A 530,250-nucleotide genomic window follows, 5' to 3' on the forward strand; every position below is an offset into this window, starting at 1 on the left:
CTGGAAGTGTTCCAGACCAGGCTGGACAGGGCTTGGAGCACCCTGGGATAGCAGAAGTATCCCTGCCCATGGAACTGTCTTTAGGGTCCTTTCTGATTTGGGTGCCAGGGAACAAGAAGAACAGAGGGATGAGTCTCCCACCATCCCATGGATGGAAAGGGTGGGATGTAAGTTGCCTCATCTCCCTTCCTGACCCCTGCTCTCCCTGGATGAGGTCCTCCCAACTTCACAGCAGTCTGTGAGCAAAGTGTTTCGGCATCCGCTTGAATTCCAAGTGCTTGCCCAAGTCCATGGGTGTTGGTGGGATTGAAGCACGGTGGTGTCAGACAGCGACAGGATTAGGTTTAAAAATAAGCATGGACTGAAGCACTTGGCTAAATCAGGCTCTGAAAATCCTAGGAAAAAAAAAAACAACAAACCAAAAATAAAGGCACTCTAGCAGCACTCCGGTCACTTGGCCAAACAAACAAGTGGAGTGGTTTTTCCTTACTTGGTGTGCCAGAAAATAACACCAAAAATGCAAAGTCTTCCACAGCTCTCCAAAAATACCAGCCAGCACCTGGAACCACAGAGCTGCTGGGTGTCCAGGAGTTGAGGGCAACCTCCCCTCTCCTGCATTTTGGCAAGGGCAGAGACCTCACTGCTTTCTCCGGGTTCCTCCCTTCAGGTGTCTTCTTACAGGCAGCACATTCCTCACAGGAGTGCCAGGGCCAGTTCCCCTTTTGTTACAAAAACTAGATTTTGCTTGGTGTTCAGGCATTAAAAACCTGCACGATACAAAACCACCTCCCTAGAACAGAGCAAGCAGAGCTGGGAACCTCAGACAGGATCGGCAGAAGGTCCAGGTGCTGCCTGCTTGCCATGATTAATTGGTATCTGCCACCAATGCAAGCAGGTGATCCAAGAGATGTGATTGCAGATTGCAGTTGCTGTGGCCAGCAACCCCTTGGAGATGCAGCTGTCCAGGTGATCCATCACTCACAGAAACGAGACAGGCTGGGAGAACTGGGATTGTTCAGCCTGGAAAACAGAATGTTCTGGGGAGACCGTAAAGCACCTTCCAGTGCCTGAAGGGGTTCCAAGAGAGCTGAAGAGGGACTTTGGATAAGGGGGAATGGCTTCCCACTGCCAGAGGGTGGAGTTAGATGGGATATTGGGAAGAAATCCTTCCCTGTGAGGGTGGGCAGGCCCTGGCACGGAGTGCCCAAAGAAGCTGTGGCTGCCCCATCCCTGGGAGTTCCCAAGGCCAGGTTGGACGGGGCTTGGAGCAGCCTGGGCTAGAGGTGTCCCTGCCCATGGCAGGGGGTGGCACTGGATGGGCTGAAAGGTCTCTTCCAATCCAAACCATGTTATGATTTAGGAAAGCAAAGCTCTGCAACTTTCACCCTGTTATGGGGGAGTCTGTGGCAACATGTCAGAGTTGGGCAAAATGCAGCACTGAAAGCCAGATTGTTATTTAACTGCTTTGGTGTGCATTTATATTTTGTTTAACTGCCTGAACTACAGCAATATGTTCTTTTTTTTTTTTTTTTTCTCCAAAAGCACAAGTTTTTACTAATGGGGGTAGGGGAGAGAAAAAAATCCTGAATTTCTCCCAGTTCTCACAGCCTTTCCCATTGCCTTTGGGAACACAGGCTGAAAGCACCCTCCCTTTCTCTCAAGGCTTCCCTTTCCAGCTGGGAGGCAGATGGAAGCTGACACCCAGCCCTGCCTACTCAAATCAACAGAGAAATTAAAAATAAAAAATAAAAAGCTCAAGTTGGCAGCCTCGAGTGCTAGAAAGACATGCGTTTGGGGGTGAGAGGGAAGGCCAAGAAGGCAAAGTGCAGATTTTATTGGGTGGGGGAGCATTTTGATTGCATAGAATCAGAACGGGACAAAGGGAAACATTTCTCCAGTTGCACAAGAGAGGATTTGCGTGCAGTAGGAGCGAGGTGGGAGCAGCCTCACGCACAGACAGAGAACAGTGCCAGGAGTGCAAACACCCACCCGGCCATGACAAAGCCTGGGACAGCCCTGGAGGAAGCCAGGCTGTGATCCATGAAGTGTCCGAAGGTGAAGCCGAGCTTCCTGCGGGATGAACACGCAGCGCCCGCTTCTCCCTGTGCCAAGACAACCAGTCCTCTGTCCTCTCCTGGTCACGTTCCTCACTGCATCGCTGGGATGATGGATGGAGGAACAAGGCCCTGCGCTAGCAAAAGGAATAAATAGATGACTGCATCAGGAGTCACCTCTGAGACGGCAGCAGAAAGGAAATGAGCGGCGCATTTCCAGCAGGCAGCGACGGCGGCGCTGCCCAGCTGCACTGGCCCGACCAGCAGGGAACAATCGGGTCATTTAATGCCGGACCGTGCCCCAGCAGCGTCAGCAGCCTCAGGGAAGCCCCAGGGCTGGTCTCCTGTCCAGCCCCGTCCTGTCCGGCCTGGAACAGACGCACGATGAAGAAAGCGAGGGGAAGAGAGCAGGGAGAAACATCCTCCCGCTGCAGGACAGGAAAGGTTCTTGTGCTCAGAGGCAGCACCAGGAAACCAGAGTCCTCCTCTGCACAAGGATGGAGTGAGCCAGAGGTGCCCCAAGCTGAAGAAGCTGTTCAGGGGGTGGGAAAGCAACGCTAGGGAAACTGTGGCAGAAGGAAGTTGACCTCTTAAAAGTGGAGAAAAAAGGAAGAGAAGTACACGGAGAAGCTGCCAGGGCAACCACAACCCATCCTAGGGCAAGGCTCCTGCTTCCCCTAGCTGAGCCTAAACCACTAACCCAAGCAATAAAAGAGAAATCACAGCTCAGGACTTCCCTTCCTCCTGCACGCCACCCACCTGTTAGTTCAAAGGTTCATGAGATATTATATTTTTATTGCACAAAGCCCCTCGGGGGCCGCTTTCCATCTCTGCTGCAGCTCTAAAGGCTGCATTATGAGCTTCAGCACCACAACAAGAAGGACCAAATTGAAGAGGGAGATTTTCAAGCATAAAGCTGAGCTCCTTGGGCTGTCACAGGCCTCCTCCAGCATCTGTGAGGCAGCACACGCTGAAAGCCTTGTGAGAAGCTGCCGGGAGAGATCTGTGTTTTCCAGGCCCTGTCCGGCCCAGGGACGCTGCCGTCAGCTCTCGCTTCCTGACAAGTGACGCTGAACAGCTCTGATTCAGAGAGACAACTCAAAGCACACAGTGCTTCACGTGGCCTCCTTCAGCTGGGCCACCCAGGGTTTTAACCATTCTCTGGCTTTGTCCACCCAAAGACAGAACCACAGAATTGTTTAGGCTGGAAAAGGCTTCCAAGATCATCGAGTCCAAGCTGTGGCCGATCCCCACCTTGTCACCCAACCCAGAGCATGGAGTGCCACGTCCAGGTGTTCCTTGGATACCCCCAGGGATGAAGGAGAGAGAGAGAGAGAGAGAGAGAGACAGCAGGAGAAAGCTTTAAGGTCTTGTCCACCTGCATGGCAGGGCATTTTCTGTCAATCCCAGTGAGCTTTCCCAAAGCCAAGCAATAATATGGTGTGCATCCCGGCAGGATCCAGTGAGGAGGGCTGGCAGAGCAATCAATTTGCTATTTTCAGTGTGATGAGAGCTTTGAGGAGAAATCAGTTGGTGGTGGAATTAGGAATATGAGCTGTGTAGGCAATAACTGTAGAAGATGAGTCTCTCCTTCACAGTTCATTTCCATTTTACCCTTTCCACTAAATAAAGGTGTTACCAATGACTGTTATTTGCTGCTTCATAATCTGCTGCAGAGGCATTCTTGCCATTTATTTGAGAGCGTGCCAGAATGTGACCATGAGGAGGATAAAATCAAACCCTGAGCCAGAAATCCTGCCTGGAGCAGAGAAGATTTTTCAGAGGCATTGATTTTCACATAAACATTATTCATAAACTTCTCCTGTCCTCACAGCGCACTCTCAGATTAGCAGAGAGACATGAACGTGGCAAGGGTGGGTTTTGACAGGAGCCATGCTGTGGAAATCTGCATCAGCAGCAACTGGCAGGCTGGGGACAGAGAGAGGAAAGCAAGGAGCTGGAATTAGGATGATGGGATCCCCCCACCTTCGCTTGCTTCCATGGGAAAGAGTCCTGCTAGGTGTAAAACAACTAAATGTTACAGACCGGTAAGAAATAAAAAATTCATTCAAATCATAAATCTTTTGGAAAGGGGATCTGCTGGGGAGATTATATTCACTTTTCATGGACATATTAATTCAACAGTGGCATATCATATTGTTCTCTGCAGGGGGAAAAAAGGCATATTGTTTTAAAGTCTGATATTTAGAGCAGTCCTTGAGGAAGGAAAGCAAATATAACCTTGGCTAGGAAAACTGAGTGCATGAGCACCGAGGAAGGGACGTTAAACGCAGGGCTCAAGTCCCAGCTGCTGAAAGTCAGCGTAGTTTGACTGCAGTTCTTGGAGCTAAGCCCATGCATGGGAGCTGAGAGTGAAGGTCACCTCCATTTAGCCACAACTCCTTGAAAATGTTAAGTAAGGGAACACAGAGGGTAATTTTTTACTGTGAACAGTCACTGTTTGCCCACCAGCAAACAGGTGAGAAGACAAAGACATTACAGCTGCTTCCATTTGATGCTTGGTGGTTGGGAACTGTCTGGCCGTGTCCTTCTGGATTGCTTCTGGCTCAGCAGTGGAAATGGCCGAGCCCTCCTGGCTCTCAGCCCAGCCAGACACTCAGGATTTGGGGACAACTCAACAGCCAGGTGCAAAACATGGGCTCTCCAAAGCCCTGCTCCAGCTGCTTCCCAGCCTAGGCTCCCTAAATGCCTGGTCTCCATTCTCCAGGAGGCTCCAGTGGCACGTGCCAGATGCTCCTGCAGCAGATCCAGCCCCATCTCCTACCTAAATTGCATCATGTGGAGGCAGATAAACCCCTGCCTCCCTTGAGAGACCCTTCCTGGCAGACACCTTTCACACAGCAAGGTCTCCCTCCTCACAAAGGCAGCTTCCACGGCATGGGGTGGGACTGGCCTCAGGCCCCCTTCCACAGATGTGGTCACACTCCACCTTTGGCTACCCACCTGTCTCCTGACCACACAGATCTTGTGTTACTTTGAAAGACGAGCATCCCTGCTCCCTTTTTTCCTCCCTGTCTCCTGGAGTGAATCTTTCCTCAGGAGAGACCTGTGGATTGCAGGAAAAACCCTCACAGAATAGCTGTGGGATGGTTTTCAGCAGACACACAACTCAGCGTACAGTAACCGCTCGTGCCCATGGCCTTCCCCTGTGCTAACTCACCATCCAAAGGAGTTTATTCCAGAGGAACAAGGGGAGAGCACAGCTTAAGCTCACCTCACAAGATAACAGGGACCGCTGAGCAGCTCTTGCACCATGAAACAATCGATGCTTGTTTGACCCCGTCACACTCTCAGCCAGCTCAGGCACAGATAACCCAACCTGACCCATCAGCAAAGATGGGATTTGCTTATCACTCAGACAGCACAGAGCACTCTGCCCAAGAGAGCTCACACGTACAAGCTCCTGCTGGACTTCCCGCTCTCCTCCTTCCCTTTGCCCAGCTATCTCCCTGACAGCTTCCCCAGCATCCATCCCGATGAGGTGTGAAATTTGAAGCATCACCAAACTGCACACGGGGCTGTTCCCAGGTAATTACACGAGCAGATAGAATAAAAAAGGGGCTGATGAAACATTAACCACGAGCAGGCAGAACAACAAAGGCAGCACACCCGAACCACAAAGACTCTTAATGCAATGTTAAGTCAGCTGGACCTTACTTGTGTATTTGCCATGTGGATTCAATACCTCCTCAAGATGAGAAACAGGAATAAGGCCCTATTTTTTTCCACACCTGGGCCAGGCTCCCAGTTGAAACAGGCAGTTGATACCAGCCAAACACTTGGACATTTAATTTCTGTTGCTGAGGTCCTTAGCAATGGCTTTAGGTTCAAGGCACACTGGCAGCAGCTCACAGCCTAAAACCATAGGAAGCCAGAGAGGTTTTAGACTACTCAAATTATCCAATGTGAGCACAAGAAGGAGGCAGTCTGGGCTTTAGCTTCTCTCCAGGGCCCCTGGAAAGTTAATCCTAGCTGATTACACCATTTCTTTTCTTTTTTTTTTCCATAGAAGAAATAAACACTCTTTTGTACCAAACATAAGGCTGCCTTATTTTGAAGGAAGATTTATCACCCAGGCTAAATCCATGAGTTCATTCCGGTTTTGCCCCAAATTTTCAAAGCAGTGTTTTACACTTCATGTCACAGTATCACTTGGTTCTGCCTCTGTGCCAGGCAGTCCCCAAAAGACATCCCATTTTCCTTGTAAAAAATAATAAAAGAATGCAGACCATCTCGTCAGTCGCTTAAAGCCTGCACAGCAAATCCCACACTGTTAGAGCCACGCAAACACATCCATAAGGACTGGCTTCCCTGCACACCACAAACACCAGCAGTGTGTTGGGGCTTGGAGCAACCTGGCCTAGTAGAAGACGTCTCTGCTTATGGTGGGGGTGTGGAACAAGGTGAGCTTTAAGGTCCCTTCCACTCCAAACCATCCTGGGATTCCGTGGTGGGACACTGCTCAGTGAAGTGAGTGATGGGTGACAAAATCTGCTGAAATAAGGATTGCTCAGTGCTTTCCCTGCACCAACAGGGGCTCCGTTGTACTGAGCCAAAACCTTGAACTCATTACAATGTCACTCTGTCTTTGGATCCCATATCCTGTGGGGGAATCTTCTGGGAATGTATTTTGGTTCAGACTTGGGTCAAGGAGAGTTGACTTGACCTGAAAATAAATCCAGGCGATCTCGAGCTGAAGAGCCATTGACTACTGTTTGCAATACAATAAAGTGAGCAGATCAAACTCGGCTGAAAGCCAGGGTTAACATAAATCCAGGGAGAAAGGGGAACAAGAAGATTCATTCACCACCATGACAAAGGGGACATTTTTTACATTGGCACAATTCAGAGCAGCCACTGAAAAGCTCTTCCCAGGCAGCATTTTTAGTGCCCCATATGGTGTGTGCTGTTTAGCTGTGCTGCTATCTCCAACAGACTGGCAGCAAGATAAGAGTTACACCACTTGGATGTGTGTGGAAAAGGGGTTGTGAGGGTTTTTTTCACCATTTTTAACGTCACTAGCAGGAGTTCCTCTGCTTGCACACAGGGCAGCTTTTGTGAGAGGTATTTTATATGGATCCCCAAGGAAAGGTCTCAGTGGCTGGGCTCTGAGCTCTATTGTGTGCACATGTGTGTAATAACTCTCAGGAGCTTTTGGTTTGCAGTCCAGGTGGTACTCACTGCAGCTCCAGGATGAAATCTTCTCCTGGCTCACTGTACCACTACCTTCACTGAAGTTAGCCTTTCTCCCCCTTCCAGGTGCTTTTATAATGTTTGGTGGATAAAGCAAGTTTTGATCCAGCTGGTAATTCCCAGATCGGTGCTGCAGGGAGCCCGAGAGCTGCTCCCTGCCCACATTCCAACACATCCTCAGAAAAAAGTGGACATCCCCCCCAACTCTGCTCGTTCCCAGAGCTCAGATGCAGAAGCAGCAGCTTGATCCACCAGCTCTTTGCCCACAGCACAAACCCCACTCACTAAATTTTCCAGCTCCTCAACGAGGCTGGTCGTCCAGCAGGCACTCAGGAGGATCCTTTGCCCACCCAGCAGCCCAAAGCACAGTAATTTGGCCATTTGGCCAAAGTTCCAACTTTAACAGCAAAGCTGTCCCACAAGGAACTAACAGCTGCATCCTCCAGAACACGCTGTGGGTAATGCCAACACCCAGTGATGCTTGGACATCACCTTTTTCTGCCCCTGCTAAGCCTCCTCAGAGCTCTCCTCAGCACAAGCTTGTGCGCATTTCCAACCTAGAGCAGCTGGTTCACCTCAGGATAAATATTAAATGGAGTTCAGTCCTTCTGCTGGCATTCATTATCCACTCCATTTTACAATAAGGAGCTGCTCAAATCCCTCCAGTCTTCCCAGACAAAACCAGGCAGGGTAGCTGCTTCCAGGAGGTAAAGGCAGCCTCTGTGGGAAGACATGAGTGCCACATTCCTCTTTTGAGTGCAACTATTTCTAAACACAGCTCAGGGAAAGCTGCATATTTATTTTTTTTATTGCATTAAAACCCATTTTATTAACCAACTTGTACTTTAATGTGGATGATGCCTTTGTTTATAGAATAAATTATGCTGTTTCTTCCCATCTCCCACTGTGATTGCAGGATTCCTGGTCAGATTGTATAATGTTTGATCTAAGAATGTATAAATTCCACTAAACAAAGCTGCAATAGAAAGATGAATAATAAGTCGAGACTCCAACCTCTCTCAGGAAAAAAAAAAGGTGAGTTTGACAAAGTAACATGCTGAGAGAGCCTGCGAATCTTTCTGATGGAATAAAGTATTTTAAGAGGGGCTGAATATTCCAACTCAGCATTTCCCATCTGCGCCCTTTAAAAGTGACAGGAACTTCACCCCTGACTCAAGCGAAATCTTCACGAATTGGGATTTCTTTTACAACCGTGTGAAAATTAACACTTTCACTTGCAATTAGCAGCACCACAGCCCTGCTCACACTTTTGCTGCAGAAACAAGCTGCACATGAATATTCACAGCCAGGCAATGCCATCTCACAGAAACCAGTGCTGGGAAGGGCTTTGCGTGTCTCTCCTCCAGACAGAAGAAAGGCACAGATCAGTCTCTCCACAGGGGCTTTGCAGGTAGTTGCCACTGCTCATCTTGGAGAGCTCTGGGACAATCATGGAATGGTTAAAACCCATCCAGTTCCACCCCCTGCCATGGGCAGGGACACCTCACACTAGCCCAGGCTGCTCCAAGCCCTGTCCAAGCTGGCCTGGAGCACTCCCAGGGATGGGGCAGCCACAGCTTCTCTGGGCACCCTGTGCCAGGGCCTCACCCCCCTCAGAGGGAGAAATTTCTTCCCAATATCCCATCTAACCTTGCCCTCTGGCAGTGGGAAGCCATTCCCCCTTGTCCTGTCCTACATGTCCTTGTAAAAATCACTTCTCACCTAGCCTGTGAGAATTTGCTCTGCTGAAGCAGGTCTAGGGATTATTCACGTGGAAACCCAAGTATTTTTTAATGGACACATCTTTCCTTCCCAAAAAATACCCATCATCACAGTAGCTGAACTTCTCAACCCCTCCGTGTTTGCAGGACCATCTTAACACTCCTTTTTAAAAGTCACTTCCACTTAGAACAGCAAAAACATGAGCAAAACCAACCCTGGAGATTTTCCAGCCTCAGGAGAGGTCCCAGTGAGGAGAAGACTCTGCCCAGTGTTTATCCATGACCTGCCCCTTCTCTGCTCATGGGGCCAAGTGCATTGCAGTCACAGTCCTTTCTGCGCAGCTCACACCAATAAAACCAGTTGGAAAAGAGGGAGATATGTTGATTTTAATATCAAAAGCTTGATGGAGAGGGAGTTAATCAGCTCTTTTTAATGCAGCAAAGTCTTCAATGAAAAGCTGTGACTATTTTAACTCCATCTTTCCTCACCAGTGCAATAAAGCCTGAAGGAGCACAAGAAATGCAGGAAAGAGAGGTCACTAAGGAGAAGGAGGTGGGAAAAACTCCAGTACTCCCTCGTGGATAGTCACATTTCAAAGCACACAAAGAAACCTGTGGCCAAGCAGTGAAAGCCAAAGTTAGGAACTTGTTACCAACCAGACCTGGAGCAGACACTCTGCCTAGAACTTTAAAAATCCAAGTTAAAATGTCATTCCTTGGTGGTGTTCCATCCTCAAGCCAGTCTGAAGTCATCCCCAGGATCGGCTGGGTGGTGTTCCATGACGTCCTGAAGAGCCAGAGGCCACCCTGCTCCACCCTTTCCAGGAAGGATGGGCCCATCCTCTCCTCCTTCTGCAGGACCTTCCCTTTCCAGGGTCTGCTCCAGCACCTTTCAGCTACACCAAGGCACAAAAGATAAAGAAAATGCCTGCTTTCCACTGTCAAAGAGAAAAAGGAGAGTCCCTGAGGCTCCTTTCCACTCTCTAAACAACCAAAAAGTTGCTCTCCACCAGAATGAAAGGCCAGAAAGAAATGTGGAACTGATCTGAAGTCCATCAGTGGAAATCAGTGAAGCCCTTGCTGTCCTCAAGGAAGCCAGGAGAGCAGAAAGCAGAGAACTTTAAGCTCCTCGGAGCTTAAAATATTTACTTAAAACTGGACGCCAGGAAGGTGAACCAAAATAATGCTTGAAAAGACAAGAGTGGCTATTTAAGGGATTGAAAGACAGATTGTAATTACAGGGTCATGGGATAAATTTAACATGGCTCATCTGAAACAAATTGAGAACCGATTAGGCACCCAAAATGAAACAAACACCTCTAAGTCCTTTATTAACTCTTCCTTGGGAGTAGCAGTGGAAATGCAGTTTAAACAGCACATGCCTTCTCACTTTACAGAGAATTTTATAAGGATGAATCAGGTACCAAAGTTCTTGCCAGCAGCTGTTTTGCTTGGCTGCCTTAAAAGCAAACAAATAAACAAACCAAAAAACCCCAAACAACGCCTTGATTGAAACTTCAGGCTAGTCCTGGAAAATTCCCAGCCCACCAGTAGAGCTGGTGGGGAGTATTCCAACAGGCAGGCTTTGGGCAGAAGAAAAGTTGTCTGCTGAAAAAAAAAGTTGGGTTTCATGGAAATATTGTCATGGAAATATTTTCAGTTTTCCAGCAGGACAAAAATTGAAGGAACGACGTCTTAATTTTCAAGGTTAAGTCATCATTTGGTCTAGATCAGCTGCTGTTCCCCACCCTTTGGGGGTGAAACTTTCTGCTGGAGCTCCCTTAACATGATTCATCCAACCCTCTCCCAGGAGAGACATTGCTTCCTTGGCATCCCTCCTGTATCCTGAGAAACGCAGTCCAGCTAGAGGAGAACGGAGGCAGCTGCTCCAGGCTCTTGCACAGAAACAGGAGGACTTAATCATGTTCTTGACACGAAAAAGAAAAGGATACATTTGGTTTTGAAGCCAAGCTGCAGTGATGAGTCAAGCACAGCGCTGTAATCAGCACACGCCCACCGCTGGCTCCAGAAGCGAGGGAGGGTAATTTATGGATTATTACGGGGAACCAGGAGACAGCAGGATTGCCACCAGGCCAGCTGCCACTTCTGCCAGTCCCTCTACATCCTCTGGATCCCCCAGCAAGCTATGAATGGCCAGATGGATGAAGGAGAGGGCAAAAGGCACTTCCAGTCTCTCTGCAAGACCTTCGCCAAGCAGTTCACTGTTGAGCAAGAGGCCCACACATGATGATTGGTCTTGCAAAACAGACATTACACACACTTTCGGGGCTTTCCCAGTCCATGAAGACATTTTGGTTCATCCTTCAGGATTTGGGCATGAAGCACTGATTAACACAGACAGGTGTTTGGGTAGCAGGGATGGCCAGCCATGGTAGGGCCAACATCTGGTGCCCATGACCGGTCGCTCCAGAACAACTCCTTGTGCCTTGGACATGCTGGGAAGTCAGAGCAAACCAAGGATGGATGGAGGGCGGTTCTGGGACTCAGAATTGGTCTTCACAGTGTGTTTGCACAGAGCAAAAGGTGCTGCTCACTGCGTTTGGGCTGCAACTATCAATAACTCCTGGGACTGCCCAGGAGTTCAGGGCAGGTCAACACGCCACAAACAATTCCTGTGCTCCAGAGATCAACATTCAGCAGGGACTGGTATTTACTTTATACCCTGACTCATACGACCACCGTTAGTTCTGCATCAGCTAATTTAAGCAGACAGGGATATGCTGATGGTATCTCAACCCCTCAAGACTTGTTTTGTCAAAGGATCACTTCCCCCTGCCTTACCTTCAAGGATTCGCTGGCATTCAGCCTGGAGGAGCAGTGAGCTAGAAATCCCAACATGGAGCCAGAAATAAAGACTATTTCTCTATGTTTACTCAACGAACTGCAGTCTCTTGGCCTTCCCACTCAAGAAAAACTTATCTTCGTAAGATTTCAACCAGCGTTTACATCCCCATGACAAATCCACACAGAACTCGAATGAGCCAGATTAAATGGCTACGTGTGTTTTCGAGGTCACTGAAGTCAACAGAGCAAATTTCCTGTTGGGCTTCTCTCAAATAATGTAAAACAAAGCCATTTATTTACTCTCAAAAAATATCTGGGATGACATAAGCCTGCTCTCACCAGCAAGAGGCAAGTGAGGCTTGTAATCCCTTGCATACATTTGGTCATTGAGGTCTTCTCCAAGTTACAAGTGAAACTTCACACTTTGGGACAGCTGCTTTTGGAATCCTTTAGGACCTGATGCTACCAGCTCAACATCAACCAGCCCATCAGGTACTTCAACAGAAACAACACTACTGAGAGTCAGAGTGGGGCATCCCAGGAAGAGGATTCAAGAAGCAAAATTACCGTGTTTAAAACCTTTTCAGGAGCTTCAAACCTGCCACATAGGTTCAGGAAATTCTGAGCCTCATTCCTACCTTCCCTTTCTCCTTCCTGCAGGTGATGAGAGGATTTTCATGTGAGCCTGGTGCACGTCAATGCCATCTGTAGGGACCCTCATTCCTGGATATTCAGAAATGTTTCATTGCGCAGCTGAAAAACATGAGAAGGAGTAAATTATGAAGCATCTTGAGCAATCATGCACTCCCACGAGGCACTTCAGATACCTACAGAAACAACGTACAGTTACATTCCAAGGCCCCTTGTTCTCCAAAGTGATGCTGATGCTGCAGAAAATGATAAATCAATACTGCAGAGGGCTTTCAAAAGGGCTTGTTCCTTAGGGTTTATGAGGGGGCTGTGATGTCCAAGTTAAACGCAGGGGTTGCATGCCTCCAAACCTATGTTCTTTCCTTCTGTGGGCTTTAGGCTGCCAAATCAAATGCAGAAATAGCTTCAAAAAGGGTTCAGAAGATGTAGGCGCACCCCAAGAAGCTGAGACATTGTGTCTGCTCTTACAGACACAAAAGCCATCTGAAGTACTGAGGGGCAGCAGAGCTTTGACACACGGAGAGTCACAAGCTGCTGGTGACACGGAGCTATTGGCAGCTGCCCAGCTCATTATGGCCAGCCATCCTTTGAAGGCTATCGTTCAGTGGAACAGAAATCAATACCCCACACATGCTACGAGCTGAGCCCGGGGGCTGGGACATTGTATGGCTGGGAAAGCAAGGAAGGGGAATGCTGGAAGTGGGATAACACGCAGGGAGCAAGCACAGCCTCGCCTGATCCTGCAATATAGAGTGAAAAAGGGGAGCCAGGAACACAAAACCCTCAGGCTGCTGCTGCAGGGAGCCTGGTTTGTGGTCCCTCCACACGAAGGCAGGTGCTGCTGATGGGTCCTTGCCATCGCCCTGTGTGGCCAGGCTGCTGTCACCAGCCCCGTGTCAGACTGAGGACTCTTACAAACACTGCCTCTGCTCCAAACCAACAATCGCTTCATACAAAAGCACTCCTTTACCATCACAATATTGTCCCAAGTTGCACAGGAAGCACACCTTCCAGGGAAGCATTTTAATATTGATCCCCCCCAGGGATCTGTGTTAGCAATGGATGAACAAAGGCTTTAACCACATCCGACAGGATCACTGTTGTCCAAGGCTTTGGATCTCTTTGTTGCCCTATCAAGACACTGCTCTGACCCGCTGGGCTCGTACCCCTCAATGCCAGAGGCTGGCTCCAGCTGCTTTTCATCGCTGTCTAAGAAAGTATCACAGGAGACTTCATGCAATTAGGCCTCAAAAATGGGGATGTCAGTCCTCCAGGGGAACTAAGCCTGCCTCATGAAAGCCACTTCAGCCTTTGCTTTCGCTGCACAAGGTGGTTTTTTTTTACCCTGAGGATTTCTATCAAAGCAAGATACTAGTCAAGACACAGCAAGCCACTGCAGTTTTTGCCTCTTTGTAGCTTATCAAGGTGAATGTCAGTGGGGAAAAAAAAAATAATCTCAGAGGTGACCAGGCACAGAGATGGCCATCTAAAGTTACATACTTTGGTACAAGAAAAATAAAAAACCCACCCCTCTGTTTTTAGTAAAAGCAAACCTGCTCTGTCTCAGCGCCAGGACTCCGTTTAGAAATCGGCGACGGGAGCGTAATGAGCTGCACAAAGCCAGCCCTGTCACACCTTGCTGTTCCTCCCCACAGACTGAAACCTCTCTCAGGATCCACAGCCTGGCTGAAGGTACCTTCCAGTCGCCATTCCCAGTGTCCTGGTGGCTGGCCTGGGGAAGGGTGTGTTTCAAGGCAGTGTTTCTCAGGGTGGCTCCAGCGTCTCACAGGATTCGAGGCACGGGCTGCAAGCTGATCCTGCACACAAGGAATACCAGGGGGAGGATGGAGAGGGATTATATTTGTTCTGAATGTATGTGCTACAAGAGCGTGCTTCAAACCCAGCTGTGCAAACACAGAAAGCAAGGAGAGGTATCTCTGGTGAAGCCCAGCTCTGCATGGATGGTGGACGAGGGAAATGCAAGGCTCTGGATAGCACGCTCCTTTTTCCTCCTCCATCCATTCCTGACCCTCCCTGATCTCTGCAGCCTCTCAGCTGGAAGACAAACATGGGGCCTCTTCAAAATAAAAAGCCTGCCATGTTATGACTGCTTTAAATAATCCCTGCTGAAGCCAGGCTGCTGCCTCTGGCACGTTCAACCCACCTGGATAAGAACTCTAAATCAAGATGATGCTCCCATTCCAGCAGCCCATGTTGAAATCCCAAGGCTGACAAGATTAAGGAGAGGAGACAGGAGTTGTCACTTCACCACTCCCCTCAGCATCTTCCTCTGAAGAGCTTAAGGCTTCTTACACGGCCAAAACATCTCCTGTGTTTTCTCAGCTTATGAAAAGCAGCAACAAATTGAGACAAGGTGAAGAACGGAAGCTTTCAAAAGTTGCAGCTGACATTCTCACTGGAGAGATCCAAGCCATTCCTAAAATGAGCACCCAAAAGAGAAACAGTTTCATCTTGAGGAAAAAAAACCAAACCCTACATCTTGCATTTTGGCTGGGCTGGACTCCTACAACATTTATTTTCACAGGCAATTTATGCATTTGCAGCACCTGCTCACCCAGATCATCCACCACTCCTCCAGCTACACAGGCATCCCAGGAAATGTGGGATAAATGTGGTCCAATCCTTCCTTTTTTTCCCTCCTGGATATGACACTTATTCCAAACTGAAAACAAAGAAAAGCTGAATATCTTTCAGCGTGAATCATTGCAGGATTTCACTGCAGAGGTTTTACCCAAAATATTTCCTAAACACCTTCACTCAGCAAACAAGGACTGAGATTGTAACTTCTTACTGTGCTTTACATTTTTATTGTGTCTCTGACATGAAGATACTACAAAATAAGTTAGCCTTAATCCCTTTCTTCCTAACTCTGTGTTCAGGGGAAGCAACAGGATGAACTAAAGCACAAATTTACACATAAAATTCATATTTTGCTTTTTGGAAGGGTAAAGCTCTTCACTGCTGGACATTTTGACCCAGACATTCCTGACTGTGGCTGATCCAATCTGCAAACCTTCCTTTCATTTTCAGTCTGGATATGAAATGTCAGTGATCCAGAGGATAGAAATATTTGTAAATTTTCCATTTTTTTCTGGCCCTCACCAACACACAGGAATGGTCAGAAAACAAGATAGAAGATGAGGAATTGATTCGTGGCTGAACTACAATTAAGTTGTAGCTTTCCCCTCACTTCCAGAGCTTTATTAGGCAGATTTTATTTGGTGAAATCAATTATACGGCACGCTGGAGATAAGTTAGGGAATTAGCTTTGCTTATGCTAATGCCTATCACTCCGGGGTGGTTTTGCCTGGGAAGAAGGTATGGAATTGAATGTGATTTATTTAGGAACAGGCCTCATTATTCCAGGAGGGGAAGATGGCTGCAGGGAGGAAAGCTGAGGGCAGAGCTCCTCAGGACCATCACCTGCAGTGTCCCCTCGTTTCCTAACATACTTTTCCAAAGCCCACAGAAGTTTTGTGGACATTTTGAACACTGGGAATGGCAGGAAGATGTCAGTGCCTTCTGGAGCTTTTGGCTGGGGTGGTTTCATCCCTTGCTGGACTAACTCTTGGCTCTCTTATTTCCAGTTCTAGTTAATATGAGACCAGCACTAGAATACTGCAAAAGGGTGTGACAGAGCCTGCGCCAGCTTTTGCAATTGCTTTCCTCTCTTCTAAAAATGGGGCACCCACCTTAATCCAGCACCAGGTGCTAAGGGCACAGATTTTCACAGTTGCTATTATTTTCACGGTTGCTATTAACCCATCTCAGCGTGAGATCCTTGGGAATTAAACACCTCTGGAGAGGAGGGAAAGCTTTTCAGTACTCACTTGACAAAATCAAAGGCAAGTCCAAAGGCTCCACCTGATTCCAGGAGGGGACAGTTATCTGCTAGTGATGGTGCCTGCGAGGCTCATGGTCACACTGAGCTGGATACAAAGCTTAGGAAGCACAACTGGTGGTAAGTGCCACCTCTCCTTCAAACTCCATCACTCAGACCGGTAGTAAACTGGAGACACTGGTGGTAAGAGGGTCCTTCCTCAGCTGACTGCATTTGACACAGAAATCTCTCAGAACTTGCTCAAGTGTCCCCTTGCAAAGCAAGATTTTGGAGGCTCCCAGCACTGCTTGATAAAGCAACACATTTCCAGAAAAGGTAAAACCAAACGAGCAAAGTCAAACCCGAGGCTTTGTTTGCTTTAGAGCACAGGAACCAGCCCCCAGAAGTGAAACCTTATCTGGTGCCTCTAACAGGCTGGATCCCTGTCTTTGCCTCGCTCCCAGATTTTCCTCCACACAGGCTGGCCTCTGAAGAGTCCTCCTGTGGCCACATGAAAGGCTTTTTACACCCCTCCATGGCACCAGCCTTTAATGCAGCCCCAAAGTCAGACCCACTGTTAGATCCCTTCCTGCTGGATCAGAGCTCAGGCTGCTCAGCCTTGAGTCCCCGACACGGAGCCTAAATGTACCGTGAAAAAACCTGGAAATGGAGGCACTTAGGGTTTTAATAAATGGAGATGTACTTAGTTTGAAGCTCAAAATCAGATTTCTGCTGTACTTAAAGTAAATGCCATCCATTAATGAAGAAAACATGGGATTTGTTTTTCCTTTTTCATGAAAACAAACACGCAAGAAATTTAAAAGCTACAGCTTGTAGCTTTCTAAGGATTGCTTTTAATAAACTGTACATGTAGCCACTTTCAGGCATGGAAATGCATTAGAATGGGGAAAAAAATGCCTATTCCAGAGCTTTTTTCTTCAGTTTGATAGAAATGCTGCCAAGTTCAGATTGCCCAAGGTGAGAAACATCAGGCATGTTCCTACAGCTTGGCACCGTGTGGGTCCCTGCTGGGGCACGTGGAAGTGGGTGAACACCACAGACCAAGCAGAGAGTGGGGAGTGAGCCTCAGAAGGTGATGGAAATTTTTAAGAAAAAGAAAGGAAAAAAGAACAATCCAAGCTTCCTGATGGCTTTCCCAGCTGATATCAAATACCAGCACCAGCTGGTTGCTGGTGGATAAAGTCCACACAAAAGTGAGGGGTCTGGTTTCTGTCAGCCACAGCAAACAGGGAATGGGCTGAGCCCCACTAAAGGGCTGCAGCAGTTTTTGGGGAAAGCATTCCCAAGGAAAGCAGACTCTTCTTTCCACATGCCAGCAAGGGACATCTGCTTATCACCAGCATTTCTGTGCTGGCCAGGGGCTGGTGACCACAGAGAGGGAGCAGGTGCTCCTGTGTCTCCAACAGCAGAAAGCAGCACAAATCCCCACGGACTGAACCCATTTACAAGGGTTTTAACCTCATTTCCACCACTGCATTGCCCTTCCCAGGCTTCCCCACCAAGCACAGCAGCAATTCTCATGGCTCCCATCTCCGTGACCTTTCTGTTGTCCTGCTCCCCCACCTCTTACACATGAACGTCACCTGTAAAATCCAGTCCCAGTCAGCTCTCCCTGACCTATGCACCACACAAAAATTCCTCCTGCTAACATCAGACATGCTTGAATTAGCAAGGAAATGAAAACAAGCCACAGGAAAGAAGCGGGCTGGGGGAAAGGTGGGGATGGAATGCTAAGCAATCATGTCAAGTCACGGCTGGCCACATCCCGTTAGCCGTGTCTGAGGGGTCCTTGTGTCAAAACAGCCAAGGAGGAATCCTGCCCAGCCAATCCTGCAGCACTTGGACTCTTTTTCTGGGACACAGGCTCCTTCAAGGCATTAGCAGTCAGTGGCTGCACTTCCCAGAGCTCCACAGCTCCCCTGCTTTGTACCAAGAGAACCCAGAAACCACCCGAGGCTTAGCCCTACAAAATCACCACTTTCAGAAATGCTTTACAAAGCTGAGAGAAAGGAGTTTGGAGAGGAATCAATGAGTTTTGCTTGGTATTAGAAATTTGAAAAGTTCTGATAAAAGTCATGAAAATTGAGAAAAAAAGCCCTAACAACAACAAACCACCACTGTTATTTCTGAAACAAGCTTGTTTTCCCTATTGCTTGTTCGAACACAAACGCCGGGAAAGATCCCAGCACTGGCACAAGCAACTCTCTCACCCACCTCATAAAAATGGCTGAAAGTGAGAAACTAAATTCATTTTCTTTTCATCCAATATCTCCTCAGCCTTTTCTTTGCTTCAGCATCCCAGGAAACAGAGGTGAAGACAATCCTCTCAAGGTTGAGCAGATTGAGGCATTGAACAGTTTCTGTGATTTACCCAAGCAGAACCATAATCCCAACATATTTGCATTTGAAAGTCTGTCTCCCAAATTAATCTAGCCATGACTCTGTGGGGGGTAGGGGGAGACTGTCCTTTAATAGGTGTATATTTATATTTTCTAGTTCAATGAGGTACAAAACTATTTCCAGTACTCGCTCTTTTTCATTGATGTATTTTTAGTGCTGTGATGTGTTTTTTTCATTGTTAATGCTCTTGATGCCCACCTCCGCCAAGCATCCCTTTAGAAAAACATGAGCTGCAGGAGCAAAAACCACAACTTAGAAGAGCTGGGATCCTGAACATGCAGGTTGGGCTGCAACAGCAACTCTGCAGCAGTCCAAAAAAAGAGAGAACCAGCAGTGTTTGGCTCTTGGTAGGTTGATTAACTGAGAAATGAGGAGGATTTGCTTCCCAGGACAGATTATTTGCTCCCCACCACATAAACCAGAAGGGTCTTTATAGAGGGGAACTTTTATCAGTTCTTCCTGAGCTCTCCAGATCTGATCACACTGCAATAGTCCAGTCTTCCAGATGATATGGAAAGAAATAAAGTTATACGGAAAGAAATTAAGTGACCACCTTTAAAACAGCTCCACAGGTTATAACCCTGGGAGAAGACATTCCAGAAACACTAAAGAGCAGATTTAAACCCGATGACTTTAAGGAAAATGTGTAGCTACAGATGTGACTCCCTCCTTAACACACTGGACCAAATTCAACTCTGCTCCAACGCACCCGGCCCAGCCATGGCTCCCATCTCCAGCCTTAATGAAAGCTTGTCCATGGTTTGAACCCAGCGACAATTAACCTTGACAGGGGGAGATAAGATTCAAGTTTCAAAGCACAGAGGGTTTGCTGGGGTTTTGTGCGCTTCCATGAGGCTCTGATTATTATTTTAATGCAGTTGTTTGTGGTTTAGTTTCCTTTCCTTTTTTTTTTTTTTTTGAACTTTCCTTAATGGTAACATTGAAAAGATAAAAGTTTATGCACTCGTGGCAAGAGCCAAAGGATGGCCCAGGTCCAACCTACCTCCACGCCACCGCACTCCTTGGATACACTTCCAGACAAGGGGAATCAGACGAAGAGATGCTGTGGAGAGTTTAAGATTGACTGGCCTCAGACTTTTTGGAAAAGGGAGAGGAACTCATTAGGCTAAAGGAAAAGCCAAAAGTAGTTCGGAGAGTGCTTTTTTAGGGGCCTAAAATAAGAAGCCAGCAGATCTCTACACACTTCCCAGCAGGAAGCCTACAGTCATCCCTAGCACGGCTGATAGCCCCCTGTGCTTGGCAAGGTTCCACCCAGCCATCTGGAGCTCATCCACTGAGGTGCAACTCTGAGGGAAGAGACAGAGGGCCTGGCAGAGGTGTTCAGAGAGGAAGAGATCGGGAGGGGGATGAAGGCTTTGACTCCTGAGCCTCAGCGTGGTTTCACTTGGCAGCAACTGAGGGTGCATTCCTTGTGCAGATGGTGCAGCTGCCACTGGCATGGGCAGTCCTAGGAGAACTTCAGGATAACCAGCAGTCAGTGATGACAGCAGCATGTGCATGGAAACCCTCCCAAGAGTCGGGCCTGCTGCACTTGCATCAGTACCATCACCACTCACACCTCGTGTCTCCAGGAACCACACAGCCACGGCAGCTCCTGCCTCGTGGAGCAATACCTGCATCCCTTCTGTTCTCCCCAGCTGATGTTTTGATCTTACTGATGCCTTCAGCAGAGCTCCATCCAACTGGGGGCCAGGAGCTGGCCCGGCACCTCCGTGCCTCCTTTGAAGGCAGCAGCAATATTCACCCTCGCCGAGGGTTGTTAATGAGAGCCTGTTCTCTACTGAGGTGGAAGTACAGCTCTGAAGCCTCCACCAGAGCTCTCCAGACAATGCAGCCACGGGAGGTCTTTCAATAAGAGGAAAGAATCAAAGCTGGGGAGTGACCTGGTCAAATCAGCTGGGGAAGGAGATGTAGGGGGGAGGTGGGAGAGAGCAGGCGCACTGCGAGCGTTGCGGTTTTCTTCCCATGGCCATTGGGCAGCAAAGAACAGTGGCAGAAGAGTTCACAGGTGCTCTCAACATGGGCAAATATCACCTGGAAGGGTTTGCCACCTGTGGGGCTAGAAAGTGCGCCACCAGCATAAGAGAAAAGCAAACTAGAGTGCAATATATGGTATTTATTTATAGTCTCTCCGGACACACCTATGCACACTCGTGTCCCCCCCCGCTTTGCATTCACACTGCATGCACTGAAACCACTCATTAAGTTGAATACATGGACTTCCCTTCTCTCACCCTAAACCTAACCTAGAGGACACCTTGCTGGAGGTGAGGGGAAGAGGGAAAAGGAACAAAAAAGCAGAGGAAAGAGAAATGGACAGGATTTTTGCCATGAGGCCACCAGTGGATCACATAACCACCACCCACTGCAGCAAAGCCCAGGCTGAGCTTTTCCTTCCCAACACACACTTCCACGTTAAGCTGAAGCTGCCACATCCTCCCCATGGAAACCTTTAGAGATGCAACTCACTCACCTTTCTCCCAGAGCAACTCCTCAAGACTCATCCCAGTATTTCCAGATATTTTGGTTTTTGTTGGCATGCTGTAAGCACACCCATTCCTCTCCTTACAACTCCTGCAGCTCTCTGCCCTCATGCTAGAAGTGACCATTTACTATCTGATGACCGACTTCAGTCAGAAACATGGGACACTCCTTTTCCAAGGGCTGTTTGGAGTCCAGGAATGGCTTCTAAAACATATTGCTCTCACTGAGACCACCCACCAAAGTTAAGGCACAGCCTTTTTCTAAAGAGCAATCCTACAAGAATCTGCTACTATGATTTAAATCACTGGGGAGAGGAGATTGGAGGGCAGAGGGGTGAGGAGGGCAAGACTCAAGATGCTCCTGGCTGAGCTCTGCAGAAAAGATGCACCTGCGGGCAGAACTCAGGCTCCTCCCAGAGCCCAAAGCAGCACCAAACCCACAGCTGAATCGTGCCTTCTTTCAGATTTTCAGCCCCTACATCAAAGGACAAAGCCACAAGGGCACAGTCATCTGTCTGACCTGTCCCAGATTTTTTGAACTACCCTGGAAAGCTACTGCAAGGGCTTTAGGGGGGAAAAAAAAATGCTCCTGATAACACAGAAAGCCAGGTTTTAATATTGTGTGCATCATGGTGTGGCTCATAGCAGGGCACAAAACCTGGTTCAGGGGGAAAAAGTCTTTCTGGTAGCCCAGGAGCCTCTAAAAAGGGGAAAAAATGGGACATCACACCGCCAGAAAAACAAGACACACTGACAAACTGACTGCACACGGCTTCCAGGCAGTAAACGAGCCATGGGCAGCCTTAATTTTTAATAAGACATCACCAATTGTGGATTCCAGACCTAAAGAACAGCTCCTGGGGCCAAACCACCAAACCAGGACTGCTTAAATACGCCACGGCTTGTGAAACCTTGCAGAGCAGCGCTCTGAGCTGCTGCTGAGCACGGGATGATTCAGCCTTTGCCACATCCTTCCCTGCACAGCTTTCGAGTGCCAGCCGAGCACAGCGTTTTTCCTGCTGCTGGGCGATTTCAGATCCTTGACCTGCTAATGGTATCACATCTGCTAACTATTATCAGAGGGGGAGAAAGGCTCTCCCTCCTCACTTCCCTGCTCCAACCCAGCGCAGCACCGTGTTGTGTCTGTGAAAGCTGAAAGCAGCCGGGCTGCAATTCAAACAAATCAGATCTAATCGCCCTTATCAGAAGGGTGATAAAATCAGCAAAGCTGAGAGGCTGCAAAAACAGCTGAGAGGCAAAGAGGTATTTCTTGATGGGCACGGAAAGCCAACACCTCCGAAGAGCTGTTTTCCCTGCAGAGACATGGGATCACAGCGGGGCACTGCTGAAGAGAAGTGTCTGTGCGGGTTCTCTGCCATCTTTTGCAGACCTAAGGAATGTTATTTCCCGACCTCTGCTGCTGAGGAGGGCTCTGAGACACAGAGGGCGGTATTCCACAATCCCCCACAGCTCGTAAATTTGGGACAAAGCAGTCACAATCACTGCAGATGGACTGACACCATGCCAGCCAGATGCTCAAGAGGTGCAGCAATGGTCCAAACAGAACTCGGAGACAGATCCAGGTGCTGTGGAGGTGACCACAAGTGTTACTTTGTCAGCACAGCTCCCCAGCCCAGAGCTGGAATCTGGCACAGACACAGAGCTGAAGAGGAGGGTTTCCTGAGTCTCAGACCCCCTTTTAGAGAAGCACAGTGGGGCTCTAAGGGTCAATCCTCTGTCTGCACATAGCAATATCCCACAGCTGGTTCTCTCTGCCTGGTCAGCGAGCCATTGTCAGCTCCTGATCCCCAATTCACCATCTCCGTGACCCTGTACCACAACAGGAACAGTCCTTGGCAGTTTTCCTGCCTTGGGCTGCCCAGACTTTGGGAACCATGCCTGTGATGAGGCTTCAGAGGAACCACCTGGAGCCCTTGGCCAGCTCCAGGAGAACCTCTGCCTTGCTCTGACTCACCTTCCCGTGGCAGAGGAGCCTGAGAAGCATCCAGGAGAAGAGCATTTCGCAGGATGACGCGTGCATGGGCATGCAGACAGACAGGGAACTTCCTGACACACACCCCTGACCCCGCTCCAGCCAGCGTGACGCAAAACAAAGCTCCACTTACCCACTAGCAGGGAATGTCACGCAGGGATGGAAAAATGAGGGTTGGAAGAGACCTCAGGAGGTCACCTAGTCCAGCTCTGTGCCCCGTTGGAAGAGTCAGCACTGTATTATCCCCGTCAGGCACGCATCTAACCTATTCTGAAAGGCCTCTGGTAATAAAAGCAACATATTCCAGGCTTTTGCTATTTATATCCTGATTTCGAGCACTGCTTGGAGAATGGAGGGCACAGAGGGGAATTGCTGCATAATAGCTGGGAACGGCTGCATAATAGCTGAACACTGCATTACTGAAATGTTGCAGGACCCCGGGGGAAGCTGCTGAATAGGTAAGTACCTCTCAGTGCAAAATGTGAGGGCAGGGCCACCAGCAAGGTGACCAGGGCACGTTGGAGTGCCCCAATGGGCCTGGCCAGGCCACCTGGCAGGGTTGTGACATGTGGCAGAGCTGCCCAGGGTGGTGGTGGAGTTCTCTGGAGACATCCAGACACACCTGGATGCGTTCCTGTGTCACCTGCTCCAGGTGACCCAGGGGGGTTGGACTGGAGGATCTCCAGAGGTCCCTTCCAACCCCAATTATCCTCCTTCACTGTGCAAGGTGATCTCAGAGCTGCCTGGGTCCTGCAACCATTGCCTCCCACAGAAGCTGTCCTGACATCCTTCCCAGAGATTAAAAAGCCAGGCAAATAAAAAAATGAAGTCGTGTTCTCAGCTGCATGGGAGAGGAGGTCTCGGCAAGATGGGGGTCTGGGCATATTGACACAAACACGCAGACTTTTGAAAAGAACAGTGGAAATGCTTAGCACAAAATCCCATTAGCAAATAACGGGATTTCTGGGAGCACCATCTGTGCACCACATTGAACGCCCGCCCCGGAGCACGGAGACTGAGGCACGTTGCATACGGAAAGCCAGACAAAAGAATATACAATAATACACAAAGGCAGGCAGAGCACATATAGCATGGGGAAGAAGCCAGAAGAGACTTTTTCCTCCCCATCCTCACAATACCCGAAATCCCATTCCCTTCACAGCCTTCCCACCGTGGCTCCTGAGGCACCTCACGTCCCTTTGCGCCCACTGTGAGGCCCCGTGATGCTGCCACAGAAGGGGAGAAAGAGCTTTGACGTGAATGAGAATCAGCTGACAAACCAAAGCTGTTGAGTGCGAGGCGACACGGAGGTTTAGCCTTGATGATGTTTTTTTCCCCCCTCGGGTGTTTTCCAGGGAGGTCTCCTAAATTTCTAAGGCAAGAGATTACCTGGGAAAGGCTCTGTCTCATTCATGAGCTTCAGCAGCAGCAGAGAAGTCCAGAAGAAGCCACACAGGGGTAACTCTGAAACTAAGCAAGAGAGGATTTGGTGTGAGTGGGTTTTGGAGAGCAAAACAAACCCAACTTCCCAAGTTGGCAACTCGAAGGAGCCCTGTCCAATGACACTCGAGCACCCCTTCTCCTCTGCGCTTCCAAACGTCTCCGTCTTTGTCCGCTCTCCCAAGGGCTCTTCAACAGCCTCCTCCAAAACAGCTATTACAGCAATTACTGCAATTAATTGATTTGCATATCCCCAAAGCCCCATCATTAGTGCAACACAGCCAAGCGTGTTAGTGTTTAATAATATCAATCAACAATTATTCATAACATCCCGCCCCGGCAGACCTAAATATAGAGACAAGCATTCATGCGAAAACAAAAAGGAGGAAAAAAAACCCCCAGCAGCTAAACAAAAGAATTAATTTAGAGCAGAATTAGGATCATAGAAACAAGACAGACTAGAGACAAGGTCAGATGTCTCGCTCCCAGCTGATGTGAGACTCTCCCAACCTGCCTGCTCTCAGTTACTGAGCGAGCTGCAAGTAAATAAAGTGATTTTCTCCTTGTAGTAAACAGCCAGAGAGCTGCACTGAGCACAAACACAGTGGGCTAGAGGCAACAAGAGGTGACTGCCACAGTGTGCTGGCCCTGGTTCAGAACAGCACTTCAGCTAAAGCTCAAGAGGGTCCCCGTTCAGGACAACACTTAAGCATATGCTGAAATTTAAGTACACGCTTACATTCTGCTCGTCCCCGGGCCAGGCACGAGTAAAAGGGAAAGGCTGCTCTCCAGTTTTCCAGGCTTTTTCAGCAGTGCCAGCTGCATCTCCTAGAGACTGCATGCTCTTTGCCAACCTCTGGATTTGGAGCTGCACGGGGATGTGAGGCCAATGTGACACCAAAACCACCAGGATATCAGAGAGCTGACACATCTTCACCATCCAGGGTGTTTTCCAGGGCTTGGATGTGCCCAGATCCCCCAGCCACCCTCTGATCCCACATGTGCTGCTTCGTCGCTCACTTCAGGGAGGGTTTCCACCACCTTCAGCGGCAGGAGGAGGTTTTTACAAGAGCCTGGGCTCAGATTACCTTAATGTAATTAACAGGTATGTTGATCAAGCAAGGAGAACAGATATTGCTCTGAAACAGCGCCAAGAAAATTCAGGCATTCAGCTCCTCCAGTGGTGTAAATTGATGGAGTACAGCAGGCACCAAAAGCAATGGTTTTTACACTGCTGGAGGAACTGGCAAGACCGTGGTGGTACAAAGCCACAGCCTGGCTGCAAGTCCCAGCTTTTCACCAAGCTGGTGGAGTCCTGCTCTGACAACATCCTATTTACTGAAGGAATTAGGCCAGGAGGGGCTCAGGAGGTGCTTCCCACTCTCATGGAGGCAGCCAGACCTGGGCAGGAATGTCCTTAACCTTCATCGCTCACGGCATCCCGACCATCCAGCAGCATCAAAGCCATCTTAATCTTCCTTCATCCTCACCCAGTGCATCCCAAGGTCCCTCAGACAGCTCTGCCAGCACAATTCTGGGGTGGCAAACAGTCCAGATATTGCAGACGGCAGCAGGAAAGATGGACCTGGTGCAGGGAAGGAGCAACTCTACCCTTGCTTCCCACCCTTTGGCACTGAGACAAGCTCTCCAGCACACTTCTCCCTCTGCTTTGGCTCTGTCAATCCCATAGTCAGATCCCAACACTGTAAATCACATCAGCCTGAGCAGAGGACACCCAACTTCCCAGCTCTGGGCCTGGGGCTCCTGTTAAAACTACTGACTGCAGACTAAACAAAGCTTTTTTTACCCTGCCCACAGTCTGGACTCCTAACTGGAGACTCATCCAGCATGAAATCTATTCCCATTCCATCCCTACCCCTCCCTGCCTCCATCGGTGCCGATGCTGGGGGAGATATTGTGCCTCCATGGTAGGAAGGAATAAAACGCAACGTCTCGTTGGCAGCACTCTAAAAAGAAAAAGAAATAAGATTTTAGAGCCCCCTTGCCTTTTGTTGGCCTTCCAACTTCCCCCCAGCGCCTGTAGCCACACACAACGAGCCGGGAGGTGTGCCCAAAGCGGGAGCAGGAAGCAAAGCAAACTACAATTGCAGTAAACCACTTCAAAAAGGCTTCGGTTTCGCTCAGAGTTGCTTGAAAGGAAACTCGACGCCTCATCCTTCATCTTTCACGCGTTTTAAAAGAAACATTAGTCTGATTGTCTGGGTTTTTCTTGGGAAAAGAAGGGTTTCTGGAAGTCGGAGTTTAAAAGCACACCATAAATAGGAAATTGAAATGCTTCCTTACACCCATATTCGGGTTGTTTGTGAAAATCCCCAGCAGCTTTCACTGCCTCCCAACAGCGACTGAGAAATTGTAGGGGAAAAGTAAGACATTAGAGGCCACGCTGCTATTTTCCAGAAGAACGTGGAAGGGGAAATCCAAAACAACTAAGAGCACAACGCTGAGGACCTTAGAGACAAGTTTGCCTGGGGCAAACATCTCCTAACTGCTGTAATTACCGTGAAAGGTCATCAAGGACACCTCCCCGTGCACGCTAGAAAAATTCATGTGAGCATTTCGTGTGTTTAGCACAGCTTTTCTAGCAGAGTTCTGACATTGAGCCACACGAGATGACATCAGCAAGCAGGCATTCCCCTCGCAAAGAGCATGGCTGAGGACGTGAAGCACCTTCCAACTCCTTGCTCTCCTGCTTTTAAACATGGCCATTAACAAGTCCAAAGCGACCAAAAAAACGGGGGTAAAAAGCAAAGGCTGCACACGCATTGACAGCAGGGAGGACAAAAGAGCTCAGTCTGCAAATATAATTGGATTTAAGAGCCAAATTTCTCCCGGGCGCTGGCTGCTGGGAGGCTCTCCTGTGTCTCATGATCCAGCAGGAGCTGGCTCGTGCCCACAGTGCCTATGGGGTGGCAGCCAGATCCCGGCACACGGCAGCTCCGCAGCCCCGGGATGCGCTCCGCTCGCACGCCGACATCCACGCGCTGCTCTGCAGCTTTGGGGGGGCCTTAATGAAAGGCAGATGCAGAGGGAGGTTTGTAGGAATGTTTATCCTTAGGTGCTTCCCTCCACAGGTCCCCACCAAGGAGGGAGAGCCAGAGAATGGGCTGCTGAGGGGTCTCTCCACGGCTTCATCCCTCTCCTGGGACACCCCAGGGACACTCCGAGCAAGGAATCCTTCAAACCCTGCCCTCCTCTCTGCACAGCATCTGGGGCTGGCCACATCTGGCCACAGCACACGCAGGCCTGGCCACCTGGTTTCACCTGTCTCAGGCAGAAGGATTATTTTGGGGCTGGACTGCTTCCTTCAGAGTCCCACATCTCATTTTCAGAGGTGGGAGGGGGAGAAAGCCTTTGACCCGTCGCGGGCCTTTGGGAGGACTCACTGTTGGCATCTGCCTCTCTTGGCAGGATGAGTGTACAGTCATTTAGGCTGGAAGGGATCCTCACAGGCCCATCTGCTCCAAATCCCTGCTCCAAGCAGCAGGAAACAAACCCAGCACGTCCCCTCTGCTTGTGCAGCCAAAGGCACAGGTGCGGGACACCTGTGGGGAGGATGTGGGAAGGATGCAAGAGACCTCAACACAAGAAAAATCCTGCTCTGAGCACTGCGCAGAACAAATCTCCTGGGTGAGAAGAGGCTGCTAAAACACAAATAGTCCTGCCCAAACACCTCCACTCTAACCTCCCTCTCCAGGCACAAAGAGCCCTCCCCAAAAAGCAGGTTTTAGCCCTCAAGTCCCATCCAAAGAAACACTCAGGCAAAGATCTGTGCTTTATCTGCAAAACCAAGTGTCCTCAGTGCTTTTTCTTCTCTAAACTTTACCCCCTTCCTCCTCCCAGACCTGGTGGCATTGTTGAGCACCTCACGAAGCAGGCCTATCCCAGCAAGGGCCCACCTGCTTCACTTACCCCACGTAGCCAACCTGGGGAGAGCTGGAACTGCTGCCTCAAAGGTGTCCCACCACCACCCACTGGTGTCAAATAAAGAAAACGCTGCAAAGCCACTGTTCAACTGAGCAAATTCACCTGTTTCATACTTTGCGATGCAGGAAGCAGAAAAAAGCCCTTCTCCAACTCAGACCAAACCTTTCGCTGTGCTCATTCCCAGTGACAACCCCGCAGCAGTTATGAGCTGTTCCTTCTCTGGCCTTTTTATTTCATTCCATCACACCAAAAGCAGAGCCAGGCCTGGAAATTAAATTGCACCCACCAGTTCCATTCATAAATTTGGCTGCACGACCACAAAGTGAGCTATTGTTGTTATTTCTCACAGTTTACCACCTCCAAGCCAAGGAGTATTGTTTTTATTGCTATTGTGAGAACAAGAGCAAGGGAAAAAAATAATCTTAAGCTTCCCTTCCCCTCCCAATCAAATATAATAGAGGAAAAAAAAAAAAACCTCAACAGGGCGGATGTTGGATCCTCAAGGATTTTTTTTTTTGGGAGCTATCTACAGGAGCTCAGCCTGGTGCTGCAGGTTTCTGAATCTGAATTTTTATCAATGGGCTGCGCTAGGTCCATTTGAAAAGCTGGCAGGTGTTCGAACAATGAAGCAGGGCTGCCTCTACATCTGGGCCACAAAAGTCATCGCTGTGTTTACAAGAAACAGGATAAGCAGGAAAACATCCTGCCACAGGCACCTAAAAAGCTGCAGCCCCTTGTCATTCTTTTTTTTTTTTTCTCACACTGGGCTGTTTATTTATAGCACGAGAAGTTGAACAGGGAGGAGGAAAAAAGAAGTGAGAGGTTTCTCACTCATTTCCACGCAGGAGTGACGCACGTGCAACGTGGCAGGCGCTGTGCTCGTATTGTCCCTTCAGCTCTGGGTGGGATCTCATTAACCCCTCGGCTCTGCCTGCAGTTAATTAATGATCAGGGCACTGCCTGCTGGGTTTGCTTCATCGATGCCACCGTGTCAGTTAAACCTGACTCATTCTGGGACACCCCAGAGGGAAACTGAGTCACCACATGCTGGAAATAATGTTCCCAGAACCTAAACTCACAGAGATTATGTGGGGGGGGGGATCAGGGAAATTCCTCATCCTCAGCACTTTAGGTTGATCCTGAGAGCCAGCAGAGCAAGAGGCTCTTCTAGAACTTGGAGAAGACATAGAGGAGCCCCTCTGAAGGAGCTTCTTCCTTTGCACAGTGCCCCAAACACATCTGCAGAAACCAAAGGTTGCCACCAAATTTCAGCTGCTGATGGCTTGTGGCCCCCTACAGAATTTTGGGGTTTCTTTCTCATGACATTTTGCTCTGCTTGCTTTCAACTTTTAAGTTTTAAACAAAGCAGGAAACATCCCATTTAGTAACAAGATATTTTTTTTTTTTTAAATCAAATTCATTCAAATTCATTGAAGATGCACCACAATGAAACCTCCAAAATGTTTCTCACCATCCTTAAGAGCAACTCGGGAAGCTCCAAGGTATCTCTGCCTTCCAGATGAACATTTTGTGACTCAAGTCATCTTTATGTCCAGGAAAATTAAGTATTCCCTCACCTCATGTCCTCTCTTCCCTGCTTTAATAGTTTCACTTCTGGAAGCCTTCAGAACACCCCAGTTAGAGCCCCCCTCTCAGAAAGCTGGGGAAATGAGAGCTGAGTGAGCTGCCCAGCCTCTCATGGAGTTTGACTTCCTTGCTTTTGAGCTGAGTCAAAGAGGATTAACTCAACAGGTGTTTTACTGGAGAGTGGGAGGGAAAACAGAACAAAACACAATGAAACAACTGCCTACGTGCACGAATGGCAGATGAATTCCTCCTCCTTTTCTGAGGAATGAACTGCTAAAGCAGATGGCAAACATCCCCTTCTCCTCCAGCCCTGAGTCACTCTCAGTTCTGGCTTTAAACACTTCAAGTCTCAGAGCTCAAATGCTTCCCTTCGGTCAGGTCTAGAAGGGGATCTTCCTGATGCAGACTTGAACTTCTGAAGGGTTGAGCTGCTTCCACTGCCCCTGACTCGTGGTCTTCTGCACCCTGGTCATGCTCAGAGACACCAGTTGGAGTGCAAAGGACTTTCCAGCAGCCTCCGTGCCTTGTGCATTGAGTAGGATGGCTGAAGCCCGGACTGCTGCCCTGTAAATTCATGGTAACACCTTACAGCTCTTTTTTCATCAGCAGAAAGACCATCAGACAGCACAGGAATAAACAGAGACCGGCATCTTCCTCCCCTTTGGGCCATGGAAGGCAAGTTATGAGTCGCTGGTCTGATTTCTCATCAACCCAGGGCTCTCCAGCTGGTCCCACCAAAGCTCCTATTGGCCACAGCATGAGACAAGGGGACTTGGGTCAGCTAAAATCCCACTGCAGCTGGAGGGAGCAGACAGCAGCTGAGGCTGTGTAGTGTTTGCATGAGAATTTCTTGAAGCTTTCAGTGATTCATGTGCACACAGAACCGGTATTAACAGCCAAACTTTGTCATTTTGCCATCAAAATCATGAGAAAAGCACATAAAACACTTCAGATTGCTGATGGTGAGCCTGTAAAGTGAGGAAGTGGTCAGAGGATCTGTGTATCTTAGCAGAACTGAAAAGAGTCTGTCTAGAAGTGCCATTCCACAGGCCATACTGAATATATCTTCACAAGAAATGCTACTTATTTCCAATATTTGGGTTGCAGGATGATATAGAAGCGAACTTTGCCCCTCAAAGTGACTAAAGCTTGACAGAGGGTTTGTGTGAATTTATTAAAAACTCCTGAGCTGAAGCCAAACATTCAAGCCAACCAAAGTCTGCTTACAAATTACTTGGATAATTGCCAGAATCCCGAGTCTGATGCCTTTTTCTGTTTCTTTCTCACCCAAAAAACATCTGGCGAGTGTTGCCAGTCTGTATTGACTGCTCCCTTGGTGCTGTAGGCATCTCTAGGAACAGCATCCTCTAGAATTAAATAGCTGAGCACTGACGAACTGTTGTCAATGCAGAATAAAATCAATATGCTCCCTGTTGTGCCATAATGATACAGAGCTGGCACTATTTGAACCAGCTTCTTTGGAAAGCTTTAATTTTATCAAACAACACTCTTTCAGGAGAGATGATTTGGGGTTTTGCTTTTTAACAAAGAGGGAAGTGGAGTGCGGCACACGGCACTTAATATCTGGCTGAGATTTAAAACGCATGCTCCTTATGAAGTGTGACATTTTATCCCTAAAGCCACAGGAACATTTCCCACATTTAAGTGATAGAGGGAAAATTCTTCAAATTAGATTTGAACTTTATACCTTCTAATTCTGCTGCAATCCTCCTCCGCCATGTACCACGCTCGGGCCTGATGAACACGCTGTTATATCAAAGCCTAACAGACCTGAGTGCTGACAAATCCCCTTCACTTAGCCTGGAAGTCAGCAGCAAACCTCCTGGAGATCCAGGAGTCAGTGTTAACTGGAAAAAATAGCCCCACCACTGGTCACAAGGCTAAATGAAGTGGTCAGTGCACCCCTCCTGGGTGTCACCGTGAGCTGGAAGCCAGCACAGAGGCCACATGGCTGACCCAAGTCCCCGAGGTTTGCAAAGAGCCACCCAGAGCTCCTTTACTCACTTCTATCCAAGCCTGAAGGAAAACCAAAGACCCATCTGCAAGGAAGTCATGGTCAGAGGGAGGGAGCACCTCTCCTGCTAAGGTGTGCTGCAAGAGCTGGGGGTGTTTATCTGGAGAAGAGAAAGTTCCAGGGAGACCTCAGAGCCCTAAAGAGGCTCCAAGAGATCTAGAGAGGGACTTTGGACAAGGGCCTGGAGTGCCAGGACAAGGGGGAATGGTTTTAAACCAAAAGAGGGCAGGGTTAGATGGGATATTGGGAAGGAATTAGGGTGGGGAGTCCCCGGCATAGGGTGCACAGAAAAGCTGTGGCTGCCCCATCCCTGGAAGTGTCCAAGATCAGGTTGGATGAAGCTTGGAGCAACCTGGGATAGTGGGTGGAATGGGATGATCTTTAAGCTCCCTTCCAACCCAAACCATTATGGGATTCTGTAAAGCCCTGAGCAACAAATCCCCAGGCTTGCCCACCACAAGGTCCTGCTTCGCACTTTCCAGACTCAGAGGTTTGCTGTGCAACTCAGTGTCAACCAGGTCCCCATTTGGGGACAGCTCTCCTGCTGTAATGCTGTCACAGCCACGGGCCCTTGTGGGAGAGCTCCTCTGTTGAGCCCTTCAGGATGAGAGGAACCCACAAGGATCATCAGGCCCAGCTCCTGGCCCTGCACAGGACACCCCAACAATCCCACCCTGTGCCCCAGAGCCCCTTCAGAGGAAGCTGCAGACCCCGGTGAGGTCTGACCTCAGTGTCCTCCAGGCTGAACAAGCCAAGTACCCTCAGCTGCTCCTTCTACAGCCCCTTCACCATCTTCTGTCCCTCCTTTGGATGCTCTCTGACAGCTTTAGATCTTTCTTATCTAAAACTGCCCCAGCACTTGAGGTGAGGCCAGCCCAGCCCAGAGCAGAGCAGGACAATCCTCTCCCGGGCCTGGCTGGCCATGCTGGGCCTGATCCCCCGGGACAGGGATGTCCCTCCTGGCTCCAGGGCACTGCTGACTCGGATCCAACTGGCCACTGACCAGGATCCCCATGTCCCTGCTGCTCTCCAGCCTCTCATTCCCCACTGTGCCCATGCACCCAAGGCTGCCCCATCCCAGCTGCAGAATGCAGCACTTTGTTAAGCTTCACACAGCTGGTGATTGCCCAGCCTCACAGAGCACATCCCACCCTACATCCCAGGCTCTCACACCCATTCTGTCCCCACACAGCAAACACAATCCTGGACTCCCAAGAGGTGGCCCAAAGCCTCAGCTCACCATGGACAGAGGAAGCCCTGACCCACAGCCTCTCCCTTTGCATCTCTCTGGGCCTGCAACACTCACGAAAAACCCACCCCACCTTCCACCCTGTGCCTCGAGGGGCAGTCCAGACCTCTGGAAGTGCTTTCAAATACAAGTTGCAAAGGCAGGACGTTATTCCCATTACGTTGCTTGCTTTCCTTAAGCCCTGCTCAGTAACAGACAGGTGCACTAAGCTCCTTGCCAGGGACCCACGTCGAGAGGAACAAGACCCTCCAGTTTCACATTTTACCCCCTTTGTAAGCTCACCAGTCACCTCTTAAGCTCGTAATAAAAGCCTTTTTTGAAAAATGATGGCGCCCAGTTTCCAAGGCAGCAGGACTTTTAAGCCTGTGTTTGCAAGAGCCTAAGGAATGAGAGATGCCAAAAGGCACAGGCTGTATAAAACCCGTCCCCTATTCCTGCTGGACAGATCAAATAACACAGTCGGAGTTTTTAATGCAACACGAGCGGAACGAGGAAGTGGCCAGTGATGCTGTACAAAAAATGTACAACGAGTGGGATAACAACTACAAATCCCTTTAATCTCTGGGCTTACCTCGACATCTCAGACTGGTTGGTGCCTGCAGGGATTATCGGAGACGTGTGATTCCTGAATGGAAAGAGGGAGATGCTTCATGGTGTTCACTGACCATCAGTGGTCTGCTGGACCTCAGCTGCAATTCAGCCTGCAGTGACCACACAATGCCAGAATCATTTTGGCCAGAAAAGACCTCCAAGATCATCAAATCCAACCTGTGACCAACACCCGCCTTGTCACCCAGCCCAGAGCACTGAGTGCCATGTCCAGGAGATCCTTGGACACCTCCAGGCATGGGCACTCCACCACCTCCCTGGGCAGCCCCTTCCAATGCCTGACCACCCTTTCCATGAAGAAATTCCTCCTGATGTCCAACCTGAGCCTCTCCTGGCACAGCTTGATGCTGTTTCCCTTCATCCTGTCACAGTTTCCTGGGACTGGAGCCCCACTTCCCCCCTGGCTGCCCCCTCCTGTCAGGGAGTTGTGCAGAGCCACAAGGTCCCCCCTGAGCCTCCTGTTCTCCAGGATGAGCTTTGAGGACAGCACAGCCCAGGCAGACCTGTGTCCTCTCACTTCAAATTACTGAAAAGCTCAAGGACTCAACTGGAAACCAACAGCAAACCAGAACATCTCCAACTCCCTGCTTTCTCCATTTATAAACGTCTATTTTCTGAGGCTAAACCAATTACTTATTCTCAGTCATACACAGCTCCCATTTCAGCTCAAAAACAGGTTCCTTTCCCATGGAAAAAAAAAAAATCGACTCTACTCATTTCATAATTAATTTTACTGCATGACTTTTCCCAGCAACACAACTCTTTTTTTTTCCCAAGTTCTCTACAAACTGATGAAAATGAAAATCCCCCCAGCCTCCCTGCACACTCTCATGTACATCACTTCTTTGTAGCTTAATTTCCCATTTTTAAAAGGAAGACATTTGCTTTCCTCCAGCTTTTTTTTGGGGGGGAATGGAGAAGGCAGGTGGGGAAGTGAGCAACGAGCATTATTTCATCGTTAATACAGCTTCCAGCACAATAAAGACAATCTTGTGCACTGTGACAACGAGGTGCTAACAGAGGGCAATAAATTCAAATTAATAATTAACATCCACGCCTTATCAGGCCATCTCGGTGCTCTCATTTCAGTTGCTTCGGAAATGTTCCTACTTTTTTACTGCACACACATGCAATAGGTCAGTCAGTCCTTAAAACCACACACGCTGATGGAGACAGCACTGCTGGGACTCTGCAGGTAAAACTTCTGGCTGAAAAAACACAGTTTGGCATAAAAAGTGGGGTATGAATGCCAGCATTCATGGAAATAAATATGCAAGGTTCCTATCTGGGCAGCAAAGACTGGAATATGTTATTAAAATAGAACAAAACACAAGGTACTTACTGCATGTGAGACCCTCCTGACCCACACATGGATGAGGATCAAGCACTAGAAGGAAACAGACAAATTTCTCATGTGAAATTTCAGCGTGAAGAACCACTTTGATATCAACACAGCAAATTACAAGAGGATTTTACAGCATTTTTCAGCCTCAGCACGAAGAAAATGCAACAGGTTCTCCTAAAAAAACCCCACTGATCCAATACACTTAAAGAAATTATATGCTGGGCACAGTCATCATGTGACTTGAAAAATAATATCCTTAGATGCTTTTATTATCGTCTTCAAGATTCATGTTTTCAAGATTTTCCTCCAAAACCAGGGGGGGCCTAGGAACTTTATTTCAAAAACTTGATAGCCAAGAGTCTCACCTAATCATGTGAACTGGGGCTTCAAGGGGGGGAAAAATAAAAGGAATGCAGACACACAGAGATATGTGGCAAAATATATGATCACTGGCAAAACACTCATTCTCCCAAACTTCTTGCTTTTTCCCTTCTCGCTGGCTCTGTGGAGGAGTGCATTTTCCCCAAAAAACCTGTGATCCTGTCCTCTGAACTGGTTTTTAAGTGGTAAGGGAATGGAAGACCACTAGAAAGTTGCCTTGATAGGTGTGTGGGGAAAGAAAAAGGGAAAAGAAAGAAAAAGGGAAAAGAAAGGGAAGATGAAAGAAAGAGAGGGATGGAGGAAAGGAAAAGGAAAAGGAAAAGGAAAAGGAAAAGGAAAAGGAAAAGGAAAAGGAAAAGGAAAAGGAAAAGGAAAAGGAAAAGGAAAAGGAAAAGGAAAAGGAAAAGGAAAAGGAAAAGGAAAAGGAAAAGGAAAAGGAAAAGGAAAAGGAAAAGGAAAAGGAAAAGGAAAAGGAAAAGAGTCCTTGGGGGGTAAAATAACAGGGAGGGCGGAAGAAAAATAAGGAGAAAAAAAGAAATTATGGGAAAAGGGAAGAAAAGGGGGGGGGAGAGTAAAATATAGGAAAGGGGAGAAAAGGGGGGGAAAGGAAAATACAGGAAAGGGGGGGAAAAGGAAAATAAAGGGAGGGAAATAAGGGGGGGGAGGGAAACTAACGGGGGAAGGATGAAAGTAACGGGGAAAAAAATGAAACTAATGGGGCACAGTGAAATGGGGGGGGGGGGGGTTGAGAGACACGACACTGAGGATGACCATGGACGCTTTTAAACTAAAAACCAAGAAAATACCTAGATTAGGTACACGGAAGAAATCCTTCCCTGGGAGGGTGGGCAGGCCCTGGCACAGGGTGCCCAGAGCAGCTGTGGCTGCCCCTGGATCCCTGCAGTGCCCAAGGCCAGGCTGGACATTGGGGCTTGGAGCAGCCTGGGACAGTGGGAAGTGTCCCTGCCCGTGGCAGGGGGTGGAACGGGATGAGCTTTAAAGTCCCTTCCAACCCAAACCATCCCGTGATTCTGTGGGGGAGGGGGGGGGGAAGAAAAGGTGGGAAAAAAAGGGGGTCAAAGCTTGAAGCTCCCTTTTCTCCGAGGAGAAGCCGCGGGCAGAGCTCGGCCCCCCCGGGCCGTGTCCACGGTAACGCCGCGACCGCCGCTTCCTCAGACGGCCGCGGGCGGCTCGGCCGGGCTCGGGCCGTGTTGGTGCCGGCCCAGCGGGACTCGGGCTCGGTGCCCCTCGCTCCGGGGCCCTGCCGGTGCCGGTGCCAGCCCAGCGGGACTCGGGCTCGGTGCCCCCGCTCCGGGGCCCTGCCGGTGCCGGTGCCAGCCCAGCGGGACTCGGGCTCGGCCCCTCGCTCCGGGGCCCTGCCGGTGCCGGTGCCCCTCGTCGTGGGCTCCCTCTCGGTGCCGACCCAGCCCTCAGCATGTCCCAGGCGTGAGTACCTCGGGGCGCGGCGGCTGAGGGGGAAAAAATCCCCTCAGAGAGGGTAAAACACAGCCCGGGGGGAGGCGGGTTCACCCCACAAAGCGACGGCGTCATCTCAGGAAAACCAGGCAAATATTAATATTATCCACTCAGGCCCTTTTTTTGCAGGAAGTTCCTCTCTTGCAGCCCACAGCTCGCGCGTCATGTCTTGTTTCCCCCCAGTAATTTCAGCACAGCGCAAAGCTTTTACGAGTTCGTCTGCAATAACCAGACAGCAATGACGGCATTGGATCAAAGTGCCTGCGAGGAGCTGTGCTCGTTCCCCCAGAAACATCACTCCAAGCCCACATATTAAGCAAGTATTACGATTATTATTGGTGCTGTGCTACAGTGCTGGGAGCTGAACTGTGAGCATCTTGCATGATGTTATCCATCAGTGTTGTGCTGTTTGCTGCTTCCAGCACCGGCAGCACAGCCCAGTTTGGGGAGGCTCTTTTTCCCAGTTCTGAGCTGGATATGGCTTGTTCAAGTTCAATAAATAACAGTACATTAGAGAAAAAAAAAAATTAAACACCTCCTGGGTATTTGCTACCTCCTTCTGCTCCTCTCCTTCACACTCAAATCTGACCATATCCAAACTGCTGCCCCAGCAGGTTGTGAGCAAAGCCTTTCCTGGCATCTTTGCCATGGTCTCCTTCCTCTGGCCTCAGTGCTACCAACCTCAAAGCCCCGTTTCTTTTGCTCAGTATCCTCTTTCCAAACTCCCAGCTTTTTGTCAGGTAAAACCCCCTCAGATTCTAAAACATCCTTCCAAGTTCATAACCAGAGCAGCTCTCCTCGTCACCAACAGCTTGGGTTTCATAGAACTATTAAGGTTGGACAAGACCTGCAAGATTTCCAAGTCCAAGCTTCAACCAAACACCACCAAAACATATCATTAAGTGCCACATCTACTTCCAGGGATGGTGACTCCACCATTTCCCTGGGCAGCCTGTTCCAATGCTTAACCATTCTTTCAGTGAAGAAATTTTTCCTATTATCCAATCTAAACCTTTCCTGGCTTAACTGAAGGCTGTTTCCTCTTATCCTAGCACCAGTTGCCTGGGAAAAGAGGCTGAGCCCCAGCTCACCACGGCCTCCTTTCAGGCAGCTGCACAGAGCAGTCAGGTTTCCCCTGAGATTGTTTTCTCCAGCCTTCTTTTCTCCCCTCCTGCCTCCACACAGTGGTAGCCCCAGCCATACACCACTGAAAACTCCACTGCTTTCCAGCCAGGCAGCTCCTTGCTTCAGGAGAGAAAGGTGGGGTGAGAGGAATAAAGAACAACATCCCCAAGGGCAGGGCAGAGACTGTCTGGGGCTGTGTCCGAGGACAGATCCAGCACAGCCTCCAGTTGGCATAAGTTTGAGGAAAGCTTGGTTAGATCCCTGGTGGAGCCAATGCAGGGCTTGTATAAATCATGCCTAACACTCTCATGGAATCACATAAGGGAAGATCACAGTGCAGTGGGGAGTTATCTGAATTGTGCTCTTTAAAAGAAAAAAAAAAAAGAGATGAAGGGAAAAAAAAACCCACAAAAGTAGCGTCTGACCTCTTCCTCAGAGTTATCTCAGAATCTCACTGCTACCCAGTCTCTGAATCATGGCTGCTGTTATTTGAGCCAGATTAACTCCAAAGGAATTAAGCTGAGCAGAGCTGGAAAAATGCTTGTGCTTCAACTGCTTTGAGCTGAGTTTGATTTTAATAGAGACGGGGCTTTTTAGCACTTCCTATGGCACTGCCAGCACTGAACAGCAAGTCCATATAAACATGATCATATGTGCACCCCACATGACAAAAACACATATCCAGTCCTGGTTCTGAACAAGGTGCTGGTGAGGAACTCCAGTTTGGTGTTGAAACTCCTTGGTTCAGGTTGCTGCAATGACATTGTAGCTGTGCAGAGCACGGGATTTATGGCTGGGCTAATCCAGCCCTTCCTAAACACCAGTCAGAGTTGGATCTCAGTTAAGGTACCGAGGCTACTGTTAATGTGGTTGGTTGTAGGGAGGTTATGCTGGCTGTGTACCATAAATCAGAGTTGTTTAGGTTGGAAAGCCCTCTAAGAGCATCAAGTCCAAGCCTTAACCCAGCACTACCAAGGCCACCATTAACCCATGTCCCAAAGTGTCACATCCAAATGGATTTTAAATCTATCCAGGGATGGGGACTCCACCACTGCTCTGGGCAGCTGTGCCAGGGCTGGACCACCCTTTCCATGAAGAAATTTTTGCTAACATCCAATCTATCCTATAGCCTTCAAGTAGCTAAAGGGGGCTTACAGGAAGGCTGGAGAGGGACTTTTCACACAGGTATGAAGTGATAGGACAAGAAGGAATGGCTTTCAGCAGGAGGATGGGTTTGGATTGGATCTGGGGAAGAAATCCTTCCCTGTGAGGGTGGGCAGGCCCTGGCACAGGGTGCCCAGAGCAGCTGGGGCTGTCCCTGGATCCCTGGCAGTGCCCAAGGCCAGGCTGGACATTGGGGCTTGGAGCAACCTGGGACAGTGGAAGGTGTCCCTGCCCATGGCAGGGGTGGAATGGGATGAGCTGTCTGGTCCTTTCCAACCCAAACCATTCCATGATTCCATAAGCCTTCCCTGGTGCAACTTGAGGCCATTCCCAACATATTTTAAATGCCACATGACAAAAATGTCTTACAACAACTTGCCTTACCTGAAGGCAGGGAAGCAAAGAGCTAACGATGAAAGGGGGTTACGAGAAAGAACTTTGGTTCTTCAGAAATGGAAATGCTACACAGCTTTCCTTGAGCTTGAGGTAAACCTTGAGCTCTGAGGCATGTTTGCCCTCCTCAAGGCCCTGTGATTCTAAGAGGTGTGGGGCTAAAGCACAAAATGTAATCCCACTGCCTCAGGAAGCTGTGTGTCAGGGCAGAGAGGATGCTCAGAAAGCAGCAATGTTCTCTCAGGGTCAGTAAGTCCAGCAGGCAGCCGAGGGAGAAGTCAGCATGTCCAGACATGCCTGGCATTTTCTAGGGACAGTCCCAGCACTCTGGAGGAAGCAGAGCCATTAAGAGGAGGGTGATTAAAAAGTGCTGGAGTATCTCACTTCCCAAAGCACTCAGCCCCAGCATTTGCATGCAGACGTACCTTCCGTTCCAGGCACTGGAGATTCACAGAGATGCTGCTGCATTCATGTTTTCCTGCTGTGTTTCCTCCTCTTTTATGGATTTGTTTACCATCTCCTTGACCCGTGGGATCCTGACCAGTGATTTCTTACCTCGCCCCTGACAGCCCTAGTCCAGACACGTCCAAAGCCGAGCCTTGGCACTGCTACCACTCCTGCCAGGTTTTAATCAGCTACAAGACATTTGCCACTGCCACCAAGGAGCTTTAAACAATCAAAGCGCTTTAAAATTTAATCTCGTGTCACAAATAGAATTTATATTAATTCACTGCTTAAATATTGATCTAAGACAAGATCCTGAGCATCTCCCCTCCTGCTTCCAACAGCAACAACCAAAGCAGAGCTCTCTGTTTTATATCACATCCCCGAGGCTCAGCTGAAGAAAATTAAGGTTGCAAAACCCAAATGTGAAAAAATGTCGGTGCAACTTCTAATCCCCTCTCCTCTCCCCCACGTTATGATGCAGTTTCTGATGTTGTGATCACATCCTATTTTCTTCCCACGGGGCCCCAGCCTCATTCAGCCATTGGGCTGTTGTTGAATATTTCTTTTTATCCCCTCATTCAGCGTCTGGCCCCAGGCCATATTCTTCAAATTCCATCCAAACGCCACAATTATTAGCTTCCTCCTGGGCATTCCTTGCATGTTCTCTCTCATACATCTCCCAAGCAGTCACAGATTCATCTTTGCCCCTCTTTCCACCCCTGGTGAGCATTAGCACATCATCTTGCTTATGTTAAAGCAGGAAATCAGAGACAGGATCGAATTGATCACAGCTAAGACTCAAAGCTGCAACTCCCTCCTGTGCCTCCCTTCATCCTTAATGAGCAGGTAGGGAAAGATCCTGTGTACTACTCATTCAGTGTCTCCCAGCAGCACTTGTGCTAGAAAACAGGGAAAGAAAAGGCCCCAGTTTTCAAGAAACTGAGTAGATTGTGTCTTTAAGCTTTGAGCTTAAAGCCTCCTACTCCTGGCAGGAGTATAGCAGCACCCAGACACAGCCCTCTGTGCATGGAATTGGGAGGCAGCTGGATGGGTAACTGCCCCTTCCTTTTCTAAGGAAGAGAAGGGTAAAAAAGAAAAAACCAGCACACATAGGATGGTTAAAGCTGAAATAAACTTTGTTGCCACAAGCAGTAGAGTGTGTTACAGGCAAATACTGCTTGGAAGGAAGAATTCTGCTTGCAGAGGAGAGGAGGCTGCTGTTCATATGGCACAGAATGCTTTGGGTTGGAAAGGTTCTTAAAGCTCATCCCATTCCACCCCTCTGCCATGGGCAGGGACACCTCCCAGTATCCCAGGCTGCTCCAAGCCCCAGTGTCCAACCTGGCCCTTGGGCACTGCCAGGGATCCAGGGGCAGCCCCAGCTTCTCTGGGCACCCTGTGCCAGGGCCTGCCCACCCTCATAGAGACAAATTTCTTCCCAATATCCCATCTAACCCTGCCCTCTGGCAGTGGGAAGCCATTCCCTGTGTCCTGTCACTCCAATCCCTTGTAAATAGTCTCTCCATCTTTCTTGTAGCTCCCTTCAGGTACTGGAAGGCCACAATTAGGTGACCCCAAATCTTCTCCAGGCTGAACATTCCCAGTTCTCTCAGCCTTTCCCCATGGAGCTGCTCCATCCCTCTGATCATCCTGGTGCCTCCTCTGGACTCTCTCCAGCAGCTCCAGGTCCTTCCTGTGCTGGGCCCCAGGGCTGGAGGCAGCTCTGCAGGTGGGGTCTCACCTGAGCACAGGGGCAGAGGGACAGAATTCCCCCTCCCCTGCTGCCCACACTGTGGGATCAGCCCAGGGCACGATTCCTGCTGACCCCAGAGGGAAGGGCAGTCTCCAGCCCAGTCAGGAGCTGCAGCCTGAGGGACAGGAGGGCAGCCTTTGGAGCGTTGGACAGCCCAAAACAGCACCTCCCACACTTTAATTGCTTTGCCATGTAGGATACATGGGGGCTTTGTTAGAAAACTGTAAGAAAACAGTTCTTTTTCCTGCCAGCCTTGTGAGTTTGGCTGGAGCAGGTGCTTGAGACCTGCTGAGGTGTGTTGCTGCTGCTGCTGCTCCATGAAGCTGCTTCCTCGCCTTCCCTGCGGTTTCCCATTACATTTCTGCCACACAAATCTTTTATCCCCCCTTCACTTTCTGTCATAGTACCCAGGACTGAAATTGGAGATGACAGAAGCACAGAGCTGTTCACGTTAACAATGCCAGCAGGCTGTGTGTTTTCTTCTCTTGTCACAACCAAAGCCTACTGAGGTTTATCCTTTATTTTCCCCCAAATGCTTCCAACTCTGGAGCAAGCATGCTTAAAAAGTCATCTGGCAGAGTCACATTCACCACCAGCTGAGAAGTTTGGCATAATTGTGAGACTAATCTTATTTTAGGAGCAAGGCAGGCTTAAACAGGCTCATGAGCCTGAACTGCTCCAGACTGCAGGCTAAAGGCTTTGAAATCAGGAATTAATTCCGACAACATTTCAATCAATTTGGCTCATAGAATCAATGCTGAGTTGGAAGGGATCCAACTCCTGGCCCTGCACAGGACACCCCGAGAACCCCACCCTGTGCCTGAGAGCATTGTCCAAACACTTCTTGAACTCAGACAGGTCGTGTCATAAGACCACACTGATCGCTGATTCTGCCTGCACCTCTCCAACCTGAAAAGTGTTTGTCTGTAATAAGACAAAAGAGAAAAGAGGGGGCTACTCCTACAAGGTACAGGTAACTGCTGACCTGAATCAGCCAGCAGTCATCCTAAGCCTGGTGATTTTTAGAAAGAGAGAAGAAAAAAAAAGAAAAAGCAGCAGCATTAAAAACCCTTTTTCCTCTCAGGGCCTCACTTTCCCCTCCCAACCTTTGTCTCTTGTTTCTTTATTTTCCAGAGGCTGCAGGGCAGGGTTTCCCTCCCCCGTGTTTGCCCAGGGCTTAGTACAATGCCTGACCTGTCAGGCCCCGAGTGTGGCGAGGGGACCCTGAGGAGTGGCCCCTGCCTGCACTTCCTTGTCACCAGCCCCACATCGCGGTCCCCTCTGCTCTGTGACCGCTGCCCTTGTGTTCTGGGCCGTGGTGAAGAGGTGCCAGACTCCTTGAGCCCTGCTCCACATCCCCTTGCTCTCACACTAACCCTGTGGCACTTTCTCCAGGCCCCAGCACGGCCCAGTCTCATTTCTGAGAAAGAAATACAAGGTGGGTTTGCAGTGGCAGCAGAGGTTCCTTCAGTGATGCTTTAACACACATGATTTAGCTCATTTAATCACACAGGAGTTTCCAAATGAGGTGAGGAAAGCTGGAGTCAGAGTCAAATGTTTTCCCCTCCACCTCCTTCCATCCATCAGGATAAACCAGTGAGACCCACACAGCACTGCACTAGTGCAGCTTCAGCATGGAAAAGCACGAGATATTCCAGAGGGCAGCCCAGAAAAACCAGGCATCAAAGAAGCTGGGGTTCAGCCCATGCACAAACCCAGAGACAAACTGTGCCATGTCCTGCAATAACAGGGACAGTGTTCCCTTTGGCAGTGAGTAAAACACAGAGACGCTCTGGGGGGAGAAAGAAAAGCCACACAAAGGTAGCCCCACTGATGCCAGATTCTTCTCCTGGCTCAAGAGTGGCCTGAGGGACAGTTTGCATGCTCAGCACAAACCCTTCCAGGAAGGGCACGCTTAAGCCTTAAAACCAGTCCAGCTCCAGTAAGCAGGCTCACCTCAGCTGGACTCAAAACCAGTGAGCTTTTCCAAGTGTCAGGAGAGATGGGTCAAGCAAACATGGAGAGTTAGAGGGCCCTACAACACTAAAACAAGGCATGTACAATTTGGCAGGATTTTAAACATCTCTTTATAACTTGAGCAGGAAAAAAAAAAAAACGTATTGCTAAGCTTCACTCTAAATAAGGAGAGCAGGCTTTCTTTTGAGCAATAAAAGTGAGATTTGAACTGGCAGTCAGGCTATGGGCAAAAGGAACTTCTTAAGCCCATGTTTTAGACTGTGTTTCTACTTTGTCGGAGTGAAGAGAAGGGACATCAGTGAGGAGTTAAAGCTCTGACCTTCCCTCCAAGCTGTGAGCTGCCAGAAGTCCCTCTGGGGACTCTGGAGTTTAGTCACTTGATGTGTTTCTTCCTCATCCCCATTACAGCATTGCTTATTTTCCCCATAACACCCCTATTTGGGAGTTGCTATGACAATTTGTAGCATTACTTACAGTGCTATATGCACAGAGAGATCAAGAGGCAGCTTTCTTTTCCAGGATTTGATAATCTTAAACCTTGAATAGGAAAGTTAGGCTCAGTCCTGCCGGTTACCTGCACTGACAGGTGAATTAGAGGCTCTAATCCAACCTAAATCTGATGTAATATCCTTAGGCACAGACACAGCTCAGTACACAACAGAAATGAGCCTACAAGACAGACCAGTAAGAGTAAATAAAACCCCAGTGCATTCAAGGCTACATTGTCCTCCCCCTTCAGTGTGTGGAAGCAATTTTGAGGGAGTTCACAACTTCATGTAGAGGGACACTGAGCAAACAGGCAAAAATTCCAATAGGGACTCAGGGATCACTCCCTGTCTGATTCACAGGCAAGGAGAGGCAGTGCTCTCCTCTGCTTTTAAGGCATAACCTTGAAGTTACTCCTCCTGAACACGTTTGTCTCTAAAGCTGAAGGGCTCCTCTGGTTCACAGCAGCTCTGCCAAGTCCTCCAAAAGAAGCTATAAACACCAAGCACATCTCATCCTTCAGACTAGTCCACAAGGGCTCCCATTTGGGCACCAGTAAAACCTGAAATAACTATTTTAATCCTGTTCTGGGGATGTATCCTCTAGTTTTTAATCAGGGTGAAGTGATGCAGCACTCAAATCAGATTTCTGCTCGCCCTGTCCTGTTACCCAGTATCTGATGTCCCCATGCCACACCTAACAAACTTGGGATCAGGTCGCCTCAAGGTGTCAGTCACCCTGAACACAGCAGGTACATAGGGCTATCAGCTAAAATTTTATCACTTTCACATCAACCTTTTCCTTCAACACTTCATTTTCCAGCGGGCCTGTCCTTTCTTTTGCCCTCATTTACCTGAAACACCGCTGTTGCAAAAGCTACAATCATCCCATAATATCCTTAGTCTTAACATCTGACCCACAGCAACTGTGCTTGCAATCATCTCGGTGCTTATCTGATAAACTAATGCTTTATGGAAGCAATTACGTCCTATCTGCAATGCCTCGTGGTAATGTCCTCCGAAGGGCTGCAGCGCTCCAGCCCCCTCCTCCCTCCACAAGCCACTCACAATATAAAAAGAAACTAGATATTAGCTGGCTCAGCAGGAGGAACCACTTGACATTCCTCAGTCAGAGGAGGCAGAGAGGGAGATTATTGTCAATTGGAGCCGACGGCTGCTTCTCAGTGCGGCGCAATCCGGTGTCTCCAGCAGTAACCTGCACGGGAGAACTCCAGCCCGAGCATCCCCACGGCTCATAAATCAGCTGGATGGCTGCGGGGACACCCCACAGGGCTGGGCTTCCTCAGAGGTTGACAACCTCCCCACTGTCTGTGAGAAATCACACAAAGTACGTACAGCACCGCGCCGTTTCCTCCTGCGCTGGAAAACCCGCGTGCCTCACATCCTTCCGTGTCCTGGCTCCAGCTAATGCTGGCCTTGGTTGTCCCCATCTCCTCCCCTCTGCCGGGTTTGTTCTGTTTATCTCCTGCACCTGGGTTAATTGCTGCAATTGACTGATAGGGGTGGTGCAACGGGATGTAAATGCAGTAGGAAAAAAAAAAAAAGGAAAGGGAAAGACCTGGGTGGGCTGCAGAAGCATTAGGAAAAGCAAGGCCAGCTGCATCCTGCAGCAAGCCAGGTCAGCTGAGGAGTGTAATACGCCCTTTAAAACGTTAATGGTGCAAATTCAATAGCAGGGTTTGGGTTGGTGGTGGCTTTGCTGGCTGCAGGGGGGAGGCCCACAGCCCTGTCACCATCCAGGACATACAGGACACCCCACACTCGGGGCACTCGTGGGCTGGAGTTTGTCCTGTCCCACCCCACTCATCCCTCTTGCAGCACAAGCCTTGGATCACTCTGTCCTCCAGGACCGGGAACGATAAGATCAGCTCACAGAGCTCCAACATTTATTATCATGCACAAACAATGCTAACATCTGTCCAGCTTTCTGGTCAGGATAAATAAGCCAGCACTCCCTCAACGTGAGGTCTGCTCTGAAAGCTCATCTAACACCAGGCAGGGCCTTTTGCTGTTCTCATCCCTCTTTGGCAAGCTCTAGGAACAGCAACTTGGTGAAGCACATGGATGGGTCTACATTGCACCATTGAGGCCAATGGCCTTTATTCCTAGGATTAAGGAACAAGTCAGCTGTCCCTGTTCCCATAGCCACTGTTTTCCCCTCAGCATGACAACATGAATGAACTGGTTTTCTCCCAACTCAGCCGAGTCTCAGTGCAGAAGGAATTTCTTAGCTCTGTTCCTAGAGAGGCATTTTCAAAGATTTTTAATGCTTATCACTGCCAAGAGGTTCCATCTGGCAAAGGAGAACAGGACCTAGAAGTGTCTTCACTGCCACAGGTGTTATTAACACCTTCCCATGACAAACCTGCTGTTTGAGCCCTTCTCTGAATAAAAACCTCATTGCTCGTTTCGTGCTCCTTTAGGTTGATTTCCCAGGATATTCTGGTCTGCTTTTCCCATGAAAAGCCACTGACAGCCAGTCCATGCTCCTATCGGAACTCCACCTATTCCTACCAAAACTATCAAGTGAGCAGGATTATCCTGGAAATGCAGGTGGCCTGAGGTGACATGTGACATGTTCCATGCCACATAATCCCATAGTCACCAGACCAGATATTTAGCAATTGCTTGGAGTGCAACAGGTGCTACCATAGAAATAAATTATTTTCCTCACTTCACATTTGAAATAGCGCCCACAGCCTCACTCTAGCATGGGCACCAGCCTCCCCCTTAACCTGCAGTTAACTCCAAGCAACCACTTCAGAAAGGCAGAACAGCACCACCAGCTTTAGAAACACGAATTGGTCCTTATCTCAAACATGCAGAGCCTCAAAAACTGGGGGAGTCCTTCCTCCAATGAAGGGCATTGGGGGGAGGCACCTTTCCTATTAAACCATCTTCTCAATTAGCAACAACTGAATAAAACTCCTGGCACTGTTGGGGGTTGTAACTTCAAACATTTGAAGGATGCTTCAAGCGTTTTAGAATGGAGCTGAAAAGCTTTTAAGCTTGTTTTAATAAAACAGCATTTGAAGATTCCTATTTTTAAAACAAACCCAGAACCTTCTGCTAATGGTTTTCAGAATACTTTGTAGTTTAAAATCTCCTTATAAATGTAATGGCTCACACTTGCTGTGTGAGAAATCCACACCCACAGAGCCCTGGCGTCGCTGTGTGCTAACTCTTGCTTTCATGTCAGGTTGACAGAGTCTTCTCTTTCCAACCAGCACTTACGTCAAGCTGTGGGCAGACACGCAGAGGGAGCTGGACATCATGCTCCAGAGAGAAAGAGAGGAGTTCTTCCAGCCAGTGGAGGACCGTGAGAAGGTGATGAAGATGTTGGCCACTGCCTACATCCAATACCTGGAAATCTTCCGTAAGCTGGAGGAGGCCCACGACCACCTCATCCACCAGCAGAAGCGGGCGGCGGTTCGGCAAGTGCTGGATGGGGTAATTGGCCGCATCCTGGAGATCAAGAAAGAGATGGTGGCCCTGGAGAAGTCCGAGTGTCACCACATGGATGACATCCTGATGGATCTACAGCGTGTCCCGGTAGGGCGGCCTCAATGATGAGTTAATTCACAGGAAATTCATAGGGTTTTATTTGTAGGTGTTTTATTTGTAAGCCTGACATGCCAAACAAACCCAGCCCTTAGGGAGAGTCTGGTGCCTCTCTGGGGTCTGGCTCAAAGATGTCACCAGGAAACATCCAAATTTTTCACAGGCCACGGACGTGATCTTCCATGCAGCGGACAAGGAAAGGGTAACACGTAGTCTGAGGGTGATCACAAAAGATTTCAGGGCTTTGGGGCATTTAGTAAGGGATTCTGGGCTACAAGTTGTTTTCTCCTGACATTTCCAGTTGAAAGCAGCAATACTGAAAGAAACAGATGGCTCCCCAGCTGGTGTCACCACCATAAATTTGGGGGTTTTGAAAATGGAATGGCCTGTGGAGTGCCAGGAGTGCTGGCATCAGATGGCATTCACCTTTCTCAGCCAGGGAAGGGAGTCTTGCCTGGGAACTAGTGGGGTTCACTGGCAGGGCTTTAAACTAGATAACGATGGGGAGGGGAACGGTATCATGCTTGCCCTTGGCAAGCTGTGGGATAGTAGGAAAAATGAGAGGGACAGGATACTTGTGAGGGCTCTGTACAGGTGTCTCTGACTCAGCCACACTGGAGCACACCTGCAGTCTTACAGAGATAAGCCAGGGGCTCCTGAGATAACAGAAAGCAACAGGAAAACATCAGAGATATGCCCTTGTAGCAAAAGGGACAGGTCAGGGGGTGATTCTGCCCCTCTCCTCAGCCCTGAGAGGCACATCTGGAGGGCTGTGTCCAGCTCTGAGCTCCTCAGGACAAGAAGCTCCTGGAGGGGGTCCAGCAGAGGCTGTAGAGGTGGTAAAGGGACTGGAGCACCTCTGATGAGGAAAGGCTGAGGGAGCTGGGGCTCTTCAAGAGGAGACACAGCTGACAGGGAACCTCTGTAACGTGTGTAATTATGCAAAGTGGGGGTGCCAGAGCATGGACCAGGCTCTGCTCCACGGGGCTCAGCAGTGGGACACAAGAACAGGCAGAAACTGATGGTTCCACCTGGACAGAAGGCAGAACTTCTTCCCTGTGCAGTGACCGAACAGTGTCCAGAGAGGATGTGGAGTCTCCCTCTCTGGGAATATTCCAGAGCTGTCCAGACACAATCCTGTGCCCTGGGATGACCCTGCTGGGGCAGGGAGGTGGGACCAGATGACCTCACTGTGGTCCCTTCCAACCTGACCCATTCCATGATTCTGTATTACAACATGAATTTGTACTCATAGAATCCCAGGATGGTTTGGGGTGGAAAGGACCTTAAAGCCCATCCAGTCCCACCCCCTGCCACGGGCAGGGACCCCCTTCCACTATCCCAGGTTGCTCCAAGCCCTGGCCTGGGACACTTCCAGGGATCCAGGGGCAGCCACAGCTTCACTGGGCACCCTGCGCCAGGGCCTGCTCACCCTCACAGGCAGGAATTTCTTCCCAATATCCAATCTAAACCTACTCTCTGTCAGTAGTAACTCAGACAGCTTTGCTGTTAAGTGTCAGGAGCTTGACTCTGCCAGATTTTAGTGTGGGGTGAGACAGAAAATGGGCCGCTGATACGTGAAGTACTGACCACTGCAGGCTGCCCTCCGTGGCACGGTGAAATCAGCACCATGAAGATGACAATGAGGCCAAGCGTGGAAGCTGTGCTTTAAAAGCCGAAGGAAAAATGAGCTGGCAAAGCTGGTTACTTCTCTCGCAGACAGCTCCATCTATTGTCACATTCAGGTACCGCTGCTTTGCTAAAACCAGCTGAAATTCCTGCTTTTTTCCAGGATCCCAGCTCCGAGATAAATTGCCTGATATCATTGTAGCATTATTGTGAGATTTGCAAACTGTGTTTCTGTCTGCCACTGCACATCTACAAATTTCGGACAGGAATTGCCAGGAATCTTCACCAGCCTTTTACCTTCAACATTAAGCACTATTTTAAACTATTTTAAACTGAGAGAGTATAAACACATCTCCGGGGAAAGTAATCCTTCAAATCCTATCTTGAAATCCTTAGCACTGCCGTTTTCATGACTCAGCAGTAAATCCATCTGCAGCAAAAAGTTGGCAAGTCTGAGAAGCCATGCCTGACACCTCCTCAAAAACAAGCATAAATTCAAATTCCTGCACCACACCTTGATTCTAAGAAGGCATTACATACCTACCTACCACAAAAGAAATCAATCACTGAAGAGATTTCAGGTTTTTTCAAAGAAAACATTTTCCATACTAGATAAGAATACAGATTTATGGGGTGTTCTTTTAAATAAAATATTTACATATTCTTGGTAACGGAACAGAATTAGCGGACGAATAACTCCCCTTTCTCAAAGACTCTGCCCTGAAAGGATATCTCCAGTCATTCCTTTCTCTGTATTATCAGGGGCTAAAATCCTGCAGGACTGAAGGCAGAGGACACAACATTTTGTATCTTATGTGATGATATTGCCTATTTTGTACTATGTCACTGCAAGGCCAAGCTTTCCTTTTTCTCCAGTTCTGTACCTCGTGGTTTTGTGCAGCTGCCTTCCAACATCCAGCCACTACATTTCCTGGGGTAATTGTGAAGGTTATTTGGATCCATACATCCCATGGGGAGCTGGGAGTGGCTAAAAAGCTGCAAATTTGACTCAAGGTTAAATATCCCAAACCTGACTTTCCAATGCTGGGCCCCAAAAAGAGATTAGGAAGAGAAGCAGGCTCCTCACCCCTTCCAGCCCTGGCACTGGGGCTTTGATCTCTTTTTTCCAGTCAGTAAAAATCAGAATCCAGAATCACTTGGAATTAAAGGCCAGATGAGACATCAGAGATACTCCCACACTGACTCATTTTGCTCCCTGGCAGCCTAAAAATCCTCTCATCCTACAGGAGGGTATCCAGACAAACCATTTTTTATAATTCAAGATTTTAATCCACCTGGAGTGATTTGCACTCAAGAGTACAGCACAGAATCATTTCCATCAACTACCAAGGGTGCTGGAAGGTGCAAACAGGGAGTTTAGCATGACAAATACTCAGAAACTTTTATCAGACCAGACCTCTGCACTGATAAAATCATCAGGGGTGAACACAGCCCAACGTGGAAGCTTTCTGATGCTGCCATGGTAGGGATGTCCCTCAGCGTGCAGCTGAGGGAATGGGGAATGAAATCAGTGAGCTGGCAGTTCACAGGGGCTGTTCTCCTTGGCCACAGCCCTGCAGATTCTTGCTCCAGGAACTGGAAGGTCCCGCGCAGCACATTTACCGTGTGCCTGAGGCAGGGCAGAAATGGAGCTTGTTCCTTCCAGCCAGTGCTGTTCTCCTCCTCCCTGTCCACTCCAGAGCTGGCACTGAGGCTCAAGGATCAGAAGGTCTCCCTGAGCAGGTGAAAGCACAGCAATTTCCACAGCAGATAGATCAGGGAGTAGTGAAAACAGGATTTTAGGGAACTTGGACCAGAAGACACATTCCCCACACGCACACACTCAAATTGCCAGTAATTATTCTTGAAGAGTTACCTGCAGTCTTCAGTACAAGGAACAGGTTGTGTCATCCCTTACAGCATCTTAACTTTTGGGGAGGGTTTTTTTGCCTTCCTCTCTGTGTCTTTTTTTGTTGTGGACTGAAATCCTGTAGGGGAATAACTGGGAGAAATGTAAATCAGTTACATCTTTTTAATTACAGAAATGAGTAAAGACAGGCACTTCCAGTCATGCCTGATTTTAAGAAGTGTCTGAAATGCCACAGTCAAAGGCAGGCAGTTTGTCTACAGCTCAAAATACCTATTAAAAACCTTAGAACTGTGTTTTGGTTCCTTATAATGGTTAAAAAATGGCAAGAGAACAGATCTATTTTTCATGTTGATTAAAACAAGAAGTGGGATGATCACACAACCAAAGGTATTCAGCTCAGTGGAAATCATGTTTAAATTTCTGGCAACCCTGCCAAATATTTTAGCAATTTGATAATATAATTGAGCCATTATAGGAAGAAAGATTTCTGGGCTCACATGGTTCACAAACTGGGTTGATTTATTTGTTTTTGTTGAATTAGGCCTAAAGTAATTGAAAAGTAACAGCAGCTGTTACAAAGGTCAAATTCCCCAATACTCAAAAATTTTTCAACAACCTCTGTCCTTATTTTGTTGCTTTGTAAAGGTATTCAGTTAATCAGTAATGTGACTTAAATGCAATCCTAAAAAGCATCTCATGCCTTTCTTCCTCTAGGAAGACATAGACATACCCATCCCAAAGTATTTCATTAAAGAAAACCTGAGCATCCTGCAGGACAGGGAGAAATTCCTGGATGAGATTTTGCTGAATGCTGGTTTGCTAGAACAGGTAAATGTACCCCACATCTACGTGTCATGTTTGATTCGTTCAGTTTACTGCCCCACGTGTCTGAACACATGAGCCACTGAAGTGAGAAGCACTTCTACAGCAGCGAGGAAGTAGAAGTGTGCTTACAGATAAGGCACAGGCAGAAAGTAACCTTAGATTTCCCTGTCAAACAATATCCAGTCACATCTCGAGTCTGGGTAACACTGAAATGATTCTACTCTGCTTTCTGTGTGTCAGAGTGTCAGAAAGAGCAGCACTGTGGCCAAGTTAATGCTTTATTTGTCTAACTAACCCCCACCATGTAATTAGTCCTACTGAAACCAAGCTCTCCTGGCCCAGGATTCCTCACTGGAGCGGCCAGAACTCAAGAGTTCAGGTCAGCAGCACTGTTGGCATTCACTTGTTTATAACCTCTGAACAATGAGTGCAGTTTCTCTCGTGCAGCTACAGAGCTGCAGCTGCTGGGAGGAGCAGAAACTGAGTTTTGGCAGAGCAAAAGTCATTACAGACAAGTACACGAGAGCCCCAGTGAAGGCTGCTCTGGATTTGATATACTTCTGACCTTTTGGGAGTGGCATGTTGCCTCCAAGCAGGCACTGCTGACCCCTGGAAGTAAACAACTGTGCCTACATGTCTGGGTAACTTGGATTCATAGATGTTGTAGCCATAAGAGACAGTCCTGATGGCCCACAGTGCTGCCCTGAATTCTCCAGCAGTGATTGTGCCTGTTGATCCCACGAAAGAACAGAGGGAAAGTCCCCAGGGATGGAAACAGCCCCAGGCAGAGTGCAGAGACAGAGCACTGCTAGATGCTTTGTTGGGCAGCTGCAGTCCTCCCTGCTCCTCCACAGGACAGCTCCGGGTGAGTTCTCTGCTCTTCTACTCGCCTGACCTTGCTCTGGGGAGATCCTGTTTCAGCACAGTTTGTCCTGGAGTCTTTTTGCTTCCCAGAGTTCTGCTCTTGCTGCTTTCCAGCATGGCATCCATGAGGTTGTCTAGTGAGCAGCCAGCTCAGCCAGAGCACCAGGCCGCCACAGGGAGCCAGAGATTGAATAAATAGCAATAAAATCACCTCACCCAGTGTAAATCCAATGTCCTGTGCTGCACTTCCAGCTCACTCACCCCTGGGATTGCTGCAGGGTTGTCAGCACTTCTGCACCTTGTCCTCTCAGGAAATCCTGGCTGCTGTGTAACCAACTGGAATTCTCCAGTGTCCGTGGCAGTGCTGTTAGGAGCAGTCCAACATAAATCAAAACCAGTGGAGTTTATGTCAGGAATCTGCTCTGCACATCATTTGTGTAATTCTGTTCCGGAAATCTATGTCATTCTGTCCTAGAAAGCCCTGCTGAAGTTAAGTGCCACACAATATAAATATAATAATTAAATATGAGCTGCCTCCAGTTGGGAGGTGAACATCAAGAAAGGACACTAATTCAGCTTTTCCAAGGGGAGCATGAGGGTTCTCAGGAGTGAGATGGGGGAGTCCCTTCCTCCACTTGCACTGTTCTAATCCATTTTCCCCCTCTGACTCAGAACAGCCCCTCCTTCCATTTTCATCAAAAGAACTGCGATCCCAGCAGCACATCCAGAAACCCTCCCTTCAGAAAAGGAAAGGAAAACATTCCACAGCCTAAGAAATTCTCCTTTTAGTAGGACAAAGCCTCATGGTTGTGTCTTTTTGCTCAAATGGATCAAGTTCAGCAGGACTCTGTGAGCCACTGTGACTTGCCAGCAAGGCAGGTTTTCCTCATCACACATCAACAGGAGTCTCTGCTGTTTGTTTCCTACAATATCTTCATCTTAGGACCTTTCTACGAGTTGATTCATTGTTTCATTTTCTAACTGAGGCAGGCAGTTAACCGAACATTAACTTTCCTTTGTTCATCCCTTTTTTTTTGGCTGTGCTGTTGAAGGAACCTGTCACGGCCATGACACTTGAAGAAGGCATTAAAGTGGTCCAGGTGGCAGAACGGGCTCGCCAAGGCCGTGCTCGAGCAGCATTCATGAAGAGAATTTACCTTGAAGAGAAAAGACAAAGTCAAAAAGAGGCTCAAGAGAGGGGTAAAAATCCAGATGATGCTGCCACTTGCATTCAAAAGGTGAGTTTCTGATGTGGCAACAATTCTGGCAAAGCCAAATGACAATGTTTTGGTCAGGAGAGCAGCTGCAGACAGAAAGACGGCTCACAGGATAGGAAGCATTCTGAAATGATATATCCTTTTTAGGGTGTCCAGCAAGGTGAAATACATCATTTAAACCACTTTAAAAATGAGACAGGACCCTAGATGTGAGATCAATGAAACCAGTCCTGCGCTGGCAATGCAGGATGACTTTAAAACTTACATGTTGTTTTCCCATTCTGGTTTTTACGACCTCAGTTGCTCTTTCTGGCATCCCCTTGGAATTCAGTGCATCTCTGAATTCATGCCTTTTTCTGTGATCTCCAGGGGAAGAGTTCATTCCATATCTAGAAAAAAGGACAGAGGTCAGTGCTAAATTCCACAAGAAGTCCTTACATATGAATAATTCCTAAATCATACGTCTAAACTTCATGAAGCAGTGACAGTTTTTAGAAGCCACCCAGAGCAGTGTGAGGGGATAAAAAACCTCAGAATTTGTTTAAAAACAAAAAAAAAAATTTTAAAAAGCAGATGGCAAGCTGTTAAAAAGCAATAGTTTCAATGGTATATTGTGCCTTTCCTTCCTCTATTTGTTTTTTCCTGTGTCTGCCCCAGAAAAGGAAGCTGTACCAGGGCCCATTTATCTCATTAGAGTTTTGTTTACAATCCAGGTTTGGCGTGGGTACCGCCAGCGCAAGGAAACAGAGAAACTGAGAGAGGAGGAAATGGTGTTTCTGGGCATGGTAAGTGGGGCTGTGCCTAGAGAACACAAAATGCCACACTCTGTTTGTTCTTGAGACTTTTAGAATTCAACCCAAGAGGAGAAAATAATTTCTACGATTCCTCCTATCTTAAAAGGAGTCTCCAAGGAACACAGAACTCAGCTGAAATGATAAATGGCCCGGGAGTAGCACAATTTGTCTTCTGCTGAATGGGTTTGTGCTGTCTGTACACTCTCCAATGTGTGTGGCAGATGTGGAAACTGGCTGTGGAGGATTTGCCCTGGGTCCCAGGGAATTTGACCTAGGCGTGATCAGCAAGTTTTATTAATCAGCTTTTCAGTCATGATTTCAAGACTGGGGAGCTGCCTTGTGTCTGGAGTAGAATTCATGGAGGTTGGAAAAGCCCTCTAAAATCACCAAGTCCAACCATCAATGCAGCAATGTCAAGCCCACCCCTAACCCATGTCCCCAAGTGCCACATCCACACATTTTTTGTAAGCTTCCAGGGATGGTGAGTCCACCACTTCCCTGGGTAGCCTGGCTGAATGCTTGACAGCCCTTCCAGTGGGCTAAAATAAGTCATTTTTCCTAATATTCAATTCAATTAAAGAAGCAAAATCCTCTTCTCCCACCCCTTTGCAAACTACTGCCTGTGCATGTCAAGAGCAGGGAAGAGAAACCAAAGAACTGGCATAATAATCCATCAATATTTCCCTAAGTCCATCTAAAAATAATCAAAATCTTCCTCACCCCCTACTGCAGAGGCATAGGGAAGTGAACAGCTGCCCATGGTCACTTAAATTGCACGGGGGTGAAAGGAAGAAACTAAAGCACCCCTTCCAGAAGGAATCTCTTCTTCCCACCCCCTTCCTCGCAGCAAATACCCAAAAAATAGTAACTTCTTTACTGTTGACATTTTTTTTTGCCCTCCTCCAAGTCTTTGGAGGCACTAACAGGTGTCAAGCCTCACCCAGCTCCAACAGCACAGCCCTTGTACCAAGCCCTAGTAAAGTTCTGGTACAGCAGCACCACATCACAGAAACATTCAGCACTGCTCTGCCTTTGTTAAGTTTATTTCTGCTTCCATGTTCTACAGTTCTGAAGTGATTAATTTATAAACTAATAATTTAATTTTGATTTAAAGGAGGCTTTCTGCTTTTCCCAGGCAGTTTGGGTGATTTTCTTGCCCAGCAATGGAATTGCCCTTTGCTATTTTATAGGGTTCTGAAAACTGATTGTGCCTAAAGAATACATCTCACATTAGTTAAAAATAGCATTCATACTTTACTTTTAGGAAGGAAAATGTACATTTACCTAAGCTTTGCCTTGTTAAATCCAGGTAACACCTTATGGATTACTGCCTTTAGTATCTGCTGGTCTGTAACAGCTGAACAGAGCCTTGGGTGCCAGTGCTGCCCCTGTTTAAGACAGAATTCCCAGATTTTAACTAGTGCAGACTTAAATACTTGGGAGGTACTGACAATGAGTTAGAAATGCCACCTTTTGCAAAACAAGGGATTGTTTCCTGTCAAATCCCATGACGTTTCTGTCGAGTCCTCAGGAAGGAAATCCAAATCTGGCGTCAGTTATTTGAGGGTTCACAGCCAAGCCCTCATTTCATGGTGGCCCAGTGTGGGAGGAACTGGGAACTAGGATGTGAACATCCTGGTTTATGGGGAGCATAATGTAATCTATGTGATCAGAGGGATGAAGGGAATTAAAACCAAACACATCGAGTGCATTCAGTTCCTGACCTCCATTTAAAAGCAAGAGAATTGATGTTTGCTCCTCTGCACTCTGACTCACTGCTCTTCATCAAGTTTATAATCAAAGCACGTGGGGGAAAAAATTGGTAACTCTAAATAAAATTTTTAAAAATCTGTTCATCTTTCCAGGGTTTTTATATTCCCTTTCCCTTTCCATGCTGCATTCCCTTCCCTGGTCTCCAAAGGAAGCAGACATTGGTTCCCACTGATAGATAGGCAGGGAGCTCCAAAGGTCAAGTCCCTTTGATGTATGATCACGTCAGCCCTCTAAAAAATGACCACAGATCTTCATGTGTAAATATGTTGAATTTGCTTTTCTAATGCTGCACGACTTAGATAAATTAGAAGACCCAACCATCCATTACTCCAAGTCCATCCCAAAGGAGACTCGACTTTTGTTGCAATAAATATAATTTCTCTTATAATCAGGGCTTTTTTTAAAAAAAATGTCTGTGTTACTTTCAGACAAAGACTGCTTTGCACAAAGAGCTGATCCATTCAAAGTTCTGCGTAGAAGATTTCTGGAAAAATTCAATTGTGTTGGCCTAAAAAATAGGAAAATAGGTGTCAAACCCAGGAATTGTCCAGTCTTTTGCTTAATTCAGCATTATTTTCTTTACTCTCCACTTACTTCAGAAAAAATTTATGTATCTTTTCTGGAATTCAATTCTATTTCATCTTTTGCTTGGTGATGGAGAACAAGCCTGTGTTCCAGAGATTTTTCTTGACTCAAAAGTAAAGCCTCATTATTATTAAGTTTTTTGTTATTATTATTTATTATTATTTATTAAAGCCTAATTGCAGAAGCAGCATGATTCCCTCAGCACACGTTCTCCAAAGCCCCGATAAATCACACTTTGCAGTCCCAGTTTAATTTGTGAAGAGAAGCAATCCTCCTAAGAGCACATATATCTTGATAACTGTATCCTGAGCTGCTTCCTGATCTTCCTCACATCCCTGCCACGGGGCTGTTTGCTGCCAGCTCCAGCACGACCACCAGAACCACTGCTCCAGGCACAGGCTTGTGTTCAAACCACACTGATGTGGCAAGAAAACACACCGAGTTAAACACACACTGATGTGTCTGACCCAAGCTGCATTTCCTGCTCTGTTTTACCACCTCAGCTCCATTTAACACACCAGCTTTGTAACTGCTCTGTTCTTCTGGCATTTATAGATTCCCTGTCACTAAAAACCCCACCTGGAGGTTCTGATGTTGAGTTTTGCTGCAGAGCTCGGTGTAGCTGGGTGTGTGACCTGGCTTTTGGCAACTGCTTTGTCTCAGGGGAGCGCGGAACAGCCCGAGCCTGGTCCTGGATCCACCCTCAGCACTCTCCCTCACAGACTCTCCTGCAGGAAGCTGTACTTACAATCTCAGAGCACAGGCTGCTGGAAAGAGGAAAGGCTGCGTTTAACGCGAAACATTAGGATAAACAGTTTGCCATCAGACTGATTTATCAGAGTAGGAGGATGTAGGGGACTGGAGGAACAGTTGACTTAAAGCATCTAGGTGGGAAGAACATGAAGCCCCAGGCCAAGGGCACCTGGCCTGTCACAGGGATAGTGTGGCCAGCAGGACCAGAGAGGGGATTTCTCCCCTGTGCTGGGCACTGGTGAGGCTGCACCAAGTGCTGTGTCCAGTTCGACCTTCTTCTTCTCAAAATATTCTGGAAGCCAGACCAAGAAATTCCAGTCAATGCCTTGCTAAGTGCTCTGTTGTGTCTGGAGAAGTTCAAGTTTGCCAAGTGCCTTTATTTTGTCAGAACGTTCCAAAGTTGGCAAGGAAAAGTTGTTACTGAACCTCCCGAGGATTTTGTTGTTTCTGCACCACCCAGAGTAAATCAAACCACCTTCCCTAAACCTGCTGAGCAGGAATTAGAGGGGTCCAGGAAAAAAGAATACAGAAAGGCAAGTCCCTCTCTCCACCTGCACTGCTCTGATACATTTTTCCCCAAGCCTCCTCTCCCTGGGCTGGGCTGACTCAGAAAAGCCCCTCCTTCCAATTTTCATCAGAAGAACTGCAATTCCAGCAGTTCTACATCCAGAAACCCATCTTTTCAGAAAAGTAAACATTCCATAGCTTAAGGAATTCTCCTTTTAGTAGGACAAAGCCTCATGGTTCTTTTATGTCTTTTTTTCCAAATGGATACAGTTCAGCAGGATGCATGAGCCCTATGGAGCCACTGTGGTTCCCACTGGAGCATCAGCTTTTCCTCCTCACACATCACCACACCAGATTCAGCTTCTCCTAAAGGTGCTCAGAAAAACACATCTCCCAGAATATCAGACTTCCAAGATATTGCAAGAACAAGTTTAGGGTCTCACAGGCACAGCTGTGGATTTACACTTACACAGCTCTATCCTGAAATTCCAGCCCTTCCCCAAGAGTTAGTGGTGCAATACCTGCTGTTCTATGATTCTCTGACATTGTATTTCCACCATCCTTCCTTCCTCTATATCCAAGGCCACCTTGGATGGGGTTTGGAGCAACCTGGCATAGTGGAAGATTCCACCCCCTGGCAGGAGTGAGATGAGCTTTATGGACACTTCCAACCCAAACCATTCCTTGGTTCCACGATCCTTTTCACATTAAAGGATCTGTGTGGTGTTAAATAAAAAGCTGTTCTCTCCTTTTTACCTCTTTTAAACACAGCCTAATTTAGGCATGTTGTCTCAGTTAATGCTTTATTTATATCTGGGAAAACAGCCTGCCAAACATTCCTCCTTCTCTGAATTCCTGATAAATATAATTCATTTCACCCAGTCAGAAAAAAAAAAAAATAAAAATCAGCATTACCCAGAATAGCTTTCTGTGTAAACATTATGGACTATGGCTAAATAAATATTATACAGGGTTTAACAAACTACAAACTCCATCAAGTGAAATTTAAAATATTTCATCAGCTCTTGAAAGTGGGCAGCTATTAGCAGTGCCGCAGATCAGGCCTGGTTTTGCCAAGCTTAAGATTAAAATGACTTTTGCTTGCCTGGATGTCAGCACAGAGTTCTCTGTTATTTCACATCTCAGCAGCGATAACTAATCTGTCCTGTTTTCAACAGAAATTTTAAGCCTGCTTATTTTTGAAACAGAAGGACTCTGGGAAGCAAGAAGCATGCTAAATAACGTGGCTTTTGTTGGCTGCAGTCATACTAACAATGAAATCACTGCCTTTCAGAGCCCAAAACATGCTTGCCGTGTTTAGTACAAGTTTAACAGCGTGCCCAGGTATCGTACCAGAAATAAACATAACCAAAATTACATCAACTCATCTGGCCCTGAATGTAAACCTTTTGTCCACTTCAAATTTTCTTTTATCTTCCTAAAAGGTGTTGCATGTAAATGTATTTCTGAAGATATAAATCTCTAAACCAACCATTTTCAGTATTTCTTGAACAAGGCCTCCTGCTACAAATGCTTTGTTGGAATACATATGACAATTATTTTAATTGGCAAAGCCATTGGAGTGAGTCAGAGAGTAGGGAAGCTTTAATGAATGCAATATATTTTGCTTACTTGTTCCTTTTTTTTTTTTTTTTTTGTGCCTAATTTAGGAATTCAGCCATATAATTGATGTGGCTATCACCATTTAATGGTGGAACCTCTATTAATACAATTTTCATTTGGGGGGTTGGAACTGGATGGGATTTAAGGTGCTTCCAACCCAAACCATTCCATGACTTTATGATTCACAAGATAAGAGACCTCTTTAAAATCTGTTCTTCCCTCAGCCTGACAAATTATACTGAGGAAATAAAGCAAGGCTGCAGCTCAATCCTACAGCAAACTTTTATATGTAGTCTGGATCATGGTTTAAAATTCAACAGAATTGTATCATAAAATCACGGAATTATTTGGGTTGGAAGAGACATTAAAGATGATCTCATTCCACCCCTTGCCATGGGCAGGGACCTTCCACCTGAAGAATAATAGTTGTAAGTAAAGAACAGGACCCCAGTTGCTCTGACAGTAAATTCTTTTCGTCTACATGCCTGTGTAATCCAAATGTATAAAAAAAACATTTCATTTTCACCACTGGCGAAAATAAGTGACTAGTACAACTATTTACTTTAAAAATATTTGGAAAGAAAGCTTCTCCCCCAGAGAAGCAAACTGCAAACCTACTGAAAAAAATGCCACATAACCGGTCCATCTTTTGAAATCCTATAATTACGGGCAATCCTGGCTGTGGCAGAACATTTCCTGGAGCCCCATAAAACCACGGAGCATGTGCTTCAGCTCTGCTGTTCCAGGCCTACGACAAGAAGCTGTCCTAAATTAAGTACCCAGTAATAAAAGCTGCAGTAAATCTACCTCTCAGGCATAATAGGGACGTTAGCCTTGCGACGTGGAGTGAAATGAAATGTATTTATTTCACTGCCACGAAGGCTCTTTCCCTCGTAAGCGCAGCTGTAATGGAACAATTGAGGAGCAGTTAGTTCCACAGCAGGGCCTCCTCCTCCTCCTCCTCCTCCTCTGTGAGGAAGAGCAGCCCTGAGCGTGCTCAGCCAGCCTGCACACCTCCAAGTGCTTCATAATGAACAACAAAGGCTGGGGAGCTGACTCAGCACCGAGGCAGGGCTTTCCAGCCAGGAAAGGGATCTGAGCAATCAAAGTCCCAGGCTGGGAAGGGAAAACGGACACAGTTTTGTGGAATCATGGAGTACTTTGGGTTGAAACGGGCTTAAAGCTCATCCAATTCCACCCCTGCCATGGGCAGGGACACCTTCCACTGTCCCAGGCTGCTCCAAGCTATGTCCAACCTGGCCTGGGGACACTGCCAGGGATCCAGCAGCAGCCACAGCTTTTCTGAGCACCCTGTGCCAGGGCCTCCCCACCCTCACAGGGAAGAATTCCTTCCTGGTATCTAAACTAAATTTCCCTTCTTTCAGTTTGAAGCCATTCCCCCTTGTCCTGTCACTCCAGGCCCTCTCCAGCTCGCTTGTATTCCCTTCAGACACTGGAAGGGGCTCTGAGGTTTCCACACAACCTTCTCTTCTCCAGGCTGAACATCCCCAACTCCCTCACCCTGTCTCCAGTCCCCTTATCACCCACACGGTCCCTCATCCCACTGACTTACCTGGGAGGTGTAGGGAATGTCTTCTCCCTTCTACTGGCACATCCTCCCCTTCCCTAAAACCTGAATTCTTTTGGGGAACGAGAGAAGAGCAGAAGAATCTCATCAGCACGCTCATGACTGATGAGTTGGAATAAAATTCTCTTTTAGACAAATGTCCATTTTGCCTTATTAATTTAAACAAGGATTTTAAAGACAAAGCCCATCAAACATTAGATAAGCCTTTTAAGTTAATGGACCATGTAGTCCTATTTTCCCACAAACTCAGGAATCTTCATATTATGTCCTATTTTTACAGCAACATCAATTATTAATATGTATACTTTTGCTGACAGAGGACCACACTAAAAATGTGAGTTTCGTTATCCAGTTCTGGGTCATTAACTGTGAAAAGCTTGTAAATATAATGGTTTATTCACATGGGAAGCCTTCATTAAGATGCATTATTCTACAACTGATGTGGCAGCACTGCATTATCAAGTTCACTGTCTCCATCTAATATTTGTAATTTGTTTCTAAATGAGTTGCTGTTTGTAGGGCGAGTTAACAAATTTGAATTTCACATGGACAGAGAAATTTCTTAAAGATGGGAAAATGCTTCTTCCCCCAAGGAAAAGCTATTTATTAGCATCTTCCTGGAGAATGCCTCCCTTTGATTCAGAAGCAGGAACATTAGAGGCACCGAGAGAAGGGATGTTAGAAATAAATTGGCTTTTGTCTTCCTTACATGCACATTAGAGGGCTATGGAAGCACACTCAGGATAACTTCAGAGCTCCACAACAGCCATGTGGACACATGGAAAGCTCTCCCATGATACTGCAAGGAGGCACAGGTCCAAGACTGGCCAGCAGGGAAGCATTCCTGCTGGAGCTGTTGGAATTCATCCTCTCTCTTAGCACTCTCCTGCTATTTCACTTCCTATTCCCTCTTGCATCTTCAGATGGCCAAAGCTTTTTTAGACCTATTTTCTTCTGAGTTCTGCTCGTTGACAAGAGAACAGAACCTCTAGCAGGGCTGTTGGAGAGATTCTGTCTCCTTCTGAAGGCCCAAGAGCACCTGAAGGTGAACACACGGCCCCAGGTTGTGCAGCTGGCTCCTCATTCCTGAGACCAGGTCAGGAATGTGTTAAACTCGGAAGCTGGTGAGGTTTAGGGGGACACACACTTCTGCAATTAGGTCAAGAACACTGTGGACAAAATAAGTTTAACAGAGTGGCTTTCTTCAGCTGCAAAGCAGGAAGGTATCACCCATGCTATTCATCGCTTACTTTCTTTTTTTCAAGTGTTTTAATAGTCTAGAACATTTTATATCATCATTTACTCGACAAAAGACAGGCATTTTCTATGAAAATCCTTGACAAATGGTAGAGAGCTGACAGCTAAAACAGTGGTACGATTCCATCCTCTGGACATCTTTTTACATCTCCTTCAGCAGCTCCCACTGCCCCAGTGTCTATTTTGAGGTTATATTGCTAAATTCCCTTCCATAGTTAGTTTTGTCTAGTTCATCTTCTTATTCCCTCCCTACTTTATCAATTGATTCACTTCCTTGAGCATCCACACACTTGGATCAGTTCTTACAGTCCAAGGAAGCTGCTTTTAAGACAGTCCCCATTTCACCTTTTAGCCCAAGCACACCTAAGTTCTTCTGATGTCTCCTCATCCTTGTTTTTCTCAAGTCCACTCATTTTTTGTTGACATAACTGCATTGATTTCAAAGTCACAGAATGGAAAGTCAAGCCAGCTGTACATTCACCTGTGCTGTTTTATTTAAAAATCAAATGACTGTGGCACGATGCCCTTGCTGCCAGTCAGTGCTTTTCTCCTCCTCCTCCTCCTCTCCCAGAACAGGAGCCAGCCTTACGTTCCTGACACATGCTGGCCTCCTGCTCTCCCCTCATAAACAGGGCACGCTGTGTATGTTCTACATTAGCCAGCCCTGAGTCCTTCAGGCCTCATTTATCACAGCCAGCTGTGCTCTCCATTTCATGCTCCCCTCGCCCATCGCAGCTGGAGTGTGTTATTGCCAAACAAGAAACCAGGAGGATTGGGGGGAAAGTGGAGAATATACAGCCTTAGCAACTTGCCCTGTTCTCTTTCATGCTTTTCTTTGGAGAAATACTGAAGGTGAATGGCTGAAGTCTTGTTCTAGAATTAATTCTCGTTTTTCTTGTAGTAAAACAGACTCTGGAAATTTAAAAAAAAAACCAAAAAACCAAAGGGTAAATACAACAGAGCTTCTTCTCATAAGCTGTTCTGCAGGTTTCTGTCTGTACTTCAGCCTCAGTGCTGAGTACAGCTCATAAACTCCTATCAGCAGATGTATTGATAACTGAATGAATTGATAACCAGGGAGCTGCACAAATATTTACTCATGGCTCGGCTGGGTTTTGCCAGCCAGAACATGTCCCATGGCCTTGTTGTTATCAGCATCTGAGCCAGCTGGTTCAGAGCTCCCTGGACTGAGTCCACAGCAGCTCCACGACTCTGGGCTCAAGTGTAGATATGGGCTGTAGCAGGTCACTTTTTGAGACACGAATTTCCTATTGCTGAACTCACACTGGCACCTTCTTGCCAGTTCAAACAGCTCTTACCTCATCTGGCTTTGGGACTGGTGAAAGGGAGGCAGTGAGAGAAGCTGGTCATCCAAGGCTCCCTCAAGACGCAGTGGAGAGCAACTCAGAGGAGCTGGAAAGGTTCTGGGATGGCAAGGAGGAGCTCTGCTGCCTGTGGTCTGGTCCCATTGTCCAGCACTTCCCTTGCTGCGGCACTGGCCCTCAGCTGCTCCTGGGCTGGCTGATTCACCTTGTTACAGTGGGAAATGAGTAACTTGAAGAGGGGGGAGGAGAGGAAAAGACAAAAGGGATTATTTTCTGCTTTTTAGGGAGCTGAACTGGTTCACTGCAGGGTCAGCTGAGTGCCAGAGGCTGAGTAGGAGAAGGGAGGGATCATGCATCCAGCAGTTCAGGTGGAGCGGGAGCTGACCCTTCCCAGCCCCAATAAACTGCTCACCTGGAGACATTTCACCTTTAAATGTTCAGCCTCTCTCCATCAGCCCCAGACCAGCCTCCCTGAAGCTGCAGGTATCCCCATGCCCATCTGATGGGAATTTCTCAGGAAAGCAGTCCCCTGAGGACTGCTGTAGGGAGACAAAGAGAGGCGTTGTTTCTGGACCTCCACTTTCCAAACCAGCCCCCAAGAGAGCAGCATCACATCTGGCTCTGTCCTGGGCTTCATTTAACATCAGCAAGGCAGACAATGGTGAAATACAAATAAACACTGATAATAGTAGCTGTGTTGTACTTACACATAGGTGCTGGTGAGGAGGAAGATTGGAAACACTTGACTCCCCTGGAAACTGGGAATTGAGCAAAGGTAACATCTCAGGGTAAGAGGCAGCACTTGGGTCACACATTCAGGAAGGGAACATGTGCAGGCACCTTTCAAAACCACACTGCTGCTCTTATTTCCTCCTGAATATTTTCTCCCTGGTGGCCTTGACTGATTCCTGTAGCACAGTGCAAGTCACACATCCCAGATGCAGGGGAGGCAGTAAATTGCTTTCCTGAACGGGGCTTCTGTGCTTGCTCTGGACACTGTGGGATCCCTCTGGGTGCTCACTGAAACCAAATTTGCTTGGCACTTGTCAGTGATTTTTGGAACCTGGTGGAAGCACGGAAAAACAGGGAATAACAGATCTTAAATATGAGCTGGCCAAAGCTTTGACAGAGCTTTTTGTCTTTGTGGGAGGCCTCTGGAACTGGGACTTGGAGTACAGTAGAAAATACATCACCAGAGCAAAAAGAATGCATTACTGAATTAGTCTGAGATGGGCCAATTAAGGACAATTTCTGTATGCTCTGAAGTTGAAAGGCCAGAGCAAAATTATGTTGGTTTTTTTCCATGCCAACCAACAGCTTCTGTTCACATATGCTGCCACCTATATGTCAGTCACTAACTTTGAAAAGTAATAAAATCATACTACGAAACCAGATTGACATGTTTTCTTTTCCCTTCTTAAATTTGCCATATGCCATCAGACAATGTGATTAATAATTTCCAAGTATGTGAAAAAACCAATTGTTCTAGAATTAAAAAAAACCCAAGCCTAAAACCACAAATCTAGTTCACAGGTTAATTTTTAAAATCAGATTTTTCTCTACACTTGCAAGGTAGCAGTAGCTCACAAAACACTGGGAACATCTTAACTTTATCAATGATTGCAAGCTGAAAAATGCAAAGTTTCAGCCCACCCACACAGATGGGTTTTTTCATGCTTCTGTATTTGAATACCAGAAAGACTTTCATTTTTCTCCCTCAAACTACACGTGCAAAATCAATCACCGAGCAGAAATCATTCTAAGACTTGAAACTGGCTGAGAAGCCCTTCTTGCCAAGGTTATCAAATCATGGGAAACTTGGGGAGCTGTGATTTTTATTATAGTGTTTGGGGGGGTTGTTTATTCCTCTTTTGTTGTTGTTGTTTCTCAAGGGAAGTTGATTTCCTACAGGAGTCTGACCAGCTGCAACAAAATACCAGGAAACCACTGAGCAAGCAGTGCATATAAAAATTTCAGTGCACAAATTAAAAACAATACTGGCTAATTAAAAAGCACCAATGGGAAGTCCAGACATTTGAAAATTCAATTAAAAATTTCTCTGGCACCCTTCTGACATGGATAAAGCTGGCATTTGCAGAACAGCAGCTTTCTCACCTGTCTCATTGAGATGCCAGGATCCCACGCTGCAAAGGTTGTTTTTGTACATTGCAATGTTGTTAATTAATGCTGAAATACCAACAATAGACCATTGTGTGCATCCAGGCACTTTTTATGAGCACAGGGTTGTTTTTTTTTTCTCCTGGCTTCCTGCAAGTAAATGAAGGCTTAAGCTGGGATTCACTGTCACCCTGGCATTCCAGTAAATATTAAGTTTCTTTTTATTCATACCTTTTATTTTCTCCTCTTGTTTTCAGAGCCTGCCTCCTGACTTGGAGGCAATGAGCAGTTTGCAGATAGGTGCTGGGAAGGCAAATGTCCTTCAAGGTGAAGTCCAGGAGAGAGAGGAGCCATCCTTCAGGCAAGAGCTGAGACAAACAGAGGGGTCCCACATCAAGGAAACCCTCCAGGACCAGATCAGCCAGTGCTTCATCGAGTGCCGGTGAGCAAAGAGAAACACTTACCCCTTAAAAAGTCCATTTTCCCCAAAGAGCCTGATTTTGAGTTCCTACAAACTGCAGAATCCATCTTTAAGGTAGTGATGCCAGTCCCAGAGGAGGAGTTAGTTCTGCACCAGCTGCAAAGCCAAAATCCTGAGCTGGAGGATTCCTGACTGGGGAGACCAGAGCAGGCATCGCTGCTGGCAGGGGTCAGAAGTGCTCCTTCAGTCACTGGCTGTGGATCAGGTTCACAAACATTGGAGTGGGATACCTTCACTTTGCACATTACCTTGGGCTCAGTCTTTGGAATTACAGGCAGCACACTCTAAACTTCAGGAACAGTGACTTTTCTCCCTGTCTGAACACATCAGGTTTAAGAGAGGGAACTCACTCTTCCATGAGATGGAAGCTCCATTATTTGCCATAGCAAATCACATCACGTCACTGGGACTGCCATCCAGGTGCCTGCTGCTGGTATTATCCAGCAGCCCACATGAATCTGAAGCACTTTTGTACTTGAGGCCTGACCTTGGAGCCACTCCTCCAAATGTAGCTTTCCTCGAGCAGTGCTGCTGATTTCAGGGAAACTTCACGTCTCAGTAGAGTTAAGCACATACTTACACAGTCTTAAACCAGGTTCTGACACCTCTGCGTCTCCCACGAAGTTTACTTCAGCCAAAGAAGTTTTGAGACTGGCAATTCTGACACTGGAAGCCCTTGTCCTAAGGAATACAGGCTGGTTTTATCATTTTCTGGGATTTACCCCATCCAGTGGGTTGGTAAATTGGGAAGTAGCACCCAAAACTTCTGGGATTTAGCAGCAAGGTTTCATTTGCTCTGCATAAAGCTGCTCTGCAAACTGGTTTTGTGTCTTGAGCTGCTCCGTGATGTTACAGGGCTTGTATTTATCTTGTGGACCAGTGTCATGTCCATTAATCATCCAGTGTTTGCTCAGGGTACTGGACTTGCCTTCAGCATGCAGTTTCCAGTTGGAAACACAAATGCATTCTGATGAAATCCTGCTCTGTTTGTTCCTTGACTCCTTCAATCAGGTTTGGGCAGCTGTGCTACTGTGAAGTGTTTGTCAAAAAAGGAAGAATGATCAAAAGCAGCACTCTCACAGGTCTGCCACAGCCTATTTCTCTTCTTTCTTGCACCTTTGCCTCTTACAGACTCTCAAGACTCCAGCGTATTTTTACTCTCCTTTAGAAAGTGCTGCTGGTTTTACAAACCTCAGTTATTGCAAAGTACTTTCCCATTCCCTAAATCAACCCTCTCCCAGGGCCTGCTCTGCACACTCCTTGAGCTGCCATTTCCTGCCATTCCCCACAGCTCCCAGCATGTTCTGAGGTACAGAAAGATCTTACTCCCTTTGCTTAATATTCCTCACCTAATAGTCATTCTCTACCACAGGTCAATGGTGTCCAATTAACTTGGCTCTGGAGCTGGGGGAGAACTCCCTGAAATACTGCAGGAACCAATGGCAGTGTTTCTGTAGCAGATTAGCAGGGAACAGGCAATCTCCCAGAGAAGCAGGCTGAGCCATAAACCTCTTCAAAGGTATTATGAGACACTATTAAAAGTTAAATCTGTTCCACAGAGACACTTAAGACCAGAGCCAACCAGCAGCCTAAGCCATCCAGAGGACCATTTGAGGAAGCTGAAGCCATGGTTCAGTGGAGGGAGGTGGAGAGGGATGGCTGAGAGGGCAGTTCATCAAAACTCCTGCTGCCTGCTGCAGGAGGGCCCTCAGTCTCATGTACCTGTCTAGGGTGGAATGTAAAATGCTGAGCTTTCTTTCTGTAGCCCTTAAAGCGGAATGGGACTTCCTTGCTACACTTGTATCTCATCTTTAGGTGAGATTCAAGGCTAGAGGCACACAATCAGTAGCCTAGCATATGAATACCTGATTAAACAAGCTGTAAAGTTTCCTTAGCTTCCCTTTTCTGGGCTGGCTAGTCAGGTTCAGTAGTCTTGAATCTCACCTAGATTTGAAAACTAACAGAGATTAAAGCAGATGTTGCAGATAAGCTCCACATTAACTGATCTCGGACAGCTTTATGGATAATCCCGAGCAAGGGATTATATTAGATGGGACTAAGATACACCCACACACAGGGTGCTTGGAGGTAAGCCTCGAGTCAGGCTTGTTCTGCTGCAGCCAAGACAGAGTGAGAAAACAGCTCCCTTCCAACCTTGTACAATAACCCACCCATCTGAAACAACAGCCTATTTTTTAAATTAACCATTTTCTATCAAAATAGAACCGCTGGTGGCAGAGGGGCATCGACACACTTGTTGCAGTCAGTGTTTGATCAGAGAAGCCCAGAATGGTTTGGGTTGAAAGGGACCTTAAAGCTCATCTCATTCCACCCTGTCATGGGCAGGGACACCTTCCACTATCCCAGGGTGCTCCAAGCCCCATCACACTCTCTGTTACTCTTTTCTCTCAGATTCACTGTCTGTTGTGATCCCTGAAAATCAGTAGTGCACAGTTCAGCCAAGACCAGCCAGCTCTCATTGATAAAAGCTCTTCTGGTGATTTAGCAGCGTGGCAGATGAAATTGTGCCCCCAGTGAAGGCAGTGGGAGAGCTGCCATCAGCTTCAGCACAGGCTGGACACCGCCCAACACCGGAGTTCATTTGAATCTGGCTGAGTGAGGCGGTGATTTACAGAGCTGAGAGGAATCAGAGCGAGCTGCCTACAGTCCTGCTCTTCACAGCAGGCCTCTGTCTAAGTGACCAGAATCGCTTTCCCCACAGACACATTCGCTGGCATCCAAAATAGCTTTAAAAACAACCAAAAAAAATCAGCAGATTTCTCCACAAGGGGAGTGTGTGTATCCTGCAGAGCCAGGCTTTCCTGCCAGAGACTCTGCAGAACTGAGAGCTGTGTCCTGCTCAGCAGAGGGCCAGGCCTGAAGTGTCAAGGTTTGCATTAATTATTACCTGCCAGGATATGTTTTGGCTCTCCCCTAAGCCAGTCTGAGAGATCAACAGCTAAGCAGCTTATAAATTATTCTTCACCTAGGCTTTTTGACCGAGTTTACCATTTTCCATAGTCTACTAAATAAACAGATAAAGGGGAACAAAGATTCTTTTGAATAAATGTTGCTGTGTGGAGTAGAAAATAAACCCAAACTTCCGTATTTTATCCTTCACTCTGAAAAGACTGTGATAGAAAATACAATTAGCAGGTATTGTCTTTCAGCACAGTTACTCTTAGATTACAAAAGTAATGAGCACATACTAAATTTCTCAGCTTGTAAGAACTGCTGTAAATATTTATCGCTTTCATTGCACAAGGGAACAGCTTCAGTCATTTCAAGACCCGAACCAGCTTCTTATGAAGAGAGGTTATAAAAAAAGCCAAGGAAAGCAAAACCCAAAGGATTAGACTAAATGAAATTGTTCCAGTTGCTTATAACAATCCTACTGCAGAGGAGACAAAATAATTTTGATGTAACACTGCATTTTCCAGCCTTACCATCCGTGCTTCTGTTTACCCGGGTTGACTTCTGTGGAGCTGCTCTTTTTTGGCTTGCAAATTATTCACATAAAGCTTTCCAGATTTCCACGTGGCCTTGTCCAGCCATACTAGAAAAGAAAGAGAATTGGTTTTGAAAGTTTTTTGAGGAAGCATCATGCAGTTTACCTACAGACCTGCCTTTCTTTTGTTTTTTTTTTTTCTTCAAGGTATGGCTCATAGTGCAGGAGTACACATGATCCAAAATCAGCAGCTGCTATGATTATATACATCTGAGTCTGGATGGTAATCACTTGATTCCCACACATTCCATCCATTCAATTAATAACAGTTTCATATTAAGATATAGCAGAGCTGGGGTTTTAGCTTCAATTTCCTGTACAGTTCCAAACCAAACCCATTTTTTCTGTAATTTCACATTTAGGGTTGTGCACTGAATATGCAAAGCCAGTCATCATCTTCTCAACTCTTTACCCACTGTGCATAAACCAGTTCCCAAATTACAAGTCTTCTTAGAGTCATCCCTAAACTGAATTTCAAAAAGGGCTGGGCGCAAAAGCGGAGAAGGATCCCTTTATTATCCAGAGAAATACAGCAGTACCTTTGTCTAAGACAAGTCTTTCCTGACAGAAATCAATACAAAGGATGAGAAATCAAGATGAGGTTTTTATTACCAGAGATGGCCTCCAGAATCACAGGGGAGAGCCTCATGCACAGGGCTCTGCTGTGATGTGCCTCATGCCCTCGAGCTGTAACAAATTACTCCATGAGTTTCTTGGAGGATTTATCCGCCACTGCTCGGAGCTCTGGGGAGCATTTCATCAGTGGCATCGCTGACCTAATAACAGGGGATCTAAGTAATAGCAACTTTTATGGAGGCTATGTGTTATTCCCACAGATTTGGGGATTGGTTTTTGGGAGGGAGGAGGCGGCGAGGGGTAAATGTGCTTTCATAATAGGTTTACACTTTACTGATTAGCTTTGAATGATCTTCTTGCTCTGCCTGCTGACTCGAGTACTGTCAGAAAAGGAATTGGCCAAGCTTCATGGTGAGTGAATGAGACTCCTCCCGAAGCAGGGGGGTTCCTGTGCTTTATTTATTCATTTTGAACATTCCTGACAGCCAGCCTGGGCTTTGATGCAGAGGGAAAGAGAAAGAAATAGGAAGTGATGGTGTTGTATTTCCCTTTTATCCCCAGCCTGTTTTGTGGAGCTAAGTTTACTGCCAAAACTTCTGTTCCCAGGGCTCCCTGGGCAGCAGGGGGTGGGGAAGGGGGAGGCAGGAGGGAGATGAATGGAGAGACAGGTTTCTGCACTGGAACTCCACAGAACAGGCAAAGTGTTCATTCACGTCAGGCACTGCCCATATCGCATTTCCCACTCCGTCCGCTCTGCTTTTTATGGAGTCAGTGGCAAAGGTGCCAGGCAATCCATCAGCAGTGAAGCCCAGCCAACAGGACAGAGAGGGATGGCACCTCAGCAGTGCCAACAGCAGCACCCCCTCCGCTCTGCTTCCGAGGAATCGCGGCTCCGAACCCATCGAGGCGCGCGTTGCTTTCCAGTCCCATCTGGCTCACCTCGACCTGCCAGCAGTGCTTTCCAAGGAGCCAGGAGCATGGATCGCAGCCTCCACACAATATGGCAGCCACTCATGGAACAGCTGATGGGAAAATTGCTTAAAAACCAGGTTTGGTGCCGTGAGCCACTCCAGCAGACAGTTGTCCAAGAGCAAGCTCCAGCCTGAAGATCCTTGGAACACAACCAAAGGCATCACCAGCCCCTTGAGCACAGGCCTCTTTCCATACCCTGTTAGTCTGGAAAAACCATTCCCTTCTTCTCTGCCACTCCTGCAGGGGCATTCCTGCTGTAGGAACCTACCCAAAAAAATGCCTCTTTGGCATCTGGCACTTGGTATTCAGCACAGAGAGGAGTTGCTGCCCACAACAGCCATTTGTAGATGGATGAAGAACCATTCTCTTTTCACCTACTGAAAGTTGTCATTACTTGTTTTCCCTGTCACCATTACAGGATTGTCACATGCTCACAAACCACTTGCATGTGACACTCCACTCAGAGGCAGAAGTTACCAGCCAGGAGCAGCTGTGAGCTTGTCATAAAAATCAGGATATGGGGATAAATGAGTGGTTGCCTGCTAATTCCACCAGATGAGGATGAACTGGACTAAATTTGAAAGAGATCTGTGTCTGCACCGTATTTTCTCCTGTCCTCACCTGGAGATGAATGTATCTTCTCCTGCCCTCTTGTACTTTGTGCTGTTTACACAAACCAAATTCTTCGGGGAATAGCACAAAACAAGGAGGTTCTCCTTCTGAATCCCTCTGCAGGGTTGCGTCTCTTATCCAAATCTTCTGGTTTTCCTCAAGAGAATAAAGACAAGCTCTGAATTATGGAAATGAAGCTCTGACAGAGGATGGCACAACTGTGGGTGTCCTCTGCCCAAACACTTGGTCTTCCTGCAAAAGTAAAGAAACATTATGAGAAGAGGCAATGTCTGGGGGCTTTTCTATCAGTAGTTTCACCTCTGTTTTCTGACAGAGCCAGCAATTACAGGTTTTGGCAAGGCAGTCATCTCTGTATCTCAACCATCAGTGCTGGTGCAGAGTGCTCTCTGAGTGCCTTTCTCCCCTGCCAAAAGGCCCTTCTGCAGGGACAGCTTCCACTTAACATCCCTCTCCCTGAACACGGCTCAGCCTGCTCCCAGATGCTGGGAGTTTCAAAATCCAGCAGGAAAAACCCAGAAAAACCTGTTCAGGACCCAGCATAAATATCCTGGCAGGCAGAGCGTGCTGAGCTCCTCACTGCAAGCAGCTGTGGCAGAGACTTAAACTACATCTGTGGGAACTGAAATCCTGCCTTTGGGCTCCCGGCTGAGACAACCTCGGAGACTGATTAATTAACGTAATTAGGAGCTGTAAACATTAATGGGTAATGTTCAAGCCTTTCCTAACACGTTCTTAAAAGCTTCCTCTGAGTAGTTATCTGTTGACTAATTTTGGCAGGCATCTTTAGGGCTGGAGGGAGCAAGGGAATGGAATGCAAATGCACCACTGGCTCACGGGAGGAGCGAACCAAAGCAAATAACCCACCGGGTTCCTTTAATAGAGGGAAAATAAGTTATCAGAAACAAGAGGATTGTTTGTTTATGACAGGGGAGAGTGGAGCCAACAGCTCTGCAACCTGTTTTCCCATCGACTGGAATCAACTACCTAACCTGAAAGCCATTTAAAACAAAACGACGACCAAAAGAACCCTTTGGGCCCTTCTGGTTTATAGGAGCACCGCACGGTTGTCTTTTAAAAAAAAGTGTGAACCCTCTAATTCCAAAGGAGGGACAGCTGTTACAAAGTCCATCTGCAGTTAATCTACTTTACTGGGTGTCCATGGATTTACAGGAGGCAGGGGACACCTGTGGAAGCTTCTGTGCAGCGGCAGAAGTTGCCTCCTTCAGTGCAAGCTCAGAATTTACGAGCGTGCTGACATTAATGGAGGCAGCTCGGTGGCTTTGGGGGGGACCAGCCGGAAGCCCCTGGATTCATCTATTTCCCATACACAGATAAATCTTGGTGGCAGGGATCTGAAGCAGCAAGACCACTTGAACCCTGGTGTCACACCTCCAGAGAGGCATTGATAAGATCGCTGGTTCTGCTTTCTAAATCACCACGAACTCCGAGATACGTCGTCTTTGCGGTTTGACACTTCCATTTATGATTGCCACCTCCGTGCAATGATTGAAAGTGCATGCAAAGGGCTCTTTGCAACCCTGGATTTTGCTCATTCAAGTATCCAAATTTCTAAGGAATGAAGATTCTCTTAAAACGTCACAGGTGCAAATCAAGCTCCCCAAGGGGTTTTCAACATCACAAGTTGTCCTCATGAACTCTTATTTAATCACTGAGTGCACCAATGCTGCACGTAAGCACATCTTGAGCTTTCCAAACACTGTGATTCCCTTCCAGGTAGACACTCAGGTATCTCAAATCACAAAGTTCTTAGCGATCTTCCCTGGCTGATCTCTCCCTTCCCTGAGATGTTTTGTTTACACCGAGAAGAGGGTCAGATCCTGATGTCGTTTAGTCACCCTCACTCTAAGCAGACTCCCACTGACTTCCAAGGGGATTCAAAGAATGACATTGTTGGTTTTGAGCCCTTTTCAAGGGTGTTACAGCCAGGTAGAATCACAGAGTCTTGTTTTCCAAGCAGTTCACCAATGCAAAATCAAGGAAAAGGATTTCAGTGTCGTGGCATTTTGGGCTTTCTGCCTATGATGGGGTTTTTTCCTCAGCCTCTTTTGCAGGAATGCTCAGAGCTTCAAGCATTTCTAAGCTCATTTCCACCTCTCCATCAGGCAGGATTTGCACTGCACACCTCTTGCCATGCTTGCACATAAATTAAGCAATAGCAACATCAAAAGCTCATTTGGATCTCAACAGCCACACATCAGCAAAGCCACAACAAGCACGGTTCTTCTACAGACCAGGCTCTCTTCCTCCACTTTTCTCCTCAACCTGCTTGTTCCCAAATCACTCTGCCCAAAAAGGCTTAACCTTTTCCCCATCCCATTCCTGCCCCAGTTTCTGTCTCTGTAGTTTTCACCTGCAAAGCTCCAAACACTCTGGTGACTGTAGACCAAAGGCAAGATTGTCCTCAGCCTGTGGATTTTTACAGGGATAGCAGAGACATTTCTGTTCCAAAAGGCACGAGGACCAACGAGAAAGATAAAACTCCTTGTTCTAAATCCTGTGAGCAGAAAGATGGGTGCAATTAGACATCTCCATTTATTTAGCATAATTATTATGTGTTTAACTACATTGATCTGTTCTTACATCCTGATCTGCCCATCCTGATCACTGCTCTGTAGGATGACTCCGGGCTTCCCAATTTTTGATTTGTAGCACTATAGGAGTAAAACTGACCATTACAACAAATTGAGGTTAGATTCCATTTTCTACCTTTTTCAAATGGCTGCAAGTGACCCACAGATACCCACAGTCCACTGACCTTGAGGCTAAGCCTCCTGCTTAGAATTAAAGCTCCTAAAAATATTCACTCCTTTATACATCTAAAAGTCTGGAATCAGCTAAAGTAAACAGCATTAGTCTGAGCTGGCCCATTTGCACACAAGAAAAATAAAATCTGGTAACTAATTAGTTCATTTTCTTAAAGCACTTCATACCCATCTCCATAATACTTAGGAATTAAAAGTCTGAAAATGCAAAGTGTTCCCGACCTAATGCAGCAAACCCCCCCCACCCCACCCCCCACTGAGATTCCCAAGGACACTTCCCAAACATTAGGTTTATTTGTTGTCAGAGATACCCACACAGACACAAACATCAGTGGCACCCAGGGACTCCCACTAGCCAGCAGCTTGTTATAATACAGCTCCACATGTTTGAAAGGCAGGATTGGGCTTTTTTCCCTGGAAAATCCTGCGGGCTGTGCCCGTTCAGTGGGTGCGTTAAGTTGCTGTCCTCCTCTGTTCCTTTCTCAAGCAGAGTCCTGACACAGCAGACTGCATTTCTGAAGGCAGGAACAGAGCAGTGGGGTGTTTAAAACTGCTAACTGGGGCCTGATGTTCACCTTGGAGCTGGTTCCTCTTTCAGGAATCCAGCTAGATACCTACTAGGCTTGGCCCAGGGGAGCCTGCTCTGCCATCTGATCTATCCTTGGCTTAACTGGCAGACCGTGGTCCTAATCAAGGAGAAAGAAAGAAGGGAATGATTCCCAAGAGAAAGGGGAAGAGGCCCAGCCCAGCTATTATTTCACTCCACTGTGACAGCGAGAGGTGTCTTCTCCAGCAAGTTAATACAGAGCAGGAGGAAGAACCAATTTTCCCCACTTCCCCATTTCCAACAAGCAAAGATCTGCTGGGATACAGGAACAAGAAACAGGCAAAGAAAAAAGAGCCAGGAGTCCCACTGGTGCCTGGTAGAAGCACTGAAGAGCCAGTGGCTGGCAGAGGAGAGGTGTTTAATGGATATTCTAGGAAGAGAAAGACTAAGGAAAAGCTCAGAACTAAAAGGAATAAAAATGAGCACGAAGCACAGAGCAGTGGCTCCCAAGCTACAGCCCTTGCTCCACAGATGGATCTCTTTGGAGAAGCAAGCAGAGGAGGTGCAAAAGGCATTTTCAGCCTTGGCTCTGTAGAATGCAAAGAAGAAAGGAGGCAAGTGGGGTAAAAAAGAACCGTGGCATGCACTGACACAAGCAGAGCAAAGGGATAGCAGAAACAGTCATGAGGATCTGGAGAGGCAGAATCAGAAGAGGAGGGATGAAAGAGGCATAAAACTGGGGGAAAAAAACCCCTATGAGTTACCATTTTGATAAATAGGCACAGTTAGGACCAAAGACTGACAGAAAATATGAAGTGTTTCCAAGGCAAAGACAAAAGAGCAGTTCCCACATGTCTGTGGCAGCAAGTTCAGGTGAATATATAAAAAATAAGACTCAATTGCCAAGGGGCCAGATTTGACTATGGAGAAGATGAAGGATTCATGTTGTGGCTGGGAATGTGGTAAGCTGTTATACTTTCTCCCAAGAGAAGAGGGATATGTTTAATTCCACAGTCCAGTTGTTTCCCTGTTTCCACTGGCAGTGGGTTTTCCCGACCCTGGGGAGGACAGCAGTGGAATGTCTGATGGAATATAAGGCTGACTCGGGGCACTATGGCTCCAGTGTGCCAACAGGATAATTTAACAGGCTGCTGACAAGTTCCTGAAGTGCTGAATTCCAAGTGGATTCCACACCCAGGAGGCTTGCATCGTCTAGCAGAGAAAATTCCAGTCTTACACTGCAAATGGAACGAGGAGGAGCTGAGAGGGGAGAAGGACACAGGCAACAGGAGCAGGTTATCCCATAAACCTCAAGATCTCCATGGTGAAATAGCTGGAACAGGCTCTAGGTGACAGCAGAACACTGACTGCAATCCCAGGGCTGGGAAATACGGCAAGGGCACATGAGACAAAGCTTTTCTTTTTTTAATTTGATTTAATTATTTCCCTCGCTCCTTTGTTAGGTGGGCAGCGTGGGGTTGGTGAGTACCTAGGGAAGCTCTCCCCAGGGCAAAATTCACATTAAAGCTGCTCTATCCAAATCCTATACGTCCTACACTCAGACTGAAATCTCAGCTCATGGCTGAAAAGGTTGGGAGATGGTATTTCTGTGGGCAGAGCAAGAACTTGCCTGAAACCTGAGTCGCATCCATTCCTTCCAGAGCCAATGTGTTTCAGTTTTACTGGGAATTTCAGCGTGGGGGAGATGAGTCAGACTCCATCAAGCAGGTTGTTTTTATTATCCAGGTCAGAGTCCAGGGCTTTTAAGTCATGCTGCATTTCAGTCCTGTGCAGAGACAACAGAAAGTCTAATTATTTACAGTAATTTACTCTAAAAACACCCAGCTATTATAGTTTATGTGCTGTGTCAGGCAGACTTAGGATCATCCTAGGCTGAATAGAAGACATTTAATGGCATATAAGGGAGTTTAGTGGGTCTTCTTAGGCCCTACTTGTACAAAATAACTTTATCAACAATAATTAGAACTATACCAGTAAGATCTTGTGCCAAATACAAACTTGTTTTCATTTCTCCACCCCTGGAAGTGTTCAATGCCAGGGCTTGGGGCAGCCTGGTCTAATGGAAGGTGTCCCCTGCCCAGGGCATGGAATGAGATGAAATTTAAGGTCCCCCTAACCCAAACCATCCCATGATTCCATGACTTGAGCAAAGGGTATAGAACCATAAAAGAGCTGGTTCAGTATTTACTGAGACATTTATGGAATAGCAGGAAACTGCCTGGCCCCAAAATCAGTTCCAGAGCCCCTTACTGACTCAGTAATCCTTTGGTGGCTTGGAAAGGAAGTTCACTCTCTTGCTTTGTCTTCCCCGTCACACAGGGAAAACAACTCTTCCCAGATTTTTTTGGGTTTTTTTTTTTCTGGAAAGCATCTCCAATCCAGCAACCAATTCTGAAGATGCAGGTTTAAAGCAGGGCTGTGAGTTAAAGGCTGCAGTCTGTGTAGCTCCAGGAGTCCTCCAAGTATTCCAAGTCAAAACACAATTGCTCCAAGGGAGCAAATTCCAGAGCCGGAATTGTGCCACGTGCTTACATGCGCTTCCCATCACGGCCTCAGCTGTCAGAGCTGGTAACTCTGTGCCCAGAGTATCCTTCCACCTTCATGCTCTCCAGGGAAATCACACCTAACACGTGGGTTTGTTCCTGTGTGTTGCAAGGTTGGCAGTTTGGGAAGCCTGGGAACGAGCGGGAGCGAAGGTGGGAGCAGCTGACGGGGGCCTCTCCCACGCGTGTGCTGCATTCCCTTCCTGCCCAAGCCTCACCTTCCCATTCTTTGCCTCAGGGAGCTCTGCTATCCTGCAATAAGGCTGTTCCAGACAACTGATCCTCTGGAGAGGCCTGTGAAGCAACACAGCCACATCTCCAGGCTGGAAAACAACACAAAAGAACCCTAGGATTGAGCAAAGCTGCCCTGCAGGGCTCATCTCCAAACTGCACTTCCCGCCCCACCTTGCCTGTTCCACCACTGTGGGGAAATTACCTGTGCTTGAGCTCTCTGCTTCTTCCAAGAGCAGGTTCCAGCTCCAAATTCCCTCAGAATATCCCTTATATCCCCGGCTCTCCAGCCCCTTTGCCAGCAGTTCTCTGCAGCACCGACCCTGTCTACCAAAGGAATTATTAAAAGCACATTATGAAGCCATCGTTTAAATTAGCAATAATAAAAAAGCTGCACTTTGTGCTTATTTTTGATTAAATCTGAGTGTATCCCGCTGAGTAACATGCAGAAGGATTCAGTCATTTGGAGAGGCAATGCCAGAGTCCTGCAAAAAGTATCCAACTCTGTCAGTCTGCACAACTCCAGCCAATTTCGGGAGACTACAGGTCATGCACCAGAGCCACACCAGTTACAGGACTAGACCACTCCAATTTTTCTCTCCCAAAACTAAAAAGGTGGGAGCTAAGGAACTTGGCATCTCCAGGCATTACACTGTGTTTCCTGGACTGCAGACATGACTGGGGTTTTGAGCTAGAACTCCTGGTAAATGGCTGCTCCTAATACCATGCCTGGCTTAGAGCTGAGCGCTCATCTGGAATGTTTCTCCTTGTCCTTTCCTACGCTTTTTAAATGCCAAAGCAGAGGTTCTGAATTATTTTTCTTTCTAGTGAGTTCTTTGGTTATTAGCATTGGCCAGGAGTGCAAACATCTCTAATTTAACAGATGGATTCTGTGACATTCTCACTTTTTCCCTGGTTTTAACACTCTCTGTACACCTGATGGGGATTTATTCCAATGAGGCTGCACAAGCCAACTGGGATGAACATGGAAAAATCAAGCACTGTGACTGCTTTCATCTGTATGAAACTGCCTCCGATTTATCATTAAATAGGTCATTTATGCTTTCACATAAACCACAGAGGGAGTTTATAGACCCGCAGATCTCCTGAAGTGGACAAGGCCCTGGGGGTCCTGGTGGACAAGAAGCTGTCTTTGAGCCATGAGTGTTCCCTGGGGGACAAGAAGGCCAGTGGGATCCTGGGGTGCATCAAGAAGACCATTCCCAGCAGGTCAGGGGGTGATCCTGCCCCTCTCCTCAGCCCTGAGAGGCACATCTGGAGGGCTGTGTCCAGCTCTGAGCTCCTCAGGACAAGAAGCTCCTGGAGAGGGTCCAGTGGAGGCTGCAGAGGTGATGAAGGGACTGGAGCACCTCTGATGAGGAAAGGCTGAGGGAGCTGGGGCTCCTCAAAAGGAGACACAGCTGACAGGGAACCTCTGTAATGTGTGTAATTATGCAAAGTGGGGGTGCCAGAGCATGGACCAGGCTCTGCTCCACGGGGCTCAGCAGTGGGACACAAGAACAGGCAGAAACTGATGGTTCCACCTGGACAGAAGGCAGAACTTCTTCCCTGTGCAGTGACCGAACAGTGTCCAGAGAGGGTGTGGAGTCTCCCTCTCTGGGGATATTCCAGAGCTGTCCAGACACAATCCTGTGCCCTGTGCCCCGGGATGACCCTGCTGGGGCAGGGAGGTGGGACCAGATGACCTCACTGTGGTCCCTTCCAACCTGACCCATTCTGGGATTCTGAGCAGTGAAAGGCAAAGCAGTGTCTGGTTACATTCCTAAAAACTTTGCAATGCACCATTTTCAGCTTCTCCTTCCCCACTGACATCTTCCTGCTGCATCAAAAGTGCTCTTCAAGGCAGTTCAGTCTTAGCTGCAAATAGTGATTCCAGTTTTAAATGGATTATCAAGCCATTCTCCCAAGCAGTGATGCAATGCCTGATGAAGCTGATCACACACTGTCCTTTAGAAACTCCTCAGTTAAACCATGGGCAGGCAGCAGGTCAGGGGCACAGTGATCCATGGGCGGGACAGCCATGACACAGTGGCTGAAGAGCATTTTAACTCAGGGAGGCAAAAAATGAGTTATGCCAGCCTGGGCTGTATTTCTGCACTGATAGCACAGGTGTAAGGCAGAGACAGAGCTACTGAAACGTGTCTGATGCCACCTTTGATGCCACCTTGGATCCATCTGTCTTCATCACACTGAAGTAATAAATTACATCACTGAAAATCCCAGTGAAAATCTCATCATTTACCCACAACCAGGGCTGTCTAATCACCATACTGCACTTCTATGCTCTACTGTCTATTCCAGCATTGAAAAAAGGGGTGGGTCAAAGCACAGAGCTTCTCTGCTCATTCCAGGCCCTCATTCCCAGTTTTCCAGGCAGATATAAAGGCTGTCTATGCTGCACAGCACACGCAGGGAGGCTGACATGCCCCAAGAGCACTGAATTGATTATCCATGCACACAACTCGCCACCCAGCACGTGAGCAAGAGGGAGAGCACAGACCTTCCAGGGCGTTTTTAATCAGCCAATACCCTTGAAATACCTCAGTCACCTCTCACAGGCAGGTGTGGCAGAAGAAATGCAGCAGATGTAAAACCATTTTGGAACAAGGAGGAGGGCAAAGTCCTGTGAGAGCCCACACAGAGCCAGGGATGCTTTTCTAGGTGGGTGACCTGTCCAGGCCACCATTTCTGAACCCTCTCCAGAAGCATTATCTTCAGTTTTAAGTGATGGGCCATGGTGAAGGAGTGTAAAGCAGCCAGGTTAGAGCCTTCTTGCCCTCCTGTAGAGATGCATTCTGGTCCACCTTGACTTCTAAGAAGCAAAAACAATTGCTCGAATTTCTCATAAACAAATCCCATAAAACAAAATGCTCTCTTATTCTCCATTTCACTCCAAATCCCAAAGAAACCTGTGATGTTGGAGGGCAAGTTATTTCTTTTGGCTGGCCTTGCCAGAAAAAATGGCATGCTTTATTTTCCTCTTTACAGGATTCATATTGTGTTAATAAAGTACTGTTGATTCCCTCTGGCTGACTCTGCAGGAAAACTATTCTCACAAAGCTTCTAGTCTGGGTTAAAGTAATCTGGCTTAAAACTGCCCATAATTGTTTCAGTCTCTTAAGTTTAATGCTGAGCACTGGAAATTCTGCCCAATTTGAGTCAGGACCGGGCGTTCTACGCTGGCAGGAGAAGCTGACCAAAGGTAAGGAATTCAGTAAACGCAGGGGGAATCTGACCCGGTGTTTCTTTGAGCCAGCTTCTGTATTTCTGACCTTGCTCTGAAGAGAATGGAAAGATGGGACAAAATCAAACCAGATGAGAGTTTAATGGGAGCTGTGTGCTTCAGTGTGCTCGTCATTCCATCAGCCAAGGCCCCCAGAGCCCTGGAGCAGTCCCTGAGGGCCTCCTCACGAAGGGCTGCGCACCCCACTTCTCCTCTCCTCGCTGCTGGCTCGATAGGAGGGCATTCCTCCAAAGGCTGGAGACAGGCAACAGGAAGCTGGCACTGGAAACCAGCCTGGGAACAGCCTGACTGGGAAAGAGGGGGAGCAGCCCTCCATCCTTGGAGACAACTCCTCAAGGAATACAGCTCTGGTAAACACAGCACGATCAGCAACTCCCAACGAGAAGGAAACACACTCAAGGATCTTCAAACCAAGCACGGGGGCAGTGCTGGATGTCAGTTTTCCCTCCAGGGGCAGGGATGGGACATCCAGGTGTCCTTAGATCCGTCAGGATCTTTCAGTGTTACCTCACACCAGGTTTACCAGCAGCTCTGCCCAAGGCTGTTCTGTGCTGCAGGAGTCAAGCCAAAAACCCTAAATAACCTTCCAGGGACCTGCTTTCCAGTCCCTTTAATCTTCTTCCCATTTCCATGCTGTGGTGGGTGTATTTAATGTCCTCTAGGTTTGTCTGAGCCTTCAGCACAGCTTAGTTGGTATCAGCTCTTGCAAAGCAAGTCAGTTGTATCAGTCAGGACGTGATTTCTCCCAATCCTCAGTGAATTCAAATTTGAGCTCTGAGAAAACTTTGGGCAACATTTTTTGAGTGTGTGGAGGGAGGGACATGCAAAATCAGAGCACCAGAATGTTTCATGAGTGTCAATATTACAAAATATTTCTTCTGATTGTTGCAGATTTTCTTTTAACTTAAGCTGATATTGGAAGAGTAAGTCTTGTTGGTTTTCCTTGGCATTATTCATGCCCAAGCTGCCTTTAATTTCCATTCAGAAATCCAGGAGTAATTTGCAGTGCTACCATCCATGTCTCCAATTATCTCAAGGAGAAAAATCTCTTGTTATTTCAAACCAGGAATGATTTGTCAGAATTTCGAAAGGAAGAAAATTTTTAACAATCCTTTTCCCTCGTGGTTTTTACAGCAGGAATTGGGATAACCAGGAGTCCTGGCAGAGAAAGCTCATACCCCAGCCTACCTGAAGGGGAACAGAGATTCCCATTTTTCCATTCTGCTAATTACCTATTGCTATCCCTAAAAGACCAGAAGGATCCTTGGAAAGGTAATAACTTTATGACAAAGCAGAACAGACTCTTTCGCTGTAAGAACTCAAGCAGCTTATGAACAACCGCACTGGGTCAGCCAAAGGTCTACCTCTCCTGGCCAGTAACACCACATGGAATAAAACTATCAGGGAGAATTACCACATTCCTCATTTAGGTCTGTCCCCTCCAACAACTGTTCCCAGCTATTACTTGGCTTTGAAGTTGCCTTCTCCCATTTCAGATCTAAGGCAGGCACCGGGGACCCCAAAGACCATTCTAATTACGATAGTTACTCTAATAAAGGATATCACCTTTCCCCACAAAAAACCCAAAAAGCGTCCTCGTTCCTCCATGGGAATGCTTTTCCTTGCGCATTGTTGGCCTCACAACACTCAATCTCTGATTTTCAAAGCTGAGTATTTATCCAGAACAATAAAGTTTCTGATCCTCCAATTACCCTCCACTGAAACGCTTCCATGTATAACAACCACGCGTACAAGCAAACACTGGGAGGATCAGGACCTGAGATAAAACATCAGTTGTAATGTGTCTGTGTCCAAACTCATTAAAGATGATAAGAAGCCTGTGGAAATCAATCTTGCTTTATAAGTAATATTGTATTTTCCCAGCTTATTTTTCCTGGAAGTGGTTTTCAAAGAGCTAAAGAAAGCACACACACAAAAAGGGAAAAAAAAAAAACCAAAACAACGCAGCAAAGACACCTAAAATAAACCAGCACTGCTATTTAAGCAGCCTGAGAGAATCCATATCAGGTGGGGTTACAGAAACAGGCAAGAACTACAAAACTTATGAGGGTTTTATTTCTTTAAAGAGCTCCCCCCTCTTTGTCTGTGTCCCTTTTCTGCATGGAACACCCCTCTGTCCCTCCACTCAGCGCATACACCATCATTCATGCCTCCTCTTCTGCACACAGCCCACATCCTTTCTTCCCCTGAGAAGAGTTAAGCACTCTTGTTCCTCCAAAGAACAATTTATTTTTCCTGACAAGGCCTTTTATGCAATTAACTGGAGAAGCCATAGCCAAAAAGAAAGAATAACACATGTAAAACCACGCCAGAGAACAGAGTAGGTAGGAACTTGTTGAGTCTATTACCAGACAAAATGTTTAAATCAATGGTGTGTTCTCATAAATCAAAAGCCAGATTTAGCCCTAACTATAACCATCCCTGAGCAATGTGGAATTGAGAGAAAACACTTAAAAAATTTTTTGAAGCTCCTGAAACGGGGAAGGGAGGAAGCAGCAGATGAGACAAGCACAATGTAGGGTCATCTCCCAGGCAGAGAATTTATTTTACAGGTGAGAGTGGAGGTGCCACAGCATTCAGAGCTTGCCAATCACACTGACTTGTCCCAGTCTGGTGGTGATTTGGAGACATGAGAGAACCATTTGAACCTAGTTAAAACTTGGACATTTATGTGGGGTTTTGTGCTGTAACAAATACTGAGCCCAGAAGAGCCAGAACTCTTTGCTACAGATCAGAGACTAAAGGATTTGCACTGCAGACCATAAAAGATCATTCTTTTTCAATTACACTTGACAGGACTGAGTTATTGTAAGAGGAATAGGTTTGGAGCAGTAACAGTGAACCAGAGAACATAATGTAATTTGAGAAACAGCACAGAAACCTCATCACATCCTTTTCTTTTTCAGCTGGGAGTGCAAGATCACATCTTTTCACCCCTCCATCCTTGTCCATCCCTTTACTCTTCCACTTGAGCTGCTCTGATTCAGATTTAGGGCCCCCATTCATCCCAGTTAGAAGGCTTTTCTGTAAAGCTGTTTTCCAAGCCCCTGCTCTGCTTCCGTTGACAGGATTTCACTGCTTTCCAGAAAAGTAATGGATTTCTCACACACCAGCTTCCAAAGGTCCCTTCTTCTACAGCATCTTCCTCAGCACAGAAACTTTAGCAGTGCTGCTAAATAGTGGCTCTGACCCAGAGAAGGATCTTTTTGCCTGCTCTGAACTCCGGCACAAGCAAGCAGAGCACAGCTCCCAAACCCAGCCTGCTGTTCAGTGCCTGGGAACACACAGCAGGGAGCAGGTCACCCCCAGGAGCCATCCTCAGCTCCCTGCCTGCAGGCTTTGGGCTCCTGAGGCTGTAAGGGCCTTCCCAGGCTGCTGCTGCGCTTTGGCTCACACAGAGGAGGTTTCTTCTTAGCCCTGTCCTTCCTCCTCACCTTATTTACTTCTGTTCAGCCCCTGAGTCCAGTCCCACCACGTGATTTTTTAAACTTCATTTGTTCCTTCAGGCAATTGGTTTTACTAGAACTGCATCCTCCCTCAGAAATCCAGGACAATTTGCTTCTGCTTTCGCTTGCAGCGCTTAACGCGCTGTCAGCACTCCCACTGAAGCAATCACACTGAAAATAAGAGTTGCTTCTTCCAGTTCTGGCATTTACACGTTTTTATGAGACACTGGAAAAGTACAATTGGATCTTTTTTTTCCCCTCTGCAAACACTGAGACAGTAATAAGTACCAGATTCACAGAGTTCTGACTCGGATCTAGGTGTCTCTGACATGCACCATGTCTTTCAAATATATTACACACTCTAATGCTCCTGTTATCAAGAGCTTAAGCTTTTTATGTTCTCCTCTCCCCATCAACAGTGGAACCAGGCAGGATTCCCATCGCACAGCTCCCCTCCGCACTTCCCACAAAACAAAGCAGCCTGCTGGGGCTTCTTCTTGCAACTTCTTGCATCATCTGGGTTCATTTTCTTACTCTATTATTGCCTCTACCCATGAATATTTCAGTGTTTATAGGAAGTTTCAAAAGGGGAAGGTGGTTAAAAATTATTTGGATAAATATTATTGTGAGGAAAGCTCAGAATCACTCCACAATGTCTGGGACCTCCTCCTAATCCAAGAGCTGTTCATGGGAAATGTCTGGTGGGACCCCCTTGAGCCACAGGTGATGTGTAGCTTATCTGATGGCACAAAGATACAGGAATTTAAAATTATAGAGTGGTTTGGGTTAGAAGGGACTTTGAAGATCATTTAGTCCCACCCCACACCTTCCACTGTCCCAGGCTGCTCCAAGCCCCATCCAGCCTGGCCTTGGACACTTGCAGGGATGGGGCAGCCACAGCTTCTCTGGCTGCTCATTTTATCCTGGTGTTTTTCCAACTGCAAACCAAAGAACTTAGGTCCAGTTGAGTCCAAATTTACATCCTAAGGCAAAGGCATGAGACAACCCATTGTGATGGCTCTGAGCAGAACGCTGCCAGAAAGTGAAGGGGGAATGAAAATTGAGATTCATTAGGTTTAAAGTGGACTTTTGACCAGGAAGATGAATGGCTGCATTTTTCTGGGCAGATTTACAGGCCAAACGAATCCCTGGTTTAACCTCTGAACTCGGAGGGTTTCATAAAGGGAGGAATTTGCCTATCGGGGTCATGCATGGGAATTCCCAGGCATCACAAGATTGAAGCTGTGGTCATTTCAACCTAGAAGAGAAAGAGGAAAACCCACAAGAGGGTGGGTAGGGAAATACGATTTAAGAGCTCTGCTTCCAGGCCATCAGACAGCAGTGGATATGCACAAGAAAAAAACAGATGCCCTGGAAGAAGTAGAACACCAAAATATTTGGTACTGCCTGCTCTCAGGTCACTGACCATGGAAAAGCACATCCTGCATTGCCCTCAACCAAAAACCCCACTGATCCCTGACTGGGTAATGCCTGACCCTCTTTCCACGAAAAGATGGGCATTGTCTTCTCCTCACCTCATTTTTTCACACAAGCACCTGCTGTAGCTGCTACAAAAATAAAAAGGTGAGAGGAGCCACATCACCACAAACAGCTGCACCAGCTGGGAGGAGAAAAATCACACAGAAAATACAGATTATAAACCAGAATCCCCTTCCCAAAATTCAGGATATGGTAGAATTTCTACAGCACTCAGATGTACTCATCATACATACCCAAAGTTAAATGTCACAGAATGGTCTGGGTTGGAGGGAACCTTAAAAATACCTAATTCCAATCCCCGCCATCTCCAAGAGCTGTAAATGATTTAAAGGTGGAAAAGGGAGTACAAATACCAAATGTAACATCAATAAATATTGAAAGCTGGCCCTGATATCATTTTCAGTGAGCTCCCAGCTGATTTTTCACCCACAGTGCATTTGCCTTTCCTTCCTCCCAGCTGGCACTGAAGTAGCAACAGCCTCAATAACAGATTTGGGGAAGTTTTTTACTGTAAACCAGACTTGTAGCAGCGTTTAAGGCTGCATTTAACAGAGAACTGAGCTATTTTCTGGCTGTTTGTAAAAAATGGAACACGAGCTAATGTTAAATAATAGATCATGCAGGGTTTTGAGGCCAAATTCCCGTTTTTAATGGATTTTTTTTGAAGCACACTAACAATGACAGCCCTTTGTTGATGCAGGCTGGTTTCTGGGAATGCAGTGGCCAAGGATTTGCATCTGTTTGCATACAGAACTTGTAATTGTTGAACAAGTCAGAGCTCCCAAGCACGGATGAATGTTTGTTGATTCTGCCCTAACTGGTGCTGCATTAATCGCAGCAAGAGATCCCAACCCTACACGTGATGCGGCAGAAACAGAACAGATGCTCTGTTCCAAGGATCTCAGCTTAAAACTGAGCCTGCAGCTTAACAGCAGCCTAGGAAAGTCCCTTAAGGTACCAGTTGTTTTTAAAAAAAAATGAAAGCAATTTTTAGGAATCGTGTTGACCTTTCTGAGCTCTTTTCTTCTCCAGGGAAATTTAATTTCATTTAGAGGAAACATTACCGTGCTGTTTGAAAGTAGCACGAGGGGTTTTCTGCACTGTCAGGATTTTCTTTGGAACAGAAAAACCTTCCTGATGTTACCAAAGAAACAGAAAATCTTACAGATATGTTCCAACAAGCAGCAAAAGGGAAGGAAGTTAAAGGGTCTTATCAGTGTAAATGGCCTTTGGGGCTGAAATGATTATCTGTATCGTTTAATCTCTTTCTGAAAGGCCTGGAAGCTCCCTGTGTTATCCATGAACCCTTCCCACAAAGTCACTCATTGCCCCTTCACAGCTTCCATCACCATCCAGTTGTGCAAGTCCATCGGAAATTTAGGAGTGGTAATCCTCACATGGAAATACAATCTGGAACTTGCAGATTAAAACCTGATTTAAGCAAAATAACTCTTCCCTAAAAAAAAAAAAGCTGGATGTTGAAAGCAAAGAGAGTTGGGCTATGAACATAAAATAATGGAATCGCAGAATGGTTTGGGTTGGGAGGGACCTTAAAGCTCATCCAGTTCCCCCCTGCCATGGGCAGGGACACCTTCCACTATCCCAGGCTGCTCCAAGCCCTGCCCAACCTGGCCATGGACACTTCCAGGTATAAACACTTCAATCTGCATCTGTCAGCCAGGAAGTAATGTGCAGCCCTAAGGATCTGCAGGTTTTGATGGACCATGGGATAACAGACATGGATTGATGACTGTTTTAATTCATTTACAGGACAAAAAGCCACTGCCATAAGAAGCTTCCCCATTATTTAAAATCTTTGTCAACCAGGTGAAAAATGATGGATTATAATTCCCTTTCCACTTTTGTTTCTCCCACAGGCATATCACGGGCAGGTTTCCTGACTATCCCCCTGAGAACACAGGCGGTTCCAAGGCTATTTTTATCGAAAAGCATCCAGAGCAGGTACTGCCCCTCTTTTCATGAAAAAATTTCATGAGGTTGGAGAAGGAACTGCCACAAAACATGTGTGTTTATTTAAGCAGCAGTTTTTCCTAACTGTGGCTCTAGTTCTCCAAGAATCTTATGGATCAAAGCCTTTTGTTGCAAGTGAAAGGACGGGGTTTTTTTCTTCAGGGTGTTTCCAATCAGGTACCAAAATCTGTTCCCTTTCAGGCTGTGCAGCCACCTTATCACGACTGAAGGTGCTCAGGTGATGGACAAGAAGTAGAGAACAACAGCAGAGAAGGCAGGCCTCAGCCTTGATTTACTGCCAAGGCTCATTAAGCGAATTTAACATCCCAGTGAAGGAAGTATCTTAGTTTATCTTGTGTGTTGTAGTGATCTCGGTTATTTTTCCTGGTAAATCCCTCTCCTGATCTCTCTGGCTAATGGAAGTGGCTGATAATCTCTTCCTCTGATCATCTGGGTGTCATGCAGGGAAAGTGATTAAGCCCAGCTGAAGGCAGTAGTTGGCACTTGGAGCCATTTCCACCCATCCCGATGAGCCAAGCAGGATAATGAGTCTGTTGGGGGAAAACAGGAAGCAGGATTTGGCCCTTGAGTGAACTGGTGTGCTGGGCTAGGAAAACTAAGAGGTCAAAACCTGAATTCTGTGGTCCTGAAAGCTCCACTTCTAAGACTTCTAGGACTGTTGCATGATTTTTCTGCAACTGGTTCTCTAACACAAGTGTGGTAAAAGAGGATTTTTATAGAATCTCAGAATGGTTTGGGTTGGAAGGGACCTAAAAAATCATCTCTTTGCAACCACCCTGACACCTTTCACTAGCCCAGGTTACTAAGAGCCCCATCCAGCCTGGAATGCTTCCACAGACAGGGAATTTTGGATTCAGCCCTCCCTGGGATCACAGGGAGGAGAGCCTGGGGCACCCAGCAGTCTCTGTGTGGTTTGGGGAGGGTGTAAAGACAGGCACAGCACAGAGCACAGGCCTAACCATCAGCTACTGTACTAAAAATGCAGGGAAATTGCTGCAAACAGCTCCCTGTGCCTCACTTAAACGGAGTTTGGGGCATACTCCTGGTTTTAGCCAAGTTCAGGGGCTGCTGAGGTCGAGGTCTCCAGTCAGGGAAGGAGATCCTCAATTCAGCCCCTAAAGCAGAAACACGTGCCAGAGTCAAGAAGGCTTCACTGGCTGCTGAGAGCAGCCAGGAGCCACCCAGCAAGTGGGGCTTAATGCTGGAGAGGGGTTTGGGGAGTGTGATGCTAAGGAGACCTGCTACCACCAAGGATAAACACAACTAGGGAAGAAAATACTACAAGAAATTGTTCCGAGCAACACTGGATATGGAGGTGGATTCTGGAGAAATGGATTTAACCTTCCTGTCCTGCTCCCAGCTTTCAATTCCCACCTTCAGCCGTTTTGTTGCCTTGCCTGAGCATCTGCTTTTTCTTTGCCTGAAAAAATGAAAGCCAGAAGTCTGGAGAGGTTCTTTCAGTGCTTGTTTTCCCTGCACCCTGGGAAAAAAAACCCTTCCTCTATTTTCCTAACAAATTTTCACTGATTATCTGATTTTCACCAGTTTTGGAGCCTCTTTTCTCTTCCATTTTAGCCAGCAGAATGTGTGTCACAGCCTTAAAAGATCTCCACAGTGCAGCTGGCCAGAGAAAGTTCAGTGCAATCATGATTTTACCTGAATGTCAGACAAGTAAAACATTTTTTTTTTAAATGTTTTAATGGCCTGCAGTCAGCTGCATATTAAAAATCCCTGGGTTTGTTCCACACTGGTCTACTGGGCAGCATAGGAAGGGAAATCCTGGCCCCACTGAAGCTGATGGGAGTTTTGTCCTTGACTCCAGGGGGGACAGGAGTTCATCTCTTGTCTGTTTTAGCTCCTGTGCAGGGGTTGGTTAGTCCCAAGTCAAACTCCATGAAAAATCCAGACTGAACTGTATTTAAAAAGTGAGCATTTTATAAGACTTGGGTAAAGACACTTTGGGGAAAATAAAATACAAATTAATCACTTCACGAACCATTGCTGCATTATTATACATTCTATATTTCTTGATCCTTTGACAACCCTGACCTTACTTGACTTTGGAATGTAGCTGGCCTTCTGCACAAACTGCTTTTCCATGACATTTTCCAAATACCTTTCCAAAAGATGTTGCCAAAGACATCCTGAAGCTGAGTACTTGGTGCTTCAGTCAGCAAAGGAAGTGCTGTCCCTTGACTGAAAAGAAGCTTTTCTCTGCTTTACTTACTCTTCTAGAGAAATTCAACATTCCAGGACATCGGTGTAATCTCCCTGCATCTGTTCCAGATTTCTATCCCTAATGGTTTTTTATGTTTTGCTCCACAGATAATCATCAGATGTGACAATTTTTAGCTTTGCCCTTATCCTGCTGCCAACAAAATTATGATCTTTTCCTGTAGTTCGTTAAGTCTCATCACCATGAAAATAAGCCAAGAGAGTTGCCATTTAGCAGGCACTTCCCCCTCTCCCAGCTCCCCCTCATTTCTAGTATTAAATAACATTCCAAAAAAAAAGAGAAAGGTGTCAGAGAAGGACTCAAAGCCTTTAAATACTGTGATTATTTCAAGTTAACCACGCAAGAGAAAGGAGACTGTACTTGGCCTCTGTTAAACTGCGCAACACTGAAAATATCACCTACAGACAGCAACCCACCTTCCCTAAAAACCCACACCAAAACTCCTCCATAAAGAAGCAACATTTCCGAGGTTCCAACAAACTTCTTTCTGTAGAGTTAATACCCCAAGAGAGGAACTTTTCCCTCCAGGAACACTGGGCTGTGCCCCTGGAAAGTGTGTTCAAGCTGATGTTAGAGCCAGGCTCTGAGGCTGCTCTTGATGCCTTAGCTTTTAACTTTTCTATTTTTCAAATCTGCACTGCCCAGTGTGTAACCCTGAAGTTTCCTGTGGCCTGTCAGCTGCTGTTCTCTCATGCTGGTTAGACATAACAAACTTCTCTAGGTTTGCTCTTCAAGGACACCAGGCCCCAAAATGTGTAAACTAAAAGCCTTTAAAGAGGAGGGGCAAGCTTGGGGTAATTACATCATTAACTGAGGCTATAATTGGAGAATTAACCCTGATATGCAAATGAACCAAACTTACGAAGACGGTGAAGAACTGGTGACCCAGGGTCCATCTCGGCAGTAGCCTCTGGCTCCCCAGGATGTGCCTTTGAAGGCCTTTCAAATAAATACCTACCTTTATTCCCTTATTCTGGTCTAGCCTCTGTTTTTAGGTGGCCTCTCTAGGCATCCCTCTCACTACACAGCTGGAGATCCAGCATTCCCAAACTCACTCTCTACCCCTGCTTTTCTTTTATACCCACAACTCTCTAAGGCAAGAAGTTCAAGTAAGGTCTTCTTTCAAGGAATAAGGGAAGGATTTCTTCCTGAAGAAGAACATTTACTTCGAATATTACCTTACCTGAGCCAACACCAAACTTCCTGTGGCTGAGGACAGCAGAACAAGTGAGTCCTGCTGGCAGCTGGAAGTTTTCTTATACTTGGCTCATATAAAGCAGCATCAGACTTTTCATTCATAGGCTGCACTCTGGTTTAGTACCCAGCTCTTTCCAAAAAAAAAAAAAAAGGAGATTTGCAATGCAAGATTTTAGAAAACATGGTTGAACTGATTAGAAAAGTCAATTCAACTTTTATGGGGTATCAGCTTAAAGGAAAATGTCTTTTCAGTCTCTGAAGAAAATGTTACTGGAGAAGAATCATCACTGGCACAGTAGAAGTCCTAGGAAAGACTGGGAAAAAATACAAAGAGGCTAAAATTCATCTGCTCCCACTGAATGACAGTGTCTTCCTCATTTATATTAAGAGTTTGCTAACTGCTTCCTGCATCATTTCAAAAATAGGCAACCTAGCAAAGAAAAGGGGAGTCCAAAACAATTTAGGAAGACATCTGCTTCTCTTTCCACTATGAAGGAAAAAACCCCCATACTCAAATGTGGGTGAATTGCGTACTCATCTCACACTAACCTTTGCTTGCCGTTGCCTTTCTTTCCTCCTCTTCTGTCAGATTGTTCAGGCGCCTCCTTGCAGCTGGAGGGGAAGTGGTTCTGTAGGACAGAGCAGAAGGCACTCAAGGTTAGATACACCCATACTTCCCCCAGCTCCCAGCCTGCTGCAATCATGGAGCTGCTTGGAGCACAGGTGGGAGCAGAGCTGGAGAAGCTGCAGCAAGGCCAGGCAGAAGGACGAGGACACTTCAGTGCCACCACAGCAGGTTCATGAGAACAGAAACTCTGTCTAACCCCTTCCAGTATCGTTCATCTGTGCAAAACCATGACAGCAGATCCTTCCATTTGGAGTCTGGCTGCACTTAAGATGCTGCCCGTAGAACGCAGAGGCACTGCTGCAAATTGAAACCTTTTGTCAATCACGTGTGTGTTTACAGGTACCCTGCTGGATAAAGCCACCTCTGAGATGCTGGGAGTGGTTGTGGTTACCCTCTGCAGGCAGAGCAAAGCAGAGGTGGAGGTGACATGGTTGGATTTCTGGCTGGGTAGGAACACTACAGGAAAGGATACACTTGGAGTAGTATTACTGCAGTCCTAGGGTACATCACCGTGTCCCGCAGCCGTAGGGAGGAGGAGAGAAGATCCAGCAGGCAGGAACTGTGCAGCAAGATTGATTTATTTAATTTTTTACGAACTCTTTTCTAGACTTTTTTCTTCATAGTCTAATTGGACAAAGGATCAGCCACCCCTTGGGGTGATTGGCTAAAATCCTAAAACATCCATTGTCAAAATATTTTTCTACTGGACTATAAACAAGACTTTTCAAGGCTGCAGGTGTTTGGTTGTTTACATTCCCTGCTACCTCTTCTGTGAGAGAGAAAAGTCTCTCACGGGCTTAGAAAATAGCAAGAAGATCCTTGGTAGCAGCATTTTTGTATGCACAGAGTAGCTCTGTTGGTTTTGGATGCACCAGGCCCACTGGGACACTAAAAACCTGTTTTGAACTCCAGTCAATCTGTTAATCTATCCCAGGGAATGAAACGCTTCGCTGCTTGTCACAGCGAGATGTGACGGAGCGCTGCTTGGGGTTTGAATTACCATATTTAATTAAATGTAAGACACTGAAATGCTTGGGGAGAGCCACTAATGGAACTGGCCTGGCTGCAAAGCACAGCCCTTGTCGTTGTCCCCTTCCAGCACCCAGTACATTCAAAGGTATAACTTGAGAAAACAGGTATTTTCACTGTTGCAGGAAACACACCTTACAGTTGGAAATGTTTACTTTGCTACTCTTTCATGGTACTGCCAATATTAGTGGTCCATTAATAAACTTCAATGGATTTCCTGATTTAGACTCATTAGTAAATGATCTTAGAATTCCTCTCAGGGACAAGAAAGATGCCTAGAAACAAGAGAATGGTAGAAGCAGCAAATTTTCACCCTCTGCCTTTTTCAGATAATAAAGTATAAATGGCCAGGAACTAAAGAGAAGGGAATTGATGGAGCTGTACCCAGTTATCAGCTGCTGCTTGCTTGCAGGGATAAAGATGCTGAGCTATCCATGTGGATCTATCAGAGTTTGTCACAATCTCTCTACCCAACCTCTCTCACCCACTAGAACAATTCAGTCTTTAGCCACATATTGAAATTAGACACACCTCGGGGCAGTCTCTCAAAATCCATCCCTATAAAAATCAATCTGCCTTACAAACACCAGGACAAATTCATAATCTGGCTCCGAGTCCAGAGGGAACTTTGAGTCGTGTGTCATGAGAATATTCTGCTTCTGGATGGCTTCAGGAACTGGTCCTGCTCCATAAAAGCCCTCATGGTTTGGGACAGAGGAATCAGCCCTTTCCTGATGATATATTGGGATAGTCAGCACCTCTGCTGGAGTTTGCAGGTACCCTCAGCACAAAAAGGCTTCTTTTAATGGTCTGGAATTCAGAGAGTGCAGCCTCTTGGATATTGTGTTTTCCCAATCACATTCCTCCCTGTGTCTTTCAGGTGGCTGAAGAACTGGCTGCCAAAAGGGAGGCAGAGAAAAAAGAAAAGGAGAAGAATGGAAAAGAAGAAAAGGAAAGGCCAGCAGTAAAAAAGCCACCAAAAGTTGGAAAGCAAGTAAGGCAATAAAAGCAGGTTGTGAAGCCAGAGACAAAGCTCAGGTGTGGGCAGAGGCTGTTCAGTGACATTGAACTGGTCACCAAAGCTCCAGGCTTGGGTTCAGGGGGCAAAAAACTGGCTGAGGTTGGTCTCTCTCAGCCTTTCCATGACCTCCATGATTCTGGGGAACTTTTTACCTCTCATATTTTAGGAATGGCCACGACTGAGCTCAGTGGGAAGAGCTGATGGAGGTGCAGACTGTCAGGGACATAAATGAGGGCAAAATACACTTTAGGGCTTTGAGATCATTGCCAGGACAGTCAGAGAGGTAACCAAGAGGTAACCAAGCATTCCCACTTGTAATGTGGGTACAGAGAAGTTCATTACTGCCACCCCTTGCAGAATTAGGAATTAAAGCCTTAGTCTCACCCAGATCCCACCTCAGAGCTTGTGTGGATTTCAAACTGATTTTTAAACCACATTAACCAGCATTTCATAAACCTGTAAATAAGCCATGCATTTTCAGCCCACATTCTCAGGGTAGGAACTATTTCTGTTTCAAATGTCAGTAGCCACCACTTAATGTACAATATACCCCCTGAAATCTTGGAGAAAAAGGGCTGCTTTCACAGAAGACACGCTTCCAAATTATTTCAGGAGCAACTTCACAGAGCAGAACACCTGTGAAACAGAACAGTGACCAAAAAGGGCATCTTCAAAAACAAGCTGTGCAACAAAAATTGTAGGCTTTTGCTGAAGCAGCAGCTTTTGTTTCTCATTTACTCTGTAGAATAAACAAAAGTTGAAACAATATATATATTTTTAATAAGGGTCATTAATCTCTCACTAAATATGTGGAGGAGAAGGGGAAGTTTTCTAGGGCAACGCTTACTCTTCACTGCAAGTTTTACACAAATTAATTTGAAGGCCTAACCCTAGAACAAATATATATCAAAAAAAAAAAAAGATGCTTTTCTTGGACAACATCCATTAATCTGGCCAAAGCTCTCAGAACATCTAGCCAGGAACCTAAATTACATGAATTTAGGAAACATCAGTCAATTTAATCACAAGGTAGATACCTAAATGTTAACTTGTAAATGAGCACCTTGAAAACACTATTTGGGGGTTTGGAGTGGGGTTTTTTTCCCCCTTTGTAAATGAAAATACACAGCAGGCTGAAGGAGCAAATACATAAATGTTTTTCAATCTCTTTAAGCCGGACTGCCTAAATTTGCTAACTAGGAAGGGTTGTGGCTGCTCCTGTGCAAACAGGGGATGTTTTCAAGCTCTGGGCACGCTCCAGGCAGTCACTTGTTACTTTGACCAGTTTGTTGGGTGACACTGTCAGCACTGGTGAAGCTCCTGAAACTGGATGGCACCTCCCCCATCTGCTCAAAAACCTGACTTTCCCAGGGTAAAATTCGATTCCTTCTTGGTTTTGCACATTTTAGTAGGTTAGAACCAACAACACCAAAAATGTGTCTCGATCCCCTCGCAGCCTCTGCAAGGCTGTTTTGAAATGGGGTGAAATAACAGCAGAGAGCTCTGGGGTTTTATAACTTCATGTCATTCCCATCTCCTCAGCCATCACACAAGTCCTGTCAAGTAAAATTCTGAGCCATTATATCAGGTTCTCTATGGTTCATTGAGAAAGAACAAAGGGAACATTCTCTCCAAGGTTATAGCACTGACAGGGGGAAAAAAAGGAGTATCTTAAACCAGTTGAGAAGTATTTGGAGAAGTTCTAACAGCAGGACTCTTATTAAAATAAGTATAGGCTATAAGTCATAGGGATGCAGGCAGAAAAAAGCTGTGCTCCCAATTTCAGCTCTTAAAGAAAACAAAAGTTTGATCCCAGAAGGAAATCTAAGTATTTCTGAAAAGCCTGATAGCAATCTTTACAAAGAGTATTTGATATCAAAGCAACTCCCCTTTCTTTTCTCTGCAAGGTGCTGATTTGATTTCCCATTAGGCACCTAAGGAAAAAAAAACAACCATGGCTTCACCCCCACATAATCCCTCTTTCCAAAAGCAGAACCAGTCTGGACCGCCTCACCCAGTAACCTGCTGGAGCTTGTCTCACTGAACGTGAGCACAGCTGTGCATCCCTGAATTTCACCCAGAAAGGTCTGACAGGGAGGCACATTCCTGTCCTCAGTGAAACCTGTCAGGAAAATGTCCCTAGGAAATGTGCACAGTGGAGTGCATTCAGTTTCCCCTGCTGTCGAATGGGAATCACCTGGTGCAGAGCTGGCTTTGGAAAGCCTCAGGAACAGATTGAAACTCTTACTCCCACGTTTCTGCTTAAATTCAAACATATATTGCTGGTTCAAGGTGCCTTAACACATTTCAGACAGAACAAGCATGGAACCAATCAACTGAAAATCAAAAAATACATGAACTGGCTTAGAAGGAAAAGTTCTTTTTATTATATTTACTCTTAGGCTGTTAAATTGAGCCAAGAGGGAAAACAGAACAGCATCCTGCAACTGTCCCTTAGACACAAGAGAGTGGGTTTGATTAAAAACAACTGAATCAACACAACAGTATTATTTATGTCAGTGTATAAAATCACTGAAGCAAATAACTAAAATGATTCACTGGCTTATTTATAACAATAAAATGTTGATGTGTCCTGTTCCATTAAGAGGCTAAAAATGAAGAAACCATTTTTAGGCTGGTTTGGGGGCAATTTGTTTGTTGGGTTTTTTAATAGTTGACACATTTCCTCTCAGAACATCATGGTTTAATCATTTTCTATAAAACACCGTGGAAAAATGGTAAAAGAAGGATTCTGCCTACTGCAAATGAGCCAAAGATGAACCTCAAGGTGCCACACCCTGTAAAACTGCAAATACATTTGAGTAACTGGGCATTCGAGCTCAAATCCTCAAACTTTTCCTTATACTTTACCAAAACAGTTCTTGATGTTCAGTCAAGAAACTCCTGAGTGTCTTTCAAATGCATCTATAGCGTGGAAGTGATAAATGTATTTAGATTTTGCCTCTCCTTCTGGGCCCCAACTGTAATTACTGTAATAATACTTTAATTAAAAAGATATTTGATAACTCACATAATGGGGTTGCAACTATACCTGCAGGTAGCAGATATGCCCCTAATTACAGGGCTTATTTAGGGGGGTGTTTAGTTTTAATTATCCCAGGAGCTGCGCTTTATATCTCGCTGATAACAAGTGGTTTGCAGGTTATTCAGCAAAATCCTGATCCACCTTGTGCTGTCTCATGTAAATCCACATTCACCTCCTCCCCAAACCAGTGATCTCATCTCCCTTTATCAACTATTACCTTACCCACATTTTGAGATTTATGACTGATACGAGATGAAGAAACTTTGATCATTTTCTGGGAAGTTTTTCCCTCAGAAATACCGTTCAATGAAATGAAACTGTTTCAGGAACATGGCAATAGCAGCAAAAGGAACTGAGGAAATGGCAGTGAAATGGAATGGAATGGAAAAATCCCTGACAAATCACTGAAAAGGGGATTCCATTTAAATATTGCAACTCTCCTCCCTAAATTACATTTTCAAACAAGCTGAGGTTTAATTCTTGTTCAGTTTTGTGACTTCAGTTGATAAAATGCCACCCCTTCGCTCATGGAGCAACCTGGGCTAGTGGAAGGTGGCCCTGCCCATGGCAGGAGGTGGAATTAGATCTTTCGGGCCTTTTCCAACCCATTCCGTAATTCTGTGAAACAATGCTGTCAACAATTACTCTTTTCACTTCCCCCCCATTCTAGATAGTGGATGAAAGCTGGAAAATGGGTCCAAGCAATTTCCTTTCGATACTGGAGGAAGGAAGCTCTCAGTACAAAGGTCAGTAGAAAAAGATAACAATTCCAGCTGGAATGTTCTCCCAGATCAGCTTAATCTGAATGTCATTCCTGTAAGGTCAAGTGGGCAGCTGCCCAAAGTGTGGAACATTATAAAAATGAGGATGTTAGATTAAAAAAATGGTATTTAGGAAGGGAGCCTCTCAGATTCCTAGGAATCTGTCAAAACCATTGAGCTAATCATGCAGGAAGGGACATTTCTGTGGGTGAAAGTGAACAAACACAAAGTAAAGTGCTTCAATACATATAAAAAAGGCATTTTTTGATTTTCTGAGGGCAACAAAAATGACATCAGAATAGCCAATAATTCAAAGGCACGATACTGTACATCGAGTTTCAGCACTAACGTTTCCCCTGTCCTGTCTCCTCCAAGAGGGAGAACTCGTGGAAAGAGTCCATGGATTCCTTCACAGCGTCCACAGCCACTCAAATTATTTTTGATTATATGTTTGAATGTACTTCCTTCATGCCAAGTGTGTGAAATTAAAACATAACTGGGACTTTCAGCAAGGGGCCTGGCTGGTTTTCCACCTGGAGACAGCAAAAATCCCCAAAAGCAGGGATTTCTTAATAAAAACCATGAAGAGACATTTTGTTCTTTTCCAAATCTCCTCTATCCTCTCCTCTGCTCTTGATACTTCTGTTTATCTCTTCAACACTTGTGTTCAGTGCTCAGCCTGATTCACAAGTGACTTAGCAATCACCTGGAAGCTGGCATGAAAGTCATGCCCTTGTCTGAAGTGGAAAGGGGGTCTCTGCAGATTCTGTTCTGATACAATGTGGAAAAATATCTTTTCTGCTCTCCACTCTTCAGAATGAGTGCCTTGCTGAAATTCCTCGTATGAAAAGTCTCCATTATTCCCTCCTGCTGACAAATCACTGGCGTCAAGTTTTCTGCCTGATTTGAGCTGGCTGGAGAGAAAGAAGTGAACAACTTGCTAAATGTGCATCAGTAGTTTGGCCTGACCTCTGACTTGTAACAATTAGGATTTTCTTACACATTATAAATCATAGAGCAGCTTTCTGGCTAGAAAAGGAGCTTTTCATCCCATCTAGTGTCAAATACCACGTCAGAACCCCGCTGAAGGCAGCAGGAGCTTTAGATAAGGATCAAATCCATCCATACTTCTTTCCATAGCTGGCCAAGGATGAAATGGCACCTGGAACTCAAAACCAGCCATGGCAAGAGTGGGGTTCCCACCCAGCAAGTCCCCAGAGCTGGGAAGGAGCAGCGTGGAAGCAGCAAAAGGGAGGCAGGAGGGGTTTGCCTTGGAGCAAACATGCTTGGCTGTAACCTCAGCACAGCAGTGGATACCAGAGTGAGGAGTAAAAACACCACAGGGGTCAACAGGTTCCTTTGATAGGCATGGAGACTCCCAAATTTCACAACCACCTCGTGTAATAAGGCAGGGGGTTTACGAGGGGATGGGGGATTTGTCACCCAAACTGTACCTGAACACCAGCACCGCCGTTCCCAGCAGGATCCCTGCTCTGAGCCCTGCAAATACAGAACTTTGGGGGCTTATTCACACAGCATGAGTGCCTCTGGGATTCCCATTTCCCACTTAAACACCCACACATCTCCAGCCCATCCTGCCAGAGCTGACAGCTACTCCCCAGCTCTGAAGGAACATGAGAAGGAGCCCTTTGCTGCACAGAGCACAACCAGAAACCCTGGGAGTGGAAAAGCTCTCTTGCAGGCTTCAAAGAATACCTGGAGTTCTGTCTTAGGCACAGCAAGAGTCTAGGGCTGTGCAGTTAAACTTCAGGTGGGTTTTTTTTTCCTGGTGGACCAGGTCTGTTTGACACCACACTTAATTTTTAACAAACAGCTGTTAATTCCTCCTTGCAGCACAATCCCCTGCCTCGTTCACAAGCACTTTGGGCTTTGTATTGCAGGGCACTAACACAAAACTACCCAGGGGTTGTCCAAAATTACTTTATTTTTAGTCTAACCATTTGGCCATCAGAATCAAATCCACAACAACATCTGACCAGAACAATGCAAGCAGTCTCTCGTATTTTTAATTTTAGGCTGCTTTCATCTCAGTAGCAGAATTATGCAGGAAGAAATAGGTTTGAGTTTGCTCTTTCCACACTGAGAACTTTTTTCCTATTGTTAGGTAGAAATAGGTCACTTGCTATCAGCATTTGCACAGAAGTTCAGATTGATTAATGCAGAAATCTTGAAAAGATGACTGAAATAACAGAGCTTGATTCAGAAATGTTTGTATCAGGAGGAATTCAAAGCCCCTTATAACTGTGTCCAAAGTTTACCTAAATGACAGCTGCCCAAAAACACAAACATCTTTGTTTTGTCACACCCCCCAACGCTTAATGCTAAGAAAGTGATCCCATCCCCTGAAACTGGTGCTTTACTCCTAGTTTTACTTAAATATTTTTTTAAAATATAGATCCATTTGGACAAAAACCTAAACATTTCAGTCACAAACTTTTCACTTTGTGGTTTTAACTCCTCTACCAAGCTAGAGCTGGCTGCCTAAACTTCACTGGAATTCATGAAGCCTTTTCTCCTCCCAGAACCGTACCTGGCAGTTTTTCTAGTTGCTAAACCACACTTGCTGAGCTCCAAAACACTTCTTTTAAATGATGTGGTTGGAAGCAGCCACTCTGTGTGACATCTCCTCTCACACTGGAATAGCCAGAGTTTATGTGGGGCAGATGTAAGGCTGAGCATTACCTCCCCCTTCCTGGGGTGTATTTTTGCAGTGTGAGGCAGCAATGTGCTGTTTCCCCCATTCCACAGAGGACCAGTTGATATTTATGACTTGCTCAGTGTCACAGAGGATATTTGTGTTCAAACGCTCTGTGGTGTGTCCAAATACTCCTTTTAGGGTGTGGTGATATTGCATATTTTTAACCAACCTTCAAAAGATTCAAATCCTTGTGCCAGGAGGTTCGAAGTGGCCATTTCAAGAGAAGCTTCATGCTTCAAATAAATATATTGCAATTATTAGTCACAAGCTGTTCTCTGAATTTCAGGGATACTGGCGTTCCCTACAGCCTGCAGAGCTGGGATGCTGATTCAGGAGTGCTCTGGGCTGCCTTTGAGCCCTGAGCTAGCTGTGCATATAAAATAATCCCAAAATAAGCATGCACTATTTTAGAAAAGGTGACATGAATTTCACTGCATACACACAGGCACAGAAATAGCTCCTGGAGCTGGCTGACCCTGCCTGTAACGAAATACCAGGCTCCCCTGACCAGCCAGTGAAAACATAACATCCTTAGCCTCCTGACCCCCCTTTAAAATTAACTTTGAAACATTTTGTTGATCTATAAAAGAATAACAGAGCATCTAACACCTATGAGTTATTGATCTCTCCACTAAAATGAGGCACCTCTAAGCCAGTGGTTAATATAACACTCAGATAACTCACTGCCAGGTAATATCAGAGTCTGGGGGGACTCTCCCTGGTTTGCCTGCAGTGGGTATTAACCACTAATCAATCTACACAATGACAACAAACAATTATGAACAAAACAGAACAGAAAAGTCTATGGATCCCTCTATGAAAAATAAATATCTAAAGCCTTGTACTCCTGTGAAAACACAGCACTTGCAACCTGTTGACCCAGTCAGGAAAGTGTTTAAAAATTCACATAACTCCTATGCAACGTCCCCTTTCCCCAAGGCTGGAATTCCAGGCTGGAGGAGCTACCTTGGGCAAATCAGTTTCTCCTCCTGAAATATTACATGACATCTGTCATGGCCTCTGATGACCCACAAGTAATTTAAAGAAATTAAATGTCTGGACTTTGGAGTTTCTTCCATTACCAAAACATCCCCATCCTCCTCCGTCCCCCACCATTTTCAGTGGTGAAATTATGACCACTCACCTGCAAGAACTATTCCCTCTTGTGTAAAACTACAAATCCTCTGCATGGAATTGGGCCCTGAAAAATTGTTGTGGATTGAAAGAGCAGCCAGTCTTGGATAAGCAAAAACTTAGATGCTAAAACCTTTCTGAATTTGTACGGTGCCTTCAGCAGGACAGAGGTACAGGGGAGAATATCTGGTACAAAACAGCTTCATAGATGAGCCAACATCTTAAAGTGGAAAACTGTCATTTCACATCATCTGGAAATTGAATTAGCACATCCAGCTGGAGATGAGCTGTCATTTTGGAAGATACTATCGGGGCTTGAAATGCGAGATACGAATTGTCTTCCTTCAAATTAGCTCGAGAAGTGTAGGAAAAAAGGAGGTGTTTCCATTAAAATGAGGCACTTTGCTAATAGCAGAGAGCTCAGATATGCACCAAGCTCGTCAGACTTCATTTAGTTTTCTTTCTGAAGAGCAAATTGCACTTTGCCTCAACAAAAATAACGAGCTGCACCTCAGGATCATTAGGTACTTTATCATAAAGAGCTTTTTTTCATCACCAGTTTCACAAATTTGCTGTGGCTGGGTGTTAGGTCTTTTTATTACTTCTCCTTTGCACAGTACTTTGAAACAGAGGGGCTGGATCAGGTGGCTCTTGTCTCTTTTGGGCTTAACTGCCTTCAAATTTCTGCATCGAGCTTAAAATGCCCCAAAGGGAAGCCTCTGTGTGGCCGTGCATCCCTTGTGGGCCAGCTGCAGGCTATTGCTGTGTCACACCCGCTGTCCCCTCCCTCTCTCCCACTTCCCCAGCTCAGTGCTGGTTTTATTCCTATTCCAGTGCCCCTATTCCCCGTATTTCAGCCTCCTGGGAATGACGACCAAGGCCAACTCACCAGAGTGCAGCAGCTTTAAGTGAGTCACGGGGAGAGCAGGGAACTTTGTGGTGTGAATTAACCCCCTTCCTTTGGTCCCCAAGCCTGTGTCATGCCAGCCAAGTGACACTCATGGAGAGCACATCCTTCAGGGCAGGAGCCATCCATCCCTGTGCCTTCTTCATGGAAAAGATGTAAGCACTGTGCTGTTGAACAGAATAAAATGATGCCAGCATCGGGCACGGGACAGGGCTCTTGGAGATTGAGAACACTCCAGGCTTTCAGCTTTACAGCCTCCAAATGACAACCTCACTATCCCATTATCCTCCTGAATTCTGATACCCTTTTGCAACCCGAGGCAAAAGAAGAAATCCCCTAACCTCAAGATCTACAGATCCTAATGCAACAGGGCTCTGAACGTGGTAAGGGTCCCCAGAGCCTGCTACTTTCATACAGCTCATAATTTAATAAAGCCTGCCTACAACTACCCTTTCTTTTGCCTCCAGAAGCAGTTGGAGAAAACAATGGCTTCTGTAACTTTTTCCCCTTTTTTTCTTTCTTTTGGATAACAGTCTTTTGGGAGAACAGAGATAACAGATCGGATTTTCTCCAGGATCACGACCCGGAGCTGATCAAAGAAGGGGAACGGGAAGAAGTGGAGGACGAGATCAGAGTGCAGGTGTGCATACAATAGCAAGAGGACACTAATCATGTGCATTACCTGTGTATATTTTTCTCCAGCTGTAAGAACTGGCCCTGGCACAGACCTTCCCTCCTTCCAGAGTCCCTACTACCTGTTCTTTGCTTTCACACTCGTTCAGCTGAACAATTGTCTGGGGTGAAGTGACAGAAGAGAAAACTGAGGAAGATTCAGCTGTGTTTGTCTTGAGCAGGTCGATGAAGTGATGCAAGAGAAACTGCTGAAACTCAAACAGGCTGTGGATGGAGAGACAGGTGCCAGACAGAGTAAAGCTGGGAAAGGTGAAAAGGTAAGAGCAGCAAGGTGGCAGAAGGGAGGGGCAGTCTCAATTCCCTGCCCAGGGACAGTGGCGGTCAGTGCAAACCTCAAGTACAAATATCAACCCTAAACATTTCCTGAATCTCAAGTCAGAAACATCTGAAAAATCTCTTCACCTGTGGCTATTTTCAGGGCCTTCTCCCTTAACTCCCTTTAACTTTTTATAAATATTGCTTAGGACAAGTTGAGCTATTCCAGAGATAAATCACTATGAGGTATTTCAGATTTTCACCCTCCTGAAATCCCTGGATGCAGTCAAACAGCAAAATGGAAGCAATCCCTCTCTTTAAGGTGACCAGTTCAGATTAATAGTTTTCCAAGGAAAACAGGGATCTGGAGGCCACTAAGTTTTCCAGCTGCTGACTGTTCCCCTCCCAAATAAAGGCTGGTTATTATGTTTCAAGACTGTACACCAAAAAAAATTCCCTTGGAAGGTTTTGATGTAACCTTTCATTTGTCTGTAACACCACATAGATCACACACAGCCACGTTAGGTTACTACATCCTATTGAAGGCTTTGGGAATTTGCAATTAAGCCAAGTTTATTTAGGCATAAAGAATAGGTTTAACCCCCCCCCAACACAGCACATGTCATGTTCACATCTCGTTTTACAGCATTATCGTATGAAGAATTCCACAGCTTGTGGTTCTCTAAACTCCTTGCCCAAGCATTTAAATTAGAGATCATGTCAGTGCAAAATAACTCAAAGCTTACACCCCACCACTCAATCAGCAGATCCACTTAAAACCCTCAGGGCAAATAGCCAACCCTAATCTCATGCTGTATTTCATTTCTGTAATACCTTTTTAGCAAGCAAATACTTGCTGTTGCTCTACTTCTACTCAAATTATCTTTAAAAATGCTCTTTCACCTGACAAACGTGCAGGGACACTCAAATAAGAAAAGACTGGGGCAGCTCTGAAAGCTGATCCCAAATGGATTCCTAAATCCGTTTCAAAAATAGGGGGGGCTTAAGATATACAGACAAAATATTGCAACAATCTTCCCCAAGTTTTCATGGGCAGACACATTTAGATCAGCTGGACAGTGCCCTGCTCCAAAATGTCCCACTGGAATTACAGAGCTTTATGTTAGGGGCTGGCTTGGGGTTTTTTCCCTTCAGTGTAGGGTTGGAATAGCTTAGGGTGGAAGGAGGTTATTTAACTTTTATTTTCCCAAGTTGTGCCAGTAGCCTGAGAGAATGAGCCAGGGAAAGAAGAACTAATTAGATAAAACAAATTCCTTACAGATTTCATCTCAAAACACCCCACCCAAGCCAAAACAGTTCTATCTGAGGAGTGGGGAATGGAAGGAAAGATGCAGTGTTAGCCAAAACACATCCTCCCTGTGCAAAGCCACTTAAATTGTCCATTCAGCATTGGCAAAAGCCTTTTCCAATTAGTATTTGCATAAATAGCTCAGTCATAAACCAAGCCAGCACATACCTGTGCACACAGACTGCAGATCTGCTTTAGGATAACCTGCTCTAGATAATAAGAATAATGTGAGCTGGAAAGGTTTGGAAATAGCTCGTTAATTTATTTATTCGGCAAAAAAACCTCTCATTTTTCAAGCCACATCCTAAGTCCCATATGTCTCCCCCTCAGCTGTGCAGCATGAAATAACAGGTGGTTGTTTCAGGTCCCTGTTGTAGCCAGGAGCATGTCTGGAGTACCATGTGAAACATCCCCCTGCCAAAAAAAAAATTGGGATATTCAGCATTCTTCAGAGAAATCACACCTTTTCCTGCACTCTGGCAGCGGGCACTGAAAGGGTAATTTCTTTAAGAGAAGTGTTACAGGTGGAATTTTGTGTCCAGGGACTGTCATCCCAAATTCCTGATGCCACGTTTGGCCATTCCCTCTGTTTTAAGGAGGGGTTTCTTCTGCTCTCTTTGTCAGGGTATAGTCCCTACCAGAGGTGGGTGTTCTGTGCCTTTCCAAGCCTTAAGATGAGTAGTTCACAACTCAGGAAGTTTCTGTCAAATCCATATTAAAACCCAAAATCTGCCTGACCCACAGGAACCAATCTGAGTTTGAAAGTCCCTTTTGTGGGGATACAGCGAGGACATTTTGGAATTGAACTCTAAAGGGAAATTTCTCCCTTCCAGTCAGTGTTCCAGACATCTCAGCTCTTAAGATTAAAAAAACCCCAATATGTAACAGCTCCAGGCATACCCAGAGCCACTCCTTTACTTCCATAAAGACTTTATCACTGATTCCCAAACCTTCAAATACCACTTACTGCTAAAAGCTGACACTTAACCCTACCAAGAGCTGCTCTTAGAACTCCTGAAGATAAGAATCCCATTTGCCAGCTTTGTGAAAGAATGAACCTGGGTGAAAAAACTGTTCTTCTCATGCCAAGTGGGTCTCCAGAGCAGCAGACTGGTCTGGAAATACCCAAACTAATTAGATTGCACCCAATACTCAATAAACCACACTGCTCTTACTGGAGTCACAGATCCTGTGCCTCTTTCCAAGCTGGAAGCTTCCCACACCCACAGACTGCCCCACCTTTATGGCCCAGCACTGACAGGGGATAGAGCAGAGTGTCCTGTTTAAGAAGCACACTTTGCTGGATTCCTGGAATCTCCCATTCCCCCAGATAGCTCCTGGTCTGGTGACTGCCACAGGAGAGGGGATGAGGATACGACAGAAACAGAGGAATGGGGGTCAGCTCTGCTGCAAAGTGCATTTCCCTTCTCTTTGCACAGTGGCAGCTCATCCCCTGCTCAGCCAGGGATCACCAAGCTGGGACTGGGAGCACTGTGAAAGGACAGGCTGGAAAGAAGATGGCCTCTGAGTGAGGAACGTGGCAGTCACTGACCTGGAAGTTACATTTAAGAGCTTATCAGGGTGCTGTCTGTGAAGCCCATTGTGCTGCTTTTCCTGCTCTGCTCCCCCAAGGATTTCTTTCTGATGCTCACTGCAGGTAAAGCAATGCTTTGGGAATGAACACACCCACACAGACACACAAAGGCATGGCCAGAATTCAGGGGGGAAAAAAAAAAAAAAGAGAGAGACACAGAAAACCCAGGAAAGGGGGACATGAGAACCTAGGTGTGTAAAACCTGCTTCTGGAATAGGCCTCAACAAAGCTTTGGAGATGCCTTTTTGGTGAAGCCGGGCAGAAGCAAAGAAAAACCACAAATGGCTCTGACAAAACTACTGAAAAGCACAAAGCCCTCGAGAACGAGAGCAGAAGAGAAGCTGGGTGAGAACAGAGGAGAGGCTGGGTTTGAGGGCTGTGATTGCCAGGCCCTGTTGGATTTCCTGTACCTGCTGCAGGCTCTGAGCCAGCTGTGGGAGCTGTAACCTCTTTGGATGCTGTGCCTAAATCCAACAGGGATTGCAGATCAGAGCCCCTCACTCACCAAGAGTTTATTCATCACTGGGAACATCTTCGTCTAAGGACTTTTTCAGTACAAGTGTCAGAAGCTGCTTGTTTTATCTCAGCACTGCCAGAAAAGACTCCTCAAGCCATGCCCAAATGTGCCCTTGCTCAGCCTCCCATCTTCAGCATCTCACATGATCCAAGGAATCCAGTAAAAAACTGCATCAGCCGCTGCTGGTTTCCCTTAAACCATGGGAGCACTTTCCTCTTGTTGATTTTCCCCCAGGGAGCCAACAAGAATCACAGAGAGGGACTTGTTACAACAGAATGCAGGGACAAGGGGGAACAGCTTCCAACTGAGAGGAGGTTTGGATGGGATTTGGGAAGGAATTGCTCCCTGTGAGGGTGGGGAGGGCCTGGAGTGGATTTCCAAGAGAAGCTGTGGCTGCCCCATCCCTGCGAGTGTCCAAGGCCAGGCTGGATGGGACTTGGAGCAGAGCCTGGGATAGTGGAAGGTGTCCCTGCCCATGGCAAGGAGCTGGAACTGGATAAACTTCCAAACTGGCCATTCCATGATTCCATGGCCCTTGGTGGCTGCAACTGCAGCCAGGACTTGTGAGATCATAGCCAAAGGGTGACACAGATCCTCCAGTTTCAACAATTTCCCTCAGTGAGACATTTGGATACCCTCTCCCTCCTGGTGCCATTCCAGCAGCACACAGTGCTCTGGGATTTGGTCTGAAATCAGGTTCTTGGTCTGCTCCAACCTCTGAGCTACCCAAACCATTTTGCTGAGCCCACACAGCAAGAGAAGGCACCCTGCTGGGCACAGGAGACAGCCCTGTGTCCCAGCTCACTCCTTGGGAGTTCTCAAAGCACAAAATCACCAAAGGATGGCTACACAGAAGCTCGACTGAGATCTCAGAGAGGAGCAAGGAGATTTCCATTATAAATGCCGAGCGTGTTCACATTCATTAAACATTATCATTTGCTAAATAAAAGCTGTTCCCAGTAAGACATTTTGGAGGCAAGCCATTGTCTACAATTCGTATTTGCCCTTATCGCATCTCAGCCTGTGCCAAATTCCCCACAAATGCTGTTGTTAATTAGGAAAACACATTTTTCCTCCGCACAGTTCATTTTTGTTTTGCTCTGGAGTTACTTTATTGGTGAAGCTGCCTTGAGGACACTACCAGTTGGCCAATAAATTCAACATATGCTTAGTGTCTTTACATAGGTTGAAACAAGCTTTTCTTCCCAGTTGGACCCCAATATATGTAATTTCTGGCTTGTTGGAAGAGACGTTAAAAAGACAAAACAGGAGGAACAGCAAAAATAAACCAGTGACAGCCTCAATATTTCCTCAGTTGTTAAAACAGCATGGTAGATGCTTTCTTCTTCCCATTCCTTTTCTTCAAAACAAAATCCCACTGGCACATTCTGATGAATATTTGCTGCCAAACTTATTTACGTAACAAAACCCGAAGTGTAGCTCTGCAGATACAGCGTTGTTTGTATTATCCTAACCCAAGACTTAAGAACATCCCCTTTTCCCACTTAGCTGATCCATACAGTGCTGAGTTTAGGCTGCATTTTCATCTGGATTATCTTTGTGGCATCATAAACAGTAACAGGTGATTGCACCACAGGTTATTTATGTTGTGGCTGTCCTTGAAAACCTAAAATTGATGTATTCCTGAAGGCTGCTGATCTATTTCTGTGAAAAAGCCCAGCATTTTCCAGATAACTGGATAGGATTTTTTAACTCAACAACGCAGCTTCCAGAGCTCTGCAGAAGTATTCACTATTGTAAAAAAAGCAAAGTAAATGACTGTATTCCCAGGAAAGCGAACATAAACTTTTGGAAAGAATAAGCTGTCTTGTTCAACTAAGCATTTAAGCACGTGCTTAAATTTAAGCTGTTGGAGAAATCCCCTGGTGCACCAAGGTTTCTGAGTAAACAGTTCCGCTGAAGCAATCCTGAAATGCTTTGCAGGATGGGAGCTCAGACACCAGTGGTGGGCACTAACGTGGATTAATGATGCCCTCTCCACACTACTAATTATCCCTGACCATATTTATGGCTCCTGAGCTGTAATTAATGGAGGGGCTTGACAAGCCCGAGTCGCATCTTCCTTATTTATGTTTGCCATGAGTTTTTTTGCAATACGTAAAGAAATGAGGCGCACGAGTCGAAATCTTTCCGTGGTGAAAGTGTGGTGAAAATATGAAAAGAGCAGGTTGTGTTTTTCTGACCTCTCCCAGCTTCTTCCTTGATGCATTAGGAAGGAGAAGGATGTCCAGTGGTTAGGAGAATAGCCAGTCTCAGGAGCTTTTCCCCTCAGGGAAGCTCCTTATATATTTTACTTCAATATATAGATATTAAAAATAAGAAAGCATGAACAGTCTCTGGAGCAGCTACTTGGACCCCACACCCTTTTCCTTCCTGCTTCCTTCTTGGGCAAGGGCCATATCCCCCCTCACCCACAGAATTGTGCTCCAGAAAAGTCAGAGAATAAGAATCATACAATTGGAAAAGGTCTCTGAGATCATTGAGTCCAACCCTTGAACCTGCACTGCCAAGGCCACCACTAAACCGTGTCCCCAAGTGCCACAGCCACAAAGCTTTTAAATCCCTCCAGGGTTGGGGACTCACCACTGCCCAGTGAAGCTTGTGCCAGTAAAAAATAATTGTCTAATATGCAACCAAAAGGAAGGAGAGGAGCTTTTTCCCTTGGAGCAAAATGGCCCTGGGATGCTTTCCTACGTAGCCTCACTGGAAGCAGGGGCACTGCTGGTTAAGAATCTGGTTTTTCCCTTTGGGCTACTTTCAAACACTGAAACATTGGCTGTTCCAGCCCTCACTTTGCTTCAGTACATTCAAAAATATTTATCTGTGCTAAAGTCACTAATTACTGCCTGGTTTTGTGGTCCTCAGGGAAACAAGGCACCCGGGAAGAGAAGGATACCCGAGCTGGAGAGAGATCATACTCCTGACAGGTAAAGAGAGAACCTCTCTGCATCAGATCTCCAGCATCAACCTCGGTTCTCCTCATCTTCACCAACAAACACAAATGAAAATCCCCATTCTGCTACCACACACCACCAGGACCAGCCCCATCACCTCCAGGCAGGTTAATTCCAGTTTGCAGAGCTAAGCACGTGCAGCATTTCAGCAGGATATTGGCCCCATGCACCTCTTTCCCCCTTCTCTGCAGGTGCAGAAGCACCTGGCTGGTTTGTTTACTGTCAGATTTTCCATCCCAGCTGGAGCCTGATAAGGGATGCTGCAGACAGGCCCCTGCACTCTTTAAATCCCCCTTCATGGCTGAGCTGTGGTGTACATGTCATAAATCAGTCTGATGGACCAGTACGAGTCCTGGCAGACCTGGCCATTTCTGGCAGACCCTTGCTCTTTGAAGCACCCTTATTTTATTTGGAGGATCAGAGAGGATTTCTCCTCCTGAGCTGCCATTTTCAATGGGAGAGATGTGTTCCCTGATAATCTGGCCATTTTTCACCTGTGCACACAACACAGACACCTACACAGAGATGTCACCACAGGGACCAGCTGATCCAGGAGCAGGGCTGGAGAACAGCACAACCACAAGCACCACCAGTGGGATTCACACCAAAAACCCTTTTGTGCAAGAACAGCAAGACCTGGACTCCATCATTTGGGTGCTGGTGATGCCTTAAGAGGCCTCCTAGACACAGAGACTAGACAGGAGTAAGGGAATAAAAGAGGTATTTATTTGAAAGGCCTTCAAAGGTACCCCCTGGGGGCCAGGGGCTGCTGCCAAGAGGGACCCCAAGATGGACAACAGGTCATGAGTTCTTCACACTTTTATAGGTTTGGTTCATTTGCATAGCAGGGTTAATTCTCCAATTAAAGCTTCAGTTAATGATGTCGTTTCCCCAAGCTTGCCCCCCCTTTAGAAGCTTTTGGTTTATACTTTTGGGCCTAGGATGGTCTGGGTGTCCTTGGAGAGCAGGCCTGGAGAGGCTTTGTTATGTCTGCCTGGCATGAGAGAGCAGAAATTACCAGGCTACAAGAAACTTCAGAGTTACACACCAGGCAGGGCAGGATTTGAAAAATAGGAAAGTTAAAACCTAAGGCATCACTGGCACCACACGATCAGCCAAAGATCTCCTTACCTGCTTTAAAATATAAAAAAACCTCCTCCCCCCTCCAAGCAAATATTTAAAATCCATGTCTCATGGATTATAACAGAGCATAACATCTCCTAAAGAACAGTGCCAAAGTCTAATAAGGATGCACATATTTCCCTGCTTTTAAAACTACTCTTATACATACCTGCTTCTTTATATATAAACTTTACATGCAGCCAGCTGAAAACACGAGCTTTTTAGTAGCTGACTTTTTATCTGGCACTTTGGCTCCATGCTTTGCTCTTCCCCGCTGAGCATTTCAGGAATAACCCAGAGAAGGGATGAATAACTCAGATTTCATCTCCATTTTGGCCCAGTGGAGGGGGCACAGGGAGCTCCAGTCAACAAAGACCGGTCACATCACACTCCCTTGGAGGAGGCTCAGGACATGCATCATTTAACTGGCACAGTAAAAATAATAAACCAGGAAAAGTAGAAGTCCTGCTCCCAGCAGAGCTGCCAGGTTAGTCCCATTCCATCTTCTGCCTGTCTAATGATGCATTCTCAACATAAAACCACTGAGGATGAAAGCAAGAGTCAGAGCAGCAAAATCAACCTTGTTGAAGGTGCATTAAATTTTGGATTTGCTTATTGCTACTCCTACATTAATTGTGCCACTAAGACTGCATAAACATAAAACTCCTCAGCTGAAATGGAAAAAAGGCTGCAGACCTCAAATTATACCTGCAGGTTTATTGTAGCCAGACCAGGACATCCTAATTAAGACAGGTGAGAAAGAATAATTGAGGGGAAAGAATGTGAGAAATGTACAAAACCACTGAGAGATCGAAAAAGATTAAAAATCAATATTGTTTATGCTGTCAGTACACCAAGAAATTCCGAAAGGTTTATTCTGTTTATGTCATCCTTGAAGCAGTGTCAATCTATAGAACCAAGAGCCAAAAGTGTCACTGAAATTAATACTTAGAACTCCAAAAGAGAGAGTGGAGAAGATCCACACCGATGGAAAAGTACACACAAATTTAAGCATTTTAACTCCTTCATTATTGGGAGCTACTTCCAGCCACTAATGGAGACAGGGAGAAACTTCCTCTGGGGAAGTTTTGCCTATTTCATGGAATCCCAGAATGGTTTGGGTTGGAAGAGACACCCTTAAAGCTCATCCAGTGCCACCCCCTGCCCTGGACAGGGACACCTTCCACTATCCCAGGCTGCTCCAAGCCCCAATGTCCAGCCTGGCCTTGGGCACTGCCAGGGATGGGACAACACTTCCACAGAATGTTTTTGCCCCAACCCCACTTTGGCCAGCGTGACCACAACACTGCAGGTGGTGGATCTGAGCGAGGCATTCCCAGTGTGTTCCCAGGGAGATGAGGCTGTCTACTGCCAACACAATAAATTCCAAGAAGAATTAATGAATTAGTACTAATTGGAGAGCTAAGTGAATAGGTATAGTAGTGTTAGGATTGCCATTATTGTGTAATTTAAAAATAATTTCCCAGTAATTGATATTAATGAATGAGTCCATTACACAAGTCATAACTGATCTGGCATCACCTGGAAATGGGTAAATGGAGTCAGCAGGAGAGGGGGACACAGCGTGGGAGGGAGTGAAAGAGATTCCTCACCACAACACAGAAAACTGGGCTTATTGATTTCACACTGATGGCACTAATCACCGCTACCTCCGAGCCACAAAGTGCATTTATAAAGCTGGGCAAACATAAATAACTCTCAGGCTGGCTCAGTTCTGAGAGGACTGAGCTTTTCCTGACAAATTTCTGAGTGATGTCTCTTGCCTGCAGGACCATTGATTCCCTGTACCAGGAACTTACAGAAGCAGGATTGCTCATCAAAGTCAAGAATGTGAATCTCTCTGACTACATTGGTAAAGTACCCCTTTTACAGCTAATGTGGTGTTTGATTTAACCAAACCTGCAGCCATCCCACCTTCATTGACCCCTGTTTCCAGTCAAGACTGAGTTCAAGAGTTGCTGCACTTTCAGGAATTTGAATATCTAAAGCCAGGTATGCAAATCAAGTCTGTTTCTGCAGGGTGCTCAGGGCCTTTCACTTCTGCTCCTGAACCAGGACCTGTTTGCAGAGCTGGTGTTTAACTCCAGGCACCAACACCTGGAAGCCTTGAATGGTTCTGGGTGTCACAAGCACTCTGAGGTGGAACCAGAACATCCTTTAAGGAGCCCTTGCCAGGCAGTGGCAAGACAGTGCAAGTCTAACAGAGCAGGGGTCATAATCCACGCAGAACATTTCCCAGAGAACAGCAAAAATTGTGCCTCCACCTTTTGTTCCTTGAGCAGAGAAGGGGCTCAACCCCTCCCCTGCACCTCCCTGACTGCCCATGAACTCTGAGCAGTGCTTTGAGGCATATCTGGCCCTTCATTTGGGTAAGATGTGTCTCTGCCTAGTTCTGCATTTCACACTCCTCTTGTCTGGTTTCCGTTACCAGCAACTGCAGCCAGACCTGCTTATCTATGCTCTACACAGAAAAAAGGGTAAAAAACCCCAAACCCCACATTTTCAGACTGCAGAGGGGTCTGACACCATCTCCAGGAATATTTGGTGGCACACAGTGAAATCACAGCAGCTTAACAGCCAAAAAAACCCCCAAGACTCAGTAGTTTCAAAGGCCATGGTTTGAATTTGCAGCCATCCAGAAGCAGCAGTGCCACAGGCTGATAGTACAAGTCCATGACAGAAAAGCCAGATTCTCTTCTACCACCTCCAAATGCCATATTTATATCAACTCTTAGAAGTACCAGTTCAGCCTCCAGAGCCTCTGCCCATTCCTCTGAAGAGCTGTTAATTCCCTGAATAAACAAGTATCCCATCCATTTCATGCTCATTAAAGACCATGAAGTAAAGGAAGATTTCCATTCTTCCTTTGTTCTCCCAGCCCATCAAGGTCACTTTTGTCCAACAAACATTCCCCCACCAAAAATGCTTTTAAAACAGCACATCTCCAACCATTTTTTTAAAGCCAGAAAAGCCTCTCTTGAAGGGCCCAAAGCCTGCAGAGAAAGAAGTCCCCATCTGCTCAGCCTTCCAGGGCTGAAGCCTAAGGAAGGTCAATTCCAGTTCCTGGGGAAAGGACAAAGAGTGGAACTGTGCTACACAGCCAGTAAAGGCACTGAAATGTCCCCCCTCTATGACAAACTGACATCACTGAACTAATTTTCTTGGTGACCTTATCTAAATTAGTCAGAGAATATCCACTGTGATTTATGTGCAGTTGCAATTAAACCCTTTGATGCCTTCTAATTAAATCTGTGAAGATTAATTCCTATCCCGTTCTTTTGATTTCTCCTTAAATAAAAGATAAAACCTGAAATGAATTTTATTCTTGAGAGAGGAGGGGGCAGTTGCATCAGGGCTTGTCTGCCTTTTTGCCCCCAAATTACACCTCCACTTTCTTAACCACTGCTAATTTACCTCTGCTCCAGAGGCCTCTTGCCCTCTGCCTTTTTATCTCCAGTAAAACATAATATATTATTATTTTTCAATAATAATCACCACAATGACGTGTAATTTATGCTAAAAATAATCCCTGACTACATCACAACTGGTTTTCCTGCTTGTGGCCCATCCTCCTGGATCTTTGTTCTCCAGCATGTCTTGGATATGGACTTTGACAGGGCAAGCAATGTGATTACAGCTCTGTAACCAGAGCCAAGGCAAGATTAAATCGTTTCAGTTCACATCAGAGATTTTTTTTTAGTTTTCTTGGGTTGTTTTGTGGAGGTTTTTTTGAAAAAAGAGGGGGGAAAAAGAGGTGAACTGCAAAGCAGAGAGCCCCACCAAATGAGGTGACATGCTTACACGTCTAACACAGCCAGCAAGGAGCTGAGATAGGACCCAGCCAGGGAAAAGCTTGTTAAAATAGCTTTTTCCCCTTTTTGAAATCCTTCTGAGAGCGCATGGTTCACTGGGATTCTAGCCCTGCAAAATCCCAAATCCAGGAATCCTTTGCCAGCAGCGTGATTTATGGTGCTGCTAATGATTCTTCTCCACAAAGTTTCTTTAAAAGGTTACTTGAAACCGACTGCTCTCTGCTGAACAACTTCCACAGCCTGTTCAGTTTAAATTTTCCTTTGCAGTTCACCTTTCTCAGGGCCACATTCCACCAGAATATTGCCCAGCTTGAGTCCCTGAGCCTGGCTTTGCTGGGTTATGTGTTACATCCCTGTTCTGTGGCAGCTCCTCATTCCCTGACTTGCGCTCTTTACAACAGCAGTGTCACATTTATTGAGCTCCTGCTTCCTCCTCACAGGCTACTACGACTGTCTGAGGAACATCCCTCGCCAGGCAGGTGCCCAGCCCATGCCCTCGATCCCAGAAGTGAGACAGCTCGTGGCGCTCTATGGAATACTGCCCTTGGGTAAGAGCACACCAGCAATTCCCAGAGGGCAAAACACATCGGGGCTGGGGGGGGGGGGGTGCTTTGCCTGCTGTCAGAAACATGCATTTTCCTGGCTTTGACAGGGCCTGATTAGTCGTAATCCGAAGCATTTTGCAGTCTAGCTGTTTGTCAATGAAGCCTTCGGAGTGAAGGCTGGATCATTTTAAGAGCGCAGGAAAGATGATGCCACGGGCAGGTCTCGCCTCGCCAGCCCATCTCCGTTTGCATGGCAACAGCTTGTGACTGGCAGCACCGCAAGGGAACCACTGGGGAAAGATAATAGCTGAAACAAGCTCCAGTGATCAGAATTAATCAAGTTAAGGGAAGGGCTAAGGTTGCAATTTACCTTTTACAAGCTGGCTGATGTTCCTCAGCGCAGCACAACGCAATCGTTTAAGGAATTCGTCTGGATACATTTTGTACCTCGCAGAGAACACTTGGAAATGCCCTTGCAGTTTTAATGCCAGGCTTAGCCAATATCTAGCAAGGCTCTGCTGGGTCAGGTTGTTTGCTTTTAATGGAAAATCTATCCCATATTTTACTTGGGAATGGCATTATGCCAAACTCCAGTGATTGCAAGAAGTGCCTGTCTCAGGGGCCTTCACTCAAAACCTCGTTTGTGTCCCTTTCCACTTCTGACTGGGTTTTTCAGCCTCAATACTTCACTTGCATCCTTTTTCATTCCTGCCTGGATCTCAGGGAGATTTTAACTAGGCATGTCCTCCCCCAGCCTGTGTCAGTGTCCGCTCATCCCCTTTAGAGGGCAAAATCACCAACATCTGCCTGCCTCCCATCCTGGAAAACAGAGCAAAGCTGACACAGAACTTCTGCTTTGCCCTCCTTCCAAAGGCCAGTGCTCAGGTTATTCTCTCTTCAACCTGTGATGCCTTAGGTTTTAACTTTTCTATTTTTCAAATCCTGCACTGCCTGGTGTGTGACTCTGAAGTTTCTTGTAGCCTGTTGACTTCTGCTCTCTCATGCCAGGCAGACATAACAAAGCCTCTCCAGGCCTGCTCTCCAAGGACACCCAGACTGTCCTAGGCCCAAAAGTATAAACCAAAAGCTTCTAAAGGGGGGGCAGGCTTGGGGAAATGACATCATTAACTGAAGCTTTAATTGGAGAATTAACCCTGCTATGCAAATGAACCAAACTTACACAAAAGTGTGAAGAACTCGTGACCTGTCGTCCATCTTGGGGTCCCTCTCGGCAGTAGCCCCTGGCCCCCAGGGGGTACCTCTGAAGGCCCTTCAAATAAATACCTCTTTTATTCCCTTATTCTTGTCTAGCCTCTGTTTTTAGGTGGCCTCTTCAGGCATCACCTGGATGGGGCTCTTCCCACCTGGAACACCTTCAGCTGGTTTGGGGTGAGCCCTCAAGGGCTGACTGAAGGTCTGACTGCAATCAGCTGAGAGGGCTCAGCAGTTATCCCTGTCTGCACAATGTATTTCACATATCCCAAAACTCCTCCAAAGCTGTGTTTTAACATCATCTAATCTAGGGAAATCAAGCCCTGAGACACCCTGTAATCAAGAGAACCCAAAAATTCTAGGGAGAGGAGATCCTGGACTAGTTAAACAAACAAAAGGTATTTGCAAGAGCAGCTTGAAAAGTGCCTTTGAGTAACAAAAGATATTACATGAGCCAAAAAAAAGGGCACAGGAATGGTTTCACCTTTGGGGTGATACGTTATGGATGACATTTCACTTAATTGGTCTCCAAACTAGTTCATCATGAGATAATTGTGTATCATAGAAGTGAAGGTTTTTCTCAAAATAGCCACCTGATGGCAAGGAAAGCCCCAGCTTAAATGGCATTAAGAAAATTATAAGCAGCTGAAAGGAGAAAGAATAGTAGAAGCGATACTTCATCCTTAACACAGAGGAGTCTGCTGCTCCCCTCCCAATAAATCTTTGTGGAATAGTAATGGATTGGTATGGAATGACCAAATATTAATAAAGCCTGGGTGGCTGACAACTTCCTACACCCTGCACCGTGCTGGAATAATGGCATTCGTCTCTGTGCTCGGTTCACTGTCATTTATTTGGGATGTTAAACCATCAGGACACAGATAACCACCCTGATTGGATTTGTTCTAAATGCCAGCAGTCCCCATTAACCCAGAGGGCTTCTCCAGGCTAAGGCAAAGGCTCCCTCTGCAGCCCATCACGTTTGGGGCCAGTTTCCCCCTCACAATCTGATGGACACCAGTCTGAGAGACCTCCAGATGTAGTGGATGCTCACACAGATTTTCAAATAGGTGTAAGCACCACCACTATTGACACAGGACATCTTCAGGCGTCCAAGCAAAGTGAGCTTGGACTCCCAGTGGGCACAGATAAAGCATCTGACATTTCCTGCTACTTCCACCTCTGGAGATTCACCCATCCCCAGTTCATGTGGTGACAGCTGCAGGGAAGACAAGTTCCATCCTCATCAACCACCTAAATCTGTCCGTGCTTGTGTTTTCCCAATGCTAGGCTTTCCCAGGTGATGGATCATATTTGTCACAGCCCAGGATGAATTCACCTGGAGCAGCCACGGTAACAGAGCTGGAAATGCTGAGCAGTGATTGCTGCAGGCACACAAGGGAAGCGCAGCAACCCTGGCACTCGCATTTGCTCTGGTCTCCCAATCATTTTTTTAGCTCACATCAGTTTAAAGCTGAAGTTTTCCCATCAGAAGGTACAAATAAGAGTGGATGAGCCTTACTCCAAACAGGGATGTTAAATCTGCTGGGCTCACAGCTCTGGTTATACAGAACTGAGCTCAAGAGCACTCATGCCATAGCAAGGAAAGAATTAATTCACGTTATCAATTATTTATGGTGAATAAAAAAGGAGGAATCATTTCATTACCTTTATGGCAGATTTAAATGAAAGCAATAATAGTGCCTTATGACTTTTTACAGGTTCCCAAACCGTCCATGAGAATGCTCCTTTGGTGAAATCCCTGCTGCTGGCGGGACCCGCTGGTGTTGGAAAGAAAATGTTGGTCCATGCCATCTGCACAGAAACAGGAGCCAACCTCTTCAACCTCACACCCTCCAACATTGTTGGGAAATATCCAGGCAGGGATGGCCTGCTGATGATGCTTCACATGATCCTCAAGGTATGGTGTGTCTTGGGGAATTCTCTTACAAAGGCGGCCCGGTTCTTTTGTGGGACAACCAGGGAATTGTAGTTTCTCCGTAACAAGGAACATCCACACCTTGGACAAAGCTGTTCAACCCAACTGAAATTCCTTCCCTGCCTTCAAGCATTCAAAACATCAGGAGGATTTCTTCATGGAAGGGGCTGTCAGCCTTTGGAAGGAGCTGCCCAGGGAGTGGTGGAGTCCCCATCATGGCTGGAGGTGTCCAGGAACAACTGGACATGGCACTCAGTGGTCTACTCTGGTTGAAAGGTGGTGATAAGCCGAAGGTTGGACTTGATCTTAGAGGTCTTTTCCAACCAAAATGGTTCTGTGACTCTGTGAAACCACTTGTTGACAGCCAGTGTGTGCAGCTCTGCAGAGGATTTAATGCCCCTGGAGAAATCATTGGAAGCAACCATATTTTTCACATTAGGATTTATGGGAGCTTTGTGTTACCTTGAATATGAAAAGCAGCACAGATAAAGAAAATTCTGTTCTCTGTTTATGTGCACATCAGCCAGGAATGCTTGCCATGCAGCATTTAATCAAATGCTAGGCTGGGGGTGGTCAGAAATTTCCTCTCTGGGACTGCTGCTGGACAAGAGCTCTCTCCCCTATATTGCTCTCTGTTTACCTATCAGCAAGCTCTTCAAAAGGAGGAATCCAGGTTCAGGATTACAGGAACAGAAATGTATGAGAAGTCTGGAAATGAAAGCAGGCATATGAACTGTGAAGGACATAGCCCAAACCCTCCGCCTCCTCCTCAAAAAAAAAAAAAAAAAAAAAAAAAAAAAAAAAATTTAAAAAGACACTATCCTGGCAGGATTTCTTCCACATTCTAAGTCCTCAGCATTTCTGCTCTGGATGGGAGCTGGTAAACATTTCCAGACCAAAAAATAGTAGGAAAAAGCCAAACAGTAATAGTTTTCCAGTGCCAGTGGTCTACTAGAATTGGCTTTGCTGGGGATTTATCAGCTGTATTTTATGGAATCCAGTCTCACCGAAGGTTTTGGGACAGGTGCCTCCATGCCCAGAAAAGCCACGTTTCACAGTCTAGAGCAAAGCCAAGGGAAGGGTGACAGCTCTGTGATCACACACACCTTTGATGCTGTGGCACTGACACTGGGCCTAGCACTCCCTGACACAATTTTAGAGCCATTATCCTGAGCTAGCAGTCCCTCTCCTCTGCATATTTCACCTTTCTCCACTTCATTTCTCTGCCCTCATCAGTGGCAGAGCTCAGGTCTGGCTGCAGGCACAGCACACGCCATCCTTGCCCTCACAGAGTCCCTGCTAGAGCACAAGGACTTTGAGCATAGGAGAAATGAGGGAAGACTTTTTACTCCTGGACAAGGTTCCAGCTGAAGATAGCAAGGGTTTTTTTTTACATACTCGAAAATAAAATGTACAATAAGAGGAGGAGCATGCATAAAATGTGTATTTATACACATTGATAAGTAAGTATACACACACACCATGTGTATATATATGTGTGCCTACAGGTACATACAAACCCTTACTTTTCCCCACATGACTTAAAAACAAATGGAAACACTCTCCCAACCCTTCCTCAAAATCATGGGGAGCAGTCCAAGATTATTTCTCTACTTAAGCTCTTGCAAAAGACAGTGAACCTCTGTCTTTTCAGTGAACCTCTGTGAGTTACAGGGATGGAGTCGCTCACAATCCCATGGAATCAGGGCTGTCCAGGCACTTGCTTATCAAAAGGTGACTCATTCCAACTGCAACAGCAGCACCTGCTTCAAACTGTGCTGCTTTAACAGCAGAGCCAATGGCAGAGCACAGAGTTTTTCTTTCCTGGATGTTCAATCCTTCCCTGTGAGGGTGGGCAGGCCCTGGCACAGGGTGCCCAGAGAAGCTGGGCTGCCCCTGGATCCCTGGCAGTGTCCAAGGCCAGGTGGGATGGGGCTTGGAGCACCCTGGGATAGTGGGAGGTGTCCCTGCCAATGGCAGGGGATGGAACTGGATGGGCTTTAAGGTCCTTCCCAGCCAAACCAGTCTATGACCCCATGACACAACCCTGGCCTGTCCTAGCATCATTCAAACCCACTGTGTTCAATTTTCATTCCCAGTTCCTTTCCCAGAGGTTGTTTCACCTCTCCCACCACTTTCTGTCCCCATGGCTGAGTCACCAATACATCCCCATCTGCTGAGGATTTCAGCTCAGACCCTGTAGGTTCTCAGAGCCAGGCTGGAAGCAATCCTGCACCCAACACAGGCTCTCACCTGTGCAGTTACAATCCACCTCTTTTATTCCTGACAATGACACATGTACCTCATATTTCCCCTCTCTCTGCTCCTCAAGTCCATGCAGCACTAACTCAGCCAAATACTGGCCTGTATCAGCAAGAATATAGCAAACACTTTAAAATAATTATTTATTCCCTGTTATTGGGCATTTATGAGACCACAGCTGGACCCTGTGTCCAGTGTTGGCCTGCCCTGTTAGACACAGGCCTTGACAAGCAGGTCCAGAGGAGAGCCACAGAGATAAGGGGGGTGTGAGACACATCTGGACAGATGTTTGTTTCACCACACTTTGTTTCAGGCTAAAACAAAGCTGGAGTGAGAGGGAGTTTAACTGCTGTCTTCAGGGGCTTCATGGGATAATACAGAGAAGAGAGTCAGACTCTGCCCAGAGGTGCACAGCGATGGGACAAAAAGAGATGGGCACAAGTAGCAGCAAGGAAAATAGTTTAAGTATTAAGGAAAAAGTTCTACAAGGAATCAAAGGACAAGGAATCTCCTATATCCTGATTTGCAGGATTTTTCTGTTACCCAAGCTGAAGAAAGCACAGGGGCAACACACATTCAAAACAAATTCCTTGACAAGAGAAAGCCAAACAGTGGGAAAAATCTGGGGGTTTTTTGGATTATTGTAAGACTACACTGGACAGTGGCACATGTGGCAGACAAACCATGGAAGTCACATGGAAGCTGGGATCTTGCAGCTGACATTTCGTAATTAATATTCCCAGCTCTCAAGTCTTGTCTGACCCACCACAGTACCCCTCGTTAGAGGGCCCTGTGTGCAGAGATCACTGCAAATTTCCCCATCTCCATAATCAGACACTTCTGGGCAGGTTTTTTGGAAACAGCAACTGTTGTCAAGTGAGCTTTGTACTCCAGCTTCCCAGAAGTGCCTTTGTGGAGAGTTAGTCAAGCAAAATACAGACCTTCCACTCCAAGCTGTGAGTGAATGACAGGAAACATGACAGTTCTTTCCCTCTTATCTTAGGATCCACACAACCACTGTTAAACACCAGGATTTAGTAAATAAGGATTAATGGTGCTCCGTGATAAAGGTGAAGTCACCTCACACTTTTGATTACCTATCCTATGTGCAAACAAAAGAGTTTCTGTAATGAAAGGAAACTCTGGAGAGCATAAAATGACCGTTTGGAAACTTCCCTTCCATGACTGTTGGCTGCTGGCAGTTGTTCCGTGGGAGACGCCCTAAACAAGTGAATAGGACTGGGGAAAAAATGAAACTTTAATTTGTTTCAGATGCAAAAGCCATATTCTTTTTTCCCCCCTGCCCTCCCTTTTTTCAGGGAGGAGACTTGCAGGAGACACAGCAGCCCTGATCCCAGAGAGGCTGGAGTGTTAGTCCAGGCAGGCATTTTAATGTCACACGGAGGAAATGACTTCTCATACCAGAGCAGGGAAACACCAACATTTCAATCTGCCTATTCAGAGGAGATGTAAGGGGGATTGATATTGAATAGGAAAACTATTGAAAGAGGCTGCAAACACCAAGCCTGAGCACTTGTGTTCTCCATAAAGCCATGGCAAATCCTGCCAGGTCAGCTCTGCTTCGGAGCAAAAGGGGAGAATCTGTCTCCAATAGAGAAGCACTTCCCAGAAATCCCCCCCAAAACAAAACTCACCCTTTCAAGCATGAACCAGAACATGCTGGAATATTTCAATTAAGCCCTATTTCCCAGCCTGGGCTACCAGCTTGTGCCAAGCAGTCGTTTGGCTCTCCTATGTCCCCACAAAACACCACCGAGGCACAACAGTTCACAGAAAAGACGCGAGGAAGGGCAGCGAAGGATGCACGGAAACAAAATCAGATCCAGAAAGGATCGAGGAGAGAGGGGAGAATGCACAGCTCAATGACACAAAAATGCAGGTAGTTCATGAGGTTTAACTGCAGGGCAATAAAAACGACAAGCAAAACGAGGCAGCCGGGGGGTTAATCACTACCAGAGGGACGCGGCCCCTCTCAGGGGCTTCATCCCCTCTGCCAGGGCCACAGCAGCACACAGAGAGCACATTGTGCCCAAAGCCACACGTGGGGGAAACCTTATTAGTGCAACACTGACCAGGCTGAAAAAGGTTGGGAGAGAGGTGGCCAGGAGGCAACACCAGCAGGGAAGTTGTGTGCGTGTGCTGTGCAGGAGTTTTGCAGCGCAGCGAGCTCCAGAAATATTTCAACACCATCAGTGCTGGGGGACTCTTATCAGGCTCTTTGGGTCTGCTCTTTAGCAAGTCAGAGCTGACTGTACAAGCGTTACACCAAAAAAAAAGGGATGTGATGGAGTTTATTTAAGATTAAATGATACAACCCCAGCATTTAGAGGCAACAGAATTTTGAATTCTGTCGTTAATTTATTTTTTTTCCCACTTCTTCAATGTTCATTTGTTCATGACCACTGCTGTATGGTCCCTTCAGGCAGGCTGAAGAGCCAGGTACAGCTTGTCCTGGTACACTGGCAGAATTCTTTGTGTGTTTAGCATTTCCATGCCACACCAGACTCTTCCACTACAGCTAAAATTTGGGAACAGTACAGTGAGTCTTTCTTCCAACATCCAAAATAATTCTTTTCTCGGTGCAGCTCGGTCAGCTGGAATCCTTAGAACCTTGAAGTGTTAAATTTATCACCAGTGCTCAAATCTGCAGTTATTTCTGTGAGAAAGCAGCTTTAACTTGTGTTACCCTAATGTTAAAAATTAAATTTATCCTGTTCCAAGTCATTTGCTGCCTCACAAACCAGAATACAGTGGCATCATCACTGGAGCCCTGGAATATTTACCTGGTGATGCTCCCACTGATAAGGTCTAATCACAGGTTTCAGTGCAGCATTTCTGGGTGTATAAACTACAGAGCCCTGAGCAGTTTTCAGCAATAGCTTGAGCTTCCAGAAAATCTTGGGCCTTTTAATAAAAAATTCCATCAAATCCTTTAAGTTTGAAGGAGCCTTGTGCACATGCACTGGGCAAGAATCAAATTTCTGCATTTTCAAGTGTAACAATTTAACTGTTAAGCTCTGGCTCTCAGGTTTGAAAAGTTGAACCCAAGGCTCTCAAAAGTGCTGTTTGATCTTTGATGACTGCTGAGAACAGGATGAGAGAGGGGTTTTTATTCTTTCCATAATGATTTTTCTGAAGAGCAAATCTCAGTGTGGTATTAGAAGGGTTAAGGGGCCATCTGCTGGCAGCTCCAACAAATTGTGGGATTGCAGCAAAGCTAATAAAATTTCAATTACAAATTAATTATGTACAGTGCATTTAATTATCCATGGATTCAAACTGTCCGTGGATAATTCAAATGGAGCCCTTGCACGGGGGGATATACAGTCTGCTACGGATCTGCCAACCATTTAAATTAGATGCCAATGGATTCTGGGTGTCTGAGCTGGATTTACAAGAAGAAACAGCCAGGCCCAAACAGAGTGTGTTGAATTAGGTTGTATTAATGTCTGTTAACACCCGAAAAATCATGGAATGATGGAACAGTTTGGGTTGGAAGGGACCTTAAAGCTCATCCAGTTTCCCCCCTGCCATGGGCAGGGACACCTTCCACTATCCCAGGTTGGTCCAAACACCATCCAGCCTGGCCTTAAACACTTCCCAGGATGGAACATCCACAGCTTTTCTGGGCAACAAATACATGCAGGCCATTTTCTACATTCAGCTCTTTGCCTCAAAACAGAAAACACAGAATTCTCTCTCGAAGCGCCAAAATTGAGGTTATTCATTATATTTCCACTTAGCATGGAAATAAAGGGGGCAAAGAAGATGGAAGGTGTCACAACAGCGAGCAGTTCTTCTGTAAGAGTTAAAATGAAGGTATAACCCAATTTCAGACTTCAGGCTGCATTTGAGGGGTGCTGCTCATGCCAGAAAACATCTCCAAGCCAAACAAGGAATATCTGCACCTCCCAGCCTGTGGTGACCCCACCAAAAGGGCAACAAGGACACAAGCAGAGTCCAACCTTTGCCAACGGCTTTTGTAGCCTCTGTAACCTTACCCCCCACCCTTATTTCCCTCTCCCACCCCACTGCAGCATCAAGCACCGAACAGGTTTTTTAGGGATGTACAAATGCAAGTGCAAATCTGTAGGACTGGCCTGCATTTCCCACAGGTGTCCCAGCCCTTGGCCAGCAGGATATCCAGCAGAAATTCCCAGAGTGTCAGGCTGCTGCACAACTCAAGGAAAGCCACAAGTCACCGTCTCAAATGTCCCTTGTGCTCTGCAGGTGCAGGGGGATGTGTGGAGGTTTCGGAATGTGCAAAACGTACCTCTGGAAATGGATAGATAGGGGATAGATGGGACAGCACCCAGCCTTGAAAGGCAGGGATTGTTGCTGTACAGTTTTCATCTGTCACTGCATTCCAGCTTGTGCTCCACACTCCTGGAATCAGTGGTACCCCTCAAGCTGTACATGCAGGAAAAGATCCCCGTAACTGCCGAGCCCACACAGCAGTTCCTGCAAGATTTTGGTATTATCTCTTCTGATGTGTTGTTTTCATTTTTTTTAATCTTCACTATTAACACTGAATATTTGAGTTCCTGCCTTCCAACAAAGAAGAAGCTCAGGAAGGATGTGGACCTGTTGGAGTGAGTCCAGAGGAAGCTACCAAGTTGACTAGAGGGATGGACCACCTCTCCTACAAGGAAAGGCTGAGAGAATTGGGCTTGTTTGGCCTAGAAAAGAGAAGGCTTTGGGGTGACCTTAAAGCCCCTTCCAGTGCCTGAAAGAGCTGCAAGAAAGATGCAGAGAGACTCTTTATAAGGGCCCAGAGGGACAGGACACAGGGAATGGCTTCCCACTGCCAGAGGGCAGGGCTGGATGGGATATTGGGAAGGAATTGTTCCCTGGGAGGGTGGGCAGGCCCTGGCACAGGGTGCCCAGAGCAGCTGGGGCTGCCCCTGGATCCCTGGCAGTGTCCAAGGCCAGGTTGGACATTGGGGCTTGGAGCAGCCTGGGACAGTGGGAGGTGTCCCTGCCCATGGCAGGGGGTGGAACAAGATGGGCTTTAAGGTCCCTCCCAACCCAAACCATTCCATGATTCTACAATCCAGCTGTTCTGGATTTGGAGGTATCACTTGACATATTCCAGGACTGACCAGCTGCCATCAACAAAAGTGTCACATGCTCAAGGTGGCACTGCTCCCACTTCAGCCCACCACCAGCACAGCAAACAAAATGAACAGCCCTCATTTCCTGTCCCCTTCCCCATCCCTCCTCTACAGCCACGCTCCCTCTTTGAAACACAGCCACAAAAATCAACTGCGGTGCTGCGAGCAATGATGCTCACAACTTCATTCTTCCTGCCTGGCTGTCAATCAGACAGGAGCTTGTGATGTACACAGCCCATGGATTTTGTAAGCTGCCTTCCTGAAAGCAGCAGTTTCAACTAGGGGGAATTAAAGGGGGGAAAAAAAAAGGCAGGATAGAAGGATGCTGTGCCTCTCTCTCTCTCTCTGTCTCGTTACCGCTGACTCCTCGAGCCATCACTTTTGTTGCTGAGCAAACTCTGAGAGCCACTGGAAAGTGATTAAAATTTGGCAGCAGAATGTCTAAACCTCTGGAATGGCTCAACCTCTGGCGTTTCTATAGCAATGGGGAAGAGTGCAGGATGTGGAAAAAGCCTGTAGCATTGCTGCCATCCTGCTGTGAACCAGAGGTATCGTGCCTCCGACTTTGGAGCAGGAAAACCCATTTCTGGACTCACTCCCCCACTCCCTTCAAATTTAATTCTTGGGCTCACTGCAAATTCAGTGCTGGGGTTTCAACCAGAAGACTGACAAACTATTTTGCTTAAAGATAGTGCCCTCCCCTCTCATGCAACAGCCATGTCCTGCCTGTCTCCCCATCCAGAAAACCAGGGTGGGATCCCAGCCTCAACCTAAAGCTGCCCTTGGACTATAATTTTCCACTGAATACCAAATCCGGGCTTCCTTTTGCAGGAACGCAGCTGAATCTGTGCTGAGGAATTAAAGCTAAGCAGACAAAATGCTCCAGTCTGGGATGGGCTCTTAATGCTCAATTCCGAACTGGAAAGAGTTGGATTTGCCAAGGCTGCTGAGCAGTGCCATCCATGAGTGCTGAACATTCCTGGGCATAAAAAATAAGCCAGGCTAATTGAGCTGCTGAAATCTGGATTCAAAAGCACAGTGCCAGGCTCCCAGGTATGAAACTGCAGCTGTTTTAATCAACTCCTGGCCTTTTCTCCCCCGTTTTCTCACAGGTGGGCAAGGAATTGCAGCCTTCGGTCGTGTGGATTGGAGGCACAGAGAGATTATATTCCAAAGGGACACCGAAGGGAGAGGAAGAGGTGAGTTCTTCTTCATTTCAGTGCAGGTAATTCCTCCTGTTGCATGACATCCCACACAAAGGAACAAGTGTATTCCTCAGCTGAGCTCATACCACTATGACCAGACCTGCCAAAGCTTGCTTGATAATAGCTTGTCTCACTAACATTTCTTTTTTTTTAGCTTTTAAGAGAGTCTTGTGACTTCTTAAGAGCCCCCAAGAGGTCACATTTCTCTCTCCCACCTATCCTCGCTTTATTTAAAAACAGTCCAGTCACTGCTCATCAGTGCACTGGAAAGTAAAAGGGAATAATGGAGAATTTCAAAATATGAGGCAAGAAGCTCCGAGTTGAGATGAGCTTAAATTGTTCAGCTCTATTAATTTGTGAAATTGGATGGAGCCAAAGTGAACAATAAAGTAACAAGGATAAATTTCCACTGCAAAAACAAAGAGCCTGTGTTAAATAGTTACAATTACAGATTATTTTCTTTGGGTTCCCAGGAGTCCTAATGCCACTGCTTCCATTCTTCCCTCTTCTGTGGAGCTTCTCCACTGGAAAAAAAAAATTTTAAAACACTGCCCAACAGTCACAGCAACAAAACCACAGCATAGGGCAATTCACCCCAATTCCTGCTCCCTGCAACATATTTTGCTTTTAGAGCTTTATTCTTAGGTTGTCTGTGGGGTGGTCACAAGCCTGCATTTTGGAAAGGCAACATGAGGCAACCCAACCTTGGATGGGGCTGTTCCTTCTGCAAGGGCTGCATGAGGAGATGGGTGTGCAGTGATCGATGCCCTCAGTGGTCCCCACAGCGAGGGGGAACCTTTCTCTTGGGCTCAAATCTTGGCAGGAAGTGCAGATGGGGATTAAAATTAAGATTAGGGACCAAAAATGGCCTGGATTACTCATGATCCTGCTCTGTTTAGCCATCAGTGGGGATGGATTTCTTGTCCTGCCCACTTCTGAATCCAAGGTATCACCTCTGCCCCTTTTACTCATCCCAAGACCTGCAGGCATTTAACAGAAGGTCTCTTCCCTGGGTGGGAGTCTATTGGCTCCAGGTTTGGAATCCCACACATCCCAAGTTGTTCACAGGACATGCAGCATTTGGAGGGGACAGCATGAAACTGGAGGGACAGACAGAGGTCAGTGGCAGTCTGGGGAACCTTCCTTAGGAGTGCTGGAATTCTGGAGAGTCGTGGAGTGGTTTGGGCTGGAAGGGACCTTAAAAGTCACCTTGTTCCAACCCCATGGCCAGGGACAGCTTCCACTAGACCAGGCTGCTCCAAGATGAGCTTAAGCTCAGCCTTGAGAAGCCAAAGCTTCTGAATCTCACCCCAGGGTGACATTCCTGCCACCAGGACAGAGGGATACTTCACCCAGGAGCAAAACTATGAGCTGGCAGTGTCACCCCTGCCAGCAGCAGGCCCATGCCCAGCCCTGGGGCTAAGACACCCTCAACTCATTATCCTGATGAAGTAATTGGCACACCTGGAAAAACGCATAGCATGACTATGAGAAGAAAAGGAATGATCCACCAGATATATAGTGTTAAGACAAGCATATTTAGGGGGAAAAAAATGCTACTCTACCCCTCAAAACTTATGGGAAAGCTTATTGATTAACAGTAGTGACAGCACAGCAATCTGATTAGGCTTCTCCAGCCAATATTCATTTGAACATTATCAAACATAACTCTCCAATACCAGGTTTTGTTCAATACTCATCTGTTCTGTAAGTAGTTAAATATGTGTTACAAAGTCAAGTAGTAAATTATTGCAAAGACATGAACCCTCGGCTCCCAAAACCTTTGTTCTCAGAACCTCAGCAAGTTAGAAACCACAGCAAAAAACAGGAAGTGTATTTTTTCACACTTAGAAGTCAGAAAATCGTAATCTCCAAGAGCTGGGAGGATTCCAAACGAGGTTACAATCTTCTACCTGCTGAGGTTCATCAGGTTTGCAGGTCCCTGCAGTATTTCTCCTTGAGCTGGAAATAAGGATTTCCTTCTTTAAGTGAGTTGTTTCCTTCCACCTTTGAATAACTTGAGCAGCAAACTCAATAGTGAAAGGCACCGGCACAAACCCACAAAAACAGAAGCAGAAATCAAGTGTTTAACCCGATTTTGAGGAGGCAGAATCTTCCTCCTTGTGCTGGTATCTCCTCTGCTCATACCACGTACAACCAGGCCACTAAAAACCCTCCCAAAATCCTGTTGCAGGCAGCAGGTACAGCTCCAGCTCATTAACTCGGAGCTGTCAGCATCGTTAACAACTCTTTTCCTCCTCGCATTTCCACGTGCTGCAGATGAACGCCAAACGCCTGGCAAGGATGCTGCCCCCGTTCCTGAGGGCTCTGAAACCCAAGGACAGGGTGCTGCTCGTGGGGACCACTGCCAGGCCCTTCGATGCCAACCTGGGACCTTTCTGCAAAGTCTTCCAGAAAATCATTCTCGTTCCTAAGCCCGACTACCTGACAAGATGTGGCAAGTATTTCACGTAGTCCCCGTGGTTATTCCTACTGTTTAAAGTCCATGTTTATTGTCTAGTTACCCTCAGAACTGACCTTCAACTCAAGTCATGCCCCTGGTGCACCTCAAGTCCTGAAAATTTAGGTTAAATCAATACAGGCTATCCCAAAGATCAAATAATAGAAGTGGAAGTTGGGAGAAGAGTTTAAAATACTCTTCAGCAGCGATTCCCATTTTTCCATGAGTTTAGTGTGCACCGAGCTCCGACTGAGCTGGTTTTCCCCTCCGTCTGAAGCACAAGATCCTACTTCAGCACACATTTTCTATTTGAAGCTTTTATTTTTTTTTTTTTTTTTTTTAAACACAGTGATTCTGAATTTCTGGTTCCAGCTTGAAATTCTGAATTTCCAGTCTCCAAACTCTAAACAACACAACTTCCAGGCCTCTCCAAAACCAAACCATGTCTGGAGGACTAAATGTTCTCACTGCCAAATTCCACATTTTGCACTTACAGATTGCGAGAGAAATTGTAGAGGCAGCCAAGAATTTGCACGTCTGGTCTGTCAAATGTTTACAGTGATAGACAGCTCCCAAATTCTGAAAAAAGACCATGGAATATTCCATGTATTGAGACTCAAAGCTTGTAAGGAAATCAGTGGCTTTTTCTTCTAGCCATGTAAATTGGTCTAATAAGACAAACTTCCAATGTGTTGCGATTTTAAGCACCCTGAAGTCTGCAACAAACAGCAAGAAAAGAAAACACATTTGGCTCAGGGACCTTGCCACACAGGTTCTCTTTGCTCTGTCCACACTGTCACCTTGTTACAAAACTCTTATAAACACACTGTGCAGTCCAGTTCCATCCTGCATCCCTCAGAGGCAGCCAAGGCACCGAGGTGATGCACATTTGGGCAAGCCCAAGACAGATTTTGGCTGCCTAGCACGTTGTAAATCTCTCCCACGTTCTGTAACTTTCCTGGTGTGGATGGGAAATGGTCACCAAGCAAGGGAACATGTGTTTCATGTTAGGTTACAGCTCTGATAAATTGCTGAGAGATAAGGGGACATGAGTAAAACCCAGAGAAAGGAGGTGATAGCAGCTGAATTTAGCTGTGCTCACTTCTGGGGGTTGAACTGCCACATTCTGGGAGTCTCACCACTAACTTGGAGTCCAAAAAAAAAAGGGCCAGCTCAAGGGATTTCAACTGCACACTTAAGAACACCCCAAAAAGTTAACTCATGGCATTTTAAAGCAGATTAAACTTGTAGCTTTAATTCTTTGACGTTGCCCCCATTTGAGACAGTGCCTGGCTTGTTCTTCAGCTTCAACCTTCCCTGAAGTTCTATGGAAACAGGATCTTCACCTCCCAATCCTGTCAATTTTCAGTGCCTGACACCCCATTTGAGAAAGAAACAAACTTGTTTTGACAGAAAAATAATGACATAACAAATTCTTGCAAGCCACAGTGCACAACTACCTGTCTGCTGCAGCCCTCCCTCTGGTTACAGACCAGAGTATTCCAATCTGGGCTCAGTGGGAACAGTAAATATACAATGGAAATCATTAAACTGGAAGATTCACAATCCCATACTGACTTCTTGCCATTAATCACCCAGCGAGGCAGTGCCTTGTGTTACACACCTGCACCAGGAGCTGCAGCACACAATATATTACTGTGCTTGCTCTTGTGTGCATCAATTCCTCTTTTATGAACTGGTGATTCAGCCAATATTTATTGAGCACAAGTGCAATTCAAGTGGGAGACCACAATTTGCTCGAGTGAGAAATGCAGTGCAGAGCTGTCAATAGTTACGGGCTCGAGCCCGCGGTATCGACGTCGCAACCCAAGGAAGAACGAGGGAGCTTTGCCAGCAGCATCAGCCTCTCCCCAACATCTTCATGCCAAATCTGAGCATTCAAGCACACCAGACTCAAATATGTCTCATTCAAGAAACTTTTTAACCTCTTATCCCTAATCCTTCTATTTTTTTTCCAAACATTTCTATATAATGCCTTAAAGCCAAGCCTGAGGAGACAGGATCAAAGTTTTCCTAAATTTCTCTGAAACAGCTCCTTATTTAACATAAACCGAAAGATTGGTATTATTCCTATTTTTTTTGAAAGCAAAATCTCAGCCACTTCACAACCCCAAAGAAAACAATCACGTCACAGAGGTTCACAGCTAAAAGATACAACCAGATTTACTTTTCAAGTAACAAGCAAAACCCCAATCCAGAAAATTTGCACCTTGCAACACGTGCCTGCATGGCTGGAAGCCGTTGGGACGTGGAGTCCTCACAGCAGCCCTGAGTTCAGCAGGAATAAGCTGTGGTGAGGGTCACAGAAATAAAAACAGGCTGTTGGTAAAGGTACTTAACTCTGCACATCCAAATGGGAACGCTGGACACGTTCTGTGTACACACACAGAGTTTCTTTCCTTTTTCACACACATGTCCACCCCACTTAATGTGCCCTTAATGACTTGCTGAAAAGTGCTGACTGGTAGCCAAAAAATGATCAGTAAGAGTTTAAAACCACATGTGCCTATTTAGGCCCCTATGCTGCAAATCTGAAGATAAAAGAAAGCAAACCAAAAAAAATTTGAATCTTGGCTTTCCTGATCAACAGTCCTTATTTTCTTGTTCCAGTTTCAAAATTAATAATAATAATAATAATAAGGTATCTTTCCTGCTTTCCTTGAACTCCTGTCTTTGCCATGTCCTGATGCTCAGCACTGTGGAAGCACTACATCCTGCAGAGCGGCGGGGCCCTCACCAAGCTGGTGAACCTGAACTGCCTGGCCCACGTGTCAGATGGCTTCACCCAGGGACACATCGTGGACACAGTGCAGACTGTCCTGAGCGAGCTGAGGCTGCTGCAGATGCCCAGGAAGCCACTGAGGACTGCTGAGTTTGTCACTTCTCTGGCCAGACACGACCCGGTGTACAAAGAGGAGGAAGAAACATTCCAGGTGACTTCCAGAGCTCTGTTGCCTGTCTTTTATTATCCCCTGCCCTGTCCAGCCACACTTGATGTAGGAACCTGCTCACTGTGCTGGTGGGTTGGCACCTCACTATTTGAATGATGATTTAGGGCTCAACAGCACCAAAACCCATCTCTCCCATCTGGGGATGTGCCAAGCCAGTCGTTATTTTGGCAACACAGCTGGCAGAGTGCTTTGGTGAACCAGCTGCTGGCACCCAGCTCACATGGGCACAGTGGCCTCCACGTGCACGGATAAAACACACACGGGCCATTAATTCCATGCATTTGTTCTTTTCCTTCCAGAGCTGTTCAGCAAGCCTGGATATGTCACCTTGAGAAGGCAAAAAACCTGGGCATTCAATGTCCACACAGGGATCAAGATCTGAGACCTTCTCTTAAATCATTTCAAACAAGAATTTCCCTTAAAATTTTCATTTCAGGCTTTAAAATAAATGAGCTTCTGCCTCAAGCTCCATCGCTCTTCTATCCCTGCCCTCAGGGCTATAAAATCCTGAGGGCAAAACTGAGAGCATTTGAGGGGTATTTTATTCACTCAGTGTGCCCAGAGCAGCTGTGGCTGCCCCTGGATCCCTGGAAGTGTCCAAGGATGGAGTTTGGAGCAGCCTGGGATATAGGAAGGTGTCCCTGCCCATGGCAGGGGGTGGAATGGGATGAGCTTTAAGGTCCCTTCCAACCCAAACCAGACTGTGGTTCTGTGATTCTACGTGTGCCTCAAATATCCATGGATCACCTTCAAGCCTAATAAATGCTACAAAATCCTTGGCCACCGGGCAGAGCGCCCTGCTGTGCCCCAAGGAGCTGCAGGCAGCCCACACCAGGGGCTCCAAATGAGTTAAGACCTCTGTACTGCTCCAGGAGACCCCAAAAGAGTTTTCTACTGCTTATGAACCCTCCACTTTTCCTGGCTGAAAGGTTTCCTTGTCGTCCTGCTCCTTGAATCCCCCAGCACCTCCCATCACAGACAGGATGCAGATTCTCACAGCTTTCTCCGAGGCTTCTTCCACTGCTGACCTAATGATAGTGCATATTTCTCCCAGCCCTGCTGAGTACTTCCCAATTTCCATTTAGAGCCATTTGGCTCGCTCAACACAGGCAGCATTTGTGATATTTGGCAAATTACTCTTTCCCCCCCACCATGCTTCCTCACTAAACCAATATCTCTCCTCAGGGAAAGGCTAATGGTTCAGTGTTAGAGCAAAGGAAAAAAAAATACTCCATCATTCCCAGCTCCAAGTAGTAATCCATTTGTACCCTGCAACATGAGAGCAAGTATTTAGTCCGAGTTTAACTTGAAAATATTATCCCAGTCACTCTAAACGTGCCTGTTTTGTACAGCACCAAGTGCCTGGGCAGCGCTTCATCTGGAACACAGCTCAAATGATCCCATCCTCAGCATCCCACGGCAATCATCTCTCCTTGCATTAATTACAGCCCTTAAGAAAGTATTTCCTTTTATCTGTTGGAATTTTGTTTCCCTTAAATGTCATGGAGCCTTGCTGCAGCACCTGTAATACGGCACAGGGGAAGAGGATTGTCAGACGGCCTCGTGCATTAATTAACTCCAGTAATCCCCACCTCCCCTCACACAGAAGCCCCTCTTCCCAAGCTTCTAATCATTGCCATTTCTGGGCCTTTCCCCTTGCTTTGCTTTGTCCCTTGTGGAAGTGGGGCAGCTAGAACACTGCACTCAAAGTGAAGATTAGCCCTGTGATGAATCTTTGATTTTTCTTCCCTGAAAGCATGAATCTCCCAGTCTGACATTTATATTCTGCCAGTGTTCCAAAATGAATATAAATAATGCAAAATTTGTGACAATGTGATTTCTCCATTCCATTCACTCAAATTTCTGCCCCAATTACACATCCACATTTTTTGAAATTATAAATTAGTGCACCAGGGTGGTTGGTACAAATCCTTACACAGAAAGGATTTCTAGAGAGGCAAAGCCAGCTAACCACACCACTTCTGCCTGGTAGTGACTGGACCAAAATCATGGAATGGTTTGGCTTGGAAGGGACCTTAAACCTCATCTTGTTCCAACCCATTCCATGGGCAGAGACACCTTCCACTAGCCCAGGTTGCTCCAAGCCCCATCCAAGCTGGACACTTCCAGGGATGGGACAGCTACAGAAATACATAGGAAAACCCATTCCAAAGCCTATGGGCATCATTCCTCCAAAAACCAAACATTTCAACTCTGATCAGTCACTGCTGCCAGTAACTCACACCCCCAGTTCAGATGCTGGTGATAAAGGGACTTTTATTTTAGGCATGTCTGAGGAGCTGACTTCACTCATCTCATGGAACAGTTACACCAGTTAAAGAGGCAAAAAGTTACTGTTGTGCACTGAAATATTTGCACAAAGAACTGGGAAAAGAACAAGAGAACACATCCCAAGTCTCTTGGCTTCTCCTGCCAAATGCTTCGGAGTCCTTTGCCAGTGACCCAGAGCTGAGAGGAAGATGATCACCCCACCAAACAGCTCTTTTGATCCCACCAAGCTCCCAGAAAGCTCTGGGCAAGATTTTCCTACTCTCTCCACCTCCCACTTAAGGTCTGGAGGGTGTTACACCCAGGACACAAAACTGGAGGGGAAATAAAATCGCTGTGGCCTCGTGGAGTCTCACCCAGGGCCAGACACATCACCAGGTTCTCGTGGCTTCCCACAGCTGCTGCTGGGGAAAGGCAATTCCTGCTGGAGCCCAAACCCACCATCACCACCTCGCCCCTCTCATCCCACTCATGGGAAGGGCCACAAACAGCAACACACCCTGACCCAGCTCTGCTGTTCTCCCAAAACCAGGAATAGTTTGGTCTGGGACTAAGGCAGCAAAATTCAGCTGCACTCAGAGCCCAGGGTTCCTCCCCACCACCACCACCCATGTCCTGCCTAGATGTGGGCACACAGGAGGCTGGAGGATGTTTTTACCAGTGAGGACAGGGTTTTTGGAGGAGAGGTGCTCAGCTAATTTGGGTAATTAGAGCAGAATTGCAGTGTCCAGCAGCCAGATGGATGCTTGACCCCTGTCAACCACCTGCTGAGAATATTTATCTGCAGGGTGCCTGTCATCATCAGCCCTTCCCAGACCCCAGAAAGAGCTCTTGAAAAGCTGACACCAAGCAGGAGCATCTGGCACCAGGAGAGGAACATGTTGAGTTTTTCTTCCCTATACCCTTCCCATCCCTCTTCTTCCAAGTTCTCTTCCTCTAACACACACTGGGCAACTGGACAAGGCAATTTCCTAGAAGATGCCTGACCAGGCTCAAGCTGGAGGCAGCATTTGGGATGGATCAGATGGAAAAGCCTTTGCAGGATGCCACACTGGGAGGGAGGCTGAAGATGACACAGGCAGAGGAGGCAGAGCTGTGGTGTTAAATAGCAGCCAGTGGTCAAGAAGGAAGGCATTTTATCAACCACAGGCAATGCCTGGTGGCATTTTAATCTCTGGTTTAGGCAGGACTTTGTTGAGAAAGGTTCTTGTACATACAGAGAAGGAGTGATTCCTAGCCAGTGCTGACTTTAAAGCCTTCCCTTCTCCTTCACTTCACATTATTCTCACACAGCCTAGAGCTGCCTCCCTGACACCACAGCCCAGGAGCTGGGCGAGTCTACAGAGCAACTCCACCAAAATCATTTACAAGTCACAGGCCTGTGAACAGGCATCTGAAAGCAATAAACAGGTTCTTAATGTTCAGGGTTTGTTTTGCTTCCTGAGCCCCCTCATTGAAATCAAAACTGTCTGGATCGATTTGCAGAGGCACGAGAAGGGGATGATTTGTCTGCTGCCAAGTCTGGAGCAGAGGGAGCTCTGACAAGAGCTATATTCTCTGGAAATAGGGTTGATCATGGAATTTAACATTTCCATAACTATAGCAACACAAATGGCCCAGCTAAGTATTGCTGTTAATGAGACTCAGCTCGATCAATTGCTGCACTTCTTGGTGTAATAATGTTCTCAAGAGATCTGAGGGTTTCATTTTGGCTTCTCCACCAGCCAGCTTGGGTTTTAAGAGGTTTGGGTTTTTTAAGGAATGCTCCATTATAGCAGTAAAATGTTTAAGTGGTCTGTCTTGCCTTTTTAAATGTTTTTTTTAATTTTATTAAAGCATACAAATGCTTTTTGATTCTCCAGGCCTGGTATGCCAAGACCCCTTTGGGGAAAGCGTGGAGTGCAGCACTGGCAGCAAAGGAAGCAGAAAAAGAAAAAGGAAAGAAAGGAAAAGGGAAAAAGTAACTTCCTCAAGGATTTTTCACCTGGCCATAGCAGTCACGGCTCTACTTCACTGCAAAGGCATGGCAGATTAATGGTCCTCAAGTTATAGGTATTCCAGGGAAGAGATTTCCTCTCTGAATGGATTTTTACAAGTTAAAAAAAAAAAAAAAAACCACCAGATGAGATGTAACATGTAGCTCTCAGAGGATAAAGAGTTAATGACCACTGACTTGCTCAAGCATTATTTATTCCAGGAGATTTTAGGGGGCAGAAGGGTTCATTACTCAGGCCTGTAACATGCCATCAACTTTTAGGCCATACTCATTTATTTCGGCAAGTAACTCTCCTTAAAAATTGATGTCACTTTCATGCCTTTCATTACTTTAATATCCTATATGCTTTATAAAACTAACTGCTTTATGTATCTGTGGGTCTAAAGTGTTACAGTCCTCAATAAAACGATTACAGCTATAAAGACTGCTTTTTAATTGGGATGGATCAAGAGGCACTTTGTGCAATCCACCACAAGCTATTTACCCAGCTGCACGAGGAACAGCACTTGCACCTTTTGAGGCCTTAGAATGAACACATTCATATATGTGGGTGTCAGCAGAGAAAAGCAAAGCAGCCAGGTGCTAATTTGGGCAGATGAACACCAAAATCTGGTTTTAATCTATTTTGCCATAGAAAATAATAACTAAGTAACCTATTTGCACAAATAGCAATGCATTTGTTGCTTAATGCACTTTGCTCACGAATCAGCGATTTTGAGGGCAAAGTATTTACAAGGAGTGCTCGGAATACCCTAAAGCTTTGGGACATCCTACAGGACACTGATGGAGCCAGCACCACCTTCATGTAAGGCACAGGATCCCATTCACCATGGTCTTCTATAAATAAGAGCCACAAACACCCGCTCTTCCTTCACATCACAGAATTCCTGTGTGGCCTTGACAACAGGTAACTGGAAATACCTGGAAACACAAGGCCCACCATCCCCAGGGAGCTGAGGGACCACTCTGTGCCTCTATCAACAGGCTGGGAGGTACACGTTGGGCAGCACTGCTGTAGGAAGCCCTGCTGGGAAGGGGACGGTATTGAGCCCCTCCTGCTCCTAAGAGGAACCCAAATGGAAAAAGACACTCCTGACAAGAGGAATGCCTGAGAAAAAAGGTCTGGGAGGATTCCTGCACATAACTAACTGCACAGAAAATTATTCAACCAGCCGTATCGTTGTGCACAGTGGAGAGAACTGGATGGATCTGGTTAATAATCTGAATTTTCTCCCTCTGGGCTTATTGCAGCACACAGGACAGAGCTACCCCAGTTTGCGATTTTTGTGGTCCTTTCCGGCTGTATTTTGCTGTCTGGTACAAGGCTCCCCATGGTTTCACCCTTCCAACCTCGAGGCTGCACCTCCAGCCCTGCCAAGGAGAGCCAAGCAGTAAGAGAGGAAACTGTTGTTACATCTCCCCTGTGCGACCCCTCAGGACATTTCCGAGGGACACCAGTCCTTCCCCCAGCTCTCCCAGCAGTAATCCAGCTGCTGGAATCTCAACATGACCCACACAAGAGACCCCATGAGCTGCCAGCCCCTGGGTTCAATCCATTGCAACAGTGCAGCTACAAACGTTGGCTTTCCTTCCCTTATTCTTTGGAGCAGGCTGCTGGCTCCCCAAATTTGGCAGCACACCCCAGTTTTATCAAACAAGGTGCTCTTAACTTCATTCCTGGGGAGAAAAGGCAGGCTCTCCACAGAGGTGACAGGGTTTGTGTTTAAAACCCCTCATCTCTGCTCTCATCCGCAGGGAAACTAATTTGGATAATTCTGCCCTCAATCTTGCCGACAGTGGAACCCTCCTCTCCACAACAGGTTTGACAGCACAGCGTGATGTGATGAAAGGACCACATTTCGGGAGGATGTAAGCAAGCCCATTAACTCATATTTCAGCAGCTTCAGTGCAATCTCAATAGCAAAGTAAAAGCAGCTGACTGGCAACATCCATCTCCAGGGCACAATGCCGACCCCGTGCAGGGAGGATGCAGAACCTTTCACCAGGGGGAAAACTTGCACGTTTTCCCCACTATCCACCAGTTCATGGGGGAAAAAAACACTGGGGAATTTTTCCTTTAGGTGTAGCTTGCACTGGTGGCTGCTCGCATTTCTTTCTTTCTGTGGGGATTTAGAAGCCACAGCCAGTTTAACTACAAACAGCTCTGTGGGTGCAGGAGGTGACAAAGAGGTGGTGAAGCGTTCAAGGCAGGTTGGACAGGGCTTGGAACAGGCTGGGACAGTGGAAGGTGTCCCTGCCCATGGCAGGGGTGGAATGGGATGATCTTTAAGGTCCTCCCAACCCAAACCATCCCATAAAGCAGAAAAGCTCTGCCCTGTGTGGCTGCCAAGCCCCTGCTCTCCTCAGGAGAGGCTCCTCATGGGGAGGGAAGAACGAGGAGCAATTTTAATGCTGTTTGTAATTATTATTACAGAGAGTGCAGCTACTTGAAAAATGAATGAAGCAGTTGTATCAAGCAGAGCCAACACATGGAGTAATCTCAGTGTCTGAATTACTCAATGAAGTGGCCCTGGCTGGATCTCCAACACCCTTCCCACTGGCTCTCAGAGGAACCCCTCTAGGGACGCTCCTCCAACATCTCCGCCCAGACATCTTTCACGGAAAGAGATAAAAAGGTTGTGGCTTTGCTAAGCCCGGCACAACTGCACTCTGCTCTCCAGCCACAGCGTTCCCACAATCTGATGGAGGGGGAAAATCCTGCCTCCTCCACCCAGCCAAAGGTGAGCTCTGAGGGACAGCGAAGAGGAAGGCCAGGCTGCTTTACCTCCTGGTGTGGAGGTGGGAGCAATCCAGCAGCAGCAAAGTTGAGAGAAGAAGCTGTCATGCTCATTTATATATGTAAGTGATCCAGAGAATTATCAGCTAAATTATTTAAATGTCCCATTACTATTAAATTACTGGGCATTCATTGTAAGAACAGTCATAATACAGTAACTAATTCGGTATTAATGTGAATGTCAGCGTTTCATTGCAGTTATTTTGTACTTCATCATCAGATAATTTACCAATAAATTAATTGGCTTAATTGCTTCCTGCAAACCCAGGAGAAATACATATGACATGACTTTTACAAAAGTCTTCATGCTCACTCCCCCATCCTCCACTTTTAGCCACACCAAGCAGGAACCCCTCTTTGGAACACCTGGGAGAGGGAGCAGAAGAAATAAAGCCCTGGCATTTCCCTCCCTGGGGATTTTAATGTGCTTTAAATACAACCCACGCATGGAGCAGGACAGGACACAGGGAATGGCTTCCCACTGCCCAAGGGCAGGGTTAGATGGGATAGTGGGAAGGAGTTGTTCCCTGGGAGGGTGGGCAGGCCCTGGCACAGGGTGCCCAGAGCAGCTGTGGCTGCCCCTGGATCCCTGGCAGTGTCCAAGGCCAGGTTGGACACTGGGGCTTGGAGCAGCCTGGGACAGTGGGAGGTGTCCCTGCCCATGGCAGGGGGGTGGAAATAGATGAGCATGAGCTGTTCAACCTCCTCACCTGTACCTCACCTGTTCAACCTCCTCACCTGTACCCCCCGAGATGGGATTCCTGGGACTGCCCCTGCCTGCCTGAAAGCTCCAGCACCGGGGTTTTCAGCAGCAGCACTAAAACTCTCTGGCAACCACAGTGAGAACTCCCACCCTCTTTTCCCCAAGAGCTTAGGAAAAGTTTTCTGCTGTTTCCTTCTCCAAGAGATGGGGGGGAAAACTCCATCGAGAGCACAGTGGGGAAGGACAGCCCTTTCCTCCTGTTTCTTGCTTTAGATGTTTTTAAATAACTGAGCAGGGCTCTTCTGCAGGGCGCTGGGAACAGACTGCAGCAGGCTCAGTGCTCCTGCACCACCAGGGAGGGATCACAGCCACAGCAAAACGCTAAATCTTTCTCGATGCTGATTCTCCCTGCCCCTGTGCAAGTCTGCAGCACGCCAGGCTGGCACAGGGACCAGCTCCAGGTGGGAACAACCCAAGGGAATACATCACACCCTCACCGAGACGAGTCCCAACCACACAGCACCTGCGGCAGCCCGTTAGTGAAGTTGCCATCAGAATTAAAAAACAAGCCGACGTTTCTCAGCAAAACCCCCCAAATCCGGTAACACAAAGTGAAGCTGACTGTTCTATTAACTCCCATCCTGCATCAGCAATTTTCTAAAGTGTGGAAACATTATAATTGACTTTTCTGCTAGTAGCAAAATGTCATTTTTCCTTAATACTCCCCAAGTCAGTAACGCATTTCAAAAGCCTCTGATGCCACTACCACAACAGGACTTACAAATTAGCACATTTTTAGCTTTTCATTAAACACAATACCAAAAAAAAAAAAAAAAGGAAAAAAAAAAAAAGGAAAAGTCTTCTCGTATTAGGGTTTCTCTCCTCATTATTGAAAGTACTGCGACTTTGGAACTTCTCGCAGCAAATTATAATGCACTCAGCCTGGGGCCATTGTAAATCAGGGCTTCAAAAAAGGTGTCATGTAGTCGGGCCCTCTTCAAGCACTGAAAATATCGGAGTCTATTTGAAAACGCCTTCTGTAGTCTCTCACTAGCCTTGCAAATCAGCGCAGCACTGGGTAGAGCTGCCTTTTATTTTTTTTTTTTTTTTTTTTTTGCCTCGTGGCATCAAGCCATTTCTATTCCGACCAGAAAAAGAGGATTATTTCGTGCTGGGATTTCAAATAAAAAAAAAAATTTAAAAAATACCCTACACCTAAGATAACAAGCTACATAAAATCCCCAAATCGTTTGGGGCTCTTGTTAGGGTTTGGGCAGTGCCCGTGGGGATGTTCCCCACAAGGAGACGGGACTTTCTCCGTCCCTCCTGGGATGTCCCCAGCCAGTGATGGCTTTCAAGGACCACCACCAAACCTTGGTACAACCAAAGGCATGGTGCCCACATGGCTCTGGATAATTCCCAAGCTCCACGACAAAAGGACACTGTGGAAGTGGAGCCAGTCTTTTGCTGAGCAAACCAGCACCAGCCCCTTTTCGGCTGGCACTGCCTCCAGCAAAAAGCACCGAACGAGCCTCGGCTGTTACAGCTCCTGGCTGGAATCCCTGGGGTTTTTTGGCACAGCAGGGATGCGCCAGCATGGAGCAGGGAGAGGGTCACATCCCACCCCAAACCCCCCAAACCCGGTGCCACCTTGGGGCAGGGCACTGCCAGGCTCTGCTCCCACCTGCCCACCCAGCCTTAAAGCCAAAGGCTGGAAATGCCAACTCCACACCCTTCCCAACTTTCCTGATTCTCTAGAAAACAACTTAATCCCATCCCTAAACTCCTCTGCACGTCTCCGAACAAAACCACGCAGTTTCCTACAGGTTGGGTTCTCACCTCCTGACAAGTTTTGATGCTTCAAGTTGCTCAATTTAGCAAGAAAACCATCATTAACCACGCCACGAAATGCACGCAGAAGCAAAGGGGGAGAGAAGGCCAGAATAAGGCTGTTCCCTTCCCGGGAGGGCAGCTCCAAACCAGCATTTCCTAACGCCCTTTTCCAGCTTCTCTGCTTTAGGATTTACCCTGCTTCAGTTTTCCCACTGGGAAAAGGCAGCCAGGATTAATGCAAACACGGGAATGGGTGAAGGGACCCACAGCACAGGCAAGGGCACAAAACAAGCAAGAGCAACCAAGGAACTGGACCCAGGAGAGCCTGGAGAAGAGAGCCAGGTCCCAGCAACATGGAAAAACAAACTCAAGGAACTCACCTTCTTATCCCTGAAAGGCCACAGCTTCCGCATGGATATAGCCGGTGTGTGCTTAGCAGCAATGAAAAGGGTTCCCAGGGCTGCTTCGGCCACCAGAAGCCACCTCAATCCTTCAGCCGGCTACCAAAAAGCATGGAATTCTAGGTCCAAGGCTTTTATCCGCCCAGTGGATCACATGCAAATGGGAAACCCCAACTCCTCGGCTGATGGGACAAGGACAGGCATTCCCACCTCAGGCACACCATTGTTTGTCCCAGCCGCTGGGACTGTGCTGTAGCAAGGAGAAGCCACCGTGCCTTCCCACCAATGGATGGGGGGGTTTTGGCTTTCTGAGTAAAAACAACTCAAGATCGAGCTCTGGGAATCAAGAAAATAGAGAGAGAGGGGGAAAAGTGAATGGGGTGAAATGAGGGGAAAAAAATGCCAAGAAAGACTATTTGGAGAGCGAAGAAAATCATCAGCCTGGACAGGGCGTGGTGGGCTCTAATCCCCAGTGAAAGCTGGAGCAGAAATTAAGGCCTGGGTGCAATCCTGTCCTCTCTTAGGAATAATTGGGGCAGTGAATAGGCACGGAGATCAGCAGGAGATGGGAATCACGCAAACGAGCCATTAGCACCGCTTAGCACGAAGTTTGGGAAGTTACACCCTTAATTACTCTAATTACTCCCACGGCTCCATCCCAAATGCCACCACTCAGCTCCCAAAAAGCCTCTCAGGGAGGGAGGGGGTGCTGGGCAGGGACACACTCTAAAATCCACCATGCCCGCCTGAGATTTGGGGGTTTGGTGTAGTTTCCAAGCCCGATGGAAGCCTGTGCTGGTGTGGTGGTAGCCCCCACACCACCCCCGTGGGGAGCAGCCCCTTCCCCTCCCATCAGGGTGGGTTGGAGGGTCACTGGTGTGGTCACACATGGTCCCAAAACTTACCCAATCCTCACAGGCTCTTTTCTGACCCACCCAGAACCCTAAAGCAGGGTCCTGCCCTGAGCCACCATTCCATTTTCTATTTACAAACCCATCCCTGCTCCCACAAATCTCTCCGTCTCCTGGGATGTCCCTGGCCTGCTGGTGACAGCGCATTTCACCGATGTCAGCAATGCCAGGGACATCCCAAAGTCCTGGCCCCCCTTCACTCCTCCACATCCCGAGTGGGGCTCGGCTCGGGGAGGGCAGGAGGTGGCAGTGGGGGCAATGTGCTGACAGGGCCCTGCCGTGACGGATGATCCCAGAACCGGCTGCTCTTCCCACCCCACAGCAACCTGTAATTTGCAGCCCCTACCCCACAGGTGATGGGAAGAGGGGGCAGGGATGGGGGCAGGCAAACCAGGTGGTTCCCTGCTGAAAGTACAGCTGCTCCAAGGAGAGGTGGGAGCCGTAATGAACCGGGCCAAGGCCCCGCTAATTAAAGCTGACAAGCCAAGTTCTGATGTGTCCAGTGGAAAGGGATAAATCAATCCCCCAGAAAGGGGTGTGGGCAACAAGGGATAGTTGGGTTTGTTCTTCTGCCTCCCAGAGGGCAGGCAATTATCTCCGTAACTTTCTGGTTAGGGTGTGCTTGGGAAACACATCCTCCAATCCATAAATAACTTCCACAACTGCCGGGCACTTTCAGGTGTTGAAAACTAATTGTGCTCAGGAGCAAAACAGCTCGGGATGACATGAAACCAAGTCCAGGGCTTGTTGGAGCTCGTGGTGCCATCGAGCTCCCCTGTTTCCACCTCCCATAGCGAAGAGAGTGGTGGAATTCCAGCTAGGGCATGGAGTCAATCTGCTTCAGATTCCAAGAGTGGGGGGAAAAGGACTGGGATCTGACTCCTGGTGTGCCCAGTGCTGGGTCCTCACCCTATAATCCTTCATAAAACCCTTTTTAGGTGGCAGGCTGTGAGTGGTGATGGTGACACGAGGCAAATCACAGATTGGTGTGTCCCATCCCAGGAGGGAATCCTGCACTACGGAGCCTACAAGGAGCCTGTAATCCTGAGACTGTGCAGGAGACACGTGATGGAGGGTCAGTCCGAGCTGGTTTTCCAGCCTGGCACACGGGTTGACATTCCATGAGCCCATAACTCAGGGGTTAAATAACTGGGAGGGCTCCCCTTCACCTTTAGAAGAGGATATGCCCCAGGACTGAATTCCCAGGGGATAATTAACAGAGCTGCAGCTCTTCAGCAGGGAGGTGGGGAGGAGGGAAGCCTTGGATTTTTACTTAAGCTAAGAGCTTTTTTTTTTTTTTTTGAATTCCTATAATTGATGGGGAAAGAGGGGGAAAAAGGAAAATAGTGCAGTTATAACTGGAAAGATTTTGGGGGGGCTTTTTAATTGAATTATTTACATCTGTCAAAGATGGGCCACTATAAACTAACTGCAGCACAGGACCTTTCCATATTATATAGAGCTGTTAAAGGGAAATGCTTAAATATGATCTAATTTCCAATAAAAACTGGGCAAAATCAATGCAGCCTCGGGATGAGTTTATATTTCACCGGGCAGCAGCTTTTAAAGAAGAGCTGAGCAGTAGCAGCATCTGCTAAAGTATTTTTGGGGGGGTTCAAGGCATGACCCCCTCCCCAGGCACAGGGACAAGGACGTGTGTGTTGGCAGGGGCTCATCCCACAGTCCGACCCAGCCACATAACTGGGCAGTGCTGTCACATGGAGAGCTGCAAATATAAACGTGGGGACGTGCCGGGGGCAGGGTGGTTCTTAGCAAGGTGACACCTGGGTCCCAGAGAGGGAATTATTGAACCTCACACCTCGCTCTGCCCGGACAGGGATGGTGATCCAGGGGGGATGAGTGACCATCACTCAGGAGAGCTGCCCTCACATTGCTCCAAGGTAGGTTGGGGCATTGCCATCCTGCCTGCTCACTCCTCGGGGTGCTGGGGGGACACTGCCATCACAGGAACCCCATCTGAGTTATTTGGGGGGGGCTAGGAGGGGGTACAAGGTTTAAATCAGCCATGTTGGAGGAGGCAGTGCTGCAGGCTGCCGGCCCTGGGGCTCCTGCACCGCGCTGGAAATTTCCCTGGAAAGATGATAATGATAATAATGCCATTCCCTGCTGCCAGAGGGCAGCTGTAAATCAGGGTGGTGATGCCAGGAGCTCTGCACACCTGCACATCTGGATGTTTTAAGGCAGTCTTGTGGGACTTTTGGAGCCAGCAGGTCAAGGGCTGAGATTCCCCCCGGAATGAGGACTGAGTTACGCGGCAGCTGAACTTGGGGGACGAGCTGTCTCCAAACCCTTTTGCTGCTGTGTGTTGTGCTGCTGCCTGTGCCAGGAGTGAGTTTTCCCAGTAATGAGAAGCTGGAGCAGGCAATTTAAGCCATTATTAATAGATAGACTTGATCTGAGGAAGGGAAATGCTTAATGTTGTGGTCAATGAGGTGTGCTCTGCAAACAGTCGGGCGCGGGGAGAAGGTGAAGATGCTCCCCCCGCGTTGGAGGTTGATGAGCGCGAGGCTACAAGTGCTCACCCTCACCCCTTTTTGGGGCCCTGGTCTGTGCAGGGGCATCCTTGCTGAAGTAAGGACACAGCAGGATGATCCCAGGCTGATTTTTTGCAGGCTCAGACCCTCAGATCCTCAGGGATCTCAAAGCTCTGATGACAGGTGGTGTGCCCAAGGCCCTGCAGCACAGCAGTGGCAGAGGAGAGGCTCCTGGAGTTTCCTCCACCACCCAAACTCGCTGCCTGAAGGCAACGAGTGCTTTACAAGCAGTTGAAACACCTGCATTTTCCTTCTAAACCCCAGCAGGAGGTTCTCCCCGGGGCTCCTGGCCATCCCCAGGATGTTCCACAGTTGTCCTGGCTCCTCTCTGCAGTAAATCCCACCCGCCTGCGCAGCCGCATTCCCCTTAAATCCACAGCAACATCACTTCATCCCGACATCACTCTCTGCTCCCGGGTGGAAGGAGCACTTGACTGGGCTGGCAGGAGCTCAGACTCTGGGGTTCTGTGTGCCAAGGGGACCTTTCCTCTCTACCCTTGCTGTCCCAGGCTGGTTTTAACCCCCTCCCTCAGCCATGAGTTAATCCTGGCCCAAGACTCGAGTGTTTATATGCAAATAGATGCTGATTGGGAAGGGTCACGGGGTATTTCAAGGGCAATTTAGTGCCAGACACACACGTACACACCCCCCCCTAACGAAATTAGCCCAGGTCTGACCCAGAAGGTCTGGACTCACTGCTAAATTTACCCAGGGAGGTAATCCCTGCCTGGGGAAGGTGATCCCTTCGGCGTGAGCAGGGACATGTGAAGGCAGGATTCCTCCACATCACCACAAAAATATTACAGGGTTGCTAATGTGAGGAGAGGAAAAGCAAGGCAGGCTCTGGAAACGCGACCCAGGACAAGTTCCTGAGGTAAATGATCCCTGTCTGTGCCGCTCCCTGGATCTCCAGACCTTCTCCTGTGCTGGCTGAAGGACCCCAGGGGGATAACTAGGATGATTTTCATACCAGAGCAGTGCTTGGAGGAGGTGGTTCAGTTCATACCAGAGAGGGGAATGGGCACAGAAGGGCTGAGTGGAGCAGAACAGCAACAAGTGGCAAAAGCAGAGAAAAATGAGGGGGTTTGGAGGCTCCAAACCAGCCAAGAGGTTGTGGACAGCCAGGTGGGAATGCCAGCCTCGAGATAAAGGGGAAAAGAGGAGAAAACAGGGAAGACCACCTAGGATGGCCTCAAATTAGCTCCCAATGCTGCTTCCCATGAATAGGGACCTTAAAAGGGGGGTCCTTCACCAAGAACCCCCTGGCCAAGCAAACTCCATCCTGCATGGACACAGTGTGGAGGTTTTGGGGCTCCATGCTCTTCCCACAGTCTCACAAGGCCAGAGATGGATGTCACCACAGCCAGGCTGAGGACACACTCAGAGGAACCTCAGGTGGCTCTGGCAGCATGGGGGGGTTGGCCCAGGGATGCCCAGAATCCCCAGCATGGTCCCAAACCTTTTTCCCAGGCTCAGATGGACTCCACACAGAGGGAACCACGCAGCATTCCAGCTCTGGTTTAACATCCCAAAATCTGCTTTGACCAGGTTTATTCCCCAAAGAGGTGGGTGGGAAATCTGGGAAGGGGAGGGTTTGTCACCCTGAGCCTCCAAGTCACGAGATGCCAGGCTCTATTCTTGTCCCCACCACGGATTTCTCCGGTGGGTGACCTTGAGGAGAGGAGCCTCGGGGCAGTGGGAACAGGGAAAGCTGTGCTGGCATCCGATGGCAGCAGAGTCTGGGTGCTTTCTCTCTCCTATACAAGGCACTGTCAGGGAGAGCAGCTTCCCCTGCCAAAGCCCCAGGAGGATTTGTACCTCGCTGGCCTTTGCATCCCTGCAGGGACATCCCAACATTCCAGGCTGGGCCAGTAACACGTAGCCCAGATTTTCCAGAGAGCAACCACAAGACCGGAATCTCATAGGAGCACCTCAATGAAAAAAAAAAAGAAAGTAGAGGGAAGAAAAACCTCCCAGAGCTCAGAGGACGCAAATAAGGTTATTGGGGATGGACAGACAGCAGGTGACTAAATTTCTTTATTTTTTTTAACTTTCCTAAACACTAGGCACTGTTTTCCTCCCAGCCTAAACACCCCTGTCCCAAATTGGAGCCTGCAAATAATCCAGCAGTTTAATCCAAGAGGTGCTGCTGCAGCACGGCCTGATGACCGCCTGACCCTCACTGTACCCCGTGTCCATCGTGATCCATCCCCTCTGGAGTTATAAATACGCCACAACAGAGCCTGGACTGGATTATAATTAGACAATGAGCCAAGAGGACGGAAACAATGAACTGTAAAAGCTTGGCTGTCCCCCCAGCCAGGACGTGCACACTGGGAAGCACTGGAATGAGCGAGTTACCAGGAGCTGGGACAGGAAAGCTGAGGATTTCCTCCAAATTGGATCCGGAGCATCCCTTAGCAGCTCGTGCTCCCATCGCCAGGTTTTACACAGCCCTGGTCACGGGAGACCTGAGGAGCCTCCAGGTGCTGACTGAGCGATACCACCAAGATGTCAACCTGGTCTTTGAGATCAGTAAAAACGAGCTGCAGTGGCAGGTGAAAAGCCAAGCCTCTTATGGACTCTCAGGTACCTTTCCTTTAAGGGCCAGGCAAGGAAAATGAAATAAATGGGTGTTTACTAACCCTAAACAGGAGAGGTGCAGTGCATTTAGGTGCCTTAAGTGTTCCCAAGGTGGATGGTGTCTGGTTAGCCCACAGGTCTGGCCATAGATATTCATCACTTTTCATATTCTCTTCTGCACATACTAACCCAGTGGAAGTGTAAAATCCGTGCATCCACATGATTTTTTCATGTTGGGATTAGACACCCTGTAGTTTGGGAATGCTTGCAGGAGGGCTCACAGCCCAAATTCCTCATGGTCCTATCTGGGAGAGATAAGAGGCTCTCAGGAGAGTGGTACCTGGTGCCTCCTCCTGAGGTGATGCTCCCCATGGTCCCAGGTGCTCATGGAGCATCATGCTCAGGAGATGGTCCAGGAGGTCCTGGAGCTGTTGGGAAATGCAATTCCTCACTCTGGCTGATCCCAAACCCAGCACATCCCATGCCCAGCCCTCCATCCCCCTCCCAACACGCTGCCACTTGGCTTGGGTGCCTTCATTCCCAGCAAAGACAGCCTTTCCCTCCCTGGGGAATTCGTGAGCTGCCTTTTAGCTCCTGCCAGCCTCTTGCCCACAGGATTGTGTGCCCTGATGGCAGGCAGGGCATTGCTTGCCCACCTCATCCCACATGAAATCCTGCTCCTGGATGAGCACACACCGAGGGAGTTTTGAGGGAGTTTTGTTTCCCCTCTTGCCGACCAAGTGCAACCAGCCCCTTTGGAACACCCAAAGCTGCCAGAGAAAAACGGGAAAAGCGGTGTCTGGAGCTGGTCCAGCCACAAGGCCGGTGGGCGGGGGATGGTGATCCAGGGGCTCATCCCATTCCCGTGTCCCGCAGGGCTGTGGGCGCTGGAGGAGAGGCGGGAGCTGAGCACCCCGCTGTGCCTCGCCGCCCGCCACGGCCACCCCGACTGCCTGCGGCACCTCCTGCGCCACGGGGCCGACCCCAACCTGGCCCCGGGGGGACAGGGACCCCTGCACGAGGCCTGCCGGGCTGGGCACAGCGACTGCGTGGAGCTGCTGCTGGAGTACAGGGCCGAGCCAAACCTGCAGAGCGACGAGGGCATGGCCCCGCTGCACCTCTGCACCACCCCGGACTCCCTGGGGTAAGGACGGGGGCCCCATCAGCATCCCACTGCTGGGGCCGTCCCTGGAAGTGCTCAAGGCCGGGTTGGATGGGCTTTGGAGCAACCTGGGATAGTGGGAGGTGTCCCTGCCCGTGGCAGGGGGTGGAATGGGATGAGCTTTGAGCAGCGTGGGATTCCGTGATAACCTCACTGTCCATCCTCTGTGCACAGAGCCCAGGAGTTTTGCCTGTGGGAAGCAAAAAAAGATGCCATGATCCAAGGCAAGGCTTCCCACATGCTCCCACATCTCCCAGCTGCCACAGCAGAGACAAAAAAAAGCACATTTTGGAGCCAGGCACATTGCACAGCCTAAATCTTCTTCCCATGGACAGGAGCAACCCAGCCCCAGCTTTTCCTTCCTTCTCTTTCCTGACTGCTTCTCCTAAAATCAGTGTGTCCTGCATCCCAGATCCAGCTCACTTCCCCCAGGAGATGGTCAGGATGGGTCTATGGGATGTGGAGCAATCCTCCCACCCCCTGACCCCACACAAGATCCACCTTGGTTCGTAGTTAGGGCTGAGGCTCATCCATGTGCATCCACATCTCTCCCTGGATCAGCATCACACAGATGAGCATAAAAAATATGGAGAAATATGGAAAAATATGTTTCTGTAACACTTTAGGTGCCTGGATCATCAGACACACGGAATCAGGATATTTTCCTTTTTTTTTAAATAAAGAGCTCAGCCACTTGATATCCTGATGAAACTGCTTAGGGTCACAGTGAATTCCATCACCTGCCAGCTTGCATGAAAAGCCAGCCTGACTTCCATCCTCCGCCCTCCAGGCAGGAAAGATTCACTGGAAGTAGGTGGTGAAAGCAAGGTTCCAACATATCATGGACACAGGGAGAGTGTTCTGGGGAAGGGAAGCAGCCAGAGAGGGAAAGACTTGATCGCAGCTTAGAAATGAGTCTCTGCAAGAAGTCCAAAAATCAAGTATTAGTGGCATTCTGGTTCAGCCAAAAATCTAGGGATGAATCCAACACATCCTTGGTGCCATGGGGGCTGGAAGGGGCAAGAGGGGAAAGGGAGGATGCTGCAAGCAGCCCTACCATTGACAAGGAGCTGGCTTTAATTCCTTCACCTGAGCTCTCCTTTGACCTTAAAGCTTCAGCCTCCAGCCCCATCCTAAAATCCCTGCGATTCCTTGATTCCCTGAAGAGATGGGGTGACCAAACCAGCCCAGGGCGTGCAGAGGATCTCCTGGACCCCAGAGGTCCAGGTGCCCTGGTTTTGCTTCCAAGCTTGGAAAAAAATACGATTTTATAGATGCGTATATATGTGTAAAAACAGAGCTGTTCTCACCGATCTGCATGTCCCATTCCCTTGGAAGGCGGAGGGGGATGGCAGCACAGCCACCAAGGGGATCAGACAGCCCCAACGTGGGAACAGCTGAGTTGTAAAGCCCTGGAATATTGGGGCTTTATAATGGAAATGCTGAGAGCCCCTTAACTACGGCGCCCGGCGCTACGGGGGCTTCTACAATAACTAAGCCAACTCCCTTGAAAGATCAAAAATTAATAGACATTTCAGACAGGGTTTGAGGTTTCGACCACTGCTTTTTCAATCGCAAAGACTTTGCTAAAGTTAGAGACTGAGGAGGTCAAGCTTTGGGTAACACAAACATTTCCTCTTTGATTAGGGGGAGACTACTTTACCTCGCCTCCTTTTTTTTTATTTTATTATTTTTTTCGTTGAGTAGTAGATTTTAGGTCATCCTTAATTTTTTACTGACAACAAAGAGCAGGTCATTGACCTACATAGAGAGCTATTTTATTTTTCTCCCTCTCGATAACAATGGCCAGAACACCTATGTGCCAGGTTCTTCTGTATTCCCATATACTCGGCAATTCACCATGGGGGCAGGACTTAAAACCTTTGAGCCTCTCAGTGACTGGGATAAAAAAAAATTATCTGGGCTTCCTTCCAGCCATTTGAGCTTCAGAATCCATGAGATTTCAACAAAAAGGATATCAGAGCTTTAATCTAGGGGCTTTTTGAAGAGATGGAAAAAAAAAAGTTCCAGTAAAGTTCAGTCTTACCTTCTTCACTTTAGGAGCTGTTCATGCCAACGTCGGCCTATTTAGTAGAGTTCCTCTCCTTGACCTCTTTTTTACAGCCGAGATAATTAACATGGTGGGGTAAGATGAGTCTCTAAATTCACTGCACTCTCTCCCTGGCGCTCTCCCTTTTCCCTCTTAAAGCCGGGATGATTAAAGGAGCCTGCCTTTATTGGCACCCCGAAAAAAAATAAAATAAAAATAATTGAGGGGGAGAGGAAGAGTCTCGGCGGCGGCGGCGGGGAGGGGAGAGCGGGCGTGGGGCGGCGGGAAGGCGCCTGGCAGGGATGCAGGACACGGCTCCCGCCTCCCAGCGCGGTGCCCACGGAGGAAGGGATGCTGAACGTCTGTAGAGTCCTCCTTCAGATCTCCCTGAACATCCCAGGCGACCGGGGAGAGCCTGCCTGGAGAGGAATTTCCCCTCTCCAGCCTTGCGCGTAGGGAAGAGGGCTCTGTGAAGCCAAGGGATGGGACAAGGAGGTGTCACCCCCACTTCCACGCAACTCGGCTGTGCAGTTCCCTTCTCCGAGCCTTCCCCTCCACCCTGGGAGCTGGAAGCACCACCTGCTCTGAACCCCCAGAGCTGAGGGATAGGGGATGAAAGGTGGAATGAGTCAGTGCAGGAGCTCAGGCAGCGTCCAAGGGGCTGCATGCAAGGAGCAGTGGGATGGGGAGCGAGCACCAGAGCTGCCAGGGACAGGGTGGGAGGAATTAGCAGGAAACGGGAGCTGGGCAGGAAGGCAGTGCCTAAAAAGGCACCGCGGTCAAGACAAGGCTCCCAAATGCCAGGGACGTGGGTACTGACCCAGTGGACCCGGCCCCAGGCACCCTCCAGCTATTCCAGCATCGTCCTGGACACTCTGCCCTCGTGGCTGTGGGAAATAAGCACCACTGCAAAGGGGGGAAAAGGGTATTGAAAAGCCAGCATTTAGCATCATCTAGTGCTAAACCTCATCCTCTGCTCTGTTTAGCCTTGCTAAATGCAACACTCGGAGCGTTTGGAGCCATCGGTTTGGGAAGCTGGGGAAGAGCAGCTCCTTCAGGGGTCCTGAGCGAGAAACAAAGAGGCCAAAAGCAGCCCCAGGGCACAGCCCAAGGCCTGGCCCTGCTCTCTGACATGTGACAAAATGAGGGCTTTTACTGATAAACCTCGCTCCGACCCCAGGGACGGGAGGATAAAACAAACAGGAGCTTTCTCCTTCAGGAAACCGGGGCCTGAGTGGGTTTTCGGGACGGGAATTTTCCTCCAGCCTCCGCTGCCCCAATCTCCTGCTCCTCCTGCTGGTTGTTCATCGCATCCCATTTTTAACTAAATCCCACTTTCCCAGCCTGGGGATTTTTCATCCCAGCCAGTGGAAGCCATCCTGGCATCCAGGAGGGCAACGGGCACATCCTGCCCTGACACTCTGATGGGTGAAGAAACAATAATAATAAAAAAATCAACCCCAAATAATTTTCTCCCATTTCATTGGATCCACGAGCCCAGGGCAGGGTAGGGGTGGAGCACTAACACCACTCACCCCAAATTTCCTTTACCTTAAGAAGTGACTTGCCCAAACAAGGAGACATCACCCATCACCTGCAAATGAGTTGGCAATGGCTTGGAAGTGAGTTTAAATTAGTCAAAATTAGGTACCAGGATGGATGGAAAATCAACCTGTTTGTTGTGCCACTGAATTGCTGCTGAGCTAAACAGAAAACTGAACGCAGCGTGCTCTTTCAGTATTCCCAGAAAATTGGAGAGGAGCCCTTAAAAAAGCAGCAAGCCAGCACTGGGCCTTGTTTAATGGGATTTCAGTCTAATCTGATGGCAACAAGCAGGATGGGAATGAAAATGCAGGAAGCCAGAAACGCTGGTGAAGTGTTGGAGTGCGTGAATTCACGAGGAGAGATTCTAAAGGTTAACAAGGGCATCTACCCAGAACCTGCTGATGCCCAGACATCCAAACAGGAGGCAAATGCTCCTCCCAGGCTCCCACCTTTCGCATTCACTGGAAGAGATCACCCCTTATTCATAGCTCCTTGCCAACATTCCCTCTTTGCCAAGGGAGGAGCACCCAGGAGGAAAATTCAATGTAAACCAGCTTGGGTTTCTTCCAACAAGCAAGCCTTTGAACCTGACAGCCAGCAAGAATAACCCTCCAGTGATGCAGCCTCTGGGAAGGATGGCATTTCCACAGGAGAATATTTGGGATATCTAGCAGGAGATCAAGAGGAGCTGAGCTCCCAGTAAGGAATTCTCTGTGAGGGAAAAATCCCCACGGCACAGAAAGGATGCTGGGCTGGACGATCCATTCTTTACGTGGAAATTAAGGGCAGGGGAATGTTCCCTCTGTGCTGCCTGTGTAGGTGGAAAGCTTCAGCCTGGGCACTCTCTCCCAAACCAGGGCAATGTTTGTGCCCAAGGTCTCCGGGCACAGCTGCCTCCTTGCCTGGGAACGCTTTAAGCATGATCTACCCCCGAAAAAAAAAGGAAGAAAAACAGAACAAAAGGGGATTTTTCTCACAGGCTGGGCTGCTGCATTTTTGCAGCCAAGTCAGCAGTTTTTTTCCCCTGCAGAACCATCCCTTGGTTTGCCCTATGTTATTTTAGGGTGCCAGAGCTGCTTGTGACATCAGGACTAAGTTAATCTGGAGAAGTCCCAAGAGAATCTTTATAATCTTTGTAATCTTTATAATAATAATTACAGATTCCCTGCTGACAAGGGTGGACAAGACCAATGAAAGAGACTGTCTGAGTGATCCCCTCCAACAGCAGCCAGCAAGCCCCAAGAAAAGCCTCAGGGAGATAAAACATTCCTTGAGAAAGGGATTCAGCATCCTAGACCAAAAAAAGCAAATTGGAAAGGAAGGATCTGAGAGTTTTGGGAATGGCACAACCCCGCCTAAAGCCACTCACACGCAACCACACCCCAAGCAGAGCATCCGTGGTGGATGCCTCTGGTGAGGGCTGGCACCTCTGGGAGCATTACACCGTCCCATGCTGCAGGAAAAGATCCTGCAGGATTTTTTTCCTGGCAAACTCAGGCTCAAAATCCATGGGAAAAGCAGCCCAGGGAGGAATTTTTAGATTCTGCACTGCCAAGGACAGTGAAAATCTTCCCACCTCCCATCAAATCCTGGGGGAGGTGATGAGGCAGGTCCACGAAGAGTCAAGTATATTATTATTATTATTATTATTATTGTTGTCATTCTTTCATTCTTTCATTCTTTCTTTATTTTATTATTGTTATTTTCCCCACATATGTTAGCCTTCCCCTGGGCCAGGGAAAACAAGCAATATCCTGGTGCTGTCCTTTCTCCTTGGGGCTCCTCTTCTTCCCCATCCCTGCTGCTGGAAGGAACAGGTTGGGACTTCTCTCCCAGTCGTGGTGGTTCTGTGTAAGCCCAGACCCTCCCACAGGGCTCTGGTGATGCCTGAGCTGAGAGAAAAGCACCTTTAGAGGGAGATTGAAGAGGCAGACGGGGTTAAAGATTGGTGCTCCTCCCTTAGACTCCATGATCCTCGTGGGTCCCTCCCAGCTCAGGATATTCCATGATTCTAGGAAAACACAATCCTTTAGTGTCCTCTGGACCAAGAGCACAACACAGGTGTTTGGGTCCCTCAAAGGGAGAAGGAAAATCCATTTTTATGTCCAAGCAAGTGGGCCTAGGATGGTCAAGGTGTTCAGGAATGGTCAAGGATGGTCAGGGATGGTCAGGGACAGTCAAGGTTGTCCAGATTGTCGAGGACACTCAGGGCAGTCAAGGGATGATCAAGGATGGTTGAGGACAGTCAAGGATGGTCAGGGTGGTCAAGGATGGTCAGGAACAGTCAAGGATGGTTGAAGACACTCAAGGATGGTTGAGATGGTCAAGGACAGTCAAGGATGACCATCCGTGAATGGCACTGGTCAAGGGCAGGAGGGAGTCATTGCCCAAACCACCATTGCCCTGACAGTGGAGGGCACCAGGTCACAGTGCCACCACCCTGCCCAGCCTCTACTGAGCACCACAACCCCAGCTCCAGCATGACTTCCATCCTCCCCCCACACCACCTCCCACCCCATCATCCCTCATGGCTCCAGCCCACCGCGCCCCTCAAACCCTGTCCTGGAGCTTCATCCCCAGCCTTCCCACCTTCCTGCAGGTGTGCCAGGCTCCTGCTGAGACACGGGGCCGCCGTGGACCTGCCAAGCGAGGCCGCAGGGGACACAGCCCTGCACGTGGCCGCCAGGCACGGCCTCTGCGACCACGCTCACCTCTACCTGCGGCGCCGGGCGCGCGTCGACGCCCGCAACGCGCGGGAGGAGACGGCCCTGGGAATCCTCTGCGGGCAGGCCTCGGGCACGGGCGAGGATTCCCTGCGGCTTTTCCGGCTGCTGGTTGCCCACGGCGCCGACGTGGGTGCCCGGGATGAGAGCTGGAGGAGCCCCTTGCACCGGGCGTGCGGGGTGGCCAACGCCGAGCTGGTGCGGCTCCTGCTGCGGCGCGGGGCCGACACCAACGCCATCGACTACGACGGCGTGTCCCCGCTGGGCTGGGCTCTGCAGGGCGCTGCCTCCCACAGGGATCTGCGTCCCCACCTCACCATCCAGCTGCTGCTCAACCACGGCTCCCAAAAGATATGGCCCCCTGCCTTCGTCAAGGTACCGGCCCCAAAATGGCGCCCGGAGATCCCTTCACACCGGGGGCCTTGCGGTTGGGAGCTTTGGGAAGTGTAAAGGTGGCGGGGTGGGAGAATTTGGGAGAGGGGACGGTGGCGTTGGGGAGTGATGGAAATGAAAGCCCAGCAGATGGGCAGGATTGAGCCAGCGTGGCTTAGAGGGATTTCCCCTGCCTCGGGAATGTCAGAGACAGGCTTGGCAGAAGAGCAGCCGGTGCAGCCGCCTCACGGCTCTGCGTTCCATTGATTTTACACCAAACCATAAAGAAAATATTATCCTGCCTTGTCAGGCACAAGCCAAAAATGTAAACAAGAAGTGAGGGCTGCATCCCGAGGATGAAGTGCCTCAGCAGGGCGGGGTCTTCCCACTGCTCCACAGATGGAGCAAGAGCTCCAAAACGTGCCAGGAGAAACCCCACAGCTGCCTGATCCCGGCCTGGAGCCATCCCCAGCCTGGAGCGTGCTGGGGTGGGACAAACCCTGGCTGCAGCAGGCGGATGTTGTCCCCCTCTGGCCCTGCCTGTCTCTGTCTGAAGCCTCACACTGTCCCTGGACAGGTGCTGAAATCCTGCGCTGCCGTGCCGGAGGTCATCGAAGTCCTCTTCAATTCCTACTCACAAATCCCGGTCTCCCAGGAGTGGGCCAAGGCCGTGCCAGAGGAGGTGTTCCAGGTGAGACAGCGCTGCTGGTTTGGCAGGGGTGGCTGAGACCCAAGGAGGGGGATTTCCCCACAGAACAGGGATTTATTTTCCCCACAGAACAGGGATTTATTCTCCCCACAGAACAGGGATTTATTCTCCCCACAGAGTGGGGTTTTTTCCCCCTACCCAGACTTCACTTGGACAGAGAAAGACCAAAAGGAATATTCCCTAGAGCACCACCACACACCTGATCCCTCCAAGTTTGCATCCCTTCGGCTCCACCATCCTCAGACTCCACATCCCTGCCCCAACCTGCCATAAAATCCACTCAGCCTCTGGAAGTGACCCTGGAGCCAGAGCACTTCCCAGCAGGAGCCCGCATCACTCATTTTGGCTTGGAAAAATCTCCTTCTCAGATGTGCAACAGGTACAGCCAGCCCTCTCTGGGATGGTTTGGGATGGCTCCTGGCCCCACAGGGTGAGGAATGGCTTCTGGAATGCGAACAAAGCCTTCAGCTTGTTCTGGGGAATGGGAGAAAGGATTTTTTTTTTCCCCAAATTAAAGAAAGGCCGAGGCTGCACAGCCCAATCCTGCTTTGCTTCCCTGTCTCAGGAACGGGGTCTCTTCTACGCCAGCTTTCTGTGGGATGCTGCTGCACCCTTCCCAAGGCTGGTTTCCCCCAGGAGAATTCCAGAATTTCTCAGCCACCCTTTGCCTGTGGAGCCGTGTCGATGCACAGACCCCTAACCCACAGTCACACATGGGCTCCTTCCCTCCTTCCCTTAGATCTTCATCCCAAAACACCCCCAGCTTCTTTGGGAGTCGGGAAAAGACCAAGCCCAGGTGGGTGATGCTGGTGTTGCCCTCTCTTTGCAGGAGCACCAGCCTTTCTACGAGTCCCTTTTCGGGCTGGCGGGCACGGCCCGGTGCCTGCAGCACTTGTGCCGCTCCACCATCCGGACAAATTTTGGGAGCAAATGCCATTCCCTCATCCCTCTGCTGCCCGTGCCCAAGGCTCTCCGTGACTTCCTGCTGCTGGAGCCCGAAGGAGTCGTGCTGTGAAGGAGCAGATCCAGGTCCAAATCCAGCCCTTCCATGGGGCACAGCAGCATCCATTTGTGCCGGGGGAGCCAAGGAGTGCCGCTTTCCATGATGGACGGCTGTTTTCCAGGGATTCACAACAGAACTAAGATGTGCTTTTGGCTGGAATTTGTATAATTTCCTTGTTTTGGTTTGTTTTGGTTTGATTTTTTTTTGTCTTCTAATTGTGCTTTAAATAGATTGTAAAGAGGAATAAAATGATTGGTGTCTGGAAGGAGCCAGCTGCAGGTGGGAATAGTGCTCGTTACGGGGGATCCCTGCAAAGCAGCAGGGTGAGAAGGGAAGGACGGGGTGGGTGACTCAAATCAGCCCAGGTGACCCAAACCAGCCCACCTGGGCATCAAATCCCCTGGGATAAATCTCACCTGGGAGTGGCACAAGCAGGGGTGCTGTGTAGAAGCCTTTAACAGGATGCAAAGTCCAGTGGCAGACCCTAAAATAAACTTTTAAATCTTTTTTTTTTTTTTTTTTGTATTTAGGAGCTGCTAAGAATGTTGTGGTTATTCCACACAGGAGGATGATATTCCAGCTCCCTGCAGTCCATGGGATGCACCAGCACCTCCCATATCCCTGGTACCTAGCACAGTTCCCAGGCTGGCGCATGAAGGGGCTGGAAAACCCGAAATGGTGGTGGAGCTGGGGCTTTCATTTCCCACAGTGACCTGGCCAAAGGTAGCAGGAGGAGTGAGGATTTGTTTCTCTCAGGTTCCCCAGATTAATTCCTGCTGAACCAAAGGATGTGCACACGTGTATCCCTTGGGAGAACAGCTGTCTTCATGCCACAGTGCTCCCCAAAATTCTTCCAGTGCTGAATTACACTCAGTTTTGGTTGTTTCCTTTTAAAAAAAATCCACCAAAAAATTGTATATATTATATTTTTATATATACATATATATATGATATATTATTGTATATATATATATATATATATATATATATAAAAACTCATTTTTCATGTTTGGCTGGACTTTGCTTGGAAAGCAGACAGCATCCCTGGCTCTCAGAGCTGCTGCCCGTGGAGCATGGAAACGGGGAGGAAAAAGAATTCTTCCCCTCTCCCATCTTCCACCTGCTGCTTCCACAACTTCCCTCGCCCTACATGGATGAGAAAGAGCATCACCAAATCTTCCCAACGTTCCCAATCTTTTGTGCCTCTCAGGGGAATGCCCCATCCCAAATGTCCGTGGCCGCTTGAGACCTGGCCCCTCGTGCCTTTCATGGCTGTTTGACTCCACGGTTTGTTTTGGTGGGAATTGAAGGGGATTTCGGGAAAACGCAACCTGGCTGAGCCATCCCGTTCGTTTGAAGCAACCCAGCCTAAATTTTGGCGCTCCTTTCATCTTTTGTGTGGCCTGCGGAGCGGCGAGAATGTCGCGTTTCACCTCTGGATCCACAGAGAGCGAGTCGCACCGGCTGACCGCATCCTCATCCCAAAATCCCAAATCCCCGGGGGTGGAGGCGGGGAATGCACATCAGAGGGGGCAGAATAAGTGGGTCTGGGGGGTGACAGAGGGGACAAGGGGTGTCCGTGGGAGGGGGACACGCGTGGGGTGGCGGTGGGGATGGGGGGGGTGCGCGGCGCCCCGCGGCCGGCAGGGGGCGCGCTGCGCTCGGCCGTCGGGGGCAGCCGGGACCCCACTGGGGAGCCCCAAAAACACCCGAAAAACGGGATTTCAAGGGAAAAAATGTTCCCGAAAAATCCGACTCCGAGCCGTTTCGGGGGGGGGGGTGGGGTGGGGGAGTTGTTCTCCCCTCGGTTTGCGCCGTTCTGCCGGCGGCGGGGGGAGCGCGGCGGCGGGATGATGCTCCGGGCGGGATGGTGGTGATGGTGCTGATGATGATGATGATGATGCTCCGTGTGGGATGATGCTGATGATGCTCCGGGCGGGATGATGATGATGATGATGATGATGATGATGCTTCGAGTGGGATGATGCTCCGGGCTGGGGTGGATAAGTTTGGCGGGCGGTTAAAGATGTGTTTGGCTATATATATTTAAATATATATCTATATATACACCCCAAATATAGATTTTTTCCCCCTTCCTGGCGGCGCCTTGTTTTGATGCAGATGTTCAGGGGAAAGGCTCGTTTTTATTTTTTTTTTTTTTGTTGTTGTTGTTATTATTATTATTTTCCAGCAGCTAAAGACGGGAGGTCACATTAACTTCTAATACGGAGACACATAAAAATGCGATTATGCCTGCTAAACAGAACACAGTAGGCTGCTAGTTAAGACAATGAGATTTCCAGGAAGCGATGCATAAATTCTTCAAAAAATGACACATTTTTCACGTTTCATTCCAATTAAATTACTGAGGCAGCTAACACAGCGCTGCGCCCGTCATACATTTGGGGGAAATGAAGGCTCTCTGTGTTTTTTCTCTTTTTTCGCCCTCTTTTTCTTTTTTTTTTTTTTAAGTAGATCTGGATGTGCGTGTTTTATGAAAGACGTTTAATATTAAGCTGCTATTAAGGAAAAAAATGTCAGAGACCTTCTCTCTCCTCGAGGATTTTTTTTTTTTTCTGTGTGTGTGTGTGTGGTTAGGCTGCTCCTGCTCGTTTTCCCACCCTGCGGTATTAAACCACCGATGGTCCAGCTGCAAAACAATTTCCAAATAATGGGAATTCCCCGCCCTGCTGCACACACCTCTCTGATTGCAAGGAGCTGGGGACAATTAAGGAGTGATGCGCACCCCTCCCACAGCAAAAATAAAAAGGTTTTGCCGTCCCGTCTGGTGTTTTTTCCTTACCCGGGGACCCTCTGGAGAAGGATCGAGCCCCACCCCCAGGGATGGGGATGGGGGGGGTGGCGATCCCAGTGGGAAGCCGGGTTTGCCTCTCACAATCTGAACAGGGGCTCGTCAGGGTGATAATCAAACCCCGAAGTGGCCCCGGTAATGAAAGAGCGTTTGATTTTTATTATTTATTTATTTATTTAATCTTTTCCTCCCTTTTTTATTTTTTTATTTTAAAGCGCGGGCTGCGCTGGGTGATCCGCAAAGCGATACGAATCAGAAATGAGATTTTTTTTTTTTTTTTTTTTGAAGTCCTAATGAACCTGATTGCAGGAACATTTATAATCCCCCATGGCTTTAAATGAAATCAGATATAATCAGGAGCTATGGGGAAAGGGAGTGTTTACAGGCAGAGATTGGGAAGTGCTGCTGTATTAGTAAAGATGCTGCTCCTTCTATTGATGTCTGAAATGATGGATAATGTGAGAATGGCAAATATACTATTTGTCTAATGGCTCTGCAATTAAATTCCCCTGTAAATGACCCATGCCTCATTTCATCCTAATCTATGGAATTTTGATTGAATTCGTCAGCTCTAATTGAAAAATACTGCACTTTAATGTCTGCAGTGCAGTTTCAGGACCGCGCTGGTTTTAATGAGACGGTGCCCCTCTGACCTGGGAATATTTTAGACTTTTAGTCGGGATTTTTTTTTTTTTTAATTTTTTTTTTTTTTAACCGGCGGATTTCTCCACTCGGTTCCACGAAAAGCCGGGGATGAGAGAGTGTGTGGGGTTTGCCCCCCACTAAACTCTCCGTAGCGACGTGTTTGATTAAGGTCTCCTGTAAGGCTCTTAAAATACTCGGACTCCGGTGGTTTAAATATGTGCCCATTTAAAATCATTTCTAAAATAGCCCATTTCCCCTTCTCCGAACGAATTTCGGGATAAGACCCGGGATTCTGGAAGCCAAATTTCTTTCTCTTTTTTTTTTTTTTTTTTTTTTTTTTTTTGTTTTTGTTTGTTTGGTTTTTTAACCTGCACGGTGTTATTTTTACCATTTTAGCCTCTTTTTTTCCTTTACCCGAAAATCCCAAGCGCCTTCAAGTTTGTTAGAAAAGGGGGAGAAGGAGGGGGGGAAAAGGAGGGGAAAGGGGGAAGAAAGGAGAGGGACGGCGGGGGGGGGGGGAAAAAACCAGAAAAAAATAAGAAGTTGGGAGTTATAATAAGGAGTGGAAGTTGGGGGGATCCCCTCGGGAGGGCAGCCTGAGCCGCGGGGGGGGCTGGAAGGGGTTCAGACGGGAACACGCGAAGGAGTTAATGGGATTAGGCGGCGAATGAGGGGTTTGGGGGATGTTTTTTTGGTTTGCTTTGCTCTTTTTTCCCCCCTGTGAAGGGAGGGGGAAGGAGGGACGGAGTTCCCCGCGGGCACGCGTGGCGCGGGGGGCGCATCCCTCCGTGCACAGCCAGCGGGCAAATCCTGCCCTCTCAGCTCCCAAAACGCTGCAATAAACCCAGAGCCACGCACGGAACTGCCTCCCCCTTCCCCGCGGGTTGGAGGAGTGGGAGCCGCGGCTGCATCCCTGATTTTGGCTCGCACCTGATGCCTGCATCGTTAAGAAGTCACTGATTTTTGGGGGGTAGTTCTGCTCAGGGCCTCTTCTCTTGCTCACCTGCCTTTCCTAGAGGAAAAAAAAAAGACTTTCAAAGCACAGTAGGGTGACGTTTCCCACGCAATTAAAATGTCCCCGGCGAATGCAAGAATTAGCTCGAGAGAGCCTCTGCGAGCCCGACTTTTGCTTTGGATAAAGGCACGGGATTTATGAGCTGCTGGAAAACAGAGCTGTCCCCTCTCTGTGGTGCCCACTGGGAGGATGGGCACCAATCCCGTGTGTCCCATGGAAATCCAGCCTGGAGGTGCCCAAAGGGCTGGGAGCAGCCGGCAGCTCCCAGGCCCGGCTGGAGGGATGCTCTGCCCTGTGGATTCCCACCTGGAAGGGCTCGAGCACATCCCAGCCTTCCTTCCCGGCTCCCTTCTTTCACTTTCTCGCTCCAAAAAGCTGCGTCCGCTCCCTGCCTGGATTTGGGGGATTGTTGAGCCCACGCTCCGCACCCTGGAGGGAGTCACACCCACCCCACAAAACCTGCCCGCTTTAAAGATGCCTCCACATCCCTGCTGCTCCTCCCCTCGCAAGGTTTTTGGGGACAAAACCTGCCAGAAAGCCACCTGCTCCTCACCAATCCCCACTCCGGGTGACACGGGAGCAGCGTTTTGGTGCCACATTTCAAGCCGGCGCCACGTGGGACCAGGTCTGTACCCGCACCACGGCCCAGCCAGGGGGGGAAAGGTGCTCCCCTAACCAAGCCTGACCCTTTGGAGAATGGATTTCCACGACATCTTTCGGTTTAGCCCCCCTGGGAACGGCTCTTGCGGTGTCCCAGCGCCTGTGGGGGTCCCTCCGTGGGGCTCCCCTCACGCCTGCTCCACTTCCCAGGCACAATCACGCTCCGCTTGCTGCTGCCACAATCAGGGGATTGCCTGATTTTTTCTTTTTTCTTTTTTTTTTTTTTTTTTGTCTCCGGGAGAAAAAAATCAGCTAATTATGTGCCGAACAAAAAGCCCATTCTTGCCCGAAATAATACTCCCGTCCTGCAAAGGCACTTGTTTGTGGGCAAATTTTGAAGGGGGCTGACAATAAAAACAGCTGCAGGAGCTGGGTGTTGGTACACATTTCCATGCCCCGCCGGATTACCGTGCCTAATTATCTCTGCCCTTCCCGCAATCCAGCGGGGTTTTCCTGAAAAAGAGAGGGAATTTTTTCCCCCCTCTTCGCTCACTTTGCTGTTTAAACGAAAGCTTTGCCCTGCTCCGCGAGGATTCCCAGCCCGCTCCGCTTGCTTTGGGAAGGACGCTGGAGCGTTTTGGGGTTTAGCTCGGCTCCGTCCGCGATGCGTGGAAGGAGAGGGAGGCAGGAGAGGGCTGCAGTCGCCGGGTGAAACACGGGAACGGGGAAAAAATGGGAGAGGAACAGCGGCCACGAAGCATCCACGGGGAAAATCCCACCCTCTCCGGCGCTGGGAAAAATCCCGAGCGCCGCACTGCTGCACATATGGTGGCCTCCGCAAGACGGAGCCAGGACATATGGAAATGAGCTGGATAAGTAAACTTTTCCCAGTCCCTTGAAGTCGGAGATGGGCCCCAAAAGTGTTTGTGCACACACATCACACAACCCCCCCCTCCCCATCCCCAGCGGCAGCTGCTCCCATGGCCGTGCCCACCCTGTCCCACACCTCCGGGAAAAGCTGTTCCTCCGGCAGAAAGGCAGCACCGGGGAAGAGGGAAATCCCAAAATCCGTGCTGTGGGCGACCAGCAGGGCTCGGCACCCCAAAAGCTGCATCCAGCCAGGGATGGGAAGCCAGATGCGGGACTGGGCAGCAAAAACTGAGCCGAGGCCCAAAAGTAATAAACCTCCCCCCTAATTGTTTCTGCCGAGAAAAGAACGTTTTCAGATGGTGGCTGAGGGATAAACTGACCCAGATATCCGGGCACGGGGCGGGGGGCAGCTCCCAGCCCTGCGCTTCGGGAAGACAACAAGATTTGGGGGCGGGAGTTAGCAGAGAAAGGGTATTTTTCTTGGGGGGGAGGGGGGGGGAGGGGGCACTGCAGATGCCACACGCTGAGGGCTGGGACCCAAATCCCACAGGGCTCATTTTGGGGCGGCAAAAGCTTTGAGAGGGAGCTCCTTTGGGATGTGCAGCTTTGGGATGTGTTTTAGGGGGTCTGGAGGGTGCCTGGCCGAGAGGGGTAGGGTTTGGGGGACAGAGCATGGTTGTCCCCACCCTTGGCACCTAGCAGCCCAGCTGCCACCGGGGTGGCACCTTCCTGCCGGGATGTGCAGGCCCCCGGCACGACATCTGCCATCCTCTCCTGGAAAACACGGGCATCAATTAGCGGCGGGTCATTAAGAGCTTCCCAAGCCGACAGGCCAGGCAGAAGAGGGATCTCCTGCTGATCCTTAGGTTTTGGGGGACCCTCCCCCTAGCCAAAAGCCACTTTGAGCCAGGGTTTGTCGGCAGAACCCCCCCCAAAGCCAAGCCCAGGGGCACAGCCAGCACCATTGTCCCGGGAAGACTTCAACTTCCCAAAGGCAGGAGGGATCCCACCCCCAGCCAACTCCCCTCCTTTCTCTTTTTTTCCCCCCCTCCCTCTTTTTTTTTTTTTTTTTTTTTTGCATTTAATTTTATTTTCCAAACCACTTGATCTTTGCTTGGGAACCTCCATTAATTGCCTGGGTTTGCCTCTTCGCCTGGTCCCTTTATCATTATTTATGGCCTTTGAAATTGTGTAAAGTTCCCTTGACGTTCAATTTACAAGTTTGGGGGCTTTTTTTTTTCTCTTTTTCCCCCCCTTTTTTTTTTTTTTTTTTTGTTCCAGCTTTTGTCCTCGCCAAAGACATCGTGTTGGAAAAGGCTTTGAGCCGGCCAACATGAGAAGCTCGCCGGAGAAAAGGGAGCAGCCCTCCATCGCTTTTAATTCCGCCGTGTTGCTGAATGGCTCTTTTACATAATTGCAGAAGCAATTTCAAAGCCAAGCCAGGGGCTGACTTTACCCAGAACCACATGGAGCCTATTTGGGGGCTTTTCAGAAAAAAAAAAAAAAAAAGGAAAAAGAAAAAAAAAGAAAAAAAAAAAGAAAAAAAAGGGGGGGGAAGAGGGGGGAGAGGGAGAATTTTAAAAAATTAAAAAAAAAAAAAGGTTGGGGAAAAAATACAAGCAGGGGTGTTTCAGTGGCGTGGAGGCAGCGCATCGGTGTGTCTGGGGGATGTCACCGCCCTGGGGACCGCGGAGGTGCCCGCGGGCCCATCACGCGTGGGCCGCCCCGTCCGGGGCGCCGTGAGCGGGGCGGGGGCGCGGGGCGGGGCGCGGGGCGGGGCCTCGGCGCCAAGCCCCGCCCCCTCTCCCTCTCAGCCAATGGGCGGCCGCGGCGGCGGCCACGTGGGGCGGGCCGGGTTCCCAGGCGGCCAAAATGTGAATGGGCGCGGGGGAGCGCGGGCGGGCAGAGCGGCGGCGGCGGCTCCGCGGGGGCGCAGGGCGCGGGCGGGGCGGCCCCGATGTGCGGGCGGCCGCCGAGCTGTCGGGCCGCGGCCCCGCTCCGCCCCGGCTCTGCCCCGCGCGTGGGCGCTGCGCCGCGCTGAGGGCAGCGAGGACGCCGCCGCCGCCGCCGCCGAGCAGCATCAGGAGGAGGAGGAGGAGGAGGAGGAGGAGGAAGGTGGTCGCTCGCTCGCTCCCGCCGCCGCTCCGGCATGAGCGCGGCTTTCCAGCCCTCGCTGATGATGATGCAGCGCCCGCTGGGAAGCAGCACGGCCTTCAGCATCGACTCGCTGATCGGCAGCCCCCCGCCGCCCGCCCCCGGGCCCTTCGTGTACACCGGGTACCCCATGTTCATGCCGTACCGGCCCGTGGTGCTGCCGCCGCCGCCGCCGCCGCCGCCGGCGCTGCCGCAGGGCGCGCTGCAGCCCGCGCTGCCCCCCGCGCACCCGCACCACCACCAGCTGCCCAGCCTGCCCTCCGGCTTCTGCTCCAGCCTGGCCCAGGGCATGGCTCTCACCTCCACGCTCATGGCCACGCTGCCCGGCACCTTCCCCGCCTCTCCGCAGCACCAGGAGGCCGCCAGGAAGTTCGCGCCCCCGGGGAACTTCGAGAAAGCCGAGGGGATACCCCCGGACGGCGGCGGCGACGATGGCAAAGCCTTCCTGGGCAAGGACGGAGCCCTCCTGCCTTTCCCCGCCGCCGACGCCGTCCAGGCTTCCCTCGGTGAGTGAGCGCCGGGGCCGCCGGGGGGGACCGGGGGCCGCTGCCCGCTCCGCGCATTGCCCCGGTTGCGAGGGATGCTCGGGAGGACGGGGGGGGACCCCCGGGAGGAGACAGGGCTGGCCCCGGGGGGCCGCGGGGCCGAGGAGAAGGGAGGGTTGAGCTCCCGCCGCCGCTCGGAAAACTATCGATAAAATCAATCCGACCGAAAGGTGCGCCGGCAAAAAACGGGGGGGGGGGGGGGGGGGGGAAAGAATCCCCAAGCCATCAATTTTGGGGTGATGGAGCTGCAGGGCGGGGGGCGCCGCGGCACGGAGGGTGCGGGATGCTAACGAGAGGCCTCTGCTTCGTTCCCAGCCGGGGCTCTCCGGGGCCAGGGCAAGGAGGACGCCAAAGCAGAAGAGGACGCGAAAGGCAAGGAGGAAAGTTTCTCCATGGACAGCGATCTAGATTACAGTTCGGACGACAACATCCCCGGCCAGGCGGCTCACAAGGAAGAGGACTCTGGCAACGCGCTCGAGGAAAACCCCCAAAACCCCCCCAATTCCACCAACACCACATCCACGGGCAAAAACCGGCGGAGGCGAACAGCCTTCACCAGCGAGCAGCTGCTGGAGCTGGAGAAGGAGTTTCACTGCAAAAAGTACCTGTCCCTGACGGAGAGGTCCCAGATCGCCCACGCCCTCAAACTCAGCGAGGTGCAGGTGAAAATCTGGTTCCAGAACAGACGGGCGAAATGGAAACGGGTCAAGGCGGGCAACGCCAACTCCAAGACAGGGGAACCTTCCCGAAACCCTAAGATCGTGGTCCCCATCCCGGTGCACGTCAGCAGGTTTGCGATCAGGAGTCAGCACCAGCAGCTGGAGCAAGCCCGACCCTGATCTCTCCCTCCTACCCTCAGAGCCACAAGTTTTTAAGGGAAAAGTTTCCAACCCGGGGTTTCAAAGCAACCCGCCTGAATAAAAACAAAGCCGAGAGAAGAAAAAAAAAAAACACCAACCCAAAAAAACCACACCACCAAACCAACAACAACAACAAAAAACCCACCAGAAAAAAAACCCTAAAAAAACACAAAAAAAACCCCAAACCAAACCCTGCGCGAGCGCGTGGCAAATCGAACTTTAAAGCAAAACTTTCCACTCACCGAGAGCCTGCGAGGGGAAGAGGCTTGGGAACTGTTTGGGTTCGGAGCAGGGAATATCACACGCTGGAAGAGACACAACACACACACACACACACACACAGAGATATTTATTACGCGGCTGCCCCGCTTTGGACACCCTTGTGCTGCCTTGGCTGCGATGGGCACGGCGGATGCGGGAGCGGTGCCGGCGCTGGATCCCCCTCACCGGAGCATCCCCAGCGAAACCCGCGGCGCCTTTAGCCATCTTTGGGGTTTTCTTTCTTATTCGGGGGCGAAAGGTAAAAAAAAACAAACAAAAACAAAAAGACAAGCGAACAAACAAACAAAAAAACCTGAAAGAAAACTCAGAGTTTCATTTCATGCCTTTTTTATTGTTTGGTTTTATTGCCGATGGCTGAGTGGCAGGCACTGGGGGATGAGTTTTTAAATCTTTTTTTTTTTTTTTTTGCCTGGCTTTCTGTCGATTTGGTTTGCCTATTCTTACCAAGCCATGTTTAAAGGAAAGAAAGAGAGGGAGGGAGGGGGGAAAGGCAAAAAAAGAAAAAAAAAAAAAGCAGCACGATCCTCACTATTGTGTTTAATTTATTTCAATGTAGCTTATTTCCTTATAAGTTATGAAATTTAAAAGCAAACTAAGTCTTGTGAATAAAAACCGACAAAGAAACAAAAAAGACTTACAAAAAAAAAGACTAAAAAAAAGCCCTGCAGCCCCCGGCTGTTCTGTCCAGGATTTGGCGTGGAGCTGATTTTCTTCTCCCCTCCTGCGCTGCCAGTGCAGAGCGATGCTGCTCTCGCCTGTAATTTTTTTTTTTTTCTTTTTTTTTTCTTTTTGCGAAGCCACATTTATTGCCGGGGAGCGGGTTGGGAGGGGGAGCCGGGTGGAAAACTTTCTTCTTTTTTTCCCCCCTTTTTTTTTTGAAGGATGAGAAAGCTGGGGAAAAGCTGTTTGTGTGACTAAACGGGGATGGCCGCGGGGGTGGGGGGCAGGAGCACCCCCGCATCCTCCCCCAGCAGCCAGCGGGTCCCCGGCTCCCCATTTAGGGGGTCCAGCCGCTGCCTCCCAGCCCCGTGTTTCGCGGGGGGGGGGAGGGTGCCGCCTCTCCCACCCCCCAGCCCCGTGTTTGGGGGTCCGGTCGCTCCCCCCCAGCCCCGCACCCATTTTCGTTGCGCCGGGACCGGATCGGAGGGGTGGGAGGGGTCGGGGCTGAAGGGTCCCGCGTCCCCCCCCCCTTCCCTTCCCGCATCCTTTTCATCCCTTTTTTTTTTTTTTCCCCCTCTCCCCATTATCCGCATCCCAGCTCCATCCGTGCCGGTGCCACCGTGACATTGGCGGCGGCGGCGGCGGTTTGGAATTTAAAATGCAATTTTCCCGAGGAAAACGGAGTGCGGTGCGGGGGGGTGGGGGAGTTATTAAAATTAAACCGGGGGGATCATTCGGTCCCGGGCCAGGCTCCCAGGCTTGGCCGGGTCACATCGCTTGCTGCCCTCGCGCTTCGTCATTTATTTATTATAATGATAGTAATTAATATTGTTAGTATTATTTTGCTGGGGTCGGAGGGGGTTGGCGGCGGCTCCGGGGGTGCATCGGGGGGGGGGGGGTTCCCCGTCCCCATCAGCCGCTCCCCAAAAATGCACGCCCCCGGTCAGCATCGCCGCCGGCCCCACGGGCAGCCGCGGACACGCGGGGATCAGCGGGAAAACACGCGCAATTCCAGCTTTTTCCGCAGCCGCCGCCACTGCCCGCTCCTTTAAAAAAGCGGATTATTCGTCATCGTCCTAATAACAATAATAATAATAATAATTTTTGGTTTCGTTCGTGCGCGGGGAGAGGCCGGGAGCCGCGGGACACGCGTGGGACAAACGCAGCCGTGCCACCCCCTGGCCTCGGCTGCCCCGGCGCTCGCTGCTCCTCTTCAGAGCGCTTCTGAAAAAAAAACCAAAAAATGATCTCTGGAACTGCTTGAATTTATTTCGGGTGGCTTCTGGTGCGCGGAGGATGCTGCCCGGCCAGCACAGCGCCCTGCAGCCGGCTCGGTCGAGCGGCAGCGCGGCTGTGCCCCCCCCCAAAACGGGGTGCAGCCCCCCGCTGGCCGTGCCCCCTCCCGGGGGGGGTGAGTGCTGTATTTTAGGGAGGAGCAGCTGCTCCTCAGCCCCGTCCCCCCCCGGGGCATCCCTCCCTCTCCAAGCCCCAGGCAGTGAGAAGTTATTTACTCGGCGGGTTGGGGTCCCCCGTTGCCCCCCCTTTATCCCAGGAGTGGGGAGCGGGGCTGGAGGGGGAAGCCCCGGGCCTGGGGCCGGAGGAGAAGGAGATAAACAAGCGAGGGGGTTGATAGCTGTCATCATCACCATCATCATGGCTTTCATTTGGCTGCCTAATGAGTCAGATCACAGGCAGAGAGAAAAATTGTCAATCGCCCAGGCTCTAATGAATTTTTTTGCAAATTGTAATCAAGCCAGGCCGTCTCAGCTCGCTGATTAATGAGACCCAGGAGGCCCGGCCAGCACCTCAGCTTTTTATTCCATCCCGTCCTCCCTGCACTAAATTAACAGCAACTTGTCTGAGCTTCAAATTAACTCCCAATGATTAATTCTGATGGGGGGGTCTGAAGAATAGCTCGTCCTAATAGGCACTGGCCTCTGATGCTGTTTGAAATTAATACACTTCCCCTTTGGCTGCCGGCTTTAATCCAAGGTTGGGTTTTGACATCACTATATTTGTTGTTACAATAAATTCCTCTTACATCTGCAGATCAAATAATTGCGGTGCTCGGGGAGCGCGGCAGCTCCGCACACCCAAAGTCGGAGGGGAAGCAGAGCCGCCCGCTCCTCTGCTCCTCACCTCCAGCCAGCCTCAGCAAAACCCCCGCTTTAGATTTATCTACAAATTCATATTTTGAAGGCGCTGCCGGCTCGGCAGCACCGGGATGCGGCGGCCGGAGGAGGCGACCCCTGAGCGGCGGGGCCGGGATGGCGCTGCCTCGCTCCTAAATAAGACATCACGGCTTTTAAATCCCCCCCCCTCCGTCACCCTCTCGCCGCAGTGACCCGGCAAACTCACCGCATGCCAGGGCTGCCGCAGAGACCCGGCAAACTCAGCGCAGCTCGGCCCGGGGGGGCGGCCCTGGGAGCGCGGCGCTCCCTCGGAGAGGGCAGCGCTGCCTCCCGCCCTGGTTCTGTTTGTATTGACTTAATTGGTTTAATTATTTCAGCTGGGACCGGCCGGGCTGGGGCTTTGTGCCTCTTTACCTGCCCCTGCTGCCCCCGGGGACGCGGCTGCCCCGGCGACAAGGACACTTTTGTGCCCGGCCGGGGGTGCTGGACCCCCCCGCAGGTGGGGTCATCCCCGGCGAGCATCCCCCGAAGCGGGGCTGACCCCAATACCTGGAGAGAGGGGCGAGGGGGTCTGCACTCCCTTGGGGATACCCTGCCAAAGGACTGAGCATCCTCCCCGTTCCCCCACGGGTGGAAGTTGCCCTTTGGAAGAGGCCCGCACCCCTCAGGACTCGCTGTCCCACAGGATTGTGTCGCGCTTCCACGGGGCCGTATCCATCTCCATCGGCGCTGGGGAGAGCGATGGGGCCGGGAAGCGGCCGCCGATGCAAATCCCCGCCGTCACCGTCATAAAGCACCCGGCACCCTGACACACAAAAGCAACACCATATGTACCAAGACAACCTGTATGAATTATAAATTGCATCGTAAAAATTGATTGCCTATCCCAACCCTTCGGAAACGCGGGCGGTGCGGAGGGGGCAGGAACACCCCCCCGGCACCGGGAGGGGACGCTGTGCCCGGCCACCCCGTGTCCCCCGAGGGTGCCGGGTCCCTTCCGTCCCCTCCCGCCGCCGCGGGATGCTCGCCCGCCCCTTGCTTGCTCTTTTCTCCCTCCCGCTACGCCTGGACCATAGAGAGCCTTAATCTATTTATTTCAAGCCACTTCATCCTCTCTGCCGCTTTTGTCCCGGCCCCAGCCTCTGGCTTTGTGGCAGGACCGCTGAGGTTTTAAAAGCCCCTTCCCCTATAGTTTGAGGTCTCCTTGGCTGCCTGAATGACAATGGCTGAAACAGGATTACACTGACCTGATCCTATTAAACTCGCCAATCGATCTGTGCCGCCCTCCCTCCGGCTCCGCAAACTTACTCGCCCAACTTTCCCCGGGGCTCAGCCTGGGAAGAGGGAGAAGCCAAAGGCCGCCTTTCCGAGCAGGCCCGATGGAGGAAGGAAGGAAGGATGGAGGGATGGAGGCTACTTTTGGTTTGTTGGTTTGTTGCCTTTTTTTTTTTTTTTTTTTTTAATGCAGCCACGTGGATTTTAAACCTCTGCTTCATCTCCCAGCATCTCCAAATTAAAAGGCGGCGTGACTGCCAGCTCTGGCAGGAGATGGAGTCGAACCCATAAAAATCAGACGGAAAGGGGGTAGTTTAGCAAAAAAGCAAAATGGAATGCCCACAGAATTCTGTAGAATTCGCACAGATTTTAGCTACGAGCAAAACCCTCCGCTGTGGGCAGCCCTGCCGGCCGCGGGGCACCTCGGGCCGCCTTCTACAGCCAACCCAACGTGAGGGAAAACCCTGGGAATCAACACCCTGCACCCCTCCGTGCCGCAGGGAGAGCCCCGAGCCTGCGGGGTGCGCCCGGAGCCGGGACAGCGCCCTGAGCATCTCCCCGAGGCCGCTCTGCGCCCGGAGCGCCCCCGGCACGGCCAGCAGCGAGTCCCTCGTCCCTTTTCTCTGCGACAGGAGCGGAGCGAGAGGAGCGCGGCCGCAGCTCCAGGTTTTCCTGCTCAGCGGGCGCTGGGAGCGGCGGCGATGCTGCCGGGGACGCGGAGGCTCCGCGCCGCCTTCTCCGCGCCAGCATCTGCGGGGGAACGGGGGCCTGGAATTAATCCGCATCCGTCCTCCCCCGGGAAAATAATTACGAGGCAGGGGAATGGTCTGAAAATGGCAGTAAAATATGGGGTGTTTACGCTGACCTGCCAGGATGACTGAATTAGCGGCGAGGGGCCGGAATGAGTGGCAAAGGGCCCATCGCCGACTCCGGAGGAGCGCTTTTAATGCTCAGATCCTATTAATTAACGGAGCAAAAGACAAACCGGGGACTCCCGTTTATAATTTTCCGGGAGAGTGTTACCAGCAGCGAGGAGCTGACTCTGTGGTGCCAAGTGCCTGGAGCTCCCAATCTTCTCCAAAAGGTGCCAAAATGGCCTCCCCAAAAGGGCCATTAGCAGTGATTTAATTTTTTTTTTAAGTTAGCATGTCTTGATACTGTCCGAAGTGATAAAAACTGCAAATTCCTGGGTATAAACAGAAATCTTTGCTGTTTTCCTCCCTGTTGTGATCCTCTTCAAGATGTCTATTTTTGCTGCGAAAGCATCCAGACTCGGAGAGATTGTGGGAAAACGTGGGTTTGGCCCCAAAACCCCTTTGAGAAGTATCTGCCTCCCTTGCTGGCATTCCCAGAACAGCCAAAAGAAGCCATGGGCATGGTTATACAAATGAAGGAATTGCTCTTTTTATTTTTTTGCTGGCAGCTTTGACTCAAAGCAGCCCAGTCGGCTTCTTTGGGCACCAGCAACATCTCTTGACCCCAAATCTTCCTGCACACATCCCTGAGGCATTCTCGGGGCGTGCCCCATCACCCCAAATGTGGCAGCTGGGGGTAATACACCTTATCAGATACACAATTCCCCCACAATTCCTAGATGAAAACCACCAGGTCACCCTCCTGCCTGAATTCCATGCCCTGCACCAGACTTGGAAGGCACCTCGGAGTTTTTAAGGAGCTTGAAAAAAAAAAAAATAAATTATTTTTGGTCTTAGTGCTTTTCACCCAAAACACCAAAAGGATTTGGGTTGAAATTCTCTCTCCCCACCCCAAACACCAAGCCAGCCCCTCAGATTGCAGCAACACACCCCAAATAATTTAATCTCTGCCCAGCGCCAATGGCAAGGACCAGGGCAGAGCTCCCCAGCCCAACCAGCGCCGGCAGCTTCCTGTCCCCATTCCCGCTCTGCACGGAGGGGATGGATGACAGCAGAGACCTTCTGCTAACCTGCAGCTGTGCCACCGAGCCCTGAACAGTCACAAATAATCTCCCCATCGCTCAGAAGCCATTTGGGCTTTCCTGAGCCTTGTCACGGCCGTGGGCTCACAGGATCTGTCAGAAACATTGTCCCCCTGAAACAGGCTCGTGGTCATTTTTAAGACACACATCTGTGTTTTTTTTCTTAACCAGATGCTGGGCTCCGAAGCCCATGGCTGCTATTTCTTCCCCCTCCCCAATTATTTTCCTATTTCCCCGTTTCCAGAGCGGCAATAAGTCCCCGCGAAAGGAGGGTAATGGGAAGGCTCTCTCCGAGAGAAATTGTTAATTTGGGATTTATAAAGGACTTTCCTTAATGAATAATAGTTGAGATCGATCTGTCTTCCTGCCTCATTCTGCAAAGTAACATTTGTAAAGTAAGGTGATCCCAATTACTCCCTCTAATAACCCTCTCCAGAAGAGATTTCAGAGCCACAGCCATGAATCCTCTGCTCCCCTGGTGCCAGGAGCATCCCCTGCTTCCAGGGCTTTCTGGATCCATCCAGCTCACAATCCCCCACCTCCCTGCCTGCTGTGGATCAGCTCCATCACCAGCAGGCCCTGCAGGATCATGGAATCACAGGAGGGGTTGGGCTGGGAGGGACCTCGGAGCTCATCTCATTCCACCTCCTATGCCATGGGCAGGGACCGCCTTCCACTAGCCCAGGTTGCTCCAGGCCCCGTCCAGCCTGGCCTTGGACACTTCCAGGGAACCAGGGGCGTTAACAGCTTGGCATCCCAGTAGATAGAGAAGGGTGGGCAAGTGCCATGCTGGCGTTGTCACCCCTTGTCACCAGGGTGCCAGGTCCAGAGAGGTCACAGCGCCCGGTGCTCCAACCCCCGTCCACCTCCTGGCTTGTCAGAGAGAGGGGTGACTGGGAAACCACTCAATTATTGCCCAGAAGTGCCTTCACAGGAGAAAACACCGCCACTGAAGGGCCCTTGAATCAACAGGAGGGTGGCAGCTCGGGCATCGATCCGGCAGCTCGAGCCAGGCAGGCTCTAAGGAGAAGCAAGGCCTTTTTTCCTTACTTTTTTTTTTTTTTTGCTTAAAATATGGATCCATTACAGATCAGAGCCAACTAATGAGGTGTGGGGGTGTCTCCTTCTTCTCCAGGTCTTCAGCTGGAGACTGGATTGCTTCAGGGAATTGATGCTTTAGCCAAGAGTGGGTTTTTGCCTGCTCCAGCTGTTTTCCTCCCTTTTCATCCTGCCTCCCTTCCCTTTGCTTCCTCTCCACAGCAGGGAACGAAGGTGTGGAAATGCCATTCCCTTCCCTCCTTTCCTTGTTGTCATCCCACATCTCTGTCCCAACAGCCAGAGGCTGGTGGGACATCTGGAGGGCCAGGAGCCAAGGATGGGAATTTTCCCCCATGCTTTAATTCCTGCTTCCCTGGCTCCCCAAACACTTGGGAGAGAGACCCTCTCTGGCACATCACCTGTGCTGCCCCTTCTCCTTTGCCTCCACTCAAACAACATCCTGCATCAGCTCAGAGATGCCCCAGCATCCAGGGAACACTAATGCCACCTTTCCAGTAATTCCAGGGGAAAAGAAAAATCCAGGAAAATTCACCTTAATTTTTTTCTTTTTTCTTTTTTTAAAAAGCAAAATAAATTTCTCTTTCAAATCCCTTCCGCGCTGCTGGAGGGAACTAAGAAGCACAAGTTGTAAGAGCCTCGCTCTGGGTCACCTTCAGAAGAGGTGACCCACGCACGACACTGCCTTTGGATGCTTCGTCCCTGCTCCAAGGACTATTTTGGGTGTTTGAGCTCTGCTCCGCTGCCCGAGTGCAAAGAACTCGCTCCTTTCCTCTGGCTGCCCGCAAACACCGTCCCCCTGGTGAGCCAGAGCTGCTCTGAGCCGGCCACGGCGCTCAGACCTTCCCTCAGCTCGCAGGGAGGGGATGCAGCATCCCAGCTCTGGATGCCGGCTCCGGAGAGCGCTGGAGAGGATGAAATCCCGAATTATTTGTTCACCTGGCACAAAGCTCGGCGCTGCCAGCATTAACTGGCCGGGCCGATTAGTGGCAGCCATCAGCCAATAAATAAATTGGAACCATCTCCAGACCTGATTAGCTTGCTAATTAAGCTCAGTTACGGGGAAATCTGCAGTCAATCAGCCCGGCCATTACCAGTTGGATCTGCAGAGCGGGAGCTGGGAATGCTGCACCTCTGCTGGGAAGGAGGAGGAGGAGGGGAGCGAGCTGGGGGTGGGGAGGAAGGTGGTGCCGCACCCGCTTTCCTCAGCAGCGGTCCGAGAGGTTCATCCAGCCGGGGGGATGCCCCACAGCCCCCGCTCCTGTCGGGGGGGTTGTCCCGCTCTGTGTCACTCACCCGGCAGCACAATCCCTATCCAGTCCACCAGCTCCCCAAAACCTGCAGGATTCAGAGACTCTTCCAAAGACAGCGAGCTCGGAAGGGTGAAAGCAGGCCTGGGAGGGCGCAGCTCCTTTTTTTGGCTGCTACAGGCTGCTCAGCCCTTCTCCCGTGGCAATTTGCAGCTCTGACCCCTCCCGGTGGCTCCCAGCTCTTCGCAGGCAGCGCCTGCGGACCCTCACGAGGATGCCGAGGAACATCTTCATCCCAGCACAGGGATTTCATTCCGCCCGCAAGGGTCATCCAACATCCTCGGTCTGGCCCAAAGCAGAGGTGGGATTTCCATGCCAGGGTCCATCCGGTGCTGGCAGCGTTGCAGGATGAGGTGTTGGGGCATTTGGGAACCCCCCTGCTCCCTCCAGCTGCCAGCGGGCATCGGGCTGGATGCTTTTCTCTCCATCTCATCCTTCTCTGGCTCTGGCAGCTTGAGGCTGCTTCAGAGCCCAGCCTTTGCTTCATTAGACCGAAATTCCTGGCCTTTGATTCCCGCTAATCCTCCCAAATGGCGCGGATCGTTTGCTCCTACACCAAAACGCCGATTTGTTTTACCGCAAGAAGCCATCAGGAGAGTCTCTTCCACCGAGCGACGAGCAGCCCTCGGTGTCAGCAATTCCTGAAAGGCTGCAGCAAACTCCAGGGATTTTTGTGTCTTCCCTGGAAGCCCCGGGTCAATCCCTGAGCGCCGGGAAAGCTCCGCATCCCTCCTGGCCCTCGGCACAGCATCACCTCTCCTCTCCCACCACTTCAGCGCTCCTCAGCCTCCCTTTGGAAGTCTCCCCGGCTTCCAAACAAACAGGTCTGGGAGTCGGGGAGCGGAGAGGGCAGAACGCAAATAAATAAGTGCTAATTGCTGGCGCTGGGCGTCAAACGGCGACCGCGAGCGCATTTATTGGGCAATTAAGAGCTTTACTGGGCATTAGGAGAGATCAAGGAGTGCCTGGTGGGATTCCCAGCCTGCCTGGGATGGTGGTTTTCCCACTGAGCTTCCAGTGGTTTCACCAGGAATAGCCACCTTTCCCTCCCGGTCACTCCCGCAGGCTCCGCTCTCCCTTTGTGGTTGGGTTTGATGACCTGAAAGGTCTTTCCCAGCCGGAATGGTTCTCCCAAGTCACGTTCTGAGCGTTGCTCAGGCCGGAATTGCGAGGCTTCTCCAGGGAAAAATCACAATTCCTGCGAGCGCCACCTGCCTGAGATCCAGCCCAGAAACAGAAGGGAAAAGGGAACAGGGATGAGCTCAAAGGCCGGGCTCGGTGTGGGACGTGCCCGAATTTCGGCGGGGTTTTTCCCAGCCAGGGTAACACCAAGTTCCAGTGGGAGGCGTTGGGTGCCCGTGACAGGAACAGGAGGAGCTTCCAGGTCCCTTCCAACCCAAACCATTCCGTGTGGGATGCTGTGGGTGTTCAGAGCTTTCCAGGGATTCAGGGGATCGGCCAAATTGATGGAAGAGAAATCCACTGAGGATCACTAAACTCACTGAAAGCAGGTGACTCGGCAGTCCCTGAATTTTCACGTTCCAGGCTGGGGAAATCCATGGCAAAACCCCCTAAAATCAGATTTCAGACACCTCCAGCTCTGGCTTTTGGCCACAGGTGGGGAAATAAAGACCTGGCTCTTTGAGGTTACTCTTACCTGATCTCCACGAAGCATAAAATGTTTTCTTTTGTTTAGAAAACAGTTGGATCTGGGTCCCTTCTGGAAAACAAAGCTGTTTATCAGGAAGAGTCAGCCCCATCCCACCACCTCGGAGCTTCCCATCCTTGTCCCATCGCTCCCTTCACACCAGTCTGCATTTGTGTTAAAAGAACAAATAAAAACCAGCAGAACTGCCCAGGGAATGTCCTGGACAAGGGCTAAAAGCAGGGGGGTACCTATGGAGTGAGAATCTTGTGGGCTCTGGAGCTGGTGCTCCCAGCATCCCTCAGAGCGAATCCTTTGGAGGCAGGGCTGGGAATGCACAGCAAGGCCTCACGGCAGAGCTGCACTTTGGGCTTTTTAGGAATTACTTTTCCTCTTAAAAAAAAAGGAAAAAAAAAAAAGGGGGATGTTTCCCCTACTCCCATTACGGGAATCAAGAGTTTTCCTCCCAAACCCCTTCCTGACCCCTGTTGCTTTGCCGTAGGATTGTTTCTTTTTTCCCGAGGCATCAGTGGATGCCACCAGCTGGGAGTGTTTCGGGGGTACACAGGGGTGGGCTTAGGGTAAGGTGAGGAATGTGGGCATGAAAGGCATCCTCAAATCTGCTCCACCATCCCTGAGCACCAGGATCTTCCAGGGGAAGCCAGATCTTAGGAGGGTTGTTAGAGAGAGAGAGCAGCCAGCCGTGCCCATCACAGAATCAAAACCCACATCCCTTCAGGAGAGCAAAGGAGGGGAGGGACAGATGGTTCCTAAAAAAAGGAGCACTACTACAGCTTTACACCCAGGGGGAATCCAAACCAAGTTCTCCCACGCTGGAAGTTCACATTTCAAATCCAGAAGGGGAGAACACAAAGCCCCCAGCTCCTGTCTTGGTGCTGGTGGGGTTGGATGGGGTGGGGAAACCTTTCAGGAACAAAGGGGTGCAGCTGCTGTGTGACAAACCAGCCACGTGACCCCCGAAAAAGGGGGAAAAAAGAAAACCCACAAGCAGTCCTGTGGCTTTTCATCCCCCACGGTGCTGCTGGAGCCTCCCTGGAGCACTTGGAAATGAAGAGCAGGGAAAGAAACAGGAAAGTTCCCCCAATCCCTGTGTGACAGGACAGGTGGGAGACTGGATGGGCAATAACCCAAGGAAGGAACAAATTCAGGCCAAGGCACAGCAGGCCTAGGAGATAAATCCCAACCCCCCAAATCCCACGCTGTGGCAGCCCCACTCAGACCACGAGGATACAGCTTCACCGTTCCACCCCTGCCCTGGTTTTCTCCGGAGCAAGATCTGCACTGGTGCCCTGTGGGACATCTCGTCCCTCCTGTGTGGCTTTGCCTGTGCTGCTCTTTGGGGTCATCAGTGTCAGGTGTGAGCCCAGGGAAAGAGACAACCCCAGTGTGCTGCTTCTCCCTCTTCTCCAGGGAAATCCCCCACTTTTCCCACCTTTCCTCATCTCTGAGCACCCCTAACTTCTCTGTGGTGAGACAAGCAGAGATGGCCAAACCACAGCACTGCTGTCTCTCTCCATGGTGGCCTTGCAGATCTTAAATCTCTCGTTTCATTCTTCACACCAGGGCAGGTTATTGAAATCACGTTTAAGTCATCATTTTCCCCCTTCAATCGCACATTTACGGAATTTTAGCTGCTCTTCTCCATGGACCCACACAGATCTCCCAACCTTCTTACATTATTTCTTCCTGCAGGGACCCTTCCAGTGAGTTCCCAGTCTGCCCTGGTGACAACCCAGCACCTCCTGCTTCCCTCTCCATCCCACCCCTCCACCACCTCCTGTTTGTCTTCTCCTTGAGCCTGCTCCGATTCCTGGCTTCTCCTCGGGACGAGACCTCAGAAACTGTAATTGAAAGTCAGTCAGCTGCCCCTCGTTCAGGGCTTTGGAACAGCTCCTTCAGAGAAGCCTCGTGGAGAGCCACGGCTTTTCCCTCCAAAGAAGTGATTAGGCCATACCACATCCTGACCTTAAAGATGTTTTATTATTCTTACTTTAAGTGATCATTCCAACCAATTTAGCAGATACAGATGTGACCGTTAGCGGCCTAATTCCTTGGATCACCTCCAGAGAGTCTTAAAGCCAAGGTGCAACATTTACTGCTGCCTTCCTCGGGGAGAGTAACTGTTTTTAATGAAAGCTCCCATATTTTTGGCTGGAAGACCTGTCACTCACTCCACAGGCACTTCCAGAACTCTTGGATACCCACCCATTACGGCCCGGCTGACTTATTGCTTCTTAATTTATCAATTTGCACCATTTACTGGCTCTTCTGATGTCCCAGGTCTGGGATAATCCCTCATCTTTACGGCTGGCAAGGGGTGACAGGATCTGAGCAGTCACAGGAGGAGGAAGCAGGTGGGGCTTAATAAAACCACGAAGACTCAAGCAAAGAACAAGCTGCGCCCAACAGGTTTTGTTGTCTTTATTAGAAAGAGACCTATCCAATATAGCAGCCTCTCTCTGCGGTACTTTACAGCTTTTTTTGTTCCTTTTTCATTTTTAATTTTTATTTTTCATTATTCAGAATACTGTACAGCTGACACAAAAAATCTCGACGTGGAGGGAGAGAGAGAGAGAGAGAGAGAGGAAAGGGGAACATAATACAAACTGGCATACTTAATCAAACCCAAATCATAGGAACCAACGAGCAAAGTGAAATGTTTGTCAATCGGTTTAATTACAGTACAAACAATATAAATAAAGCATCATCGAGTCATTGTAAAACAAACTTGCTGAATGAGGTAATATAAAAACAACAACAAAAGACCTTTTTTTTTTTTCCTTTTTTGTTTTTTAGAATTTCCACACGGTCTCGTCATCATTTGTACATTACTATGTACAGAAACAGAAAACAAAACAAAAAACCCAAACCCCGACAACCCCAAAACTTGCTGTAAAGCCTGCCATGTGCTAGGTATCTCTGCAGGTATCCCTACTCACCTGGGCTCCCTTCCTCCCCATCCCAACTGGAAAGACAAACACCACGAAGACCTGAAAGACGTGGGGGGGGGGGCTGAACACAAAATGCAGCCTTTGGAGGGAAGAAGGACAGCGCCCGCATCCGCTTCCCCGCAGCGCTTCCCAAAGGAATGGTGCTGCTGGGATTGAACCTCCAACCACAAGCTGGCAGGAAGCAGGGCCAAGCTCTGCCCTCAGAGAGGTCGGGACACAGCCCGACTCTGCCACCTTGGAGCTGCTCGGGTGGGAAAGCGTTTGGGATGCGCTCAAATCCTGCCGAAGCTGAGGGGTTCTGAGGCAGCAGGAGCTGCAGATCTAAGCTCCTGGCCATTCCAGGCTGAGTCAAACCAGCCCAGAACAAGTCCCTGGTGTTTTAGGAGATGCTGCTCTCCCAAATTCCCCTCAGCTGGTGCACCCACGTGCAGTCTACAAGTGAAAGGCGCTCCTGCCAGTGACACAGTAAAGGGAGCTGGACCCAACGCATGCAGTTCCCTGGAAACTTGCGACTTCCACGGAGCTGTGTGCTTCCAGAGGATGGGCACACCCTCTTCTCCTCAGTAGATTCCATGGAGAATCCAGCTGAGTCCCTGGTTACCTCAGGAAAAAACGCCTGGAGGGGTTTTCAACAAACTTCCAAAGGAGAGAAGGAGCGGGAAATGGAAGATCCTCCCATCCTTTCTGCACGCCCAGACGTTCCCTCACCACAGCTCCTCCCTGCCCTCTCCCTGTGGATTGTCCCTGGCAGGACAAGGAACCAAAGCCAGGGCAGAAGTGGTGTGAACAACACTGGGTCAGGTGGTCCCAGCCTGCAGCACCCGAGCCCACTGCAGCTGAGGTTTGGGGCTCCCAAATTTTGGAGCCGGTCATGGCCAAGAACATGTGGAGGGAGGGATGAGGAGCTGCCCTGGGGGAAGAACCCAGCTGGAGACAGCTCTTAGGAACACCTCACTCAGGAACATCTCCCCGTTATCCTGAGCAGCCCCAAAAGGCAGCGGGACCCGAAGTGTCGCCGAATCCCCTACAGCTCACTGGTCCCACGCTCAGATTCAGCCAGGAAGGTGGGTTTCAAGCAGATTTATATGGAAAAGGGCCTCTGAAATGCAAGACTCTGTCCTTTCCACCTTCACAATCTCCTTCCCTGGCGCTTCCCACCCCCAGGGCTGGCGAGCTGGGATTTCTCCTCTGCAGCAAGGGAGGGATTTCTCCTCCCCAGTCCTGGAGGCCAAGTTCAAGGTTCTCTCAAGCTGAATGTTGCTGTCTGAAGGAGACGGATTTTCGGAAAACCTCTGAGGCTGCAGCAAGCCCGGATCAAGTCATCTCCCTGCATCTCTTCATCCCTCAAGCCAGTGTCCCCCATCCTGCCTCCTTGGAAGTGGCTGGGCTGACTCCAGCTGGGAAACTCGCCCGTTTGGAAGCATCCAACCAAACCCTGGCTCCAGCTCCTGATGGTCATTAAGGGGATTCCCACAACCACTGGGAGCGGGGTGAGGAGCAGGCACCAGCACACACACAGCAAGTGCAGAGTGACCTCCAGGTGACACCTGAGGGCTCAGAACACCCTGACTGCACTTCATCCACTGGTTCAACTCAGCTCAACCCCTATGCTTGGGATGCAGATGCCAAATAACCCCACACTCAGCACCAAAACCCTTCTTTGGTCCTGCAGGAGTTCGGGGTTTGCCTCCAGCACAGAGGAGACGCGAGCGAGCCGTCTCTGTGAGGGGTTCTCCTCCTCGTACCCTGCAATTCTTGGGGACCAGGGAAGTGTTTTTCAGCTACTTAAGCTCTCAGGAACAACAAAAAACCCACACGGATCGGTTCTGGAAAGCGGGGAGTGCACACAAAGGCGCTGAGGGTGCATTCACTGCCAGCAAGCAATGTGGCCACTGTCCCCAAGGCATGCCATGAGACCTCCGAAGCGTCCCCACCCACCCCCCCTTCACATTCTGTACAGAACACACAGGTGAAGATGAGTAGCTCTGAAGCACTGCAAAACAGCCAGTCCTTAGCACTGGAAGCTAAAAAAACCCCCCACATCCAGAAAATCCATGGCTGAGGGAAAGCTGGGGCTCTGCATCCAACAGAACCGAGCGCTGCTGCCCGAATGTGCCGCAGGGGTTTGGGATACAGGCAGGCACGGGGAGATGAAGAGCTTAGAACTGCTGAAATGCACAAAGACATCTTTATTTTATCCATCCACAAGTGAAATTCTCCCCCCTGAACGTTCTGGGAACGGTAGCAAACAATGGGGAGTTCATCCCCCACATCTTGCTGTCACCCTGAAACAAAACATGGGGCCAGAAACATGCCTGGTGATCTGGGGCTGAAGATAGCCCTAAAAAAAACCCCCAAACCGACCTTTTACTTTTCAGGAATCATGCAATTCCCCTCTCAAAACATGAACTATTCACAGCTCCTGAAGATCCTGGCCAAACCCCCTCAAACCTCCCTTTAAAACGTGGGACAGATGCAGTCAAATCAAGGTGACCTGTCCCAATATTTACTTTAAAAACTGGCCCATGCTAAACAACAAAGCAAAACCGACAAATATCCTAACCAACAAAACCACCCATCTACAGCTTTGGATGTTTTGCTCTATGACCTCTGCTATTTTTTTTCTCAAACAGGAGATTATCTTCCAATAAAACCATTCCACCCAACCTTCTTTTTTGGTAGCTTAGAACTCAAAACTCATCGCAGAACCTCTTCATCTGGGGTAGTTCAGTGTTTCTGTTCTACCTTGAAAAGAACTTTGCTCCAGAGCGTTTTTTATCTTTTTCCCGTGATGCAGCAAACACAAGAAGGTCCAAAACCGTGTTTTCTACGCCATAAATGTTACCCACAAACCATCAAGAATGGAAGGCGTGCAACTGAGGATCCAGGCCCAACAGGCAGAGATCCCACCCTAAGGATCGGTGTAGCAGCCTCTGGAGGGGGAAGGAAGATGCCTGGCGATGAGACAAGGATGGGGAAGTTGTCTCCTCTCCAGCCAAGCTGCCCCAGGTTTGGTCCCCAATGCTCTCCCCCCTTCCCTCGAGTCCCCCCCGCGGGCAACAACCACTTAGCCAAACACGAAACGACCATTTCATCAACAATAAACCCCAAAAACCATCCCTGTTAAGGTGCAAAGGCGGCTCCCCGAGACGTTTGGGAAGGGGGACCCCGTTGGGGACCCCCTTGTGAAATCTGTGCTTGTCTCCACTACCACTACTTTATTCTAGAAACTACAAATTACTTCATTTCTCCCGATCTCCATACAAATATAAAAGCTGAAGCTATTCCAACCCCTAATATAATCTAATTATTCTACATTACAGTGCCGGGGAGGTCACTTCCAAGCCTGGACCTGCATTCCCACCTCGACTCCTCTCCCTACATGACTCGGCCTCCTCTGGCCCAGGGAAATCTCCAAGTGCAGCTAAAGCTTCTTTTTATTTTTGCACTAACACACATATTTAAGGGAAGGGGGACAAGACAGCGAATTAAAACAATATCAATGTTTACATGGTTATTTTACACTGCACCCAATTGCTTCAAAATCCTCTCCACCTTCCAGGAGCTCGCCCGGCTTTCCGAGCAGCACCAAGGTTCTCCGAGCTTTCTTTTTTTTTTTTTCCCCTCTTCTGCTCCTTTTTTACCACCAAAGTTGGAAACCTGGTAATGGGAGCCCTTGGCCAAATCTCTGCATTGGCAGGACCCTGACTTTTCCCAAGCTTGGGTCTTTTTTCTCCATGAAGAGCAAGGAGAAGCGAAGCCTCCCCGGCAAAGTCCAGGTTCAGGTGTGACACATCCGACTGAATTCCACAGCAATTAGCCAAAGACAGGAGGAAATACGGAAACAGCGACGGCTGACTCGCTTCTGGTGTTTGAGTCATGGATAAAGTGCAGAGGAAGGGGGATTTCAAGGTATCTGGGATGAGGGGAAGGGTTAAGAGGGGGGTGCAAAGACAACCATTGCCACAGATTCTGTTTCCAGAGGAAACAGCTTTTGCTGGGATTTCTTGTGGACTGGGTCACAGTTAGGGATTGTTTTGTTGCCAGCACGCCCAAAGGGTGTGAATGGCCTGGCGAGAGGGTTCCAAAAAAGCAACAGAGAGGGGCTAAACGTGAAACAAGGAGCGGGAGAGGGGTGGGAGAACGGAGCGAAAGCAACGGGAACGACGATTCCTGCCAAGAGACATTGCAGGATTCTGCACCTGGATGGCTCCAAGAGCAGTCTCTGCAAAGTGCAAACACATCCCCTGACGGGCACGGGGAGCTCTCAAAGCCAAGCCCCACCAGGATCCAGCCAAGGAGAGCTTCCTCCATCCCTGCCTTGGTGGGAGGGGTTTCCCCCCTCTCCTCCACCGTGCAAGGAGGGGACGGATCCTGCAATTCCTGTATTACGCTGGAATTTCCTCTCCTGAAATCTGCCCGGCTGCCCTTGTTGCTCCAACATCACCCTCAGCCTTGTGAGAGGAAGGTGGCCCAAAGAGAGCCTTCAATGATGCACAGAAAATAATCTCAACTGGGGGGGAAAAAACCCCAGCTCTGAAACGGAACGTGCACTTCTGAGAACTCTGCCCGCCGTGGGTTTGAAACACTGGACTTGGATTTTGGGATACAAACGCCCTGGATGCTCCTGGGGGGGGAACAGCAGGCAGCTCTAGCACCTCTGGGATTGCCATCCCTGAACCCCTGCTGTGTCAAAGCTCGTGAGCACCAGCACACAGTGGGTTTCACAGCATCCCCCTGCAGCTGCACGTCAAGCTGGGCTGTCCCGTCCTTGAGGGACCACCTGGAAGTACCAAAGATCAGGGAGCTGTGTGGGAATGGTGGAGAAACGGCAGCTGAAACACACACCTCTTCTGAATTAAAAAAAAAAAAAAAACAAAACTATTTAGAAGTATCCCAGTAGGAAGGGAATCAGCTGTGCCTGGTGCAGTCAGCCCAGGCTGGCTGGAGAAAGATTCCCTCCCCCCAAATACTCAGAAGGTCTAGATAACAACAAAGTACAAAAGGACACCACCACCAAAGAGGAAAAGCTGGTCAATATTCCTGTGCTTCCACCTTGAGGCTCATTTTTCTGCCACAATTTTACCTCAAATCCATAATTTTTCCTTTTTTTTGGTTTTCCTTAGGATAACCACAGCACATTTTTTCCTTTGCATTTTGTCCCCATTGAGTTTATTTAGCAACTGCTCCTCCCATTTGTGTGCTGAATGAAACCCAGAGCCCAAAGGAAGAGCAGAGGCTTGGGAAATACCCAGCAGCAGGTAGATTTGCAAATTACTGTGCTGTGTGCACCTCGCTGCCTTCACATAATTGCTCCTTTGCCATCGAATTTGGTTGAGTTTCCAACTTTCTCTGTGATAAACCCTCCCCCCATCCCCACACTGCCATATGCCGTGTAAAGGTAAATAAGGTAAAGCTCACTTTTCTGCCTGCCAAAACCTCGCTTCCCCACGCCAGAATCCTGCTAGTGGGAAGCAGGAGAAGCTGGGATGTGCCTGGTAAGACCAAAACAATCCAATCAAGTATTCAAACTCGGAATTCAAATGAACTGTCCAGGCTCCTTGCACAAGCCATTTTTCTTGCCGAAAGCAGCCGGGCTGGGAGCGGTGCCCTGCCTGCCGTGGTGAAGGCTATCAATTCTGAACTTAATCAAATCTGATCTTCCCCCAGCCAGAATGGGGCTTTTTGTCTTGGCCTGTGAAAGCTTCCTGACTTCTGGAGTAAAATATATTTACAGTGCTGAGAAACAGCCTCTTTTCTCCTTTCTAAAAGATCTCACGCACTGTTTTTTCCCCTTCCCTGTGCCCTATCTCCTTCTGATATGTTGTTCCACCCAGGCTTTGGGAAGAAGAGTTCACTGCTGGGAACATTATCAATGTACAATGATCTGTAACCCACAGATCCTAACTAGTTGCACATTATTCAGTTCACATCCATTACAGTTTATAAATTAACAGAGATGTCATTTTCTGTACCAAAAAAAAAAATCAATGTATATTTACGGTCTTTTTTTTTATTCAAATAGATTTTAAATACATAGAATCTAGAGACACAATACAAAAATCTGTATAAGTTAGGCAATGCATCACAGGAGTGACCAAAAACTCAACACAATTTACCTTGGCAAAATGACAGACCCTATTTCTGCTGGCTGAAAACAACATAAAAAAAAAAAAAATTAGCCTTTAATGCGTTTATTAATTTCACCAAACGTACTTGAAATGTTGTTTTCCGTAGCAGTATTCATTATTCCTTTTTGTGTTTCAGGCTTACTCTTATTTATTTTTTCCATTTTGTTTTTACACCAAGGAGACTGCAGTCAAATAACACTCAGCAACTCATTTCCTCTCTTTGGACTGAAAAATTAAACAGATACTAAATTATGACAGTGAATTTAGAAAGGAGGGCTCCAAGGGCTCGAAAGAACATGTCTGAGATAATATGATGCTTCTAAGAATATTGCAATCACATCCAAGCAATCACCGAAGCGTGCCATGTAACTACCTCCTCAGCTAATATGCTTTTTTCTCCGTGATGACTAATCATGTTCTATTAAACAGCAGTAATGCTGGAAGAACTCAACTATACAAGTGTAATGAAGCCAGTATTCTCCCCGGACAGATTAGCTACAACTGATTTGACACATACCATCATAGGAGCTTCAAACCTGACAAACTCTGTGCTTGCTTCTGATTTATGCCGTCAAGCTCTTCAGGAGAAGAGAATGGAAATCCAGGCGTCGCCGCGTTCGGTAGAGGTGAAATGTTCTGATGTGCTTCACTGTCAGCTAGGGAAAGTCACCGGCTCTCCTTCCTTCTCCTGCGGCTCGCCTCTCCCCCCGCCCGTCCCTCCGCGCTCCGGGGGTGCCGCGTGTCCCCTCCGCGTGTCCCCTCCGTGTCCGGCCGCGCCCTCCCGGCCCGGCGGCGGGCACTGAAACAACGGCCTGCTCGGCAGCCCCCCGCGCTCCTCCTCGTCCCCTCGCGCTCTCCAGATTCCGGGTGGGACTCGGGGATGTACCGAAGGGAAAAGGGAGAAGGAGAGTTACCAGACTCACAGAGCGGAGCTGTGATGGGGATGGAGGAATGTGAGGCTGCGGATGTGACTCGGGTCAGCGACTACGCGAGCGAGCTCCCCTCAGATGATGGTGGGCATCCTCCCGCCGCTGTTGTTGCGGTTGTTGTTCTTCCTGGACAGGTTGGGGGTGGCCATGAGGGCGAAGCGCTCGTCGGGGCAGCCGTACTGCAGCAGGACGTCGATGCATTCCTGGCTGGAAGCCTGGCGGGCGTAGGCCAGCGCCGTGTTGCCGTGGGCGTCGCGCGCCATCACGTCCACGCCGTACTGCGGGGGAAGAAGAAGGGCGCCGTTGGAAGCCGGGGTGTTAAAATAGAGGCAGTGGGTTCGGGATGGAGGGGGTTGGATTTAAGGGAGGATGGGGACAGAGAGAAGAAGAAGGAGAGGGCAGGAGACCAGCCTGACAACACGAGCATGGCAGCGCTGAGCCACGTACGGCAGAAATGTTTCTCGAGGGAGGGAGTCTCACGTGTGGGACAAAATCTGCCTCAGTGGTAGTCCAAGCTAAGGGAACGTCTCCTTCCTCGTTTCCTACGCTCTCCTTCACTTTCCATCAAGCAGAGAGGCAGAAACATGCTTTTCTACCACGATGCCACCTTTTGAGAGCGCGCACTGAGGAACACCCAGCCTCAGGACATCGTCCTCGTGAAGCCCTCCAGGAGCAGGTCGGGGATGTCCTGCTGAGGGACACAGCCCAGCCCCCCCAGCCAAGCCCTCTCCTGGCACCAGGTGCTTACCCAGATGAGGAGCTGCACCAGCACCACGTTCCCTTTCCGGCAGGCCAGGTGCAGGGCGGTGCGCCCGTCCCCGTCCCCGCAGGTCTCGTTCACCTCCTCCCGCGTGCCGTGGGCCAGGAGCAGGATCACCGTCCGCAAGTCCTCCTCGGCTGTGGCCCTCAGGAGATGCTGGCCCAGAGAGAGCTCCAGGCACTGCAGTGGGGCGAGGAAGAGCTTCTGCTCGTACTTTGCGCGTATCCAGAGCTCTTTTTCTTCCCTAGGGAAGCCAGAGGGGACAGGTCACTCTCACCTGGCGTCGCAGCCAACAAGGAGATTATTTCCCCTCTCCCAAATTTATGTCAAGAAAGCCCTCACAGGAACAGTTCACCCAAACCTTAGGAGCAGTTCACCCAAACCTTGTATTTTTAGCAAGTATTTGTGTTGCCCACCTTGCTGTTCCTGAGCCAAGGCTCGAGGTCCTCCTTGGTGCGTGCTGTGCCCACGGGGTTGTAGGATCACAACAGCCAGGAGGTCTTAAAAAACCCCGGGCCAGCAAGAGGTCAGTGCAAGAGCCCTCACTGCCACAAAGACCAAAGACACACCAGGCAGCCAGGTTCCACCTCAAGGCTGGAAAATGCACTGCAAAAAAATGCACCCAATTTCTGTATCCCAGACCAGAAGTAACCAAACAGGGGTGCTTTGTCCCCCTCCACGTTGGGTAATGTTCCCAAAGGCGTAGGGATGGTCCCTCTGTTTTTCCAAAATGCAAACCAATGCTTTGAAGCACCTTTTCCTCCCGATGTATCAAAGAACCGTCAGAAGCTTGCTGGTGCTATCAGGTTACAGCAGAACAAGGACTACAAACAAGGCCCTCCACTCGCCATTTAAAAAATTACCATACAATTACATGATCTGAGAGCACCAGCCCCAGACAAAGTCCCATTTAGAGGTCCCTCAGGTAATCTGCTCAGCCTGTGAAAGCCACATACATCACCTGAGCCAGGCAACTGGGTGCAGGTGACAGATTCTCTCCTCCGGAGTACAAAAGGCCGAGCTCTGTTTACGCCTTTCAGCCGTGTTTACACTGCTCCCAGTAATCTAGTGTCAGGTTAGCCCTAATCTGTTTTTAAATACTTATGTAAACATCTCCTTCCACCAGCAAATCTGGATTAGTTTTGCATCATTTCCTGGGACATGCGGAGTGACCTTGCTTTGACCTGCCTGGATGCTTTCAGGCACAGCTTCCCAAAGCAGGCACAGCTTCCCTGCCCCGGCCACAGTTTACCCCACAAACAGGGCCAGGGCTTTTCTTCAGAGCAAAAGTGCAAACAGAAAATTAACACAGAGAGTGCTTCTTGTACCCCAAACCTCTGAATGACTCCTGCAAGCTAAAAGGCACACCAAAAAACCCCTCCACAACCCATCTGGGCAGTTGCAAATTAACCTTTGATGGCAGGATCTGATAAAGGGAGTATCGCTGCAGGTATTCCAGATGGAGAGGAGGAAGAAAAGGAGTTCTGTTATCAGAATCTTTAATTCATGGTTTTTCTAATTATATCTTTTTAAGGTAAAAAGCCAAACTAGAACCAGTGCCACGGAAGGGATAAAGTAACACGCAATTACCTACAATAAAATGGGCATTCTTGCAATAGTTCCACTTCCAGTACCCATCTAGATTATCTTCAAGGATATTTAGCAAAGATCTCACATGATTTTTAAACACACAGCGAGGTATTGAGAGTATAACCAACACATCCATCGCATGTTTAAAACGTGCCAGACTGGAAAATGAAGTGATTCAACCTGTGCTGCTCACCCACAGTAGCACACACCAGGGCTCTGGGGATTTGTTTTTCGTATGTCCACACATCCTAAAGGCAAAATATTCCTCAGATATGTCAGTAATTTTTTTTTTTTACCTTAGTCAAGGGCCTGCAAATGAATCCCCCTCTCCCCCAGACCATCCTCTGAGTGAGAGAAACTTTTGCCTCCTATCAGAGCACTGGTTGCTGTGATTCCTGTGGCTCAAAGAAGTCCCTTTCTATTTAGGAAAAAAGCTGTTTGACACAAGTTTCCCATTTCCAATCACCATTCAGCCTAAACTGTAACAGCAATGCTAAATACAGACAATAGCTGCTTAGTTCAGGCAGAGGCTTTCAGAGCTTGAGGCTGCTGGTTCACAAATCCACCAGCACGAATTTCACGTTTGCCGTGCGTCGCGTGGGCAATCCTGATGCTCCTGGAAGGATGCAAGAAAGAAAGAGGGATGGGGATGTCCCACTCCTGCTCAGGTTTACCCTACTGCCTCAACAGGCTGGGGGAAGAACAGGAAACTCTCTAAACGTCAATGTCACAGGAAGGGGAATGTGCTGCCTCAGTGCTGGGCACCAAATGACTTCACTCACTAAAGTCCAGTTCCTCCACCTTTGGAGTCACATCGAGGGTTGTGGTGAAACTATAAATCAAACTAAAAGTGTTTCAGAGGCCTCAGACATTTGGGGCAGCATGTCACTGACATCAGTATTGAGTGAGATTTAGGTCTTTTTCAACAGTACAAACTGGGCATAAAGAAAGATTTGGGTTTTAGGGCAGAAAACAGAACCTCATCAGAGGTAGGAGGAAAAGCACACTGGGCTACACCTCATGGACAGCCACAACACACAGGGACTGCCTTTCAATGAGCATCTAGAAAGCCAATGCCCACAAACACCCTCCCTACATCTCTGGCACAAACCATTTAATTTGGACGGGAAGTCCTGGGGACTTTCCTGGGAGACAGCTGCAGCTCCGCCGCTCGCATTCATCTCAGAGGCCCTGACAACAAGACATAAATACTGCAATTGTTGCTCTGATGCCCCAATTTCACTTCTGGGATCCACAGCTTGTCTTGGTTGAGGTTTCATTTCCCCCAAGGAAGGCCAGTCCAAGAGCAGAGTTGTCAGCAGTAGATCACTTAACCTCATTGCAGTTCCCCGGAGGACCACTGCTCACATCCCCTGTTAGTTAATGAGCTAAAAAATGAATTATTGGAGCGGTCAGCAATAAGCAGGAAGAGGAGGCACAGTGTTTCATTTCAGCCAGCACCGACATACCTTTAAATAAATCAACTGAACAAGAGTACAAGGAAGTGTGAGGAAGAGCAACTCATCAGGAGAAAGACACTGAACCAGTCCCTAAAATAAAGGCTGGTAAATATTTCCCTCTTTTCCTCCCTTAATTGTAATCCTGGCAATTCTAAATGACCCTCTCCATACCAGACACTTCCAGCTGTAGCTGTCAAAGCCAAACCAAGACTCTTTCAGTGAACTTTCAACAGTGGAAGTCTCAAGACCAAATTAAAGCAAGACCTTCCTGTACTCAGATGGTGCCAATGACACCAAACACTGGAGAAGGTCTGAGCTGCTTCTTCCTCATATGCACTAAAATCAATAGATTACAAGCTCCTAAATAAACTTAGAGAAAGGAACAACAGAGCTCTAAGGTCAGACTTTCTTTGAGCCTTTTCTCTCTTAAATATCTGCATTCAAACCCTGATTTGTATGTGCTGGTACAGACTCCCAACCTCACTGGTTACACAAGGGGCAAATCCAGCAGAGGATCACTGCAAAACACTCGGCAGAATCAGGAATGAGTCACTGATCTTGTCCAAAAACTGCCACCAAGCTCTCTGCTCTTGCAGGAGTCTCCATCACTGGTGAAGCCCAAGAACACACAGTGGTGTAAGGAAATCCCTGCTGCAGCAGCAATACTGTACATAGGTAAAAGGTTATTAGAAACAGATGAAAATTTCAGTTCTCGGTTTATTTTGATCTAATTAGGTGCTTGCTTCTCAAGATAATGTCCAATTATTTAAATTACTCTGCCAGCCACATCACATCATTATTATGTGGAAACATAAATACTGGGCACTGGAAGGGGGGTGGGTAAGCAGGGAGCATCAGAGAAGAGAAAAAGCAGATTTGCTTCGAGCACAGCCTCGCTCCAGGAGCCGCACTGCGTTCCCCAGCTGTGGGTTTGCACTGGAGATGCTCCTTGAGGAGCCCACACCCTACACAGCTCAGCCCCATCGTGTGGTGCACTGAGTTTTCCACCCTACAAATCCCATCAGAAGCCTCATCCTGTTGGCATCCACTCTCCATCCCGACTCCTCCTCGCTCCCGTTCACCTCTGCCTTCACCTCCACTTGTCCCTCACACATATTTGGGGGAGTGCCATCAGGAGGCAAACACGAAGAGGATGTGCAGAGTGGGGAAAAAAACGTCGTGTTCATACAGTGACCCAGAACTGCCTGAGTAGGCAACAGCACGTGGCTGGAGAGCCTGGGAACTCGCCATCAGAATTCCACAGCTCCAGAGCAAGAGCAGCCTTGCTCTCACCAAAGCATGACTAAAAGGATGACTAAAATGTCGTGTCGCTCGCTCATTATCAGAGTTACTCACCACTTGTTAAAAAGCTGGATCACATTCTGAAGGTTGAATTAGAAAGACAGTGGACAGCAGGTATTTACCATGGCACAGCACTGATTTCCCACCACCAGAAATACCAAGCAGGCTTCTCACAGGCATTTTGAAGTGAAGTTTTATTCTCCACACCTCTGACAACACTGAAAAGCTCCTGAGCTTTTTATATCTTTTCTTCTCTCTTGCTAAAGGAACTAATTCTGTAAGAGAGGAGGCCTCTCAGTGGTGTCTCCATGGTCGCTGTGCAGGTGCTGTGCCCGTGTGTTGCCATTTCTGGTTGCTCACTGAAGTACAACCCTTTAATGCCGTGGTAACCTGGCCAGCTCAGCAAGAGCTCTGCCAAATTTCCTCTCCTGTTGGCCAGCTGACAAGGTTAATGTGTCTCGTCCAAGAAAATGAAGTAAATCTAACCCACTGCACCTCCCAAACTCCTGGAAGAGCCCCAGGATGTGTCATTAGCTTCGTGGTCCAGCATGCAAGGAGCACACATCACCTAATGACCGGTGCTGGGCAGCTGGATGTGCTGGGGCTTCCCGATTAAACAACCCCCTCTGTGATGATCCCAATAAATGGCACTGCTTTGGATAGAGCTGGTGATGCAGTGTTGGGATGAGTAAAAGGAAAACATTGGGAAGGGGGGGCGGGGATTAAAACGTTGGGGAAAGGTTCACGATGCTTTTAATTGCAACAGCGAAAAGGGGAGAGAAGAAGAGAGGGCGAGAAGAAAGGGGCTAGCAGCAAGGAATTTCCAAAGTGCCTTCCTGCCCCGAGCAAAGCAGGAACTGGGAGGAGAGGCATGGAAGAGGAGCTGGGAACAATATGCTGAGAAAACACAGGGGCTTCCTCTCTCTCTGCAGGAGAAGACCCCTCTGCTGCATTGCAAAGGCAGCGCTGAGCAGCTGAGCGGCTCCGCGCCCGCATGCCTGCTCCGCCCGGCCGCGTTGCTAAGGGGGAAGGCACAAGCCCACCGGGAATAGCCAGGTCCCTGGCAAACAAGAGGGCTCCAGACAGCAAACAAAGACCGATGGGTATTTATTCCTTAATTACAGAAAGCTTTGAAGAAACAGGCCCACTGTAAATCCCGCCTGCTGAGGGAACGGACCGCGATTTATGCGCGCTGGGGCAAAGAGGAAATAAATATCTCGCTGGCTCCTGATCAATATTATGAGTGTTTTGCCAACCTACAGGGTGTTTTATGAGCTGTAAGGACAGAAAGGGATCATTAATAATTAAATAAAGTCAACCTATTAAGCTTATTACTTCTTACAAGTTAAACACCCCTGACGGACCAAGGGCAGCCCCACAGGAAAGCTGCGGATCAGCCAGCCCGCATCTTGCCTTGGACTCTGGTCCAGGGCTGTCTCCAGTGAGCAGTGTGGTAACCCAGCCTGGAAATGATTTAGTTACTGTCTGATGGGCAACTTATCTGCCTGAGGGCTGTGTCCAAGCCACTCTTCAAACTCTTGCCCGGGAGACAGACAATTCACTGCTGCTAAACCATGCCAAATATTCAGGTTATTCTCCTACTCTCAGTCCTTTTCAACCAAACCAAACCAAACCAAACCAAACCAAAAGGCACAAATTCCTGGAAGTGTTCGAGGGCAGGCTCTGAGCAACCTGGTCTAGTGGAAGGTGTCCCTGCCCATGGCAGGTGGTTGGAAGGAGTTGGTCCTCACGGTCCTTTCCAACCCACACCATTCCAGGAGTCTGTGAAATTAAGGCGGTTTCCCAGCGGCAGCACCTTGCACTGCCAGGGACTCGTTTCCCGAAGCCCCCAGCTCTGGACCGTCTCCACCATTAGCTCTCCTATTCCATGTTCCAGTTTTCCTTTCATAGCTGTGTGTTTCAGGGGAAAAAAAAAAAGCCCTGCTGTGCGTGAGGGACAGAGATCACTCATTTGTGCAGAGCTCCATGTGCTTCTCAAATTAATCACGTCTTGCATGACACCAACCTGTACCATTGTTATTCGGATTCGGTGGAACTTCTCCACCTTTTTCCCTCTCTCCTGACAGCATTCCCCTACACAGGGCTCCAAAAGAGCTGCTATTTCTGCATTTGGAGGTTACCCCTCCATGGAGCAACCAGCACCTCTCCTTTAAGTATTAGTACACCCGCAGGATTTATCACTGCCCAACATTAACGACCAGCCCGGCCGAGACATCAAGGTTTAGTGACTTCAGGCTTTTCAGATAAATACCCTGCAACTGTGGGCTCTGATTTATGACAGAAAATTGCAGCCAACTTCTGTTTTCATTGCACGACACTCCATCTAATAATTTTTTAAGGTTTACTCGATAAAATATAGCACACCTGAGGTTTACTCCACGTAAAGTTAAGCAAAAACCGTGTGACATACAACAGCAGGGGATACCACGGGTACTAAGATAAGGCTTATTAAGTTGAGAATAAAGATCCTAAGGGTGACAACTCTAAGCCCTGCAAGCTGGTTAAGTCTTTTCTCAATAAAAATCCCGGTTTTGAATTTGTTCCGTACAACTGTGTGAAATGGAAACAGTCCCTAGAGATTTAACAAAAAAAGCTTGAAGAATGCCACACGCTGCTCTTTTCCTCTAACCCCAAAAGCCCCAGAATTTTTTGAAACAGCATTGTCAGAGATATTTCAGAGGGAAGAAGGAACCCCAAGGATGTAGAACTCACCACTGCCCTGAGGAGACCACAAAGACAATCAGAGGGCTGGAGCACCTCTGCTATGAGGAAAGTACGACAGGATTGGGAATGCTCAGCCTGGAGAAGAGAAGGCCCAGGGGAGAGACCCAGTTGTGGCCTTTCAGTACCTGAAGGGAGTCAATGAAAAAAATGGGGAGAGCTATTTACAAGGGTCTGGAGTGCCAGGACAAGGGGGAGTGGGTTTAAACTGCCAGAGGGCAGGGTTAGATGGGATACTGGGAAGAAATTCCTCCCTGTGAGGGGGTGAGGCTCTGGCACAGGGTGCCCAGAGCAGCTGGGGCTGCCCCTGGATCCCTGGAAGTGTCCAAGGCCAGGCTGGACAGGGTTGGGATAGTGGGAGGTGTCCCTGCCCATGGCAGGGGGTGAGACTGGATGAGCTTTAAGATCTCTTCCATTCCAAACCCTTCTGTGATTCTGTGATTTTAAACACATAGCTCAGTGAAAATAATTTAAAAAGCACCATGAAGAGTGGAGGAAGATGGATTTTCTGCTAAGGTTTGTAAGGAGAGACTTCATGAGAGTCTGGAATGCAAAAGCCATGAACAACAAACAGCTCCCTTGCACCCACCCTCTGCTAACCAACAGGAAAGCTCCTGAGTTCAGGATCTGATTCCTTTTACGTGCTGGCACATCAGTATCTAGGTAAACATCCAAGCAAAATTTAACCCCAAACATATCACTGTGCTGAGCACCAGAAAGAAAAGGCTGATAAATGAGTTATCGCTACGTGGTTCTAGACACACAAGTGAACTGCTTCCAATTCTTGGGTGGTCAACCTCACCCCACAAATATTACCTAAAAAAAGCCAGAAGATACAACAGTTGCATGGAAATGCTAAAACCAAGGAGTATATTTGCTTCTTGCCTGTTTTCAAGAATAAATATATATATATATGCAGGGAACAGTAATTGGAAACATGTACCTAATGCATTTCATACTTGTGTGTAACCATACTTAACCCAATGTCTTTAAGTGTACAAATCGTTGTGCCAGGACCTAAACACAGACTGGAAATTTCAATTTGCCATTTGATATACACTCACCCAGCTTAGAAGATCCCAGTAATTCCCAACTTGTTAACACAAGGTAGAGCTCAGGAAATCTTTGTTTTTTCTTTAAAAGGAGGGGGGGAAATATGAAAATTCCCTTCTCAAAGGTGGCGGAGGGGAGGGGGAGCGACACACAAATATTGCAACGCCTAAATCTCAATAATCTGTGCCAGGAGCTCGGTGGCTGAGTGAGGTGGCCCATCCCTGAGGGATGTGGTGTGGAGCAGGGCTAACTGCCCATCAGGGATACTGGAACAGCTGCTGATGTGAGCTGCTGTGGAACAGATCCCACTGCAAACACATAAGGGGAGAGAAATGGAGCCTTCCTGCTGCTTGCCCTGCTGGAAAGTGGAGGAGCAGCACAACTGTGAGTGCCTTATAAATAATGAGGGGGGGGGGGGGGGGAACCAACCCCCTCCGACGGGGCTGGCAAACTTCCAGAGTAGAACGAGATCTCAAGTGAGAGCTTGCTTGAGGCTTCCATCATAGAATCAATAAGGTGGGAAAAGACCTCGGAGATCATCAAGTGCAGCTGATGCAAAATGGAAAAAACATGTTGTGGGCTCCAGGAGAGCCCAGTCTTTACCTGAGGATCAAAAACTGGAAGAGGACGGTCTAATTGCAACGCCCCAAAAAGACCTTCAGAAATGTTTCTTGATCCTTTATCAACAGTAGCTCCTACAGTTTGGTTTGCAAGGAAAAACAAAGTCCTTTCAGGGGGCTTTAATTGTATCTTAATTCCAGTAGAAGCAGTGAAGATGATGCTCTTTGGAGTATTTGGGGAAAAAGCACCCTCCAACCATTACACTGAATTTATGTAAGACATAAAAGAGAAAATACAAGTAATAAACGTTGTATTTGAGCACAGACTCTGAAGAAAAACACATTTGGAGCAGCAAGAAAATAAAACCAACTGCTTGCTCTGCACGAGTCAGCAGTGGGAGGCAGGCGAGTTTGCAGGGCAAGGTCCAAGGGCTGGGAAGCAGCCGGACCATCCCCGTGGGCAGCATCTCTGGGATCCACCTTCTAAGGATGCTGTAGGGATCTCTCTGCTGTCCAACTCTTCCCAAGTGACTTGGAGCTCTCCCTTCTGCTCCCCTCGCCTTCTGATGTCTCCTCCTTTGCAATTCAAGTATCACAGAATCCTTCAGTTTGGAAAAGACCTCCAAGACCAAGTCCAACCTTCAACCAAACACCATCGTGCCCAAGGCACTAAGTACCGTGCCCACTCATTCCACGAACACTTCCAGGGATGGTGACTCCTCCACCTCCCTGGGCAGCCCCTTCCAATGCTTAAGCACTCTTTCAGTGAAGGAATTTCCCTCACATCTGACCTGAACCATCTCACTGATGCCAAGGACTCTGAAGGAATTGCTGATGTCACTGGACTCTTCCATTAGCCTCATTTATTAATGGCTATTTTTATTTAGGAAAAACGACATCTTTTTTTGGCAAGTTAGACCTCCCAAAGTATTCCTTCCATTCAGCAAGCGATGGGACTTCCCTCCACCTCTGTTTCAGTGGGCTGCAGGTGTTTGATGCCCTTCTCAAACCATAAATCATAATTAGTTAAAAAAAGACCATTGGTAGACCTGCTTCTGGAAAAGCAAAGTGGATGAAGAATTTCCTTAGAGTAAAAAAGAGATGAAGACTTGAGAATCCTCAGTAGTTAACACCCAGAGAAACCCACGAGGTTCCTTTGCCTAAAAACTGAAATCTCAAAGCTTTTTTTTTTTTTTTTGATTTGTTTGTGTGTTTCCAACAATGGGATGTGCAATACTGGGGTTGCCCAAATGTGCCCCAAAACGGTGGGATTAGAGATGGATGTGGCTTTCAGAAGACATGGAAGTGCTCAGGTCCTGCTGAGGCTTTTCCAATGGTGCACCTCTGCCTGTTAATCACTTCCAAAGCTTTAAGCTTTTATGATTTACAAGCCATAAGGTGGATGTTTGTCAGTGGGAAACCCACAGAAAACCTGACAGCAAAGAAAATCCACACTGGGGACACCTGCCAAAAGTGACAGCAAGTTCCACTTCCAGAGCAACTCAGAGAGAGCTGTGCAGGGATTTAAAAGCTGAATTAAAGCCAGAATTGAGGAATTAAAGCCCCCTGCCCAAGTGTTCTTGGTGCCTAAGTGCTCTCTCTCTCTCTCTCAGCTACTTCCCTACAAATCCCTCTTCAGGCCACATTTGGAAATTATTTAAAAAAGATAAAATATCCCTAATCTGTTACCAATTAGAAGGAACATGTGAATATTATTTTCTAATTTGTGACTCAATCTTGAAAGCGAACTCACTGAAATAATTACATTGCCTCCTGAATATTCCTATTGTGCTCCTGAAAAAAAAAAAAAAAGAACAGTGGGTATGTCCTCTCCTGCCTGAGATGCCCTGGGGCTGAATGTATCAATAAGAACCATCAAAGCCCTGGATGTGGGCTGCCAAAAAACTGTAATTTCTGCTCCCTGGCAGCTGCAGCCCAGGGGTTGCCAAAGGGATTCGTTGCCTCCTAATGGCCTTTGTGCAACTTGGGTTTGTGGTGAGGAGGGACGAGCCAAGGAGGCCCAAGGTGAGCGGCAAACACAAGGTGTCCAAGGTATCCCACTGGCACAAGTGACCCCTTCCAGCTGTACGAGCTCTAAGCCAGGATTTATGAGAGCAGCAAGGGAGACTTCTTTGTAAAACCCAGACGCAGCACGACTTGAGTGAGTAACTCCTGAAAATTGGTAATTTCCTGGTGGTTAGCAGGAGAAGGCCCACCAATGGGGAAGCAGAGGCTGCTAATAAATTTATAGTGCGTTATATGCCAATTAGACCCCCTCAGCCCTTCAAGAGGCAGCACCACCAATCAGGTCATCATTCCACAAATGTACTCTTTAGGGCTGAGCTCATCACAAATCAATCCTGCATTTCAAGTGCAATTTTCATTAGCGTTGCCCGGGACTGCACTGGTGAAACAATGCAGGCAGGTATTTTCCTTCTCCCCTCCAAGCACCCTTCCCTGATGCCCTGTGCACAGCTATTTGCTCCTCCTCGTGCACAGCCACGTCTCGACTTCACATGGTAAATAATCATTTTGAATACCACATTAATCCTGCATCGGACCAGATTTATTACACGCGTCACACGCGGGAGTTTCGCCGTCACTCGCAAGCCAGCCGTGAACCCCGTGCTTAAATTACATCCTTGCACCTGACCATGCACCATGCAAGGCTCTGTCAATACCAGGAGTCAGCAGCTCCCTCAGCTTCCCACCCTGTGACATCCACAAGTGCCAAGACACCCGACGCCGCTCGTTTGGGAATTCAGAAAAAGGGAAAAATACAGCAACAACTACTCTGTACGGTTTAGCGTCTGCTTTAAACCTCTGGTCACAGCTTAAATCACAGCTTTTAGTCTGTGCAAGCAACATTGCATTTTGGATGCTCTTCTTTGCTTCATTTTTTGCTGAACGAGGCCAGAAACAGCCCTTAATAACACCTATGGCAGCACGGAGATGCCTCCTGGTCAGGAGCACAGGGCAACCTGAGCCACCAGGGATGCATTTTCCAGGTACAGACCTTGGAAAAGCACACCCAGAAACCTGTCAGAGATCATCCTGAGCTGGAAGGGACCCACAGGGATCATCAGTCCAACCCCTGGCTCTGCACAGACACCCCAACAATCCCACCCTGTGCATCCCTGAGAGCGTTGTCCAAACGTTCCTTGAGCTCTGGCAGCCTTGGGGCCGTGACCAACCCAACCTGACCCAACCCTAGGTGGGGTTACAAATCTAACATCCATGTTAGGTGGACTTAAGGAACAGGGACCTCTCAATGCCAAGAATTCCCAAAGCAACCTTCACTTCCCTGCTTCCCAGCCAGGTAAGCTCCTTTCGAGTCACCATGGGACCAAATTTTACTTCCTAAACTGCCCCTGCCCCCACTGCTTTTAAATTTTATGGAGTCTCTTCACAAAAAAAACACAACTTAGGAAGAGCAGTGCCTGATGCCTCAAGCCTTGGGCTGTCACCTGCATCTTATTTCTACTTAACCTCTTAAATAACATTGGAATTCACTTTGTCCCCTGATGGGCGCCGTAATGAGAACCTCCTGTCAATCACGGCTCCATTAGCCGGGACAGACTTTCACTTCCTGAAACAATTTATTGGATTCCCAGAAGCGAATGGGCCTTGCTCCTTTTGAGCCGGGCTTTTTTGGGGAGCTATTCAGCGGGAGCGGGTGTCCCTTCTGTCCCTGCTGAGCGGGGCATTGTTCCCCCCGTTGGCTCATGGAAACGGCTTCCTGAGCTGACCCACCTCTCCTTGTCCCGGCCAGGCCGAGTGTTTGCCAAAAACTTCTTTGGGCTGCTCAGTTCACCGGCGCAACACAAAACCCACCAGCTGTTTCCAGCCACTGGGGCAGGGGGAGAAGCCAATCCTGCTGTTAACCCCTTCCCAACAAAACCCTGGAGAGCTGGAGCCCGTCATCCCCGGGGCAGAGGAGCGCGACTCCACAGTAGCGCCCTCTTCCTTAGGAAAGCAGGATCTGCTCTCATTTAGCATGAAACTAAAGGCAATTTTGTTTTCCTCTTCCTCTCTCTTGGTTACAACTCAAATTGCAGCTCGAAGAAAAAAATCTTACTAATAGAGGCTAAAACCACTTTGGTTGGAACATTATCTCGAGAGGAGAATTTTCATTTCCCCGAGTGTGTGCAGTCCTTACGAGGTTCATTTGCAATGAGTCTCTCTGTTTTGATGAGATAATAAAATGCATTTTATTTAAAAATATCTCCATTTCTGCCCCCCCCTCCCAGCAAAGGAATTTAAATGGTCAGTTAATCTTTCTGCTTCAGAAACAACCCACTGAGTAAATAAGAGGGCTCAAGATTATATAAACCAACATTTTTTCCTATTCCAACACTGGTCTCGAAGACTGAACTACAAATGTACCTGGGCATTGGCTGTGTGCCTTTTTAGTATAAATCAGTTTAACTTTTAGCCTGGGAAAGGGGGGGAAAAAAAAAAAGGAAACAAGATGATAGTTATCTCCAGCCTTCTGTGATTCTCGAGTCCATAGTAAATGGGGGGACTCGTTAGTGCCATAGTGATCCAATCAGGATGAAATTATGCAGTCATGTAAGAAATAATATCTATTAGGCTAATTTAATCAACGAATACTTTACAGATGAATAAGAATGCAGAATCCAATTATTTCAAACATTTGGACTGTCAGCCGCTGTGTTTTCGAAGCGGTGGAAGAGCAGAAAAGGAAGGTTTAAGGATCCTTTTAAGACGAGGGTGGCTGGGCTGTGTTTGTGGCAGGAGAGCTTAAAACAGCAGAAAAACTGACAACCACAATCAGCACCTTGTGTGGCTCTGAGGGCTGGAGCTGGGCTGGCTCCTGGGGCACCTTCCCCTGGCATATTGGTGTGGACAGCTTGATCTGCTCTTTGCGCTGGCTGATGATGACTGTCTCCAGTCCTGGTGATTTCCCCTCGCCAGTCACCCTTTCAAAGGCAGGCTGATGCTCTGATGACAATTTGTTACTGGGAAGGGAAGATGTGCCCCTGGGTTGGTGCACAGCACAGCTCCATGGATGACACGTGGCATTTGTTCCTCTTGGAAAACCAAGAGATTGCTTTATGGCACCATGCAAAGAGCAATGGGACACACAGAACTACTACCAGAGGGGGAAATCAGGTTAAAACACAACTTGACTCAAAAAGGAGGGGACAAAACTGGGGGCTGTGAGTACACAAACCATGATCCAGTACACAAACCTGACTCAACATCTGCTCTGCTGATGCTCTGTCAAACCATGAGAGGATCATGAAGCCTGCCAGAAAACCATCATTCCCCCACCAAGGAGACTTCAGGACTGGCTCCTTGCTATAGAATAAAGGCACAAGAAATCCCACATCCACTGCCTCTCTGTGGAGAATTTTCTCCCCAATCCACTGGAGTTGCTGATTCATAAAGAAACAAGAGCAGCCACCCTCTGCATTTTGAGTAACAGAACGGTTTGGGTTGGGAGAGACCTTCAAGACCATCTCATTCCAATCCCTCTGCCATGGGATGTCCTTCCACTGTCCCAGGTTGCTCAGAGCCTTGTGGAACATCTCACACACACGTCCAGCTTCATCACACAGGGCCTGCTAATCCCATTGACTATCAGAGCAGTTATTTCAAGACCTGAAGATGGCAAAGGTGCACGTTCTGCTCAAGTCTACAGCACAAAAGTGACATTTTTTCTCCTCTCTCATCGTTACTAGAAGTTACTTGCCTGTACAGAGAAAAACAAGACTGCAAGAAAGGGATGAATACTTTAACCATGTGGAATATCTTCCACAAAGAGCTGAATGAGCTTCACAAGGAAGCTTAAACTTAAAAAATTCAATTCACTCTCTGGGCTTCAGCCTTTTTTTTGACTATTTGAGTGGTATCAGGAAGAACAGAGCAAAGCTGGTGCCTGCTGCAGAGTGTGGATGCCCCACCGCTCCGTAAGGTCTGCGCTGCGATTCCCAGCGTACCTGTGATCCAAACATTTTTCTGCCCTGTCATCTGGAGCGGTAAATGGTCTCTCTTGCTTATTTAAACACTTAATGCTCTTCTGATGCCCAAATTATGCCTGTTTGCCGTGATGGATTAGCACAGAATACAGCAGTGACAATTTTCTGCAATCTGCGGAATATCAAGTTTTGATTACTTCAGGAGGAAAAAGTAAAGTTATGAGCAAACTGATTGATAAGGAGCAGAGGAATACTTCATGTGGTGGCTCGCTGGGAGCCTTGATGAATGCCTGGCAGGACTGTGATGAGTCCCCACAGAAGACATGCAATAACTCTGAGGAGATTTAAGGTATTTATTGCTCAAATAAAACAAAACCAAGTGACACGGGTGGGTGAGGTAGCACTGGGTGATTACAGTCTGCTGATCAAGACCAAGTGCAATTCCCATTTTTTTCCAGAGCAAAAAACCAAACTAATTCTCCAGCTTGCCTACGGAACACTGATGGTTATTTTGGGAATTCTGGATGCTGGCTTTCTTCAGTGAGGAATGAGATTGTTCTAGAGTCAGGTCTTTATGGTGGTCTCTTCTAGTTAATGCTGGCAGTTGTTCTACTTTTGGGTGGCAAATGAGCAGTACCTTTTAAAGACAAGACTATACTATATATATTTTTATATGTCTGTATGTCTGTCTGTCTATCTATCTATCCCATAAAGCTATAATATATGTATTAGATATAAGGTTGGACTTGATAATCTTGGAGGTCTTTCCCAACCTTCACGATCCTATGATTCTCTCTCTCTGTCCATGAACACATATCCCCTGGGCCCCACTCCCTTCCAGCAGCAGCTTTCCCAGCTGTGAGACTGAGAGGATTTCCCAAAGGAGCATCCCTAGCATGGTGCAGGCACTGCATTTTGCTCCACAGCAAGGTGTAGGGAGAGCTCCTCTGAAGGGATGAACTGCTCTCTCCTCAATTACAAATCTCTCTCGTTCGGGGCTTCCACGGCAATAACACATCAACAGTCTCCCTGTGCTGCCAGAGTTTAGAGGCATAGAAAGGCACAAAGTTAATTTCTGGGCATAGGGCAGCGATATGGGATACACATCATAAAGTCACCCCAAGACACAGATGTGACCCCTCCACTCTGGAACAGTTGCTGAGCTGTGTCTGCGTGAAAATCCCTAAAGCTCTCCCTGAGTGTGACGGGACTTTGTCTTAAAAGCATCTTCTCCAAAACAGTTCAGACTGAGGGAACCTTCTGAGAGAGGAGAGGCAAGGGAGGAAAAGAGCCACCAGCGAAGAGCATGATGCATTTGAAGGGAGGGTTGCATCAGAAGCACCTTTTCCTTCAGAGAAGGGAGCTCACTTGAGCCTACAGCGCTGTTTTGCTGTTAAAAAAGGCACTTGCAGTTAAGCGGTGAAGAGAACGGATTTTTTTATTTCCAGTTTACTATTTCTGGGTGGGGTTGATGGATGTTTTGGACAGAAGGAGATGAAAGGAGGCTTTGTGAGCCAGGATGATTAAAACAGTTGTCTTGAGCTGAGTTTGTCTATTGTGAAAAGAAGTGGGGGAGACTCCAACCAATCCATCAGCAATCCACCGCCGGCAGACGCAGGCACTGATTAGACACGACAGCTTTGCAACAGGTTTGAAATCAAAGTGCAACAGAACTAGCCTGGCTGTCTGTCTGTGTTTGGAAAAGCAGCCCAGGAGCTACAAGGATCCTGAAGATGTTCAGCTTTTCCGACTCCAAGAGCAAGCATGGCAACACCAGTGGCACTCCAAGGAGGATAAAGAAGATCCTGGTAGTAAAACAAAGGATGCTTAAAACTCTCAGTCTGAGAACATGATGGATTTGGAGGATCCCTTGATGTGGTATTTAGGGATCTGGAAGTGCTGGGTCAAGGGTTGCACTCAATGATCTTGGAGGGCTTTTCCAACTTTAACCGTTCCATGAATCCATGATATTTTAGACGCAAAGCGTAACCCAAAGGCAGGGTGTGCATTCCCAGCTATCAAAACAGACTGTGGAAGAGCACAGACCAAGGATCTGCTGCCTTCCCTGCAAAATGCTTGGACTTTCCAGGGCCATCACATATCCCAAACCACTTGCCCTCTGCTGATAATGCTTAGGATGAGACTCTTAAGCTGTATCAACCCGTTTTGTTTACTGTAAAATATTCTTCCAGCCTAAAGAAATAGGAATTAGTGATTCTTCTGAGATCTGGCCAATGTGACAGACTTAGCTGGGTATCTTGCACAGCTTTTATAGTGAAAAAAGAAATTGCTGTTATTGATGTGATCTGGCAATGAAAATATTTTCCATCTGACACACACCAAGCAGCTCCCACCAACAGTCAGAAGGAGCTCTATTGAATTCCTGAGCATTTCTTTTTTAGCTCCTGGCTCAGACCAGAATGGATGGAGCACTGAGAACTGCTGGGTGAGACCCCAGATTGCATCTTGGTGGGCATCTGATCCCAGTCCCTGTGAGCTGAGCACCAGCATTCCCAGCAATCCTGCTGTTTGCTTTGGTCTGTCTTTTGGGAATGGCTTCTGAGGGATACAATAACCTGGCAGCCACCTCCAATCCTGCCTGGATGCTTGGAAAAAAAGCTACTGCTCCCTCAGAGATCAAGTGGGCAGCAGCCCCTTAACAGGAACTGGTCTATGAGCTACCACCACATGTCTAATTAATGACCCTGCCGGTCGCAGCTGGAAGAGCTGAGCTGGGGGTGATTAATTAAATTAGCTGGCAGAGGAAATTACAGTGGAAAAGCCAAAGTTTGATTGCTCCATAATTAACCACAGTGCAAATAATATCTGCATCTATAACTTCCAGCGATGAGATCAGAAGCCAATTGAATTTGGCACTGATTGAAGCTGTAAATATCCTGTGGTGAAAAATGATAGGTTTGTTCTGAAGGGAAAACTTACAGAAATGGACATCCAGCGGATGCAAGAGGGGAGCAGGGGACAGGGAGGAAAGAGCACTGGAATTAGATCTTGATCTCAGCTGATTTCTGCAGTTTTCTGCAGTGCTAAGAGGATTCTATGTGAAACAGGAAGAAATATTTTAAAACCTGAATGCTGTGGGATTCCTTATCAGAGCTTTGGTGAATCTGGAAAGCAAAGGCCACGGAGATCATTCCATCCCTCGCCTTGCTCCACAGCCTGTGTCTCCTAAGCGGTGGGAATCACTGCTTTCCTTGGGAAAGCACTGCACAGCTGAAGAAATACCCAGTCCAAACACCTCCTCCCTGTTCCTCCATCCCCTACTCCTACTCCCAGGAGCACTTTTTTCAACTACAAGAACCCATTTTTCCAAGGAGATGTCCTCCAAATGCCTGCAAACCCCTCCATTCCCCACTAAACCATTATCATTTCATTAACCCCCTTAAGCATCTCCTGCTACTCACTGAAGACTCGAAACATTTCTTATAATTCTTCTCCAAAATTCTCTATTTTGACAAGTTATGGTCATGATATGTACCCACCCCAATCCTGCATCATGTTGGATTACTGCGAGTTTTATCCCTCTTCCACTGCTGGTGTAGGTCTGGCTTAAAGAAAGCTCAGATATTTCAACTGTGGCCTGAAATGCAACCCCTCAAATCCCCAAGTGAGCCAAGGTCTATTTCCATGCTTCTCAAACTGCTATCCAGTGTACTCTGTGATAAAAGCTGCATAATCCAGCAAATATTTAATTCTTGTGTTTTTAGAGCAGTGAAACCAGTTTTCCTGAGTGTTGAGTAGTGAAAGTGCACATATGCAATAATTTTTCATCTTTTGTGTATTTTATTTCTATTTTCATACATTATCTTGAATTTATCAAGGGTATTATATATATGCTTGATAAAATATATGCCTGACCATATTATATTTGCTTGATAAAAATGTTTCTCCAAAGGGAATCCACTTTGTGTGGAGCACGACCATCCCACGAACCAAATTTGTGCCTTCTCCTGCTCCAGACCAAAACACTCCTGTGGGTATTGGCACCTCCGTGGCCATCAAACCCTCCTCACCAGGACACCCCACTACAAAAAAAAATTACAATTCCACAAAAAAACCCAGCAGCACAATATTGATTGTGAACACACAAGTTCTGCTCTGCTTTGCCATTTCCTTCTGGAAAGCTGGGGAATCACAGAACCAGCCCCTTTTTTAATGCTACTTTATTACTCCTGGCTGACAACACAACTTTTTGGGGTGCCCTGAAAGCCTTCCCTGTAAGCTGGGTTGGTTCCTGCATGTCCCATTATGGCAGTGAGATGGTCTGGCTGTAAAAAATGCAAACCAAACTTCTCTCCCCCAGGATGTCAAATGCACTTTCCTCTTACAAAATAACCACATTTGATGTTGGAGGCTATTTTCCTTCTGCTTCTGAGACATCCCATGTTCTCCTCTGCCTCTTATTCCACATCTTAACCACTCACACTGGTACCCAACGAGCTGCCTGACTCCACAAAAATGCAAATGTGGCAAAAAACACCAGCTAAAAATCAGCTCTGGACATATTTAAATTTCAGGAGTCCCAAAACTCTGTTGGAAGAGCCATTCTCATCTCTCATTCCCACCACACATCCTGCCCATCCCTAAACCTTGCCCGCTCCTTCACACCTCCCTTCCAAACACCCCAAGACCCCTCCATCAAATGTGGTTATTTTATAAGAGGAAAGTGCATTTGACATCCTGGGGGAGAGAAGTTTGGTTTGCATTTTTTACAGCCAGACCATCTCACTGCCATAATGGGACATGCAGGAACCAACCCAGCTTACAGGGAAGGCTTTCAGGGCACCCCAAAAAGTTGTGACTGATTTTTCACAAGCAAAACTCTGCATTTCAAAGGGTCCTTCGGCAGCTGAGTTTATCCAGCCTCCAAATGAATTTTGTGGAGGAATTTTGTGCAAGCTCCACGCTGTTGGATTGGTCTCGGGGCTGATGTGCCACAGGCAAGGGGCTCCACAAAGCCTGGGCTTTCAAAGGATGTGGCTTAGAAATCCCACAGAACAATGAAGAAATGTTCCCCTTGCCCAATTTTAAATTCTCTCTTGGCTTTAGTGAACTTGCCCTTCAAGCAGCCCAGCAACGAGGCTGGTGAACTCCTGTGAGTAGGAAGCAAGTAGTGCCTGCACAGCACCTGTGCACGGGCTGAGGGCTGAACTTTTCCCACATTCCCCATCCCTGTGTGGATGTGGATCACTGCAGGGTGCAGATTCCACAGGAAATCCTGGCCTTTTCCCAAGGGATGGCACACAAAGCAAATGCTGACCGACACCAACAGTGTCCACAGCTGAAACCAGAGCTGGGAGCGCCTACACCAACCCAAACTGGAGTTCCACCACTCAAAACTGCAATTGCAGCAGTATTTCAAATAGTAACATCTATTTTAAACACTATTTTAAATAAGAATATTGTTTTAAATAAGAATATTTTAACTTCTCTCCTTGATTGGAAGTCTGAACAAGTAATCCCAATTAATTTTTGTAGCTGTTTTTTCCTTTTCCTCCTTTTTGCCTGAATGCAACAGGTGAATCCAAGCAAACTCAGCATCTATTTAGGACTGGTCTGAGCTGTGGGAGGACAAGTGACCAAAGCAGATCTGATCTGGAAAGGCTCACATGAGCACACACACGTCACTAGCAAAGGATTAGAGCTGCAAATTTTGGCTTCTTGAGATGAAAAAGTTAAAAAAAAGTCACCTTCTAGACATAATTTTTCATAAGAAATCCTTCAGTTTCAGCACACAGTGACACAATCCTGTTCTTCCCACTTGCAGAGGAGTCTCACAAGCATCCCTGGGGTGGTGATTCAACTGTGTGTGCACCTCAGACTCCCAAGCCTGATGACAGGCTGGTGCTGTAGACAAGTGAAAATGCAATAAAAACATCCCTTTGGAAATTCTGACCTGGATGAAACCGGGGAAATGTAAATTTTTTGGAGGAAAGGCGAAGTTAGCTGGAAGATTTCTAGGCCATGACGTAACCATCTGTTCAGCAAGAAGACTTTTTGAAGCTCGGCCCATGCACACCTTCTGAGGCTCACCAATTACCAAGACGGCTTCTTCTCGTTCCCCAAATTCTCACACAGAAAATGCCTCAGTGACAGGACTTTGCTCTGTCTGCACAATCCAGTTAATAGGCACTGGAAGGATTTCATCTCCCCCTAATTCCTGCCTCCCACCCCTCACCTGTGCTCCCCTCAGCACATTTTCACCTGCTGTTTAATTACTCGAGTGCTGCTCTGATTCCCTCCGGTCGCTCCTTTCCGCCAGGGTTTGCTGCTGTCCCCCACTCCAGCACCCACACATGGAAAAATCCAGCTGGAAGAGCATTATCTCTGACGAAAAGAGAACATTTGAGAGCTGTGGGGAACCTGCATTTGGGCTGCTGTGTAGATCAAGTTTCAGTCCAGTCAAAAGCCGGCACCATCTTTTCACTGCTGCCCTTTTCATTTAGTTATCTTACTGAAGTCTTATCTCCCCAGTCCCTTGCTATAGGCTACCAGCTTCCTGCAGAGCCAGAAACAAAGCTCAGTCTTAAACAAAGGGGGGAAAAAAGGGAAAAAAGCACAAAAGAAAGTTGGTCACAGTTACTGTTAGGGAGCCCTGCGGGTTCTGTAGCCAGGACCAAAGCGAGGGGATGCTGCTGCTTCTGTGCCTCGTGTCACCGGCCAGCAAAGCCACCAGGAGCACGGAGAGGCACTGCCTGCCTTCAAAGCATCCCCACCACTGCCTTCAGCCACGCTCTGCTGTCCCAGGAGCTGAAACAGATCCATCCAAACAGCTGGAATGGGCAAAAAGAACCACGAGAGGAGGAGGGTGACACTGGTGACAACCGCCAAGAGCTTGTGGCCCATGGACACAACCTTCCTGTGACATCCCACCCAGGGAAAAGGGAATCCTGGGGACCACCTCCCAGCCTCTCAGCCCATCCTCGTATTTAACCACAATCAGGTTATGCAGAAAAGGCAGAAACAGCAAAAGGAATTTGTACAACAAAGCTCTGAGAAATCTAGGATTTGAGCTCAGGACTCAAACAAGGAGGATTTTTTGGGGAAAAGAGTGTTCATAAATTGATAAGCAGCAGCAGGAAAAGTGTTTGTTTGTTTGTTTGCTGGAATAAGAACCAGTCTGGTGGGTGTGTCTGTCCTGAAGGTCTCAAAACCGTGTAGGATCTGGACTTCAAACTTAACTTAACTTTTGGTTTAGATATGGATTGATCATTTCTCTTTTTGAATTAGTTCCCTCCCAAGCACCTACCAGAGCTAGAGAGATTGGAAGACCGGTGTGTTTTCACACCTGCTTGGCCAAAAGCTCCTTGAAAAGGGCAACTCAGAGCTCACCAACAGAGAGAAAACCATCACTGTGTTTATTAGAAACTGCTTGGGCCAGTGTGCAACTTCAGCAGAGGAATGGAAGGGCTAATGAGAACAAAATTTAGCACAAACCAGGAATGAGCTGGCTTTGCAGCCACGTCCAGAAAGCAATTTGAATTACGTTTGCTTCAACTGCCTGGGGAGACCTGGCGTGCAGAGAGGCAGATGTGACCTCAGGGCAGGAGGAATGAAAGGAACAGGTTAAACATCAACTACACAGAAAAGCTGCAAATAACAAGGAAATATTTTGCATAAGATCTCTTTCTAACAGGATAGGTATCTTTCAATCTGCTGGATGTTTTCCCAAGTGCTTGACTCACAGCACTTCCTAAAATACTCACAGAGGAGCCTTTGGATCTGACCCGGGCACCTCATAATAGCTGATGCTTGGCACTGGGCATTTTTAAACTCAATGGCTTTATTTTGGCCTATTATTATTATTTATTATTATTATTAGTTTCAGCCTTGCAAACAGCTGACTTTCAAGAACAAACAAGAGGCCAGTGCTTCTCCTTTGATGAAAAACTGGTGAGAGAACACCTTGGTAAGGCTGCCCAAGGCTTTACAGACAGCAAACATCATTTCCCAGTTGCTTTTAGCTTGCCATACTTAAGATGAAACTCTCCGTATTTATTATTCAGGTGCTGTGGAGTAGCAGAGATGTGCATCCACACATGTGGCACGCAATTTAATGCCAGTGGTAATGATACCAAGGAATTTTCTGAGGAAAAACCGACCCTCAGTGGTTTCCATCTGACTCCTTTTCAGTGATCCTGGCCTTTGGCCTGATGTGAGCCACGTTCCCCCTCAAGTTATAAATTCACCATCCCATTTTTTCCCACCTGAAATTAAAATTTTGTTCTCATTAGCCCTTCCATTCCTCTGCTGAAGTTGCACACTGGCCCAAGCAGTTTCTAATAAACACAGTGATGGTTTTCTCTCTGTTGGTGAGCTCTGAGTTGCCCTTTTCAAGGAGCTTTTGGCCAAGCAGGTGTGAAAACACACCGGTCTTCCAATCTCTCTAGCTCTGGTAGGTGCTTGGGAGGGAACTAATTCAAAAAGAGAAATGATCAATCCATATCTAAACCAAAAGTTAAGTTAAGTTTGAAGTCCAGATCCTACACGGTTTTGAGACCTTCAGGACAGACACTCACCCACTAGACTGGTTCTTGTTCTAGAAAACAAACAAACAAACCAACCAACCACTTTTTCTGCTGCTGATTGTCAATTTATGAACACTCTTCCCCCAAAAAATCCTCCTTGTTTGAGTCCTGAGCTCAAATCCTAGATTTCTTCAAGTTCAACAGCTCATCAGCTTCCTTTTCTATGGAATTTCAGCTTAACTTGGTACTTTTCAGCCAAACCCACAGAAGGAGAACCCAAATTTGTCAGGAATCTCACCAGAATAAAGGTACCTGGAGCTGCTTGTACCTCCCAGGTAAAACATTTCAGTCTCCATCACCTGCCCTGCTGCAGAACCCTCCAGGGGCAGGATGTCCTCACACAGCTCTGATTTGTGAGCTGGACACACCCAAGGATGTCTTCCTTGGAGTCTTGGAGGGGTAATTCAGAGTGGGTTTCTCATTTTGTTTCACTGACATCGAAAACTCCTTCACAACCACGGGGTCATTGTTTTCCACGGCTCCTGGGGATGGCACGTTACAGAAGGAATCCACCAAACGCCTCTGGACTTGTAAGAAAATGGCAAAAAGGCTGCTAAAATAGGGACTGTTGCCTTTCTCTTGCTCTTGTTTGAAGGCAAAGCTCCTTCAAGGCCCTTCCCTTCTACTCAGCTCCAGTGTTCAGAGCTTGGCCATTGCCTCTGGCCCACTGCTCATGAGAGAATCACAGAATCATGGAATGCTCCGGGTTTGTGTGTGACCTTAAAGCCCATTCCATTCCACCCCCTGCCATGGCCAGGGACACCTTCCACCATTCCAGGTTGCTCCAAGCCCCGTCCAGCCTGGCCTTGGGCACTGCCAGGGATTCAGTGAAGTGGCACTGATGCTGTTTAGATTGAGAAGAAGAACAGCACTGCAGCTTTTACACCTCTGCATTTTAATAAACACTTCAATAATCTGCAGAAGGAGACAGAAGCACTTCCTTTGCAGGTTTCTCTTTCACCACCGACGAGGAAAATAACAATTGTAATAATTATTGCCAACCAGGCTCCTGTTTGCCGAGTGTTTGAGCTTTTATCAGAGGCAGCTTTGCACACAAGAAAGGTGCAGCTGAGCCGGGCAGCATTTCATCTAAAGCACTCATTAACTTGGACAAGCGGGGTCGAGGGTGTTGTGGTTGTTTTGTTTTGATTTTTAATCATGCAGGCATCTCCCGGGCTGCCGTACAGGCACCGGTGTTTTACCGGATCAGCTCCTGGGTGACAAGGGCTGCCAAGCAGCTGCAAGGACAATGAAACACAATATTACTGCTACTACTACTGCTACCTTTCATCTCTGGAGTATATCTGAGCTTCCAAGTGAGCTTCCAAGGAATCCAAAAGGCTGAAGTCTGACCAGCAGCCACCCAAGCTGACGTTCCGCTTGCCTCGGGTAGCTGCTCCTGTCAGATGCACTTCCTGGAAGCTACTGGCGAGTGGCAATTTTATTTTTTTGTTTGAATTTAACTGCAAACCAACCCAACGTGGAGGCACACGAAGGGCTCACTCCTACAGCTGTCTCCTGGAGTTTACTGGCAGCAGCGAATCAGTCTCTTTATTTATGTCTGCGTTTGAGAACGCGATGCCGCCGTAACTAATAATTTATCCATTTTCCTCATTATCTTCATGAAATATCTGCTGTCCAAAACTGAGCTAATAGAACTCCAGCTCGCTGGGAGCCATGCTGCTCGGTGCACTTCAGCCACCAGGAAGAACAGGAGCGAGTCTTCACTGATCCCTTCCCAAAGTCCAAGCTGGAAACCTTAAGCCAAACCTGAAGTCAAACCTGCGGTCCCCGAGCAGCTGCTGGGCCGGCAGCAGCCCAGCTGTCTAAACTTTATTGGCAGCAAATGTGATTCTTGCACACGGACTGCCTGCCTGCAGAAGCCAAAGGCACATCTTGGGCTATCACATCCCATCACGTTCCCCGACGAGATGTGAAAACTGGAATGGGAAACGTCAACAGAGTCCGGCCGCGGCGAGGAGCGGGGCATGCCCGCTGACAAGCGTGCCGCCGTGACAGAGATGGGCTTGGAGTTGCAATTAGTGGCACTGTCATTTTCGGCCGCTCCTGCCAATTAATTAAGCCTGTCAAATGGAAAAACAGCGGCATTCACATGATAATTTATATCGGGAGAGACTGGCCCGGCAAAGCCGCCGCTGCCGCCAACAAAATGCCCTCCGAGCGCTTCAGAAAAAAAAAAAAAAAAAAAAAAAATAAAAAAAATACACATAAAGAAGTGGAAAGGGGAGGTGGGGGGGAAGAAAGAAAGAAAGTTAAACTGTCCTTGTTATAATTGTTAACTCTGATCGCTCAAGTAGAAGACGGGCTGATTAAAACTCCAAACGAGCCCCCAGCTCGCTTAAATCTCAGAGTCCGGAATGATAGAATCAGAGGAGTTTATTCATACCATTAAGCCCCAGAGAACTTAATTGAAAGAAGAGCATAGCCTGGACCTTGACAAGCGGGAGGTCACAGTAATTGCTGCCGGACATATTTAACATTAAGATAATCAGGCCATTAATTACCCTTTGGATCATTAAATCAGCCAGTTGCAAAATGAAATTTCTGCCTCTATTACTCACTTGAGAGACCACAGGGGTGGCTTTTAATTTATCAGTGAGCTTGAGATACAAAGGACCAGGCTTGGGGAGGAAGGAAAAGGGGGAGAAAGGAGGGGGTTTGCTTCAGCAGAGGCAGGAATATCAATCCGCCATGCTTGGTGATCGTGGCAAATTAACTAGGTAAGATAACCTCAGCTTCTAAAGGCAGAAGCTGGGGGTATGTAAATAGATGAGGGCAGACAGGGAGATCAGAGCCTGCACACCACTTAGCAGGATAATAAAGGAAATCATCCTTGATTATCAGTGCTAATTTGGACACTGCCGGTAGCTTGTTATGCGTGTTCTGAGTAGCATTTAATTAATTCAATTGCTTGTTAATGAGGGAAGTGACATGTGGGGAGCAGATGCCACCCAACTGCAGATGGGTTCTGGTCAGCCCTTCACAATAAAATTTTTTTTTTTCTTTCTTTCTTTCTTTCTTTTTCTTTTTTTTTTTTTTAAATTTATTTTTCAAAACCCCCTTCCCCCAGCCCTGGAATGGGAAAGGTGTCAGGCGTGGAGGAGCACTGAAAAGGCACAAAACACTGACCTCATCAGGCCAAGATCCGCTACGGAACCAGAGCTGATCATGGTGGATAGAGAGGTACCCGCGCTCCCCCAGGCCCCAATCCTAACGCTGCTCCTTGTGCCAGGAATCCGGCACCAGCAGCACCACAACAGCAAACTGATGGCCAAAAGGAGCAAGGGATGAGGGAGACGTGGAACACAGCAGCCCCACCAGATCCAGCATGCGGGAGCGGGATCTGAAGTACTCCGTTTCCCCGGGCTCGCCCTTTATCTGTGATGAAGGATTAATTATTTTTACAGAGAGAAGGAGGCATGGATGAGTATTTTCATGGAAGGCATGGTGTAATATTTTTCATCCGAGTCATTCCCCAGTGACCAGCTCGGCGTCACGGCCGCTCTCCTCGGAACAGCACAAGCCAGGCTTTGGTGCAGGACTCAGCTCACTACAGTGACTACTCACTACAGTGGAGCTGCATCATGTTGTCCCTGACACCATTAAATTGAGTTCATTAGCGAGCAAGGATCCAACTGGGTGTTCCCTCGAAAGGTGAGAGTCAGTTCCCACTGCTGGCTCCCAGCTCGAGGCCGCTCAGCCAGTGTTGGATTTTCCTGTAACCTCTGGTAGCCAGAATGAACAGGGAGACTGCTGAGCAAACAGACCTGAGCACAACTGCTGCTCATGCTCCAAGCCCCAGTTAAAGAGCTTAAAGCTGTGCCTGAGCTTCTGCAACCCACTCATCCCTCACTTCAAAACCAGTTTTAATGGAGTTGGACATTCCACGTGTCCAGGAATATTCTCAAAAGGATGCTGAAATGGTGGAGCCCTGTCTGTCTGTGGCTAATGCAGATATTTGGCATGGCTGGAGTAGCAGAACAAGAAACATGGCCGGGATGGTGCCTGGATATGACCCTGCCTTCCCTCAGCTTGCCCTGCAACGTCCAGCCGGTGGAGGTGGCACATCCATCCCAGCACTCCCAGGGAGATAGGGATGGAGACCTTGGCAGCTCAGGAAAAGTGGGTGAGGGAGCAGGTAACCGTCTCCTGGAGTGGGCAGAGGGATGGGGCAGCTTGTCTCCTTTGGAAAAGGCCAACACCACCTTGGGAAGTCGACGGTGGCAAACAAGTCTGCAAACCAGAAGCCACGCGGGCGTGAGGACAAAGCAAAATGTGTGAGGTGTGTGCAGAAAAAAGCTCATTGTCTGGTAGGGGATGGACAAACCAGTGCAAAAGGCAAAGAATTCCCAAGCTGGCTTCCCCACATCTCCAACATTCCTCCATGGAGCAGCTCAGCCCCACAGGGCTCCTCCTCCAGTGCCGCAGCACTCCAAAGCAGCGTTGTGAGAGCGTGCTTAAACAGTATCAATAGCAATTAGAGGGAAAATCCTGATCCCATCCCCAGCCCCAGTTAATTGTTGCAACATTGATTTACTCTAATTTGACTTCTCACTCCAAATTAAACCCGCATTACCCAAGGAGGGACCGTAGGCAAGCTCCCCCGCCCGCCCCCTCCCCTCCAGGACAATAAATTTAATATTGAATACACTTGGAACAAAAACCTGGCGGTTGTTGCAGGATCCATACCGAAAGATCTTTTTCCTTTTTTCCCCTCTTCTTCTTTTTTTTCCTTCCTGCGAGTAATTAAAAGATGCTTTTCTTGACTAATGATCCCCCTGTTTAGGAATGGGAAGTCGATACTCCTTCACCAGCAGTCAGCTTCAATTTGTCACAGGCCTCCCGAAGTTTGAGCGGCGTTCTCGGGGTTGCTGGTAATTGCTGGAACCAATTACCAGCTTTCCAGAGCTGACCTAATCAGGGACCCACGGACACCACAGCTCAGGGCCAGCTGGTCCCTGTTCCCTTTCCACTCAAGTGTTTGCCTGTGCTTGGGTTTTCTGCCACTTCCCCAACTTTTTGTGCTCACCGGAGCTGGTGTTTATTCCTCCTTCCTCCCCGAAATCACAGCAACACCCTCAGCCTTGCCTTGTGCTGCTTCCTTGGGGATCACACCACACCTCTGCTTCCCAAAACCTTCAGTGCCAGAGGCCGTCCTGAGTGTTGCTTTTGATTTACAGGGGCACAGAACGACCTGGAGATCTGCCTGAAGCGTCCCAGGATGGTTTGGGTTGGAAGGGGCCTTAAAGCCCATCCTCATTCCACCCCATGCCATGGGACATCTTCCACTAGGCCAGGTTGCTTGACATGACCTGGAATGTGTTAATATGAGAGGATATACCTGTGCAACATATCCCTGATCAATGCAGGAAGGACAATGCCCTTTGCTAAAAAGCTGCCAGGCTTTGAATTTTACACATCCTCCGATCTCAGAACCTTTCTGGCCTTCAAGATAAGTGTCCAGGTTTATGTTTCCCCGTGGTTTGCTTGGATGAAGAGTTTGAAGTGCATTTAAGCAGACTAGAAAAGGACAGAAGTATTTAATGTGGTTTAATCACAGAATATCCCGAGCTGGAAGGGATCCCACAGGGATCAGTGAGTCCAGCTGCTGGCCCTGCACAGACACCCCACCAATCCCACCCTGGGCATCCCTGAGAGCCTTGTTCAAATGTTCCTTGGGCTCTGGCAGCCTCGGGGCCGTGCCCATTCCCTGGGGAGCCTGGGCAGTGCCCAGCACCCTCTGGGGGCAGAGCCTTTCCCTGAGATCCAACCTAACCCTGCCCTGGCACAGCTCCAGCATTTCCCTGGGTGCTGTCCCTGTCACAGAGAGCAGAGATGGGAGCTGTCCCTCAGGAGGTAGCTGCAAGCCACGATGAGGTCTTGAATTTGGTAATAACTTGTTTTTGAGTGTGCAGAATTACTGAATGGAAGCTGTACTCACAGCCTGGCACAGCTCTGTTCTCAGAAATACTGGTGACATTTTCCTGGGTAAGACTCCTTAATTATGCCATGACCTAGAGCAGCCTTTTGGCAATTCCTCCTGCAAAACAGCATCTCCATGGATCCCTCCACCCTTCCCTCTACTCCACAGAAACATGCGGGATGCCCCTGCAACCACACAGTGATCAGTGCCAACCTCTCCCAAGGTGAAGGGACTGCTTTGAAAGCCACATCAAGACTTTCAGGTTCCTTTTAGCCCAGCCTGTGAACACTCCTTGAGCCTCCCAGCCCAACAATTCAGTATTAGTGGAGCAGCTCATGCCTGGTTTTTTTTGTGTCCCTAGAAATCTCTGGGCCTCCACTGATGGCTTCATCTCCACTAGAGAGACACAACATGAAGAGGTAAAACCCACCTGATCCCCTCTAAAAGTGTCTATTACGGCCCCATCACAGAATCAGATTCCCAGAATTGTTTGGGTTGGAAGAGACCTTAAAGCCCATCCAGTTCCACCACAAGCAGGGACACCTTCCACTGTCCCAGGCTGCTCCAAGCCCCATCCAACCTGGCCTGGGACACTTCCAGAGATCCAGGGGCAGCCACAGCTGCTCTGGGCACCCCTTGCCAGGGCCTCCCCACCCTCCCAGGGAAGGATTCCTTCCCAATGTCCCATCCACCCCTGCCCTCTGGCAGTGGGAAGCCATTCCCCTTGTCCTGGCACTCCATGCCCTTGTCCAAAGCTCCTCTCCAGCTCTCTGGGAGTTGCCTCTTCCCCCTTCAGTCCCTCAACAACAACAAAAGGGAGGTTTGTTTAACCCTCCTTTCAGGTCCAGTTTAGCTTCATCCAATAGAATTCCTCATGCAAAACTCCAAACAGCAGTGAGAACGTGGAAAGCAGAGCCTCTACCTGAAGAACTTGAATCTATTTTCTCACCACATCTTGGACAGAAGGATTGTGATGCTGGCAGAGACCAAAGTGAAGCACAAAAGGAGCCACTCACTTTGGAAAAGCAGAACTTTCTGGTATTTACGTGAAAAATCACATTTCAGTCCCTGCTGCAAACAGCAGAGGAATGGGAGCAGCAAAGCAAGATTGCAATTGCTTTGTGGGAAAATTTTCACATCATCCTAATTCTGCTTTTTCTAGCACCTCTTCGATCACGTAAGCGTGAACCTGGACACAGAGCTAGAAAATCCTATTTATAAAATGAATCCTTTTGTCCAAAAATGTTGCAGCGCAGGAAAGAAAGTGCAGTGGTATCAGTGACAATCAGAATCAGCTGAAGATAACCATGAAGATGCACTGAAACAAAGGGGGAGAATTAAAATAAGCCCTGAGCATGAAATACTAAGAGAACAAAGTTGATTTTCTAGAAGTAAAAATTCAATCCCAAATGAATGATTTAATTGAAATGGATGGTGCTCTTTTCATCACAGTCACGTGGATTTTAGATTTTTCATGGTGTTTATTATCTGACTACTAAAATAATGTGATTTTTCTTTTTTAAAATAGAATTCCAATTGAGTGCAAGCCTTTTCCTCTCAGGTGTTTAGGACTGAGGTATTGCTCCATCTCACCTCAGCAGTAAGCAGCAACATAGATTTGTGAGGTGCAAGAACAGAAAATCTCTGGATTAAAGCGATACTGGTCACTGAGAGTTCATTTCAATCTGCCTGATGAAATCATCGTGCTGCCTGTCTAATAATACAAACACACAGAGCAGACATCCCATTTCTGCCTGAAAAAAAACCTCTCTTTGGGTCTCCCTGAGCACTTTTAAATGCACAGCCATTCATCTAAGTAGCCTGATTAATGTCGTGGCTTCATTCTCGAAGATGAACCAAAGGTGGCACCACAAATTCATTTTTCAGGGCTAACGAAATAATGCAATGAGGAACAGTTGACTTTATTACACACAACAGCACAAACCCACCCCTCCACTGCAGGAGGTGGCCCAGGTGTAGTGATCTTTCCACCTGATCCCTAACTGGAAAAAGTATTCTCAAAACGTCTGTCTTTAACACGGATCAGATTAATTAAGCATAAAAACCCCCTTAGTTTTAGGTAGGACAGCACATCACAGGAAGATTTTCACTGTGTGGAGCTGTGAGAGGCAGGCAGAATGCTGTTCTCAAAGGAAACACCCCCACCCCCCCAGCAGCTCATGGTTTCACATAAATCACACACACAAAAAGTAATCAAGCCCACGGCGAGCGGGACTTTGAACATCCCCGAGCAGAACCAAAGACCTGACAGCCAGGTACCAATTCCCAAGCGAGCCTGAACCTCTGAAGGAACATTATTAATGACAAACTGTTAGTCCAAGAGGCAGGAACTTTGTGGCCCACCGAGACAAAGGAGCACATGACAGGATAATTTAGATGGAGGAAGAAGCAGGCGGGAGGTTTCCATCTCCCGCTGAACAGAAAAACTGCAGAGCTGCGGAGGAAACCTTCGCAAGAGCCAGAACGTAACGAGGTCACTCAACTTTTGCCACCCCCCACTTTGACACATGTTCTTCCTGGGCACGCAGGGAGGATATAAATAATGATTTTCCCACAAGGCACGGCGCGAGGGAGGAGTTAAAAGCGGCAGTGTCACAGACAGAGTGAGCAAACGCACCTGGTGGAGTCTGAGGAGGGCTTCACGTGGCCTTGGCTGTTCTCCTCCCACACACTGTTGGCCAGCTCGTTGCCAATGGCTGACATCACCTTGATGAGCTCTATGGGCCAATCGTCCAGGTCCAGCGAGCGCACCCGGGACAGGTTGGCGTGCCGAGGTTGCGGTGGATCCCTGAGCATTCGATGCAGATGAGGGCTCCCAGGTTCAGGCTGGCCCAGTCGGGGTCTGCAGGACAAGGGACACAGCAATTAGGACAAGGCAACACCCAAGGGAACTTTCCTGCTGGTGGTTGTGCTTGAAGGTTTTGGCTCCAGGGGTGTCTTGTCCTAAAGTGCAGCTGGGAGGTCTCCTGGGGTCAGTGGAGATACCCTCAGGGGTAAAAAAAAAATAAAAGGTGGTGTCTCAGAAGGTGTATTACCCCACCTCCAGCCAAAAAACCCCTATGAATCAGAGGGGAGAGGAGAAACCAAGGAAATGTAACCACAGAGATGGGTAAAGGATGATGAAGTGGAGAAGGCCCCTCCTTGGGAATCCAGAGCTGCTCGCAGCCGCTTGAAAGGGAGAAAAAAATATAGAGACCAGAAACAATGATCTCCTGCTCACTACATCTACTCCCTCAACAGCCACCTGCACCACCAGCTATGTGTGGCTCTTACATCTGACTCTTCTTCCAATTCCAGAATCAGAGGGATAAACACCAAGATGGAACTGTCCCACCTGGAACGGCCCCAGTTCCAGGGCACAAGCCAGGAGGATTCCACCCACCCAAAACAACCCCACGAAGGGTAAGAACTGGGGCAAACCTGACACAAGATGGGAAATTCCATTTCCCAGCGTGGTTCAGAACTCTTTTGCCACGTGTAACTCTTCTTCCTGTGTAATTTAAATCTCGATTTGTATGGACTGCCCTCTCTCCAACAAACATTCACCTTAACAAATGCAACTGAAGACACATGAGAGGAATTGTTGTTGGCTTTTTTCTCCCCCCTGCTGTCAGATCTTTTCTTCATGCCTTACTCTGTGCATCCCAAAGAACTGCCCCAAATGCCAAGCAGGAAAACGGGGATTAATTAAGAGGGCAGGCAAGTCTTACTCCTATCTAAATAAAATTTGGAGTTGACAGAAAATGAATTTCCAGTGTTTCCTTCTGTTCCGGAAAATTTCATCCAAAGACTCGTCTCGTAACCCACAGCTGAAAAGCTGTTTTTGGCAGCCAAAATATGTGGAAACAAAACATTTCCTAGTTCTTTGCCATGTCATGTTTGGACAAAAAATAGGAGAGGAAAGCTGACAATATTAATGGTGAAGTCCCACGTTTCACTGAAGGCACTGACTGACATTTTTCAGTCAATCCTTAGAAATCTAAAAATGTCCCCCAGAACAAAAATCCCCCATCTTATTCCACTTGAGCAGAAAACCACAGCTGTTGTTTAGAAGTTCCTGTCCGTACATATTCTTATATCACACCTAATGTAACACCTACATTATACACATACAGCATTTCACACCTCCAAAAAACAAGGTGAGACAAAACTCCTGCCATGCTTTCCAAGCTTTTGGTACAACAACTACAACAAACTCCTTTAATTCCACAATTCTTCAGATTATTATTATTATTATTATTATTATTATTATTATTATACAACCTCCACTGTTGTTTTGCCAGTGGTGTATCTGAAACACACTAAACCCCCCCACCCCCAAGCAGCAATTTGTTGGTATAAACTTGAAACACAGCAAGTAATAATTTGAAATTTGCAAACTGTGACTCGGAATGAAACCCCTGACCTGCAAAGGCCAGGGTTATCCTCACAAAAATCCAAAGTGCAATGAGTTCTAAGAGGCATGAACTCACAATGAAGCAAGAGAATGAAATACCAACTTACATTATTCCAATTATTCTGACACAACTGGTGTTAAAGACATGACCTCCCTCCCAAACACCTCTCTGCTTGAAGTCTACATGTAGTGCATCTGGCACTGAATAAATTCTTTAAATATTCACCCTCTTCAGAGCATCACAGAATTGTTTGGGTTGGAAGGGTCCTTTCCAGTTGCCAGCACTGAAGGAGTCCCCCAAAACAACAACCAGGAAGTTCCATGGAATTTTACCAAGGTATTATTGTCAATCTCAACAATCTGACAACACGCAGCTGAGTGGGAAGGTGGCAAATGAGGAAAGGCAAGGGCTGAACTTGTTATAGAAATGAAAATTATTATCACCAATTCATACCACACGTGGTTAGAAAGCTGTAACTACTCAAGGTTGGGTTTTGTTTTCCTTTTATGGAGATGATACAAACCCAGCTCCCTTTTCCTGCTGATGGTGAGAGTAATTCTGATTGGAGGACGCTCACAAGGCACGTGGCAGGCATGGATATCAAAGTTTGATGGTAAAAGGAAGAAAAAGCCCACTCAGTGCAGCTAAAGGTGCTTTACTTAAAACTGGTCAAACAAAAAATGAGCTTTTTTAGCACCACTGAATCTACCCAGATCACACTTTTCAGCTGTCCATATTCTCAAAAACGCCTGGCTCACTCCTTCCCTGAAAACCTCTTCTCCACTCTGACTTGCACCTCAATCAGCTTCACCATTTGGAGGTGAGAACTCTCTTAGGAGAATAACCCCTCCCCACTGTCTCCTTCATCCCTTTGGATCTGAGGAGGCTGATGAAAGGCTAAACCCTCCTGAGGTCAGCAGGTGTAAGATATCCCTGGGCTGAGCAGAGGGAACTGCTGGAAGGAGGAGCAGAAGAGCCAGGGAAAGAAGAGGCAGGGGTGAAGGCATCTCAAGCTGCAGCAGAAGAGAGAGAAAAGTTTGCAACTCTCTTATTCTTTGAGAGGTTTTTACTCTATTCTGCATGAAAAATTGAATTTTGTGATGGGTAGGACAAGACTGCCCAAATTATTACCTCAGTGTTTGGTTCTCAAATACAAAATACACCAGTGATCAGACTCCTGGATTGGAAAACTCATGATGAGAATCCATGTTTTTAAACCCTCCCTGTTTTCTTCTGCAACAGCAAAGACCTGCTTTTCCATGGTCTCTGGATATCTTGGAAGAGGTGACTCATATCTATCCTCTGGTAGAGCCAAAATCCAGGAATTCAGCTGGGTTTGCCTACGCAATTGGATCACCTTGGGTGGCTTCTCCAGATGAAATCAGCCCCGGGACTCCGCTGCTTTGGGAAAAGGCAACATCAGTTTCCTTCTGAAACATGAAATCAGATCTTGGGCACAAACTCCAGCTCCTAAGGAGCACTTTGCCTCATCTCTTGCTCTGGGATGGGCATGTTAAAAGGAGAATACTGAACAACTTCAGTTGGAGGCTGCCAAAAGGCCAGGATGCTGGCAGCCCACAGCTGCTGGGTTAACATCCAACAAGGCAGAATTCCCCCGTGAAACAAAGTGCTGCACCAAGTGCTCAAAAGGCAAAGAGCTCCAGAAAGAGGAAGAACGAGACTTCTGAAGTGGAAGATTGATGGCTCTTGAACAGAGCTGAGGGATGGCAACATCTCGTACTCCTGTGCTCCCAAACATCTGCCTCTCTGGAGATGCAAACGATGTGAGAGCTCTACGAGGTGCTGGGGTTTGTGATGTTAAGTGCTCTGGGGGTAAGGACCTGCCCAGGCAAGGCAGGAAGGGAGGCAAGGGAATAAAGCAAAGCCCTGCAGAAAAAGCAGCAGGCTGAGGTTCACCTCATGTGTGTGTGTTTACATTTTAAGATCCATTGCTTTGGAAATATCTCAGGTTTATCCAAAGGTGGCCTTAAAATCAGGAAGGTCAAACAGCGAGAGGAGTCAGAGAGGGCATAAATCATCTCTGGAGAACACAAACAAGTCCAGCTGAGATTCCAAAATCATCCCCCTGCAAAAGCTACGCGACAGAGCGTTGCCAAAGTGGGCTGTCCCACTCTGCCCTCTCCCAGCAACATGCTCCTGGCACATCCCTGCTGCTGGCACCACGCATGGGGGGCCAGCTTGACCCATGAACAATCTGGCTGAAAACCAGATCGGTTGGGGGGGGAGGGGTGGAACCCAAAAAAGCAAAAAAACCAACAAAAAAGAAGTGCTGCTTTCTTGCACAACCGTTTTCCTGATTAAACATCTCGCCTGGCTGCATAAATCCTGGGATATATGCATGGCTGGGGAGAGAAACACGAGCCTTGGGGATAGCGTGGAGTCTGGGCAGAGCTGAGGTGGATCAGAGGGATGCTGTGGGTGTGGGAGTGGTCTGCACTGAAGGGATTGCACCTTATAGATATATAATATAACCTCCCATAAATACATACATATATATGAAAGTATAATATATATTTGTGTATTTTATAAATATATATATATTATATCTAGTTAGCAAGGCTGGGAAAATGCCACCCACAGCTGCACAGAGAGAGCGGAGCAGGACTTGGCACCACTCCCACCGTGGGCTGCTCAGAGGCAGCAGTGAGCACTTCAAATGAGCTGAATATCCATGCAGGTCACTCCCAGACCCCCTCCTCCTCACACACAGCACACCACCCCACCTGCCTTTCTCCTGAGCCACATCAAAGCTCTGGGGGAAATCTCAATGACTGCCAGGTCACTATGAAAGCACACTAATAAATAAGACTCGCTTTGGGCTCCAGGTGCTAAAATACCACCCAAACCAACCTCTTCCCGTGTTTAGCACGTGCTGAATCACATGGAGAGGAACACAGAGACCAAACTGTTGGTGCAAAAGCACCTGCACTTGTGTACAGATGTTCTTTTTACCCTGGGGTGTCAGAACGGCTTAGACCAGGAGTCAAAATCCTAAGCGGCGAATCTTCAAAAGTAAGAATCACACCTGAAGAAAAAGAAGTGAATATTTTTTTCCATTTTAAGCATGTGCAAAAATCGCAAGGAAAGTTCTGACTTCCAAATATCAAAGAAATAAAAATGCACAAGTTCTCGGTCCTTCAGCTCCTCCAACTAATTGCTTTAGAGCAAGAGAACTTCCTTTTTGTGGCTTTGTTGCAAACCCCTGGAACTAAAGAGCACCAGAATAATGGCCTCAGTCGGGGTTAGTGAGGTGAAGCACAGCTCAAAGTATTCCCGAGAACACTCTTCTGAACACTAAGTATATGTTTTAAAAAATATAAAAAAAATATAAAAAAAAAAAAGGGAAAGAAACACAAAGGGGAAGGAAAAAAAAAAATCCAAAATCAGTTTTCTAGCATCCAGATATAATGAGCAATGACTTTGGTATCTTCTGCCAAGCAGGCCTAAAAAACCAAAGGAAAAACCAGCAATGAAGCTCTACTTCTTTGAAAACATTACCATGGCACGTGTGCCCTCACCTCGCAAAACAGGCGGGAAATGGAAGGAACTGATGTCAAACAGCAAACTTCTTTCCTTCAGCACAGAAATGCTGACATTCAACGTGAAACAACGAGGGGAAAAAATGAGGATGCATTGATGTGGCAGATATTGAGCATAAATTAAGATTTGGTTAAGCAAACTCCTCAATGGAGCAGAAATGTGCCAGCAACAGAGGGGATGTTAACACCAGGGAGGCCAGAGCTGGGTGTTCCCCCAAGCCCTGGCCGAGGAGAAGAGGTCAGAGCCGAAGTCAGGTGGCTGTACTTACTCTGAGCCTCACAGTCCACGCAGTGGGAATTGCCTCTGATGTTCCTGATGGACTGCAGGGCCATGGCCTCGTTCTGACTCGTCAGGCGGGACTGGGGGATTTAAAGACACGAATGAGCAGTGAGGAAGAACCCAAAAAACCTAAATGACACAACTGGCAGCTGAATGAACGGCAAACCCCAAAGCTCAGACCAAGGTCAAATGAATACGGTCAAGGAACCCCAAGTCTTGATTTGCCTCTCAAGGAACAGGGATCTTTTGGCATCTCCAAGACTTGTGGGGTCTCCAGCCCGGATTCTAACAGAGGGGAATCAAGCCTGAGGATGAGCCCTGCTCTCCCCAAAAGCAGCAGCCACACTGCAGGTTTGCTTCTCGAGATAAATGAGATAAGAATATCATTTTGCAAGATCAGTTTCTTTTATCGACGTGCGTGCTTGTGCTAATGAAGACTAAGGGACGCTTTGCAGAAGCGGCTGGAACCTTTTTATCATGCAAAGGTCAGGTTTCACCCGGTGGCTCCCGTTTAAATGCTCTCCATGGTGACCTGCCCATGACCTCTGCTCGGGGAGACTCTCCTGATGCACCAGCACTTCAGCTCTACCCTAAACTGCCTTGAGGGTTCCCTGAGGAGCAAACTGTTGCCTGCACCAAGGGATGGAGAAGGGATTTAAGCAGGACTTGTGGATATCCACGTGGAGACGCAACTTCCGTGGGACACCTGTCCAGCCAGCTGCCCTTTGCTGTTCCAGCCAGTTCTTCTAACATGCTTTGGGAACCTGGAGTGAAAAACCTCCCTGAGCCATTGCCCAGCCACTCTGGAAGAGTCAGAGGGGGGGAAATGATGCCTTAGGTTTTAACTTTTCCATTTTTCACATCCTGCACTGCCTGGTGTGTGACTCTGAAGTTCCTTGTAGCCTGGTAATTTCTGCTCTCTCATGCCAAGCAGACATAACAAAGCCTCTCCAGGCCTGCTCTCCAAGGACACCCAGACTGTCCTAGGCCCAAAAGTATAAACCAAAAGCTTCTAAAGGGGGGGGCAAGCTTGGGGAAACGACATCATTAACTGAAGCTTTAATTGGAGAATTAACCCTGCTATGCAAATGAACCAAACTCACAAAAGTGTGAAGAACTCATGACCTGTTGTCCATCTTGGGGTCCATCTTGGCAGTAGCCTCTGGCCCCCAGGGTGTGCCTTTGAAGGCCTTTCAAATAAATACCTCTTTTATTCCCTTACTCCTGTCTAGTCTCTGTGTCTAGGAGGCCTCTTAAGGCATCACTTTATCCTTCTGCATTGATATTTTTATGTGGGTGCTCATGCACAAACTTCCCCTTCTGTGCTCTGATAACACACACCCATCAGGATGTCTGAACCCATGCAAAGCAAGAAACATGTAAACTGGGATTTTCCTCCACCTCAGGAATATATCTTGGAAATAAACCCATTTTTTAACACCAAATGGGAAGTAAATTGTGGTATGATGATGGTAATTAGTGGTGTTTGATCTACCCTGGCACCTCAGGGCAACGAAAGCAGGCATTCATTTAAAACTAGGAGTCTCTTCCTTGCCATATAAAATCATGAAAGACAACTGTTAGATGGGTAATATTATGGGGTCTACAGTTCTGGACAACTAGTGGCCATTCTTCTCCCTCAGGCACCACAGAGCACCTTGCTCTCTCCTGTGAAGTGCTTACAGACAGCTGCACTCAAGACGCAGAAGTTCTCCCAAAAACAAGCATTGGCTGAAGGCATCTCAGACTTTAAACACTTATTTTGATAGGAAGGGCGAGCAAATTCCTTCTGTCATCAAAGGAAAGCACTCCAAGGGGGGAAAAGCTGCTCCTCCTAGGCCGTGTGCTCCCCTCAGAAAGCTCCAAGCCTCCTCAGCTGTGGGGGTAACACACACACACACACCTCGAGGAGTACGGGCTTGAAATTCAGAATTTGCTGCCATCTTAATGATGAGCTAACCCATGGCTAATTGTCAGTATTGCCCTGTGCACCATACCTTGTTCTTGCTGCTCTCACAGGACTGTAAACTGGCCAGGATCTGGCTCTCTATGGCTTGGACCCACGCGTCCCTCTCTTCGTAGGTGGTTGCTTCGAAGTGCCAAGTCTGGCCCGTGAGAGAGACAATGATAAACTCGAAGTTTTCTTCTTGTTCTGGGAAAAAAAAACCAAAGAGCAATTGGAAGAAAAGATTAAGGATAGTGAAAAGTAGCTGAAACAACCTTGGTTGATGAGAACTTCTGCTACATGACGGGTTTAAGCTGAAGGAGGATAGATTTAGATGGAATACTGGGGAAAAATCCTTCCCTGTGAGGGTGGGGAGGCCCTGGCACAGGGTGCCCAGAGCAGCTGTGGCTGCCCCTGGATCCCTGGCAGTGCCCAAGGCCAGGCTGGACATTGGGGCTTGGAGCAACCTGGGACAGTGGAAGGCGCTCCTGCCCATGGCAGGGGGTGGAATTGGATAATCTTGAAGGTCCCTTCCAACCCAAACCATTCTGGGATTGTGCAAATCCTGCAAATGCAGGTCTGAACATGAGGTTTGAGGCTGGATCCTGCCCTGCACAGTGCAGCAGGAAACAACCAGGATCCACTGCTTTTTCTCTCTAAATGCTATCCAGACAAAGCACTGGTTTGGGTAAATGCTCAGTTCCTGTGTTTGTGAGTTTGGAATCGAGTCTGTACCTTCATCAAACATAAAATGGCCAGCAAGCATCATTTAGATTTAAACCTGAGGAGCTAAAAGCTACATAATGTAAAAATCAAAGGGTGCCACAAAATAAAAGATGAATGGACCATAAAGAGCTGACAATACAGAAAGTGTAACAATTTACCCTCTTCTTTCAAGCAGTTTTTACAAGCACAGATATATTAAAGCAGATGTGTACATTTTCTCCTCTGCAGCATGAATACTGGGATGATAATGATAATAATAATAATAATTACTGGGCTATAATACAGGATTAAAATCAGTTCAACCTATTCAACATCCACGTCCGACATGGGAGATGAGAAAATGATCTGAGAAGCCAGGAGAGAGGGTCAGTGAAATATCCTGAGGGCTACTGGAGGATAAGGACAAGTATTCAGGCCAGAGGAGCAGCACATGGAAATACCAGCAGAACTGAAATAAATGGACACACAGCCCACCTACACATGGGACACCAATGCCAAATTAAAAAAATCAAGGAAGCTGAAACAGAGTAAGTGCAATTGGGAAGGGCTGGCACGGAGCATGAAAGAAAAAGAATAATAGAGCACAAAATTCTGGTGAACATCAGCCATAATGAGCTTCAGAAAGAGCATTTTGTCCCATAATGACTTATTATATATTCAGAGCCATGACACTGCTGTGTTCCCTCATCATCCATAAACATGCAGAGACCAGGGACAAATCCAGCACCAGATTTAAAGACAGCACTGCTGCCCACTGGCAGTTGTGCTCCCAAGCTGTGGAACAAGGGGTTTTCTTGGAGAAGCTCCATGTCAGCAAGGCCAGTGCTGTAAGGATGCCTCAAAAATATCAGGAAGTGACTTGGCACCTTGAGGTGGGGATAAACACGGAGCTGAAGGTTATTTTCAGGTGCAGGAAGGCAGCCGAGGCAGCAGTTTTACTGAAAAACAGTGCATGGACTAAGTGGGAGAAGAAATCATGGAATATCCAGAGGTGGAAGGGGTCCCACAGGAATCACTGATCCAACCCCTGGCCCTGCACAGCCACCCCACCAACCCCACCCTGGGCATCCCTGGCAGCGCTGCCCAAACGCTCCTGGAGCTCTGGCAGCCTCGGGGCCGTGCCCATTCCCTGGGGAGCCTGGGCAGTGCCCAGCACCCTCTGGGGAAAGAACCTTTCCCTGATACCCAACCCAAACTCCCCTGACACAGCTCCATGGCACTCCCTCGGGTCAAAGACGAATGATGCAACTGCACAGCTACAACTGTTCCATTATAGCAACACTGTGTTCCAAACAAACAGGTAGAGGCATTACCCAAAATGCCATGAATAAATCATGGAAAAGGCTCGTTTATCAAGCAGAGCTTTCAGGGGTTTATGAGGAAGATCTAAGAGGAACTACTCCACAATAAATGAAGTAACACTCAGCCCTGTGCACTGTAGGACAACACTGGTGAGGTCTCTGCAGCACCACTGAACCCTCTGATCTCCTCTTTAATAATGCTGATCACACACACACGGAGCTGGTTTGGCCAGGAGAAATGAGCCCAGGAGAGCTGCAGCACATTTTCAGGCTGGGCTGGAAGGACATTTTGAGGTCCAAAGAAGAAAACGGAGCTGGGGAAGGGGCTGGAGCCCCAGGAGCGGCTGAGGGAGCTGGAAAGGGGCTCAGCCTGGAGCAAAGGAGGCTCAGGGGGGACCTTGTGGCTCTGCACAAGTCCCTGACAGGAGGGGGCAGCCGGGGGGGAAATCGGGCTCTGCTGCCAGGAACAGGGACAGGAGGAGAGGGAACGGCCTCAGGCTGGGCCAGGGGAGGGGCAGGGTGGATACCAGGGGGAATTTCTTCATGGAAAGGGTGCTCAGGCCTTGGAAGGGGCTGCCCAGGGAGTGGTGGAGTGCCCATGCCTGGAGGGAATTCAAAGCCATGTGGATGTGGCACTTGGGGACGTGGGTTAGTGGGGAACGCGGCAGCGCTGGATTAACTGCTGGGCTCGATGATCTTGGAGGTCTTTTCCAACTTCAATAATTCCATGATTCTATATCCACTGAAGCTTCAGATTTAGTCCCCAAAAAGCCGTGCTGGTTGAAGACATCTTCCCTAATTTTTTCTGCTTAAACACACCAAGACTGTTTTTGCCCCAAGCTCAGCTGTGAAACAAAGCAGCAGTGCCTGCTCCACGTCACCCCCCAGGGCAATTCCTTCAGAAGACAAGGAACAAACCCATTCCTGTACGTCCTTAAGCACAGCAAGTGGGAACAGGAAAATCCAGGAGGGAGGATGAAATTGTTCACTTTCACTCTTCAGTCAAATTATAGGTTGTGCTATTTAAATCCCTGTGAGCCCAATCACAAAATTTTATTAAACAGTTTTCCATGTTTAACAGTTATTCATGGAAAGGTCCACTATAATAGTATTTTAGCACCATCAACCTGTCGAAATCAACCTGCCCAATTACTCCAAACTACATTAATAACACCGGATATTACACTAATTGTGTCCAGTTTCTATGCAGACGAGGTCCCATGGGGCTAATTTTGCATCCTCAGGGGCAAGCAACTCAGCCATCAGCCTGATTTCACCAGGAATCCCTCCTCATTACACAAGTCCAGGCTGTCAAACTTTTTTTTTTTTTAAGAAAAAAAGGTTAATGGGCCAATCAGTCATCAATTATTTCCTGGAGAGGCAGCAGAGGAAGGGTTAAAGTGTGAAGAACCAGCTGCCAGCAACTTCCATTTGGAAGTTATTATCAACAGGAGATGTCTAAAAATGTTGTTGTTTGTTTTGCCTTTTTTCTTTTCTTTTTATTTTTTTTTGAAGAGGGAAGGGCTGGCTGGGATGGGAAATGAGCCCAAACTGTGAGACTGTGATGATATGGAAGGCAAAGCACAAGAGACTTTTTCTTTTAGTGGAAGCGGGCATGGAATCAGTGAATTTTAGGGTGCCCAGGGCAGCTGTGGCTGCCCCTGGATCCCTGGCAGTGTCCAAGGCCAGGCTGGACACTGGGGCTTGGAGCAGCCTGGGACAGTGGAAGGTGTCCCTGAGGAGCAATGGGTTGGGGAAGAAAAAACAAACATTCAGGCATGGCCTCACCGCCTTCCCCTACCCAATGTGTTTGCGATGTGGGACTGAGACCAGCTTTAGAAAACCAGCCCGAAAATTACCACAGGATACAATTAGGCCATAACTTGTTCCAGAGAACTCAGTTCAGTCCACTGAAATGTAGGGAAAGCACTTGTCCAGAAGCAGTCACACCCCCTGGTATCCCTCAGGAGAGGTTTGAAATAATGTGCACAAATCAGCTCGGTCCCAGTTTCCACTCCTCACCTATTTTACTCCCAATATCAAGAACTGCATAAATAACCAGGGACACCTTGCACCAGTGATGGGCACAGTTCAAAGTCACAAAATCCTAAAAGATCAGGCTGGAAGGGACCTCGAGGATCACCTGGTCCAACTTTTCAGCACGGAAAGACAGTGGGAGGCAAGGGCTCCTTCCTGCCATGCAGGAATCCCACCCATCCTAAAAGATGGCTTTTAAACAAATAAATATTAAGGCATTTCTCACAGGCATTCATGAATATTTTACCAGAACCAGGAATAAGACTGGATCTTCTGGCTCCCAAGACAACCAGGCTGTGCATTTGTATTTGTCTGATAGCAGAGGATGCTGGTGCTGCCGCTAATTAACAGTAACTCATCATGCACACCTGGTGGGTGGTGCCACTCACACAGGAAACACTTCCCAGGAACAAGAAGTCAAGTGCAGTACCAAAAACACCCTTGAGGGCACGTTTCAAACACTCCTGAAGCACCTTCAAGAGCTGAGGTTACAGCCTGAATCCCAGCCAAGCCTGCCTCAAGTAACACCGAGCCCTATTTAAGCTCCTTTTCCATCGCCTCCTCCTCTCTCTCCTGAAAATCTCTTCTGCTCAAGCACCATAACCCTTCATCCTTTCCAAAGGAGGAGAAGGGAGAGCTGCTGGGGTGCCCTGGGAAGCGACAGGAGATGTTGACAACACACCGTTTGTTTACAACGTGTTATTTACGTCCCACGCAACGTTAGGTCTCGTCACCTTTCGCCGCTCGGTGTGAACCACCCCCGTCACTCGGCAGATGAGGATGTTTATTAGCAGCCTCAATTAAGGAAATATTTGTGCCACGTCCCACTGGGCATGGCTATGCTAATACTTCTCTCCCCTTTCCAAACCCAGTGTCTAAATCTAATTAGTTCTGAAAATCAACCCTATCAGGACAACGGAGCTCTGCTATCGCTTGCCCACAGCTCTTGGTAAAGGCTGTGTTCCACTGGAAGAGTTTTATATCCCATTTATCTGAGTGGTGGTAGAAAGCTGAAGGCACTGAACCCCTCTGCCACATGGACTTGATGTTTTATTTGGGTGCCAAGACAACACAAGTTAAAATTTTTTTTAAAAATTCAGTTTAGACAGACAGGGTGTAACTTCCTGCACGGGCACAGCACCACAGCAGCAACAGCATCACCTTGAAACCAGAGGTAGCTTGGGGCTTCTTGAGTATCCAAACCATAAAGTTTTCCCTCAGTGCCCAGCAAATCCAGCCCAGCACTGTTTAAAATCTCACATGTAACCATGAGGAGGGGAAAAAAATCAGGATTTAGTATCTTTAAGCATGAAGAGCACAGACATTTAATTCCTTAAATATAATCCTGCTGTGCTGCAAAATCATAGAATCACAGAATGGTTTGGGTTGGAAGGGATCTTAAAGATCATCCAGTCCCACCCCCTGCCATGGGATACCTTCCACTATCCCAGGCTGCTCCAAGCCCCATCCGACCAGGCCTTAAATCTGCTGGTATAGGAGAAAGAAGTGTGTGTTTTAATAACACTGCTATGATAACAGGTACAAGTGACTCTTAAAACCAGAGTGGGGTTTGTTTTAAGCATATCTCACTGCTACTACATATTTTTCCCCCTAAAGAACCAAAGGATGGCTTAAAGCCTGGCTGCCTGCAATAGGGGGAGCATGTGGGACTTCCTCATTTGTCAGTGGCTCCCTGTGGAAAACCCCCAAAATCCGAAAATGAAAGAGTTTAGGCAAACTCTAAAATGAATCAAAGCAAGGTTTCTTGTAATGAGACAGAACTGATGGAGGAGACAACTCTGCAATTTTGTGGCAACGTGGGGGTCGGGCTCTGCTCCCAGGGAACAGGGACAGGACAAAAGGAAACGGCCTCAAGCTGTCCCAGGGGAGGCTCAGGGTGGACATCAGGAGGAATTTCTGCATGGAAAGGGTGCTCAGGCATTGGAGTGGAGTCCCCATCCCTGGAGGTGTCCAAGGCAGGCCTGGAGGTGGCACTCAGTGCTCTGGGCTGTGTGACAAGGTGGGCATCGGTCACAGCTTGGACTCGATGGCCTGGGAGAGTTTTTCCAACCTCAATGATTCTGTAACACCCTCAGAAGGCTGAGTCCTTCAGCTGGGATCCCACGCCTGGTGAAAATCCCACCCATAACATTATTTTTGCTGTCAAACAGCCAGGACAGAGCAGCCCCTCTGATGGGGACACTCAAGCACAGAGTCCCCCCCACCCTGGGGACCATCACCCACCCACAGCACAACTGCAGCACCTGGGCTGCACCTTCCTGCAGCTCCAGCTGAGCTCTGCCCGCCTGGGAGCAGGCACAGAACACCTAAAACCAACGGGAGGGCATTAAAAATGACTGGAGAGTTTTTCAAGGCGGGGCTGAACCTGATGGAAATGTTTGTGGTGTGTAAAGAGGTGTAAGCACAACTGAGCAAGCGCGTGCCAAGGACCAAAGCACATTTGTTATTCTGGACCGTCATTTCCCATCATCGTTCTCTTTTTTGAAGGCATAATTATCTAAACATGTGGTTTTTAATACTTACAATGCTCATTAACTCCCCATTTGGGTGCCTCACCACTGCAGCTCTCACAGAAAGGCTCACAAAGGTACCAGCTCAAAGTTATGGAGAGCATTGAACCTTCCACCTTTGGGGGGGGGGATAAAACATCCAAAAAATAATATATTTGCCTGATTTTAGAATTTCATCTTGATGCTGTGTCTCAAAACTTTTTGGGCCACGGCCAGCAGGACTGTGTTCCCATACCAAGGTGCCCTCAGTACTTAGTTTGAGCAGAAAGATCAAAGATTCCTCAAATTTGACATGCCCTAAAAAAATGTTGATCTGTGAAACACAAGGGAATTCCATATATTTGCTCCCCTGCTGCAATTTGTTAACAGGTAGGTATAAAATCCCAAGCTTCTCGAGCACTAAACCTGTACCAACAAACATACCTGACCAGAGGAAAAATTGGGCTGGGAAGCATAAACAGCAAATAGAAAATTAAAAAGTTACTAAAGTGTCTTTGTGGAAAAAAGACAACCCCAAAACTTATGAATATCTCACAGTCACTCTCTGTCATTTTGTATTTTGCACTTCGTATTTGAAAAGACAACAAAAGGATCAAACCAGCCGGTTTAGCAGCTCTGAAAGGCATTAATTTTACACCGAGGCTGAGAAATGAAATAAAATTACACTTCCAGAAAAAAAAAAAAAAAGCTGCATTAACAAGCTGGAATAAACCCCCACTTTTGTTTCCTGTGCACACTTTGTTTGGCAGGGAGAGCCAGGCCCCCGCCAGCAGCCTGGGCTGTAATTGTGCAAAAAAAAGGACGGTGATATAAATCACCAAAGGTTAATGATCAGGATGTGAACAGAGGGACTTGTTTACAGAAATAGCACGCAATTTAAAATTTACAAGAGATTTAATGCCACTGCTTGGCAATCACTAAAATCAACAGCCCAGAAAACAGTGACATTAAGAAAAATATTACAGTTATAATCATTCCAAAATAAGTCAATTAGTGTTAGGGCATGCGCTCGCGATTACTTGACCCATTTGGTTCGCACTTAAGTGAAGAGAAAAAAAAAAAAATCCCCCTCCCTCGTAGCGAGATTACTGAGTTGTGACCTATTTTGCATTCCCTATTCCTTACACCATCCCTCTTCCGTGCTGCTGGAGGTGGTGGAGGTTTTTTTTCCCACCCCCATCCTCCTCCTTGCTTGGTTTCGGAGTCATTCTGACCTTCGACATTTGTAGCAATAATAATAAAAATATATATATATATATATATATTAAAAAACAACAACAGAAAAAGTTTATAATTGTGTTGTTCAAATGAAGGTGGAAAGGGGAGGTGGGGGGGGAAATAAATACATAAAATTCCATGTGCTGTTATACAAAAGGCATGACGGCTGTCTTGGGGGGGGGGGGAAGGCAATGTAAGTCAATTTGTGAACTTTGGCACCGGGTGACCTTTAGAAATACAACAATATCCAGAATTTACAAGCAAGAGTAGCACATGCAAATGACCCGGCACTGTCTCGCCTCTGGATTAGAGCTGCAAAGAGCATTATGGAGAAGGCTTGCACAAAACAAATTAAGATTGTTACTTAAATGTCACGGCACACTATTGTATTTGGCTACAGATCATTACACCTGATACTAACACTTTTAAAAACCGTAATAACTTGGGAAATATTACATTGAGTGCCCACATGGAGAAAGGGAAAATATATATGTATCTCTTAAAAAAAAAAAAAATAAATAAAAGGAGAAAATGGGTTCCTGAAGTAATTTAAACATCACCACTCCACGACTAGAGGGAAAGGTCAAAATTTAAGTAAGCTGAAAGGAACATGAATGGCAAAATAAAAGGCACAAACAGAAAGATGAAAAGACCAAGTGGAATGACTCTGCAAACACGGGGTGGAAACAAACACGCATGCTTGGGGCAAATCTCATTTCCAGGGGGAAAGGGAGAGAGGCGAGGAGGGCGAAATTTTGGAGAAGTGGGTTAAAAAAAGGGGGGGGAGAGAGAGAGGAGGTGTTCATCTGGGACGGGTGGGTTTGTTACCTTCGGTGTTGGTGCTGCTGCTGCTGTAAATATTTCGCAGGCTACCAACACGGTTTAGTTTCCAAGCTTTGCGTTTGGCTGCGTCCAGAGAGCAGGAGGGGAAGAGAAAAAAAAAAAAAGAGAATAAAAATAAAGAAAAAAGAAAGGGGGAGGAAGAAAAAAAAAAAATTGGTTGTTGGTTTTTTTGTTTTTTCAATGAAAAAGGGGAGAAAAGAAACATCAAAAAGCACGTGAAGTAAAATACAAGCACGAGCCTGTTCACACGTGAAGAGCTACACACAGAAAATGCACACAGGACCACTGAGCCCCTGCAATCCACGGTCGATGTGGAAAACCTCGTGTTCAGAGGTTTTTTTCCTTCAGTCACCACAACATGACACGGTTTGACAAGATTAAATGGATCTGCTATTGGAACAGACGAAAACAGACCAGCAGAAGTAAAAAAAAAAAATATACATATATAATAATAATAATTAAAAAAAAAAGGCAGGAAGTATTTGTGCAAAAGGTACAGGACTGGACGAAACAGCTACTGTAAAACGCGATTTAATTCATGACAAAACGCAGCCAGACAAGAGCTTCTTTTCCTCCAGAAGCCTGCAGGGAACACTTGGTGCCTGGAGTTCACCCTTAAACTTCCTTTTTACATCACCACCTTTAGAAACTGAGGTGATGATGTAACGACCTTAAATCCTCGTACCAACAGATGTTCTTTGTAGCACTGAGCTCAGAGGAAGTAGAATTGTAAAATCCCAGAATGGTTTGGGTTGGAAGGGACCTTAAAGCCCATCTTACTCCACCCCCTGCCATGGGCAAGGACACCTTCCACCAGACCAGGCTGCTCCAAAATTCCACCCCCCCACCACTGCAAAATCAAAGTGTTTATTGGAAAGGGGGGGAAAAAAAAAGTCAGTTCTTTACACAGAATAGCAACACCCTCATTTCGTTAGAACTGACCCAAACTTTGAGATCCTCTGAGGTGCTGCTTCACAATTAGCAGAAAATATGGCTCAAAAGCACTCTGTTCCCGGGCTCATTAGGGGAGAGCACATCTTCACCTTCTTTAGAATCTTTCAAACACTTTGTTTAGGCTGGGTTTTGTCAGCTGATGAAACATCCGAGTACACCAGGACACCTGACAGCGACTGGAGCAACAGGGAACGGGGGGAATTACCATGTCTGGGAGCGTGGAAATGGCACGTGGATGTGGGACAAGGTTCAGTGGTGAACGTGGTGGTGCTGAGTTGATGGTTGGAGTCAATCTTAGAAGTCCTCTAAGGGACCTCAGAGCCTTCTCCCTCCCATCACAGCTCGTCCCTCACTCTTCAGGACGACATCAACACCCCACAACACAGCCAGCAGCGGGACACAATAATTTCAAAGATTTCTTTCAATATTTATGAGGAAACTTCTGTAGTGCCCCACAGAACTCACACCAAACAGCTGCTTCCAGCCAAAAGGAACAGTGACGTGAAGTCACTGCAGGCTTTAACAAAAAGCTCCATTTTCAGCCGAAGAATTAAAGCTGGAAGAGCCCTGCCTGAACCCCCCCCGACTGTTAAGCTAGGTATGATTTTAATAAAGCCATCTGCAGGCTTTAATGCTCCATGCTGAAAAGGAGGACTGGATTCTGAGTGACATCATCAAATCTAAAAGTATTTTCATTGGGTGCATCCTTCAAGCTGAAAAAAACCCTTTCATTTCAAGACCTGGTTAAGAAGTCTCTGCACTAGAGAGGCACAATTGCCTGGCAGAAAACTTGTTTTTCCTCTGAAACATTTACATATAAATAGGCAAACTCGAGGTTTGGCACCCCTCTGCAAGGGAAGATGGTCTCCAGTGCACAGAGACCCTTTCCCAGTGCCTTTCCCATTTTTCACACCCTAATGGCACGTTTGTGCGAGCAGGAGTGAACCTGCAGCCTGCTTTTCTATTAACCTATTGATGAAATAATCCATTTTAATGTGTTAACTGTCAGGCCTCTCCCTTCCCTTTAAACAAATGGACTTTTTCCAGAGATGCCGAGGTCCTGATACATCCACGTGTGTCCTTTGGCATCCATTAGGCTCCCACCAGCTTCCTCCAGGTGCTCTCCTGCCTTTGAGGATTCAATAAGGGTCTGGACACTGCCTAGCAAAGCCTTGGCAGGGTGATTGATGTGCCAGGGCCCAGCAGAGCCATCTCACCCTGCCTGCCTCTGGAGTTACACACTGCTGTTACCTACAACCAGGCTGGAACAGGCACTGCAGGTCATCATTTGCCTGCTTTGTCTTTGACTAATTTCCCAGGATATTCAGTTTGTCTGGGCTGGCTCCACTTGCTGGTCCCAAAGTTAACTCAACAAAAGCTCTTGTTACCAGCTCCAGAGATATCTATATCTCTATATCTCTATTATCTAATCTATTTTTCATACCATATATACACTTAATCAAACCAACCCCAACTGGTTCCCAATAAAATGCTGTAAGAAATATTTCATTATCTAACAGCAAAACTCCCTAATAACAAAGATCTTTAAGGCGGATTGATTTTGAAGCAATTTCTGCAAGTGTGTTTTCTTCCAAAAATGCCACCAAGAGGTGTCTCCAACTAAGGATTCCAGGAAAAAAAATAAGACAAACCTTCTCAAACATCTGGAATGAAGTTAACTGTTTCCCAGTATGTAATTTAACTTTTACTGAAGGGGCAAACAGGATTGGTCCTGGATATATTGAGGATCCAGGGAAGTTGTGGCTGCCCCACCAAGATCAAGCCCAACACCTGAAAAAATACCACCAGGGCCACTAAGCCACACCAGAAAGTGCCACATTTACTCGGATTTCGAACAGCTCCAGGGATGGTGACTCCAGCACTGCCTTGGGCAGCCTGTTCTGATGCCTGACCACCTCTTCAGTGGAGAAATTTTCCCTGCCATCTAACCTGAAACAGGCCATCAAAATCTGCAAGGCTCAGAAGTGTTTACTGCTGCGGTTTTTCTCCTGTGAAGAACCTTCAACTGCGTAAATCAATCAGGACAGGACACTGGTGAGGTGAAGAAATGCTGCAGAGCAGCTGCTGCAGAGCACAGAGCCTGGGAGTCAAGAATGAAGGTCTTTCCTGTGACTTGGTAAGCCCTGACTGGGCTCACTGTGCTTTTCCAGAGGCAATTCCACTCCCTGATTTCGGCTTCCAAGGTCCTGATCTGCAGCTTTTTGGTGTCCACAATGACATGTCGGGTCTGTGTCCCCGACAAGGGAGCGCTGGCAGCAGCTGCAGCCCTGGCAGGACATGCAGCTGCACCTGGGGACACAGACCATCCCTTTGCTGGTGCTTTTGAGGCGGCAGCTGAGCTATCCCCATTTGTGTAAAATAAGCTTTCACACCTGCACATCTCAGAGTGAGAAGAGGTATGCTGGTGTAGCAAGGAGGAAGCAAGGCTCCAGGACAGCCCTTTGTTAAGATCTGGAGGAACTGGGAATCAATTAAACTTAATCACTCCCAATTACCACCTCTCTTTGTATTTGCTCAGGCAATAACTTTACAGCTGTGACCAGCCCCTCGCAGACAGAATTTCTGTGTTTGCTTTCTTTAACAGGGCTGCTATTTATTCTCTCTTAATGAATCTGCTTGTCCTGCCTAGTTCTGATTAGTCAGGCTCTGTAGTAAATATGTTCACCACCACTATGATCACGTACCAGCATTTCCAAAAGCAGGAGGTGTTTGTGGAAAGGATTTAAACCCACGTGTGATCTGAGGACACGTCTGTTTGGTACCTGGGAAGGTCTCTAAGGATGCTCAGGATATTATGCTCAACAAACCACCACATTAACCCTTTCCCACCTGCTCCAATTCAGTTCTTTTCACGTTGTGATAAACGGAAATACGCTTTTATTCCTGGGAGAGTGTCCACATCCACAGTCTCACCCTGAAAACCTCCCTCCAGCGCTGCACCGAGGAATTCCAGATGTGCTAACGCCACCTCTGGTCTGGCTGTGACAGAGTTCTTTGCTGATTAGACAAACAGTGCTCAGACAGCTGATTAAAAAATGCTGTGGCCGCTCGGTTGTGTGTCCGAGCCTCGCCAGCCATGTTGGAGGTGGAAGTGTGCATGAATTACATCCCTGGAGTGTGCTGAGCAGCGCTGATTAAATGAGGCACGCCACAGCCCTCAGCATCAATTATCAGAAATAATAGGATCTCTGCACCCAGGCTGGGGGAAGGGGGCTGGGGCTGGCGTGTCATGTGCTTCCCAGAACATCTTCCCAGCGCCCGTGTGACATAAATAACAGCGGCCGGGCACCCCAGCAACGCCGCTCTGTTCTGGGTGTGCAGCAATTAAACACTGAGGAGCTGCTGAGGAAAAACCTCCTCCCACAGCACAGTGGAGCTTTTCCAGGTAATACCTGGGACATCTACCCAGGAAAACCATTGTGGAGGGAAGGCAAAGCTGAGTATTTAAGGATAAACTTCAACCCTCCGCCTGCTCTGCCTTGAATTTTCCTGCAGCACGTGTGGTTACATCGGGGTCAGGCTGGGGAAGTTTTCTTTTTTCCTGGTCAGCAGCTTGTCCAACAAGACCCCACTCTTTGGTCAGAAGATTGAAAAGATTTCATTAAGATGCACCTCGGGAGATTCTCAGATCATGCAAATTTGTCTCTGCCACTGTGAAGGGGCCTGACGTTGTCTTACCCCTATGTGAAAGCAGCAATGACAAAAAATCCTCCAAAAGGGTTAAAAAACCCAAAAACCAAACCCCAGGAATATCTAAAATATCTATATCTGTATCTGTATCTATCTAAGTAAAATGAACCGGACACATTGCATTTCAAGATCTGTCCAACACTAAATTTTAAAATAAAAAATACCACAAAGTGCATGGATCTTTACAAAACACAGACTCTTAAAATGGTTTGGGTCGGAAGGGACCTTAAAGACCTTCTGGTTCCAACCCCTGCCGTAGGAAAGGATGATAAATATGTCCACTACTTTTCTATTTATTAAACCACACAATGAACCATCTTTAAACACCTGAATGCGATTCTGAAGTTTCCAAACAGTTCTGTTTGGAGCAGGAGGGATTATCAGGACATCCATATCCCAAAAAAATGGGAGACAGAAGATATTTCATGTGGAAACAGTCCTTAGTATGCCCTTTTTGGACTGCAGAACACTCAGAAAAAACAAGCTGATGTAAAGGAAATTTAAATAAAAGTGCTGAGTTACAGAAATTTCCCCAAACACAACTAAAACTGTATTTCTGGCACAAAGAACAAATCCAACCAAAAATCCTTTCCTCTGCCACTGAAATCCTTTCCCATGCTCTCTTTTAAACCCACAAAACACTCTGAAAGTAATACGTCAAATCATATTAATAGTTAATTACGTTTGGCTTCTCTTCAGCTTTGAACGTTTCAGATGAAGGGGAGAAAAAATGAAAACACATTCATACTTCTGCTCGTGACAGGGGAAAAAAGTTACTTTAATTAAACATTGCTAAAAATGTTTTTAGTTATTTTTTTTTTTTTTTCCCCTTGCAATATTTCTCCCTCAGAACTTCTGCAGCAGGGAAAGGACCCACTAAACGATTTCAGTGCCTTTCCAATACGCGATAAACGTACAAGATTCCAATCGACAAAAAGGAAACGGTAATTGGAAACATTTTTCTCAGTTTTTCATTATCTGAAGCAGAAAATTATGGCTCTTTTCTACACACACACACACACACACACACAAAATCCTTTTCAACCACCTAGAAAAATTGTCTTTTAATAAAAGCTTTAAATTATACTATCATATTTCAAAGGCAACGAACAGTTAAAGCAGCTAATCAAAGGTATAATTATTTAATGACTCTGACTCCTGCTATCTAACGGGGCTGGAATGGCTCGGCTGTGATCAGCAGACCCCCAGCTCCAGCTCTGCAAAACAAGCCCTTGGCCAGGAGCATTCCATCCACCCATTCCTAAGGTTAGTTCCTCCAATTTTGGTTGACTTCAGCAGGCCATCTGAGCTATTATGGAACTAAGGGAATCAGTTTGCCACCCTGCCACCGCTCTTTTTGTACCACATCTGGACTAAAAAAACCCCACAAAATAACCATAAGAGGTTTTCCTGCAGAGGAAACGAAAATATTTCCCAAACAAAATGGGATTTGTCAAGACCATCATTGATTTTGTTCACTTTTAATGCTTCATGACAGTTTTCTGTAAACCCCAGCTGCCCCACTCTAGTAATCCAAATGTGAAACACCTCCCCCAAAATGTGCTCATTGAAAATTACGTATTTGTTTTAAATGCCTTTTAATATTTCTGTTAAAATAAACCTTTATTCATTTACTGCAGGTGAGTGAAGCAGTGAGCAAGCAGAGCATCCACCTCCATTCCAAGGCTTTTCTCATGTCTTTTACAACCAGAAATAGGATAGGAATAACCTGGAATCATCAGGCATTAATTACCAGAGCTACCCAGGAGCGTACAGCACACCTTGGCTTATTTTTGGTTTATAACAGAGCAGTTTGTGTCATTGCATCTGAGCCTCAAACCCTAAATATGAACTTCTATTATGCTTCTCCTGTTGTACTGAATTCCTTTTATTCCGTTTTTTTTTGGCTACACAATTAGATTTCACAGAATCACAGAACCATTAAGGTTGGAAAAGACCTCCCAAGATTATCAAGTCCAACATTTGACCAAATGCCACAAAGCCCCTACAGCAAAGTGCCACAAACACTCCTTTTTTGAACACTTCCAGGGATGGTGACTCCACCACTTCCCTGGGCAGCCTGTTCCATCTGATCCAAGACACTGGACCCTCTGCAATTTCAAAGATATTCACATTTCTATCCAATTATCTTGATGCTGGGATCAGTCTCGTGCTTGTCATCAGGATCACAGGAGCTCAGGTGACACCAGCACCTGGGGTAGCACTGGAAACCAGACACGGCGAGGGAGCTGCCCCTGCCAGCCCTGCACCTTGCAGCCAAAGGTGACTCCAGGATCAAAGGGGACACCCAGGGACACTACACCTGGCGGGAGTGGCACCTGTGACAACAAACCCTGCTTGATGGGACATCAAAACCACCTTCCTGGCAAAGCTGCCGTTGTCACGGAATAGCTCGGGTTGGAAGGGGCCTTTTGGAGGTCATCCCGTCCAACCTCCCTGCAAGAACAATTACAGAACATAAAATGCACCTCCACTAAACCCCACTCCTTGCATTTGGGGAGGAGATCAGCAAAAAAGCATCGCGTGGGGCGGCTGAAGAGGAAGGAGAATTTGGGGGGAGTTTCTGCCAAGGTATCTTACAGGAAACAAGACCGAGCCAGGACACAGGGAGCATCAATATTTATGTAATTCTTAAAGCTCCCATGTCCTTGAGATTTCTTGTAGATACAGATGATGAAGATTTTCATTTTCCCAATGCCCAGGTTAGGCATCAGTGTCACTTTGATATTCCAGCTTTGGCTTACTCTGAAATGTAAACTGCCAAACAGAAATCAGAATTAATGTTATTGATGCCATGATGATTTTTTGCCTTTTCTTTCATACCCCTTTTATATACCTTTTTATAGCTTTTTGTATTCTTAGTGGTTTTTAGCATACATTCTTGGACTTACTTTGTTAAGCTAGGAGACTAAACATCTTAGAAACCCCAGACACCTCTCCAGAACACATTTTGTAAACTAAGATAGGACCATCCAGGGGAAGGTTCCTTGGGGAGGGGGCTCACTTGAGCCTCTCATTGGGGAATCTTTGATAGATCTGCTAATTAGTAAGGTCTATAATGTTACACTTGATCTATCGTGTGTGTGCATTGTGGGGCGCATTCTGGCCCATTCCACCTGGGCGTGGTGCAGCTAAGGATCCTTATAATAAATACAGAGGTAAAAGCCTTTTCTCCCTTCCAACTGTGTCTGACTCCTGATTTTAAGACCAGGAAAAGGCATCTTTATCATCTCCCATCTTGCTCAGCTATTTCACCCACACCATCCACCCTACTGCAAAAGGTAAGTTCACACTAGGTAAATAAAAACTGAGGCACACAACAACATACAAACCCCATATGTGTGTATATATAAATATACACATATGTACATAAACATGAATTCTTTGTGAATTTTCATCACTTGTGAAAATAAGCAGGAGCCAACCTGCCAGTGTCAGGTGTTAATAGTGCTGCATATTGCTCTGCTTGTGGTGCAACTTCCCATGTTAAGAGTAGGGATTCCTCACTGGAAAAATTCTGGTTGGAGAGATTTATTGTGTCAAGGCCTTTCCCTACAAAGTACTCAGCCACCTGTGATGATTATTTCCCTACAAACCTGAATGCTCATGCTAAGACAGGAAGGTCACCACAAAATTATTTAGGCTGGAAAAGACCTTTATGACCATCTTTTTGCCTGAGCTTCAGCATCACCCTGCACTGACAGAGAATGAGACTGCCAGTTCCTTCCCTTGGCTAAACTGGAAAACACAGACCTGCAGATGTTGGGTCCTACAGGACAAGGACAACCTGAGCATGGAGGATTCACTGGAACTCTGAGTTTGGTAGAAGTTCCCACCCAGGAGTGCACCCACAACACCTGCACGTAGCTGTGCTAGCAGGAACTAGCACAGGACACACGGAATGGTTTGAAACTGCCAGACGGAAACTGGGATTTTGGGAAGGAATTGTTCCCTGGGAGGGTGGGCAGGCCCTGGCTCAGGGTGCCCAGAGCAGCTGGGGCTGCCCCTGGATCCCTGGCAGTGCCCAAGGCCAGGCTGGACATTGGGGCTTGGAGCAGCCTGGGACAGTGGGAGGTGTCCCTGCCCATGGCAGGGGGTGGCACTGGATGGGCTTTAAGGTCCCTTCCAAGCCAAACCATTTTAGGATAAATCTATTAATTTGCATTCTAGAACTCCTCAGGGCCTGCACAATTAAACAGCCACCTCAAAGCCAGCAATGGGACAAAGCAGCATGGAATTTTCACAAGGAGTTTACAAATTTGCCCACTTATCTTCCCGAACTCATTGCTCAAGCAGTGGTTACTGCACAGGTCTCAATCTCTTTGGGGAGGGATTCTTATCCCAGCTCTCTTCCCTGGGAGAAATTAAGTACCAAGACATCCAGTGGGAACAGAAAAATTCTTTCCAATTCAGATTCAACATTTTGTCTCCTCTCCACAGACTGCATTTCCAAGGGCTTCACACGCAGGAAGCTGCTATCACCTATGGCTGTGTTGGGTGGGGCTCCTCAGATTTGATGTTAATTTGCACAGTACCAGTGAAAAATGTAAAAATCATTAAGTTGAAGATGCTTGTGATTTGCTATTACCCAACATCTGGCCAGATCTTTGCACAGATCCAACCATCTCAGGGTTGCGGCTGCTCTTACATGAAGGTTGTCATCCCAGTAATTCAACTTTTGTAATTTGACTTTTTTTTTCCAAAAGCTGCGGTTGCTGGAAATCCCTGGGGAGCTGCTGTGGTTAGCTCTGGAATGAAGGCAGGAAAACGAGGATGGGATTTGCAAAAGAGATTTGCTACTTGCATATTTTGAACGTGGTGTGTTTTAGGCAGGGCCCACACAAACACCACGTGGCTGAGGGACCAAGCCATGAATTAAGAGACTCGCACCAAAGTCGTGCTGCCTTTCACCTTCCAGCAAAAGCCTGAGTAACAACTGCATCTGGCCTGTGAAGATAAATACTAAATCCTGAATTTACATCAGCTGCTGGTGTCACAGGCTCCCTTACAAGCCACAGCTCCCAGTTGTTAACTACTAACTGGCTCAACCACAACGCCTGCTACTAATCGCTTATTGAATAATGGAAGTGACACAACTGATAAAAGGTTTCAATCCTGGAAAAAAATGATTTATAGTATTTCACTCTACTGGCACTGTTATTTGTATGACAAATGGTTGGACAGGCACCAGTTAATCTCCACACACCTCCAACTTGGATGTGGCAGCTCCTGCCGGAGCATCCAAATAATCAGGCCCCGCTAACAACGCAGCCACAGCGGTGTGAGGGGCTGAATGCTGGCATTTCATCAAGGCTGAGCCCCAAATCAATTTGCCCCATGGATTTTATTTTTTGGTGGTGGTGGGGGGCAGGGAGAGCATGGCTAGGAAGAGGAGTATCCTGATAAAAGTGTGAAGGCGCAGCTTGGGAGACCGGCCCCGCTCCTCCAGCGTGGAGATGAAATCACCAATACCCGTGAGGCATCAATGATTTCAGAAAGCTCCAGACCCTTTATGGATTTTTCCTGATGGCCAAAGCTGAACTGCAGCATCATCCACAGCTGTCAGACTGCTATGTTGCAGTGTAATATCACTGTGCACTGCAAATCCCAGCTTCCCCTCAGCTGGGAGAGAGGGACAGGGCTGCTTCTGAGGCAGGATGAGCCAGGATTTCCCCCCCTTGAGAAATGAACGGAGTGTTAAATTTACAAGCAGCACATCAACAGCAGCTTTATCCCATTAGTTGTACCAGCAGCATCCTGCTCCCTGCAGAAGTCAAACCCATTTTATCAAGCCAGTCTTTTAAAAGCAGCAAACCCCTCAGACTGCTGAGCTTCTACGAGTCTGCATTATTCTCTTTTGTTACCTTCCAGCTTTACACCCAAAATCTGCCATTTTTCTTATTCAAAAAAATCATTTTCACTTCTGTAAATATCATGACAGTCCCTGCCATGGGCAGGGACACCTTCCACTAGCCCAGGTTGCTCCAAGCCCCAGTGTCCAGCCTGGCCTTGGACACTGCCAGGGACCCGGGGCAGCCCCAGCTGCTCTGGGCACCCTGTGCCAGGGCCTGCCCACCCTCACAGGGAAGGATTTCTTCCCAATATCTGATCTAAACCTGGATAGAGAACACAAAGCCCCAGCAGATGAATCTCTGGGTTGGCCACAGAAAGAGCTCAGTTTGCACACAGGAGAACATTCAGAGGAGAGGAGGATAGGAGGACCTGACAAAGCAGAAGCAGCAAGAAGAATTTTCTTCAGAAGGCCTATAAGATCTCTGGAGTGGTAAAAATCCTACAGGCTGCACTCCCAGTAGCAGGAGAAATGCAGATGGAGTATGAAGATGACTGATATCATGGGAAGCAAGGAAAAAAATCCCCCCTCACAACTTCTTTTTGTGGTCTCAGGTCTAACTCAGTGTATTTGCTCTTGAAAGATACTTGTGATAATGTGGCATTAAAAATTGCTCAGCTTTTTATCCCCTGACAATCTCCTGTGAGAGACTTGGACAACTCTGTTCCTTTGCCAATGGAAATCACTTTCTAACCATATCACATATCAGCCTTCCTGGGATTTCACACTGGATCCACATGATGGTAAATAATACACAGATTCTTCAGGATCTCTTCCCTCTTTTCAGCTACAAGCATAATACCCTTTTTTGATTTTTCCAATTCTCTGCAACATTCCCACTGCTACAAAATCCCTTCAAAATTATATGACCTTTCCACGTGGAGCGAACTCACAGGTACAGAAATGGCAAAAAACCCCCACAACACACCAACACAAAACTACCGCCAAAACACTGTGCAATCAAATGAAAAAAAAGGTTGGTACAGATTATCTCCTTTAATGGTTGTACCTGGACTTGCTTGGTGGGCAAGAACAAACGGGTTTGGTAAAGAAACTAAGCATGAAAAAACAGGCAGAACAAGGTGCAATCAAAAGCTTGTGAGAAAATCAGAGCTACCAGCCAGACACTGCACTCCTGGGCTCCCCCAGAGCAACAGAACTTTGTCCTCAGGTGAGCTGTAATGTCATGGAGAGGATACAAACCCCTTAGAAATGCTGTGCCAAATACAGTCAGCTTTTCCTGCTTGGAATGGGAATAAGCTAAAAAATGTGCTAAGAAATGATGAGTAATGGAGTCATGCTCTCAGGTTCCTGTAAGTGGTAAAGAGGAGAACCTCACCTTACTGATTGGTGCAGCACAGGGAAGCAGATTCACCCAAAAAATGGAGGGGAAATCAAGGAACCTGTCCCCAGAGATGTACAGCTGGGATAGAAACAGGCACTTGGAGGGAATTTCTTCTACTTCATCTCTCAGCATTCTCACAGTTCTCATTTCAGCCTAGTCCATCCCTCCCACCCCCTTGCAAAAGTGGCTGGACTTCTGACTAAAATTACCATTATGGAGGTGTCTGGCAGTACCTTTTACTTGCAGATAAAAATCTCCATCACCTCTTTCCACAAAGCTTTTTAGGAGGGAAAAAAAAGGAGATGATAAAAAAAAAAAATTCATTTTGAATTTGTCCATCAAACTGTAGAGTCCATCAAACTGGAGTTGATGTGTTAGGACAGACCCAGAAAAAAATGAGCACCCAGTAGGGACTAAGAGCTAGGAGGTGACAATTCCCACATGTACAAATGTGGCATTGCCTTGAAATGACAAAAACCCTTTGTATTTCACAGGGTCTCCGTGATCTACTTCTCTCCAGAAGGATAACTGGAACGAACAAGAATCCTCTGAATGTTTCTTGTATATTCAACATCCTCCTCCAAGCAGGACCAAAGCCCAGCACAATTCTGACAAGCAGAGACTCAAAGAGATTCAACGTGCTGGCTCCTTTGCTGCTCAGAAAACCATTTTGGGTTTCAGTCTGGCTCTGGGGGACAGTTTATGTCAATCTTTTCTTCTTTTTTTTTTCTCACAAGTGTTGCAGGTTAAACTTTGTGCCTAACAACCCTGACAGCGTCCCTGCACATTTTTTAGATGAGCCATTGAGTAGCATTATGACAAATTATGGGGCCTGATGATATGTAACAGGAACATCTCCTCCACTCAGAGGCTGTGGAGGAAATAAAAAGACTGAAAGAAATATTCCTGGCCAAAAAAAAAAAAAAAAAAAAAGAAAAGAGGCACGTGGGGAAGCAGCAAGGTTCATTATGGATAGATTATTCACGATTCAGGAGTTCATTATTAATGGATTATTTACAAGTATTTCCTAAGTGCTGTCAGCTGTTCCCCTGGGAATAGCTTTTCAATAATATCCACAACTCAAAGAAAGAATGATGAGCTCTATTGATATTTTTATTACTAAAGGCAGCAGGTAATCATCAATATGCTCAAGAGAAAAGCAAAGACCTATTTCCAGCCTCCTCCACAGTTATTTTTTCATATCATAACAGCTCTGGGCTTATTTTGTCCTCCTTAGTTGGTAAAAAATGACATCACTGCACTTAAAACCTTGTGTATATGGAATTTTGTAGAAGCAGATCCTGATGTTCTGTGACTCTGGGATTTTACGTAAACCTGCTCTGTTAGTCCGTCATTAAAACAGAAAAGAAAAAGAAAAGAAAAAAGAAAAGAAAAGAAAAGAAAAGAAAAGAAAAGAAAAGAAAAGAAAAGAAAAGAAAAAAGAAAAAAGAAAAGAAAATCTAAGATCACACCATGAGTCAAAGTCCAATTTCCTCTTCCACACAGGAAAACCTCCCCATCATTCCAGTACATCCCATTCCTCCATGGGGAACTAACAGACCAAAGCTCAGCTTCTCACTTCACACCTGGGATCCAAAGTTTAACCATAAGCAGCGGTGACCTAATTATTAGTGAGTTTGCCTGGACAAACTGGAGTCTAATTGTACACAGAGAGACTGGGAGATAAAGATTGCAGTTGACAAATCACTAAAAATTAATCAATTTTCACATTCTCCTTATAATCACTATGGATCCTCACACCAGAGTCTTAGGTAATCTGGCGAGCGTTAACTTACATTTTACCTTATTATTAAAAACATTAAGCACATATTAATCTATGATTTATTACAATTAGGTTTGTTGTAATTTAATTAAACACCAAGGCCTCTTAAGTATTCTGTGAAACTCAGGTATGTTGCCTGGCAAGTGGGGACTTTCTGAAAATAATTTTTCAGGAATCCTCGGTGATATTTTAGAGATCTCCGAATGGGAACTATTACCATGGATGAGAGCTTAGTTTTAGGATGAAAATGTACATTAGTCACTGGGTAAGTATTACCAGACTTCCTTCCCTACATCCACATTTGCAGGCTCAGATTGCTGGGTCATTCCTGTGTGATAAACACCAGATCTCACCACAAAATTGTGTTTATTTACAATAAAAAAAAGCAAGCAGTGATTTCTGACTGACCATTCAAAGCCATGCTCTGAATGGTGGCCACCCAACCAAAAAGTGATTATGTGTGTGACAATGCTGATGCTGAGCCCAAAGTAATAATATTGCTTCCAATTTTAAGGTTAAGTAAACCATGAACTGCCCTTTTATGTATAAATATGTTGGTTAAAGCTTTCAAGTTGTCTGGAAACAGGGCTGGATCCCTTTGGTGTTTTGTTTGCCACTACAAAAGCATCGCCTTGGCTGCAAAGCCCCTGTGTTTATGATCGTCACAAACCTGCCACCACCACTAACAATTTTCAAATGAGGAATTTAAATAGTAAAATATCCTTTTTTAAAAGATATTTTTCCCTCAAAAAGCTTGCAGGACCACTGCACACTGTGCACGCAGCCACCAAAGTGCCAAAGGGAAGAGCCGGGGGAAGCAGAAATAAGAGGGAGCTGAAACAGTCTTGGAGCTGCCAATTCCTTGTCAAATGAAGCAGAGGCAGAAACACTCCAGCCTCGCTTTGTCATCCATCACCAGAGAGTGCAGCTCGTCCTCCCTGCATTACAGAGATGGAATGAGAGCAGCGGGGACGGGAGCCAAAGTCACGTCAATGCCGCGCCGGCCTGGACGGCCCCAGGAGGACGCGGGGCCAGCAAGGCCACAGCACCTCTCCTCGGATGAACCCTGCAGCCTCCCAGGAGACAATCAGACCCCAGAGGTGACAATCAGACTCTAAAAACCATTGGTTTTTTAAAAAGCCCACAGATGTTTCCCACATGCCGGCATCCCACTCCAGTGGGAGCTCTGCTGTGATTCACAGAGCCTCACGGAGCTCGCGATGTCCTCGCACACACAGAGCTTTAAACAGGGGTGTTACTACGGAATCTGTTCCATGACTGCCCATTCCCAGCCCTCAGGTGAGGAATCCTTTGGGAAAAGCACGTATTCCCACAGGCAGCAGGCTCAAACAACAGAGTCCACACTCGAAGAAAGTCAACAGAACCAATGAGGGAGAATTTCTCCCCTTTAAAACTTCACCTTTCCTCCCTGATGGAGACCAATATGGAAAAGTTAGAGCTGCCCTTCAGGTTTATTATGACTTGGGCACCAAAGGCTTGGTTCAAAAGCTCCCAAAGATGCACCAAGAGGCTCCAGACTCAAACCTTTCCCTCTCAGGGTGGGCAAAGGTTGAGGAGCACCCAGCAACCCTGGCTGCCGGCACAGGGATGAGCACACACAGCTCAGCACACACAGACCCACAGGAGTTTCTCTTCCAAAGGAAAGCGAAAAAAGATCCTTGTAGCTCTTGTGGGCTGCCTGGAAGTAGTATAATGTTACTACAAAATAGATACAACACCTCCCCAAAACTAGGATCTGGAATGTCAGAGAATAGCTGAACCCCAATTCATTGGAAGAAAACCCAACAGCTCTGTTTCGAAGAGCAAAAACCCACCAGGATGACATTTTTTTGCTCTGAATTCTGGTCTGGCTCCTATGTGGAAGGTGAGAACTGACTTAAAGAAGACAAAAAATTAAAAAAAAACCCTTAAAGCTGCTTTTTTAGGGGTGGGACTGGTCAATTTGGGCTCAGTTTTAGGGAAAAAAACACCCACAATCCAAATAAAGAGGAAGCAGTAGAAGAGGGGCAGTACCATGAGGGAGGCATTTAGTGGCAGAAACACCTTCAGGAAAGCCTGGGAGCCTGCAGGACTGCAAAATTAGGAATTGCAGGATATTCAAATGTGAGAAACCAGAGTGGTGGCACTGAACAAGAAGCATTACCTACAATTAAGTATTTCCTTCTCTGGCGCCTGGAGTTCGATAGGCACGGCTTTAATGATTGTATTTTCATTTGAAGGGGTCTGGATGAAGGAAGATGTGACGTTTTTATAGGGGAGAAATAAACAGCAGCCTAATCAGCCTCTGAGACACGACAATCTAAATGAAGGACCCAGCTACCAACCCTTTGCCTCTTTTAAAGCACATGGATTTATCCTCATTACGGGCTAAAACCAGCCCTGGCTCTGCTTGGGAACGTCAGCCTCGTGCCTCTCGCAGACAAACCCGATGTTTCCTGGCACAGGTGCCAAAATAGACATGCTCTGGCAGCCTGGAGGTGAAACTGGATTAATTCCTAAAACCTGAATGCTGATCTGCTGTCATTTAACATGAGCTCAACATGTGTGCTCAGCAGCAACTGGAAATGAAATATCTTAAATATTATCAAACGGTACATCATTAAATATAAATTAGATGGAAACAGGGGAAAGCTAAAAATTGACTAGGAGTTCAGCTACTCTAAATGGCTAATACGGCCATTTTTCACCTGAAGCCCTCTCCAATACAGTTTTGCCATTAAGCAAAAACCTAAAGAAAGGTAATCAATTCCAACTAAAAAGCACTTCTCCCGGAATGACTGCACTTCAAACCCCTGGCTGGCTGCCAGCCCCTACCCCCACACACCCCCACCCCCCAGACAACAGCCATCAATGTTTCTGACTATCACAGGAGCACGAGGGGCCATGCATAATTGACTGGAAGATGGGCTAAAACTGTGCCCAATCAGTGTGTGATCAAAACCGCGTGGAATATTCAGCGCCACTTGATTACACGGAGCCTCGTCCTCCCGCTCTCCTCATGAAATCTCTTCAAGGTCCAGAGTACTGTAATAAGATCATTACTGTCAAGCGCTACGAATCGCAGGCAATGAGTCTTGGGATAGGAAGTCATACTTCACAAGCTCCTCTGGTCTTCCTTTTTTTTTTTTTTTTTTCCCCCCCCCCCCCCTCTCTCCCTCTTTTTTTTTTTTTTTTTTTTTTTGTATTTTACTGCGTGTTGAGGCAGCAAGGCGACGAGGTGACAGATAATGATCACATCACTGTGTGGCAACTAGAAAGGCACTTTTAAGAAAGAGCACAGAGAAATCAGCTTAAGAGAAACTCAAACAAAAAAATTTTTTTTTTTTTTAAAGGGCTTTTTTTTTTTCCCCCCTCAAAAATTAAATAGAATTAAACTGTGCAGTGTTCTCCTTTCATGAATTGTGATTTAATGTCATTGAATTTAATCATTTGATAGATTTTCATATTATCCCAAAGCCTATTACCTCACAGACAAATGGCCAATTTTCTCCAGCTCACGCTCACAAAAGAAACCTTTATTAAATTTTTTTTTTTTTTTTTTCTTTTTCAGAGTCGGGGGGGAATTGGTGGAAAATGTCAATGATGAGGCCTGTTCAAGTTTCCCTTTTTACCTACTGCTTCCTGGAGTTGCACACCACATACGATGCATAACATCTATCACAAGTAACTGGTCTGTAAAGAGAAAGGTGGAGGGACAGAAAACAGGAGATTAAAGCACAGGGTATAAAATAAACATAACAGCAAGCTCAGCTGTGAAACCTCACACAGGGCACGTGGATGTGCAGCAGGGACTTCGGCTGATTTAAGGTTTAAAACTTGACAAAACAAGATGGGTTTGGAGTGACTGACTGGCCAGGAGCTGGAAATAAAAAGGGCTCTGCAGTACTGTCACAGGGATGACATCAACAGCACAGAGCACGGGACCTGGAATGGCTCCAGTTGTGGTTTTCAGCTGGAGAGGGCTCCAGTGGTGGCACAACTGCTTAAGGGGAAGGGAAGTCCACCTTGCCCGCATCTCCAGCAACTCCCACCTACAGCACCTCCATCACCTCCTCCAGGCCCAGCACCTCCCATCAGCTCCAGAACCTCCACTAGAGCAGATTAAACCCTGTACCACAGCATTCCCCACCTGGATTTCCCCAAGGAGAACCCCATCCTCTCGGATTAGCTCCCTTTCAAACACCTTCCACTGGGAGACTCCTCCTCAAACCCACCCTTTGAACATCATCATTGCATGAAAAGACTCAATTTCCACAGGATCCCAGAATGGCGTGGGTTGGAAAGGAACTTAAAGCCCATCCCATTCCACCCCCTGCCACGGGCAGGGACACCTTCCACTGTCCCAGGCTGCTCCAAGCCCCAATGTCCAGCCTGGCCTTGGACACTTCCAGGGATGCAGGGGCAGCCCCAGCTGCTCTGGGCACCCTGTGCCAGGGCCTGCCCACCCTCCCAGGGAAGAATTCCATCCCAACATCTGACCTAAACTCACTCTTTCGGTCTGCAGCCAATATATGCATTTTCAGCCATATATTTAGTAATATTGCTCATGTATATCTCCACTCTCCTCAGTTTTGGACGTGTTTTTTAAAAGATGTCACAAACACCGTGACAAAGAATCAAAACAATAAGGGGCACAAGTATTTCTTCATCTACAGGTTGTTATTAAATCCATCATTGACGAAAATGTAGGGGTTTACAACTAAAAAGGAATTACCAAGTTGTTATTTCTACATTCTGCTCTGTGTGTACCTCTTGATTACGAGTCCTCATCAGCCAAGATCACATTTAATAACCCCTGGGTAGATCACACCTGACACATTCCCCCTTGAATTCCAGGGCTGAGCTATCCATGGCAAACCTCCACAACCAGGGCTTCTGAAGGGAATTACTTAGGACTTCCACTCTTTAAAGGAAGCTGCTTCCCACTGCAGTTCTGTAGCTCAGTTCCAACAAGCTGATTGATGAGTCCAAGTGCACAGGCATCCTTCAAAAACCAGATCTTCCCTCTACACCAAAATACCCTGATTATTGAACTTGTGACACATTGCCTCAAGAGGTCAGTTATGTGATGAACAGGAGGACAAAGTTATACTGAGCACAATTACCTGATTTTAGCCTTTTCACTGGCTGCAGCTTTATAATACATAATCACCTAATTTTATGATATTTTAATTTAGGTATATAGGTTCATAATGAAATGCAATTGCCCTACACTCTGGAAAAATTAGAAGGCACTTGTAGAATAGACATTTTTATTTAAGGACCAGAACTACCAACTTCTCTAGCAGGAGTAACAGCTTACGAACACTTCTTGCTACCTTGCAACCATCACCTCGTGGACATCAGGAGCTGTTTTCAGAACCGAGGTCTCTGTGTCAAGCTCACAGCACACTGCTGAGGACACTAATTACCCAAAGCCAGTGAAATGCTAAGGTGCCACTTGTCTTCATTCAATTACAAAGCTACTTAAAACTTCTTCCTTCCCCCCAAAAAATCAGGCCAAATCCCAGCGTGGCACTGGATACACAGCGAGCCCTTCTGCTGTCGCAGCGCTCAAAGTGGGACTAATTTTTCAGGAAATGCAGAAAATAAAGGGAAGTGCTGTCTTTCTCTCACTCTCCAGACGTGCCAGTGTGTGCAACCACCACCAATTCATCCCAAGCCTCAACCTTTCCAGAATCCCCTTTTCCTGCTGACCACCACTGCGACACTTTTCCTTTCAACCAGGTAGGCGGAACCGGCCGCCTCTCCCGACCCCGGGCTGACGGCGCTTCTGAAGGGAAGCAGGAACCTTTCAACTTGTTTAGCCTGCAATGAAGTAGGTTAAAACAATAGATGAGCTTCACCTCCCTTGTCTTTCACTCCTCAGCATCAACATAAGCGTCTTTCAGCAGCAACCCTTTCATGTCAGGGAGGCTGCGGCAGCTGAGGCTCGAGGATTCCCAACAAGTGACCTTTCTGCCTCGGTTGAAAGTCAGGCTCTGAAGATTCGGGCTGGTTTTATTAATTTCTGCCCTCCTGCTTCCTGGGTGCACAGCCCTTGGCCAGGACTGAGTTTCTTGTGGATGAAGTCACAGCTGAGCAGTGGAATTAGAGCCCGGGAGTGTTCTTACAGGGATAGGGGATAAACTCTCAGATGCTCAAACAAGCACCTGGCATTATGGACAACAAATATGGGCACACACTGCTGGGTTTTCTTTTTAAAGTTCTCTTGCAGGCAGGAAGAACACAGCTATGTATTCTGCTCATTTTTAATGCCTACTAAACCCTAAGACCTGCTTTATTTGGGGGGTATTTAAATAAATTGTTTCCCAAAAGGCAGCTAGAGCAGAGAATAGTGGATCAGGAAAGGCTCACGACTCTTCCGAGATAAGCTACAAAATGAGGATGCAAATACTTAACTGAACACACTCCTAAAATCTCACTGAAAGCAAACGCATTAAACTCCAGGTTTAGGAAGTTGGGTTTTGTGTGTCCAGTGAAATTCAGCAAAATGGTATTTGCTGCAATTCCTGAAATGTTTCGTGTACAGGAGGACCACACAAATGACACGACGGCCAACAAATTGGAGACGAAGAGAATTCAGCAGCAGCCCTAAATGAATTACAAACCTATTTGAAACCTCCCAACCTTCCTAGTAATCTGCTCATCCTGCCAACCCCTCCAGTTCCAAATAAATGCTTCGTTTCTTCATTCAGCATTGTAGTCAAAATGCCACTTTTGTATCCCTCTCTCTTTAAGCACTGAGTATTTTTTAAAACGATGAACTTTCTAAAACTTCAGGCACTTAAAAGAGACCAGAAATAGAAACAAAACCTGCTCTCACTAAACCCTCCAGCACAAGAGGCACAGAAATAGTACCCGACAGGATGGGAACATACTCCTCTTCTGTATGACTTGGGTCTGCATTCGGGATTTTGAATTTTATATTTATGTATTTTTTTTTTTAGAGGGGAAAAGCTTAAGGTATCCCTTATCATTGTAAGGAGAGTATAACTGGAAAAAAAAAAGAAAAAAAAAAAAAGTAGGAAATTATTAAGGAATTACTGTTTTCCCCTTCTGATTTATCTCCACACTTTGTGCTGCTGCTGTACCCCAATACCACCACAGCAGGCTGGAAATATTGAGAGCTGATTTAAAGGGATCAGCTAAAACAATTAGGATGGCAAGATCATCAGCAATAACTTCTGTGGGATTCCTACATGGGCAACACCTGTTTGCTGTACACTTAATTATCCTCTAATGGACTGCAAACAGCTTTTACTTGAAGAAGTTTTGGTGCCAGCTTAGGTCTGGTCATTACTTCAAGCAACACAATCCATCCAAGGACCTCGACATCCAACGGATTCGATTCCAAAGGTTACAAACTCTTTAGTAGGTGAGTGGTTCTGCCCTTGCTGCAGCTGCAGGTCAAGATATTACATTTCACATCTTCCTTGCAGAGAAAAGGCAGCAAAAACGCTGTGGCTCTTTGTGCTGGAAAGGTTTGTGAACATGCTGTCCTCTGACAGTGTCAGAAGGTTTCTTCCAGACCATAAAAAGCCAAAAAAAAAAAATATATATATATATATATAAGAGCAGCAGGTAAAAATACCCTCCTTCATCATGGTGCTTAATCCAGTGTATTATAAATAAATATTAGCATTAACAATATCAAGTCCATCTGTCAAAGGAAGAATCTGCTCCTGATTTTGTTCCTTGAGGTGTTTCCACTAATTTCCAAAAATCCCAAATGACATTTTAGAGAAATGGAATTTCATTAGTTTGGTGTGGCCACCACGCTTCCTAAACTCTGCACCCAAGGAAATGCATGTTAAAATTGGGTGGAGGACACCATGATGTGGAGCCAAGAATGTTTAGATCACTTCAGGGGATGATGCCAGCAGGTAAATGGATCACCACCAGTGTGCTCAGGAAAGCTTAGGGTGGGAGGCTGCAGGCAAAATGCACACAGGTGTTTCCATGCATTTCAGTGACCCTCTGTATTGCTTCTGAGCTATTCATTTAAAAGAGCAAAATTTCAGGTGTTCGACAGAGAACTTGCATTTCCCTAGCTCACGTCGTCCTCCTGGTTGTGGGGTGGCTGAAAGGGACAACAGGGAGAAAGCAGATGAAAGCAGTGATGGTTTTGCTTATTGCTGAAAGAACAACTGAAAAGCCTCACTAAACCTTCTTCTTCCATCCACAGAAAACTGACAAATCTATTTTAATCTCCCACTTAACTAGGGCTCATTTTCAACGCTCAGTGACACAAAACACGTGTGCTTTAAAAAACAAGAGTCTTTTAAATACCTTTACCAGTTTACCCCAGGAAAAGCCAAAAAAAAATAGGATTTCTCAGTAAACTGGGGTTTCTCCTTTAGCTAAAAGCCAGGAAGTGTAAACCTGGAGTTGGGTCCAGACTGCACAGAGCAGCAAAGCACCAGGAAAAGCAATTACTGCACAAGGGGCAGAGAACAAATACCTTTGTGTTAAGAAAGCAGTTCTGAGAAGAAACATAAAAGGTCCTCCTTTGTCCTTCAAAACTTCTTTAGAAACAAATGATGAAGAAGAACGTGGATTTCTGAGAGTTTGGAAAAGTCTACCAACTTGCTGCTCACATTTCCTGCTCCTCAAGCGCCATTTCCCAGCGGAATGCAGAGCTGGGGGGGTTTTGCCCCAGGATGCTGAGAAGGGAGATAAATTCTCTTCCCTGTGAGGGTGGGCAGGCCCTGGCACAGGGTGCCCAGAGCAGCTGGGGCTGCCCCTGGATCCCTGGCAGTGCCCAAGGCCAGGCTGGACATTGGGGCTTGGAGCAGCCTGGGACAGTGGGAGGTGCCCCTGCCCATGGCAGGGGTGGAATGGATGGGCTTTAATGTCCCTTCCAACCCAAACCATTCCATGATCCCGTGGTCTCCCTGAGGGAAGGAGTGGATTTTCCCATCCCACTGGGATGTGGCTGGGCTGGCCCTATAGCAGACAGCAGTGCTGGCCCCACTGGCTGGATCTCCTGTAAATGTAAAACTTGGAGAGCAGGGATGATCCCAGTGCTGAAAGGCAGCCTGGGGCTTTCCTAAAATCCCAGTGATGGATGGAGGGGAGGCAGGCTCAAGCTGGCATAGCCACGAGGCTTTAAAACCAACAAGAGTAAGAAAAATAAACACTGGGAAAGATCTTTCTGTGAAGAGCATTTCCAAGAAAGCCTTTTAATTTTCCTGCTTGTTTTGCAGCTGAAAAGCCTTCCTATCATCCCTGGCTGTTCCTATAAGTGCAGCAGCACAAGGGGACCCAAACAGATGAGGCTCCAAGCAGCCATTCCTCTTTGAAACACAGCTCTGTCTAATCCTGCTCCGAGCAACTTCAGGCAGCATGGTGGGAAAAAAACCTGCTGGTTGCTGGCACCTTGCCTAATGTAAGCATTCCTGCTGCTACCCTCAAAAACACCGAGGGATTTTTTTTCAGTGACAAGTTCTGCACAGAGAACTAAAAAACTTCTCCCTGGGTTTCACTGCTCTGGGGAAAAAAAAAAAAAAGAGAATTCACAAGAATCTGATTTTCCGAAATAGGAATTGAATTTTAATTTCTGTCCAAGTGCAACACAGGTGCTTTAGTATTTTTGTTGCCGTGAGCATTGTCTCAGAAAAGCTGCAGAAAGATCAACCAAGGGAGATGAAAGGACCCATCCCAGAAAGAGAGGGCTGTGCATGTGCAGATAGTGTGGAGAGAGAAGAATCAGCATGACCTTTATGGAAGGGCATAAAAGGGATGAGCATCAGTCCTTGGAATTGGTGAATCACCCTGAGCTCAGTGTCCATCATCGTGATATCTGAGTACTTGGGCAGAGGTCAATGATCAAAGCAGGCACGTTCAAGGAGGGAAAAAAAGCCCTGCAAAGTGCAGTGAAAATGCTCGAGTTTGCTGAAGACCAGATTTAAACCTCATTGAACACCTCAGCTTTGGTGCAGACGGAAATGAAGGAACCCAGAATTCCCGTTTGAAAGCTGACACTTGAAACGTGCCTGGAGCCAAAGGAAGGCGACACAAAATCTAGAATTACCCACGCCATTTAACTCTGATCCATTGTACCTGCCTGAACAGCGACTGCAGGAGGATCCTCCTCCTCCTCCTTTGCACATGGAGCTCAGGATTTCCAGAAGGAAGGAAGGAAGATCTGGTTCTCGCACAATTGTCACCACAGGCTTCTGGAGCCCATTTGCAGCAAGTCACCTGCTGCATCTTAAACACTTTGATCAAAGTTGCATCTCCCAGAACATCTTCTCTGACTGTCTGATTTGGATTTGTGGTCTTCAAAAGTGCAGTAATCCTCTGAGGGTTTAAATCCAGGTGATGGTGGGGGAAGACAAATCTTTTAGGTCACTGGACAGATTTGTAGCCAAGCGCTGGAGAACAAGGAAATAACTGGAACTGAAAACGGCTTCAAAGTGCAAGACAGATGTGAAAATTACAGAATCAGAATATCCTGAGTTGCAAAGGACCCACAAGGATCGCTGATCCAACCGCTGGCCCTGCACAGTCACCCCACCAATCCCACCCTGGGCATCCCTGGCAGCGCTGTCCAAACGCTCCTGGAGCTCTGGCAGCCTCGGGGCCGTGCCCATTCCCTGGGGAGCCTGGGCAGTGCCCAGCACCCTCTGGGGGAAGAACCTTTCCCTGAGATCCAACCCAAACTCCTCTGACATTCAACTACTTGGAGAAAGTACCCAGAACAGCCTGAACCTGGTTGGACTCGAGGATCTTCGAGGCCTTTTCCAACCTCAACGATTCGGTGATTCTGCCTTGCACCAACACAAGTAGCAGAAAATCCAAAGGCTGCAAGGGCCCACACGCCAGGATTTGGAAAGAGCAACCCCCCCAGCCTTTGTGAATCTTGCTAGGACGTCCTTAATGGGAATCTACAACCACTATTACTCTTTGTGAGACGCCCTTCTCCTAAAAGGACAGGGAGCTGGAGCACGCCTCATTGCCTTCTCCTTCAGCTCCCGCTGACAGACGAGGCTGCCTGTCCTCGCTGTCAGCCATCCCCTCCCAGCCCTGCTAGGGATTCAAGGACCAGCCAGATTAGCTGTCTGCTGAAGGATGCCCAGAGCTCTGGGATGCCCAGAGCCCTGCGTGGAAACTCCTGATTCTGCCCTTGTGGCCAAACCGCTGCTTTTCACCGAGCTGCGCTTGAAAACAGATGTCGTAAAATTAAAGAGTTTAACGACCACTGGGGCCCTCCCAAGACACAACTGCAAGTCCCAAACAGAACAGTGCTCACCCCAGAAGATATGTGGGAAGAGGCAGGTCAAAGGATGGGCTCATGCAGAGGTACAAACACTGTAAAAGGAGGCATTGGTGCTGTTGGAGGGTGGCCAGAGGAGGGAACGGAGCTGGGGAGCTGGGGCTGGAGCTGGGGCTCCTGGAGCCCCAGGAGCGGCTGAGGGAGCTGGGAAGGGGCTCAGCCTGGAGCAAAGGAGGCTCAGGGGGGACCTTGTGGCTCTGCACAAGTCCCTGACAGGAGGGGGCAGCCGGGGGGGAAATCGGGCTCTGCTGCCAGGGAACAGGGACAGGAGGAGAGGGAACGGCCTCAGGCTGGGCCAGGGGAGGTTTAAATTGGATATTGGGGAAAATGTCTCCCCAGAAACGGCTGTCCAGCCCTGGCCCAGCTGCCCAGGGCAGCGGTGGCGTCCTCATCCCTGGAAGGATTCAGAAGATGTGTAGATGTGGCACTTGGGGACATGGATTAGTGGTGGCCTTGGCAGTGCTGGGGGCATGGTTGGACTCCATGATCTCAGAGGGCTTTTCCATCCCAAATGATTCTACTCCCTTTAAGGCTCCCTGTGTGTTACTGAGTTGCCAACAACTTCTTGCCTTTCTGGGAGCACACTGATCCCATTTCTAGGAGAGGGGACAATTTTGCTGAGTTACTGCAAGAGGATTTCAGGTAACACGGTGTGATGCTGGAAGGCGAGGAGAAGAGGAAGAGCAAAACAGAGGAGGACTGAAGGATGGACTCTGCAATCAGAACAGGGACATCAGGGAAAAGAGACCCAACTGCAAACCCCCCAGTGCTCCCTCCTGCAGCCCAGGACCACACAGGCTCCAGCTCCAGTGCCTTGTGAAAATAATCTCCCCAGGAGAAGGAAAACATACACCTATTAACTGCTCAGAAAGAGATTTTTCAAAGGCTCTCGATATCCAGCTGGTCTTGATTCATAGTGACTTCAACAAAATATTCTTGGGCCAATGGTGAACGCTCTGAAAAATCCCCTCTGTAATTTGCCATTGAGGTATGAAAATAAGTGGTGTAAAAGGGCTTCTTTAAAAGGAAGAAAAAAAGGAAAAAGGACAAATTAAAAATGAAAGGTTGAACTAAAATTTGGCTTCGGGCCATAAACTAGGGGGAAACTAACAGCAAAGATAGTTAAATGACTGGAAAGAGAACACAACAGGAGCTGTTATGAAAAAAAAGCTGATGGCTTTTTAAAAAAGGATTTGTATAGATAGCTGGGGAAATAAATTCCGGATGTGATAGAAGTGCAATTGAGAAATTAAATAAATGGAAAATAAGGATGACTAAGTAGTAGTTAACATGCCCCTTCTCGGTTGTATACTATTATCACATCTATTTTTAATGTCTCTTCAGCTGTCTGCAATTGTCATCCTCTTTTCAGAACTTGTTCCAACATTCTTTGAAACAGAATTAGCTGTTTTTTACTCTCCCATGCTTACAACCACATCTCTTTCTTACTCAACACTCCCCTTTTCCCACAATGTTATTCCATTGTCTCCCTTTTTCATCTCTCCTTATGTGTTGACTCCCCAGTTTCTGAGCCTTCCAACCACCCTTGTTCATCTTTTTTTTTTTTTCTGGAGCTCTTTTGGTTGAATCCTAGCATGTTTCTTTTCTTCTCTTCTAAAGCTGCAAGCATGTTTTATATCATATCTGGCTCCTGTACACATTGTTACCCCTTCAGAAGGGCATTGAACAGCTACAGCAGTGTGGAAATAGTAAGCTAAACTAAGGGAGAAAAAGAAGTTCTTTTTGGCTTCTGCTTTCTGGCTCGTAAAAAAAAGAACCCAAACATTTAAACTCTCCCCTTTTCCCTTTTATCCTCAAATAACACAAGCTTTCCACGAGCAGCTGAATATTCAAACAACGAGAGGCATCAGAAGTGCTGGCCATTCTAGAGCTCAGGATGAGCCTAAGGAGATGTGATAACACAAGATTTAATAATACTGAAAAAAACCACACAAGTTCTGACGTGATCTGGGGGCTACGGAGTGAACATCAATTTTTCCTCCTTGCTCACATTCCAAGTGTGCCTCTTCCTTACCTCAACACCTAATGATGCTCCACATTAACTTGGGGATTCTGATTGATTTAAAAAAAAAAAGAAAAAGGTTCTGAACACATTTCAGGCAGCTGAATTCAGCGCCGTGATGCCTCAGACGATTCAGCTCCATCATTAAAAGCTCAGTCTTTAATTTCTCACCATTCCCTTTCCCTCGTGCATTCAGAGCCGAGGCTGTGACTGAGCTAACAACACTCTTTGGAATGGCATTTTTCAAAATTCAGGCTTGAATTTTTTTGAAACCTACCTTCAGCTGTGCCCGAGATCCCATCAGCTTTGAAGTTGCTTGTGCTTTTCTTCCGGCGGTGCTTCTTTCTGTTGGCGTGGGGGGAAGGAGGGGGGTCCAGTTTGGGGCTGGTGGTACTGGATATACTGGGGCTGGAACACACCGAATCTCCCAGGCCGGTGTCTGCAGTTGGGTGGGGGGGGGGAGGGAAAAAGGGAAGAAACATAAAAATGCTGCGAGATTGAACTGGGTGATGGTTGGAACCCAAGCTACAACCCCTGGCTGTACGACCTCGCAGATACGTTCTTGAGCTGATTCGGGAGATGCTCCAAACAATATCCATTATTTTGCTCAAAAAGGAACCAAAAAAGCCCAACTTGGCTGAAGTGCTGATGTAAATCCTGTTAGAGTAACAGGACTCAGCATCAATTTTAGGAGCAGGCCAGCTGGAATGCACGAAACCAATGGGAAAACACGTTATTGCTTCCAATTCTTCTTTCCTCCAAAGATCTTCCCATGCCTCACATCAACTCGTGTAACACTTGGGATGTTTTAACAGATAATGGAACAGAGATATCCCTGCATCCTCTGGATGTTCTCTGCTGTCATTAATATCAGACAGGCACACGCTGTGATGGAGGCGATGGCAACAAAGGTGGGAAAATAAGGTAATGTACACCTGGTACAGGTGATAATTGTGTGATAAAGAGTCACTTCCTACCTGCTGCCAAGGAAAATAAATAATCCCACGTTACTCTGTTCAGTTTCCTGCTTTATTAACTCCAACAATTTTAAGAACTGGATCCTTCTACAGAGTAAATACTCAAGTAACCTTAATCCAGGATTTTCCCCCCAAGGTTGGTAATACGATTTTTGTTTAATTACTAGCTTGGTTTGGATTTTAATTATAAAATTCAGCATAAAACCTACACTTTAAAAGGAAAGTGCTTGCTATTATGGAAAGTGAAGCCATTTCCAGAACCTTACTTAAATACCATATTGCACTTCAGTGCAATATCAGGACTGCACTTATGTGCCATATCCTTAAAATCTCCTAGACAGATATTCAGCAAATACATTCCCACGACTGCCTTTTGGGGTTAAATACTTGGTGATTGGTTTCAGAATAGCAGACACGGGGAAAAGAACAAAAACCCTTAATATAAAGCTTAAGTGTAGTAACAGGAACACGTATCAGTTTAACTAATATGAAAATCACAAAAATATTTTAAAAACACCTTTTGATTTTTTTTTGCATAGTTAAATTCCCACAGAACTGCCTATCTGACGAAACCCAACCTATTTTGGTTTCTTTTCCTTCCTAATAAAGTTTATTTACTAATTACCCCCTAAGCACAGTTGTGCTCTAAGTTATTAGTGGGGGATAAATTATGTAGCTAATTGCCTGGCAAGAGAGACCAAATCACACATTAATCTTTATATTAAGGATTTCTGCTCTTTTCCCTACATCCACTAGCTTGAAACCAGTTCCCAAGAATTTAACCCCAAAGGGAATCATGGGGATGTGTTTACTCTGTATCAGTGTAGGAGATTTTAAAGATTTGCCCCGTAACTGGTGCAAGTGGCTCTCCTGGCTGAGTTTGCTGTCTCTCAAGGGGAGGAGGAAGGCAAACCCAGGTGAGAATCCTGGTGGGAATCCTCTTGGCCAAGGGGACTCAGATCCCTTTGGATCCATGACATGGGAAGAAGATGCAGAAGAGGGTGCCAGAAACACAAAGGCATGAGCACAGATGCAGTGGGGTTACTGCCAGTCCCAAATATTGACATCCAGCTTGATTCTGGAGGTTTCCTATGTTGAGACTTAAAAAGAAGGGAAAAAACCCAGGGTGCCCAGAGAAGCCGTGGCTGCCCCTGGATCCCTGGAAGTGCCCAAGGCCAGGCTGGATGGGGCTTGGAGCAACCTGGGCTAGTGGAAGGTGTCCCCCTCTGAGGCGTCAGAACTAGATGATGTTTAACATCCCTTCCAATCCAAACCTTTCTGGGATTCTGTGATTCCAAATGCTCCACTTTTCCCCACTCATTCCCAGCTTGCACTTTAGAAACAATTGAACCCATCCGTGTTCACCACCTCATGCACCTGCAGCATCAACCACCACGCCCTGGGCCCATCAAACAGTGAAGGAACCACACAATCCTGAGGCAACGCCACGGAACACATCCTGTTAAAAACCATCAGGGTAGATCCACACACTGGTGGCAGCTCTGTCTAATTTGGAGGCTGTAAATCCCCCCAACAAAACCTGCTCGTGAGCTCTGACAAACGAGGGACGTACGGGGTTTGATGCCTGGCGTCGGGAGAGCTGAAGAATTAACCTCCCGTGGTAAATCCTCGCCATCCACAGCCCCTTGCAGGTAATAACCTGCTGTCCTTGGGTCAAACTGCTCTGAAGTGGAAGCCTGGAGCTTTCCCTCCCCCTCAACCAGCGAGGCAACGTCGATCCCTCGTAAAGGGAGCCGAGCCGATATTGTCGGTGCGTTACTGCCCCGGATTCCCGGTTTCCGAGCCCACCCTTTGAAGATGGGAGTTATTTAACATTCCCCTGGTTTAAAATATGAGCAATCAAAAGGCGCTGGGCTTCCACGCTGTGCTCTCCCATTTCCCACTCCTTCTCTTGCCTGACAAGGTATTCTTCAAATTGAAAAGAGGGCTCCTGAAAGCCCGGGCTTTGGGAAACTGTAAATGAGTTCAGGCTTCAGCCCGCTGAATGCAATTTCATCCTCCCGACTGAATACAAATAATGCATTTTATTTGGTATCAATTACCACGCCTGAGAACAGACGACCACTGCCAGCACTGTTAAATACATTAAAAAAAAAAAGGAAAAAAAAAGGAGGGAAAAAAAGGCAAGGAAAAAGGCACGGCAAATTAAAAAAGCAAGCGCCTCATTACTCCCCATCTCAACCAGCTTTGACAGAGGCACTGGAACTCATAAGCTGCGTTCCACTGGGCTGGGATGGGCTGTTTTCCAGCCATCCCGCACGTTCAATGTCAGCCATTAGTTCTTCCCAATCGGGCATCAATGTTCAACACACACCCGAAAAAATATATAATACTGGTAATAATAATAACAATCTGCAGCCTCTCCGAGCTTCAATACTTGAAGTATGAGTCAAAGCAGCAGTTTCACTTTTCACTCGGGAAGCTGACAAGCATGACTAGAGGGGGAATAAAATAACATTCAGTTCGCATAAATATCAAGCGGGCTGCTTGAGACTGATGGGCCAGGAATGTATTCTTAGCCATCATTCTGGCAGACAGGCCCAAGGACACTCATAACTTATTTTACAATCATTTAGTTTCAGCTCAAGTGGAAAACGTGACAACTTATCTCTGCTGACAAGATGCCATATCGAACCTTACAATTAACTCTCCCCCGATTATCTGCCCAGCCCATCATTAGCTCTGCGGCTCTTGATGGACTGAACGGGCACAGCTTCCCTTGATGATGGTCATGGCTCCATTACACGACACTAAGGACAAAACTCTCCCCTTGCCACGTAGCTGGGGTTGTCCTGACCAGCACATCCTCGTTTTTGCAACCGTTTCCAAGTGATGTGCAGCAAAAAGCTGCTGAAAAATGTCTCCTCCCCCAAAACGGAGCATCCTCGTCTTTCAGCCCATGCCTGTGACCTACAGCAGTGAGCCAGAGATGCCCATGGCCTCTCCCAGCAGCCAGGAGCTTTCCTCCCTGCCCTCCATCCCTCCCCACTGCAATTATTAACTCCTTCAGCTGGAAGGGAGAGCTGACACAGCCACATCGCAGAATCATTTGGCTTGGAAGGGACCTTAAACCCCAACTCCTGCCACGGGACACCTTCCACTATCCCAGGTTGTTCCAAGCCCTGTCTAGCCTGGCCTGGAACACTTCCAGGGTCGTGGCCATCCCTGTACAAGTATGTGCAGTATCTCAGCCCATGCCCACAAGCAACAAGTGACACTTGGTGACCGAACACCCCTCAAGTTATGAAGGGATGGGACATAAAAACCCCACCACTCTGCTCTTCGCAAGGTCATTTTTCTCTACAGGTGCAGGACACGTGGAATAAGACACAGATCCTCCTGCTTGTGCAAGCCCAACCCTCGTTTGCTAGAATTTACCAAACAAAACAAAAAAGCCAATGCAGCTTTTACTCCACAAAGAAGTCCCACGTCTGCCTCTCTCCAAGATCCATTTTGCAATTATGGTCATGAGAGAAATTCCTTCCAAGCACAACAAACTGTGGTAGAAGAAAGGAGGGGTGGAACAGGAGAAGCACTTTGTCTACAACTACAACCCAGAGTTAAGAGACAGAACATGAAATGAAAACCAATCCTCAGAAGAGTCTCAAGGGCTGTGCTGTTGTACTGGGCTTTATTTGCTGTTTGATACAATTTGATATCCTCTCCCAGTGTTACACGTGTTTTGTACAAGGTAACTTTCCAGCCAGTTCCCACTTCCTATCTTTTTATTGTTTTGTTGTTTGGAAGCTGCCTGTGCTCATCAAATGGATCTCAGAAACAACTCCATTTGTGTCCCCTAAGAACTTTGTGAGGGTCCACCTGGATCTGGAAAGGGTAGGAAGTTAACAGAATCATCACTGAACCACAGAACTGGAACTGACCCAACAGATCATCCCATCCCACCCCTGCCATGGGCAGGGACACCTCCCACTGTCCCAGGCTGCTCCATGCCCCTTCCAGCCTGGCCTTGGACACTTCCAGGGATCCAGGGGCAGCCACAGCTTCTCTGGGCATCCTGTGCCAGGGCCTGCCCACCCTCCCAGGGAACAATTCCTTCCCAATCTCCCATCCATCCCTGCCCCCTGGCTGTGGGAAGCCATTCCCTGTGTCCTGTCCCTCCATCCCTTGTCCCCAGTCCCTCTGCAGCTCTCTTGGAGCCCCTTTAGGCACTGGAAGGGGCTTTCAGATGTCCCCAGAGCCTTCTCTTCTCCAGGTGAACACCCCCAACCCTGAACTGTCTGAAACTCAATCCAAACCCAGACTGTGCTTCCTGGTGCCCCTAGGACAGAAAAACAACTACCTCACACCCCGAATTCCCAAGCCCCTGCACCAAACCTGTCCGAGATACGACTCCTTCAGCACCTGTGGCACCCGACAGAGCAGAGGTGCAGGAGATACCAGCACAGGAGCCAAGGAGGCCAAGGAAATGAGGGAAAATAAGCCACTGTGAGCACCCCAGGCCAGGGTAAAGGAGCTGGGGGTGGAAAAAGCAGGAAAAGAGACAACATGTGAGGTACGGGAATAGCACAGCACAAAGGCTGGGACACAAAAGTCCAAGAGCGGAGCTTCGTCGTTGGCCCACGGCTCCTATTCTCTCTGTCACACACACAACCCTCTCTCCTGTGTAACCATCTGCAGCGGAACCAAGGATGTTCTGACCCCTTCTATCTTCGTGTCTTTTGATTTATTTCATATTTTTGTCAAATCACCTATTTACAAAAACTTGAAACAAACTCAACAGGTGACGCTATTCTCCGCAGACCAAAGTCGAGCTTGATCTGGTTTACATTTTTCTTGCATCTTCTTGTTAAAATTTTCCAACAGGCTTTCAAAGTGAAATTAGACTTTTTTGTCAAGCCCAGCTCCCCAACACGGCCTTATTCTCAAGTGGCTGGAGATTGATTAATTTGGGTTTTTGATTTGCCGAAGTGACAAGAAGTCAGACGTTACAAAAGCGGGAGCGGTGAATGGGATCAATTAAAGAGCAGAAGCAGCAACACAATTAATAGCACCAGGTTCAAGAGGAGAAAGAAAGCGCTGATGACGAAAACAACAGCAACAGCTCTGCCTGCAGCAGGAATCTTTGCTGCGACCCAAGGAAGGCTGAATCCAAAGAGGGTGTTTCAGAACTTTCACTATGCCATTAGTGCTGAAATGAAATAAGGCAAAGATGTCGGTAGCTGGTGGACTGAATAATAAAAAAATAGCTGGACACTTTCATCTTCCACACGTGTGTTTTAAATAAAGGTGAGAAAAGCAATCCTTTTATTTCAACAGGAGAAGCAAGAGACTATAACTATCTGTAGTTTGTATTTCAGACCCATTTCCCCGAGCTGAGATTTTTCTGGCTGTGAAATCCACTGCTCTCCAGCTTCCCTTTACAGCTATTACCATAAATGTTCTATCAAGTTCTTTATCTTCCTCCTCTGCCTCAGACCGAAGTTAAAGGGATGCTGCAATCGCACAGCAACTGCGGAAGGACGGAGTCAGGCACAGATGTACAGGACTGACATTAAAATCCTGTCAGAACTGCAGCTTGGCACAAGTCTGGGGATGTAATAAACACTTGGGAGCGGGGGAGAAGGGGTGGCATGAGATTGCAGCTTCCAGGATGAAAAAAAGCAGCAAATATTTGTCAAGTACAGAGAGCTCACACCTTCGGGAGGAATTAGGTGCATGTGGTCATCGCTGAGCTGAGTTCAGCTCGGACACTCAAGCTATGGAGGGCTTAAATTAACCTGCTGCACTGAAGGAAATCAAAGGAAGCTCTGAGCAGAACTGGGGGATGGAGATCAAAGAGCCTCAGGAGTCTTCCCTTTCCACGGCATCTCCCATTTTTGCAGCTTTGTGCCCAGAGCCTGCAGTTCTCAAAGCTGTTCTGTCATCCTCAGGAAGCCCCCCTCAGGAATGACTCCTTTCCTCTAAGAGCAATTTCAAGTAAATAAGGAAAACAAAGCTTCCTTCTTGACAAAAAAAGAGGGATCTCCCTGCTTTTGGAGGGTCCGGCTCTTGCTGTGTGGCAGCACCTCAAGTGACCAGACCTCTGGGCACATTTGGCCTGAGAGCATCACTTCCACTTTGTGGCAAAGGAGGTACATCACCCACAGCCTTGGGAGAGAAGATCAGTCTCAAGATGGCCAGGCACAGATATTGGAAGGCTTCAGTAATTTTGGAAAGACCCTCATTACCATCTCCCTTATCTAAAGGGAAGCCACGCCACCTCCAGCTCATTCCCTACCAACATGCAGCGCTGGGCCGTCCTGAAGGAAGCGTGAGAGCAGAAACGCAACAACAGCTCTTCAAAAACCCCACTAAAGTCCATTTTCCCTCCTAAGGAGCAACACATTACAGTGCTGGCGAAACAGCATCCCGCTCCCTGGAACCTGAAGGATTGCTAGGAAGAAAAGAAGCTCCCTTTCAAAGGAAGCTCCTCATATCCATAAGGAATTCACCAGCTGACACAAGGAGAGGACACAGCCATTTCCTCCACGATTCTCTCCCGTGTTGCCAGGATGGTGACAAGCAAAGCAAAGACTGCGTTTCAGACGACCTGCAACCTGAGATCCTAATCTTCCTCCACACATCTTGCCTTGCAGCAGGTTTGGGTCAGGGGCAGGGATGATATAAACTACTCCCTGAGCGAGCAGGGCTTGTTAATTTATCTCATCCCCTGCTACAGACGCATCTCTGCGCTCCCCGCCTCTCACTGGATGTGAACGTGCCCCGTGGAAAGATCAAGCCTGACAAGTTGTTTCAACACGTAAGGACAACAAACCAGGAAAGAGCTGCAAGTCTGGGATGCTGCAGGATGCCACCACATCCCAAGGCAAACTAACTTCGTGGCTCCTGCTGCACAGACCTACAGTCGAGACATAGAGGGAATTCTCTAATTTTTCTGGCAGAACGTTTTCACTGGGCAGCAGCAGCCCTGTGAGCCCTATGTGGTGTCACCCTGAATTGCTCCCAACTGGGTGTACGATGCTGTGGGTGTTGTTGTTTCCCCTGGCCATCAACTGTGATGTGCAACAGAGAGGTGAAAGGCAGTACAAAAGGCAGAAATTACTGGCATTTATTGCAGGTAACTTGCTCATTTCAGGGAATTTGTTCCCTGCCCACGAGGGAGAAAGGAGATGGATGGTCCTTTTGAAGACAAACCTCAGGGCAGAACCTCCTGGTTCAATTCCAGGTCACGTGTTGGGCTCCCTGGGCCAGTTTGGGGAGCAGCCTGGCCTAGTGGGAGGCTGGAACAGGATGGTGTTTAAGGCCCTTCCAACCCAAACCCTCCTGTGATTCATGCTGTGACTGGTTTCTATCTCCCCCTTTTGAAGCCAGGTAGATCATCAGACATCTCAAGAACAGCTGCCAACTGCAGCACCATGAATCTGGCAAACCCACCAGGACCATCCCAAGGAATGGTGATGTGGGAACAAACAGCCACTTGGAGCACACTTAAAGAACACATCCTGCCTGGGTGAGCGAGCTCCATCACAGTCAGGTACATACAAATATGTGGCAAATCCTAGTTTAGATCCAAATGAGATGCATAATAAATTCACCTTAATTACACAGAGAGCTCCACCCTGATCTAACCATCAGCATTGTGCTCTCATTGCATTAAAAAATCCTCATTTAACAACATTTTGCTTTGAAATAGAGCCTGCAGGTCACCAGGCACTTGGAAAATAATGAATCCATGGCTTATTGAATCACTTCCTACTAAAATATTTACCTTGTGTTTCAAGATAGGCAAAGTAAGACAGAGAGGAAGAACTGACTCTCTTCAAAGAGATGCTCAGAGCCAGAAAGATGTCTCGTCTCTACTCCTGTACTTTAACCTTCCGTCTGTATAACCTGTGGATAACTTCAAGCTTCAAACCCACTCTGTGGTAATTGAGAAGAGGTTAGGAAACTCTCCACTGTCAGTCCATGAGACTTCAGTGACAAGCCCTAATATCGGTGTTTTGGAGGAAGAAAAAAAAAAAAAAAACCAAAACCAAGAGACTTTCACTATTAACATTTTCCAATTAAAGCAGAATAATTGCTGTACATCAAATTGGCTGTTAATTGCATCATGCTAGGCAGGAAAAAGCTAAGGCTTTCCTGGTAATGTATGCCACGAGCAGCGGTGTCAGAAAGGAAAAGAAATAATGGAAGCAACACCAAGACTACTCTTAATCAAAGGCAAAATCAAACATTTTCCCATCGCAGAGACCCAGAGCTGCAAAGCAAAGCTCTTAAAACACAAAGCTCTCTCTTTCGGAGGTGTCAGGTGGCGTAACTGCCATCGACAAACTTTTTTTTTTTTAATTTTTCAGTTTAATCCAGCCCTTTTTCTAGCTGCTGGATAAATAAGTCAGGGCCCTTCTGGTGCTCATCAGAGAAGCCCCCAGTGCACTGGATCCTCCTCATCACCCCGGCCCATGGGTGGCACAGCCACGGCTGCGTGAAGGGATGACATCAACTGTGACAAATGAAGGCACTTGAAAGGAGAAGCTCTCCCACCTGCAGGAAGGGAAGGCTGGGGCTCTGCGCTCCAGCTGGCCCCCAACAATGCCCAGGTTGTGCCCAGAGCCCGGCACAGAGGCTCCTTTCACTCCTTGAGCCGTGTGCGCTGTGAGGCAGCTTTGAAGTGTTGGATTGCACAGGTAAGGAATACACAACATCCCCTGAGCAGCCCACGCTCCGGGCTCTGCGCTGGGGGAAACTGAGCCCGCCAACAGCCACGCTTGGTGGGGCAGCTGCTCTGCTCTTAATTGCAACAGAAACTTCATTAAGGCCCAGAAGGAACAAAAGCACCGGGTGTGTGTGGCTTGCACGCTCTTCCTCCAAACCCTACGAGACAAAGCACGGCACTCTCAGCCATGCATTCCACAAGAATGTAACTATTACAGGCATCTAGTGGAACTTCTGAAGTGTGGATGTGCAAAGAAGAAGTCCTCAAATCAGGAGTTGCCCCCGTAGTAGCTGTACATTAACATTTTGCTTCCTCAACTTCGCGTTTAAACCTTTACGTTATTAGATAAACTTAGATTATTTCAATTGAGATTAAAAGATTAAGAAAAAATAAAGGTGTGTACTGATTTGGGAAGCTTATTTATTTCCCTCCTTAAGTCTTCCTTATGAAGTGCTTAAACAAGGAATGCACTGGGCTTATGAAATTTGTAAGGCACACTACTCAAATCAAGGAGTTTATAAAACGTCGCATTCTGCTCCCGCAGTGCTATGGCTTCGCTCTGTGTTTACCTGAGAGTATCTCTCTCCATTTATAATGTTCTCTGCAAACACAATGTGATTTTCAAAGTCCATAAACTCCTGCAGGATATTGTGTGAACCCAGCTCTTGCATTTACTGCAAACGTTTCAGATTAAAGCAACCTTAAACTGCAAACATCCAAAACAAAAACCTTTAAAAATTAAGCTCTTCTACATAAGAATGAGAGTACAGGATGGGCTCCCTGACGAAGAATCCCACTTGTCCAGGGGTGTGAGCATCTTCAATATTAAGCCTTACATTAAAAAGGTTTCCATGTAATGATTCAAAATAATGGTTCTAATACAGAACCAGAGAAGGGAAGACATTTTGCAGACTTCTAAGAGCTGTATCTGTCAAATGTCAAATGTCTGAGCTACACAGAACCACAATGGGTATTGAGCTTCCTTCCTTGAGAAGTCCTGACTTTTGGAAAGTGTTTCTTGGACAGGAGCTTAAAGAGCTGACGAAGATAACATTCCCTCTCCTCACTGTGCTGTCAGGTTAAAGCTTAAACTCCAAGAATAAACATAAAGTGCATTGGCTTGAGGGTTTTTTCCCTCTTTTTCTCCTGAGTGGGGATAACAGAGAAGGTGTGACAACCAAGCCCAGCTACAGGCAGAAAAAGCACTGATTTACTGAACACTGCCAGACAATCAAATCAGATTAATCAACATCAGTAACCAGAAAAAAAAACCCCACCTTTTTTCCCCTATGAGAAAGAATGTGCCACTCGCATTTTTACTTTGGTGTAAATCCCAAGCCAAACTAAATGCAAAATATGTATTTAAGCATCCATCAGTAAATGCTGGGAAAACCCAGAGCTTTATAGTTCAGACAAAAAGTTGATTTCGTCCCAGTTTGGTGTTTGCTGAGCTGCCACCTGTGGCCTGGATGGGCAGGAGAAAGGCACAGACCCACAGAGGAACTTAAGTTGGAAAAGCCCTCTGAGAGCCTCGGGTCCAGCCCCCAACCCACCACTGAAACATGTTCCTAAGTGCCACACACATTTTTTAACACTTCCAGGGATGGCGACTCCAAAGTTTCCTATTAAGTTGAGATTCCTATGGTCTACAGAACAGAAAGAGTGAGCACTGGGTCCTACTGCTTCCAGAGGCTAACACATTCCTAAAAACCCCAGGCAGAAAGCATCAGTGGGATTAATGCTCTGAACCCCTTTTCAGAGCACTTATTTATCACCACTGCCCTCCAGGCCTTACACCACTTTGGGGAACCACAGGCTGCAAAACCCCATCTTCCCCTGCCTGAATTAAAATCAGTTTGAAATCTCAAGTCCTGCAGGATCAGCAAGTCCAAAAACCCCCCAGTTCCCTATTACATCTTCATTGTTACATAGAATTTTTGAACATTTCTGGTTGACTGGGCTGTTTCAGTTACGAGCTTGTCAAGAATGTCAAGTAAATTTGAATACTGGAAGTTTCTCAGTACACAAGCTCACGCTGAAAGGGGATGGTTTTCAAGAAATTGCTAAAAAGTAGTGCTTTATAACCCGAATTTCCTCAAAGTACGTAGAGAAAGCAAAGGCAGTCCTAAGTTGTTGTTAGCAAAGTTTACCCTGCTGAACTGACATCATTTCCCTCTGGAAATGTTTTGCCAAAAGCGATCTGTGGATCACAAAAAGGTATGAAAAGTAGAAGAATGTTCCCTTTCCCTTCCCGTGCAAGGTGATGCAAACTATGTGCACATATTACACATGGTGAATTTTATTATGTTAAGGAGTAAGAACTACAGAAAACCCCAGAGCAGCTCTAAAGCAGCTAGGAAAAAAAAAAGGAGAAAACAAATCTACATTTGCTTTTCAGTCACAATTTCCATATTTAAAAAGGAGGAAAAAGCTCTTCCTACCTAAACCATCTGTATATACTGACCACGAGTAATTCCGAAATTCTATAAATCTATGTGAAATTCCATCACAGATCCCGGTCAAGAGCTTGCCTATGGAATTCCAACAGCTCTCAGTGGCATTTTCTGATGTCAGATGCAAGCTGAACCATTTCCTTTTCCAAGGCAGAGCAGAAGGTTCCATCACTTAATCATTCCCAGCACTTAGGATCAGACAAGTAAGGCAAGTTGCAAGGTCTGCATTAATATCAACACTCCAGCGACCTCTCACACCCCATGGCACAGTGAGAACTCAATTTTACATTAATAAACCCTAACACCAAACTGTTAGAAACTCAGAAGACACCAGGTATTACAACTTCCATAAATTACAGCCGAGCTCAAATGGCCCGTACAAGCAATTGTACAGTGATAAAGCCTAAGTGGATGATATTTAAACAGATATTTGATTTATGGCAGAATTTTACATCGTGCTGGAATTCAAATGACAATTTACAAGCCCAGAGACGAGAAATCCCTGTCCCATGCAAACTGCTGTTTGCAGTGCTCTGTCAGAAGAGCGGAATGCTGAATCCTTCAGGAAGGAATCCTTCCCTCTGACGGTCTCGGGGCACAGAAGCCAAATGATAAAACAGGACATTTAAAAAGAGAATGAACCAAGCTGCTGCTTCATCCCCCAGGTAGGAAATTACATCCTTGGTCTTCTCAGAGTGAAGTCTGACAAATCTCACATTTGCAAGGCAGCTGCCTGTGGTTCCCGGCACCACAAAAACCTCTGATGGCAAATTTGAGGGTTTGTCAGTCAGGCTCTTCAGAGGTGCATGGATTGTGACGACTGGGGAACAGACAGATCCATCTCTGTAGTGGCATCAGCACCACTAAAGTCACAGAACTGGAAAGGTTGGAAAAGCCCTCCAAGGCCATCGAGTCCAGCCTGTGACCGTCGCCCAGCCCAGAGCACTGAGTGCCACATCCAGTCGTTCCCTGGGGCACCTCCAGGCATGGGGACCCCAAACCTCCCTGGGCAGCCCCTGCCAATGCCTGAGCACCCTTTCCATGAAGGAATTCCTCCTGGTATCCACCCTGCCCCTCCCCTGGCCCAGCCTGAGGCCGTTCCCTCTCCTCCTGTCCCTGTTCCTGGCAGCAGAGCCCGATTTCCCCCCGGCTGCCCCCTCCTGTCAGGGACTTGTGCAGAGCCACAGGGTCCCCCCTGAGCCTCCTTTGCTCCAGGCTGAGCCCCTTTCCAGCTCCCTCAGCCGCTCCTGGGGCTCCAGCCCCTTCCCCAGCTCCACTGCCCTTCTCTAGACAAATTATTAACCATCATGAAAAAATTGTATTTCGGACTGAAATCGGAGATGCCTCAGGGGAGTCCTCCCGGGCAGCTTTTCACTGAAGCCTCAGAACAGTCCTGTTAAGAAAATTAGCAGGCAAAGTGGCCTCAAGTTGTGCCAGGGGAGGTTCATACTGGATACTAGGAAAATTTCCTCACTGAAAGGGTGGTCAGGAACTGGCACAGGCTGCCCAGGGAAGTGGTGGAGTCTCCATCCCTGAAGTGTTCAGAAAACATGTGGATGTGGCACACGTAGGGATTAGCGGTGGGGTTGGCAGTGCTGGGTTAAAGGTGGGACTTGATGATATTAGAGGGCTTTTCCAACTGTAAAAATGTTGTGATTTTATGAAAACAAGAGCTGGATTTGCAGGGGAGGAATTGTGGGATGCACAGCCTAGAACCGAACTTGCACACCCGAACAGGCCGCGAATGGCTCCCCTGAGACCAGAAATCCTCTTGTTCCCCAGCAACGAGCAACTACAGGTAATTCTGGGTGATAAAAAGAAAAAAAAATCCATCAAGGAGAAGATTTATCAGAGGAAAAAACCTCGCAGGCTTCCAGCAGGATCCTGGAAAACCTCTCGGCCAATAGCTGGAGCAGCAGTAATTGTTCCAAATCTATCAATAAAGCTGAGCTGCTCCTTCATTGACTGCAAACACCAATTTCTTTCATGGGGGATTATAAGTTGATGTTCATGGTCTCTCTACCACCATTAGGGTGATAAACAGTTGAAACTACATCAGGATCTGACACGCAGATCAATTCTGGGTCCATAAAGAATCTACACAAGAGGTTCCTGGACAGGGATTTACTGCCCCCAGTTTTTATTCCCTCTCGCTGCTAAAATTACTTCTGTCAAGCACTTACAAGAGTACGGAGGAGAAAGGGGAGGGGGGGAAAAAAAAGGGAGGAAAAAAAGGCAAAAAGAATTAATTTTTCATGTGCTGCTGGAACAGCCTTTTGAAAATTCGGGAGTTTTTAAGGCAAATATGTTCCTGCTTTGGAAATGATGCTGAACAGCAGGTGGGACTGAGCTAAATAGTGAGCCAGCAGCACGAGCTGCTCACTATCCAGCACGCAGCAATTTGAAACACCAAACTAAGCTGTCGAGATTTTCTCCCAGGGCAGTCGCGGGCTTCATGTTACCAGCGCCAAATTATATTAGACATTTAATTTTAAACCTCAGGTACTTAAATGTAAAACCTTACAACAGTAATAGTCATAAAGCAGTGGGGCATTCCATTTCAGAGAATGGATTTTTCTATTTTTCCCCTTTAATTTAACCAGCACCTCCTGTTTTGTGGCTCTGCCCACTACAAAGTAATTTATCTAATTAGGAGATGTTCACAGCTGCTTGAAAGACAGAAGCCCCAGGAAACCAAAGGTCTGGTTTGGAAGACTTTGAAAAGTTCTCTGGAGCCACACAAAGTATTAATTTAATGTGAAAAAAAGGTGCAGAGAAAAATTGAATCCCAATATGTTATTTTGTCTACAATAAAACCATGTGACAATAAGCAGGCATATTCTCCAGTACATTGGCATTTGAATTCCAAAAGATGCTTAGCTTCTTGCCATACCTGCTGCTTTCACAGTATTAGCTTTTTATGACTAAAATTCAAAAATCTTTTAATGGAGAAAAAGCCCCCAGAAATTAAAAAGGGTTTTTCATGCGTCAACTTGCCAACATAAAGGACACATCTCTGAGCTTGCCCAAAGATGATACACTCAGGGCAATCAATTATTCTTGAGGTTCTGTAGGAGTTTTGGTGCGATACTTCTGAGTCTGCTGACCCTGAGTTGCCTAAAACTCGTCGCTAATCCAATTTTCCCCCATATTTATAAAAAAACCAAACTTAATTTTTTTTTTTTTAATATTAGAACCTCTGCAAGAAATTATTCACAAGAACTCACCAGTCACCTGCAATTTCAAAATAAATATTTCATAGGTAATTCTGGCTGTCGTCTCTCTTGAGGCAGAAGTAATCCCATACGAATGTCAAGTCAGAAAAAGGTACTGCACATATGGGGGAGTGCAGAGAGCTGGGGTGGGAGAAAAGGCTCCCTTCACCAGGGAAGGAATTGCAAACCAGCTCGGGATCAGCAGCAGGAGCAATAAGTCCAGCAAAAATATAGCATTTTGAAGTCAAGGGGATGGCAAAAAGAAGGAATTCAGGTGCTATTCCTACTTTTTAAGATTCTATTTCCATGCCACTTGTAGGAATTCACTGAGTTTTGAAGGTTTGAAGATTTTTCTCCCCTGCAGCCTCAGTTGTAGCATCTGGCACAGGGATGGCACCTGCTCACCTGCCTGCAGGTGTGTCAAGGTGCACAGGACTGCAGCCTACAGCTCTTGGTTTCCTCCTGGAGCCAGCACTCAACATTCTCCATCTTACCTTAGAAAAGCTACAGGATAAAAGGCACCAAAAAGCCCAAACTTTGGTCTAAGATTTTTAGAAGGGAGGTAGAGTTGGGGTGGATTAAAAAGATAAAGCAGCTCTGGAAAAAAGAGGCAGAAAATACATGGTTTTAAGTGGGAAACCAGCTCAGCATCCATGCAGGGCAATGCTGCCTCCCCTAAAAGCTTAACCAGGAGTGGGTGAGCTGGGTGGGCACAGAAGAGAAACAGGGCTGAAGCCTTTATTTCACTGTTCTGCTTCACAACATCCCTGCCTTCCTGCAAGGCTCCATCACAAATCTCTTAGTCAAAACCTGGACCATTTAAATCCAAATTCTCCTGAAGGTGCTGCCCTCACATTCACAGCTCCAGAAATGTCTGTGCTTTGGTAACCATGAGTTTGATAGTTGATGCCACTCAGAAACAAGGTGATCACGGATTTTAGACCCTCTGTTCTCCTAAGGTGGCACCAAAAACCTGTCCAGAGCTGCTGGAAAACCCAGAGATGCTCTCAGGGCTATGCTCAGATTCAGACCTTATACAGGTACAGAGATATACGTGGAACAGGTGAAACAGTTCCCATATCCCCCCTAACTGTCCCCATTTTAGGGGCAGCCACCAGAAACAGCATTCCTCCCCTTGTTTCTGACCTACTCACCCTGGTCTGGTAGCAAATACCACATCTACCCTTTAAAAACAACCACCCACTGTCTCACTGCTACAATCTAATAATTCCTAAACACCATCAGGAATAGTGTCTGCTCCTTTTAATGCTGTTAAGTGCTCCACAGAGGAAACACTAAGACTGTACCAGGAGTGTGCAGGCATTAGAGCAAGAGCACAGCAGAGAAAGGACATGCTGAGGAGAAGATCTGGAGGGTCACTGACTGCTAATACCCATCACATGGGGCAAGGAATCTGAGTATCAAGCAAACAACCTGTATTATGTGGCTGCCCCATCCCTGGGAATGCTCAAGGCCAGGTAAGATGGGGCTTGGAGCACCCTGGGATAGTGGAAGGCATCCCTGCCCATAGCAGAGGATTTTTAAGGTCCCTTCAAACCCAAACCATTCTGGGATCCTCTGATTATGCACCTGAAATAAAAAGTAAGCAGTATTGTAACTACATTAGCTCTTCATGTTGAAAAAAGAATCACAGAATTCTTTCAGGCTGCTCCAAGCCCCAATGTCCAACCTGGCCTTGGGCACTGCCAGGGATCCAGGGGCAGCCACAGCTCCTCTGGGCACCCTGTGCCAGGGCCTGCCCACCCTCACAGGGAAGGATTTCTCCCTAATTTGCAATCCAAACCTCCTCTCTTTCAATTTAAAGCCATTCCCCCTTGTCCTGTCACTCCATGCCCTCGTAAAAAAAAGTATTCCACCGATCCATTCCCTTTTGCCTAATCCCGATTCTTCCCTCAGGTGCTGCAAGTTCGGCACCCAGCAGCGCAACGGGGCCGCAGCGCTTCATTTTTATTTATTTATTTTTTCCTTTTGAAAAAAAGCAAGAGCACCAAACTGCCCCTTCACCCCACAGCACGTGACCCCCCCCAGCTCCAGGTTTCTTACCACTGCTAATGCCAGAGTTGGCAATGACTGTGGCCTCGCTCCACTGATCTGCACTGGAGACCGAGTAGGAGCGCTGGTGCATACCGTCCGGGCGGCTGTTGAAGGACACCAGACTGATCCCACTGGCCATCTGAGACACAGATGTGCTAGTAGTCACGTTCCCTAGGCACAAACGGAAAACAAATCGTGTCAATAGAGAGGACAAAAGGGATTTTGCATCAGGGTGGACGGGGGGGGTATCTTAACAAGAGCAGAAACAGCCACGCAACGACCCTCCCTGAAGTGCTGGAGCTGGCGGGCCTGAGACCAGAGCTTCCAGCAGCTCAAATCCAGCTAAGAGGACAAAAAAAAGCCAAAATTTGCACGGTGTCACCTCGTTCTGTTCGTTCACCTTCTGGGAAACACCATCTTCCACCACCCTGCTAGCAGGCACTCTCTCTGCAGCTTCTCTGCTTGTTAGACTGCGCACAGAAAATCAATCTGTTCCTGAAAGCCACTGTTTGTACAACTGAGCTGAGACAACTGAGCCAACTCCAAGAGTTTAAAACAATCCACCTCTAAGTAATACCTGAGGCAGGTATGTGCCCCAAGAATACAGTGATGGGGAGCAAATGACAGCCAGCACTGAGAGACCAAGGGGAAAAAAAACTTTCTTGGACATTTAATCTTAATAACAACCTTGTGACACAAAGCACACATTGGACTGACTGCAAGGATCATTCCTGGGTCTCATCCCAGGAATGGGAGACAGAAAGGGACACAGGACGAACAGCCTTTACCCAGTAAACACTCCTGTATTTTCATGATCACTGAGGCCTAGGACATTAAAATGCTGGGAGCTGTGCGCGAGGGGGTGTGACAGGGACAGGTTTCTCACCATAAAACAGGAGAAGTGGGATCTGGTTGAACTCATTTTAGAGCAGGAACAATTAAAACCTTTCTGGAAACTCAGGTTTCTGATGGTCTTACTTACAACTTGCTACGGGCCAAACCCTGCTCCACGGTTTTGGGTTCTGAGCACACTTTGCTCCGTACCTAGCACGGGTCTTGCATATCAAAAGCCACAAAGAATTTACAGTGCCAGTTTCATTGCTCATGGCAGGCTCTCTAAAGGTGCCCCACAGGTCCCCTCTGGATTGAAGAACACTCTTAAAAAACACATGCAAAGGGAAAGGAGCAGACGCAATATTATAACGTACCCTCACACTTTGCATTTCCATTGCACCTTCTACTGATGAGTTCAGAAAAATTAATGAATTAATTTTCAATGCTCCTGTGAGGTTGTTAATTATCTGCTATCATTTCCCCCATTTTTCAGAGGTTAAATGACCCAGGGCCACAAAGGAAGATTGTGGCAGGCTTGAAAATAAAACCCAGATCTCCTGACTCCCAGTTCTATCATTATGTCTTTTCCCAGAGCAGCCTTTGGGAAGACAGCAGAGCTCAGTGAACTACTTTGTGTTTATTAGAGTTGGCATAATTGTCCCTTTCTCTCCTCCCCTTTCCCAAGACAAAATCTCCTCTTTAGTCCTTAACATGGATCCATCACAGTGCCTGTGTCTTCAATGCACTTACTCAGCCCTCAAGAACTTCTGCATGGCAATCCCTGCTTTGCAGGCATGAAATACGGACAGAAAAACTCATTTCTTTAATTATGCAAAGTCTAAGGTGGCTTTTGGAACCATGTTGGGACCTCCCAAGGCATGAGACTACAGAGCAGAGGACTAAATTGTAATTCAGTATCTTAAAACCACAATAGAAAATGAAAACATGAGCTGACAGAAGTTGTGTTTTGTGCTGTCTTAAAGGAAATCTCTCCCTCCAAATCAACTTCTGTGATGCTGCCGATGCTCACTTTGAAATCACCTTTTCCTCTGGTTTTCACCATCCAGAAAAAACTATGAACATTAATAAATTATTTTGATGATGCACCAAATTAAAGGGAGTGGCTGATGCGATTGACTAGAGTTTGAGACAGAGTGGATTCTACAAACTCGAGATTTAGGCCAACATAGACACAACAGAAGCAGTGACATTTTTATGCTGACATCTTCCACCTAGTCCACAAGTTTTTGAACACCAGTGTCCATTCACCTTCAAACCATGATGCAGAAACAAAACCTTGAAAAGAGAATACCAAGATTTCTGTGTCCTCATGTCAGCACCAGAAGCTTTACTCTCACCTTAAAGCCATCTGAGGAAACTCCAACCCTACATTTTGGCATGAACCTGTTGAGAAGTGACTTATTCTGGAAACCAAAGAAGAATTCTTCTTCCACTGCACCTCTCTCAAAGGTATGGGCTGCTAGCACGGAATAGGTGCCAAGGGCATTCATGTGACACTTCAGTGCTCAGTGACGAACCCAGCCCAGCTCCCCTTTTTCCTACTGCCATAGCCTGGTAACCTTCATCCTGCAACCTTCATGATAATATTTGTTCAGGATTAAATTCCACTCTGTCCAGGTGTATTTTCATGATGTATCAGACCATCAAGCCAGAATCCACAAGTAGGTATCAGAAGGGCCAGACTACAGAAAATAGTGTGCTTCTTCCTGTCTCCCTCCTCGATCTGTTTAGCACAAACTTGTTACTCAGAACCTTATTTAAAAATCATCATTTCCCAATCCATCACTAACTCTTCCACTTTCCAGTCTAACTGCAGGACATGTATCCCACACTAGGTGCTGATGCTGCCGCCCCAAAACAAGGCCTGCTGCTCTGTGCCACGCAGCCGCGTGTGCCACACAGAGCTTCTCCAACACAGCCCCATCTACAGTGGGCAAACCCCAATCCAGGCCTGGCAGAAGCCCTTTAACTTTCCTCAGGGATAAAGCTTTAACAGCACAAACCAGCTCAGTCTTTCAGCAGACAAGCGGGAGAGAGTGAAAAAGAGGAGGCCAGCAGCACTCAGTGAAAATGCTGAAGATCTCCCCACCCCTGGCAGGGGGGTTTGGACCAGATGAGATTTAAGGGTCCTCCCAACTCAAACCATTCCGTGGTTGTCTGATGTACGAAAAGCAAAGTCTGCATGTTGGGTTAGGCACGTGAAGCCTGCACATCCTGCACCTCTTGTCCCACACCCATCTCCACATTAACCCCGAGCTCCCGGCCTGCTACCCTGGCCCACACTGGAGCTGTGAAAGAGTTGCCTCTTCAAATGCATCCTATATGCATCAGCTGGTTGCTCAAGTTGATTAGCAGGGGGCAGTTAAATTACTATGCTAATCCATGTATTCTCAGCACTGTTTCCTTGATATGGATATGTGTATATGCTTACTGGGAAGCCTTGATTAGTTCAAGCTTCAGTGTGTCAAAGGCTCCAGATTCTTTCCAAAGAATAATTTTAGCTGTACTCACATCCCTAAAGTGTGGGAGCTGATTTGAAAAGGTACTTACCTCTACCATATGCTATTTTTCTTTAAACAATTTGCATTTCAAAGGGAATATGGCATTTATATTTGAATGAATATCAGTATGTTGCCAGAACTTGTCTCAAATGAGCAAAAAAAAAGATGCTGGTCTCCTATTGAACAGAAATGTTTTCATCTACCAAAGGAGCATCAAAGGAAGAGTTCCTCTTTCTAGCTCTAGACAGCTTTATTAAAACTATCTTTTCTGATGTTATAAAACACCCCGTTACGACCGCGCTTACAAAACGTTCAAACAATTAAGCCCCACAAAACCCATCCAAATTAAGATTCAAGGTAATTTCCAGGTTTGGCCACTGCTCAGCAGAAGAGCCCACAAGAGAAGTGAGCGTGCTCACACAAAATCCCACTGATATCCCCATTTATTCAGTATAAATCGCTGTAAAGAGCAGGTGGAGACAAGAGGAATTAAGCTGAGCAGTGCCTGTGTGTGGAGGAGCTGAGGGAAACAGACACTGGGGGCAGAATGAGAACAAGGGAGTCACTCTGGCTCTTCACACGCAGCCCTTTTGGATTTCCAAAACAGAGCAGGAACGCAACACTCGGAAATGATATGGAAATAACCAGGATTTGCACAAACACAGGACCAGACAAGAGGTGAACAGTGTGTTGGTAAAAGCCAAAAGGTAAAGGGTCTATTGTAAAAATTGTAATAAAATATGCAATTCAGGTTAATACAAATGCTGTCTTACATATATGCAGTGACTTATCCATCAAAAAAGAAACCACTCATGGTTTTGGTCATGGTTGCTCCTGTAATGGAACAGTGCGAGGGACAGCACGTCAGCAACCCCTCTTTTGCTGGTTTTTAACTTAATAATCCAGTGAATCATCACAGGTTAGTGTAACAGACACATCATTTCAAGCCTTCACCAACTACACCACCCACTAATTACGAATGCAGAACGAATGTAATTCACAAGCAGACCCTGAGAAGTGAGATACGAGTGACACGAGCGATACAGGGCACCAATGATTTCCATTCCCTGCTGCAGACACATCTGTGATTTCCCCCAAACAAATCAGCTACCAGAAGTTACATCCTCAAGTGCAACTAATATACTCCTGGATTTATGAGACGAGCAGTCAGTGCAGGAGTTGTGAAGCAGAACTATATTTTTCCGTGAAGCAGCAGCGTATGAGACTCGCAGAGGGGCTGCACAGAAAGACTGAATCAGATAAACTGCAGCCCTACTGCTCTGCTTTCACCATGTTTTATTTGTGCCAAGCTCCTCGTGTTCCTGATGAGCTTCTCTTCCAAAAAAAAAAAAAGAGAAGAGAAGAGAAAGAAATAAACCTCTTAAGGCCAGAGGGCTGCGCTCACCAGCTGTTAGAACTAATGAAAAATACATTAGAGTTGTGGGTCAGGAAATCCTGACTCTTGATATCAGAGGGTTAATTGTTTCAAATCGTGTTGGGTCAATTTGTGTTGCAGGAATTCTGCCTATTCTTGAAATGCCCTCTAATTCAGCACCAGGCACTGTCAAGTAGGTTAGACTGGCTGCTGGCTGCCTGCTCCAAACCCACACCCAGCACGGCTCCCTCGAGTCTCTTCAGGCATCAGGGTGGAGAGGGAAAGGGAGATGTCCCCATTGCTGTCTGCAAAAGGATGGGAAGCATTCCCTTCCCATCCTCAGTTCTGCATCACACTCGGGAATTAACTCGCAGAGTTGTGCAGCAACCTTTCCAAGGGACAAACCTTCCCTGAGAAGTGTCTGGACTTCCTGCCTCTCCTGCACCTATAGATAGGAACCTTGGCACCAGGAACACGTGGGGATGGCTCTTCAGGGTTCCATCAGTTTGCTGCCTCAGCATCCATCTTTTCCAGGTGCATCTGCCTTTCTGGGCCCACTCTGGAGATCGTGTGCTGCACTGAAATCTGGGAAAACAGCAACTTAAAGCTTCCTGCCTCTCCCACTTAGGAGTCAGTCTGCACTGGGAAGGGAGGGACTGCCCAAGTGTCTGGTCACGTTCTGAGGAGACTGGGGGGCCTGGAGAGCTCCAAATTTCATAGTCAGGTTCTTGAGTGGGGTGAAATTCCCTCAAGTATTGCCATGGATTCCGCTTCATCCCGACAGCAGTGTGCAAACAGCACGTGGTCTCTGCCCTGGGTTTATCAGGCACCTAAAATTACTTGAGGTTACTCATACGTGAAACAAGAATGAGTGAGAGGGAGGGTTGGAAACAGGGGATCTCTCAGGTCCCTTCCTACCCAAACCACTGCGACTCTGTGACAAAAATCTTTACAAACCACACTGGTTCCAGTGCTGAACCTCTCCCTCAACACACTGACAATCATTTCCAACACTGCAGCAGCAAACTTGCTTGTGAGTTTTACCTAGTTTTAAAACTTTTTTTTTCCCCAGAAGCATTTATTTACTGAACAAAATTCCTGAGGACAAGCAGCTATTCCTAGAGGAAGCCCTTCCACCTCCATCCCCACCGAACTGGGCTCGATTAGCAGCGCACAAACCGAGTGGGGTCAGTACTAATGAACAAACAAGGCAGTGCCAAGAAATATCCTGGCAGTGAAGGACGTGGTGCTGGGAGTATAACGAGGAAAGCCATTATTCTCAGAGCATGCCAAAGCAACACAGCAAGTGTGGAGGAAAATTAAGTCATCAGAGGAGACATCTCTTCTAAAAGAAAGTTAAACCCAACATCTTCACCGCGGGCTCCTGCTCAAGATCCCCGACTATTTATTCTGCTGGGATCAAAGTCTGCTTTCCTTTCCTGGCAGGCGTATGATTATTTTTTCTGTAGTTTTAACAAATAACAGCAATAAATTAGATATGCCTGGCTTTCTGGGCAAGTCCTGATTGAGGTTATCTGCTTGTTCAGGGACTGCAGCTTTAAGACCCGGAGGTGAGCGTTTTGCACTGGCAAAAACTCTGCTTTGTGTTGCTCTAATTTGGTTGTGAATCCCGACAGGAACCACGGATTTAACTCTGCAAAAAATAACAGCAGAGATCCAAATCATTCCGAGGGAGGTACAGCGGAGCATGTGCAGGGCCCTGAGGCAAGGGATGTGAAACGCTTCCCAATCCCTTTGCCTGCCTGTGGAAACTGTCAATAATGGAATTGGAGAGGGGTGGTGGGTCCTACCTGCGCACTGAGATGAACCAGGCTAACTTTGGGAGCTTCCCACGAGCTCCAACCCACCCCAAACCCTGCGAGCTGCAGCCAGAGCCCTCCTCGGGGTGGGGAGGGACCACTGCAGGCATTCACCGCCTCTTCAGGAACCGGAACAAAGAAACTTTATTTTTGCAAAAGAGACAATAGATACGAACGCGAGATGACTCTTTTTTTTTTTTTTTTTTTTTTTTAATAGCTATTGCCACTGTAACAGCAGCTAAGTGAATGCATGTCTGCAGTGTGAGCAGTTTTGATAAACAGCCTCTGCGGGCCACACAACGGGGATAATGTATCCTTAAGTACTGCCAATGAGCTGCCATTCTGCACAGCCAATTACTTCTGTGCGTCTGTCACTCAAAGGAAAAATGACTGAGCCCATTAGATCAAACCTTTGTCACTGTTCCTAATGCACTCTTAGGCCTCATTAATCTGAGGGAGCAGCAACACAGCCGCCGGTGCCTCATTGCCTCCCCCACAACAGGCCCACGTGAATCTTCTCATCTCTCCCCCAAGTGCACCACGTTAATCAAGCTCTCCTTATTACCCCGGTCCCTGTCACGGCGGAGAGCGCTCTCTCTCTTAAATGCTCTCATTATGGTCCATCTTTAGAGCCGGCTGAGTGGAAAAAAAAAAAAAAAAAAAAAAAAAAAATAGAGGGGGGGGGGGAGAAAAAAAACCAACAAAAACCCGAGCCAGAGAGAAAGAGAAGAGGAAAAAGCAAGTCCGATCACATTAATATTCATGACAATAATTAGTATTCTAGGTCACTGAATATTCATGCTATTAGTTTGGTTTTTTATGGGTTTGCTGGATGTCCTGATTGCTGGAGTGTGGAGGAAAACAGCATGGTTGGGACTTTAGATGTCAACGGCAGTTCAATACTCCAAACACATTTGTGAATTTTTTTTTTTTCTCCCCCGTTCGGTAAATCAGCTTCAACCCTCCCGATGGCTTTAATATCTTAAAATCACTGGGGGGGAAAAGCACAAACGATCCTGCAAAGGTCTGAACATCCAACCAGTTCGTGCTGCAGCGTGTGACCGTCAAGACACCGGGATTGCATCGGGTGGACAAGGCAGATGTGGGATTTTATCCAGGATAAGGCGCCACGGAGGCATGAAAATCATCCAGAGGGAAACAGGCACCGACCGCGGGCTCCAGTCACCTGCCTGAAGCTCCACGACAAATTCCTACCTCATCATCATTAGGGATTTGCCCACCTCGAGAAAGGATCCTCAGACATCTTGTTCTTCCTTTTTTTCCCTGAAGAGAAAAATCTCAGCAAACTCACTTTTCTCAGTTATTTTATCTAATATTTGTTTCATTAGGGTTAATGCGTGCTCTGCTCCCCTCCCCCCACTGGTAAGGAATATAGGGTACTAACAGTGAAAGTTTCTTTTTCTCTAGTTCTGGAAAGGGCAAATCCTAGTCCAAAGCAACGGGGGAAAACGACCTTGAGGGATCCCCCTCTAGTGGGATGAAAGGGAAATCCCGGATGCGTTTGAAATTGGGCTTTTTCCCTTTGAAACGAGCAAACTGCCAACTTCTCCCTCCCGTCGCTGCAGCTGTGTATCACTGAGCCAACAGCAAAGCCACCCAAATGGAAAACTGACTCGGGTGAGCAATGACAAAAGTAAGTCACAAACTTGCAGCTGCACTCAAAACTCGCACTCGAGTCGAAGCGCGGGGAACATTTGGCGCGAAGTCACCTCACGTCCCTCGCCCCACCGCAGGATTGGCGAAGAGTAACTCCCAACAACCAACCTCCTGGCCATGTGGGAACCACACCAGATCACCTCCCAGCAGGGAATTCAGAGGAGATTCCAGAATTCAGGACTCGGTTCAGCATTTATTCGCAAAGGCGCCCAAGATCCGCGGGCTTTGGAGCAATTGCCCACGCTTGTGAGCTCTTGGCTTGATAAACATTTTTACTCGTCATCAGCCTGATCGTAACATCTGAATCCTCACAGTGACCTCCAATTAAAAAAGATTATTGCATGATCTGCAAAACCCACCGAGGGTTTGATAGATGATCACAATTAATAACAGGCAGGAAGCTCGCACTGCTAAGAACGCAGAGCTGCCGTTCCTGCAGCATCTGAAATGTCACAAGCAGTTAGCAGATAACAACCTCCAGCACACTTAACGATGGCCCTGGAACTCACACGTTTTGGGATACTTCACATACTGTACAGTCACCATTTTAAGGAAATTTAATAGCACCAAATTATTTAAATGAAGTGTTAATCAGGAAACAATTTATCTCTACACCATAAGCTATTTTTAGATGTGAACTTTCTACATCAGTGGCTCTTGCTACAGCTCAGGCTTTGGGTTGTTTGGAGAGGTGAAGAAATAAATGACTCCTGGGAGAGATTTCCGGGGTAAGTTCACCTTCAGGTCAAGCAGCTCAAATCCAACCCAATTCAGGAGTGAATGAAACCTGGACCCACTCCTGGCTCCAAAGTCAGGCTGAGCCAGCTCCTAAAGGGCAGAGAGACTGGCCAGAGGGATGGACAGGACTCTGTGGGATGGATGGACTCTGGCCCTGCTCCCAGCTATTACAGAAAGCTGGAACTGAGCAAGCCCAAGATGCACCAACAGAATGACGCTCAGTGCCATGTAATTTTAATTTGAATTTCAGTTACTTAAGCATCATTGGTCAGCTTGGATTGAAGATACCACAGAAGTGACATAATTGTAGATTAAAGGGAGTAAACATCCATTTCCCCCAGCTCAGAGATTCCTACCAAGTTAGCTTACAAGTGGGAGCACCTTCCATAAAGTCACTGTTAACAATCTTTGTTATTTGAAGTCTCTGTAGAACATAAATAACACAACTAAAACACCCCCCACGCCCCCTGTCCCTCTGTATTTTCTGGGAGAAGCTGCCACACAGAATCCCAGTTTTTACACAACAAACCCCAAACTGCACCTCCAAGAACCCAAGAAGAGACCAGTTTTCAAATCAAAGTCAACCTTTTTCCAGGCAAGGTGCCTGGCTTTGCAACAGCAGGAGCAGCCCAACCTTCTACTCCTTCCTCTGCTTTCTGAGGAGCACAGAAAATATTCCTTTTGCCTACTGCTGTTGCACTTCCAGTTTGTTCACTGTCACACCATGACCGTGACAACGTCCATCTACCACGACTATGACCTCACATCAAGGGAAAAGTATTTTTCCCAAACCTTGTGCCAGTGGGAACCCAGCAGGAAAGAGTCACCCTGAGGTTTTTAAATTCGTATATTCTCATAAAGGTCCTTATTTTTTTTTCTTTTTTACATCTCTGAAACAGAGACTCTCAAGGACTGGAACTTGGCTTTTGCTGTGAAGATGATTATTTCCTAGAGATGCCTGCTTCCAGAAGTTTGGGATGTAAGCACATTTATGGATCAGGACAGCTGCCATGGAGAGATGGTTATTACATGCCTGGTCGTCCAAGTCTTTAAAACCAGAAAAGCAATCTTGTTCAGCTCAGAAGTGCCCCAAAGCACAAGAGAATTCCATGTGATAGGAATGACACACTCCTGAACTCTTCCCATTCTGCATCAATGAAACCCAACAGAAAACCCTGTGCTTGCTGCTTGGCTGCTGTAACTTGCAGTGCCCAATAACTGAGTTTGCCCCTCCTGAATTCACAGCATTGCCCTGATCAGCCTCGTTCCTTCTGTTCTGCTCACAAGCACTGTCATGGGAAGCACCTTGGGAAACACCCTCCCCATGTGGGAGGAAATTAAAGGTGTCTGATCAACCACTGAGGTCCAAAAAGGCGTTAGAGAGGGAAGGGGATGAGAAGAAGGAGGAGCTCAAGCTGCTTTGCTGCCTCACAGGCCGTGGTGGGATCAGAAGAGTGGCTGAATCACAAGAAATTACACTCAGAGAAAACTATTTGCTGAAAAATGGACTTAAAACATCAGTTATAAGCAATCAAACAGGCATTTCTTGGCAAAATTGGCACTGAAATCCACCCTTAAGGGGCAGCTTCCAAGCAGTGTTTACGTGTCAAACAAAGGCATCATCCAAGATAAGCAGCATTTGACTGTTTTGGGGAGAGGTAACGTGAAACAGCAAAAACGTAGTGAATTTACAGGCCTAAAAATCAAAATAGCAAGTGCTGATTCTTTCTGTTTGTCCAAACCTCCTCCACGTGGCCGACCCACGTACAGAAACCTCCCAGCCACAAACCAGGGAGTGACAAGTTCAGCCCTGTGATCAATTTTAAAGCATCACACAGGCTCCAGACACTTTTCCCAGCACTAAAAAGTGAGGGAAAGCCCTGGGACAGGAGCACAGCCTGGCAAGGGATCATTTGCAGGTGTTCTGAGCTGCGTGGCAGGTAGCTGCAGATATTCCAGATGTCCTCCTGGCACTCCAGAACCGAGCCCTGGCTACCTACGGGTCTGCCACCCATCGGGAGCTGTGACCACCATCACTGAGCACATCAGAGTTCAGATGAACACGGCAGGCAGAGCTTGGGACAGCGTCTTTCATATTCCCCTCATATTTTCAACTCCCTCTCTGCAATGCAGCCCTCCAGCCTCACCTGAACACCAGAGCACTGGCAGTGACACATGGGCTGATGCAGAGCTGAGCTGCTGGCAGGGATTTCCCAGATCCAGTCTGTCTTGCTACTTTTTTATTTCCATTTAGTTTCTCTCTTTCTTTCTCTCTCATTCTCTCTCTACCTTTTTCTCTCTCTCTCTCCCTCTCTTTCTTTCTTTCTTTCTCATTCTTTACCGACAAGCAGCTCCTTTCTATGCTTGCTTTTAATCCAGTAGCAAGCAGCAGGTGCTGACCAGACACCAGCAACAGCAAAGTCCTTCAGTGTTTCTGAGCGAGAGGATGAAGAAGCCAAGAGGGAGGAGAGAAGCTCCAAGCGTTCCCACAGTGCTATTTGAAATACCCTATCTAAATTTGGAATTCCTGGCATAATTAACTTCTTTCTCTGTGATCAAACCTCAGCCTGGCCAGGATGCACACACACACAGTGCTCCCACCCCTGCCAGGGAGAGCTGCCTGCTGTAAACTGTCATGGGAAGTTTCCCCCCTGACCTGGTAATCCAAGTATATCCCAAAACATGTAAATTCCATGCTCTAAACCTTAAATTATTATGTATCTCTAAATATGTTTCCAGAAACTTGCTTCTCTGAAGCAATCAAGTAATTTTTGCCTCTGTTCAAATGTCTTAAAAGCCAAAATCTCTCTATTTGAACATTTCACCTGTGGTTTATTGACTTAGTCCAGCACTTTTCTTCCCTAAATTAGGAAGTGTATTGAAAAGCAGAAGCACTCCCCACACCTAGTCATCTAAATGAAATAGTAAACTCAAAAAAACCCAACCATGAACAATTTTCTCCTATGAATTCTTCCAGTGCCAAGGCACAACTTGAAAAAGGGTCTGATGAAATCACAGCTTCAGACACCTCAGTTCCCAGGCCAAGATCTCCAGGGGTGTCTGCTCAGTGGCACAGCTTTAAAAATCCATCTTGGCCAGTGCCATTCACAGTTGGAAGGAAGAACACTTCTGTTTTCCCCTAATAAAAGGGAATGTCTCAAAAAAAGCAGGGAATTACATCTCGGCTTGAAGGAGCGGGCTTGGAATTAGATGATTTTTAAGGCCCTTCCAACCCAAACCAGCCTGATTCTATGGAACATGAGATAGGTACCTATCACCATCCAAGAGAAGACACCTGAATATGCAGGAATCCCAGGGCTGCTCATCCCAGTGGGCTTTGCACAGGGGCAGGAATGTGCGGGGACGCTTTTGCCGGCGCACGCAGGAGGTGTCTACGTTACCCATAAATGCAAAAGGCACTTGGTGCTTTATGGATGTCGTCCCAAACATGCTGACAGAACTTCCACTAGACCATTACGAGTTTTGTACAAGCTGTGCATTTTACAAGATGAATTGTCTCAAATGTTTTCCCTTAATGCAATTTTTTAAAATCCACTTAGCTGTATGGACAAGTACTTCAGCAAACAATAAACTTCTTTGTTTAGAGCTCAGGAGGAGCTATAAACCACTTCCATCAATAAATTAAAACAGCTTTCCACAGAAGAATCTTGCTGTTAGAAGAATGCATAATATTGAACTTTATAAAAGCAGGAAGAAGGGCTGTGGCTCTCACCAGGAAGCCATAAAAAGCCCTTTCAGATCATACAGCATTTGCTTTTCGTAAGTATTAGATAAGAGATCATAAATTCCCCCCATATGTTAATTACTGTGAAATTATGAAGGGCTTTGGCAAGCACAAGGTAACAAATACACAGACACCGAAGGCTACTCAAACTCAGAATCTCTCCTGGGGGACACATCAGCAGCGAGGGCCTAAAAACTTCCACATCAGTGGGTTTGTAAATCCCAGAAGGCTTTGGGTTGGAAGGCGTCCTGAAGTTCATCTAATTCCACCCCTTACCATGGGCAGGGACACCTTCCATGAGATCAGTTTGCTTTGAGCACCAATCAGCCTGGCCTGGCACACTTCCAATTATTAAGAGATATCCATCCCTATCCCAGCTGTCCATGATAATTCACTGGAAATGCAGTTTTTACCCCTCTTTTTTTTTCCCCCTAGCAAGGTCTTCTCTTACCTGAATTTGGCGAGATGTGTAAACTGCTCATGTCTTTGGAGAGGCCGTTGGTTTTGGGGCTGGAGATGGGGGCACAGGCTGACGTGGCTCGGGGCGGCCTCTTCCCGGGGACCTTCACAGTGGTTCTCAGCAAGTCGATCTCCTTCCCGTGAACGTTCTGCATGTAGTCCTGGGAAGAGAGGAGAAAACCCCAAAAGCCAACATCAAACGGGGAGTTCTGTAAGCAGCAGAATGAATAAACCTGATTTCACAAGGTTTTGGCCCTACATCCTCTGCCAGCACCCACCATATGGTTTTCCCCTTCCTTCCATGTTCTTGATAATTCCTTCCACACATCTCACAACAACTAACCCCAAAAGTCTGGAGCTTTCTCATGGATCCTCCAGCTGGGTAAGAGGTGATTCACAACAGGGCCGTGTGTGGGAATTCACCAGCTAAAGGTCCCAAACAGGAGGAATCAAGGCTGAATGTCCCTCCTGAGCATGTTTATTTGTGCCTCCTCTCTGCCAGTGTTTTATGCCTTTATCTTTTCTCCCTCAAATTTGGCTGGAATGGGTCAGCAGGCACCAAAGTTACAAAAGGGCACCAGCAGGAAGGTTTCAGCAATTCCAACTCTATTTCCTTAGAATATGACCCTTCCTGCACCCACACAAAATATCATCAAAGGGGAAAAATCATGCAAATTGCATCTAATTGATGAGAGCAAGCACGTTTAAAACTAGGAGCCAGAAGTGGGAAAGACATCTGTGTTGCCCAAAGAAGCTGTGGATGCCCCTGGATCCCTGGAAGTGTCCAAGACCAGCTTGGACGGGGCTTGGAGCAACCTGGGATAGTGGAAGGTGTCCCTGGAATGAGAGGAGCTTTAGGGTCCCTTCCAACCCAAACCACTCCAGGACTGTGTGGATTAAGGACCCCAAGAGAAAAAGAGCAATTTGGCGTGGTTGGGAGAAGATCTTGGCTTAAGCTCTTGAGTTAAGCTGGGGACCAAGGAATGAATGGTATTCCTGAGCATCTTCTGCGTGGAGGCCAAAAGTCTGAGCTGCTTTTCAGACAGAACTCGATCACCTCACAGAGACCTGGCTGATGCTGTGGGCATCTCCACGAGGAAAAATGTAACTCCCTGTTGTCCAGGTGATGAGGGCAAGATTTAGCCAGCTTGACAAGTGTAAGACGAAAGACTACCAGCACTGACTAGGCTGGTTCCCAACCCGCAGCACACAGACCTGGACACCACCAGAACACCCACTTCACAAGGAGTTTCCTGAATTCACCCAAAATCTGTCTCACTGCTGCCACAATCCAGGGAGCAATCAGCTCCCTCATCAAGACCCTTTCACCTTTGGTAGTTTTTACAATACAAATTATATATTCTGCTCAAAACCCATCAAAAATCTCGACGAGCAAGGATTTCTTCATCGTTAATAGAAATCGGTGATAAAACCCTCAAACTAAGCCATCACAGCAGCTTATTTTTCCAAGCTGTCTGAGAATTATTACCAGCAAAAGGTGGGGTCTGATCCATTCGTGGGGAGAGGATGCAGAGCTCTGCTGCCAAGAGAAACAAAGGCAATCTACTCAGGAAAATTCCTTCACTAGGTGCTGGAGATGAACAAACGCGCTTCCTCCGTAAATTATCAACTTGGCAGAACTTTCTAGCTCGGGTGTCACTTCTTCACAAATTAAAATACAATAAGCAGAAGATAATTGAGCATTTATTGCTTATGGGCTCTGAAGTGAGCTTTAATCAGAGAGTGACTAAACCTTAGCACATGCTCTTTTCCAATAGTTTTATTTACCGTACAACCAACTTCAACTGGAGAAGGGGGTTTTGGATCCAAATTCTTCAGGTGAAGGGGGGGTGTGACTTCACAACTTGGGAGATGTGGCAGGGTGTCATTAAAGCCCTTTCAACTGGGTGTAAACCAGGCTGAGGTGAGGCACAAAACCACTTGAGGGAGCGTGGGCAAACACAAAACCAACGCGCCTCAGCCGCCGTCAGACCCAAGCGCCTGAACAACAACAGATGCCGGGTAGGTATTAATGTCAGCTTAAATATTTATGGGGATATATCAAATGTAAATAATAAAGGCCCTTTCATCGTGTGCAGGATGCACAGTGATAATCTGCGGGTCTCCCCGAGGAGAGGAGGGCAGGGACCACGTTCCCAGCCCCGTCAGATCCCCGCTTGGGGAATGAAAGTTCAAACTACAAAATGATGCCAGGGCTTCTGAAGCGCAATGGAGGGTTTGATCAGATTAGAACAGATGAGGGTCTTGCTGTCATCTGGAATATGCTGTGTTAAAGAGAAGACAGCAAGCTGGATTTTGATATGCAAATGGTACAGGCATAACTCCCCGAGATGTTAGTTGTAGAAAATGCTGATCCGAGAAAAAAGGGGAAAAAACCCTTTAACAAGGCATGAGGGTAATTCAAAGCCAAGTACTTTTAAACAGCACTTAACAAGTCCCTAGAGCCCACTCAACAGTGGGCCACCCCAGACGTGCCATCTTCTGCCCCTCAACAGCTTGAAAAAGTAGTAATTGCGAATCCATTTGCATTTTTCTTCTCAACTCGTCCGCGTTCATCATTCAGCAAGGCAGGGGGAAAAAAAAATCAAAAAAAATTAAAGCCAGCAGCAAAGCAGAGGGACCCCCTCCCCAAACATGTGGCGCAGAGGAGACGCGGGCGCCCCGATCCCCCGCACCCCGCGCTCGCACCTCCGCCGTCACTTGTTTTCTACATTTCGCTCCTAATTATGTTGCATCTATTGCCATACACTTAATTAGCTGCATTAATGTGATTTCTTTTCACATAGTCAAGCAATTAAGAGCTATGATTGAGTTTCATTCAATTAGCCTCAACAAACATGCTAATTGATGTCCCAGATGCAAATGAGGTGCAGTGAGAGAAACCTGCTAGCAACTGAGAGTTGTGGCGGGGGGACCCGGGGCTCGCAGCTCGCTGGCAGCAGCACGGCTTAACACGGCTCCCCCTCCTCCCAGGGCAGGGGGACACCAGCCATTAGTGCCTGCCTTGTCCCAAAGAGCTCCCTACAGGAGCCACGGGCGGGCGCCGAACCCAGTCGGCGCCGTCCCCCCGGTTCCGGCGGGAGCCGGAGCGCGGCAGAACGTTCCGCTGATCCCGGGAATTGAGGGCTATCCCGAGGTCTCCATCCGGCTCCGAGCTGCTGAGGCACCATGCAGGTGATGGCCTGCAGTCAGCACTAACTGGCAGCTCCATCTTAGTCAGAGCGGGGCGATGCTGCCTCCGCATCCATCAATCCATAATCCCCCAAAACGCGCTCCCCGCGTCGATTCTCATCCCTTTGCGTCCCCGGGTTACCGCTCCGATGCGGCGCCGCCGAGGTGTTAATTTGACTACTCAAGGCCATTGACCATTATCTACAGGACTAAATAAACTGTTAAAATATCAGGGGAAAATCAAGAAAAGCTGTATTGACTGAAGATGACACCAAATATTACTTGACAGCCCCACAAAATGAATTGCCTTGAGTAAGAAAGGAACGATGTGCCATGACACAGAATAATGTAAAGTAAAATTACTTTAGTTCTGCTCTTAATACAGCAGCTCTCTGTTTACAACAGCAGAAATTAATTTAACCAATTAACTGAGCAGAAGCCTTTCAGACATGCAAATTGAGCAAATGGGTATGATCATGTTTTCTAAGCAGGCCTACCAAAAAGAGACACTGCTATTTTTGGGGGCCTCTTTGGACTTCCAATGCCAGCAGCTGTTAAATTTGTAATGATTTCTGATGGTCCTCAAAGCTGGAGAAGACACTCCACCAAAGACCACGAGCTGAACCAAGGCTATGGGGTGGTTCCAGCTTGATGCCTATGTCCAGCCTGGCCTCGGACACTTCCAGGCATCCAGGGGCAGCCACAGCACCTGTGGGCTGGGGCCTCCCCACCCTCACAGGGAACAGTTCCTTCCCAATATCCAGTCAGAATCCACTCTCCTTCAGCTTAAAGCCATTCCCTCTTGTCCTATGCATGGCTGCTCCCTAGAGCCATCCTTAAGTTAAAGCCATGGCTAAGGTTAGTTACCAAAAACATGGATATAAAAAACATTATGGAGTTTGAGGGTTTTCAAATACTACAAGAGATGGTGGATAGAGAGAAAGCCCCTCACTGGGGCTGTAAATGCAGGATCCCCCTGGGTAAAGGGGTTTCCAAGCTCACACTGAAACCACTCACCTCGGGATACAACATATGTCACAACACTAAAATGTAAAAAATTATCTGCTCCTTCCTAGAGGCCTCCCCATGTTTCTTCCATCTGTCCCACTGCCACCCTTTTCCAATGCACCACATATGGAATGAGAGACTCTCTGAGAGCAGTGACTTTCCCTGGCTGTAATGGTACACAGGTATGAGCATCACACTTTTTTCTTCCTTTTCAGCTATTCCAATCTCTCAGAAGCCTGTTTTTCCATCACTAGGAACAGGTCCAGGCTAAGAATCCTCCCCAGATCTGTGCCTGGTTTCCACATAGCTCCTAATGAGCTTCTTCCCCATCCCTGAAGTGTCCAAGGCCAGGCTGGATGGGGATGTGAACAACCTGGTCTAGTGGAAGGTGTCCCTGCCCATGGCAGGGAGATGGAATGAGATGAGCTTCAAGGTCCCTTCCAACCCAAACTGTTCTGTGATTCTACAAGAAACACCTTCATTTTGTGGCAGTTTTCCCCCAGTGTTCAATGGGACATAACACTCCTAAGGCTCCACGTACTGAGGTTGAAATAGTGTTTCCTGATCTGAGGCGTAATAAAAATTATTATGGAAAAGGAAGTTTATGGTTGCACCTCTGGATGACATTTTAAAGACCGCGTGCAGTGTATTTTTTGAAAGACAATCCCAATTTTGTGAGCTGACCTATTGGACCCACAAAACCTATTGTTCACCCTCAGCAACAACCAAATCCTCTTCCCCCCAAACCAGAGCAGCCTGGGAAATTGGATGGAGCCCTGACTTTTGTGCCTCTCTGTGGCAGTCAGACATTTTTATTGCAAAACGCCGTCTGGAAAAGATGCAAAACAAAATTGCTAAACTGCAAAAAAAGAAGAAAAGGAAGGGGGAGGGGTGGGGAGGGAGAAGAAAAAAAACAAAAGGCCCCCTTCCCTTTGCTTATTGAGTTCAAAGGCATAACATGCAGCACCCTGCAGCAAATGGGAAGCTACACTAATTTTAAAGCCATAAAACGCTATAAAGTGCCCTGCGGGGCAGGACTACACTGGAGCTAGTTGCACCTAAATAAGCCATGGTTCATTTACTTCGCAGCTTAGCCTAATGTAATCATCAGCAGATTCCTAGCCTAGAGTTGTAACAGGCATGGAGCCGCTGCCGCCGAGGCGACACTCCCAGCCATGGAGGGGCCGCCGCCACATCGCCGTTGATTAGAAAATTTTTCAGTTTTGACAAGCCCTTAATGAACATAAATCGCTCCTTGATTGGTTTCCGTGTGGGGCCACAGGCACACCTAAGACGAAACAACACAACACACACACACACACACACACACACACAAAAAAAAGTCTCCCCAACTCCTCGCCCTCGCTGCTTTTCCCAGGAAGGGCCTGAGCCGCGGATGGACGGTCGGGATACGAGCCACAGTGGAATATATTCATCAAATGGTCCTGGGAAATTAGCTGTTCCCACCCCCCTCTCGCATATAAACACGGCCATAATATCATTCAGCTTCATAATGCATAGTTAGTCTCAAGGAAAGCCATGAAATGTTATCTTCTGAGGAGAACAGAGGGATGGAAACGCATTCTGGAAAACACTGCTCACCCTAAAGCGCTCTGTCCTGACAAAAAGAAGGTCATCATGAATCTGTTTGCTTCACGTTGGGAATCAAGAACATTAAATTTCAGTAATAAAAAGCACTGGCTATACCTCTACCGTGGTGTTAATCAGCTCCATCAGTGTTGCAGGGGCAGGGGAGGAAGTCAGGGCAACACTTGGAACACAACAGCAACAAAATGTTGGCTTTTTTGTAAATGGATCGCTTATTTGCATAAAAGTTTAAGGAAACTCTTCCCCTTGCACTTCACTTCTCATTCAGCCTTTGTAATGAGAGCTGCTGTAAAAGACAAACCAGAGTTTTACCACCCTGAGTAATTTATGAAGCATTTATACCCACAGCAGTTAGCTCGGCTGGACAGGAAGCTCTAATTTTATAAACCCCCCTGATTAATTAATAGCTTGGCTTTTGCCTTTTAAATTGCAACTCATTCGGATCCTAAGAATTTTCCTTGACTTTCTGAAGAGAGAGCAGGCAGACAGGACACCGAAACGCGTGTTTGCTCCAGCCTGTGCAGCTCTGCCAAAGCACAGTTTTGTTTGCCACACGACTGAGTGTCGACTCCCTCGAGGGCACTGAGGCCTGGACAGATCCTTGTGGGTCCCTTCCCACTCAGGATATTCTGTGGTTCTATGATCTTCCTCAGTTTTATGTTTTTCCCCCCATTTTATCTTCACTCTGTTACATCTTTCAGGTTAAGATAATAAAGAAGTTTTCCAGGGAGCTCCAAAGTGTCTGAGTGATCTGTACAGCTACAGCACTTTATAAAAATAATCAGAAATTACTAGGCTCATATTTAACTGTTCTATCATTCATTTTTTCCTATCCTAACCAATATTTCAGGCATGTTAATGCATGAAATAGTAACTACAACAAAAGTTTACACAAGCTTCAGATTTATCCTCATCAATACTCAAACTGTAGCTCTGCAGCGTTCGTTCTGGTCACTGCTCTCTCAGGAGGGAGAGCTACATCACATGTGGGAAGTAACACAGAATCCCAGAACGGTTTGGGTTGGAAGGGACCTTAAAGCCCACCCTGTTCCACCCCCCTGCCATGGGCACGGACCTTTCCACCATCCCAGGTTGCTCCAAGCCCTGTCCAACCTGGCCTTGAGGACTTCCAGGGTCCTTTTGTCAGTCCAAGTCTCTAATCAGCCAAAGGCTGATTTAGGGATCAGTTGTTGATAGGAAATGCCAGTTAAAAGGCCCTTCAGAGCCAGCCAATATCCAGCTTTACATTCCTTCAGAGCAAAAATGGGGGGGCGGGGGGGGAAGGACACACACAGTGGTATTTTAGAAATGTATGAGCATGAATATTTCTATTAAAGCAACACAAACAACACACTTCAGAGCTATTGAACTGCCTGAGGTAACACAAGCCTGGAAACAAGGCTGAGCTGCAACGATGGCTGTGGGGGATATTCCTAATGGGAAGGGGAGCGCGGTTCCCTCGGCTGGAGCAGCAGCAGGCTCCGGGTGCTGACTGGCCACACAGGACACCACACTGTTCTCCAGCATGAGGGGAGATGGGATCCTGCATTTGCAAGCAGGCTTTCTGTCTCCAAATAGTTCAGGAAAATCACACAAGCTGGTAACAACAATTTCAACTGCAGCTCTGAGAAAAACGCTGGGACCCGAGAAAGGCGCACGGAGCTACAACACTTCCAGATACCAACACAGAGGAGGTTCTCAAATGCCTCCTGCTTCTCACCATCTGCTTTTCCTGGAGGAAATGGCCAAGCAGAGAAAGCTCAAATGACACCTCAAGTCTTAAGGAATTTTACAGTGCCTGGGGTTTGTAGGGTATTCCCAGAGTGTGTCTGTATAATGCATTGCTGAAGCTCTTGTGCCAAGTTTAGCCTGGTGTTGGGTCTGACTCCTTACCAGGCTGAAATGCTGCCTTTTAAAAAAATTATTTGAGAACAATAATCCAATTTGTTATAGCAGAACAACACTGCTAATGCTCACATGAGCTGCTCACCCAGCCAGCGCTGTATTTAAGAGAGAATTTAGAACTGTGGCTGCTGTGGGATGAATTGAGCAAACCAGGTGAATCCACACATCTCTCATGGAGATAAAGCCAGATATCCCCCCGCCTTGAGGACAGTTACAATCCCCAGGTCATTAAACCAGAGCAGTGAGGATGAAGGTTAAAGGCTGCAGCAAGCAAACACCAACCTTGCTGTGTAGATACACGGGGTTTGTGTACCAGGTGCGTTCTAGATGGGCATCACACCTTCCTTCTCACGTATTTAAGAAGCTCTTCATCCCCCATAAGGTGCCCCAGCACTGTGCTTTTATTTCAAATCAAATCTAGACCAGACTAAACATAAAAGGGGAAAACTGCCCTTACCAAAACCTAAGCTGTTTTCAGCCCTTTCCCCCTCCTTTTCTCCTCTTCGTAAACGAGGTGCAGCGCTGGTGAAGATACAAGAGCAGAAAATGGACATGCACAGCTAAAGCTTTGTCATGTGCTGACCTGTGGCACGCTGGCAGCCCTGTGGCAGGCAGCCAGTGGTGAGACATCATCAGCTATTCATCGGGAGAAGGCTCAGATGAAGCAGTGCTGCCCAGCAGGTATCCCGGCGAATGCATTCCGGGAGCCCTCGCGCAGGGCATCCCGCCATTAAAAAGCCGGGAGATGCCTCGACAAATTCCCCCGGGGCCCTTTGGGGAGGCTGACATGGAATTTGCCGGCCAGAATTTTAGTGATCCACTCCACGGCTCTGCTCCAGAAGCCCAAGATGAATAGGGAGCTCTGGTGAACTTTGAAGCCTGCGGGTCAAAGTTCTCTCTCATTATCCCCAACCATTTTCTATCGGCGGAGCTCCTCGGCATCCCAAGGGACGGGAAGGTTTGAGGCTCTTGAAAAAACCTGACATGACCAAGTCAGGAAACAGTAGGGTGCTTATGTACATATATTTTTCTTCCCCCATTTTCCTCTCCCCCCACTTCCTTGAAAAGAAAGGAGAAGGATTTCGCTATTGTGTCAAACATCAACCTGGTGGCATCAGGAGTCACTCATTTAGCTGGCACAATGCTGCACTCATTTCAACACGCTGCCCTGCCAAACAGGCCTGACCCTCCCAGGGACACCTCCTCTGCAAGAAAGGGCCTAATTTGATTTTTCCCTCCCCACCCCAAAAGCTTTCATTCTGTAGGCAATGCTTTCAAGGAGGATGTCAGGGCTGGTTTCTGCAATACGTATTTTCTACGCTAAAACCTCTGCTTTGTGCCTGAGCCACATCTGGCAGAGACAACTGATCCGCTTGTGGCCAAACCTCGAGCAATAGTTAACACAGTGCTCACCACCAGCCACTACACATTGTAATTGGTCTTTGCAACACAAGGTGTTATGCTCTGACTCAAACCACAGGCTGAACAGACCAAATGATCTCCTGAATTTACTTTTTCTGCCACCACTAGAGGCCAGCCCACCTTTCGCTGCAATTAAAAATTCACTCCAGAATTAAGAGGGCAACATTTTGATTAACTAAAATGACCTGCACATTTGAAACAACCCAAATCGAACTGGTCAGATTAGAGCCAGGCTTTACATAAGTTTAGGAAACTGACTTTAGATGGCTAACAGAAACTCTTTTCTTCACTGCTGCTTTATGGGAAACTTGGTAGGAATAAGGCCCTGCTTTTTCAAAACAATGTAAGAAATTATCCCAGACAGCAATGCAAGCACAGCATTAAAAATTCATCGCTTTGGCTTTGTTGTGAAAAAAAGGAACAAAACATTACTGATAAACAAAAAACAGCAAAAGCAAAACAGCATCAGAGTCCTGTTCGGGGGAAGAACCTCTCACCTGGCAATCCACAAGAAGAAATTGTGACATTCCTGCCAACAAAGTTTAGTACAAAGTGTACTGGGAGTGTGACAGAGACTTAAAATCTCTGTGGTTCCCTCACAAACCCCTCCGATCCACGCAGGGAGCAAACGGCAACACCGAGCCGAGCACCTTCTTCCTGGGGTGGGGGGGCATGGTGGGGGACAGAGGGAAACAATTACAGGCTGGTAATTACTTCTTCTTTAAATGGATTCTCTCTAATCTCCGATGGATTTACCTCTAATCTCAAAGTAATTACGTGTAACCTCAATGGATTCTTACTCTGGGGGAGCCGCCGCAGCTCCGGGGGAGCCCGCAGAGAAGAAGTTTCTCTATTGTCTGCCAGAGCAATGAAAAACTAACACGTGCACGGCCCTGCCAGGAACAATAGAGCCCTTCCAGCAGCCAGGAAGGGGCCAGGGCACACACAACAGCCTCCTCCTTGCTGATGACCAGCACAATCGAAGGCAGACTCAGGTGGCAGCTCCATGGGGCCACACAGTAGCCGTGCTCCCCTTCTGGGAGCCATACCAATACACCAATTTGGGTATTTCAGGGCTACTTCACAGCAGAATTACTCAAATTTAGAGGCACTGAAAGCGACCAAATTGGGCAGAAAGACGTGAACTACATCACACAAAGGAGCAGTGAAAACCCTGCTCCAGAACGCAAGGGCTGAGGGACAAGCTTCCTGATGGGAAGCAGCAATGCCTTGAAGCTACTTGTCATCTAATTTACTACGTAATTTTTAAGAGACATGGACATCACATCAGAAGCTAGAGCAAAGCATCACTATGGCAGGACCTGAGACTCTAAAATCTTGTGTCAAGGCAGAGAAAAAGTGCTCATATTCCACAGACAGGGAACAGCCAGTCGGGGCAAGCACAGCATCAGTGTGGCCAGACGTGGATGTGGCACTTGGGGACGTGGTTTAGTGCTGGGCTTACAGCTGGGCTTGATGATCTCAGAGGGCTTTCCAACCTTAATGATTCTAGGGTTCCATGCTCCTCAGACACCACCCATCTAAAGCAGAAGTTTCCTGCCAGTTCCAGGTGCAAGTCTATAAACCTCAGAGTTTATAGAAAGTGCATCAAAACCTTGATTTTCACTCCTTATGTAAAAGTGCTTGGGAGCCCAAAATGCCACCAACAACTGGCCCTGAAAGCATTCCAAGTGGCAACCCTCTGATTTTCATACGTGGGATGATGATAAAATACAAGATCAGATAGTATATAAAACCACATATCTATCTATCTATCTATCTATCTATCTATCTATCTATCTATCTATCTATCTCGTATTTATTATTTAACCTTGGTGAGGGTCACACCATGATTTTTGGGGTGGGCTGGTCATGAATGGGATCTCTGTGCTCCTTCTATCCCCAAGTCCATAACTGGAATTGTGTCACACACTCTGGGGGACAGGAAACATCCTTGGACAATGACAAATGTCCCAACGTGGAAAACTTGTATGGAACATATTTTAATGGCTAGGCCATTTCCAAAAAGCTGCTCAGAATTACTGCTGAACAAACCACAAGCACTGCACACTGACAGCGACCTCTCCTCACTCTTTACTACCTCTAGGAAAGTTTTCCTTATAAAACACTGCTGTTTTTTTAACCCATAAAAGAGTTAGCAGAAAATAAAGGCTCGAACAGCTCCTGGGATGCAAGGAAGCCCCAGTCCCAGGGGATTCAAAGGGAGTGCACTCAGACTTGCAGCAGGGAGGTTCATTTCAGATGATGACTCTTTGAGAGGGAGGGGAACGAAGAGAGAGGAAGAAGCTCCTCCACTGAAGTGGTCTCACCAAAGCCACGTGTGACGTTGCTCTGCAGGGCTGCTGAACGTTCCGGGAGCAGGGAGTACTTACGTGCAGGCTGGGATGGTAGGTCAGCACGCCGTTGTCACACAGCGTCACGTACTTCTTCTTCCACTCCTTATTCAGGGACTTGCCACTCCGCTTTAGCAGCATCCCCTAGTGGGGGGAGGAGAGAGAGAGAGAGAGAAAGAGAGAGAAAGAAAAGGTTAAACACCCTCCAGACAACACACAACTGCCTAAGACACAGAGAGAAGGGTAATCGCGAGCGTTTTCGGAGAGGCTTTCTCCTGCAAGTTACTCTCTTTGCTCTGCCTCTCCCACAGTGCACATTCCCTCCATTGGCTTCGTCCAATGGGTAGAAAAAGCCCCTTTTGCACTGAATTCTATGCCTCAGGAAAGCACACTTTGGTGTGATGACACAGAGTAAGGTGAGCCACGTGGATTCCCAGCTGATGGAGACACCCTGCTCTGCATTTCCTCACCCTCCAAAAAAAATGATGAGCCCTAGGCTGAGGGAGGATCCTGCTGTGTGGCCTCCCTTCAGCATGCTCCTGGGGATTCCTTGCCCACAAAAGAGCACACATGAGTGTTCTCATTCCCTCTGCAGAAAGGCGACACCACCATGGAAACCCCTCCTGGCTACTCATTCCAGCTGAAGAGACCCCAACCGCAGGCAAGAGCAGCAAGACAGAATCAGAGCAAATACAAAGCTTTTCCAGTAAATCCTGGATAATTTAATGACAGAGGTGTGATAGAAGGGAAAAGGAGGTGGGCAAAGTGAATCACCTTTCCACACACCATATCCAATCTAAACATCAGGGATGAATGCCAACAATCACAGAATCCCAGAACGGTTCAGGTTGGAAGGGACGTTAAAACGCATCCAGTTCCAACCCCCTGCCATGGGCAGGGACACCTTCCACCATCCCAGCTTGCTCCAAGCCCTGTCCAACCTGTCCTGGAACACTTCCAGGAATGGGGCAGCCATAACTTCTCATCAACAGCAAAGATTAGAAGTCATCATTGTATTCCAACAGACAAACAGACAGGAACTGCTGCTGTACATTCAGCTGTTCTCAGCTGAAAACCAGAAACTCACTTTGAAAAATAAAATCCCACGTGCTGTAGAGCACTCAAGGTGGTAGGTATATCAAGAATGCACTTCCTGAGGAAATTTTAATTTCCAAACCCAAGCCAGAAGGCAGTTCCTAATGAATCCAGACAGTACTGCGGTTGTGCAAAGCCTTCCTGGAATGTCCAGTGGAGACCCTGTGGTCAGTACCCACACCACAGGGATGCACTGGTGTCTCAGATCAAGCTCTGAACAAAGCAGACGCTAATATCAATTTCATTAAATCAAAGCCAGGAATCCACCCAACACAGACTTCAGTTCCTGAATCCCTATAAAACTAATTTTTCCCTTCTCATGTACAAGGCAAGTAAAACAAAGGGAAAACAGAACACGGAAAGATGCCCTGCCAAGCACGGTGCTTCCAACTCCCATGGAGCTGTTCTTGTTGAAGGTGGTTTAAAGCTTGAAAACAAGTTCCACTGTTTGTTTTCCCATTAAACCTGCAGCTTTATGAAGTGATTCCTCTGCAGAACCAACCCCAAAGCCAGGAGGGGACACAGGCCAGCTCTACTCAAGTAAAAGTCCTGCTCCTGGCCACATGGCTGGAATAGAACTTCAGAGAAGAACCCATCCCAAATTCAAGGCAATCCAAGGACGGGACCGTGAAGAAAAGCTCGTGTTGGACACCTGAATTACACAGCAATCCAAACTCCCAACTTCCTGCCTGTCTGGGGTGGGGTGGGTGGTCACGTGTCTGGTTTTTTTTTTTTGTGCTGTTCCTTGCTAGAACTCAAAACTTTTTCAAGGAGAACGGGGTTTCTGAAACGCCTCCTCAGCAAAGCTCCTGCGAGCGCGAGCGGCTCATCCCAATTACCGCCTGCCAGCGCTTGGAGACGTTGTTTTCTTCTATTAAAAAATGAAAGCTTATTTCTGCCTTTGACTCTCCTGTTTGTCTATAGGAGGTGATCTGTCTCTTCACCTTTCCCATCTTTCATACCTCACCTGCAGCACGGCGCTGGCGTTTAGGGGGACCCAATTCTAGTTAGTGCTGTGCCGTGGGGATCAAAAATTACTGTTTCCCTGCACTGGTTTGTTCTTCAGACCTTCTAATGGGGAAAAAGCACTAAGGATCACAATGGGGATTTTTTTTTTTTCCCCTCTGCCTTTTTTTTTTTCAAGTTTTGAAGCCAGTAAAATGTATGTATTTCATAACCTTTTAACTGCCCCCCTTTGCTATACAGAAAACATGTCATTACTTATGTAATTTTCAATTCATGCCAATTGTAATCTCAATAAATAGTAAAAATCTACCACGGTTGTGGTTTTTACTACTTTAAGTTTTGCTACTATCGAAGTATGAATTTTGACAGTCTAGTTTGGGATCTAAATGAAGAAAATTATTCAAAATGAGGCTTTGCCAGGCTTTTAAAGCAGAACTCTGTGCTTTGGTGTTAAAAAAAACCAAAAAAACCAACCCTCCCAGCTCAGAACTGAATACGAATGATGGACCTATTTGTGCCTAACTAACAAACCAGACTTCCCAATCCATTTTCTTCAGGCATTCCTTTGGCAAACAGAATCATTTTCACATTATGCGATAATTAAAAGTATCTTGAAGTACCTGGAGAGGAAACTGCTCTGAATACAAGGAGCTAACTTAAAGTGCAATAAAGCAAAGCAGCCCATATAAAGCACAGTTTTTATCCCCAAGGCCACCACTTTGTGGTAATTTTATAGAACGGTCTGGAGAAATGGTCTTAGAATCAGAGTTTAGATCAGTTATAAACGCACTTTAACATTAGCCACACTTAAAAAAAAATAAATGGCTCACATATGACAAGAAATGTTATTTAACAGGAAAAAAAAAAAACCCAACACCTTTCCTTCAGTCAGATTATGGCTACATTGGAGTCAGATCAGATCCTGTGCTGAGGAAACGACATCCAGGGGGTCCTGCTGATCCCTGGTACCTCCAAGGCAACTCAGGGGCAGCTTGGGCATGTCCCCAGCCACTGCCAAACAGGTCCCCACGTACACACAGCACACTGGAAAAATCCCACTGAGTCCCCAAGCTACACAGTAAGAGACTAAGTCAATCTTCGACTCCAAATACCAATTTTTTTGGCCTAAATAATCCCTGCCTTAAATTATTATTAACTGGACAATGCTGTTTTCCCTAATTTGTATGAAATCTTTCATTTCTTACAGCCCTCCATCAGCAGTTGGCTGCAGCTGACTCAAAGCCTCCAGACCCAACACTGAGAATTTAACACCTCCGATTTCCACACACAGAAGAGCTTCACACCTCAAATCACTTTTTTTTTTTACCACCTTCCCTCCCAAACTGCAGTTCTGTGTTTAAGGGAGGAATGGTTTCTCCAAGCAGACTCCTCCAGCCTGTGGTTTTAAGGAGCTGGAGGAAAAAAGGCTCCAAGTGGAGCACACGGACCGCAGTCCCTGGGTTCTGCTGGAGGATCCACGGGGCGAAGGGAGCGGCCGCCCGTAGGTACCTCGGGCTCTCCATCAGTAATGTGTGTGCTACGTCTACTCCCAGGAGGTCATTGCAAGCCAAAAGCAATGTTAAGTGTACAAGCTTTAAATAACTTACAAAGTTAATGTAATGAATGCAAGTGTGATCTGAAATCCATCACTCAGTGGCTTGCTGTAGCCTCAAGCTGTGATAAAACACCACTCATAAATTTATATTAAAACTCTGTTCGATAGCAATTATTTACCAACAAAGATTTATTGATTGCATTTGCTGTTAGGGACTGGGGCCCTAACTGAGTCAATCAGCTTAGGCTGCTGAGCTCCAGGGCACCTGGGGAAGTTACAGACTGCCAGCAGGCTCTGCAATCCCAACATTACCGTGGGAGCAAGAGCAGCTAATGAAAAGCCGCCAGCCTCGGATTGATTGGAGCTAAGGTGGAAAAAAAACAACACACCCAGCACTGGTCAAGGCACCAGGGCATGTCATACACCCAGTTCATCTGAATACTCAGCAACCAGCTGCTCTGGGTGCCTTCTGTGAGCTCCAAAGCCTGCCTGCTGAAATAACAACTCAATGGCGAAACAATGATCAATTTGTTCTGCAGAAGTATTTCAGGGTTTAAATAGCAAATTATTGGCATTTTAAAAAGTGACCTCCTGAAGTTGCTTAATGCTGCATTGAAGATACTGGCAGGTGAGAAGCCTTAAAAATGGTCTTTGAAGTCAGCAGAGCCAAGAGTGGACCTTCTGGAAAAGGAAATAAGGTACCTACAAAGCAGGGGTTGGAACTAGATGAATTTAGGATCCCATCCAACCCAAACCATTCCATGATTCCACTTTGGTTTCTGTTTTCTGTCAGAAAAGGATCTGCCATGGCTTCTGTTTCTTCCCCTTCCCTGATTTTTAGCTGACCCCCATATTGTTTCTCTGATGCTGTTCTGACAGAATGAAATAGGTAATCTCACACTTCAACAGCACAAATTCCTAATTTTCCACTCAGGTCTGTAGTTCCCACAGCCATGATTAGCAGCTAGCACTGCTAGGAATTCCCTACAGCTCCTGTGCATCCTGTTCAGAAAAGAAAAGCTCTCACTCATGAAAAACATCGTCCCTCAAACAACTCCAAAGGCAGCCACTCAGTCAGGATCACAAATTAATTGTTACATACAAATTCTGGTCAAGAAAACACCCACTTCCTGTAAATCTATTAACTTGGAGAACAAACGCTGGTGAATCCTCCAGGATTCCATGACCAGCCAACTCTGCACTGGTATCACCTGGTAATAAACAAGAGGTTAATCCTTAAGAGAGATTTTTTGCTTGCAGAAGATTTAATTCTAACAGGTTTCTAGTGTTCAAGTCCATTCTTCCAGCACATGGCAGACACCAGCTCAGACTGTTTCACCTCCAAACAACACCTGCGTGCCAAAGGAAGCTTTTGGTAATCGCTGAATCACTGCTCCATAGAGAGCCATGGAATCCCAGATGGTTTGGGCTGGAATGACCTTAAAGCTCATCTCATTTCATCCCCTATCATGGGCAGGGACACCTTCCACTGGATGAGGTTGCTCTCTCTTTAAAGCCTCTAGGGAATAAACTCTTGAAGATTCCTACTGGGTTGGGAATCCTTCCATAAAAATAGAACTTGTTTTCTCAGTTTCCCAGACTTTAGTCTTTTTTTCCCCAGGAATTTAAGGGAATGCTGCTTGGTCTCCTGGTCAATGAGATATGAAGCTGGTTTAAGTTTTTACACTTGGAAAGCCATAGCAAACTTCCCTCTCCCTTCTGATACCTAAAACGGGCTTACACAAAAGAGGGAGAGGGACTTTGGACAAGGCTCTGGAGGGACAGGACAAGGGGGAGTGGATTCAAATTATAAGAGGGCAGGGTTAGATGGGATATTGGGAAGGAATTGTTCCCTGGGAGGGTGGGCAGGCCCTGGCTCAGGGTGCCCAGAGCAGCTGGGGCTGCCCCTGGATCCCTGGCAGTGCCCAAGGCCAGGCTGGACATTGGGGCTTGGAGCAGCCTGGGACAGTGGGAGGTGTCCCTGCCCGTGGCAGGGGTGGAATGGGACGAGCTTTAATGTCCCTTCCAACCCAAACCATTCTGGGATTCTGTGATCTCTTACAGTAGCAGTGCACAACTGAGGACCAAGTGAACCACAAAAAAAAAAAAAAAATAAAAGGCTACAAGAACTTGGAGTGGCTCTGTAGTGTTCTGAAAACAGGAAAGCTCAAACACTCTCCAACTTCAGTATCTAACAGCAACATTGCAAAAAAAACCCCAAAACCCCTGGATGTTCTCACTACAGTTGTGCACATGGAAAACCCCTCCCACCTCCCTTAAAAACTGGCACAGCAGCAGCAGAGTTTTGCTACAAAGATGCTCCCACCTTGAAGAAACCATTCAAATTATGTTCTGCACCTTTATGAGAAAATGAAATCAGAACATTGTACCCAATTCTCCTCTAACATTCCCTAAACACAAGGCAGTGACTGTGCAGCAGGTAATTACTCCATGAATGGTTACCTAATGCTGGGGCTGATCAGCCACGATTTCCATTTGAAGACAAAGAACAGAGAGGATCTAACACCTGACTTGCAGCAAAAGATAATGGCTGTGCTTAAACTTGAAGGACAATCAACCTGCAACTCGTTAATTTCCAAGCTCTCTGCACACAAGCTACTAAAGAAAATTTGAGAGATGTACTGAAAAACACCCCAACGCTGATTAAGCAACTCTTAGGGTTCATCACAGCACCAGCAACGAGGATTGCCACCTCCAACAAAGGACAGCCACCAAATTCCTGCAAGGAACAGCAGCACTATGGACAAAGTTGATGGGGAGAACAAACTTAGTGTTTGCTGTTACTGCATCTTTATCTTTAATCCCAGAATGGTTTGGGATGGAAGGGAGCTTAAAGACCATCTCACTGCACCCCCTGCCATGGGCAGGGACACCTTTCACTAGCCCAGGTTGCTCCCAGCTCCGTCCAACCTGGCCTTGATTACTGACTGCTCCAATATTTCAGCCTCTAGATTTTGCCAACACAGGTAATACACAAGTTCCTCCAACTCTTGTTGAGTTCTCCTTCAGCTGACAGCTCTGGGACAGGGGCACTCTTCCCTTAGCCCTACTTTATGACTGTTTCTGAAATGAGACTTTATAAAATCATCAGCACGTTGCAAACTCTACAGGTACGGCCACCACACATCCTTCCTGTGGAGTCGAATGTTCCAGTATGTTACGAAATGCAATCAGGTATTTAAGGGACTGGCACATCTTCCACTCTAACCCCGGTTTACCTCTCTGAACAGGACACAGCACCCAGCAAATCACCTTATTCTCCTGCCTTGCAGTAGTTTCTGCCTCTGTTGCCTTCCAAGACTTGTTCTGCTTACTCTGGACTGCTAAAAACACAGGACAAGAAGAATCCCAGCCCTTAATAATCTCCAGTAGCTGGTTTATTAACCCCTTGGCACTGGCAGTTGTGGTTTCCCTGACACCAGTGAAATGCACTTCGATGCACTTTCCTCCTGGTCGAAGGAAAACCAGCGCTGGGCGGCGGATCCGGTGCGAGCAAACACGGCTGCGTGCCGCGCTTAATTTGGGAGAGGCTCCGAGAGCCGGAATGTTCGGGAACGGCTGAAGGGGCAGGCATGAAAAGGAAGCAACAGAACGCTGACTTCTCTCGAGAAACAAACTGAGGGCTGGGTGGGTGATGGAAAACAAGGGATCATCGTGCAGGCATTACCGCTTCTAGGCAGATGAGCCGCTTTTCCTTACAGGAGCGCTCCCTTCCCTGATCCCTGAAATTCTCTTTATCATATTTTATATAAAGTAGGGACGGGGATGGGGACGGGGGGAGCGGAAGGGGAGAAAAGCCATGAAAAGCTTAAAACCCAATTTTAACTTTCTCTCCTGACACTATACTGTTTCCATAGAAACATCAGGAAGACCACTTAAGAGCAGCTTTTTTTTTTTTGTAGCCATGTTTGGCACCATACCCCTCCCCTGGACAACCTATTATTTCACAAATGGATGCTTTCTGCAGCCTGCTCTGTGCAGGCTCCGATGAAGGGGGGAAAGAAAAAGAACCCTGGATCTTTAACCAGTTCCCTTGTGGTCCCCTCCCTTTTTTGTTGGTAATATTTCTGTCATTCTGCCAGGGTATATGGTACAAAGGGTTACACTTTAATTGAGCTGTCAGCATCTCCAACAATCCTATAAAACTCCGATTATGCACGGCGGGGTTAGTGACACACTTGTTATTGTGGATGCCCTATTTGCTAAACCCGGGCCCCCCCCCCACAGGTCACCTCACCCAGGCGACCTTCCTGTCATTAGCCTCGTCTATTCCTACCTCACCGCTGTGAAAATCACACAAGGAAAGGCTTCAAAGCCCTTGCCAGGACTGAATTCGACCAGGAGCTAATCACCCACAAATCCAGCTCAAATGGCAATAATTGGCTAAACTGCTCACCTCTCCAGAGCTCAGCAGTAATTTGGGATAATAAAGAAAAGAATTATTCAGCTAACTGCCCTGAAATGTATGCTTTGTGACCGACACACTTCACATTTTAATAATGATGGACACAAAATCCAATTTAATACAGCATCGGCTGAATAACAAACCCAAGAATGCTGGCAGGGGAAAAAAAAAAAAAAAAAAAAAAAAGTGTGTGCGTGTGTGTTCCTTTTTTTTCCTTAAACTGTGTTCCGTGTGATTGTACAGAAAGGATTCACACTTCACGTCAGGAAATTCTGGGACCAGAAAGGCCTTTGCCAACCAACCTCAGAAACTCAGCTCCATAATGGGATTTTAAAATTTATTTTCAATTTTTTTAATCAAAAGGAATGTCCTCCACAAAAAATAAATTTTGCTGAACAGTTAAACCTCTGATCCTCAAAGTTTTGTAGGGGTAGGAGAATAAACATCCTTTTTTAAAAAAATTCTGCAGTAGGAGGACACCTTCTTCATTATTCTAATTAGCAATATTTCCTGATTGCTCCATTTTTCTACTTTTACACCTTGTGCTCTGGCCAAGAACCATCAGCATCAACGACCCCACTACAGAAGGGCCTGCCAGGACACACTGAACTGGTTCACCACTGCCAAGATCACAGAATCCCAGGATGGTTTGGGTTGGAAGGGACCTTAAATTTCATCTTGTGCCTGCCACACGCAGGGACACCTTCCACTGTCCCAGGGTGAGTGATCAGGGCCTATCAGGATGTTCCAGCACCCTCCCATCTCCACACCCCATTCCCTTTCCTCAACTCTCTCCCAAGACCAAGAGAAGAAAAGGAAAATAGATGAAATAGGCATCCCTGGTTATGTTCCTGAGGTGTCCAGTTCACTCAGAGGAACGGCAGTGAAGGTGATGATGGTCCTTCAGATATGCACTTAATTGTATGTTGGGCACTGTCCTCTCATCATTATAGCAGAAAACTAATAATGAACCTAATGAGGAAAAATTCCTTCCCTACCGGATTCTGTCTCCTAGAGTTCATAAAATCATGCTTCACATTCTTTAAAAAGGGCTGCAAAAAAATGCAAATTCCATCTTCAACACGAGGGAAACACAGAAATGCAGAACATGCCAAGACACACAGGACAACTGCATAAAGAGACAGCTATGACCACATCCCTTTGCTACTTAGTATGTGAGGAGTCATGGAGTTAATCAGCTTATAAAAATGATGATTTGTCTACTAGGGGCAGCAGAGACACATCTTTTTAAAGACCCCTTTTTCAGAACATGCATGACTGTCTGCTCTTTCTCCTTAATGAATCAATCTGTACTTTACCATCTGAAAACAAAATCATTTTAGCTACAGCTGGGGATATGTAAAAATGTGCAGCTAATTCACTTGAAAACCTTCTGGTCTCGGCCTAGCACCATGACTTGAGTCCCACTGGGAGAAGACTTTTTACAGGGTGTAAAATTTTGCTCAAAAACCACCCCCCACACCACGTCAGCTTGTTGGGGTGTCTGTGCAGGGCCAGGATTTGGACTGAATGATCCTCATGGGTCCCCTTCAGCTCAGAATATCCTGTGACTTGATGATTTGAAGGTTCTTTTACACTGAGGCATCTCCACATCTCCACCACCTCCCTGAAACCCAGGGAAAAAACTATCCAAGGCCATTTCCCGGGATTTAAGGGTATGACTTAAACACAGCTTTCAAGTACAGGTTTTTCACCTCATGTTCTTAAATTGTCACAGCAAAAAGGCAGAGTTACTGCTGTCAGAACCAGAACTCACCCGTTCTTGCTACAGTAGTTCTTACAGGAATCACAGTTAACAAAACATGAGACACTGCCAGTGCCAGTCATCTGAAAGAACTTTCCTGAGAAATTATAAATCAATGCTTTTGACAAGGTTATCAGTAGGGCTCCTGAAGTAATAACCTGAGAACCCCCAAAATTTCTTCATTGTGCCTTAAACCAGCACTTCTGAGAAAAAAAGGCTGTTTTTGTCCAGGCCTGCTTTGCTTTATGTACAGCACTCACTCCTCCTCTCCCCCACCTTCCCAAGCTTAGCGTTAATCAGGGCAAGTTCCAAATAAAGGATTCTGCATATTGTGTCAGCAAGTTAAAAATTGTAATACTGTTTTAATGTTAAAATCACTCCAGATACAATACTTCCTGTGTAGAGTATTTCATGGCTCATTTGCTTTGACAGATATTAAGCGTCAGTCAACAATTAACTACTGACACCTTTATTTATTTATTTTTTTTTTTTTTTAAAACTACGAAGCTTTAGCAGAAGGGCTAAAAAGCACAGCTTGGACTTATTAGCTGGATGCTAATGTGACATCACCAGTTGATTTCATTTCTGTCAAGTATCCATTCTTGTGAACCAGAGGGTCACTCAACCCACATTTCAGCCGAACCGAAATCCAGATTTGAGCCACGCAGCACATCTTTCACAGCCCAAAAATTGATGCCAAAGTGCACCAGCTTAAAAGACCATTTGAACTGTTAATTGTTTGTCACTTACCATACGAGACCATTCCCAAACACAGCCATCACAGCGAATGTTTAAATGGAGTTTGGGATTCGGCACGCCTGGTTTTCTGCAAGGAACTCCCCCTGGCACTGCCCTCAGCCTGGTTTTATTTGCAGTTTTGTGGTGCTACCCCTGGGACACAAGCCCAAGCATCCCAATTCCTGCATCAAAAGGCATTTCTATGGTCACAACAGCAAAATTAAGGTGTCATCAGAAAACTTGGTGCTACCTCTCTCTGTCCAATCCCCGTCAGAGAGATGCAGAATCCCGGAATGCTTTGGGTCGGAAGGGACCTTAGATGCCACCTAGGTCCAACCTCCCAGGATGGACAGGGACACCAAGCCCGTCCAGGAGATGTAAACCCGAGCCATATTTTGCACTTCATGAGGCATTTCCATCAATCAGAAGCCTCGAGAACCAGGAGGCAGATGACACATTTTTGGATCACTGGCTTGTACCCAAATAGTGCCAGCAAAGGAACGTGATGTGACACCAGCCAGAGAGGTCTGGCCCCCAAGCCCAGGGCAGCACAATTAACAAGATGTTGTAACGAAGGTAGCAGTGGCTAAATCCTCTTGGAAATACCTGCTCCTAGAAATAGCTGGGATATAATGCAGTGGGCAAAGTGTGATGAACCACCAAGAGTGAAAGAGCACGTTCCACTCTGAGCATTCCTGGTAGCACATCTGAGAGATGTTTCTGGAAGAAATTTTTCCCTGATTTCCCCACATTTTTCCATGTAAAGCCTTAAAGTTGGGATCAAACTCTTCCTGTGTGATCTGTAAGGCAGAATACAGATTGCCCTGGTCATTAAATGCACTGGTCACTCAGCTTTTTAATGTTTCAGAATACTCAGCAGTGACAGCAGATATGGCAAAGGCTGTTGTCCTGTACTGTTTATGAAGACTTATTTCTCTAATTATTAAGACTGTTTAATAAGGAGTTACAGAATCATGGAATGGTTTGGGTTGGAAGGGACTTTAAAGCTCGTCCCATTCCACCCCTTGCCACGGGCAGGGACACCTCCCACTGGCCCAGGCTGCTCCAAGCCCCAATGTCCAACCTGGCCTTAGGCACTGCCAGGGATCCAGGGGCAGCCACAGCTGCTCTGGGCACCCTGTGCCAGGGCCTGCCCACCCTCACAGGGAACAATTCCTGCCCAATATCCCATCTAACCCTGCCCTCCTTCAGCTTAAGGAGTCAATCCATAAGTTGTTAAAGCAGAAACTCAAAAAGATATTTCCACAAACAAAGGTCTTCGTTCCTTCCCAAAATCATGTAAAATGCACACTTTATTCTCCTTTTAAGAGTGGTCTTGCACACATGTTGATCCCTCAGTTTTAGCCTCATTAATATTTTAGAGGGAGAGACAACAAGAACAGAAGCTGCTCTCTTCCAGAGGCTACGATTGTTTTATGAGAGAGTATCCCAGAACCAAGTGGCTTGCAGGCAACACAGAAGAACACCATGTTCAGAAAAGGTAATTTATAAAGCTCATTTATGGATTTCTCTCTGCAGCTCCTTGGCTGTAGACTAGGCACGCCGTAAAATGTTGGAGACAATCTCCCTCAAAAAAATCCCCAATATAATCCATTATTTATTAAGTGATCAGCCACGGACAAGATGAAAGGCTAATTTTTGACCACCTTTCCCAACTTTCTACAGATAAAGAACATGTTTGTAAAGACAAAAAATAAATTAATAAGTAAAAAAAAAAAAAATTAAAAAATATATATATATTAGATAAAAATGCAAGGTACCCAGAGTGCGGCTAATGGGATTTGACGCTGGCTTTAATTTTAATGAAGAAAGTTGCCAGTAGCAACAAAACTGTCAGCAGCAGCCAAGCACCATTAATAAAGACCCAGACAACATTAGTGGCACGGCAACAGTACAAAAGGTTCCCCCCGGTTCATGCTGTGCTAAATTGGCTGCCCAATTCTTCTTAAGTGTCCATACTATTTAGAAGACAATTTATTAATTTTTGTCATCCATTGTCACTTGACAGGCCATCATTTTGCATCCCGAATTTGAGATGAAAACTAATTGAAAAGACTGGCAGTATTTATGAGGGGTATTATTTGTCAATTATGGCTGCTGATGATCCCGGGTCCTACCAACTTTAACACCCCGCGCTCGGGTGTTGTCAGTCGGACCCTTTATTTTTTTGTCATTTCCACGTTAGCTCTAGAAAAGTGACAAAAAGCAATGATAAAATCAATTTAGCAAACTCGTTAAGGAAGAGGGGCCCCATCAATCCCTGCTCTGAAATCACCGGACTGGGGAGAAAAAGCACTGGTGCAGCTTAGGGAATCGCAGCTTTCCAGGACACCTTCCAGGGAAAAAGCCCAATCTCTTTGTTTCCTACAAGCAGGACAGATTTCCAAATACGTCATGATTGAAATTAACCCTGCAAATTTATCCAGGCTGTCTGAAAGGGAAGGTTTTACTCTCTTATCACTGCCCTTAAACTGCTTCTCTGCAAGCCTGAACGCCTCAAAAGCCCTCAAGTTCCTAAATGCAAGGGAGTCTTTAGTCTCCCACAAGGACCACGCAAGTCCAGCTCTTTCATTCCAACTTTATTTGCATTGATAACTCTTGCCCAGCCTTTCAGAAATCTTATCCTACTTTCCATCTTCACAGACTTCAAACAGTGATACAAAACATCCCAGGAAAATCCCGGTATTAAAACAGCAAGGAAAATGAGGTTACACCACCCATCTCGAGCCTTGTTTTCTGCTTCCACCAGCCACGGTGGAGCCCATGGTGAGGCAGCTGCACCCTGCGGCCCATGGGGGTCCATGGCAGGGCTGAGATCCATCTGAATCCCACAGAAGATCCCACACCAGAGCTGGGAGATGCCCAAAGGAAGCTCTGGTCCCATGGGAAGCTTGTGCTGGAGCAGGGTCCTGGCAGGACGTGTGGCCCCATGGAGAGAGGGACCCACACTGGAGCAGTTCCTGCAGGACTGACCCCATGGAGAGAGGGACCCACACTGGAGCAGTTCCTGCAGGACTGACCCCATGGATAAAGGGACCCACACTGGAGCAGTTCCTGCAGGACTGACCCCATGGATAAAGGGACCCACACTGGAGCAGTTCCTGCAGGACTGACCCCATGGATAAAGGGACCCACACTGGAGCAGTTCCTGCAGGACTGACCCCATGGATAAAGGGACCCACACTGGAGCAGTTCCTGCAGGACTGACCCCATGGATAAAGGGACCCACACTGGAGCAGTTCCTGCAGGACTGACCCCATGGATAGAGGGACCCACACTGGAGCAGTTCCTGCAGGACTGACCCCATGGATAGAGGGACCCACACTGGAGCAGTTCCTGCAGGACTGACCCCATGGATAAAGGGACCCACACTGGAGCAGTTCCTGCAGGACTGACCCCATGGATAAAGGGACCCACACTGGAGCAGTTCCTGCAGGACTGACCCCATGGATAAAGGGACCCACACTGGAGCAGTTCCTGCAGGACTGACCCCATGGATAAAGGGACCCACACTGGAGCAGTTCCTGCAGGACTGACCCCATGGAAAGGGACTGGAGCAGGGAAGAGAGTGAGGAGTCCTCCCCTGAGAAGGAAGGAGCAGCAGAGGCGTGATGAACTGACCACAGCCCCATTCCCCACCTCCCTCCTTACTACAGGGAGGAGAGAGAAAATCATGAGTGAAGTTGAGCCTGGGAAGAAGGGAGGGGTGGAGTGAACATGGGGGGTTTTTCAGATTTGATTTTATTTTTCATTACCCTACTCTGATTTGTTTGGTAAAAGATTACATTAATTTTTCCCCAAGTTGAGCCTGTTTTGCCCAGATGGTGAAGGATCTCTCCCTAACCTTATCCTGATCTATGAGCCTATTTCCTAAGTTTTCAAAGGCTACAAAATACTATTTATCTCTCTCCTCCTTAATTCCTTATTTAGCATCAGTAAATCTTAGTATCGATTTAAATATGGATATTCTTTAACTTCTCCTGTAACATACTCCACTTGCTTCTGAAGATCTGAACACTTGAAGATCACAGCTAAATCCTCATTTCAACATTCCTTTAGGTACAAAGAACATCATTTCCTTTACCAAGAGCAACTAAAAAGCCTGAAACTGAGTTCGTCTACTATACAGTTTTCTCTAATACCTACAGCAAAATGGGTATTAAGAAAAAAAAAGTGCATTTTCAAAAGAAAAGCTTGAAATTACAACTACATTGACATATATTTGTCTCTATATAAATGATTGGTTTTTATACCTCTGTTTGCAAAATACTATTGATTAAAAAAAAAAAATCCAGTGACAACAACGAGAAGAATTTTCTTCTATCATAAAACCAAACATGTAAACACTAGACCAACCCAGCTGAATCCATCCTATTAAACCACACACGTTTTCCAGAAGACACTGCCAGCTTTGCTTCAAAAAAAACTGTTCAGGGATAGAATTGCCCAATCTCTTGCATTTCAGAGGCAAATTCAGAGCAAAAGCTTTTTCCCTCCACTGTTCCCTAGAATTAAAAATAATGTGCATTTAGTTACCCTTCTGCATGAGGTAACACCATCCAAGGTTGATGTTCATTTGCCATATAAATCCTCAACCTGGAAAACATTTTGGCGCGGTTCTTACATCAGGGATGATAATTATGTTCTTTCCTTCCACTGTGTTCATGCTTGGTTTCTCTCACTTACAAAGCACACAACTAAGTGTCTCTTTTGGGCATGAGAAGGCTCTTAGCTCCCTCTGATTCACCTCCAGTGGCAAGATGCAAAGCCTAAACTCCGAGGAGCTCCATGTCCCCTTGGAGCCACCTGCAAAGGTGGAGATTTCACAGCCCCTTTAGATATTTGCTCCAATATTTGAACCTGGTGGGAAATAAAATATGTTTCTGCATCTCTAATTGGAATTTCTCTTGCCTCAAACTTGTCACAGAGTCACTTCCTCCACCCTACCTTTCAATGAGCAGTGAGGTACACGAGAATTTGGACGAGGTGCACATCCTGCACAAGTGAGGGGCTTCACACACCACAAGCACAAGCATCAAAGCACAGCAGCTGCTGGGCTCTATGACCCACTAGGACAACCAAGCTGCTATTCCAAAATGGAACAGGCTCCTTCTGCCATCAGCAATGTCTCTTCTGCAGTTACACTGTGCCATTGGAAACGGAGTTTAACTCCTATGTTACTAATTTAACTTTCAGGAAGATCCTAGAAAGAGGTAGGTGTGCCCATGGAAGCATGAATCCTAAAAGAATTTAAGCCGAACTAAAAATACATATTGCTGCTGAAATGCCAAAGAAAGAGGAAAACGTTACCAGTCTGTTAAAGACACCACAGAGGAATAATGCTTTATGTACTTTCAAAAAGAAACAAGCCTTTCTTGTACCCAGAGACTTGAGTTACAGTTCCTCGTGCTGACACTCACATTAAGGAGAAGCGGTGCTTGTCCGAAGCCTGGAGATGATACTGCGAGACACGGGAGTCTTCATCTCCAATTCAAAACCTCCAGATGAAGGGAAAACACACCGGCTTGCTCCTGAACCTTGTTCTCCTCCAGCAGGTACACCTGTCTACAAACCCAGCTCAGTGCCACGAGCCTACTGTAAACACAGCAAGAAAGCTCCTCTCCCCTGATGCATCCGTAAAAGGATGCGCCTTTGGTGGAGGATAAATTTGACATCCGAGTCCCCTTCATCCACCTCGACACCTTTTACAATCCCGATGCTTTCAAGATACGTGGCTAAAGTTTCTCCCCTCCTGCAAGCAAACCAGTTCAACCCACAACATAAGGGAGATAAGGCCACGAAAAGCAAACAGAGCAAAATCTAATTTATTTTCCCGGTATTGTTGAGGTGAATTGCACCGCAGAAGAAATTAAGGGTCCTTTGTCAGCATCCCAACTTTCTGGAGAAATGCCCCGTTTCTTTTAGTAAATCCACCTTTTTAACCTCTTTGTTGCAAAGTGTCAGTGGCGGATCAGCGCCGGGCAGAGTGACGAACACACAGAAGCCGGTCGGGAGCTATCGGGACTCCGATCTGGAGCTCACCTACACGTTAACTCCTCCAGCTAATTCATCATCCCGGCACGACAGCCGGCCTGATTGGGATCCTGGCAGGACAATACGGGGCCCGGCTGACCACCAAACCCCAGCCCAAGGGAGGAGGGGCTGACGGGCACGGGATGGAGAAGGCCTGAGATAAGTGCTGGCTGTCAGCGCAAGGACAAAGAAGGGCAGGCCCTGGGGAGAGAAAGGAGATAAAAAAAAATCTCGACAACTGCTTTATCTGATGAGGGTTATGGCTAATTAATTATAAACTCAATTACCTAACCCTTACTTCAGCAGTCTCTATTCATTAAGAGATAAAACCTGACTGACTGCTAACTTTCCCTTGCACACCCGCACGCACAGCACGCCGGCTTCGGGTTTGCACACTTTGCCACACAATTCTCAAAGAAGATCTCCAAAAGCCCTCATATCCCTGTCAACTTTGTGCTGGCAGGATGGAAGATTCCTCCTTTCTTTCCCCCCTGCCACCCAGCGCACCCTGTGTGGCGCCATGGGAGGGCCAGGCCTCCATGCTGTGCATTGGCATTTAAAAGCAAAGCCCCGGCATTAAACAATGGGCATTAGGGACATCAAAGCCCCCTTTCACAGCCAACTCGCTGCCTCCCCGGGCTTCTGATCTGCTTCACATTTCCAGCTGAGCCTTTAATTTTGGGTGCGAAAAGTTTGGTGGTGCAGCTCAGCAGTGTCGGCTGAACGTTATTCTCCCGAAGTTTGAAGGTAGCCACGGACATGAAAACAATGAACTCTAAAAGCCCTCGGCCAAGCTAAGGCTTGCTAATAACATACGCTGAAGTTTGCATGGAACGTAATAAAAACGTCTGTTTTATCACTGTTCAGATTCCAGCCGCGTTCCTGCAGTGCTTGGCCTCTCCTCCAGCTCCAGTTCTTGCCCCCATGCCTTGTGCTTGACACAGGCTCAAACATCCCTGCGGAATCAATCCTGCCCATTAAAAGAAGGCTCCTCTTAATCGCTCTCCAAAGCTGCAGACCTGTCTCGCTCCCACCTTTTGAATCCACAGATATTCTCAAATCCACATTTCGCTTTGGCTGCCCTTTGCTCTGGCTCTTCCCTTTCTACAGGATAATGTTCTTTACTTACATATTTTATAGACAGGTCTCATCTATATGTGTGTGTGCATATCCATAATTATCCATATTGATATGAAACAACAAGGTGACCACACTCACGTGATGTTTCCCATCAGAACTTCTAAAAGAATAATTTCTTCCACTCCATAGAATGAGGGATCCCAGCTCTGGGTCCGTTTCTCACACTAAGTTCCTATTTCAAATCCCTGTAAAGTGTATTAACAACACAAGATTTTGGTTCATTTATGGTGCATGGTCTTTTAGGTCACTTTTCCATAATCTACATGCACCAAATGAAGTAAGAACAATGCAGCCAAATAATCAGGCTGGGCAACACACATTATTGAAGCTCTGCACTGCAGAGACATGATTATTATAATATATAATATTTTGGCCTTTATTATTATTATTGTTGTTGTTGTTGTTGTTATTGTTATTATTATTATTCAGTCTTATTATTTGGTGTTGGTGAGCACCTTATTAAAGAAGATTTATTTTACTAATACTTATGGTTTGGGACTTGAATGATGTGGTCCAGTGGTTTTCACTTCGCTCCTGTGATGCTTACGTGTGGCAGCGCTTTTCTGAAACACGTTCCTGCATTTGGTTCCCTTCCTCATTTGTCCTGCTGACACCCAGGGCCTTCCCTACATCCCACCTTGCTCAGCTCCATCTTCCAAGACTTCCCAAAGAAGCCAAAAATCTGTTGTTATACAAACTTCAGAGACTTTTTCACTCCATGATTTAACAACTTCAATTCAAACTGTTGTCTCATGATTTTAAAGCGCAGCACACAGGCAAGTTCAGCTACAACTAAAGGCTGTCTGCTTTGATGGAACCTTTCAAAATATGAAAATAAAATTCTTGAACACCACAACCCCACACAGCAGCCAACTCAACTCTGTTTATCTTCTGAGTAACATGACGAATAATAACATCACCCACCCCGAGCTTCTGTGCTGTTCTGAATATCAACTCCATACCTTCCCTCACCACAACCAATTCCGTATCCAATTAATATTGACTTTCTTGCTCCCCTTTTCCATGAAGTTGGAAGGCTTATGCCATGCTTTCATGGTTGAGTTCTTCCCACTGAAATTTGCTGATCAGATCCCTGTGATCTTCTGAACTTCTTTTGAACTTCCAGCCTTTTTACTTGGCAGCACAAACCAGACTGCAAAATCACCCAAGTCTGAATCACCCTGTATTGTCTCTACCTGCTCTGACCAACAGTTCTGAAGATATTCCAAAATCACAGCATGGTTTGGGTTGGAAGGGATCTTGAAGATCATCTCCTTCCAACTCTCCTGTTCCATTAATAAAGTTTTTAAATCAATACCATTCCCTTCAGCTCTCACCACTTAATCCTTCACCTAAGAAATGCAATTACAGGTGCTTAATACACCTTGAATAAAACCACACAGTTTTCTGCTTGTATTCTGAACTATTAAGAAGAAAGTCTGCATTAGGTTTATTTGGAGTTATTTATCTCAAGCTGCCAAGGTAGCTGACACCTCTGGTCAAATCCCAAACTCAAGACGCTGGGAAGGGCAGATACACACCCATCACCTTCCCTTTGTTTCCCAGAATTGTAACAAACCCATGAAATCCCTACAGCAAAGGGATGAGGATGCACCAAGCACCAAAACCATCTCATTGATTTCCAGGCTCCCTTCCACCACACTTCTCCCTCTTCTCTGGGGCTGTAACTCTCCCCTGTTTTGACAGGAGCACGAATCCAGCTGTGTTCTGACCTCCCTCTTCAGCAACGCGTATGGAGGAGTTCGCTGCTCCCTCTTCACCCAGTTTTGCTGCAAATAATGACCATTTCGAGTCTCTTCCCCCATACATATTCACTTTTATGTACTCCTATAACTTTTTATCTAAAGGAAGATGATTGTGCTTTCAACAAATTACAGCTTAAAAGAAAGAAACAGTAAAAAACCCAATGCTGTTTTCCATCAACAATTTCACGCAGCTCTTTAACTTAAAAATATAAACTCTGCTTGAAACAACCCCACACTCTGCAACACTGTTCTCTCAACTGCCTTCCCATCATACCAAGAGGATTAGGGGGAAGAAAAGGAAGACTTGTCCCATTCATCAATAGAGGAGTTATTCATCCGAAGTTTATTATCTCAGGTAATTTGATCAATACACTTCACCTTTATAGTCCCGTTGTCCTTGTGAGCAAAGCATTTTGCGTTTTATAGTGAGATGGTTATTATGAAGGCTATTCGCAGGGAAATTCTCTGCAGTTAAAAGTTTTTCCAATTAACTACATTTAACATCATTTAAGCCATAAACTGGCGGTTACATTTCCCATCATTGTTGTCGGAGTGTGGCGGTGCTCAGGAGGCAGGCAGAGCACATTTGGCAAATACATCAACCAATACTTTGGAATGGGAAGCAAGGAAACCCTGCCAGCTAATAGAGAAAGACTTTTTCAGTCTTTTTTTTTTTTTTCAGTGCAGAGTCAGGAATATGAAATGAAAAAAAAAAAAAAAAAGGGTGGATCAGTAGAAATCCTAGGAAAAAAAAATCACAAAGAGCTGCCTCAGTCCTTGGGATGCTCCTCAGGATCAATCCTTCTCCTTTCACGCAATGTCACAACTCCTGGAATGGTCTGGATTGGAAAGGACCTTGAAGTTCATCTTGTTCCACTTCTGTGCCATTGGCAGGGACAGCTTCCACTAGACCAGGCTGCTCCAAGCCCCCTCCAGCCCAGCCACTGTGTTCCTTCCTGAGTTTTCTCATTCCAGAAAACCGTGGTGTCTGTGTAACTGAGCTATGAATTACAGCACGTGAGGACAAATTCCCTGATGTCCTCCAGGTTAGCATCTCCAAATCCCACTCTCCTCACCCCACACCTGAGCTGCTTCCTCCTCACTTCCTAACCTTCAGCGTAAGGCACCACAAAAGACACGGGGAAAGGCTTCAAAACAGAAGCAGAACACCAAATTCTCAGAGATCAGCTGTTCTAAGGAGAGAAACCTCTAAAAACTTGCTCGAAAATAAAAAATTATTATTCCTTGAGAGATATCCTCAGAACAAACTAGTTCATTAAAGTCGTATCAGCACTTGTAATTGGCCCTTGTTGGCCAATAGAAGGAGACATTTGCAACTTTTCCCAGGAAATTATATTCTAAATCCTTCATAAGGTGGACCTTGTCCTTTTCTGAGGAAACTTGATAGCAGTCTTTAGTATTCACTGGCATAATTAGGACTGCAGTTAATTTCATTAAATTCTCTTGCTGCTAAATGAAGCAGATTATGAGACATCTTTTATTGCAAGGCATGAAATTACAGCCTGTCAGCTGCCAATGGTAGAGTAAAACTAATGAATTACAGGGTAAATAACACCAGAATTAACCAGCCAATTTAACATAGCAGAGAACAAAGTCATTTTTACTTGGAGCCACCACTGCTGGGATCCCTTTCAGCTGAAAGGGAACCAACCTCAAATCTAAACAACCAGGAAAGCCACGTTTCTTGGGCAGCAGTGTTAAAAAACCAACACAGCCAAGAAGTTGGGAGAAAATTGGTCAGATACGTACAGAAAGGCATCGCTAAAATATTTAAATTGTGGTATGTCCAAGTAGTTTGTGCTGATGTATTATCCTTTAGCCAGCCCAGGAAAAAGGGCAGAGGAGCATTAATTTGTTGCTATTATAACTGGTTTAATGGGGCCAGCTCTTCCCAGGCAGCACGAGACACAATCCCCATTAATGAGGGCCAGACACACTGTGGGTAGATAATTAAAGGAAACAGAAAGCAGGTGTAACCAGCCACTTCCATTTCCTACTCCTGTCCTTCCAAACCTCTGACACAGGACACAGGAGGTGCCTTCTCTCTGCACAGCACACCAGGCCACCCCTCCCTGCCAGGAGGGCAGGAGGAATGCTCTTTGGAGCCTGCCAGGAGGGCAGGATGGATGCCCCTCTAAGCTCTGACCAGGAGCTTCCACAAGCAAGGACTCTTCCCAACACTCTCCTGAAGCCTGTCAGGTTGTTACACACACAGAGACAATTTTTTGGGGCTAAGGAGAGAGATTTGCTCTGTGTAGGCTGGTGTCCCACTCCCCTCTTTTAAAAAATTTCTTTAATTATTTTTATTTTAGAGTTTTATTTAACCCTACTTGTACAAGGAACAAACCCCACCTCTCTCAAATTTACATGGAAATCTTGTTATGTGGAAACAGAGGCTGAGGAAAAGAACAGCAAAGTGCTTATCCCCACTCAAACAAAGGAAGGCAGATACCTGAGTGCACGGACAGCAGAAAGAGTCCCAAAATCCTCCCGATGCCAGTGAAAGCAAACAATAAACCCAAAGAGAAATGTAAATAAAGCTTTCATCTCAGATTAATGCTCCCATTTTTCTGACACGAGGATTATTTTTCTTACAGCAGCGTCTCTCCATCTCCAGGAACAGAGTCCAGGTACAGGAGGTATCAGCAAGGAAAAGGTGCAGTGAGAGAAAGCCCCTGTTACTAAAAGAGCTGATCATTTCCTCATTTTAGCAAACATTTCATATTGTTATCAGTCCTTCACCAACAAAAAGCATTTTAAAATTATGCTTCTGGTTGCATTTTCAACAGGTTTCTAAGAGACATCACCTCAAGTCACTTTGCCAGCCTTTTAGAGCTTTAAGTTCAACATCAACCAAGTTTGATGGAGGGGCAGGGACACCAAGGGGGTGTTCTGACAGGTTTTGTCCAGTTTCATACATGCCTGCAAGACTGAAAATCCCTGCCTTAGAGAACAGAGTGTAGCTGGAATATTCTGCTGGAGGATGGAGCAGGAGCTTACCTGCACTTGGTACCAGCATAGCACACTCTGTTCCTACCCCACAGAGGCAGGGTGAAAAAACTTACGCAATTTATCCTTCTAGTGGAAAGCATCTCAGCCCACAGCAGGGGGTGGAATGAGATGAGCTTTAAGGTCCCTTCCAGCCCAAACCATTCTGGGATTCTATGTTTGACTTGAAAAACCTGAGATGCTCATTGACCTTCCAAAAAAACCATTTACGTTTAAAATTCTGCATGTAAATCTACAAACCCTAGAGCAACTAAAAGCAAACAAAAGAAGAACTACACAGCAGAACTTGTGAACACCTTCCACTAGACCAAGTTGCTCCAAGCCTCAGCCACCTGTCTCCATGCTGGAGTGGGGAAAGGAGAGAACAAGAGCCAAGGAAAGCCAACCGAGCACCTGAACACTGTTGTGTTCACAAGAGAGGAACTCCTGTGCCATCACTGCTGTTGCCACTCCAGAGCTCCTTGGGACCAGGACAGCAGCACCGTTCAGAGAGGCTGGAGGAGAAATCACCTATGCAAAAAGAGCATTTTTGGCAAAAGAGCAAACCTTAAACCAAACCTGATTTTAGAAGTTCCAGTCCATGCTGTGAGTTCAGAATGAGGTTTCTCACCAAACCCCTTCTCTAAGTGTGTCTGGGAGCTGATTTGCCCTGAAGTCATCTCCAGCCCATGCAGGTCTTCCACACTCCATGCAGAGAGATGTTGCCTCTCCTAATTTCCTCTTTCTTTACTCTCCGTGGCTTCAATTCCCATCGCATTTCAGGCAAACATTTTAAGACCCCCAGACCTACTCTGGACCAACACTGATACCTTGCCTCCAGCAGTGGGAAGCTCAGAAATCTGACAGCATTCATGCATCAGCTCCAGATGCTCTACAGACCCAGAGCTCTACAGACCCAGAGCTCCAGGCACTGACAAGGAGCTCCAGAGGCACCAAAGAGTTGCTTCCAGCCAGGAATCAATCATGGTGCTTCCTGCTTGGAGACAGCAGCACCTCCAGAACCAACACCTCTGGGGACTGCTGGGCCATTTTCTGAGAGGTTGTCAAGATTCCTGATGTTATTATCACCTGGTTTTTATTCTCACTTTCCATCTCCTTCAGAGTCTTTGCTCAGTATTTGCCCTCCTTCCTCTTACCTATTTAAAACAGATTTTGCTTCTCACCTGTCTTATTGTAGCAGCACAACTCTGCATCAGAGCTCTGCCCCTCCAGTTCTCTTTTCCATCACACTGGCAATTCTTTCCCCTCTTCTCTTACCTTCAAAGCCCCTTGCTTTTGTCTGCCTTCACCTACTGCAGAAACGGGGAGCTTGGACTCCTTGTGCTGCATAAACACACAAGAAACCTCCTGCATCAAAACACCACACCAACATTAACAAGCGTCACTTAATTGGAACTAAGTGTGACTTAATCTGTATGGGAACTACTTAGAGCAATCACCATTCTGCAAGATTAAAGCACCAACAACGCTGATCATGCACCTGCTATTTCTCAGCTACAAACACGGTATTGCCATGAACTCCCAACTCACAGCGTTTGCTGTGCAAAGGGCAAATTGAGAAAATGTTCCCAAAGTAGCTCCTTGCCTTGCATGAGCTTAAACGAACACAAAATGCCAATTCTCAGAATGCTGGGCACACTTCAGCACTCTCTCCACAGCAGGAAGGGGTTGTGCAGCCCACCTGCCTGACACAGCTCTGCAAACCTGAAAATCTGTTATTGTTCAGGAGATGTAGCTCACACAAAAAGTCAATATACACATATAATTCCAGATTTGCAGAATCAGACTCGGGTATTACTTAACGTGAAGCACACCAGCCATACGTATCCCTGTGCTTACTCAGTTTGCATCCTAAACAAGAGTTTTCACCCAGTTTGCTCAGAGCTCAGCTCTTAGTCAAGGACTTCCAGTGCATCTCTCCCCCCATTGAAAAAGCTGCTTTGTTTTTAATTTGGCCATGAAACAGCCTGTACAATTCTGATTCCTAAAGTGATGATACCTGCCACCTTAAACAATCCCTGCTCTTCAATTCTCCTCCGTACCAATGCATTGCTCACTTCAGACACCAGAATTCCTAAGCAATTCAACCACTTCGGTAATTTCAATTGATTTTTCTTTCCAATACCTCCTGCACTTGAAGATTTCTTAATTCCCCCCGAAATATTCACAGAGAAGAGAGCATTAGATGTTAATCTAGCTCCTTGATTTGTAGCAGTTCTGCAGTTCTCTACCCAACCATTTAAACACTGTCATTCATAATAGGGTGATATACTGTACTATAAACCCTTTCGCAAATGGTACGTCTTGGTATTTTTCTTTTGTGACAAAGACTCAGATTAGTTATAAAGGGGAAAGAAATGGACTCAGTGCTCAGACCTTCCTACAGAATCTCACTGCTCAACAGCCTCCCCCCTTTTTTAAACGGAAATCCAGCCCCTCTTCTTCAAAGAAAGCCAAAATCACTAAGCTTTTATTTTTCCTGAGAGAGAACATTCTGTGGTCTGACAGCCCCCAGAGCCCAGCAGCTTTCTCCTACAGTATTAATCCTGAAATCACAGAATCCCAGAGTGGTCTGGATTAGAAGGGAACTTAAGGCCCATCCAGTCCCACCCCCTGCCATGGGCAGGGACATCTTCCACTAGCCCAGGTTGCTCCAAGCCCTGTCCAACCTGGCCTTGGACACTTCCAGAGATCCAGGGGCAGCCATGACGTGTTGGAGGCCTCATGTCAGATCCTGGCATTGATTCCAGGCACAGGAGCCTGTCCCTGGGGGTCGTTGGAGAAGTGTCTTGGTGAGGTACCAGAAGCACATAAAAGCGAAAGGCCATCCAAATTTGGGTTAAAGCAGCAGAAGTTGGAGTGGGTGGGTTTTAGTCCCATTCCAGTTCATTCTCCCACACTGCCCTTGTTTTTTCTGGTTCTTTCACACAAGGATGAAGGTACACGTTTCAAGCAGACACATGGCACTGTCCCCAGAGCTGAACAAAGCTCAGTCCCCTTCCAGCCAGCTCAGACCACGCTCTGGCTTTAGGGCTTGTTTACACCCCCACAGACCAGATCCAATCCACACGGCAGTTTTTAGCCAAACACATTTGGATAAACTCTCAATTAAGACAGAGCGGGGCTGTATCAAAATACTTTACATCTGTTACGTTTGCTTCATGCACTTAGTTGGAAATTCTATCAAAAAAGCAATTGAGTTCTCCTGGCAGGTTTTAGTCTGTATAAACCACTCTGTCTGCTCCTCACTGGAATAGTTTCTGCTCAGGAAAACTAAACCCCCAACTGTGTGTTCACATTGCTTTTGTCTTCTCCCTAGCAGCAGTTACAAAGTTCATTTCAAGCTTTACAGCTTTAGGACATCTGTAAGTGAAATGCATCCGGGTCATCTGATCATGACACTCATCACAACGTGAAGGATCCTTTACAATAAACAAAACGCTCAGTTATACGATTTTTCTCCCTGTTTTAACTCATACAAAAGAAACTGAGATTTCATTTGTAAGAATTGCACTTTAATTATAGAATACTCGAGTGGTTTGGGTTGGAAAGGACCTTAAAGACCATACAATTCCACCTTCCTGCCATGGGCAGGGACACCTTCCACTAGCCCAGGTTGTTCCAAGCCCCGTCCAACCTGGCCTTGGACACTTCCAGGGATGGGGCAGCCACAGCTTCTCTGGGCAACCTGTGCCTATTATTCCCTTTCAATTCAAAATATTTAAGTACCAACATCTGGCCTGGCTGCTAAGACTGCTCTAAAGATGTGCTGATAATTACTGCAGTCACAGGATTTTTGGAATAAAAGCAGGATTAGAGAAAACAGTATTTAAATCAAAGAGTAAGGGCTTCCATAGCACATATTTCAAATATCCAAACCAGTTATAGTCAGAGCACCAATGCTTCAAACACCCCGTTTCCCCCCCCCAAAGCAATATTCCTTTTTCATGCCATTTATTGTTTTTACTTTGCCATTGTTAGCTATATTCTGGGAAAATACCTCCTCACATGTTATACACTGAAGCGCCAAGGCTTTAAAATAAAACAACAAAACACAAACCCACACAAAATAAGACAGGAAACAAGGGATGCTGGGCCAACACCCCCGATCCAGATTCACACACAATTACCCCACAATTAAATGGGAGCAAAAGAACGATGAAAACATTCCGAATGTCCAAAGTTTGCTTTGTTCAAAATATTAGGCTAAAGGGCTTTAACTGCGTGCTGTTCAGTTTACTCTTTTGATTGCTTTGCCACTATGTAAATCAATTTGTTAATGTTCCTTACAAAATGCATGAGCCAGTTATACTGACAAACACACAAAGCTCATTCGTAATTAGCAGTTAATTAGTACGAAGGAACAGATGCTGTTAGAGTTTCAGCAGGCGAACAGGTTCTGTAAACAATGCTTATAAATCTAAATGAATTTATTAACCACAATGCAACTGTCAACGTTTTGCTGGCAACCACACAAATATGGTGGAATCCCCAAAACATCTTTACAACATATTAATAATCATTGTGTCAACCCAAGTCTACCAGGCAGCCTCACTTGCTAACTGTCACAAGCTTCCTACTTAATCTTCTTATGTCACTTCTCCAGACTAATTCCTCATGCCCTGGGAGAAGAGCTGCAGCCACCAAAGCCGGCCCAGATGCGCATGGATTCACCTCCGACACACGGCGGCTCCTCGGAACAAAGGCATTTTCCCACTGCTTCCCTGAGCAAGCATCCCCATCATGCTGGATGCAACCTGGCCCAGTAGAAGATGTCCCTGTTCATCTGGGGATTTGGTCTAGATGATCCCTTAAAGGTCCTTTCTAACCCAAATCATTCTGATTCCAGATCTCGTCTACTGAAAAGAAGTAAAGGCCAATTCTGCCTGCTCTGCTGGCTGATTTGGAGGTGTCCCCCCAAGCCAAGCCAGCGCTGAGCTGCTGCCGACACAAGGGATTGCAGGGAGTTCTGAGAGCTCAGAAGGGGTTTAGGTTGGATATCAGGGAAAGGTTCTTCCCCCAGAGGGTGCTGGGCACTGCCCAGGCTCCCCAGGGAATGGGCACGGCCCCGAGGCTGCCAGAGCTGCAGGAGCGTTTGGCAGCGCTGCCAGGGATGCCCAGGGTGGGGTTCTTGGGGTGTCTGTGCAGGGCCAGGGGTTGGACTTTGATCCTTGTGGGTCCCTCCCAGCTCAGGATATTCTTCTGTGGCTATAAACTCATGCACTCAGCCACTGACCGATGCCATCGTTTTGTGGGGGTGTTTTGATTACCTGGACAGATGAAGGTGGCTCAGATAAAGAGACTGCATCTTGTAAAGCATTTTCTAGATGCAACTATTGAAGCATCACCTCGAGTCAGAGGCTTTTGGCCAGGGGCCAGCTCGGAGCCTTAGGGCAACAGTGAAGATCCCACAGTGCCCTCGCTGCTGTCACTCTCTGCATGTCACACTGACATGCCACCCTGATATATAACACCATTCCAGCACTGGAAAATTCTAATAAATTTTTTAAAGTCGTATTATGGCTTGCTTTATTGATGTTCCCTTTTACACCTCCATTGCTTTTGCTCATTGCCTCTCCTCTCCACCAAAGCACTCTGACAGCTCTTCCCCACGTTCTGTCCTGGGGATACTCCAGCATTTGCAATATCCAGCACACAGAACAGGATGAGAACATCCCAAATGCATTAAATCCTCCATAGTCTCACCAGAGGGACTGCTTGGCTTGCTTCCTGTAGGCTCCAGCCCTACTCACTCCATTGTTACTGGACCCAAAAACCTGGAAGTTGGGGGAGCCCGTTCTCAGCACCAGGCACAAGAGGAGGATGTTCATGTTAGAGCCTCAGGTAAATACAAATGCTCTGTGCCTTCTCTTACCAACACTGGAAAACAGATCCTTGACTGGTTTATCCTAAAGAGCAGCACCTGGCTCCTTTTATACAATAGGCATTTCTTCCCCCACTTTTTAAAAAAAATTGGTATTTTAGATAAGAAAAGCTCTTTCCCTCTTATTTCTGCAGAGGCTGATAATCTCCTGGCACTCTGCTCCTCCCTGCTTCCATTCTCTTTCCACAGTCTCTCCAAGGATGCTTAACCTGATCAACACTCTATTCCAAACAAAAGCTGGAATGTCTCCTCTTGAATCTTCTCCTTTTGAATCTTAAGGATGAGCAAGAGCTACAATCACACCTGATGTGTCAGCTAGGAAATTATCAGCTGCTACTCTAACCCACAAGTTTGTCCCTGTCTCTTTCAAGAAACATCAAGAGAACTACATTTGGATGGGATTTAAAATAAATGAATCAATAAATAAGGAAGATGGAGTTGAACCCATTGCTTACTGGCAGTCATAAGCAATCTACGACCTCTTATGGCATTAACACATAAAACATTTAGGAAACACATTTATAAAACATTCAGGAAACATAAAATTTCCCTGTGTTTTTAAAGCTGGTGATCCTGCTACTCTCCATCATTGCCCTACAAAGCACTGGTCTCCTTTGCTCACTCTGAAGGCTGGGCCACACAAATAAATGGAACATTATGTTTGAAATTGTGTGCCCCCTGCCCAAATCAACACTAATAAACAATTAAATACACCCTTAGCTCCAGGGTCACAGCCATGGGAAGTCAAAAAAAGAGATGGAAAGTCAATTTCTCTGAAAAGTGTATTGATAATATTTCATTTATGGATCCTTAAGTGCACCTGTGGAACAGCTGTAGGGAGCTCACCTTGGTCTAAGAATGCTTGGCACTATCACTGTATGACAGGCCTGGGTATTCAAAGTATTTAGAGGTGCAATAACATTTTATAAGATGTGAAAGAGAAAATTCATATTTTAGGGACTACAAAAAATTAGGAGACTAATTAAAAGAAACATATTAGAAATTTAATCTTTATAATCCAAAGACCCAAATTCCAGCTTCTTCCTGCAACCCTCAGACATCCCAGGAAGGGAAACCAGCAGACTCCAGAAAGCAGGAGGAAGCAGATGGGAGGACCCAGTGGGACAAACTGATGGATGCATGAGGAAAAAGAGGAATTGTCTCAATCAGAGAGGCTGAGGCTCGTGTCCAGGTCTGCAGGCTGTGGCCAAGAGGCAGAAGAGGCCGTGCTCTTGGAGTAGAAGCCTGATCCTTGGGCAAGGGAAGGGTTTAACACCCGGAGCTCCCAGCTCTAGATGTCCAAGACAGCTTTTCAATGCTACTTTATTTCAAATTCTAAGGACTACAGCTTTTCTTGAGATGGCATCTGAAACTCATCAAGTGGAAAAACCCACAAACCAGGCTTCCACAGTCAAATTAAACATTATTCCAGGCAGGTACATGGAGCTGAAGCCATTCTTCTGATGTAAGGGCACATTTGATCTAATTGGAAAAAATATTTCAAGTGCACTGGGAATAGTCACTGTTAACTGAATGCAACAACGAAAAAGGAAAAAAGAGCATGCAGACCCCAGGGAATTACCAAATCAATTAACAACTAATTCAGGAACTAATTTCTGTATTGCCTCTTAGCACAAAACTGTATCTCTAATTTCTCCTGCAATAAGCATCACCATGATAGTCCTAACACACTCTGACGCTTTAAATGAGTTTACAAGTATCTCTTTTTGATTGGCTATATAACATTATTTCTTCACAGTTCAATGCAACCATAGCCAAGTGCTCTGAAATATTTAATTATACTGGTAGCGACCAGTTAACAATTTACAGAACCACAGCAAGCACAAAACATTTTATAACTGGTAATCAGCTAATTAAAAAAAAACCCCAGCAAAATGTGTATGTTCTGATTATAAACAATTGCAGAAGAATTACACAGAAGATTTCAGCACTAAGAGTATTTGGCTCCACACCATACCCTGGTGTTTGTACAAGCTGATCTGGAGACTGATTACTGTGATTAGACAGACGTGTGACAGAGGAAATTACACCTCACGCTGGAGATAAATAAATCAAACCATGTCATCTGCCAGTTCCTTGTAAATCACATCAGTCCTGACTTTGGGAAAGCTGCTCCTTGGAGACACCCAGCACTGCCTTGCAAACAGCAGTCTACAAACCTACCTGAGCATCCATAAGGAAAAATACAAAGCAGAGGGAGTTTTGGTCAATGCTCCTTCCAGGACCTGAGAGGAGCCTAAGAGGAAGATGGAGAGAGACTTTTCACAAGAGCCTGGAGTGTCAGGACAAGGGGATATGGCTTCAAAGAGGGCAGGGTTGGATGGGATATGGAGAAGAATTTCCTCCCTGTGAGGGTGGGGAGGCCCTGGCACAGGGTGCCCAGAGAAGCTTCCCCATCCCTGCAAGTGTCCACGGCCAGGCTGGACATTGGGGCTTGGAGCAGCCTGGTCCAGTGGAAGGTGTCCCTGCCCATGGCAGGGGGTGGAACAAGATGAACTTTAAGGTCCTTCCCAACCCAAACCACTCTGGGATTCTCTGTTTAGGAGCAGAAGCAGCAGCACAGCGGGCTGGGTCTGTGTGTTGGTGAAACAGGGGCTTCAGTGCAGAAACACACAGCTGTAAGGAAGGGAAGTAAATCCCGGGTTCTGTGCACCCTCCACGTTTGCTGCCATCCTTCTGAACTGCTTTTGGCCCCTACCTGCATTAGCCACTTTCATTTCAAAACACAACCTGATGCTGAACTCAGAGGAGAGAAGCCATCAGATAAGCCCAGGCACTCCTGGCTGTAGAATCATCTGTCGGTCGTGCTCCTCTAGATCGTTTTTTTCACCCTGTCAAGTCCGATGAATTAAGCAGCAAGAGCTGCTAAGATCGTTGCTTATTTGTCCTCTCTTCTGGTAGACTCCAAGTAAACATCTGCAGCCAGGAAAGCTGCTGCAAAGAGCATTTACTGTTTGTGAGGACGGCGAGTCTTGGATGTGACACTTGCCCGGAGCACTGCAGTGCTCTTGTGGGAGTGAGGATGACTAAGGACATCACTTTGACTGACCAGACATGGCAGATGATCCCTTTTCAAAACCTACTGCCACGACAGTGCCGTGCCTGCTGAAATGCTCCAGCAGGCTGGACAGACAGCTACGGGTATTTTAAGGGAAAACACACTGCAAGCAGGATGATCTCACAGCTTCAATGGAAGCACCAAGGTAACAGCATTGTGTGTTATTCCATGCAAGAGCTGTAATTGTGTAACTGGTGCTTAAACATCCCAACTAGGGCTAAAAATGAACAAAACCAAGTTTAGGGAGTAGGAAATCTCTAGTGAAGCAGAGGCAAGACTGACCTACACCTGTGGGGAGCTGAGGAAAAGTGACAGGTTTTTTAATGTTAGACATTTGATGAGAGCCTCTTCAAAGTTACCTCTGCTGAATTTAATGATTTTTTATAAAATTCAGATGTATGTTGGGAAGTGCCGGTTTTGTTTATGCCCATCTTAAGGAAAAACCGCAAGTTGTGCATCCAGGAACCAAACTCTTCTTCGTGAACAGCAGATCAGTGATGCCACCCCATTGCCTCGACATAAAAAATATTTGCCATTTTTAGGTCAGAGTAAAGGGAAAAGAAAAAAGACAAAATACCTAATTTCATTAAGATTACTTTAATGTACTTAAATGTGCCAAGCTGGCAGGCAAAGAAGGTCATTTGAAATATCACCTAAAAGTAAAGCCTGAATAAGATATTCCACTTTCTCCATTAATCCAGCCATTTACAAACTGTGGGAAGGGAATGGATTCTGAAGTTCACCTTTGCAAGTCATGGATGGCAAATTTTTCACTGTGTCATCAATACAGCATTAACCATTAGAACATTTATTTCCAATCCAGGCTTCAAGTTTGTCATCCCTGAGTGATGCAGGAATTTGGGCGGCAGGAGAGGTGCAGCACCTCCCAGGGTAAGCCAAGGGTGGAGACAACCTGTCAAACATCAGTTTTGGCCAGTTTTTGGTAAAAGAACAGTCAAGGTTATATAGCTGGAGTCTATAATGATGTGAGCATCTGTGATTAAGTGCAAAGGGCAAAGAGAAGAAGGGCTGGGAGCAGAAAGTCAAGGCCAGCCCTTACGTATTTATTTACACTCCAGGCTGGGGGGGATGGGGGCAGGACAGAGGAAAAAAAATAATAAAAATTAAAAAAAAAAAAAAAAAAAGAAAGAGCACACAGCTGCCATCCCAAAAACAGACCTCCCATCTGCCACCCACGATTTGCATGTCACCTTCTCCAGGCTCATTTGTACTTCATTAACTGCCATTGACTTAACAAGATTTATGCAAATGACACCATAGGAGCTCGCTAACTCCCACTGCAATCAAGTGATTATGTATGTACAATTCTCCACAGCAATGAAAAATTAATACATGACAAGCCCCCTCACCGCTGAGCTGAGCTTCTTGCTTTTATTTTTCTTGTTGTGTGCAGTTTTTTTTTCAAATTTGAATATGCCCTACTGATAAAGATTTCCCAAACCCACGAAAACCGAAGTAATTTTCCCCGAACGCTACGAAACCTCCCATCCTAGAAAGCCAAGTCCGCAAAACTGTACAGCCCAACGTGTGCTTCAAAATATTCACTCAGGCTTACCAGAAACAAGTCTTCTTTTCCAGAATAAATGGGTTTGAAGGGAGGATTCTCCAATCAGAGCAAGCCACTCGCTGTATTATTAGCAGTGCTACAGAAAATAGCTTATATATTCTTAGTTTAAGCACCTCTTTCTCAGAAGTCCAGAACTTTCTATGGATTTTAACTTGGAGGCAATATTGTTCAAGACTTTTTCTGACTCCATTTGACTTGCACAAGACATTTAAATAGCACACAAGTGAAATTTTGTATCCTTTTTTAAAAATTCTGCCATTCCCAGTTCTCAGCAGTTGCTCAAAGTCCGGGATTTAAGGCATGCTGATATGGCTGTGCATGCACAAGGTATTGGTACCTCCCCAGGAAATGGCCTTCCCAAAATTTCACTCACCTTAAGAGTATTTTGGCAGGAGTGAACAGCCACCCTTTAAAAACAAGCCTGCTTTTCATTGCCTGCATTTGGGGTTTCTGCTGGGAGCAGGAAGGGTCGTCAGGACAGCTTTATATGGCTTAGCCCAATAAAATCACATTTAGCACTGCAGTGAAAAATCAGCTTTACCATGTAGAAAGGACACAGAGAATATGAACATTAACTCTTTTTGACCAGGCTGCTCTGAGTTAAGGATAAAGCCCTGAAGGAATGAGGTGTTTCCTTGGAAGGAAAGAGGCTACTCATAATTTCACCTCTTCCATGGAATCCTGGAATGGTTTGGGTTGGAAGGGACCTTATATTCCATCTCATTCCAGCATCCTGCCATGGGCAGGGACACCTTCCCCAAGACCAGGTTGCTCAGGGCTCCATCCAAACTCTCCCAAACTCCCAGGGATTTCCTTTAAACTCACAGGGATTCAGGGACCAAGAACAGGAATGCAGGAGCAGGTTGCAACTCTTGGCTTCTTTTGATCAAAACCCACTGGCAAGCTGTGCAGGTCCGTTCCTGGATCCAGAATGATCAGCAACTCTTTCATAGCGCTGGGAGAGATTCCATTTTTCCTCAAAACCACAACATTTCCAGCCTCCAAAGAACTTGTTTTGGCTGGAGGTTTTATCATTTGTTTGTGGGGCGTTGTTGGGTTTGGTTTTGTTGTTTGTTTGGGGTTTTTTATGGTGGAGCTCTTGTTGTTACTGTTGTTGTTTAGCTTTATTCTCCCACAGCAATCCTGGGAATGCTCCAGCCTGAAACCAGATTTCTCTTTCTATCCCTAAGTATCCCAAGCAATAAGAGACAAAACAAGAAGAAACAGGCTCAAGTTGCACCAGGGAAGGTTCAGGTTGGATATCAGGAAAAATTTCTTCACTGAAAAGGTGGTCAGTCCCTGGCACAGCTGCCCAGGGCAGTGGTGGAGTCCCCATCCGTGGAGGGATTTAAAATCCATGAGGATGTGGCACCTGGGGACATGGGTTAGTGGTGGCCTTGACAGTGCTTGTTTAAACACTGGACTTGGTGATCTCAGAGGGCTTTTCCAACCTGACTCTCTGATTCCGTTTGCCACAGAAAACACCGTGATGGAAGAGGCTTCTCATCTTAAGAAGAACAGCAGCAGTAAGACTTTTAGGTTGAGAAGTTCCCTTTCACATCCCTCTGTCTTACTCCCAATTAAGGTATGAAATAAGACATCAACTTTCCTAGCAGGAATTTCTGCTGCCTCAGAGACAGGTCCAAGGCACCTGTCGAGCCCCCTGAGAATGTGGCTGTATCAACAACTGATCCTGGAGCCACCTCTACTGACCAGACCTCCAAAATCCCTCCTCTTGACATCTCAGTGTGATGTGAAATCCCACTGGGAGCAGCCACCCTACAGCACTGCACACCTCCCAACCTCCCATCCCCAAACCCCAATGAACAGGATGGATCTGCTGAGGACACACATCAAGGATTTGTAGGTAATGGCTTGTACGTGACAAAATGAAATTACCGTAATTGGGACTAGTAACAAGAAGGACACGTTCCCAAAAGATTGCTCACATTTGGTACACGAGCAGGGTTGCAAGGAGAATTTTTCCACACAGAAATTCCAGCTATTGTAGGGGATATTTTGTTACAACACGTTGTGGCACAATCACACTTACGATATTTATCTTACAATACTCTCCCTACGAGTGCATTTTTAATCAAATTAATTCCGTACCACAGCATTTTAGGAAAGAACAGTACGTATGCCTGGAATAAATATTGGCACATCCACTCCTCAGTTTTACATTCTCAGCTGCACTTTTGTTTAATTAGCATTACCCAGAAGGATTGCAGCCGGTCTAACCCATCCTGTACCATACAAAAGCTGGAGGAAAATAAAATTGTAGCTTGCTTCAAATGCCTGGAATCTCCTCCCCTGAATGCAGAGCCAAATACTGAGCTCCTGTGCTTTCAAACTGCTCTTCTGGATTGCAGTGTGCTTGATTAAAATTTGCCTACTAGAGATTCACACACGACAGCATTTTTGCTGCCTGATGGTCCCAAAAGGTCTTTTAGAATGACTTTAAGAAGAAAAATCACAGCTGATAGTTAAGGGTACAAAATCACCTCCTCCTCACATCCAGAAATAGAGGAAAAACACAAAACACCCCAAAATATGTAAACCCAGCTCCACATGGGACATCCAGGGCTACCTGGCAAGGTAAGGCATGGACTGAGGGAAGATTAGGAGAGGCAAGTAAGCCTCTGGAGGGCAGGAAAGGCACCAAAACAACTGGAGAGAAACGTGTGGGAAGAAAATAAGTGGAAAAGAACGGGAGCTTATCTCTAGCAAGGTGACTCACACGAGTAAACACTTGCAAACACTAGCACAGAAACCGTGTGAGAAGCATTCCATGGGAATGTGGAGATGTCAACCACATGGAGTCAGTGCCATTTCATTTGAGAAAGTCAATCATCTCATTCCCCAAATACTTCCCATCCAACACTGGCACTTGCTCTTGCCTTGCAGAGGAGTGTTCCCAGCTACAATTTAGCATCGAGTTTCCAGGCTAATGAAAGCGCATCTAGGCTAGTAAAACAGACCAAAACAAATCCTCGGCTTCAAGTCCTGTTGTGTAATGAGAAAGTTTAATTAAGGCCACACATTACAGCTGTAAATGTTCTCTTATATAATAAGGTCTAAATGAAACTGAACCTAATCAAAGTTACAATTCCTTCATTAGCAAATTACAAACAAGAGCGCGCAGCTGACACACCGGCCATGATTATCACAACTAATTGCCTCGTTGTTACGGAGCAGCCTGAAACTGTGTTCAGATGTCCGTCTGTGGTAGCAAATTAGGGCCACATCAGGCTATTCCTGCGATCACAAGGGGCTCTTGTCGAGCGATCTGATTTACCCTGCGCCTGGCAGCACTCGGCCCAATCAAAGCCCCCTCTACAAAGGCAGCTTTGAAGCCAGCACAGCCTAGAAACCCGCTCCATATGCAGGCCGGCAGACTGCACTTCATTAGGCCTGTTGTCACATTTTCCCTCTTCTTATTCTAATGATCCTATTTTAATACACATAGGAACCTCTCCTAATTGATGTCAAGTGAGTGACTTCCACATTCATCACCGGCGCACATCAAACGCCGCTCGGCGCTCGGCCCCGCCACCGCAGTGCCGCGGACCCGAGGTGTGTCTCCCAACTATGGAAAGCAGGGGAGGAAAAAAAATGCAACTATTTCAGCATTACCTGTTTAATTGGGATTGCTCGGCCGCTTCCAATGCTGTCTGTTCTGCTCTCCAGGACCTTCTTCTCTTTGTCTGGGTCGCTCCCTTTCCGAGACTGCAGAGCGAAAAGAAAAGTTTGTGCTCTATTAAATGCACACGGAGGATGCTCTCGTTTGCCTTTTTTTTTGGGGGGGGGGGGGGAAGGGGAAGGCAATTAAAAAAATTATTTGGCAGGTAAATCTAGGCTCAAAAGCTGCGGGTTGGATCTACACAAGTACACAACCATCCTAAAATCCGAATAAATTTCCCATCCGCCACCCATAAATTTCAACCATCCACTAGTTTGAAATGCATTTGGGTTTAAAGAGTTACAGCTTCACTGTCTGAAGATCCAGAACATCAGAGGACACGTTTCTGAAGTTTCCAACAGTAGCTCCAAAGCGGAATGAAGGTGCCATCTCCTCATTAAAAAATTTAATATACCCATGCATACATTTAATTCACACCTGTGTGGTTCTTAGAAAAGTCAGCAACTATTTAGAAATACGATTTTATAATGCTGGTTTTGACCATGTGAACTTTAACTCATTATTTTTTTCTGCTTTGGGATAGTTAGAAAGTTGGAACTGCAAGAAAAGCTGGTGACTGATGCTGGAAAAAGTTATCTCAACACAATGTGGAAAAATTAGCATGAGGAGGATTTAACCAATGTCTAAAGCCTGAATTGCTTTATCCTGGCTTTCTCTAAGGCTGGAACTGCTGCAGGAGTAAGGTCACAGCGCTCACTTCTTGACTTTAGCAAGTTACATGGGAATTGGAAGAAGTTACTCAGGGTGCAGCCCGTTCCTGCGACAGAACGCACGAGCGCAATGGTTTTGACAGATTTATTTTATTACAAAAAGAAGACCTGCGAGTCATCCTCCTTAATAACTGCACTGACAAGTGACAACTTCACTCCATTACTTTCCAATGGGAACATTACTCACACAATATCGGAAATGGGAAAACATTTTCATGTGCTTTTCAACTCGGCGCTGATGTATGAAAGGAGCCCATTTGTGGTGTCCGGCACCACGATGGGGAGCTAATGAAACCCGGGGCGACGTCAGAGCCCGCTCCGCGTTTCCAGCGGCAAGAGATGGAAAATCCGGAGGACAGTCGGGATCGTGGATCGCTAATGCCCGCTTCCCCCATTCCACAAAGGGGTGGAAGGAAGAATAAACCCCCGGAGCAGCTGCCCCCGGGCATGAGAGGAGGGAAGGGGAGGGAGGGAAGCCAGCGAGGAGGACTTCAAGTAACAGCATTCTGAGCAACACATTCACCCAGCGGGGATCCCGTGCTGCCGGCCCCGCTCCGCCGGGAACGGGCTCCTATCACCAGTTACTATGGTTCGGGGCAATGGAATGACGTGCCGGGGAATTAAACAAAGAACAAATGAAAGCAAGCAAAACAAGTGGGAGGGATGAAATCCAGTGTGCAGGATAACTATTGTTCCTCGTCCTTCAAGACAGATTTCTGCCTCTGAAAGTGCCACTTCCCAAGAATACAAGGCAAAACAAAGCTTCAATGGCGCAAAGCGCCCGTAAGTGACATTGTAAAGAAACTCAGTGAAGGTGCCCAAATCCTTGGGAGGGGAGTTGTCAACTTGAATGTTTCTTTTTTATCTGACTTTTTTTAGAGAAAGGACCCTGCCTCTGAAATGCAGGCTGAATATCTGTGTGCTGCTTTTCATTTCTAGTTTCACATCATCACCATTCCCTAAAAGTAATCGCAGCTGGAAATCACACGCTGCACGTGGAAGGGAAATATCTACGTGCAAAACATTGCTAAGTGCCAAAAGTACAGAAATGTAGGGATTTCTGGTAGGCAAATTCCCTTCCAGCTGCTCGTAATCACAGAATCCCTAACATTTTCCAGGGGAGAATCTTAGCACGCTCTGCTATTTATAAAGATAAATTGTGCAGTGAAACAGAGATCTGATCTTTTATGCTTTCGTACCTAGGACACACACAACGTATCTTGCATCCCTACAGCAGAAAAAAAAAAACCCACTCCAAACCAGTGGAAGAGTAACACTTGACAGGACTTTTTTTGATGGCACATCCACACATTCAGTGGTTCCATTTAAAACACCTGCACGAATACAATTTGAGTGATTTCCCCTTTGCACTGGAAGTCACTCACAGACTTAATCCATGTAAAACTTGCCCCAAGCTGTCACATCTGAGTTTGGGCACAACCAGACCCAGACCTGCATTGCAGAGCACCCCAAAAGTAAAAATACTCATCTCTAACAGGAGATACTGAGACAGAGAGAGTTCATTTTAAGTTTGAAAAACTCTCTTGGAGCTCTGTAAATATATAAGACAGGTAATTACTGAATGTGGGAAAGGAGATGTGCCTTTCTGTGCCAGAAATTCCCTCACCCCATGTGGGATCAGACATGGTTACAATCAGCTCCTTGCTCAGTGGACCTCACATTTTATAGGCATTTTAAATCCTCACCTGCCCTATACATTATTATTTGGTGGTCCCTGTTATCACACTACCCAAAACAAAGGATATTAACCCTTCTACTAACATTTCATCTCTTTTATCACCTAAGTGGAAAATGAGCTGCTGCAACGATTGCTTCACAACAAACATTAATACTCAAAGTCAAAAAGATCAGATGCTGCATTTAATGCACTGAACAGGAACATGTTTAAAATTCTCAACCCTATTCCAACTCAAAAGCTCTAATTAAGTAAAGAATCAAATATTTTCTACTTAGCCCAGTTTTCTTCCAACATCATCAGATCTAAAGATCACTAAACAGATTACCTGTGCTAGATAACAAGAGGTAACTTGCAATTATTAAACAGAAATATATCTGATTCTGTAAGAGATAAAGGCATAAGTGACTGGGAAGAGAAGCACGGCAAGAAACCCAGAGCTAAACAGTATAATATTTAAATTACACACTGTGTTCGCACCTACACGGAAAATACCGGTCATCTATTTATTCAATTAAATAATTCTAGGTTATAACTTGGCTGATACGGCACAAAACCAGGGCTACAGCAGAGTGGGTGTTAAGTACTTCAGCACATGGATTGCAGGGCAACTCATTAAACAATCTCACTACACTCACTTTAAAAGACACAACTAATTCTGCAAAGCCAAATTATTATTATTTTTCCCAGCTACCAGACATTAACCAAGTATCAACAGCCTCACATATTAGTAAATATGGCTCTCACTAATTATCCCAAACCAGAGCTTGAGTCTATTTGTTTATAGCTGACTTAACACTCTTCTCAAACCTTTTCTGTGACTGCAGATGGGCCTATTTTCCTCTCCTCCCTTTCTCAGGTTTATAGTTGCTCCAAACTGAAACACCCCCAATTCCCCAAATGCCAACACCACCCCACAGAGCCCTTGCAGCACCTCACACACCCTTCAGCCCTGACATGGATGGTCGGCGATGTTTCCAGGGATGCAGTGGCATCCCAGCTCTGCTTCCAGAGCTCTGATTGCTGGCTGTTTCTGGGCTGACACTGACATCTAGTGGGGTTGGGAACTCCGGAATTTTCCCACCAAACTCCAGAGTGTTCCCACCACTGGGAAGAAATCCGCACAATTGTTATCTAATATCGGCGTCAAAGCAGGGACGCTTCTTGCCAGGCCACTCATTTTATTGTTTTCCACCTCCACATTTGCACCCAAACACAAATGTGTCGCTTCCTTTCCTTTGCAGGAGTGGGAGAACCGGGTTTAATCAAAATACCCCTGTTGGGATGGACACAGGATCCCTGGGGCTCTGTGCTGTCACACTCAGCGCTCCAAAACAGTGACAAAACCTTCCACTTGTGGAAGGTGGAGGGCTCAGATATCCCTCAGAGCATGAGGAAATGGTTTTATCGGGTTTGAATGTGGCAAGCGAGCATGACATCACCTTTAGAATAAAATATATACATTCCCATGCTGACAGGGAAGCTGTGGGCTCCTAAACACAACTAACATGTAGCTACAACCCCAAGGGAGTTACATGAAAGCCCACAAGGATTCTGAGTTTGCTATGATGTGTGTGAACTGTCAAAAACCTGCTTACAAACCACAATTACACCTGCAACACCATCCCAGAGCTTTCAGCAAGAGGGATAAACCAAGGCAATCTTCACTCAAGCCTTCACTAGCATTCCCCAAACTCCTTTTCCATAACAAAGACGTGACATATTGCACCAAGCAGCTTTCTATTTGCTGTTTTTGGTTGGTTGGTTGGTTTTGGGCTTTTTGGCCTCTCAATGAAGCAAAAACCCAGGTAGTTTGGGAAGGAAAAAAGTTACTTTAAACTCCATCATCTTTTTTGACCCTGGAGAAGAAAAAAGTGATTTGATTCTAAATAGTAATGAAGGTAGCACAGGGTAGTTGTAGAATAGCTGGGTTTGGGAAGGAGCTTAAAGCTCATCCCACTCCACCCCCTGCCATGGGCAGGGACACCTCCCACTATTCCAGCTTGCTCCAAGCCCCATCCAACCTGGCCTGGAACACTTCCAGGGATTCAGCGGCAGCCACAGCTTCTCTGGGCACCCTGTGCCAGGGCCTCCCCACCCTCGCAGTGAGGAATTCCTTCCCAGTATCCCATCTAACCCTGCCCTGTCAGTGGAAGTCCCATCACTCCAGGCCCTTGTCCCAAGTCCCTCTCCAGCTCTCCTAGAGGCCCTTTAGGCACCAAAAAGGGCTCTTAAGGTCTCCCTGGAGCCTTCTCATCTCCAGGCTGAACAACCTCAAGTCTCTCAGCCTGTCTTCCTAGGAAAAGTGCTCCTGTTTAAGTCTCCAACAGAACCACCCAATGATAATTCCAAGATGTTCTCGTTTTTGAGTCCACAGCTCCGTGCCACCACTCCTGTGTGGGTCAGAGCAGCCCAGCTGCAGAGGGCTGAAGCTCAGGCTGACCCCACAGCACCACGCACACCACAGCAGCAGAGGGTCCCCTGGCTCACTCACCGTGAAGAGGTTGGATCGGCGCTTGGACTGTTTACGGACAGGAGTTGGTGTGTTGGCAGTGGGAGGAACATCAATCCGCAGCTCCTTCTGGCTGGTGCTTGGAGTTGATGGGACAGAGGAGGAATAATCACTTAAACTCCCTCCTCCATTACTGGTCTGCAAGGATTAAAGTGAGTTTTAAACAGTGGTACACTGCTTTCAAGAAATGACAATCCACAGCTGTATCTTATTTACTCCTGATTTACTCCATATTTACACAAAAGAGCAGCCAGGGCTCAGGGACTCAGCAGGGCTGTCCTACTGCCACTTTTCCACACATTTCTATTCCAAGCCTTTAAACATCTCCCCTGCCATTATTTTTGAACACTTAGATAGCTCTGTTTACACAGCAGGCACATTTTCATTCTATGCAGTATAACCTTAACTGGATAGCGACAGTTTCATTTGTTTTCTAGTGTAAGAATAAGCAAAACAATGGGGAAAACCTTTCAAATCTGGATTTCTACTTCAAACCTACTAAACTACATTCTAACCTAAGAGAAAATAACCCATGCCATGGAGCTGCATAGCTGGAGCTAAGCCTAGTCTGGAGACACCAGATCACTGAGAGCTGATCAAGAAAATGAAAATAATTCAGTATTGTAAAATAGGTACTGTGGGGTTGGATAAATCCCAACATATTCCAAGAACCACAGAATCTCCTGAGCTGCAAGGGACCCACAAGGATAATCGAGTCCAGTTCCTGGCCCTGCACAGGATTTGCTGAAGCCACTGGTACAAAGATACAAAACTTTTAAGTAAGGTATGCCAATTTACTCAAGGCAGCCAAAACTGTGATGTTACATCCTAGCCCTGAAAGAAATAAAGCATTGAGCCTATAGAACAATAAATGAACAGATGTAACAAATTCCTAAAAGCAGGAAGGTGATGAAACCGGACACAATGGAAAGGACCAAAAAGGTGATTAAGAAAAAGTCTTATTTTTCCTTTAAAAGGACTTCTTACACATGACATAAATGAGTACTAAAAACATCATTAAAGGAGATGCTCTGTGTGCTGATGGGGGACTGGGGCAGGACAACAGGGAAAATTCTGCCTGCTGGGGATGGAAAACTCAGCAGAGGAGCAGCAGTGGATGAAGGAACCGGGCAACAACTCCCACGTAGCTTTTGGGGCAAAAACCACATCTGGGATGCACAGAGAAGGGGGAAAGCCCATGTTTGAAGCAGTCAAGTTTCCTAGAGGAAGTGAGGAAAGTAAGAGGGCATTTCCAGAATTCCTGAGGAGAAAGATGCCCGACGGGACTTCCCCCACACTCCTTGGGGATCAGCATCTCCAGCTGCAACCAGTCAGGATGAAAAAGCAGGAGACAATCCCTTACACCCCCCAGCTGAAGTCTCTCAGTGTTCCAAGTTCTCTTCTGATTCTTGCAGCTTTTCCAAACCAGGGAGCAGAGGTGAAGGCACTGAAAGCAACAGAGGGGCTGAAGAGAGATTTCCTACAACATCCTCAAGTGCCAGAAGAAGCAGCAGCAGAACTGGGAGATGTAAACAAAAGAGATGAAATAACATAATTGAAATGATCATTTTGAGTGTCCTAATGGAGAATGGTAACACTGGAGAACAGAGCAGGACAACCTGGGAAGAAATGGCCTCAGTACCCCACATTGGCTTTCCCTGTCTCTGTGGCACCTTGTTCCCAAACCACTGGATGTGTTGGAGGTGAGAAGGGTGGCATGGAAATCCTATTTTAAACTGAAATGAACAGATTTATACCCTAAGAGCCTACTTCCCAGATGGAGAACATGAAGGATTCCCTAAAATTTTACCTTTTAAATCCTTCATCATTTTATAGCGCATTTTACACTTTTTGCAGCCGTCTCCTGGATTTCTAAGTGATTTATTTTCTGGGAGTGAGTAACTCCTGAAGAAAAACACAAACCTGTTGGATATTCTGCTCCCCAAAGACACACAAAGAGTTTCTATAAAAGAAGTCCTGTAGGCAACATTTCTCTTCTTACACACCAAGCCCAGTGGATTTCCAACTTTGTAAATAAAACTCTGAGGTGATTTCAAAATAAGCCACTGGCTGGAACAATGAAAAACACAACCAGAGAAACACTCGGAAACCATATTCATAAAATCACAGACTGGTTCAGGTTGGAAGGGACTCCAAGGATCATCTAATTCCAACTCCCTGCCATGAGCAGGGACACCTTCCACTATCCCAGGTTGCTCCAAGCCCCAATGTCCAGCCTGGCCTTGGACACTGCCAGGGATCCAGGAGCAGCCACAGCTGCTCTGGGCACCCTGTGCCAGGGCCTCAGCACCCTCCCAAGGAGGCATCTACAATGCTTGTTCTAGAAAAATATTAGATTACTTAGAAACAACCCTGTAAATCCAAAAGGATTGTGATATATGAGGCAAATGTTGCATCATTTCTCTTTTCGTTCTGGCATTCTAGAAAATCCCCAAAAAGCAGAAGGAGCAGCTAGTTAAGCAATGTAGTCTCTTCTCTAGTCAAGTGTCCAAAATATCACAACAGATTGTCATACCCCAAATGGCCCCAGTGATAAATAAGATCATTGTATCCTACTATTTAGTGCTTATCCAGAATCAGGTCTCACATACAATTAAATAATGGATGACTAAGTCAAATGCCCTTTGCTTTTGGCAGTTCAATTTACGTGTTTAGACAATCATGTCGTAGCAAAAACTGCTTGGAGGCATTGTGCAAACATAAATAGTGCATCACTACTGATTTGCAACAGGTAGTAAGGAGTGAGCTTGTGTGGTAGCCACAGCTGAGCTGCAGCTTCGTAGTGGGTGTTCAGCTCCACACCTTTCCCACGAATAATGCAAATCTCTTTGGAGAATGACACTGCTGACCAGGAGACACAATTCTGGCACTGCTGTCCACATGGATGGACCCTGAGGGGCTGGAGCGTGGCCAGGGCAGGGAACGGAGCTGGGGAAGGGGCTGGAGCCCCAGGAGCGGCTGAGGGAGCTGGAAAGGGGCTCAGCCTGGAGCAAAGGAGGCTCAGGGGGGACCTTGTGGCTCTGCACAAGTCCCTGACAGGAGGGGGCAGCCGGGGGGGAGATCGGGCTCTGCTGCCAGGAACAGGGACAGGGGGAGAGGGAATGGCCTCAGGCTGGGCCAGGGGAGGTTTAGATTGGATATCAAGGAAAATTTCCTCACTAAAGGGTGTCTAAGGTCCCTCTGTCACAGTGGAATTCATGTAGACCACGCAGACATGGAAACATGGCGCCATTTCAATCTCCTCTCACAGCTGATTTCCAGGAAAGCCAGCTAGTGTGAAAACACACAGACTGCAAGGAATTACAGTCATTGGTAGAACAATTCTTTCCATCTTTACCTTCAAAACTGGAGTTCACCAGTAAGCTCACACTGCTGGGGATTCCTAGCTGGAATTTCCACATCATCAGTTTTTCTGGAGAGGGGCCTGGAGTCTTCCACACAGACAGCAACTACAGCTGTTCTGTTGTGCCAAGGGCTTTTCCAGCTGTTTTTACAACAGTGCAAACTCACACCCAGGCCCAGCTGCAGGTAACCACTCTGCAGGTAATGCAGCCCCCACACAGAAGGCACTGAGGACCAAAGGTGGGACCCACCCGCGCAGCCTCAGGGGTTTTGGAACCAGATGATCTCCACTTTCAGGGGCTGGGCAGAGCAAAGAGCCCTCTGGAACTGTTTTTATTGGCACTATTCTTCTGAGATAGTATCTTAAAAATGCCTTCCTGATATGTCAGGTGTGAAGGACAAGCAACTCCTCTAGCACAGGGATGGATTTAGGGAAAAGCAATGCCTATGGGGTTTTGTGAGGGAAAAGGGAACTCACGCTACTTTGAAATAAGACTTAGCATGGTCTACAAGCATATCATGCCAAGGAAAACTGTCGAGGGATGAGGGAAAGGGGGAATGAAAGGTGGGATAGACATGCAGAGCACACAGATACAGAAGTGACTGGTCTGTACTTGTAAAAAGTAAAGACTATTCCAAGATGCCCTGTGGCCAATAAGAGGCCTTCAATCCACTGAGCAACATTTCTTCTCCTCTAAACAACTCAGTCCACCTCTTGAAGTGTTCCAAAAAGCCAGACAGTGAGCTGTGACTGGAATACCTGAATACATCAGACAGAATGTAAGTGATGTCGCACCATCCCTCTTGTTGACAGAGTACACAACAGTTCTGTCCATCATGGTCGTGAATGATAATCCTTGGATTTGAGAATGAAATTCTTTCCATGCGTTCTGTGCTGCCCTGAAAGCCAACAGAGGTACCTGAAGTATTTGCAAGGGTTGTTGACTCTGGGTACCAAGGGTTTTCAAGGAAAACCCTCATCTTGACTGACATACACGCTAAAAACTAAGTAGGAAAATTAAGCAGCATCTACTACAAAGACAAGTGGATTTTGTCTTTGGAATAGGAAGCTTCTTATTGTGTGGAACAGCTCTCTGGAAATACGTAACTATAGATACTCCCGACAGCATTTTCTGGAAGAGGATCTTACTGAGGCATTTACCACCTCAGACTCCTGGACATGAGGATAGAGAAACACCCAAACACACAGACAAATCTTCCACGGAATCCCAAAATGGTTTGGCTCAGAAGAGACCTTAAGGCTGATCTTATTCCAACTCCCTGCCATGGGCACCTTCCACTAGACCAGACTGCTCCAAGCCCTGTCCAACCTGGCAAACTGAAACCACAAAAGCCCTGGATGGTGCTAAGCCTTAGAATTCCCCCCAAGGTATGCTAAGGACTAGGATGGGTAAGGTGACACTTGATACTTCTTTTTTTCCTTTCTCTAAAGCCTAAGCTTTGGACTGCAGAGTCATCTGGAGAGTTTGCAGGAGTTCGATCCCCAGGATGATCCAACCAGAGATGGAACAATATCCGACTTGATCTGAAGTGCTGTGTGTAACCACTGCCTCTGAAGGCCTCTGCTCCTGTGGAGAATGCAAGTGGCAGGGCACTGCACCGATAACGGGTTCAATTCATGGAGGAAATCTTCAGAGAAACATCATTACGCCAAGAGAGATGTTCCAAAGGGCAAGACACCAGCCAGTCTTCCAGCCAAGATCAGAGATGGCAAATCTTGCCCCAGATCATCTTAAACTTGGAATTGCAGTTGCAAAGTTCTTTTAAGTCTGGGATAAGGATTCAGCTTCCTTCCCTTAAACAAGGTCACACTGCCTTCAAGTGTAGCACAAAGGAGATACGACATGAAACAGATTTCTGGCCTCTACTTTTAGGCATGACATCAGTCTCAGAAGAGAGACATCTTTGCCTGGTGATGCAACTGCCCTTTTAGGTAATTATGACACCTTGCAAAGGCAGTAAAGAACATTATTTCACTTTTATTGAAACAGAATCTAGGGAGCCTTATCACAAAAGCTACCCTGCCTTGATTTTCCCAAACAGTTCTTATCACTGGCAAGAAGTTTACCCGCATAGGTGATGTACTGGTCTACAATTTGGTGTTTGCTGTTGACCTTCCTCCTAGGCTTGGGTAGGAAACCAGTGAGCCCCCAGATATTTGATGCCCTTAATCAAAAGAAGCTTCATTAACAAGAAATGCCCTCAGAGAGGGCAAGTTCCAAAGTCTTATGGCCATGAACTGGTCAGAGACAGAGCGGCTGAGGAAACGCGGCCAATGTCACATGGCAAGAAAGAGGAAAACCTCTCCCATATGAGAACTTGTACTTCACCACAAGGTGCCAGGGTTCTTCTGAAGAGCAATGCACCTCACTCAGCACCTGCTTTAGAAAGGGGGGTCTGAGCTCCAGCATTCTCTTTAGGCTCATCAGCAAAAACCACAGCCACAGTCTGAGGATGTATCGGGACTCAGCTTGAAGCAGAGTAACTCATAGCAAAGAACTTTTAAGACTAAACTGGCACCTGCATCTCTAGGGTTGTAACCCAGTGGTAGAAGTTACTCCTTTCTGCCAAAAACCAGGCACTCGGTGCGGGATAGAGGTCCAGAGTTAAAACAGATCCTCACGTGGGTGGCTCAAGATTGCAAAATAACCTCAGAAGATACTGGCATATTATTGAGTTTAGAGTGAAAACCACACCAGAGTGGCTGTAGGTATTTGATATCATTCAGTTTACATCCATCCCAACTGGGGGTATGCCCAGAGATTATCACTTGACACTAGAAAACAAAGACACTGAGGAAGGGCATCGCGAGGGAGACACAGGGGAGCATACAACACACACAGGTAAAACTTGTGCTAGTCAGAAAATTTTGGTATTAACCATATGTAGTGGGTTGAACCTGAGTTGATGGACACCATATGCTTCTAAAAATACCATCAAGTGAAAATTCCAGCACTCTAACTACTGGGATACACCAGCTCAGCACAGCTGAGGGACAGTAACCATCAAAAACCCAGCAAGGGGATGTTAAACCACAGCACAGCAAACCCTGCAACTGTCATGACTGGTCTACTCAGACCTGCAGGCTGCTGGGTACCAATGAGAATGATCAAAGCAGGCTTATCAATCCAAGCACGCTTTAAAGCCAAATTATCCTGCTTTACTATTTTGTTTCCTGAAATGAAGTCAAGCCAATCTAAAAAAACCAAAAATTCAGATATTGCTTCAAATTACAGATCACTGACAGCATTAAGAAAATGGCAACTACCTCTCGAGCAGCAAAGAGAGCACATGAAATGGCATGAAATACATCAGATGAAAAGCAGCTTATCAGTTCCTCTTTCAAGCATTTATTTTATCTGTACCTGGCTGATATGTACGGCAGAAACCTGGGCAGAACACACGGAAGAGTGGCTCGGAGAGTTGGGCAGAGATTTGCAGGGTCCAATTGAGAGCTGCTGTTTCTTCTTGGTGGAAACGATCTTCTGGGCAACTAAAGGGAAACAAAACATCCAGGCAGGTAAGGCAGAGCACACGTGGAAAGCAGGGCATGGCAGGAAAACACAGAATGAACAAGACACAAACAGAGGGTTCCACCACCAAAGCCTGCTCCAAAAGTTGAGTGTGTTACACGGAAGACAAATGATGCTGGTTTTCCATGATGCTCCATGTGAGACCCCAGCTCGGTTCTCCACATGGAGGATGTGACTCCAGAACTCTCACTCCACCAGGTGAGCACCAGAGGACTCGAGGAAAAAGTTACAAAAAGCAAGAGCAGGAATTCTGTACCAAGTCCCCTCTGTGCTTACACCACCACACTAACAAAGCTTATGGTAGGAAACATTTTCCATTCTTTTTTGGGATGTTCTCCTGGCAGGCAGAAGACACCCAGTCTCTGCTGCCAAGGAATAAGATGGACTGTCCTTAATTACCAGCCATCGCACCAGGGCAATCCATTTTGGAACCCAAACCAAAGATAATTGGAATATTGGAACTGATAAAGGGTTCCCGACATAGAATGAATACCTGGATTGGTGGTGCCACACACCACATCCCAGCGAAATTATTTATGGAAAGAAGCTGTATCATGATTTCTAGTTTTAGCTTTTATTCCGCAGCAGCAGCAGCAGCACAGCTGGAAAAATGCCTAATTTGTTTTGCAATTTATTAAGACATTTTCTTCAGCACTGAAGGAAAAGCAGCATTTATCAAATGGATACAGGGATCAGAGTCATTAACATCTCTAGACACAGCTTGGCAGACCCATAATAAAAAAAAAAATCAAACAGAACTGATGTGAAATGCAGCAACTTCCAAACCCCTTCTACAATTTTTCAATTTAAACAAGTCAAACTATTTCAGGAATTCATCCCATCACACACTGGAGCTTGAGTTCTTGCTGCTAATTCAGCTAAAGCCTTTGGAAAGTGCTCTTTTTATATGTCACAAATACATAAAAATAAAATTTGTTGCTACCTTTTGAGTCACAAATTAAAAACTAATCAAAATTTCAGTCTTTAGAAACAGATATCTGCGTAGTGCTAATCAAAAATACCACTAACTAAATTTAGCTTCCTTGCATGCAGTTTTCTTCCTGAAGGGAAGCACCTCATGAAACTTGTGCCAAGGAGCCTGCAGTCACCTGCAAAGCCTCCACCAAAACCAGTGACAATTATTGGCATCTCCTTAAGAAGTACCCCAGAAACTTGATGGAATTAAGCCAACAGAATCCAGGCTGTCTTGTTCAGAAAACATAAAAAGATAATCACGTAAATTCCAAGATTATTTTCCCTCACTACCTTATAGCACAGGCAGGGATGGTGTAAGCATAGTTTCTTCTCAGATGAATGCAATTTTAATAACAAACTGGTCTGTGGCTTATGTTTTTCATGCAAATGAATGATGGCATAACCATGATTTAGTGAGAATACATTGTATAAAGAATAGCTCATATATATGAAGAAGCAGCTTCATTAGTTACATCCCACCTCCAATAGGCCTCTTATCATCCTGAAAGGATGGTATCAATTAATTTATCTTCCCCATGCATATTGATCATAACCTTCATCAGCTAATCATGTTTAAATTAAAGGGGAATATCGTAGCACTCTGTCATTTCAGACCCATTGGGTTATTGATCTGGAGCCTGGGAAGCCATATATTAAAATATTTTAAAACACATTAGTGAGTGAAGAGAGCAAACCAAAGGTCAGATTTTAGCATATGCACATGGATTTGTCTTCATCGTATGTGGAAAAGACCTAAATTAAGACCAAAACTGAACAAAAACCACACATGAATGAAAACTACCTCATCTGCAAAAGCTCCTGCTCCCACATAGGAGAGATAATTAGCCAAGGAAAATATTTACCTCTTCCCTTCAATGTGAACACAGGGGTGTTGGTAGCATCACACCAACATGCACAGCACAGTCTGGGCAAGGAAGGGGAAGGAACAGGGGAAAGAAACTCAAGACAGTCTGAACTCACCGACTCAAATGCACAACCTGAACATGAGCAAAGAACCAGGCTGCTCCAAGCCCCAGTGTCCAGCCTGGCCTTGGGCACTGCCAGGGATCCAGGGGCAGCCCCAGCTGCTCTGGGCACCCTGTGCCAGGGCCTGCCCACCCTCCCAGGGAACAATTCCTTCCCAATATCCCATCCAGCCCTGCCCTCTGGCACTGGGAAGCCATTCCCTGGGTCCTGTCCCTCCATGCCTTGTCCCCAGTCCCTCTGCAGCTCTCCTGGAGCCCCTTTAGGCCCTGGAGGGGGCTCTAAGCTCTCCCTGGAGCCTTCTCTTCTCCAAGTGAACAGACCCAGCTCTCCCAGCCTGGCTCCAGAGCAGAGGGGCTCCAGTCTCAGAAACATCTCCATGGCCTCCTCTGGACTCATTCCAGCAATTCCACATCCTTCTTATGCTGGGGGGATCCCAAACTGGACACAGGTAGGGTCAAAATAGGCCACTCTTCACCTCAAATGTCTTAGCTCCTCACTCCATCAGAACAATGACGTCCTATAAAGAGAATTAAAAATTCAAGAAAGCAGAAATATTTCTGCCCCAAGCCTTCAGGTTCTGTCTCATTCCAAAGCTGCTTCTGAACACAATATCTGAATTTAATACTTGCTGAAAAATATTTCTAAAACAGATGAATACTGACTTAATCTATAGCAGATATCAAAAATAATCCAGAGAGTGAGAAGCATTTCAACTATTTTTAAAAATCAATTGAATTGTCTGTACTTTTACAGATTCCATTAAGCTATCAAATTTGGGACAGATTTTATTGTAATGTATCTGTAGTATGAAAAGCTAAACAAAATTTATGTGCAAAGTCAAGACCTCTTCTGCAAATAAAGGGGGATATGCCATGGATACTTAGAGCAGTAAACAAGGAGAATTGATATTTAGCAAATATTTGGTCTTGGGGGGAGACCGACGCTCATTTTTTATACATCTAAATTTAATTCCACGAACCAGAATGACTGGGAGTTGTGTTTTGCTTTAAGGCATTGATAATTAAAAGCATGTGAAATTCCCGCTCCAAGTTGGGAGGGAAAGCTCTTGGCTTGAATGCCTCTTCTTCCATGCCTGACCTAGCGCACCACAACAAAATTAACCTTCCCACCCCCTGCCACTTTCATCTCAAACGCTACTTTTTGTTAGTCAAAACCCACTCATTCCTCAGCATCTCCCGCTCCCTCCCTGCCTGGATGGCTCGCAGGGAGCCCTGAGCAGGAGAGCTCGGCGCTCCGGCAGCCTCGGAGCTGCACAGCGATGTTTCCAGGCTCCAGCTCTGCGGATCTCCGCGCAAACCACCGCGTTTTCCATCTGCGCATGGAAAAAGGGACCGCACGCTCGTCTTCCCCGAGCAAAGCCCTCCCGTTCTGCTCTGGGGGCTGACGAGCAGAGGACTGAATTCCCTCATGGGAGGACGAGCAGGGCACCTCCTCTCCCCGACACCCACAGCTGTGCCTCCATAATGAACCCACTCCTCTTTGTGCTCCGTTTGGGAGCTCGTCCCCATTAGGAATGCTGTTGCCAGAGGAACTGCACTGACAGAGTTGTCTTGCCCTGGTTCAAAGGGCTGTTCACACGTCAGCTCCTCCTCGACCTCATTAGCGCAGCTCCATCCAAGGACAAGGACAAGAAAGGCAGAGTCCTGGGGGGAAAATACTTCCTAGGAGAAGTTCAAGGCACAAGGTGAGAGTCTTACCAGCTCCGCATCTTGGAAAACTGGAAACACCCTGCAGCGCCCAAGAGATGACCTGAGGCAAATCTCATCTAGGCTGAGACCTGATCTCTCCCTGCTCCTAAGATGGATCCTAGAAAACATCCAAAGGTATCAACAATCTGATCACTTTTAATTCCCAAAAGGCAGGAAACACAGATTTTCCTGTGCTCTTTGCTTCGACCAAGGAAAGCCTGGATTATTAAAAGGGAAGACTCCAAGCATACAAGATCCTTAACATCTGGTGTTATTTCTCTTCTCAGTGATCACAGTACAGGAGTGCTGCATATTTAGGAGATGCAAACTCTCTTCTCCAATTACCACTAATTTCAATCACAACTGGTTTCTCATAAAAACCTGTTCAAGAGCATTTATCTCCACTGTGTGTCCGAGTAAGCACCGGGTTCAGTTAAAACCTGCTGCTTTGTGCAGAAGATGGGAGCGCAGGAAATTTCCCTCCACTTATGGACAGAAAATGGCTTTCAGTTGAAGCTGGAAGGCTCATGGCTGGGTGAAAACCAACAGCAGGGATAAACACTCGTGAATACCTGTTTTAACTACTGGGAAGGAAAAAAGAAATGCAAAACTGGGAGTTACACAGTATTTGCTTTTACCTTAAAGAATACAAGTGGAAAAGTTAAGATATACAGCAGCTTCCATTTTTACAGCAGCTGCCTTTTAGCTTAATATTCCATGTTTACAGTATGAGTTCAATAAAAGTAAATTTATTCCACAATTACATATTGCAGGAGAGGCAGTAATAACTATCAGAGCAAGCCCTAACCACAAACGCTTCCAAATGGGAAACATTAATGTAAGTAGCCACTATTAAGGCCATTGTGCCTGTTATTTTAAATTCAATCCATTTTCTAGGCTTAACAACCTTTACACTCCTCTGTTTAAAAGGAGAGCTCGGCATTGCACATGTCAGGTGTAATAGAGAAACGAGTGCTGGACAACTGTAATGCTGGGGTTTGGAAATGGCAATTTACCCAGCTAATTCCTGGCCACACGCAGCCAGAAATGTCTTAAGTTACTCTGCCCTGAAGAAGCAGTGCCACTGTAAAGCCTCACCTGCAGAGAGGAGTTCTTGCTCTGCGCTGAGCACAAACCCACTCCATGCTCTGACAGCCTGTGGTGAAACTTGCTGGGAGAAACTTCAATTTCACTCTACAGCACGACCAGAAAACAAAAGTCAAACCGACCAAAAAAGTATAAATCTGTACTGCAAGGGACCAAAAGCATTAGGAAGTTTTACAGGACAAAGTGCTTGGTTAACAAATCTTTGCTTCTTATACCTTGTCTTACAAGATATGAAAATACAGCTGCAAATCAGGCTCAGTATTAAATATCTTTAATCAATGCCAACATATATTTTTTCCTCCACAGGTAACTATAATTAACACTGCACATCACTTATTCCCAACTTCCATGCAAATCACTGCCTTCCAAGACTAGGCAAGCAAATATGCCAATAAATCCACTGGAAACAATCTGGCATCTGAAGGAATTTAAAAAATAAACCTGTGTTTTCTTCACTACTTGAACTGTGCTGCAAGTAGAAGCACATGGCTCAAGGATTTAAGGCAAACATTGTGCCAGACACACAGGTAAAGCCTTCTGCACATGGATTTACCTCACCAGTACCTCGTGGAGCTCTGCTGATCTCTCCATGAGGACAGAATCAAGTAATAAATCCTGTTACATCCCACACAGAGGTATGATTTTAAATGCAAAGGTTAAAAAATGTTGAAACAAGAAAAAAAGTCAAACTGAAAAGATTCAAAAAGAACGTAGTCAAATTGATGTGCTTTGTAAAATGTCCATATAGGAAGCAACTGAGTTGTTAATTACCCTTTAAGAATAACATTCTTAAGGATAACATAATCGTATATATTTAATTCTGTATCAAAACACAGAATCACCTTTTAATCATGTCAAGACAGATTAAATAACAGAAAATGATATGATACTTAAGGATTTTACCACCTTAGCGACAAATTTCACACTCCCATTTTGAAGCAGCTCCATGGAAAGCCCATTCTGGGGCATCAAATGAGAACATTTCTGCTTTCTGAAGATTCATGCACACCCAATGAGCTCACTTAAAGGAGCACAAAAAAGGACACAAAGTGCTAGAAAGCTGCTGGTTATGCTAGCGCATCTCAGATGCATCCATCCCTCTAGAAAGAAATAAACTTATGCACATTTAGTGAATCAAATTCAACTCGTGCTTCATCCAGATGGTTCTATTAACTCAACTTGAAGAAAAAACTCACCAAAAAGCCACAATAATCAATGGTTTTCTTTTTTAAGCTGCCAAAACGAATTAAAATTGTTACCTAACAACTCAAAGTCTGAAGTCAGAGCAGCAACCACACCTTGAGATGACACAGCTACATCCAGACAGGGCACAGCTGGTCCCAAAACAAGGGCCATGATTCTTGGGATATCTAAGAAAAAAGTTATATTCACCTAACACTTTGAACAAATGGCACTTTTTCCACATTAAATATGGGTATTATTCCTCAATATGTGAGTATTCTCCTCAGAAAAAAAACCAGAGAGACATCAGGTTTATTACAGCAACACACACAAAGTGCACAAACACATCAGTACTTCTGAAGCACAACCTATCTATGCTGCTCACCAAAATCAAGCCAGAGAATGTTCTTGTACTTTAAAGAAAAACCTCCCTCAAAACAAACCACCAAGGACCTAAATAAAATTAAATAAACCACTTCAGCCCATGAGCTCCATTGTCCACTGAGCCATCAAAATCCACCTCTCAGGCACACAAATGCCTGTTGGAAAAAAGAGTTAAACTCTGTGTTACCAACATCACTGCTTCAGTGCAGGTGGAGTAACTCCTGCTCCCAAAACACCCTCCTCAAATCCAGCAGCAGATAGAAAGCCATCTCCTCCACCACTACAGGCTAAAATTCCTTTGGGTTTGTGGGTTTATGCACATTCAGCTGTCACAAAAGCAGTTCCCTGCCCGAGCAGAAGCATCATAGAGCATTTCACATAAATCTCCCAAAACACATAAGCCCCCCCTTTGCACTTTAATCATTTGCTAACAGTTACAATAAGATTGTATTAAAAATTTAAACTGCCCTACTTAATGCAATTTACCTTCAAAGGTCCATTTCCAGAGAATGAAGTCGAATGATATAAATGTCGAACACTTGATCAGATTTATGGCGCCCAAGAATATTTCTCTTGATACGGATCTGACGAGTGAAGGCTAATGGCTTTAGTTTTATTACTTTTTAAGCACTTAATGGGAAAATTTAGACATTTTCACAAGACTAAGCTCCAGCAAGAATGGTGCATTTACAGGATGACAGCAGAGGAGAAAGCTGCGTGCTCTCCGTGGAGATGACCGGTTAAACAGCGTTATTAAGCGAGAGATTAATGCCAAGTATTTATCCAGATAATCTGTCACACAACAGTTAGGCCTGAGTGCCTCTCAGCCAAACAGCAGAGAGCAGCACAAAGTGCTGACTCTACAGCCGAGCTTCCACGTGGAACTGGAGCCAAAATCCTAGGGCAAGACAACTGAAGTCACACTGAGACTGGAAAAGCAGGAGCTGAGTGATACTGCCATGGGTGCAGATCAACCAGCGCCTGCAGGGGGTTAGGGAATACACCTTGCATTCATTGAGGGATCCCACCTCTTCATCCCAACCACGTTCTCCACAAACACAAAAACTACTGCCAAAATGCTACAAAGCAGTAGTCACACTTGTCCAAAAAGAGGGGTTTTTTTCCTTTTTAATTTTTTTTTTTTTTAACTGAAGGACAGCTGGGAGTCCTCAGATTTCAATTAATGTCGAGGTACTCGGCCAATCAGTCACCAAGTGCTATAAATTCCCTCTGTTTCTCATTAGTTACACTATTGCACAGCTTAAATCTAAACATACCTTTCTGGAAGACTGTAAATTACCAGCCCTAAGACACAAGCAAGTGCATCAGCCATCAGGAGGGGCATAAATGATGGGAGCGAGACGATTGTACGTGCACTCAACTCCGGCTGATTTACTCCCCACGAGGGCTTTTTTCACGCAAAAGTAGCACCAGCAGAAGTGCCACCAGCAGTACTCCATCTCCTGGAGTTTGCATATCTGACTTGAGACCAGTAATGACCTGTCTTTATTAACATTAACAAGTTTTATGCCTGAAATCCAATTTTCTATGGAAAAAAATATTTCTTCAGCATCTGCCAATAACGTTCCTTCATTAAGTGCAGATAGAGCTTGAAGAAAAACAAACCTTTGCCTTAATTTAAAATTGGTTCTGTGACTCTGAAAGTCTTTTCAAGGGTGAGACACTGCAGAAGGTGCCTGACACAGCAGGATCTTGTGCTGAAACCACAAGGAACACGCATTCACAACATTTATTAACAAAACCATTCAATTTTTAGTCATGTACCAGCTTTAGAATAATTCTTGAACTAAACGTGATAAGCCAGCACTCCAAAGAGGTTCCTGAGGGAATGCACTTGTCACAGATGACATATGTTCCAAATAATGCTCAAAAAAATGTCTTCTATCAGAGTTACAATTTATTCAAAAATTTAATTTGAAGTTTTGGAAGTTACAGGAAACCTTCAGTCAAGGGCTATAAATCAGCAGCCAAAACAAAAATGAGGAGAAAAATCAAAGCAAACCAAACAACAGCAAACTGTGAGCAATTATCAGCAGATAATGAACTGAAGTCACACATGGAGACTGTTAGGGAACCCATCAAGAATCATTTAGGTTGGAAAAGCCCTCTAAAATCATCACATCCAACCATCACCCCAGCACTGCCAAGGCCACCACGAACCACGTCCCCAGGTGCCACATCTAGAAGTGGAAGAGTCCCCCAGTCTCCCTAATCCCTTAACAAAACCTGTTGAGCCCCTGTGTGCAAAAGTCACATTTAATTTTTGTAACTGAGGCAGCCCATGCAGTCCCATCCATCTGCCAACTAATTTTCCTTCCTGATTTTAGCTTACTTCCTAACCAAAATGCAGGATGCATTGCTGAAACAAGTCCACGTGGACCCCAGACTGGTAACCCCTGGAAAGACCAAACTAAAGAAATATACAGGAATATACAAAGAGAAGCTATTCAAAAAGTGGCTCTATGTTCTACAGACTCATCTCTTGTACAATACAAGTGCTGGATTTGCCCTTTTCCACAAAACATTGGCCAGATCCTGCAGCAGGCAGGACCTGGCCTTGCTGTTTCTGGCTCACACACAACTCCACCAACTAAGGAAAACAAAGGGAAGTTTGATGCAGAGAACAACAGTCTGTACTAAAGACCACACTACCCCAGGAATTGAGGCATCAATAACGTAACCATACAAACAGGACAACAAGCTTCAAGGGATACTTTTATCCTTGGCAAAGGACTTGGGATGCCCTGATGCCCACAGCTATGCTGGCCCAATACCCTGACTTGGGGCTGCCCAGCCACCAGCAGCCTCAATGACTGACAACAAATAAAGTTGCTCATAGAGGCAACTTAATGTTTGAGCCTGGCTAACAACCAACCCGACACCATCCTCTCTAAAAACGAAATGAAACGAGGAGTTTACAGATAAAATTCACTTTACATTGACATTTGATGAAAATCACACAACGCGATAGGTGCAAACACTTTTCTTCCAGGAGGGAAGAGGCAGAAGTTGCAGATTTGGTGGGCACAAGTTGCCTTGTGCAGCACCAGGGACTCACCACCTCATCAGACCAAACCTCAATTGCAAAATCAATTATATACAATTAAAGACTCTCTACTTTATAGCGAATGAGAAAGAAAAAACACATCTTATAAACTCTGCAGCAGCACTGGAAGTTTGCTGGTGTAGGAATTCCGAGGCGAATGCCACCACTGTGCCTCACTCCACACACCACCCCCACGCATCCAGGGAGGCTTTTAAAGGCTGAATACACAATGCTAATCCCAGCGAAGCAAACAGCTCAATGGGATTTGCATATGCATACGGATTAGCTGAAAGGCAACGATTTGCAATGCATTTCGGAAATGGCTTTTGAAGAACCAGCTATGCTAATAATCAACTTTGATGTTGAAAACGTGTTTGTTACACAACAGAGAAGGTTACAAAAGGATTATGTTTATTACACCAGTTTTAAATGTTTGATAGCTCAGACAAAAGCATCTCTTCATTATAAGGGGGCAAAGCGGGCTCTCGGCTTTAATAAATGTTCCTAAACACACCCAGAACAGAATGAAGTTACAGAAAGGGCATTTTCCCTTCCCTTTCTGTCTTCAGACAACACATCTTGTGGGCTAGCTCTTAATCTCCCATTCATCAATATTAAGCCAGCAAAGCCATTTTTTTGCTAGCAAATTTTAAGAGAAATCCACAAAGGACTGTTAAAACCAATGACCAAGGGAAGACGTATTTAGGATAACTGGAAAAAAAAAAATTGAGCTTTAGACATTTCATGTTGCCCTCTGTACGTGAGGGCTCGCTGGAGAAGCTGCACAGAACATGGCATAAAGCAGGAGACGAGGGCTTTAAGATTTGTCAATAAAAAATTAAGAAGAAAAATCAGAGAGTAAATGACCAAACCGTAACCATAGAAGCATAACAAAAAGCATAGCAGTAAGAAGAGAGACAAAGATACGCTGGGCAAGGCAGAGCATCCCCCAAAATGCAGCAAACGAGGCACGCTTTAGACAGACCACTCAGAAATAAAACAGACACAAGGAAGCACGGGTGTTGCTGCAATAAAGCCAATATAAACTGCCACTTTGTGGAGGCCATGCTCTGCTGAAGCCTTTCCTGGCCCTTGCCTAACCTTGTGGTCAGCTCCTCTACAGCATCATTTTGCAGCTGCTAAAGAATCCTCACTCTAACAGGTAGCACCAAGCAGTATTTCACTTCATTCGTTGTTAAACCCTACCCTCTGGACACAGCCCGGGGCTGAGCCCTGCTAGCAGCTGTCAGTCTGCTGTTCAGGTCCCGTGGCTCAAAAAGAACCACAGAAATTGTCACTGCTCTTTTCAGCTTCAGCCACCAGCTCTGCCAGGAGCTGCAGCACGACAACATTTCTTTATGACTTATTTCTGTTCTGCTTTTCCTGGTATCTCTACTGAGAAGGGCAGAGATTTGAAAAATAAGGAATTTTCAAGCTTTCTCCTTTCCAGAATTTTTCGCTTCTGTTTCTTTTTTTAAGGGAAAACAATTCCTACTTGCTTGCTAGACACTCCACAAATGTGTTTATAACGCTTTGTCTCCCAAGCACAACACACACAAGTCTATCAAACAGACCAATTCTGCCTCTTACTCACAGTTCTACCGTGGGAAAAAAAGCAATTTACCCCCAAACCACCAGCTTGTTTCCTGCACCAGGATTTCAATCAGAGTTTGAATTAAAGAATATTACTTTACTGGACTAATTCTGAATCATCAGTACTGAAAACCTGAATTCTTTTACATTTTGATGAGACGTATCAATGCTCCTGCTGCCATTTAATGAAGAATTTCTCTATATTGAACTTGGTCTTGCATTTATTGTACTCTCCAAAAAATTTAACAGCTGTCACCTATTGCATAAAATCAGCAGTTCTGCTCTAGGTTTTAAGTAACCTGCCTTACTGCATACACTTCAAATGAAGACTTAGAGAAAGTGTCATAAAATAACCGCTATAAAATTAAAAGTCACACAAAAAGTTCTGCAAGAGATTATGGTTTTCTACAAGTCACCTACTGAATGACACACCACAGCTAAAATCAAAACCTCCCTGGAACTTTTACTGGCATTACATCATTCAACTCCTCTGCGCTAATGATAGCGCTTCTCAAATGCCGTACCCTGGACTACAGCTCCTCACCCCATCGTTTGATTCCAAGAATGAGGAAAAATAGATGCAGATAAGTCACTGGAAAATTGGTTTTCTTTCCTTCACACATTTGTCAATCCAGGTTGAAGAAACCTGATGGAGCAATAGCAGTCTCAAAGTCCCCAAAGCCCGCAAAGCTGGTGCGATTTTCGCAAAAAATTGGCAAAAAGGCGAAGTCTGTGCCCACCAAACAGCGTGGCAGTGACACCAAGCACGAGGGGAACTGCACAGAGACCTCCTAAGTCCTCAGGGACAGCGGGAAAAAAATCTTGAACTGTAACGTGTAAAGCGTGAAATTCAATTAATCAGTCTGAAAACATAAATCCAAGTATTTGGATCCATTTCCAGCCCAATCCTACTGATGCCAACTGCTCCCCAGGATGAAGGCTTCTTCATACCTGTTTCACCAATTCATACAGCTCATTTCAAGCCTTTCTACGTTATACAGATGTCAGATACTGGATTATTTTTCTCCTACTAATTAACACGGGGCCCTTCCTACAACAATGTGAAGTCTGATTTATGACACCAGAACTTGCCAGCTGTGGGAATGGGGCTGAGAGAATACCTGGAAACCAGAAGAAACGTCTGCACAAACAAAAACGGCCACCAAAAAAGAAAAGAATGGTGGCATGGAATGTTTATTTCCAAACTAAACCTTGTAATTTATTAATGGCCCGTAAGAGTTACAGGCAGGCAGGAAGGGTAAAGTAAATCTAAGGGCAAAGCATGAGCAAGGGCGAAGCTGAAGTAAGTTCAGAACAAAACACACAGAGAAACACTTCACAAGACAAGGGTGACCAGATTTGTGTATTTATAGATCTTTTATTTCCAGCCGACTTTGGCGGCCGAGGCGTTTGAACGTCCCGGCGCGGGGACACAAAGCCCCGAGCGGCTCCCGGCGCCGCCGCCATCGCGGGCCCCTCACGCCGCGGCTCCGGCGCCCCCTGGCGGCCGCTCCCGCCGCGCTCCGTTATTCCCAGGGAAACGGGGCGTGGATTAAAGATCAAAACGTCAAAATTACCTTAAAATCAACGCCTTAAAACGAACTTAACATTGAAACGACTTTAAATGAACACGGGGGCTTAAAACGAACGCGACTCGAGCATTTGTTGCTCCAGACTAAGCCATAATATCGAGGAAAAGAAATTGACTACCTCCTGTCTCTTCCTCATTTAAAAAAAAACCAAACCAGGAAAATACAACTATCTGGACCCAACCAGCAAAAATACTGATTTCCCAGCGGTTTTGAAGCCGGGGGGGGGGCTACCAAAGAGTTCGCAGGCTGATCCAGCCCCAGTGTGATCAGCCTGAGCGCTCAGAGAAGCTCATCCCTGCAGACGTCCCATTCCTGGAGGTCTCAGCCCAAATCCAAGGAATTCCCAGTGCCAAAGGAACTGCTGCCTCGTTCTGCCCCGCACTGGGAATTCCCAGTGCCAAAGGAACTGCTGCCTCGTTCTGCCCCGCACTGGGAATTCCCAGTGCCAAAGGAACTGCTGCCTCGTCTGCCCCGCACTGGGAATTCCCAGTGCCAAAGGAACTGCTGCCTCGTTCTGCCCCGCACTGGGAATTCCCAGTGCCAAAGGGAACTGCTGCCTCGTTCTGCCCCGCACTGGGAATTCCTGGATCCGAAGGAACTGCTGCCTCGTTCTGCCCCGCACTGGGAATTCCTGGATCCGAAGGAACTGCTGCCTCGTTCTGCCCTGCACTGGGAATTCCCGGAGCCAAAGGAACTGCTGCCTCGTTCTGCCCCGCACTGGGAATTCCTGGAGCCAAAGGAACTGCTGCCTCGTTCTGCCCCGCACTGGGAATTCCTGGATCCGAAGGAACTGCTGCCTCGTTCTGCCCTGCACTGGGAATTCCCGGAGCCAAAGGAACTGCTGCCTCGTTCTGCCCCGCACTGGGAATTCCTGGATCCGAAGGAACTGCTGCCTCGTTCTGCCCTGCACTGGGAATTCCCGGAGCCAAAGGAACTGCTGCCTCGTTCTGCCCTGCACTGGGAATTCCTGGATCCGAAGGAACTGCTGCCTCGTTCTGCCCCGCACTGGGGTCCCCCCCCAGCCCAGCCCCCTGCTCCCCAAGCACAGAATCCCTCCGGCCACATCCAGTGCCCGAGTGAACATCAGCTCTTCCCAAAACAGCTGTCGGGATGGCACCAAGATTTTATTTACTTCCCATTAGGCTGATTAACATTTCCTAATGAAAACACATCTATAAAAGCTGACTTGATAATGCTGATGGCAAGTGACAGCCCTTCCCCTCAAGCTGGCGTCACCAGGATTAATTTGTCATCTTCCATCCCTTAATAGAGAAATGGTGCTTTGAAGTTCTCAGACACCTTTTTTCAACACCACATCGGAAATATTATTTGTATCTGGAAATAAAATACTTCTCTGGTAAACTTTTTTACCCAGAGCAGACACAATCTTTAATAAAAGCCTAGTTAATTTGCAAATAAAGCAACCAAAAATAATGGCACCAGAGCAAAGTGCAAATTGTGAGGCAGCAGTGGTCTCTGCCATCACATACTGCAACTCCTGCCTCAATATTCACAGGTTTACTGCTATTTTGGGCAAGTTTTGTTCAAAATCTGGGTGTTACAGCCATCCAGAGGAGGTAAAACCTCCTTGGTTGAACTGTTAAGCTACAGAGACAGATTCAACTCTGAATCCAAGTTAGACTCAAACCCTTTTGTTTCACACCCCGTGATGCTGATGGTAGAATTTTATCCTCTAAATATTTGAACATTTTCTCCTTTGTGATGTCAGAGAATTGCCTGGCCCACAGTTAAATGGGTCAGAGAAAACCCGAACGTAAAGCAGGGCAAGATGTGTAGTTATGAATACACTGTGAACAGAAATAAAAGCAATTCTCATGCATTAATGGTACATCAAGCTAATTCAAGAAGGCTAAAATCATTAAAAAGGCATCCTGGGGCAGTACACAGTCATTACAATACTGTGCTGACAAAAAATATTAAAATAATCATTTCCAGTGTCATTGATAGAATCTGTTCTGATAAGCAGGGGAAAAAAAAAAATCTCTAATTCCTAATTGGGAAATATGAAGCAAAATAGATCTTGTTAGCATTTATCTCATCTTTAAAATGCAATTCCCCTGTTCAACTATTCAGAATACCAAAAACTAAGAAAGGATTTGTAATCCTCCATCCACTGTGGGGCACATTATTAAGCTAAGCCCCTGAAACATGGAACTTCTCTTTTTTATTTCAGCCTGAAATTCAGGTTTTAACTCCCAACAGTATCTGAGATTACACTTCAGTGGGACATGGCTGAAAGTTTAAAAAAAGCCTCTAAACCACCAGAATGTGAAGAAGGATTTTTGGCTTTGACTTCACTCAGCATTCCTCTTGCAAAATATGAACCAACAGACTTGATGATCTTAAGGGTTCTTTTCCAGCCCAAGTGATTCTGATTCCATCTCTGTTACAATCAATAGTGAGCTTATTAACTGTAATGAAGCGGTGGAAATGAGGTATTTGGATTTAACTCAAGAATAAAGTAGCATTTTCATAATAACAATAATCATTCAAGTTAAATTATTTTACCATTCAGCTGTGGAGAAAATGGGAAATGAGTTATCACAGAAGAATCGTAACAGATGACCACTAAGTTCAGTAGCTGCTTGCAGGGGACAAATTAGAAATTTAATTTCTAATGTGTGTGCAACGAAGGAGTAAAAGGCTCTTCAGTGCCATTTCCAATTTCTTCCTCCAAAAGGGTAGGTCTACATCACAGCAAGGCACAACACAGAAACAAGGAAATAGATTTCAGAAAAAGCTTGCAGACAAAGCAGCCCACACTAGGAATTGGTGTCAAAACCCACTAACTGTGTGCTAAAGAAAAGTCTGTGGGCTGGAACATCCTCAGATGGATTTCCCCCCTCTCCCTCCCTTACTCTCAGAGAATCCCAGAATTGGTTTGGATTGGAAGGGACCTTAAAGCTCATCTCATTCCACCCCCTGACAGGGCAAGAACACCTTCCACTATCCCAGGTTGCCCAACTAATGTGAACCCTCTGAAGAAGCCACTAAAAATCATTAAAGCTACACTGAACCTGAACGCCCCAGAGCAGCACAAACCAAGGGACATTCAATCAAGTGCTCCCTATTAACAGCTTGCACTGCTCATTCACACCCCCTCACTTAATGGGGTTAAGAAGTTGCTTTGTTTCCTGCTGAAATAAACAGCAAAAACTATCAGGAATTGGATTCGCTCCCAGACGTGTCTGGCAAGTGTAACCCATTCACACAGAAGCATTTCTAATCCTATTAGCTAGCAAATATTAAAGAGTTGGTTGGCTGCCACGGGGGTAAACCAACACACCCTGATCTTTCTTAAAACACATGATCCTTGTCAATTCTTTCTTATGACCAAAATGGAGCAGAGAGACAAATGAGCCTCCTGAAAGCTTACAAGTTTCTCACACTAGCTTTGTGCCAAGAAACTTCTCTCAAAAGCTCTGAGAAAGGAAAAAAAAAACCCAAAAAAACCCAACAAACCAAGGAGACTGTAGACAGAGCCACAAATGCCACGACTTGGAATATATAATCAACAGTCTAACTATAGCTAGCACTCAAAAATAAATGTGCTAACAAAACCCCCTAATGGCTCTTTGAAACTCCTAATCAATATAGAAAATCTAAGCAGTCAAAACAGTAATTTTTGCAACTAGTTCAAGAGAAAACAGGGAGCAAAGCAAGAAGATGCAGCTTCAAACGCTCTTCTCTGAAATCTGACCAACAGCATGGGTAAAAAAATGGTGCACATCATGGTTTTCCATGTAAAACTTAAAATGTTTGGTCTCTTTTTTTTCCATGTAAAAATTACAACGGTTTTCTTTTTCCTCCACGTAAACATTATAATGTTTTGTCATTTTATTCCATGCAAAATTTTGAAATTTTTGCCTTTTTTTGTAAAATTTGAAGTGTCTTTTTACACCCCACTGCAAGGTGCTGACGTGACACTGCCTCACATAGGCACAGACATAGCAGGACTTTTGCAATGAGAAGCTGGCAACAAAAACCCCCAGAACTGAGGAGCTCTGAGAAGTACTAAAACTTAATTAAGAAGGTTTTTAGACACAGAAAACTGCTGTTTTGAGGGGCTGACACACGTTCAGCCATGAAAGGAGACTGGTGAGAAGCCAGCCAAGCCCCGGGATGCTTGGTTGAAATTCCACTAGAGGGGGCACAGAGCCCATCTCACACAGAACTCCAGGATCATGGAATCATAGACTATCCCGAGCTGGGAGGGACCCACAAGGATCAAAACCCCTACAACACAAGGCTCTCAAAGAGTCCCAGAAAGGTTTGGGTTGGGAAGGTCCTTAAAGCTCATCCCATCCCACCCCCTGCCACGGGCAGGGACACCTCCCACTATCCCAGGTTGCTCCAAGCCCCAGTGTCCAGCCTGGCCTTGGGCACTGCCAGGGATCCAGGGGCAGCCCCAGCTGCTCTGGGCACCCTGTGCCAGGGCCTCCCCACCCTCCCAGAGAAGGATTTCTTCCCACTATCCAACCTCTCTCTCAATTCCTAACAAACACCCCGTGAACACCATGGTACTTGAACAAGCCATTTTCAGCTACTCTGCACAAACAGCCCCTCCCTCGGCCTCTCCACGAGCACTAAACCAAACCAAAAAAAACTTTGCTAAAATAAAGCAAACACCAAAGAAAACTGAAAATTAAGTAAGGATTAAAACCAGCTTAAGATGGTTAAGACTGAAGGTGCTGGTGGAGAACACATCAGCGCGGTGTGTTCAAGTTAAGAAGGTACAACAAAAAAGCCTAAAAATCAGCATTTTCTTCAACTAAGCAGGCAAATATCTGAGCTATCCCCGATGGGCCATTATGGAGAAGGAACAGCTAGAGCACGGAGTGATGTGCTGGATGAAGAAAGGCAGCTGTACCGTCATGGAAGACTCTCTCCACGTTGAGCCCGTAGGTCGCACAGGTCTCGTAGTAAGTGCATCTCTTGAGGTCATTCGACAACTTCCTGGCTCTGGCATCGTCGATGACGCGGGGGTTGGTGGAGCTGATGGCATCTGCGCAACGACAGGGGGAAAACACTCGTTAAAGGTCGCTTGGGAACACCACCTTGGGATTCACAGAGTCACAGGAGGGTCGTGGAGGTTGGAAAAGACCCCTGAGATCACCACCGAGTGTAACATCAACCCCACAGTCGCCACCAACCCATGTTCTCAAGTGCCACATCCATGTGGATTTTGAGCACTTCTAGGGATGGTTCCAGTGCTTCACAACCCCTTTCTGCGAAGGAATTTTCCCAATTATCCAACCTGAACGTCCCCTGGCGCAACTTGAGGCCACCTCCTTTTCTAATGACCAATAGCCAAGCAGGGAGTTTAAACACAAACCATGAAACAGGGTGCACATCACTAATTCTACATTTTCTTATTAAAAGTACCAGTACACTGATTCTTAAATTCAGGGGGAAAACCCTCCAATGCTTTTTGCTTTCCTTAAATATATACATTTAGCTTAGTTGTTGCAAAAAAATAAATAAATACACAATCACATGAAAGAACACGAGTTCTGATGTAAATCATATTTAAGGAAACAAGTGGGTGATTACTACAAACACGCCAAATGATTTTTAGGCCTCTATAAATATCAGTGACTTACAAGTAACTGGAGTGTGAAGTACAAAACACGACTATTTTTAAAAACAGAATTTATTGTAAATCACTTTCTCAATCCCTGCAGTAAAGGCAAACCATGAGATTTTGTGGGAACATACTGCAAAGCTGCTCAAAATTATATAAACAATCTCTAAATTTCTAAACAGTCCTACTTGGCAATTCTCTCCAAGATCTTCTTTCCATGAAAGCTGAAGATTAGAAATTTCATTTTCTAGAGCTTATCCAGAGGAGCTGAAAAAACCTTACACCAGAACAGATGAAGGAGAAGCTTCTTTCTTGCTACTCCCTCACAGTGATGAACTCTGTATACAAAGGTGATACTATCTGAAGTGATAATCTTATGAACAAATCTTGGAAAGGAGGCTTTTCCCCCCCAGGATTACCATGCTACTCTTCTGCCCCGGGATCCCTGCAAGTGTCCCAGGCCAGGTTGGATGGGGCTTGGAGCAGCCTGGGATAGTGGAAGGTGTCCCTGCCCGTGGCAGGGGGTGGCACTGGGTGATTTTCAAGGCCCTATCCAACCCAGATCATTGAGATCTTACAACAGGCACCAATTTCAGCATTTACAGCTGCCCAGCAAGTCTTCATTAAAATCTGCAAAACTGCCCACAGCAGCAAAATACCTTTGTTGTTTGGGAAAAAAGCATCACCTCAACCTAAATAAGGAGTCAATGCCTCTTGCAAAGCCGTATTTGAGGCTCTGCCCTGGGCATGACAGGACCAGACCTCAACCTGACACTGCCCTTACCTTCTCACCAGATCCAATTAACAAAAATAAAGGGGGAATTGGGACAAGTAGGAGCCTGATTTTTTTAATCAGCAGAGGGCGCTGATAACATTTAACCAGAAAGGAACTGACAGGGTTCACTTCCAGACCACCACAGCTTCCTGAAATTTGCCTCCTTGTTCCGAGGTGGGTCAGGCTGGGGCACTGAGTTGGCTTTGCAAGTCAGGGGAGAACACCAGGAAGCATTGGGCCAGCGTTAATATTTCTGGAAAGACTTCATTTCACACCTCATTTCAAAAATACCTGATAAAACCAAGTCCAGGTTGGACAGGGCTTGGAGCAACATGGCTTAGTGGAAGGTGTCCCTGCCCATGGCACAGGGCTAGAACTGGATGAGCTTTAATGTGCCCTCCATCCCAAACCATTCTGGGATTCTCTGATATCAAAAAGGTGTATTTCAAATATGCATTTTAACAAGTGTATTTATGTATTTCATATATTTTATTTCGCTGTCAAACGCAGACAAAAAGCCGTGTTTTTTCCTGATGCTTATTCCTAGAACTAGCATTATTTCCATTTTTTCAAAAAATCCCCTTTGCATCAAGTGCTGTGACAGAAAAGGAACTTTTCTTTTCCTGGAAAGAACAGGAAGGAGATGAAAAACCATATCCCAAACCATACCCAGTGTCAGAAGAGCACAAAGAAAAAAAAAGAAGCTGGAGAAATGTTTCCCCTTCACTTTTTCAAATCCAGCTTCAAACCCAAAACGTGGCCCCTTCAAAGCAGCTCCTTTCTGCTTTTTGGTGGAGCTTCTGCTGTCCTAAGACTTTTTCTGTTCCTATTTCCCCTTTTCCTTCTTATCATCTGTTTCCTCCCCCCAGCTGGGCTGTGATTCCTCCTTCCCTGCTGCCCACACAGCCCCTCTGAGCTGTCACCCCTTGGCAGGAGGCAGGGGAAGGCCAACTGCTCCCTGACCACATGGCTGAAGAAACAGCAAAAAGCTTCAACACCACCAAAACCACTGGGACACACTAAAAGGGAGGATGGCCAAAACTGAAATGACAGAACAACTCACACCACCTGTGTTCTGCCTCTAACACAGAACAGTAACCTGGTGATACACTCAGAGACATTCCAGTGGGAAGGAACTTAAAAGGAGCAAGGAGCAGCTGAGGGAGCTGGAAAGGGGCTCAGCCTGGAGCAAAGGAGGCTCAGAGGGGACCCTGTGGCTCTGCACAAGTCCCTGACAGGAGGGGGCAGCCGGGGGGGAAATCGGGCTCTGCACCCAAGGAACAAGGGACAGGATGAGAAGAAACAGCCTCAAATAGTGCCAAAAGGGTTGCCCAGCCCTGGCACAGGCTGCCCAGGGCAGTGCTGGAGTCACCATCCCTGGAAAGATCTAAAAGTCGTGTGGATGTGGCACTTGGGGACGTGGTTCAGTTGGTGGCGTTGGCAGTGCTGAGGGAACAGCTGGATTTGATGATTTTAAAGGGTTTTTTTTTACCTTAATGATTCCATAATTCTGTGATCTACGTGGTCAGGAACAGAACAGCTCCAACTCTTGTGTTCTATTCCAAGTCCATTCCAAACCAACCACAGTATGGGAAACTGGTGAAATACTAACAGGATACACTGGCACAACAAGGCAGAGAATACTCAAAAGACCACTCAGATGCCAAAGAAGCTGAAGTATTTTGGGTACTTTTCCCTTGCCATATTTCCCTTAGGACAGCTGCTATTTCAGAAGAGGGGGGGAGAGGTTGGCTCAGGTGGCAAAAAGCTGCATTTCTGCTTGATTTACAGAGGTCTCCCAGAGGCCCAGCCTGAGGCCAGGGTTCAGTTCTGCTTCCTACCGTGCTGCTGGAGGTTTTCCACCTCTCATCCTTTTGCCTCTCAGCAATGCCAGGATGTTGAACCCTTCCAGACTGCCAAGCACATAGAAACTGGTCTGACTTCAGAAATTCCCTACACAACTGATTCACCTGCCCAAATTCAACAAGGGCATCTCCCTGCTGAGCAAGAAAACCACCACAACCAGCAAGCACTGAAAATAGCATTTAAAATTTCCTTGCAAGTCATAGAATCCTAGAATAGCCTTTGGTTGGAAGGGACTTTAAAATGCATTGTGCTGCACCCCCTGCCACGGCAGGGACACCTTCCACTATCCCAGGCTGCTCCAAGCCCTGTCCAGCCTGGCCTTGGAGACTGTCAGGGATCCAGGGGCAGCCACAGCTTCTCTGGGCACCCTGTGCCAGGGCCTCAGCACCCTCACAGGGGAGAATTTCTTGTACATATCTAATCTAAATTCCCCCTCTTTCTTCACTGCTGAAGTCCTACACTCCTCCTCCAACAGCACTGCCAGGACACTTGTCTCCCACCTCAAACCAGTCCTTGCAATGCCATGGCCCTGTAGCAGAGGGGAGAGGACAGGACACGGCTTTGCCAGCTTGGAAGAGTCAGTATGGTCTCAGAAACCCGGCTGGAAATGAGGGCTGCACTTACCCTGGGTGCCCACCAGTACCATGGGGATTTCACTAGTGTTGCGATAGTTGGCCATGCGGCTGTAGTAGTGGTAAACAGTCTGGAAGCTGACTTCATCCTCCAAGCTGAACACAAAGATAACAGCATCCACCCACATGGCAAACTGCAGGATAAAAAAGGAAAAGGCCAACTATGAGAAGAGCAGCAAGGAGGGGGAAAGAAGAAAAACCACGAGAGAAACGTTCTTACCTTCCTGCGAGGGAGACGCACGCCAGAAAAACCTCACAGACAACAACCAAGGCCTCAAAAGGGGGATAAGCTGCTAAAATGATCAATCTCAACACCCTGCAAGCCATGGGCATCTGGGATACACAAGGGATTTCCTTCCCCACAAGAGCATCTCCTCTGCACTGGGGTGTGTCACCAAACTGCCAGTGCACACCGAGTTTGGTTCACAGAAAACACAGCAGGCAGGCCGAGATTGCTGGGTCTGTGCATCTGAAATGAGCAACGCTCATCTCCAGTGCTGACCGAGTCCCCATGCTGGGATTTGCGTGCATGCATGCATGGTGATGCTGCTGGTAAGGCCAGGACAGGCATTGCTAGGAATTCTCACATCTTAATCCATGTCTTGTTCATTTGAGACTCCCCATTCTTCACCATACAGACACTCTCAGTTGAGCCAGCAGCACCAAGTGCCTCGTTCTGCTTCCAGTGTAAGAGCAAACTGCTCTCTCTTGGCATCAGGAACCTGCCACGAGACATGCAGGTGCACAGGCCAAGCCAAGGTGCTCCCCAGTCACCATGCAAGTGAGAAGCTTTTAGCTCACAAATGAAGTAAGACTGTTTGAAGACATTTAACATAAATAGGGTGTCAAGAAAAAAAAACCTCCAGCTTACCTCGTTGCCTTTATTTTTCCCTAAGTGACTCCATTCCTACCCAAATTTAGAGCAATGGAAACAAGCTTCAGCCAGGGGATTTTCACGCTCTTTGTTATGTTATTACTACAACGTGCCAGGGGACACACTGAACAGAGAGGGCTGCAGGGAGGTTCACTGGGGAAAGGCTCTGCATATTCATGATGATTGTATTGAAACCAAACACTGCCTGGGCTGTTTTGGTGTAAAAATAGATAAGGAATGTTTTGAGGTTTTCAAGACAGACAGGAGAACAATCTTCCAGAGGGGAAGGACAGGACTGGTTACACACAGCAGAGTCTCTGCCAGAATAAGGTCAACCACCACACTGTTAAATGTGAACTGTTCAAACCAGAATATGCAATCAGAGGAACTGGAGACAGCTTCATTACTTGGGTAATGTGGGCTTGGGTCTCATTATAAAATGGTTTTTGTTGACTGGATTCAGCAGCATCATGCCAAGGACTCTTCCCAATAACTGCAATATCCTTAAGGCATCCATTTGGAAGGCAACAGTCTCTCTAAACCCTCAATGTTTGAGCAGTGTGTACAGCAGCCTTCTAATAAAGATCATTTTAAAGCACTCCACAGGTTTATACAACACAGTTCCTCCAGACAAAAAACATTTCCAGTAATTTCTTACTTCTCTTTTCATACTGAAATGCAGCTTAATCTTTGTGGGTATCAGATCTGTGGTATGGAAAACCAAAGGAATTTTGGGAAACACACACAAGGTCTGGAAACCCTGGATGTCTTACCCACAGTGCTGTGCAGGGAATGGCTTGAAACAAGGATAAATCAGCTGCTGGTATAAAAATCCATTCTCAGACTTATTACTGGGAATGAGCAGAGCTGTTAAATCAAGGCAAGCCCAAAACCAAATTATAAAAAAAAAAGTTTTAAATTTAAAAAATTGCATGCAGCAGCTCATTGTAGGTCAGTCAGTAGGTTAATTTGGTTTTACAAAAGGAAATTGAGTTATTTTCATCTCTGAACCATTTTATCTTAGGCAAAGAAAGGAGAGATCAGAGACCTACAAAAAGAGTCTTCAGGGAAGTTTGGTTTTTGTCCCTTCCTGCCAAAAAGAAGGGGACAGTAACCTGGGGAATACCCACGGCCCGGTGCCAGGAACTCCACATGTGAGCTCCTTCCTTACTGCAGTTGGAATTCAATCCCAATTATTCCTGAACCCACAAGCAAACTTTTCATTGCAGGAATTAATGAACAGGTTAAAGTTTTTCATAGACATGTAACTTGAAATTACACCCAAAAACTCCAAAGGGAATTTACAGGAAACCCTTGTGCTGAAAGGTGAGACAAGCACTGACACCTCAAACCTCTTCAGCAAATCATGAGGAGGGAGAAAAAATCTCAGCCACCACAGAATCCCAGAATGGTTTGGGTTGGAAGGGACCTTAAAGCACATCTCAATTCCAACCCCCTGCTATGGATAGGGACACCTTCCATTGGACAACAGCAATTAAGGCCCCAAATTTTCCTGGCACATACCAGAAGCACAGCCCATGCTATTCATCAGTCTGCAGCCAGCTCCTGTGAGCTCTGCAAACCCAGTTCTTCGGGCACCAAACCATCTCAGATTGCTCCATGTACCTTTACACCTCCACTATTTACATTTTCAGATGAGTGAACGCTCTCTGAGCATCACAGGCTGGAAACTAGGGGGTGCTTCAGCCAAATCCCTGCCAGCCCCAGACAGAGCTTTCCTTGTTGCTGCTGCTGACACGGCTGCAGATGTGCCAGCGACACTCGTTTCATTTTGTCCTGGAACTTCCTTCCAGGATGTCTCTCTCAGCCTCCATTTCCTCCATGTCCTTTCTCTTCCCCTTTGTCCTGGCACCTTCCCCCCACGCTCTCACCCTCCTGGAGCTGTGGTGGTGCATTGAAACCCAAGCTGCTGCTGCTGGCACCGCTCCCCCTCAGCTGTTTGGCGACAGCGCAGTTCCTGATGCTAAATTATTGCTTGTTTGGGAGCTGATCCCTCCCGGAAAAGCCGAGCTTAGCAAGGCCAGCAGCAGCCAACACTCAGGAAATCCTGCCAGCAGCCAGGTGAGGAGAGGTAGAAGAGGAGGAGGATGCCCAAGCCTGCAGAAAGGGTGGCTGGGTCTGAGGTGATTTAAACAGCACGTGAGCAAACTCTTACTCAAAACAGAGTAAGGGTCAAGCACACAAACCCACAAGTGTCTTCTCCAAGGCTGATGGCTTGGACAGGCTTGGAGAGCTGGGGGTGCTCACCTGGAAAACAGAAAGCTCCAGGGAGACCTCAGAGCCCCTTCCAGAGGGGCTCCTGGAGAGGGACTGGGGACAAGGGCCTGGAGTGACAGGACAAGGGGGAATGGAATGGCTTCCCACTGCCAGAGGGCAGGGTTGGATGGGATATTGGGCAGGAATTCCTAGCTCGGAGGGTGGGCAGGCCCTGGCACAGGGTGCCCAGAGCAGCTGTGGCAACAGCTGGATGTGCCCTGGATCCCTGGCAGTGTCCAAGGCCAGGTTGGACAGGGGCTTGGAGCAGCCTGCGACAGTGGAAGGTGTCCCTGCCCATGGCAGGGGTGGGATGGGATGGGCTTTAAGCTCCCTTCTAACCCCAAACCACTCTGTGCTTCCATGAAATCCTGATGTGTCACCAGGGGAAGCACACTACTGGGAATTCAGTGTAAATGAACTCTATATCCTTACTTGCATGGTCTCAGTCAGAATCCCAAATATTTGCTACCCACACTCATCCATGCATTGCAACTGAAATCCCACCCATTCGCTGGACAAAATCTTTTTCACCTGAGGGTGATGCTGGAATTCTCCCAGCAGGAGCATGAGAAGGACCCAGGACAGAACAAAGCAGAGCCACTTCTTTCAAAGCAAGTTTTGAAAAGCAAGGAAAGCGAGGCTTTGGGCTCACCTGTGCCTCCGGAGGGCCTCCTTCATCTCTTATCAGCAGCAGGTAGCTTTGTCCATCAACTACTATCTCCTTCTTGAATCTCCCACCTGCCACACAAAGCAGCTCATTACAGGCAGCAAAGGTACAAAATGCAAAACAGAAAAAGGCTTCGCTTGTGGAAAAAAACCCCCAAGGTGTCCTTAAGGTCTTTTGCAAATTAACCAACGACTGGAATAAACTGAAGTTTATATGCAGACACATAGGAATTACTTAAAGTTAAGGCATGTACTTGCCTTATTTTTATATATATATATTTTATATATATATAAAGAGTAAAGATATTGTGGGAAAAAGCCAGCAATTGCATTACAAACACTAACTCCCACATGAAGCATCCTGGGGTTGATACACACAGCTAAAACCCCGTATGTACCACCTTTATTTTAAATAATGGTGACAAAATTGTCCCTAAGAAAGGCAAAGTGGGACAGCTGCACGCAAACAAGGTCGTGTCCCGTCACCAAAATCGGTTTCTTGTGTCAATCAGCATTTCCTCAAGGGAAGCCCAGTTCTCAGAGCACACGTGGGATGTTAGGGGAAGGAGAGTTCTGTACTCACACACCACAGTTAGGGGAAGATACCAGACACATGTTAGACAGAACAGCTACAATGGTGGTGCCTCTGCAGAGATGGGCTAAACTAACAGGGAACGCTGTGCTGCTGCTCGGGATGAACCCCACACCTGCTTTGGACACCTGGATAAAACGAGAGGAGTCGTAGCCTCCAGCCACGTCCTATTCCTGATCCTGTCTTTCCAAGGAATGCGGAACAAGGGCTGCCTGTGAACAGCCAAGGAAGCTCCAACCCCAGCAGCTGGAGCAGCTGCTCTGTCCCCTGGCTCACAGAGACTCAGCCACAACCCCAGGGCAGGGTTGGGATTGCTTCTTTTGGGGCTAAAAGTGCGTTTTGGGCACTCTGCTGCCTCTCTCAAAAATGACAAATCCCATTTAGGGCCCCTGGTGTGATGGAGCCTAAGCCAGGATTATGGAGCTTGGCCTAAGCACTGGGGAGGCATTTAGGCTCCTCTCCTGGAGCAAACCAACTCTTATCACCCCACCTAAGCCTCAAAGCCCCCAAGGCTTCCAGCTTAGCATCACACACCTCACAGCTGAGCTTACAACACTGAGATAAAACACATCCTCTAACACACCCTAAACTCCTCTCTTCGCCCCTATTTTTTTAAACTGGAATTAGTTCCAATTTGAACCCTGTTTCCCAGCTTCAAAACTTGCCATTCTACCAAAACCAATGCATTGAAACACATGCTGAGAGCCAACACCTCCAACTTGCTCTCCAAACAAGCTTCCAAAGCAAATAAATCAGCACACCCAGGCTAATGCTGATCCTCAAAACACAACAATCTGCACCAAAATTGCTGCCTTAGGGGAACCCCACACTGGCTTAGACCCAACCACTCCCCCCAGCCCAACCACAGCAGCAGCTTTTAGACCAAGATCACTCCACAGCTCAGCTCTGTGCGATATTTAAGCGTGTTTAAACACATTTTGTGTTTAATAAAAGATGTGAGAACATGAGGTTTTGTGGGTTTGTGCTGGGGGGATTTTTGTTTGGGGTTTTTAAAATCTTTTCTTTCTGAACTTACCCTATTAGCAGTATTAAACATGCAACAATTAAGACTATCACATTTCTGGTTGTTTAGTGGCACAGAAGGAGCAGAAGAGCTACGTATGGATTTTCGTTATCTCTCTCACAAAGCAGATTTCAATCCTGCCTTCGCAGATCAAGAGGCAGATAAATATATATCATTACTGAACCTGAAAAGAACAATCACAACCAAGTGTAAAACTTGTAAAGGAAACCAGTCTCAGCTCTCAGGAACTGGATTTCTATTAATCAGGCCATTATTTCTATACGTTGCCGATTAATTGCACGCACTTCCCAATGAAGTGTTAACGAAGATGAATTACTTAATACAGAGCCCTCCAGAGAGGGGTTTTAAAGCTGTAAGTAACAATGGAAATGCAGCGCATGCATGATCAGAGAGGGAAAGTTCTGCCTAATTGCCATTTCCTATTTCCTTTTTTTTCTAAACACTGGAAGTTCCCCCAGCTAATTATAAAATACCACACACCAAATGCGTTTAAGAGCCAACTCATTATTCCTCTGGTCAACAGGACGCCTTGCCAGACTCACTGTACCTTCAAACAGTCCTCAGAAGCACAAAGAAGGTACAGACAGGGTGGAATAAAATAAGCAGAGAATTGAAAAATAAAAAAGTATTTGAGTGTACATACCCAGCTCACAAATGTGAGCACTAAGAGGTTTACCCTTCACGATTTGGCTGCTGAGAGCAGCTTGGAAAAGGGTACTAAATGCAATAAATGCAGTGTAAGTTATCCAGCAGCTCTTTTCCTAGGTGAATCCACACTACATGATCAGCCTGGGGACCTGCTCCTTGCCTTGCCCAAAACCACAGTGCCTGGAGCTCAGTGCAATCATTGTTATTTCCAGTATTAAATTCAGATCCTGACATGCTGTCCCACTTCACCAAGGGCTGCCACACCCTGCTGCAGCCAACAGGCACAGTCAGCTCCCATCTGCTCAAGGGGCTTCTTCACCCTTAGAAGCAGGATGCGCTCATTAGCTGGAATAGGCACATCCTCACGCATTCCTTGACTTTTGTTTGGATTTAAGTATTTCATGACAAATAGTTTAAATTTCATACCCCTCCAACCAAACCGTTGCAAAGAATGCCCTGCGTTTCCAAGCTGTACTAAACATTTCAAAACAAATCTGAAGGCTCAGAAACAGAACAGCAAACTCCCCGCTCATCCCTCGAGTAAGAATTATTTCATGCAAATCTCAGCTCACAGCAGGACTCATCCCTAATAACTTGTGTTCCTACACCATTAAGGAGCCCTCATCATGAGCACACCACAAAATTAGGTGCTGCACAGGACAGAGATTAAGAAAACCTACCTCAATATCAAGAATTTCCACAAACAAAAGCATAAACAGTGCAGAATATACAGACCAAGGCTGTACCCTGCAGGTGTCTGTGGCTGTAGGATTAAGGCAAACAATAAACTGCTCCTGCCTTTGATTTGATGAGCCTTGATGAGAGCCACGAGCAGTTTGGGCAAGCAAAAGCAGGGCAAGGGCAGCGATTTTGGGATGGTTCAGCTTGGACAGCACTGCATTAATTTTTTTTTTTTTTTTTAAATACATCTTGGAGTTTGTACAGCACCACAGGCAAAGAGGAATTAGAGAGATCAGCCAGTTCAAATATTGGACTACAGCAACCCATGAGGAAGCCAAACAGTCTCCCAGGGCTACAAAATACCCCACATTTTCCTAAATATCTGTGTAGGTGACGGAGCCAGGAATTGCTGTCTGAACCAACGGCACTGAGAACAAAGAAATGACCTTCTGAATGTAAAGAAGAGCTCAAAACCCACAGCACTGCTCCCAGGGGAGGTGGCTGCCTTTGCTCTGGTCCCATCAGGATTATGACACACGCAGCTTTTTAATGAAGGAGTTCCTCAGCTCCCAGATGTACCTGCCCCAGGAGGCCACGGGGAGAGGAGGACTGGCAGCCGAAGGATGGGGCAGCACAGGCACTTCAAGGCAGCTATTCCCAGTTTTCTAGGGCTAGGACACTATCCACTCCCACAGATGGGCACAGAATTGTTACAGGTGACAAACATCACTCCTGTGCCCAAACCCGCCTGGCACAGAGCGGCACTTCCTGAAGCAGCCCATAAAGCATCCCCCGCTCTCTCAGGTGCGATCTGACCATGCTCCTGCTGCAAAATGCCCGCATAAATACCCAGCTTTGATCAATGTAAAGCCAAATAAATTCTGTGCACCAGCGATTTACAAACCCTGGCTAAAGAGCCGGCACAAATCGGGATGGGGGGGATCAACAACAGCTTCCTGATCTCGTTTTCATGCACGATGCTCCAGAGGTGAGCGCACGGAACCAGCGGCGGCGCAGGAACCATCCAGCAAAAAGTGGTATTAATTATAAATCCCACACACGTTTGTAATCAGAGGTGCTCTCTGTTACAGAAGGTGGATATTACACAGGGAATTCCGGGGATGAAGGCTTTAATCCGGGCTCTCACAGCCCAGCCACCCCCTCCTCTCGCCGAGAGCTGTTCCACCGCGTAATTGCTCACCGGAGCAGCCGCTGATTTTCCTCCTGTATCCCCGGGCTCCACTGCACTCACCAGGCTCTTTATTCAAGCAAATTGCCACGGGGATGAAGTTATTTAGCCATATGAGAAAGATAAATTCGGGGGGCTGGCCACACGACAAGCACAGGCAGCAGCTGAATGCCTACTGTGGCGGGGCGAGACAGAAGGCAGGACTGAGGCAGCTCTAAAAGCCTGGATTTTATATTCCCAGTGACATGTGCATTTTGACAACAGCAGCCAGTTGTCTCACACATGCACATTCTCTCTTTTTTTTTTTTACCCCCCCCCCCCAAAAGATAGAAAATAGTGCCAAGAACCTGGCTCCTCTTCAGGGAAACACATTCAGAAATTCTCTGTTCAAACAGATGGTCAAATATCGGTCTTCTGGTTTGCTACTCACATTTTTTATTTAAACAAACTGATTTTAAAATGGTTTTTGCAGCATTTCCACGAAAAAAAAAAAATTAAGAAAAGGAAAAGGCTCTTCCCCCAGAGGCTGCTGGGCACTGCCCAGGCTCCCCAGGGAATGGGCACGGCCCGAGGCTGCCAGAGCTCCAGGAGCGTTTGGACAGCGCTGCCAGGGATGCCCAGGGTGGGGTTGGTGGGGTGTCTGTGTTGGATCAACGAGCCTTCTGACTCAGGATAGTCCATGATTCTCTGATTTTGAGTATTTCCTTAACACAACCACTGTTGTGCTAAACAACAATTCAGGAACTGTGAGTGGCTGAGCTGGGCCGAGGATCAAAGACCACACAAGAGTAAAGCTGCAAAGGGATCCCGGGACCACCTTCCCAACAGAGTACCCAGGTAAAACAAACCCCAAAAGCCAACAAAAGCAGCCTAGACTGAGCTTTTCAACCCCCATCATCTGCTTCTCTCAATAGGTTTAGAACATAGTTTAGGAAATATGTGGAGAGGTCTCCTGGAAGTCCAATTAAAGCAAGGTACCCCGCCACAGGCACCATATATAAATGCAATATTGCATCATATAATCTGATCTTTACCTAAAAACTGGCAAGGAAGCACTAATATACGATCTTGCAGCTCCATGGAAAGAGGGTTTACTGCTGGAATTTTAGTAGCAGCTGCAATGACACAATAACTTAATTCTGAGATGCATCCACTGATGTATTTGCAGTGTCTATCCAGAAGGACAGATGTGATGGGTCCCCAAAACCTGGCAGTGATTTGAAGGGAGATCAGTGGAATTTTACGTTTTTCAGCATTCAGGAAAACATATTACACTTTAAAATATATATAAAAATTACCTCAAGCTGCATAGACTCTCCAGGGTTGGATGGGATATTGGGAAGGAATTGTTCCCTGTGAGGGTGGGCAGGCCCTGGCACAGGGTGCCCAGAGCAGCTGGGGCTGCCCCTGGATCCCTGGAAGTGTTCCAGGCCAGGTTGGATGGGGTTTGGAGCAACCTAGGACAGTGGGAGGTGTCCCTGCCCATGGCAGGGGGTGGGATGGGATGAGCTTTAAGGCCCCTCCCAAGCCAAACCATGCTAGGAATTCCATGATAAACAGGCTGAGCTAGATCCAGCGTTTTATCTCAAGCAGAAGGGGAGGAAGGTGATTGATTAACCACCAAGATAAATGGGAACACACCAGAGCCGGCCTCTGAGCAATTAAGTTCCCCTCATTACCCAGAGACAGGACTCAGGAGGAGAGCAGTGCATGCTCTACTTTCACTGCAAAGCTCCTGACAGCCAGTGCAGACTGTGCTAAGCCAATTAGAGAGGGCCAGTCTTAAAAAAAAAAATAAATCACTGTAACGTGAGTGCAGAGCAAGAGGTAAAGCACACTCTGTCCCCATCAAATGGCCCATCTGAAAGAGCCACGACGACACTAATCCAAGCTTCTGCAGCAGTTTCAACTCTCATGCACCCAGTTTATTAATAACCCAGAAGATGGAAGTAACAGGCTATTTAGTTTCTAGATAATGAAGCAGGAGGGACTGCAATTATGGTAGGAAATTGGATTGTACTTCAACGTGACCGTAACGAGTTGGAGAAATAGAGGGGAAAAACAAAAGCGGCATCACGAGGACAAAAGCAGGGACAAACCATCTGTGGGAAGATGGGGCAGGATGGCAAAAACCTCTGGCACAACAGAGGAGAGCAGCTGGGAATTCCTGCAGAGTGCAGACAAGGGGACAGCTTGTCCTAGCCCATGTCACCATGCCAGCCTCAGCCTGTATGGATCTGGACAGGGCATCCCATGGAAGATAAGGACCTAAATCTGCCCAGCAAATACCCAGTCAGAAAAATAAGCACATGAACTACGGTTATTTAAGATGAGGAAGAGAGAAGAGGTGCAGGATCTTACTAAGAAATAAACTGCTGATCCCTTTTTAGGGCAAGGGTAATACTTTTCCCATTTTCCCAGTTATTAATTATTATGGCTCCAGGTAAACAGGCAAGAATATCAAGTGGGAGCAGACATACAAAGCTCTACACCCCAATTCCAGGGATAAACCTTAGATTTAGACACCCCCCAGTCCATCATAAATGAGTAACACAGCTTTATCAGACCCCCACCTCACATCAATACACAGAAGCTGTGGCACTGAGCAAATAAGAGCCGAACATGTTGTATGTTCTCACAGTTCAGAAGCGTTTCTGACAGGTGAAAGGGGAGGAAAAACAACCCCCAGGAACCTGTGGGGAACCCCCTCCTCTGACACTCACCCAGAGCCCTCACACCCACCCAACCTCCCGAGGGTCAGGAGCCTCTTGCAGCCACACAAGCTGCCAAGGACCTACAATTCAATCCCTGCTCCCATTTCTACTAATAGCTCACTTTTTCATCTTTTTTTTTTCCTTTTCTTGGATTTTTTTACTGACAGCGGGTGCAGAGAGTTGCTTACACCTCACACCCACTAACTGTATATACACAAATCTAATTTTAAAAGCTTATTTTTATCAAAGCAGCAGGAGACAAAACCCCAGCGAGTCAGTTTCTTCAGGCAGGATGTGATAGCACTTTAGCACCCTCCTACCTTTTTCCATCTCCAGTCTTTTCCAGTTTTAAACGTTTACAGCCCAAAACAACCACTTTCCAAACAAAGTTCCTTACAAAGTCAGCCCCATGACTTAAAATATCATTGCTCTTTTTTTTGCTGCAGCTCCTTCTAAGTTGGCTTCTCAGGCATTTCATCTTCCAGACAAACCCATCCCAGCTTTCAATCTAACCCAAAATTCATCTGCTCAAAATTTCTGCTTGACTTCACAAGCTTCCAATGTAATTGCAAAATCTTAACACGTACTAACAAACCCTCAACAGCTCACAAAGATAAGCCCAAAAATTACCTCCTCTAAGCACTGACGCACAGATCTCAGGCCTCTTCTTACCCCTCTAGCCTTTTTAAGCATCCCTTTGCTTTTTATACCTAGCCAGCTCCTGTAATAGCTGTCCTTTCATTACAGTTTCACATCACAAATAGCAACCCTGAAGCTAAAACTGGACTTAACAGTGATTACACCGTAATCTGCCCTCCCTAAAATGGGTACAGACACCTGGTGGCAGCAAATCGAGAGGGCTGGTGAGAATTCAACAGACTGTGAATAAAATCAGGTACCTACTATGCACCTGCTTTCTGATACAAGTTCCCAAAACAGCAACAGAGTCAGTGGAAGGGGAGGGGGAAAAAAAAAAAAAACCAACCAAAAAAAGCTCACAATAAGAAATCAAATACAAGCTGAACAAGGAACATGTTCAAAGAAAAATATGAAAATCTGGCTTTGAGATCAGGAGTAAGAGAGTGGGCTCTGATTTCGAAATATATCCAGAAGCAGTATTTGAGAAACAAAGCAGAAGGCAGGTCCAGCAGGAGCCACTCCAAACTGCCTTCGAGAGCAGCAGCAAGCAGGGAGTCCTGGTGACTTAAAATCATGGAATCACAGAACTGTTCAGGCTGGAAAAGCCCTCTTACATCACCAACCCAGCACTGCCAAGGCCACCACTAACCCACGTCCCCAAGTGCCACATCCACGTGGTGTTTTGAACACTTCCAAGGACAGTGATTCCACCACTGCCCTGAACAGCCCGTTCCAACGCTTGACAACCCTTCTGGTGAAAAAATTTCCCTTCATATCCAACCTAAACCTCCCCTGGCACAACTCGAGGCCATTTCTTCTTGCAGCACCACTTGTTACTTGGGAGAAGCCACTTTTATTCCTGTTAAGAGCCTAAAGTTGGAACAGAAGTCATAAACCTGCTGCTTTACAGTTTTTACCTGAGACACAACCTTCAGAGGAGCCCCTTAGGAGAAGGACACAAATGCTACAGACATTATTTCCCAAAAAACTCTTTGGGCATTCAAGGTGTTCAGGAGAACCCCTTAAGTACCTTTTAGGCACACAACCTAAAAGGGAAGCCCTTTCTGGCAATCTGCTTCCTCGGCACCTTCTGAAGAGCAAATACTTGAGTTTTTCCTTTAATTAACAGAGCTCCTTATTTGTGTGACACTTTAAACAGCCCCCAACCCGACAGCTGGAGCAGAGAGGTTTTCAAAGGATTCTCTAACCCACGCAGGCAGTCCCTGGAGGGCGAGGAGAGGGAAGGGCTCCAGAGGGGAGAGGGCAGAATACATAAACACACTCTTTTATGCTGAGCCTGAAAGGCTCCAAAAGCCCAAGAGAACCCGCTGCAGCAGCGCTTTAAAAGGATCAAAAAGAGACAAGTGTTGTTTTATATCTGGGTGTCAGCATGAAATGCCAAATAAAAATAATCACTTGGTACTATTATAGCAAAAAGGCAGACAAAGAACTGAAAAGAGGTAATTTTAAAACACATGTCCCAAGTCATCGCTGTCTTCTGAACACGAGACAGCGGCTGCCTGTGGGTTTACAGACCAAAAAAACCTTCAGCTGCCCCACAGTGCTGCAGGGGCTTGTGAGAACTGCACCAAGGATTTGAAACCCACACAGAGAATTTCAGCTTCCTCACGTTTTGTAGCCCAAGAACCACAAAACGCTACTTTAAGGTTAATGCAGCTTTTTCGAACCCATATTGGGATCCTTGCCAAACCTCCTTGTGTAAATCTTTTACATGTATGATGGTGATTTTCTGGAATTCCAAAAATCCTGACCTAAAAGGCAGGGATATTTCCAAGGAGAGCACCCGAGTACATCCCCACAGGACACACTGCTCTGCTCTTCATTTACATTTCAGCCAGCTGCTCGCCGAGGACAGAGCACACAGATTAGTCTGGGACACATCCTCCTTTTATGCATCAAAGATCAAATTTGGCTGTTTAGTAAATATGGCCTTCCTACGTATTTGAGAAATATTAACTGGGTAAAAATAGCAAGTGGCTTCTGTGAAGAGAGTGGCAGCCTCAGGAACCTAATTGTTCACAGCAGGCAGAGTTACAGGAACTGTGTGGAGAAGGGGACAAGGATATCGGTGCTGCAGAGGGGAGAAATTGTCCAATTCTGCTGCAGCTTTCATGTTCTGTTCAGCCCACAACACCAAACTGTGACCCCACCCCATGTTAAATCTCTCAGCACAACCAGATACAAGCAAAGAAGAATCCCAGAGTGGTATGGGTTGGAAGGGAGTTTAAAGCCCATCCCATTCCACCCCTTGTCACGGGAAGAGATACCTTCCACGACACCAGGTTGCTCCAAGCCTGGCCTTGAACACTTCCAGGGACAGGGAGTCTTTGCTCATCCCTTTGCTTTTTTCTCCCAGCTGAATCAGGCTCAGACTCTTGGATTCAGACCTGAATGAAGACACCTGGAAGGTCATCCCAGTTAATAGATTATGCATGAACTTTTTGCATACACATTGTGTAAGGGTCTGTGACCAGGAGAAAATCTCTTAAGAGGATGTGAAGAAAAGCAGCTGAAATTTTAAAGCACTCTTCCTCAATCCTCCTTGCATAATTACCCTTTGCTGAGGAAGCATCAGACAGAAATAGTTCCTCGAGATAAACTGAAAACCACAGACATCCATCCCTCAAGATGTAATTTCTACACAGAACCAGAATCCTTTAGGTTGGAAAAAGCTTGAAGATCATCAATGCATGTTTTTGTTACAGGCCGGCAACTTATTTTCATGACATGCTTCAAAGGGAAGGCTGAGGGTGACACTTCATTTAGTATTTTAATAATAAACATGACCATTCCTGCCATTCAAGGGATACACTGCTCACAGTGGTACTGAAAAAAGTTCTGTGGTGAACGCTGCAATAGGGTAAAATTATTTTTAGGTCAAGTTTGGAAAGAGAGCAAATGATCACAGCTTTCTGAAAAACACATTAAAGGCTTTATTCTGTACCTTTTACTGGAGGAAAATTTCATTTTTGTTCTAAGTTCCTCCACAAAGAGAGATGACTGCAACAGCAACTTGCTGCCTCAAGTCATGATGCTGGATGGCTTTTATACTTTTTAAAAACACTAAAAATAATTACTCCTCATGAAATGAATAAATAACTCTTAAATGTATCCCAGAGTACGTAGAGAAAAAAACCTCCTTTTCTGTCATCCCAGCTGAGACACCTGAACCACAATTTCTCTTTTGGTTTTTTGTTTTATTAGACTCATTGGAGAAAAAGAAAAAAAAAGTACTGAAATAATCATGAGATGACTTAAAATATTCACAGACATGGCCAGAGATGTGGAAAAACCTTTAAGTCAAGTTTCACACCTCCGTGGCTTATTGGAAACAAAACCCAAACAGTAACAGAATCCTCCTGACACTCACTACTCCTGTAAACTTCAGTTCACCTTGGTCTGCAAAGAACTCAGTCTCAAATTCCACACACCCCACACATTTCACTTTGCTCCTACAGGCAGAATTAAATTTTAGATGGGGGGGAGGGGAGAGAATAAAGACACCAGGTTTCCCACACCTTCCTTATTGTTTCAGCAGGTAAAGCATCCAGCAATGGTACTTTTTCTTCCAATCACTTAGAAGGTCCTTAGAAGATCACAAATCCCTAGGATTCCTTATTTCCCATCATTTCCTTGTTGTACCATTACAGAAAAAAACTGGAGGTCCCAGACTACTGAAATTCCCACTTACTACAGGGTAACACATTGGTGCTTTTCTCACACCCGATTTAAAATGTGTCGCTCAAGAGCGCAGCTGAGTGTACATTAAATATGCAAAGGAAGAGTCTCAAGGCCATTTTCCTTCCTAATAAAAACTTATTCTTTGAGAAAACAAAGGTTTGCCAAGTTACAGACACACTAGGGACCGAAAAGTTCTGAACAGGAATAAAAACCGGGGCAGGCAGTGAGAGAAAACTCCTTTACAGTGTGAAGGGTAGGATTCCTCCTCATGGTGGGGAGGTGGTGACAGGCAGCAAGAGAAATCTCTCACTTGGAGAGCTGAAGGAAACATGAAGCCATCTTTACACAGCTCAAATTCATTTACTGCAATGCTGAAGCCTTCAAGGCCTCCAGGAGATGTGACTCTTGTCTGATGCAGGGCAGGTTTCATGGTAATAGAGCACTTCAGAAGGCAAAGGAGAGCAGAAATAGCAGTCCCTGGCCCTAATCACCACTTTCACGTGAAGCAAATATCCATCACTTCACCCATTAGGCACTGATTTTATGATGCCTGATAAATTTAGCTCTTAGGGAGCCATTCCAAGCCAGTAAACTCAGGTTTTTCTTAACTGATCGAGTAGCTGACACCTTAACATCCGATATACATCCTCCTCTTTATCCAATTTAACAATCTGGCACGTTTACACTCCCTCAGAAAAGGAAGAGGGGAGGATCAACAAGGGTCTCACACATGAAGGATTACACTTTCTTTCCTAGGAATGTTGTTTGAAGGACCTAGAAGTGCTCAAGGTAACCTTGGACAGGGGCTTGGAGCAACCTGGGCTAGTGGAATGTGCCCCTGCCCATGGCAGGGGTGGAACAGGGTGAGCTTTAAAGGCCCTTCCACCCCAAACCATCCTGTGGTTCTGTGATTCTCTGACAAAGAACTGAAACACTACCAAATCACCACTAGAGATGTTTACTGAGGGTAGTTTATATGGGTTGAACTTCCTCTAATGCTGACTTGATTGGAAACCTTGACCTTATTCCTTACAAGGCCAATTAGAGCTCTTAATTATTCCAGTTTTCCTCCTGTTAATGAAATGCAACAGTGTCATTAGTGAGGCTTGTCAGCCACACTTATGTGCAGGGAAATGATTTGACACTGCTTTTGTCATCTAATCCTTTCAGGAAAAACAGTCACAACGTTACTCAAGCAAAATAAAAAGTAAATAAAAATCCTTCAAGACAAAGAGGACAGATGGCAACACTCCCAAGGAATACCACCTAAAATATTCACCCTTTAGGAGGAGAGGAGGGTTAGCCCTGTCAACAGATTTTCATCTTCCAAGGGAAAAAAAACCAACAAAACCACACAAGTATCTTCTGCTCCTGAAGTGAGGGGAGGCATCTGTCAGGACAGTGATTTTTGCTGAAGATTTGCTGTACTCAGTGGCACTACACCCTCCATCAGCATTTCTCAGCATCAGCATCCAGAAGCTAGATCCACACACAGTGCTGTGCACAGGCTCCATTACTATCACCAATTATTACTGTCAGTTCTAACTACAAAGCAGCAAAACCATTTCAGGCAAACTTACAAACGGCAAGACCTCAGTGTTAGTGCAATCCCACAGAAAAAGCCTTGTCTGACCCTCCCTCCCTCCCCCTCTCCTCCCATTTTAACTACAATTCCAGGCTGTTAAAATGTCAACTACTGAACTAAAACAGCTTCCTTTGGTAAGAGTTAATTAGAAACAAATGTTATCAGAGATGCATGAAACTACAAACTACTGCTGGAGAGACAACTACAGCAAGAGACAAAAAACAGTGAGATGCACTAAAGACTTGAAATCAAAAGGAAACAACTCAAAATGATACACAAAACAAGGGGGGGGAAATACGCTCTAGTACAGGAACCACCATCTGTCCCTTCAAAACAAGAGCTGCCATGAAGACAATGTATAGTTACCTGCATCCATATCTGCAAAGAAGGGAACAGCCAGTAAGGAAAAGAAGGAACCAGAAATTCAGTGTCTCAGAGTTGAATTTAAAAGTTCATATGGAGAACAGATAAAGAAAAATAATCAAAAAAGTAGTTACTGTAAGATACGCCTTGATAAGGTACTGTGATATTTTTGATTCCAAGCTATTAATTTGGATTAATGTTAAACACTACAGTGTACAAATTAATTTTCTATGCCATAAGAACATTAAAAAAAGACCAAATATTAAATATATTAAACAACAAACAAGTTACACCTTTAAGTTTAGGCTGGTGAAGTTTTTTTTATTCTCCCAACATCCTGATTGTACAGAAATCCACCACTACAGACAGTAATTGTGGCTTTCAACAGCCAAGCACTACTGAGAGCAGCCAACTCCTCTCCATCAGGACTAATTCCCATATGGACACACACTGGGGGCCAAAGTATTTAAAGCAGTTATGGAAAATCTACAATTATACTCGTTGTACGTACTTAGCTCGGCCTGGAGAACGCTAAGGCAAAAATCGCCATGAATTTTGAAGCAGCAAATGGGTTTGTTTTCTTTTTTTTTCTTTTTTGCTAATTCATTTCTGCATGATCAAAAATGAGTAAGGATGTAGTTTGTGGGGGGAAGAAATAAAAGAGTGGGATTTGTGTGTGCACGTACCTTCAGGTGACTCCTCCTGGACATAGGTGCCGGTCAGGTACCGGTGCACCAGCGCAGACTTCCCGCTCGCCAGGTTACCCACGATCCCCTGGAATTCAGAATGAAACAAAAGGAACAAAGAATTCAACTGTAAAGAGCAGTGTATTCAAGCAAAAGCGTCACACAAGAAGGACCATCCCAAGCAACAAGACACGGTGCAAAAGGTGCCAAGAGATAAAGCAAACAGCAGAGTGGTTTGGGGTGGGAAGGACATTAAAGATCATCTTGTTCCACCACCTTCCACTGTCCCAGGCTGTTCCAAGCCCCGTTCAACTTGGCCTGGGACACTGCCAGGGATCCAGGGGCAGCCACAGCTGCTCTGGGCACCCTGTGCCAGGGCCTGCCCACCCTCACAGGGAGGAATTTCAGCCCAACACCACAGGAGTCTTCTTCCTGGAGGTGCTCAAATGCCAAAGACTTGAGGATATTTGGGGTTTGTGGCTTTACAGGGGCATGCCGAGCTGAGGACATCGTGCTCCCTTTCTTGGGGGAGGCCATGGAAACTTCTTTCCCCCTTTCAAACCAGCCCAGCCTGCTCTGTTCTCTCCTGTTTACTTGACCCTCACCAGAGGTTCAGAACAGAAGGTCCCTGGGGATGAGATGAACTCTGCTGATCTGCCCGAGATTGCCAAACGAGCTGCACATCACTACACATCCTCTATCCCATCTTCTTAATCCTAATCAGCAAGAAACCACCCTCCTTATCAAAAATGGCTTGATAGGAGCCAGCCATGCATGCTGGCACCCCAAACAGCCCAAATTCCCCTGTGCCTTGGGCTGACCCCACAGCGTGGGCAGCAGGGGAGGGAGGGATTCTGGGATGAGTCACGGGAAGAAAACATCATCTCTAACATGTGTCCCCTACCCCCAGAACATGAAGCAACCTCTCCAACTAAAGACTTTTCCCTCCATTATATGCCCATGAACTGCAGTAAATTTGTCTGCTCCTACTCACACCACAAAGCCATTAATACCCATGGGAACCCCATGAGGAAACAGCTTGGCCTTTGCACCTCTTCTTGTCCCCAAACTGACACCATCTCCCTTTCCATACAAAGCTTCCCAATGAGAAGTTCCTTCCCACTTTTTTTTTTTCCTTTGCCCACAACAGTGTACAAATTCCTCCCCGTCCAGGATTCACCACTGCTCAAAAAAGGTTAATTCAGTGTGTGAAAGCTGAACTGTGTTTGTAATGGTCAGTGCATTTGGCCAAGACACAGTTTTCCAGTGAAACCTTCACTTACAAGTGGCCAGCCCAGTGTGCATGGAAATTAATGTTCTTTTTTATTACACTTGTGCCAAAACTGTTAACTGCCAGGGACAACAGAAAAGCATCAGCTTGGGGGTCCAGTGAGAGGCAATATCCCATGGCTGCAGTGTCTTATTCTAGAGACCCCCAATATTTGAAAGACATCAAATGATTCAAGAATAGAGTTTTTTGGTTTTTTTTTTTGTTTGTGGTTTTTTTTTTGTTTTTTTTTTTTTTTAATATCCCAAAGGTCAGATCAGGATACACCATTTGACAGCACTTCACTGATACATTACTACAAACTAGGAGCAATAAATTCTGCATTGGGAAAAAAAAAAAAATCTGGCTTCTGATACAGTTTCTCTCTTCATCAGCATTAATATTTGCTTTAAGGCTGATCCCCCACAGTATGACAAAAATGCCAGCCTGTTTTCACAGCAGTCATATTCCTCTCTCCCCTGTTTTATACACAAACAATCCGAGTCATCTCCATTTATTTATGGATATGTCTGAAATGCACCACGTTATGACAAGCATGTTAGGGAACAAAAATACCACCCTAACCCAATTCAGGGAGGAGAAAATTCAGCTACAACTCACTGCTCTTTTCAGTTATGACTTGTGCAACACTGAATCATTTATTTGCATGTGCCAGACATGCTGTAAAACAAAACCAAGCCACTTTGCCCACTCCTCCTAAAGCCTGCTGGGAATAATCAGAACCAGTATTGATGGCACTTGGCATTTTAAAGCAGTCCAGGACAGGAGCCTGACTGCACTTTGCATATTTTTTGCAAGAAATTCAGTGATTTTATCCAGCAATATCTCATGTTTATTCTGCCTAACACATCCTTATTTAACATTAGAAGAAACAGGAGCCAGGAATACTGAAGGTGCTGGTCTCACCATGCTCCTGACCACAATAAAAGCATCAAAACCCATAAGTAAAACTGAAGTACTGCATCAGCAGGAACCAATCATAGAATCCCAGCCTGGTTTGGGTTGGAAGGGACCTTAAAGCTCATCTAGCCCCACCTTCTGCCATGGGCAGGGACACCTTCCACTATCTCAGGTTGCTCCAAACCCCCTCCAAGGTGGCCTTGAATATCCTTCTGAACATTGGAAAGAAACCAAGCCTCACACTGCTAAAAAAAGGAGGCAAAGACTGGTGTTCTTTCCTCAAAGGCACACTGGAAAAAAAAAAAAAACAAACCACCTCCTTCCTTTATTGCAGCCCTGAGGGCTTTCTCTGCTCTCCCAAAGCCAGTTTCTGTTCCCTTTACAATCCTGCAGAGCCTAAAGGGTACAACAGCAGCTGCTCAAGAAATAAATCAGAATATCCAGCAAGCACCTCGATGTAAGGACCTCCCAAGCCTGTACAGGAGGACAACCTCTCCCTTTAGTACAGCCCTTATGTTCCTCAGCCATGAGGAGCCCCGAGGATGAAGCTGGGAGTAAGGGAAGGACAGAGAGGCGACTCACAGGCAGATGTGCAGGGAAGGCAGAGCAGATTTCAGCTGGGCTTCCTGAACTGCCCTTGCTGCTGGAGCACAAGTTCACAGGCACAGCTGGTGCTGCTGGCTTCCACCATTTGCAGTGCTATAATCCAATTATTATTTTTGTAACAGCAGAAGTTCTGCTTTTACCCTTGGACAGCCGTCTCGTGGCACGCTGACCACTGCAAATCAATTCTCTGCAGCAGCCACGCAGCTGAGATTTGTTTTCCTACCCCTGGTTCACACAACACAGGGGCAGGATACCCAAAATAAGCTCACACGATGCAGCCAGGCTATCATAAGACAACAAGAAATGTACCCTGAGCCCATCACCTGGTGCTTGTGAATCACTTCTGTTCTGAGTTACATGTAGTACCTGCAATTCTCAGTTTTCTTGGTGGGTGCTGTGAATTAGCAGGGCTCAGAAAAGGGGAAGGGATGTGCAAGGAAACCCAGGATAAGGCAGCTAATAGTGTTGGACTCCTGTGCAACCAACACTTTCCAGTCCTGAATTCCTGGTGTTTCACTGTGTGGAGGTTTTGGGCTCTTCCAAATGACACGACCTGTTTAACAAAACCTGGTGACTCTTCCTGTGTTAGGGAGTTACATCCACTGACTGCCAGATTTTTCTTGTACTCACCTTGAGCACTGCTAAAATCAAAGCAGCCACAGAACTGCAGTTGTGAGGATGCTGCTCCCACCAAAATGCCTGTCCAAGTGCATTTATCCTATTAAGCGTGGCCTCGCTGATTCTCTCACTTCCATAACCCACCATTATCAATTCAGATTTGGGAAAAGTTGTTTGCCACCTCAGAAGGGGGCTGGTAAAGCCTGGCCCAGTTGACTGCTCTTCAGTCGAGATGGATTTGCCCAGTTCTGAGTGGCAAAGGAAGCCAGGACTGGAGCAGTGATCCTGCTCCAGCTGGGAAATGGGAGCGGAGCCACCTGCCACAGGCACTTCTGAATTCTGCACCTCTGTCCTTCTGCAGGGTTTGAGGAGTTCAATGTGCACAATTAAATCTGGATTTCCAAACTCTGCAGTGATCTGCTCTCAGGAGCTCTGTGCTGCTGGTTTGGTACCCACTACCCAGAGGTTTCCTTCCTCATCTCAGCCTCCCTTGTTCACACCTCTTAAAAGGGAAAATTGGGGAAATTCTCCTGACCTGCCTCTTATTTTTGCTTTTTCTTCCAGCTGTATGGAAAAAAACTCAGCCAAAGGAAAAGCTGCTGTAAGCAGCTATTAGATCGCAGTTCACTGTTACAGTAAAATGTAGGTTTGATTCACTAAATGAACTTTAAAAATATCCTTTTCTTTAATTCAGTATCAATTCAGTTGAATTCTTTAAAAAGAGGGAGAAAAGACATTTAGTCCTTGAAGAAATCATGAAAGCTTAATATGGGGAGATAAAATGAGCTTTACATGTCAGCTGCTAACTTCCACTGCCCTCATAAGACTTCCCTGCTGAAAAGATCCCCCTTGGAAGCTGGTTCTTGGAGCAGAACAAATTCAAACAGCAATCAAATACTGAGAGATCTTTGGAGTATGATTATAAATATTGAATATACATCATCTTCATAAAGATAGCCTCAAGCCTAGAAGTGTTCAGGTTGGATGGGGCTTGGAGCAACCTGGCATAGTGTGGAAGGTGTCCCTGCCCATGGCAGGGGTGGCACTGGATGGGCTTTAAGGTCCCTCCCAACCCAAACCATTCTGTGAGTCTGTAATAGATAAGTAGAGGAGAAATTCTTATTAAAATTCCTTTCTGTATTTTTTCCCCAAGAGCAGCTTGAATGAAGCATGGAAGATCCACACTCATGGGGGACAGTGCCAGGATGTTTCCCAGGACAGGAGTGAACACGAACTCACCACTTTCAGCTCCGGCACGGATCGGCTCAGCGTCCATTCCTGGCTATTTACAAAGGCATCTGTGGAAGAGGAACACATGGACAAGGTCAGGATGATGACATTTAACGCTCTGCCACACGCCATCCCACACCACGGCTTCGGGAACGCGACACCAAAGGTCCTGGGCGGCCGACGGTCCAACGGGACAGAGACCAGGGCTTTGGGGAAATGATACAACACAATTCCAGAAATGCCCATTCTGCACGGATCTGCTCTCAGCAGCAAGTGCACCCAGGTCACCAGCAAGCTCAAACTAACTCCAGGCCCTCGGGGTCATGCAAAGGCTCTTCCAGTATGTACCTGGTTAAACCATTTCCCAGCCACACCGCCACACTGCAGGAAGAGCCTTGGATTTGTCACGTTAAATGTCACCAACTGCAGCTGCCACCATCTGCAGTCACTTCTCCACCCAGGTAAATAAGAAAATTTGCTGCTTCTGAAACATGTTATTTCCTACTACACCTAATGTCAGCAACTGCAGCAGCCAGAGCCAGTGGGAGCATCCCTGCCCAGGTAGGGGAAAAATCTCTATTCCTCCAACATGCCATTTTTCAGTAGCATAATCTAGGCAGAAAGAAACCATTATAAAATCAAATAAAAACTACTGGGGGCAAGGGTTGATTTCTGGAAGAAAGGCAAGTTCATCACTGCTCCCAACAGGAATTAAGTCCTTTGGGCTACACTTGGCTCCAGCCTCACTGACAATTCCACACTAAAGAACAGAAATAAAGCTCTCTGTTTTTCTCTCTTTAAAAACATTTATTGTTTTGTTCCTTCCATAAAGGTCTAGTCAGCTGTAAGCAAACACACAGTGGATGTTTCTGTTACAAATCCAGTGTGGATCCTGATTTAACCCCTCCAGGACTGTGCAAACCTGCACTGCACAGGATGCTCCTACTGAGCAGATCAGCTCCAACTCCACAGAAATGAAGCAGCACCAAGATTCCCGGTATTCCAATCAACTCCTGATGCCACAGAAGAACTAACAGGTGGAAGGTTACACCTGACCACGTTGTTTTTAAACAAGCCAAGGTCCTGCAAGCCACTGCCTCCCCTCCAATACACTCAGCAGCAGGAGGAAAAAGCCCTCTCATTTGATCTTTTGATCTGTAAAGAAATTGGAGGCAATTTCCTACTCCAGATGCGACCCTCACTAACTTCAGAAACCATCCAAACTTTCCCAGCACCCACCTAAAAACAATCACAGAGCAAGCTTGTATTTCCCAGCATATCTCTAGTAAATATATTGCTTTTGCCTCAAAAGCACAAAACGACCTATTAGCTGTGAATTTGGAAACCCTCTCCAGTTTTATTTAATGCATTGCTTTGTAGCTCAGCTGTGAATAAATCCTGTGTGTATCTACACGAAAACACATGGCAAATAATCAGTATTTTGGTAGATTTGAGCTGTGCACGCTCACTGGCAGCGGGGAAACCAAAGGCTCAGAGTGCAACGCTCTGAAGACTTGGCTTAACCTTTGGCATTCCAAGTGAAAAAGAAAGACACTGTAGTCACTCAGCCCCGGTTTTCCATGACCTGAAATCCCACTGGATCAAAACCCCCAGGAAAACCTTTCTGTACCACACCCAGGTGACACCACCTTGAGCTGCAGACAAAACAAGCAGCAAATTTCCATTTGGGAACACTGCATTCGAGACCTGCTCATGATTAAGGCATTCCAGAGGGACCACAGCTCGGTCTAGGATGTTCTCCTACCTTCCTGTGGGAAGGAATATTCTCCCAGACAAGCAGTAATGGAATGGGGAGCTTTAGATTGGGTATTAGGAAAAATGTCACTGCCCTAACAGGAAACTGTGGATTCTCATGGTTTGCTTTGAGCTGCTGTGGATTTGGGAAGGAGCAGCCAAGGTTGAACAACACAAGGAGGTTTCAGCTCATCTGCAGACTCTCAGGAGTCAAGGAAAACCATCAGTCTCAGGCAGGTATTATCCCTGACTCGTGGAGGTTTATGTGTGGGTAGCAAAGTGGGAGGGCTCCCTATTAATGTCAACAAGCTTCCATAAAAGAGAAGCACTGGATTTTATCACCATGGGAGATTTAAAAAAAAGGATGAGTGAGCAAATCACTGCTACTGACTGAGAGAACTGCAAAAAAATCTGCCAAGCCACAGGGTAGCTGCACGTGGGTACCAGGAACATCACAAATCCTGTTCCTTTTCTTTAAAATAAATCCCTTAAAATATTATTTTGGAAGACCTGTGCATTCCAAAAGGATAAATCAGGGAGGCAATGAAAGCTAAAATTCCAGAAAGCACAGAGGCCAAAAGACAAAGCAGAAGGAGGGCAGCTGCAGAGAGGAAGAGTGACCCAGCCCAAGGACATGGATTTATCCCTCAAAATGCACCGACACCCCACACCAGGACCTTCCAAAACTGTCTCACATCTCAAGGGCCCTCAACGTGGGCAATATATGCATTTTAATCCTGATTAACAACGTAAGAAATAAAATAAAGTTGACTTGACAAGGTGCTAGGCTTCTTGACAAAGCTACCTTCCCCTTTTTGCTAAGCCCTTGGTTCCTGCCCCGCACACAGGTTTTGAGTGCCCAAAGTACTTGAGAACAGTTGAAATTCTGTTTTATTGCCAAAATACACCTGTTAAAATGAAAAAATTTTAAAAAAAAAAGCTTGACCTTAACCCAACTAATTTAAAGTCAAATTTCCCACTTCTATTATCCTCAATTTGCAATGAATTTACATAAGGTCTTCCAGTGCCCTTTAAAAAAAATAAAGCCAACAAATTGCAATTAGGAGATCAATGAGATTCCTCCTCAGCATCCCTTACACTGGCACATTTACAAGGAATAGCAACAGCTAAACACAGAACGTGGCATGAAACAGCACCTGGTGTCTGCAGCAATGTGAGCTTTGTGTGCCATCACTGGGATGGACATGGAAGCACCCCCTAGCCAATTTAGTTTTCTAGGAATGCCTCAGGAAGGAGTAATTTATTCCAAGTTAATCCCAAGATCCACAGAAGTTAAGGTGAGAAGGTCAAATACTTGCAGACAGAACATCACAAACAGGTTTGGGGATTTGCCTTATTTTCCTAAGCAGAGAAAACTCACAGCTACAGCATGAAACTTTGGATCCATCAGACTGGAGCATGCAGAGCCCAAATTGTGCAGTGCACACAAATCCTCGGCTGAAGCTGCAACCCCCCCAGCACCACATGGTGATTTAAACACACTGGAAGAGATTTGCATAATAAATAAAACCACATGTATGAAGTTGATCAACTGGGGTCTTGTTTGCATTACTGCCCAGCTCTGGAATTCCAGTGAACTCAACCTTCACGTCCCACTCCAGGCTCCACACATGCAAGGAACGACTTTTGTCAGTAATTAATCACAGTTGTACGTGCTGCTCGCTTCATTTCTGCATCACTGATCAAAAGCTGCAAATATCCACGGTGGCACTCGTGTCTTTTTAAAACGTGCACCAAGAAGATCCCCTAAACTGCATCATTTCCTTCACAAAGTTTGCTTGGCCACAACAGAAGCCTTCATTTATTTTTCTCATTTCTTCTGTTTTTATTTCTACCACTGCACTAAAGCACACGCTCCAACAAGGACCCTTGGCTATTTTAAAGCCTCAGTTTAGTAACTCAGCCCCACCCAGAGGAACTTTCTGTCTTAGTTCCAGTATTAGGAATGAGATGTAGACTTCAGTTCCACCACATGAATCCCAGAATGGTTTGGAAAGGCATTAAAGCCCATCTCATTCCACCCCAATCCCATGGGCAGGGACACCTTCCACTATCCCAGGCTCCTCCAAGCCCTGTCCAACCTGGCCTGAACAGTTCCAGGGATCCAGCGGCAACACCTGTTGAGGTGAAATCCTGGGCTTTGATGGCCATTCATGCCCATCCTGTGCCATGCCCTATGCAGTCCATGGCACAGGACAGCAGCCGATTCCAAGGAGCTCCGATTGTTTCAACACCCTGTATATAAAAGCCCTGCTTAAAATTTTCCAACAGAAAAATCTACTTCCTCAAATCCAGGAATGACCGCTAAAATCTAAATAAATATTAGCAGAATAATGTTAATGAGAGAACACAGGGCCAAGGCCAAGCCCACACCCACGATTCGGAAGATGGGAGGGAAGTCATGCAAACCAGAGATGTTTCACAGCCCTTACAGCAAGAACCACACCAAGGGCCTGTGTGTTCAGTGTCCAGCAGTCTGGCTCATCCCACCCTTGAGTTTTTCCATTGGAGACCCTCTCCCCTAAACCAACTCCATTTCCTGCCGTGGGCAACAGCAGCAAGGCAGCTAACAGGACCTCTGAGAAAATGGTTCTAACTGGGGCCAGTTAGATTTACACCACCCTCTCCCATCCCTTGGGTCCATCCTGAGGAAAAAATTCCCACCAGCCAATGCAGTCTGTCTGTTCATTAATATTTTAGGAGGGCCTGAGCAGCCCCAATACTACCACAGCACTGGGCAGTGCCAGCACAGCAGCCTCCCCATCACCAGCCCTTGAACCACTAACCATGTTTTGCCCTTTTTTTTTTAACCACCCAAACCTCTTGCCCTTGACTACAAAAAGCTGAGAAGCTCAGAGCTTCCTTTTCCCCTGATCCAGGTGGAAACTCGATGGCAACCTGAGCAAAAGGAGTGGTGAGGGCAGGTATCTCTCCAGGATGACATGAAAAGACTTAAATCTTTCACGATTCTTGGAAAGCTTCTTAGCAAGAGCTTCCCTCAGGCAATCCCAACGTTACTTTGCTGTCCTTTTAAATGAGGAAAAGCTGTAAATAAATAAACTATAGAAAAGCCAAGGGATTTCTCTGGAAACTCTCAGCTAAGGATCCTTTTTGCTAAGAACAGGAGCCCTCAGAAACAGGGGAATGAAGTTAAAAGTACCAACAGCCACATCACACCCTTCTCTCCCCTTCAATAATTTCTGCATTACAAGCAATATTTAGAGTTTCTTCCGCTTTGAAATAAAAACCTCAGAGTGAACAGGTACAGAAAATATTCCTACAAGCTCCCACTTGCCCACAAGGATGCAGATAAGGCCACACGTCTCTCTTGGAGCTGTATCAAAGCAGCGCTCTCAGGATGTATTTCCCAAAGCTCGCGTGCTGGTTTTCTTAGCAAAGAGGGAAGCGTGCAGCTTTTTGGGTTGAGACTTGTTATTCTCCAAAAACACGCATTTTTCAGGAGGGGTAATCTCACAGAACATCCACTCCAACCCAGCCCTCAGCCCTTTAAGTCAAAGCATTGACTCAGTTCCAACAGAAAATAGCAGAAAACCATCCTGACATGTTGATTTCCAAGGTTTGCATAAAATATTATCTGGAAGATCGTGTCATGGTTCAAAAGACTCTTCTTACATATTTTATGGGGCTCTGAGCAACCTGCTCTAGTGGAAGGTGTCCCTGCCCATGGCAGGGGGTGGAACTGCTCGGGTTTAAGGCCCCTTCCAACACAAATAACCCTGGAATTTTTTATACCTGTTGTGCTTGGTTTTTTAAAAAGCAGTTTTTTATATGGATCCTCTCTGCTTATTCACTCTGTTCCATTACAGCAAACAATAACTACAAAGCAATAACAAGTAAAATCTTTAGGAAACCACCCACAGCAGTACCAGGATGATTTAAAGCTTTATTTCCTCCCTACTCAGTGTGATAGAATCATGGCTTCTACAGCTTTCCACTGTATGCCAGTTAGGAATTACTGCTGCAACCACCCAGCTCCAAATAGTGCCTGCCTTCCTTCCTGAACTGCAGATGTGAAATTTATGATCCTCAGGCAGTTTAAGCAAAAAGCAGCATTGCAGCTCCTGTCCTCCTCCGGGTGGGAACTCCAGCCAGGCTCTGGGAATCACATGCCCTCCCTGCACAACGCTGTATTTACACTTCACTAAGAGCATTAATACACACGCTGCAGAAGAAGCCACCAAACTGCCACAGAGCAATTCAATTACAGCCCTAAAACCAGAGGGATTTCACGAGCTGTCAGTTTAAGACTCCACCCATCCCTGCCAGCACTGTCAGGACGGATAAAATGCCACGAGCTCTTCCAGTTCCAACGTAAATGTTTGATATTGGACAGACTTATCACTGACCATACCCAATTCCTAACGATAAACAGGAAAAAAGAGGCTGAGCTTCAAGCAGTTAAAGCACCAGGAATCCGAGCCCACGCTCATCAGAGCCTCCTGTATCTCTGACATCTGAAAAACCTCTCCCTGTAACTGAGAACTGTATTAAAGAGATATTTAGGTCAAAGCTGTAATCTCTCTTCCAGCAGCATCTGGCAGCTGCAGCAGCATTATCCTTTGTGCTGCCATGGAAACAAAAGGAGGACCAGGGATGCAGAGAGCTACACAAGCTCCCCAGCCAGCCAGCCTTCCCCAAAATATGCTCCTGGGTCTGGGAATTTGAGAGCACTTGGCTCTCACCTCAGTGTTGGGGTTTTGTCTTCCATTTTCAAATTGTTCAAATCCAAAGATTTTTTGCTGCTGTTAATATTTCCCCCTCTCTCCCCCACCTGCAGCCACTCAACCCAGCTTTCAGGTGGGTGCAGAGATGTTACCTCCTTAGGGATAACCCTGTGCTTCCTACAAAAGGAATCATGGATAATGTATCCGAGTAGATTCCCAATCCCAGTCTCACACTCAAAGTTTTACATCCAACACCACCAAATGATTCGTTCTGCCCTTAAATATAATGTAGCTCCAACCCTGACTACTCATCCCAGCCCTCCCCACCCCACAAAACAAAATCCTAAAACCAAACTGAGCAGAGTATTTTGGCTGTAAGCTGTTTATAAGGAAAAATAAATTACACACTTAACAAGGAAAACTTCCCATTCCCTGTATTTTCCCAGTGGGTTGGGTTCTGGAGCCGGCACACACAGTTAGTGTAAGGGAAATTAAAATCCCACAGATGAAACCACAGTTTTCTCCTGAGACAACTCTGCCGTGGGAGAAGCACAGAGCACGTCAACAAGGGATGTTCTGAGTGAGGACTGTCAGGAATACAACTCAGTTCCAATCAAATGCACATTTCCTAACACATCCCTCAGAGGAATGCGGCACTGGAAGTCTGGGCCAGCCCCTTCTCCAACAGGGCAATGACAACCCCACCGAAAGGATAAAAGGAATATAAAAAGCAGACAAAGAGAAAATGAAAGCATCACTGTAATAAAAACTGCTCCCTGCTCCAATAAAACTGGGAAAGGAAATGATCATCTCTGCAGTGCAGTGGAGTAACATCTTTTTGTTCAGGCAATAAACAATATTTCCTAAGTGCCAAATCCCCATAGAAATTCAGCTAAACGCAGAAGCACAGCAGCAGTGGACTCCAGGAAGAAAAAGAAGGCATTGGAGATGCAATAGTTGGTAAATGCCTTGTTTTGTTGGGTCTGCCTAAAAGCAGGTCAGTGTCAGGGCTGAGGTCTGTTTTCTCCTGTTTCCTGTCTCAAGGCAAGGGCAGTGCAGCACAGGAAAGATGATCCCACACGGAACTCAGTGAAAATCTGGAGCTGGTCAAGTCACACTCGAGACAGCAGAAGGGAAAATCCACAACTAAACCCACGTCCCAGCAAGGATGTCCAAAGTACCCAAAATGAGACACTTCAAAAATCATAGCCTGGGCTGCCTTTCCTGACTACAGACACAAACGAGGAATTAGCCTTTCTTATTCTAATCTGAATATTAATGAGGAACCTCCCTGCAAAGCATCAAAGATGAAAAGGGACAGCTTCTCCAGTTGGCACAAGAAGAATCAATGTCAAAGGATAAATTAAAAAATACGAAGTGGGGGGAAAAGAGCATTTCAAAAGAATATAGGAACAGATTTCTCCAGCAAGAAGAAAGTCACAACAGAGATGCAAAAAAAAAAAAAAAAAAAAAGACTGAGAGGCTTTGCTGGGCAGGCTGAAAAGACTTTTAGCTTTTCAGATAGGTAAGAATGGCTGCAACTCAAAAAGATGACAAAAAATAAGCAAGGGGAACTTGGTGACTGCTTGGCAGAGAAGAAAAGAGAATCATGGAATGTCCTAAGTTGGAAGGGACCCACAGGGATCATCAAATCCAACCCCTGGCCCTGCACAGACAGCCCAGCAATCCCACCCTGTGCTTTCCTGAGAGTGTTGTCCAAACTCTGGCAGCCTCAGGGCCGTGCCCATTCCCTGGGGAGCCTGGGCAGTGCCCAGCACCCTCTGGGGGAAGAACCTTTCCCTGATCTCCAGCCTAAACACCTCTGACACACCTCTAGAAGCAACACTAAATAAAAGCCAAGTACACAGTAAGTCAGCCTGTGCAGGATTCCCACCACAGAGGAGACTGTTCTGGGGTAACACCTGAGCATCACCAAAATTTAAGCAGCAGAACGTGAAGCAGATGGCAGTAAATGAGCAAACCACAGCAACCTTGGGGGGAAAGAAAGACAAAAGGAATATCATGTCATGCTTTAAAAATGGTGACAAAAGTACAAGCACGTGAGAGTGGCAGACACCAAATCCCAGACTAAAAATATTCAGGAGCCTGGAGTGCCAGGACACAGGGAATGGCTTCCCACTGCCAGAGGGCAGGGATGGATGGGATATTGGAAGGAATTGTTCCCTGGGAGGGTGGGCAGGCCCTGGCACAGGGTGCCCAGAGCAGCTGGGGCTGCCCCTGGATCCCTGGCAGTGCCCAAGGCCAGGCTGGACACTGGGGCTTGGAGTAACCTGGGATAGTGGGAGGTGTCCCTGCCCACGGCAGGGGGTGGGACAAGATGGGCTTTAAGCTCCCTTCCAACACAAACCATCCTGGAATTCTGTGAACAAGCAGTTCAGACAGAAGCAGCCACTCCCCATAAACACAACCCCTAAAGTATTGCACTCAGAGTTGTGCATCTCTGCTAAGGACACTGCCAAGGTCCTACAGGGACTCACAGCTCAATTGTCTTTGGGATTATAACAAAAGGGAAAACGATTGGGCTGGGTTTTAATCTGCCTCTTACCAGTTTCACAACATGCTTCTTAATCCTTAAGTAAGAAGGGATAAACAAGAGTGACTCCATCTTTGCCTCCCCCTCCTCTCTCATGCTGATCCCTCTTGGCTGCCCCACTGCTCAGGGGGGGTTGCCCTTGCCTGAACCCTTTTACTCTCCCCACACCACCCTCCACACACTGACCCACAGCAAGTTCAACCCACCAGGATGTCCACCACTAACCACCACAGAGCTTTTCTGTAGCTCTGCACAACCAGCTCCTGGTTTTTGCTTTCCCTGAGCATTCATCAGGATCTTAACCTGAAGAGGCTGCAGCAGATTCCTCCAGGATTTGCTGCTGGGTCTTTTCAAGGGGGGGGGGCGGAATCAATTATTTATTCCTATACATGATTTCCTACTTTTAAAAAAAGTTTTATGCACAAGAGGACCCTCCCTCTCATCTGATGGCAGCTCAGCTCAAGTCTTTAGCAAGAGCGCTCAAAATGAAAAGATTTCCTTTGTCCTCCCCTACAGAACTCGAGTAAATGTGAGCTATGATTTTCCCCACAGAAGCCAAGTCTGCCCTTCCCCAATACCTCATTTATCCATCCACCTACAGACCTTACTCTCAGCTCCAGCTCGGTGGCTGCACATTGAACGTGATTAACGGAGGCAGAGGCAAACTCTACCCCTCGTCACACCCAGGCAGCCACGATGAAGTCAATGTGGTTTAATGGGTGTGATCCTATAACTCAGCCCAACCTACACTCTCTTCCCATCCCCAAAATGCTCCTCCCCTCTCGAGGAACCTGCAAAGGAGTGATGGTGCCATGGAGGATTCTTTCTTCTGCTGCCGCCCTGCACCACCTGGTGCAGTCACAGCACCCCCGTGCCAAAACCTGCAGTACACAAGTTCCATCACTTACAGATCAGCTCATGGCCCAATTTCCTTGCTTGTCAACCCAAATCTGTGCTCTGACATCATCTGACCATTCAGATTGACCTTTTTCAGTGCTTTTAACTGAGGCTAAGGAAAACGGGTCCAGCGGGCTTGCACAGAAGTACATCTAGAAAAACATTTCCCCTCTCCACCAGGGAAATGATGACTTGTTTATGCAACACATTTCTGAAAACATTTTTTAGAGCTGGAGTCATGTCTCCCAGATTGCTATGCTGGTTGTCAAAACAGAGCCTCTTTTTCCCTGACTGTACCATATGTAATCCTAAATCCACTTTCCCTCACTTGATATCACCCATGCAAGATTTGGAGATGATTAGTGGAAAATACACAAATGAGACACTGTTCTCCAGAGAACGGCGCAGCAGGAATAATCTGATGGGGCTTATATTTATTAGCCTGATGCACATCTAACTTGTTTAAACAAAGCTTTTGTCAAATGTCAAAAAAAAAAAAGTTAATGCAATCCAAGGCATGGTCTCAAAGGGAATTAATGCTGAGCTGGAACCAGTGCAAAAGCCCTGGTTACAGCAACAAGGAAACAGTGCAGAGGGGCCCATTTTCTTTCAGTTGCACAGAGATCCACTAGGAGAAAAAGGCTGATTTCCTAAGAGCCGACATGGAGAACCTGAAGCAGGAACCTGGGATGGGGAACACGTGGTCTGTGTGGATGAGAGCATCCCCCTGACCTCATGAGGCGAGGAGATGGTCCCATAAAGCTCCCCAGGATCGGCAGGTGCCTTGGATGCTCTCCCTGTCCTGTCTCACTCCCCTTGGGAACTCGGCTCTGGCAGCACAGACTCACCTCAGGTGCTTCAGCTGCCCAATTAGTTTTTATCTTCCTGCAATAAGAATAATACCCACTTACTCCCTTTCATTACCCTGCTGCCTAAGAGCCTGTAAAGCCACCAAAACACTAAACCAGCACAGGGCCATCGGAGCAGCACTAAAAACCTGGAACTTAGCACTGCACAGCTGAGCCAGGGATGCATCCTGAAGCCAACAGAAAGCCAAGCAAGCAGGGGAGGGCTCAGGTCTGCCAGCACTTTTTGCCTGTAAACTGCTTAAAAACAGTTAATAACAGCTAGAAAAGATAATGTGCGACCAAATGCTTCACTAGGAAAGCATTTCCTTCCACAGCTTCCTATTTAAAAAGCACCTGCTACCAGCAGGCATTTCGGAAAATACGGGACCCGTGCAAGTACAAAGTATTTATTTTGGAAACTCAAAACATTGCTCACATGAACTTTAGACTTGGTGACTGTAACACAAAGCCTCTTTCAGCTCTCCCTCGCAGATAAAGCTGCAGGTTTGGAGGAAGCCAGAAGTAAGGGAAAACCACCGGAATGCCAAGGTCCGTTCCCTATCACTCCTTTGGCTTCTCCTCCCCTCCCACCTCACCCTCCATCCTCAGCACCTGAAGAACTACTGAAGGGCCTGAGATCTCAATCAACACAGAACCACTGCAAATATCCATTTACTAATCCTTCTCCAGTCGAGGCTTACAAAGCTGAATCTTTACTTTGCTAGAACTTGTAATATGGCATTTTTTTAAAAAAACCCACTCATCCAGGAATCAGGCTGTTGTGGGTCTTCACAAAAAATCCTGCCCTCTGGCTACATTCTTATTTGTGTTTCCTGGGTGAAGCCAAGAAACTCCAGTGTGTTTTCCAAGCTTCAGCAGGCTCCCATCACCTCAGGCACGTACTTTAAACTCAAAGAACTAGAAGTGCGATCTTTAAAAGAGCCCTTGCAGAGCTCAGTAACCAAAAACCAATTTTGTTCATCTAAGAGACCAAACGCCTCTGTCCTTACAGTCCTGGCCTCTGATGCTTTTCACACCTGCTATTTTTCAACATGCAAATGAGCCCTATTAAAGGATATTTTGGGAAAAATGAGCTGGTTTTGCACAAGCCCTCTTGCTGCATCTTGACCTATAATGTGCTCTAGCAAACCATGCTGTAAACTGAGTCCTTGCTAAACCCCTGCACCCAAACACTTAAAGAATTACCCTCCCTTCAAATTCTGTTCCCTACTAATCCTATAACCTCCTACTGCCTTTATATGAGCTGAGAAAGGAAAGCTGGGGGCCACTTTATATTCTTTGTCACCTCTGTGCCACTTCCTCAGGTAAACTCGACCCCATCAGCCACTGAAATTGATTATAAAAAATTCTTTTCATGTTTAGAAAACAAAAAGAATGCCAAAAACCCACATAAAGATCTAAAATGCAGTTCAAAGCCAACAAGAAGGGTGTCAGAGCCTCTACTCGAGCAATGCCACCAGCACACGCTCTTAAGAAAATAATTAACACAATCAAGTGCAGCCTTAACTCCGTAATAAAACGCAGCCCCTTGGAAGCAGTACAATGGGGAAACAGAAAGCAAGCAGCCACGGCCTCCAAATCTCAAAAACCCACCCCAAAAGCAGCAGCAGAACGTGTGACACTGAATGCACCCTTCCAGAACCCAGAGGGAGCAGCTCTGCCCCTTCCACGCTGCTCCCACAAGCTGCTCCCTCAGGAAGCCAGGGGAGCTGTCCTTAGGATCACATACACACAGACAACATGTGGTTAGCACATCAAGGCAGCTACTGGGGCAGATCAAAACAATTCCTGGCTCCTCCTCCCCGTTTAAATGGATTTATTTTTTCCCAGGCAAAGGCGGGCAGCGGGACGAGCGCAGTGCAGGCTGCAGCTGCTGCCAGCAGCTGGAGCAGACCCCGGCAGAGCTACAGCAGCATTTTGTATTTTTTTAAGCTGCAGTGCATAAGAGTTCACATCCCAGAATGAAAACAAAGCAAACCCCAAAATAAACTTCGCTGTCTTACTAATTAAAGGGATTCGTTCCTCCAGGAAGGCCAACACAAACCACTGCTGTGGGGTTAAGGATGCATTTTTAGCACTCAGTCCTTCCAGCATTTTTACAGAGGCTCTGCAAGAAAACCAGAGCTTGACTACCCCTGTAGCATCATCAAAAGTTCTCTCCAGGGAAGGGGCTTTTTTCCTTAAATTTATTTGAAATACCACAGGACATTTGCATAAGATGAATCCCAACAATACTGGAAGCGCTTCTCCAGCACCAAGGTTTTCATGTGAGGAGCCAGTGAATTTTGACAGCCACCACAGAATCCCAGACTGGTTTGGGTTGGAAGGGACCTACAAAACCATCTCATTTCACCCCCTGCCATGGGCAGGGACATCTTCCACCAGACCAGGGTGCTCCAAGCCCTGTCCAACCTGGCCTGGAACACTTCAAGGAATAGGGCAATTTCAATAGATATTTTAATAAATCTGTTCTGTTTAGGGAAATCCAAAGCTGGCTTAATAGAGAAATCTTCAGATTAAGCAGATACATGCAACAGAATAAGGGGACAGACCTTTCTACACGGTGGTAAAATAGTCCCAGCAGTGAAATCTCTCCATTCCACAAAACTCTAAGGTTTTTCCATGTTCATGGATAAATAAAACAGCTTTTATCCTAAATACCAATGAGAGGCAGCCAAGAAAAGCCAATTCATTTTATAACAGGTGGCTTGGGTGATCCCCAACACCTGAAATCCAGGTCTCCAGACTATTTAATTTAAGGCAAAGGTAATGCCATCTGTACCAGCTGGCTCCAATTCACACCTCACCTTTATCAGCTGTGGAAGTACTTCCTCGGGGCTGAGAGCCACCCACCACTCAAGTCCCTGCTGACTCACACAAATACTAATCAGCCTTTAAAAGGTGCTGCTCCACCACGTTATGCAAATTACAACCAACTCGGGGAGACGAGGAGACCACAGTTAGGGATCTGACAAGATACACCTGGATATACAATACAATATTCACCATTAAATAAAAGATGAACAGTTCTAGCAGCTCCTGCTTATTTATGTAAAAACACAGTTCCAGTTGGGTAACGTCCAGTTACTAAAACCATAGAATAGTCTGGGTTGGAAAGGACCTGAAAAGATCATCCATTGCCAAACCCCTGCCATGAGCAGGGACACCAGGCCAGCTTGCTCTGAGCTCCACTCGTCCTATGCTTCAGAGAAAAAGGTCCAGAATACAGATTTCAGATAATTCCTATTGTCCAACTCACCTTCCTCTCATTCAGATCGTAAGATGAATATCTCAGGACAATTTGCTCCCCTTATCTGCCTCGGTGCCAGCCTCTGGGGCAAAGGCAGAATATTTACAATCATTTGGGACTGGCCACTCGACTGGGACCACAGTTTATCAGGGAGCCTCAAGGAGTAGGAGAATCACATCCTGCTGCCCTTCCCTCTGGCAGCACCTACAGGATCCATAGGAGGCTACAAAAAGGCTCCCAGCAGTTCTAAGCAGGCTCACCTTGCCAGACTGCATCACAAAATTAAAGGCTGCTGCTTTTGTAGAAGAAGACAGCTGTTTACACAAAAAAGCTGGACAGCAGACAATACAAACTGAAGACATTACCTTGCATGAGATCAAACTGCCCTCCTCCACGAAGCCCTTGCACTCCTGCTTGCAGAGCTGCCTCCAGACCTCTTAAAGGCTGCCTCATTGGAGGAAATGCTGCCCAGGTGCTTCTTGTGAGGTGATTTTCATTAACCCTGCCCAGCATTACAGCTGAGCATGATCAACGTACCCTGCTCTACCCAAGAACCGTGGATACACATCAGAAAGTGTTTGCACCCCCGTTAAAATCACAGGAAATTCAGGATGGAAAAGACCTCCAAGATCAAGTCCAACCTTATTCTAAGTAACTACACCAGGTGTGTACTTACAACCATTCCTGTTTGTCATCTGTAACCCTCTAAAGCAATTATCATGGCTAATTATACCAAGGCTAGAGCAGAAAAGAAAAAAAATCTCAAACTATGTTACCTATTAAATGGCTTTAGGCACTGTAACGCACAAGCAGAATGAACAAAATTATCTAGGGAAGCATTACATGAGTTTTTCCCCATTAAAAAAGCTGGCAGGCAGTCACAGAGGGCTCCCAAAGAATTACTGCATGAGGAAATCTCTGTCCAGACCAGTCTCCATAGGAAGGGAAAGCCTGAAATAAATGCAGTAAAGAACCCACTATGGATTTCAGGCTGAAAATTGTGCCTCGGAATTAAATCCTTGCTCGGGATTGCATCTGACACCGAGAACCAAAAACCTCTGGCCGCTCTCAAGTGCTGCACCACTGCACCTTAAAATACCCATGAGCTGCCTGCTCACAAGGTATTGCTCTGCCACTTGAGTGATCCCAGGTGTGCCCACCCCTGCAGATACCCTGGATCACAAAGCCTTTCCCTCCATCCTTCCCAAGAATTCACCACCTACCTCGCTCATTCCCACTTTCAACAAAGGAAGGGAGCGTTTTCAGCTGGAGGAAAAAAAAACCCTCATGTAACTTTAAAGGTGCTTTCAGACAGCTAAACTCCCCAGAGTCTGGCATTTATCTTTTACATTAAACAGAAATGTCACCACAATCCTTATTGTTTTAAAGAAAGAAGGGAAACACGCTGAATTTTGAACAGGAACTGCTGGAAATCACAGCGCAAGAAATGGAAAGCTGACACTACCCAACCGATACATGGGGAATAAAATGTCCAAGATGAATCAGATGAGGAATGATGAGATTTTTCTGCATAAACCAAAGAATAAGCACTTAAATTTCCAATACTTTGATACAGACACTGTATTTAACAGCCTCAGTGTCTCCCCCAACACAGACATACAGTGAGCATTAAGCATTCTGAAGTTATAATGAAGCATCTGTCAACTAAACCCTCAGAAAGTCAATGATCTATCCCAAAACATGAACATCCACTGGCATTATGGACAAACATCCACATTAAACACACCACAACACTGCAGTAAATAAGTCTCACTACCCAGGCCAAAAAAAAAAAAAATGCTGGGGAAGAAGAGCCCCTGGAGCTAAAAGCAGATCCTTTATCAAGAGAGCAATACCTAAACCTGAGCTGAGGAACCCCAAACCACACAAATCCCCTGCCTGCCCCCTACAACAATAAAGGAGAAATGTGATGCCATTCTTTCAAGGCTGCTTCAGCACAGGATGTCTTCTCCTTACAGCGATTTCAAGGCTGTTGATTTTTCTCAATAACTCCCCAAATTATTTCCAGAAGTGATTTATAACATGCCCAGGGACAAAAGCTACGAACAGCACAAGAGTCTACCGAAAACTTGACCTTTGGGGTTTTGCATTGATCCCCCAGCCTTTATTGGTATTCTCCAAGAAAATCCTATACTTAAATCTCACTTTAATATAAACAGCCACAGAGCTTCCAGCTCAAAAATCTGCTATAGGAATTAAATGCCACACTCCTTCCTGAAAATTCAGGTGACCAGAACCTCAAAGACTCAAAACTTCAAAAGCTGTGCTGTAATTCAAGTTGCATTTACACAAACTGGCTCCCACTTCATGTACCAATTACAGTGTCCTGGAAATGCGCCTCAAAAATGCTACCAAAATCTGTGACACAAACATTAAAAATGCCCTTAAAACCCCCAAGAAAACAACAAAAAGCCTTACAACCGTTTTGAGGCCCAAGGTTTTAAGCACAAGTCATCCACTGGAAAAAACAAGACATTGAAATGAAGGAAAAAAATACATGTGAGAATGCTGCGAGAGTGCTTATTTCAACACCCAGCTGATTTTATTGGTTCTGCAATCACTTTTTCCTAGGTCTGGCCTGCTGGGTGCATATTCCACTAAACAAACATGAAGAAATAAAGGTGGTAAAATTCACTTTAAGTGATTTCATGAGTTGGAGTTAAACACAACTGCTTTTATTACTCAAAAATTCCCAGCCCAGAGAGTGAGGATGCAGCCTGACTCCAAACTCCTATCACACAGCTCACCACAGCCATAAAATCATTAAATATGCATAGGATTACATTCTCAAATAAAGGCATTGCAAGCAGACTTCATTTGACATGTATTTATACACTATATAAAAATTAGGTCCTAATATATATGTAAATAAATCCCATGAAATCCCCCCAAAATGCCACACCACTGAATAAAGGGAATTCATTGAAAAGAGGGAATTAAGAAAAAAAAAAATTCCTCTGAGATTGGCTGAAAAGGGTACAAGAGCTGACAAGATAAGCTAAACTGCAGTGGTGTGAGCCCAAATTTAGCCTTGGTTTATCTGGGAAGCCCTTTGTGCAGGTTACATGAGGTTCCTTGAGCTCTCATCCAGCACCCACTGCTTGTTGGCCAAGTATTTATCAAAGCTCATCTTCTGAATGCCTGAAAAAACACACAGGAATCCATTTTTATTAATCTTAGCAGGGGAAAAAATGCTTTATGTTTTTGCTGTGACTTTTGTTCCACTTTTACTGCACAAAACCCTTCCACCCTCCTCCCCTGAGGACCGAGGGCGCTGCCAGCACTGGGGGACAGGGGACAGCACATGTAAACAGCAAAGGCCAGCAGCGTTTGTGATGACTGCAGTGACACATTCCTAGGATTATTCTGCAGGAAAGGAGCTCAGACCGGGTCCAGAAAGAAATTAGCTTCTTCCTTAGGGTTTGAACCATGTAACCCTGCTGTTAACAGGGAAATGCACAGAAAGAGCGGGAGCGGGAATTCTCTGTCCCAAATTTGCAGAGCTCCCTGGAGCTTGGCTGGGTAACACAGCTCCCTCCTGCAGGAGGGAAGGAACGGTTAAATTCCTCTTGTTTATTCCCCAAGGGCAGCTGTGGCAGCTGTGAGTGGGCTGGGGAAGGAGGCTGGACACAGATAGAGCTGGAAAAGCCAACGTGGACTGAGAGGCACTCAGAGCCACCCCAGAAACCACCAGCAGACACCTGCAGTGGGCTATCTGGGGACAGGACACTGACCTGGAAGCCACCTACAACTAAAGGAAAGCTGTATAAAGTCTTGTGCTTGTGGAACCAGGGTCACACACATTTTATAAATCATTACTCCCTAATAACCAGCTCCATCACCCACGAAATGCTGTCAAACCCCCAACATTGAACTGGTTTCCCACCAGAACAACCTGTGTCCATACTTTATCCACACTATTTATGGGCAACATCACACTGATACTGCTGATTCACAGCCTGGGGGCCCTAAAAATACAAACCAGTGCAGGCACGCTCGGATCACACTCGATTTCTTCTTTATTTGGGGATGGAAAGGGATTTGTTATCAGTCAATTCCTGACATACTTTGCGAGGGTAGAGGTTAAGGCAAGCTGTGACAGGAACATACCCTGTAAGTATAAAGAAGAGGAGCTTCACCTTAACACCTCTTCCAACCTCGACAGGCGTGGCCTGTGCTCCTGCCAAAGAAACTTCCAGGAGGGACTCCAGGAACAATTTCCTCCAGTGTGCTCGTTTCTTCTCCAAGCCACCCGAATGAAAGGATGCCCAGGTGAAAGCCCACAAGGTGCCCACACGCACACTGAGGGCCTGCAGGGATTTCATACCACAGCTTCAATGGTACAGTATGAAATACGACATCTGGGACTGCAATTCATAACCCACAAGGAAATCAGAACTTCCATTTCCATGGGAAAAGGCATCTAGTCACAGGAAGGAGTTAATACAGCATAACTTCACAGTTATCTAGAACAAAACTGTAATTACCACAGCAACTAAATCCCACTTTGTTCTGGAATCTCTTATTATAAATGCAGTTTTCCATTCCCCCCACCGAAGTAATCCCAGGAAAGTCCTGCTTCCAAGATGCTTCCTTGCAGACCCTCAGATTTGATTCAGAAGGGACACAAAGGCTCCTTCAAAATCAAGCACTGCTACTTCACCACCCCAGGTGAGGATGGGTTCCAAATGGATCAGATGGAAACTGCCAGTAAAAGCCACCCAGGAGAAAGGCACCCTCCTTAAACAAGGGATAATACAAATCCTGGTGCTAGTCCGGCTCAGATTTAGGTAGGAGAATCTGGGGAAAAGTGATTAGTGGTACTGACATCCTGCTCATCTACCCAGGAGGAGCTGGATCAGGAATGCTCCAAGTGCAAGGAGCCTGAATGATCATCAAGCACCGTGTGGATGACCGGTGCTGGGAGATGCGCTACGGCCAAAGGGCAAACACCGACCTGCACTTTAATCCCCACCGTCCTTCAAGGGAAGATTATTTGTTTCTGCCAGTAAGCTGCGAGACTGGGGAGGGCATCTGTGGTTATGAACTGGTCTGACACAGACTGGGAGAACTCATGGAAAGGTCTCCTCCCGATTTTGAGCTTCACCACTGAAGCACAACTTGGCCATTGCGGTAGAAATACAGAGACTGAGGGCAAGGCAACACTGCACGACCACCTCAGGACAGAAACAGCACATCTGTCCAGGACTGTGGCATCTTAATTGGAGTTTAAATGAATAGAAACCACCTGCCAAACTAGAAAACAAAATTTTACAGCCTTGTTATGAAACAGCAGCTATTGTGTTTCTACTTTACAGGCACAACTGAACTGAAAAACTTTCAGATTCCACAGCTATACATATATATATATATATATATATATATATATATACACACATACATTGCATACGTATATTTATTTGTTTAAATTTAGGAATCTCTCCAAGTGCTTTTCACAACAAGTTCTTCCATGCTATCAGCTCTGTTTCCTGAAGGAAGAGGGCAGTTAGAGCAACAACAAGTCTTTAGATGACTGCAGCGCTGTCTGATCAGCCTCTGCTTAGCATGAATTCTCCTCCCTGCCTTAGGTTAAAAATAGAGTCAGTTCAAAGGGCTGGAGGTCAACTGCATTAGCAGGTGATTCACTGGCAGACAGCAGTCAGAAGACACACCTGAGGCTCTGCAGGGCCTCCCCAAACCCGGGAGTGAGGAGGTGAAGCAGGTGGCAGTAGTAAAATGTGGCAATAATCTCAGGAATGTTTAAATCTGAACGTAAGGCAAACCAAGTGCTCGATTTCGCTTTTCACTCCCCACCCTTTATGCTCACAAGACCAAGAGATAAGAAGGGGCAAAAGGGAAGGATTCCCACAAGTTTTCAAGGCAGCTAAACAGACTCGAAGCATTTCCATGCCTCTGGTGCATACATACAGAAATAATCAAGCTGTTTACACATCTTTATACACAGTCAAACATACATCTCCCTTATCTGATCTCAACCTGCTCTTTTCAGAGCCTGTCATTCTCAAATAACCTCACCCTGAGTCACCCTGGAAGCTCTGCAGACACCCAAACTGAAAATAAAGAATTTTTTTCTGAGAACTTCAGTTCCCCTCCTTGAAGGCCCCATCCCCACCTCACCCAGAAGATGAAGTGCAGCTCTCCATTCACAGCAATGTTCTAATCTCAAATACCATCATCTGCCCTAAGCAGTGACTTCTCAGCTAACTCAGAAATAGCCAGGAATTTTGAAGACTTAAGACATGCTAAGATATTTCTGAGAGATTAAAATCAGATACAAAAATAGCATATTTTGGCCAGAACTGCTCGCATTCAAAGGCATTTCACCAACACCCAGGTCACCCCACAGAGACAGTGCACTGCAAACAGGAGCTGAAAGAGGCCCTTCACTCCCAGGGACTTTCAAACAGTGCTTTTAAAACATCTTCTTCAGCAAGAGTCCTTTAGTGTTGCCTTCTTCTTCCTCTGACCCTTGGGAAACAATCTTGCCATGCACAGCTCTACATGGAATTGAAAACATCTCTATTAACTCTTGAATAGCACAAGCCTGCCCAACACCATGCTGGAAACCTGAGGGAATTGCTGGCCAACAGCACAAAATCAAAGATAACACCTTCTCCTGAGGGCAGAAATTAGCCTCTTTTTATTAAAACAAACTCTTCACTGACAAATTTAACAAGTGAGGATGTAAGAAGGCTCTGGAGAGTCTCACTATGGACATGTAAAAAGGGGCTTATTACATGGGCAGATAGCGACGAACAAGGGGGAACTATATTAAAGTAAAAAAGAGATTTAGATTAGGTATTAGGAAGAAATTCTTTACTCAGAGGGTGGGCAGGCCCTGGCACAGGGTGCCCAGAGAAGCTGGGGCTGTCCCTGGATCCCTGGCAGTGTCCCAGGCCAGGCTGGACGGGGCTTGGAGCAACCTGGGACAGTGGGAGGCGTCCCTGCCCATGGCCTCTCATAAGGAGGGGACAAGAGGACACACACAGTGAAAGGGGTACCAGTGACAGCCAGTGAGGATCTGCCACCCTGGACTGTGGGAGGAAGAGCAGCCTGAGCAAGGAAACCAACAATCTGCAGCCAAGGATGTGGCAAAACAGGTGATTTTTTCAATTCAAGTCAGGTTTAGAGAAGACAAAATTTTAATTTCTCTCCAAGGCCTGAGCACAATCCCCTGAAAGCTGTGAAGAGCAATGCATGATCAATTTTAACAGCTTTAATAATTAAAACTGGAGAAAAGCTAAATCTTGTATCCTCCATGAGCACAAAATCGGATTTTTCCCCGCAGGACACTGAGGTCGAGGCATAAAAGCTGTTGCCTTGCCAACATAAATATTTCTGTATCGCCGAACAGAGGAGCTTCTGAATTAGGATGTTGCATAAGGAACAGTTGGGTCAACATCCCAGTTTCCCAGGCAGTCTACCCCGGATAAGAACGCAACACGAGCCCTGGAAGAGCAGGAGAGGTCTCAGGCACTCTGTCATTCTGACACTCATCCCAAAGAAGGCTTTGGGGTTTGGGAGCCTTTGGTTTTGGGAGGAGGGAGAGCATCACCTCTGCAGGAATGCTCCTCACAGCAACGCCAGCAGGGTTAAGGGCCACTTACTGATTTTTCAGGGTTCAACCTAAAAACAACAAGTGCCACTTAGTAGTGAGAATAAACAGTACCTCGTTAAGGGGAAATACTGTGCTCTTAACACCCAAACAACATCTGCACCCACAGAAGCGGCAGAGAAACTAAGGAGGGAGGCAGCTCAATAAATGCCTTACATATCCCTACAAATCAAATCAAATCCAGCTGCACTGAGTGGTTCAGCACCCACTTTTTAGAAGAGTTTTCCCTTATGTTTAATACATAGGCACTGCTGTTAAACAACTGTTTGCATGGGAATAAAGAGGGAAAAACCTTGCGTCAGTGATGCAGAACCCTCTTCTCAAACCCCATACATGTGTATGTATATGTATATACACACCAAGTCCTAAACCAGCATTTTTAGGAATGCAGATTCTCTGTCAAAGGAGCCAGACAAGCTGACTGACAAATACATGCAAACAAAGAGGGATTATAAATCACTTTGGAAGCACCAGGAGCTGGCAGCACTCAGCACAGTGTTTGAGCTCCCCTTCATATCTAAGTAGCAGAACACCAGCATCTAATCCTTCCAAGTAGGAAAGATCAGCTGGGAGGTTTCATTCACAAAATGGCAGCTGTGAAGAATAAGAACCCTTTACTAACACTGAGATTTTCCCAAGAAACTCTGAATTTATTTCTTATTAAGTTCCTTCAAGGCTGAAATGAACTTCCCGAAGCTCAGGAGCTGAGAGACATCATCAATTCATCTAAAAATCAAAGTTGCTTCATATAACCAGAACTGACATTGCTCAATCTTTAATTCAATAGCTCTCTCTATCTATAAGCTAGAGAAAATAAAGGTACACGTGATGGGTGTCAGGCAATATAGAGGGAACATTTCTCAAAGCAAGGAGACAGACTTTGAGTACCACCCATGTGGAACATTTACAGCCCGGAAGTACAGACGTGCCTACCTCGTAAATCCCAGGGACTGTACTGACATTACAGCCAGATCCTACAGGGCTCCTCGTAAAGCGCTTGCTGTAACATCTCAATGCATGGGGAGATTTACTCTGGGTTATCACTGCAGACAAGTGACCTTTCTTTACACCTTCATCTGGGCAGCCTCAATGGAACCCAAAACAGGAGAACAACAACCAACTATGGGGTTAAATGATGACTTAAGTGAACCCACTCCACAAATATCCCTCCAAGTGAGACCTCTTGACCAAGTGACCCTCACGACAAACACGCTGCCCTTCAGTCCCTGCCTGTTCCAAACCCCTTACAGCTGTTCCTGCAGCCCAACAGCTGCACTGCAGGTCTCTCTGCCTTGCTTCCCTTCTTATTCCCAAAGGAAACCTCAATAAATAACAAGGCCCACCATTAATGTCATCTGTGATGATCAAAAAAAGATTGTAGAAAGCTGCAATGCACTGTTTGCTTATTCTCCTGCTGGCATTTGCTGCCTGCTTTGCTTTAAGGAAACATTTGGTACTATTTTGTCAATAAAGCACAAGTATTTGTCACACACTGTCATTATGTACCAGCCTGAACCATCAAAATCATCAAACGCCCCGTTTTCAACTCCCATCAAGATAATAGCTTTATGCTGGATGCTTTTCATGAACAAAATAGATGATAGTTTCACGAGTTCAATATACTGACATTTCGTTTTCCTCGCACATGAAAAAAGCCATTCTGTGGTTTTTGGCAGAAAGTGCCTTTCGCTGTGTGTTTACTGCAGTTGCCATGGGGAAATCCCAACACCACTTATCAAAAGTAACACCAGCACATTAACAGTCTGCATTAATGATTCCTTGTTAAATCCTATGCAGCCTGAAGTGAAAAGGAATATTCAGGCATTTAAAGCATTTGCTCTCTGCTTTCCAAATGAGGTTATGGCCGTGCCAAAGAAAACCCCAGTACAGGCCATCGTTTTACACCCATTATTTGGCAACTGGAGAGTTGTATTTGGGCAATCGGTGCTCAACTACTGCTGGCCATCAGCTCTGTAGTATCAAAACTAGCTCTGCTCTGCAGCAGAGAGCCAAACTGTTCATTCAAACACACCCAAGTGGTTCTTCAGTGGTCATCTAGGAATCCAAGACCTGGATGCAGCCCTGCTAATGAACTTATGCTGCTTTGAAATTGTATTTTTTGAAATAGGAGTGATGGCAGGTTCTGGCTGCTTCACTAGCCAGAGTAATGGTTCAGCATCTGGTACCAGTGATTTCATTCTGCAGGGCAAAATGACCACTATGTCCAGCAAAGAACTGCAGTAAAGTCATGCAGCAACTATGAGCAACTTAAAACCCTCCTCTGGTCTCAGGAAAAAGCTCATCTGCCACCTCACATACAGACTCCACCTCTGAAAAACCAGATGCTCCAGCAGTAACTGCAGACTCACCAGGATGAGCAAAGAGTTCCAGAGGAACCCTATGCTCCTCAGAATCACAGAATCATTGAGGCTGGAAAAGATCTCCCAGGCCATCGACTCCAAGCTGTGCCTGGTCCCCACCTTGTCACCAGCCCAGAGCACTCAGTGCCACCTCCAGGCCTTCCTGGGACACCTCCAGGGATGAGGATTCCACTCCAAGGCCTGAGCACCCTTTCCATGGAGGAATTCCTGCTGCTGTCCACCCTGCCCCTCCCCTGGCCCAGCCTGAGGCCGTTCCCTCTCCTCCTGTCCCTGTTCCTGGCAGCAGAGCCCGATTTCCCCCCCGGCTGCCCCCTCCTGTCAGGGACTTGTGCAGAGCCACAAGGTCCCCCCTGAGCCTCCTTTGCTCCAGGCTGAGCCCCTTTCCAGCTCCCTCAGCCGCTCCTGGGGCTCCAGCCCCTCCCCAGCTCCGTTCCCTGCCCTGGCCCCGCTCCAGCCCCTCAGGGTCCCTCTGGCCGGAGGGCCCCGAGCTGGACACGGCCCCGAGGGGCCTCAGCAGGGCCGGGCAGGGGACGGGCCCTGCCCTGGGGCTGTGGCCACACCGTGGCTGGCACAGCCCAGCGGCCATCGGCCTTCTTGGCCATCTGGGCACATCTGGGCCTATTTTCAGCTGCTGTTGACCAGCACCTCCAGGTCCTCTCCTTACGGATCCTTTCCAGCCGCTCTCCCCTCAGCCTGTAGTGCTGCTGCTGTGACCCAAGGGCAGGACCTGGCACTTGGCTTCCCATCGCACCGAGCAACCTCAAATTCAAGGTGACGAATTAGAAGGAAAGGAAAAGGAGTATCATGTTCTGAATGTTTCTTTTCCTTGTACAAATGGTGCTTTGGTCATCTGCATGAGCTCACTTAGATAAACACGTCGTTACCTGGAGTAAACCAAGCAAACCAAGCAACAGGCAGATGTCCGGCAAAACAACAGAACACTAATTCAATTTACAGAGCTCAGTCTGGGAGGGAATGGAGATGAATGCCTGCACAACACTTCACAAAAGTATTCAGAGATCTGTCCCAACAAAGCTACCCATTACTGCCATTAGGCATTTAACTGTCAAGTCTATAGCAGAGAGGCACTAAAATTCTACATTTCTTTTCAATTTTAAGAGAAAAACAAAGACCACGGCTGCTCGCAGCTGGCACACGCTTCAATATTGTGCAAACATTAATCCATCTCATTCTCTAATTCAGCCAGTGACCTTAATACCAGTTCAGTTCTTAATCATCTCACTCTATCAGTGCAGCTGGCATTCATTTTGCTTGACACAAGAAGACCTACCCAATAAATAATAATAAAAAACCCTCTTAGACAATGCTTGAAAATGCTTGACCCCAACTGCAATCTATTTATCTGCTGGGTTTTATTTTCATAACAACCTCTAGACAACACCCACAATAACTGAAACGGCTGAAAGAGTCCTAGAAGGTTTTTAGCTCATGAAAACAGGGGCTCTCCAGCATTGAAAAAGATTGTACTTGTGCCAGCACGGCACCAAAAACCTGCAGCTACGAACGAGGGAGCCACACAGGATCAGTTCCAGTGCATTTCCATCTTACTGCTCAAACTCCATGTGCTCCAAATCTCTGCCCGCTCATCCATAAGAGCGCACATCAGGCGTGCTGGGCTGCACCGGGAATGCCAGCAGCACAGCAGAGCAGAGAGCGGGGCAGCAAGGAGATGACACAGAACTAACAAGAATTATCTCAAGTGAAGCTTTGCAAGGAAAGGCTGGAGGCCTCCAACAGAGATCACTCAGCAGCTTCCCCCTGCTTCCCACGACTCTAAGCTGCAGAGAATTTGAGATAAGAGCTTAAAACTAACTCCTCTAAAACCTCGGGGGGAAAAAACCTCAAAAGAGCAGTTTATCATATTATAATGATACTCTTTTTGATAGTCAACAATTCTGATACCCAAAGCTGCTTAATATATCCTACAGAGGGGTTATTCAAACAAACTTATCTCAAAACGAAAGGAACAAGTGAGAACCACTGAAAAAGAAATTATTTTAACACCACCCCCCGCGCCCTCAGCCTCAGAGCCATCCTCCTCCTCTTCCTCCAGAGCAGCAAGAGTTCCTCTCATCAGGAATGAATCATGAAGACTTCAAGAAGAAAAAAGTTTAGATGAGGAATGACACTTCCCTTAAAGACTTCTTCTAAATAGTTTAAGGCAAAAATAACTTCTCTGGGTTGAAGTTTATGGAAGTTCCTCTTTTTCCCTTTGGGGATAGTGGTCATGCACACAGAAAAACTTTTTTCCTTCAAATAAATGAATTTCTTTCCCCTTGCAAACGTTTCGGGAATTGTTGCTTGCATTGGATTTAAGGCCAACAATATCACAGCAAATGGGACTTGTGGGTAGAAAAGGAAAAGGCTTGATGCTCAAGGACTGCTTAGTGACAGTGTGAATAACTACTGAGAGTTTATAGACTGATCCCAGCCAAAAATCAACCTTTACCCACTGCACTGCCTAAGTCAAACTCAGTAACATCGAAACCACATAGATTTTAAAAAGTCTTGACTCTTCTGCTGAAAAACTTGTACAAAACTATATTGCACCTGACTATGGTAGGTAAAGTAAGGTATTTCTTTTCAGGAAATATCATCCAAGCAGATATTGCAGTACCTGGGTAGGTATTTCAAGCTGAAATGCCAACAAGCTATATTTTTTAAAACTTCTCCTTTCTCTGCAGACCTTGTGCAGGCTTTATGTTGCAAGTACAAAATCAAATAACTCATGCACAGCACCAAACACAGAGAATACCAAGGGCATGAGGGAAACAAGTGCAGAATCATGGAATGGTTTGGGTTGGAAGGGACCCTCAAGCCCATCTCATTCCACCCCCTGCCGTGGGCAGGGACACCCTTCCACTATCCCAGGCTGCTCCAAGCCCCATCCAACCCAGCCTGGAACCAGGAGGGATCCAGGAGCAGCCACAGCTTCTCTGGGCACCCCGTGCCAGGGCCTGCCCACCCTCACAGCCAAGAATTTCTTCAAGTTTCCAGGGAATAAAACTCACATTGAAATTAAGGCTCCATCTCTGTGTGTCTGCAATTATTCCAGAATCTGAGCACGCCAACTCCACATCAACTCAAAGAAGCAAAAGACAAGTTCTGGCTGAACAGCAGCTTGTTCCAACCTTAAAATAATAAAATACATTTGGCAGGCTAATCGTAATATCTAATTAAACGTTTTTCTTAACATACAGTAGGAGAAATTAAAGATAAATTCGTTTCAAGTTCAGCTTTCTAACAGTCACCAACGAGCAACAGCTGGAGCTGTGCACGGGCTTTTTTCCCAAGCTGCAATTTTATGGAGAAAAGGAAGGAAGCAGAGCACATCAGGCCTGCTAACCCATAACACAAGCCTGCAACATTGCTACCTACTGCAGCCACATCGCTGGTCCCAGGACACGTTTTCTGGACAACAAGCCTCAAGGCTTAATTGCACCAGATAAATTTGGTAGTGGCATGCACAGGAGGAACCTCTCTGGAACATCTTAGTGCTGTGTACCAACAGTTATTGATTAACTGAAGTCTCCTCCCAGGCTGGGAGGACTGTGCTCCCAGTATATGACCGTGTGCAGTTGGAAGAGAGCAAGAGTTTGAGTGTGCTGGCACAGGACAGGCAGAAAGAGTCGCATGAAGTAATTCTCTGTTGTGGTTACCTTGAACTTTAACCAAGGTCAGACCACAATTTCCGTCAAGATTATTATAAGCCCACATGAATGCCTCTACATCAATAAAACCTTACAGTCCTCAGTAACTAGGTCTAAATATTTGGCTCTGCTCCTCGTGCCTCAAACTCTGGGCACACTCCACTCGCAGCAGGAGCTCTGGATCCGAAAGGAGCTGGCAGCTGGTTGCTTTCCCCAATAAACCACCTGAGCCCAGCTCCACACCATTCTCTGCTGTACCTGGGCCTTTATGAAAGCTTAATCTAGTTGAGAATTGTATTTTTAGAAAAGCAGCAACTTAGAGATCATTTGCCACCTGATAAGCACTTAGTGCTCAAAGGCGACTCTAATTGCTGGCTAAATGTTTCATCACAGATACTTATTAAAGATCTGAAAGCACAGCTAGAAGAAAGCAGCGTCTCACAATGAAGCTCCACAACCAGCATTTCTGGTTTGACACGTCCCAGCCAACGATACCGGGATCCTTCCAGAGCCTCACAGAAAGCAGCTCGTCAGCTCTTCCCTGCCATCCCACAGTAAGGTACCTCTATCCCACAGGAAGGTTCAAGTTTTTCTTGTATTTGAGGGATTCACAAGCCCCAGAATTCCCTATCTGATTTCCACCTGGACTAGAAATGCTCTGGGTAATTTGAACACAGCTATATAAAATAACTCAAATAATAAAATAATTCACAGAGCAGGGCTTCTGAGTCTGTGCTGTGTTTTTTAAAAATATCTAACTCAGTCCAAACTCTTTTATTACAGTGAAGGTTTAGGATTTACCACACATTTACACCAGTATTCACTCACTTCTCCAGCAGTGCACATTTCTGACCAACATAACCCATCTTTTGGATTACAGAAGCCTTTCCAAAAGGAGAAAGTCCCAGTGCTGTGCAGCACTGGGCCACCCAGTGACCTATATACAGCAGCACTCGAGTTCAGCTTCTATTCCATAATTAAACGAGCTACACTTGCCTCTCTCAGCTGTCCTAGAATGCACAATCAATTACTCCAGAGAGGGAGTTTTGGTTCAGGAGGACACACAGCCTGACCTGCGCTCTGCAGAGCTGTGCTACCATGTGCTTTTCAAAACACACTGTACCCATAGAATCATGGAATGGTTTGGGTTGGAAGGGACCTTAAACACCATCTCGTTCCACCCCGTGCCTTGGGCAGGGACACCTTCCACTGTCCCAGGCTGCTCCAAGCCCCATCCAACCTGGCTTTGGACACTTCCAGGGTTCCAGGGGCAGCCACAGCTTCTCTGGGCAACCTGTGCCAGAGCTTCTCCACTCTGATGCACCCCAGAGTGGCATCTCCCTCTCCTCACACAGAACAGCCCCTTGACCCCACCATCCATCCCCCAGCACCGATGCCGAGCCGCCCAGATGAAACGAGGACGGGCACCTTTATGGGGGGACCCGTTGATGCTCTCGGAGCTGGACTGCATGTCCACGGCGGCTCTCCTGAGGCTGCTAAAATAAGCCCTGGATCTGGAGAAGCTGCTGCGGGGGGAGCGTCCGTGGGGGCTGCCGAAGAGGGCGGCGGGGCCGTCCCTGCGGGCGAAGATGCCGCTGAAGAAGCGCAGGAGCCGGTGCTCGGTGCCGGCGGCGGGGCCCTCCCGGCCCAGCCGCTCTGAGAGCCGCTGCAGGTCGCTGTTATCCAGGGTCCGGTTCTTGCTCTTGCTGCGCTCCCAGCGCTCCAGCCGGGACAGCGGGTCCGCCTGGCTCAGCACCTCGCCCACGTCCAGCGTGTTGCGCTTCTCGGGGGGCTCTGCGGGGAGCGCGGCGGGCGGCGAGGGCGGCGGCGGCGGCGGCCCGGGCAGGCAGCCGGAGCTGCTGTGCCGCCGCACCCGGGCCGGCTCCCCGCCGCCGCCGCTCCAGTGCCTGAAGCTGAAGCTCCTCCGCAGCAGCCCCGGCTGCCGCCACGGGCTGTGGCCCCGCTCCCCCGGGGCCTGCTCCCCGGGCCCCCCGTCCTTGTCGCCCTCCTCCCCGGGCGGGGATGCGGCAGCGGCCGCCGCGGCTTCTCCGGGTCCGGCGCTGCCCCGCGGCGCCCCGGGCACGGGCGGCCCCGCTCTCCTCGGCACCTTGAGGCGGCCCAGCTCCAGCTGCCCCGTGCTCAGCGTCCTGAAGGTGCGGAAGCCGCAGGGGCTGGGAACCCTGTCCCGCTCCTCGCCTTCCTCCTCGCCCTCCTCCTCCTCCAGCAGCAGCAGCCCGGCCCTGGTAAGGCTGGAGGAGCCCGGCGGGCGGCTCCGCCCGCGCCGGGGCAGCTCGGGGCCGGCGCGGCCGCTCTCCGGCCCCAGCAGCTCCTTCTTCACCATGGTCACGGAGATGCGGTACACGGTCTTCCTCGGCGGGGTCCCCCGCTGCATCCTCTCGGGGGAGGAGGCGGCGGCGGCCGGCGGCTCGCTGCTGTCCAGGAGGTACATGATGGCTCTGCCCTTCAGGAAGCGGCGGCCACCGCGGGCATCGGCGCCGAGATGGATGGATGGATGGATGAATGGATGGATGGAGAGACGAGGGGTGGCTGGAAACGCAGAGTCACAAAGCACTGCAACCCGGTTAAAAAATAATGAAATAAATAAATAATAATTTTTAAAAAAAGCTCCGGTGTCACACCCCGCTCTGCGGCGGGGTCAGGCTGGGCTCCGGCTGCGCTCCTCGCCGGCGGCCGGCGTCCATGGCAGCGCCATCCCGGAGAGGCGCCGAGGGACGGCTCACATCCAGGCACGCATCCTCCTCCCGCGGAGCCCGGGTCCGGTCTTCACGGCATGGGAGCTGCAGCAGCCGCCTCCAAGCTCATTGTTTACAGCGCGGCCGCACGGCTGCGGATGTGGCCGGTTTTTTTCCTGCCCTCTCCGCCGGGTAAATCCGATTAGCATCCGCGGCGGGCCCGGCGGAGCGGCGGGCGCGGGAAGGTCCGCGCGGGAGCGGTGCCGGCGGTGCCGGAGCGCCCGGCGCACGCCCCGGGGCGGGCAGCGCGGAGCGAGCGGCGGGGCCCGGCCGCGCCAGCCGGCAGCGCACAAGCGCCGGACTGGAGTCCCGCCCGCCCGGGAGCGGCAGCAGAGCGCCTCCCGGATTTCCCTCTGCCACCTCCGCCCGGGAAAGGGGTACACACCTCACGCTTCCCTGCCAGCAGCATCAGCAGTCCAGAAGCACGGGATTGTCCTCTGGAGATCATCCAGTCCAAGCCCGTGCCCAGGCAGCACTACCTAGAGCAGGTGACACAGGAACACATCGAGGTGGGGGTGGAATGGCTCCAGGGAGGGAGACTCCGCAGGCTCCCTGAGCAGCCTGTTCCCACCCTCAACGTACAGAAGTTCTTTCTCGTGTTGAAGTGAAGCTTCTTGTGGTTTAGGTTATGGCCATTGCTCCTCATCCTGGCACTGGACACCACTGAAGAGTCTGGCATCACCCTCCTGGCACCTGCCTTTGAGGTACTGATATGTATTAACGGGATCCAGGATTGATCCAGGCCCACGAAAGGGCAAGGCATGCGGTGCCCATCAGCTTGGACCACGACCTGGGCTCAGATCTCGGATGCAGAATGAACTGAAGCAACGCTTCCTCCTTAAAAATAGTCAAAATTACCCAGAACCGATTTACTTTTTTATCTGTGTCTCTCCTTAATAAATATTTGTTCACTGCAACACTGTGCACAATTAACAAGCCTCATTACTAGATTGGTTAGTCATGCAAAAACCCTTCACAAGCAGCGGTTTGATCAGAACCTGGCTCTTGTACACAGCTGGAAGAGGGTGTGACACACACCTCCTTTCACACCCAGCTTGCCAATGCTTTTGCAGGGATGCTGAGGTAACTAAGCACCAATATTAGTCACTCACAAACCAGGACGGCAGAGAAAACAAAGTTAAGCAACATTAGAAATGAGGTTTCTAGGTTCCGTGCCTAACATCCCGTAAAAAGTCAAGCTTGAAAAACCACCTCCAGCTGCCTTGCACCTCCCTCCCACGTCTACAGCCAAAACATCCCTTACCAATGCCATCGAGGGACAAAAGCAATAAAAAACCAGGTGTACAAAGGAAGGAAAGCACTGCCACTTCCACCACTAAGCCACGTGCCCAAGTGCCACGTGTACAGGTGTTTTAAAACCCTCCAGGGATGGGGCCTCCACCACTGCCCCGGGCAGCTGTGCCAGGGCTGGGCCTCACTTTCATCGAGGAGCAGCTCCTGGCATGAGCTGGGTAGGGCACACCCCCAGGAGCAATTCCAGGTGGGAGGCCGGGCTCTCACGCCAGGAACAAGGGAGGCTCTGGGTCCCAGCCTCTACACAGATCAGTGCATTGATGACACTGCGACCCCACAACACACGCCGCTGTTCCATCACCACAGAGAATTCCTGATTTAACTCACTTCTCCAGATAGGACAGAATACGTTGTCCTTAGCACTAATTAACACTGATTATTCCTCTCGGCTCCATTCACCGTGGAACAGATCTGCACGTGTATCTTCAGCACACACCTGATCAAGACCAGGGGCTTGGAGCAACCTGGTCTAGTGGAAGGTGTCCCTGCCCGTGGCAGAGAGCTGGAACAAGATGATATTTAACATCCCTGGGATTCTAAGGGGTCTCCCTGGACCAGCCTGAAAACAATTTCCAGTTCCTTCTAAATGCTTGTTCGCTGCCATAGAACGATGGCACATTTTTCCATTTCTCTGACACCCAAAAGGCCATTTCCAGTAGGTATTTCCAAAGAAAAGAACCTGAACGTGGAGAAGGAGGGGGAGAAAAGACCTGTTATTAAATAGGAGTCTAAGAGTAAAAAACTGTTGCTTATGTTTTTCTCAAGATCCAAATCTGTGAACCCACCAGACGCCGAGTGCAGGATTCATCCTGGCCGCATCCCGCCACGCGATCCAGGCCGCGCTTTCCAGCGCGCCGCGCGGGGAGCGCAGCCTCCTCACCCGGAGCGGGATCAACCATTTTTCATCTTCCCGGGATGACAGACCCCTCCAGAGGAACCACTTTTAAGCGCAGACAAATAGCCGGCACATTCCTACAGCCCTCTCCGGAGCATCCCACACGCCCCTCTCTCCCCGCATCCCGCCCCGCTCGGGGCTGTGCTCCGCTCGCACCGGGGTGGCAACGCGGACATCCATCATCGGTTCGGGATGCTGCAGCAGCTCTTCTGCGGGGAGTAAGTGGTACTCGGAGGTTGCTCTGCTGCTACTCATCACAGCCTACCACCCCGCAACTTCTTGTAAGGCTTCCTGTAAATAGGACAGGTTGTTTTGCAGCCGCCTGTGCTGGTGGTGCAAAGCCCATCATGTGGTGGTCCTGCAATCCCCCTTCACTCCCGGCCGGAGGAACTACAGAAATCTGCCTTAATTGCTCATCTAGCACCGGGTTATCTCAGAGCAGGGACCTACTTCACAGCGCAAGGCATGTCATGTTTAATATTCCGGAAGAGCTCCAAAATGCCCGCGGAGGCAATACCTAAGCCGCGGGGATCCTGCCCGGAGCCCGGGGCAGCACCGCTCGGCCGCCTGTGCCCACCCCGGCCGGGCTGCGAGCCAAGCAGCGAGCGCAGCCGGCTCCTGCCGCTCCTCCCGGCCCGCAATTAGCACAGCTCCGCTCCCAGAGCAGCAGAAGTCCCTCAGGCCCCGGGACAAGAGCAGCCAGAAGCCACGGCAGCCAACCCAAACAAGTCATTTGGCTCCCAGCCTACGCCGCGTGTCCTGAAGGGCCCTCGGCAGCGGCTCCCGCTCACCTTTCATTCCACAGGCACTTGGAAGCAGAGCAGGACGCGCAGGCACCATAAATACCGGGCTCTGAAAGGTGTCGGCCCCACTCCAGGGGCTGGTGACACAGGGGGTTACACCCTCCATTCATCCCACCTCATTCCAACACTGCCAACTGCTCTGTGACCTCCTGCCAAGAGCACGAAACACCCCTCAAAAGGATTTTGCTTGACAAAGTCTTGCTGTCCCTCCAATGCAGTCACACTGGAAAGTAGAGCCATGGAAATCCTCCATCCCATGTAGCGAGTAAAAGGTCACATTTGCCATTTCCCACGTAGGAGAAGGTCTCTGCTAAAATTTAGAGTTTCACGATTCTCAGCAATGAGCTCAGTAATTTATTTCAGTCAGTGAAACACGGGTTTCTCAAATACATCTTTAAAAAGCTGCAAGCAAAACTCGTGTGAGAGTTTTGTGCAGAGGAGTAAGTTCAGAGTAAGTGCAGAGGGAGCTCTCCGAACACAACATTCATTGGTGCCCACCCTGGCTGATGTTCTGGAGCTGAGTTTCACATCACTGCTGACACATCCCCAGCACACAGCACTCGCTGCTCACCATGAACAACTGCAGAGATGACCCTGCTGGCAGGAGAAGCATTCCTGCTCTCCAACAGCTGCAAAGCAAGGTCGCTGTGAGCAGCAAATACTACTGGTACTGACTTTACAAAGCAAAGACTCCTTGTGTCATTCCAAGAGATGTAAAATAGGCGCTGCGTTTTCTCTCTTCCCAAGAACTCTTTGCAAAAATAATTATAATCATAATTCTTTACTTCCTTGTTCTTAATTCCTTACAGGTGTTTCATATTCTGCCAGCAGATCCAACACAGTCACCACTCAAATGTAAAAGCCCAGACAAGGAGAAAGAACAGTTGGACTTGGATGATCGCATGGGTATTTCCCAACCTGAACAATTCTAGGATTCTATGAAATGCCTCCTGTACATCAGCAGCATCTCAGAATTAACATTTCCATGCTGAGACAGCCTGGAGAGGTTTGCCAAAACCTTTCAGGTATACAATTCCTGTGATGCTGCTTGTTTACATGCCCGTGTTCTGGATTTTATTGGACGCTTCACTGCCCTCGTTGTCTTTTTTTTTCCTTTTTTGGTGAGAAAAGCAGACCTAAATAGACCTTGCAGACTGCAGGTTAAACTCTAGACACACAGTATCACTCCAAGTAGTGGTTCCTTTGACAAATTGATTGTGGAAGGCAAAATTAGGTCACCTGAGCAATTCTTGGAGTAATTTGGATGTGATTTCAACTTTTGTCTCCTGGAGAGGCCACGCTCCATCCGCTGTTTGTCATCACAGATCAGCGTTCAGCCAGCAAACAAGAGAAGGCATCTGGACCAGAACAACATTGTGCTGCAGGGGACCAGCAACACAGAGCCCAAACTCAAGGGCTCTCTCGAGCCACGGGGTTTGCATTAAGGCACTGATCTGTGTTCTCCTGTCACTCTGCACTTGTCCATTAAACAGGCCTGAATTCACTGTAGGCAATTCTTTACTCAGATGACGAACAGAGACATCTCACAACAAAGCAGAGAATGGGGGCTACCAGCAAGAAGTCAGCATTTGGCATCAATAATGATCTTGCTGTCAGCACAAGGAAAGCACACTCCTGTCCTAAAAACACTGGATGCTGAGCAGGAAAGGGAGTAAGGGCGATGGGATGCACAGTAAAGATGCAACTCAATCATTTGTCTTTCTCTCACCAGGAGAGAGGCAGAATGCTTGTATGCCTGTATTCAGGGGAAAATGAGGGTGCAGCAAAGCCATTTAAAGCCCCCAACACTGAAGTATCATCACAGAACCACAAAATGGTTTGGGTTGGAAGGGACCTGAGAGCTCATCCAGTGCCACCCCCTGCCACGGGCAGGGACACCTCCCACTGTCCCAGGCTGCTCCAAGCCCCAATGTCCAACTTGGCCTGGAACAGCTCCAGGGATCCAGGGGCAGCCAGAGCTCCTCTGTGCCTCCCATCCATTTGGGATCCCTCCAATGAGGGTCACGGGATACCAGGAAGCTGCTTCTCCTGCTAATCCACTTCAAGAAGAGGCAATACAGAGGCAAGGGTGTTCAGCAGCACATCCTGGGAAGCCCCAGCTGTCCTTAGGCAACATTCCAGGTGCTTTCAAGCTCCCAAAGGCTGGCATTGCTTCTCCAGGAAGGCCATGTCCTATTGCCAGGGATATTCTACCACATGGGATAATAGAAGTCACCATCATTTTCATTTCTAAGCATGGATTATGGTACTTCCTTCACATCAGTTATGCCTGTTATGTACTTCAAAGCCTAAAAGGCTCTTGCTTCGTAAGACTGCCTTATTTTATAAGCAGCATAATGAAATACCTTTGACTCATATCCACTCATTAAAGATGAGTGAAGGGATCACCCATCTTTATGTGAAATGGAAAAAAATTAAGTTTGATCAGTTACGATTTTTTTTTTAAACCGTGGTATTATTTTTAAAAATTACCTTCAAGCAAATTCCAAATTCCATAAAATCTCTGATGTCCAGGCGTAGCAGGTTTGATCCCTGCATTTTACTTAAAAGAACAGAACAAAACCCCTTTTTAAAGGGAAAGAGCACAAAACCTCTTGAATTCTTCTACATGACTAAGATCATCCTTTTGATTTCTGCCCCCAAGCTGATGGAGCCGTTAAAATTAATATATTGTGCCCATCCTTGTGCTTTTCTCCTCAGCTTAAAAACAAAACAACACACCTGACTGCAGCTGGATTTCTACTGAATAAACCAGGGTGGTCTTCAGTTATCTTCTCACTAAACGAAGAGGCATCCAGAGAATTGAGTGTGAGATTCATCTTCCCATTTTAGGAAAAGGTTTTTTTACATCACATCACCTGACAGAGGAGTTGTATCCTGCTGCTGCTGCTACAGAAATTAGTTGAAGCAACAGAACAGGCAAAAATAAAATAAAACATGGGAAAAATAAAATAGATCACAGAAACTACATATTAATACTTTAAGCTAAAGCTTTATGTCCTGAGAGCTACACTGCTGAATTATAGATATAAAACTTGGTTTGTACTTCTATAAACTTGGTTTATCATTCTGCCATTCCCCCAGGGTCCTGGGGATGGAACAGCCAATGCTAAAGCCATTCCCACAGACAACTCACCAGGTGATCCCAGGTCCCTGCTTCCACTTCAATCCAAGCTGCCAACGTAGATCTGTCCACATATTGCATTTATTCACCAGGATCACTGTAGAAATGTGAATTCTGTTACTTTAATTTGCTTCTAAGCAGGCTGCCTGTGTAACCTAGGAGCCCTGCTTGCTGTTCTTTTCATCTCCTGAGACAGAACACCCCAGACACCGACAACCAGCAGCAGGGCACCTCGGCCATCTGAGGGATGCTCAGAAAAGCACCAGCTCCAAAAGGCTGCTCCTGTCACCTGCCTGCCCTCTCAGCTGCTGGCAGGCAAAGCTTCCAAGAATAAACTACAAGAAAACTCATCTTCCTACACACCCAGCGTTCCCTGAGGGGGCTGTTAGCTATCCGAGTTTGTACACGATGCTGCTTCAGAACCTCATTTCAAATACAGGTATTTCTTAATAGATAATACATTAAAATAAATACACATGTTTGTCTCAATAAGAAACAGTACAAATTTCAATAAATCCTTACCTCATTTTGGATACTATGGCCTTTTTTTTGGAAGCTAAATGCTTTTTAACTCAGGCTATCATGCATTTCCTTTAAGCCCCTCTCTGGCACAGTAAAATATTCTGACAGGCAGCATCAATTCTAACTCAGGACTGCACCTCTTGCTTATTACTTGTGGTGTTTCAGTACCTCACAAGCAGGAAGATTTCCAGATGCCTGCCAGCTATCCAGTGCTCCTCATTTTCAGGCAGGCTGTTTTTCACCTCAAATCACCTAAACACTCAAAGAGACTGCACTGCAGCGAGGCAAAGAGAACTCAAGAAAGCACTCTTGGCTAAACTTCCAGCTCACAAATATTGGAAGCACGTGAATTTGTCATTAACAAGCATCTAGGTGAGTACTCAGTGTAACAGTATGACCTGCATGAAGCCTAGGCAGGCTCTGAAGGGCCATGAATCCCGAGGGTTGTGTGCTGATGGAAAAGGGCTGCTCTAAAAGCACGGACTGGGATCCATCAGGGTAAGAAAGAGGGAGGATGTGCCATGACACCTGTTCCTGCCACAGCCATCTATTAGCTGAGCAGTGTTACTCTGCTGGGAACCTGAGTAAACTGCTGCCACTACTCTGCCTCTCCCTGCAAAGTCAAGTGTCACAACACGTATCCCAGGCTCCACTCTGGAGTTTTTTGACTGTAGGCAGGAAAATGATGGAAGCATGGTCTCATCTCCATGGAGATGACAGAAGGCCTCTCAGCTCTGGTGTTCCATTCTGGACACAGCCATTCCACAGGCTCAGACTGGACCTGCCTCAGGGAGCAGAGGCTTGGGGTGCAGTTACAACTTTACACTCCCTCTTACAACTTCAGAAACTTCCGAGTGTTGCTTTTCATTCAAATGTAAAAAGAGAAGGCTTCAGGGAGACATTATGGCAGCCTGCCAGCACCTAAAGGGGGCTGAAAAGAAGGCTGGAGAGGGACATTTCACAAGGGCTTGTAGTGGACAGGACAAGGGAGAATGGCTTTAAACAAAAGGAGGACAGGGTGAGATGGGATATTGGCAAGGAATTGTTCCCTGGCAGGGTGGGCAGGCCCTGGCACAGGGTGCCCAGAGCAGCTGGGGCTGCCCCTGGATCCCTGGCAGTGCCCAAGGCCAGGTTGGGCAGGGCTTGGAGCAGCCTGGGCTAGTGTGAGGTGTCCCTGCCCATGGCCTTTAAGGTCCCTTCCAACCCAAACCCCTCTGTGGTTCTACAGCACTACTTCTGTCTGTCTCTCCAGCTGCATAACCCACCTCTATAGGGTATTTTGTGGGTATACATCAAGGTCATCTGCATGCCAGGCATTGCATGGGATTACACAAGCGTGCCCCCTGATCGAGGACAAAGCAGATGGGAACTGCTCCCAGCTCTGACCCTCCAGGTGCTGCACTCAATAAGCCACCCCTGTGTTACGCAAGCCTTGCATTAAAAGCCTGCTCGATGCCTTCCTGCGACTGAACAAACCATGATGTCTGTGAAGGCTTTTAACCATCGCCCAAACTTTTTAAAAAGCTTCCCTCTTTAAAAATGAAGTACAGTAGTAAAGAAAATGTGACGTGAAATCAGCTTGAGCAGCAGAGCTTTCAAGCCATCCTCGAGCTAAGAAGCCAAAAAGGTTTTAACAAACACAAAGAGAGTGGCTTTGGGTAGGCACTTTTCTGCAAGCCGTGTACTGACCCAAGGGGCACTGAAGGACATAAACAGGGTGGTAAAACAAACCAGGCAAAGCAGCAAACCCAACCAGGTTCAGTTCCTACACAGCTGGCTCAAGCCTGTCCTAACCCAGCAGCTACACCTGCACAACACCTTGGGAATGGAAGTACCACCGTGCATGTGGAAGAAGGAAAGAGAAGGGGAGTCTCCGTTTAGACCAGAAATTATCCCTAAGAAACCCACCCAGTGAAGGATTACAGTTGTTGGGATGTACAAGCAAACCAACAAGGTGCAGCGTGAGAGAACAGTCAGGGAAGCTGCAGGGGCTCGGCTGTTCCCCTCCAGATTTGCAGGAATGTTGAACAGTGGCAGGGGGCAGAGATCCAAAACACCAGTTTGGATCAGCTGGGAAATGTTGTTAAACACCAGCACTGCAGTGCTTTCAACACATTTGGAATCATAAAATCACAGACTGGTTTGGGCTGGAAGGGACCTGAAAGCTCATCCCTTTCTGAACCCCAGCATGGGCAGGGACACCTCCCACTGTCCCAGGCTGCTCCAGTCTCCATCCAACCTGGCCTGGGACACTGCCAGGGATCCAGGGGCAGCCCCAGCTGCTCTGGGTACCCTGTGCCAGGGTTTCCCCACCCTCCCAGGGACCAATTCCATCTGTATCCCAAATTTCTGTATGTTCACCCTGTCTCTAATCAATAGACAAAGATCCTGCCTGAACAAAAGATTAAAATCTGAACAGCAGCATTTTCCATTGAGGGAAGACACTTCTTAACAGTAACTTTTACAATATACAGATTTGTCTCAATGCACTAAGACAGCACTCAAATTCTCCCCTCACCATCTCACATCCCACTTTTTACACCCTATCCCTGTTAAGCAGCAGTTCAGTGGACAATCTGTCTGTTATCTGAAGACCTACCATTAGTTTTAATGCAGCAAACTCATCCTTTACCACTTCAGAAGATGTGCCTGAAACAGAAGTACTCATTAACTCAGAGACCAGCAGGAAACACAGCTCTATATGAATTTTGATTAGGATGGTTCTGAAAGGAGAAGCCAATTCCTGAAGCCAGCCCTTTCACCATGCACAGGACTATAAAATGTGCCATTTCCTCCCGGTCCTCCACTTCTGCTCCTGCTCTCCCCCCCCTTATTATTCCAATGGTTTCCATGCCATTTCATTAACAGGATAAAAAAAAAAAAATTAACATCATTTTCTAACATGCCCAAAAAAAAAAAAAAAAAAAAAAAAAAAGGTGGGGGGTGGGGGTGGGAGGGGGCTGGAAAATTCGCTTCCTTGCTTTTGCTGTTTTAGCTCCAAAGCTAAGCAAGCCCAGCTGCTCAGGAAATACCATTGGAATGAACACATTATTGAACATGGAAGAATCAATCGAGATTGCTGTCAAAAATTTCACATGCTGCAAGCAGGCCAGCAATCAAAGGGCTCTTACGAAATACTTCTCCTCAGCCATGTTGAACAACTTCATCTTTCAAAACTCGGGCACATGATCAAAATTACTTCAAAAAAAAAATATAAAGAAAAGAAAAAAGAAATCACAGAGAAAAGAACTGAATTAGAGTAATTTCACTAGGAAGCTATTTTTTGTTATTAACACCTGACATAACATGACTGTTCTCTAGGTATTGCATTTATTCCAGACCAAATGCAGAGGGGGGTGAAAAAAAAAGTTGTAGCTAAAGATCACTTCTTTCCAAATAGCAAAGCCTACTCATTTTGTCACTGATTTCATCCTGGATTCTTTTTACTGACACATTTGCTGACAACACACAAAGGACACTGGCTGTTTTAAAGGGCAACTTCAGCCTATTTTGCTGTAAATACTTGAACACCACAGAGGTTTCTCTTAGTCAGCTGACAGTGATGAACAATTTGACCATTCCAGAGTTGCTCAGGGCTCTTCTACAGCCATGATGAGGAAATTTCAGGGCTTGGAGCAACCTGGGATAGTGGAAGGTGTCCCTGCTCATGGCAAGGAGTGGAAGTGGATGAGCTTTAAAGTCCCTTCCAACCCAAACCATTCTGGGATTTTACAGCAGGTTTCACATGTCCTGATGCAACAGATTGGTTTGTTTATGGTTTTCCTGCATTTTCATAATGCTGTGCCACTCTGAAGTAAATTATCTGCAGCAAGTCTGTTCTTCCTTGCATCAACAGATGGAATGTAACAGCCTCTTCAGCTCCTTTTCCAAGCAAATCATTTGGATTCTTACTTATTTCCCCTAACAGACCTTTTGGTGGCCTTTTAGGATCTGATCTTGCAGCACAGAGGAGGATGCTGTGAAGTGAGTTTGTTCTTGCAAATTCTATATTCCTGAGCTGAAATAACCGATTTTTGATGGGTTTTTTTGTTTCTTCTTTTTCTCTCAACTGTGTTGATCATAATGCATTATCACCTCGTGGAATTTAGCTCTGGGATATTCCATTTGACAGTATCTGAAGTTTTTCATTCCTTTAATATCTGCTGTCACATGCCTTTAGTTAGTGAAATGCTCCCAGAAAAGGGGCCACTTCATTCAAAAACTCTGTACCTCAACAGGAAACAGAAAATGAAAAATCATGAAAAAAGTAATGGAAAATGAACAGCTAACCCTGAGGGTACAGTGTATATAAAACAGAAAAATACCCTCAAGCACCTCCTCTTTTCCCTCCTCACCCCAACACCCAGAAGATACAAAGAAGATACAACGTTCATAATTCCACCATGAATAGAAAAACAGGTTAATGACCACTATTATCCATTTCTGGCACCCCAAAACACTGCCCCCAATGTGTATTTGAAACCTGGCTCATAGAAATTGTTGCACGAGGATGATGCTGTGAATCCTTCCATTTATACCCCAGACAGGGGGTTGAGTGAATTTCTTATACAAGCAAATAATTAAAGAAAACTTAAGCCCTCTGCTGCTCCTAATTTGAACTGTTCTTTCAGCCTGAAGCCACAGCATTTGCTAAGGGCCTGGATTACTTAGCAGAAATTAAGTTTTGTCTTAAAGTCTCTCGAATTAATGACCTCAGCGTGGAATAAGCTTTGTGAACAAGAGTCCTGAAGATCCTGGCAAACACAGGAAAATCAAGAGAACACAGGTTTTGAAGCTGGAGGTTTAAAGGCTGCTTTAAAATTAAGATTAGTTATAACAGATGAAAGCTGAGCAGATAATGTATTTGCCTTCCTGAGCAGAGAGAATGCACTGTGTCAAAAATTTCATTCAAAAATTCAAGTCTTGTCCATCTTGAAAAACAATGAATGGCTTTATTTTCCCTTCCCTTCTTATCAGGAAAGGATTTTCAAGTATGCTCCTTCAACTTTTATTGTGGCTTTTATGTCCAAGTCAAACAGTTTGCTCTTGGCATATGTGAAACTAAATACTGACAGCTATTGACTGTAAAAGGAAATTCTCAATTGGATGATTCGCACCCGCTTGATTCTAACAACAATTTTGTAGAAATGCTAAATCACACACGATCGCTTGCACCATGATTCCCATTTTTTATTATATAGCTCAAGTTCCCAGAATTAAATCTTACTTCATAAAAAAAAAAAAAAATAGATTAATTGAGTAAATTCATTTGAAGATTTATCAGTTTCTTACATTTGGGCACTTTTAAGGTGTTTGTTAATTTCAATTAACTTGCAAAGTTATGAATTGTACAATCAGAACATGCTTGAATAATGTTTAATTAAAACCCAAATGCTGTAACAAAGGTTATCAGAGGTGTATTTAAAACCATGCTTTACCTGGGAAAAGCTCATCTTGATTCAAGCTGTGAAGTTATTTGAAGTTCAGTGAACTGGGGGAATCATTATTAAAGTAGAAGGCACAGATCTTCTGAAGAAATACTGAATTCCAGAACATACAGTTTGCTGAACAATTAGCAGAAATAATTCTGACCTGTCCCTTTTCCTTGTTCACCGAAACTGGGATGCTCACAGCACGAGGAATATTCTCAGGAGAGAAAGACTGCAATTGTTGTCCCACCAAACAAGCACCACAAGGAGGAAACTGCCAGGTGAGGAGTTCCAACTGTAGCTGGGGTTTTTCACAAGTGAAAACAATTCAGGTTTTATGCAGTAATAAGAAACCTAACTGAATGATGTCTTGTCCCAAAGGAAGGAGTGAGAATACAGATGGCTGCCAACTGCATCTTGCTAAGAAGCACTTTAGTGCAAAATTCTTTACCCACCTTATCCTTTCCCTGGTATTTCTTCACCAGGCACAATGTGCTCAACATCCAGAAAGTGAAGCAAACCTGTCTTTGCAATTAATAGAAAAATAAATCATTATGTGATCACAGGAGGGTGAGAATGCCAAGAGGAACTGGCTTATCTGAAATTTGGCTTTTACCCCCAGGTTGGTGACTGCAGTTCTTCTGACTGGAGACCACCTGAACCTCTAAAGGGCCTCAAAGGACTAAAGGACACAAAACCTGGGACTGATTAATCAGGATTCAGTAAACTACTGCTGAGATTAGCCGAAGCACACAGTGCATCTGCCAGTTCCCTCACGAATTTGGTTGAAAGCAGAGGATGGAGATGACACTTAAGGCACAAAGTCACCTGGAGCAGGTGAGGTGGCAGGGATGTGGAGTGTAGGGTCTACAGTAACTAAGGTCAGATAATCCACTGCCACAAGGCCAGCAGAACAAAAGCAACTCTGTGCTGCAAGGCAGATTTTCTGCTCAGCAACAATAATCATCTGTCAGGCAGAGGCCAAAACATCAGGTTGGCAAAGACTGGCCCTCAGAAATCAGACAGGAACAAATGTCTGGCCCTTCAGCCAGCCAGTGCTAGGGAATATTGGGAAAACAGGCTGCAGCTTCTGCACAGTATTTCACTGAATTTGGCAGGTCTCAGTTGTGAACAATCTCAACAGATGAGCTGGGTTAGAGCCACAGGTGGAACACTGAGGCTCTGCTGTCACCCTGTAGCTGCCACCCTTCACCATCAGCAGGCAGACAGCTTTTCCTGGAGCAACTGGGAACCTGGAGCAACTGGGAACCTGGAGCAACTGGGCAGCAGCACCTGGTCACTGTAGCAGAAAAGGCTGGGCAACCACCAGCAGTCTTTCTTTGCTTGCCTCCAGCTCCTCTCACAGGGGATTAGGATCACATTCAAAGGAGTCAGGGAAACACACAGAGACAGGTACCTTGGCAATCCTTTAGTGTCAAGCCTGCAGCTCAGTTCCCAGGAACTTCCTTCCTGGGCCAGCTGCACCTAATGTGGGTTTCATTCCTCCTGCAACGTCAGTTTTCATGGATATCCTTGTCTACATAGGACAGGAAACCTACCTGAAACAGACTTGCAAAATACCTGGGCTGGGGGGAGAGCAGAGGAGAGGCAGAGAATGGAAAATACTTCCAGAAAGTTGTGTCAAACCTGAGTAATGGGTTTGGGTGGTTTTTTCCAGCTGCAGGTCACAAACCAGACAGGTTTTACACAGGTTTTGGCCTGACCTTGCCTCGTCAGGAGCCTAGACTAGATGACCTCCTGTGGTCTCCCCAGCCTGAATTTTCCTGTACAGGTAAAAGTTTTAAAGCTGCTCAAATATGATTTTGCTATATTAAGTTTCATATCAAATGAAAACACCTCAAAAAACTGAGTATTTCTCTAAGGAAAGCAAACTCGTATCTACCCCCTTCTTAACATTCTGTGTGGTATAACAAAGTGAGAGAATAAAGCAATTGGAGGGATTTCCCCCCTCGTAACAAGCACACACAACTGATGAAGGTTCAAGCTTAAGAAAACAACAACAAAAAAGAACTCCTAATCATAACATATTAATGTTACATGAAAAAAAAATCTCATTAAAGCCATAGTGATATTGCAACAATGCCTCCTGATACAAGTAATCATACATTAATAAGCCTAGATCATATTTTATACTGGAATATCACTTACAGAAGAGAAGGACCGTGTCCAAAATAACATTCTTTAAAGACACTGAACTGTCTTCTTTAAATATTTTAAAAGCAAAAACAAACAACTGCTGGGTAGCAGAACGAAGAGGGCTTTACATCAAACACCAGATATTAAGTGTGTGGAAGCAGAGGTCACTCCATCATGTGCTCCCCATGTGAAAGGCTCCTGGGTTGAGTTCCCAGTACCTCCCAGTGAGAGAAGTGCTGAGGAAGGGAGAACTTGTGCGTCCTCACCTTTGGAAAAAGCACTGAGTGCTTTGGCCGTAGGGAACACTTCACCCCAAAAACCTTTGCAGTTTCCAGTATTTCTCTCTTCCTATCACTTCAGGCACTGATCTCTCTCCTTTTCCATCCGCAAGTGTTAAACCAGCAGCTCTGGAGCAGGGACACCAATGCCTGGGTTTGATTTAACATGGAACACAGGTATCCATCCCTTCATGCTTCAAAGCAGCCTCCCTCTTCTAATCCCTCCTTTTTATTTGCCTATAAAAAAGCCTAATTACTGAGCTGCACCATTTTCTGGGAAAACTTTTGAACACTCCCACATGATGTACTGGTTTGTTTAAACACCAGGTAACAGGACCACATAAAAGATTCATCCTTCCCTAAAAAGCAGTTTCAGTTGTATCACACAAGATGAAATTCCAAGGCAGAACTCATCCATCAGCAAAATTAGTAAGCTTAACGTATGGATCACCAAAACTCCCACTTCAGGGACTGCCAAGTTTTTATCTCTGCAACAAGTTCTATGACAGCTTCCCCTAAAGAGCTGAAATTTCAAGTACTTCCCAAGTAAAACACAAATTGTGAATCACAGTTCAGTCAGAGTGATAGAATAAAAATCATCTTCATACAACCACCAGCACTTCCCCCTGCACACCATTATTTTGTAAGGATGCCACAAGACATTTTCATTTTAAGGAACCAGGTGAGGTAAGGATTTTCTAGCACTTGGTCCAATCAGAACAAGACTCAAAGACAACTTCTAGGAGAAACTCAAGAGTTACTCCTAAAAATTTAATTTTCTGTTTAACACAAAGAGTTTGTTCTTCACACAGGCCTCAGTGAGCCACTGACAGAGTAAAAGGTGATGCTCACAACTCGTGTTTTCAGGTATTGAAAATGCTGATTCATGCATATGAAAAACTTCATTCATGAAGGGTTTTATGCAAGTGCTTAAAAGCACCTAATGAAGTGTTCATTACTCATTTCAAGAGCTCCTGTCTTTTCCAATATATATAGTTTGGACTCCAAATGTTATTGAATATGTATATTCCTACTTTACAGCAAATTATAACCTTGCTCTTTCAACTGCTTTAAGTATTTATATTCACAATGGAAAGGGAAAAAAAAATCATGCAGTTTTGCATATATTCATGATTGAACTGTTCAGCAAATCTAATGCTAAAGGTTAATCTTGAGACTGGGACCAGATGTTCAGTCAGAAGGAAATTTTTCTCAAGAGGAGATACCCAGGAAGTCTGTCTTTCCAATCTGCTGCAGCCCACGGAATTTCCCACCACACTTATCCAACTGGGAAAAACTCTGAGTCAGCCTCCAAACTTAACCATGTAGGGAGCAGAAATACCAGCTCTGAGGGCTTCAGCACAGAACGCTGAAAAGCACGTGGAGCACTCGTAACATTCTAAAGCGCTCAGGTGAGCATCCCACCAAGCACACACAGCTCCTGTCAACAACAACGTGGTTCTTGTTACAAGCCTCAGAATGAACTTTAACTCTCTAACATCTAAGCCACCGAGTTGTTTCAGCCTAAATGGTAACAGAGCACTCGCTCTGGATTCTAACCAGCAGAACATTTCACAGGTACGTGGATAAGCTTGCTAAGCCTTCTCTTCTCCAGGATGAGCAGTCCCAGCTCTCTCAGCCTCTCCTCACTTGAAAGATGCTCCAGTCCCTTCATCAACTTTTGGTCCTGCACCACATTTGCTCCACTAAATCCGTATCTTTCTTTTACAAAGCAGCCCATAATCAGCAGTAGGAGTCCAGATGGGGCCTCGCTGGTAATAAGTGGAGAGGAAGGATCAGCTCCCTCTGCCTCCTCCAGTCTTCCTTCAGAAAAGGAATCGTATCACAGACTGGTTTGGGTTCTAAGACACCTTACAGCCCATCCCATCCCACCCCTGCCATGGCAGGGACACCTCCCACTGTCCCAGGCTGCTCCCAGCCCCAGTGTCCAGCCTGGCCTTGGACACTGCCAGGGATCCAGGGGCAGCCCCAGCTGCTCTGGGCACCCTGTGCCAGGGCCTGCCCACCCTCCCAGGGAACAATTCCTGCCCAATATCCCATCCATCCCTGCCCTCTGGCAGCAACAAAATTGTGCCTTTCACTTCTTAAAGCCATGGGAATCACTAGGAATAAGCAACCTAAGGCTGAGGTGAGGCTAAGGACAGGCTTAGCATGGGCTCCCACATACAATTCTTGTATCCAGGAGAATTTTAGTGTATGCTGAATTTAACCTCTTGTACTTGGCAGATCTTGTTTCCCTCAGCACGAGAAATAAAATAAAAGCCCCACTTAGGTAAAGCCACAATAGCAGCCCATTATCACAGCACACATTGCTCACTCACAAACACCACAAAGTTCCCTCTGGCTCCAGCTCAGCGTTTCCCAATTGCCAAAATGAAATGTATATCCATGTACCTCGCCTGGCAAGCATCCAGCTGCAGATGCAAACAGATTTTCAGTTCCTTGCAACAGTGGAAGGCCGTGCTTCAAAATGAGGATAAAACATCTATCCCCAGAAAGAAGAGGATTAGATATTCATTTAGGGGTTTTCATATTAAATCCAGATCCTGCTAACAATGGGATGCCCTCTAAACCAATCTTAAATCCCCCTGTGGCCCCAACATGTCCTGTCTAAGATATCTTTAAGCTCTTCTGCAAGCCAGCAGGGCAGAAAAGCCCTTCCCCAAGCCACTGTGAGTGAAGAGGGCAAAACACAAACAGCACAAAGCAAAGTTTAGGGCAAATTACATGATCTGTGCTCAACTCCTGCCCTTCCACTAGCCAGGATCCCATTGCAAAGTTCCTTAAAAGCAGAAATTATTTGCAGATTAATTTAAAATAGAAAATAAAGGTGTCAAAAAGCCTGATATCATTTGTTAAAAAGATGCTGACTTTGGCTATTAAAGGATTCATAACTGAGGCTGCAGCATTAAACATAAGATAGGTCAAGGAAACAGAAAACACACCCTAACATCTCATAGGAAGAAAATATCATTTTATTGGCTAAAGAAACCAACCCTGGGTCCCACATTACTCCCATGACAGCTTTATTTGACCCAATCTTGATAAGACTTTTCTGCTCACACACTGCATTTCGGGGACAACCACCAGCCTTACAGAGGCTTTGAACACAAATTATTAACACTGCCAATGGCATTATGATCATCAGGAGAAATCTACCCAAAAGCTTCAGCTGCATTTTGGTTTTTTCTGAACCGTTTTCAGCTGTATAAATCCACCAGGGCAGGACATGTCTTGGCTTGAACATTTCAACAAACACCTAATAAATAAGATATTGGGAAGCTGTATGATCATACTAGGGAGTTAGGGCCTTACTCACCTGACAAATGGTATCAGGCTTTTGTAACACCTTTCTTTTCATGTTTCAATAACCTAGTGAGTAGTTTAAGGTTGCTAATAGTACATTATTGATTAAGACAGGAAAGCATACCAACCAAGCCACAATTTGGAATATAAATCTTATGCCTTGACCTTTCTGAAATGCTCCAACCACAGCGAAATAAAACTGACAAATATTTCATTTGGAAAAGCACAAGAATGTATTTTATATTTCTCTGGAAAAGGTGAGAATCCACAGCCCTTTCCAAGCTGTACATGAGATACTTATTGAATCGTTATGACTGGAAAAGACCTCCAAGACTGAGTCCAACCATTAACCCAGCACCACTGCAGATCTGAGTATCTACAAATACTGCAGGTACTACAAGCACAGCAACATCAAACTGTGCTCATCTACCAGCAAATCCATTGCAGGAAATCTGTTCCCAGTATTTGATACAGACAGAAAAGCCTCTTAGGAAGAATCTGCTTCAACCCAAGCATCAATTTCCTTCCAACTGGAGGTACACCTGCCAAGGCAAAAATTCCTCTATTTTCTCTTTTCCAATGTAGGCATCAGGAGCTCCATAGCAGCAAGGATTGTTATCACTGGGAGCAATTGATCTGAGTGGTACAATGGCTGCTTGCCTGCTTTGCCAGGCATTCTCTAGGACAAAATATGACCACTTGGTTAAAGCAGTCGAAGTCCATTTCCCAGCTGACTCACAACCTGCCTCATCACAGCAACACCCACACCTGTATTTCCCTCTGTTCACCACGGTATTACCCACTTCAGCCACTTCTCCTAAGGTTGTTACAGCCACGTGCTGCCACCCGACCCTCATTTCTTTTGCAATGTTACATGATTTTACCCAGCATGCTGAGGACTGTGTTCAAGTGCATACACTTTATTCCACATACCCTGGAATATTTCCACTCTTACATGACTTTTTTTTAAAACCAGGCAGGAAAAGTGATTTCTATTTTATTTTTTTACCATCAGCCCTTCAAGTCAGGTTTCAGCAATACGAGAACACTGCAGGTAATTGAGATTCTCCTTCAGTTCCAACATTGCCACAGCCAACAAGAGGGACAGGAAAGATGGCCCTGACGTGCCTGCTGGAATACCAAGGAGTGGTGTGACCTTCCCATCTAAAGGTACTTTACGTGTCTATTTTGGGATTATTCCACCGTTCAGGTGGATGTATCAGCTACCTAAAATTACTTTCTCGGTTCCATGCCCATCGTTCAAACAGAAACCAATTCCTTACTTCCTCATCTGCTTCCACATCCAGGGGCATTCATTTCATTTTCAGGTATTTTAAGAATTTTCTGATAAATTCACTTTTTTTTTTTTTTTTTTGCTGTCCTTCCTGCCAGCTCTTCAGAAGCCTCTTCTGCTACAGTGAATTTCTGCAGGGAACATTCCCCTCCCTGTAACTAAATTAATTCAACTATCTTAGTGAAGCTCAATGGAATGGCTTCCCAGTTTGTTCACAATACCCTGACAGGAGAGAAATGGTCACCTAACACAACAGTTAGGTTTTTTCCAAGGCCTACATCCGGGCTTTCCCAACTTTTCCAAAGTATTTTCAGAGGAAGAAAACAAGCTGCAGGAAAAATACCTTTCTCAATCATTCATTTTTAGAGACAGAAAAACCTCAAAATGTTCCAACAGAAAAAAAAAAACCAAAACAAAAAACAACATTGTGTGGGGTTTTTTTATTTACTCCAGTACCCCATAAAAGGCTCTTCTTCCAGTCTCAAGGGACAAAAGTGACATTTCCATTGTCTACGGGCAACACAATTGAATTTGATGTCTGTTGATAAACACTGAACAGGAATAAAAAGCTTGCAGGAGCCATGCACTTGCTGGAAGGCAAATCTGAGGATCTGTAGGCCAAAATAAAGATTAACACGTGCCCATGGCCACACAGACGCCAAGATCAGGTGCTGAACAATGGAAAGGAGCCCCAGATACTCCTACACCAGTGAGGGAACCTTTTCTTAGGTCAGGTTACATTCCAGAATTGGAGATGTTCTGCATAGCAAAGATCACAGTGTTAAAATTACGTGACAAAACACAAACCAGATCAGTTCCAAGGGCAATTTTTGAGCCAGCAGCTGACAGCTACCACCAGAAACTGGAAAAAGGGATTTTCATCCTGTTGACTGGAGAAAATGCCACCCCAGTGAGGGACAAGAGGAAGATGATACTGGAGCAACTGCAAAGCACAGCAGCACAAAGTTCTGCCCCAGACGTTTAATTACAAACACACCAGTCTGGGAAAACAAGGAGGAGCTGCTGCTGGAAGGCCTTGGGTCAGCCGGCCCCGGGGGGGCGAGGCGGGATGGGAGGGAGGGCCGGGAGGGAAGGAAGCAAAACAGGCCTGATAAGATCAGCCTCCTGCCCCCACGAATCTGAAGCGACTCCAGCTCTCAGCCTAATAAAGAACATCTTTAAAACCAAGACTGGACAATCTACAGAGAGAGCCCAAGCGCAGGGAGAGGGTGAGCTCAGAGGCCACGCTACAAAACCAGCCTCAAACTCCACTCCTGAAAGGAGTGAAAATTCATGTGCTTATTCCCCTGCCAAGGGGGACAAGGTACGATTAGGATTCATTTTTCAGAAGCAATCTGAGTAAATAGACCCACTTCAAACCAACTGAAGTTATTGAGAAGTACAGCAACACAAAGATTTCAAAAATCAAAACCATCATCGTAATCCAGGGAGCTTCCCTGTCTCCAAGGATTTCATCCTCCTGGCAGATGTAGTAAAAGGATGTGACTCCTGCATGGAGAGCTGCTACTGCTCCTCTAATGAGCTGGGAGAGGAGCCCATCCCTCGCTGGAGCAGTGGGAGTGTCACAGGGCTGTGCAAAGCAGCAACACCAGCAGTCCCAGCAAACCAAGGAGATGGCATGATGGCTGCAGCAAACGTAGAATAAGGGCCCCCCCTCTCCTAAAGACATCCACAGCTCTTCCAAGACGTTGGAACAAAGGCATCATTCCCATTACATTCTGGAAGTTGGTGTTTTCTAACGCCCAACAGTTTGGAAAATCCTTCTAACCACAACCAAGCCACAGACTTGCTCCTGATTTAGCTGTTTTGATAACAAAGCCAGGTCTCTTCCCTTATCTTCTGCTTTCAGTTGATGGTTTGAGGTTTAATCCAACATTTTGCAGCAATCCTTAAGTAAAAACAATTATCCCTTTGAGACCTGTTTAGGGTAACTTCACAATTTCAGTCATGTACCTCAGTACCCTGAGGGCTACTGAACATTTTCCATTTCCTTACTATATAATTAAACCTCTAGTATGCCACGAATTTCTACCTCAACCCCACTCTGCTTTACATTTGACAACACACTTCACTCTGTCCTCATTCCTTACATTAGTTTAACCTGGTAAATGACATTCTTAGCAAAAAATGTTGCTCTTCTTAAAATGCAAGCTTCTCCAACTCAACAAATATCCGCATTATCAGACAAAAATGTTGTGGAAGAGAAGGTGACCCTGCCAGGAATTTGTTATGCCCTTAAATCCACTAGGAACAATGCATCTAAATTCAAATTAAAACACGACGCAGAGCAAAGTGTCCCCAGAAATAATGGCATGAACTCAGGAAGAAGTGATAAGCAAGGAAGAACTAATGGAGGGGGAGAGGAACAGAGCTAGGACAGAACTGGGAATCACACATTATCTCCACTCAAAACTGTATTTTATGACAACCCAGCCCAGGTAAGTCATAAATCTGCCTCATGAAATTAGGTGTTGGCAAAGTTAAAATCAAATAAGCAAAAAACAGAAACTCACTGTTCTTAAACAGGGAGTGACCTAAAACATCAGTAAAAAAAAAAATCTTAATAAACAGAGACCTTGCTTGTAATTATTCCCTGTACTCCAAAAAGGATTCACACAGTTGTTACCTATGCTACACTTGCTTCTATGCCGAATGCTGAGCACCTTTCAGGAAATACAACAATAACTGTACAAACAAGCAGTATCCTAGTTGCATAATATTCAAAATTATGCTTTTCTCTTTACATTTGTACAGCATTAAACCTGAAAGAAGATTGCCCTTCCATGGAAGGGATCCAGGAATCCACAGAACCCGCAAAACAGCCAGAAGGCAAATGCTTCTAAGAAGTAGGTCACTCCTGCTGCTTCAAAATTATTTACAATCCCCAAACAACCCGTTGTAAACACAGCCAGCATTAACGTCGGCGGCATTATGGGCAAACCAAGCACGTGCACTCAGAGAGGGGAAATCAAACACTGCTGCACTTCAGCAGGCACTGTCAAATAATAGATACTCTCAAACATTATTATTACCTCAAATAATAGACAATGACTCCAAAAAGCCACTTGTCTTGCACTAGAACAACAGCAGTTCATCTGAAGCTTAGGCAAAGCCTTGGTTCAGTGAGGTACAACTGTCCAAAGGGTGTGACACAAAACATCCACGTGTGTTCCACGAGAATTTGGCCTCCTGCTTTGAAAAGCATACATTTCACCTCACGAAAAGGTTGTATTTGATACTTCTCACTGTTTTCTAGGCAAGAAAAAGCCAATTACTTCCAAACCTCTGCTTTGTAGTGGCCCAAGACATTTTGCCAGCCCCTCATTAGCTTCAGATGATACCCACTAACTCTTCTGGGACACCAACAGCATGTGAAGGACCCAGCCTTCACACATTGCTCTCAATTTTCTCCCAGCACTGTGGCAAATCACTGTTTACAGCCAGCCACCCTACCCTGAAGAGCTAAAACCCCATAAATTATAAAAGCCAGCCCATCAAACCTTATCTTTATACCTGCAATAATTCCGCAGTGCGACACGGCTCGGCTTGGACTCCCACTCCCCCTCCCAGCCTTCACGCCAGAGCACACTTGGAGCAGAGACTCCTTAAAAACCAGCAAACTGAGGTCAAATCACAAAAGAAAAGTGACTTCCTAATATTTCACTCTGCTGGCAAACCAAGATGCCTCTGCAGCTGTAATTGTCCTTGGAGCTCAGCCATTTACGTGCTTTCACTTTCCAGATAAAAATGACCCTCATCTTTCCAGGATACTGAACCATCAACAGGGAAAAAACATGTCACCAGCACCATTTATCCTACATAGGATGTATGTGTTGGGTTACCTAGGATGACCTTCCTCACCACGCTCAGCTCAGCACCAGATGGGATTTAAATACACATTCCCCCCATCCTAATACTACTAAAGCATTTCCCGCTGTGGAAAATGCAGGAATTAGTACCTGCTACAGAACAAAGGAAATGTGGTTCAGACCAATTCCTTCCTGAAATGATTTGAAATGGTCATGCAGAAAACAACATATGATAGAGTCGCTCCATGAAAAACAGCGAAACCAAAAATCCCATCATGATACAAACAGTGACAAAATGTGGAATCAAAACTGCACAGGTAGCACCAACACACTTGTTATTTAAAATGTGCATCTCCCCACAGGCATGCAGGGGATCTGAACAGAGGAACTTTGCCTGGCTTGGTCTGAGCAGCTGGCTCTCACCAGCTGCAAACCAGGGAGAGACTTCAGGGACCTTACAGAACCCCAGTCCTATCTGTTCGGCTGAATAAAAATCACCACAACCTTGCAAAGGTCAAAAGCTTTCTCTCAGAGCCAGGAACTCCCAGTCTGTTTGCTACAGGTCTTACTACTTGACACAGAAAAGAAGTCAAAAGTACCTTGTGGTCTGGAAGGTCAGTGAGGCCAACTACAAGTACCTCACAAATAGAACAGGAGACCTGAACCACCACAGAAGTATTTTTTCTTTTCAATTACCCCCTGTGTATGACCTTATCAAAAGGAAAAAGACTTTCAAGGGAGATAAACATCAACTGATAAACCAGACCTGGAAAATCCAAGTCCTTTTCCTATGGAGGCAGAGTAGCAGATTCATTGAGGCTGCAGCCAGGCCAGGGAGGAGATTGTCCCTCTCTGCACTGGGGACAGTTTTGGGCACCACAGTATCAGAAGGATCTAAAGCTGCTGGAGAGCATCCAAAGGAGGGACACAAAGATGCTGAAGGGCCCAGAGAGGATGCTAAATGAGGAACAGCTGAGGTCAACTGGCTTGTTGTCCTGGAGAAAAGGAGACTGAGGTCAGACCTCATCGGGGTCTGCAGCTACCTCCGGAGGGACAGCTCCAATCTCTGCTGTGCCCAGGGACAGGACCCAGGGAACAGCTGGAGCTGTGCCAGGGCAGGGTTAGGTTGGATCTCAGGGAAAGGCTCTTCCCCCAGAGGGTGCTGGGCACTGCCCAGGCTCCCCAGGGAATGGGCACGGCCCCGAGGCTGCCAGAGCCCAAGGTCAGAGCTGGGCTTGGCAGTGCTGGGGGAATCCTTGGACTCAATCTTAGAGGTCTTTTCCAGCATTAATGATTCCATGAGTCTACATTGCTGCAGCACATGAACTATGTAACCATACAAAGCTGTGAGAGCATTCCAAAAGCAGAGGGAAACAGAATAAAATCTAGTCGATTCTTTTAGGATATTCATTCATTTTCATTTTCTTCTGAAGTGCTGTTACCCCTCATACCACAGGCCGACCACAACGGTGATGAATTTGTCTTCAATCAATCTGAATGGCCAGAAGTCAAGCATCTTGTGCTGTATTTTAAGTCACCTTAGCAAAATTCAAGCCAGCCCTTATCTCAGTCTTGACATGATTTTGCCTACTTTCTCGTAGTTCTGCTTTCAGGCTGTGTGTATATTCCATAGGGTGCCTGCTCTGTAAGCACAGCTGTATGTGACATTTAAATACCACTTCCAAATCCCTAGAACGCCTTTCTAGCCTTAGCTAAAATACTCATGTATTCAATTATCACTTATCTCTTAGGAGCAAAATTTATTTTCATCATTAACCGAGCACGTGTCCATCCATTTTTAAAGCTACAGTTCTTCCAAGGGAGAGAGCAGTAGCTGAAAGGGCTTTTATTTTCTTGTGGTGAAGGCATGCTAAAATAGACATAAAACGCCTGGCGTAGTGGAGAGCCAGGTGTCCAATTTTTCCTCTTAATGGCTGGAGGCAAAGAGCAAAAATAGCTTTGACCCACTTCTGCAGGAACCCATATGACCACTCCGTGTTAAGCTCACATGAGCACAGAACACGCTCCTGTTCTGTTAATTTATTCTCCGCAGAAAACAGCTGAACCAAAGGGATTTTTAACTCGCTTCACTTGCCATACACGCTCACCAGAGTTCACCCTGGGAAAAAAAAATTACATTTCTTTTAAAGTATTGTAATTTTCAGACAGGTATGATAGCACGGTCTTACTGGAAGGAAGTGGAATTTTAAAAAAAAATTGAAATCAGGAGTTTTTCAAGCAAGAAGCTTAGATAAAATCCTCACCGTAGCAGCAGTGCCTGTACCATTCCCACCAGGCTTACTCTGCTGCAAAAGCAACACTTACAGTGACTAATCATCAGCATACATATGGAACACTGATAAAGGCTTTGGAGAATATGGAAGCTCATCAGGATAACACAATTACGAGAATAAAGGCGAGTTATTTACATATATTGAGCTATCCCTTCACATCCAGCTTTGTCTTTACTCTTAAAGCAACCCACCTTCCAGCTGATTTTTCAGCATTGTAAGAGCAATACCCAACAGATACCTGCATACAAGCAGAGTTGCTCAAAAACTATTTCCAGATTCAAAAAGAGCAATGAATCTTTTTACAGCAGAGGCGAATTGGACATAACAAGTATATTTTTGACTTTTCTCCTTCAAGTTACAGACACTGAAAAGAGTGCCCTCAAATAGAATGGTTTGGGTTGGAAGGGAACTTCAAGCTCATCCAGTGCCACCCCCTGGTTGTGTTTAAAAAAAGGCTGGGTGTGGCACTCGGTGCCATGGTTTAGTAGAGGTGGTGTTAGGGCATGGGTTGGACTCGGTGATCTTGGAGGTCTCTTCCAACCTGGTGACTGGACTTCCACACACGCTCCAGTTCTCTGTTCCAAACAGGGATGTGTATGATGGCATTAACAAAAGGCTGACAGACATCAGCAGGACTAATAGCAGAGGAGAAGCACAAGATTTCCAAGCAGATCCCTTCTCCCCTTTCTGGTATCAAGGAATAAGTGCACAAAGCAGGTGATAATCATTTAAGAGTTAAAAAACCCCCACCTCTTCTTTGCCCAGGTAGGAGGTGTGGATTTTAAATAATCTGGAAGAAGCACAGAACTCATCTTTGATACCCTCACCACATCCCTGCGCAGAAGACTGACAAGCCAAGTGCTATGAGCAGATGGTTCAAGGTTTAGCAGGAACCACCATCATATGCTAATTTGCTATTAATTACAGAAGCTGTCAGGATTACTGCAGTGCTGTGCACTAAGGAAGGGCACCAGAAAACACAGCCATTAAGGAAGATTTTTGACTAATAAAAGTTTCTGATAAAAATATAGCATTTTTAGTGACCAAAGGTTGAGGAACCTACGGTCATTGTGTTTGCTACTATGACATTCCATGTGCAAGGCAGCAGCACCAGTGCTAAACCCAGTCCTTACTGGTTTAGGGTAGAATCCCAGACTAATTTGGGTTGGAAGGGACCTCAAAGAACATCTCATTCCATCCCTCATTGCCATGGGGGGACATTTACTGCATCCTGCTCCTAAATAATTGTTCCTTCTATCAGTCACTTTACCCAAGTTTTGAACTGCAGACTTGAAAGCTCAAGAGCATCACCAGGTTTTGAGCAAATGCTGTCACTCACCACTTCTCTCGCACACAAGCTGGTAAGAAAAATGCCAGCAGCTGAAAACAAAAGCTTACTTCTCAATTTCTTACCTCAGCATCCCATCAGTCGTGGGACAGAACACTAATTACTTCATCCTGGTAATGTTTGCCTAAAGGGAGGGAAAAAGCAAACCACATCTGCATGTTCCCAAAAAGTTTAATGGGCATGGACATAGATGCTTTTTATTTCCATCAACATTCTCCTGACCCTCAAAGTATCGAAATACCAACACCTCTCTGCCTATCAACTTTCCACCCTTTCAAAGACAATTTCCGTATGGATTTTGTACAGAGCAGCTTGTCAATAACAGCATAATATAGATTTATATCCCTACCTATGTCAATTCCTAGAGGTTTTCATTCAGGGGTGGTAGTCATTTGTCCTTCCAAGTCTTATCAGTCAGAGCTGCTCAAAGCCCAGGCAGACAGGGAAAAGAGATATCAAGAATGTATAGAAACAACCAAAAAACTTCAGGAATTTCCTTCCCCTCAACACACAAATCCTATTAGCAACTAAGTAGTTGTCAGTGCGAATGACTAACAGCAAATATTTCATATATCATCTGGAAAGAGCCAAGCCCCTGAGATCTCATTATCAGAACCAAGTGCCCCAGATGACATGAATTATTTACTGCAAACCAGTGCTTTTGATGATGCATATGCATTATATGCTGAAGGTGCATCTGTGCCCCAGTTTTAAAACCACTGCGTGGAGACAAGGCCAGAAACTGAGCTAAAATCTAACATTGATTCCACAGCACAAGATGATGCTCTTGGCTGTTAAGTTTACCCATCACATGTGATAGTACACAGATGTTTGCAATACAACCCGAAGGTAAATGATAAGCACCTGGAGAATACAGGCATTTTTCTTCCTTTTCTTTCTGACACCCTGACAGAAAAGAAAATTCTTGGTCTTAATCACCTGTACCCAAAGCACAAGGTAATCCATTTCAGTTATCTGAGTGACAGCACACGGGGAGACACAGACACATCAGAACACACTCCTTCCCATCTCCCTCATCTGTTTTAGGCCTGTTTCTATCCTCTACAGTGCAGTTTCAGAAGGAAATCTATTACTCAGCCCAGAAACCAACAGCTTGTGGATTGCAGCATCCAAACCCTGACCATGGGGTTTTTTCCCATCTCTTCTCCTTCTTTGCCCCTCAGAAAGCAGCCCTAAGTGGGTTGCCTGACCACAGTTTCATCAAAACAGAGTGAAGCCTCACTTGCTTCTTTTTTAGGACCACACCATAACACATTCATTTCGTGCTTCCATTTCACTAACATCAAACTCAACAGGTGTTTTCACACTGATGCCTCTGACAGCCATGAAGGTGCCTGCAGAGCAGGAAGATGGTCTCTTCCATTTTAGTATTAAATGCAGTCTTGCCTTTATATAGGTCATTATTTTCATGTAATAGAATTTAGAATATTTGTAACACTAGTCTGAGAAACAACCCAAGTGTGTATGAATATAACAGGCATTCCTAATGGAAAACAGACAGCAATTATCACATCAATATTGGGGTGCTCATTCCCAGCACTTCATTAGGCTGATTTAAGACAGCTTTCATATGTAGAACATAAACCCCTTGCTCCTATACAGGGAGCTCTTCTTCCTTGTGCTCCAAGTCCTTATTCCCCTTGTTTAATCAACAAGGCACTGACCTGAAGGCAGAAATCACCTACAGGTGTAGTATATATAAAGATGCCTTTTCCTGGTCTTAAAATCAAGAGTCAAACACAGTTAGAAGGGGAAAAGGGATTTTACCTTGGTATTTATTTTAAGGATCCTTAAGTGCACACATCCAGGTCGAATGCACTGAAATGCACACAGCAGTGCACGCCCCGAAAGATCTGGTATAACATTATAGGTGTTATTAATTAGCAGATTTATCAAAGATTCCCCAGTGAGAGGCTCAAGTGAGCCCCCCTCCCCAAGGAGCCTTCCCCTGGATGGTTCTATCTCGGTTTACAGAATGTGTTCTGGAGAGGACCTTGGGCTCTGGGGCACACTGATCCCTGGCTACGAAGCTTCTAAAATGTTCAATCTCCTGGCTGAACAAGCAAGTCCAAGAATGTAGGCAAAAAGCACTGAGAATACAGAAGTTGTAAAAAGGTGTAACAGGGGTATAAAAGAAAAGGCAAAAAATCTTCATGGCATCACTCAGCTCCCAACACCTATTGTAAAGCACGGCTCCACCCCATGAAGGCTTAGATATATTCAGTGGGGCATTTAAATTTGTTCCCACTGCTCTTTACAGCAAATACATGGATTTTTTTAAGAGAGAAAAGGGGAGTGGTCTTGCTGCGGTTTAACCCTGGTTAAGGAGGAACATCTGTTTACAGCATCCCTCCCTTATCAGCGTGGAGATATTGACAACCAGAACACAGCACAGAGCAATTACCAAGCCAACAAGGCACAGAACGAGTCCTCGAGGGATCTGTAAGCATCCTACATTGTTAATTTTAACCACCAATCCAGACATCTCAAAGGAGAACATTTAAAAGCAGTGGGAGTTGATGTCCACAAGCCCTTCTGAAAAGCTACCCACAGGCTGAGAGTATCAGCCAGGGAGAAAAAGGATATAGCCAGGGAATAACACCTCCTGGCTGTGAGGAGGGCAGGGGAACAGCATTAGCACCTGAAAGCAAACCAGCACTGACCCCTGCCACATCACTTCCTACGTTTTCAGGGTCAAAGATTTATTTTCCCCTAAACCACACAAATCTACTTTCACATGCCAGAGAAATACAAAGAATATGAGTTTGCAAACATAAGAAAATTAACATTTTATATCTGTTGGCACAAAGGCAAAATAAGCCGAGGTCCCTGCTCTGCTGCCAAATACATCTAAAACCAGTAGTGCACTCGAGACCAATGCTAGTGACCCAAATCTTTCCTCCTTTTGATTCTGCCTTCCAGATCTTCTCATTCCCACCACTGACATCCTCCAGCCCCTCCCCAAACCCAGCTTTCCTCCGACAGCACAGTGCCAAAGACCTTTCCCTTGAGATTTTCATATTACATCCTCTCTTGCAACAGTCCCCAGTTGTCTTCCCCAAGCTTCCTCTCCCAAATCAAAGGAGAAAGGACCCTGCACATCCTATGAACAATCCTTGCATACACCAGGCTTTGGAATGCCCGGATTTGGAAGGTTCATTGGCACAACTGTTCCCATGTCACGCACTGCCTGTCCCTCTCCCGGCTCCGCAGGCAGGAGAAGGGAACTATTGAGCTCAGCTCCTGCATCTGTACAGAGCTGCATCTTTACAGTTCACTGCTGGCCTTGTCTGAATCAAAGAGTGGGGTTTTAAAATTCAAGTGACCATTTCAATGTGCGCCTCAGCATTATTTAGCAGCACTGAGAAATACAATTTGCTACCAAGCCCAGTCGGCCCCAGATTAATGGCCAACACACTCCACATTTCTAATTTATCACTGCAAATTTACAAGTAAATTCAGTAAGTACTATAAACACTGAAGTGCAATAGATAGATTACTAGTCTTAGCCCATTTTAACCTGGAGCAAGCACAAAATATAAAAGCTGATATTATTTTGATCATAGATTTCAGCTGCCTCAGGAAAGAGGCAAGCTGGACAGTAATTCACACCCCTCAAGCTGAGCTGGCAGCAGGAGCCTCAGAAGTAGGTATGGTCACCAAAGGTGCCCCAAAATGTCAGTTATTAGAGTTACCCAAAATCCAAGGTCTCCCTTTGCCATAGATAGGAACTACTTTTTTCCTAGCAGCAGTAAACCCACCTTCCTACACTTAAGACCTGAACTGACAAAACACAGAAAAAGCTGCCCTAATCAAATAAAACACTGTTAGTTTGCAATCAGAATTTTTATGCCATACCTTACACACCAACACTGAATGTGGGGATTTAGGGAACTTCTGTGGACTGAGCTCTGTTCCTGTGTGCAGAGGCCGATATAACACTAAAAGAGGAGAAACTTGGCACTGTGTTTTGTGAATTTAGTTATTTCACAGAATCACAGAATATCTTAAGAGGGAAGGAACCCCAAGGGATCATCAATCCAACCCCAGGCCCTGCACAGACACCCCACCAATCCCACCCTGGGCATCCCTGGCAGCGCTGTCCAAACGCTCCTGGAGCTCTGGCAGCCTCGGGGCCGTGCCCATTCCCTGGGGAGCCTGGGCAGTGCCCAGCACCCCCCTTCAGCCTTGTGTTGTTCAGCTTCCTCAGTGCCAACTCACAAACCTTTAAGCAGGGAAGATTCTTGAGACACCCACAATCCAAATTCCACATACCCAGTCCTTAATCCCTTCTTTGACGTTCTTTCTCTGCTATCCCTAGGTGGGAGCCCTGGACATTCTCATGCTCCTTCCACATTAACCCAGCCCAGAAGACATTCTCATTCTCAACTCCCAGTACATTTACTTGCTCTAAAAATCTTTGGTACAGCATCCCCAGACACGCAGGGCACACGTGCATTAGCAGCACCCTGACACACACAGAAGTGCAGCATCCTAAAGTCAGAATTACCTCTTTTGTGAAGGTTACTCACACAAACTAATGACTCCAGATGCTATTTCCATATCAGCAAGCACTCCTTCCAGGGCACAGTTTTCCACATGGTCCTGCACAAACAAGCTTCTAGAAAGCTCACAGTTATTTTCACTGCTGTAAAACAGGAGGAAAGGAGAAATACACACCCATAACTGCTTATATTAAGTTCATTTATTCCATGGACAGTGCATAATTGTCATAAAACAGTTTACCATGAGCAGTAACTTTCCACAAAGCTCTGACACTCAATTTATGGCAAGTTCTACTTTTGCATATGAGGAAAAAAGAGTTAGTGCCAACATCTATGAAATTCGTGATAGTGCTAAGAAAAATGATGTTTCCTTAGGCACTTTCCCTTTAAAAAAAAAAAAATTTCTGAACTCACACTCGTACATATCTCACTAAGTAAAAACATGCTGGGAATGTTCAAACTGCTCTCATGCTGTCTGAAATCTCTCAGCTCTGGGTTTCTGTTTTGGTTTTGTTTAACCTTGGCCTGTGAGCTCTAAGTGTCAGCCACACCTCCCATAACTCTTCCCGTGGAAAGAGATTTAGAAGTTGGAGCAGAGGGATCTGAGCTCTCTCTCCAAAGCGAGAGCTGAGCACGAGGCACAAGTCCCACAACAGGTACTTATTTAATACCATTACTCCTGACACCTCTGGGTAATTTTCTAATTAAAGTGAGTAGCTGAGAGGTTCAGACTCTTCAGTTTCATCCTGCGAAGTAGCAAGATAAAGTGAGTGTGGAATAATCTCAGGGTTTCCAACCCAAAGGCAGCACGTGAAAGAGTTACTGTGCATCAAATTGTTGTACTGTCCTCTGAAGGCCCTCTCAAAATGATGCAACTTAAAATTCTTCACTTAGAGGACTGACTGCAAGTATTTCTGTAGCTATAAAGCAGGTGGGAATGGCAACGTGCAAACTTAATTTACAGGGGCATCCTCTAAACTGACTTTAAAAACTGTCTTGCTTCTCTTTAGGCAAAAGCAGCACTATGTTGCTGCAACTACCATCATTTGCTAGATTAGTAATGTGTAACTATCACCAAAGGGATTTAATTTGTAGGTTCTGAGCTTAACAGGAGGATTTTATACTGCAAACAAGTCTTGTCACACAAGATCAACCCTCACAAAACTCAGACATGCACCCTCAGAGCCAGGATTCAGCTAAACCAGCTTCCTTCCTTTATCTAATTTTAAAAACCAGGACGAAATGTTATAAACCAAAAGGCAAACTAGAAAGCTGCTGTGAGAGAATCAATTCTCATCGTGACTCATACTGTTAGCAGAGCCCCAGAACACTCTTACAGAAAGAATACTAATTACATGCATAAACCATGCAGAAAATGGAGAAAAAAACAGGGATATCCCCGATGCAGGAATACTTGTACAGCAGCTTTTTGAGTCTGAGTCCTGTTATAAACAGGCTTTCTAAATTTCTTCCGCAAGTCCAAGTTCTCCTTTTTCCTTCCTATCATTTGGCTTTTATCCCATCTTCAAAGGACTAGAGAATCCAGTTTGACTTCTGTATCTCATTACCTCCACCTACTGGCAAGAGCTGCTCCTGGTTTATAAACCCCCTCCAGACCCATTTCATACTTCATCATTTAAAAAAAAAAAAGCTAATTTCAGAAATCTTGATAATTGAGAGAGAAGAACACAAACAATCCAACTCCAAAACACCTGAAGGTACAAGCCAAGTTAGAGGCCTCACACCACTATTTTTCTATGTCTAGAATTTATTCCTCCCTACCAGTGAATGAAATTTATCTTTGGATTGAAAATCAACAGCAGGAACCTAAGAGTCAATTTAAAATATTAATTTGATTTCCCATTAAGCGGCACAGCCTTTATTGGTAACATATTACACATAAAATCAGAAAATCCTGGAATGGTTTGGGTTGGAAGGGGACCTTAAAGCCCAACTCATTCCACCCCCTGCCATGGGCAGCGACACCTTCCACCATCCCAGGTTGCTCCAAGCCCTGTCCAACCCGGCCTGGAACACTTCCAGGGGTGGGGCAGAAGAGTAATAGAAGCAACAACAGCTACTATTTAAAACAATTCCTGGACTAGCACAAACATCCCAAGGCGATCACACTCAGCCCCTATTCCTGCACACAGCCATAGCTCTGCTGCAAACCAGTTATTTAAAACAAGATAACAACAAAAGAATTAACCCATTACAAGTCAGGCACATCAAAACATTTTTAATACTAAAGGCTGGTGGGCTCTGAAATTATGCTTCCCCTACATTAATTCTGATTAGATGGGATCTTCAGATGTGCCTGGAAACTTTCCTTATATTCAGCGGCTCTTTGTAAGGTATTAGATTATTTTAGGACATCAAAACTATTTGTTCTAATGCAAAATAAAATGCATGCTTTCCGTTTTCCCAGATCTTCTTATGCTATTTATTGTACTGCTCCCCATCGCCAACTCTCAGAGTTGTCAGCAACCAGAAGGGGGCAACATTTTAAATAGTATGTAAAACCACCACCAATGTAATCAGCTGCAGAGCACTGGGACAAGCTTAGTCTTACCAAAAATCACCAGGTTGTCTCAAAGCTCCTCTCTTATCATGTAACAAGGAGAATTTCCATTTCCTTTTTCTACAGATCCAAGAACTCTGAATGATTTGATCAGAAAAATTTTGTGAGCAGTGAATTAAGTATTTTCCCATCAGCAGTGCAGTGTCATGATGCTTCGGTCCAAACACAACTGTTCTGTAGATACACTACTGTTAACTTGCATTATTTCAGGCACTGAATTCAAAAGTGAGACCTTTTCTGAAGCATTTCAGGCTCTTTATTTACCATGCTGAGCTCCTGAAATAGCCTCAGTTTGCACAGCTGCCCCAGAATAAGCTCACTTTTTCATGCAACATACATAACTTTCACATTAAAGTCAAAGTGACGATCCACTTAAGGGAAATGCAAAACCTTTCCATCTCATGATAAATAGCACAGATTCAGTTGTTCTTTGAAACTCAGCAAGCAAAACATGCTCTGATCCATCCAAGACAGAGCTGCTCAGTGATCCACAAGCAGAGCCACAAAATTCTCTAAGAGACTGCTGCTATGGTGATGCTTCTTCAAGAGTGAGCAACATCCACAGAAACACCGTGCACAAACACGGCAAAAAACTCCTTTGGGTTTTAAACAGTAAATTTCAATTTGGGGAGCGAGAGAAAAATGTCACCATGGAAAAATAGTTTCAAGGAAGAATGTGAATGCCCTGGATCAAAGATAAATCTGGGATTCACCCCAGAGGTTTGTTTTTCCTTACATGGATGCCAACAGGCTGCATTAATTTAATCTTTACAAAGCATATTGTTGTTAAATCTGATTTTTAGCTGTTCCTCGCTGCCTGGCACTGTTTACACCTGAGAATTAACCTGTTCCTGTCAGTTTGTTCATACTGTGCTTGATCAAACCTGCTCTAACTTTACCTGGTCCGGGGTGGTGCTGCCTCTGAGGAACCACACGAGGAACTAGCATCTGAAGGCATCCAGGACTAATCCTTGCCTGATAATAGAGTATTTCCAACTTGGATTGATTTGGGGTGTGAGGATGAAGATGCTTGGCATTCTGTATCAGAAACCTGGAAGATTTTAGCCCAGTTTCCATGAGAACTAAGTCCTTACTGTGTAAGTCAGGTGGATGTATTTAAAATTCCCCACGGTTTTATAGATGGGTTGAGTTTTAAAATACAATAAAATATTTAAGGTATGACATAAAGAAATTTTTTAAAAATCAAATTTCACTTCATAACTAAGCTTCACTCAATTAAAAAAAATTGAAAATTTTATAACAGGAAAGTAAGCAAAAAAAAAGGAGTACAAATTAAAGTCCCAGAGGAAGTGGAAAGGCCACACTGATTTACTAATACTGGTTTAAATATTCAGTCCCAGGCTGATCTTTCCCCACTAATCTAGTAGGAAACTGAACCCAAACTGCCCTTTTGTACCAACTCCTGAACACCAAGAGTTCGGGACAAGAAGTGTCACATTTTTTCCAGTATGTCCAGATAAACCAGCCCTTAAGGCTGACTAATTAGGCAGCTTTTTTAGGGAATGGAAGATCATGAACCAAAAAGCTCCCAAGCCAAGATCAAACAGCTCCGTTTTGTGTATGATCCCCCTCAGATGCTTTCCCAGAACTGCACTTCCTGTGCAGAAGCTGCTTTAAGCAAAACATTCACACAGACTTAAAACTGAGAAGGTGGGACAAGTGTTTATTAATAAAAAAGCTTTTAATTTATCTTATTCTGAAAAATTAAATATGTAATTAGTTCTACAATCATATATTTAATGAAAACAGAGCACACAGCATCCTGAGCCTCCTTCAGGCTTCTCCTGCACTCATCCCTGTCAATAATCAAATAACCAGTTCTAGAAATACTGAGTCAGATACCAATATTGATAGAGGCTTTTTATTAAGTTGAAAACCGTTTTGTATTCTTACTCCTCTGCCAGGATTGCATGTTGGTTTTTATTTACCCATCTACTGAAGTACCAACACTGCCATTTTCCCCAAAAAAAGCACTCTTTTAACATGCTGTAAGCTCATGATCATAACTCAGATTTTTGTTTCTTCCCATGTACGTAGCACATACCTTTTTTACACTGTTTCCCTTCGGTATATTATACCCCCTCTTCCAACTAAAGAAAACTGACTACATTTAAAATAGAGTATCGTATTTCCCATCAAACTAAGACCTTCAAGGTCTAGAGCCAGTATTAAAGGTTTATGGGACTCCAACCCCCTGGATACTCATTAGCAAATGAGAGTCTTCAATACCAGGTTCCTGGAAGAAGATTTTAGCCTCACTTGCCAGTAATTTTTGGAATTTCACTGCACAGACACCACAGCAAACTCTCACCTCTACATCCTTCTGCTTCCAAAAGTCACCAGAATTATTGGTATCTGAGTTCCTCATGTACCAACCAATTCTGCTTTTATTAATATACCAATTATGAATGTGAACTAATTTGCCATATCCCTGTTTATAGAAGGTTGTATCTGAGGATACTGGAATGGTAAAACTCCACAAAATCAACTGAAAAAAAACACAGAATAAGCCCAAGTGTTGCCTTTTGTAACAGGTTATTAGAACAGATCCTGATAGAGGCAGTAGAAAATACTGTTTAGGCAAAGCTACTCAAACTAACGCAATTCTCCCTCATGTAAGAGATGATTCACGATGGGAATCAATATTTCACCTTCAGAGATCATGAACAACACCTACATCTCCTCTGCCCAGGTACAACCAGCTAATCAAGAATGATCTGCCTACAGCACAGTATTTATCTTGCTACTCTGCTCTGCCAATAGACACTGCTCACATAAACACTGTCTGGTTAAAGAAAAGTAGCCATCAATCCATCATTCACTTGCCAGTCTCTTAAGAATGTTATGAATATTGCTAATCACAGTAGAAACAATCCTGCTCTGTCCCTAAGGGCCAAGTTTCATCTACTGTCACACAAACAATGAGAATTTCTTTCTTTTTAGAGATTAAGCACACTTATTAAAAACACCCTGATGAACTGGAAGGTTCTTTCTCTGATTACAGAGCCCCTCCTCTTTCTTTGGCTCACTGCACACTTCCCAGAACCTTTCAATTGATCACTGAAGTCCCTGCAAAACTGAAATGCTCCATTTATTCCAAAGAACCTGGGCCTTCAGAAACTTACCCAAATTTCTCTTCTCCATTTCCAGAGCCAGGATGCTTTTAGCAGCTTGACAACATTACTTTGGTACAGAAGACTTTGTAAGAACCTCAATTCATTTGTAACTGCTACTTACAGAATCTCAGACTGGTTTGGGTTGGAAGGGACCATAAAGTTCATCCAGTTCCACCTCCTTCCACTAGGCCCAGGTTGCTCCAAGCCCCATCCAACCTGGCCTGGAACACTTCCAGATGGAGCAGCCACAGTTTGAGACCTCCTGTTAAGGCTGCCTCTGTTAGATCCTGGATTGAAAAGGATTTATCACCTACATATGAGAGAACAAATTTAAAACAAACCCACTCTACACAACTGTTATTTCAGTTTCTGGCATCTAAACTTCTGGAAGTTAGAAAATTCCTTGCTATCCATCTTTCAACCACGTGGTTGCACTTGGTCACCACCAGGATCTCCAGGATGCAAGATCCAAGCAGGCACTGATGCTGCCAAGAGTTCAGTTGACAAGAAGCTGATGAGCATGAGGAAAATCCTGCAAGCCCGTATCTCATATATTTTTATAAAAGCTGACACCGGATCATATTAGTTGCAATTCCAAATTGCAGTAAATACTACCAGCATGTATTTATATTTACCAAGAGCCTGATTTTTTTTGTTGTGTTGTTAACGTTACACAACTAACATGTTGTTTTGACTGGTACCAAGCTCAGATGAGTTCATATTGGGCAGGAGTTAATTAGTGCTTAATTCCAAAAGCAGAAAATGCAACAGTTTGGGGGTGGGATTTATGTAGGGTGGGTTTTTGTTGCTGTTGCTGCTACTATATTGGGGTTTTCTAAGAGGTGTCCACATTTTTGTCTTCACAAAGAGTCCTTGAAGCAAAGTCATGAATTCTGTGTATAATCAGCTCCCTCAGTTCATTATCATCACCTTTGCATATACTTGTACCTGTTGCTCCTGGGATAACAATATGCCTGAGGCTTACAACACATCTGAACTCCCAAAAAAAGGCATTTCTTAATCTGGATACTCCCTAAAGGAAAAAAAATTGAACTTAAGATCCTTAAAAGAAAATCAATTTTCGTTTTATACATATGAAGTTTATTCATCATTAATGACAAGCTTTCTGTCACATCACATCTTCATTGTTATCCCAATTTAACATTCAGACACATCTTCAGACATTAACTGAGTCTAAACTATTGCCACTGTATTTTCAGATGTTCTCCACATAAAATATTTCTGAAAAGAAGCTCTGACTAACATCACTGCAGGATTGTCTCTGGATGGGCACTCAGTGCTCTGGTCTGCTTGACAAGGTGGTGACTGGTCAAAGGCTGGACCCGATGATCTTGGAGGCCTTTTCCAACCTTAATGACTCCATGATGAGGGAACAGTGAAACCACAGCACTCAGTTCTGCCAGCCAAATGTTTCATTTTGCTATCTTTTAACTACCTGAAGACAAAATATAAGGATATTAAAGTAATTCAAGAGTTGCTTACAGCACACAAGTAACATCAGGCACTGGAACTCCTTCACTGCAAATACTGAGACACTGCTATAAACAATTATTTAACAATTTTTATTTAACAATTATTTAACCTGCTAAACCCTCCTAAACCCCCACCCCCCCTAACAAAAATAACATTTCCCAGATTGTGATATACTCCATGTGTTCATTTTGGCTCTACCAGGGGAAGAAGCTGCTACCATTACAGCTGTGCCATGAATCCATACACGCAGATTCCAAGGATTTCTTGCAGAATGGGTGTCTTAAGCCTGGGGAAGAGAAGGCTCCAGGGAGAACTTAGAGCTCCTCCCAGGGCCTAAAGGGGCTCTAAGAGAGCTGCAGAGGGACTGGGGATAAGGGCCTGGAGTGACAGGGCACAGGGAATGGCTTCCCAGTGCCAGAGGGCAGGGCTGGATGGGATATTGGAAGGATTTGTTCCCTGGGAGGGTGGGAGGCCCTGGCACAGGGTGCCCAGAGCAGCTGGGGCTGCCCCTGGATCCCTGGCAGTGCCCAAGGCCAGGTTGTGCACTGGGGCTGGGAGCAGCCTGGGACAGTGGGAGGTGTCCCTGCCATGGCAGGGGGTAGAACCAGATGACATTCAAGGGCCCCTTCTATCCCAAACCAGTCTAGGATTCTGCAAGAATTCCACAACTACCTTTACCTGAACCACTCCAGTAACACTCAACTGACATTTCCAAACCTTGGCCTGATGAGAAACAACTGATTTCCAATCTTCTCCATAACAGACTATGGTTAAGCATTGGAAAAGTGACTTCATCAGCTACAGAATTAAGGCTACCAAGATTTTGGGTAGTCTGAATTGTGAATATCATGGTCATGTGAAATGCCAAAAATTCACATTCCCCACAACTAAAACTTGATTGCATCTTGTGGCTACAGTATACACAAGACACCCCTAAGTAGGGTTGCAACAAAAGTAAACAGCTTTGAGAAGTGGGGATTTTACTATGTAAACTTCCTATTTCTCTCACTCAGAAAAAAAAAAAAGTTCTACGAATAAGCAGTTCTTTTCAAACATTTCAAAAGTAGTGTATCTTTTCCTTTTACCAAACATTATCACAAAAAATGCCTTTGGGGGCTTCTGTAGATGTTTTCAATGGGAGGAGGAAAAATCAAGTGTCAATGAAGTTTCCTCTGCCAGAGGGTAAGGAAAGGCAAGGGAAGCACATCAACGAGGAGGATTACAGGACCCACAGACTGACAGGAGTTCAGGTCTCCATGACTTTCTCGAACTGAAAGCATCATGTTTTGAAGCCTATTACATTCAGCATCCATTTTGTTGCATCTACTTGCATTGCATTTTCTGTACACACAAGTTGTGCTGAGCTGCTACTCAGGTTTTTGCTAAAGCTTCACAATACCTTCTTTGCAATAAGAATCCTAACAGCAGCAGGCAGTGAAGCTCTGCCTGACTGGTGCATTCATTCCAGACACCAGCAGAAGCAGCATCCTGGGCAAGCCATTCAGTTTCAGATCCCTAAATAATTACCTATCGGTGCAGAGCTCACAAACACGAGAAGAAAACACTAAGTAAGTCGGCAGCAGGAGATCTGGTGTCTCAATAGGAAGATAAGGAATCCATCTGACTTATCTCCATCATGCTCTCACCGAAGCAGCCTCACAGAAATAGAGCAGGTCATGAATTTTCTGTAAGGAGAATTGTAGAAGCCCATCAAATATTAAAAAGCACTGCAGATGTCTGCAGTCCTTTCTAAAAGCTTTTTTTCAGACGAGCAAGGAGGACACATTAATTAATTAAATTAACTGTTTCCAAACATTCCACTTCTACAGATCATTACCTTTCTTCAGATGTTTTTAATAGAAAATTAGTCTCTTCCTCCAGGGTTTTCATTCCAGAGCTGCTCTCTAACTGTAACAATGTTTGTTTATCCAGGCTTTCAGAAGACCTCACAGAACCTTACTGCTTTCTGCACAACCTGAAGCAATAGTTACATCTCAGTGATTTTCAGAAAGCCTCTAACATCAGCCACATCTCCAGGTTATCACTTGCACAAGCAAAAACCTTAAGTACAAATATGAAATTACCTGCACTGCAAAAAGAGCCTCTTGAAAATTATCAGGAATGCATATGAATCACTCCAGCTTATTGAATTACTGCATCTACCCCACAATACACTTAATGGGGTTTCTTAATATTTCTCTCCACCAAACACATCTCCCTGTCACATGACACGAGCTGAATACCTACAGAGAGGACTGAATTTTCATCACATCCAGCTGCAAGGTACCTGCCTGAATAATTCTGACAAGATCAACTTGTTTGTGTTCCAACCAATCCTTCATTAGTGCATTACTCAAAAATCAGTCATAAGATGCCTGTTTCTAAATAGGAAACCTGCTGAAAGACATTATTCCAGAACAGAAACTGAACTGAAAGCTGAAAAACATCATACCTATATTTGAAATGCCATCTTCTTCCAGCTCCTTTGCAGCAAATAACATCCTTTCCAAAGAAGCAAGGTGCAGAAATCAGCTTGTGCACTGTTCATATGCACCTGTGCTGATTCGAACACACCATCGAGGCTTCGGTCAGAGAAGAACGGAACTCTTTGAGGTGCCAACTTCAGCCACCCAGAGTTACGCAGCTCCTTTTACATGATCCCAGGCAATACTTTCCTCCTCTTACATAAGAGGCAGAACTCCCAGGTGCCCCCGTTTCCAGCACGGTGCTGGCAGTGCAGCAAGAGGCTGCAGCTGTCCCGTACCCACGCCGGGCTCTCCCATGCGCTGACCCAAGAGGCAGCAGATCAACACTTCGGGATTATTGCTCCTCAGGGCTTCTAAAAATCAAACACCAGCTGCTATCAGAGTCCATGTGCTGATACCCAGCACCACTGACCAAGTGCCACATCTCAGACCTCCTATTTCCTTAATGCCACAGACAGACAGATTTATATTGCACTCTGTATCTGACAGTGAAAGGCTGCCCAATACCAATTTAGTTCTTAGCCTGATAATCAAGGTAAAAAAAACCCCAAACCAACCTTTTCTTAGCATAACCTTGCGTGCCAGCCGTGGTTACTTCAGGCTTCAGAAGCAAGGAGGCTGCTTCAGGCTTTGAGAAGCAGCTATGAAGTGGAGACCCCACTCAGATTTTCCCAGCACCCGTGCAAAAGACCATTCTCAGTGCACAGACCTCACACGTAACTGGCATTGACAATTGGCACTGACACTCTTGGATCCAACAACATGAATTTATTATGAATTGAATCAGCTTTCAATTAATCAGATTAGCACCCCAGCTGTGAATACATACTCTTCAGAACCTTATTCTTGCACTGTGACCTCCTGTTATCTCACACTATCACAGAAATTTAATCTGTCAAACAATCCAGTACAAAGTCCATGCAATTACATCTGCTTAAGTACAAATCCAGGCTTGGCAGTAAGCCTTCTACAGATACGTCTTGTTCATATGTCAGTCAAGTTTCGTTCAAGTAATTACAGCCTCTTTCTTACAGGAAACAGCTACTGCTATTTGCAAAGTCTCAAATTTCCAAAGCACTGAAGGGCAAGCCAAGCCTGGGACTTCCAGTTTTATGAACAGCAAATTGAAGGAGGGATGTGAAGTCAGGATCACTGAGGCCTGCTATGGATCAACCAGTCCATACTAACTGCAACAGGGATACTTCATTAACATTCACCACTAATTGGCGTGGCTATAAAATGCAGATCAAGCTGAGTCTTGTCATGAGTCACAAGTTTCTCCACTTGTACCACCCGTACTTTGTCTTTCCTTGAAAGAGAGAACTTGATCACAACTTCCATCTTTTCTGGTTTTAACCAATGCACACCTCAGGTGGTTTAAAGCAGAGCAGAGGGGATCAGAAACATGAACTGCAACACATTGGAGAGGCACAATATAACCTAAAGCAGAAACCATATTCTCTTAGTTCTTACAAAAGTCCCCTGTGTAGGTCCCTTCTTTTATTCTCTTCTCCCTCTATTCTCAGAACGATGCTCATGCAAATTTCAGGTCAACTTTAAAGTGTATGCATTGTACCTTAAGAACTAGTTCTGTAGTACATAGCAAGAAAGTAAAATTGGACCTCAGTTACTTATAATAGCCCATAGGCAGTAAGTTATCTACCTGTTTCCGTCAGAAAAATGAATACAAAGATCCCACAGAACTTTGCCTTCTGCCTGTTCACTCCTCAGATTACAAATGCCCCACAGATTCTTTCCAAAGTAACCAACATTCAATAGCACTCTATGTGTGATTGCAATCTGCATTTACAGTATTATTTAAAAATATACATGCCAACAAATACTCTCGTTATCCTCCATCCTTTGTACAAAACACCTATAATAGCTTTACATTTGTTAAATTAAATTAGATGAAATTTAATACACCAACTTACAGAGGAAAGTGAGTTCAATCAGTTCTTCAGTCCTGTTCCTCTGTTCAGTTCTTACTTATCCAGGTGTTAATGGTTCAAGTCTGACTTTTTAGTTTCTGTAGTGTAAGAGCCATGTCAGGAGGTTTACTGACTCAAAGCTACCACTTATTTCTAGCTGAAAATGTGTTCAAAATGCTGTCTTTTCACTCTACTCTTTAATTATCACCATTTGGTTAATTTTGAACCTTTTAGCAAGTGTTACATCATGGGAGTGTTGTCTTTAAAGCAGTCAGGATCAACCATGGAAGATTTTATTCAGTTTTATAATTATCTCTAATTATCTAGGTCTAAACACTCGACACATTTTTTTCAGTTATATCTGTTACTTCAGTAAACCATTTGTAAACATTTCCAAGTAGGAAGTAGTGATTTCCTCTAGCAGCAGTTGCGAGTTATCAGTTAAGGAAGTTGATTCCTACTTGCTGGAATTATTTTATAGCTGATCGTTAGAACATTACGGCATTAGCCAACGCAACGGAATTCAGTAAGTCCCCGTCGTTCTTTAAAAGGCTTTCCCGTTATTATAATCTGGTAACTGGAATTCAGCTATTGCTCAGCATTGTTTATTCACTGCTTTGGCTGTTTGCTGGTGTTTGTTAATGCAGCAGAGGCTTGGTTTAAGCTACAGGAAAACACCTGCAGGGCTAATCATTGAGCAACAACTTCAGCTCTTGCACACACTCCCATCCTCACAGCAAAGCTTTCTTTTCTGTTTTCCATACGCAAGGCATGACAAACAATTTATCATGGAATGGTTTGGGCTGGAAGGCACATTGGAGTCCACCTTGTTCCACCCCTGCCATGGCCAGGGACACCTTCCACTAGCCCAGGGTGCTCCAAGCCCCGTCCAACCTGGCCTGGAACACTTCCAGGGATTCAGGGGCAGCCACACCTTCTCTGGGCAACCTGTGCCAGGCCTCAGCACCCTCACAGAGAAGAATTTTGGACCAGCTATTTCAAGTTTTAAATTATCTTGCTTCTACACATCAGCTGTGCTCCTGCTACTCAACACACATTTCCAGAGAACAGGCAGATGCACTTGGCTGCTTTAGCCCCAAAGGTCAGCTGGAATTAAACCACGGGTTTGTTTGGAGATCTGCTTTCCAAGTGCATTTGTAGCCACCATATCCAACCCTCACTTCCCACAGATGCCTTGGATGTGAGGCAAACCACAAAACAGGCAGTCATGAACGGAGCAGCTTTTCCTCAAAATACTGCAGGCTTTCACAGTGACCTAAATCAACTACATGGGCAAAAACGAGCCCCTAGGAGCAGCAAGTCTTGGGCAAATGGTCAGCACCATCCATTCTATGTATTTATCTTTTTATTACAAAGCTCCAATCTGACCTTTTAAAAGCTTCTGATATTCTACTTAACAGGAGTGGCAAGAAGATATTTCCCTGTGTGTTATTCCAAAGTGGTATGATTTTGCTTTACATTTTACAGACGTTTGGTTTGTATCTATGCATACTATAGATCCTTTTCTCACCATCCTGGCTTACGCTTCACATCAATATTTCAACAGTTTTCATCCATCAGCCATTGTTATGCTAAAACCTAGGTGTTAGCAGAGCTCTATTTTTGAAGTTGTCTGCCAGAGCACGTCTCACTCAAAGCAGCCTGTCAAAGAAATTCACCCCCAACATGAACAAAGAGGTATTGAAAAAGTAGTTGATGTCATTTTATTTCTTTTTTAATATGAGAACAAGTCAGTGAGACAGATCTAGATTATTACAAACCATAAAAAATTATGCTATTTCCAAAGCCTACTGAAATCCAAAATTTGGGAATTTGCCAGAAAAATTGTTTTGAAATTAATTAAATTATTAATTGGTCCATATTACATTTGGCACAGCCAACTCACAGCCCACACCCCATAATCCTTACTTTATCCCAAAGTGAGGAATTCCCCTGTAACAGAATTCATTTATGGAGGAGACATCGGATTGATTTCATGGCAGCTTTATTTTGGAATGACAAATTCACCAGTAAAAAAACCCCAAAAACATGAAAGGGACAAGAATTCAAGCAAAGCCTGAATTCAACCAGGTTGTTCAGTTTAAGCTAAGCTGAGGTTGAACTGAAGTCACCCCTCACTGGAATCTACTCTAAAGAGCAGCAATTCCTGTTAGTTGAAGATGGTTTTTGCATTTTCTCCTCAGCCATCCACCAACTCATGCCAATCATCACCTTTTCCATTAGCATAGAGCTAGAGAATGCTCTGAGAACATCTGCCTTCAATAATTCATCTCTCACACTAATAAACTCCTGAGCCAGTGGCTGCAGATGCACCTCACTTTTCCCCTTCCATACAAACCCTAATTACTTTTCTGAGTGTGTTTATTAGCTTGGACAGCTGCCCACCTCCCTTTTCAGTTCTCTGCTTATCATCTGCCCTTCCACACAAATAAACACTCATAAAAGCCTGAAACCTCCTCAAGATCTCGTGGAGAACCACAGCCCACCTCCATCACGGGCTTTAATGCAAAGGAGGCATCTCACAGGGATACTCATTAGAAGGTTCTTCCAAGAAGAAGAGGGTCATCATTAAGGCACTGGCACTCAGTTATTTAACACTTACACTCTCTTTCCTTTCCTGCCTGGGATTCTCCCTGCTCTATCACAAGGGCAGCAAGCCGGGGTCCCTTCAAATGTTTTCATCTCAGCTGCTGCCTGAATTTCAGATCAAAAATCAAGCACAGCTGAACTGTAAACCAATAAGCAAAGTTATTTTTCATGCAACTGTCTTCAACATCAACAACTTAGTATTTGCAACAAAGCAAATGGTAAAAAGTTCTTACAGCTCAGTCTTAAAGCAAGCAAAGAAATCAAATTCTTACTTTTTAATGTTAAAATGACCTTTTAACATGCTGGTGTACTCTTTCTTCAATTATAAGCATAAGCTGAAAGAACTAATTCAGAGTTGAGTATCAGCCCCTTGGCTTGCTTCTTATATTGCATTTACCACTGTTTAAAAAGAAGCATCTGAGATCCTCCCATAGCAATTGTCACTGCTCCCAGGCAAAGGTTTAATAATTATTAGCCTGATTCTGTCATTTCTGAAAAAAAACAACCAAACAAATAAACCCAGCCAAGTCCCAGTTAGTTACAGTAGTACGGGACTCTCCTGGTATTGTGAATTTCTGTATTTCACTTCAGTTGCTCAAAGTCAATATAAATTCTTTTCACTGCACAGTTACTAGGCCAAAGTCGAAATGCTTTTCTCCCAGTTCGGCCACAATAGACTGATCTTCATCTCTTTCCCAGAAATCTAATTAAGTCCTTCTCATAACTGCTCAGAGAACGCAGTAAGATCCAATTTCTTTGCAATATTTATTATTGCAGTTATCATCTTGCAACAGTTACAGCCAAGTAAGCATCTGACCAAGTCCTAAAAAGTACCACTGTTTTGCTTAAAACCTTCTCCAAATGCCTCAGTCACAATCGATCTGAGACATGACTCAAGAGTGTTGGAATTTTGCAGATCCACAAAACCTGGGGAAATAAAAATTAGCTCTGAGTAGCAGCCAGCAGCCAAGGAAAATCGATTGCTGCCCTTGATCAGCACACAGACCACAGCTCTCCTTTCTGAGCAAACTGAAGGTGTCCAACTCGGTTATGGCCTGAAACGACAAAGACTGGGGACTTCTGCAGGGTCACGGCTCAGCCAGAAAATAAACAACTCTTACTGTTCAATGCTCTGCCCTGTCCATCTGGCTAAGCTCACACAAACCAAACCGAGCCACACTTCCAGTGCCAAATGAAATATTTCCACCAGAAAACACTTCCTGTTGACAAACAAGCATCAGCCTTGCTTGCTATGTATTTCTAGGAAATAAAATGGTATTTTGCAGATTTTTTTTTTTTGTAACGATAATCACTGCAAGCGATTACAGGATCAAGCACTTGATCAGATTTAAGCATTCAATACACACTGTCTGTCTATTTACAAACACCTGGTGATAATCCTAGACAGAGAGGAATAAAAACCAGTTCTGAACAGTGAGTGCTTCTAGGTAACTTGAGGGAAAAGTTACCTTCAATTACACAACAAATAATTGATGTTATCAAAGGCCCTGGTCCCAGCTGCAGCCCTGGCTCTGAGGAGCAGCACCCAGCCCTCTCCTCACCCAGATCACATTTAAACCAGGAGCTCCTGCCATTAGGAAAAGGACGTCATTTCTGAGGCTTTTATTCCTCTCAGTCTAGGACAAGGAAGGATTATCACCAGGTGTTTGTAAATGCACCCCCCCACAAAGCTGTGAAGTTCTGCAACTGCAGTAACACAGGCAATGGTTATTTCAGCCAGGTTTCACACTAACAGTGCCAGAACCCAAACACAAATTATTCAAAATTATTTTCAGACATAAACCAGTAGCAACTGGCTATATAATTCTTCACTCTGGTTCATGACAAATGCAAGCCCTAATTCTTTTAGGCAAACAGTGAATTATTGCAAACTGAAATAAGCTTTCAGGGAAATGGTTCAGCTTCCAGGACATATGCACTTGTTAGATTAATTCCCACTACATTTTCATCTGGATGCCAACACAGAGGTCACTTCCAACATGCTGACCCTTGTCCCACAGGATTAGGACTTGCATTTCATACACATTCAGACATAGCTACACTGCTTGAAGTTTGCACAGCCTGAGCAATTACTTGAAACTGAACAGAAACCTGAGGGCAAGCCAGTCGAGAACTCCTGAGCCTCAACCATGATGGAGTTCAACACAAAACTTCTGCATACCAGCATGGTTTTTTTATCTTCCAGGGGGTGAAAAGCCCCTTTATTTTGAGTTTTATTAAGTATGTAGCTACTACTGGCATTTCAAGAACACACCATCTAAAATTAGCAGAAGCTGCTAGCAGCATGCATTTTAAAAAGGCCAACGCTCCTAGCAGTAAGTCAGAATGTGTTTTCATTAAACCTCACCTAGAAACTAAGATCCAAGTTATCTGGAAGGTGCTTGAATTTAATAGGGATGAGCAGTTTTTACTGAACTGCTGAGGAGTGATACTGGTGTCTAACAAACACTCATCAGTAGATTCACACTGACTGACAAAGTTACTCCTTCAGTGAGATCTCCCTGACACTGTCAAAGCAGCAGATGCGGTGTTTTACTCACACCTCCAAGAAATTTTTCCATCTCCAGGCAAAAAATACCAGTATAAGGTAAAAAAACCTGAATGAACAACTTGAAATCTGTTTTTAAACCAGAGTGGTCTTCTTAAAAAAAATTATACAGCTTAATTAATAGCTATCTGGAAGAAATTCAGTAACATTACATCAACAGATTTGTCTCAGATGTCTCTCACTCCCCAAAGGACACAAATTTTGTAAGAGAAAACTTCCTCCAGTTTGCATACTCCAAATATTCAACAGTATCACATTAGAGATCAGATTGCCTCAGATTTGGCAACACTGTCCAAAATTTGCAACTCTTCCATTATTGCAACATTTTTCTGCAAATTTAGATTTTTAGAATTTAAGAGCATCGACATGAGAACCACAGGTTTTAGGAAGGCTACAGCCAGAACAAGCAGATAGAAAGAAACTTCACAGAAATGCAGCCCAGTATTTGTTACACCATTTATCTCCACTGAGCACTTCTACAATTAAAAAAAATTCTCAACATATGATATGAACCCTGAATATTTAGAAAATAAGGTAAATGAAACTTCCAGCACTCCTAGTTTTACTGCAAGTAAAACAGCAAAGAAAAGTCATTGATTTATCCTGAAATCCTGTAAACTGTGTATTTTGCTCACAAGCACTTAATGCTTCAAGTTCCTAACAGCTGGTATCACATCTTAAAAATAAAAGACGAAAATTGCATGGGTGATTGTTCAGCAATGTTGAGAATCTTTCACCAAAGCTTTGCAGCTTGTGATGCAAATTTAACTTGTACTAAAAACCTGAAAACATAAACCCTGTGTTTTTCACTGAAATATAAGATCACATTTCTGAAAAGCTGAAGATGTATATTTTGAGCAGGGTTACTGCTCTAACTGGGCTGTATCTGCAGTCAGCCCTTATCAGACTACTCAAACACCTCAGTATCAGGTTAGCTAGGGAGAAGGAAGTATTAAGACAACATGAGAAGGCTGATCTATGCTGGCCTGTTAGCTTATTGTTTCATTCAATGAAATTTCCTGATAAATGTTTCCATGGAAAGTTTAGGTTGGCAGAATTCTCATCTCTACAGCACACTGGTTTTCCAGACTCACTGACAGAAGGGATCGGCTGCAGAGCCCTCTGGTTTTGTAGTGCAGACGGACAGGGGAAGAGGGATTGAGTGAAGGAGACCCAGTCAAATGTACTTGGGACTCAAGCACTCATGAGCTTGGGGATAAATAATCATTTTCCACGAAATGCAGGTTGCCCAATGCAAATCTTAATCGTGTGTTTTGGCCAACAGTTGCTTCGAGTGCTGCAATTATCTCAACATTAAGGGATTACCACAGTCACCCCTTAATTACAAAATTACTTAGATTATACCATACAAAGTAGCCAACACCGAGCAGCATTAGCATAAGACAACAACTTGACTTCAGGAACATGCTGCTGATTTCGCTTAAGCCTAGGACACAGTGCAGATTTTCCAAGCTACAGAAATCCTTTGTTCTCCCCTACAGTGGGTGTCGAGATTGTAACAAACTGTCTCTTTCACTCACAAGTCTCTAAGAGACAACCTGACCATCCTCCAAAAGAGAACAACTCTGGATAGTCAAGGTCAATCAAAAGTTAGAAGGAAGACTAGATTTCCTTTCCTTAATATGGTTTGGGTTGGAAGGACCTGTTGTCCCAGAGAAACAGGTCCAAGTTTGTTAGGGGCTGGAAGTTATTTTACAGCCTACTGAGCCGTTCAGCAGCAAGAGTTCTGTGCAGCATCCTACCCTGCTCCTGTTCCTTGAGGAAGTTGAGGTGTAAGACAGCAATTCACTCAACAGAGCCAAGAGCCCTCCAACACCTATCAGCTTTGCAACAGCAAATTAAATATCACAGGCTCACCCACTCTTAAACTACGCTCTCAGAAGACCGGGAAGATCTACATCTGTTCTTAGCAAGTTTATATTCTGCTGCTCAACTTTACCACAAGTCTTTCACGTTTTTAGTATTATTTTCGGCTAAATCCAACCTGGGAATCAAGCAGCACATCACCTCATTTTGCATTCAAGTTGAATGGAGGCTGTAGTAATTCTGAGGCACAAAGGAGCAGAGTAATATAATCCTCAGGTTACAGACTTTGCTTACCTGACAAGCTTAAAGAGGCTTTACTCTGTGGGGGTTTAAAAATAACTAAAATAAAAGCTTAATTTTTTCCCCCCAAATCACTCTCAGCATCTTTATTTATTATTAATCAGGTCTCATCTGCTCAATACATCATTTCCATAAGATTAGCAATCAGCCACATGTTACGAGAAGGCAATAAATCCTGTGTCCTTTTCTCAATATGAAGCTTCCACCTCCTCAAGAGTAAACAAAGAGCAGAAGCTAAAATAGTTTGTTGTCTTTTATGCAAGTCAGCCCCGGATGAAAAACACCGTGTTACAGAAAACAGATTTGATTTTCAATCTCAGTTATTTCCACCTTATATCACAATTTGTCATTAGCAGGGGCCTTTATCTATTCCTTCTTATGAGTACTCCCTTGTCACCTCTCACATGAATGCAACATAAATACAAATACCTCAATTTACTGTTCTTTTCAGGGAATTAATACATGAGGTTTATTTTAAACAGGTAAAAGTTAACTGCAAATTCATACATTTCCTGACAAGGGGGTGGAAGATGCAAATTAAACAAGTGCCAGGCAGTTAAAAAAATTTGCTTTTACATCAGCTGCTTATTATTACATAGCACATATAAATGTCTAAATACAGAAATTACTCTGCAAGTTGGCAACCACAGAGACCAGAAGCAGATCCAGCAAATCCCTTCACAACATCCAAGCAGATGAAAGTCATAATCTAGAAGCCTTCAAAATTCTCTCAAGTTATGTCATTTTAGTTCCTATCGCAAAGCCTCCCAGAACAGCTGCTTGTCCTTGAGTATTACAAGTATTTGGCTTCTTTTTATTTCCAAAAGCCAACAGCCTGCAACCACTCAAGAAGTTTGGGAGAGTAAAAGCAATGTACACCAAAGCTGCCGCATTCCAGCCGTCACCTATGTTTCAATGGCCTGTTTGTCCTGCTTGGAGGCAAACACCAATCAAAAAATGCTTCTTGCAAGTAAGGAAACCACTCACTATCCCATACCTCAAGTGTATATAGCTATCTTGACCATTAAAATCCATTTTTACAGCTCCATAGGAATTACTTACAAGCTATTATGGCTAGAAAACAAAACCCATGCTGTCTCCCCAAGTGGTGATTTTCCATGTCACATCCCTCATCAGCACCAAAGCTTCTACTTGTCCACACTGCCAAGGAGATCAAACCTAATATTCTTCTCTCATACACAGCTCCCGGGTTTTCAAAGTCCAGTTGTTTTCACTCAGGCTTTTTGGGTTGCAGACAGACACATCTGGATGGAAATTTTTAGCAACAGATTCAAGCTGCAGGACCAGAAGCAACCACAGGGGCTTTCAGTTCCCTCTGGTGGATGTGGAATTGCTCCTGCAGTAGTTTGGCCACAGCATCCAAAACACAACACACACTGTGGATGCCAACAGATGAGCTACTGTCACTATTACAGAGGCAACATTTTCAAGATGCTTACTGTACCATCTCCTAAGACTCGGGTTTTATGTTTTGTTTTAAAAACTGGACTAAAATTAGACTTGCCTAATTTTTTGCTTTTTTATTTGAGTCTCTGTGGGATGGTAATACAACAATAATTTGGGAATACAAAATCTGGAAGACAGTTCATAGTCAGTATTATCCTGTTGCCATCACCGCTGCTTTTCTAGAGCTTTATGAAAATTTCAACCAGGTGTCTTCAAGTTCAAGCCCACTGCACTCATACTTGATTTCAGTTTTTAACACTTTAACATGTAAGAAGTGCCTGTTTATGCCCACAGAACACAGTTTTCCTCTCTCCAGATGTGATCCTCACAGCAGACCCATCACACAGCCCAAGGACCCGAAAGTGATTAGCAGAAGCCAACTCAAACAGACAGAGTCACAGGGCAGCAGAGGGTTTTTCCAGCACCCTGTAGTGTTCTCCACACACTATTCCCAGTGAAACCTGTATCTTAATCACTATCCAGGGAATATATTACCCTGAGGACAATAAATCTCCTGTCCCTCCTGACATACCTCGCTAGGAACAGCCTTTTTATTGATGTCATCAAGTTCACAGAGGTAAATGAGACAGATGCTGAGACAACAGACACAGTTCATATTCAGGAAGAACATAGATTTATACAACTGTGTTCATCCCTGTTCATAGCAGGTTGTTGTTCTGGATTGTTTTTTTTAATTACAGCCTCAATGATCTTGTTTGAAAAAGATCTAATCCCATTTGTAATTAGATGTATTTATCCATATTTCATTTCCCTACTGTGGCATCACTCACCAGCTTTTATCAAACATCACCACTTACCCAGTAGGCAATATTTCCATCTGCTGAGTAGAGAAACAGTATGAGAACTATAGAAAACCAGCTGCAGAATGTCAGACAAGAAGAAGTGTCTCCACGTTGCATGGTAACACAGGTTCCTCTGACAGCACCTTTCACTGGAATTCAGGAATACCAGACAACTTCTAAAACACTCCAGTGTTGCTTTCTTCCAAGATGATGGTATTTGTATTCAAGCTTCTAGCAGGTAGCTGGTTCAGCCCGAGTACACCACCTTATTTACATACTAATTGAAAAAAATAATCATCTGAAACACCACCAGTAACTACCTGGGTCCCTACAAATTCTGACAAAATTAATTTTCCCCATTTATCAACCAAGTTTTTAAAAAGCTATTGGCCTACTTAGCAAATCAAGGGATATAAATGTGAGCTTTCATTTTAATAACATGTCATTACCTAACAACAAGTAATCCCTACAGGGACATATTTGCACTTTTTAGGTCACTGAGGTATTTTACCTCTTGCTGTTGACAGGCTGTATTCAAATCACAGCCAAACACCTGTATTTAAATGCTTTTTGCTTCCAAATTGACTAATTTCTTTCAGCTGTCTATAATCTCATTTCAGTGCTTGCTGTGAGAGCAAGCCAGTCAGACTCAAATTAGAAAACCTGATATGATTAAAGTGTCTAAATCACCTTGAAATATTAAGTTTGAGATAGATTAATATTCATTTTGTCAAACACCCACTTTAATCCAATATGTTACAGAAGCAAAGCAATCCTCCCCATTAACACAGAGAGCAGTCTGTACAACACTTTTAATACTGAAGAATCAGGTCCCTCCCAAAACAGCTCTTGCCTTATTTAAGGAAAGGTAAAAGTCACCTCTTTAGACTACTGCATTCCATAATCTAACATTAGGATTTTCCCTATCAGCCTAGAAATACACAAGCGCTCTGGCTTACATTAAAGTTCATTGGTTTGCACAGTAAAATACTCAAAACACATATCCCCTACCAGAATCACAGCCAAAATACCTTCATTATCCCACCACCGCATGAATATCCCCATTTTATTTTCCTTGTTTTCCCACTGCAGTTTCTGCTGCACTGACATCACCACCAATTCAAACGGCACAGCGTGTTTTCCATTACCTAAAACTGCACAGACAACTATCATACATATTCTACCTTCATCACATAGATAACAACGTAAAAAATTATTACCGTATAGAGGATGGTAATTTTCCACCTTAACGGGGGATGGGGGGTGGAAGCATGCTCTGGAATATTTTTTCAGCTGTTGTTTAAATCCCACAAAGAACAACAATGAAAGCCACTGAATTTCCCCTTTAACATTACAGTGACTAAAATGGACCAGCACTTGAATTCAGCATTTAGAGCAAAACAGGGGCCCCCAATTGTTTGTTTGCCTGCAGACCAATTTTAAAACACATGTAATGCTCCATCTTAAAACCTTTTGTCAGATAATTTGGAGAGGATTAGCAAATGAGCGATTAGTACATGCAGTTCACATCAACTATCACACCAATTAGCATCATAAATCAAACCAGCAACCCTCTGACTGAATCCCATTATGCGGGAACCAAGATGTTCCAGTAAGGAAAATATTCCCGGAAAAGTAATATCTATCTGGAAGTCACGGAGGGCTCCTGACCTCAGCCAGAATACTACTTTTAACAGGTACTAAGCAGCTCTCAAGGCGGGTATCTGCTGTAAATATTGATCACCTGGCACCCAGATACCAACACACATCCCTCCCTTCGGCTCACAGGTCACACAGCTGGGTATTCAGCCCAGCTTTCGCCTCCAGCAAGTTGTGCCCCACCCTACTTCAATTTCTTTTTCAAGATAAATCAATAGCCAGATCCTTCCATCCATAAACTCATGCATTGTTGTACATCCGAACGCTATTAAATGCCACAACCTCGTAGCAGCGAGGCATTTTTGAAGCTTAATTAATGCAGGCTAAAATTAGACTCTTATTTTGCATGAGAAAAATAATGAAATGGGACTAAATGGATGAGTTGCCTCAGGGTATAGGAATAGTTTTCCCCAGCTTGTTTCTACTCCTCCCTGCTTTCATTTACACGTCTCCAAGGGTGGAACTACAGATTGCCATTCAAGTAGCAGAATTGCCATAGAAAAGTGATAAACCACTACAGCAAGGTCCCACCTGCACTCAGGCTGCAGCTATAGATTTCTGTTGTATTCAGAACATACCAGTAGAATTGTCAATTCTTACAGTTTCATCATCCATCATTTATGTCACCACCCTGTGCAGGGGCTCAGAAGCTGGCCCAGGGACCCACAGAGATCTTTCAACCCCAAGCCTCAACAGTAATCCAAAACTAATTTTATGAAGGAAAACTATTATTCGGCTTTATTCACAGTAGAAAGAAAATAATCCTATTAATTCTTTAGCATGTATTGAAAATACAAACTAAGCTTTACTACAAAAGCACTCTTAAACTCTGCTACATCATTGATTTTATGTTCATGACAGCAATGGAACATTATTTTCCTTCATTGTCATTATTTATTAGCTTTGATAGTTGACAATTGTACCCTTGGCAGTATAACCAATAACACCTTCTGGCCAGAAACAGAGATGGTGCAATTCATAACAAAGTGATTTTTATTATCAGAATCCTCACAATCAAATACCCACATCCGTTAAGACTTTCCAAGCTATCATTCTAGTTTTAGTGTTAAAAAGTTAAAAAGTGTATATCGGAGATATACAGGCCATCTTTCTCTCTCTCCATACCTGCTTCACAACCTGCCTCCCACAGCAGCTACAGCAGCAGATATTAAGCTGTATGTCACTTCAGTGATAGTCAGCTCCTATCTCTGACTTTTTTTTATTTCTTATCAGGCCAAATTTGTCATGTCATGCCACCTTACCTAAATATAAACACCTACCACGGCTATCCATGAGCTGTACAATGGCTGTAACAGTTTACTATGACCTAATATTAGTTAATATCTTTCTACATCAGGAAGAACTCAGTCACTGAAGTCTAACTCCTACCATGACAAAGTTTACAAAAGAAAAGACATCAGTATTCAAACCTAAGAATCCAACGGCAGCTCAATTACTCCTTCTTACTATTCCAGCATTACTAAATGAATGAAATAAGTTTCCAAGAGATCCTTTGCATTCTGCAGTCAGCTCAACTTTTTGAAAGCAGCACAGCTAATTTGCTAGGCCAAGTCTACGACAAGAAGTGCCTTCAGTTCCTGCTGCTGTAAGTTGGCTTTATGGTTTTCTTGGCTGCGTTAGTGTGCTATAGCTGCCACAGGAAGGCTGAAGCATGACCTGATTCTTGCCTTTGAGACATGAAAATTACTAGCAAGCTCCAAGCCACCTCAAGGAATTTCACTGAATGAGTAATTCTGGCTGTAGCAGTGTAAAAAGCAGGTGGAAAAAGGACCATTCCATCAATTTGCACCTGCTAACCTAGCTCAAAGCAGCAGATTTAAACTGCAAAGCCACAATCGTTTTTATGCTTTGAGAACACTCCTAGATCCTTTCTATAATGCATTTACATAGCTCTAAAACTACCCTCCCTACGTTTCTGGGCAAGCCTACTTAAGATTGTTTCCTAGACCTGGACATGTATTTCAACTTCATGTTTAACAATCCATTCACAGGCTTGGACATTTCAATCTCCTTCCCCGCTTCCCTAGTTACAGAGGGTTTTCCTGAGTTTGGCTGGTATATCTTTGAGGAAATTTACTGCTGGACAAAAAACCAGCAGCTATCAAAACACTGTCTGATCTTGCACAGCAAGGTCACCCTCCTGAACCACTAAATCTCCTGAGCTGGAAGGATCCTGGTCCACAAGGATCATCAAGTCCAACCCCTGGCCCTGCACAGACACCCCCCCAGTCCCACCACCCTATGCATCCCTGAGAGTGTTGCCCAAACTCTTCTTGGGCTGTGGCACCCTTGGGACTGTGCCCATTCCCTGGGGAGCCTGGGCAGTGCCCCAGCACCCTCTGGGGGAAGAACCTTTTCCTAATATCCAACCTAAACATCCCCGACACAGCTTCGTGCTGTTAGAGATGCTATAACAAAGGGTCCCACAGATACTGGGGGGAAATTTAGAGAAAAAAAATACAAAACTAGGAGAAGTAACATGTCTTTAACATGTGCACTAAAACTTTCAAGTCCAAGACTATTCTAACCAGGCGCAAAATTCCTCATTTGTGCACACACTGGCCTTCTCCGAATTCACATGCCAGGCATCTGAGTTGTGATGCCCAAGTGATGCAAAAAGCTCCTGGCACACAAGGCGTTAACTCAGACACACCAGCGTTTGCCAGGTTAAATGGGATCCATTTAACTGATTGCTGTCTGGGCATCCCAGTGCCATGCTTTTAGCATATTTCCTCTGGAGAGCACAGTTGCTGTGATACCTAAAAGACAGGCTTCCTGGCTGCTCTCCTGAGCATGAGAAGCTCAAACAAAGATAATGGATCTCTTACATTCAAACCTACTGTATCTGTATAACCGAGTACTGATGCTACAAAATCCTGCAACAGCGACTGACTTGCTGTGTCAGTCCTCCTTCTGGTTACGGTATTGAAAAAGGCAGTTGCAAATTATAGAGACAGTGGTAGAATTAATAGAAAATTTAGTTAAAAGGAACAACAACGGCAGTTTTAGTTTACAAGAAAATGTAAGCACTACCAAGTTCAAGTCAAGGTTTTGAGTGAAGTCGCGTTGAGCGCTGATTTGGTCTAGGCTATAAACAGTTCCTCAATCCCTTTAAAAATAATGAAAAAAAAATTGAAAAATTTAAGCTTCTCACAGACAAACACAAATACAAAGCAGTAAAGCTAAAGCTATAGATTCAATTCCAGTGTTCCTCAGAGTGCCTTTGCTTGCCTGTATCTTTCTTCACTATAAAAGGGAAAATTACCAAACAAAGTAACTGTCTCATCATTAGGTTTACATTCATTACCCAGCTATGTAAACTAGCAAAGCTACAAAGGAGACGCTGAAATTACATCTTTCACACAGATCAACCCTGTGGTTTTAGTACTGGCTTCCTGAAGTGGTTAACTGAAGCTTATTTAAGCAGTAAGAAAGAAAAGTGAAAGAACAAGTCATTCTCTGGGTTAGAAATGTACCACTATCTTAACACCCTTTCATCTGTACCACTATGCAGGCTCCAAATACATTAGTCAGAATCCTGAAATTGCATTAATGAGGCTGAATGTGCACATACTAATCAGTAACACATCTGCTTCCATCCACTTAAAAAAAATATATTAAAGACTTCCAGAGGGCTTTGGAATTGCCAGCTGCCCACAATGGACTCACCACCACCAAGGAAACCTGACAACCTCTCTGTTTCCACCTTGGAATCAAAATTTAAAACAAACTTTCTAAGAAATCATAGATTCCTGGTAGCCAAAACACATCTGAGATGTTACCTTATTTCTAACACGGGTCACAAGATTTATGCTGCATTTATAAACCTTAGCACAAGTACAACAGAAGAACAAATTAACTGCAAGCAACTTCAGATCAAAAACTGCTAAGTAGTTGAAAAGTCTTTCCTTACAGGGAAATCCTATGTTAAAATCACCCTCCTTTTCAGTCTCCATTGGTACAAAAATCAAAAAAGTCTTTACCTCAAAAATCAGCAGCATCTCAACTTGTCCACATCTGGCACTGTCCTTGCTCTATTTCATGGTGTGAGGACAGGTAAGAACGCAAAATAGAAGCTGAGCCACAGCTCTCCCTCAGTACAGGTGACACAAAGTACAAACTGCTTGAAGGCAGTCAAGGACAAAAACTAATAAAACAGAAGACAAATCCCTTTCTCCCACAGACATTAGGATTATCAAAACTATTGAATACACTTCTTGCTTTCTCAGAACAGAAAACTTTATCCACTGTAGATTACTAAGCAATCATTTTGGATTTGTTCCACAACTGCTGTATGAAGGTCACACAGAAAACCCTTCACATAAAAACTAACAATTGCAGAAAGGGATGTTTGAAATGCACTGTCAGCAAAAGGTCACACAGCTGAGATACAACTGAGTTCTGAGATTTTTTTTTGGAGCTTCCATTACCATTTCTTCAAAGATTTGCCAAATATACCAACACTACCATTCACCTTGCTTATTGGTAAGGACAAAACCAATCCCAGTGGTGACGCAGTAGAGAACAGAGTATTCCTGAAGTCTGGGGAGAAGCTGTTCAAATGCCTGGCATTACTCCAAGCCTCCTTCATTAGCCAAAAACAGTGCTGGATTTTTTAATTTCACTTACAAACATACTGTAGCCTGACAGTTATAAGCCTATTCCTTAAATATCAGCAATTAATGACATACCTCATATTTCCACCTCAGTTTTCACAGCGTGATCAAAGATACAAACCTATTCCTTCAAGTGGCAAAGTTAAGACTAAGACCACGGCTACTTCAAGTGCTGGAAAATAAGCACTTCTCCTAGTGGGAAAATAAGTCTTGTGAAGACACTTAGCTTGAGCACTGATGTCACCTTTCGGAAACCACAATTGCCATTTTGTTACTGCTCAGTACAATGCAAAAAGCAAACACAACAACCCAGCTTCCAAAGTGTTTCCTTTTCCCAAGTGCCTGAGCTGAGCAAAAGCAAATCCAATGTCCTATCTGTGGCACTGCCCCCTCTTAGGGAGTAAGACTCATTTGCCAATTTAAATAGAAATAAAAACAGTGGTATGTATACACAGCAGCATGAACTCTTGTATCAGCATTATTGCCTGCTGCTTTCAACTAATCCCCCAAAGCAAACGGTAGGGGAAGGCCGGCACACTCCCTGAAAACCCTAAAGCCTCACAACACGTTTGTTCCATCAACATCAGCTGATCCACAGCAGGTCTCCTTTTGTGCCCCGGGCAAAGAAGTTATCTTCACAAGTCAATGGTTTAAGGCTTTCCTCTTGATCTGTAACTCTTCTGCGCTTGCTCAAAAGCCTCTGATACTTAATCACGCAGCTTTTGCAGAGAACAGCAATGAAGCATATAATTTAAAGCCAGAATAAGACATTCCAGGAACTTCAGGCACAACTTACAAACCTAGTTTTCAGTTTACCGTGCAAACACAGTTAATATCAAGCATTTGAATCTTCCTGTTTACCCATATACTGGAGTCTGCCATCTTCCACATTAAAAAGAAATATGTTTCCATTTGCACATGAGCCACACAAACAGCAGAACATGCACTGCATTTCACCAATCTGTTCACGTTGGAGGCCTACAAACAGCAAGCCTGGATCACAGAATGATTTGGGTTGGAAGGGACCTTAAAGCTCATCTAGTCCCACCTTCTGCCACGGGCAGGGACACCTCCCACTGTCCCAGGCTGCTCCAAGCCCCCTCCAACCTGGCCTGGGACACTGCCAGGGATCCAGGGGCAGCCCCAGCTGTTCTGGGCACCCTGTGCCAGGGCCTCAGCACCCTCAGTGCAAAGCACCCTCTGAATGTTACCTTTGAGCCAGGTTAACAGCTCAGGGCACAAAGTTGCATGTGCACAATCAGCAGAAAAGGGCTTTAAGAGACGTGTCCCAAACACGTTGCCCTGCCTGCTACAGGAAACAATCCTCACTCAAGCCAACGCTTACTGTGTATCTGCAAGCTCAGAGCTTACCTGGATACACTTACTCACCAGGTATGTGCTCGGATTCCCTACGCCTGAATCACCCCAATTTAATCCCACAGCAAACCAACAAAAATAGCACATTCCCATGCTCTATTGTGCTCACCCAGAAATCTGAAACAAGATGGCTGTTTGGAGAATCAGTTTGATCATGTCAACTTACATAGTTTGAGCCACAGTTGCAACAGGCATAACCATAACAAAAGCTTCAAGAGACCAATTGCTATCATGGTTTCAAGATGCAACTGTCTCATGTGATCCCTGGGGAGGGTTTCACTTTTGGTCAGTGATGCCTAAATATCTGAACTATGCCATCATTCTTTTGATATATTGAAATAACATGACAAGTACCCAAAGTCAGAGAATCCCAGAATGGTCTGGGTCAGAAGGGACCTTAAAGCCCACCCCATTCCAGCCCCTGCCAGAGGCAGGGACAACTTCCACTAGACCAGGTTGCTCCAAGCCCTGTCTAAGATGGCCTTGAACAGCTGTAGTCTTGTATTTCCCTAGAGAAAACAATACTTTTGCAGCACATGCATTTTTCAAGTAATTTGTTTCAGACTTCAGTAGCAACAGAAGCGTTAAGATAGTATTGCTGCCTCAACTGCAGAAGTGAGAAAAACTACTGTAACATTGTTCTCCAGATACTCAATACCACCAGCCTTCAAGGGGTTGCAAAGTTGGAGAGCTAGGGCACAGGTACTTCAAGAGTTCTAGCTCCACCCTCAATTACTTTACTCACAAGAAACAGTACTTTCAAAAGTGACCAGAAGAAAAAAAATAAAGCAAGGTTTGTACCTTCTCCCATTTTCTCCCACCCACACACTTCCCAGTGCATCTTTGCACCACTCTGAGCAAGTTATTACCAAATATACAATCTCATATTTTCCCTAAGACTTAGATTATTTATTGATAATCACTTAATCATCATAATTTCAGAATTCAAACTAGCATCTACAACATGCCTTTTTAAAATTTATTTTTAACAGGGAAACTAGAAAAAAATCACAAAGTGCTCTGGAACACAGCAATTCATAACTACGTAATGTCTGGTATGGCATTCTTACCAATTAAAGCAACAATTTCCCCTTAAATGAATAAACAAAAAATAGTTCAGATGCTCAACACCTGCTGCATCAGCAGGTTAGTACTAAGTATATTAGTGAGTTTTTTTACAGACTACTAATAATGTCTACACCATCTTGGCAAAAGTGTTTTAAAGTCTTTCCATGAAGGATTAAAAATTAAGTTTTTCACCATCTTTCCTTGGTTTTCCATCATGCTCAAGTTTATAACCGTATAGTGCTAGTCTCAGTCTGGAACTGACACATTCAGCTATTACCTACCCTTGCAGATCATCACACCGTGAAACCTCAAGATATTTTCAGCTGCAACTTAAAGACCACTGAAGGCAATTGACAGTTTCCTCTCCCCACTTATAAGCACACAACATACCTGATACAAGAAATGTTTAATGTTGATCGAGCAGTGATGCTGTGAACTACAGAAGACGGGAAGGCAGATTTTACTACAGTAAAGTCTGTGTAATAGACTAATAATATTAATTACACTGTTATTAAGCTAATATAACAATCTAAGTAACAGCATCTAAAACTGACTGGCTACTTAGCATGAATTTCCTACAAAAGATACAGAACACAAGTGTATGCTTTTAAACTATTGACTTTGCAACTCTGAGACATGCAAGAACCTGGAAGTAGCCCACTTCTTTTTTAGCACCTTTATCCACTTAGGAAAAATGAATGAAGTACTATCACCCAGAACTGTTTTATCCAGTATCACATGTAACTCAGAATAATACAAGGCAAGAAATCTCTGTGCAAGAAGTATGGACAAGTGAATTTAGGACCCAGTTTAGCAGTTGCTCTCTTCATATTAGACAGAACTCTTGTACTTGAATGTAAACAACTGCTGTTGAAAGGGGAGTTTTCATTTCAGATTATTTCAACAGTCTTTGGTCCAGCAAGTGTGTCTAGACATTCCTATAGTAGAACTCCAAATGCAAAAAGAAAGAGGGTGCTGGAAAGACAGCGCCACTCAATGTAGAAAAGAAAATTCTGGGAAGCAGTAACAGCATCTCTACTTCACTGGAAGTCCCAAATTGCTTAAGATTCCAAGCATGTTCTTCTCCAGAGCTGTCAAGCCTCTCTTGAGCAGGAGAGTGTTAAACGAGCTGTTCAAGGAGCACACCTTGGTTGGAGTTTCAGTTTAAAGCAGCCTGAACTAACAAGTCTATACTCTTCTCTTTATGGGGTACAGTTCTCCTTGCACTGGAAGAACTCCTTCAGCAGAAAGTTACTTCACATCTTCTCACAGCAGCCACACGCCAACCACACCACGATTCCTGTCAGTGAACCTCAAGGTTCACATTCTTTAAACCTGAGGTTTAAAGGTTTTGCAATTTGGGGAGTATCAGTACAACACTAAACTATTTGCAGCAAAATTGGAAGGCAACCGCCACAATCCAAATGTCTGTTTTTCCTAAATGCAACACATGGCATTACCACACAGATTTAAAAGCTGCTATCAGTGAGAAAGAGTTAGCTAAAGGAGATTTACCAAAAATACAGCCTGGTGGAGTTGTAATCTAAAGGAGTGAGGAGTTGTTGTTTTACCTCTAGCTCTTTCACTATTCAATTTTTAAATATTTAAGAGCTGGTTGAAGAGCCCTCAGAAGACATAAAATACACTCCTTTTCTAGATAAATTGTTCCCGTCAATCAGAGCTACTGCTCTCATGTCCAATAAAAGTTAGACAGCAAATTATCTGTGAAGGTTTTACTCATCCTCTCAGCTCTTGAAACATGATTTTTAGGCTGCTATTTTGGTTTTCAAGTCTTTGTGATTGACAAATGAGCTGAGCCACAGTTAGGTAACAGAAATCATTAATACAGGAAAAGACTAACACAAGTCACATGCTAAGGAGGTAACTACATACAGTGCTTCACATCCTCCTCCCACTTGCTTGGCACATCACTATAGCCCAAGCATCTTATTCAAGAAGCATATTTATATCACGTAAACATGTATTAATTACCACTTGAAAAAATGTTCTGCTGAAGGCATCATCTATCCTGCAGAAATCCAAACACCAGCACCACGGAGAAAGGTACCAAGCTTGTGCCGTAGTCTTCCCACCAGATATATTAATAAATTTTTAACTCCTCAGAAGGGGCAAGAAAAGGCTAAGGACTCTCAGGAGGGGACAGCCCCACACCATCATTTCAGTAGTGACTAGTAAAACAGAGAACATGCACAAATCTCTACCACACACTTGGTTAGATGTAGATACTTAGTTAGGGACTGCTCTGTAATAAGTGACAGGCACTGCCAGCCTCCCTGACTCGCCACACTAACCCCAAAATGTTAACAGCGAGAACCATGATCTATGCTGTCTGTCTATTCAAGCTTCACTGCTCAAGAGGCACACAAATAAATCTTTCAGGCAACAATCTCAATAGCAGCTTTTCCATCGGGACTTTTTGACTACATATCATTTGAAGACCAGCTAGGCCACCAACACAAGATGGTTTTAGGCAGCTCTATTTCAGCTGCTGTACATCACACTCTACTACCCTAAATCCCTTCCAAAACAGCAACAGGATACTCCAGCTGGAAAAGCACACAACGTGAAGCTTAGCAAGTTATCATGCAAAATAAGTAATAAATTTCTCCACAAAATAACATATTCTAAGCCAATACTGTTTGCTCTTTTTAACTCCACCAACAGTTAAGAAAAAATATCTGCAGACTTCCCTACGCTGATGATTTCTTTCCTTATTTTGTGCATCTTAAGCAGTTCAAGACTCTGAAGTGCTCCTGCGGGGATAGATACACATAAATCTAAGCTTAGAGGGCTGTTATCTCCATCTTGCCTCCCGACCTGTTTTTACACTACTGCACAGACCGATACCGCTCCATAACCCAGCTGCACGTCTTGTTTACCCACTTCACATCGCTAAACGACAACCCACATCGTCTCCATCACATACTGCAGGGAGCATCGAAGAAAATTTCATTTTCCCGAACCCTTCTGCAGGCAAAAACGAGCATCATCCTCCCCACCGTACCCCAGTCCGAAGGAGCCCGCTGCTCTCCCGCACAGCAGCAGCAGCGGACGAGTAGCAAAACCACTTCTAAACCCCACAAATCCCAACAGAGGAAACGATGGGGACCAAGCCGAAACACCCCCCGCTCCCTGAAAACGCCTGCCACGAGGGGTGGAGGAAGGGCAAGCAGCCCGGAGCGGGGAGACGGCTGCTCCCGAGGACCCGCGGGCCATGGGCTGGGGGGCACAAGGGGTGCAGTGCAAGGGGCTGGGGGAGACGGAGGGAAGGGGCCGGGGGGGAGCAGGACCGTGGGCTGGGGGAGATGAGGGCGAGTAGGGCCATGAAGGGCGGGGGGCGGGGGGGGGCGGCGGGGACAGGGCTACTGACGGGGTGGCGGTGGGGAAAGCAGGGGACCAGGGAGGGAGGGGTAGGAAACAGAGCCATGGGCTGGGGGAGGTTTGGGAGGGAGGGAAATAAACAGAGCCATGGGCTAGGGGAGGTTGAGGTGGGGGGAGAAAAACAGAGTCATGGGCTGCGGGAGGTTGGGGGGGCATAAACAGAGCCATGGGCTGGGGGAGGTTTGGGAGGGGGGAAAATAAACAGAGCCACGGGCTGGGGGAGGCTTGAGACGGGGAACAGGGCTGGCGGACATAGGTGCGGGGAGGCACAGCCGTGGGCTGGAGGAGGTTTGGGGGTCGCAAGGCAATGGGGTGGGGAGGCTTTGGAGGGGGCCACAGGCTGGAGGAGGTTTTGAGGGGCGCAGGGCCATGGGCTGGAGGAGGTTTTGGGGCACCCCCCCGCCGCTCGCTCCCTCTCCCCGCCGTGCCGGGGCCGCCGTCTCACCTTCGATGGCGATGACATGCTCGCGGATCTGGTTCTGCAGCACGGGCTCTTCCACCCGCTCCAGCAGCTCGTAGATGGAGTAGATGTTGGGGTGCACCGACTCGAAGCGCTGGATCTCGGCCCGGATGGCTGCCGAGTTCGCCAGCTGCTGCTGGTAGTTCATGGCGCAGCCGCTCCGCTCCGAACCCCTTCACGCTGAGACCCCCGGGCGGCGGCGGGGGCGAGCCCGGGCCGCCCCCGCCGCCTCACTCACCGGACAGCCCCCCCGCCCCGTGCCGGGCCGGCAACAGCGCCTTGGCCTCGCAGCGCGCTGTCACTTCACAACGGCGGCGGCGGGGCGGGGCAGGGCCGCCCCCGGCCCCATGGAGGGCGGGAGGAAGGACCCGCTCCTGGTCGCGGTCCTGCTCCCGGTCCCGCCGCCTCCTCAGCCGCTCACGGCTCCCGGTCCCGGTCCCGCTCCTGCCGTCCCGTCCCGTCCCCCCCCCTCAGCGCGCGCACGCCCCCCAGCCAATGGCCGGGCCCCCCCGCACGCGCGCGCCCCCGCGGCAGCCATGGCCGGGCCCCGCCGCGGCCTCGCGCCCTCCCGCGCGCTCGCCCCGCGTCCTTCTCCGCTCGCCCGCTTCACGCTGGCGCAGGCCACGCCCCCCGGGTGAGGTCACCGCGCAGGCCCCGCGCTGGCCCCCGCACCCCCCCGGGCACGCTGGGAAATGTAGTCCTGCAGGGAGGCGCTGAGGGAGAGTCGGGGTCGGGCCGCTCCGCGTCCCCTCAGGGACACCGGAGCCGCCCCGGAGCCGCCCCTCTCCCCTGCCCTGCACCGGGGACGCGGGGCCCGCCCCCACGAGCACCCTAAAGCGCTCCCCCCGCAGGGAAGGATGGAGCCCCTCACCGTAAATCCGGTCCTCGCAGCCGCTGGAGCCCTGAAAGTGATGAAAGTAGGAGATCTGTGCCCAAAGTGCGCCGTTCACGCCTGGAATGGCAGCCCCATCCCTGGAAGTGTCGCTTGGAGCGCCCTGGTCCAGTGGAAGGTGTCCCTGCCCATGGCAGAGGGTGGAATTGGCTGATCCTTAAGGTTCCTTCCAACTCAAACCATCCTATAATTCTATGACTTGTCAGAAACATTTATCTCAGGGAGTAATGAAGCACTGTTGTCACTGCATAAACAAGGGTTATTAGCAATACCATTTGCAAGCCAGCTGTGCACTGCCAGGCATTGACCTCGATTAATCCATTTTTAGGATCGATATTCTATGGATTTAAGCTCCAAAGCTGTGAAACTGTGGAGCAAACTTTGATACAGGAAACAGCATAAGGACAACTTGGTATAGGGTATCCTCAGGAAAACCATATCCATTCATTCTACTGACATATACCATGGCAAGGAAGAGAGTAATTTCGATAATTCCCACCCCCAAATGTCTTTATTTGGGTATAGAGCTCTGGCCTGGCAGGGCTGAGAAGCAGCCATGCTCCTTTCCCTGTGCAGTTGTTTATTTGATCTTACCTGCAACTGCATTTTTGTGTTTTGAAAATATCATTTGGGGTCATCTTTTTCTTGAGTGTTGGCTACTTGGAATGATGGGAAGGACAGAAGAGGTAAAGGTTTTCAAAAACTTAACACATTTGGGCATTGGGATAGGACAAGGCTAAATGGTGTTAAGCTGAAAAAGGGTAGATTTAGATTGGATATTGGGAAGGAATTGTTCCCTGGGAGGGTGGGCAGGCCCTGGCACAGGGTGCCCAGAGCAGCTGTGGCTGCCCCTGGATCCCTGGCAGTGCCCAGGGCCAGGCTGGACATTGGGGCTTGGAGCAGCCTGGGACAGTGGGAGGTGTCCCTGCCCGTGGCAGGGGGTGGGATGGGATGAGCTTTAAGCTCCCTTCCAACCCAAACCACTCTTGATGTGATGGTTCATACCCCTAACCCCAAAAAAAAAAAAAAAAGAACTATAGAGGTGACAAATCAAGCTGTGATATGAGATTGAGTTTTTGGATTGGTTGCTGTCTGCTGCAAGAGTTGTCTTCTGCTCATTTGAACAGTTCAGGGGCATACGGTCATAGATACCTGTGTCTTCTCCCCTCTTCCTTCTCAACAGATATTGGTATCATTTTTGTCAGCTTTCTTGTTTTTATTTTCTAATCCTAGTAGGAAAGTCTTGAGTGGCTAAAGAAAAAATTACAGAAGGCAGGAAGAATATAGTCCCTGTTTCCATTAGCGATTGCCACTCAGGGTATTAATGATGCTGATAAAAATTTGTGAAACATAAGAGGATTTTTGCTTTCATTTACCTTAAAGTGTTTGAAAAAGCTACATGTATGTAGAAATCGGGATGCAAGCTGTAATTCTCCCCTTTTCCTCCCTGTGTCCTGATCTGGAGCAGAGGCACTACCTCACATTTCTTGTCTTTCAGAAAATGCCAAAACAAGCAGCAGAGCCAAGAGTCAGGCAACAGCCTCTGCTGTATGTGGGGCTGATTGTTTCCACTGCTGCCATATGCTTTGTGTTCTTCCAGCCCTAAAATTCATGGAAAACAACTCCCAGAGTAGTCTCAGCTGTAAATGAATGCACTACTGCACACAAATAGCTGAAGCATTAAAACCCTGTGTTAATATAAAGCCTTTTCGTAATACTTTCATCTATAGTCCTCCTGTGAAGCTTTTGCTGCCCTGATTTTTTTACTACATAATACCTTTCGTGTAAGCTTTGTAAAATCACAGCAAAATATAAGCTACTGTTGCAGCTTATGTAGATTTCTCTTGTAAGAAGTCCTTAACAATAACTGGTATTTTGCTTGTGCTTGCAGCTGAGATTAGCCTGAAATGCTGCTAGTGCACAGAGAGATACTGGATACCTCTCCTTGCTCTCCAGCTCTGTTCTGGAGGGTCTGGCACCTGAAGCATTCCACCAAACCTTTAATGTGAACTGGCAGGGAATGACTCGGGCACTGCTGCTGTGAGCAGTAAGGAATTTAGGTTTGTTTTTCTTTGGTCTGGGAGCAGGGGTAACTCGGGCACTTCGCAGCTTTTTTTGGGTCTGGTTTTGTCAAAGGCAAGATGAACATGCTCATCTGGGGAGGCCATGAGTCCCAGACAATTTTACAAGTATGGAGGGGCTGATGGGCTGTAAGTAAAGCAGGCAGAGTGGTCCCAGTGTGGGTTAGCCTTCTGGAACTGGTTTTCCTTTCTGAGGGTGAAAGCTTGCCAGGGGTGAAGCTTCCCACCGCTCTCCCACGCAGCTGGTTCCGTGCTTAGGTCTCTAACGAAGTTCCATCTGTGCTGGCTTCCTCCTCCTCCTCCCCATCTGGCAAATCCACTCATTCCCCTGCCTACAGAAAGCCAGTCTGGATGGTTTCCTTCTGCTTTTGGTGCCTTGTTCCTGGAGGTATCAGTAACTGGAAAGCAGCACTGAATCAACATCTCCAACAGTTCTATCTCCCGTCACATGATAGGGCTTATCCACTTTGTGCTGCTCCCAGTCTGTCCACCAATCTCTGCAGAAAATGTAGGAACGAATTTTGAGGAGTCACAGCTGATGCACTTGGACAATGACATTTTGCTTTTGGAACTGAGCCTGGACGTGTCCACCTTAGTGGAAATACGACTGTACCAAAGCTCCACGGAGATGTTGCAGGCAGAGTTCACGAGCCATTATAAGGTGATGTTTAAGCAGAGATCTCGGAAATGGAGAACTCTCGTGGAATTTCATTTAAATGCTGACTGTACCTTCCCCTAATGCTTTGTTGGGATGTGGAGGAGCTTTCCTGGCTGCTGAAATGGGAATTAGGCAGCACTAGCTTATAGTTACTAATCCAGTAGCTGAAGTGTTGATTGGAGGGGGAAAAAAGTTTTTAAAGTATTCAAGCATCCTATCCTGACCTGTGCCTGAATTTAACATAAATTAAACATCACAGACAGCTTGACACAGACTCATTTGTAGACCTAACAGGAAAGGGATTAGCTAAGAAAACTGAGAACATGAGGACTCCTGCATCATCCAGGAGAAGTTATAAGAGAAATCCTAGCTGATGCTTGTCAGCAACATTTCTCTTAACTGGGACTGTTTCTGTGTCTGTTCACAATCTTAAAGCCTGGCTGTTCCTGGGATTACTGTTGGTGTGAGCAGTGTTTTGTTTAATAGGCAGGGAGTGTCTGGAAAAACACAGGAGATGGAGTGTTAGAGATGCCTCTTTGTCCCTACTAATACTGATATTGCTATAAAGACTGAAATCAAACCCATATGAGAAGCAGATATGGAAACATCAAGTTTTCCTGAATTATCTTCCTCGTACTTTTCAGTGAATATAAAACCTTAAATAGGTTAAGCTTCAAATTGGGATGAAATTCTGTTATTTTACTGGGTAAATATTTGGGTCAGTCAGTTACTATTACAGAGTGATTAGATTGCTCAAGAGGCTTTGAAACAAATGTAACTAATGAATTAACCTCATTCAGCGAGTGTGAAATCTGTTCCAGGAGAAATGCCAACTAGTTCAAACAATACTAATTATGGAGTAGCAACAACAAGCGGCTGTCAGAGCTGCAGCTCATTCCCCAGTGCTCCTGTCATAACTGGGAAAATGCTGTTCTGTCCCCAACCTGCCTGAAAAAAGGTGGGATGGCAAAAGCAACCTGCTTTTCTGGAGGTGGGAGCACAGATTAAATCTCTGCTGCAAGGTCAAATTATCCTGCTTAAAGGGTCTTCTGATCAGAAGTGAGCTGCGTACCAGCATGGAGCTGCAGAACAGTGAGGCAGCAATAAATCTGTGTGTTCACCATATGGGGAAAGGAATCCGAGAGTCACTTCTCAACTCTAGCCCCAGGGACTTGGATTTCCACTAACCTGAAACTTTCTGAAATGTTAAAATGAGCCATCTTTTAAACTGCCCGAGTTTTGGCTCCTTGTTGATCTAAGTTTCACTGTAAAACCATTTACAACATTTACAGATTTGCAGAACTTCTATCTTTGTAAAACCAAAGTCGTCGTTCAGATCTGGAGCTGTGCTGTGGCTTCGATAAGGCTGATGATTGTCTGTGCTCTACCTTTAAAGAGTTTTCAGTGAAAAGAAATGGCTTCTTCACACAAAGCAGGTTTTACGTCCTAAGTTCTACCTGAGCTACCCAAAGCTTAGACAGCTTCATTGCATCAAAGACTCAAATCATACACAACATTAAAAAATTGTTCAGTTGGTACCCCCGAGTCAGGGTTCAGCTCACATCCTGAATTTTATAGCAGAGCAAATCCAGTGACAGCTTCATATGCCAGCTCCAAGATGCTCAGCACTTTATTGAGCTCTTATCATGGCTAAATATGATTACACTGAAAGTGTCTCTAAGCTTGTTGCTGTTGTCACTTTCTTGACGGAGAATCAATATTTGATTCACCACATAATTCCATGTTAAGCTTAGGTCTCACTTCAGCTGTGGCATGCTGACAGGGCTTGAAATGTTATGGAATACCGTGGGCTCAGTTGATACCTTGGAACTTTCAGGCACAGGCTATTGATTTAATGCAGGAAAACCATGGGAGAGGTGACTCTAGATTAGTTCGAACTCATCTTTTAGAACAATTACCTTAACGTTTAATAACATGTTCTGTGCATAATGCTGTGGCATCCAGCGATAAGGAATGAAGAAACAGGATAAGAAATTGATACAATGAAGTCAAAACAACCAGGTCTTGCTGGTGAATGTCCCGCGTGACTTATTTTAGGAGCAAGACATTGTGCAACTGGCAGATTTGTGGTGACAGATCGCACAGTTCAAATAGCAACTTGAAATCATTTGTCTGGTAAGAAAACAAAACATCTTCTTTGGTGTTAAGAGGAGTGTGAGCTGTTACTGATCAGTGCAGGGATGCAAAAGAGCATGAAAACAAAGCTGAGGATGGTAGTCGGGGCTGGTCATGGTACTTCCCTGCATTGCAGAGGAGAAATCCTATTTTTTTGCCCTTGACACTTGTGCATATGAGTGCAGACATTACAAAAACAGCCAGCAGTAGACTGTAGCTTCTTAGAATCACAGAATCATTGAGGCTGGAAAAGACCTCCAAGATCATGGAGTCCAACCTTTGACTGTCACCCAGCCCAGAGCACCCAGTGCCACCTCCAGTGATGGGCACTCCAAAACTCCTGGGCAGCTTCTTCCAATGCCTGACCACCCTTTCCATGAAGAAATTTCCCCGATGTCCACCCTGAGCCTCCCCTGGCCCAGCCTGAGGCCGTTCCCTCTCCTCCTGTCCCTGTTCCCTGGCAGCAGAGCCCGATTTCCCCCCGGCTGCCCCTCCTGTCAGGGACTTGTGCAGAGCCACAAGGTCCCCCCTGAGCCTCCTTTGCTCCAGGCTGAGCCCCTTTCCAGCTCCCTCAGCCGCTCCTGGGGCTCCAGCCCCTTCCTTGGCCACACTCCAGCCCCTCAATGTCCCTCTGGCTGTGAGTGCCCAGGGCTGGACACAGCCCTCGAAGGGCCTCAGCAGGGCCAGCACAGGGGATGGGCCCTGCCCTGCTCCTGCTGAGCATGGGGAAGAGAATAACAAGCGCTCTGCTACAGCTGTGCAACAGGTAGCCTGCCCAAGAAGAAGAGTGCTGTCACCAACACCAGATTCTGTGGGAAGATATGGTGGCTGTGTAGAATTGTTCACTTCAGTGCCTCTCAGGATGGTTATGGACTCCCTGCAGCAACACCTGGAGTACAGCCCTGCTGCTTGTTACACACAGGTCTGAGTTTTCTACTGAATGTGTTTATTTGAGTGTGTATTTGACACCAGCATCACCTGAATTTGCCTTTCTTTGCAGCTTCTAACTCCAAAATCAGTGAGATTTTCCTGGTGTAGTAACTCCAGCCTTTCAGCTTTCCCATGTAAGGAATTCCCCCCCAAGGTTGACGTGCAGCCCAGCCAGCCCCTTGCCCCTGTGGGCAGTATTCCTGAGCAGTGCTGTGTCAGAAGGGGGTCTCCAAAGGGCTGGCATCTAGGACACGGTCACCATAGAAACTGGGGGGATTTACTCTGTGTCCGTGTCAGTCCTTTGAGCTGCTTAACAGCTCGCTGATAACAACTCACACTCACACAGCTCAAGGAGCGTGGCAGAGACGGGGCTGTCTGCAGTGCGGGCTGTGCGCAGATCCCGGCAAGAATTCCCTGGAAAGGCTCTCCTACTCACTGCTTGTATGCATCACCTTGTATGCCCCCTTCCTGTAGCTGCAGCTTCCTCATAAAAATGTAATAAAACCCCATGGGCTCTTTGTCTGGAGACAAGGAAGGGCTCCTGGCACACTTCCACCATCCCATTTTGCTCATGGTTTGACCAGGTTTGTCTGACCTAGTTCTGTTCATAAACTGGGCTTAATGGTGAAGTCTGGAAATGTTCCCAGCTGCTAAAGCCAGGCTATTCCCTCTGCAGTAATTAATTGCAGTTCAAAAGCCCTTCACCAGCTATGTATCATAACATTAACATAAAAAAACATGTTCTCTGGGATTCTAAGCTTCGAACAATCTTCTTAGGGTGCCCAGACTTATATTCCATAGCACCAGAGCACCATGGGACCCTGCTCATCAATTGCCTGCTTCTAAGTACAGACTGAACTGGAAAATCTCTTTCCTGTGTACCCATTGCAGACCCGTTATCACACTACAAAATGAAGCTTGGGGTTGTTTTTATTAAGCTGGGTGTGATATTTCATTGCGGTGTAACTTTCCATGCACTTGCAAAAAAAAAAAAAAAGAAAAAAGAATTTGAGAACAAGTATAATGAATTGAAACTTGATGCCCAATAATAATTTGAACACCATGAGGCTCCTGGAGAGTGTTCAGCAATTATTAGAGACAGGGAGAGTTTTTAGCACTAACTGCCTGACAAAGAGACAACTTTTGGTGGAACTAAGGGTATCTAAATCAGACATCTTCAGCAGAGAGAGCAGGAGACTGCTGTAAAACCTATTGATGTCACTGCTTTATTAAAAAAAAAGAGGTTTGAGCAAATATTCATGTGCTTAGCTACTGACTGTGTGAATTGCAGAGGAACCTTGTTTTGGCATTGCAGTTCCCGTGATGATTCCTTTGGGATTTCCTGGACCTGAACTGTGTCAGCTGCACTTGCTTCCAGCTCACTGAGAAATGTGGAGCTAAGGCCAGGAGCTGGTACAGAGCTCAGCCTGGGAGCTGCTGGCTACCTGCCCTGGTCAGTGGGGAAGAGTCTTCTGAAATGCTGCAGTTTGGGGAGAGTACTTGCTCCTACTCAAGGTGCTCAGCCTGAGGTATACATCTGACATCACTGCAGACCAATTCAGGCCACATAATTTCCAGCAAAGGCCAGGAATCCTGTGTGAAGAGCTCTTCTTCACATGGCTGGAATTGACTGGAAGTTACAGTGAATCCTCCCCTGCATAATTTATATCCCCCTCTTCAATACTCATCACATAATTTCTTTTACATCCAGTTCTAGCCCCTCAGCAGCATTCTTGAGGCTCATTAGCTCATGTGCAATATTGAAGCAAGCTGGAGGATGAGATTTTCAAGCCTTCTGTTACCAAAGATTAATACAGATTTTTTTTCCCCCAAAATAATCAGCTGCAGACCGGTGCCAGGACTAAGATGTATGGGCTCAGATGTATTTTGTCTGATGGAAAAACATTTCCTCCGCTTTGTAGAGGCTGCTTACATCCCTTCTGCTGCCCTTGAGTTATTTGTTATAGCTTTCCTGACACCTGGAGCGGGACAAGCTGGTCCCTTGGCCCACATCTGAAGGTGGACAGTGTTGAAAAGAGAGGTCAAGTGTGGTTCAGTAGCTTTCAAAAGAGGCCTTGGGTATTTTAAGCACAACACTTCATTTAAAGTCAAAAGACTGAGTTGCAACACTCTTCAAAGAAAGCGAAGTTCTTACTTTTAGGACAGCTCCAGTGTCCCTGAAAGCGTTCCTGAGGCAGCGGAAGCACCTCGGATCTGCAGTGTGGAATGCTTTGCTTTCAAAGCCTGCGAAGCTGAAACGCCTCAAAGCTTAGCCTCAGCTTTGTCTACAGCTTCAACTTGTGTCACTACTTTGAAATGCAAGATAAAATGTAGACTTAGGTCTCCTTGAACTCAACCGACTTCAGGAAAGTACAGGCATGATGGAGCTGCATTTTGCAGGCAGGGAACTGGGACGGAGGCATGTCCCTGCCCTTTGGCCTCAGTTCAATACAGAATGCAAGAGCCTGCTACTGACCCAGGTCTCAAGGGTCAAAAAACAGGGGAGTTTGGCTCTAGTTTTCCCAAGAGTAGGCTGGATGAAGGAAGATGAAAGTATGGCATGGATTCCTACCTGCTCCTGTTCAATCACCTGAGCTGTCACAAGTTCGACTGCCTCACTATCCTTGGGCCCTCAGCTGAATTTTGATGACCTATGTGGGAAGTGTTTAGAGCTACCACTGCAGTCTCCTCACTGCTCCAGACAAGGCTGCAGAGTCTTGGTTGCACCAGAAATGTTTCAAGTCAAATCAACCATCGTAAAATTTAATAAAGCCACTGAAAAAAATTCTGCTGTGGTCTCCGGTAGCAGCACTGCAGGTGTACTGTCTTGAGAGCTATAAATGTTTATTTGTGTTTTATCTCTTCACTACTTGATTTAAAAAAGGTGTAGCAGACTTTTAAATATTCCCTGAAGAATTTGGGGGGAGGGATACCTGCAGCCTCGGGTAGAGTGCTCTGAAAGCTGAGATAAACTATTGCAGCAGTGGTTCTGTGTCTCAGCCTGGAAAACAGGAAAGAAATATCATTCCTTGTACAGCTGACAAGCACATGTGCACATCTGCTGGAGCTATGCATGCCAAACAGACCTGGAATTGCTGTTGCCTTGCAGAACATGAAACCTGGATGGCGAATAGTTATCTAACATGAAATACTTGGCACAAGTCTCAAGAGCTAATTTCATCTTTATGCTTTGTTCTTTAAGGGAAACAGATTTAATTGGAAGCTAATACTTTTGTTAGAAGTCTCATACTCTAGAGGATATAAATATTACTGGGTTTTAGGAATGGTATAAATCCTGTGGGTGCAGGCCATGGTCAGTTGGAGTTAACAGAGGTAAAAATCTCAAGCAAAAGGGCTTCAGGATGCTGGTTATCAATGCCAAGCTAAATTGCACATATCAAGAACTTTCCTTCATGGCTCTCACGTCTAAATAAACTTGTGAGTTCAGTTAAGAACATACTCCAAGGATGTACCAATCCTGCCTGTAAACTTGGCTATCTGATGCCATTCTGAATAACTTACATGGATGGAAGGAATTGATTTCATGGCCCCAGACCCCATCTTTGGGGGACAGGGGTCAAAGTTCTACCTGGGCTGGGTGCACGTATCAGGATCAGTGGCCTCAGTAGGTTACAGTTGCATTGAGTTCTGCATTCTGGGAGTAAACTGGCTGTTCCAAGCAGAGGGAAGAACCCAATCTTTTCTCTAGGATTGTGGCTGGGGTCCCTTGGATGTTACAGTTCTCATGGCAGCCTATTCTTTTTTAGGTTCTTCTGAAACAGAAAGCATCATGTGGTAACTCTGCATCTTGAATCTTGTGAAAACAATGCCAAGAGGAAGTGAGCCTCTGAGTGAAAATGGGGAAACAACCTGGACAGACTGAGTGAAGTAACTCCATAACCAAAACAGCATTACAGCACTGCAAAGAAATACAGGGAAGTGAAGAGTCACTTCCCAGAAAAATTTCCCCCTGAAACAGTCAATTCTTTTACTATGGAAAGAGTGAGTATTCCTAGAGTGACTTGGAGCGTCCCTTATTGCGGTAACCGAAACTAACCTGTAGTAAAGATGTTGGTTCCTCTAAACAATGTGCATAGAAACCTTTCAAAGGGATTTCAGATATTTCTGGGAAGTGTTCAGAGCAAAACAGACGTGAAAGCTATGCCATAAATTGGTCAGTTTGGGGCAAGGACAAACCATGGCACATTAACTTGCAGCGTTCCGATGGTTATGCTCCTACACTGCACACCTCATGGATCACCTGGCACACGAATGCACTGGGAAAGGAGTCTGGCCTGTTGTGGCCACTGGCACAGAGCACTGGGCAAGCATTTGGTGTTGGGAGAGGAGTTGCCTTCTTTTGCTGGACAGCTGGGCGACACCAGGGTTCTTTCTGTGTAAAAAGGGCAAACACTGTAAAGTGTTCCAAACTGTAAGCAGAGCCCAATTTGAGATGTCTATCAGATAGAAGTGCATCTGTCTTGTTGCTGAACTGTGCTGAACCTGCTAAAAGTGCTCTAAGTTTCCCTGAGCTGCCCCAAAGTACCTGGGTAACAGTGACAGAAACAGGGCATTGCTACAAAAAAATCATCCCAGCAATGGGCAAAGTGTGCTCTGCAAGAAGTTTAACATAAAAGAAGGTGCCAGAGACGTACAAGGTGGAGAATAATTCACTATGCACGTGGTTCAATGGGACTTTTTGCCCCAAAGAGCTTAATTCTCCAAGAAGAGGTCATTTGGCATCTGAGGTTAACAGAGATATTGCGGGGGTTTGTGACTGACACTGGCATAAAGCAATGGTCCACTTTCACTCCTGGTTTTATCCATGATGCAATAAGATGTAGCAGAATTATGAGTTTGTCCTGGATCTCAGGCTTTATTAATCATCTGATCCACTGTAATAACCTGGCATAATGGCTGTGATGGAAGAGCAGCTTTTGTGTCCTGCCAGCCTCTTTCCATCATTTTAACCTGCTGTTTCTGGAATTCTTAGTGGCAGTGGATATGACCAGTCCCAGTGTCTTTCATCAGGCTGCCTTCTGAAGAGTCCTGGGGGTGATATTCACCATTTGTCTGCTCAGAATAAACAATAAAAACGTGTTAAAAGTTGACTGGATCAGGTCTAACCAAGCTAATGATGAACTCTTAACAAGCAAATAGTTTTCTCTGTGAATTAGACTTTAGACTTCAACTCTCTCAGCTGAAAGGAAGAAAACATCCCAGTATTTCATGAGCTCTTGCTCTGGGACAAATAGTTTCTCATCTCATGAAAACTGCTTGCAGGTTGTACAATATCCTTGCAAAAATAAAAAAGGGAAATAAAATAACGGGAGAAGCTATTTGAGAGTTTGACATTCTTAGGTGCTTTTTTACGGGTAGATTTTCTTGCAAGGAAGTCTGTCGGGAGAACACAATTTTAAGCCTGAAAGCAATCAATTTGGAGACTGCTGAAACTTGGCCAGAGAAAGTTTTCTGTAAACACACCTAAACTTAGTGAAAGCTCTTGTTGGTTTTAACCAGGTGTCACATTTCATCTGCTTAGCACTGGCAGCCCCACCGCTGCAGCCCAGCAAAGCAACTGAAGAAACCCCAATTTTTTTTTTGTTAGAAATTACAAGGTGCAGTTGGTTCATGTGGGCACTAGGCTGAGGAAATAGGAACCTACACTATTGATGATCAATCTGTCACTGTGGTCACCTCCTGTGTTTACCTGCTCTTAGTTTTCACATGTAATGAGCTCTCTTCAGACAATTCTGCATTCTGAAATGAGCTGTTGGGTAGTTCTGTGGAGACATGAATTCTTTAACAACCAAACACAAACAGGGAATTGAACAGAACATTATGCTAATTTTCATAAGTCAATAGTCCATGTGCATTTGAATATTGTGTGTCTATCCAATGGCAGGAATGGGAAGAGCTCAGAAGGATAAGCCAAGCTGGAGACCTGCGTCTATTTTTGTTGTTGTTTCGAGCAGAGATTTTTTAGGTAAGTTACTAAATCCCGCAAACTGTAGGTAAGCTGAAGCTGGTTGTGCCTGGGGGTGTCATGGTGCCAGTCTTTCTGTGTCCTTAGCTAGACAGCTTCTTTTGGCCATGCCAAACTGGGCTGTCAGACTGAACTTACCTGTTCTGTGATCTGGCCGGGTGGTTCGTGCTGCAGTGAAATACCGCTGAGCACTTCTAAGGGGTTATAACACAACGGCAGTATCTCAGTCACAGTGTTAAGCTGGGGGCTGATTAACTTGGATTGGTCAAGGGAACGGACAGCCATGCCTGTTTAAAACTTCACAACATGCAGCTTGCCATCACTAATTAGGAGGATGTGTTAATTTGCTGGAAACACAACCCTAACCACATCCAAAGAGAAAAGCATGCACTGTATGAAAAGTATACACTTAGACTCCAGCACTCTGCTAAACTAATTCTGTCTGATGAAGCATACAGTGACATTTGACTGACCTTGTCAGCTGAAGGGGTGAATGGATAAAAGAAATGAGCTTTCAGTCTCTGGCTGAACATATTTAATATGCTGGGTAGGAGGTCAGTATGACTCATCCTTTCCATTTGCTGCATGGCCTGGGATTTGCAGAGAAAAATCTGTGCTTCTGTCGAATCCTTTCCAGAGATGTTAATGCTTCGTGGTACTTGAATCCTCCACAGGTGCCTTTTCCAAACTGATACCCAGGTTCTGTAAAGCTGCCACCCCTATAAATGGGATTTAGTGTCAGTATTGAAGCCAGGATTCCCCCACGCCGCGAGGCCAAGGGCTGACTGCATTCCTTAACATGCTGTGGGCCACTGCAGCTTCAGAGGGCACCAGCCTGGATCCTGCCATCCGGATCAAGGAGCTGCTTCTAGAAGGTTCTTCCCTAACTTGCTCCTGATCCAAGTACCACTGCCCTGAGCATGGAAAGCCCCGTGTGGTTTTTGTGCTGAACCAAACCCTGCACGTCATTTAACAAGACTGCCTGGCTTGAAGAAGGCAGCGGGCTCAGCACGGGGCTGGTGCTGCCCAGGTACCAGCAAACTCTGAGAAGAAGCAGCACTCAGCCCTTCCTGCCTCACTGAGAGGTGCCTCAGCTTAGTAACCTGCTTCTAAAAACAGGTCCCTGAGAAAACAGTGCACTGTACATGAAGATCTCCACAGGAGTTTAATTAGGTGCTGTCCTTTGAGAAATGCACTTTTTTCCTCAAGACTTTTAGAACCGGGCCTCTGGTTCCTAATTATCTTGTTCTTTTGACTGGGACAGCTAAATAATTATGATCCAGGCTGGCTGGATGAATGCAGTGATGTTCTTAAAGGCAATCAGCCACCCATTGCTCTGACAAAAGGTATGATAATGTAATAACTGAGCCTTGCAGGAGAGAAATGGGAATATAAACTGTAAAATGTTTTCACAAGTTTGCCTGGGAATTAATCGAGTCAGCTCTGCCTTGGAAGAGGATATAGGTCCTCCATGGTCCAGCTGAAGCTGTAAGTGATTTCTAAATGAGTATGACATCAAGTGAGCAGGAACCTAATCAGTAATTGATAGATACAGTTGCATGTCCCTGTCACCGCACTGTCTCGGGTACGCAGCCCGGATTGAGCCTCTGAGCCCTTAGTGCAGCCTCTCAGCAACTTTAACTGCACTCCAGTGGTGTTAGAGGCCTCATTATGCTCACAGCTATGAAAGCTGAACCCCCAAAGTGAAAAAGAGGGCAGTAATAAAGTACAATTTATCCAGCACCTTGGCCATTATCAGCTCGCATAGAACCGTTAAATGCAAAAGAAGGAGCCAGAGGATTTACCGTATGCAAAGGGATAATCTTTGCCTTTTTTTTTTTTTTCTTTTTGTCCCAGCTGTCTAGACAGCTAGACAAATGCCAGGTTCATTTCTCAAGACCCTGACTGGAAGATATTTTAACATTTCATCCTTTATCTTGAGTGCAATCTGCCCAGATTGTCTGGTAGCTATTGATCGTATAGCCAACAGACTTGGCGGTTTGTCAATCCCTTGAAAAAAGTAAAAAGTACCCCTGTCCACGATGACAGTGAGTTTGGTGTGTTTCTAAGTTGATGAACGAAATATAAAGGTGGCTGAGGTTGTGAAAATAGTATTGGAGCGATGAAACACTGGAACAGATTAGTGTGAATGCCAGCTGTAAGCCCAGATCTCCTTGTACTGATAGACAAGCTCTTGGACTTGGAAGCAAAACAGACGGAGAGTTCAGAAAAATGTAAGGCTCACCTTTACTCAGTGCTCATACTGCACTGGAAATGAGAGTATGGAGAAATGGGAATATCCTCAGAACTGTGCAGCTCTCTTTATCACCCTTCTCCCCCCCACTCCTGCTGTCGATGTCAATCTTCGCCAATCTGGTGCATGAAGAAGTGTTTTTTAGGTGTGAGAGCAAACACCAGACTTCCCCAATATGTTTCTCTGTGCCGTGTGTCTGTTGCAGTCTTGCTCGGGGCTTAGTTTCTGCTTCTGACAGACTCCACCAAGTCGTAGTATTCAAAATTCAAAAGGTAGCTTCTGGGGAAAGCCTTTCCAGGACAAAAACCCAGTGTAATTCACACTGTTCTGCTGGAAAAGTGTTGTGTTTGGACTGAGCGCTGGCATTTGGCACAAGATGATGGAGCAGGAGGCAATGGCACTGCAGACATATGATGGATAACAAGCTTGTGGCTCAGAGCAGTTGCTCACATCAGACCTATGGAAATTCATAGTGTGCGATTTAACACTTGCTATGAAGCAGAATCTCAAAAAGCTGTTCACAAAGAGGGAAGGAAAGCTGATAATGGTCTGTAATGATGGCTCTCACAGAGAACTTGCTGCCCAGCCCTTCACAAGAAGCCATCTGCCACAGTGAGGGAGCACAATGGAGCTGCATCCTGATCCCTAATGTGGGGCATGGCCTGCAGGGCAGCCGATGGAAACCTGGGTGTGACATTCCTTTGATGTAGCTGGGATTGTTACCCCCACTGAGTCCACAAAGGAAAATTTAAATGTGCTCTGCCAGGGGTTTGTTGTGCCCAGCCGTGGGGTGTCACAGCTGAAACTGCTTCACGGCCTAGTGCAGATGCAGGAAAGGTCATGGAATCATCAGAGAATGGTTTGGGTGTGAAGGGACCCTAAAGATCATCTTGCTCCAACCCCCTGCCATGGGCAGGGATGCTCCGGTGTGCCCCAGACCGTTCTGTGCCTGTGCCCTTTGCAGAATTCATGAGGAAAACCCAGGCGTGCTGCATTCCTGCATCTTAAACACTAGATTTCCGACTGGCACCAGAAGATTGTCCCCTTGCGTGGATCATCGATGTAGGGATGCAGTAGAGCACAAACCTCTACACATTTAGTAGCAGAAATGTCAGGCTCAAAGAGCAGCCGGGTTTGGTACGAGAGAGAGCACCAGTTATGGTTTGTTAAAGCATCAGATTGGAAGACAGGACGGGATACTGGGAGCTAAAAGTAATTAGCTGATGGGCTTTCATGCTACACTTGAAATTTGTTTTCACTGTTCAAGCAAAACCATTCCACTGTCCTTACACGAGAAGAAAACCTTTTCCTTCAGCCTCCGACCCTGTTCCTTGCTTCCATTCTCTTCCAAATTTGGATTTTAGCTTGAGTTTTGAGTGCTGTTGTGCTCCCTGGAAGAGCTGACGTGTAGTGCAGCTGTGCTTTTTCATCAGGAGAGACTTGGGGGGACCCCAGAAATTAATTTCTGAACAATCAATGCATAGGAAATGTCCCAAGTACAAGTCTGCCCTGGCTTCAACAGGAGCCAGGAATTTATTCCTTTAAGTGAAGGAATGTTTGCTCTTGGGAGTCAGGAAACACTGTTATCTTCTGTAAAGATACTGGAGAGGTGTGAGCAGAGAGTCTGATCTACTGTATGGGAATGCTCTGGTGGTGGTCAGTGTAGCTTAAACCTGGCTGGCAGGCCTGTCCTAACCAGAACTACTTTCTTTCCCTTTTTAAAACAGATTAGCAAGTAAAACTACTCAGACTGTATTCAAAGACTCTCAACTTTCTGAGAAATGATCCTGTTTCCAGAGCACATCTGTTATCCACATTGATGAGCCTGTCTTTCCGACTGCAGTTGCCTTTTCATTCTGGATGTTGGCAATACCCATTTCTCACAAACTTAGCTGGGAGGGGGCCTGCCAGCTTCAGTCTAGCTGTGCACCAGAACAGCCATTCTTAGCAGTCAGTTATGTAGTCACAACTTACCTCAGACACTTTTGAACACAGTAAGAAGACACCTCTTGAATGAAATGGACTGAGTCTTGGTGGAGTGAGGAATTGAAGCATAAAATTGTGTCTTTTTGGTCCATTTTCCCCTGAAATCCTGAATGCTGTCTTTTTAATTGTCTGGGAATCAGTGACTCCTCTGTGAATGGGATGGTCACAGCTGACAGACCTGCCTGTGAAATCTCTTCCCTGCTCTTCAGATACTTGTAAGTCATTTCCCACAACCATATGGTTGTCATGAGGATTTAACCTCTATTCTCGGAGGGGCTTTCACTTCCACAAGCAGCTGAGAAGCTGCCCTGTGCTTTCCCCGCAAGTACAACCAACACGGATTTGTAACACCATCAGAAAAGATGCCAGCTCCTTTCTGAGAAATCCAGTGACTGAAAGGATAGAACATGAGGAGGAAGAAAGCTGAAATGAGCCCCTGTCACAGCCAGGGAGATTCTTGTCTGTGGTAACTACCACATAATTTTGGTAATGAAGGTCCAAATGTAGGAAGTGAAGTGCATCATAGTTCCCTGGGTCCATTGCTGCTTAGTTTCTTCTGGCTGCATCTCATTTTTAAAAGGCTGTACCACAACACTGCTCTGGGCTCTGTAGCCATCCTCTCAGAGGCTTGAGGCAGAGATAAGTCACTTAATATTTTTATCTCATCAGGCATATGCTTGTTATGAGACCCTCACACTGGGAGAGCCCTTCTTCCAAATTTGCATTATCCCACCTTGACTGATGAGTTTAGAGCTGATGTGGGGAAGGGAAGTGCCATTATGCCAAAGCTCGGTGAATTTTTTAAGTTGACTCAGCCCATATTTTCATTTAGTGCTTCACGCCAACTCCCCTTAATGTTCATCTTTGTGTGCAAGTTTTCAGGTCAGGCTCAGACTGTCAGTGTTATGTGCTGCATGTACATGAAAGGAATATTTTCACAGAGTGGTAGCTGTGGTGGCAGCAGGAGGTTTCTAAGAATACATTTCATAGTAGGTGTGTTGTACCTTCAATGTCTTCATCGAGCTCTGTAAATAGGGGACTGAACTGTTACCAGCAGCTACTCCCCCCAAAGCTGGCATTGCTAAGGGAAAAGCAACACTAATTTGTTTCTGTATAATAAGGTTTACTCACTGCTTGGTGTCATTGAGCCTCACAAACTTCTGAGCGTGACATTTAGCAGCTAGATTCAAACGCATAAAGCAAAATAGTATAAATGTGTTGGTGAAATTTGAATGAAAGGATAAGCAAACCAGCCTGGAAAAGGAATTCTCTCAGAGGCACAAGGCATTTTGTGCTGATTCCATTAAGGATTTTATGAGTTTAGCTATGGCTGAGCATAATGCTTTTACAGGGAGCAGCAGCGTGATGGATGATGATTTTTAGAAGCAAAATAGCAGTGCTGCTCTTCAGCTGTGCTTAGAGCTGCTTACCAGCTCTTCTCCTGAGGCTTAATTAAAAGGAATATACTGTCCATCTCCATATGGAAATACTGGCATTCTAGAAACATCCGTTCACTTTGATCTTGGTGACTGGTGCTTAAAGAGCAGATGGACCCAGGTGCCATATTTTTATGTAATCTGACTGATTATCATAAATACTGCTGCTTTCTGGTAGCTTCTGAATGCCAGCATTCTGGCCCTGGGAAGCTGCAGCCTTGGTGTGCAGGCTGGCAAAGACAACGTACCCGAAACAAGTTGTTCAGTCATCCCAAAGAAATTCCTCTGCCCACTCCTTCCTGTTGCCTTCTGGATGGGAGATGATCCTGTGAGCTTGTGGGATGCTGCTGTTAGCTCCTCATGGCAACGCTGAGGTTTCCCCCTCCCCCTGTGCTCCTGCTACGGTACAATCACAAACACACATCACGGCACCAAGCAAAATAACAAAGTTGTGGCCCAGGTGGAAGTTTCCCTCCAAGGTGAAGATGCTGCTGGCTTTGCAAAGCTTGTCTTAGGAAGGAGGATGTGAGCTTTGCCATCCCTCTTCCCTTCATCCTCAGGACTACCCAATCATGGAAGTGGTGCCAGGATGCAGCATGCCGTCTGCACAGAGATCCTTCTTGAGAAGAGTAAAACTTGGGACTTATAGAATCACAGAATGGTTTGGGTTGGGTTGGGAGAGACTTAAATCCCATCTTGTTTCAACCCCCTGCCATGGGCAGGGACACCTTCCTCTAGCCCAGGTTGCTCCAAGCCTCATCCAACCTGGCCTTGGACACTTCCAGGGATGGGGGAGCCACAGCTTCTCTGGGCAACCTTCAAGAAGGCCCAAGTGTGCGTTGGAAAGATGCAGGAATTATGTGTGTTAAAATTAAGGGAGCAACAAGCAGGAGAAGTAAGTGAGGGAGAAAACATGATTTAATACAGAATAAAGCATCCAGAGCAGAACATGGGAGGACTGGGGAAGTGAGGGAGGCAGCTTGGTGCAAAAGGGAGTGACTTCACTGAGCATGGGGCTGAGCCTCAGCCCTGGCTGGGACACAGGCAGGATGCTTCTCTCTCTCCTGCTGTCCTGCTGTGGCTGTGCAGACTGCAAACTTTTTATGCCTGACAAGTCTGTACCACGACTTTCCCGTAACCAAGGAGTCTGAACCCTCTGTGGCCTTAGAGTAATGAAGGTAAATAAGCTGATAAAGCTAAGGGCAGATGGGATGGAATTGCAATGAAATAAAAAAAAGAGGCTTTAACTTCTAACTTTGACTGAAATGTGTTTGAAGGACAAGAATAGCTTCAGTACAAGTGTGGTATCTATTTAGTGAGTAAAGCTTTCACTTGACTGCAAGAAAGCCATTACTCTTTTCCTATCTCTTCTATAGTAACTGTTAAATATATAGCTGGCACATATGTGTTAGTGATGCATCAAGGCCAGCTCAGCAACAAATTAGTGACTATTTCTGTTGCTGAAAAGGCTGCTCATTTTTATAAGATGTCTGTTGTTACATTCTGCTAATCAGTATAAACAACTTGTTTTCTCATTTTCTGCTATTTGGGATGATTATGCTTCTGAAAATTTAGTCTTAGCTTCATATTCCAATTTCAAGCCCATGGAGCTGGAGCAGGTTTGCCTTGGGAACAGAACTAGAACTCTTCGGTGCTGAGCATTCACTAAAGGCTTTCCCTGCATTCCTGACTGTGATATTTGGAGTTGAAAAGAACAATCACACCTGCTCACACCTTTTCAGCCGCATCTTGTGTAACTGCTAAATTGAATCTTGTGATAACTTAAGTGCTTGATTTATTGTAGCCAGCCCTTGAGATTTCTAATAAAGTTGCACAATGCCAGGCTGCTGCACAGAGCCTGGTATCTGCAGTTACATGACAGCCTCTTTTTTCCTGTAGGAAAGGTGGTTGAGGTGACGTCTGAAATGTGACCTGAGGGAACACTGCTGGCTAAAAAGGAGCAGCTGATTTTTTGTTATTCTGGGAGGCTGAGCATATGGTGCAGCACAAGGCCAAACAAGTCTCTGCCTGTGCTTTGCCAGCCTGTCTCTCAATGTTCCCTGCAGTCTTCTCTCCCACCCTGGCAGGAGAAAGTTTTGCATGCCTCTTTCCCAGCTAATTAGATGTTAAGGCATTGCTTTTCCCTATGAAATGGGCTTCAGCGAACGTGCTCGGAAGTCATGGCCCAGCAGCCACGGGGGCAGCTTAATGCCTGCATTAAATGGGTGGATGCCTTTCATTTCACTGCACTTTGTTGAACCTATTACTGTATTTTTAATAATACGATCAACTGTGCTGGACGAATTATCTTCACAAGTGCTAGCACTGCTCTCTGCTCCTCAGGTTCCTCTCTGTCATGTGGCTGTTGGAGCTCAAAGGTGAAGAAGGAAGCATTTGTTCTAGACAGAAGTGAATTTGCTCTTAAAAAGCAAGGACAAATGATTTGAGCCTTGGTTTGAGCCAAGACCCTTCACCAGAAACTGTTTGCTAAAGAAACCTTTATGTTTCCTTGGCATTGACTGTAGCTGGAAGGTTGGGTCTGGCTGAGAAGGAATTCATTCTGTTGCAATTCTGTGAGACTGAAGCACGACACAAGAGTATTAGACAAATCCTGTGAAATCAAGAACATGGGAAAGTCTAAGGAAAGAGGAAATGCAGTGGTGGAGCAGTGGATTCGCAATTCATTTGATAAGATTTTCAGGCACTGGGTTAATACCATGTGGTGGACAGTTGATACTTCCAGCGGTGAGCTCAACCACTTAACTGTGTTTATGTGGATTATGCTGATGCTGGGTATTCTGCACGAGGCAGAATCTCAGATCTCCAGGCAAATATCCACTCTGGGATCATTTTTTTTTCCACAGCTGCAGTGTTTTTAATCTCCAGTGCAAATGACTTGCTCGGTTTTCTAATAGTTGAAACATACTGTAATTTGGTTTGGGGACAGCATGTCCTTTTAATTACAGGACCATGCCTGCTGCATTAGCACAGGAAGCTCAGGATTGCAAGTGGTTTCTCAGAAGCAGAGACACTGTCAGCTCAGCTCTGAGGATACACAGCTCATGAATTGAGTATCCAGCTGAAGGCAACACAAAATTGTGCAGCTTCTTTGAGATTGTTCTGCTACTGATTGATTAAAAACCAGGAAAAAAACAAGAGCAGATCGAGCCAGAGGGGGCTGACGGTACCAGCATCACTGGTTCCACTCCAATTACATAAATTTAGGTATCAGGAGTGACTAATGCAACAGATTTGGGCAAGAGCCTGCTATGACTTTCATGGTTTGTCCTTCTAACTGGGATGTAATGCAGTGTGTCTGAGACTAGAAACATCCCATTAGCAATGCATACAAGAAATTAATTATTCAACCTTGTTATGGTGAGCCTTACATTGGTTGCAGCCCAGTATTGGAAAAAAGAACTTTATAATTCCTTGGTGGAAAGTAGATGTTTTAATATCTGCAGACTGTATAAAGATTTACTCCGTTGATAACGCCTCACTCGCCTTGTGCTGCATTACTTGTGTTCTGCTTTTGTCCTTGGTAAGAGCAGCAGGGCATGGGCCTGTTAAATAACACCTCCATCCTGAGCAAAAGAGTATGGGATCCTCATGCCAGAAAAAATAGAAGGAATCCAACCTCTCTCAGCAGGCTGTTGCCATCTAAAGCTGAGATCAAACATTAGAACCATAGGATCAGAGAATGGTTTGGGTTAGAAGGGACCTTAAATCCCATCCAATTCCACCCCCCTGCCATGGGCAGGGACACTTTCCACTAGACCAGGCTGCTCCACGCCTCATCCAGACTAGCCTTGAATTTTTCATTCTTTCAAATGATTTTCTTGCATTTCAGCTGTGTAGCTTTGGACTAGGAAGGAATTAAAATATATCTAACCAAAGATCTTTGTTCATTTTCCTTCTTATCTGTTTCAGCAGGGCAGTCTGATTAGTTTCCTGTAGTGGTTATGCTTCTTTCACACTTCAAAATGTCCCTCATTGCAAAGTTTCTTTCCCTCTCACATGGGATAAGCCAAATGGGCACTTCTGTCCTGCAGTCTGTGAACCCCTCAGGTTGTGCATGGACAGAATCAGTCACCAGCACAATGTCCCATGATATGTGCTAGTCTGAGTTCTCAGAGAAATGAGGCATAATCCCCCTCAGTAGCTCTACTCTGGACCAAAAGTACTTCAGCTTCAGTAAAGTTAAACACAAAGTGGGTTTGGTCCCTCTTAAAATCAGAGAAGGCTTTTAAATAGACCTAAATTAGTCCATTTGCAGGGCTGAGAAATGGTCTCCTGGCTTCTCTCCCTTCTGACCCAGAGTGCTAAATTGAAAAGCCATGAAAAATAGGTTTTGTAGTCATAGCTGATACTTTGGGGGTTGTGGTAACGCCCCAAGCACTGGGGTAGCAATTCCAGCAGCTGACTCTAGAGAGGAATTCTGAGTTTGCATTGGATTCTGTTGGAGACAGACTGCTGCTAGCTTGGAGCTACAGTGTCTACAATAGCACTAATTAGCATTCAAGGCGAAAAATCATTACTTCTGAAGCCCAGCTTTTATTCTCTAATACTTCTGGTATCAGCTATCATGTAACGTGAACCTCGAGAGAAATGCTTTGTAAGTAAGAATTCCACTTCAGCTTGTCAGGCAGACTTGCACCACTGAACTTACTAAACACATTCAGAGTCAAAAATCTCTTGTTTCACTGATTCCTGTAGCAAGTATTTGGGATAATTTGCTGGTATATACAGGTTATTAAAGGACTCTGGCCTGAAATCTTCTGGCATTATTACATAAGACAAGTCTGAATTAACCACAGCCCATATGATCTCCATCCTTGGAGGAAATAGAGCTGCCTGACTAAAATGGTGACATTCCTTAGAAATTTCCATAGTTAGGGACATTGGGATGGCCTGCTGGCTAAATCAAGAGAGGTACAGTTCCATAGGACATGGGCCAGCTGGAGATTATAAAGAGCATCAGGACAGGAAGAAGAAACAAGTTCTCCCTAGAGAGAGCAAGCAAAGCCTCAAAGAGGTTTCTGAGAGAGGCTGCGACATTTCCATCCTTGGAGATGCTCAGAATTCAAACCAGATAAAGTGCTGAGCAATCCTATCGACCATTGAAATTAGACTTGGGAGGGAGTGAGGGACCCCCAAAGGTCCCTCCTGCCCTACAGGAACCTGTCCCATTCCGAACCTCCAGTTACCAGTGGCAGGTGGGGTTTCCTGAACAAGATGTACAGGGCTGTATTCAGTAGCCCTTCAGGTCTTAATTCCCTTCTGTGAATTTGTCCATGGGTTTCTTTAAACATAAAAACTCCTGCTACCCATCATTTTGGAGCAAAATGTTCTGCAGCTTGTCTGTGCTGCCAGCTGCCACCTTCAGTTTTCATGGAAGCTGCTTGTTTCCTGGGGTGCCTTCTGCCTCCCGTGCTGTAAAACAAAATAAATGTCACATGGGATTTTGTAGATGTTCCCTGTTCTTCCTACTCCATAGGGGCAGATAATTGTTTCCCTGAATCTGTCTGGTCTTCCAAAGACTAATTTAAAGTTGTGTGACAAAGGTTGTGTCCTAGACCAAAGTGTATTCCTTGGGTCAGTGCCCAGGAAGCCAAGCCTGGCACATCCCAGCCTTTATGTGCATGAAGAAGTTTAATACGAGGAATTGTTGTTTAGGCAAGAGACATGGGAATATTCATCCAGCAGCCATAAAAACTCAAAGATAATATTCTGATTCATCCCCTGTGTGTATGAAAGGAGAAAACCAAAACACAAAAGGATGGCCTGTGCTGGCTTTGTTTTCCTGGTGCAGACAGTGCTGGAGCTGGGCATCGCATTAGCGGACCTGTTCATAAAATATTCCATAACAACCAGAGCAGCTCATGCTTAATGGAAAAACATTAAATGTTCCATTGGGAAACAATTGCCCTTTATACAAGATGCATTTCTTCTCTCTCCCTTTTGTTCAGGGAATCTGACTGGGAACAAAAAAAAGCTTGTCCCTTCAGACACCCTCTGTTCGTGCTGCTCCCTCCCCAAATCAGGATCCTAATCCCTTGTTTGGACGACATAATCAGCTACACAAATATCAGTCGAGATAGCACAGACAGATTATAGCTCCCAGCATGACGAGGGAGGATGGGTCAAGCTTTAAATACCTCTGCCTGTATGCAACTGTTTTTCCTAAGGATAAAGCGAGAGGAATATAAACAGGAATTCTTTAGGCAGATGGCCTTTAGTAACCTCTCCACAAGGCATCGGCAGCTTGTAAATAATAAGTGGTCCAGGGAGCCAGCCCTGACTGGAAGGGCTTTCCAGACCTGGGTGTGGGAAGCCTTGTGCATGGTTGAGGGGAAAGATGTTATTACTGGGGGGGGGAAAGGATAAAAAAGGCTGATAATTAACAGTAAAGAGTGAAAGCCACCGCAGAAGATAAATCATTTTTCAGTTTTAAACCATAGTTGAGAGCTGACTCTCGCAGCCATTTAGTGCAGTGGTGGCTAACTTGGGATGATAGGGAATACTTCCAGGAGCCATAAACCATAGGTTGCTTCATTTTCTCATTTGGTGTGACACAGAGATATCCTGCTCTTGGTGTGTGGGCCATGCTTCTGTTTCCTTGGGGAACATTGTTAAACTTGTAAGGAAAGAGGGAGCTTTGACCTGTTGAGATTTAAGTATTGGGTGTAACAAGCACCTGTTTCTGATCCAGATCCATACATCCTTGAGAGTCCCTACAAATCCATCTTGTTTCCTGGCAAATTTCTCCATATGTCTACTTTGCTTGGCTGAGCTCAAAATTGAAAGATTGAAGTCCTTCCCTGATACATATTTTCGAGAAGTGTTATTTTCCAAACCAACTAGGGGATGCTCCAGCTGTACAAATTGGAATTGCTATTTCTGTGATGCATCAATACGAGTAACAGCTCCAGAGAGATCCTTAAAGACTTTTCTTGGACTATACAGGGACTGGTACATCTCAAAACTGCCTCACCTTGATTACTGTCTGTTCATGTAACAATCCAGTTGGCTGCTATCCATGGATATTTACACGAGGCAGAGGATTTGGGGACAATGATTGTCTCTTTAACATTGGGGCTGAGACATTTTGTGCAGAGCTGGGAATCACAGCAAACCATTTCAGGTCTTCACGTAGGATAGGAGACCTGGAGCTGAGCAATCATTGCCCTGTGGGAACAGGCTTAAGATGAAGCGGGGCAGGTTTAGATGGGATATTGGGAAGAAATTCTTCCCTGGGAGGGTGGGCAGGCCCTGGCACAGGGTGCCCAGAGAAGCTGTGGCTGCCCCTGGATCCCTGGAAGTGTTCCAGGCCAGGCTGGATGGGGCTTGGAGCACCCTGGGCTAGTGGAAGATGTCCCTGCCCATGGACAAGATGGGATTTAAGGTACCTTCCAACCCAAACCAGTCTGTGACTAGAATTCTGTGATTGTTACTGGAGGAAAATTAAATTTATAAATCATGCAGAGTTAGACATCCACTTTTGCAAAGTGTTTCCACACTTAGTTGAAAAATTGTAGTGGGTAATTATGCTTATTTTCCCATAAAAACCTAATAATAATTTTAAAAGCCAGGTTTGACTGCATTGAACCTATGTCTCTGTGAACTGTAGTTCTAAATTAGCCTTTACCTTTAGCCTGGCACAGTACAAGCTGGACACTATGAGAAATGGGTTAGGAAATTTGTCTGGCAAAGCTTTTTTCACCTTTTACCAACACACAAGTAAACTGTGCAGGCTGCATGCCCGGCGTGGGGGTAAGGCTTAGTTATGATTCAGCTCCATGGAATGTAAATGAAGGCTCTTCTAATGAAATGAGCGGGAACATTTTGGACTTTCATTAACTTCACACTGTAAAAAAGAGATAATTCAAAGAGCTGCTCCTCGCTTCTGAGAGATAGTTTCCAAAAACCTGATTAGGGACGCACAGAATTGGGGCTTTTGTTGAAGCTAAACCTTCAGTGAGAAATGTCTGTAGCATCCTCTTCTCCTCGGTGCCGAGCAGGATTTAAGAAGCGAAATCTTGAGCATCTGAAAGGCATAGACAAATTGAATTTAGCACAGAGAGGTTGCCAATAGCTGCAGTGAGGCACTGGCTGAGAGCTGAAGAGCTATTGAAACTGGGAGTAATTTCTGGTAAAACCAGTATTCAGGTAATGACACTTTAATAACTTCAGCCAAGGGCCAAAAAGAACAGGGAATAAAAGTAGCTTGATGTAAGTTAAGTACAAGTGAGCTGGCCTAACTCACCACCCTTGGAGCTCTGAACCACTGAGCAGGAATTTAGCCAGGAGCTTTAACCAAAGCCAACAGCAGTCAAATTTTAGGGAAAAACCCCATCTTTAGAAGCTGAAACAATCAACTTTTTCATTCCCAAGTGGTTTTGAACTGCAGTTTGTGTGCTGAGCAGGTAGGATAATGCAAACAAAACGCTACCTTGTGTGAGGAGTGATTGTGCAGTCCAAATCAAATCACAGCACCTCCAAACTCACCGAGTTTACTTTAGACACATTTGCTGAAAGAATCACCAGAAAACATCAGGTTAATCACGTGTGTTGTACTACCCATCAGCTGCTGGTGAGGGGAGGATATAAAAGAAATATCAACATAATTGTAGATGGCACGAAGAGGCACATGAGCCTGAGGTAACTCTGTAGAGCCTATCTGGACTAGTGTTGAAAATTAGCTGTTCCAACAGCAGATTGTTTGCACAGACCTTTTTTTTTCTTTCCAGGAGGAGGAAAAACTGGTTGAATTCAAAGATGAATGACAGGGCAAGTTAGAGGCTGGAGGAGAAGCTGTGGCCAATTGCAGCGACACATCTGCCAAGGTACCTGCCCTGTGCACAAGTGCTGCAAGCTTGGGTAGTGGCATGAGAGTGCAAACAATGCCAGGAGTTTGAAATTAAATTAAAATTGGATATTAAATGAGTAGATTGTCCTCTGCAAAGCAAAGTGAGAGTACAGGACAAGTGCTACCTGGTGAGTTCCCTGCTGTGCTTATAAACACAGTGACAAGCAAACATGGGCAGCACTCAACACCTACAAGCCTGAAATAACTTGCCTGTATGAAAGGGAGAGGTCTTACAGGGAACAGAGGCCTGGCAGTCCCTGTGTTTGAGCTCACTGCAGGCATGAGCCATTAGATAAGGCTGAAGAATCCTTTCTTTGCTTCATGAAAGCATGGAAAAATAACTATACTCTTTCCTTGGTGAGTAATAGCTCAACAAAGCAGCAGCTTGGAGCGTGCTGCTTGCTCTCCTCGCTGTGATTTACCCTCCTGCAGCAGACCAAGACGCTCCTGGTTCTCAGCCTTGGGACTGGCTGGTGCATTTACATCCCGGGAATTCAGGTCTTAAAGATCCTGTTACACCACGTGTCCTGTTTAATTGGAGCGCAGATGCCTGAAAATCAGCCTGATATCTGGAAGTTTGTCCTTATCTTTAGGTGCCAGCACACTGCCTGATCAAATCGAAGTGAGCAAATTAAAATTCTGTGGCACTGGCCTTTCTGAGCTAAAACTTAGAAGCCAGAAATGGAGCTGGCTGGGAAAAACCCAGCTGACTAGAAACAGAGTCCGGGACAAGACAGAGTCGAGGTTGTTTCCCTGAGCTGAGAAAATGGCTAAGCCACAGCTGCTGGTCTTGTCTGGAGCAGACAGCTGTAGAAAACATTTTGCTGTGCAGCAAAAGGGCCAATATTAGGATGCCATGAGACTCATGTACAGTTTGGCCTGCATAGCTGAACTCCTGCCCTCCCTTTGTCCCAGAATTATTCTTAGGGGCTGAAGCAAGAGCAGGATCTGGGGCTTGGAGCAACCTGGTCCAATGGAAGGTGTCCCTGCCCATGGCAAGGGGAATGAGATGGGCTCTAAGATCCTTTCCCAAATCATTCTGGGATTCTATGATTCTCTGAATTTGCCCTGCTGTCAAGTAACCATGAAGCTCCTGATTTAATATTTCAGTGATAAAGAGCTCATTAATATTATAGCACAATCCCTGCGTGGAGGCTGTTGCCAAACACCTACGTGGCAACAGGAGCAGCAGGGCTGGGTCTCAGTGCCAGCCTGCAGTAAGTGAATTAAAGAAATAAGCAGGAACAAAAAGTACTGCTCTGTGGCTTTGAACAGTGGTTAGACAGCCAGGTGAAAAGATACTGGCCTGCTCTGCTTTTAGCTTGCAACATAAGAAAATAAATCTTAGGCTCTTTTGGGTTGTGCCTATGCAATGAAATTAAAAGGATTTAAGCCAGCCTAGCGTAAACTAAACTCTTGCTCAAGGAAGCATCACTGCGTGGTTGCAAGAGAGCATCTGCAACTGAGAGCCTATTTTGATGCAAATAATGCTGCAATTCACCAGTGCCTTTTCTAAAGTCCAATGGCGATGTGCAGCCCTGATGCTGGGTAACCACACGGAAACAAAAATATCTCCGTGTAGGATCTGCCGCTCCAGTGATCCCGGGCATCAGCATTCGTACTCCTCAAGAGAGCAGGGCTGGGAAATGGATCCGGGCAGGCAGTCAGTACAGGCATTGAGTACAAATCCACAAGTCTCATTACCTCAGAACCCATAGAATACAATCATAGGCCCTTAAAATATAATTTTTTCCTTCACAGATTAGCAAAATGTTAAAACTTATCAAGAGTATGAAAATCTAGACTTGCTCATGACATAGCATAGCATCTGTTCCTTGTCAGATTTTTCTTTTTCTTTTTTATTTTATTTGTTTGGCACTGGAATAAGGTCTTAATATTCAAAACTGCCCCAATGTTTTCTTCCTGTGGATTTCTGAGAGTAGTTGGATCTGGGGGTTAAACAATTGCAGCTTTTGAAAGGAGAATGGGTTGGGAGCACCAGTGTCATGATGCACAGCCGGAAAAGAATGTTTGCAACAAAAAAGATCTGTTAATGAATTCTGAGTATTTATAGCTCTGTGAGCTTTCCTGCAGAGTTCATCTCCATGGGAAGTTATTAGCTCAAAAGTGAGCTTAGTCACAAGCCGCTTATAGGGAATATTTCTATTTATAATATTCTCATTTCAGTGACTGGTGCTTCCATGACATGGTTATTTACTCATTGAGGTGTCCAGTGCTGCTCTGGTCAAAATTTATCTCTACAGACACCACTGTCTTAGTGGGGAGAGAGCTCTGCAGCCATGACAGGCAGAGGAACACCTGCCATGTGAGGCAGGGATGGCAAAGGAGAAAGAGAGGGGTTGGAGCCCTATTGCTCACCCAGTAACCCCTTTTTCACGGAGCAGCAAATGATGGCAAAGGGAGCAGAGTATGGGGAATGCATCGGAGCTAATGCTGTACACACTGTTTTATCATCCATTTCCTGCTCTATCTGATGGGTGGTTTTGGAAGCCAATCTGCCTTCAGCAGCACAGGGTGAACGGGGGGTACATATGTCAGCACAGAAGAACAGCTTGGAGCATGAACTGATATTAAGGCCACTCATGCATGAGGTAATTTGTTTTATAATAGCAGCAGAAAGCCTGCTTATGCATCGGTGAGATGCAGCAGCCTGCGAGCCATCGGGGAATTAAAGCAGCACTGTGCACTGGAAATGCTAATAAATATGAACTTATGCCCAGATGGATTTTATTTGGTTTATGGCCATGCAGAGCCTCCCTGCTCTCTGCCACTGCCACGGGGCTGGGACAGGAATCTTCGGGCTGTCGTAGCAAGGATCTCTCTGCAGAGAGCTGTGTGCCAAGAAGCTGGAATCCTCTCCCGCAGTTGGAGCCCTTGGCGTGGATGCGGCCGCGTTGCTGCTGCTGGAATGCTCCCACGCAGCCCTGAGTGGCAGCTGCAGCTCAGATGATGTGATGGTTCCTGCTATTCTGAGGCTGATAATGCCCTTCAGGGAATGGCAAAGGGAGAGAGAGGAGAGACAGTGAGAAATGAGGAAAAGGGAGGATCGAGCCTGGGCAGCGTTTGTGAATAAGCAAAACTCGACTCTTTCACGTGAATTCTGGTTTCAGCACTCTGCTTGTATGTGTGTATATATGTCTGTGCCTCCTGCAGGCTGTTTCTAGGTTTCTCAGTGAGGTGTGACTTTGAGAAAGGCCTCAAGATCAAGCATTGCCTCTGTGACATGCCGCCCTTCTAGAGCAGCTTTCAGTGCCAGTATATGAAAACAGTTGAGCTTTCATTTTGAGTAATATTAGTTGTTGTTTTATTGAATGGAACAAGTTATTTCTTCTTTTCACGAGGTGCAACATCACCATTTGTTGCTGGCTGGTCACTGGAGGTCATGGCCAAGAGGATTTCAAACGAGATTGATTTTAAATGTAGTGGTACCCTCAGGTACCAAACCTCTCCTGCCTGAAGCTGAAGCGAAGAAACACACTGAACTTAAAAACACACTTACTGTGTGTCCTTTTTCCTCTCATACAGGGAGCCATAAATGCTGACTCAGTTCACAGAGTTTATCACTCAGTGCTTAGGCTGCCTTAGCAGTTGCAGAATCATTGAAGATTCCAATACCAGGCTCCCATCAAATCCAGCTCCCAGCAGGCTCTCTCTACTGTGGTTAAAGCCATTAGTTGAGTTGCTTTACCAAAAACTCTCTAATGCTACTCATTTATTGTCACTGGCTGTTACTAATGGTTGCTCAGGACCCTTGAGGGTGTGTTTTTCCTTTATTAAATATGCTAAACAGCATTTTAGCAACCTTTTGGGAAGCTGAGGTTGGCTTGAGTTCTTGGTTGATGAGGCAGCACCGTGATTCATGAAACCACAGCAGTTCAGCTAAACCCTGCCCTGCAGTGCCTGAGTTTTATGCCAGCAAACCTCTCAAAATGTGGTTCAGGAACCTGAGATACATCCATTTGCAATGGGACTCGCTGGAATGTTGACCAAAGTCTGAAACCCCAGATTTCTGGGCTGTAAAGCATTCATTTTAAACAGATTTATTTTGGTTTTGATGCAGACTGGAGACCATGTGCTACCTCCAGTGTGTGTGAGCATGAACAGAGCATCAGTCTTGTGTTACAGAGAGGAAGACCTGGAGCTGCAGATGCTTTTCCAGCTGAAAGGGCAGCTGGAAGCACAGACTGCCACCACCAACCCTTGTCACAGGCAGACCCTGATGTGATTCCTGCGCTGATGGCTCCCCAGCTCCACACAGAACATGCTCTGATGGTCAGCCTGAGAAATAACACTCCAAAGCTTCATTTATCTGCGTAGTATCACTCCCAATGATCCTTCTTTTCTTCCAAGACTTGAGGAAACTTGCTACCAGGTGTTCCCAAACATCTCCAGCTCCTAAATGCAGGGAGATGTCTATCAGCCCCCAAAAAGCATGTTCTGCCAACCCTGATAAAGAAAAGCTCCAAACAAAACAAAGCAGTGAAAGAGTTTTTAACGCTGCTATAAATCACTTTGAAATGAAGCATGTCAATGCCTTATGTGGAAAACTAAACTGATGCAAACAGCACTTGGGAGCTGGCAGTATTTCATGGTTTTTTACACTCATCCCACACAGAACTGGGTTTATTTCTTTTGCACAGGCAGGTTTTTACCCGTCATCCTTGCTGGTGTCTCGTGTTGACATCAGCAGGAGCCTTCATCAAATACATTTGTCTTCATATTGATACTTTTTATAGAATTGGGCTGCTTGCCACTCAAGGAAATTGTAGTTTCAGAGGAGTTCAAGTGGTTCCTCAGTATAATTCATTCTCAGAGAAGATTAAGAAAAGCTTAAATCTGGCAGCATGACTACTTTGCCTGGAAGAAGCAGGGAGTATTTCTTACTCAATCTGACAGAAGAAAACTAAGACTCATTTGGGTTTTAATGAAAAACAGAGTGTGACTAAATATAAATCCATACTTTAGCTGTCTTCTGCAGGGGAGAAACATCTCAGTGTAACCTCCAGAGTTACCATTATTTGCCCTGAGAAGTTCAAGCTTTAAGTGGATGTGGACACACAGCATGTTCCGAGATCTGTCCTGTCAGAGCTCCCGGGGTGCTGCCCCTCTCATCTGTGTGATGCACAACTCCATGCAAAGCAGGAAGAGTCAGGGCACAAACGTCAAGTGCTCCTCTCTTGCCTGCTGCAACTTGTCAGCAGAGGAATATCGAGATGGCTGAAGGGCAACTGCTTGGTTATCAGTCAATCGAAGGGAGCGGGCTTGTAGTGACAGCTGATGGTTTGTAACCAGTACCCAGCAGGGATGAAAAATCTGGGGATAAAAGCCTGGGAGCTTAAGTAACTTGTTGGCTTTATATGATACTGAGTAATGTTTGATATTACAGACAATCCTGTGCCTCCAGAAATCTTAGAATCCCAAAATGGTTTGGGTTGGAAGGGACCTTCAAGCCCATCTCATTCTGAACCCCAGCACGGACAGGGACACCTCCCACTGTCCCAGGCTGCTCCAAGCCCCAATGTCCAACCTGGCCTTGGACACTTCCAGGGATCCAGGGGCAGCCCCAGCTTCTCTGGGCACCCTGTACCAGGGCCTGCCCACCCTCCCAGGGAAGAATTCCTTCCCAAGATCCCACCTAACCCTGCCCTCTGGCACTGGGAAGCCATTCCCTGTGTCCTGTCACTCCATGCCCTGGTGAAAAGTCTCCCTCTGTCTTTCCTGCAGGTTCCCTTCTGTGGCACTGCAAGGCCACAGTTAGGTCACCCTGAAGCCTTCTCTTCTCCAGGCTGAACAATTCCAATTGTCTCAATCTTTCCTCCCAGGAGAGCTGCTCCATCCCTCTGATCATCTCTGTGCCTCCTCTGGACTCTCTCCAGCAGCTCCAGGTCCTTCCTGTGCTGGGCCCCAGGGCTGAGGCAGCTCTGCAGGTGGGGTCTCACCTGAGCACAGGGGCAGAGGGACAGAATTCCCCCTCCCCTGCTGCCTGTGCTGCTTTCGATGCTTCTTTGTGATTCTTCTCTACAATTCCACATTTGTATGTGCTCTTGCTCCTTTTTTTAGTTGGAACTGGAAGTTTAGTCAGATGTTTGTCCTTTTTTTCCCTGCAGAAGTTGTTCAGCTTTTAAATGCTATGGGAAAAGATGGTGTGTGCTGCAGCAGAGCACTGCCTGAAGCCTGCCCCAGTAATCTGAGGGAGAGAGGTAATTGTTTGCTTTGCTGACAGTGGAGCTGGGCTCTCCAGAAGCCAAAGCAGCACTTCAGGTGATAAGGGCAACCTAATAAAACAGGCTCTTAACTATTTGTAGGCTGTAAGAAAACAGTATGGAAAGAATATTTTTTTTACTAGAAGGGGACGGGATCAGGGCTCCAATCTAAGCTTTTGTTTAAGCGTGCACAGAAGTTACACTGGATAAAGAATACGAATAAAAGCTGCTTAATGCGTGCCAACAAAACTAGTCACTAACTAAAGTCTCCTTGTTTGATTCCAGCCAAATCATCAGAGTCAAGACCCTTCCTCCTCCTTTCTGGCAGAAGTTGCTGGTTGAAGCCAGTGGGAGTTTTGCAGCACTTTTCCCAGAACACGTGAGCTGGTGCAACAAGTTTACCCCACTTGGACTTAGCAGAGTAAACCTTTAGTGGCTCTGTGTAATCCTGGCTGTGCAACTTCGCCCTATGTGGCTGAGTTGGTGAGGTTCCTTGAAAAAATGGGAAACCTTAAAATAAATATAATGTGAACGCTTTTCCTTGCTCCGAACAGGACTTGCCGTGTGTTCATGGCTAAGGATTAGCACTTGCTCCACTCTCAACTCAACATTTCAACTCTTAGTTGCAGATTTGCAGTCTGAGGGAAGGTCAGCGTGGCAAACTTCATTCTCCAAAGGGAAAGCTGACATGCAAATGTCACTTTGGTGAACAGAATAAGAGTTTTAATTAAGTGTTTCTCAGTTATCGGTAGTAAGCTTTGAAGTGCAAAGCTGAATGACTAAGGCTTCTGTACTCAAAGGTCTCCAAGTGATCTGCAGCTGGAAAATGTAACAAGAATCAGTTTTCCAACAGGACAGAACCACATTCTGTTCTGCTTATATGATGATTCATGACCACCACCTCTCTGTGTGGGCTTGTCCTTGCTCTTTCCTTGTTCTTCCTCAGCAGCTTCCTTTTCTTTTCCCTGGAAAGACCTCTTTCTGCACTGGTGTGAGTATACCACTGGTGGAGAGTGCTTAAACGTCTGCATTTGGGGGCTGAGACACAGCTCCCAGTGCCATATCACAGCACAGAGCCAAATCGATGCCTGACCTAAGAGTGAAGTCAATCCTTTGGCTCTGGGAATCAGTTCAGCACTGGACCAGGCCTTATTTAAGCCATTATTGCTTCACTGTTCAAAAAAAAAAGGGAAAAAAGTGCACTTAAATGGGCTGAAATGTAACTCTGAACAGTTGAGCTATTTAGCTGGAGTTCTTAGTACACTACGGACTTCATAATAACTTTCATAACTCATGTTTTGTCCCTTCTCTCCACAGAGATGAAATGCACTGATTTACATTTGCTCTTTTTTTTGTCGTTAACAGAAAAGAATCAAGCACTTTGTAGGCTGTGCAGGAAAAGAGTAAGTTGTTTTACTTCTTTTTTTTCGTACTCCTAAATACTATGAATCCATGAATATTTAAATGGGATCAATTCTCCATTAGCTTGTGGGTAA

General features: G+C 46.4%; 5 protein-coding genes and 2 long non-coding RNA genes across 8 annotated transcripts in view; 3 read left to right on the forward strand and 4 right to left on the reverse strand.

The window, feature by feature from the left end:
• Nucleotides 1-12,521, reverse strand: part of ACKR3 (atypical chemokine receptor 3) — a 20,459-nt gene extending 7,938 nt beyond the window's left edge. Inside the window, exon 1 of the mRNA XM_010407881.4 lies at nucleotides 12,433-12,521. The gene's annotated coding sequence lies outside the window, so the exon portion shown is untranslated. The remainder of the gene's footprint in view (nucleotides 1-12,432) is intronic.
• Nucleotides 12,522-36,883: 24,362 nt separating this feature from the next.
• IQCA1 (IQ motif containing with AAA domain 1) lies at nucleotides 36,884-138,555 on the forward strand. Of its 2 annotated transcripts, XM_039555024.1 has the most exons (19): nucleotides 36,884-37,241; nucleotides 47,864-48,188; nucleotides 52,411-52,524; nucleotides 54,438-54,623; nucleotides 55,316-55,387; nucleotides 67,183-67,367; nucleotides 89,330-89,414; nucleotides 95,415-95,528; nucleotides 99,272-99,347; nucleotides 104,656-104,762; nucleotides 104,977-105,072; nucleotides 111,377-111,438; nucleotides 114,378-114,460; nucleotides 116,861-116,968; nucleotides 119,899-120,098; nucleotides 128,626-128,712; nucleotides 130,999-131,176; nucleotides 133,895-134,133; nucleotides 138,303-138,555. In XM_039555024.1, the coding sequence occupies exons 1-19, from the start codon at nucleotides 37,231-37,233 to the stop codon at nucleotides 138,402-138,404; spliced, it is 2,430 nt and encodes an 809-aa protein (XP_039410958.1). In that variant the 5' UTR covers nucleotides 36,884-37,230; the 3' UTR covers nucleotides 138,405-138,555. The 2 variants fall into 2 exon arrangements, with proteins under 2 accessions (XP_039410958.1, XP_039410959.1); XM_039555025.1 differs by lacking the exon at nucleotides 52,411-52,524.
• Nucleotides 50,435-75,344, reverse strand: LOC109145764. Its single transcript, XR_005602332.1, has 10 exons — nucleotides 73,084-75,344; nucleotides 70,853-70,962; nucleotides 67,157-68,435; nucleotides 66,923-67,075; nucleotides 65,515-65,870; nucleotides 64,802-65,036; nucleotides 56,681-56,784; nucleotides 54,868-54,991; nucleotides 51,703-54,542; nucleotides 50,435-51,561 (listed from the first exon to the last, which is right to left on the reverse strand). It is a non-coding gene; the product is annotated as an uncharacterized LOC109145764 (long non-coding RNA).
• LOC109145767 lies at nucleotides 77,668-145,273 on the reverse strand. Its single transcript, XR_002047434.3, has 3 exons — nucleotides 144,150-145,273; nucleotides 93,427-93,506; nucleotides 77,668-78,211 (listed from the first exon to the last, which is right to left on the reverse strand). It is a non-coding gene; the product is annotated as an uncharacterized LOC109145767 (long non-coding RNA).
• A 3,953-nt stretch (nucleotides 145,274-149,226) lies between these two features.
• Nucleotides 149,227-160,178, forward strand: ASB18 (ankyrin repeat and SOCS box containing 18). The gene is made up of 5 exons (XM_010407965.4): nucleotides 149,227-150,225; nucleotides 151,096-151,363; nucleotides 157,576-158,074; nucleotides 158,649-158,762; nucleotides 159,610-160,178. Exons 1-5 carry the CDS (start codon nucleotides 149,925-149,927, stop codon nucleotides 159,793-159,795), a joined length of 1,368 nt encoding a protein of 455 aa, XP_010406267.4. The 5' UTR covers nucleotides 149,227-149,924; the 3' UTR covers nucleotides 159,796-160,178.
• A 7,663-nt stretch (nucleotides 160,179-167,841) lies between these two features.
• GBX2 (gastrulation brain homeobox 2) lies at nucleotides 167,842-170,065 on the forward strand. The gene is made up of 2 exons (XM_039555124.1): nucleotides 167,842-168,385; nucleotides 168,740-170,065. The coding sequence occupies exons 1-2, from the start codon at nucleotides 167,875-167,877 to the stop codon at nucleotides 169,261-169,263; spliced, it is 1,035 nt and encodes a 344-aa protein (XP_039411058.1). The 5' UTR covers nucleotides 167,842-167,874; the 3' UTR covers nucleotides 169,264-170,065.
• Nucleotides 170,066-182,019: 11,954 nt separating this feature from the next.
• Nucleotides 182,020-430,538, reverse strand: AGAP1 (ArfGAP with GTPase domain, ankyrin repeat and PH domain 1). Its single transcript, XM_039555487.1, is given in 19 exon segments — nucleotides 182,020-189,911; nucleotides 190,382-190,637; nucleotides 222,174-222,322; nucleotides 222,325-222,398; nucleotides 227,783-227,873; nucleotides 229,791-229,945; nucleotides 295,942-296,110; nucleotides 307,478-307,582; nucleotides 344,161-344,253; nucleotides 349,128-349,283; nucleotides 355,895-356,022; nucleotides 373,550-373,684; nucleotides 377,529-377,670; nucleotides 378,408-378,443; nucleotides 381,340-381,425; nucleotides 394,515-394,526; nucleotides 395,198-395,285; nucleotides 399,849-399,907; nucleotides 429,008-430,538. Coding segments are annotated over 19 exon segments (3,159 nt in total). The 5' UTR covers nucleotides 430,029-430,538; the 3' UTR covers nucleotides 182,020-189,707.
• Nucleotides 430,539-530,250: the final 99,712 nt, after the last annotated feature.

This window comes from Corvus cornix, chromosome 7 (genome assembly GCF_000738735.6).
Source record: "Corvus cornix cornix isolate S_Up_H32 chromosome 7, ASM73873v5, whole genome shotgun sequence".
NCBI lineage: Eukaryota > Metazoa > Chordata > Aves > Passeriformes > Corvidae > Corvus > Corvus cornix.

Bases quoted from the DNA above. Each gene is read 5' to 3' on its own strand.
- ASB18 (XM_010407965.4), top strand. From the start codon at position 149,925: ATGAACTGTAAAAGCTTGGCTGTCCCCCCAGCCAGGACGTGCACACTG. The intron at 151,364-157,575 runs GTAAGGACGGGG...ACCTTCCTGCAG, and splicing joins ACCACCCCGGACTCCCTGGG to GTGTGCCAGGCTCCTGCTGA. The intron at 158,075-158,648 runs GTACCGGCCCCA...GTCCCTGGACAG, and splicing joins GGCCCCCTGCCTTCGTCAAG to GTGCTGAAATCCTGCGCTGC.
- IQCA1 (XM_039555024.1), top strand. The intron at 67,368-89,329 runs GTGAGCAAAGAG...TTTCTCCCACAG, and splicing joins CAGTGCTTCATCGAGTGCCG to GCATATCACGGGCAGGTTTC. The intron at 95,529-99,271 runs GTAAGGCAATAA...CCCCCATTCTAG, and splicing joins CACCAAAAGTTGGAAAGCAA to ATAGTGGATGAAAGCTGGAA.
- GBX2 (XM_039555124.1), top strand. From the start codon at position 167,875: ATGAGCGCGGCTTTCCAGCCCTCGCTGATGATGATGCAGCGCCCGCTG. The intron at 168,386-168,739 runs GTGAGTGAGCGC...CTTCGTTCCCAG, and splicing joins CGCCGTCCAGGCTTCCCTCG to CCGGGGCTCTCCGGGGCCAG.